Source organism: Phocoena phocoena, chromosome 6 (assembly GCF_963924675.1).
Source record: "Phocoena phocoena chromosome 6, mPhoPho1.1, whole genome shotgun sequence".
NCBI classification, from domain to species: Eukaryota; Metazoa; Chordata; class Mammalia; order Artiodactyla; family Phocoenidae; genus Phocoena; species Phocoena phocoena.
In genome coordinates this window covers 45,702,043-46,145,684 of record NC_089224.1, presented here as the reverse complement: position 1 = coordinate 46,145,684, position 443,642 = coordinate 45,702,043, and the positions used below count along the sequence as shown (strand labels likewise).

General features: G+C 38.2%; 3 protein-coding genes, 1 non-coding gene and 1 pseudogene across 6 annotated transcripts; 3 read left to right on the top strand and 2 right to left on the bottom strand.

Moving 5' to 3' along the window:
* Nucleotides 1-56,447: 56,447 nt before the first annotated feature.
* LOC136124526 (histone H4-like) lies at nucleotides 56,448-56,751 on the bottom strand (annotated as a pseudogene).
* A 33,684-nt stretch (nucleotides 56,752-90,435) lies between these two features.
* FOCAD (focadhesin) lies at nucleotides 90,436-374,722 on the top strand. 3 transcript variants are annotated; one of them, XM_065878458.1, is made up of 43 exons: nucleotides 90,436-90,492; nucleotides 93,186-93,260; nucleotides 95,973-96,127; nucleotides 121,684-121,788; nucleotides 141,312-141,413; nucleotides 147,386-147,590; nucleotides 150,807-151,013; nucleotides 158,884-158,971; nucleotides 162,319-162,521; nucleotides 171,861-172,118; nucleotides 208,801-208,905; nucleotides 209,304-209,405; nucleotides 209,931-210,061; nucleotides 211,929-212,055; nucleotides 255,416-255,550; nucleotides 259,039-259,089; nucleotides 260,335-260,418; nucleotides 268,046-268,178; nucleotides 271,388-271,573; nucleotides 277,072-277,193; nucleotides 290,351-290,443; nucleotides 296,561-296,649; nucleotides 299,831-299,875; nucleotides 304,682-304,790; nucleotides 307,692-307,808; nucleotides 310,324-310,562; nucleotides 313,821-313,910; nucleotides 320,217-320,364; nucleotides 322,144-322,263; nucleotides 323,799-323,921; nucleotides 330,135-330,212; nucleotides 330,891-330,962; nucleotides 332,261-332,363; nucleotides 334,229-334,309; nucleotides 356,448-356,576; nucleotides 358,741-358,856; nucleotides 361,410-361,670; nucleotides 362,879-362,968; nucleotides 366,270-366,447; nucleotides 368,002-368,099; nucleotides 369,589-369,840; nucleotides 371,869-371,944; nucleotides 374,332-374,722. In XM_065878458.1, the coding sequence occupies exons 1-43, from the start codon at nucleotides 90,436-90,438 to the stop codon at nucleotides 374,403-374,405; spliced, it is 5,412 nt and encodes a 1,803-aa protein (XP_065734530.1). In that variant the 3' UTR covers nucleotides 374,406-374,722. The 3 variants fall into 3 exon arrangements, with proteins under 3 accessions (XP_065734530.1, XP_065734532.1, XP_065734531.1); XM_065878460.1 differs by lacking the exon at nucleotides 121,684-121,788 and having other exon boundaries at nucleotides 374,332-374,405; XM_065878459.1 differs by lacking the exon at nucleotides 208,801-208,905 and having other exon boundaries at nucleotides 374,332-374,405.
* Nucleotides 170,188-170,316, top strand: LOC136125220 (small nucleolar RNA SNORA30/SNORA37 family). Its single transcript, XR_010655989.1, has one exon. It is a non-coding gene; the product is annotated as a small nucleolar RNA SNORA30/SNORA37 family (small nucleolar RNA).
* Nucleotides 374,723-391,706: 16,984 nt separating the features above from the next.
* On the bottom strand, nucleotides 391,707-421,282 carry HACD4 (3-hydroxyacyl-CoA dehydratase 4). The gene is made up of 7 exons (XM_065879519.1): nucleotides 421,245-421,282; nucleotides 419,749-419,852; nucleotides 417,365-417,492; nucleotides 408,203-408,315; nucleotides 396,277-396,383; nucleotides 393,400-393,525; nucleotides 391,707-392,495 (listed from the first exon to the last, which is right to left on the bottom strand). The coding sequence occupies exons 1-7, from the start codon at nucleotides 421,280-421,282 to the stop codon at nucleotides 392,413-392,415; spliced, it is 699 nt and encodes a 232-aa protein (XP_065735591.1). The 3' UTR covers nucleotides 391,707-392,412.
* Nucleotides 421,281-433,565, top strand: LOC136125042 (heterogeneous nuclear ribonucleoprotein U-like protein 2). Its single transcript, XM_065879885.1, is given in 6 exon segments — nucleotides 421,281-421,529; nucleotides 431,262-431,511; nucleotides 431,514-432,360; nucleotides 432,362-432,438; nucleotides 432,660-432,845; nucleotides 433,429-433,565. Coding segments are annotated over 6 exon segments (1,746 nt in total).
* Nucleotides 433,566-443,642: the final 10,077 nt, after the last annotated feature.

Genomic DNA, 443,642 nt, shown 5'->3' with positions numbered 1-443,642 from the left:
GCACAGGGAACTCTACTCAGTACTCTGTAATGACCTATATGGGAAAAGAATATAAAAAAGAGCAGATATATGTATATGTATAACTGATTCACTTTGCTGTACAGGAAACTAACACTAACAACTCTACTCCAATAAAAATTTAAAAAAAAAAGCCATTTCTTATAAAGTGGCAACCATTAGGCAGCGAGTCTAGCTTAGCACACAGATGAAAAAAAAACAATTATTCTTCGTTTGAGTTGACTTCAGGGTTTGGCTAACTTCTTCCAATGCCAACCGGGATGTCTTGGGATTCTCTCTATAACTCGTACTCGCGCTGAGGGACTGATGTCTCCTTTCTGAATTATGTATTTGCTGAATTCGGATTTATTATGGGAGTCACCAATAAGCCAGAGAGTCAGAGAAGGTCTTTTCCCATTATTCCTCCTTTCTCAGAGACTGCTTTAAAAACCGGAGGTGTTAATTCTTTTCTTTCTCCAGACACTGGAAATATAGATTTCGTCAGTAGATGGCGCACAGAGCCCTTCCACGGACGTCCTTACGTGACCTCTTTGCAACAAAAGGACAAGGAGGGGGAAAAAAGGAAAGATAACACAATCATGAATAATGTAGATTCAACTTTTGGGCAAAGGAATTTATGCCAGTCTTTCGATATATTATTTATAGCCTATTCTAACAAGCTATTAATTAAAAGGATTCAAAACAGAAATAACAGCAGATTAATTTTGTACCCAGCACATCTGAAGATCCTTGCACTTTAAGTGAGGTACAAATGTGAAACAACTTTTTGGGTACTTGACAATGTAATTATAGAAAGTATTTTTTTTAATTATAAAAAGGAATTTGCAAATAAATTTTGAGACAAATTTTTTCAGTTCTAAATACAAAAAAAAAATTAAATGGAAGTGATGAGGATAAAACCATTTATTTATACAAAAAGCAATTATCTTACCAAAATTCATACTGTAGTACTTAGCACAGTGTGAAGCACCATAGGGTTAATTTTGAGGAGCAGAAAAGAAAAGCAATTGACACCATCATATCAAATAAAATGCTTGATGAAGAATAAAAGAAGACGGTGTCTGGGATGGATATTAACTCCTAAGCATTGCCACCACCATTGCCACTGCCCTACACCATCATTTTGGCTCCAGTCCTTTTATTTGCAATTGGTTTGTTTAGTTAGAAGTTGAGGCCAGTTTGGATGTTTCTAGCACAATATAACTCCTTTAAAGAGTAATTAGGGTGTCAAGGAGCAGTGGTTGCTTCTCAATAGAATTTTACTTACTGGTGATAGATTACTGATGTACAAACTCAAATAATCAAATCAATTAAAATTAACCATTGCTCATTCTTTGCTGTCTGGATTTTGGGGGAAAAGGAAGAATATGCATGGATAAAAAACAGATAATGGGACAGACATAACCAAACATCTTGCAAATATTAGACTCAGAATAATTAAGGATCTTTTTCTATAATAGTGCACTTTTTCTGTGTATTTCACCCATACATTCATTCACCAAAATGATATTTCTCCTATTCCATGTGCCATGCACAGAGTTAATCTCTAAGAATATAAGAATGACAGGGTTCCTGCTGTCACAGAGTTTATGACCCAAGGGAAATGTTTTACCAAAACCATATCTTTTTAAAATTTTTATAATGCTTACATTTGGGATAGAGATGTGTGTCACACATAAGCAAGCAGCATACAAATTTGACACGAACAGCCCAAGGACAAGAAAAGGAGTGGCACAAGATTAGAAGCCCAGGGGCATTGCCCTCAATTCTACCTTTTAATACTTAAAATAAGGTGGGAGGGGAGTAATATCTTTTTTGCAACAGCAGCCAAGGTCTAATTTCTTTTTCCTTGATCTGAAGTGTTTTCCATGTTCACTTTATTGCAGCTCTTTTAAGAAAAAAAAAAATCTCACAATGAAAGAAAGCTTACTAAGCCTTTTCAAGATCATGAGCATATTTTCTCATTTGAGATAGAATCTCTGTTTCTTATGGAAATTTTTGGTTAAAAATGTTATTTTTTAACATTATATTTAATTCACAGTTCTAGGATAGTGTATTGGGCACCACTGAATAGTACAAATCATTACCACTTTGAAAAAACAATTGCTTTGATACCCAATTAAGCACCTAGTCCAAGACTATTTCCAGAGATAAGAAATACAAAGCTTTTTTAACCACCAGAGCCTCTTCATGTGTAAATTATTCCCTGAGAGTAATTTAAGCAGTGCACTTATACATTCAGAAGACAAGAATGCCTCCACAATAATAATTTATTAATTTAGTGGGTTGCATCCCTAATTTAATAAATAGCACCTCAAGGCCTGAAAATTAATCAGGGATATTATATAAGACCAACAATATGAAACAAGATAAATATTGGAGGTCAGTTGAAATAGTATGATTGAAAATGTCTTCCTAATATATACGAGAATCCCAATGAAATATTTATAGGTAAAATACATGGTAAATTGAAACTGCTTGCTATAAAACAATCTATCTAAAAAGTAGACCATTTTGCTCTATCTTATGTATCTCTGGCATCTCTTCAAAGGCTACTGTACAATTTCCTATCTCTCTTTAGATAATGATTGGACCTCCTTGATTTTCAGTGTAAATTCTGTTTTTATATATGATTTCACCTCTCTCATTCACATATTAAGAATGGAGAGTTAAAATAATCACTTTATCCTAAAATCATAAATTATATTTTGCCTTATTTGGTAAAAATGAAAAAATAACATATTAGGCCTATGAACTAAGGTTGATAGGTCAAACTTCAATTAAAACTGCCAGAGAAATTTAGGAAGAAGAAATTACTCCCTTCCATGTATTAAATGGTTTGAGAGTGGTTTGAAAATAATACTAAGCCTCTAAGAAGTGAGTGATTTAGTATTTTCTGGTAGGATCAGGTATCCTGGTTGAGTTAAACTATTTACAGTCAGCTCTGAATGATCCATGAGCATATTATCCACTTTGTAGATAATCTACAATGACACAATTTATGTGTGGGGTTTTTTTAATGTAAATTTATGTTAGAGTTAGGTTTTTTTTTTAACTATACAAAATGTGCATGACTGCATCTAATTTGTCAATTTCCATTCATAGCTTTTCTCACAGAAAAGCTTGTGTATTAGTCCACATGCCTCTTTTGGACCCCACTTTCTAATTTTTATAAGCCATTTGTTATCCCAGAGATGGAGTGATCTGGCAAAAAACTATTGATCTAGGAAGCAACACAAATTGATAAGAAAGAAGGAATATTCATTTACCAGTGTGCTGAATTAAAAGAACTCCTAGAGGCTATTACTAATTACATAGTTTTATTATGTATTCTTCACAAAATCAAATAAGGGAAAGTTAGGGAAGGATGGTTTTTTTAATTAAAGTTATTTAATTTACAATATTATATTGGTTTCAGGTGTACAACATAGTGATTCAATGTTTTCATAGGTTATACTACAATTAAAGTTATTATAAAATAGTGGCTATATTTCCTGTACTATGCGATATATTCTTGTTTTTATATAGTAGTCTGTACTTTTTAATCCCCTACCCCTATCTTGGCCCTCTCCATTCCTTCCCTTACTGGTAACCTCTAGTTTGTTTTCTGTATGTGAGTCTGTTTCTGTTTTGTTATATTCATTCATTTGTTCTATTCTTTAGATTCCACATGTAAGTGATAACATACAGTATTTGTCTTTCTCTGGGAAGGACTATCTTCTGAACTGTACTGGTAGCAATTTGGGGGAAATTTCAAGTTTTAACAAGGAGTTAAAAGTCACTTATGAATAGAAAAGGAGTTTACTTATTTCTATACAATTAGACCCTTAATATATATTATTTCAATCTTTTGGCTTCTGCTTCATGACTTTGACATTTTGGTTTTATTATTAATTCAGTGCATTCAATTAACTTTTATTGGCTGTCCATTGAAGGTCAGCCATTGTTCTTGGTCCTTTGAAAACTCAGGATACAAGCATAGGATGCCTTTAACACCATTATTTATTTCAAGTCATTTCATAATTATTGCCTTAGAGCTGACAGGTTGTTACAAAAAATAAAAGATGTTATTAAGCACTTAACAATAAACCCTTGTTATTCACTTACATCTCTATTTAAGAAAGAAAAAAGATTTAGCCATGACATTGGCAGTAATCCTTAAGAAAGAAAGAAAGGAAGGAAAGAAAGAAAAAAAGAAAGAAAGAAAGGGAGGTTGGAATTATTTACTAAGGTCGCAAACAAGTACTGAGAGCACTTCCAAATCAAAATTTCATTTCTAAAGGCTCCGATTAGTCAATTTGGGACAATTTGAGTCTCAAAAAGAATCTATGCGTCTATAATGGTACTTTAAAAAAATTAACGAGCAGGTAAAAAGAAGTGTCTCCTTATAGAAAAATACTAGCTAATTAATATACGTAAAAGGAATGATAGAGTTTGAAAAATCATTATTTTGCAGCAACCAACGCAGTAATAGATTTAGTCAAGGCTCACCAATATGTATTGAACGTATAGAATGAAAGATTTTTGGAGACAATATTATTCACAATGATACAATGGCTCACTGCATCTTTCACATATTACGTATTAATTACAAAGGGAGAAAAGAGTCTTTACAATGGAGAAATCGGCCGGACATCACTTAACCAAGTGATCAGACTTAACATCACCAATAATGAGATGAGCTGACATCATATGCCTCTTGATATGACGCAATGAAAAGCATGTATCATCACCCGTGTCGTATTCCTGCCAAAAGTGTTTGCATCTAACTGTGAGGAAGAAATCAGACAAATCCAGGTCATGTGAGACACTTTACAAGGTAACTAGCCTGGATTCTTCAAAAATCAGTATCATAACTGACTTCTTGCCTTAAAAAAAAAAAGTGAGGAAATATTCCAGACTAAAGGCAACTAAAGAAACGTGACAACTAAATACAATACTTAATAGTTAACTAGATTCTAGATCCCAAAACTAACACAAACAATAAAACAGACAGGATTCCTGGAACAATTGGGGAAATTTGAATATGTGCTATATATATGGTATCAAGGTTAAATTAAGTGGATGTGCTAATGGCTTTGTGGTTATATACAAGACTCTCCTAGTTCTTAGGAAATACATGCTGAAGTGTTTAGGAAAGTGTGTGATGTCTGTAACTTATAACTTACTCTCAAGTAGATCGATCAAAATAATAAGTCCATAAAGTTATACATAGTTATAAATTGAGAGCAAGAGAGAATGCAAATGAATTGAGGTGATCATTGTACTACCTTTCCTGTAGATTTTTTTTTCAAAATATAAGTTTTAGGGGGAAAATGATCCTCAAGATTCAAAACTAATTTCTGAATTCACAGTTCAGTATATGGTTTTTCAATAGCATGTCTTTTTGTTTCCTAAAAAAAAAAAAAAAAAAAGCTTAACAAGAACAAAAGTAGGGAAAATGAGGAGAGAAAATATTATAATCTAAAGGATTTTGTTTGAAAGAAAAGATAGAAGGTCAGAATTTTTTTTTGGCCCTTTGAGGCTTTATAATCTCCCCTTTCTGCTCATCACCAAATTTGTTTTTGAATTATAAAAGTGTGATGGCTTTTGGTTGACTGATATGTTTGAGGTCAGCATCTTTAGTGGTCTCAGCTTTTCTGGCATTGAAGGGCTCCAAAAGGGAGCAAGACACAGGACATGGGTCTGGCATGCCCTGCTGAATTAGTGACAATATTTTCATGTGAATGTTCTTTCAAAAGTAGATGCTGTATGTGAAAGGTTTCTCTCATGAGATTACAGCAATTTAAAGGTCATTCAATTCTACAGACCGCTTAATTGTGCTCCATTAAGCATTTCTCAAAAAGAAGTGTGTGTGTGTGCGTTTAATAGCATTCAAGGACTGCCAATATCAGCATTGCCTAACTTAGAAAGATTTTTTTTTCATGGCTTTTATCACTGACCCGGTGTTTAATGCACTGACTTTCCTTTTTTATTGCTCAAGGGCAGCTGGATGAGTAGCCTTGGCTCATTTAGAAACCATCTAATGCTTTTGTTCCCAGTTAATATTTTCTTTAAAGGTCACCTACCTCTGACACCTGTCAGGTTAGCACTTCTCAGAATCAGGAATAGGACCTTTTCTTGATCCAGAATAGGCAATGCAATGTCTAAAGATTGGCCAGCAGTTCTGAACGAATAACAGATTAAAAATTACTCTTCAGGCTCTCATTTTTAGGGCCAGGATCCTTATGGGGATTTTTTTTTGCCAACCATGTACCAGAGAGAGGAATGGGGTAAGAGTAGATAAAATAGGAACAAGGTGGAGAGCTGTGTGTTTCCGTTCGAAACTTGCGAGAGAGTGCACAAAGTCACCACTCATTCCCTAAAATGTCAGTCAGGGGCAGAGAAGGTCACTGAGAGAAATAAGTGGAGAAAAAAAAAAAAACCCTCCAAAATAAAGAACACATAAACAAGATAAATCCAAATCACTTTAAGAAAAAAATAATCCAAACTAGACCACAAAACAAAATGTATGGGAATTATAAATATAATAACCTTATTATAGAAAAATTCTTTTTACTCTAAGGGTAAAAATTTTAAAGACAGATTTTGATTTTTATTCAGTAACCCCAACGTGGTAGATATAACTGCATATAACACAGTCCATATAGTTTCTCAGTTAATTAGTTGTTATACTGTGGTTCTTACCCAAACTGTTTACTCTGTAAACAAAAGGTACCAGGGTGTCCTTCAGAGATGTCATACCTCTTAACTTTTCCTTCAGTTAAGACTTTTAATTCTCTTATACAAATCCATACTTAAAACTGTGTACTGATCCTGCCATACCCCTGATATTTGGATTAGAGAGCTAACACACTGATCTACAAGCCAAAACTTCAGTTGAGCATGAAGGCAGAGGTCATTTGCACTTGGCAGGTAAATGATGTAAAGAGAGTTTCCAGGCCACAACACAAAATATCTCAAATCACTTTGTTTTCCTTGACTCACCAACTTGGTACAAATGTTTTCACTGTCAGACACTCAAGGCTTTGATTTTTGTTGTTTTATTTTGGGAAGAATGGAAAGAAATTATGATCCCTCTAATCCTTATTAAAAGTAAAACTGGGGCTTCCCTGTTGGCGCAGTGGTTGAGAGTCCGCCTGCCAATGCAGGGGACATGGGTTCGTGCCACGGTCCGGGAAGATTCCACATGCCGCGGAGCGGCTGGGCCCGTGAGCCATGGCCGCTGAGCCTGCGCGTCCGGAGCCTGTGCTCCGCAATGGGAGAGGCCACAACAGTGAGAGGCCCGCGTACCAAAAAAAAAAAAAAAAAGTAAAACTGGTTACTTTTTACAGTTACCATATAAGTGGATGACACTGCTTCTACTCCTAGATCCACCAATCTGTAAAACTGTTGATGGAATATATTAGAAAAGTGTGGCACAGAAAAGAATAACCAGTTTCCCTAACAGCTTTATTTTTTAACAGATATGTATTGTACACCTATTATATGTAAAGCACACATGGAATTAAACTTTGCAGTTTTATATAGAATTCAATTGGGAAGGCAATTTGGGTGGAGTAATGAAGGCAATTTGGGTGGAGTAATGTTGGGAAGGCAATTTGAGTGGAGTAATGTTGGTTAAAGGAGAGAGAGAAAGAGAGAAGAAAAAAGAGAAGGCACAGGAAAGAAACACTTGGAACTATGTAGAGAAATAAGAAAATCTGCTAAAAGGCAATGCTGAAAAATGTATAAGTATTTAGTTTTTGAGTTCCTCAAGATGATATATTTCCTGGACTAAATCTACTTGTTAAAAAACAAGAAACAGTATGAATAAGATATCATGGGCACAGTTGGAATTTAAAACAACTTGGGAATGGAGAAGCAAGCCATTTATCCCTACACAGGATTCTGTCTTTATGAACAAATGCCATCAAGGTTGAGGTGCACCCAACTTCATTTTTCCAGTTGGGATAAATTAAAACAACCTTGGTCTGGTTTTATTATAGCAGCAGTTTTTAACTTCACTCTCCCCACTCCACCCACAAATTTAATAAAATTGGTCATTTTCAAAACCTACTTTGTGTTTCATTGGTAGAAACCTTGAAAAATTAGGTCTGAAGGTAATTGCAGAGGCTTCATTATTTAATTTTACATGTCTGGAGTCAAGAGTTCACTGAACTCATATGAATATGCATGAAAAATGCTACAAAACAGAATTAAACCAATCTTAGCAGATTTTTTTCCTTTTAAAAGTTTTAACCTAAATATAAGTTGGCTAAACTACTCCTTAATATCAAAGATAAAATGATTTTTTTGGGCTTCCCTGAGGGCGCAGTGGTTGAGAATCCACCTGCCAATGCAGGGGACACAGGTTCGAGCCCTGGGCCAGGAAGATCCCACATGCTATGGAGCAACTAAGCCCCTGCACCACATCTACTGAGCCTGCGCTCTACAGCCTGTGAGCCACAACTACTGAAGCCCGCGTGCCTAGAGCCCATGTTCTGCAACAAGAGAAGCCACTGCAGTGAGAAGCCTGTGCACCGCAATGAAGAGTGGCCCCTCGCTGCAACCAGAGAAAGCCCGTGCGCAGCAACGAAGACCCAACACAGCCAAAAATAAAAAAGTTTATTTAAAAAAAAAAGATAAAATGATTTAACTCTTGGGTATAAGCATGCCCAGTAGGCAAAACTGGGGAGCATAAGTAATTCTAAGCCAAGCACATTTCTCAAAAAGGAAGTTCTCTGACATCAAGAAGTTGTCTCCAAGTGGCAGACTTTCCCCAAATAACAAATTTGGGACATCTTATTCTACTGTGGGAATAGAAAAAAATTTTTTTCAGAATAACTTTTCATTAAGCTAACAGTATAAAATTTATTTAAACTAGAAATAAAGATGGCCCCCAAATAACTGTTAAACCAAAGGTGAAAGCAGTATTTTTTTTTTTAATTTTATTTATTTATTTTTGGCTGCGTTGGGTCTTCGTTTCTGTCCGAGGGCTTTTTCTAGTTGTGGCGAGCTGGGGCCACTCTTCATCGGGGTGCGCGGGCCTCTCACTATCGCAGCCTCTCTTGTTGCAGAGCACAGGCTCCAGACGCGCAGGCTCAGTAGTTGTGGCTCACGGGCCCAGTTGCTCCGTGGCATGTGGGATCTTCCCAGACCAGGGCTCGAACCCGTGTCCCCTGCATTGGCAGGCAGGTTCTCAACCACTGCGCCACCAGGGAAGCCCGAAAGCAGTATTTTTTAAGTCCCCAACTCAGTTTTCATGTTGGGATTTTTTTTTCCTTCAGTCAACACACACAGTTTTCTAAGTACTCATTCTCTGTGAAACAGTCACGGTAAAACTAAAATTAAAATTGGGCCTTGTTTGAGCCATGTCACTTCTCATCTACTAGTCATTTAAAATCCACTTTTCAGGAAAGAATATGTTTTCACAAACAATAAAACCGTGATGGGGGAATTATATACGAAGTTGGGGGGAGGCTTCCGGGAAGATGGCGGAAGAGTAAGACGCGGAGATCACCTTCCTCCCCACAGATACACCAGAAGTACATCTACACGTGGAACAACTCCTACAGAACACCTACTGAACGCTGGCAGAAGACCTCAGAACTCCCAAAAGGCAAGAAACCCCCCCACGTACCTGAGTAGGGCAAAAGAAAAAACAGAGACAAAAGAATAGGGACGGTACCTGCACCGGTGGGAGGGAGCTGCGAAGGAGGACAGGTTTCCATACACTAGGAAGCCCCTTCACGGGCGGAGACGGTGGGTGGCGGTGGGGGCAAGCTTCGGAGCCATGGAGGAGAGCGTAGCCACAGGGGTGCGGAGGGCAAACCGGTAGATTCCCGCACAGAGGATCAGGGCCGACCGGCACTCACCAGCCCGAGAGGCTTGTCTGCTCACCCGCCGGGGCGGGCGGGGCTGGGAGTTGAGGCTTGGGCTTCGGTCGGAGCACCGGGAGAGGACTGGGGTTGGCTGTGTGAACACAGCCTGCAGGGGGTTAGTGCGCCACAGCTAGCCGGGAGGGAGTCTGGGGAAAAGTCTGGACCTGCCGAAGAGGCAAGAGACTTTTTCTTCCCTCTTTATTTCCTGATGCTCGAGCAGAGGGGATTAAGAGCGCTGCTTAAAGGAGCTCCAGAGACGGGCGCAAGCCGCGGCTAAAAGCGCGGACCCCAGAGACGGGCATGAGACGCTAAGGCTGCTGCTGCCGCCACCAAGAAGCCTGTGTGCGAGCACAGGTCACTCTCCACACCTCCCGTCTGGGAAGCCTGTGCAGCCCGCCACTGCCAGGGTCCCGGGATCCAGGGACAACTTCCCCGGGAGAACGCACTACGCGCCTCAAGCTGGCGCAACGTCATGCCGGCCTCTGCCGCCGCAGGCCCGCCCCACATTCCGTGCCCCTCCCTCCCCTCCGGCCTGAGTGAGCCAGACTCACCGAAGCAGCGGCTCCTTTAACCCCGTCCTGTCTGAGCCAAGTACAGACGCGCTCTGGCGAACTACACGCAGAGGCGGGGCCAAATCCAAAGCTGAGCCCCTGGGAGCTTTGAGAACAAAGAGAAAGGGAAATCTCTCCCAGCAGACTCAGAAGCAGAGGACTAAAGCTCAACAATCAACTTGATGTAAGCTGCATCTGTGGAATACATGAATAGACAACGAATCATCCCAAATTGAGGAGCCGTGTGGACGAAAGGCTCTTGGTGCTGCAGCCAGGAGTCAGTGCTGTGCCTCTGAGGTGGGAGAGCCAACTTAAGGACACTGGTCCACAAGACACCTCCCAGCTCCACATAATATCAAACGGCGAAAATCTCCCAGAGACCTCCATCTCAACACCAGCACCCAGCTTCACTCAACCACCAGCAAGCTACAGTGCTGGACATCCTATGCCAAACAACTAGCAAGACAGGAACACAACCCCACCCATTAGCAGAGAGGCTGCCTAAAATCATAATAAGTCCACAGACACCCCAAAACACACAACCAGATGTGGACCTGCCCACCAGAGAGACAAGATCCAGCCTCATCCACCAGAACACAGGCAATAGTCCCCTCCACCAGGAAGCCTACACAACCCACTGAACCAATCTTAGCCACTGGGGACAGACCCCAAAAACAATGGGAACTACGAACCTGCAGCCTGCAAAAAGGAGACCCCAAACACAGTAAGATAAGCAAAATGAGAAGACAGAAAAACACACAGCAGATGAAGGAGCAAGATAAAAACCCACCAGACATAACAAATAAAGAGGAAATAGGCAGTCTACCTAAAAAAGAATTCAGAATAATGATAGTAAAGATGATCCAAAATCTTGGAAATAGAATAGACAAAATGCAAGAAACATTTAACAAGGACCTAGAAGAACCAAAGATGAAACAAACAACGATGAACAACACAATAAATGAAATTAAAAATACTCTAGATGGGGTCAATAGCAGAATAACTGAGGCAGAATAATGGATAAGTGACCTGGAAGATAAAATAGTGGAAATAACTACTGCAGAGCAGAATAAAGAAAAAAGAATGAAAAGAACTGAGGACAGTCTCAGAGACCTCTGGGACATTAAACGCACCAACAATCGAATGATAGGGGTTCCAGAAGAAGAAGAGAAAAAGAAAGGGACTGAGAAAATATTTGAAGAGCTTATAGTTGAAAACTTCCCTAATATGGGAAAGGAAATAGTTAATCAAGTCCAGGAAGCACAGAGAGTACCATACAGGATAAATCCAAGGAGAAATATGCCGAGACACATATTAATCAAACTGTCAAAAATTAAATACAAAGAAAACATATTAAAAGCAGCAAGGGAAAAACAACAAATAACACACAAGGGAATCCCCATAAGGTTAACAGCTGATCTTTCAGCAGAAACTCTGCAAGCCAGAAGGGAGTGGCAGGACATATTTAAAGTGATGATGGAGAAAAACCTGCTACCAAGATTACTCTACCCAGCAAGGATCTCATTCAGATTTGTTGGAGAAATTAAAACCTCTACAGACAAGCAAAAGCTAAGAGAGTTCAGCACCACCAAACCAGCTTTACAACAACTGCTAAAGTAACTTCTCTAGGCAAGAAACACAAGAGAAGGAAAAGACCTACAATAACGAACCCAAAACAATTAAGAAAGTGGGAATAGGAACATACATATCTATAATTACCTTAAATGTAAATGGACTAAATGCTCCCACCAAAAGACACAGATTGGCTGAATGGATACGAAAACAAGAACCATATATTTGCTGTCTACAAGAGACCCACTTCAAACCTAGAGACACATACAGACTGAAAGTTAGGGGATGGAAAAAGATATTTCATGCAAATGGAAACCAAAAGAAAGCTGGAGTAGCAATTCTCATATCAGACAAAATAGACTTTAAAATAAAGAATATTAGAAGAGACAAAGAAGGACACTACATAATGATCAAGGGATTGATCCAAGAAGATATAACAATTGTAAATATTTATGCACCCAACATAGGAGCACCTCAATACATAAGGCAAATACTAACAGCCATAAAAGGGGAAATCGACAGTAACACATTCATAGTAGGGGACTTTAACACCCCACTTTCACCAATGGACAGATCATCCAAAATGAAAATAAATAAGGAAACACAAGCTTTAAATGATACATTAAACAAGATGGACTTCATGGATATTTATAGGACATTCCATCCAAAAACAACAGAATACACGTTTTTCTCAAGTGCTCATGGAACATTCTCCAGGATAGATCATATCGTGGGTCACAAATCAAGCCTTGGTAAATTTAAGAAAATTGAAATTGTATCAACTATCTTTTCTGACCACAACGCTATGAGACTAGATATCAATTACAGGAAAAGATCTGTAAAAAATACAAACACATAGAGGCTAAACAATACACTACTTAATAACGAAGTGATCACCTAAGAAATCAAAGAGGAAATCAAAAAATACCTAGAAACAAATGACAATGGAGACACAACGACCCAAAATCTATGGGATGCAGCAAAAGCAGTTCTAAGAGGGAAGTTTATAGCAATACAATCCTACCTTAAGAAACAGGGAACATCTCAAATAAACAACCTAACCTTGCACCTAAAGCAATTAGAGAAAGAAGAACAAAAAAACCCCAAAGTTAGCAGAAGGAGAGAAATCATAAAAATCAGATCAGGAATAAATGAAAAAGAAATGAAGGAAACGATAGCAAAGATCAATAAAACTAAAAGCTGGTTCTTTGAAAAGATAAACAAAACTGATAAACCATTAGTCAGACTCATCAAGAAAAAAAGGGAGAAGACTCAAATCAATAGAATTAGAAATAAAAAAGGAGAAGTAACAACTGACACTGCAGAAATACAAAAGATCATGAGAGATTACTACAAGCAACTCTATGACAATAAAATGGACAACCTGAAAGAAATGGACAAATTCTTAGAAATGCACAACCTGCCAAGACTGAATCAGGAAGAAATAGAAAATATGAATAGACCAATCACAAGCACTGAAATTGAAACTGTGATTAAAAATCTTCCAACAAACAAAAGCCCAGGACCAGATGGCTTCACAGGCAAATTCTATCAAACATTTAGAGAAGAGCTAACACCTATCCTTCTCAAACTCTTCCAAAATATAGCAGAGGGAGGAACACTCCCTAACTCCCTAACTGATACCAAAACCAGACAAGGATGTCACAAAGAAAGAAAACTACAGGCCAATATCTCTGATGAACATAGATGCAAAAATCCTCAACAAAATACTAGCAAACAGAATCCAACAGCACATTAAAAGGATCATACACCATGATCAAGTGGGGTTTATTCCAGGAATGCAAGGATTCTTCAATATATGCAAATCAATCAACCTGATATACCATATCAACAAACTGAAGGAGAAAAACCATATGATCATCTCAATAGATGCAGAGAAAGCTTTTGACAAAATTCAACACCCATTTATGATAACAACCCTGCAAAAAGTAGGCATAGAGGGAACTTTCCTCAACATAATAAAGGCCATATATGACAAACCCACAGCCAACATTGTCCTCAATGGTGAAAAACTGAAAGCATTTCCACTAAGGTCAGGAACAAGACAAGGTTGCCCACTCTCACCACTCTTATTCCACATAGTTTTGGAAGTTTTAGCCACAGCAATCGAGAAGAAAAGGAAATAAAAGGAATCCAAATCGGAAAAGAAGAAGTAAAGCTGTCACTGTTTGCAGATGACATGATACGATACATAGAGAATCCTAAAGATGCTACCAGAGAACTACTAGAGCTAATCAATGAATTTGGTAAAGTAGCAGGATACAAAATTAATGCACAGAAATCTCTGGCATTCCTATACACTAATGATGAAAAATCTGAAAGTGAAATCAAGAAAACACTCCCATTTACCATTGCAACAAAAAGAATAAAATATCTAGGAATGAACCTACCTAAGAAGACAAATGACCTATATGCAGAAAATTATAAGAGACTGATGAAAGAAATTAAAGATGATACAAGTAGATGGAGAGATATACCATGTTCTTGGATTGGAAGAATCAACATTGTGTAAATGACTCTACTACCCAAAGCAATCTACAGATTCAATGCAATCCCTATCAAACTACCACTGGCATTTTTCACAGAACTAGAACAAAAAATTTCACAATTTGTATGGAAACACAAAAGACTCCGAATAGCCAAAGCAATCTTGAGAACGAAAAATGGAGCTGGAGGAATCAGGCTCCCTGACTTCAGACTATACTACAATTCTACAGTAATCAAGACGGTATGGTATTGGCACAAAAACAGAAAGATAGATCAATGGAACAGGATAGAAAGCCCAGAGTTAAACCCATGCACATATGGTCACCTTCTCTTTGATAAAGGAGTCAGGGATGTACAGTGGAGAAAGGACAGCCTCTTTAATAAGTGGTGCTGGGAAAACTGGACAGCTACATGTAAAAGTATGAGATTAGATCACTCCCTAACACCATACACAAAAATAGGCTCAAAATGGATTAAAGACCTAAATGTAAGGCCAGAAACTATCAAACTTTTAGAGGAAAACATAGGCAGAACACTCTATGACATAAATCACAGCAAGATCCTTTTTGACCCACCTCCTAGAGAAATGGAAATAAAAACAAAAATAAACAAATGGGACCTAATGAAACTTCAAAGCTTTTGCACAGCAAAGGAAACCATAAACAAAACCAAAAGACAACCCTCAGAATGGGAGAAAATATTTGCAAATGAAGCAACTGACAAAGGATTAATCTCCAAAATTTATAAGCAGCTCATGCAGCTCAATAACCAAAAAACAAACAACCCAATCCAAAAATGGGCAGAAGACCTAAATAGGCATTTCTCCAAAGAAGATATACAGACTGCCAAGAAACACATGCAAGAATGCTCAACATCATTGATCATTAGAGAAATGCAAATCAAAACTACAATGAGATATCATTTCACACCAGTCAGAATGGCCATCATCAAAAAATCTACAAACAATAAATGCTGGAGAGGGTGTGGAGAAAAGGGAACCCTCTTGCACTGTTGGTGGGAATGTAAATTGATACAACCACTGTGGAGAACAGTATGGAGGTTCCTTAAAAAACTACAAATAGAACTACCATATGACCCAGCAATCCCACTACTGGGCATATACCCTGAGAAAACCATAATTCAAAGAGAGTCATGTACCAAAATGTTCATTGCAGCTCTATTTACAATAGCCCGGAGGTGGAAACAACCTAAGTGTCCATCATCGGATGAATGGATAAAGAAGATGTGGCACACATATACAATGGAATATTACTCAGCCATAAAAGGAAACGAAATTGAGCTATTTTTAATGAGGTGGATAGACCTAGAGTCTGTCATACAGAGTGAAGTAAGTCAGAAAGAGAAAGACAAATACCGTATGTTAACACATATATATGGAATTTAAGAAAAAAAATAATGTCATGAAGAACCTAGGAGTAAGACAGGAATAAAGACACAGACCTACTGGAGAACGGACTTGAGGATATGGGGAGGGGGAAGGGTAAGCTGTGACAAAGCGAGAGAGAGGCATGGACATGTATACACTACCAAATATAAGGTAGGTAGCTAGTGGGAAGTAGCCGCATAGCACAGGGAGATCAGCTTGGTGCTTTGTGACTGCCTGGAGGGATGGGATAGGGAGGGTGGGAGGGAGGGAGACGCAAGAGGGAAGAGATATGGGAACATATGTAAATGTATAACTGATTTACTTTATTATAAAGTAGAAACTAACACACCATTGTAAAGCAACTATACTCCAATATGTAAAAAAAAAAAAAGAAAGAAAAAGAAGTGGGGGGGGGAAAACTAGTAATTGGAAAATTTTCCATAAAATCTGATTCGCCTGTTTCTCCTGGGAAAAAAAAATCAGAAGATCTGGCCACCCAAGGCTCACATATCTGACCGTCAACTCAGTTGACACTGAGTCCAGGCTGCCCCATTAGACTAGGTTATCCTCCTCTGGTTACCTAGAGTTCTGCCGTCTGAATTTCACCCATTTTTTCAACCAGCCTAGTCCTTGAGGCCTTTTCTGGGGTAGCGAAGATAATCTTATCCCTAGGATCACATTGTTGACATAGAACAGATGTAGTTAATCTATGGTGGGCAAGCTATGGCCAACAGGAGACCAATCAGGTTTCAAACCTTCTGAGCTTAAAAAGAAAAAAGCTTTTATATTGTTAAATAAATAAAAATGTTAAAGAATGTTTCATGACACGTGAAAATTGTTTGAAATTCAAATTTCAATGTCTATAAATAAAGTTTTATTGAAACACAGTGGAGCTCTTTAGTTTATGTATTATCTATGGCTGCTTTTATGCTACAAGGGCAGAATGGAGTAGTTGTGACAGAGACCATATGGCCCACAAAGCCTTAAATATTTTCCACCAAGCCCTTTACAGAAAGTTTGCTGACCCCTGATCTGAAACTATACTGTCCAATAGAAATGTAATGTGAGCCACATATGTAATTTTTAATTTTTTAGTGGATACATTTTCAAAAGGAAAAAGAAACATGAAATTAATTTTAATAATGTATTTTATTTAACCCAAAATATTCAAAATATTATCACTTTAATATGCAGTCAATAGAAAAATTAATGAGATATTTTACATCCTTTTTTCATACTATGTCTTTGAAGTTCGGTGTATATATACTTGCAATATATTTCGAATCGGATTAGCCACGTCTCAAGTGCTCAGAAACCACAATGGTGGTAGCAAATTGGAAGGACAGAACGGATATAGAACATAAGAATATTTTTAGGAGGTGGCAACACTTTAGCCAAGCAACTAAGTCGGTTTGTATAATAAGGAAAAGTGGAGTAGGAACAAATGCCCCTAGATCTGTGAGTGAAAGTAGTGGAATGAAGAACTGGGTACAGGGTTTAGGGAGATCAGGGCTGGGCTGCCTCGCTGAGTAGAACAGTCAGAGAAGAAAGGATTTTAAGAAGTACTGGGTATCTATGAATCCTTTTCAAGGGGTTCAAGTAAAACCTAAAGATCTTGTTATTTTATTTAAAAAAATTTTTTTAATATGAAAACTCTTATTTATTTTTTATAAATTTATTTATTTATTTATGTCTGTGTCAGGTCTTTGTTGCTGCGTGCGGGCTTTCTCTAGTTGCGGTGAGCAGGGACTACTGTTTGTGGTGCGTGGGCTTCTCATTGCGGTGGCTTCTCTTGTTGCGGAGCACAGGCTGCAACACACGGGCTTAGTAGCTGTGGCACGCGGGCTCAGTAGTTGTGGCTCCTGGGCTCTAGAGCGCAGGCTCGGTAGTTGTGGCACACGGGCTTAGTTGCTCCGCAGCATGTGGGATTTTCTTGGACCAGGACTCGAACCCGTGTCTCCTGCACTGGCAGGCAGATTTTTAACCACTGCGCCACCAGGGAAGTCCATTAACAAATATTTTAAAGGCGGGGTTTCTTAGTCAAAAGGCTGTGAGCAGCGAGAAAAAATACCTAATCCATCCATCTTTTTCATTTTGGTGGACTCTGGGAGTGAACACTTCCTATTGCCTTCTCTAGAATCTAGAGTAGATTAGCCACTCCCCTCCATTGGAGGAGGTGTGGCTATACTGACGGGTGAGGGTCTGCTGATCACTGGGTCTCTCACTTCCGGTGTTAACAGCCCCCTGACCACGCTGTCTTTTCCTTCCCTTCTGTCAGCTGCAGTGCAGGCACTCCCTTTGTGCTCACGCTACCCCTTGCACATCCTCTCTCCTGTGGTAATAGACATACAATTCTAATACAATACAGTAATTACTATAATGGGGCTTTGTTCAAAATAGCAAGAGAGTAGAAGGGAAAGAGGGTCAGGGGTTTGGAGGACATTCTTCACAATCAGTGGTCCTTCTTTATTATTCACATCACTTTACATAATACCATTTGTCATTCAACATTACTATGAAAATGTTGTTTTTGAGTATGTATTGCTACATGTGAAAATCTGACAGTAAAAAATTGATTAGTCAGAATGTTTCTACGTGTATATGCAAATGCATAGAGAAATGAGAAACTCACTGTTGTGAGTCCCTAAAATAATGGCAGAAAATACAAGCAATACATGGACACTGAGATTTTGCCCAGGGGAAAATTATGTCTTTCTTAATTTTTTAATTTAACGAACACTTATGTATGCCAGAAACTGTTATAAGCACTTTACAAATATTAACTTTTTAACCCAAATAATACTTCCATGATGTTAGGATATTATTATTACCTCCATTCTAGGCCTGAGCAATCTGAGGCCCTGAGAGGTTAAATACTTTGTGGAAGTTAGTTCACACAGCTAGTAAATAGCAAAGGCCTAGGGTGACCCACTGTCTGGTTTGCCCAGAAGTGTCCACTGACAAGTCCTGCATCTCCATGGAACTCTTCAGTCCTAGGAAAACCAGGATGAATGGTCACCCTAAAATTCAAGCCCTGGCGATCTGACCTCCAGACTCCTTGGTACTAACATGCTATGTCCCTCACAATAATGCAGGGATAACCCTAATAAGTCTGGAAACACCATGCATAGAAATGGACTGAACAAAAGCAAACCTGAAATCTGGGCTGTTATAAGATTGTCTGCTGGGAAAATCAGCTCACTTGGTCTCCCAATAAACACTCCAGAATGTGCTGAGGTTAATTTGCATCAATTGCTTGCAGCTGGAGAGCAGACATGACAATTACCGTCTCCAGAAAATCAGGCAGAGGGAAGATTGGAAATTCCCTGTGAGAATGGAAGAGATGTCTCACTCTTCACAATGGGCACAGTAGGGAACCTGAAAAGTCTGTAAATCCAACTATAAGAGCCCTATGTTGTTTCCTGCTTTGTCTGACTGTTTCTGTAAGTTTCTGTATCCGTGGATGTTAAACAAACCTTCTGTTGTCTGTCTGTTGGCCTTTTCCCTTCAATCATCATAACAGCTTTGTTGTGGCAGCACCACACTAAAAAGGAACCCCTATCAAGGCAGGGTTCCCAGAGGACAGAGAAGATGGGTGGGTTGTCCCCTGGGCAGGTGGGGAAGGATACCCTAAAAGCTGGTGAAGGAGGCAGATAGAAGATGGGAAGCCAGAAAGAAGATAGGAAGTGTATCAGCAGGGCCTGCGTCCAAGCTTCTTCTATTACCTCCCAAATCACACCTGCACCCAGCTGGGTGGATAAATCTTTCAGAAGCCACTCCAAGAGGAGTGATCTCTTCCACTTTGGCTTTCCACGAGGAGCATCCCCATTCTGCACCTGTCTGCTCCTTCTTTGGCCAATACTAAGTACAAAAGGAGCCGACAAAGGAGGAGGATGCCTTTCTCCCCCTGGTACCTCCCTACTCCTACAAAAAAGATATGGGAAGAGGAAAGAATAATAAATGCCATTGAAAGAAACTATGGTGCTTGGTTTATTCCACTGAGATTATGTGTAAAACTGCTTGCTATGAAGAAAAGATTTTTAATTTTTTTTTGTTTTCAGTTTAATTCAGATTATATATGGAGACCAAGACAAAGAAAATGCACCCAATCTGTGAGGGAACGGGGTCCACAAGGAGTTAATGCTTCAGATGAGACTGAAAGGTAAGAGTTTTTCCCCGTGGACAAGGGGCAGGGAAACTGGAGGAAACACTGAACAGATATTCTTCCCTCAGCCTGGAAAGACACTAGACGGGGAGGCGGTGGGGAGGCACAGACAGGAGGGGGCACGGTGTGGCCAGCAGTCTGAGGGGAGCACAGGCGTGGGAGATGAGGAGTCAGCTCCTGAAGGGCCTTGTATGTCATGCTAAGAAGTATAAATTTTTCTGTGCTGATGGGAAGCCACTGAAATAATCCAAGCAGAGGACTAACATGATTAGATTTGCATGTTAAAAAAGATTGCAGCGGGCTTCCCTGGTGGCGCAGTGGTTGAGAGTCCACCTGCTGATGCAGGGGACACGGGTTCGTGCCCAGGTCCGGGAAGATCCCACATGCTGCGGAGCGGCTGGGCCCGTGAGCCATGGCCGCTGAGCCTGGGCGTCCGGAGCCTGTGCTCTGCAATGGGAGAGGCCACAACAGTGAGAGGCCCGCGTACCACAAAAAAAAAAAAAAAAAAAAAAAAGATCGCAGCAGGAGAATGTTTGTCACACAGAGTCCTAAGGAATGTACCACGCAAGATCATGGTTAATGGTAAACTAGTTTTTAAATGGACTAGCAAAATAAAAAAAGAACTTTGAAGATCTCCTGGAAAGGGATTATAAAACTATAAAAACAATAAAAAGATTTAAACATATCAAAGAAAATAAGTCAGAAAAAATTTTAAGCCACTTGAACCAACAATGTATTTAAGGATGAAGAAGAGAAAGGTTACCCAACGAGCAAGTTCTTGACCTCAGTACCGATCCAGGAAGGGTTAGGGAGGTTGCAGTCTCCAAGCTGTCCCCAGCGGTAGCAAATCATGGCCAGCGGTTGGGTATTCTAAATCAATTTGAAAAAATATAAACAAAAATCACGCGGACTGGCTAGAAGTCCTTGATCATCTCCCCAAAGCATGCTTTATCCTTTTTTAAGAGATACTTCTTTCCACATAGTAATCAGACAGCCATTTATTCATGCACAGATTTCTAATTGAGAAGGCAATATTTTGTTTTGTGATCTATTTTAAAAGGTGGAATGAGAAAATTTATTTTAATCCTTAGCATATATGTTTATTAGACTTTTTGTAGGTTATTGACTTTTAAGATGTCCATCTGTTCATTCTTTCCCAATGCTTGCATCACAGTTTATTTTCTAAAACAGATAATCTCTCCATATTTTTATTTAATAATCATTCATAGAAAAATATTTCCCAAATACCTCTTTTTTCCTTTAGGCCACAAGGAATCAATAATTGGCAAGACAGACAAACCTGGCTGCTCCCTCATGAAGATTATAGTCTAGTGGCAAAGCAAACAATTATAATGTGATATATGTAAAGAACATGACAGAAACTCACTTTGCTTACCCAATATCTATTTACCACATCTTTTCTGTTAAGAGAACCCCACTTTGGATGGGGGAAAGTAACATGCCCAGCTGTAACAGATATTTCCCCCAAATGGCCACACCAATATTTTGATCCTACATTCTCTTCCAGAACCTGCCACCCTTACATTACGATGTAGACTCTATTTCCCCTCCCCTTTAGCCTGAGCAGTCTTTTGTGTTTGCCACAATGAATAGAGAACAGCACAAGTGATGCTGTGTGACTTCCAGGCCTAAGTCATAAAAGGCAATATGGTTTCCACCTAAGTCTCTCTTGGGACCCTCACACTTGGGGCTCAGCCATTATGGTGTGGGAAGCCAAGGAGCCACATGAAAAGGTCATGTGTAGGTATTCTAACCACAGTTCCAACTGTGTGAGTCTTCTTGGCCAAAAGCCAGCAACAACTGCTGTTGTATGGATGTCAGGGAGAGTAGAAACAGGCCATTTCTGCTGAGCTTTGCCCAATTGTCATATTTGTGAGAAAAACACGTTTTTGTTTTAAGCCACTAAGTTTTGAGTTGGTTTGTTGCACAGCAGTAGATACCCAGATCACTCACTTTTAAAAGGGAAGGCTTTCCCAGCCTTCCTTGCAGATTGGAGTGACCATGTGACATAATTCTGACCAATGAGATGTAAGCAGAAGCCAGTAAACAGGGCTTCTGGGAAAGACTCAACAGAGGCATGACTTCAGGACCTGGATCCTTTGTTCTTTCTTCAGCCTACAATTCAGAGTGACAGTTAGAGCCCCTGCAGCCATTTTGTAAGAATGAGAATGAAGACCACACCCTAAGGACTCCAGAATAGAAACCTAGAAAAGGTGCTCAACATCCTTAGTCTTCAGGACGACACAGATTAAAACTACAATGAGATACCATTTCATACTTCCAAAATGGCAAACATTAAAAGGACCGACAACATCAGATTTTGGTGTGGATGTGGAGTAACTAGAACTTGCATACATTTCTAGTTAGAGTGTAAAATCTTACCAACACTTCGGAAAACTGTTTAGCAGTTTCCAACAGAGACAAAAATACACCTATTCTATGATCCAGCTATTCAACTTCTAGGTTTTTAATTAAATTTGAAACATGGAAACATATGTTTACAAAAAGAAATCTCAGGGAATGTTTATAATGGCCATAAACAGGAAATCTATAAATCTACCAACATAAGAGTTGATAAAATGGATAAACAAGTTGTATATATGCTACACTGGAAAACTGGTAAGAAAAAAGGATGAACTACTCACATATACAACAACATGGATGAATCTTAAAAAAAGAAGTCAAACATATAAGAGTGTGCTATATGATTCTACTTCCTTGACATTCAAGAACATGTAAGACTAATGGATTGTGATAGAAATCAGAACAGCAGCTGCCTCATGGAGGGATTAACTAAAAAGGCACAAAGGAACTATCTGGGGTAATGGAAAAATTCTATATCCCAATTGGGGTGTCAGTTTCCCAGGTATATACAATTGTCAAACTCATAAACTGTACACTACACTAAGATGTGTGTACTTTACTGCATGTAATTTATTTAAAAATTAGTTAACTAAAAATAAATATGAGCTTATTTATATTTAATCCTGAGAACCACTTAGAGGAGCTAGAGCTTAAATATTACTGATTTGCTGTTATAGCTAACTTAACGGTAACAATATTTAATGTTAGGAATGAAAACAGTTTGTGACCAGGTCTTCCTGACCAGTAAAATATTATCTCTAATTCACTTACCCAAAACAGTATATTCCAAATCAAAACATGTTCAACATGGATTTTCTTTCTCTAAAATAACCATAACAAAATTTTTTAGCCAAAGCCCCATACCAGCAACTATCAGGGCTTCTTGATTAAAAAGTGATGTCTAAACAGAGATCTGAATCGCAGCAGGATTAGGCAAAAAGCAGGCAAAAGGGAGGGGGGGGAAATATATATATATATATATATATATATATATATATATAGAGAGAGAGAGAGAGAGAGAGAGAGAGAGAGAGAGAGAGAGAGAGAGAGAGAGAGAGAGAGAGAGAGAGAGAGAGAGAGAGAGAGAACCGAAAAACGATCAGTGAGTTTACTGCAATACACTCGATCAGGACACAGGCTAGTCCTGATAAACCAGGAGTGTTATAGGAACCTTAAGGACTAGAACCAGGGGCTTAATGCCACCCACACCTTCCTCCCTCCCCTTTCCCTCTGGCTGTCAGCTTTATGTTTTCACACATATTTATGCTTTTGACGGCAGGAGCTATGATTTGTGCTTTTAATAATTATAGTAGGTTAGGTTCCTAGAAGGAGAATTTGGGAAAAGGACTATGGACCTTTTATAAAATTCTTGATATATGTTGCCAATTATTCCCACCCCCCCAAAAAAAAACAAACCCCAAACCAATTTCAACTCTCAATAGGAGGGTATGACTGTGCTTATTTTGAAACAACCTCATCAGCCTTAAATTTAATATATTTTAGAGTCTTTGTTTTTTTGGTAGAATAAAGTGATATGTCATTGAGTTTTATTTTGTAACTACTAACAGTGAATCATTTCACATATATATCAATCATTTATACTTCTGCATCTGAGATTTGTCTATACATTGTTGTTGCACCTTTTTCCATTGAAGTTTCAGTGTTTTCCTGATTTAAACTGCTAATCACTGTTTGTCAGATATTTTTTACTTTGTTATCTACTTCTCAGTTTTTGATGGTTTCTTTTAACTTTTTCATATAGTCAAATCTTTGATTTTGATTCCTTTGTGATTTAGCCCATTGATTTTATACTTAGACAATTCTTTGTTCAGCTCAAGAACAAGTAAATAGTTTAAATAGTTCCCTAAATATTCTTTTAGCTTTTAAATCAGACTTTGGCAAATATTGATTATGTTTCAGGTACGTGTTTTAATATTTCTCTGTTTACCTTACATTGAACACTTTTCACATTTAACACCAGGAATTTATTTTAACATATGTTGTAAATAAATTGACGTATTTAACTTACCACAGCTTGTCAATTTATTGAATAATTTTTCTTTTGCACATTACAGTGTGATAACAACTTTGTTATTCACATCATTTTTATAAGTAATGGTATCTATTTACGGCTATTTATTCTGTTCAAAAGGTATGCTATGCACATTTATGCTAGTAGTACCCTGTTTTATGTACTGTTTTAATATACTTTAATACACTGTGGGGAAAATCCATATAATACTTTTTTTTAGCTACAACTAACAAAAATTTATTAAAGTTGCTTTAAGCAAAAGAGAGAATATCCACGGACCAAACAACTGTGCCCAGAGGCAAAGATCACTTTGAACAGGAGAGACAATTACAGAGGCATCCCTATTGAATTCTTTAAGTCAGGGAGGGCACCCAGTAGGTGTTCACTGTTCCCTTCATCAATTGTCTTTTTTCAAAATTTCTTGGCTCTTCTCTATTTTTTCTAGCTAATCAACTTTAAAATCACCATTTCAAGCTCCAAAAGATATCCTATTTGGATTTTGATTGGAGTTGCATTAAACCTATAAATTAATTTGAGAAGAACTGACATCTTTATAATAGTCATTGTTATCCAGGAATGTGGTAGGACTTCCCATTTATTCAAGTCTTCTTTTATGTTCTTCAGTAAAATTTTGCAGTTTTATTTATATCGTTCCTGTCCATTTCTTATTATGGTTATTCTGAGGTATTTTATATCTTTCATTTTTAAACCAATTACAATCTGACTTCTACCTATTAATCTTAATTCTTTTGTTACTAAAAAATAAAAGAGGGAAGCAGTGGAAATTATTGGAAGGACATTGAGGAAGCTCATAGAATTAAGACAAGAGAATTAAGTTTCAGGAGAAGGAGACAGGGCTGACATCAGGGATGACTGGATCCATTGTATGAAACACAGATGAGTCTTTCACAGAGTCACGTTGCTCATCTCTCGGCTCTACATATCTCTGTATTTTGACTTCATTCTAATATTTTTATTATCCAAAAGAAAAAAGGGTGTTTTCCTCACTAGTTCCAGATAGTAAGATCCCAGGCAAAGGTTCAGATTGGCCCAGTAGGTCAGATGCTTACTATTGAACCTATGCCTACCTCTTACAGCCAGGGAGGGGAGATGCTGTGATCGGCACAGTCCAGGTCATGTGCCTGTCCCTGGGGATAGGCAAGCAGATCTATTGCCAGATGAGGGCAGAAAAGGCTTGCTGGGCACACAACAGACACTACATCCAGTGACATCGGTCCTGCCAAATTCACCTGTGATGGTCTTGTTGCTAATTCCAATGGATACTTTCCAATCTTTATAATTACTTTTCTCTCTGAAGACTTTGATGCTGACAGCCTCTTGAGGGTTCTCAACTCCCTGCGTTTCAAGAACACATTTTTCTTATGGTTTTCCTTTTCACTCTTGCTCTTCCTTTTCATTCTCTTTAGACTTTTCTTCTTCCAACTACCCTTCTAATTGCTTTCACCCAGGCTTTCATCCTTGGTTTATTTCTATTCTCTTTCTAGAGCACGTTTTTTCTGGATTATCTCATCTAATCCTACGTTTTTTATTATCACCTGTTGATTTCCAAATCCGTTCCTCCAGGCCAGAACTCACTTTACATCTCCAGACTCAGCTCTAGAGATAAGAAACTCAATGCGGTAATTATAAGGAAGAATGGTAGGTTAAACTGTTGGCTACATGAGACAGTGAACATAAAGTGTGAATACTCTAGAAAATATCAACTGTGTTCCTTAAGAGAATTTAATTTTTAATCTCTTTCATCCTTGACCTCTTTATTGTGTTTCCAAAGTAAAACATTTTCCTGCTCTTTATACTTCATTTATAAGAATAAAATAGAGGACAGAACCTGGCATAATAATTAGAAAAAGTGCTGGAATGGATGTCTGTAGACTTGTGTTCTAAATCTTGCTTTGCAACTGAGTCTCTATGTTCCTAAGAATCGTAATTCAGGATTATGGCGGGGAACTGGTGAGATAAATAATGCATATGAAAACATTTTATAATCCACAAACAACTATATACCTGAAACGTGTTATTACTGTCTTGCCTTGCCCTAGCTATGTCATAGCCTTAATATGAAAATGAATTTTGTTCATTATCAATTTGGACAAAACAGGGTATCATCTCTCTCTAAGAGGTCCTTAATGATGTCATTAAGGGAAGTGCAACACACTCTTTAAAATTTAGTGGTTTAGGGCTTCCCTGGTGGCGCAGTGGTTAAGAATGCCTGACAATGCAGGGGACACGGGTTCAAGTCCTGGTCTGGGAAGATCCCACATGCCGCAGAGCAACTAAGCCTGTGTGCCACAACTACTGAGCCTATGTGCCACAACTACGGAAGCCCGCACGCCTAGAACCCATGCTCCACAGAGAAGCCACCGCAGTGAGAAACCCACACACCACAACAAAGAGTAGCCCCCACTTGCTGCAACTAGAGAAAGCCCGTGCGCAGCAATGAAGACCCAATGCAGCCAAAAATAAATTAATTAAATAAATAATTTTTAAAAAATTTAGTGGTTTAAAATAATGACTGTGGGTTTGCTAGAGGATTTTTGTTTTCTGGTCACGACTGGGCTCATTCATGCAGCAGCATTCAGAGAGTCAGCTGGGATAATTGGACCTCTCTTTCCACGAGGTCTTTGCTCCTCAAGGAGACTCAACCATGCTTCCTCACCTGCTAGAGGCAGTGTTCCAGGCGAGCCCCAATGTGACGTGTCTGACAAACCTCTGTTTGCGTCACATTTGCTGGTGTCCTGTCCCATTCACCAGATCAGCTAGCTAACCAAGCCCAGGCAGTATGGGAAGGAGTAAACAGGGCATGGATGCCATGAGGCAGATTAGTTGGGGCCATTAGTGTAACAATCTACCACAGTAAGGAAATATATTTAATAATCTGAATGAAATGAATAACTTCATAGGAAACTATAATTTACAAATCTAAGCCCAGAAAAGATTCAAAAAATCCATACAGACAAATTACCATGAAAAAAATTTTGAGAAAATTATCAGTTATTCGAGCCCCTTGCAAATCACAAGGCTGAGATGGTTTTACAAGGGAAATCTACCAAATTCTTGAGGAAAAGACATCTCTATTGTTATACAAAATGTTGCAGAACATAGAAAAACAAAATTTTTATGAAGAGAGGATTATATCAATACCACAGTATAACAAAGGTAGAAAAAAATTACATACCGACCATATTTAATCTCTCCCTCTCTCTCTTTAAATATATATATATACATATTTATGTATATATGTATAAATATATATATTCCAGCAGCTCATTAGAAGAATACTACATCATTATGAAGAGGAGTTAATTCCAGGAATGCAAGAATGCAATTAACAATTGGAAAATTGTTACTATACTGATTATATTAATAGATCAAAACATAAAAATCATAGCATCTCTATCTCTATACAGAGGTATTTATAAAATGTAACATAAATTCTTTCTTTAAAAAAACTCCCATTTAGATGGTAATAGATGGACAATCCCTTAACTTGATGAAATTTACCTATTTCAGCCCAAAAGCTGGAATCATTAATGGGAAGCATCTGAAGATGTCCCATTAAAATCGGGAGCTAGATGAAAATATCTACTGTCACTGATATTCAGCATTTCTGGAGATGGTAGCCATCACAGCTAGAAAGGAGATAGAATTGAGAAGTATAAAAAATGGAAAGGGAGGGGCTTCCCTGGTGGCGCAGTGGTTGAGAGTCCGCCTGCCGATGCAGGGGACACAGGTTCGTGCCCCGATCCGGGAAGATCCCACGTGCCGTGGAGCGGCTGGGCCCGTGAGCCATGGCCGCTGAGCCTGCGCGTCCGGAGCCTGTGCTCCCCAACGGGAGAGGCCACAGCAGTGAGAGGCCCGCGTACCGCAAAAAAAAAAAAAAAAAAAATGGAAAGGGAGGAGGCAAAATGATAATTACTCATCAGTGTTGCTGTTGCATTCCTGAAATACTTGAGGCAATTGAAAAACTACTCTAGATGATAAGGCAATTCACTAAGTTGGCTGAGCATGAAATTAACATGCAGAAATGAACAGCAAGTTTATTAACATATCAGCTAGCTATTTAAAAGATATAATGGACAAAAAGACTATTTACAAAAACCACAAAAAATATAAAAAATCTTAGAAAAAACTTAACAAGAAATGTGCAAAATCTATTTGAAAAAAAACTTTAAACTGCAACTGAAGCCCCCCTAAAACCTTGTACATATGCAAAGACTTACCATGTTCTTTAATAGGAAGACTCTCTGTCAGGCAGAGGTCAATTCAATAAAAAGACAAAGAGGATTTTATGTTAGCCAATCTGATTCAAAAGTTTATTTTTAAAAGAAACAAGCAACAATATCTAAGAAAATGTAGGAGAAGTATAGAATGTGGGATAACCTCACTCTTTTATATATTTAAAAGAAATAATGGATCAAATGAGAAATAGAATTTAGTAAATTATAAAAGCAGCATTTCCAATCAATGGGAAAGATGATTTATGTAATAAACGGTGTGCAGTCTACTAATAGACATCTAGAAAAAAATAAAGAAAAATAAATTTGGATCTGTACCTCATAACTTACATTAAAACAAATCCCAGTTGGATCAAATATTTACATGTAAAAAATGAAACTGTAAGGGAACTAGAAGAAATCATTGAAGACTTATTTTTTTAAAAAATTTGGGGGGTGGGAAAGCTATTTCTATATACATCACAAAACTCAGAAGCCATAAAAGAGAAGATTAATAAACAACTACATAAAAATGAAGTTCTGCAAGACAATAAACAAAAAAATTAAAAGACAAATGACAAACTGGGAAAAGTATTTGCTACTCATACCACAGGTAGGTGTTAATTTTTCTAATATAGAGAGAGCTTTTATGAATCAATAAAAAGACCAATAGACTGTTCTTATAAAAGAAAATACAAGTGACCCATTAACATATAAAAAGATGCTTAATCTTATTTACAGAAACAGAAATACAAATTAAAACAAACTGGAATATCACTTCTAAATTATCATATTAGCAAAGATCTAATGGTTAGATTGGATTTTTTTGTGTGTGGCACGCGGGCCTCTCACTGTTGTGGCCTCTCTCGTTGCGGAGCACAGGCTCCGGACGCGCAGGCTCAACGGCCATGGCTTATGGGCCCAACTGCTCCATGGCATGTGGGATCTTCCCGGACCGGGGCACGAACCCGTGTCCCCTGCATCGGCAGGTGGGCTCTCAACCACTGTGCCACCAGGGAAGCCCTAGATTGGAATTTTTGCTCTCATACGTTGCTGGTTGAATATAAATTGGCAATTTAGCGCTATCTCACAGAATTAACAATGCAATGCAACAGGTCTTCTTCTGGAATTTATCCCAGACTTTATTCTCTCATGTATGAAGTGATATATGAAGTAGATTACTCATTACAGCATTATTTGTAATACCAAAAGATTTCATCAGGAGAGGGTTACATGATGATACATCCCTATATTGGAATATAGCAGCTGTGAAGATGCTCTTTACGTGATATGAATGAGCTCCACAATCTAATATTGTTCAAAAAAAGCAAGTTATAGAGTATATAGTATGCTCTCTTATATGTAAAAATGGGAGAAAAAATAAATGTAAATTAGCTTTACATGTATGAATTATCTCCAGAAAGATACACAAAAGCTCTTTGTATTACATGCCTCTACAAAAGGAAACAGCATAGCTGGAGTACAGAGGTAGAGAAGCATGGGGTGCCTGTATGCATGTGGGAATCGAGTTACTGAGGGGCTGCTCCATGAAGGTCTCCTACTGGGTCTGCAGTCCCTGGCACACATCCCTGGAGCAAGCACCACCTGACCGCCTTCTCCTGGAGGGAGGGACCGGGACTTTGGACAGCATCACATGGCAGAGGAGGAAGTCATTGCTCAGTGACACTAGCCTGAGAGATGAGGGAAGGGAGGTGCCTCCAAAGATGACTGTGATCATCTCTGATTTATGTCAATTTAGAAAAATAAAGAAATTCTCCTGTACCTGAGAAATGTCTTCTATTGAATGGACAAGGCAAGACCCAGTTTCTCCCAGGAGGCAAGGTGTGCTAAGACCAGGCCTACTTACTCCTTCACCTTCACCCTGCCTGGAGTGCTGAAAAGTGAAGTCCTTCACTCTTCCTGTGCTGAATGTCTTCTTCTCTTTTCCCAGGTCCTGGGCAAGAGTTTATGTTTTGTGACCACTTCCTTTGTCTATAGGCCCACTAATATGGAGCAAAAAGGATATGCTCCTAGTTCTATCTTTACACTAAAAATGTAATGAAATTCCATCAGACCAACACAATAACATAATAAATCACTTGCTAATATATGGATTTGGAAATTTCAGAAAATTCTCAGCATAAGGTTTGAAGGATAAACAGAAGTTTACCAGTGACAAAGATGGGAGTAGGATGACGGTCTAGTCAAAAGGAATAAGTGACACAGAGGCAGCAAACAGATTGGATGCTTGGGGAACTATGCACAATTTGGCATTCCTGGACTATAAAGTGACAGAGAAATAGCAAGGGATGAAATTGGAGAGCTGAAAGGGCCAGATTATAAGTGCATTAGCATGTTATAACGACTAAATGCACTGTTAATTGTATTTGATTGATGTAGGGGCTACACGGTGTCCCTCAAAATTAATATATTGAAGGCCTTACCCCCAGTACCTCAGAATGTGACTGTATTTGAAGTTAGGGCCTTTAAAGAGGTGATTAAGTTATAGGGAGAGGAACTTCAGACACACAAAAAGATAGCAGGGATGTGCGTGCATAGGGGAAAGACCATGTTAGGACACAGGGAGAAGGCAGCTGTCTTCAAATCAAGAGAGGCCTCAGAAGAAACCAGACCTGCCAGCACCTGGATCCTAGACTTCTAGCCTCGAGAACCATGAGAAAATAAATTTGTGTTGTTTAAGACACCCAATCTACAGTATTTTGTTACAGCAGCCTTAGCAAACTAATACAGTGATGAAGAGCCATTGAAGGATTTTATGCAAGGAAGCAGTCATTTTGATGGCAGTGTGGAAAAAGAATTGGAAAGCAGTGAGATGGAGTTGGGGAGGTCACTTAGGCTACTGCATCTGTCTAGGCAAGGGTTGGTAAGGATTTGACCAAGGAAGTGACAATGGGAATGGTGAAATAAGATTTGAGAGCTATTTCAGAGGTAAAAATAAATGGAGATGGAACTAAGATGTTGACAAGTCTTTTGTTTGAATGGTGTGTTGAATAATATGCCATCAAATAAAGTTAAGGAATATAGGAAGAAAATGAGGGGTTTTTTTGTTTTGTTATTTTACTTTTTTAACATTTTTATTGGAGTATAATTGCTTTACAATGGTGTGTTAGTTTCTACTGTATAACAAAGTGAATTAGCTATACGTATACATATATCCCCATATCTCCTCCCTCTTGCATCTCCCTCCCTCCCACCCTCTCTATCCCACCCCTCTAGGTGGTCACAAAGCACTGAGCTGATCTCCCTGTGCTATGCGGCTGCTTCCCACTAGCTATCTATTTTGGTAGTATATATAACTCCATGCCACTCTCTCACTTCGTCCCAGCTTACCCTTCCCCCTCCCCATATCCTCAAGTCCATTCTCTAGTAGGTCTGTGTCTTTATTCCTGTCTTGCCCCTAGGTTCTTCATGACCTTATGTCTCTTTTTGAATTATGGTTTTCTCAGGGTATATGCCCAATAGTGGGATTACTGGGACATGTGGCAGTTCTATTTTTAGTTTTTTAAGGAACCTCCATATTGCTCTCCATAGGGGCTGTATCAATTTACATTCCCACCAACAGTGCAGGAGGGTTCCCTTTTTAACCACACCCTTTCCAGCATTTATTGTTTGTAGATTTTTTGATGATGGCCGTTCTGACTGGTGTGGGGTGTTACCTCATTGTAGTTTTTTGTTTTGTTTTGTTTTTTTTCACCGTTGTGGCCTCTCCCATTGCGGAGCACAGGCTCTGGACGCACAGGCTCAGCAGCCATGGCTCACGGGCCTAGCCGCTCTGCGGCACGTGGGATCCTCCCGGACCTGGGCACGAACCCGTGTCCCCTGCATCAGCAGGCGGACTCTCAACCACTGCGCCACCAGGGAAGCCCCTCATTGTAGTTTTGATTTGCATTTCTCTAATGATTAGTGATGTTGAGCATCCTTTCATGTGTTTCTTGGCAATCCGTATATCTCCTTTGGAGAAATGTCTATTTCAGTCTTCTGCTCATTTTTCAATTGGGTTGTTTGTTTTTCTGATATTGAGCTCCGTGAGCTGCTTGTATATTTTGGAGATTAATCCTTTGTTAGTTGCTTCATTTGCAAGTATTTTCTCCCATTCTGAGGGTTGTCTTTAAATATTGTTTATGGTTTCCTTTGCTGTGCAAAAGCTTTTAAGTTTCATTAGGTCCCATTTATTTATTTTTCTTTTTATTTCCATTTCTCTAGGAGGTGGGTCAAAAAGGATCTTGCTGCGATTTATGTCATAGAGTGTTCTGCCTATGTTTTTCTCTAAGAGTTTTATAGTGTCTGGCTTTACCTTTAGGTCTTTAATCCATTTTGAGTTTATTTTTGTATATGGTGTTAGGGAGTGTTCTAACTTCATTCTTTTACATTCAGCTGTCCATTTTTTCCAGCACCACTTATTGAAGAGGCTGTCTTTTCTCCGTTGTATATTTTTTCTTCCTTTATCAAAGATAAGTTGACCATATGTGTGTTGGTTTATCTCTGGGGTTTCTATCCTGTTCCATTGTTTTGTATTTCTGCTTTTGTGCCAGTACCATACTGCCTTGATTACTGTAGCTTTGGAGTATAGTCTGAAATCAGGGAGTCTGATTTCTCAAGCTCTGTTATTCTTTCTCAAGATTGCTTTGACTATTCAGGGTCTTTTGTATTTACATACAAATTGTGAATTTTTTTGTTCTAGTTCTGTGAAAAATGCCATTGGTGGTTTGATAGGGATTGCATGGAATCTGTAGATTGCTTGGGTAGTATAGTCATTTTCATAATGTTGATTCTTCCAATCCAAGAATATGGTCTATCTCTCCATCTGTTTGTATCATCTTTAATTTCTTTCATCAGTTTCTAATATTTTTCTGCCTATGGGTCTTTTGTCTCCTTAGGTAGGTTTATTCCTAGGTATTTTGTTCTTTTTGTTGCAATGGTTAATGAGAGTGTTTCCTTAATTTCTCTTTCAGATTTTTCATCATTAGTGTATAGGAATGCAAGAGATTTCTGTGCATTAATTTTGTATCCTGCAACTTTACCAAATTCCTTGATTAGCTCTAGTAGTTTTCTGGTAGCATCTTTAGGATTCTCTATGTATAGTATCATGTCATCTGCAAACAATGACAGTTTTACTTCTTCTTTTCCTATTTGGATTCCTTTTATTTCTTTCTCTTCTCTGATTGCTGTGGCTAAAACTTCCAAAACTATGTTGAATAATAGTGGCAAGAGTGGACAACGTTGTCTTGTTTCTGATCTTAGAGGAAATGATTTCAGTTTTTCACCATTGAGAACGATGTTGGCTATGGGTTTATCATATATGGCCTTTATTATGTTGAGGAAGGTTCCCTCTATGCCTACTCTCTGGAGAGCTTTTATCATAAATGGGTGTTGAATTTTGTCAAAAGGTTCTTCTACGTCTGTTGAGATTATTATATGGTTTTTACCCTTCAATTTCTTAATAGGGTGTATCACATTGATTGGTTTGCATATATTGAAGAATCCTTGCATTCCTGGGATAAACCCCACTTGATCATGGTGTATGATCCTTTTAATGTGCTGTTGGATTCTGTTTGCTAGTATTTGGTTGAGGATTTTTGCATCTATGTTCATCAGTGATATTGGCCTATAGTTTTCTTTTTTTGTGACATCTTTGTCTGGTTTTGGTATCAGGGTGATGGTGACCTCGTGGAATGAGTTTGGGAGTGTTGGCATGTCTTAGACAAGTGGTAATAAGAGTGCAACTGGGGAGCCAGATGATGGCAACTGGAAGTTGACAGAGTTAGGCTTGATGTTCTTGGTCTTCTCTGAGAAGTAGGGAAGCAAAGCTATCCAATAACTGTAATGCAGAGGAGAAGGGGGTGAGAGGCAACCAAAGCCCTATAAAGAACACTCTGAAGGGTAGTTTTAGCTCCTGAGCTCCTGGCCAGGTGGACTGGGGGCTTTGTCAGGCCAGCATTAGTGTTCAACTTTTCCTTCTGCTCAATTTGGCTTCCTCCCCGGACCTTTGACAGATGTTTATCCCTTATAAATATCTTGCCACCTGAACTTCTCAGAGTCAGCTCCTGGAGATCTTTTTTATAAATTTATTTATTTATTTATTTATGGCTGCCTTGGGTCTTCATTGCTGCGGGCTTTCTCTAGTTGCGGCGAGTGGGGGCTACTCGTCTCATCGGGTGGCTTCTCTTGTTGCAGAGCACAGGCTCTAGGCACGCAGGTCAGTAGTTGTGGCTTGCGGGCTCTAGAGCACAGGCTCGGTTTTTGTGGCTCATAGGCTCAGCTGCTCCACGGCATGTGGGATCTGCCCGGACCAGGGCTCGAACCCATCCGTGTCCCCTGCATTGGCAGACGGATTCTTAACCACTGAGCCACCAGGGAAGTCCCCTGGAGATCTTAATGACAGAAGCACATGTACTTGGAAACACTCTAAAGATTTGATTTTCAATGGACATTATACTTGATAGCATTTTTTTTTCTAGTTTTACTTTACAGTTGACCCTTGAACAACACAGGTTTGGACTGCATGGATCTACTTATATGAGGATTTTTTCCAACAAATTTGTACTAGAGTACTACACAGTCCATGGTTGGTTGAATTGAAGGATGTGAAACTGTGGATACAGAGGGTTGACTGTAAAGTTATACACGGATTTTTCAACTGAGCAGAGGGTTGGTGCTCCTAACCTCTGCATTGTTCAGGAGTCAACTGTACGTTAGTTTTGGATAGTATAAGGATCACCACAGTAAGCCAGTTAACCTATGTCTTCATACAGTTACAATTTTTTTTCTTGTAATGAGGACTTTTAAGGTCTACTTTCTTAACAACTTTCAAATATGCAATACAGTATTAGTACCTCTAGTCACCATGCTGTCAACATAAATGTTTTTTTTAACGTAGAAAACTAAAGGATAAACCTTTATTTAAATCAATTCAGTGACTTCAAAGAAAATAAGTTTTCCCTATGAAACTATGTGAATAGCATCAGATAACTAGTATCTTGGTTGTTAGTCTGCTCAGGCTGCTACAACACAAAAATGCGGACTAGGTGGCTTAAACAACACACATTGACCTCTCACAGTTCTGGAGGCTAGAAGTCCAAAACCAGGGCACCAGCACAGCTGGGTTCCACCGAGAATCCTCTGCCTGGTTTACAGATGGCCATGTTTTTGCTGTGTCCTCACAGGTCAGAAGATACAGAGGAAGAAAGCTTTCTAGTGTCTCTTCTTGTAAGGACACTAATCCCGCTGATGAGGGCTCCATCCCCATGACCTAATCACCCCCAAAGGCCACACGTCCTAATACCGTCATACTGAAGGCCAGGACCTCAACACATGGACCTTGGAGGGACACAAACAGTCAGTCTATAATAGCCACCCATTGTAAGTAGATTGTAAGTAGATAGAACAACCCTATATATTTTTGTATTACCCGCTTTTCTTGTCTCTTTATTTTTTTGTCAGTCATTTTTTTTAACATCTTTATTGGAATATAATTGCTTTACAGTGTTGTGTTAGTTTCTGCTGTATAACAAAGTGAATTGGCTGTATGTTTACATATATCCTCATATCCCCTCCCTCTTATGTCTCCCAATAACCTTTTAAAAGTAACAATGCTAATAGCAGCACTTATCATGTATCTGTTCTTAGCAAACAGAATAACTATGTAACAGAAATGGAGTGTTTCTTGTTTGGTTTTTTATGTGCTTTTTCTTTTTAAATTCTGACAAAATCAAGGAAGGAACAATGGCAGATTACACATGAAAGTAAATTAAAAGGAATTCTTTTACTTAATGAAATATTCTACCAACAGTCTACCTTACCTATCACATGCACATGTGGGCATGTGCACATACACATACAGAGACACACAGACACACCACACACACACTAAGTTGACCTCTAGGTTTGAAATATCTCATCCATCATCTGCCCTTAATCATTTAATAAACATTTATTAAATGCCATGTATCAGAAACTATTCTAAGAAAGTTTCTGTTTCCGAAGGACTCACAATTTAGTTGGTGCTTGAATAATGTTATCAGAACGCTTTTAAAATTTTGGTTTGAGAAGACCAATATGTAATCTCAAACTTGAGGCTGCTTTAGGTATCAGCATTTTCTGAAAAACTTTCCCTTTCAATTTTCTGTATTTTCCATTTTCCTAAAACACATTTTAAGCTAAAAATTATCTCAAATATCCTTGCAAAATATACTTTGTATGGAATTTTCCCCTAACTTTCATACTAGAAAATAAACATATAGGGATTATATATCTTTCTAATTTTCATTAATGTCATAAAGTAAACCAGTAATGGATGATGTTTTTTTAAAAAAATTTTTCTAGTCTGGGGACTTCCCTGGTGGTCCACTGGTTAAGAGTCTGCCTTCCAATGCAGGGGATGCAGGTTCAATCCCTGATTGAGGAAATAAGATCCCACATGCCGAGGGGCCACTAAACCCATGCACCACAACTATAGAGCCCATGTGCTCTGGAGCCCACGTGCCACAACTAGAGAGTCCACGCACAGCAACTACTGAGCCCGTGCGTTCTGGAGCCCGTGTGCTCCACAACTAGAGAGAAGCCTGTGCACTGGAATGAAAGATCCCGCATGCTGCAACTAAGACCCGATACAGCCAAAACTAATAAATGAATAAATACTTAATAAATAAATAATAAACAAAATTAAAAATTTCCTAGTTACCTAATTTGTGTTGTTATTTTGTCTTAATGAGATCAGATGAGACAGTAAATTTCAAAGTACTTTTGAAACAGTGAAGTAAAAATATTATTATTGCTGTTTCTATTATTATTAATTAATAATGAAATAAGATATTAAACCTTGTTTTTCCCTTCAAGATTCTGCAGAAATTGTAATTTAAATACTGCATAAGTATATTTTTTTGTAAAAGTTTTTTAGGCTTTAAATAAAAAGAATTTATAATATTAAATTCATATCTATTTGTTGTATGATATTGACAGAGTGATTTGACATCTAGTATGACCATAGAGATATATCATTTATTAAAGGAGGTTAAGGGTAATATATTTCAATTAGAACTAATTCTCTTTCAAGATACAGAAGATCAGGCCTCAATTAATAAAAACAGCTATTCTTTTTGAGTGCATGTTATGTATTAAACATTTGAGTGTTCCAAAGACAGGTAAGACTTCCTCTGTCTTTCTGAAGAGTTTATAATATATTCAAGAATAATAAGAGCAATAAGCAAGCAGTAAGAGACAAATCCCATAAATAAGAGATTGTCTTGTACAAAACTTCAAATGCCAGGGTGACACCTTAATTCTGGTGATGGATTCAAGAGTATATACATACGCCATAGCTTATTAAATTGTATATTTTAAATATACACAGTTTGTTGTATGTCAAGTCTACCTCAATAAAGCTTTTTTTTTTTTTTTAATTTATTTTTGGCTGTGTTGGGTCTTCGTTGCTGTGCATGGGCTTTCTCTAGTTGTGAAGAGCCGGGCTACTCTTTGTTGCAGTGCACGGGCTTCTCATTGCAGTGGCTTCTCTTGTTGTAGAGCACAGGCTCTAGGTACGCCGGCTTCAGTGGTTGCAGCATGCGGGCTCAGTAGCTGCGGCTCACAGGCTCTAGAGCGCAGGCTCAGTAGTTGTGGCGCACAGGCTTACTTGCTCCGCAGCATGTGGGATCTTCCCGGACCAGGGATCGAACCCATGTCCCCTGCATTGGCAGGTGGATTCTTAACCACTGCACCACCAGGGAAGTCCCCAATAAAGCTATTTTTTAAAATACCAAGGTAAGAAGATTTTAAATATTATGCATAATAAAAACTAGTTTTTAAAGCAGAGAAATGATAAAATTGGCATTCTGCTTTATGAAGAATAAACTGATGACAGTTAGTTGACCGAATTAAAAAGAAAAGTGATAAAAACCTAAACGTACCTTGGTATAAGTATTCTGCTAGATTAGGTAAGTATTTTGATTGTGAAATGTTTAATAGACCTAAAGTTACTGGCTTAAAGTACTGTTAAAGAAAAACTTTGCTTGAAGTTTTATTAAGACTAAGAATGATTCCCAAGAGGTCCAAGGGCCTGGGATAATTGCATAGTTTACCTCCCAGTCTTATAGAAGACTATGATAATGATGATAGAGTATGATAGTGAAAACTATAAGCACCTCCTAACTTCCACATTTTTATCTGTGAGGTTATGATTAATATTGGATTGACTTACATTGGCTCAAGTCAGTAAAGCCCAATTCTGTATCTTTTTCTATACAGAATCAAGTCTAAGTCATCTCTTTATCTAATTAGAGAATTAAGGGTGGTTGTACAGTCCAGTCACTTCCTCGTAATTGTGGTCTGTGTTATGTCAGGAGAAGATTAAGCATGTATGTGTTTATGCTACGTATATACAATTAATTTATTCTATAAATATGCAAGTGAAAGGAAGAAAATGAGTAAGTATGTTGGCAAAAATTGTGAAAACAGAAGCCTAACCAGGAGAAAGGAATACAAAGTTGTTCTTGAAGGAAAGAAATCTCTCTGTATGTTTGCTTTTCCCAGGTTTTAATCTCTCATTATCTAGAATATAATTGAAAAATAATATTTAAAAATAGAATATATTTCCCAATAAGATGAAATACTTTCACCCAAATTCTCACTTGGTTATAAAGAATTTCCCTATATTTAAATTTTTATAAAGGTTCTCATATTACATACATAATTTCTCAATCATGTTATTTGAATTACAAAGTTATGTTCTTTGAAGAACCATTGGCTTGAAGTGACCTCAAAAAATGTCAGTTTTGGTTGCCTAAATAAGTCAAGTAATGGAATAAGCTTAAAAAAGAAAGAAAGAAAGAAAGAAAGCAGACCAAAAACATAACCAGATTTACCATAGTCATTTTTCCTGGTTTGGGAGAGAATGACTTCAACCTGAAAGCATTTTTTGTCATTTAAAACAGACTTTTTGGTGAGATCCCCTTAAAAAGAAATACAGGTTTCCAATTAAATTTGCTGGAACAAAGACATGAATTCCTCTCTGCTGCTTCCAGAAAACATTAATGAAAATGGCAGTCAGTGGTTAAATGGTATGAGACCACACAAGGACAAAGACAGGAGAGGCGATGACAACAGATTGTAAATATCGATAACATTTTGAAAACTGGAAAATTGGTGAATAGTATTTGACTTAACAGAACTGAGAAAGCTGACACTTAAGTGGGAAAGCCAAAAAGAAATAAGGAAGTAAACCATTCCAAAGATAGAAAACTCCAACATTATTTAGGAGGCAGTGGTACATTGGAAGAAACAAATAAAAACAAACAAAAATAACTCTGAGAAAGCAGAGACAATTCAGGGAGAATGATAAAACAAAAACAATTATGGAAAAAGAAACCTTTCAGAGAGATAAAGTATTGCATTCATAAAGCACTAACAGGGTATTATAAAAATATTTAGAGAATAAATAGACTCTTAAAAAGTGAAAATACAAAAGCAGAAATTTCAATGTCTGTATGTTGCCAGGAAGGCTGAACAAATAAAGAGGTTGAACAAAGGGATGGAAAATAGGAGAGAAAAAAATATTTAATTAAAGGGAAATTCACATAACATACACTTACAATTTTCAAGTGTACGATTCAGTGGTTTTAGTGAACTCATGATGTTGTACAGTCCTTTCCCTCTAGTTTCCAAAATTGTTCATCACCCCAGAAGAACACACTGTAAAATAAGTTTTAAATGAACGAAACTAGCTAGAAGGTCCGACATCTGACTAACAGAAAAAGAAAACAGAGAAAATGGTGGGAAAGAATTATCAAAGAAATAATTCAAGACAAATTTCCAGAGCTGATGGATTTGCATTTCCTGATTGAAAGGACACACTGTGCCTTTTTCATGCTATGCCCAATGAAGTGTGAGAAAAGACTAACACTAAGATACATCCAAATAAAATATTAGAATATCAGGGATAAAGTGAAAAATCCTAAAACTTTCAAAGACAAAACACAAGTTACATGAAAATAACTGGGTATCACAATAACTTCAGATTTTGCAATAGCACCCTGGAAGATAATGGAGCAATGCATTTAAAACTGTAGGTAAAATTATTTCCACCTAGAATTCTATACCTAGCTAAATTATCAATCAACATCAGGGAAAATGTGATATTTCAAAATGCAAGATTTCAAAACCTTTATCTCCTTTCCTTTCTTAGAAAGCTAGTGAGAATGTACACTGAGAAAGAAGATGTGGGGGGCAGGAGAAAAGGAGATCTACCAGAGGAAAGAAGTGAGGAGTGTTTTGATGATGGTGAGGATGATGATGATGATGATGATGATGACAGGAGGTCCCAAGATGACACAAAAAGACAAAGAGATTCAGGAGGGATTTTTCCCCATAGGAAATGAAACATATATTGCAACAGATTAACTAAAGTGTTTAGACATATTGAACAAAGATTTACAGTTTTCCTTGAAAGTTTGAGGGTGAATTAGTAACAGGTACATAGAAGACAAAGCAAATGAAAACAAATGAGGCAATGATTAATGCCAGGAAAGAAAAACAAAAATACCGTACAACAATGAAAATGTTATTATAGCAAACAAGGTGGCTCATTTGTTAATCGTAATATAAGCATAATAAAGTAAACACTGAATATTGATTTAACTCCAAATTGTGATACTACATTATAAAGATGGAGAAAGAGAGGGACAGAGAGAGAGAGAAGCTGGCAGAGGGAGACCTATATAAGAGAGATTAAACCCTCATCTTTCAAAGTAGGAAGTCAGTAGATATTATCTAAAACTGTTTTGGAAAAATCAAGAAATTCTAGAATAACCCACTTAGAAATATTAAGGTAAATACTAAGAGAAAAAAGAAAAACAAAAAAAAAACCCCTAACAGACTTGAAAGCAGTGGCCACTAGAAATTTGGAATCAGGGATGAAGAGTATAGATCAGAAAACTGCTGGGTTTTGTTCTTGTTGTTAAAAATCCTATAATACTCTCTGATTGTTTAAATTAGTTACCCGTTCTATTAAGTAGTTATTTGGTGAATATCATGAATATTACATATGGTATGAATAAAAGTAACTGCCTTAACCTTCCTTACATAGATATTTATGACTTAGAATAAAATGTCCAATTATAGCTCACATACAGATTCAATACTTAGTCTTAAGCAACTTAGATGGAAGTGAAAATGGTGTGCTAGAAAATTATGATGATTTTAAATGTGGCTCTCTTGGTGACAAAAATACTGATGATGGAGATGCCTGTGAAGAATTTGAATCAAATTGTTTAATGAATATATATGAGTAGGAAAACATCCTAAAATAATATTAGATAACATGTTATTATAAATATGTATACATGTATGTGTAAATAAATTATTAAATGATTTTTACTATGTTTTCAAAGTTTCTAAAATATTATATATTCTGGTAGGGCAAAAAAAACTAACACCTCACTATTTTTGTATCTTCTCATTAGGAAAATAAGGGATTGATTTAATTTCGAGGTCCCTTTATATTTAGGAAAATTTGGTATTTGCTTCCTGCATTGTTCTCTGAGGCTACTAGTAATTACATGTGAATCAACTTAAGAATCTACCACTGGGCTTCCCTGGTGGCGCAGTGGTTGAGAGTCTGCCTGCCGATGCAGGGACGCAGGTTCGTGCCCCGGTCCGGGAAGATCCCACATGCCGCGGAGCGGCTGGGCCCGTGAGCCATGGCCGCTGAGCCTGCGCGTCCGGAGCCTGTGCTCCGCAACGGGAGAGGCCACAACAGTGAGAGGCCCGCGTACCGAAAAAAAAAAAAAAAAAAAAAATCTACCACTAACTAGTTTTTCTTTCTTTGTCCATCCTATATAGTCACTGAAAACATGATTGTGTGAAATATGTGTGTTGTGTTATGTCTCATACTGTCATCTTAATTAATTAAAAATTAAATCTTCCATACCACTCAAAATATTCTGGTAAGTAATCTTAGTCTATACACTTTAGGAAAAGCTAAAAATCATTCACTCATTCAAGATTGAAATTATCTGGTATAATTTTCATTGACAGGCTCTTAAAGTTAAAGGAAAGTCTACAGATTTATTAACCCAGGAGGAATGGACGAAATGTATGCTATATAATTTTATAATTGAGAATTTAAACTGTAAAAGAAAAACTATCCAATAAATGTCTCATCTCTTGTGTTTTAACCCTATCCAAAATTAATCCCACGCTTTTGGCCACATCTCTGACAATGGAGTCTTTCATTCTAATTCTGTGATGTTAGCTTGGGGTCTAGGAACATCCCTGAGAAGACAAAAAGGAGGAATCACCAAGGAAACCACTATAGAAATTCCAATTATCTTTTAGGTGCTTTACAACTGATAGCTGAATACCTTTTGCACATGGTCACTCTTGTGATAGGGATGCTTCAGGGTTCATCTGTGGCAAGATTGTGTGTGGAAAACCTTGGACTTCTAAAGAATAAAGAAATCAAAAACCCCTCCAAAACAAAAACAAAACATCAAACCAAAATAAAAACCAGACTATGCATCTTCCTAATAGAGAAGGGATACTTCCTTCACTGTATTTATCAAAGAGATCATTCTGATGTAGCTAACAGCAGTGGAGCCAAATTGTTCATTTTTTTTCAGTTGTTTATAGATGCCACTAGAAAAGGTTTCAGTGCGTTTAGACAGGGAAGAGGGCGTGCACCTTTTTCACCTGTTACTCTTCCTGGGAGAGCCAAGTCTCTCTAATAATTTCTAAGGGAAATATTTAATTGCATAGCTTCCTGTAAATAAATGCATTTTCTTATTTAATATGGTAGTGAAGAAATCCATTTCTTAAAAATAAATTTATTTATGGCTGTGTTGGGTCTTTGTTGCTGTGTGTGGGCTTTCTCTAGTTGTGGTGAGTGGGGGCAACTCTTCATTGCGGTGTGTGGGCTTCTCACTGTGGTGGCTTCTCTTGTTGCGGAGCACGGGCTCTAGGCACGTGGGCTTCAGTTGTTGTGGCACGCAGGCTCAGTAGTTTGGCTCACGGGCTCTAGAGCACAGGCTCAATAGTTGTGGCGCACGGGCTTAGTTGCTCAGCAGCATGTGGGATCTTCCTGGCCCAGGGCTTGAACCCGTGTCCCCTGCGTTGGCAGGCAGATTCTTAACCACTGCGCCACCAGGGAAGTCCCAAGAAATCCATTTTTATCTTCATCTCTTTTTAGTATTTTTTAGAATGAGGTATTAAATGGTAATAACAAAGTTCTCTTTGTTTTCCTTTCTTTGAGAGTTTGTTACTGAATACTTACAACATTTCATCATAAAGGGGAAAATAACCCAAGAATTATCTGATCTTTAATGACTTCATTTTAACAAATGATACAAAAAGAGAAGCAAGATGAAGGACATTCTCTTAACCTATTCAGATGGAAATGTCAATCAAGAGGAAACATTCTATAGATGTGTATTGATATAAGCAAAGTTGCATTATCGGCCAGCATTGTTATGCTGTGCAAGAAAATACGTCCAGTGCTAAGAAGCAATGGCTAACTATTGTTTTCATATTTCTATTTTTTATGTTTTGATATAAAGCAACATCTATATTAAAAAAATGGATAGGGGGAGGAAAAGGAGGGAAATTAGGGTAGGCTATAAAGGTTGTAAAACTCCTAACTGGTGTGGTTACAGGGCATGATGGCCACTGAATAGATCCATTAGTCATAATTGTTGTTGTCAGGAGCCAGTTAAATGGCTGTCTCTGAGGAGGTCACCTTCCACATATGAGCTGCCCTACACTGAGTATTAGACTTGTCAGGAGGCTGAATCCTGACTCATCTGGACAAACCTTAAAAACCTTTTTTTTTTTTTTTTTTTTTACTTAATAGAAATGAAATAGCAAAGCTTAAAAGCAATTTAGTGTTTCTAAACTGAACTAAAACACATAGCATACATAGTGGTGATAACACTAGAAAAGCTTTATTGTCTGCTGTCCTGTTCCCAACCTGTGCTGGGTAGTCTCCGTTTGCCTCTTTAGAGCCACTCAGCTTCTCCACCAGGCTCTGGGCTGACCTCTATGGTCAGGACCTCTGACTTCCATCTGGACTCAGCCCATAGGAAGTCCTAGTGGGGACTGAAGGATGGAGGAGAGGGAATTTTTAGTTCCCTGCTCTCGGATATTTAATTCCTTGGTGTCTTCTTTCTTGGGCCTTGTGCTCCACCAAGGACCACAGCAGGGCCAGGTGAGGGTGAGGCAAGTGAGGTCTTGGGTGCAAAATTTAAGGGGACACTCACTCTCAGGGCTGTGCAAGGGCAGGGTCAGCTCCTGAGAGTAAGGGCCTCCTTAAATCTGACGACGAATTCCTTACATTTATTCTTCCTTTAATCAAGAGGATTCTGTTCCTTATAATCAAAGCAGTGCAGACCAAAATAGTAAGGCAACAGAAGTCTGAGAAGTAGCTGGAGAATACCTGGTTGTTCTAAATGAATTCTGGATTATAGGACCTAGAAACATTACATCCCAGGCAGGACAGGCTCTATAACTTGTAAGATCTAGTGAAAAAAAAAAAGTGAAGAAAACGGAAATGTAGGGCCCTTGTTGAAAAACTCTTGAGAACTTCCAGAAAGCAATAGTAGAGCACTAAACCAAACATGGGGACTTTCTGAGTGTGAGCCCCTGTGTGACTACACGGGTCACACAGCCAGGAAGCCAGCTCTTCTGGGATATTTGCAAGTGAAATTGCTGATCTTTGACGAATTGTGGAGAATTGGAGAAGCATGAGAAAATTAAGTTAAAAGTCATTTTAAAATCTTGAAATCCCTGTGACAGCAGCATGGGTTTCTTATGCATCGTTTTGGCCCAGGGTGTTTATTAAACCCATGGTGAGAACTTAGCAGCAACAATAATAACTAATATTCACTGAGCTCTTATTATGGGCCCATAGCCTGCTACATGGTAAGTACTCCTCTTTGTTGAAGGAATGGATGGATAGGGGAAATTCAGAAACTGGCTAAGGGTTTTATATGAATGATCTCATTTAATCCTTAAGCAACCTCATGAAGTAAATATTATTATTATCCCCACTTTATAGATAAGGAAAATGACACTTGGGGAGTTAAGGCAATTTGCCCAAGGTCATATGGTTAATTAACCTCTGGGATTGGCACCTGTACTCCTCTGATTTCAAAGTCTAAACCCTTAACCACTCTGCCCATGGTAGGCACTTAGGAATAATTGATTGGTTTTTGGATTATCTTTTGCTATTAACTGGGTCATATGTCTAACAACTTTACTAACCTGACACCAGCAAATAATAATTATTATTCAAAATCTTAGAAATTCCAACTAGTAAATACTAACTGTACAAGACACTCTGATCATATACAGGACATTCTCTCCTTAGGCAGATATATTCTCAGACATTTTTTTTTTCAAAGCAGTTCCCTTTGTTTTATTTTTAAAAATTAGTTATCTATTTTCTACATATTAGTGTATATATGTCAATCTCAATTTGACATTATTTATTTATTTAAATTTATTTATTTATTTATTTATGGCTGCATTGGGTCTTTGTTGCTGCATGCAGGCTTTTCTCTAGTTGTGGAAAGCAGGGGCTACTCTTCCTTGCAGTGCACGTGCTTCTCATTGTGGTGGCTTCTCTTGCTGCGGAGCATGGGTTCTAGGTGTGTGGGCTTCAGTAGTTGTGGTGCATGGGCTTACTTGCTCCGCGGCATGTGGGATCTTCCTGGACCAGGGCTCGAACCCGTGTCCCCTGCATTGGCAGGTGGATTCTTAACCACTGCGCCACCAGGGAAGTCCCTCAGACATTTTAAAATTACCTTTCTCCTCTTCTGTCATAGGGCAAGGGGAAATTATTATATCCTGGATATAATATATGATATATTGTGTCACGGATACCTACAATCTTACAAATGTGTTAGTGACAAATTTCAAGAAGTAGAAGTCTTAAAGAAGAAAAATCCCTTAAGAATGGAATGTATACGTTAATACTGGTGAAAGCAGATCTACACTTCTCCAATCATTTTATGCAAGGTCCTGTATCCAGTACCAGTCTTGTGAAATCCCCAGGCTGTAGGAGTGTCTCCAAATCTGGGAGCAGCCCAGGACATGCTTTCTCTCAGTGTGCACAGCAGGAGAGCAAACCTCTGAACCTGAGTGTATGGTGACTACTCGGTTCACCACCTATTGGCCATTCTTGCAAAGGAGGCACCTTTCTCTCACAAAAGTAGATTAGTGTAGCAACATGTAATAAAAATAAAAAGTAGGAGAGATTAAAAGAAAGAAAGCAGAGAGGAGAGAGAAAATATAGTATCAGACAGATGCTGGAGAGAACAGCTGTGTTCCCTACAAGGGTAAAAGGGGGCAAGAACTGCCTGCCCTGCTCCCCAGTACAGTAACTCTTCAAGGTGTGATGTGCCTCAATTGTCCTCCCTTCCCCTCAAAACTCACCTCACATACACAGACATCCGCACCATAGTTGTCACTACGAGCGCTGCACCCAGCTTCTACTGGCTCCTGTGCACTAGTAGTGCACATTTCTTCCTAACTCCATGTTCACTGACATCACTTTCGTCGTTTGAAATCAGCCACAGAGTATTTACACCGAAGAAATCAACAAGCACTACAATTTTTTCCTTAGTGTTTTAGTCTGTTTGGGCTGCTATAATAAAATATCATAGACTAGGTGGCTTTTAAACAACAGAATTTTAATTTTTCTCAGTTCTGGAAGCTGAAAGTCAGAGATCAGCATCATCGGGTTAGGGTAAGGGCCATCTCCAGGTTGCAGACTTATCGTCCTATCCTCAGATGGCAGAAGGGGGCTAGGGAGCTCTCTGGAGTTAAGTAAGTGCCTAAGCGAGGGGTTATGTCTAAATCTGGGGTGAGGTGGGATGGGGACAGGACCATAGCTAAGGAAGCAGCAACAGAACCAATTGCTACTTTTTTTATACAGCAGGTTTTTATTAGTTATCCATTTTATACATATTAGTGTATATATGTCAATCCCAATCTCCCAACCAATTGCTACTTTTGCATACATTCTCCACAAATACAAAAGCCAGGAGCAAGGGCAAATGACTTCTTCCTTGTAATGCCCTCTTTTTCTGGTTAAAGAAAATTCTTTAGAAATCTTATAGTTCTGTAAGTCTCATAGGACAGAACCGAATCACATGGCCACACCTTGCTATAATGGAGTCTGGGAAAGTATCTGGCAAAGGGGAACAAAATAGCCATAATGGGCTTGGGTTAGGGTAAGTAAAATACAGTGTGTGGGTCAAGTCTAGACCTTCACCTGTTTTTGTAGAGCCTGCAAGCTGAGAATAATTTTTACATTAAAAAAAATATCAGTACAGGGACTTCCCTCGTGGTGCAGTGGTTAAGAATCTACCTGCCAATGCAGAGGACATGGGTTCGAGCCCTGGTCCGGGAAGATCCCACATGCTGAGGAGCGAGTAAATCTGTGCGCCACAACTGCTGAGCCCACGTTCCACAACTACTGAAGCCTGTGCACCTAGAGCCTGTGCTCCACAACAAGAGAAGCCACCGCAATGAGAATCACGTGCACCACAACGAAGAGTAGACCCTGCTCGTCGCAACTAGAGAAAGCCTGCGCACAGCAACGAAGACCCAACACAGCCCAAAATAAATAAATAAAATAAAATAAAAAGAAACTACTACTCTACAATGTGTTAAAAAAAAAACAGTACAGGGCTTCCCTGGTGGCGCAGTGGTTGAGAGTCCGCCTGCCGATGCGGGGGACACTGGTTCGTGCCCCGGTCCGGGAGGATTCCACATGCCGCGGAGTGGCTGGGTCCGTGAGCCATGGCTGCTGAGCCTGCGCGTCCGGAGCCTGTGCCCCGCAACGGGAGAGGCCACAACAGTGAGAGGCCCGCCCGCGTACAGCAAAAAAAAAAAAAAAAACAGTACAGATCCATCATGTCAAAATAAGAAAAGTAAGCTTTATATGTCATGCTTTTTTCCCTAGCTTTACTGAGATATATTGACACAAATACATTGACACATAATACATATACAAATATATCTCAAATATATTGAGATATAATTGTGTAAGTTTAAGGTTTGCAATACATTTATTTGATACATTTATATATTGCAAAATGATTACACCACAGACAGCTAATACCTCTATCACATTAAATAATTACTATTTCTTTTTTGTGGTGAGACTATTTAAGATCTACTGTCTTAGCAACTTCCAATTATATAATATGATTAACTATAATTACCATGCTGTACTTTAGATCCCTAGAACTAATTCATCTTATAACTGGAAATCTGTACCCTGTGACCAATATCTCCCATTTCCCCCACACCCACAATCCCTGGTAACCACCATTTTACTCTCTGTTTCTATGAGTTTGGCTCTTTTAGATTCCACATATAAGTAAGATCATACAGTATTTGTCTTTCTCTGCCTGATTTCTTTCACTTAGCATAATTCCCTCAAGATTCATCCATGTTCTCAGAATTTCCTTCTTTCTCATGGCTAAATAATATTCCATTGTGTTTACATATACCACAACTTCTTTATCCATTCATCCTTTGACAGAAACTTACATTGTTTCCATATCTTGGCTATGGTAAATAATGATTCAATGAACTTGGGAATGCAGATAACTCTTCAATATCCTGTTTTCATTTTCTGTGTATATGTACCCAGAAGTGGGATTGCGGGATCATGTGGTAGTTCTATTTTTAATTTTTTGAGCAACATCCATACTATTTTCCATAGTGGCTGTACTAATTTGCATTCCCACCGACAGTGCACAAATGTTCTCCTTTTTTCCACACCCTCACCAACACTTGTTATCTCTTGTCTTTTTGATAATAGCCATTTGTTTTGCTATTAAGTTATATGAGCTCTTTACATAGTTTGAATATTAACCCCTTATCAGATACGTGATTTGCAAATACATTCACCCATTGCATAGGTTGCCTTTTCATTTTGTTGAGTGTTTCTTTTGCTCTGCAGAAGCTTTTCAGTTTGATATAATCCCACTTGTTAATTTTTGCTTTTGTTGCTGTGTTTCTGGTGTCATATCCAAAAAATCATTGCCAAGACCACTGTTGAAGAGATTTTCCCATTTTCTTCTTGGAGTTTTACAGTTTCTGTTCTTATGTTTAAGTCTTTAATCCATTTTGAGTTATTCTTTTAAGTGGTATAAGATAGGGGTCCAATTTTATTCTTATGCATGTAGTTACCCAGGTTCCCCAGCTTCATTTATTAAAGAGAATATGTTTACCCATTAAGTTTTCTTGGTTCCCTTGTCAAATATCAGTTGACCATATATTCAAGGGTTTATTTCTAGGCACTTGATTTTGTTGCATTGGTTTATGTGTCCTTTTTTTTCTGCCAGTACCATACTCTTTTGATTACTATAGCTTTGCCATGTAGTTTGAAATCAGAAACTGATGCCTCTAGCTTTGTTCTTCTTTCTCAGGATTGCTTTGGCTATTTGGGATCTTTTGTGGTTTCATACAAATATTAGGATTTTTTTTATTTCTGTGAAAAAAGCAGTTGAAATTTTGATAGGGATTTCATTGAATAAAGATGACTTTGGCCAGTATGGACATTTTAACAATATTAATTCTTCCAATCCACGAGCATGGCATAATTTTCCATTTGTTTGTGTCTTTTTCATATTCTTTCATCACAGTTTTGTAGTTTTCAGTACAGATCTTTCACCTTTTTGGTTAAATTTATTCCTAAATACTTTATTGTTTTTGATATTATTGTGAATGGGATTATTTTATTTCTTTTTTGGCTGTTTTGTTGTTAGTGTATAGATGCCCAACTGATTCTGTATGTTGATTTTGTATTGTGCAACTTTACTGAATTCATTGATTAGTTCTAACAATTTTTTTGGTGGTGTCATTAGGATTTTCTACATATCAGATCATATAATCTGCAGAAAAAGATAATTTTGCTGCTTCTTTTTTGAGTTGAATGCCTTTTATTTCTTTTTCTTGCCTGATTGCTCTGGCTAGGACTGCCAGTACTATGTTGAATAAGAGTGAGAGTGAGAATCCCTGGCTTGTTCCTGATTATAGAGGAAAAGCTTTTAATTTTTTGCCATTGAATATAATGTTAGTTGTGGGTTTGCCATACATTGCCTTTATTATGTTGAGGTATGTTTCTTGTATACTCGATTTGTTGAGCATTTTTTTTTTTTTTTTTTTGCGGTATGCGGGCCCCTCACTGTTGTGGCCTCTCCCGTTGCAGAGCACAGGCTCCCAACGCACAGGCTCAGCGGCCATGGCTCACGGACCCAGCCACTCCGTGGCATGTGGGATCTTCCCAGACCGGGTCACGAACCTGCATCCCCTGCGTCGGCAGGTGGACTCTCAACCACTGCGCCACCAGGGAAGCCCCTGTTGAGCATTTTTTATCATGAAATGTTGTTGTATTTTGTCACTTTTTTCTGCATCTATTGAGATGATCATATGATTTTTATCTTTCATTCTATTAATGTGGTGTATCACATTTATTGATTTATATATGTTGAACTATCCTTGCATCTCAAGGATAAATCCTGATTGATCGTGGTATAAAATCTTTTTATGTGCTGTTGAATTTGTTGCTAACATTTTGTTGAGAATTTTTGTATCTATATTCATTATGGATATTGGTCTGTAGTTTTCTTGTAGTGTCCTTACTTATCTGGTTTTGGTATCAGGGTAATGTTGGCCTCATAAAATGTGTTTATTAGTGTTCCCTCCTTTTATTTTATTTTTTTAGTGTTCCCTCTTTTTAAATATTTTGGAAAAGTTTGAGAAAAATTGTCATTAATTTTTCTTTAAATGTTTGCGAGAATTTACTAGTAAAACCACGTGGTCCTGGGCTTTTTTGTTTCTTGCGAGTTTTTTGATTACTGATTCAATCTCCTTACTCTTTGGTCTATTCAGACTTTCTATTTCTTCATGATTCAGTCTTGGTAGGTAGTGGGTTTCTAGGAATTTTTCCAGTTTGTTGGTGTATAATTGTTCATAGCAGTCTCTTATGATCTTTTGTATTTCTGTGGTATCAGTTGCAATATATCCTCTTTCATTTCTGATTTTATTTATTTAACTCTTTTCTTAATTTTTCTTTGTCTAGCTAAAGGTTTTTCAATTTTGTTTATCTTTAAAAAAACAGTTCTTCATTTTATTAAATTTTTCTATTATTTTTCTGGTCTCTCATTTATTTCCTTCTGCTAACATTGGGTTTAGTTTGTTCTTCTTTTTCTAGTTCCTTAAAAGTGTAAAGTTAGGTTCTTTGATATCTTTCTTTTTTCTTAACGTAGACATTTATTGCTATAAACAGCCCCTTAGAAATGCTTTTGTAACATCCCATTAGTTTTAGTATGTTTATTTCTAGGGATCAGGGCAGGCAGTGGTGGTGACCAGAGTCAGTGCTGATTACAGAGGGCCAGCTGCAGGTATCTATGTAGTGGTGAGGACCAGTTGCAGATACATATGTAGTGATGGGGGCCAGGGCAGGCAGCAAGGGCTGGGGCCAACTATGGACTCACTGACAGCTGTGGGATGCCAGCTGTTGTTGTGTACTACCATGGCTGCTGGGTCTTGCCATAGGTGCATGGCAGTGAAGGCCAGTGATGGGGGCTGGGCCAGGGGCATGCAGATGCCTAGCTGGAGGGGCTTAGCTGCAGGTGAGAGCAGTGGTACAGGCCAGTGACAGAAGACAGGGTCTAATCTGGTCCCACAAGCACCTGCATGGGCTCTGGTCATTGATGTGCTCTTCTGTGGCTGCACAGTCTCCTCCTGGGTATATGTATTGCAGTGGAGCCCAGTGACAGGCATCAGGCCAGTGGCATGCAAGTGCACAGCTGGAAGGGCTAACCCTGAATGTACGTACAGTGGTGGGGTTCAACTCAGAGGTCTAGACTGCATTCACATAGCTGCAGAGGCCTGGGCTGAGTTAGTGCAATCCCCCGGCTCTGGTAGGGTGAGAGGTGGGGAAGGGAGCAGGGAGGGACTCAGGCGGCTGTTGTCAGTGAAGATGAGTATCTGTGGGGTGAAAGCTGATGACATCTTCAGGGCTCCTCAGGGGCTGTTTGGGCCATTGGTTTCTTCTGTGGCCAAATCTGTCAGGTTTATCTGCAAAGCTGGTCACTTTGAACTGTAATTGCTCTAGCTGTATGGCTGCTACTGGTAGCCCTTGCTTTTCTTCCTTGTTTCTAGCCATCTCTATATGTCTCATCTTTTCAGGTCTGGGTTGGGTGAATCTAAAGTGGGATGTTTGTGCAGTGTCCCAAAAGGCTGGGGAAGCTAGTTACTCACCTTACTCTTCCTTTCCTGCTGAAGGAAACTCTTTCTAGTTGGGAAGTTTCCCCTTGGCATTGAGCCATGCTGGCTTGGGGGATGGGGTGAAGCAGGCAGAGTTAAGCTGTCTTCTCTCTTTTCTTGCAGTTGTTTTCAGGTTTTTGTTCCACTGTGTTGCTGAAGTTGTTTTTTGTTTTTTGTTTTTTCTTTTTTGGTCATGCTGTGCAGCTTGTGGGATCTTAGTTCCCCCACGAGGGATTGAACCCAGGCCCTCGGCAATGAAAGCACAGAGTCCTAACCACTGGACTGCCAGGGAGTTCCCTGTTGCTGAAGTTTCTTAGGTGGACCCCAGAGCTCTCCCAGAACTGTTTTTGTTTGTGGATAACTGTCTAACTGTTGATCTTTGTGGGAGAAGGGACGCTGAGGTCTCCTATCGCACCATTTTTTTGACATCACTCACCTTTTATGTCATGCTTTTAAAGGCACAATGGATATGGATTATTTTGCTTTCAAAATAGTTGACAAAGTATGTGTTTATTGTACAGTCACTATACCTGTGTGAAAAGATTACATTATATATTGACATTCCCAGATTCATCACAATGTTCCCAACTCACAGGAAATCAATGATCAGAAAAATATGCATATTTAAAATGCAACATATCACAGCAGAATTTCTCCACAAAAATAAAAATGAAAAAATTGCAACCATAGTAAATTTCTGAGTGAATCATGTTAGTCGAGCAAGGAAAGCCGTTTACTTATGGTGAGTTAATTAAGTCATGTTTGATTGCAGCAGCTAAAGACATATTTCTGGAGAAAATAAACTTGTTTAAGACCAGTAGCCTTTCACTGAGAACAGTTCCTTGAAGAGTTGGGGACACTGGGAGCAACATCAACAGTTAATTAAAAAACAAAGTATTAAACGATTTCCACAGGTTTTCCTTGTCTCTTGATGAGTTGACAGATGTTACTAATACCGTTCAGTACATTGTTTATTCAAGGAGTCAATGCTGAGTTTGACTGAAGAATTAGCCTCTATCAATTGTCAGCATGGAACAACTATAGATGAGAATATTTTCAAAGAAGTTGAGAAAGCTTTAATTCAGTACAATCTGAAGTGGAATCTGCTAAGATGAGTTCCAACTGATGGTGATAAAAATATGTGTGGAGCAGAGAAGGCTTACCTGAACAAATTTATAAGGCTTGTGAAATGATAGGTATTTAAAGCCTCTGGTTAATCTTTTTATTCATCAGTGGGTCATTTGCAGAAAGTTTTTCAATTTCTTGTGCTTTTGAACCAGTAGCCTCCATGTTAAACTTCATTTACTCTGGTGGACTTAACAATCATCAGTTCTGTGAACTTTTGTCAAAAATAGAAGCTGAATATTTTGCCTTGCCCTGCTATACAGCAGTTTGATGGCTTAGCAGTGGTAGTTTTAACGCAATTTTTGAACTCAGGCCTGAGACTGAATTTTTTTGAAATGAGAACTTCCCTCGATCACTTTTATTGAACACTGACTGGTTTTGAAAATTCGCTTTTGCTGCAGACTTGGTCAATTTCTCAATATAAAATTACAAGGCAGACAGTGCCCATATGCAAATGTAATGCTGTGGGAAAGTCATTTTAAGAACAACTGATGCTGCTTGAATCACAAGTAATGTCAAGCTGTTTAATATACTTCCTGTGCTGTCAAAGTTTTAAAAAGAAGCAAGATCTTCATTCCCACAAAAATTTGCAGGAGATATATTCTCTATGCTCAAACTACAGTTCCAAAAGCATTTTTGGATCTTAATGCATGTGGAAAGGAAATTTCCATATTTCAAAATCCATGTAACTTTGCAGCTGAGTATCTTCTACCTAACCTTCAATTGGAAGTGATTAATCTGCAATATAATGACATGGTAATTGGCAAATATCAAGAGAAGAACCTAATAGAATTCTGTAAATTACTTCCAAGTGATAAATATGCTCAATTAAAATCATACTCTCGGGGCTTCCCTGGTGGCGCAGTGGTTAAGAATCCGCCTGCCAATGCAGGGGACACGGGTTTGAGCCCTAGTCCGGGAAGATCCCACATGCCGCGGAGCAACTAAGCCCGTGTGCCACAACTACTGAGGCTGCGCTCTAGAGCCCGTGAGCCACAATTACTGAGCCCACGCGCCTAGACCCCGCGCTCCACAACAAGAGAAGCCACCACAGTGAGAAGCCCGCACACTGCAACGAAGAGTAGCCCCCGCTCACCACAACTAGAGAAAGCCTGCGAGCAGCAACAAAGACCCAACGCAGCCAAAAATAAATAAATAAATAAATTTATAAAAAAAAAAAAAAAAATCATACTCTCATAGATTGATATCAGTATTTGGCCATATCTATCTGTGTAAAAGGTGTTTTCAAAGATGAAATGCATAAAATCACATTACAGATCAGCATTAACAGATGAATAGGTGGAACTGATTTTGATGACAGGGAATTCAAACTTTGAATCCCAATTAAATGAACTATTATCTTCCAACAAAGAATTCCATTCTTCTCATTAGTAGACCTGAATTACAAATGATTGTGCTCAATTATCATTACACTTTGGATTTCATCAATAAAAGTTTTGTGGAAATTTGTTTTCTCTCTTTTTATTTAAGTTTCTATATAATATCCTCAATTTTGCCTCTTGGTTCACAAACCTAAAATATTTACTTTCTGGCTCATTACAGAAAAAATTTGCTGACCTCTGGTTTTGATCAATCCTGTTCTATCCCCTGGGGCTGGAAACACTGCTGGGTCAAATAAAAATCGGTATTGTTTTAACATGGAAATTCCATCAAAATAATGTATCTTGATATTAGCAAGGATCTGATGGTGTCATATGAGTAAGAAAAGTGATTGGTTACAGTTAATATGGATACATGGCTACATCATCCCTATTGCTCCAGCTGACACTGAGCAAGCCACCAGATATGAGGTGGCTGAGGCTATTTTAGAACAGCCAAGCTGCCAGCTGACTGCAGACACATAAGTAGACTCAGGAGGAACCAGCAAAAGCCAGCCTATATCAGAAGAATTGCCTAAGCAACCCATAGGATCCTGAAAATGAATAAATGTTTCTTTTTTTGTTTGTGTGTTTTTGTTTTTTTAGGTAGCCAGTCTTTTTATCAGCACCATTTGCTTGTGCTCATCTATTGTACCCCTTTTTAGAAGACCTATTTCTTTTGCTTTGTTAAAAAAAACAAACCCCAATTTCTCAACACCTTAGTGTGACAAAATGTTCCAGGATTAAGTTATGTAATTGCATTGCAAAATAATAATGCATCTACCTTTCAGCAGCCTTATGCAAACCGCTATTTAATTTTACCTACTCAGATTTAACAATTCTGCAATGCACAACAACCCTTCATGTGACTTCACGGGATGCCCTGAAAAGGGCTCTTTTTTTCAATGTTGAGGTATGGCAGATCCTGTACTCTCAGCCACCAAAGCCCTAGAGTACATCCCTGGGGTTTGAGCTTGTAGACTACCATGGCTGTGACTGCTTTGGGCTTGGTGTACTCTGTGCAGGTGACTGTATCCTGGATCATGTTCATCAGAAAGACTTGGAGCACCCTGCCGGTCTCCCCTTGGAAGAGGCTAGAGATGGGCCTAATGCCTCCATGCTGGGCCAGACACTGGATGGCAGGCTTCCTGATCCCCAGGTTTTTGCACAGCATTTTTCCATGGTGCTTGGCCCCTCCCTTCCCTGGGCCTTTTCCACCCTTACCATGACTAGACATGGTTGCTTTTGTAATATAAACATTTGTGATTTTAAGCCTCTAAGTTTGTTACACAGCAAAAGCTAACTGTTGTAGGTAATCAAGGTAAGATTGATTGAGAGATATCTTCTTTTTGCTCCTTCACTGTATCCCAGGAGATGGACTTATATGAACAGCATCATTGGGTTCCCTTGTGTCAGAAGATCAGAAAGAGAGAGAAGAATGAGGGAGGTCAAAGTATTAACTCCTGGGCTCTCCTCTCCCTGTTGGGTCACTGTGGACTGGCTGTGTTCCTTGACCAAAGCTCCCAATTCCTGTCAGGTAGCCCCTACGTACACAGCCTTCTCCATGTTTGGTAACTACTCCTTATTCTTGCCCCTTTAGGCTCAGAGGTGATTTTGGGGGCCTCAATGTTCCTGAGTTTCCCTTGTGATCTCTTTATTCCATGCCCACACCTTTGTTTATAGTCCCTTATTAAATGCTTCTCCATTTTCCTAATTTGATTGTGCCATCTGTTTCCTGCTGGGACCCTGACTGAGAGAGTAGGCCTTATCCAGGAGGTAATATCTCAGCAAAGCCTCGAATGATTCGATGGAATGAGTCATGAGAATATGTGGGGGGAAGCGCCAAGATCCTGCAGCAGAGAGTAGGCAGGGTTATTGGAGTGGAGTTGGCTGGGGTGAGTGTAGAAGGCAAGGTCAAAGATTAACAGGCAGTGTGTGTGTGTTGGGGATGGAGGTGCATGGTACAGGGAGACAGATCATGTATAGTTTGTTGACCTTTGTAAGGGCTTTGGCTTCTCCTCTAAAAGAAATGGGGAGCCATTGGAGCCATCTACTCACATCTAATTAAGTCTAATAAGACTACTTTCTGTTATGTGTCGACAGTGGAGCCCTGTGACTCAGGTCTGAATTTCTCCTCCCAGTTTCGTTCCTGCTGATGAATGTGTGGGCGTGTTGAGCTAGCCCAGCATGCTTGGGCCTGAGTTCAAGGCTTTGTGCCTCTCCTGATGCTGTGGGGGACATGACCTTCTCTTACAGTACAGGATTCACACTACAGTGTCTTTTTTTGTTAGCATATTCTTTTCAGTTCAGTTAATGATTTGGGAGTGGACACATTTTTCTTACTCTCTTTCTTTTTTTGTTGTTGTTAAAGTCAATAGGCCCTTCTCTACTGACTTCAAAAAGTGTACTTATCTAAAGGGTCTGGTACAATAGAGAACTAACTGCTTAACAACTTCAGGGGTAATAATACAAGGAGTTTAACAGAGAAATGCTGTCTGCTTGCTTATCTCTGCAAGACGGTGGTTTGTCCTGAATATTTAAAAGGCAAAGAGTTCATTTGCATGTATTGCATGTAGGATCTAAGCCTATCCAGAAAATAATATACAGATTTGAAGTCTGTTTTGATCCTTCAATTGAAATTTCCATCTGAGCTGGGGCTTCTGGTATTAGGTCTAGACCACCCTCTGCAGGTTACATGAATGAAGTTGATTCTTCTCTCATGGCCCCCATCCGGGTCCAGTCTCTCCCTGCTGTTTCTCAAAAATTCTCCCCAGGCTGACTCTCAGGGAATATAGACTCCACATATCTATATCAGATATGGGTGTGCCTTACTCAGTCCGGCTGATTTTTCCTAGTCTTACCTCAATCAAAATGACACTCCAGGGCTTCCCTGGTGGCGCAGTGGTTGAGAGTCTGCCTGCCGATGCAGGGGACACGGGTTCGTGCCCCGGTCCAGGAGAATCCCACATGCCGCGGAGTGGCTGGGCCCGTGAGCCATGGCCACTGAGCCTGCGCGTCCGGAGCCTGTGCTCCGCAACGGGAGACGCCACAACAGTGAAAGGCCCGCGTACCACCACCACCACCACCAACAACAAAAAAATGTCAGTCCAAACAGTAGCTGTACTCCCTCAGGCCCCATTCTTTGCTTTCAGCTCAGAAGGAAACCAAGCTACTTAGCTAATCTGATTAATTAAGCAGGCAGGAGACTTCTCTTCCTGGCTAACAACACAGCTGGCCTATCAGAACCAGTTCTAATCTTTGTTGTCTAACCTTGACCCTGATTTCTTTTTAAATTTGTTATTATTATTTTCAAACATTTCTAGCCCTGCTCATGAAATGGGCTGTTCCAATGGGTATGCAGTAGAAAGAGAACTGGACTTTGTCCCTCTGCAATCTTAATTTCCCTCGCCAGCAATGGACAGTTAAACTAAATCAGAAAAACATCAAAAAATTTTGAGAATCAACACAGGACTTTAAGGTCGTTAAAGTAAACAAAACTCCCAACAACTTAACCTACTAATTATTAGGAGAGAACATTTTTTTTTTACATTAAAAATTTTTTTAAGCATTTAGCTCTCTTTTTATTTACTTTTTTTAAAAATTAATTTTTATTGGAGTATGATTGCTTTACAATGTTGTGTTAGCCTCCAATGCACAACAAAATGAATCAATCAGCCATACACATACAGATATCCCCTCCCTTTTGGACTTCCCTTCCATTTAGGTCACCACAGTGCATTAGGTAGAGTTCCCTGTGCTATACAGTCTATTCCCAAAGAGAGAACATTTTTAACAGAAAAAATCAAAGCATAACCTCACAAAGAACAGTCCTTTATACTGAATAAATTTATTTTTATGAAAACTTAATACATTGTCTTTATTTTTCATTTCAGCACTTAGTTAAAACTTTGTCATAGACTGGCAGCTTCTGACATCCTTTCTGGTTCTAAAAGTCTATACCTCTAGTCTTGTACAAATAAATTTCCAGGATGAGCTGGCTCCTTGAGGCCCTGGATTGTGTATTTCATCTTGATATCTCTCATATCTAGCACAGTGCCAGGTATAGCAATAGATTAAATAAATTAAAAGGTAGAAAAATCCTTGCTGAACTACAGTCATGTATGGAAGGAGTATATCCCAGAAGTAGGGTGAGTATATCCCAGAAGAGAGTGAGCCCTTGTGCTTCCAGCCTAGCCCAAGATCTGCAGCAAGTTGTTGTCAGTTTTAGGTTGTTGGTTTAACAGCCTAAATCCCTCAATCCTGCCCAAAATCAGAATCTAGGGGAAGTGTCAAAAGTGAAAAATCACAGACTCACCATCTTTCTTTAAATGGGCGTTTCCCCAAACACTCCTAAAACCAGACTTTCTATAACAAATGCAGTACATTTATTTATTGAGAGCCAGAGTGCCTCTTGATCAAGATGCTTTACTCCTTGTGCCTAATTTTCATTATTTATAAAATGTGTGTAATAACTGTGCCTGCTTCATAAAGTTGGATTAAATGAGTTGACATACATTGAAAGGTGCTGTTCACACAGTTAAATGTTCATTTGTAACTTTGACTAATGTATCTCAAAAAATAAGGAAATAGAAAAAGAATTTTTAGGGGCTTCCCTGGTGGCGCAGTGGTTGAGAATCTGCCTGCTAATTCAGGGGACACGGGTTCGAGCCCTGGTCTGGGAGGATCCCACATGCCACGGAGCAACTGGGCCCGTGAGCCACAACTACTGAGCCTGCACGTCTGGAGCCTGTGCTCCGCAACAAGAGAGGCCACGATAGTGAGAGGCCAGCGCACCGCGATGAAGAGTGGTCCCCGCTTGCCACAACTAGAGAAAGCCCTCGCACAGAAACGAAGACCCAACACAGCAAAAATAAATAAAATAAATTAATAAACTCCTACCCCCAACATCTTCTTAAAAGAAAAAGAATTTTTAAAAAGAATTAAAATAGTCCTAAAAGAAGTGCTGTTGTATTTGGAATTATTAGGGCTGAACAGGGGGGACTTCTCTGATGGTGAAGTGGTTAAGAATCTGCCTGCCAATGCAGGGGACACGGTTTCTATCCCTGGTCTGGGAAGATCCGACATGCCGCAGAGCAACTAAGCCCGTGCGCCACAACTACGGAGCCTGCGCTCTAGAGCCCACGAGCCACAACTACTAAAGTCCGCGCTCTAGGGGCTGCGTGTCACAACTACTGAGCCCACGTGCTGCAAGTACTGACACCCACACGCCTAGAGCCCGTGCTCTGCAACAAGAGAAGCCACTGCAATGAAAAGCCCACGCACCGCAATGAAGAGTAGCCCCCGCTCGCTGCAACTAGAGAAAGTCCACGTGCAGCCAAGACCTGACGCAGCCAAAAAAAAAAAAGACTGAAGGGGAGGGCTTCCCTGGTGGCACAGTGGTTGAGAATCCACCTGCCAATGCAGGGGACATGGGTTCGAGCCCTGTTCTGGGAAGATCCCACATGCCACGGAGCAACTAAGCCTGTGCTCCACAACTGAGCCTGCACTCTAGAGCCTTCAAGCCGCAACTGCTGAGCCCGTGCACCACAACTACTGAAGTTCACGTGCCTGGAGCCCATGCTCCGCAACAAGAGAAGCCACCACAATTAGAAGGCCCTGCTCACCGCAACTAGAGAAAGCCCATGCACAGCAATGAAGACCCAGTGCAGCCAAAAATGAAATTAAAGAATAATAATAAAATAAATAAAATATTAAAAAAAAAAAAAAAGACTGAAGGGGAGTATCATCAAAGTCCATAAAATCAAGAAGGCAATTATAAACCTTATAACACTCCTCTCTCTCAAAGGGTAACAGATTGAATATATAAGTAGGTTCAAAATTAATTTAGATAAATTCTTACATAATAAATGCATAATAGATTATTGAGAGAACTGAAGATGGTCTGTGGTATATTATTACCTTTCTGAAGTGGAGTATAGGAAACCAAATCTTTCTTACAAATGAGAAGTAGGACTTGTCAGCACATTAAAAACACTTTGGAAACTTAGAAAAAGACCAATGCCAAGGCCCCACAGCAAAGCTATTAAAACAGAATCTCTAGAAATGGGGCTCAGCTACTGGTATTTAAAAAAAAACCTCCTCAAATGCTTGTAAAGGTGCACTAGGGTTTAGAAACTGCTGGGTAAGTCAGGTTCTCTAGAGCAACTTGTCTTAACTATTTCATCTTGTACATAATTTTCACTTTTGCCATCCACAATCAGAATTCCATTTTGTCATAACCTCATCTTTTTTTCCTGCTGCCTCTTTTAGCTTCTGTTCCATGGTGCCAGGTGTCTTAGAGTCTTCTTATGAAAATGCGTGTTCATGCATGGGTGGACACTCAATAAGTATTAGACAAAAATAATAACAACAATAAAAGTAACAATTATAGGCGCCAGTTCTCCCCAGATTAAATCAACAGAAATGCCTGGGCCAGGACGACCTGCAGGACTACCCAACAGGTGGATAATGTCACTGTAGCATCAAGAACTGCAATGTTCTGTGCTGGCCAACTGAAGTAAAGACACCAAGCAGCAGCTACGAGGAGAAGAACGAAACCGCAAGTCTGCCGTCTGTATTAAAATTTCTGAATCCTAATGTTATCGGTATTACTTTTTTTCCGGGAAACAAAATCTCCAAATACCAAGAAGCTGCTTTGCACCGCCAAAAGCTGCATAGGGGCAGGCTGCCAACAGGACCATCCGGACACGCTGCAGTGGCATCTCCAGGCGGGTTCCTTTAAACTGCCTTCCCTTGGGCCAACTCCCCACTGCGGCGCAGCCCCACAGCCAGCACTTGCACGCGCCGCCCTACCTGCCCCCAGGCGGCTGCGGAGCTGCGCTTCTCCGCCCACGCTGCCTTCCAGCCGCAGTGCGCGGCCTTGGCCTTCAACGCGCGTGCGCGCGAGCGAGGGTGGGCGGGCCGAAGTTGGAGGAGGGAGGGGCAGGCCCTTGCCGTCTGCAGTCCATTGGCTGTCTCCCCGTAGTCCCCGCCCCCAGGCGTTCGAGACGGCGGGGCGGGCCACGTCAGGCAGCCGGCGTGGGGTTGAGCTTGTGGCAGAAAGAAGGTAAGCTCTGCGGGTGGCAGGCGGCCGGCTGCGGGCAGCTGCCTCCAGCACAGAGGCCGCCGGGTCGCACCCGCCGGTGGCCTGACTCAGCTTGCTGGGAGGGAGGCTGAGGCCCTGTGGGCCTGGAGCTCTGATGGGAGATGGGGCAGTGGGGCATGTGGTGGCAGGGCCGCGTCGCGGTGTGGGCGGCCAGGAAGGGGACAGGTCTTGCCGTTTGCCCTCGTCCTGTCCTGTCTGGGTTCTGAACTCCTGAAGAACTAGGCCTTCTACGTTAGAGAGCTCTCGGATGCCTGGGTGGAGCCGGCTCTGGTGCCTACGGTGGGGCTCAGCGGGATCCCGACTCGGAAACAGGTCGGCGCGATCTTTGCGTACCTTCCTGCAGCAGGTTGTAGTCGTCCCACTCTCCCCCGACCGATTCCCTACTCGAAGGCAGCACAGGGGATTCCAGCCCTGTCCTGCTCGTCCTGGGGTGACTGTCTCCTCCTCATTTCCAGTGACTCACTTAGATCCTGTCCACTTTAATGCAAAGGCTTATGGGTGAGCAGGGCCTGTTTTCAGACCTCCTGGTTCTCTGGCTCTGTACTCATTTGCAGGAATTCCCTGAAGAAACAGTATATATCTGTATCCCTCTCTATATATCACATACGTGTATGAATGTATGTTTTAAAATGTCTGCAACAGCTATACAAAGATTTGCAGAGATTTGCCGCTGTGTTGCCCCTACTCTCCATGAATTTTAATTTCAGCCATGGCATCCTGATCCCTCAGTTTAGTTTCTGAATTTGGAGCTTCTAAAATCAATGAAATCATGCTATCAAGTATCATGCAATCAATCATTCATCTGTTCAACACTTTTTTGATGTGTTCCTTCATGGTCAAGGTCTTATGCCATAAACTAAAATGGGCATTCCCTTTTTTCTTTTTCTTTTTCTTCCAGTTTATCTGCCAGTTTTATTGTCTAGATTTGATGATTCAATTTCAGGTTCTAGATTTAGACACAGAAGCTTATGATCCTGTATCATAAGCTACATACAGCTCTTCTGGGACCTCATTCAGTTTTCCTTACTTTCACCTCTGCTAAGCCTCAGACCATGATGGCCTTGAGGCATAAACCTGCTAAGTATCGCTAAAGACCCTAGGTCTCAGGCACCTATCCATAAAGTGAGGTGATGGAGTTAGAAATATTTAGTAATATTGAGATATTCAAGGACAGGATGGGCAGATTGCATGTTTACTGAACTGTGTTAACAGTTGAGAAGTGACCATTTAAAAAACCCTGGATATATTTTAAGATTATATGTTTTACTCTTCCTGAATCTGTCCATATTGACGTTTTGACTAGCAAGCAAGTGCATGTTTACAATTTTGATTCACATCCAATTCCTGCACTCAAAGCACTATGACTCATCTAAATTTTGAAATGTAATAATCAGGAGCTTTTTAATGTTACATTTAAAGATATGATATAAAAACATTGGATAAGAATGCAATTTTTGAAGCATTTTTACTTGCTTTAGTAGATTAGTGGTAACTAAAACCTCTGCCTTGGTTAGTTGCTTACTTGGTTAATATTAGGTAGTTGTCATCACCTGGCTAATGTCTTTCAGTATCATGTCTTTGTTAACATTTATTTTATCAACCTAAAATTTACTGGATTTTAATTGATTGCTGTCTCCAGTTGAGAATTGATAACCAAAAGGTAAATAAATCATTAGTTTGAGAATAAAAATGCCCATAGAGATGTAACAATAGTTTTTCACTTGTTGATTGATTGATGGTACTTACTAAGCAATTCGTTTAGCCTTCCTGCAGGTGTTAAATTTCTAGAATAGTTTTTCTGAGACATAATATTCATAGCCTTGTGATACTTTTTGACTATTGTTCACAAACCATTAGGTGAATTAAATTAAACCCCTTTATCACTATTAGGGGTTTGGAAAATTTAAGAAAGTTGAACTTTAAAAAATTTTGCTTTTGCTAGATCTTTCTTGTTCTAGAAATGGAGCAGATTAAGATGGGAAGATGAGGAGAAATGCTAGAGCTGAGGGCAAAAATCTAAGTGGAGTCTTCTGGTTTAAAATTTGGGGAGACTCATAGGATTCAGGTGTATATGAAAATATCTGTGTGAAGGAAAAAAATTAAAATTTCGGGAGAAAAGCACAATGAAAAGTGAAATTATAACTATATTTGGAAGAAATGTAAGGAAATAGTTTCAGGGTTATTTAATGGGTCTATAGCAAAACCTGATCTTAATATTTCTTGATTGATGACAATGAGCTCAGTTTATCTTAAAAAAGAAACCTGGGTGATAATTTAAACTTTGATCAGGTGGGCAATAGATGTTTCTTTAGGAGATGTGAAATCTATAAGTATTATATTCTTTTAAAAGTACTACAGATCTAGAGATGAGCAATATAATACAATATGATATAGTTATATAAGTATAATATAAATCTTTGATTCACAATTAGTGATAAATTGTTTGGAGGTTGTGTGTACTATTTCCACACGATAGGAAACAAATTTGCTAAGCTAATAGGACAAGGGATGTTTGTCATTTTTCTCCCATTTCAATTATTTGAAACAGATTTTTCAAGCAATGTGGAAGATCCCATCTCTTTTCAAACAATAGATTGAACATTGTTGTTTTTATAAATTGGGTCCACCAAGTACTTCTGGCCTCATAATTTTTTAACCTGTTCCAAGCCACATTGGAAGTAATATAATTGCATTTATGATTTAAAAATTTTGTTAATTTATATTGGCTTTCATTCAGTTAGCCTGAGTTACTTTAGTTTTATGTATTTTGAAGACATTTCAAAAGCTATGACATTAAATACTGTAAAATTTTCCATTGTTCATTTCTTTGGGCCCAAGGAAGTTGAGAATTCGAACTGCATAGATAAGTTTGTTATTATTTATTTAAAGATTCATGATTTCACTTGGGACCAATGACACATTCCATTCAAGCTTTTAACCTGAAGATTTCAGTTCTTTCTGTTGTTTTAGAATATATCCTCTAATCTCTTTTTGGTCAGATACAGTGACTGCTCATTTGGCTGATCAGCATGTTGAACAAATGTTATAATTGTGAATGTTGAACTGTAGTTTTGTTATGAGGTTTTCTGGCTGCCAGGGTGTATCTTTCCCTCCTCTTTTGACAACCTTTTTCTTTGGCCTTGCTGCTCTCAGAATTTACTTTGAGTTTTACTCTGTTTAACAGTCATTGAACTGGTTGATTTATGCAATCAGACCTTCAGGTTTTAGCATATGCTGTTAGGACAAAACATGGAGGGAGTGGAGGAAACTTTTTATTAAAGTTGTTTTGAATTGCTGAAACATGTAAATAAATGGAATTTTTACAGATTCATACGTGTTAAAGATATTGTATTCATTATTTATTTTTTCACTCAGTAAAGACAGAGCATCTGCTCTGGTCCCAAGTGCCTAACTTTTCTTCAGGAGTTTATAGTATTGCTTGGAAGCCACAGACAAGGCCAAAATACAATGAGATAAATATTATAATTAGATGTATGCATCGAGTATAGTGGGGAATAGAGGAAAACTGTGTGAGTGTGAGATTTTAAGACATTCAGAAGAGGCTTTCTGGAGGCATTTTCATCTGAACTGAATTTTGAGAGCAAGTAGCGATTGTTTGGTGAGGATGGTGGATAAGGCATTGTAGGCACAAGAAAGAACTAAGGCCAAATGAACAAGTTACAGACAAAACACAGACTTTAATGTGTTAAGGAGAGAATAGAGAGATGAGGTTTAATAAGTAAACAAACACCAAATAATAAAAGGCCCTGTTCCCCACCATGTTAAAGGTTTTGAACATTATCCTTCAGGCTGTGGTGGTCCATGGGGAAGAGATTTTAAGTGAAGGAAAGTTAAGATCAGTTTTATGTGGCAATGTGCAGAATGAATTGTAGTGGAGCAAGGCCCAATTGTGAAGGCAAGATATGATAGAACTCCAAATTATGCAGTGGGGCTCGAGGATAGGATGGATGCAAGGTATATTAAGATGGTGAAGTTGGTGCCCACTTGGATATGTGGGATGAGGAGAAGGTAGAGTCAAGGATGCCTACTAGGTTTATGACTTTCTAAGATAGGAATCACATGAGGATTATCACATGTATGGGAGAATAAGATCGGTCTTGAACATGCCTTTAGGTCACACAATTGGTGCTATTCAGTGGGCAGTTGGCCACGTTCGTCTGGGGATGAGGAAAGGGATTGTAGGTAATGTAGAGATTAAAATGTTATTGACATATAAGTGGTAGTGAAAACAGTGTTGAGAGTGGATGTGATACCTAAGATGGAGTTTGTGGAATAAGAAAGAATAAAACAGAAGAGGAACTCTGGGAAGCACCACCATATAAGGAAGATGATCCAATGAAAAAGACTGAGAAAGACAGTGGAGCTCTAGAAGACAAGGAGGGAGAGAATTTGAGAAGGCGAGAATGGTCAGCTGTCAAATACCATCAGGAATGGGAGAAAGAGCTGACTAGAGATTTTGGGAAAGTTTACCAGTTAGGCAAGGAGCATTCATTTGTAGTGACACTAGTTCATATAATTGTGTGACTTTCTATAGCAAAATTCAGTAGAACTAGAGATTATGAATAGTTGGAATGATCCAGTATTTGGATTTTATAATGTACCTATGGTAGGAATGCAAGGGAATTCAAGGTCTTGACAAGATGGTGGTTGAAGTGATGGAATGTGAGGTTTAGACTGGATAGAGGTGATGACCAGGCCAGGAGCAGGCTGAAAGATTGAGAGAAAATAATTGGTTCAAGGGATTAGAAGTCAGAATGAAGTAAATATACATGTGTAGGTAGGTATAAGGGAGATAGCTGTTAGGATAGAAGTACTCTGTAGTCTGAGTAGAATATTGGAGTTTTAGATTTTTAGAGTGCTGATGGAGTGTAGGGTTTGGCCATGGATGTAGATGGATGAAATGGAGGTTACGTGAAGGTGTTCAAGAACAATGAGACTGGTGTGTTGGATGAATCACTCACCTAGACGTTGACCCCAGATGATCGTGTACCCAGGGTGGAGAGAGATACTATGAGATAGACCATGGTTTCTTAGGTTTTAGACTGCCAGTGGTAGTGATCAGTATACATGAGAGATGAAGATACCTGGATATGCACCCTCAGAGGTGTGGGGTAGATGGTATGGAAATATTCTTCTGAGCCTTGGAGCTTGGAAGGATGATTAGCCTTCACTGAAGTGGCCAGCAAAGAAGAAAAGTCTAGTTTTTGTAGGCCTAAGAGGTAGGGGAAGCATCTAATGAAGAGGCTGAGCATCTCATAACAAAACTCATTGACCATGGTATCCGAGTCCAAAAGGTTGGGACTGTTTAGTGTTTAGTGAGAAGGAAGGCAGGTTAGAAAAAAGATTTGGGTGTGAGGGTGACAGTTTTTCTGAAGCGCATGGCTGGCTTTGAAGTTAAAAATAGTAGTTTGGATTTCAAGTTTTGGTGAAGCCTCCTGTTATCAACTTTATCCATCAAATAATTACAGTTTCAGTAGTAGGATAGCAGGTATAGGACTAGTTCCAAATTTAAAAATAACATATATCTCCAATGAATATTTATGTTACGAGAAAGGAGAGGGTTTTTGCTTTTTGCACCTCTTTTTGACCTTTGGACTTCCAAAATATTTTGGCAAATACAGTTGACCCTTGAACAACATGGGTTTGAACTGAGAGGATCCACTTATACTTGGATTTTTTTCAATAAATATGTGCTACAGTACTACACGATCCATGGTTGGTTGGATCCATGCATGTGGAACCGTGGGTAGGGAGGGCTGACCGTAAAGCCATATGTGAGTTTTCCACTCCAGGGAGGGTCAGCGCCCCTCAGCGCCACATTGTTCAAGAATCAGCTGTACTTCTCATCACATGTGACAACTCCCGTCTATTAGGATGCCTGGAAGGTTATGTTGAGCATTTTTAGGTTGGTTCTGGTCTCGGAGGTGTGAAAAATGCTTTGATAACTGATGACAGTTGCCATGGATGTGGGAGGTGGGTGTACCTGATTTCCGTCTGATTTCTCTCCATTATTTTAGGACTGAGATTCTTGTGGAGTAGTCTCTGTGTTTCTAAGTCTCTCTTCCTCGCTCATGCACGAAGATTCCTTTCACCTACTCCAGGATTTGGCTCCAGTGTCTCTCCTGCAAGATCACATTTTCCCTCATTACTGGATTATTCCCTTCAGTATCTAAACATGCTGTTATTTCTCCTACCTTAAAATAATTACTCTTCCTTGACTCCATTTCCTCCTTATGCCACCACACAACTTCCCTTTATGGCAAAACTTATGTGTCCAATTACTTCCTCCCATTTGTTATTAAACTCACTTTCATCAGACTTTCTCCCTTCCTACTCTAAAAAAAAAATTGCTTTCCTCAAAGTCACTAATGACTTTCATTTTGCTAAGTCCAAAGATCTGTTTTTAATCCTCATCTTTTACTTGACAGATCATTTTCCCAACTTTATTGACACATAACTTTGTGTAAGTTTAAGGTACAGCATGTTGATTTGATACATTTAGAAGTTGCAAAATGATTTCCACCTTAGTATGAGCCACCACCTGTATCCTGTCACATAGTTACCATTTCCTATCAGCAGTTTTTCCTCCTACCCCTCTGCTCCTTTTCAATTCCTTTACTGGTTCTTATCTCTCTGATCTCTCAACATTGAAGAGCTCCTGGGCTCAGTCCTCATGGTCCTAAATACTAGCTTTAAATACTAATAATACCCTATTAGCCCCCAAATATATATATATTTTTTTTTTAAAAAAAATATATATTTATATATATACATTTGCCTGGACCTCTTCCTTTGAACTCTAGACTCTGTGTATCCAGATGCCTACTCAGCATTTCTTTTTGGATGACTAATAGAAATCTCAAATTCAGCTCCTGATTTTCTTCCTATACCTGCTTCATCTGTGGTCTTTCCCATCTCAATTCATGGAAACTTGACCTTTTCCCTGACTTGGGTGAAAATCTTGGGTGTCATCCCTGACTCATCTCTCACAAGCCACCTGTAAACTATTAGGAAAGCCTATTGGCTGTCCCTTGAAAATATGTCTAGAATCTGAGTACTTCTTACTACCCACTGCTCTCACTCTAGTCTAAGCCTCCATTGTCTATGTCCTTGATGTTGTGACAGCCTCTGTATCAGTTATCTATTACCACTCACCGTTGGAATTCAGTGGCTTAAAGCAACAATCATTTATTAGTTTATGGTTCTGGGGCTGGCAATTTGGATTAGGCTTGGGGAGGTCGGGGTGGGGGGAGTTCTTTTGCTGGTGGGCTCACTCATGTAGCAAATGGGGACTGGTGGGTTTGGAGGCTTCAGCTGGGATGCTTATCTCTTCTGCACCAGGACCAGTAAGCTGTCCCATGCTTCTTAACACGGTGCTCTAATAGAGCCAAGAGAGCGAGAGGGAGCTGTATGGCCTTTTGAGATGTAGACTAAGAATTCCCACAACTTCACTTCTCCCACTGTTGTTCATAGTTACAAAGACAGCCCAAATCCAAGGGGATGTTGAAATAGACTACTTATGAGAGGAGCAGCAGAGGTACTTTGTAAGGAAATGTGCATACAGGAACAGGGAAGAATTTGGGGCCATTTTTTTGCAATCTGCCATAGTCTCCTAACTGATCTATTCTCTCTTTGTCTCCTACCATATTGTCAGCAGAGTAGCCAAAGTGATTATTTTTAAAACATAAGATTTCTTCTCTCTTCCAAAACCCTCTGATGGCTTCCCATTGCCACCCAAAGTAAAAAGCAAAGTCTTTACTGTGGCCTGTGAGGCTTGCCACCATCTGACCCCTTTGTTGCTTCTCTAGGTTCATTTCCAACTACTCTCCACTCACTCACTAACTCTGCTCAGTTAGCCTCTTTGCTCTTCCTCAAACATCTGATGCATGCTCTCACCATGGCTTTTTTAAAAAATAGATCTTTATTAGAGTATAATTGCTTCACAATAGTGTGTTAGTTTCTGTTGCACAACAAAGTGAATCAGCTATACATATACATATATCCCCATATCTCCTCCCTCTTGCATCTCCCTCCCACCCTCCCTATCCCACCCCCTAGGTCGTCACAAAGCATTGAGTTGATCTCCCTGTGCTATGCAGCAGCTTCCCACTAGCTAGCTATTTTACATTTGGTAGTGTATATATGTCCATGCCACTCTCTCACTTCACCCCAGCTTCCCCCTCCCCCCCCCCCCACGTTCCTCAGGTCCATTCTCTACATTTGCATCTTTATTCCTGTCCTGCCACTAGGTTCATCAGTACCATTTTTTTTTTTTTAAGATTTCATATGTATGTGTTAGCATACGGTATTTGTTTTTCTCTTTCTGACTTAGTTCACTCTGTATGACAGACTCTAGGTCCATCCACCCCACTACAAAAAACTCAATTTCGTTTCATTTTATGGCTGAGTAATATTCCATTGTATATATATGCCACATCTTCTTCATCCATTCATCTGTTGATGGACACTTAGGTTGCTTCCATGTCCTGGCTATTGTATTTTTTTTGTTTTGTTTGTTTTTTTTTTGCGATACGTGGGCCTCTCACTGTTGTGGCCTCTCCCGTTACGGAGCACAGGCTCCGGACGCGCAGGCTCAGCGGCCATGGCTCATGGGCCCAGCCGCTCCGCGGCATGTGGGATCTTCCCAGACCCCGGGGCACGAACCTGTGTCCCCTGCATCGGCAGGCGGACTCTCAACCACTGCGCCACCAGGGAAGCCCCTGGCTATTGTAAATAGTGCTGCAGTGACCATTGTGGTACATGACTCTTTTTGAATTATGGTTTTCTCAGGATATATGCCCAGTAGTGGGATTGCTGGGTCGTATGGTACTTCTGTTTTTAGTTTTTTAAGGAACCTCCATACTGTTCTCCATAGTGGCTGTATCAATTTACATTCCCACCAACAGTGCAGGAGGGTTCTCTTTTCACCACACCCTTTCCAGCATTTATTGTTTGTAGATGTTTTGAGGATGGCCATTCTGACCGGTGTGAGGTGATACCTCATTGTAGTTTTGATTTGCATTTCTCTAATAATTAGTGATGTTGAACATCTTTTCATGTGCCTCTTGGCCATCTGTATGTCTTCTTTGGTGAAATGTCTATTTAGGTCTTCTGCCAATTTTTTAATTGGGTTGTTTCTTTTTTTGATATTGAGCTCCATGAGCTGTGTGTATATTTTGGAGATTAATCGTTTGTCCGTTGTTTCATTTGCAAATATTTTTTTCCCATTCTGAGGGTTGTCTTTTCGTCTTGTTTATGGTTTCCTTTGATGTACAAAAGCTTTAATTTTAATTAGGTCCCATTTGTTTATTTTTGATTTTATTTTTATTACTCTAGGAGGTGGATCAAAAAAGATCTTGCAGTGGTTTATGTCAAAGAGTGTTTTTCCTATGTTTTCCTCTAAGAGTTTTATAGTGTCTGGTCTTACATTTATATCTTTAATCCATTTGGAGTTTATTTTTGTGTATGGTGTTAGGTAGTGTTCTAATTTCATCCTTTTACATGTAGCTGTCCAGTTTTCCGGCACCACTTATTGAAGAGGCTGTCTTTTCTCCACTGTATGTTCTTGCCTCCTTTGTCATAAATTAGGTGACCATATGTGTGTGGGTTTATCGCTGGGCTTTCTATCCTGTACCATTGATCTATATTTCTGTTTTTGTGCCAGTACCGTACTGTGTTGATTACTGTAGCTTTGTTGTATAGTTTGAAGTCAGGGAGCCTGATTCCTCCAGCTCCGTTCTTCTTTCTCAAGATTGCTTTGGCTATTCAGGGTCTTTTAAAAAAATTATTTATTTATTTATTTATTTATTTTGGCTGCACTGGGTCTTAATTGTAGCACATGGGCTCTTCATTGCAGCACATGAGATCTTTAGCTGTGGTATGGAGGCTCTTAGTTGCAGATGTGGACTCTTAGTTGCAGCATGCATGTGAGATCTAGTTCCCCAATGAGGGATCACACCTGTGCCCCCTGCAGTGGAAGCACAGTCTTAACCACTGGACGGCTAGGGAAGTCCCCAGTTTGAATTTTTTTAGGCAAGAATATTCTTGGAGGGTTCTGTGTATGTCTTCTTATTCCTTCACATCATAAGGACACAGTGTCTGGTTTCTCACTTTTAATGATGCTAAGATGAATCAATGGGTTCAGGTGGTATCATTCAGAGCCCTCTAATATAAAGTTCCCATCATCCTTTAACTTAATTGTTTTAGCAACAATTGAGTCACTCACAAATCAATTAGATATTAACAAAGTGACCTCATATTTTTAAAGGTTTTTTTTTTAAGAAATGAATACATTTTCATTTTCTTCACATTTCTCTTTACAGTATCAATTCACAACCAATTTTTCCCATCCCCCCTCCCTGAATCCTAAATTTGCTCACAGTCACAGTGCCTTCAGAATGTATTGAACATATAACATAAAGCTTGGAAGGAGTTATGAAATGGAATGGACAATGAAGGCTGAGTGAATAGGGAAGTAAGGATTATCTACCCACCTACATACTGATTTGCCTGTCTCCCCTCCCTCCTTTATATCTCCCTCTTTTTACTTCGTGAGATTTTCCGCTCCGTAGGTTAGGGTTTAGCAGGCCACCGAGGCCTTATGGGGATTAGGAAGTGGGGCATGTGCTGACAGCAGCGTTGGTATTGGGTATGAATTGAATGCAAATCCAGGCTAGAGCTAAGCATACAAAATTTAACATTTGTTTTGTTATAGTGAAGATTAGCTTCAAATAAAATTGAGAAGAAGATGAAGCTTGTACTCTCTGCACTTAGCACCCTTTTGTCATGTAGCCTTTCCTTCCTGACATAGACAAAAGTAAATTGCACCTCATGGATTTAGGAGACTTGCACATTGCTGCACTGTTTCAAAAACAAGACTCCTTTAGTCTTCTGCATGTCGGTATGTGACTGCATCTTTCTTCCACTTGTCTGAACTGAAAACCTTGGGGTCATCCTTCACTCTTCTTACGTTCCACATCCAGTCCATTAGCAAATTCTGTCAAAATATGTGTAAACTCTGACCTCTTCCCATCTCTACTGCTGTTCTCTTTGTCCAAGGCAATATGGTTTCTTTCCTGGATTATTGCCATAATCCCCTAACTGGTCTCCTTCTTCCCATCCTTGCCCACTTATGGCCTGTTCTCCAGAGAAGCTAGAATGAACTTTTTAAAATGACTGTCAAGTATGCCATGCCCTTGTCCCAAAGCATCTAGGACTACCTGTGCCACTCAGGAACATCCAGAGCCCACAGCGTCTACAGGGGCTTCTGTCATCTGGGCCCCTGCTTCACTCTGTCACCTCTTACTGCCCAGCTTGCGCACTGGCACCAACCATACTGGTGTCCTTGGTCTTCCCTGAGTTTGCCACATGTGCTTTTACTTCAGGGTTGTTGCCCTTAGTGTTCCTTCTGTCTGGAATGCTCAGTATTTCCTCCCAGTCTGTGTCCAAATGTCACTATATCAGAAAGACTTTTCTTTATTCTTTGACAGATGCTGAAACATGTAAAGACTGCCGAAAATTTATCTATTGATGACAACAGTTTTGTTGTGTATGCATTTTTGGAATGCGTATATGTTTATGTTGCATATATGCATATATGTTGTATATGCATTTTTGGAAAGTTAAAGGATAAATTAAACTCTTTGTATTGTAATTTAAGCAATTAAAAATAACTATCCTTTATAAAGTCCAGTCATGCTAGATGAATAAGTTTTACAGATCTGCTCTACAACGTAGTGCCAATTGTTAACAGTACGGTATGTGCACGCCAAAAAACGAAAACAAAAGGACGCAAGGGAACTTTGGAAGGTGTTGCATATGTCTGTTATGTTGATTGTGGTGATGGTATCACGGGTGTTTGCACATGTCTAAACTCATCAGATTGCACACATTGAATAAGTGCATTTCTTTGTACATCAATTATACTTCAATAAATCTGTTAAAAAATACCTCTGTCGACTGAGGCCAACATCCTTGATTAAAATGAGATTGGAGGAAGTTGAACACATTGGAGGAACACTTAATTTTTTTCAGGGACAGATGGACTAATCTTCTGGCAAACAATTTAGAATCAAAGGTAATTCTGTTAGCTTAGTTGTTTGGAACTCTGCAGGACCATTATAGCATCTAATAACTCAAAGGTGTGACTTTCTCATTAAATAGCTCTTAATAAGCAGTGTAATTGGATCAAGTGAGGCTTTTTATCTTGGTGTGTGCTGTGGTGAAACTGCCTCTTTAGACAGTGATAAAAGACCGTGGTTTCAAGTGAATAAATAAGATCACAATTTTTTTTTATTGAGACTAAAAAATTGAACTTACATTTTTATTTGAAGAGAATTAATAATTTCTATTTAATGTAAAAAAGTAATGTATGCCCATTGTAGGGGGGCAAATTAAATGTAGCAAATATAAGGAGGAGAGGAATAGTATGTAATCAGTCATCAACTTATTAACCAGAAATGAACTTAACATTTTTACATATTCACTTTTTTCCTTAATCTTGTGTCTTTATATCTATATTTTAAACTTGGTTGTGTTCACCATTGTGTATAAAAATTTCTTACAATCTTTTTACTCTGTCATGAGCATTTCTTTATATTATTAAAACTCTTTGTAAATGTTTTTCACATTACTAAGCAAAATTTTACCTGCATATTACTTAGCTTACCTTTTAGATCAGTCAGTGTATAACTTTGCACAAAAGAAGCTTGCTTTTAAGCCTTTTGTATTCTTACACTTTTGAAATGGGAGGTGAATAGAACTTGAAGCATGTATGCCACACTTTGGAATATAGCCAAGAAGTGCCAAACACTAAGGTCAAATGATCAGTAAGTAACCTGACTGCCCACTCCCACAGAGTGGGTTAGTTTTGGACCTACCCCAGACTTTCAGCTTTATTGTGCTAAGTTCTCTGTGGAATTGAGTATGGTGGGTTGGGGCTTGGGAAGATGCTTGTGGTCCTGGGAACCATGCTGATTCTGCCTTACATCTGAGGCTTTGCTCCAGAGCTGATCTGGCCTTTGAGGACCTTTGTATCAGTTTGGAGGTAAGACAGAATGGGAGCAATTTCATAAAGAGAGTTTGAATTTGGACTGAGAGGCAGAATTAGTTTTTGAGACTGAAATGAAGCTCTGAGCACTGGCTTCATTGTGAGTTGCTGGCTCACTGCTGTTCATCTAGTCAGTCATTTACTTCCAGCATAGTGTTGAAAAGTTCCATTGAACCCTGTACATGTGAAAATTGTATGTACTGGTTTTAAAATTTGTGCAATTAAAAATAATTGTCACGAACAGCTAGGTGTTCCTCCTCCTCCCCTTCCCATTCTTCCTCTTCTTCTTCTGCCAACTGGATATTAGCATTTCATTGCAGGATCCTTTTCTTGAACATACAGCTTGGTGTCTCTGTACTAATGTGAAAGGATTTACTAATGATCGTCTGCCCAGTATAGTTGTGAAGGTTAACTAATATCTGATTATTAAGAACCCTACAAGTAAAAACAGGTGTGAATACTGCTAGTTGTGTAACGGAAAATTAGTAAATATTACTTCATTGGGTAATTATGTGTTTAAAATGCCTTTATCCTAGTGGGAAATACACAGAGGTAATACTGTGGGCTTTTAAAGGGTTGTAATACATAGCAGATTAAGAGTATAGCTATGATAAATAATAGCTGTCAACTGAAGCATTCATGTAAAACTTATGATGTATTCAAGTAACAAAGACCCATTTTCCATCTCTATTAGATTCAGCTGCAAACAGTGATGAACCAGTCTTGTGTTTACATGGGTTCTTTGACCTTTTATTTTATTTTTGTAAGAAAATGTACCAAAATGAGTAACAGTGTGATAAAATCTCACCAATTTGGATTCTGCTGATTTGGGATTTGGGCTTGGCTGAAGTTCATCTTTATGCTACCTATACAGAAGTTATTTGCTTAGTTTTAAAAAAGCTGGGAAAAAGGAGTCGGTCTAAAAAGAGCTAATTATTTTCAAACCCTAAATGTGTTGATAACTGAATCTGGTTACTGTTTTTTTTTGTTTTTTTTTTTTTTTTTTTGCGGTACGTGGGCCTCTCACTGTTGTGGACTCTCCCGTAGCAGAGCACAGGCTCCGGACGCACAGGCCCAGCGGCCATGGCTCACGGGCCCAGCCGCTCCGCGGCATATGGGATCCTCCCGGACCGGGGCACGAACCCGTGTCCCCTGCATCGGCAGGCGGACTCTCAACCACTGCGCCACGAGGGAAGCCCCTGGTTACTGTTTTAATTTGAAAATAGAGTCATTTACAAATTTATTTAATTTTGACGTCTGGTTCTTATTAATTTATTTTGGTCTGTTTCACAAATCTTAATTAGTGAGAGAGATTTGGATATAGATTCTTCTGTATTTCTCACTTTCTGTTTTGGAAAGTTGATCTGAAAACAAAATAAACAGTAGAATTATGATTCTAACATTTTTTTTTGAGTCTATTGTGTATGAGGTACTGTGCTAAACACAGTGACTCAAAAAACATTAATTAACTGCTTATTACATGCCAGGCCCGGCAGGAGGTGAACAAGGCTCAGCTGTTTCCCCTAAGAAACTCGAACGTGCAGGAGAATAATGCAGCAGGCTTGGTCAGTGAGGAATCCTTCTTGCTTGAGATACTCCTTCAGTAGTGTGCTGTTGCTACACAGATAGAGCTAGCCCCTTCAGAATGAGACGAGACGATCTACATCTTGAGGATTGGTGACAGTCCTCTCAGAGCTGGAAGGGGCATTAGAAATTGAGCCTAACTCTGCAGTATGGCCCCTGTACACCATATCCTCATATTCTCCTTGCATGGAGTGTGATACCAAGTCGTAGTTCAAGCTCTGTATTCTGAGGCAGCTGCAGGAACTGAGAACGTTCAGTGGCTTCCTCTTGATCTTCCTGGTTCTGAACATTTCTTCCCGAACATTCCATTGTTATTTCAAACACCTGCATGTTTTTAGAAGTAAAAGCATCCCCTGTCTTATTGAGATGTGTGTTGAGCTGTCACATGGTTGGGGCTACACGCCAGCCAAGCGTTCATTTGGCAGCCGTGTAGCCATCTGTGTCTGTGCGGTAGTGTTTGAGCAGTTATTTGGGCAATGATTGCTTTCATCTATTTCAATGAATATTTACTGATTTAAAAAAAATGGAAAATTAAATACGAAAGCCTTGATATCAATGGCAAGAAGCATGGACTTACTACAGATTGATACCAGTCGCCATGATGAAAGTGGCCAATCTTTATCCTTTGTTAGGTACCCATTGGACTTAAAGTGAATGATCAACAACGAAATACAAGTATAAAATCTCAAAACATATATAGGGGAGGGGGAGGGGTGAGATGTGACGGGGTGAGAGAGTGGCATGGACATGTATACACTACCAAACGTAAAATAGATAGCTAGTGGGAAGCAGCCGCATAGCACAAGGAGATCAGCTCGGTGCTTTGTGACCACCTAGAGAGGTGTGATAGGGAGGGTGGGAGGGAGATGCAAGAGGGAGGAGATATGGGGATATATGTCTATGTATAGCTGATTCACTTTGTTATAAAGCAGAAACTAACACACCATTGTAAATCAATTATACTTCAATAAAGATGTAAAAAAAAATAAAAAAACCACAAACATATACAGATGTGGGAGAAGTGTTGCTGGTTGATGGTGCCACAGGATGAGGGTTAAGTTTGGATTGATAATTTTTGTGTTTTGTGCTCGGCATGGAGCAGCCCTTTAATATGTAACTTTCATGCATCAGACTTGGTTACATGTTTTTAGGATTGCAATATATGCAAAGGTGCAGAGCTGTTTGCGGATGCTGATGAGCTGCTTTGGGAACTTGATCTAACACTGTATATCCAAACCTAGGTTTTTGTTTTGGTTTTTAAAGATTTGCTTGATTCCCTGGGATGCAGAAAGATATAATAGATAAAAACAATGTGTTGGATTTAGACCAGGAATCATAATACCTAACATCTAAAAAGTGTTTTGTTATGTGCCTGGTTCTGAGTGAATTGCTTTAATGGATTATTTTAATTTTTCAGGAACTCTGTGTCAACTATACTTTATAGAGGAGTGGTTAAGCATGTGAACTTTTTTTTTTTTTTTTTTTCTGCGGTACGCGGGCCTCTCACTGTTGTGGCCTCTCCCGTTGAGGAGCACAGGCTCCGGACGCGCAGGCTCAGCGGCCATGGCTCACGGGCCTAGCTGCTCCGCGGCATGTGGGATCTTCCCGGACCGGGGCACGAACCCATGTCCCCTGCATCGGCAGGCAGACTCTTAACCACGGAGCCACCAGGGAAGCCCAAGCATGTGAACTTTGACTCACATTCATAGGCTGCACCGTTCAAATCCATGCTCTGCTTCTTACATAATTAGGCAGTTAATTTTGACCTCTCTTTGCCTCACATGGTTTTTCATATGAAAATGAGGATAATAATAATTCTCACGTCATGGGGTTTTGAATATTGGGTAAGAGAACACATGTAAAGAGCTTCAACTATGCCTGCCTGGCACATGGTAAAATTCTCAATAAATCCTGGCTGTTAATACCACTGTATAACCTCAGGCAAGTTACTTCCTCTCTGAGCTCTTATTTTCTCATACTGGAAATGGCGTTAATAATACCTACCTCAGAGTTATTGTGAAGATCCAATGGGATTCGTTACTTATAGTGTTTCGTGGATGTGTGGCACAGAGGAGCTGTTTCATCCAACATGGTGTTCTGAATCTCATGTTGTGCTTTGTGTTCATTCAGTGAATCTTTATTGAGCAGGTACTTGTTATATGCTGGGGTATAGTGGTCAGAAAGAGAGTCCAGGCCCTTGCCCTCAGGAGTTTGCATTTCACCGGGAGGTGGAGAGAGAGGCAGCAGAAATACTATATGATGATCGTTTGAGATTGCGACCAAAGCTATGAGAAGGATACAATAGTGGGTCACTGTGGGTAGGGAGTGGGGAAGCACTTGGGGCTGGGGGGGTAGGGGAGGCTCAAGGGAAGATGTGAACAGTGAGAGGAGTCAGCTGTTTAAACAGCAAGGGCACAAACACTTGAGGCTGAGGGGCCTAAGATTTCCAGACCCGCACATCGAAAGAACTTGGGAGGCTCACGGAGCAAACTGGAGGTCATTGTGGCTAAAGTTCCTTGACTGAGGGACAGGTGTGAGACCAAATCATGTAGGACCTTTTGGCCTTGGTTTGGAGTTTGAATTTTATTACAAAGTGCAGTGGGATGCTGTTGAAAGGTTTTCAGCAGGTGAGTTAGAAGTCAACTATATATTTTGAATGGGAATTTCATGCATTTCCTAACCGTGGGCGCTGGTGTCTTACTTCTCTAGCTGGTGACTTACATACAGGATCCCATCGTAGTCTTTGATTAGAGATGCTCTACTTATTCCTAAAACTTAAATTCTTTTCCATCATTCGCTTCCCTTGACTGTCCTACATGGTATCAAGGGAGGGAGGAAACACACATTTTTAGTGTATATACCTACTGTGTCAAGATCCTCTTGGCTTTCAGGCTTACTTCATATTGTTATTTACGCCACCTTGTGAGGCAAGTGGCCCCAGATTTAACCAGTGAGGAAACAGGCTCCAGATAGTAAGTGATTAACCTAAATTTTAATGCCTAGTGGTGGAGTCAGGTTTTGCAGCCAGTCTGTTTTGCCTACTCCCTGACCCTCCAGCCCCATGCATTTTTCTCCGTGTCAGGTTGCTCTGTCATCATGGTGATAGGGGTATGTAAGACTAAGCATAATCAAATTAAAGACGTTTTCTCATCTTCACTATGGATAGTTGTAGGGTTTGCAAAAGAATATATGACGTTGCTTCACAGTGCCCTTTTCATCTTATTCATTTGATCGTTTTTAGAGTGGTTCTTCTAACCGTGTGGTGATGATGTTATTTTTGTGATTGTGCCCATTCAGGCCTGGAATATAGAGATATTTTCCACCTTGGGTCACACTGAGTTAGTTAACAGCAGGGAAATTTACTATCTTCCTATAAAATTCCTTGGCGCATCTGATCTTCAGCTTTCATTAGTACTAAGAGTGTAAGTTAAAATAATTCTATTCCATTCGATATGATTTTAATAATTTAGTTTTCATTGAAAAATAAGAAATGAGTTTGGCCAGTTTGCAGCAATCAAAAAAAATGTTGCCATTTAACTTGTCATCAGTCTACATAATTCTTTTTGAGAGTGAGAGTTTTTATTTTGGTATAAAATTTCCCAGGAGTCTAAAGTAGGAAAATAATAATGGTTATATTTCTCCTTGAAAATGAAGGAAGATTTTTAAATGGTCTAAAGTTAATTGAATCTATCTAGTTAAATTACATTGACCCCTTTTCAATATTACTCTTTCCATAAAGCATTGGTAAAATGGCTAACAAAGTAGTCTTAACATTTCTAAAATTTTTCTAGTTTGTTGCTCACTTAATGACATCTGTTAATGATGGATTTCTATGCTTATAGTGATTTGGGTTTTAGAAAGTCATATCCTCTATTTCTAAAGAATGTGTATTTGAATAAAGATTTTCATAATTTTGGTAACTTTATTCAAATTACAAAAACACATATTCTTGTGAAAAAATTATAAACTAGGAACAAGCAAAATTAAAATTCACCCATAATTTATGTTTTCCAGGCTTTTCTATGTACATATGTACCCAGACTACCTGGATTTGAATTTCAGTTTATTGTATGACCTTGGGAAAGTTATCTGTCTTTTCTGTGCCTCAGTTTCTTCTTCTGTAAAATGAGTGCCTATTTCGTAGGGTGTTGTGAGGATTAAATGTTAATAAATGTGAAGTGCTGAGACTATCGCCTGGCCCCTAGGTGAGAATCACACGTGGGTTTTTTTTTTAACTTTATAATGGAAAATTTCAAACATATATAAACATAGAATAGTATTATGAACTCCAATGTACCCATCTATTATGAACATTTAGATGTTCTTATTTTACTTATCATTTCCTCTTTTTTTTTTTTTTTCTCCTGGAGGGACACTGGTATACTTCAGTTTGTGCCATATTAATATTTGCTAAGAAGTAAATTATTTTAGAGAACGAGTGCACAAAATTTGAGTCATTTTTTAGGGGAAGAAATACAAATCAAATACCTATAAAACACATTGTGTGGTGTTTTACTAAATTTTAGTTAACTGAATGGCATTACAAGTAATGTGAATATGGAGATTTTAGCTATTCAGATTAGACATTTATTGCTCAGTAAGGTCTTCAAAATGATTGGGCATCAGTTTTATTATAAATATACAGTAAAGATTATTTTGTATCAACATAAAATACTTATTTAAAAATGTACTGAGCAATTTGAGAAATTATTCTTTTGGTGGAGCAAAAATATTTAAAAATTATAACATTAGAAAAAATCTCATAAAGGAGCTAATTAGAGGACTTCTTTGAAGACTTAGATTGGATACTGTAAAAATTCTAGAGATAAATCAGTCTTTAGATTTTAAAAATCACTATTTTTCATCTGCATTCCCTTGTATATTTAACATATAAATACATACACATAAAAGACACTTTAGAAAAGATAATCCAAGAATAATTGAAGAAAATATTGTAACAAATCAGACATTATTGAAGTTGGTGGTTTTGTTTCTTACTTTCATGCTTGGTTCTCCTGGACAGTAATAAGCTCGAACTTGGTATTTCCTGCCTTTGATCTTATTTTAGACTCCCATTTCAAAATCTATGAGTAAGTAACATGTGATGTAACTGAGAAGAAACTAAATTGTAAAGGCAAGAATATGATAGCAATTTGATGTATTTTAGTAAATTGCAACCAGTGAGATAATCAGAACTTACAGTCACCTAAATTTGCTCAGCACTTGAATTACAGATCTTAAAATTCCTGGGACATGATGCAGGAATGTGGAGTGTGCTGGTCATGCCTCATGTTACCGATAGTCCAGGGAAACACTGGATTGGGAGTCAAGAAACCTCCCTTGTCATGTGAATTGCTAGGGTGAGTACCTTTTTGTTGAGTTGCTTAACCCCTCTGACATTGTTTCTCCAGTGACAAAAGTACAGAAGGGAGATGCTCTCAGGTCCAATATATTATTAAGGAAGTACTAGCTGCTGCAACCAACAGACCTCAAAATGCAGTGGTTCAAACAAAGTAGAAGGTTTTTTTTTTTGGAGTTTCAGGTTTGCAGTTCTGCTCTAAGCTATCATTTAGGGCTCCTTCCATCTTGTTTCTCCAGCCGTGTCCTAGAGAGGCATTGTCTTCATGCACATGGTTGAATCTGAGTTGTTGCCAAGACCTGGTTTCTGTTGGGAATAGAGTGGAGGAAGCAGGTTGTAGCCTGGAATTGGCACATCATGTCTGCTCAGATTCCACTGGGGAGAACTTGATCACATACACAGTCTCTGTGGCCATACTTGAGGCTACTAAATGTAATACAGCTGGTCAGGCTACAGTTTTATTAATATAGAAGAAAAGCACAGATAGTGAAGGATAGTTAGCGGTCTCTGCCACGTCTATGCCGTTCCTGCTTTCTCTGATTGACCAAGTGGTTCTGTCATACCAGTAGGTTGACCTCTACCTCATCTTGATTTTGAAATTAGTGGCGAAAATACAAGTATTTCCTACTCTCAGCTTAATTTAATGATGACTTAGTGAATATAATGATTAAAAATCTATTTTCTTACACTCACTCTTTAGTATTAAAAACTTTCCATTGCAATTTTCCCATGACATTTCCATTTTTATGAATCATGTCGTAAGGAGGACTCCAATTGTCCTGTTAATTTGAGAGTGCAGGAGCCAGTTGGATTTTGAAGCTTTTGAAGCAAGAGCGGAGGTTAAGCTTGAGTTTCTAGCAGGTTTCGGGATATAATGAAGGGTGATGAAACAGATTCCAGCTGCCAGATACTAGAGAGGCTGTGGGACTCTTAGGAACTGAGAAGAGGTAGGTGAGAAGCTAAGTAGGTAGGAGAACAAGGAAGATATAAATATTGGGTGATTGAAAAGTCTTTTTCTTTTTTTCTTTGAGGGGCAGAGTGAAGCAACTAGAAGAGTCTGGAATATACCCCTGAGCCACAGTCTTGATAAACTTATAAGATCAGGTCAAATTTATTGATGGTGCACATCAGCTTTTCTATAAGCCATCAAAAAAAGTAATAAATTGTCAAAATATGTGTTAAAAATCCTCAGTCTGATGGTTCCATAGCTTAACTTGTGGGTGGAAGAAGCTAAGTAAATGCATAACTGATAATTGGAAGAGTTGATAAAGTGTTAGAAAGAAAAAAAGTCCTAGTTGTGTCTCTGAAACAGAGTCCTTTTAATGTGAAGGAAGTTTACTTTTTATCAGTCTGATGATGACTTTGCTTTTGTAGACTAGCTTCCAGAATGTACTCTATGTAGCCCTGACTCCCACCTACATTGCTGCCCTGAGTCCTTCCTATATAGAAATTTGGTAGTCATGAGTGTTCAAAGTCAAGTCTTTCTCTGTGACCATTGGACAGCGGCCCCCGCAAACTACCCTGCATAATCCCTCTGCTAGATTCCCATAGCACTTGTGAATATAATTACAGTTGACCTTAGAACAACATAGGCTTGAACTGCACGGGTCCACTTATACATGGATTTTTTTCAATAAATACTTTATTACAATACTACATGATCAGTGGTAGGTTGAATCAGTGGATGAGAAACCATGGCGGTGGAAGGCTGATCATAAGGTTGTGTGCAGATTTTCTATTGTGCGGGGGTCGGCATTAGATAGATTTTTTTTTTTTTAAAATTATTTATTTATTTATTTTTGGCTGCGTTGTGTCTTCGTTGCTGTGCGAGGGCTTTCCCTAGTTGCGGCGAGCGGGGGCCACTCTTCATCGCGGTGCACGGGCCTCTCGCTGTCATGGCCTCTCTTGCTGCAGAGCACAAGCTCCAGATGCGCAGGCTCAGTAGTTGTGGCCCACGGGCCCAGTCGCTCCGCGGCATGCGGGATCCTCCCAGACCAGGGCTCGAACCCGTGTCCCCTGCATTAGCAGGCAGACTCTCAGCCACTGCGCCATCAGGGAAGCCCTAGATAGATTTTTAACCCCTGTGTTGTTTGAGGGTCTACTATAGAGAGATTCTTCTCTTGTTTTTCAGATTGTATCCTTCATTTGACGTTTGACACTAAATACTTTTGTGTGATCTATGGCTGTATATTTTTGTATCCTAGGGAAACTATTGAGAAAATTGAAAACCTAAGGTGCTTTATCTGCTGCTCCTTTATTGCTTCTAGAGTGCAATTGATTTATTTTTGGGGAAGTGTTCTTGTGCGGCTGAAACACCTTGGCAGATAAGATGATAATTGCTTAAGTTAAACGAATATTTTGATTCACTTGGAACTTAAAGACCTCATTGAAAATTCTCTTTCTGATTTAGATTCAGACAGACAAAAAAGGCACTATGACAGGTTGGAGATAAATCGTTTAAAATCAAATACTCCTTTTTTGTAACGTGGTTTATGGAGCATATTGTGACTAAGAATGTCAGGGTAAGAAGTAATATATAAATTGTTTTCTTAAATGTATAAAATGCCCAAGGGACGTTGAGATTAAAAATAGAGTAGGACACATGCTACACTGCCAATGCTAAAGCAAAATATGTACTCTTTTTGAAATTCCCTAAGAGAATATGATGTTTTGATACCTTGAAAGGCGAAGTGGTTGTGATTAACCTTGAAATATGTCTCCAGCAGGTGAAAGACACCTGCAGTTGGTAGCGCAAGGATAGCAAATCAAGGATGATATCAAATCATATTGCAGCTGTGGTAGTGGTTTTGCGAATGCCTAAGGAAAGATAGTTACTATAGATTTTAAAACTTACTTATTCTCTAAAGTGTTGTACCAAAATTAGGACTGTCTTTTGTAAGCTGAGGTATTTGTCATCTATACTTAGACAATTTTGGTAAAAACAGTGCTCTTTTACTCCATTGGCCCGCCTCCTGGAGACAAAGTCCTCTTTCCGGATGGCTCAGCTTCTTCACTGCCATAATAAGCTATTAGCCTAACCAGCTGTTTGTCTGGTCCCCAGAGCATTTTGGAATGCCATCGTTCAGGCCTGAATCAGAGTATAACCCCACATTTCTTCTATTTAACTCTCCCACTCTTGACATTTGCGTAAGTATATTCTGTGGTAAGTTGATAACCCTCTGCTTCTCTGGATACTCTAAAGTTGACTTTCTATTGAGTTAGGTTAGATCATCAGAAAACTCTGTACTTGGACCCCATTAGCTGAGAGTTTTTTTTCCCTGAATTACATGCTATGTTATAACCATGGCTTTCTCCAGGGTTTCTTTAAAAAAGAAGTAACATAAAATTCCGTTTTGCTTATGTTATTGAGATTATTGTTTATTATATCACTCTGTATCCCATATAGAAAGCCTAATGTGAGAAATTTCCTTCAGAGTTTAGGGGCATGAAAAAGTTTGTTTTCTATGATAAAGAGAACTTTTTCATCTTTTAGATAATAAGACATGTATAATTTATCTTATTTATGTATTTACCTGTGCTTGGATGCACAGGGGCAGATTTGAATATCAACTGTAGCAATTTTTGTCAACAAATTTTAGAAATTAATTAAATAGTCATTATGTAAACCAGGAGTCAGTAAACTACAGCCCACCTGCCTCCTGTTTTTGTAAATAGTGTTTTATTGGAGCACAACCCTGGTCATTTGTTTATGTATTGTCTGTGGCCGCTTTCCTGCTACAGTGGCAAATCTGAGTAGTTGCTATCTGACCCTTTACAGAAAAATATGAACAATCCTAATGTAAATAGTCACATAGTAGTATGGGTCAGACCAAATGCAATAGCACTGAAGAAATATAAAGCAAGGCGATTGCTCTAAGATGTGGCTGCTTGGGAAAGGCTTAACAGAGAAGATACGCTATGAAGTGAATTTCATCTTTAAATAGTAGGAACAGACAGAGGACATTTTATATAGGAGACAACAGCATAAATAAAATCCCTTAGGAATGAGCAGATTTTTGAGCACATGGGACTATTCTGAAAATGGTTTTAACCAGATTGGAATTAGACAACAGTGAAAATGAAGTCGAATGTGTGAGACTGCTGTTGGAGACTTAAAACCTGGGAATCAGAATTTGCATTTAATCTGACAGGCTATTGAAAACCCACTATGAATTCTTTACAGGGAAATGATATGATGGAAATAGCATTTTTGGACAGTTACTCTGACAGCAGCGTATGGGATGAACTCAAGCATGGAGAACCCCAAGATTCAGCAGTTACTGAAGGAAGCCTAGCATGAGGAACGAAGATGATGAGTGGAGAAATGGAGAGGAAAGGTAGACTCTGAGATGCTGGAAAGAACAAAGCTGACTTTGTGACTGACTGGATTTAGAGAATGTTGGTGAAGAAAATTGTGAGAGGAGAATTGAGAGAAGATGCGCTGAAATGGAAACAGTTTTTGTGAGAGAAAATATGTGTTTTGTTTTTAACCTCTCCAATTTCTGGTGTTTTAGAGCCTCATGAGAGAGAGTAGGGAAGCGTTTGGAGATAGGGATGAGATGAAGGCTCCAGGAGAGTTTTCATGAAAGAAGCACAAGGCAAAAGGCTCGGGAGCACCTTCAGGAAGATGGTGCTTGAGAAGCAGAGTGGACAGAGGAATTGGAGGAGCCAGTAGAGCAGTGTTTGCCAAGGTGTATCCCAGGGAAGGCTGGTTATGTACACTGTTAACAGGTATTTTTAGAAAAAGGTGGGCCATGACCAGATAAATTCGGGAAACTCTGGGTTAAGCAAAGTTAATCAAACTTCTTGCTTTAGAACCTCTCAGATTCTTTAATAATACACGCCATTATTTGTATCACCAACTAAGATCTGTCTCTCAATTATAAATTCATTTATCCAACTTTCTCCCTGACATTGCCACTTGGATATTCATTAAGCATCTAAAACTTACCTATCCAGTGGAATTCCTGGTCTTCCCTCACAAAACTTATTTCCCTGTCTCAGTTGATGGCAACTCCATCTTTTCCTTTTAGTAAAAAAATGCCATGGTAAGTAATATATACATGGTTTTGTTTAATGTGTAAAATGCCCAAAGGAATTAAAATTAAGAATAAAGTTGCTCAGATCAAAAACCTTGACGTCATCGTTGACCCTTTCTTTCTCCTATACTCTCATCTAATCCATTAGCAACCACATTGGCTCTGCCTTTGAAGATATCCAGAATCTGACCTCTCCTCACCTCAGTGATTCTATTAAAATCTTACCACTTTTTTTTTTTTTTTTCCTGTAGTAGTTAACAGTTTCACTCAGGATAAATACATCTGTCCGTCCAGTGGCCTATAAGGCCCTCTGTGGTCTGGCTTCTCACTGACTCTGATTTACCATTCTCTTCCTCCTTCACTCTGTCCCGGACTCATCTTTTTCCTCTTTCTGGGATGGGTCTTAAGCAGGTTATTAGCTTAGGGCTTTTGCACTCACTGTTTCCTGTGCCTGTGACACTCTTTTCCCAGATTTGTGTGGCTAACTTCCAAATGTCACCCTCTAAGGTGACCACCATATTTAAATAGGAAGTGTGTCCATCCCTCACTTCTCATCCCCCCTCCTTTACTCTGTTGGCTTTACTTTTTAAAAACATTTTTTTCTTCCAGTTTTATTGAGGTACAGTTGACATTTAGCACTGTATAAGTTTAAGGCATAGTGATTCGACTTATATACATAATCAAATGATGACCACAGTAAGTTTAGTGAACACCCATTGTTTCATATGGATACAAAATTAAAGAAGTGGAAGAGAAATATGTTTTCCTTGTGATGAGAAGTCTTAGAATTTACTCCCTTAACATTCATATATAACATCCAGCAGTGATCATTACCTTTATCATGTTGTACACTATGACCCCGGTACTTACTTATCTTATAACTGGAAGTTTGTACGTTTTGACTGCCTTCATCCAGTCGCGTCCCCCCGCCTCTGGTTCCAGTTGCAAAATAAATGAGTCACAGGTATGAAATGTATAGTGTGGGGAATATGTCAATAATTATGTAATACATTTGTATGGTGATGGTAACTAGACTTATCGTGATGATCATTTTGAAATGTTTAGAAATATCAAATCATTATGTTGTATAACAGGAACTAACGTAGCTTGTAGGTCAATTGTACTTCAAAAACAAACTCATAGAGCTTCCCTGGTGGTACAGTGGTTGAGAGTCTGCCTGCCGATGCAGGGGACACGGGTTCGTGCCCCGGTCCGGGAGGATCCCACATGCCGCGGAGCGACTGGGCGCATGAGCCATGGCCGCTGAGCCTGCGCGTCCGGAGCCTGTGCTCCGCAACGGGAGAGGCCACATCAATGAGAGGTCCCGCGTACCGCAAAAAACCCCAAAAACCAACTCATAGAAAAAGAGATCAGATTTATTTTTTTCCATTGTATCACCTTCTAACATATTTCATGTATTATTTGGTTTTTTGTTTACTCTTTGAATCTTCAAGATGGCAATATATGTCCCTACAAAATTCTTTTTTCCTCTCGAGGAGATCTCTATCTTGGGTTTCCCAGGCACACACTTTGGGAAATCCTGTTGTGATGTCTTATGGAACAAAAGAGAAGAACATTTCAAGAAAGGTGAGATTAATACAACGGGGAAGTTGAAGAAATTTTGACCTGCTTAAAAGCTAAGGAGTAAATTAGACAGGGGACGTGGATGGCAGTCTTCGAACATGTTGTTTCAGTGCTGTGAAATGTCCAATTCAAGGGACTTTACCGTAGCAAAGTTTAGATGTTGAGGAAGAAAGGTAGTATAAATTATTTATTCAGGGAGTTGGGCTTTGGAAGAAAGGGAGGAGAATAGTGAGAAAGAGCTGCAGGTTCAACACAAGAAGCTTCCATTTTTGAGATCAGGAAAGCTTGGTTTTGTTGCCTGTTATTTTTATAAGGTGACTTAGAGAACAGTACTGACAAGCTTTTTTTTTAAGTTATACTGTAATAAATAGGTGGCCTAAAGCATCCTATTTTTTGGAGTGGTGTAATTTGCTGGGTTCAGTGCTGCATGGGAATTGGATAAATTGGGATCCTTGGGAAATCTTATTAGTTTTGTGTCTCCACTTTGCCACCTGCCCTTCTCCATGATTTTGTTGTTGTTGTTGTATTTGAGAGCCCAGTAGGAGTCAGAGAGGTGTGATGTAAATATTAAAAGTTGGTGCTAATTGCTTGCTTGTTCCTCTTTTAGAAGACACAGGATCTGTTTTGATGTGTGAGTTTCTAGGTCATTTCTATACTTCCTGAAAAAGCTCACCAATGCTTCACACTTGTCACTAACAGTTGGATTCATGATTAAACGGAAGCTTGTGCCAGAGTGAGGCATAATTTAAACAATTTTGTGAAAGTTTGATTCTTTCTCCCTCAGAAGTTTTGATCCACAGAAGAATTAATTTCTATTTCAAACGTGTGGTTGAACTTTTAAAATCCTGTTATTTAGGCTTGAACTTTTGGATTTTTTTGTTTGTTTCTGTGGAGTGAATTCATCTGTTTCAGGATTTGCTCTAATGGGAAAAACTAAGAGCTGTTGGGCATTTTTAGTTTATTTATCAGTCATGGCATTTGAGGGCTGAAGTGGTTAACAGGGAGGGGTATGCCAAGGGATTGCTCTGCAGAGCCCTGTGCTTTATGCCCATTGTTGTCTTTGGAATGAATTACTTTCGTGTTATTTGACAAATAGTTGGTTTGAACTCCGTTTCCGGACTAACAAATATTCTTTTGTTTTGGTTACAGAATCTGCTTACGTACATGTGAGAGAAGTAAAAATGTCAGATGATATCAGGAAAAGGTTTGAATTTCCAAATTCTCTTATCCAGTCACAGGTAATTTTATTTGTTTGTTTATGCTTCATGGTAACAAACAAACATTTTTGGTGGATTGTTAATTGAATTTTATATTTTTAACATTAAATATTTTTATTCTTCTATGTACTGAAATATATATTAATAAACAACTTTTATATCAGTTAATTTGAAAATTTGTGTATGACATAGGAAAGTAAATATTGAAATTGACCAATCTCTGCTTTCATTTATGTCATACTTTTCTTCTTAGAGATAAAAACATTGATTAACCCTTGAATATATATTTTTTGGTCTGTAATTAATTATTGGGAACAGAATTAAATGGTTATACGTCTACAGAGTATGAGAGATTAATATTGAAAAAGGTATAGTCTACCGCAGTACAACATTAAGAATAAAGATATTTATAATGACATTCAATAGGTAAAATACCCTGGATTAAAAAATTGGATCTACATGCTAACTCAGGTAGAAGATTGTGTTAATTTATTTTAGAAGAGCTTTTCAGTTATTAGGGTTAAAACAACTGATTTTCTGGTTAGCCTTCAGCTAACTAGAAGCATCCCTGTTAATCAAGGTACCATAATAGCTACCATTTTTTCTTGTGAGAGTAAAGCTAAGGGGCCAGCAGAAGCCTGCCTGAAGACTTACCAACGTACAGCGTCTTGGATACTTTCAACAGTTACCTTCGGAGATGCCTGCTGTGGGAATTGACTTAGCTGGGTAGTGGGGAACCCTTCCATGAGGAGTAGAACACTCCTTATGCAAGATTCCCTTCTACCTGACTGGGTTGGAGTCATATCCTGTGCAGCACAGGTGCTTACCATGAAGAAGAAGATGAATGCTTGGAGGATGCTGTCCACAGTTTTTATTTTTCTGTACCTGGAGTCCCTTTAATAGCATAGATAAATCAAGAAATGCCTATTTGTGTTGCTGTTACAATTAAGTGAAAAGTGTATTGTCTAGTGTACGATATCTAAACTATTCTGTTACGGAAAACTTAAGTAGCAGTATAGGCTGATTTATACTTGGATTTTGTATTTTAAAATCAATTTAGGCTATATTCTCTGATTTGTTAGAGAGATAAATTGGAAGGTAAATTAGAGAAATTGAATTTGGTGGGCAATGGGGGGATGTTTTATCATTAAGCTTTTTTCTTTTAGTCCTTTTTCTAAATATGAACAGTAGCTTGTTTTTGTCCTTGTTGTGTTTCATATTGGTTTCATTAGGTTCTTGCAACTGTGCCCTGTCCTCTGAATACTTCTTATTGTTCTTTTGTAACCACTGCTCAGTGTTAGCACCATATTTCATTGATTCATGCACATTTTTTCACATTTTAACATCTGTGAAATTGGGTTGTACCTAGTAATTGATGGCAGCGGTCATTATACAGTTGGTATTGCCTGCACATTTATGAAGTTGGCCATGATTTTCTAAAAGAGTCTGAACGAGCTCTTTCATTAATATAAAATAAGAAATTTAAATTATAAGAAGCATTGTATAACACAGATTAGTTGGCAGACTTTTTTTCTTTCTTGATGGTACATAAAATAATGGTGCATCTTGCAGTTGATGGCCAGTTACATTCAATGAAATATGGTATATTTTGTAAACAGGAACTGAAACTATTCACTGGTCCTCAATTCTTTGTTACTATCCCTTTAACAAAGAGGTAAGAGACAGTTCATTGATCTAAACTTAAAATTCATGTGAATGTGTGACTTGTATTGTAAAACTTAGACTGTCAAGCATTGAGGTCTGAATTCAATTCCAATGTGTGAAATACAAAAAGAAACGAAGGAGTAGGTGCTTTGTTTTTATTTGAGCTTTTCGGGAGACTTTGCAACACTGACAGGTATTCATAGTCTTTTCAGAAATTGGTCTCAAGGGCAGGCTGAACAGTTGTTGCCGAAGCAAAGTTTCTCCCAACCCATACATAGCATGGCTGTCATTGTTGCTAGCCTGTGGCTCTAAGACAGCAGTGCTGTGTGGTGCTGAAAAACTAGGAGAGTGGAGTTGAAGTGATGGGAAATAATGACATTTACGTATTTATGGAATCAGCTCTCCTATAAGAATCTTAGTTTTAATTACTGGCTTTTTGACCAAAGAAGGTATGGAAAAATTTTAGAGATTTATGAGGCTGAAAGCTTATTAAGGGGCTGAAACCTATGAGAAACCAACAAAAAAATTAAATCATAGAGCATAGAGGAAGGAGAATGGTCATGGTGAGGGGAGGACCTGTTGGTTCAAATCTGTGTGGGCCATAATCATGAAGATGGGGATGACGATCTTCATTAAGGGCGTGATGAAAAATGATGTGTTTCATTTACCTGCAAAGATGATTTTAAGAATTGTGGAGTTTCTCACTTTTCTCATGGTTTAATGGATTAAGCAATCTCAAATTATCTTCTAATACTAAGTGACAGCAATTTAAACTGAAATTCCAGCAATTTTCTCAACATCTATGAACAATAGTTTGCTTATTGGGATAAAATGTAGGATAAAATGCTTACCTTGAGGGTTGTTAATGAAGATAAGAGATTATGTATGTGGAGTGCCAATACAACAGTGCCTTCTACAAAGCACACACTCTGTGAATGGGAGTGATTGGCATACCATATCAACTAGTACTGCTATTAGTTACCTTCAAATTCACTATTGAGCGAGAACTTCCAAGGGAATGTATTCATTAATTTTGTTTGTTTTTTTAGGCTGCAGGTCATCTTATTGCTGCAGTTCTAAAGGAAAATGTTTTTTCAGAAAAGATCCACCAGTCCACAAACCAGGTCTGTCTTTAACTTTGTGCTTTAGTTCTATTCAGATATTGCTGCTAGCTGGACTGCATAAGCACTTCTTTTGTTTTCCTCACAGTTCAGGTCACTATAGAAATGATTTTGCCATTTTTTGTTTGTTTGCCATGATTTTCTTTTTTTTAAAAAATTAATCAGTTTATTTATAGCTGTGTTGGGTCTTCGTTTCTGTGCGAGGGCTTTCTCTAGTTGTGGCAAGCGGGGGCCACTCTTCATCGCGGTGCGCGGGCCTCTCACTATCGCGGCCTCTCGTTGCGGAGCACAGGCTCCAGACACGCAGGCTCAGTAATTGTGACTCACTGGCCCAGTTGCTCCGTGGCATGTGGGATCCTCCCAGACCAGGGCTCGAACCCATGTCCCCTGCACTGGCAGGCAGATTCTCAACCACTGCGCCACCAGGGGAGCCCGCCATGATTTTCTTTTAAACTTTAAAATTTGTAACAACACTCCAGGAATGAGATATGGAAGGGGTGAAGGGGATTATTCTTATGACTATTAATGAAAAATAACATGGGTGGAAGGAGGGTAGGCCTGCTTTAGAGAAGGCTGATAGAGTTACTGCTGAGGGAATCTTTTTGTTTAATGGAGAAAGTGAACATAGTGGCTCTGTTTGGGTGTAGGAGATTTCTCATGCTTTAGGTATAGCCCCAAATATGCGTTCTAAGTCGGAAAGGTCATCCCCTGACAGGAAGAGCTGGAGGAAAAATTCTGTGCCATTCATAGAGCAGTTGAATGCTATTAGTTGAAGCAATGCCAGCTTACTGACATATTTACCACTTGGGTTTTGGTTGACCAGTGTTGTGTATTTTGACATGCTGATTGGAAGCTCTGCTTAAGTAGGTCCTCTAAGGTCACTCTGTGGAGAATATAGGTGATGGAAATAAGATTTTTTTTTTTCATAACAGAAATAAATTGATTTCCTTTCTCTCACATTCCTTTTTATTAGCTGCTCCAAGTTACATCTCTTCACAGCTTCTGCTGACATGTTGGAGTCAATGTAGGGGCATACTTCACTAATTGGCATTTATCTGGTGTTTGTATGTAGTCATATAAATTAGGTTTTCTGAGAATTCTGATCTTAATCCTGCCGATAATCTTATCTACTCTGAGAAGATCTAGTGTTTTTACTTAAACTGTCAGGATTTACTGAATGTCAAATCCCTGTAACTAAATCTTTCCTCTTCTAATAAATGAATGCTTACTTCCATGAGGGCACAGTATTACCTGAGGCAACAGTTTTTTAATTCATTTATTTTATTATTCTGGCTTAGTAGTGGAGTGATGACATTTAGAATGCTTTGGTATTGTCCATACAGGTGAATAAAATTTCCTTCTGAATAAAAGAAATGGAGTATAAATATTTCTTCCCTTCAGTGACTGTTAATTGTATTGTTATGTTAGTGGGATTCTAAGACTGAAGAGGCTCTCAGAGCCAGCTACTGTGGGAAAGTTAGCACAATTTAATGTTGATTTTCATTCTTTTAGTTTATTCTATGGGAGCTAGGGAATCTTAATTTTTTTTTCTCCAGATTGTATGTTTCCCTAATAAATTATGTCAGGAGGAAGGAAAAATAGCTTCATTGTGTGTTCTTTAAAAAAAAAAAAAAAAAAATCCCCAAAACAACATGTAAAATCTAAATGGACTTAACCCACAATACATTCAAATAGAGGTTTATCATTAGTAGTGAACCTTTATTTTTGAGGGGAGGCTCATGAGTTCCTGAGAAAGTTATGAAAGCTAGAACTTCTGTTTTTATAGGATTTTTCAAAATAAAGAACTTATATTTATCTGTGTGTCCTTCCGGTGCTTTCCTGTCAAAAGTGACAGGTTCACAGTGTGAGGGGGAGAAGTCACAGTCTTCCTTGGACAAAACACTTTTTCTAGGCTTTTGTTTGTAGTCATGGAACCAGCAGCTTGCTCGTAGCCTGTCCTACTTCTGTCTCCTTCCTCTGGGTCCACATTCAGCTTCAATCACTTGGGGCAGGGACATTGTGGGGGACAGTGGGGTGGCATGTGGGTGATAGAGGTTGGTGGGAGGAGAGCAGGAACATTTTCTGAAAATGTTACTGCCATTTAGGACTTGAAGCATAGGTATGATTTGGAGTCCAACTTAGACTAACTGATATGCTGGTATTGTTCATGTCTGGTTAAATGGCTTAGTTAGAGCACAGTGCTGGAGCCAAGTCATAGTTTCGATCTCCTAGTAGTTGTGTTGCTTGGACTCAGGTCATACTTCTGCAGCCAGCCTCATTTTGCAGCAAAGGCACCAGATGAGAGAGAGTTGCTATATCAGAGCATAGCCATTACCTCTCTTGGAAAACCGACTTTAGTGTATTCTACAAATGGTGTGACATGGTTTTTGTAGAGGAAAGTTAGCCCACTGTGAACGAATTACACTTTTTTTTTTTTTGTGGTACGCGGGCCTCTCACTGCTGTGGCCTCTCCCGTTGCGGAGCACAGGTTCCAGACGCGCAGGCTCAGTGGCCATGGTTCATGGGCCCAGCCGCTCCGTGGCATGTGGGATCTTCCCGGACCGGGGCATGAACCTGTGTCCCCTGCATCGACAGGCGGACTCTCAACCACTGCACCACCAGGGAAGACCCGAATTACACTTTAATGAATGGCTGGGGGTGTATATGCATTTGCTGCTCATCAGATGTGTGTTTTAATCACTTGTTTGATTTCAGACTCCTGCTTTGAACTTGCTGTGGGAGAAGTGTTGCAGTGATAATGTCGTGGTTCGAACAGCCTGCTGTGAGGGTCTGGTAGCCCTTGTCGCTCAGGATCTTGCGGAGTTCAGCTATGTTCTCAATGGGATTCTCAACCTGATTCCATCGACCAGGTGCTCTTTCCTTCATGTTTGATCAGTTAATGATTTAAAGTTTTAGAAAAAAATTCATTCATTTGCCATTAAGGGTCACCATTCATCCTACTTGCCAGTTGTTTTTATTTCCCTAAAAATGTCATGCAGTTGAAATTTCATATGTGGTGAGAACATGCTAATTTAAGCTCTAAAAGTTTGGGGATTTGTGGTCATTTGCTGTACTTAAGTTTTGGGGTTCTGCTTATTTTGTCATTGCTCTTTTTAAGGAATAGCTAAGTAGTTTATAACTCACAGTTTGCAGTACAAATTCCTGACTTATTTTAAGAAAGAAGGTTGCCCATAAGCATCATTCCACAGTGGTAAAGTTTATACACTATTGGCAATACTTAGTCAGCCTTTAGCATCAGTGCATGCGTTAGAAAATAACAGCACTAATTTCTTTAAAAGCATTTTGTGGTTTAGACATGTCTTCCCCTGATTATTCCAAGTAAATAATGTTCTTTGAATTTGTTTGGAATGACCATATTTATTCCATTCACAGACTGAGGTTAATGGAATCCCAGGGGATAAAATGGGCGTTCTGAGGTAGTCAAACAAGACTGTATTTGAACCATCCCATGGAAGTGAGCATCTCTTGTAAAATACTTCCTGAAAAGGAGGTACCACTCTTTGCTTCAAGAAATGGTCTTGATCTATATGCCCTCAGTTTTGCCTGCTTTAAATCATTTAAGCTTCTGTCCTCTTCTCCCAACTCTTACCCAGGCCCCCGCCTCCTTTTCAGTGGGGTTACTTGTTCTCCTGATGTTTCTTACCTTTACTGTAGTATCATCAGAGCTGAATATTTAATCTTTTTTTCTGCCTTCTGTGGAGACAGAGTACAGCTGTAACCATCAATGTATGGACAGTGCCTTCCTAGGCTTGAGGTCTATTAGGTTAAGTAACCTCTGGCCTTTTAATCTTTCTTCACAAATCTTATTTTGTTCCCTTACATCAACTCTTTGAATCTTTTTGGAGCCTTGATTTTTTTCTTTATACTCTGCTATCTACATTTACAAGTCCAAGCCCTTTAGCGTGGTATACGTGCCCTTCCCAAACTAGTTCCCACCTTCTGTTCAACCTGCGTTTTCTGCCATGAACCCTCCTCTAAGCCGTACATACCTGTTCCCTGTTCCCGAGCCTGTGCATGCTGTACCTCTGCATGGAATGTTCCTTCCCCTTCTCTTTCTGATATCATCTTCTTCATCCTTCAAGGCTCAGCTCAGATGTCACCTCTCCTGCCTAGACACTTCCCTCTTCTCAGCTGGGCTACTTGCTCTTTCACAATATATTTCTATTTTTAACCTGTATTTTTGTCTCTAGCACACTCTTCAGCAGTTAGTAGATGACCAAATCTTTCTGAAAAAGTAAGGTTCAAAACTTAACATTTTCTGTCTTTTTCTTTGTGTGCATGCCCACGTGCACATGCACGCACGCGCACATACTCAAACAAATGTTTTTAGAAAGATTAGTTTTAAAAGATTAGTTTTGAGGTGGCTTTTAAAAGGTTAAGTTTTTGTTTGTTTTTTTTTTTTTTTTTTTTGCGGTACGCGGGGCTCTCACTGCTGTGGTCCCTCCCGCTGTGGAGCACAGGCTCCGGACGCCAGCGGCCATGGCTCACGGGCCCAGCCGCTCCTGCGGCATGTGGGATCTTCCCGCACCGGGGCACGAACCCGGGTCCCCTGCATCAGCAGGCGGACTCTCAACCACTGCGCCACCAGGGAAGCCCAGTTTTTGTTTTTTTAAAAATGTTTTTATTTATTTATTTTTTGGCCGCGTTGGGTCTTCGTTGCACTGCGCGGGCTTCTCATTGCACTGTGTGGGCTTCTTATTGCGGTGGCTTCTCCTGTTGCAGAGCACGGGCTGTAGGCGTGTGGGCTTCAGTAGTTGTGGCATGTGGGCTCAATAGCTGTGGCTCGCAGGCTCTAGAGCACGGTCTCAGTAGTTGTGGCGCACGGGCTTACTTGCTCCATGGCATGTGGGATCTTCCCAGACCAGGGCTCAAACCCGTGTCCCCTGCATTGACAGGTGGATTCTTAACCATTGTACCACCAGGGAAGTCCTAAAAGGTTAAGTTTTAATGTGTCTCTCTTTTTGTAACTTATTGGTTGCCCTTAAGCAAGCCACCTAGATTTTGCCTCACCCTTTTTTTTAAATGCAGGTGTAGTATTAGTTCCTCCCTAAATATTTTCAAATGCCTTAAAATTCACAAACATAGAACCTCCTTGCATTGTCTAGTTGTACTGTTTATATCCAAAAGTAAGAGTACCAGCAGCTAAAGGGGCCAGGGGCCAGCTAATGTCTCTGACTAAGGGATAATTAGAGCAAGTTAGGTTATACCTTTTTTTTTTTTTTTTTAAATTTATTTATTCATTTATTTATTTTTGGCTGTGTTGGGTCTTCGTTTCTGTGCGAGGGCTTTCTCCAGTGGCGGCAAGCGGGGGCCACTCTTAATCGCGGTGCGCGGGCCTCTCACTGTCGCGGCCTCTCTTGCTGCGGAGCACAGGCTCCAGACGCGCAGAGCTCAGTATCTGTAGCTCACGGGCCCAGCTGCTCCGTGGCACGTGGGATCTTCCCAGACCAGGGCTCGAACCCGTGTCCCCTGCATTGGCAGGCAGACTCTCAACCACTGCGCCACCAGGGAAGCCCTAGGTTATACCTTTAATTCCAGAATGTCCTATTAGAAAATTATGCTGGTGTGGGATATCCTTCACACATCAGTATAAGTCCATCATCACTATTGTAAACCAAAAAGCATAAGCTTTGCTGAGAGTGGCAAAGCATGTCATCTGTATATGTGAAAATTTGTCAGTAATATTAGATTTTTTAAAATTAAAAAATACATTTTTTGAATTAGCAACATGTTCACGTGGTAAAAAATTCAAAAGGGCGTAGGAGGCAAATCCTCTGTCTTTCCTCTGTATCTCAGTTTTTCTCCTCAGATAAAACTCTTAACAGGTCTTGTTATCCTTCTAAAGATGCTGTATGTACATGTAACTGAAAATTTATATGTACATGTTTTTTCTTAAAAAAAATTAGTAGCCTACTATACATAGTATTCCTTATTTTGCATTTTTCAATGAAACAAATATATCTTGGACATCATTCCTTACCATACATAAAGTGCTTTCTGTTTTTTTCTGACTGTATAATATTCCATTGTATGAATATGCCGTAATTTACCAATTCCCTATTGTTTTCAATTATTTGCAATTATAGGCAGTGCTTCAATGAGTAACCTTACACATATAGGTTACCATTAGTTTTCAAGGGTCTTTGGAAATATGGCCAAGATATAGAAGAAAGCCTTGAATTTTATGGTAAGCAAATATAGGAATTTTAACAATTGAAGGATCCTGAAAAAACTTTTTTTAAAGTTTCTTAGAGTATTCCTGTTGTCTAAATTGTTAGCCACAGGAGATGTAGACAGAGTAGGTTCTGAAGCTAACCAATTTAACTTTTGCGTCAGTTTGATTGTGAAATGTGTTATATAAGTGCTAGGTTTTCTTTATTGTTGTCAGTAAAGGTAAGGATAATTTCTGAAGAATTCCCTTTGTTTTATTTCAAGTAGTAGAGCTTTGTGGTTTGTAGTGATTACAAAGACTATACTTTGCATTGTTTATGCCTTAACAAAAGCAAAATGAGAATCAAATTTAAGAAATTAAATTTAATTTAATTAAAAACAGGGATGCAAACAGGCTCCTCCTCCAAATGCTCCTGAGGGAATCTTCTGAGACAGAAAACCATCTTTTATCTTTGGGATCTAAAAACAAAAATGAGTTTGTCATTTCCCTGTGGTTCTTGGCTGAGACATTTTGGATCTTCAGTTTCCAGTGTTTAAATTTCTTCTTGTCTGTGGCTTTCTCTTCTTAAAATAGAGATTTATGGCAGTCTAGAGGCACCTTGGGAACAGAGCCACACAACGATTGCTCAGCTTTGATGCAGAAGAATGAGCCTAAAACTGTATTTTTTCATTTTGCCTACCTAGTATCCTAACATTCTTCAGAGGGAGAGAGAAAGAGGGAGAGGGAGAGGAAGGGAGGGAGAGAGGGAGATGGAGAGAGAGGGAGGGAGAGAGGAAGAGAGAAAGAGGGAAAGAGGAGAGAGAAATGGCATCCTTCTGTGGAATAGATACTTAGAAGATGTAGCTTCCAGAGCTTTCTCAGCATTGCAGTAAATGTTGAAAGCTGCAAGGGAAGATGGAGGAAAAGTCAGTGAGGTTCTCTCTCCTAGCCTTATAACCTGCTCCTTGGATCTTTGCAGGTCTAGTATGTAAATTCCCTTGGAACATGTATGAAAAGCTGCCTCCTCTTAACCACCCCCCACCCCCAAATCCAACCCACAATTTGAGAAACATTGGTCTAGAGCCTGCTACATTGTATAGTCTAACTTTGAATAAGACTTGATGTTGGTAAAGCTTTGGTTGTCTAAACTTCAGGGAGTGGCTGGGAAAGTATCTGGCTCTGTTTGAGAGACTGTTCCCTTCAAAGGAATAGTTGGATGTCCAGAGTGTTCTCGGTTCAAAGCTGAGGCAACATGAAACAATTGTAAACTAGTTTTTATAGCTTCTGTAAACAAAGAAGTGGATTTAAGAGGTTGAAAATGTTCTTTTAATCAGTAAGGAAATTTGAAAAAAAAATTATTCCCTAGGGAGGGTGAAGGAAAGAAGGAGGCTACAGAGAAAACACCGTTAGGAAATTATTATCACCAGTTAAATGTAAATTTTGAAATTAAATAAAATTAGGGTGAATGATATACATAGTAGCATGTCCTTTTCTTATCCTTTAAGGAACTGCTTGTTTTCAGTTTAGATTGTTTTTGTTTTTACATTGAGTTTATCCTATAATAAAGATTCCCAAAGCAAGGAATTTCCTCATTTTTCTTTCCTTAGATCCCCGCCCCCTCCCTTAACTGCACTAGCTTCTAGAAAGCTCGTGCAGCCATTGTTACAGTTGCTTAGTAACGGGATTGTGAATAAAAACAGTACTCTCCTGTGGAACCAGGTATTTAGTTTTCGATACTGAGATGTCATGACAGCCTGTAATTTCAGTTCAGCTGCTTCCCCGACCCGCCACCCCTTCTTTCAAAAAATGTGTTTGGTAGGACGGTTATGCTCTAGATAAACTAGCGCTTCATTTGTGTTCCTTTTGTGCTTTCAAACAGGGAATGGACCTGCAATTTATGTATTTGGGGGGAAAAAAATGTATTAGGGTGTGAGAGATTAAAGTCTATTTTCTGAGATTCCTAAAGGCTACTTTTTAATAAATCTCAAATAGGATATTAATAAATGCCCATAATGGGTCCCGGCTAAAGCTGCTGGATCCAGTGAGTCTTTGATCATGGATTGATGAGGGTCCAGTTAGATTTAAAATGACTTTGAGAACTATTTGCAGTTAAGATTTAGGGTAATTTCATGAGAAAATTCTTCTCTCTCAGGGTCTTTTCTTTTGTCGATGACCCTGTTCTTTGGAACACTTAATTGCTTTGTTATCATGTAGGAAACGGTTAGCAACAAGGAGACGCTGTATTCATACCTTGTATTATTGAGGCTTTTTTGTACTATTTAGCTTCTTTCTCTTTATTTCATTTGGCAGGAGAAGAAGAACCAAAGAAGGATGCCTTTATGAGGTTTCTCCAAGATTTGAGGAAGACAGTCTTAGCTAGCATGCTTTCATTTGCAGCCAAGGAGTCAGAGAATTTTTCATGAATTTGAGATGGTTTCAGGGTTTATATCTACATTGGTATCATTGCTCATTTAATTTTAACTCTTATCTGACAATGACAGAATTCTTGGACCATGTCTGTCTCCTCATCTTGTCTTTTAAGTATTCCGTAAGCCTTTTAGCTTGTTTTCAGATGTTCTCTTTTCCTTTTTCCGAATTCTTTTTCTTTCTCTAAAATTACAGAATCTCTCTCAACTTGTAGCTCATAACCAGAAAAGTAATTCTAGCCACTTTTCTCATCTAGGACATTCTGCCCTATTTCTTTTTAAGTTAACTGATCTGGTTGAAGGCTTTGTTTGTCACAAAATATTCCATTGTAAGAGTCGTGTATTTATGCTAAGGTGTTTTTAGGTGATTTAAGAAAAGTGACTACTGAAATGCATGTTACTTTTATAATGGAAAAGTGCTTCAGAAGAAATCAGGCTGTTTTCTGGTACTTAGAACTTTCCCAAGCAAAAACTCAATAGCATTATATCTTTTAGATTTTTTTGAAAGAAACATTATTTTTTGTCATTTATGGGTTAACCATGGGTTCCACAGAACTGTTTTTTTATTTCCTCCCTTTCTTCCTGGCTCCGTCTCTCTTTTCTCATATAATTTTATTATAAATTTAGGAAATGACTTGATCATTAATCTAGTGTTTAACATTCTCTTATTTGCTGGTGACTTACTGTACTTAAAACTGACCACTTACCCTTTCTAGTTAAAAAGAGACTTGGCTACATTTGTACCATTTGCTCCCATGATACCCAGGATGCCCTCTTTTGGGATGTTTGTATAATTCTCTTCAATGCAAACTTTTGTTATTCTCATCCCTGGTCAAAAAATTAGTATGGGGGGCTTCCCTGGTGGCTCAGTGGTTGAGAGTCCGCCTGCCGATGCAGGGGACACGGGTTCGTGCCCCGGCCCGGGAAGATCCCACATGCCGCGGAGCGGCTGGGCCCGTGAGCCATGGCCACTGAGCCTGCGCGTCCGGAGCCTGTGCTCCGCAACTGGAGAGGCCACAACAGTGAGAGGCCCGCGTACTGCAAAAAAAAAAAAGAAAAATTAGTATGGGTACTTCCTTGCATCTCATATTTAGAATATTTCGAAACTAAAGAACCAAGCATTAATTGTAGTCTTTTCAAAAGGAGACCGAGCATACGTGAGCAGTATTTAATGCTGTAATCAAAAAAAACCCCAGGGGGCTTCCCTGGTGGCGCAGTGGTTGAGAGTCCGCCTGCCGATGCAGGGGACACGGGTTCGTGCCCCGGTCTGGGAAGATCCCACATGCCGCGGAGCGGCTGGGCCCGTGAGCCATGGCCGCTGAGCCTGCGCGTCCGGAGCCTGTCCTCCGCAACGGGAGAGGCCACAACAGTGAGAGGCCCGCGTAACGCATAAAAAAAAAAAAAAAAAAAAAAAAAAAAACCCCAAAGGAAACCTGAGATATGGTATTCATATGCACAGTAGTAATTGTGCTGTATTTACCTAATGAAGAGCAATTTTTCTGGGTGGTTTTAATTAGTATAGTTTGTACAGCTTGACCAAAAAGTTTTTTCTTTTCTTTTTCTCTGGAGTGTTCAGCATCATTATTGACCCACACTCGTTATGATGAGATCTGGGTTTGGCTCTTATGCCAGTGAAAATTGAGCTTCCATTTTTAAAAATTAATTAGTTTATTTTTTTGTGGTACGCGGGCCTCTCACTGTTGTGGCCTCCCCGTTGTGGAGCACAGGCTCCAGACGCGCAGGCTCAGCGGCCATGGCTCACGGGCCTAGCCGCTCCGCGGCATGTGGGATCTTCCCGGACCAGAGAACGAACCCGTGTCCCCTGCATCGGCAGGCGGACTCTCAACCACTGCGCCACCAGGGAAGCCCTTTTTAAAAAATTTTTATTGAAATACAGTTGATTTACAATGTTGTGTTAGTTTCAGGTGTACAGCAAAGTGATTCAGTTTATATATATATACACATATATATATATTCTTTTTTAATATTCTCTTCCATTATAGGTTATTACAAGATATTGAGTATAGTTCCCTGTGTTATACAGTAGGCCCTTATGGGTTAGCTGTTTTATATATAGTAGTGTGTATATGTTAATCCCAAGCTCCTCATTTATCCCTCCCCCCTCCTTTGGTAACCATAAGTTTGTTTTCTATGTCTGTGAGTCAATTTCTGTTTTGTAAATAAGTTCATTTGTATCTTTTCTTTAGATTCCACATATAAGCAATATCATATGATATTTGTCTTTCTCTGTCTGGATTACTTCACTTAGTATGATAATCTCCAGGTCGATCCATGTTGCTGCAAGTGGCATTATTTCATTCTTTTTTAATGGCTGAGTAATATTCCATTGTATATATGTACGACATCTTCTTTATCCATTCATCTGTCGATAGACACTTACGTTGCTTCCATGTCTTGGCTATTGTAAATAGTGCTGATATGAACGTTGGTGTGCATGTGTCTTTTCGAATTAAGTTTTTCTCCAGATAAATGCCCAGGAGCGGGATTTCAGGATCATATGGTAGCTCTATTTTTAGTTTTTTAAGGAACCTCCATACTGTTCTCCATAGTGGCTGTATCAATTTACATTCCCACCTTTTCTTTTTGCATTGTTTCTTGTCACTGCGCTTGTAGCTCAGGCCTGAAGTTTCCTTTGCTCCCTCTTAGAGGGTTCTTGAGTCAGTTCAGTTTGTTTTGGCAGCTACCCAAGAAAGGACTTGTTCCAGCAGGTCTTTACTAAAGGACTTTGGGCAGAAGGTTCTTGAGTGTGACAGGACTCTGTGGGCTACGAGTTACAGAAACCCACTTGAACTCGTTTGAGTATAAAAGGGTGATTTTAACTTTTTTGCTAAATGGGTGTCCCACAGGACTTAAGAACAGGGATGTACCTGGGCCTCAGAAACAAACTGGATACAGGCTGTGTGTCTCTTCTCTCTTGCAGCAAACTGACTTCTCTGCTTCCTAGTCTACAGGGCACACCACCTGCTCCTGGGTTAACATCTCTTATCTGTAAGAGATAGCCAGACTGAGGTTTGAATTTCTTGGCCACAATTACAGATTTCGAAGGACCAGCACGTGTGAGATGTTCACTCTTGGACCAGTCAGTTCTGCTAGGGGCTGTGTATTAGTTTTCTAGGGCTGCTGTAACAAATGACTACAAACTTAAAGCAACAGAAGTTTATTATTCCACAATTCTGAAGGCCAGAAGCCCAAAACCACGGTGTCAGCAGGATTGGTTCCTTCTGGAGGCTGGGAGAGTCAGTTCCATGCCTCTTTCCTAGCTTCTGGTGGCTGCTGGCAACCCTTGATGTTCTTTGGCTTGTGTCTGCGTAATTGAAATCTCCGCCTCTGTCTTTTCATGACCTTCTTCTCTGTGTTTCAAATCTCTTCTGTCCTTTGTCTGATAAGGATACCAGTCATTGGATTTAAGACCCACCCAGGATGATCTCATCTTAAGATCCTTAGTTATATCTTTAAAGACCTTATTTCCAACTAAAGTCACATGCACAGGAACCAGGGATTAGGACTTAGATGTACTTATTTTTTGCAGGGTGGGTGGTGGTGGTGGTGGTGGGTGGTGGGGGGAATGACAATTTAACCCTCTACAGGCTGGGTCTTCATTGTGTGAATATTCGTATGCTGGGATCCTTTCTATAGTAACCATATGAATGGACAAGGAGTGGTAATTCTCAAAACAGAGAGGAGACTGGGACATTATTACTGAAGATTGAACTTGGGGTAAAGCCATGACTCTAGAAATAGGTATCTCTCAGCCTCTCAGCTCAGCTCTAGCTTTGAAACATAATTGTACTTAAGTACAGGTGATGATATTCTATCTGTGTTACTCTGACTGGGATCGAGGGAGGAGTGGGCACTTCCCTAGAGGTCCAGTGGTTAAGATCTGCGCTTCTACTGCAGGGGGCACAGATTTGATCCCTGGTAGGGGAACTAAGATCCCGAATGTCATGCCGCACAGCCAAAAAAAAAAAGAAAGATTAAAATGGGATAGAGGGAGGAGAGATTGAGTGGATGGAGAGTCATTGTCAAAGATAACATGATTGTTTTATTGTGACGGCAAGATGCCACCATGTTTTCCATCATCATCATCATCATCATCATCACCATCCTCTGGAATATTTTTTTGAAAGCATATATTATCCCTCCAAACAGCAATAATGGTAGCAGCAACCACTGCCTCGGTTGCCAAGGGAAGGGAGGTAAAGGAAGGAAACTAGCTTGGAGTGTGATACAAAAAAATAGCCAAGAAAATTTTGGAAAAAAATAGGTGTTACAAAGAGGAACTCTTTGATTTTTAAAAATTTAAAAGAAAATTTCAGAAGTAAGTAGAATGGTGTTATGAACCCTCATGTTCCTATCACTCAGCCTAACAACCTTTAGCTCATGGCCAGTCCTGTTCATCCATAATCTCATCCACTTCCATTCTACCATATTCTTTTGGAGCAAATCCCGGACATTGTATAATTTCTTCTGTAGCTATTAAGTATATATCTCTTTTTAAAAAACATAACAGTAATGTGATTATTACACCTGGATATATGTGTGTGCGTTTTGTGTGTGTGTGTAGTTTTTAAATGTCCAGTCAGTATTTAGATTTCTAATAATTTTTTTTTTTTTTTTTTCTGTGGTACGCGGGCCTCTCACTGTTGTGGCCTCTCCCCCTGCGGAGCACAGGCTCCGGATATGCAGGCTCAGCGGCCATGACTCATGGGCCCAGCCGCTCCGCGGCATGTGGGATCTTCCCAGACCGGGGCACGAACCCGTGTCCCCTGCATCGGCAGGCGGACTCTCAGCCACTGCGCCACCAGGGAAGCCCGCTAATAATATTCTTTAAACAATTTGTTTGAATAACCATCCAAATAAGAATTAGTTGTTAATTCTTTAATATCTCTTTTAACCTATAGGATCTCCCCTTCACATATATCCATATTTCTCTGTCTCCCTCTCTCTTTCTTACAATTTATTGAAGAAACTTGGTTGTTTGCAGTGATTCCCACAGTGTGGATTTTGCTGGCTGCTTCTCCATGGTGTGCTTTAACTTATTTCTCTGCATTTCCTGTAAATTTTGCTCTAGAAATTTGATGAGATTTAAGTTCAGTTTTTGTCGTTGTTGCAGGGGAGTGTCGGGGGGGAAGACTTCTTCATAGGGGGCAATGTGTTCTTCCATGGGGAGGGACATAATGATGTTAGCAGTTGATGCTTAATGGCTAGATCCATTAATTCATTAGGAGATTCAAAATAGTGACATTTTAATTCTACAATTTTTTTCTTCACTTATTACTTGAAATATTGCTATAAAGAGAACCATCCCTATATCTACTGTTTGGTTACCCAGTAGTACAGTTTGTATAAGAAGGGCAGGATATATACTTGATTTTTTTCTTTATTTTCTAAACTTCAAAACAATCAGTTTTTTTGTTTTTTACACCTTCTTCAGTATTGAACAATTAGATTTTATTTTATAAAGAATTATAATGAGCTCATGGATTTAAACATAATTGATATATTTCTATCTTCTTCCTTCTTTTTAAAAAATCATATTTTGAGACTTTATTATCTTTTCACTATTTTGAGTTTATTTTAGACCCACTCTTTTAGAAGCAGCTTGAGAGAGAGAGAGAGAGAGAGAAGGAGCGGGGGGGGGAAGAAATTTTAGTAGCTTCAAAAGTCGTATTGCTATTTAATGATGTTCATATATAACAAATGAATTAAGAGGGAAGGGAGTGAAAAACAATAGCATCTTCCAAAGGGGTCTTCTTGCAGCTGCTCTGATCTTAAATCACAGGAACCATCTAATATTCATAAGATTCTCTTAGGTGTTAATTGGTAGTGTGGTGAACTTAGCTGCATGGTGGGCAATATTCAACATAGTAGTTAAATCTCTTTTTACCATACTGAATATTTCTTTTATTTTACTTATTCTGTAAGGAGTCTTAAGTTGGTTTTAATGTTGTTTCTCCGTGGCTTAAGATGTATTAAAAAGAAAAAACAACACCCGACAGAAAACACTTGCCTCCCTTCCCCCAACAGGATTATTTCATTGCTTGATAATGTAAAGGGTATTTTGTTAACTTTATCTTCCCAGTCTTTACAATTCCCTCATTTGCTAAATGTACAATCTCAGAGAGGACTATAAGCACAACTAGTAATATCATTCATATTAGCTTATTTAGTAATAAACTAAATAACAAACTTTGTAATAATAAATATATGATACTGTAATTTCAGTGTGCATATGTAAAATCACATAATTATAGAACTAGAAATTACCTTCAAAGGTCACCTCTGTATCTAAGCAAGACAGTACCTTAGCTGTCTTCCATCCATCCATCTATCCATCTACTAATTAAATACTTATTGAATATCTCCTGTATACCTCTACTAGGTGCTGTGAGATCACGGTGAGGAAAGCAGACATAGTCATTGCACTCATGATGCTTTTCATTTAAAGAGAGAGATTGCCATAATCACATAGTCACACAATTATATATTAAACTACATTCAAACAAGAACACTGTGCTGAGAGTGCCTTTAATGTGGGAGTTGGACCTTGTCATGGAGGACAGGGAAGGCTTCGCTGATGAAGTGACACTTGACATGAGACTGAGGAATGAATAAAACTTTTCTAGGCAAATAGGAGAGGGTAGAATTTTCCAGTTACAGGAAGTAGCATGTGCCAGGTCCCTGTGGTGGGAGGGAAGATGATTAGTTAGGAAGGCCTGAAAAATTTCAAGAGCAAGAGGAGAGTGGTTTGAGATGAAGCTGGGAAGAGAAGTAGGGGTCAGACAATTCAGCCATCAGACATTCATGATGGCTGATCTACAGGATTTGGGTCTTTATCCGGAGTGCAGAGGAAATCTACTGAAGTGTTTTTATATGGTGATTATCAGTGGTTTCAAAAAGACCACTCTGGCTTCAGTGTGCACATAACATTAAAAGTGCTGGGTTTTGGATAGACAAATAGAGTGGTACAGGGAGATGATTTTAGGTGGCTGTTACTGTAGTTCAGGTGAGGGATGATAGTTGCTTCCTAGAGATGAAGGGAAATAGATGGATTTGTGAGATATTTAGGGAGTGAAGCATTTGAGGTGGATTGAATATGAGGATCACTGAAAGGGATATATCAAAGGTGACTCCTTGATTTCTGGCTTCTCTACCAGGTAGATAGGAAACATTAGAAGACCAGGTATGTGGGAAGAACATGAGTTTGGTTTTGGACATGTTGAATTTGAGGCACAATTGAGATACTGAAAAGGGACTATCCAGTAGACAGTTGGATATGCCTTTTTTTGGTAATGACATCTCTCGAACATATTACACTATGAACAAGTTAGTCATAATATCTAATCAGATCTCCTCCGCCTTGATTAAAAGTTTTCACTTTGATTTGTTAAATAACTTTCTGGGTACCTGTGTACCTCAAACACAGCCAGCCTGCTTGTCTAAGGGCTAATTCCAGATCCTGAAAATGTTCTCAGAAGTCTACTTCCTCGAGTTAACATGTTTTTGTGTCTGTGCTAAACTGTGACTGAAGGCAGGTTCTAAATAAAAGACACGGTGGTTGTTTCATTATTTACTTAAATTTCTGCTCATACTGTATATCTAGGAGATCAGGTTTAATCTTCTTTTTGTGTTCAGTGGTCCTTCCTCACCTTGAGATTATAAATCTTTTTTCCTCCTTTTTTTCACTAATAAAAAAATAAAAGTAGTGCATACATTTTTGAAAACTCGAACAATGGCACTTGCAGGTAGTGAAAGTAGTAAGTGGTAAAATTTCTCCTTTTTACCATTTTCTCTTTCTTTTCTTCTTTTTAAAAAATTCACTTTCCTGTTGGGCCCTGGTGGAAACTAGGAAGTGACAGTCTGGAAAGGCTCAGGGAGAGTAGAGTGGCTCAGAGATTTCTCCAAATATTGGCCTTGGTTTCCTCTGGAGTATAGGCAAAGCTAGGGTGATCTGAAATCAGATCCAGGCACGTGGAATCAGGGACCAGCTAATTCCAGTGAAATTGGAGCCCCATATCTAGATGTATAAAAAAGTATTTATAAGCCTATACATTCCATGTGTTTTAAAATTGGATATCTTATTCATATGTATATTGTTCTAAAACATGCTTTTTTTCCACTTAATATGTGTTGGACATCTTTTCATAGATCTGTTTGCATCTTTATTAATAGCTGCAGACTATTCTATAATATGATTGTGTCATATTTTAAATATTTATTGGCAAACGTAGTTTTCTTCTTCCATTTCTTTACGATAACAAATGCCTTGTAAGATCTTCTTTTGGGCATATGTAAGGGTATTTCTATATGATACGTTCTTACAAATGCAATTTATGGGAAAAAGACTGTTCATTTAAAATTTTTATGGACACTGCTAAATTGCCCTCCATAAAGTCTGAATGAATGTATGCTCAACCTGAAAATGCTTATTCCCCATTCACTCATTAACACTGGATATTATGAATCATCCTCTTCTGTGATCTGCATATCTATATTCTCTGCTCATTTTTCTATCATATGATCTGCCTTATTTTGTTGCTGTTTTTTATTTTATATATATTAACCCTTTGTCATATGTGTTATAAATATTTCATCTCAGGTTATCTCTTATCTTAATTTTATGTTTTCTTTCCCCTGAAAACCCTCCCCACTAAATTTGCTAAAGTGATCTGGAATTTTTATGACAGATTGTCTTTTTTTTTCTCTCTTTTTTGTACTTTTCCCCTCCAAAACCTCTCTTAACAATTGCTTTAAACTTTACAGTGACATTTGAAAAATGTTAAAGACTTGATTGTAAATTCTTCTGATATTCATTCTGAACAAGTTCTTTGTAGGCTATACCTTTCTACCACTTCATTTCTTTCTTATGCTTTATCTTAAAAAAATAATAACTTTATTGAGATATAATTCACATATTTAAACTATTCTTTTAAAGTGTGCAATTCAGTGGTTGTTGGTATATTTACAAAGTTGTGCAATCATCCCGCATTATCTTTTAACTGGAGAATCCTCTTGAAGAAAATTTTTCAGAATACTATGTCTGAAAAATATTTCTTTTGTCTTCTTACATTATTCTTAGTCTTTTTGGGGAGGGGGGTTAGATTTATTAAGTTATATAAACCTTTCTCTCATAATTCCATATACATTGCTTCATTTAGTGTTGCAGATGAGAATTCTGATGCCAAATTAGAAATGATGTCAGTCTAATATTCTTTATTTTATAGATTTTATTTTATAACTTAAAGTTCATAGGATTTTCTCTTTACCTATGGATTTGGGAAATGTCAGAAATTTTTTCAGTCATCTTGCCTAGCACTTGGTAGCCCTTTCAGTTTGAAGACTTAGGTCTAGTGAATTTTTCTTCTATCCTTTCTTTGGTTTTTGCTTCTCTAAAGGTTATGTTTTCTTCTATTTTATAATTTTGATTTTTTAGCACTATTCAAACTCTTGTAACCTCTTTCTGCAATTATACAGATTTCATATAAAAATTTTTAATTTTGTAAGAGCAGATCTCGGATTCAGAGTAACAATGGCTTGAAAACAATAAATAGAGGGTTTTGTGAAGAAAGATGGAAAATACTAGGATTTAGGCATTTAGGACTTAACTGTAGTTAGTTTTAGGAACATTCTAGGTTTTAGCATTCATGAACTCTGAAACTTCTGTCTGCATAACCTTACAAAGGGAAAAGCATCGTAATCTTTATCGTACAGTTACCATATTAGATTATCACAATATATTGAAAAAATAACCAGGTACTTTACTGACATAGTATTATTTATTCTTTAAAACAACACAGAGGTGGGCTTATTATTATGATTCTCTTGTACAGGTGAGGATGTTGAGGCTTCTGGACATTAAGTGGCTTGCCCAACATTCCCTAGCTAATTAGAATTAAAGCAGGGATTTAAATACAAATCTGAAACCATCCCTCTCAGCCCACTTGAAATATTTAAATAATTTAAGAAATTATTCTAAAATAATTGAATTTAGGCAATGTGTTACTATTTGAATGGATCTACACATGATTTGATTAACACCATCATCTTTCAAAAATTATAATCTATTCATGTTACACTCTTGCTTAAAATATAGTATGGACCCAATTATCCACACAGTAAAGTCTGGATCCACCAATAAAACAAGATGTAACTTAAAGGTTAAAAAACTGGAGTTAGTTTACCAGCCTCAGTGGTTCTGGGAACTCCCTGGAATTAAATGCACATAGGATGTATGTGCTTTTCTCTGGGATTCTAGTGCTTTCATAAAGGGGTAGGTGACCCAAATTGGTTAAAAATCATAAGTCTGTTATCTGTCTTCTGTAAAACTCTAGTCATATGACAAATCAATCATTAGATAAGGAAAACCAATATAGTTTTACATGCAAAAAGGGATTTTAATGAAACCATATTTATTGGAAGAAATTCAGTCAGAAATTCCGTCAAAATTGATCATCTAAAATGAGTACTCTTTAAACTAATCATTAGGTCCAGAGAGTGGCCTTATGAGGTTACTAGGTGATCAACCTAGTAAGTGGTTGACCAACCTCATAAGTGGCCTTATGAGGTTACTAGGTGAGGCTTTTTCCATTTCAACCATACATAAATGGAGTCATTTTAGCTTAAATCAGACTTTAAAGCTGATTACCAGTTGTGTAAACATTGCAAACAAGAAGACAAGGAGACTTCTGAACACGTAGTGACCCTCTCACCAAGGTAAACCAGGGCAGACTCCTCTGATAGGTCTCAGTCGGATACTGGAATATGGAACTGCTCACTGATTCAGTGATGATTAGAATTTATCTACTAAATATAGCTACAGACCTCAGATTTCATGGTCTTGTATAAAAATCTAGGCACAGACCTGGGTCAGAGCCATAGGGTTTTGTGTCATCCTGAAGACTAACTTTCAAAAAGCAAGACAGCAGCACTGAGGCCTGTGACTGAGGTCAGACATTCACACCCAGGAATAGGTTCTTGATAAATTGGTGATAGAGCAGTTACAGTTTCCATGCTGAAGGCTCTCCAGATCTCTGTAAAGGAAAGTGTACAGGGTTGTGAAGAGCTGGGGCATATACTGGAAGGTAGCATTCCTTAAAGTCTGGGATCCTTAGCTACAGAATGGTTCTCATTCTGTAAAAGTGAATGGTGTGAAGAATTGCAATGAAGGAATTTATTCTAAAAGATTGGCTGCTGAGGTATCTTCTTCCTAAGCTTTAGAGGAGGAGGATTCTAGAAGCTCAGGGTGTCAACAGAGAAGGTTCTCAGAAGAATCTGAGCAGTCTCGAAGGAAGAAAATAAGACAGTACCTTGGTTCCGAAGGAGATATCATGCCATCAGACATTCCTAAGACAACAGCACGTCACTCCAATTTTTTAAAAAATTTACTTTTTAATTTCTATTGAGTCACAGTGGAATTAACTAGCCATATATATATATATATATATATATATATATTTTTTTTTTTTTTTTTTTTTTTTTTTTTTGCGGTACGCGGGCCTCTCACTGTTGTGGCCTCTCCTGTTGCGGAGCACAGGCTCTGGACGCGCAGGGTCAGCGGCCATGGCTCACGGGCCTAGCTGCTCCGTGGCATGTGGGATCTTCCTGGACCGGGGCACGAACCCGTGTCCCCTGCATCGGCAGGCGGACTCTCAACCACTGCGCCACCAGGGAAGCCCAACTAGCCATATTTTTGATGAAGGCAAAGTAGAATTGACACAATACCAATGTAGAGTATGTGAGAAAAGCTGAACCTCAGTTTGATGTCCAGCAGAGAACACACACAGGAAAGAGAATCTTAGGGAACAGGCTTCATGCAGTGTTGAGGCCTCTGTCTTCACCAGAGGATCCATAGAGGAGAGAAGCCATACACATGTGATATCTGTCACAAAACACTCATTCATTAATCTGCACTTCATGGTCATAAGAGGATCCATGTGAGAAAGAAAACATACTGTTGTATAGATTGTGGGAGATGCTTCAACTGCAAGAGAAACCTCACTGCTCACCAAAGAATCCACTTAGGAAAAAAACCATGAGTGTCTCCAGTAGTGCTGTGAAATAGAAATATATTGTACTATGAGCCACAACTGTGAGCCACATTTATAATTCAAAATTTTCTAGTAGCTGTATTAAAAAGTAAAAAGAAATGGTCGATATTAACTTTAATAATACATTTTATGTAACCCCACATTTCAAATATATTATTTCAATATATAATCAGTATAAAAAATTACACGATATTTTAGTCTTTTTTGTACTTCTAAGTCTTTTAAATTCAGCATGTATTTTACACAACAGCACATCCCAATGTGGATTAGCCACGTTACAAGTGCTCAGTAGCCACATGTGGCCATTGGCTACTGTATGGGACAGTGCGACCAAACCTTTCATAAGTTGTAAAATTTTAAATGCCGTAAAAGAGTACACTAAATAACATCTTACGTAATTGCCCCAAAAGATATCAATTAATTAAGTCCAAGTCTTGTCTTGGCTGGAGATAAAGTTAAAAGTGATTTCTTTTTTGATTTTTTTGAATTTTATTTTATTCATTTTTTTAAACAGCAGGTTCTTATTAGTTATCCATTTTATGCATATCAGTGTATACATGTCAGTCCCAATCTCCCAATTCATCACCACCACCACCACCACCACCCCCCCGCCACTTTACCCCCTTGGTGTCCATACGTTTGTTCTCTGCATCTGTGTCTCAATTTCTGCCCTACAAACCAGTTCACCTGTACCATTTTTCTAGGTTCCACATATATGTGTTAATATACGATATTCGTTTTTCTCTTTCTGACTTACTTCACTCCGTATGACAGTCTCTAGATCCATCCACGTCTCTACAAATGACTCAATTTCATTCCTTTTTATGGCTGAGTAATATTCCATTGTATATATATGTACCACATCTTCTTTATCCATTCGTCTGTCGATGGGCATTTAGGTTGCTTCCATGAGCTGGCTATTGTAAATAGAGCTGCAATGAACATGGTGGTACATGACTCTTTTTGAATTATGGTTTTCTCAGGGTATATGCCCAGTAGTGGAATTGCTGGGTCATATGGTAATTCTGTTTTTAGTTTTTTAAGGAACCTCCATATTGTTCTCCATAGTGGCTGTATCAATTTACATTCCCACCAACAGTGCAAGAGGGTTCCCTTTTCTCCACACCCTCTCCAGCATTTGTTGTATGTAGATTTTCCGATGATGCCCATTCTAACTGGTGTTAGGTGATACCTCATTGTAGTTTTGATTTGCATTTCTCTGATAATTAGTGGTGTTGAACAGCTTTTCATGTGCTTCTTGGCCATCTGTATGTCTTCTTTGGAGAAATGTCTATTTAGGTCTTCTGCCCATTTTTGGATTGGGTTGTTTATTTTTTTAATAGTGAGCTGTATGAGCTGTTTATATATTTTGGAGATGAATCTTTTGTCTGTTGATTCGTTTGCAAATATTTTCTTCCATTTTGAGCGTTGTCGTTTCGTTTTGATTGTAGTTTCCTTTGCTTTGCAAAAGCTTTTAAATTTCATTAGGTTCCATTTGTTTATTTTTGTTTTTATTTCCATTGTTCTAGGAGGTGGATAAAAAAAGATCTTGCTGTGATTTATGTCAAGGAGTTTTCTTCCTATGTTTTCCTCTAAGAGGTTTATAGTGTCCGGTCTTACATTTAGGTCTCTAATCCATTTTGAGTTTATTTTTGTGTATGGTGTTAGGGAGTGTTCTAATTTCATTCTTTTACATGTAGCTGTCCAGTTTTCCCAGCACCACTTATTGAAGAGACTGTCTTTTCTCCATTGTATATCCTTGCCTCCTTTGTCATAGATTAGCTGATCATAGGTGTGTGGGTTTACCTCTGGGCTTTCTATCCTGTTCCATTGATCTATATTTCTGTTTTTGCGCCAGTACCACATTGTCTTGATGACTGTAGCTTTGTAGGATAGTCTGAAGTCAGGGAGTCTGATTCCTCCAGCTCCATTTTTTTCCCTCAAGACTGCTTTGGCTATTCGGGGTCTTTTGTGTCTCCATAAAAATTTTAAGATTTTTTTGTTCTAGTTCCGTAAAATATGCCATTGGTAATTTGATAGGGATTGCATTGAATCTGTAGATTGCTTTGGGTAGTATAGTCATTTTCACAATATTAATTCTTCCAATCCAAGAACGTGGTATATCTCTCCGTCTGTTTGTATCATATTTAATTTCTTTCGGCCGTGTCTTACAGTTTTCTGCACACAGGTCTTTTGTCTCCCTAGGTAGGTTTATTCCTAGGTATTTTTTTTTTTTTTTTTTTTGCGCTACGCAGGCCTCTCACTGCTGCTGCGGCCTCTCCCGTTGCGGAGCACAGGCTCCGGACGCGCAGGCCCAGCGGCCATGGCTCACGGGCCCAGCCGCTCCGCGGCATGTGGGATCCTCCCGGACCGGGGCACGAACCCATGTCCCCTGCAACGGCAGGCGGACGCTCAACCACTGCGCCACCAGGGAAGCTCCAATTCCTAGGTATTTTATTCTTTGTGTTGCAAGGGTAAATGGGAGTGTTTCCTTAATTTCTCTTTCATATTTTTCATCATCAGTGATAGGAATGCCAGAGATTTCTGTGCATTAATTTTGTATCCTGCAACTGTACCAAATTCATTGATTAGCTCTAGTAGTTTTCTGTTGGCATCTTTAGGATTCTCTATGTATAGTATCATGTCATCTGCAAACAGTTACAGTTTTACTTCTTCTTTTCCAATTTGTATTCCTTTAATTTCTTTTTCTTTTCTAATTGCTGTGGCTAAGGCTTCCAAAACTATGTTGAATAATAGTGGAGAGAGTGGACATCCTTGTCTCGTTCCTGATCTTAGAGGAAATGTTTTCAGTTTTTCACCATTGAGAATGATGTTTGTTGTGGGTTTGTCATATATGGCCTTTATTATGTTGAGGTAGGTACCCTCTATGCCCACTTTCTGGAGGGTTTTTATCATAAATGGGTGTTGAATTTTGTCAAAAGCTTTTTCTGCATCTATTGAGATGATCATATGGTTTTTATTCTTCAGTGTGTTAATATGGTGAATCACATTGATTGATTTGCATATATTGAAGAATCCTTGCATCCCTGGGATAAATCCCACTTGATCATTGTGTATGATCCTTTTAATGTGTTGTTAGATTCTGTTTGCTAATCTTTTGTTGAGGATTTTTGCATCTATGTTCATCAGTGATATTGGTCTGTAATTTTCTTTTTTTGTAGCATCTTTGTCTGGTTTTGATATCAGGGTGATGGTGGCCTCATAGAATGAGTTTGGGAGTGTTCCTTCCTCTGCAATTTTTTGGAAGAGTTTGAGAAGGATGAGTGTTAGCTCTTCTCTAAATGTTTGATAGAACTCACCTGTGAAGCCATCTGGTCCTGGACTTTTGTTTGTTGGAAGAGTTTTAATAGTAGTTTCAATTTCATTCCTTGTGAGTGGTCTGTTCATATTTTCTATTTCTTCCTGGTTCAGTTTTGGAAGGTTATACCTTTCTAAGAGTTTGTCCATTTCTTCAGATTATCCATTTTATTGGCATAGAGTTGCTTGTAGTAGTCTCTTAGCATGCTTTGTATTTCTGCGGTGTCTGTTGTAACTTCTCCTTTTTCATTTGTAATTTTATTGATTTGAGTCCTCTCCCTCTTTTTCTTGATGAGTCTGGCTAATGGTTTATCAATTTTGTTTATCTTCTCAAAGAACCAGCTTTTAGTTTTAGTGATTTTTGCTATTGTCTTCTTTGTTTCTACTTCATTTATTTCCGTTCAGTTCTTTATGATTTCTTTCCTTCTACTAACTTTGGGTTTTGTTTGTTCTTCTTTCTCTAGTTCCTTTAGGTGTAAGGTAGGTTGTTTATTTGAGATGTTTTTTGTTTCTTGAGGTAGGATTGTATTGCTATAAACTTCCGTTTTAGAACTGCTTTTGCTGCATCCCATAGGTTTTGGATTGTCGTGTTTTCATTGTCATCTGTCTCTAGGTATTTTTTGATTTCCTCTTTGATTTCTTCAGTGATCCCTTGGTTGTTTAGTAATGTATTGTTTGGCCTCCATGTGTTTGTGTTTTTTTACGTTTTTTCCCCTGTAATTGATTTCTAATCTCATAGCGTTGAGGTCAGAAAAGATGCTTGATATGATTTCAATTTTTTAAAATTTACTGAGGCTTGATTTGTGACCCAAGATGTGATCTATCTTGGAGAATATTCCGTGTGCACTTGAGAAGAAAGTGTAATCTGCTGTTTTGGATGGAATGTCCTATAAATATCAGTTAAATCCATCTGGTCTTTTGTGTCATTTAAAGCTTGTGTTTCCTTATTAATTTTCTGTGTGGATGATCTGTCCATTGGTGTAAGTGAGGTATTAAAATCCCCCACTATTATTGTGTTACTGTTGATTTCCTCTTTTATAGCTGTTAGTAGTTGCCTTATGTATTGAGGTGCTCCTATGTTGGGTGCATATATATTTATAATTGTTACATCTTCTTCTTGGATTGATCCCTGATCATTATGTAGTGTCCTTCCTTGTCTCTTGTAACATTCTTTATTTTAAAGTCTATTTTATCTGATATGAGTATTGCTACTCCAGCTTTCATTTGATTTCCATTTACATGGAATATCTTTTTCCATCCCCTCACTTTCAGTCTGCATGTGTCCCTAGGTCTGAAGTGGGTCTGTTGTAGACAGCATATATATGGGTCCTGTTTTTTGTATGTGTTCAACGAGCCTGTGTCTTTTGGTTGGAGCATTTAATCCATTCACGTTTAAGGTAATTATCGATATGTATGTTCCTATTACCATTTTCTTAATTGTTTTGGGTTTGTTTTTGTAGGTCCTTTTCTTATCTTGTGTTTCCCACTTAGAGAAGTTCCTTTAGCATTTGTTGTAGATCTGGTTTGGTAGTGCTGAGTTCTCTTAGCTTTTGCTTGTCTGTAAAGCTTTTGATTTCTCAGTAGAAACTGAATGAGATCCTTGCCGGGTAGAGTAATCTTGGTTGTAGGTTCTTCACTTTCATCACTTTAAATATGTCATGCCACTCCCTTCTGGCCTGTAGAGTTTCTGCTGAGAAATCAGCTGTTAACCTTATGGGAGTTCCCTTGTATGTTATTTGTCGTTTTTCCCTTTCTGCTTTCAATAATTTTTTTTTGTCTTTAATTTTTGCCAATTTGATTACTGTGTGTCTCTTCATGTTTCTCCTTGGGTTTATCCTGTATGGAACTCTCTGCGCTTCCAGCACTTGGGTGGCTATTTCCTTTCCCATGTTAGGGAAGTTTTCGACTATAATCTCTTCACATATTTTCTCGGGTCCTTTCTCTCTCTCTTCTCCTTCTGGGACCCCTATAATGCAAATGTTGTTGCATTTAATGTTGTCCCAGAGGTCTCTTAGGCTGTCTTCATTTCTTTTCATTCTTTTTTCTTTATTCTGTTCCACAGCAGTGAATTCCACCATTCTGTCTTCCAGGTCACTTATCTGTTCTTCTGCCTCAGTTATTCTGCTCTTGATTCCTTCTAGTATATTTTTCATTTCAGTTATTGTACTGTTCATCTCTGTTTGTTTGTTGTTTAATTCTTCTAGGTCTTCGTTAAACATTTCTTGCATCTTCTCGACCTTTGCCTCCATTCTTTTTCTGAGGTCCAGGATCATCTTCACTATCATTATTCTGAATTCTTCTTCTGGAAGATTGCCTATATCCAGTTCATTTAGTTGTTTTTCTGGGGTTTTATCTTGTTCCTTCATCTGGTACATAGCCCTCTGCCTTTTCATCTTGTCTGTCTTTCTGTGAATGTGGTTTTTGTTCCACAGGCTGCAGGGTTGTAATTCTTCTTGCTTTTGCTGTCTGCCCTCTGGTGGATGAGGCTATGTAAGAGGCTTGTGCAAGTTTCCTAGTTGGAGGGTCTGGTAGTGGGTAGAGCTGGCTGTTGCTCTGGTGGGCAGAGCTCAGTAAAACTTTAATCTCCTTGTCTGCTGATGGGTGGGGCTGGGTTCCCTCCCTGTTGATTGTTTGGCCTGAGGCGACCCAACACTGGAGCCTACCTGGGCTCTTTGGTGGGGCTAATGGCCGACTCTGGGAGGGCTTAAGCCAAGGAGTACTTCCCAGAACTTCTGCTGCCTGTGTCCTTGTCCTCATGGTGACACACAGCCAACCCCTGCCTCTGCAGAAGACCCTCCAACACTAGCAGGTAGGTCTGGTTCAGTCTCCCCTGGGGTCACTGCTCCTTCCCCTGGGTCCCGATGCACACACTAATTTGTGTGTGCCCTCCAAGAGTGTAGTCTCTGTTTCCCCCAGTCCTGTTGAAGTCCTGCAATCAAATCCCACTAGGCTTCAAAGTCTGATTCTCTAGAAATTCCTTCTCCCGTTTCCAGACCCTCAGGTTGGGAAGCCTGACGTGGGACTCAGAACGTTCACTCCAGTGGGTGGACTTCTGTGGTATTAGTGTTGTCAGGTTTGTGAGTCACCCACTCAGCAGTTACGGGATTCGATTTTATTGTGATTGCACCCCTCCTACCGTCTCATTTTGTCTTGTCCTTTGTCTTTGGATGTGGGGTATCTTTTATGGTGAGTTCCAGTGTCTTCCTGTCGATGATTGTTTAAAGTGATTTCTAGATAGCAATGACACAATACACGTTAAGCTCTTAGGAGAGTACTTAGCTTACAATAGATGATCTGTAAATATGAACACCCATGATTTTAAAAATATTACTTTTAAAAAATTTAACAGGTAATCTTTATTTCTAAGATTTCTTTTTTGTTCCCGAGGAGCATCTTATTTAAAAAGGGCAGGGTAATTTGTGACAACATGGATGAACCTGAAGGGTATCGTGCTAAGTGAAATAACCCAGGCAGAGAAAGATAAATACTGGATGGTACCACTTATATGTGGAATCTAAAAAAAGAAGTTGAACAGATATTGTTGCCGGGGGCTGGGTGGGAGAAATGGGGAGAGGTTGGTCAAAAGATACAAACTTCCAGTTATAAGATGAATAAGTTCTGAGGATCTAATGTACCACATTGTAACTGTAGTCAACAATACTGTATTGTGTACTTGAAATTTGCTAAGAGTATTTATTGTTTTTACCAAAAAAAAGAAAAAGTAACTATGTGAAGTGATGTGTTAATTAACTTGATTATGTCAGCCATTTTACAATGTACATGTAAATCATGTTGTACACATTATATTACAATTGTATTTGTCAGTTTTACCTCAGTAATGCTGGAGTAAAATCCTGTTTCACAATTTAAAATAATTAATAACAGGCAAAAAAATAAAAAAGGGCAGGCCTTCTTTTTGATTTATTATCCTGCTGCCTCTTACAGAGGATGAGAAAACTTAAATTTCTGTTCCCCACTTCCATTAACTTTGTTTTAATGGGGGTTATTTTCTCTGATTGGTCCCCTGGCCCACTTTTTTGAGTGGCTGTTCCATTTCATATGTCTGGTTATTATTCATGGTCTGCTAATATTTATAAATGAAGGACTTGATTATTCAGTGCGGGTAACTGATGTGGTCACTGCCTGCAGTTATGTGGGTTAGTGTTTCCTTTTTCCTGATTGATTTTCCCCCAAGTGCATGTATGGAGGTGATTGATGGGTTAGTGGTTTGATTCTTTGGCTCCACTGCTCCTCCTTTCAATGTGTTGAATGGGAGCTTGTAGGCCTATCCTTGGCTGTGCTATGCAGTAAGCTGGGTGTGTGTGGCTGGCTCCTGTTCAGTGTGGGTGGCAAGTGTTCAACTATTTAAAAGTGGTAGGATTACGTACCTGATTGGAATATTCACTTTATGACATTTGACATGTTGTTGTATTTCTTTACAGGGATACACATGGCTTGATAAAAGCCATTATGAAATTATTACAAATGCAAGCTCTTAAGGAAGGACATGGTGGAGAGAAGAATATTCAGGATATATATAATATTAGGTATGCCTTTTCTCCTTTCTTTTGAAACATTTTTTGGTGAATTGTTAAATAAGTTATGAATTGAGACATGCTAATCCATTAAGAATTAGTATATTTAACTCAGCAAGGACTGTGAGTCTTGCTCTCTCGGAAGTTAGTATTTCAAAGAGACAGGATTGAGATAGAGTTGACTACTATATGCTGAGTATCACCAACGTGGCTTTCAGGGTTGTTTCCTTGAAATTGGAATCTTTTATCCAAAATTCAGGTTGTTTGTTTTGCTCTGGGATATAGAACCATCTTCCCAATACTATGAAAAGTGAAGAGTTCATTGGACAGATGTACTAAGAGCAGGAGGGGCTTAGTTTAGGCAGGAGGGTAAACTTCCTCACTATAAAAAGTAATAGGAGGACTATTCAAGGGTTATTACCCAGGGCAAGATCAGTACTTAGGAGCATTGATTTGCCTTTTTTTTTTTGTCATCTTCAGAATGTAACATGGTAGAATTATTTTAAAAGAAAATATACACGGCAACAGTTATGTTGAAATATATTGGATTTTATGGGAGAGTTTGGATAAGGGAAAGCGTCATGCTTACTTTTGAAGGTGACCTTAACCATTGCCTTGAAGGTCCTAGAAAGTCATTTTTTAAGAGAGGAGCTCCTTAGTGAGCAGGGGATCCCAGAAGATGCCATGTAACCAGTGTATATTGTCCTGAAAACTCTGTTCAGTGATGCATCTAGAATATGCGTTTCAAAAGAATGAGACCATGAGACCATAAACAAGGGTGCTGGTTCTGGGGGAAAATGACTTACATAGGCTATGGCAATCCAACAGGGAAAGTAAATCATATCTGTGAACTGTCATTGGCTTGAGCATACAAGACCTGCAGTTTTGAGCATTTGACACCACAGCTATCAGAAGCTGTGCGTGCCTCTCCAAAGTATAATAATACGTGGTACCTATTACTTACATATATTTATAGTACTTTCCTTTTGATAATAAGTAAACAGTGTCTCATATATTACAGTGATCTTTCCTGATTTTTTTAATGTCTTTATTGGAGTATAATTTTCCTGATATTTTAGTGCTATTTATCATCTTTATTTTTATGAGCACATTATCGAGAGTTTCTTAAGTCACTTTTTAAAAACAAGGTCAGATTTGCATTTTATATATTTTTTCTTAATTAAAAAGTTTTTATTTATTTATTTGGCTGTGCCGGGTCTTAGTTGTGGCACACGGGATCTAGTTCCCTGACCAGGATCGAACCCGGGCCCCCTGCATTGGGAGCATGGAGTCTTAACCACTGGACCACCAGGGAAGTCCCTGTTAACATGTTTTTTGAATGTTTTCAAAAACACAGAAAAGATGGAAGAATGTAGGACAATGGATTAGTTAATTCATTGTTAACTTATTCGTTAACTTGGTTTATTTTAAATTGGGGAAGCAAAAGGAAAATTATTTATTTGAAAATACTATGGAAACTTTGGGTGTGCAGGAGAAAGTTTTCAAAATTGATAAATTTGCTTTTCATTTTAAAATATGCATTACCTTAACCAGAAATGAACCTGAGGAGTAGATGAGCAGAACTTAATGTTTCTAGATGAGTCGTATAAGCATGTGTGTTCTCTCTCTTTTTTTTTTTTTTTTGGCAGTACGCGGGCCTCTCACTGTTGTGGCCTCTCCCGTCGCGGAGCACAGGCTCCTGACGCGCAGGCTCAGCAGCCATGGCTCATGGACCCGGCCGCTCCGCGGCATGTGGGATCTTCCCGGACCAGGGCACGAACCCGTGTCCCCTGCATCGGCAGGCGGACTCTCAACCACTGCGCCACCTGGGAAGCCCTGTTCTCTTTTTTTGAAAGAAGTTCAACCTCTTGGGCCAGAGTTCCAGAATGGGAAATAATTCCACTTCATTGTTGTTCAGTTGGAGTTATTTACCTATTTTTAAAATAGGAAAGCTATTGAAGTTTTACATTTTTATATAACAGTTTTATTGAGAATAATTCATATACCATACAGTTGACTCATCTAAGGTATAATTCAGTGGTTTTTAGTATATTCACAGTCATGTAACCATTGCAATAACCAATTTTAGGATATTTTCATCATTCCCTCAAATTCCTCAGTGATTAGCAGTAGCTCTATTTTTTCCTCCACCCAGTTGGGTATTTTTAATTCAATGGTTTTCAACACTGGCTGCTCAGAACCACCTGGGTATGCCTAAAAACAAACAAAAATAGGAACAATGAAATACCCTAGACCAACTGAATCAGATTCTCTGCCATGAGGCCTAAGCTTTTGTCATTCCAAAAAGGTCCCAGGCAATTCTGATTGACAGTGAGTATAAGATGGTGTGTTAGCGGCTGTCTACTATGCATTCTGATCACCTGAGACCTTGTTGAATGGCAGATTCTCTTTCCTTAGGTCTAAGGTGGACTCAGGATTCTTGTCTAACAAGCTCCCAGGTGATGCTGATGCTGACACTGACGGTGATGCTGCTGTTTCCCCACCTGCTGTAAGTAGCAGAGCTATGAGCAGCATTAGCAGTTCCTGGGAGCTTGTTAGGAATGCAGAATCTTGGACTCCATCTCAGATTATCTGAATTAGAGCCCACATTTTAGTAAGATTTTCCAGGTAGTTCACAGGCACCTTTAAGTTTAAGAAGCACTAGTTTTGATGATGGTAGAAGGAAATTTTCCATCACACAGAAGAATCAGAGTTAGTGTCATTTTCATACTGATTGTCCTCACATTTAGCAAGCACATTTAGCAAGTGCTAAACTTTCAGTTACCTATAATGTTTCACCTGTTTTCCTATTTATAATTAGTTTTCTCCAGTAGTTGGTTCTTTTAACTGCAGTCTTGTTTTCAGAAGACAATAGATGCAAGGTGTGGATAGGGAGCCTAGTTTGAGGAGCTGAAATCATACTGGATATATAAGGTTTGTCTGTAGAGTGGTGGCACATTAAGAGGACCAGAATCAATCACCTGAGTTGGCATAATCCAGTAATGTTTATGGAGGGCCCTTATGTGAATGGCTGTTTGGCACTATAAATCAGTAGAGTGTAATCGAGTGTATAAGAGTCTTAAGTTCCTCCAGGGGGGATTGTGGGCAGAAGCACAGGAGAGGTGAGCCTGGAGAGCAGATTTCCCTCAAGAGAGCTATGATTGCCTGAGTCAAGCATAAAATTGTCATGCTGTTTTAGAATCTTCTTTGCCACATGTTGGTTAGCAATATCATCCAGCCTTGGAGAGGAAGGCTGATGAGCTCTGTATGAAAGCATAAAAAGGATATGAGAAGCTTAGAACTCCACTGAAAGGTGTTCCCTGGTTATGCCGTAGGATTGATTTAAAATGGAAGTAGGATGACAAATAATTATAAGCTTTCTGGGCATGAAACTCATCTGTGTTTTTATGGTATTAAGGACTCTGCTACCATACAGTTGGATTTTAAGTGTTTCTCACTTCTTTTTGTCCTGATAGCTGACTAATTTGAATTATAGTAAAACAGAATATGTGGTCATCTTATTTTTTATTAAAATTTTTTAAAAAATTGAGGTAACAGCAGTTTATATTCCTATTTCATGTGTACATTATATTTTGACCTATATACACTACAGCATGTTCACCACGAAAAGTTTAGTTTCCATCTGTCACCGTATAGTTGATCCCATTTATCTGTTTCTCCCTCCCCCTACTTCCTTTCCCCTCTGGTAATCACTAATCTGTTCTCGGTATCTGTTTGTTTGCTTTTGTGTGGTTTATTTTGTTTGTTTATTTATTTTTAATATTCCACATGTGAGTGAAATCATATGGTATTTGTCTTTCTCCGTTGGACTCATTTCACTTAGCATACTACCCTCAATGTCCATCCAGGGGTTGCAAATGGCAAGATTTCATCTTTTTTTATGGCTAAGTAGTATTTAATTGCACATATGTACCACATCTTCTTTATCCATACATCCATCAATGGGTAACTTAGGTTGCTTCCATATCTTGGCTGTTGTAAATAATGCTGTGATGAACATTGTGGTGCATATATCTTTTTGAATTAGTGTTTTCATATTCTTCTGATAAATACCCAGAAGAAGACATTTGCAAATCATATATCCAATAAGGGGTTAATATCTAAAATATGTAAAGAACTTGTACAACTCAACAGCAAAAAACAAAATAACCTGATTAAAAAATGGGCAGAGGATCTGGGTAGACATTTTTCCAAAGGAGACCTACAGATGGCCAACAGGCACAGGAAATGATGTTCAACATCACTGTATTTATTAGGGAAATGCAAATCAAAACCACAGTGAGATATCACATCATGCCCGTTTGAATGGCTATTATTAAAAAGGCAAGAAATAAGTGTTGGAGAGGATATGGAGAAAAGGGAACCTTTATATATTGTTGGTGGGAAGGTAAATTGGTGCAGCCACTATGGAAAACAGTTTGGAGATTCCTCAAAAAATTAAGAATAGAACTGCCACATGATCCAGCTGTTTCTTTTCTGGGTATTTATGTTGTCATTTTAAATGGGTCTGCCCTGAATTGCTTAAGTCGTTCCAGTTAGGGAGTGAAGAGAGAGGGAGCTGTGAGGACCCAGAATGTTAGCCAGTGGCTTCCCTTGGTTCCTGTGACTTTCCTGAAGGAGCTTTAGAGTGGGTCTTCTCTTTGTTGAACCCAGAGCTCAGTGGCTCTCAAACTTCCTGTGCCTAAGAACTGCCTGGGGAGCTTGTTATGAGTACAGCTTCTCAAGCCCACTTGCCAGAGATTCTCATTCATTCAGTAGGTTTTGCAATGAGACTCAGGAATACAGCGGCTGGGTGATGGATATAGGTCATTTGTGGATCATGCTTGAGCAATATTGCTTGAGCCTCTGGGAACTTAGTGGTACCATATATGAACTTAGTAGTACTTAGCTGCAGGGAGCCCCTTGGGGTAGACTGGGAGGGGTCTTGAGTGGTTAATTGTGTCTCCTGGCCTCTGTTCCTATTAGGAAGGCAAAAGGTTTGTTTGCTCCTAACTTAGGCACTGAGGCACCAAGTTCATCTTATTGCGTCTACCATGGACATTAGAGAGTCCAAGAGCAGAACCAAACAGCAATTCTAATGGAAAAGCAATCCAGTGAGAGCAAGCCAAGTGTGGATGCAAGTGAGATTTAAACCTCACTGCTCTCTGTTCAATGAGTAATTCCATGACCCCAACAAGTTAGTGTTCTGCATGGTCAGACAGTAGACGCTGGTAGGAACAGGAGGGGAAGAGAGCCCTCAGCACCTTTCTACAAACCAAGGATGGTATTTAGTGTTTACAGTGCATAAGGAGCTCTTGCTCAGAGTTTTTCATATATGTGTCTGGAACATGCACTTTAACAAGAGATTTGGATACAGAAGTGATCTACCCACCATGCTTTGAGATACATCAGATTAGAGTGTGTGTAGCCAATAAAGTTCATTTTGTGTCACTGGACCCTTCTGTAGTTCAGTGGCTTAAACAAGATTAAATGGGGATATTTAAATGGAGTTTCAATTCCCAGTGCCTTTTAGGATGGGGATAAACTGGAAGAACAGTGAAGCACATTTGACCGCTGTGATTAAACGAAGAGCATATGTCAAGTGTAAAACTCTAGGCCCAGGAGTCTCAATTCTGGTTGCACCGTTAGAGCCCACTGAGGAACTTTTAAATGTATTAGTTCCCTGGGCTCTCCCTAGAATGAGTAGGGGTCAGCCTCAAGCATTGGTAATTTTTCAAAGCTTCCTAGATGGTTTCCAGTGTGCTGGTTCAACTGAGAACTACTGGCCAATTGTTGCAGTGAGGCAGTGGGGCTTCATTGTTGCCAGACCTTCAGATCTTTCAATATTAATAACATTTTATATGAAATATCCTCACTAATAAATGTTGGAAAGCAATTCCAAGTTTTGAAAATACGGGTTAGGCAGACCGAACACGTTTGCTCACAGGATGCAATCCAAGGGCAACAGTTTGTGACCTCTGGTTTAGGCATTTAACTGTTTTCAAAAACTTTAAAAGCCCCTTTTTACCTGTGAACAATTTTTTTAAACATTTTTATTGGAGTATAATTGCTTTACAATGGTGTGTTAGTTTCTGCTTTATAACAAACTGAATCAGCTATACATATACGTATATCCCCATATCTCCTCCCTCTTGCATCTCCCTCCCACCCTCTCTATCCCACCCCTCTAGGTGGTCACAACGCACCGAGCTGATCTCCCTGTGCTATGAGGCTGCTTCCCACTAGCTAGCTATTTTACATTTGGTAGTGTATATAAGTCCACGCCACTCTCTCACTTCGTCCCAGCTTACCGTTTCCCCTCCCCATGTCCTCAAGTCCGTTCTCTATGTCTGCGTCTTTATTCCTGTCCTGCCCCTAGGTTCTTCAGAACCTTTTTTTTTAGATTCCATATATATGTGTTAGCACACAGTATTTGTTTTTCTCTTTCTGACTTACTTCACTCTGTATGACAGACTCTAGGTCCATTCACCTCACTACAAATAACTCAATTTTGTTTCTTTTTATGGCTGAGTAATATTCCATTGTATATACGTGCCACATCTTTATCCATTCATCTGTCAGTGGACACTTAGGTTGCTTCCATGTCCTGGCTATTGTAGATAGAGCTGCAATGAACACTGTGGTATATGACTCTTTGAATTATGGTTTTCTCAGGGTATATGTCCAGTAGTGGGATTGCTGGGTCGTATGGTAGTTCTATTTTTCATTTTTTAAGGAACCTCCATACTGCTCCATAGTGGCTGTATCAATTTACATTCCCACCCTGTGAACAATTTTTATACTAATCAGTTAAAAAAAAAAAAGCGACTAGTAAGATATCCTTTACTTCAGGCTTATTTTTCCCCTGCCCTTTTTGTTTGGTCTGAATTTTCTTTTGGTTAGTTTGAAGGGGAGCTGCTTGTTCATGAACCTCTTTTTTTTTTTTTTTTTTTTTTTTGTGGTATGCGGGCTTCTCACTGTTGTGGCCTCTCCAGTTGCGGAGCGCAGGCTCTGGACGCACAGGCTCCGGACGCACAGGCTCAGCGGCCCTGGCTCACGGGCCCAGCCGCTCTGCGGTATGTGGGATCCTCCCAGACCGGGACACGAACCCGTGTCCCCTGTATCAGCAGGCGGACTGTCAAGCACTGCGCCACCAGGGAAGCCCCTGAACTCCACTTTTTAATAACACACTATGTTTAAGTTATTTCAAGCTTCTCTAACATTGACCATATGGGAAGTACAGCAGAGAACCAACATTTGCCTGGTATTTTGGTTGCAAACAAGAATGACGAAACTAAATTTTTATGATTCATAAATTATTAGAGGTTCATTTTCTCTGTAATATGCCATTTTTTCCCTTAAAATTTTATCATGTACTTTTGCTTTTAAGTTTTCCTCTGCGTATTCATATTATGGCAATCTTTTTAAGATCTCTCTTGCCTCAGCTGAAGTGAGGAAATAGCTGTGAATTCATGAGCAGTAACTGCTTGTTCCAGAATTTGTGCATCATTCTGATGTGCCAGACAGTGGCTGACATGTACAAATATCAAATGTTGAGAATCTTATTTGTGGAAAGGGTTGGTCTGATCAACATCAAGCTGTACTTTCTGAAATAAGGGAATATTAAATGTTTTTGGCAGATGGTGTGCTCTGAAATGGGTGATAAGGCCAATAGTGATGGACGGTGATACCCTAAGTAGATGAAAATTATGTACTCTATGTGTATTTGTGCATCTCTTTGTGCAGTGTTATGAGTTTATTTAGATGGAGAGTTAGTTTTAAGAACTTAAAGATGTGTGTCCAAAAGACTGAGGTACTTTGTGATTCATACCGTTTTTTTCTCACTTATCTCTTAAGGCAAATACATTCATTCCTTAGGGTCATCAAACAGAAACAAGAGAAAGTCCCAAGATAAATACTGACACAAAGTGCACTAAGACCAGTTTATAGTTGTGGATGTCAAAATGTAGCTCCAGTTTTAATTTTGATAACTAGCTTCTTCTCAGCATTAAGCCCTTTTTGCATTTTCTCTTATACCCATTTTGGTGTGTGAGATGGAGTCACCCATGCGAAGAGTGCAGGAAGAGCATTTCTAGATCTAGGGAAAAGCATGTGCCTAGCTGCTGCTGTGTGAGAGAGCCTGGTGCTCCAGGAGATCTAACAGGAGGCTGGGTGCCTGGAGCTTAGTGTTCAAGGGAGGGAGAGGCCAAGACAGAGGCCCAGGGGCGGTGGGCATGGCTTAGAAGATGCAAGACCATGGCAAAGGCTTTGGGCTTTCTTTAAAGAGTAGTGGGGGGACTTCCCTGGTGGCGCAGTGGTTGAGAACCTGCCTGCCAATGCAGGGGACACAGGTTCGATCCCTGGTCTGGGAAGATTCCACATGCCTTGGAGCCCCTAAGCCTGTGCGCCACAGCTACTGAGCCTGTGCGCCACAACTACTGAAGCCCGCGTGCCTATAGCCCATGCTCTGCAACAAGAGAAGCCACTGCAGTGAGAAGCCTGTGCACCGCAATGAAGAGTAGTCCCTGCTCGACGCAGCTAGGGAAAACCTGCGCGCAGCAACGAAGACCCCACGCAGCCAAAAATAAATAAATAAATTTATTTAAAAAAAAGAGTAGTGGGAAGTCATTGAAGGTTTTATTTTTAAACTTATTCTGAAAGAATTTTAAAGTTCCAGAAAAGGTGCAAAAATAGTACAAAAAGTTTCCATATGCCATTTACCCAGATTCATCAATTTTTTTACCCTTTGCCACATTTGCGTTATCCTATCCGTCTCTCTATATAATTAAAAAAATATTTGAGAGTAGATTACCTATATTCAGTAGGGTATGCTTTCTAAGAGCAAGGATATTCTCATATATAACCGGAGTACAGTTATCAAATCAAGAAAATTTAACATTGATATAATACTTTTATCTATGGTCCATATTCCAGTTTTGCCATTTGTTTGAATAATGTCCTTTCATACCGTTATCCTTTTTATTTTTAGTGTATGGACTCTAGTTTAGGATCATATATTACATTTAATTGTCATATCTGTTTAGTCTTTTAAAATTTGGAACTATTTGGAAGATTTCTCATCCTTTATCTTTTATAACATTGACATTTTTGAGTACTATAAAAGTGATGCTATATCTTTCTCAGGATATCATATCTGGAGACACTGATGTCCATCTTGCCACTCACTGGTGATTTTAATTTTGATTACTCCATCAAGGTGATGTCTGGTTTCTCTACTGTATAGTTATCATCTTCTTGTAACTAATAAGCAGTCTATGGGGAAGATGCTACGAGACCATGAAAATATCCTGTTCCTTGTTAAACTCACAGCTGCCCCACCCCCATTAATTTTCACTGTGATAATTTCAAAATGGTGATTTCCCAACTCTTCCACTCCCTTCAGATTTACTAGTGGCAGTCGAGATATAGATATGCTTTAGATGTGGACATAGTAGGAATCCCTGGGAATTCACTTAATCTATAGATTCTGAAGCCCCACCTCTATAGATTCTGATTTAGAAAGCTTGGGTGGGAGCCAGTGTGGGTACGTAGAATCCATGTATTTTTAAAAAGTCTCAAGAGATTCTGATGTGGAAATAGGTTTGGAAATCACTGGACAAATGGTTAAAACACTCAACAATGTTATATTATTTCATAGTGACATTAGACAAAGACATTTAACTTTCTTTCCTCCTACATCTGCATCTTTAAAATGGGCACAATTAAGATATCAACTGTGGATATTGAGGTAATAAATGAGATTCTGATTTGGACTTATTTTCTTTGTAAGGGAAATCCAAGTTATTATGATTATTTATATTGGCAGTATGCTTCACATGATACATATGAATTTTTATAAAATCGAAAGAGGTTAATTAACTTTAAAATAGTATATGACTGAGTTAAGTTTGGAATATTTTTTAATGCCTTTTTGATTGAGATATAATTTGTATACCATAAAATTCACCCTTTTAAAATGTACAAGTCAGTGGTTTTTATTATACTCACAAAGTTGTTCAACTATACCACTATCTAATTCCAGAACATTTTTATCACCCCCAAAAGAAGCCCCATACCTATTAGCAGTCTTTCTCTAATACCTCCTACTATAGATATAAAACACTGCTTACTTTTCTATCTCTGGATTTGCCTCTTCTAGACATTTCATATAAATAAAATCATACAATATGTGGCCTTTTATGTCTGGCTTCTTCCACATAGCATAATGTTTTTAAGGTTCATCTACACTGTAGCATGATTTAGTACTTCATTCCTTTTATGGCTGAATAATATTTCACTGCATGGATATATCACATTTTATTATTCTGTAATATTTTTGTATACTTACCAAGTCCAATGAATTTTCAGTGTTATTCCCTTTTACATTTATTTCTGGAGGTAAGCTACTTTTCCTAAGTTCCTGAAAATAAACCTCCTATTCTATAATTAAGAGTAGTTGTTATTGTTTCTCATTTCTATGCAAATTTCCTTATCGCATTTATTGTTTCTTAACGAGGTTGCTTAGAATCCCGTAACACTTGAAAAAAAAATCAAGTGTCTTTTTGATTTTTTTGACCATCAGCTATTGTCGTATGTTTCTGTTGTCAAAATAAGCATTTTGCTTTTTGGGGAGCTGATTATTTCAACAGTTGAATATATGATCTAAAGGGATCTCCTGAGATGTAGATGTTTGGTTTTATTTAGCATAAAGGAAGCATGACACCATTATTAAATTTTCTGTACTTTACAGTCAAGCTGCCATAGGGCTTGGAACCATTAGAATGCATTCATAATGTTTTATTTTGCTGAAGTTACAAAAACTTCAGTAGTTGGGGAGCCACCATTTCTAGGCACATAATATGTCACTTTTTTGGGGAAACAGAAGCGTACTTTATAGTTTTTTTTGGAAGCAGGAGTTTAACAAGGCTGAATTGCAATAATTACCTTAGGTATACTTAGCTTTAATTTACTAGCACTTACCCTTTTTTGGAGGGGAGGTCAGGACCTTCTTTGAGAATCTCATAAAAGTTTTGTACCTTCCCCTAGAAAATGTACACATGTACATGTACTCAAAATTTTGCATATAATTTCAGAGGGCTTGTGAATTCTTGCATTAATGGATAAATGAAATTTTTTACAGAAATTAGGAAAAAGAAGGTGGGAAAGAAAGGGGTATCAGTGTCAGATCTGTCCCTGAGAAAGCTCAGTAGAGTTGAGGATAAGAAAGAAGCTAGGGCAGTAATCGGGAAAGTATAGCCAATAATACGTTCCAAGGGCCATCTGTCTTTTTTATTTTTCGGCATGTGGGACCTTAGTTCCCCAACCAGGGATTGAACCCTAGCCCCCAGAAGTAGAAGTGCAGAGTCTTAACCACTGGACTGCCAGGGAAGTCCCCCATCTATGTTTTTGCAGTTTGATTCTTTCTGTGGCACTGCATGTTTTGCTTGTTTTCATTTCCTCTTTTCTCTCCTCTTTCCCACCCAGGGAAGTCTTTGTTCACAGTTTATGGTTCCAATCACCTGGAGTTTACACTTGGGATTTAAAATCAGACCTAAATAATAATCTATACATATTATACAATCTTCCAGTTAGCAATTGCCACTAGAAAATATTTTATAAGTTCTTCTAAGTGTGCATGCTTAATTTGAAAATTGATATGGTAATTTGCTGATAAATGTCTTGAAGAGCATAAAATGTTGTAATTTTTGCCTTAGCCTATTTATCTTATCTCTAGTTTCCCGCCGCCCCCGCCCCCCCAATCAAGGATGTAACTTAGTAATAGACGTTTTGGACCCCTCCATATCTGTGTGTTTCCCCCCAGCCATCACCTTGTACCTAAAATAGTTCCAGACTTCTGACATTGGCAGACACCTTTGCATTAAAACCCTGCCTCTCAAAATAGGGATCCTGGGAAAGGTTCATTGTGAGGGCAGAACCATTGTGATATGAAGTCTCTTTTCAAAGACATCTTATCTTTTCCCTATCTGCGTTATAGACCTAAAGAAAAAAGAAAATTAGTCAAAAAATGTCAAAATTGAAATAATTTTTGCTCCAAGTCATCTTTTTCTGGAAAGGATGAAATGCATTGTCTTAAGACTCTATAGGATAGGTAATGATTCACAATTATTGTTTAATTTTTCTTTTTTATAGTAATATTCATTGTGGAATCTTAACAATTTTTATTATGCTTTTTTTTTTTTTTTTTTTTTTTTTTTGGCTGAGTTCGGTCTTCGTTGCTGCGCACAGGCTTTCTCCAATTGTGGTGAGCGAGGGCCACTCCTCGCTGCAGTGAGCGGGCCTCTCACTGCGGTGGCCTCTCCTGTTGTGGAGCACAGGCTCTAGGGGCGCAGGCTTCAGCAGCTGCAGTGCACAAGCCCAGTAGTTGTGGCTCATGGGCTCTAGAGTGCAGGCTCAGTAGTTGTGGCGCATGGGCTTAGTTGCTCCGAGGCATGTGGGATTTTCCCGGACCAGGGATGGAACCCTTGTCCCCTGCATTGGCAGGTGGATTCTTAACCACTGAGCCACCAGGGGAGTCCCTATTATGCATTTTTAATCTTAAAGTCTGCAGAGCTTTTTTTTTTTTTTAATCCCACTTTGGCTTCTAACCAACTCTTTCAAATCAAAATTCAGAGCAGGTAGAGAAATGCTTTTAAAATGCATATTTGATGTAGTAAGTGCTATGCTATGCTTCTGAAAGCGCCAGGGTCACAGCTGCATACATGAAAATGCATGGTGACTGTAGGCATTGTTTCCTCACACAGAAAAGGCAATCTGTGTCTATTGCTGAATTTAAGATGTAAATCAAATCATAGCTTTCCTACATTCAGAGATGTAGCAGAAAGGTTGAGGTGACCCAAAGGTTACAAGTAACTTTTGCTTTTTGCCTACTACAAGACTAATTTTTTTTTTTGCTCCCTCTTTTCTATTAAGATTGATGTATTTATACTTGGAAAGGTGAATCTAGTTACATACCTTATTTTATTGTTGTCTCTGGGCTAGTCTAGTGGAACCACAAATTTATCATTTACTCCCTCCCCCACTCCATTCTGCTAAGATGCATTTACTGCTCTGTGTTGTTGACAATGTTATTAAAGGGCAGGGAGCCCTGAAGTATTAGGTACCAACTCTGCATGCTTCCTCTGTGCTTTTTTCCTCCGAACAATGTGGACTTTGAAACAATGTACTTAGAGGGGTTGGGATGTTGGTTTTTCATGATCCATTCAAAGAGTTTAAAAAGGTGCTTTGGGGAAAGTGTGTGTTTGTTACATTTATTTTAGATGTGCATTTGGCACTGAAAGGGAAACATAAGAGTAAGAAGATAGACACCCAGCTTTCAAGCTGCTTATGCTCTAGTTTAAGATAAAAATTTACCTGCATGATAATCATAATAGTACCCCATTTATGGAATAGTCTGTGTGCTAGTTACTGTATTAAATGCTTTACTTAAAATGGCAGTTAAAACATTTACAAATCATGAAATGGGAAAGTGCCAAAGAACACACAACAAATTGGCTCATCTATGGCAGAAAAATAACAAAAACAACAGCAACAATAATAATAACCACACAGTGAAGGAGAAATTACAGGCACTAGAGGCCAATGAAGGGTGACCTGATTGTCTGGTTTGTGTTGATTTCAATTTTAGAAACAATGTTATTCTCTTTTAAGAAGAAAACAATCTACTGGATGTCTCAAGAGTTAGGAAATCTTGATTTAAAATTTTCTGTGGGCTTATTCTGGATGTAGCACTGCATTTCTCTCTGAAGTAAAAAATATAAGATGCTTTATTTCTTTGAGATAAAAATAGGAGACCTCTGTTTTGAGGCCCTAGATTTTATTAGACGTTGGCCTTAAAGCCGTTTAAGCTTGGCATAGAATTATTAATAGTTGAGAGCCATCTTTATTGGTTTCTGCCTTTACAGGATTTGGTTCCACCTCTGGTCCCGAGCAGGACCAAGATTAGGGCTTTAATGGGTGACCTGGGTTCTATAACTTTAGCACTGGAAGGTACTTAGTCTGATTTCCTCATTTTAGAGATGAAGAAACTTTGCCCAAGAGAGGTTATTCTCTTGCTTGAGATTACACAGTTTGTTGCAGAGACAGAATGTGAATTTGGAACTCTTGACTCTTTTAGTTCAGTGTTTTTCCTCCACTATTTCACGTCACCTCTCCACTTCTAGTCTTTCTTCTGAGACATGGTTGTGGCAGCATAACAGTAAATGCTTTGGATGATGCTATGTAGGCCCTGCTTATATAAATAATAATAATGATTTCAGTGTCCCACATTTGTGTTTGTTTTTCATAATTGTAGAGCTTATTGCCTGTCACTGTTTGCTTTACAAGTGATCAGGTTGATTGTATGTTCAACCCATCTATCACTTTGAATAAAGTGTTTTAGGCAACTCACTCTTTATGCCTTGAATACCAGGTTTGGATATAATTGACATTTTAAGGCATAACCCAGGTTTTGTGTTGGTGTTCTTTTGTACCACGTTATTTCTTTTTTTGATCAACAGTCCTTCTAATGAAGAGCAAAATTTACTTTAAATTGTGGACTCTTCCATTTACCTTGACCTTTCTCAGTTGGAGGTACTTGAAAGAAGTGAGGTACTTGAAAGAAGTGGCTAACAAGCATTGAGTGAGAAGAAAGAAAAGAAAAATCTTGAATAATCCATTAATTTAAGAATCAATCCTTGAATAGTTCAGGAGTGAACTATACTTAGCCTTATGACTTTTTTTTTAACATCTTTATTGGAGTATAATTGCTTTCCTTATGACATTTTAAATGCTCTAGTTATAATATTTTAAATGGAAAATAACTCTATTTTCTATCATACCAAATTAGCATGCATAATATTTAATGCCGTTTGTTTATTTTGGAACATGCTTCTATGTTTTGCAAAGGAATAATTTTACATTTGTTTTCCATTTTAAGTCTTCTAGTTTCTACTCTACCGTTACTCTTGTGCATCTAATGTTAATATTTGATGATTATATTTCCATAAGAATCTTCAAATTTTGAGCATGATCGATTGATTGCTTTTGATTCAGTATAAAGAAGGATGAAGGTGGGATAATAGTCTTTTTGAATAACTCAGGGCTAGTACCGTGTTTTTGTGAGTTTTGTGCCTCATAGTGCTTGCCGTTTTACCTAGTGCAGTGGTTCTTAACCAGGGACAACTGTGGCCCCAGGGGACACTTGGTAATGTCTGGAGACATTTTCGATTGTCGTGTGCCTAGGTTGAATGCTATTAGCGTCTAGTGGGTAGAGGTCAGGAATGCTCTTAAACATCCTATAGTGCATTGAACAATGCCAACAACAAAGAATTATCTGATTCCAAATGTCGATAGTGCCGAGATTGAGAACCCCTCATGTATGGCAGTTGCACGATAAAGTATATTGAATTAAAAACTGTGTCCATTCTATAAAGCATAAGGCTTTACATATTATTTTATATGTGCATTCACATACCAGTTTGATGATTCACAAGGGAGAATTTAGCTCTTTGCTTCAAATTCATTCTTTGCTCAAAGTATTAAAACAAAATTTTGGCAATTATAATTGATTTTAAGTTAGTTGTACTCAGTTGAAATAGTATAATATTGGTAATCAATGTTAATCAGTAGTAATATTCAACGTTTTTAATTTGGACTTCCTTTCTCCCTCGAGGTTTTTAACTTCTTGGAATCAATATTGTATATTATTCCTACAGTATTTCCACTTGGATCTGACATAATCAATTCTCTGGAAAAGTTAATTATCCAGATGTCTAAGTCAGTAATTAATCTGGATAAATTCTTATTTTATATTCTTCTTAATCTCATCTTTAGAGTTTTAAGTCTGAGATACTAAAAAGAATTTGCTGAACCCCAGTGCTAGCAAAGCAGGCCTTCAACTTCATGCAACAAAGCAGAGTGGGTCCCACAATTCCAGTGAGGTAGAAGCTAAATTATAACAGAGTTGTTTGCCATATATGCATCATTCCCAATCCTACTTTAAAATTACTATCTCTTACCTCTGTTGATGTGATTTAATCTGGACAAGACTGTTTTTGAAAGGAGATAGATTCTTAACAGTTTTTAAACAGGAGATAGATTCTTGACAGTTTTTGGGGGTGGGAATTGAGGGGTGGGAGGAGTTAGGGGGTGACTTATAAGGGAAGAGTATTGCAAAGCACTAAAGTGCTTTATGAACACACAAAAACTATGTGGCAACTTGTTGGATTTTCCTCTTAAATAGTCATGAATGCCACCATTAGCTGGAGGATTAATAGATGGTCATATCTGATGCTCCTCATTTCAATATGGTGCTTGTCAGAAGGAAAACCCATAGCTAAAATAATTGCAGTTGCTATTCTTTCCTTTTTATTCATGTTTACTTGAACATGACCTACTGAATTCATAATCTAAGAAGTTTGGCTGATGTGACATACCTGAGAGGCTTTAAGGATTTGTAACATTTGTGTCTTCATATCTGTAGCAACTAGAGCAGAAGCAAATTCTAGATAGGTTTAACTGCCAAAGAGTTTGGAATTTGGAAATGTGATTTTGATAGGATCTTTGAATTTTGGCATAAAAAGTTGCTTGGAGCGATCCCTTAGCAGTGGCAGTAATCTGATCAGTCAGAAATAGCCTGTGCTTTAACAAACAGGAGGCTGCCAGCATGTGAAGTTAGTGTCTAATAGATTAGGTGAGGTTGAGGAGAAAGTAGAGAGATGGTGTTATAATAACCAGAAACTTTGTAGTAGTGTCAGAGAGGTGTTTAACATGAGGGTTTCAGTGTGATGGATATGCCATACTTTTCTGTTTAAGAGAGAGATAAATCAGAAAACTTCCCAACTCCTAACCTCCCTCTTCTGTGGTTTTTCACTTGTACCGATTAGGTGAGGTTGAGGAGAAAGTAGAGAGATGGTGTTATAATAACCAGAAACTTTGTAGTAGTGTCAGAGAGGTGTTTAACATGAGGGTTTCAGTGTGATGGATATGCCATACTTTTCTGTTTAAGAGAGAGATAAATCAGAAAACTTCCCAACTCCTAACCTCCCTCTTCTGTGGTTTTTCACTTGTACCGGTATGAACCTGGCAACACATTGGAATTGCTGGAAGAGTTTTTAAAAATTACTAATGCATGGGCTCCACTCCTAGCAACCCCAGTATAATTGAAGCCTGGGCATTGGTATTTTAAAAAGAGCTCCACAGCTAAATCAAACATGCAGCCAGGGTTGAGCACCACTGCTTTATAGCAGTGCATCAGAATTGTCTGGAGAGCTATTTGTTAGGTCTGGCTGAGGCCTGAGAATTTATTTTCATTTCTAACAAGTTCCCAGGTGATGCTGATATTGCTGGTAAGGCGATCCCATTTTGAGAACCACCAAGAAGGCTGTTGTAAAAAATCATTTGGGTGTAACTGATCTTTTTCTTTTTTTAAACATTGCTAGTGCTATATTATTGGGTTAAAAATTGAGATTAAAGAGGGCTTCCCTGGTGGTGCAGTGGTTGAGCGTCCGCCTGCTGATGCAGGGGACACGGGTTCGTGCCCCGGTCCGGGAAGATCCCACATGCTGCAGAGCGGCTGGGTCTGTGAGCCATGGCCGCTGAGCCTGCGCGTCCGGACCCTGTGCTCTGCAACGGGAGAGGCCACAACAGTGAGAGGCCTGCGTACCGCAAAAAAAAAAAAAAAAAAAAAAAAATTAAGATTAAAGAAAAGTATTATGCATATGATTCTTTTTATGTAAAAAAGATAGATGCATCTATATGCTTTGAATTTTTTTCAAATAACATGTTTAATTTTTAAAAAAGTTTGAAAAATAATAGATACACGTATATGTATAACTGAATCACTTTGCTGTACACCTGAATTAATACAACATTGATAATCGACTACAAAATAAAATTAAAAGTTAAAAAAAATAAAAGAAGAATGAAATAATACCATTTGCAGCAACATGGATGGACCTAGAGATGATCATGTAAGTGAAGTAAGTCAGACAGAGAAAGACAAATACTCTATGACATCACTTATATGTGGAATCTAAAAAAACAGTACAGGGACTTCCCATCGGTCCAGTGGTTAAGACTTCGCCTTCCAAAGGAAGAGGTGTGGGTTTGATCCCTGGTTGGGGAGCTAGGATCCCACATGCCTCACAGCCAAAAATCCAAATCATAAAGCAGAAGCAAAACTGTAAAAAATTCAATAAAGACTTTAAAAATAGTCCACATCAAAAAACATCTTAGGGCTTCCCTGGTGGTGCAGTGGTTGAGAGTCCCCCTGCTGATGCAGGGGACACGGGTTCGTGCCCCAGTCCGGGAAGATCCCACATGCCGCGGAGCGGCTGGGCCCGTGAGCTATGGGCGCTGAGCCTGCGCGTCTGGAGCCTGTGCTCCGCAACGGGAGAGGCCACAACAGTGAGAGGCTCGCGTACCGCAAAAAAAAAAAAAAAAAAAAAAAATCTTAAAAAAAGTAGTACAAATGAACTTATTTACAAAACAGAAACAGACTCACAGACATAGAAAACAAACTTACGGTTATCAAAGGGGGAGGGAGAGGGGAGAGATAAATTGGGAGTATGGGATTAATAGATGCACACTACTATATATAAAATAGGTAAACAACAAGGATTTACTGTATAGCACAGGAAACTATATTCAATTTCTTGTAATAACCTAAAATGGAAAAAAATCGAAAAAAGAATATAGATATATACGTATGTATATATGTATAACCGAATCAGTTTGCTGTACACCTGAAACTAGCAATAAAAAAAGCCACATCAAAACTTTGTTTAGTACTTCATAGTTTAAAAAGCTAATGAATTTACAATTTCTAGTAGACTTTTTGAACTATTTAAAATAATTTGTGCTTTTTTCCTTTTTTTTTAAACCCCATTATATGAGGATCCTCCACATTTCAGATCTTTTATTTTATATAGTCTTTTAGGTACCTTAATCGATGTAGCCCAGATAAAAGATGTGTCCTTGTTCAACAGAAATTTCAAGAATTTATAATTTGCAGAGTTTATTTGATATGGAAGAAATATTTTCTTTTTTCTCACCTTAAGTATACTGGGGAAACACAGAACCATATACTGAGAAAAATGAGGGTAAGTGGGAACAGAGACGGAGAGATAGCGCTTATAGGTTGGGGCAGTGTTAGAGGAAATGGAACCTTCCAGGTTTGGAAAGAGATCAGCAAGAGGAGGAGGTGGCCAGTGATTTCCAAGAATGCAGGAATCAAGGGGATGGATATGAAAGAGCTACTGGATTGAGAAGCTTGGTCAAAGTCATAGAGCTATTAAATGGCAGAGTCTGCTGTCAAATTTGGGTCTCTAAGACCCGGGTTTATTCTCTTTTCTGGAAAAGAATTAGATATAGGAAAAACATAGTTCTAATGAGCCAACTCTGCAACAAATGCAGCAAATGATATTTTTGTGACAATTTTGAATCTAGATGGTAGTGGCTTTTTTGTAGCTATATTTGGATATTAAGAAGGTGTAGTCCTGAAATGACAGCTTCCAATGTGACTTTCTGTTTTTCAGAAACCATCCTCAGCCTTTGATCACTGTGCTTGAACACAGACCTGATTGCTGGCCAGTACTTTTGCAACAGCTGACAACTTTTTTCCAGCAATGCCCTGAAAGGTAATGTAAAATAAAATAAATGAGGGAGATGTATAGTATATGCTAATTTTAGAGTTTTTCTTTTAAGCTGCTTTGATTGTAATGTTTTCTCCTGAAGTAAGGAAATGTCTTAGAGCAGGATATAGTTTTCTATTTTCTTTTTAAGAGTAAGAGAAAAAAATCCTACCAGATTTACTGATTGTTGAAATATTGACTCTGAGAAAAGCTATTATTAAATAAACTAAGCATTGGTTAGTTGGGAAAGTTGATTGGAAATATTTGGTAAACTACTACATGGTACATATGGAAGACAGGTTCTTCCCTCTGGAAATTGATTAGTGAGTTAATCTCTCTATTAGAAACCAGTGCCAGTTGGGATTAAGCAGTCCTGCCAAATGGGACCAGATAGCTGCCATATGTGCAGTTAGTTTAGCTTCACCAAGGCCTTCTGCCTTCTGATGCTCCTCAAAGCTTTCTCACGTCCTTGTTACTATGGCACTGGCTCAGGCGGTCATCTCTTACTGTGGCTATTGCCACCTATTCCTAACTGGCATCTCTGCCTCCGATCTCGTCCTGTTCAAGGCCATTCTCTAAGCATCCATCAGGGTGACGCATCAAGAGAGCAGATCTTATTGCATCACTCCCTTTCTTAAGTCACTGCAGCTGTGATTTTCAAACTGCACTTGCAATGTATAGGCTAAGCATGGAAACACCCTCACACCCCTTCAGCTCTTTTTCTTATAGACTGTTTTTTTACGTGTTGATATCTTATGGAAGCTTTCTATTGGAAAACAATAGTTTGGTCTCTGAAATAGTTGGAAAATCCCTGGGCTACAGGACGAAATCTATTATGTCATGCTAGGCTCTGTGTATGATCTGTTTCACCAATTTTATTTTCTCCTATCTTTATCTCATAATTTATGAATTATGTATTTCAGCAATACACCGACTTGCTTTGGTTCCACACAGGAAACAGTGCTGTTTTCTCGCCTCTGTGCTTTTTCTGACTAATACCCTAGCCCTTTCTTGATTAATTTCTGTATTTTAAATCTCTGTTTAGGGACTTGCCTGGTGGTCCAGAGGTTAAGACTCCACGCTTCCACTGCAAGGGGCACGGGTTTGATTCCTGGTCGGGGAATTAAGATCCCACATGCTGTGTGGTGTGGCCAAAAAACTAAAAAAAAAAAATCAAAAAAATCTCTGTTTAGGTATTGTCTCTCCTAGGAAGTGTGTACTTACCACAGGCTGAATTAGGTGTCTCTTTTACATGCTCCCTTAGTAACTTCAGTTGTGATTTCTAACATCATTATACTTACTGTATGGTCTTATAATTATTCTCCTCCATTAACTGTGAAACTTTCTTACTTTCTTGAGGGCAGGGACTGTGTCTCAATATTCTTCATATTAATAATGCCTGGCACATTTTTGGTTGCTTTATAAATGTTGAATTTATATATGTATACACATGAGGCCCACAGATTGGTGGGGCCTAGGCAGTGGGTTGTAGAGTGCCTCCTAAAATATTATATCACTGCATACTTAGTATGTCACACAAGGTCATGATGGGATGGTACCATTGTCCCATGTAATCCAGTGCCTGAGTTTACCACACTAGCCACGTTCATGTGTTCTTGCTCTTGAAGGTCTTAGAGTGTCCTATACATACAATGTATTAGAACATTATTTCTGAGTCTATAACTTCAGTTTTAGATGGAACTTCCAGGCAGGATATACTGCTACAGGAAGCTTTAAAGAGATATAGGGAAACTTGTAATCATTTGCCAGTGATAAAAGTCCATGTAACAATTGAATGAATACCTTAAAATAAACATTATTATCATCCTCTCTTCCCTCACCTAGGACTGCATTTTCGAAGGTAAGATATTAATATTTACTAAAAAAGTCTTTGTTCATCCATGTCAGAAAGCAAAAATAACAAATTTATAAACATTTGTTTAATGAAGTTTCTCTTGTTAAATAGATTGGGATACTTTATAAAAGATGTTGCTGGGCTTCCCTGGTGGCACAGTGGTTGGGAGTCCGCCTGCCGATGCAGGGGACACGGGTTCGTGCCCCGGTCTGGGAGGATCCCACGTGCTGCAGAGCGGCTGGGCCCGTGCGCCATGGCCGCTGAGCCTGCGCATCCGGAGCCTGTGCTCCGCAGCAAAAAAAACATGTTGCTGCTGATGTGCCATATTTGTTGTTAGCTTGTTTTTAGGGTAATCCTTACAAATATCTCTCTTTTCCAATGGTTTAGTTAGTCAGCAAATAATTAACTTACTTTTTGGTTGTTTCATTTCAAAGGATTATTATATTGGAATTTGAAAGTAGTTCTTCTAATGATATATGTCCAGATAGTCATAAGGAGAAGAGATTATTAATTGAGTTTGGTTTACTTATGGATAAGCTTTCATTGACTTATTCCTTTCATTTGAATTCTGGAGTGTTAGAGTATACTATCTAGAGCTTTATAGAAGTTTCAAATTATTTTATATTTATTTGCAAAGAATAATTACAGTTGTCTCATTTCTACTTTTGCACTATGAGACTGTTCTTTGCAGGATGAAATTGATCACTGTGCTTGCATTTTCAGCAGATTGTTAGTTTCTTGAGATTTAATTTTAGAGTAAGTTAACTTAGTAGTTTTTACATTGTCATTTAGAAGGTAATGAAGGAAGTTTGGTAATTTAATAAGAATATAAATAGTGATTCACAACTATAGGAAGGAGGCAAAATGTGACAATAGCTTGTATTCTAGCTCCTTCTGTGTTAGGAATTGTTGATTAGAGTAGCTGGGTTCACTTTTTTTTTTTTTTTGAAAAGTCTACATGCTGTATAATTTCATTTATATAACATTCTGGAAAATGTAAAACTGTAGAGTGACAAACAGATTAGTGCTTTCCAGGGGTTTGTTGGGGGGAGGGAGGTAGGGTTAAAAAGGTGAAGTATAGAGGATTTTTAAGGCAGTAAAAGTATTTCATATGACATTGTAATGGTGGATACATGACACTACGCATTTATCAATACCCATAGAATTTTACAGCACAAAAAGTGAACTTTAATGTATGCAAATATATGTGTGTGTGTGTGTGTGTGTGTGTATGTGTATGTATGTATATATATATATCCCAGAAATGGAATGAAAGATCCCAGGAATGAAAAAAGGAATGAGCTATCAAGTCACACAAAGAATATAGCTGTATTACAAACTGTATTACAAATGTGGGAAGAAACCTCGCTGGAGGTGGTAGAGTAGAAGGGTGCTAGCCTAAATATATGGGTTCACTTTTAATAGAATGTATCAACAGATGTCTTGAAATAGCAGTGTATCTTCGTGCTACATTTTTGGGGGCATGATTCTCCAGTTAAATTCTGCACTGATTTGTAGAAGGCCTGTGGTGTTAAGACTTCACCATTATAGAACCGAGAATTGGGTAAATTGACAATGATGTCAAGGTCTTTAGGACTGGATACTTCAAGATTATCTAGTCTAACACATAGTTTTTCAGATGAGGGAACTAAGGAGAGCAACATTAAATGACTTGTTCAAGGTCACATGGCTAGTGGCAGAGTTGGTCCCAAAGGCTCAGTGTTTTGATTTTCATTACAAGTCTTTTCCCACTGCTTCTCCATCCTTGGTGAACATATATGAAAGCCTTGTGTGTAGATACATGCACAATTGGTTGCATTTTTAAACATTCTTAATCACTTTGGGATTTCAGGTTATCTGTTTTATTATTTCCCTTTTCTCCTTAAGCCCTGTTAATTGCATACCCCACTGCAGTGATAGTAGATCATCAGATACCACATAGGAAATGCAAAATCTAAAATCAGGACAGATTAAGCCACAGAGATTTTTAAAAAGTATATTGTTCTAGGAAAGCTCAACATTATGCTCCTGATGTCAAATATTAACAGCAACTTGGAAATATATTTCTTTGTATGAACCTTGCATTTCACCTTCAGCATTTCAAAGTAGGAGAAAACTGATAAGCTATTCATGGATGTTTTTGACACCTGGCTGGTATTTATTCTTTGGGGAGTACATTATTAGCGAGAGATGGAGGAACAATGTTTCTTAAATCTCTTTTCGGCTCCATATTCTAACCCATACATACATTGTCTACTTGCTTAATCTATGAAACTTTTTTTAGTTTCCTAAAGCGGGTAGTGTGATGAAGCCATATGTTTCATAATTATGAACTCACAAGTCTTTTTGTTTTTTATGGATTGTGTGTTTGTGCTCATGAAAAAAAAAAATCCCTCCAGATTGTGAGCATGGATTTCATCAGAGCATGGATTTCATCTGTTTTTGTTTCTTGCTTGGTTTCTAGCACATAGAAGAGTGAATGGTATACTGTAGGAACTCAGAAATTTTGTCAAGCAAATAAATGAATAGATTAAATCTTATCAATTTGGTAACTTTTTAATTTTTATTAATGTTAATGGTGTTTTGAAATCACATTGCTATGGGATGTATAGTATTATAAAATTATGTTGTCAGGCATAACCCAAATGCCATTTCCTCCAATAAGTATTGCACTTTATACCTTTCTTTTAACAGTTTTCACTTTATATTCTCTAGTCCAGAAACAGAGCTGATTGTCCCTGTTAGACTCTATGCTTCTTAAGGATAGATAATGCCTGGTTCATCTTTATATCTTATCTAGTAATAACTTGTGTATAATCAATATGAAAAATATTAAAATTGTGATACTTAATCGATGCATGCTAATTGTAAATCCACTCTATAACTTAGTGTAAATGAATCGATTCATTTAATGATTGAGCATCTCTTTGAGGACCTAGTGTGTACAGTTATTTGGGATACAGCATTAAACAGAAATCCATGGTTCATGCCCTCATTGGCTTATAGTCTGTCAGGGGATGGAGATATTAAATAAATAATGACAATAAAGTCATTATCCTGTGCAGGCACATAATGGGGATCTGACCAAGGCTAGGTATCAGGGAAGGCCCTCAGGAAGTCATTTTAAAGGGAGAACTGAAAGATGAGAGAAATTAGGGAGAAAGGGGAGAGTATTATAGGTAGATGGAACAGCAGGTGAGAAGAAAGCCCAGATGGCTTGATTAGAGATCTGAAAGAAGTTTAGTGTAGTTCAGTGGAGAGTGGAGAAAAGCAAGAAATGAGACTGGAAAGAGGCCAAATTATGAAGGGTTTGTGAATTGGGCTAAGTCCTTTATCTTAAGCATAAGTTTTTCAAGCTGATTAATGATATGATCAAATTTTTATATCTGAAAGGTCATTCTGGCATGTTAGTGTCTTTGGACTTGGAGTTATTGGGATGTATTGTAATCTAAATAGATCCGAAACATATGTAAAGTCTTCCTCCTCTGAGTGGGAAGAACTTAAGAGGAGGGACTTGACAAATTACCCCTCTCTGCCTCAGTTTCTGTATCTGCATAATGGGATAATAATATTTTTATTTCATAGGGTTGTGGTGAGGATTGACTGAGTTTAAAGGCATAAAGTGCAGTAACTTGCACACTCTGAGTGCTAACAAGTTGACAAGTAAATGTTAACTGTTATCATCATCTTCTTGGGATGTCTGTATGTCTTTGTTTTACATAGGACCTTACCTGTCGAGTTTTTCCAAAAATGCATGCATACTCCTGGAAAAATGGATCCTAATCTACAATTCTAGAAAGGTTCTCAGATGATTCTGATGTTCACCAAAGACTGGTCCTGGAGATGTAGATGCTATTCTAGTGTGCAAGTAGAGGCCGTCTTAGTCCTGGGCATCAGGCTTGTGGGCTCCAGGTGTTGAGTCATTCTCCCCAGTGTACAAAGAACTGTTTGGCATGGGTTTAGGTGGGTCATGGTGGAATAGAAGAGTCATGAAAAAAAGATACACTCAATGGTATCATAGTTTATGATATGTCATGAGCTCTAAGTTGATGTTTGACACTTACTTGCTTGGTACTCTGTTTAACTCAGTTACTGGCTTATGCATTCCATGGCTTACTTGCAGGTCAGAAGTTTCATGTATCCAAATAATGGCACCGTTTCTATGGTATCTGTATTGTGAACCATCCCAGTTACAAGAATATGCTAAACTCCGACTAGCTCTGCTCAAAGTCTTACTTCACCCTCGGGTTCTTTATGACAAAGAACAACCATCAATATTGGAACAACAGATGCTACAACTGTGTTGCGACATGGTTCCATGTTTGCAGGTAAGGCCTTTCCTCCTCCTTCACTAATATAGCACCAGCATTAGTAAGTGGTGATTGTTATTTTTGTACCTAAAATAGAGCCCATGTGATCTGGCAAACAGCTCTAGAAATGCTTGCAGGGTTTTGGAGATGATAACAAATCTAGATTTCACTTTAATATATACAATGTTAACTAAATTCACAGAAATATAAATCAACATAGTCCATTTTAGGAATAGTAGGAATGAAATCTATAAGAAAGACTTCTCAGGGAAAATAATTTTGCATTAAGTTTTTCCTTGTGCTGGAGACTGAGAGGGTTATAAGGAAAAAAAATGTCCTTTTTGTGTAAGTTTGGAAAAAAGGCATCTCTCTGGGCAGATGCAGCCCTAGGGACGCAGGGCTTGACCAGCTGAGTGCTGGCTAGATTCCAGTTTTCACAAGTCCCCTTACAGTATATGTGGTGACCCTGATGGATCCTGCTCTTGGGAAGACCACAGTCTAGTAAGAGAGCTAAAACAAGTATATATATTTGTATAATTCAGAGTAGATGGATGAAGTATTTTATCCATACAGAGGTATGGATAAAATGCTTAGGGAATTCAGGGGAGAGGTAGATTTGAGCTAATGTCTCTATAACTACAGATTTAAAAAAAATTCCAGTTGCCAGCTTGTTGTGATTTGGGTGTAGTGATTCATTTATCCCATCCCACCATCTAGATTTGTTGTTTGCCTAGAATCTGAACACCATGCTGCTTAGCTGATGGAGGGAATCTGTGATTATTTTTCAAGGTGATCACTTGAGGTCACAGATGACCTGTTTTAAGTTTGTGTTAGCAAGGAGTCACTAGAGTGACTCTTTTATGGCTCATAAATAGGCTTTCCTATAATCAAGGCAGAGAAAAGTTAATTCAAGTGAATTCTCCTGTGGCTTTTCCAAAGCTTTTGTTTTGTGTGGGCAACAAAGCAATGTATAGGCGGATGTTTTGAACTAGTGTACAGTTTTTCCATACGATGCTTGCATTACCCTGTTCTGTGCTCTTTGGTAGGTGTTTGCCTTCATCGTCATCAACCTATATTGACAAGCCTAAATACTTCTATAAGTGTGTTCTGTGCAATATTTCTGGAAATCTGTGGCTTGTTAATATAGTCAAGATAGGTGAGGAAAAAAGAGATCCGTCATTTGGAACTAATGGAACTAGTGACATAAATACATTTAATAACTTAACAAATCAGCTTTATTGGAATGAAGAATTTGAGAGTTGGGAGGGGTCTTAGTGGCAATGTCATCCATTTTCCCACGGGTTATAGGCACTTCTTTTCCTCTCCGAGAGACAACCATCCCACGACTAATTAAATATTTTAGTGATAGGAAGCATGCTATTTTGCAAGGCAACCATTTATTATTTTTTTTTTTAGCAAGTACTTCTAAATTGACCTGCATTTTCCTAAGATTACCCATCAGTCCCCCTTCTTCTCGAAACAAAGCAAAATAAGCTTTTTAAAAAGCCCATCTGCATCCTATCTTGTGTTGTTTCTCTCTTCCTTCATTTTCTTCCCTTTCATCCTTTACTCCCTCCCCTCCCTCCTTTCTTTTCTTCATCAGTTTCTTTACTTCTCCACATGAAATGGTTCTGACTTTTCACTGTTATTTGCAAGGAATTCTCTAGTTTATTGGTGTTGAGGATGTGTCACTATGAAATGTTCTTCTTAGAGCTGAATACAGTAGTATAGATGTGGTCTGATCCATACTGAGCATTTCAATACCATCATGTTAATTAAAAATTTTTTTCCTGAGAAGTAGCTGTCAACCCTATTGACCCATAGGTCAATGAGATGATGGTCTGTGAAACTCCTGTTTCTTTTTCTTCTCACTCCAATTGTTCTTCCATTTTGTATTTATGGAATTGTCTTTTTTTGGATTTAACCTGCTTTGAACTTCACTGTTGACTTTGGTTCCAGTAGTTCTTTTTAATTGTGACTTTTGTCATCTCACATATTATTCATTGCACATGTTCTATTTCTACATAAAGAGAAACCATTACTTACAAAGTATTCTTGTTAAGAATTTTGGTAATGTTAAAGATTAGAGAGCCTTTAATGCTAAGTTGCTGAGGTTGTCTTTCAAAAAATTTTTTTATTACGGAAAATTTCAAGTATGTACAAAAAAATGCACTCAAGGAAATATATTGTCAAATAAACATGGGGCTTTACTTTGTTGTAAATTCCTTTCTTGAAAAAAAAAATTCCTTTCTTGGTGGCCTTTTGCCTTTGCCATTGTATATTTGCAAAAGAATGAAATAATTTAGCTACTGAACTGTTCACATTTATTTTTTTATAACTTAAGTATTCTCTGCTGTCTCCTCCCCTTGATCTTTTAATAGTTCTTTTTTTTCTTGTTTGTTCGGAATTAACTTCTCTCTCTGTGTATAACTTATAGTCATTTTGGGTTATTATGGTGGTAACGACTGGTGAAAGGTACAGCTGGTTAACTGTAGGCTTTCCTCTTGATGAATTTAACAGACACAAGGCTCCTGATTGAAGCAGATGGTTCATTGTTTGTAATCTCTGGGAAATGCCAGTGTGTCTGTGAGCAGGACCATATCCTTAATACTAACTCCAGAATTTTGATCAGAACAGCTGGGTTTGAATTGAATTGGGATTTTCAAGAGCACCCAAGTCCTTCCTATCTAATACATTAGCCAGCTGAGAAGACACTACCATTTGAATGTCGTCTTTCACTGCATCTGCCAAGTGTGGAAATGATGCTCTCAGTTAAGGTTGTCTGAGCAAATTTCGTTCAGATGAAGGGCTTAGCAGTGCATTAGAATAACATGCCAACCCTTTCCTTCCAGGTAGCTATGTTGAAATTATAGAAAGGAGAGTCCATTTGGAGAACTCAGAACCAACTTTAATTAATTTCCTTCAACATGTTGGTATTGTCATGTAATTTGTCTTTAAAAGTCTGCACTCAGAGTAGTTAGAAAAATAAATGAAAAGGATTTGTGCCAGCCAGCAGTAACAAAAACAGTAGCAAATTGTGTTTTGGTTAGTGACAAAAGGAGAAAGCAGAGTTGTATGGTTTAACTCTCTCTGAGTTACATAAATTTCTTTATCCCTTTTAAGTCTTTATAGGTTTAGAGGAAAAAAATTTTATTGGTAAAGCTTCTTATATAAGCTAAAATTATCCTTTGGTTTGTGTATTATTTTAATATCACAAGATTGTTTCTCAAACAGATGAGAGATTTGATACAGACAACAGAAGTGATGCTGTTTATCGAAGAAGTATATTTAAGCCTTTTGCGTCATCCTGTTTTCTGGAAAATTCAGCTTATCCAGATGACCCTTCAGCTGCTGTGTGTCTGTGAAGTCAGCTTAAACATAACTGGGGAATGCTCATCTTTAATTCACCTTTTAGAGCACAGTGTTGAACTTCTGAAGGAGGTAAGGATAGTAAGAAGTTTTAATGTCAGTTATCACTTAAGTAAGTCTTTTAGTAGCAGGGTGGGTGTGCTCTCTTTCTTGCATATTAAAGGTGTTTTGATCTAATACTATTAGATCTTACTAGTAATGCATCAATAGTACTACTATCATTCATTATAAAAATGAGTCATTAAATACTCTTTGGAGCATCAGTTAAGGGTCTACCACTGTGGTATTTTTTTCATTTATTCATGTAGAAGACAAGTATTGAACACTTATATGCCACACCCTATAGAAGAATTCAGTTGACCCTTGAACAACTTAGGAATTAGGGGTGCCAATCCTCCACTCAGCGGAAAATACACATATAACTTTACAGTTGGCTCTCCCTATCTGGAGTTCTGCATCTGTTGATTCAACCAACCGCTGATTGTGTAGTACTGTAGTACATATCTGTCGACAAAAATCCATGTACAAGTGGACCTGTGCAGTTCAAACCCATGTGTTATTCAAGGGCCACTTGTACTTAGATGAAAAGGCCATTCTGTGACCTCAAGGAGCTTACAAACATGCAAATAAATAATAGTAGTACAATAAGGTAAATTGCTTGTATGGGGGTATATTTAAAGTACAATGGGAGCACAATTTAAGGGAGGTAGGGCATGAGTTCAGATTTGAGGAAGTCTGAGTAGGAGTTTGCTTGGTACAAACCAGAGGCTGGGAAGGCATTCCAGCTGCTGGAGCAGCATGTGCCCCGGCACAGAAACATGAGCGAGTAGGCAGGCATGGCTTGTTCAGAAAAAAAGTGTTGAGTGTTGCCAAAGGATTAAGGTGTAAGAGATAAGGCTGGGCCTATCATGAAGGGTCTTCCATACCACACAAATGAGCTTACATCTTATCTTCTAGGCAGTGGCATGCTATGGAAGACCTTTCAGCAAAGAGGTGCCCTCATATTTTTGTGTGTGGAAGATCATTCTGGCGGGAGAGTGGAGGAGGGTTTAGAGCAGAGCGACACTAATAGGGCAGGAAGTGAGGAGGGATGTCTTAGATTGCTAGGGCTGCCTTAACAAAATATCAGAGACTGAGTGGCTTAAACAACAGAAATTTATTTCTCACAATTCTGAAGACTAGGAAGTCCAAGATGAGGGTGCTGGCCAATTTGATTCCTAGTAAGGGCTCTTGCTCTTCCTGGCTTGAAAAAGGCTGCTCTCTCACTGTGTCATCACAAAGCAGAGAGAGAGCAAGGATGAGGTCTCTATTGTTTCTTCTTATAAGAACACTAATCCTTTTGTTTTAAGGCCGCACCCTTATGATCTCATTTAACTAATTACTTCCTTACCCCAAGTACAGTCAGTTGGCACTAAGGGCTTCAACGTATATATTTTGGTAGGGAGGGATCTCAGTCCATGGCAGGGGCTAATTAGGGAAATTAGAGCAGGAAAAGAGAAATATAGGACATTAAATCATTAGGGCTTTGTGCTTGATTACATGGTCAAGGAGAAGGTCCTTGGTAGAGTCTCAGCTTTCTATTTTGGGCAACTGGATGGTGCCGTTCACTTGAGAAATGGTAGCCGATGCTGAAGAGAAGATGGTAAATTTAGTTTTAGATATGCTTGGTTTGAGGTATGCATGGGTCATAGATGGATATATGGTTTTAGAATTCAGGATAGAAGCCTAGGCTAAAGGTATAGACTTGTAAATAGATTTCTACTTTGGGGTGGAAGTTTTAACCGTGGACTTCATGACAGGGCTTGGGATACGATTCCAGGGGCTGTAAATATTTGGAGTGTACTGATAAAGAGAAGTCTGAGAAAGTACAGCTAGAAGGATTGTATAACAAGCAGAAGAGACAGATGACCATTCCCCCTTTTGAGATACTCTGTCCCATGTCATCTGTCTCAGACATGAAAATCAAGGGAAGGAATATCTCAAAAAGGGGAATGGTCAACAGTGTCCTGGGGAGAGGATTTAAGTATGGGATAGAAAGTCCCCTTAGGATCCAGCAAGTAGAAATTTATTGTTCATGTTAAAGGAAGCAGGTTCAGCAGAGTGTTGGTGATAGGAACCAGATTGGAATAAGGGAGTGAATGGTAACTGAGGAAACAGAGAAAGTGAGTGTAGATTTTGGTAAGAGGTGGGAGCCGAGGAAGGCTCAAGTAATCTTTTGTCAGTTTTGTGACTAGCATGGTTTCATGGATGCTGGGACTTTATATATAATATTATATAATGATATATTTGTGTTATATTAATATTGTATATATTATCTAGTATAATAGTAATATATATAGTAATATTAAAAATATAATATACATATTATCTATTAGATATAATAGTAATATATAGTAACATGTAATATATGGTAATATATGTTATAAATTATATAATTAATATAATAAAATAATAATGTCATTCCTATTCAGATGTTTATTTATATCAATTATATATAGTTATACCTATTAGATATAGCTCTAATAGATAATATATTGATATATATTATTATACTAATAATACAAAAATATATAGAAAATATGGATATATAATATTTATAGATAAATAATATATAGAAAATATTAGTTAAATTACTTGGAATTGCCTGTCTTAACCATAAATGTAATGTACTTAACAGGTAAGTCCCATAACGTTCCTTTGTGTTTGTGTAGATTTATGTGAGTAGTAGACAGTTTTTTACGGCAAACACTTTGCTATAGCAGTTAGGTGAAACAGACGAGATCTGTGACGTTTATATTCCAGTCAAATTGTTCAGACTAGAGTGCATAAAAATCACTAGGCAGATTTAATTAAAAATGCAGGACTTCCCTGGTGGCGCAGTGGTTTAGAATCCTCCTGCCAGTGCAGGGAACACTGGTTTGAGTCCTGGTCCGGGAAGATCCCATATGCCGCGGAGTAATTAAGCCCGTGCACCATAACTACTGAGGCCCGCGTGGCTAGAGCCCGTGCTCTGCAACAAGAGAAACCACTGCAATGAGAAGTCTGCTCACTGCAATGAAGAGTAGGCCCTGCTTGCTGCAACTAGAAAGTCCGTGCGCAGCAATGAAGACCCAACAAAACCTAAATAGATAAATAAAATTGATTCTAAAAAAAAAAAGCAAATGCCTAGGGCCTACCCCTAGAAGTATTGAATTAGCAGGGCTGTGTGGGGCCCAAGCATCTGCATTTTAAACTAGTACCCTCAAATAATTTTCATAATTTTTATTTATTTATTTTTTTGCATGGACGGCAAACATCCTTGTAAGCATCAAACAGAGCAAGAAACAGAACTTTTCTGGCCACCCCAGAAATTTTCCAGGAGCCCGGTCCTAATCACAACCTCCTTTCTGCCCGGACTATCCTGACTTCTATAGTAGTGGCTTCTTTACGTTTCTCTATAGTTTTACTGCCTATGTGTGTATCTGTTCATATCATAATACAGTTTTGGTGTGCGCATGTGTGATCTATCTTTTAGGTATCTTTTACACTAAAGATGGTCTCCTTCCATTCCTTTCCCTACCTCTTTTCTTACTGGCAGTTTGTTTACATATGGAAAAACCTGGCTTATGTGAGCTATGGAGTTTTGTACATCTTGAAATCTGCTGATTGAACCTTGTGGCTCACTTGGACATATTTCCCAGTTAATAGGTAGTTGGCTATAGAGGCTTGATCAGGTTCAGGTTTTGGTTCTGTTTTGTTTTTCATTTCTAAGACTAGAGGGAATGGTGTGTTCTTTCATCAAGAAGCACATAATATATGTTGCTCTTCTTTTTATGATGTTGGTTGCTGTTATGCTCAGTGCGTAGCTCCATTAATTCATTAGGCGTTAAAGAAATGATGTTCTAATTCTATCTATTCTTCTTCATTTATTAGCTGGAATACTTCTATTAAAAAAGTATTTGGTTCTATCTTCTATTTCGTTATCCAGTGGTAGAGTTTATATAGAAAAGTTAGGATAAATGCTTGACTCTTTCCCTTTACTTACTAATTTCTAAAAGTATTGTGAACTTATAGATTTAAACATATTTGATGCAATTCAATTTCTTACAGATAATATCCGCATTAAAATTCAAATTGTCCTGTTTTTGGCCAGTAGGAATCTTTTTAAATTGGCTCTTGAGTCCAACTTTAAAAATATTATTTATTTTTATTTTTGGCTGTGTTGGGTCTTTGTCGCTGTGTGAAGGCTTTCTCTAGTTGTGGTGAGCGGGGGCTGCTCTTCGTTGCGGTGTGAGGCCTTCTCATTGCGGTGGCTTCTCTTGCTGGGGAGCACGGGCTCTAGGCACGTAGACTTCAATAGTTGCGGTGCGCCGGCTCTAGAGCTCAGGCTCAGTAGTTGTGGCGCATGAGCTTAGTTCCTCTGCAGCATGTGAGATCTTCCTGGACCAGGGATTGAACCCATGCCCCCTGCATTGGCAGGCGGATTCTTAACCACTGCACCACCAGGGAAGTCCCAAAAATATTATTGATTTTAATGTAGAATTACAGAATACTTTTATTTTGAGCAATGAAATGGTATCTGTGGGAGAAGTTCATATTTATATTGTGTCTTCCTTCTGCCCAATATTTTAACAATTTTAGAAGTAAAAAATATGTAGAACAGTTAAAATACTTGTGTTATGAAATTTCCTGTCCCCCAACTCTGTCCCAGAGTTTCTGAGTTGTAATAAAAAAGCCTAGGAAAATTAATTTGCAAACATATATCCTTTAGGTCTATATACCCTTTAATTTGAAACAAAATGAAGTAGAATAAATCAATCTTATTTAGAGGCTATACCTGTATTCCTGTATCACTGAGTTTATCAGCTAGATATTCAATTCAAATATTACATTAACTTTTCTTTTCCCCTTTGTTCTTTTTCTACTTTTATATTGGATTTATTTCATTGTACGCTGAAAATGGATGTATTTCTTAGGCTACTTTAGTGTCAGTGTATTTGGTCTTAGTTGAACTATTTTTAGCCTTATTTAAAGGATAACTTAAGGTGCTTTCCATTTCAAGCAAAATATATGTACTATTTTTTCTGTAAATTTATTTATTTATTTACTTTTTATTTTTTGGCTACATTAGGTCTTTGTTGCTGCATGTGGGCTTTCTCTAGTTGCAGTGAGCGGGGGCTACACTTCGTTGCAGTGCACTGGCTTCTCATCGCAGTGGCTTCTCTTGTTGCAGAGCATGGGCTCTAGGCGTGTGGGCTTCAGTAGTCGTGGCATGTGGGCTCAATAGTTGTGGCGCACAGGTTTAGTTGCTCCACAGCATGTAGGATCGTTCCGGATCAGGGATGGAACCCGTGTCCCTTGCACTGGCAGGTGGATTCTTAACCACTGTGCCACCAGGGAAGTCCCGAAAAATATGTACTCTTAACAGAAAATGATACTGATTGTAAGGAGACTAGGTAGCTCTCAAAGTGAAGAGCGCTATACACCCCAGCTTTAGTAAGGCTGGGGACCCCTGTTCCCTAACACATTGCTATCAGATGATTCAATCACACCCACCTTCCTTCACTGTGTATCTCAGTTTACGTTGTCGGATTCCTAGGAAAAATGATCTGATTGGCCCAGCTTGGATCAGTCAACTCTGAGCAGAGGACAGTGTAGGTAGAAAAACCATGACATGCAATTGTGTGAGCTGGGCTGCCATCTTTGTTGTGTCTGCTTCACATACCTCTGATGTACCTCTGATGTAGTGTGGACTCCAAGGGCTTGCTGTCATTAAGACTCCTGTGACATCTGTGGTCCAGTATAAAGGCATTTCTTTACTTCTTCAGATAGGCTCTAAGTTAGCCTTGGTTCCCCCAGAAATAGACCTTAAGTTTCCCTAAAGGCAAAAGCAGAGCCTGGGTTTCCACAAATGCAAAGGCTTATGCAATAGGAGTTCATTTGCAGGTGTGATCTCAGGAAGCAGGTGGGAGAGAGACACAAAGAGTGAAATATGAGAGAGACAATGCATGTATTATCAAGTTGGCCACTGCTATAAGCAATCAGTTGCTCGATATCACAGAATATGCTGAGAAGTATTATGGAATATGTCTCAGAACCTGCCAGAAGGATCCAGAATAAAGGGGGAAGCATTTGTCCCTGGGCTTCTATTGCCAATTTGTCAAGCCTATGGGGCTTTAACTTCCCTGTACTTCTGGATCTCTCAGTGGCCTGGGACAGGAAGCAAGAGTCACTACAGCAATAGCTGTAGTATTTGAAGTAGCACACGAGATGTCCAACACAGGCTTTTATTAAAAGAGCTCATTAAATGATACCATTCTCAGGTGTTCATTAAAAATCAGTCAATCACACAAAAAACTTGTAACCTCTCAGAATTGTAAGCAATTTAAGATCATCTAGTTTAATCATTTACCATTACTTTTCCTTATTTTTGGTGTCTTGATCCTTAGTTCTTTTCCTTTCACCCTCTGTTCTGGACAGGCCAGTCTCACTCTTCCTGGAGGATGTCATTTTCATTTATGCCTTCATACCTTTAAGTTGCATTCCTTTAAAATGCTTCTAGTGCATTTCAGAACCCTGAGAAGCTACTTTGTGGCCCTTCCAGTGATAGCCTGTGTGAAAAAGGCTTTCCAGTGATAGCATTAGTACAAGTAATACTTTGATTTGTCTCTGATCCTCTTGGTAGCTAGTAAATTTGAAATGTAAATGACCTTGCTCAGTTTTGCTTATTTGGTTGTTTTTTTTTTTTTTAAAATGAGCGTGCAGAGTTTAAATGCAATTGAGCAAAATGGGAAAGAATGGTGTGATGGTGTATACTGGAAATATATTGGTTTCAAAATGCATTTGTTGTCCTCAAATAGATAACTGTTGCTTCATTATTCTCAACTATATTTCAAAACAGTGAACACATAAAGGCCCCAAGACACAAATTGGAATATATTCCATTAAAAAAATCCATACATTTTCTTCTTTTGCTAGTTGTTAAAAGTCCATAAACGAGCACATTAGAAGATTTTGCAGTTTAATTTCACTTTCAGATGGTATAACTAAGATGTAGATATGCATTTATTAATTTGTCCCAGAGTTGATAGCATTTCCAAAATTGTAACTTCTGTGTGTCAGACTAAGTTATTTTCTCTCTAGTGTTTAACACGAGTCTACCTCACATTTTCTTTTTTTAATTTTTGGTTTTTTAAAAAATTTTTATTTTTTGCCGGTCCTCATGATTCATAGGTATTTCTGCTCTGCAGACACTTCTGTAAATTTCAGAATGAAATAATTTTAGCAAAGTGTGCTGGGCTTTTCTTCTTTAGTTCCGTAATATGTTATAATTTTCTTTATTTAGAAACTTCAAGTACTATCTTATGTCACTTGCATTTTATTTATAAGAACTTAATGTACATATCCTTTTTTTCTTTTTCATTTCATTTTACTTGGTAAAATTAATGACTTTAAGTTTCTATCGTTATTACTTTGCTATATTTAAATATACTTAATAAATTACTGTAATTTAAAAATAATCTCTGCTTCTCTGGTACTGTTTCTTTTATTATAATAACAAGATTTATTAAAATTTGTTAAGTATAATTTATTATGTAAGTTGTACAGATGAATCATGTCTGTATTAGGTAAGCAGACAATTGAGCTACTTTCCAGAAATGAAATATTCTTAAGTATTTCAGGTAGTGTTCAGTGGTTTGCAAAGATTGACTGTTTTGAAGACTACAGGTTTTTCCTCTGAATTAATTTGGTTTATAGTTTATTGCTTTTTGGCCAGATATAACATTTTGAATTTATATGTGACTGCTGTGGCCTTCAACAGTTCTTCCTTTAATACAGCAGGCTTACTGTAAATAATTTTGTATGATAGGTTTATAATATTTCATGTTAAATTTACTCTTCCTGAATACATGTTATAAAGCCTTGGCTCTGGAAACTTCTTCAACTCTTTACTTTTTTTTAGGATTTTCCTGTTGAACCAGTCATAATTGGAATAGCTTTACTACTACTACAGACTCCGGCAAGTCAGCAGAAGCCAATCTTAAGTCTAGGTAAATAAAAATACACTCACAAGAGTAAAATGTAAGTAAAACACAAGTATTGGCAGGAGTCACTTGAACTACATTTCTTGCTGTGCTGTAGAAAAAAAGTCCTGTATACTTTGAGTGTCCATTCTGGAATTTTTCTGTTTAGTCATTATCAACTAGAACTTGCTTTTTCTTATCCAAAAGGGTGTTTTGTGCAAGGTTCCATATACCATAATTTACCGAGTATCTCAGCTGTTCGTTAGGAGATTATGATCTAAATCATATAGCAGTGACATTGGTAAATATTTTGAAGGGCATGCCAGCTTATTCACACTTGTATAGCAAACAGAATCAATAGCATAAAACCCTTGAAGGAAAATAAGTGTTTAGCATTTGCATTTGTTTTGAAAACTCTATATACATGTACTATTCAAAACTGGTGCCACATTGAACGAGACTTAATGTATGATTATTCTATTAACCTGCATAGAACAAATGAAAGATAACATTCTTCTGACTATCCAGTACTGACTTAAAGAAAAGTGAGGAATGGGGCTAAAGGGAGGCAAAAGAAGTTCTGTTTACGAATAATGTGGTAAAGAATCAAGGTGCCAGGTCTGGCAGATTGGCAAACAAGCCACATTTTTCAAATGCGGCTTTTACATTAATGTTGCCTTTGCCTTGCTTTAGTTGGGCCACCATAATCCATGTAGTAATGTAGGATCTTGTCTAAATTATGATGTATATGTTATGATGCCATGATATATTGATACACTGCCACTTTCATTTTTAAAAGGTGCTTGAGGTAGATAACGATTGTGTAGCTCATTCTTCTGGGCATTTTAATTCATCATGATTTTGAGGGTGAATTGCTCTTCCATTTACAGTCTGTCTTGGAAATGGCTTTAGCACATGGAGGGGACCCTTGGCTGTTTTAAGGCTTTGATTCCTACCCTGCTTTTGCTTATTGGCCCTATGCTCTTTGTACCCTCCTCCCTAGGCCCTTTCTGAACTGCTTTTGCCTTTTTTTCCCTTACAGCAGTACGCTTGACATCCTCCTATAGGTATAATTTTCCAGTCCAGTTACTTCTGACAGCCATAGTTTTGTTATTATTATTATTTTTTTTTGCGGTACGTGGGCCTCACTGTGGTGGCTTCTCCCGTTGTGGAGCACAGGCTCCGGACGCTCAGGCTCAGCGACCATGGCTCACGGACCCAGCCGCTCCGTGGCATGTGGGATCCTCCCGGACCGGGGCACGAACCCGTGTCCCCTGCATTGGCAGGCGGACTCGCAACCACTGCGCCACCAGGGAAGCCCATAGTTCACCATTTTTAAGTGTACAATAACGTGCTTTTTAAAGTAAATTTAGAGTTGTGCAATCAGCACCACAGTCTAGTTTTAGAACATTTGCATCAACCCCCCTCCTCCAAATTTCTTGTGCCCATTTACAGTTAATCCTCATTCCCACCCTCAGCCCCCCAAAACACTAATGTGCTTTCTGTCTCTAAATATGTCTCTTCTGGATATTTCATTTAAATGGATTTTGTTTTTTGACCAAAAAAAAAAAAAAAATCAAAGCCACAGAGAAACCACATTCCTAATTCTGAAGCTATAGTCCTTTATTGTGGCTCATGTATGATAGGCTGATACAGGATCAAACACTCCAATACTTTTATTATTTGTTGGGTAGAAGACTTTTTCTTTTGTGAACCAGTGTCTCTGATTTGAAGTTACTTTAGATAGATTGAATAAACCATATTGAAAACTATTGAGCCAGTATGTCATGTTGAAAAGTAATGAAAAACTATTGTTTAGTAGATTGGGAAAGAGTGTTCAAAGAAATACAATAACCAAGAGAATATTTGTTATTTCAAATTTAAAAAATGCACAGCACTGATACAATGTTATGCTTCTTAATTATTAACACTGGCCTTGATTGTAAATAGCAATTTATAAAAATGCCTGGAAGATCCATAGTAAAGAATATAGAAATGTTTGTATTATATGAATTTCATGTTTTGTTAAAGATAATGGATTTTCATAATAACTGACAATTATGGATTAAGACTAACATTTAGGCAAAAAATGTAAATGAGTTGTGTCAGAGCAGCAGGGGTTTGTATTTCATGCCATGTTCAGGTTTGACTTCCAAGAGATTTAAAATATAATATTGGACTTCCCTGGTGGTCCAGTGGTTAAGACTTCATGCTTCTACTGCAGGGAGTGCAGTTTCCACCCCTGGTCAGGGAACTAAGATCCCGTATGCTGCATGGCACTGGCAAAAAATAAAAATCAAAATTTTTTAAATTTTTAAAAATTTTTAAAATTTTTAAAAAGTTTTTGAATTTAATTTTTTTTTGAATTTGAATTTTTTTAGTGTAGTGGGGAAGTTAGTTGATTAATAATCTCGCTCTGCAGCCTACAAATAACATCTTTCAGTAAATCAGCGTTCATTCAATAACTGAAAAGAAAGTATATTTATTCTTTAATTCATTCTGTTTGTAGTCTAGGGGAGACTATACATGTAAGTAAGTGATTGTACATGTGTGTATGTTTCTGATGTGTAAGTTGAGTTTCCATGTTAAAAACAATACTATAATAATGCGCTGGATTGTTATGCTGGTTATGGACTTTGAGACTTTGCTGATTTGCTTCTTAGCAGTTACAGCTGAAGGACAGCCCTGCTTCACCTTGTTTACTTCTGCATCTCTTGATACAATTCTCAGCTGGGTTTGTAAGAGGAGCACACATGTTGATCTTGTTATCCATAGATCAGGAACTCTGCGGTCTCTTGGTTCTGTGGAGGGCAGAGGATCTGACAGGACATAAAGGCAAAAGTTGAATTTTAAAGGAATTCACATTGACCTAAAAAAGAGTTGATTTTACTTTTTGACATATGATATGCATTATCTCTAAAAGTATCATCAAGTTTTCAGTTATATACATTAACAGCTTATTTTAGCTAAGAGTTAATTGTTTCATTCTTTTTATTTCTAAAAGGATAAGGTTTATCATCTTAGTTATGTGTCTGACCCAGTTGTAAAGGGGCAAGAAAACTTTTTGCATATTACTCTTAAACAAAATAGCATTTTATTTGACTGTAGTATTAATTTTTTTTTTTTTTTTTTGCGGTATGCGGGCCTCTCACTGTTGTGGCCTCTCCCGTTGTGGAGCACAGGCTCCAGACGCGCAGGCTCAGCCGCCATGGCTCACGGGCCCAAACGCTCCGTGTCCTGTGGGATCCTCCCGGACCGGAGCACGAACCGGTGTCCCCTGCATTGGCAGGCGGACTCTCAACCACTGCGCCACCAGGGAAGCCCTGACTGTAGTGTTAATGTTAAAAACTGTAAATTGTTGTTTTGATAACTAGCTCTGAAGCTTCTCTCTTCTGCTGAGGGTCAGAAAATCCCAAAGTCCTCCTTGCTGCTAGTGATGCCAGTTCTGCAGATATTATCTTCTACTGCCTTGAAAGACTGTATATCCCCAGACGAAGAAGGACCATCGAGGCAGCAGTTGGCTCTAAACCTTTTAGAAATGGTACAGCAGGAGCGCTACAGAGACGACCACCAAAAGGTAATGAGTTCGTCCTTGTTTCTCTTACATAAAGGTTAATTGGTAATGTGGGGTTTAAGTCACTGCCGATAATCTCACCTCCTAATGATGTATCTGTCTGGGTTTAAATTCTGTCATTGAACTTTACCGTTCTGTCAGGCACTGGTGTAGATGTTAGTATATTCTTCTGGACTGTGAGGGGGCGGTAGTCGGCTGTGAAATAAGTTTTGGAAATGCTGTGTAATCTTTGTTGCTTGTTGAGTTGCCAGTGTACATTAGTAGTTAAAGGTCCTGAGGAGTCCTGCAGAAAAGGAGCTAGTTCTATTTAACCTAGTGCTTCTCCAACATTTCTGAGCATGGAGCCCTTTTTTGTCATCACTGTCAGTGCGGCGTATTGCTAGACCTGCCACAATCCATGGTGGAGAATCTCAATTGCCTGGAAGTTCTGGGATCTGTAAGAACTAAGAGGCTTTTGATGCCTCCTGTATGTGGCCCTACTCTGCTGTCACACTCCATTCCTATCCCTGCCTGAGGGCTTCTTACCCCACTCTGCTTTGTCAGTCTCACTGCTCCTGTTAGAATAATGTAGAAGTATTGTCAGTGTCTGGTTAGTGGCTGGGTTCTAGGCCTATATTCCTCAGACTTTTTCTTTTTTTGGTACTTGAGTTTTGCCTTCGGTAAAATGTAGTATTATTCCCAGCTATGACTTTTATGGGGATTGAATGAGGATTAAAGAAGGTAAAACTGGTGAAGCATCTTAAGTCGCCAGAGAGAGAGGCATTACATAAATGCAAGCTAGTGCCTCAGTTGTTCTGTCTGCAAAAGCAGAGATTCCTCTAATAATGTATGATTAAATGTTCTGGCAGCAAAAATCCTGCCATTGTTAGGGATTGCTGGTCCTGTTCCTTGTTTGATCATACAGCAGAAAGTAGCCTACAGGCAAATTGAATGTATGCTACAGTTTCCTCAATCCTAATTGTTTGACTAAAACTTTAAAACTTGAAATAGGTAATTGATTTGCATTAAGAGAAGGAAGTTCTTGCATCTGCTCTGACAGGACTACGCACTGTGGCCAAAAGTTTCTAATAGCCTTTTACCTTCCCTCTTGGTTTGCCCGTAGAGAACAATACTTGGATTCTGAATGGGGGTAGGGACAGGGCACTATGTCTGAGAGTTCTGTTCCTTTAAATCATGAGTGATACGTACTGAGGATCACCCTAAATCGAATGTGTAAGTACTCAGCTTACTATTTGTTCAGGTGTGAGTGAATCTTATTCATCAGCACTAATAGCTGGATTTTTCTCTTTAGCAGCTGGTGAAGAGGGAGGAGGAAGGAATGCTATTAGGGTATAAATGCCTCCTGATGCTAGTATGCTGCTTTCTTGAGCCTTTGAGTGGATGTATGATCACCCTTTAAAATAATTTAAGCCACAGTTTACTGTTGGCTTTTCTTCTGCAACCGTCCAGACTCTAGATTCCAAACATACCTGTAAATTTAACTTGCCCCCAACCCTCCGAGTCTCTTCCTGAATCTTTGCTTTTGCACAGGATGATCTTTAATCTCCTTTGCCTGATCTACTCATTCTTCAAGACCCAGCCAAGTGTTCTCAGCCTCCCTGAGTCAGAATTCATTACTGTCTTTCCTTTGCATCCAAGTACTTTTAGCATTACTCAGTTGTGTTGTGTCTTAATTTAGGGGGTACGTATTTGTACATTCGACTATGCTGTGAGCTCACTGAGGGAAGGAATCTTGGCCCTTTTCACACTTTGTCTTTATTTTCTAAGCATGTTAATATTTAAATTGCAACAATTGTTGAACTTTTGGTATTTCTTCCACCCTAGGTGTTTCTGCATTATCTTTTTCAGCTGATTATAGATGGGAAAATTAAAAATACGTTACCAGTTGTTAAACTGAGTACTCTATCTTCCACATAGTTAAAGAAATAGCTAACACCCTAGCTTATTTGTCTTTGCATCCTCCACACTTGACCTGTTGTTGGCCGCATAGTAGATGTTCAAGAAATTTCTGTTCAGTGAGGAATGTGTGCTTCTGATACGAATACAAAAGATCATTTTACTGTCTTGATTTATTACAGAAAGACTTTGTTTTAAAATCACAGATTTTTGTTGTTTATATTTTTATTATTTATTTTTAAATTGGTGACTCCGACTTAAGAGTGTTTGGTTTAGAAATAAAGCGTTTCTTCAGAAGTACAGTTTTTCTGATAAATGAAACCAAGGGTAAATATACTGTACCATGTAGTTCTCTATTACCTATCCATTTCTGAAATGTTGATAACCATGAAATAAAACATATTTTAACTTGTCCCAATTTCTAAGAATTAAAAAAGATATCAAACCAGCCATTCATCTCTTTAAAATAAAAGATTAACATAATCTAATAAGCTTTTATTTATGGTGTATGAAAAACAGGATCCCTTTGTAGCTTAAATGTGATATTTAAAACCACCTATTTGTGTTCTCCTAGGTGAAAAAATCAAACACTGGTTGTAAACTCTAAAGTCCTTAAAATCTTGCTGCCCCCTACCCCAAAGAATGTTGCGGGGAGGTTGGAGAAAGCACCAGTGTATGAGTCAGGGTCTAGTTAGGAGAGAGAAACCACACTGATAATTTGAACAAAGAAAAACTTAATACGAAAAATCGTTAACTAGTAAAAGGTGTTTAATTATTGAAAGCTGTAAATGAGGCTCTAAGGAATATCTCAATAACCAATGTAGGGAGCAGTTACTACTTCTAGGGCTGAGGGACAGTACGCAAGTATGGAACTAAATGGATCTCCCCGCTCAAGGCTGATATCACAGCTTGTTGGAAAGATTGTAGTTATGGCCTGCTAGCTGGTGAAGTGTGCTGGGAGTGCCACAGGCCAGAGCTGGGACACAGGAAGCCAACTGCTGTGGTCTCTTGCGTGCTCCTGGGAGCCATGGTTGGGTGAAATAAAGTGGGAAAGAGACTTAAAAGCTAAATTCCTGCAATTATATAGTAGGGCAAGGTTCAGCTCTGGAGAAATGTTTTAGTCAACAGAAAGATTTAGAGACAGTGTGACTGAGCTAGGATTTGTCATACATTTATTCATTGGTACTTTTTGATAATGTACTTTATTCAAACTTAAATAAAGTACTGTGAACTTTATTACCTTGGAATAAAGCAGTGCCTAGTAGGTTTCATTCACAGTTGCTTTGAAGTAGTATATAGTAAGCAGAAAGCATTTTGAATATTTGTCTCTTTAAAAAAATCAAAATTTGTAATAGATTGTTGTCCTATTTATAGCTAAAGTTAACATTTATTGAGCACATGCTCTGTGTAAGAAGTTATATGGGTCAACTCATTTCTCACAGTAACTTTGAAATAGTTTTGTTTTGCCATTTCCAGCTGTGTGGCCTTGGACTAATGGTTGAAGCTCTCCGGCCCTTGGCCAGATGGGCAACAAAGCCCCTGCTTCATGGTGCTGTTTATTAAGCATGTCTTACGTTCAGGCTCCATTTTAAGTGCTTTGCCATATATTAAGTCATTTGATTTTATCTCAAACTCTTTGAGGTAGCTAATATTATTGGTCTAATTTTATCCAAGAATTAACTGAGGCGTAGAGAAGATAGGTAACTTGCCAAGGGTAATGCAGTGGGAGGCTGGTTATTTAAAAAATTTTTTTTCTGTACGCGGGCCTCTCACTGCTGTGGCCTCTCCCGTTGTGGAGCACAGGCTCCGGACGCGCAGGCCCAGTGGCCATAGCTCACGGGCCCAGCTGCTCCGCGGCACTTGGGATCTTCCCAGACCGGGGCACGAACCCGCGTCCCCCGCATCGGCAGGCAGACTCTCAACCACTGCGCCACCAGGGAAGCCCTGGTTATTTTTAAAAATAGATTTATTGAGATAAAATTCTCGTACATACACTTTACTCATTTAAAGTACACAACTCAATGGCTTTTAGTATATTTGCAGAGTTGTGTACACAACAACACAATCAATTTTAGAACCCTTGTATTACTCCAAAAAGAAACTACTCCCAAATAATATTCCATTGTATGGAGATACCACGTTTTAGTTTTTCATTCATCTGTTGAACATTTGGGTTATTTTAATTTTTTGGCTATTGTGAATAATGCTGTTATGAACACTCCTATACAAGTTTTTGTGTGGACGTAGGTTTTCATTTTTCTTGGGTAGATACCTAGGAGTGGAATTGCTAGGCCATATGGTAACTCCATGTTTGATCATTTGAGGAGCTGCCAGACTTTTCCAAAGCAACTGCACCGTTTTACATTACCACTAGCAGTGTATGAAGGTGCCAGTTTCTCTACATCCTTGCCAACACTTGTTATTGCCTGTCTTTTTTATTATAACCATGCTAGTGGGTGTGAAGTGCTATTTTGTTGTGGTTTTGATTTGCATTTCCTTGATGATAATCTTATAATACTCATTTTACAAGTGAAGAAATTGAAATTAGGGAGGTTAATTAACTTCCCCTCATTAAACAGGTAGTGGATGGTAGGATTGAGATTCAGATTTTGTCTGTTCGACAAATAGAGTTTAGATTTGCCTATACTCTATTGCCTCCACTTTGTTTTTTTGAGTTTTTTTTTAGCTGAACAGTGATTTATCATCTTTGTGCTGAACTTGGGAGTTAATAACAGCATTTCGGATTTACAGGGAAACAGTAAATCAATAGTAAGTTGAAGTAAACTGGTTTCGTAAAAGCTTTTGGTTGGAAGTTAAAAGGAATTAGATCTTGTGCTTCTATCATTGTCTTTTTTTAACTTTTTATTTTATATTGGAGTATAGTCGATTAACAATGTTGTGATAGTTTCAGGTGTACAGCAAAGTGATTCAGTTATACATAAACATATATCTATTATTTTTTCAAATTCTTTTCCCATTTAGGTTATTACATAATATTGAGCAGAGTTTCTTGTGCTATACAAGTAGGTCCTTGTTGGTTATCCATTTTAAATATAGCAGGTGTACATGTCAATCCCAAACTCCCTAACTATCCCTTCCCTTCACCTTTCCCTGCTAGTAACCATAAATTCGTTCTCTAAGTCTGTGAGTCTGTTTCTGTTTTGTATAAGTTCATTTGTATCATTTCTTTTTAGATTCCACACGTAAGCAATATCATACGATATTTCTCTTTCTCTGCCTGAATTACTTCACTCAGTTTGACAATCTCTAGGTCTGTCCATGTTACTGCAAATGGCATTATTTCATTCTTTATAATGGCTGAGTAATATTCCACTGTATATATGTGTCACATCTTAATCCATTTCTCTGTTGATGGACATTTAGGTTGCATCCATGTCTTGGCTACTGTAAGCAGTGGTGCAATGAACATTGGGTTGCATGGATCCCTTCGGACCATGTTTTTCTCTGGATATGTGCCCAGGAGTGGGATTGAAGTGTCATATGGTAGCGCTATTTTTAGTTTTTTTTTGTTTTGTTTCGGTTTTTTTTTTTTGTGGTACGCGGGCCTCTCACTGTTGTGGCCTCTCCCTTTGCGGAGCACAGACTCCGGACGCACAGGCTCAGTGGCCATGGCTTACGGGCCCAGCCGCTCCGCAACACGTGGGATCTTCCCGGACCGGGGCATGAACCCGTGTCCCCTGCATCGGCAGGTGGACTCTCAACCACTGTGCCACCAGGGAAGCCCTATTTTTAGTTTTTTAAGGAAGCTCCATACTGCTCTCCATAGTGGCTGCACCAATTTACCTTCCCACCAACAGTGTAGGGGAGGGTCCCCTTCTCTCCACAACCTCTCCAATGAAATACCACCTCACGCCAGTCAAAATGGTTATCATTGTCTTCTTAATAACATGGATACCGGGGATGGTGTTCATTGTCTTCTGGTGATAATTAACCACTACCAAGCCTCTCAACTCTTGACTAGATTCTTCATAGAGGTGTAGAGTTGAAGGACTCTCTTTAAGGCTTTATCTTTTCTAGTCTTCTGCTTCTGGTCTGGTGAGTGATAAATTCCTTCTAGCAAAAACTGGTCCTACTTTTAAGTGTCTCTGGGTTTGTTTCCACACTCCCTCTCCACATCAAATCCTGGCCCCATTTTTGTTAAGCCTGTTTTAGTCAACATTATAGATAACTGTTGTTCTTTTAAGTTAATGAAAATCTATATTGTTCACCTGCATTCACGATTTCTTTGTCAGTCCTCTTTAGACAAAGAAGTACTAGCAGATGTCTTATTGTTAATATTTAGTGTACCTGAAAATTTTTATTAGTTTTTAAAAACATATTTATTGGAGTATAATTGCTTTACAATGATGTGTTAGTTTCTGCTTTATAATAAAGTGAATCAGTTATACATATGTCCCCATATCTCTTCCCTCTTGCATCTCCCTCCCTCCCTATCCCACCCCTCTAGGTGGTCACAAAGCACCGAGCTGATCTCCCTGTGCTATGCGGCTGCTTCCCACTAGCTATTTTAAGTTTAGTAGTGTATATATGTCCATGCCACTCTCTCACTTTGTCACAGCTTATCCTTCCCCACCCCGTATCCTCAAGTCCATTCTCTAGTAGGTCTGCATCTGTATTCCCATCTTGCCCCTAGGTTCTTCATGACCTTTTTTTGTAGATTCCATATATATGTGTTAGCATATTGGTATTTGTTTTTCTCTTTCTGACTTACTTCACTCTGTATGAATGACTCTAGGTCCATCCACCTCACTACAAATACCTCAGTTTCGTTCCTTTTTATGGCTGAGTAATATTCCATTGTATATATGTGTCACATCTTCTTTATCCATTCATCTGTTGATGGACACTTAGCTTGCTTCCATATCCTGGCTATTGTAAATAGAGCTGCAATGAACATTTTGGTACATGACTCTTTTTGAATTTTGGTTTTCTCAGGGTATATGCCCAGTAGTGGGATTGCTGGGTCGTATGGTAGTTCTATTTCTAGTTTTTTAAGGAATGTCCATACTGTTCCATAGTGGCTGTATCAATTTACATTCCCACCAACAGTGCAAGAGGGTTCCCTTTTCTCCACATCCGCTCCAGCATTTATTGTTTGTAGATTTTTTGATGATGGCCATTCTGACTGGTGTGAGATGGTATCTCATTGTAGTTTTGATTTGCATTTCTCTAATGATTAATGATATTGAGCATTCTTTCATGTGTCTGTTGGCAGTCTGTATATCTTCTTTGGAGAAATGTCTATTTAGGTCTTCTGCCCAATTTTGGATTGGGTTGTTTGTTTTTTGATATTGAGCTGCATGAGCTGCTTGTAAATTTTGGAGATTAATCCTTTGTCAGTTGCTTCATTTGCAAATATTTTCTCCCTGTTGTGGCCTCTCCTGTTGTGGAGCACAGGCTCCAGACGCGCAGGCTCATCTGCCATGGCTCACGGGACTAGCCGCTCCGCGGCATGTGGGATCTTCCCAGACCAGGGCACGAACCCGCATCCCCTGCATCGGCAGGCTGACTCTCAACCACTGCACCACCAGGGAAGCCCCCTGAGGGTGGTCTTTTCATATTAGTTTTTTAAAAAGTAAAGGTTCGCAACTATTTCACGTCTGAAGATGATTTGCAACCATTTAATATTCAGTTAAATGTTATTTTTCTGTGTTTTCTTCTCTCTTATTTTTTTATTGAGATATAATTCACCTGACATGAGCCTCTCTTTTATTTTTAAACACCTACTTTCTCCTCTAAAACACAGGGCCTATCAGCACTTTCACAGGTCCTCCCCCAGGCGGTGGGGCTAGGATTTGGTAGCTGGTGCTGAGAGAAAACCCTTGGTGGCACCTTTGCCCTGGGACTGTGCCAGTGGCAGCTGTCACTCAATGGGACAGAGAGGCCGTTCTGTGGTCTCTTATTTAACATTGTGCCTTTCTCCTCTCCTCATTGTTCTACCTTAGGAAAACAAGCAAACAAAAAACAGAGCCTAAACCTGGACTAATACTTTAAGCAAAGTAGGATTACTTTTCTGTTTCACTGTGTTTACTCTGTAATGTTGCTGCTTTTGACTCGAGTTATGGTTCATGGTGATTTCCAATTATTTTCTCTTATACTCATATCCAGCAATTTTATTTTTCTCTCCTAAAGATGACAAGGATAATATTTTTCTTTCCTCTGCAACTTTAGGCACTGTGCTAGTGCTTTGTGGATGCTATCTCATTATCAACTTCAATAATTTTGGCAGGAAGGCAGGCATTAGTTCCTTAGTAAAAGAAGCCAGCCACAAAAACCACATATTGTGTGGCTCCTACTATCTGAAATGGTCAGAATAGAAACAGAAAGTAGATTAATGGTTGCCCGGGCCTGGGGGCCAGAAGGAATAAAGAGGGACTGTTAATGGGCACGGGGTTTCCTTTTGAGGTAGCGAAAAATGTTCTAAAGTTAGCTGGTGATGATGGTTACACAATTCTATGAATTACTAAAATTCACTGAGTTATAAACTTTAAAAGGCTGGATTTTATGATGTGAATTATATCTCAATAAAGTTGTTATTAAAAAGTTTTATAAGGCTTAACTTCTCATCCTTTCAACTGTTATTCTTATCCATGTAAGTCAGTCTCCAATAACAGGATAGTTATAATCTAGAAATTTCTAATTTGTCTCATTGTACTCTAAATGAATTGAATTATTTTTTGAGCAGGCAATATCTAATTCCTCATTAATGTCTGTGGCTTCTCCCGGGCCATTCGGACACACAGCTCACATTGGCAGAGTTCTATCCAGTCTCTGACCCTGACTGCACCACTTGACTTCCATGAGGAGTCATTCCTCAGATTGACTTAAGTGTAACATCTTCTTCGGGTATCATTTCAATTTAGAGCTGTCAGGCTATTTCTTCTTGCAGGAGTTATTCACAGTTATTAATGAATTTCCAGGCTCCAGCTGAACCAACTCTGTTCCTGTCAACAGACTGACTGTTACAAAAATGAATTGTCCTTAGTCCAAGTCTGCCATCTGCCCCGAGTTGCCTCTTACTGGGCCCTGGAGCTGGGCAAATACAGTGTTTTTTTCTATCTTCCCTCTCACTGGTGAATACTTTGTAAGTGGTAATGGCTTTTCCCAAACTCTGTTGCTTCTGGGTTTTGTATATTGACTCTTTTTTTTTTTCTGCCTTAAATTGGAGCGAATGGTAAACATGAGGAAAATTGGTAATAAATTATTCTAGAGTTCCACCTGACAGCTATTTTCTTTTTGTGTAATCCCATTAGCTTAAATACGTGCAGAGAGGTTTTGGGCAGGAATGGAAAATTTTGTATTCATTTTGTTGGAAGGATTGATTTCTTACAATGAAATATAAAAAATAAATGAATGTCAGAAATGTATTCCTGACGGATAGATTTATCTCATTTATTCATGCCTTTTTTTGTGTTTACTTTTCAGCTCTCCTACAAGCTTGTGTTCCCTATAACCAGCATGTATGGTTCAATATTTACAGCCTGGAGGATCCTTGAAGTAATGAGAGAAGAGTCTGCGATAAGTGACTGGTTAGCTTCCGTAGAGTCATTGCTCCCTATTACCACAGCGATCCCTGCGCATGTTTTTCTTCTGCTGGCTTACCTCCTTGTTGAAGATAAAGGACGACATCTTCGTCAGATACTGAAGGTCACTACAGAATTTGCCCAAGCTGATTCCTCTCAGGTAATGGAGCAGTAATGGGGGTAAAGCTTAATATTGGAATTGTAGATTATTCTTTCATTGTGGATAATTTTTATCAGAGTTTTAGAGTACAGGTTGCTTTTTTTTTTGCTATCTTTATTTTCCAATTTTTTTCTTTTTTCTCCTTACTCTGAGTTGATGTCTACTTCATGATGCACATGCTTCTTTAATGAAAGACACTTCGAAAGAGAATCTACACATGTTGCTAATCTGTTATTTTTGTTATTGATGGATTTGCTAATTTGTAATGCTTTCATTAACTCTTGCACCCTATTCCAAGATGCATATCCCTTAGTTCTCATATCAATCTTTTAAGGTGGAAAAATTAGTTAATTCAGAATAAATGGGCCTGTATAATAGGAATTAATCTCTTTTTAACTTCTTGCAATTTGATCGTATTTTTATTCAGTCATTTAATAAACAAAAAAAAAGTGGGTCATTGTTTTATATGGTACTGATTAACATGCTGATCAGTACCGTATAAAACAACATGTTAAAGATATGTTGTTTAATAAACATATTAAACTTACTAAAGATAAATAATCATTTTTCCTATCTGCACAGTTCTTGGAGTATAATAATAAGATAACCATCAGACATTATTAATAAAACTCCCCCCGCCCCGCCTTTTAAACTAACCATATATTTAGCATAGATATCTGTAATTCTTTTTCTATTGGATAGAATCTCTAGAATGCATTTCCTGTTAAGGGAAGGATTTCCTAACCAAGTAGGTATGGCATTTTTATTATCTTCTCTATCTTAGTGTCTGTGCTTGTGTTCTTTATGAAGCATGGTGAAGAAAAAGTCCATCTCTTTATGGAGTGTTCCTATAGGAGAAAAATTTGGTGAAGGTGGGATAAATATGTTTTTCCTAGATAATGAAGTTAATGTATTTGCAATTCCTTTTTGTCCCCAACTTGTCACGCTCATTCCGTTTTGTCAGGTAAACAACTGCTATCTCACAAAAGTTTTCCCTCTGACTAGATTTCTCTGTCTGATTCTGCAAGTGGATCCGTAATGTATTCAGAGTACCTTTGTCTCACATAACGTGAAGCACTTCAGCTTGCTTCCTACTTTATTTCTTCCTTCAGCTTCTGTAACAATCCTAATTCTACCAAATGCTTTTTATCACTGTTGACACCTTGTAGGATTATCTCTTTAGAATAGTTAATGCACAGGTAATGCCTGGAGATTATCTGAGGAAGTCATACTGTAGGTTACCTGACCTATGTTTGCCACTGGTGTAGAACATGTGTTATATCAATGTATGTATTGATACTTAGGAAATGCATTTAGTCTTTGAAATTCTAGGGTGATCCAGGATCCTTGTAAACACTTTTCATGTGTGCCATGAAATGGAAAAAGTTGGGAAGCACTGGGGTGACCATCCCGGTTCATTTATTTATTCAATAAATGTTTATTAAGAAGCAGTGCTATAAATTAAAGTCAATATGTTACACTTCTGTTGATAATTTCTAGGAAGTTTTTAAAGAAGTGAGTAAAAACACCCCATGTAATTTTGCTTGTTAAGGTGAATGGTAGGGTAAAATGTTGAAATGTAGTTACCCAAACTCATGCAGAAGCAAAGGCAATATAATTAATAAGAACTTACAAGTGGAGTTATTTAAGTCTTTTGAAAAGGATAAAAGAAGACTAGAAGTAGGAGGTAGTGTTCTTCACTTTTCCTTATGAAGTGACCATATCATATCATTTCTCTGGCTTTTAGCTACAAGGTAAAGCAGCCTGAAGAAGAGGAATGAATATTGTGAAAAAGCAATTCTCTAATTGTAACTGCTTGGTGTAGATTCAATTAGATGAGTTAGGGTTGAGATCTATTATTGGAGGAGTGTTTTCTGTTTCTTTCATTGAGTTGACATGACTGCATGAAATGTATTGTTTCATGTGTGTTTGTCCTTTCTTACCTTATAAAAAGGTATATTATGTTTAAGCAATCATTGGCTCAAATTCATGGGGGAGTCAATACTAAAGAAAAGTCTTAGACTACTAATAAGCAGATACTAAGTAAATTGGTATGTAAGAATAGGAATTTAGAAGCTGTCTTCTAACTCTGTTTTGGTGGTCACTTAACCTCTTATATAGAGTTCACTGGCCTGCAGTATTGTGTTTGTGTGACACCATAATTTATTGTAAGAATTCTACTCTAAGACCTTGTGAGAGAAAATATTTGAAAAGTTTGAAAGAGATGTGCCATATATGAATTGTGTTTAGTGTGATTATGATTATTCATTCTAAGGTATTAATAGAAATTATTTTTGATAGTACTTATTCATAGTAATGCAAGTTATCAATATCAACTAACACTTTTAGTGTTAATAATGATAAGAAAATATACTTCTTTAAAAATGTAATTATTCTTCTTACTTATCAGGTACTTTGATGGATCCCCTTCCCCAGTGAGTTTTCATCCTTAGTCCCTCACCGTGTTCCCCTGTGGCATGCGTTTTGTGTTGGGTTTAATACATGGGCCATGGAAGTCTAATGGAGCTAGATAGTCTGAAGGGAACTTGGCCTTGTGAGTACCATTTTAGAGTTAACTGGATAGATGATGGTGTTAAAATAACTAGATAGTTACTCAAGGCCACAGCAATAAATTGACACTTGAAAAAAATAGTAAGGAAATTTTTTTTTCCATATCTAGAAATGCTGTCAGCAGTTACTGATAATCCATATAGTCTTCTTATCCAGACATCATGAGACTTAATTTGCAGAAGATACAAGCTCAGGTCAGGCAGCTCTCAGTAAAAATTAAGTGCCTTTTCTTTCTTGGAAGGAATGTCTTAGAGTGTTCTGGGGAGAGATCCAAGAATGAGCATCCTGTGTGAATTCCCATGGAAGTCGTGAAAGTTTTTAAACACATTGATTTAGTTTAGAGAGAGATTTTCGTATCATAGTCTGTGCTTATAATATATGGGAACGCCATCTAATTCCTAAATTAGTGTTTTTTTCTGGAAATTGCAGATGATGGATTCATGTGCTTTTTGGTTATGTTTATATAACAGTTCCTGCCTTTCTGATACTGTGAGTAATGTTTTTTTCCCCACAGTTTGATGTAAATCATTCATGCTGCCTTCAGAGATGCCTGAATGATGGTTGAAGCACATGGCTTCATGGCTCATAAACAGTAATGTCCTGTTGGGCTTATTGTTTCTTCTTCAGAGAGCTATTTCCTAACTGTGATTTGTCCAGATCTGGTCACATCTAGTTTGAAATCAGTGGTAGTGAATATAAACATAGGCTCTAATCAAGGGATATTGTGAACCCCAGGCTTAAATAAGGACATTTTCTAAATTTTAATTGAATGGTTTTTTAAAGGGCAATATCAAATCATATTTTGAACCCTTATTAAATGATTGACTAATCTATGAAACATGATTGTGGACAGTTTGGAAATGTCTGAGACTGATACAACCTCCTTAAGAAGAGGTTAATAACCCTTAATCAACACATGTTGATTGACTTCCTATCTCCCCTTTCAGGTGAGCCCAGCACAGCGACAGCTCACTAATTAAGAACCATGTCTGGCTCTGTGACCTGCACTGTGTGCCTCTATAGAAACTTAACTGGTGATAGCACCAGTTCTGTACCACTTTCCTCAACCCATTCCATATACCTGATTGTATCTTGCTTCTAAGACTCTCAGCCAGAAACCTTACTTTTTCTTCCTCTCTTCCTAACTCTCATTTCCCTTTTGGAGTTTATGTTTAGTTCTTTGCCAACTCTGACCTTGGTTTCCAGTAATATCCCACCCATGTTCCTTCTGGCAGCCTCAGGTAAACTTTTCTCTGTGTCTACGTGGGACTCCCCTGCCTTCCCCCCAGTTCCCGACATTATTACTCTGGCCCCTGGCCCCTTGAGAAGAAAGGGATACTATTCACCTCTTAAAACCTTCTCTAATATCTATTGGCTTAGCTATATTATATTAGCTATATCATTGGCTAATTATTACATAATATTTAATATATTAAATATATAATTGTTATAATAACCACTTATTATATTAGTTATATTATTAACTATAGCTTCCCTCTAGCTATCGGAATTGACATTTCTCCATCTGAAGTATTATATCCTAGAGAATAATAGAGGTGTTGGAGGAGGAGGCTACTTTTCACATAGATAGTGATTCTGCAGAAGACTATAGGTTATTAAATGCTTAATAGTATGTCATATAAATAGATGTAGAGAGAACACCTGACAACAGATTATATTCTCTTTTGGAAATCCAGGCTGCTTGTTAGTGGTTTTAAAACCTAAGAAAATATGTTTTCTTTCTGTTTCTACCTATATTGTTAAGAGTTTACGGCAAGATTAAATACTTAGGCATCTGAATTGAACATTAACCACGAAGATGAGTAATTTTTAGATAGGCTGAGATGGTTTAAAGTAAAATCTTACAATAGCTTAGTATTTCACCTTCAGTGGAAGAACTCTAACTGCTACATGTAAGGCATAACAGTTCCTTTTTGACTAGTTTATAAAATGGAATATGCCAAAGAGGAAAAGTTTATAAACTTTGACTTTAGAGAACCACAAGTTCCTTCCTTAAAATCTACTCTCACCGAGGAGCTTATCAAATTAAGTTTTGTGAAACCCAATGCCTCTTTCAAATCCTTGGTACTTGCTTGCTTTTCTCTTGTTTGGAATAGAGCTGTGTTTTTTTGTTTGTCTTATTTTGTTTTTGCTTGCATTTACAACTCTGAGGACTTTTACTTCCCTTTTACCTTTTGGTTGTTAAGTCTCACTAAAGGTCTTACTTAATGGGAACAATTGCAGTCTTTGATAATTTTATCTTATCCTTTGTAATGTTTTCAGGGCTTTTTTTTTTTTTTTCCCCATTTGTGAAGGTGTACACATGTTTGAGCCATTTAAATCACTTATGGAGATAGGTTCATGGCCCATGACTTGCTGGTCTTTTAAAAAGTCATATATTATCAAATAGTAAAAAGTTGACTTTCAGGGCAGAATCCTGTGATAGTTCTACTCTAGGTCATAAGCCATATTTTAACATGGAAAATGAATAGGAAATGTGTGAAATTTAATGGTCTGTAAGTTACTGCTGTGAGAAAAGGAGAAAATATATTCTATAAAGGAACTTGCACAAAGAGTCCTTGGACACTTTGCACTCTGTTCTATTGTCACCGAGTTCTATGAATTGCTACCCCCTGAAGTCAGTCGGCTTCCTGTGTTCTTCGTACCGGCAAAAAGAAGCCAGAATGTACAGTACTTTTAATAAAGAGCTTTACAGATAAGAAATGCTGTACTACTATTCCCTTGCAGCCATAGCATTGATTATGCCTGGAGCAAAATTGGGACGAGCCTGTCAGCATGAAACAATTAGACAAAGAGGAACACGGACAAAAATACAGGGTCAAGTATCTATTCCATCCTGTGGCAATATGTTTATTTCTTCTTTATAAACCCAACATAGATATCTATAGAATAAAATGGTTTTAACTTGCATTTGAACCTTTTTATATTTTTTTCAGTTTTTTGCATGAAGCCTTGAGTTTATACTCAGGGAAGCAGTCCTGTGTCAATTTTTTACCTTTCTTGAGTTCCTGAGGGCTAATATTGGGCTGAGTTTCTTCTGAGAAGTCAACAGAGTATAAATTGCTTAAAAAGTTCAACCCTAGATCACTGTGATACTCACTAGCTTACTCATATAATGAAACAGAAGCCATTTGTCTTGTTGTGTCACTGAACACTGAGTAACAGAAAGGATGGGGGTGGGTTTGGTGAGGATGGGGCCTAGAAGTGCATTTAGAACAGCGGAGTCTGTTTGCTCCCAGTTGAATATCAGTTAGCAGTAGCTTTGTCTTCAGATTAAAACCTGCTTGAAATGGGCTTCTGGTGTTGCTGAAGGACTCAGAGGGGAACAAATTTTGTGGTAACTTTGAATTTTGTAAAAGGCATGAGGAATTCTTCTCAAGGGGAAAAACACAAAGTCCACCATTGCCAGAATAAAATTTTTCTTATTTGGTCAGAGGACAGGGAAGGAAAAAGGGGTGTTCGTCCCCTGCCTACTTGTATCGTGGCCAGACACCCCAAAGTGGAGCTGTCAGTGGACATCCCTTACCATTTATTCTTCAGCCCTTCCATAGTCAATCCTTCAATTCAGAGGGGAGTCTTAATTAAGGAAACATTTCTTTACATCTACAGAAGCAACCCATGTCAGCTCTCTCCAATGAGTTTTGCCTTAATTCATCAAGAAAATGGATACTCAAGGCTCATCAGACTTTTAAGAAAATTTAACAGCATGACTAACCAGAGCATCTCTTTTCAGAAGAAGAACTTGGGGCGCAGAGGATAATATAAAAACAATCCAGTACCTATGAGATGTTGGCAAGATATTGTATGTTTTTGTATTGTATATAAGATACTGCTGTGATGAAGAAGAAATTCAAGAGCAAGAGATTTTAGAAATTAAAAACTTGGTTGTCACAGTACGTAAATAGAGGCTGGATTAGTGATTTATAGACTAGCCAACTAAATATTTCAGAATATAGAAAAAATATGAAAACTGAACAAGTTACGACATTGAAGGTCAATCTTGGAGTTCTAACATCTTTCTGTAGGAATTTCAATTGGAGAAAACTGAAGAGAAAAGGAGAAAAACTTAAAATATGATAGAAAATTATTTCCTAAGCTCAAAAAAGACACAAAGATATAGATTGTTAGGACCCCCTGAAAGCCACGTAGCACAAGTGAGAATAGGTCAATACCTATATCCATGCCCAGAACGTCAAGAATAAAGAGAACATCAAAAGAGATTTTAGAGAAGAGTTGGAAAAGATGAAGTCATTTAAAATTGGATTGACCTTAGATTTTTTATAGCAGCCCACTGGGTACTGGAATACATTGGTATATTGTCTTCCAATTTCTTGAGGAAAGTCACTTTGAACCTGGAATATTCCTTTCCATCATTCTACATTTTACAAGTGATGGTAATAAAGGCTTTTTCTGATGGACAATAATTCAAGAACATTTCTTGGTTACTGATTTTATGGGGGGAAAAGCCCCTCAAGAATGTGTTCTAGCAAAACTGAAAATGAATCCAAGAAAGTACAGAGAAGAGATGTTAAAAGGTGATCAAAATATCCAGTAAATATTACTTTAAATTAACCATAATTGTTTGTGTAAACTATGAAAAATAACTACCTGGAACAAAGTCCAAGCTTTAAAACATGGGAAGTGGTCGGAGTAGGTAGTGGGAATGTGGTGGTGCGAAGAGTGAGAACATGCTAAGTAAGGGTGGAATTTTGTTTTTAAACTGAGTATTTTTTGATGTTAGTAGAAAAATAAGTTTAAATATGTATTTAAACCTTTATTAGTAACTAAAGGTGATTTATAACTTCCAAATAATATAACAAAAGGAAAACAATTTTTTAAAAAACCTAAAAATGATGGCAAATATTAACATAAAATAAGATGGTAGGAATAATTCCAAATATTCCAGTTACCATAATTACTGTGAATGAATTAAATTCCCTTATCAAAAAAAAAGGCTCATAATACTATCCAAAGCGATCTACAGATGTAATGCAATTTCTATCAAAATACCCATGACAGGGCTTCCCTGGTGGCACAGTGGTTGAGAGTCCGCCTGCCGATGCAGGGGACATGGGTTCGTGCTCTGGTCCAGGAAGATCCCACGTGCTGTGGAGCGGCTGGGCCCGTGAGTCATGGCCGCTGAGCCTGCACGTCCGGAGCCTGTGCTCCGCAACGGGAGAGGCCACAACAGTGAGAGGCCTGCGTATCGCAAAAAAAAACCCCAAAAAACAAAAAAAAACAAAAACAAAATATCCATGACATTTTTTACAGAACTAGACCAAATTACCCTAAAATTTATATGGAACCACAAAAGACCCAGAATTGCCAAAGCAATCCTGAAGAAAAAGAACAAAGCTGGAGGCATAACCCTTCCAGATTTCAGACTATACTATAAAGCTACAGTAATCAAAACAACATGATACTGGCACAGAAACATCCATAGAAAACAAACAAAGCAGAAATATAGATCAATGGAACAGAATAGAAAGCCCAGAAGTAGACCCACACACCTATGGTCAATTAATCAACAACAAAGAAGGCAGGAATATACAATGGAGAAAAGACAGTCTCTTCAAAAAGTGGTGTTGGGAAAGCTGGACAGCTACTTGTAATTCCATGAAATTAGAACACTCCCTCACACGAGATACAAAAATACATTCAAAATAGTTTATAAAGACCTAAATATAAGACGCGACACCATAAAACTCCTAGGAGAAAACATAGGCAAAACATCTTCTGACATAAATCATAGCAATATTTTCTTAGATCAGTCTCCTAAGGCAAAAGAAATAAAAGCAAAAATAAATGAGTGGGACCTAATCAAATTTAAAAGCTTTTGAACAGCAAATGAAACCATCAACAAAATGAAAAAGCCTACAGAATGGGAGAAAAAAATTGCAAATGATGTGACCAATAAGGAGTTAATATCCAAAATATATAAGCAGCACAGACAACTCAATATTGAAAAAAACCAAACAACCCAGTCAGGAAATGGGCAGAAGACCTAAATAGACATTTCTCCAAAGGAGACATACAGATGGCCAACAGGCACATGAAAAGATGCTCAGCATCACGTAATTATTAGAAATGAAAATCAAAACCTCAAGGAGGTATCACCTCACACCTGTCAGAATGGTTATTATTAAAAAGTCTACAAATAACAAATGATGGAGAGGGTGTGGAGAAAAGGGAACCCTCTTGCACAGTTGGTGGAAATGTAAATTGATGAAGCCACTATGGAAAACAGTATGGAGGTTCCTTAAGAAAATAAAAATAGAGCTACCATATGATCCAGCAATCCCACTCCTGGTTATATATTTGTAAAAGATGAAAACTAATTTGAAAATATACGTGCACCCCAGTGTTCATAGCAGCACTATTTATGATGGCCAAGACATGGAAGCAACCCATGTGCTTATCAACAGACGGTTTGCTTAAGAAGATGAGGTATATATACAGAATGGACTATTACTAAGCCATAATAAAGAATGAAATATTGCCATTCACAGCAACACGGATGGACCTAGAGAATATTATATTTAGTGAAGTAAGTCAGAGGAAAACAAATACTATATGATATCACTTATATTTGGAATCTAAAGAAAAAAAACAAATGGAATCTATATACAAAACAGAAACAGATTCACAGCTATAGAAAATAAACTTATGGTTACCAAATGGGAGAGCAGGGGGAGGGATAAATTAGGAGTATGGGATTAACAAACTACTATACATAAAATAGATAAGTAACAAGGATTTACTGTATAGCACAGGGAACTGTATATCTTGTAATAACCTATACTGGAAAATAATCTGAAAAATACATATGTATAACTGAGTTACTCTGCTCTACACCTGAAACTAACACAATATTGTAAATCAACTATACTTCAGTTAAAAAAATAAAGGCTCATATTATTAAAAAAACACAATTCTATACTTTTTCTAAGAGACAAACCTTGAAACAAGTGACAGTTGAAAATGAAAGAGTGAAAATGAAAAGCTAGGTAGATCATTAAGAAAGCATAAGATGTGGTAATATTATCATCCAAGATAGATGATATAGAATCCAAGGTAAAAAGCCTTACACAAGATGAAGAGGAGTATTTTATACTGACAAATGGTAGAATCTCAAGTCCAATTTTATTTAGAAGCAGTTCCATTGAAATTAGGAAAAGTATGTTTGATGTCAATTTTACTATTTTTCTGGAGGTTCTGGCCATTGTTAATTCATGAAAAAGAAATAAAAGTTATATACGTGTAATAAAATAAAAACCCAGAGCTCCTAATACTTACAGACAATTAGAAAATACTAGAGAATTTACTGAAAACTTTTGCTTTTAGATTAGATAAGAGAGTTCAATATGGTGGCCAGATATCAGATCAGTGTACAAAACCGATTGATTTTCTTTACAAAAACAATAAATTAGAACATATTGGCAGTATATGGGAGAGAGATAATTTGTAAATAGCATAAGAGCTGTACCTTGAAATACTAGAAATGTTATAAAAACTGTTTGATGTAATTTATAAAATGTTACTAAAACATATAATGACTTCTAGTACAATACTTTAAATGTAGAATTCATGTTATAAATATTTACTATTGATTGATTTGAGGTTCAATGATCTTATGATTATAAGACATTTAGTTTTGGTTTTTTGCATTAATCACCTTTGTTACACGGATTCTGATTCATTACCTTAACTTCACTGCAGAAAGATATTCACTTAACCAGTTGCACGTATAGTGCCGCCAAGTCCAAAAGTGGAGTGTTTATCATGTTTGCCAGCTTGATCACATTCTGAGCTCTGTTGAGTAAGTCAGTTACAGGCCTTTTGATAACCTGATGCTTTGGAATGAATTGTTTCTTATTATCCTTAATTTCTAGGGCTAAATAGGTGTAAATATAGTCTACTCATTTAGAAGCTGAACCATCTTCTTGAACAAAGTAACAGTTAATAAAAATAGCCAACATTTACATATGCTTATTATATACCAGTCACTATTCTAATCACTTGATTTGCATATATGAGCTAACTCATTGAATACTCACAGCTCTTTGAGGTTGGGTACCATTATTATTTAGGAACAGAGGCACAGATGTTGATTAACTTCTCCAGATTCACACAGCCATTCAGTAATTGGCGAAGTCAGAATTTGAACTCAGCACATATCCAGACTCTGTGCTCTTACCAACATGCTATACTACCTCTCTACAACTTTTAGTTAAACCATTTCTTAAAAATTTTTTGAAAGAGTAAACAAGGTTCACTAGCTTTACGTTTGTTAGATTAGCCTAGTCAGTTGTAGAGATAATTAGATGTTAAGAAAGAAACCTCAACATGTGTTTGAAATCTGGCCAGATCTTCAATCTTGTGTGATTATTTTTTCCTCTTCTATGCTAGCTTCCATTGGCTCTTCTATACATAGGCAAATCACATTTAGCCAGATATTTCTACCTAAATAGAACACGTACAGAGTCATGACTCATGTAAGCACGTGTCAAAAAGAGATTGAGATGTTCTAAGTGAATCAACATCAACAAGAATGCTTGCAGTTGGGATTATTGCTTAATGGTCAAAAATTATTCTTTTATACTTTTTTGTTTGTAGTGATCATAACTGAGAAATTCTGAAACCTAATTAAAGACAAGAATTTTTTTTAGTGAACAAAAAAGTAGGTTGTTGTATTCCCTTTATTTTGAAAAAGAACATTTACAAAATGTTGAGAAAATCACACGTTGGTTGTTAGGTTTGAAATATTTAAAAGGTTTGACAAGATGTACTGTTCATTTAAGAGCTTGAAAGGGCATTGAAGAATCAGTTATTTAGTAAACAGTCAGGGAGAACATCTTTGGGGCACACATTTTAATTAGAACTTGGGATTCAAAGATAGTTATTGGCAAATTCACAGTGCATAGGGAAGATGGGCAATATACAATTAGAATGCCCTGTGATAAGTGGTATGATGCAGGGAAGCATACGGTTTGGTATGAGCCCAGAAAACGGTGGCTAAGTCATAATAGGAGGTCTGCCTGGAGTAGGTGATTCATCAGCTATTGCTGGACAAATACAAGTTAAACAAACATCTTTGAAATTAACTGGAAGAGTCTTATTGCCTGTTTCTATTACATATGAAGCACTACTTTTTATATATGACATTTATATGATCCTTTTTGAGTGCCACTGTTGGGCAAACAGTGGAGTACATACATTTTTGGAGGTACTAGAGTAGTTTTTTACTTTGTGTACCATAGGCTCATTAGCAGTACTTTTATATTTCATTTTCTTGTTGGGAAGTAAAAGAAAGCCACTGACATTTTGTCACAATTATAGCTACTCTCTGATGGCTGTAATCGAGATGACAGGCCATGATTTGGTGGATTTAGTGGGAAAGGTTTACTCCAGAATTCTTAAAGTTGGACAACTATGTGAGCTCCCTCACCAGAAGTCTTGAGACTTATGCTCTTCCTTTGTCTTTTCAGCCCATTGGAGTTCTACCCTACCAGTGACAGTTTTGAGCTTTTCATGATAGATAATACAATGGACACTTTGACAAGTTTTTAGAATAGTTGATATAATGAAATATGGCATTCTGAAGTCAGTTTACTTCAAATGGGTTAGACATGGTTACAAATTCAGTGGAGCCAGACAAGTAGTTAAGAAGTGGGATGATTTCTATATGTAGGTTTCTGGTGAATTGATTGGACTTTTGGAGACCTTGTGTCTTGTCATGCTTGCTTGTTAACATTTTTGTGGTAGCGGATCGCATCTGTATTTAAGACAATTTGTATATTTCTTTTCTATAAAGAAAACAAGCATATAAATACATGTAACCTGAATTTATCATATCACAAATAGCATTAAAGACAAATAAGGACAAATTAGCATTCTGAAATGTCCTATAGTTATCTTCAAAGAAAATTTTCGTTGGGTTACAATTAGATTTGGAATTTATAAAAGGAATTCCTCAAGGTAAACTGTGTCTCACTTGTTTTTGCCTCCTAGTAACCTTGCCCACTTGCTGGGCTTTGATACTTGTTTTGCTGCCTGATTGAATTACTACATAAATATATTAGATGTATGTGCCCACCATCCTAGAACCAATAAACTATTTTCCAATGTTGTCATGTGTTATCTAAACTAATTGATGGAACAGTGTGGATTCCAGGGACAGGGTTAAGGTTGGGTTAGATTATATTAAAATCTTATTAAATGAAATCCTATTAATTTAGGATTCAGAGTGATTTTATATAAGCTGAGTTCAAACGTAAGCTGATGTTGATGCTGTTGTTTTTAGGCAGTTTGAGTTTGTTCATTTGCATTAGTACAATGAATGTGCCAATTTAAAAATGATCAAATTATCTATTCATTAAGACATATCAGCAGGGACTGGTACTTGGCAACACTTGGCTAATTAGTTTGTTACAGTATATATGTGACAGTAATCGAATTTTATTTCTTTAACATTTTTCTCTAATCCAGTCTTGTCTACCTTCATTGTTTCTAGTAGTCTGAGTTATTAGTGATAATTATACTGGTGGCATTTTACGGTACTTACGTGTATTTAGTTGTCAAATTGTATTCAAGTTTTAATGATGCAATTTGATCTGCATTAAGTGGATTTATCATGGAATTAGCATTTAGCTTGAAATATTGTAGATACCTTGTTTTTATTAGGTCCCATTTTATTAAGCATTTTCAAGCCATTGATTTAGTCATTCAACATATATATATATTATATACCTTCTATATGGCAAGTTCTGGTACACTAAGGTGAAAGGACATGGTCTTTGTTTCCAGGAATCATAGATCCTAGTCTTTTTCCAGAGGCATTAAAAATTACTTTTCAGTACAAGGTGGTAATTGCCATTGTGGAGATATATAAGTGTCTCTGGAACATACAGGAAGAGGCCCACAAGTTTCCCTGATGCAGGGTAAAGGAAAGGCGTTCTAGCAGGATAGGGAGCATATGCAAAGACACAAATCTGTGGCAGGTCACAGTGGGGTAACGAGACAGCAAGTAGTACCTGTATTAAACCGGAATATGTAGGGTGAGGGGAATTGATCCTGGAGTGGATACTGAGCAATTATTTGGAAGGAAGATCCTAAAGAGTCTTGGAGATAGGAATTTATCTAAAGTATTGGGGTAATGAGACATAGAGGAGATAAAGTTATATAACAGGATGTCAGAAGTTTTGGTGGGGACCTTAAGATACCAAAATGAGTTTTGAGACAGAACACCCAATAAAACCTGTAGAGTAGTAGGATTAAACCTCGATGTCTGAGTACTATTGCAGTTTTTAACCCGTTACTCACATCCAAAGGTCTAGAAGTTAGGAAATGAAAAGTTAGGTGAAGCAAAGAGGGAGGATTCTTGGAGAAAGTTGCTGGAGTGCTGAGTCCTACAAGCGCCAGCCCCTTATCTCAAGCCTAGTGACAGAGATCACAACAGAACCCCACATACCCTCATCCAGCTTGATGTGAATCCCTTGCAGTTGGGGTGGGCAGGCATGTGCCATGGGTTGATGACTTCCCCAAAAATCTAACAGAGAGTGATGCACTGGCTAGCTATTGTGATAGTGGAAACAAAGAGAGAGCCACGTAGGGATTGACTTGTGTGTCTAGAATTTGTCAAAGCAAAAGATATATTAGTGTTTCCTCTGGTTAATATGTGGGCAGCAGGAGCAAGAGAACTAGAGTGGAATTGTCTCAGCTCATTTTAGAGGTTTGCTTAAGGAGTATACAGGCCTCTGCTGAAAGAAGCAGGATTCCTAGAGGGTGTTGACCAATCAAACCAGAAGAGAGCATCTCGCCTGCATCAAAAGTCTAAACAGAACTTAATCTGACAGGTTTGGGCTGCTTGCAATGGAGCAGTAGGAGAATCCCTTCGGGGCAGGAGAGCTGTAAAGACACTCCTAGCCCTGTAGCAAAGGAGTGCCGATACTCTTCCTCAGAGGGGCCTGCCCAGATTCAGAGATGGAAGGGGGAAGCGAAGCCTATGGTAGTAAGGTGAAGGGAACCCCTGAGAATTCCTGCAGCTGTCACTACAGCCCTTTGCTGCAGAGATTCTGGGCTTAACTTTCCTAATCTCATCAGCAAGGCAGTAAGAAATGTGTAGACATTCTTAGGTTTAGGCTTCTGTGGGCATTGAACGATGCTGAACCACTCATGATAGCAGAGATTGCCAGATGGTTGGTTTTCATTTAACACCTTTTCCTTTGGTTTCTGTTTTTAAATCTTTCATGCTTTGCTGAGGTTTACAGTGGAAGTCTCAAAATTCACTTTGTCTAAAGATTTTCTCGGTAATATCATATTGTCTTTATAATTAATGGTGCGTTGTTGAAATGTTGCAAAGCATAAAAGTAATTGCAATAACCGGTTATGCCCGTTCTGTCCCTTTTTATGTTTTTTGTCCTTTGAGACATTAGTGGAATTTCATTTAACCCACATAGAAACTAGAAGCGAGGAGCATTATACACATTTCTGTTGCCTGGTGAATTCTTGGTACCTGACTTAAAGTGCTCAGGGAGCATTTGATGAGTTCTTAGTTATTTTTTGAAACCAGGGTGGGTTCAGGCAATGGTCTGCAAAATTGCTGAAGGAAGTCAGGAATCTTTTTTAAAAAACAACAGAAAAATGAAGAATCACGCATGCATATATTAGGTCATCTTGAATCAAATCCTAGCTGAAGCTGTAATGATACATGCTGTTCATGAAAGACTTAATACAGTCTTTCTCATTGGATGAATTGTCTTGTTGTGCAAAAACTGTTATTACACTGTGTGTGAAACCAACCATGCTGCAGGGGAAAAAATTAAATCGCCTGACTCAGAGGTCACTTGTGAATAGTAACACAAGATCTATTACCGTTATTAGAGACTCTGGAGGACATTCACCCTTTTATGGTCTTTCAACTGCTGGAATGAAATATTTTAGTGGTAAACGACACCCTTCTGGGAAATCCTCCTAAAGATTCTTTTTTTTTTTTTTTTTTTTTTGCTTTTTGTATGTTTTAAAAAAAGGGGGAGAGGTCTCAGGGAAAAAAATCACATTGTTCCTTTCAGATCACTTTCAAAATTTACTTATTTTGATTTGGTGTGATGACAGTTGCTTTTAAATGTTCCTCATTACACCGTTCTTAATCTAAGTCTATTAGTCCTATACTTTATCTTTCGTAACATGTCATGCACATTCTGTAATCTTTTCCATAGGGAAATTCATGACAGCATGCAAGCTCAGAGACCAGGATGTATGTGGTTCATGTCAAAATCTGGATTAAGCACTTTAAAGTACATGAAATGAAAAGTCTATCTGCTTATTATGTTTATCTTCTTTTAAGGGTCTTTGAATGTATATAAGACAGATTATGTGAGTATATATTGTAGCTCTGCATGGCAACCATGCTGAGCGGTAATTTTAGGAAACACTTTAAGAAGTGAATGAATAGCTATTGATCTGAGGTGAAGCTTTATAACATAGTTATTAATTTGGGAACCAGAGTACCTTTCCAATAGATTACATTCATTATAAACTGTCCATCCATTTGTTATTATTTATTACCACTCTGGAGCCTTCTGCTTTTTTGCTATATGGTTGAGATTAGTTTTTGTGGGGATTAGAAAGAAATAAGACTAGCTATCAATAGCTTTGAAAATAATTTGCATAGATTTTTTGTTAATTTTGAAGTCAAATAACTGACTTTTTCTCTTCCCGTTATCGGATTCCAGCATCTGTTTTTCTTCTTCTGAAGCTTCCTTACTTTATTGCCCCAAAGATATGGAACTGTTAGAGTGATGTGAATAGGCATATAAATTCTGTTGGATTTCTCAGTGCCTGCTTTTGTTACAGGTATTTTGATGGGTTCATTAAAACATATCTGTTGAAATGGGGGTTGGTAAGAAGGAATAGAAGGAAGAGACTACATTGTCAGTAAGAATAATACATAGATATATGAGCTTCACTTGAAAATAAAAATAATTTTGTAAAATTGTAGATAGAAACGCTTTGTCAGGTTGCTAATGAGAGGCTTGACCTAGCTGCTGCTGCTGCAGCATCTTTGGGGATGATGAGAGATGCAAAATGCACTGTTGCTAGGCAACTCTCTTGGCTGCCTTTGGAGCAGGTTCATATGTGCTAAGAGCTAATGAATCCTCATGTCTGCTCTTTGAAACTGTTCAAAAGCCCGTGAAGACATACCCAGACATTTAGCATTTACAAGTACCTGAACCATTCTTGCCATGCCATTTAACCATTAAAAACTAACTTGACGATTTAGTGTGTATTGAATATTGCTTATTTTTTCAAGGTAGATCAAGATTTAAGCCCTAATAAATATGTTTTCAAAAAGGAGCTCAGTAAGGATGAATTAATTTTGATTGATGTTAATTAAATTATTCTATATGAAGGCTTATTTTAAATATGAATGATTTTTTCCCCCCAAAAGTGATAAGTTGTTGGACTTGGCCTTTTGTAAGCCTCAGAGAAAGTTTTTAATTACACTGTCTTCATGCCTTGCTCAGCCCAAGGCCATTATTTCTGAAGATGATAAGAATCTGGAATTTTTATCAATATTTGTAAGATCCCATCCAATCTCTAATAATACCTACCTCTCAGAGGTGTTGTAAGAATTACAAGGTCCTGTGCATGAAAAAACTTTGTAAAGTGCCATATAAATGCTGTTTTTTTTTTTTACAGTGAATTTCAAGGAATTGTCTGAATTCACAAGAATTTTATGTTACTAGATAATTAACTATTATTCAGGCTTATTAATATTTTGGTGTAGGATATGGGATAATTGTGAGATTTCTAGCCTATAACTTTATATTTTGATTACATTAACCTGTGATTTCTCTTAATGTCATAGCACCTAGTATAATACCATGTGATAGAAGGCACTCAATAAATATTTATTACTTAAAGTTTTATGAACCTCCTATATAGAATATCTAAATTGAATTGTTTTTTGTAATATTGCAAAATATACTGGAGATTTGTTATAATTCTGCCTATACCTGTGTTCTCTCAGCTTTAAAATGAGAATAATAGAAGAATCCACCTCATTAAATTCCTCAGGTGGATTAAATGAGATAATCCGAAGTATAATACCTGGTTTATAATCAGTGCTCAATAAAAGTTATATATTACTAAAATTGTAGTTTATTTTTATAGCTTCTTTTATTTATTTCACAATTATTTATCTGCTACCTCATGTTCTAGGAGCAGTGCTATGCTATTTTGCAAGATAGACATGCTCCTTGCCCATCTGAGGCTTATTGTCATCCTTTATCCCCAGTACCTGAAAAGAGAGACATAAACTGTTTTCAGTGTGCCTGTGTGCGCACGTGTGTATGTGTTTTGTGTTTTTTTTTGCGGTACGCGGGCCTCTCCCTGTTGTGGCCTGTCCCGTTGCGGAGCACAGGCTCCGGATGCGAACGCTCAGCAGCCATGGCTCACGGGCCCAGCTGCTGTGTGGCATGTGGGATCTTCCCGGACCAGGGCGTGAACCCTTGTCCCCTGCATTGGCAGGCAGACTCTCAACCACTGCACCACCAGGGAAGCCCACGTGTGTATGTGTTTTAAACTACATTTAGATGCATAAAGGGGATAGAGACTAGTGCTGTTCAATAGGAATATAATATGAGCCACATATATAGGTTAAAATTTTCTTGTAGCCGTATTTTTTAAACAGTGAAAATAAATAGGTAAAATTAATTAAAAAATATGTTTGTTTACCTCAATATATCCAAAACTACATTATTTCAATATGTAATTGACATAAAATTATTAATGAAATATTTTATACATATATATTTTTGGGACAAAACTTTCCATATCTGGTGTGTATTTTACCCTACAGCACATCTCAGTTCAGACTCACCACCTTTAAGGGCTGATTAGCCACATGTGGTTAGTGGCTACTGTGTTGAATAGTACACAGGTAGGTACAGTTTAAAAAAAAAAAAAAATCCCAATTCTCATTTATTTGATATACATGTACCAAGTATTTAGAAATACTCTTCTCATTGGCTTTACTTGGCTAAAATAGCCTCACAGTCTCTGCAGTGAAATAGAAACCTAAAATGGTTAAGAACAATATTTCTTTTTTTTTAAATTGATCATAAAAAGTCTTTATTTACTAGGTTTACAAAGATCATAATTAGATGGTGCATTGATAAAAGGAAAGAACAGGTGGAGAGTATTAAAGAAAGCAGTTGAAAGGATATTTCATTGTATTCATTATAAAGTTATGGTATAATTAGAACAAATTCTTAAAATGGGGTTTTCAGGGTGGTACTAAGAGGGCGATGGACTGTCAGGCAGATGTTTTTTGAGTGGAAGTAGTCAGTCTCAATACTTTACAGTTTGTTAACTTTTTCTTCCTCCTTTAGTCAATCTCGAGTTGAATTCAGCTCATGTTCATGAGTATTTGCTGTACGTGTGGTCTTGGGCAAATTCAAAGAAGAATAGGAGCAGGGTTGCTACCTGTGAGGTGTTCACAGACTAGTGTGGGCAGCACTCTTGAGAATGAATAACTGTTACCCAAAGTATACTGAAATAAAGGTGTTTACAAAGCTAGAGCGACAAACAATACTTAGGGTATTCTTTGCCCAGAAAGTGGCAAACAATTACTCTTTTATCCTTAAACATTTTTCATGGTTGTAAAACATTATTTTTTGTGGTTAGTGCATGAATAGTTGAACCATCAGTTTAAAAAAGGAGAGACACACACAAGGTTCAGCAGGCAAGAAGGGCTAGATTTGCCTTGAAAACTAAGCTGAGCAAGAAGGCAGGGGAGAAGCATGATCAGACTTTGTTCCCTGACATGAACCATCTTCTTTGGGCAGGATACCTGCAGTCTGTCTCATTCCTTCAGTGAGGCTTTGCTGAGTCCTAATGCTGCCTTGTTTACTTCCTACTCTCCTGCCTACTAGTCCTATAGCTTCTCGTCATTTAATAGCCAGTTCAGTCCCATCACATGCTGAAATACTGCTGAAAATAACTTCAGTAAAACAACATTACTATATTGATTACATTTATTAATATAAATAAATAAAATAATATTTTACTAAAGTAATATTCTTGTAATATGTGATTGTAGTATGTATCCAAACAATATAGTAGTATGTACAAGTACTCGTAGACAAATATATTTGTCTTAATGCACCTTCTCCCCTCTGAACCCCAAATATATATACACACATATGTACACAAAGCCATTATGTTATACTAAATATATGCTCCTTTGCAGTTTGTGTTTTTCTCTCATTAATACGTTATAGCCATCTTTCCATGTTACAGGTGTAATTTATGGTTTTTTTTTTTTTTTTTTTTGCGGTATGTGGGCCTCTCACTGTTGTGGCCTCTCCTGTTGCGAAGCACAGGCTCCAGACGCACAGGCTCAGCGGCCATGGCTCACGGGCCCAGCCGCTCCGCGGCATGTAGGATCTTCCCGGACCGGGGCACGAACCCGTGTCCCCTGCATCAGCAGGTGGACTCTCAACCACTGCGCCACCAGGGAAGCCCTAATTTATGGTTTTTGAAGGATGCTGGTGTACTATGGTGTATCAACAGTTTAATGTACGTAACTGTTTCCATATTGATAGATATTTAAGGTGTCTGTGTTTCTTTTTGTTACTGTTGTTGCCATTACAGATAATGTGGTAGCAGACAACTGAGGAATTCTTGGGCACGTCAACCTTTTATGATAGCATTGTTCAATAGAACTTTCTGCAATGGTGGAAATGTTCTGTAATCTGTTTTCCAAAATGGTAGCTGCTAACCACGTGTGACTTTTGAGCCCTTGAAATTTGGCTAATGTGACTGAAGAACTGGAGTTTTAATTTTATTTAATTTTCATTAATTTAATTTCAAATGTAAATAGCCGTATGAGGGTGGTGGCTACTGTGTTGGGCAGCCCAGTCCTAGAATCACTCCCTTCCTCTGAAAAATGAAAAGCAGTCATTATTATACTATTTAGTATTTGCAGTTATCAAAGGTTGAATTGTTTTCTTGTTCTTATATCTTAATTTCTATCTATAGAAATTATTTTCTATGCTTTTAACCTTCAAAGTTGAGTTTGGGGGGCTTCCCTGGTGGCGCAGTGGTTGGGGGTCCGCCTGCCGATGCAGGGGGCGCGGGTTCGTGCCCCGGTCCGGGAGGATCCCACGTGCCGTGGGGCGGCGGGGCCAGTGGGCCCTGGCTGCTGGGCCTGCGCATCCGGAGCCTGTGCTCCACAGTGGGAGGGGCCGCGGCGGTGAGGGGACCGCGTACCACAGAGAAAAAAAAAAAAAAAAAAAGTTGAGTTTGGCTTTTTCAGTCAATAATGGTGGAGATTTTAATTATGAGTTCCTTGACTAGACTGTAAACTACTTGAGAACAGGGACTGTCTTCTCAGTTGTGTCGTAAAGCCTAACACAGAACCCAGTGTGCAATTGTTCCTCAAATATTTTTGATTGTTAGGTGTATAACTCATAGGAGAGTTTACTGTTACTATTGATTGAGAAATATTCTAGAAGCTGTTCTTTTAAAAAATCCTGCATAACATTTTGCTTTCTTACTTGCTAGTTACTTTTAAAGCAGAGTATGAGATACTGGGTCAGGGGTCTCCAAGACTATGCCCAGGTTTGTTGATTTGCTTTAAGGACTCACAGGACCCAGTATTTAGTTGCAACCACAACTATGATTTATTACAGCTAAAGAGTAAAAGCAAAATCAGCAAGGGCAAAGGTTCATTGGGTGAAGTCCAGAAGAAACTGGGCACAAGTTTCCAAAAGTCCTCTCCCAGTGGAGTCACACAAAATGCACTTAATTCCGCCAGCATGGAATCGTGACAGCACATGTGGAGTGTTGTCTAGTATGGAAGCACATTAGAGATCTGTGCCCAAGGGTTTTATTGGGGGCTGGTCAGTTTAGGCACAGTGTTGTATACTGTGTTTGTACAGAGAGTTTAGGCATATTTCTATCAGTAAAGAATGGTAGGAACCCTCCCAAAATCCATTTTCTGAGACTCTACCCAAAGGCTAACTTTGCAAGCAGGCTTTTAAAGGATGCCATTCTCAAGCCTGCTATGTTAACTCGTTTCTGCACAAATATTTACTTAAATCTTGATTAATTTGGGCTGTGTTTTATATTTTTAAGTAGTAGGTCCTGACACTTTCTTCTCATATTCTCCTTTTTGATATTTGAGTATATCAAATATATATATACCTGAGTAGATGGGTCCTGAGATACTGGGTCAGGGGTCTACTCAGTAGGTGGTTATCATTCTCTTATTGAGCACCTCTGGTTACAGAAAACTTAGTGCCCCCTGAGGCATCCCATTCAATTCTCTAAAAATTTCTCTTAAAACTTCTTTTCCATATTAAACCCAAATATGCCCTTCAGTTTGGGCCTTGGGATTACGTGAAACAAACCTAGTTTGTCCTTTATATGTTACCCTTTAAATATTCACAGGTAACTTGTCTGTCTTCAATTCTTCTGTAGTACAGGAACACAGAGTTTTCTGTTTCTCTTTGCCCTTTTTTCTTTGTGGTTATAACAACAAATTCTATTTACAGTATGTTTTTTTTCCTGGCATATGTTTTGCACATTGTATTGGTGTTTTATAATATGGAGGTTTTTTATTGTGTTTTGCTTTTTTTTAGCTGATTTACTCTGACATGATATTGTATGTATATTGGGGGGAATCTTGTCTCCTAAATTTTATTGAATTTCTGATTTTTAAAAAAAATACATTTATGTAATGAGACTCCTAGATTAGAAGATTTTTAATGTTTTATTATGAAAAATTTCAAACATATTCAAAAGTGGATAGATAGTATAATAAACCTGATGAATCCATCCCTTAGCCTCAACGGTTATCATTCCATAGCTGGCCTGTATCTCTTGTACTCTCCACTCTCCAGTCCCCAACTCAGAACTGTTATTTTGAAGCAAATCCCAGATTAGAGCTAAACTTCTTAAATGAAGTTTGAAATTTTTCTGTTTAGAAACATTGTATCACCTTTTACTCCCGCATAATTGTGTGAGAATATCTGTTTCACTGTATGTTTACATTGTTTTAGAACTTTAAACTTTAGTATGTGAGAAAATTATCTTGTTATAATTTTCAGTTTTAAAAATTAGTAGTGAGATTTAAAGTTTTTATTCGCTCCTTTTCTTTTTCTCTTTGAGTTTTAGATATATATGCTGTGTCCGTTTTGGAGGGGGAAATCTTTATGTATCTTAAGAATTTTTGCATTCTTTATTTCAAGTATCAAATCACTGGTTGAAAATCTTGTGTGTGTGTGTGTGTGTGTGTGTGTGTGTGTGTGTGTTTTCTTTTTCATAGCTGACTGTTAGTGAGTGGTTTACTGTGTGGCAGAGATTGGGTTAGTTTGGGTGTAGAATTCTGCATTGGGACCCATTTTTATTCAAAATCTATTTTGTTTCCTTCCACTGCTTCTATAGGTTGCAGTGTTGCTGTGGAGAAATCCAAAGTTATTCTGATTCCTGAAATCCTGAGTATATGTTTATGTGAACCTAATTTTTGTTTTTATTTTTCCTCTCTGGAAGCTTTCAGAATCTTCTCTTTGCCCCATACTCTGTAATTTCAATGCTGATGTGTATTAGTGTGAATCTTTTTTCCTCTGTTGTACTGGATAACTGGTGGCTCTTTTAATCTGGAAATCCAGGTCCTTGAATTCTGGGGAATTTTCTTTGTTATTTTGTCATTAATTTCTTTCCCTCTACTGACCTTGATCTTTCTTTCTATAACTTCTCTTGCTTGGACCTTGAATTCTGTACTGGTCTTATATTTTTCTTGTCTTTTGTTCCCCTATTTTCTTCTCTCTACATTTTTACTCCACTTTTGAGGAGAATTTCCTTAACTTTATCTTTCAACTGTTGTTGAATTTTTTTGTTGTGCTAATATGTGTTTGAATTCAGTAGCTCTTTTTGTTTTCTAAATGTTCTTGAATTGTAGCCATCTTTACTTTCATTGTTTTAATGCATAGTGAGCTATTTTCTTTCTAGAGGGCATGTAAATATTCACTGAACATTTCTTCTAGATTCTTTAATCTATTTCTCTTTGATATTTAATTCCTGAATCCATTTGGAATTTTTTTCTTACGTGGTAACGTGTTAGGATTTCTCCTCCCCATTAATAATCAGTTTTTCTAAAAACCATTCATGGATTAATCATCATCGTCTTTTTTTTTTCTTTCAGTTTGTACTGTCTGCTTCTATCATGGGTGTCACTGTCGGTGTTTTCTTACTAACATTCATCTCTCTAGTCTAATATTATTCCTTGATGCAGAAGATTATGCAGGATAGGAGTTTACTAAATCTGTTTTTTGTCATTCCTTAACAATACACTGTCTACTCCAAGCAATTGAATGTCTTCTTATTCATTGTTGCAAGACATTTATATCAATCCTTTTTTATGTTTCTGGCTTTTTTCATTAATGTTACTTCATTCTGGGTGTGAATCTTTTTGTTTAATGTAGCTTTCTAGTCAGGTCATTTGTTTACCATTATTCATGTAAACCCTATTTAATGTTAAGGCTTTCATTTGAGACTGAATTGGGACCTTATAAATACAATTCATGGTATAAAATATCTACCACTTATTTATACCTCAAAGGTTTTTTGTCACTGAAGAAGGAAAGTGAGGATTTGGAGTCATACTTTATGTTCAGCCAATTTGTATTGACCATTAAATCTTTTTTTCCCTCAAATGTAGTATGAATTGGCTCATGTTTACCATTGTCAGTCTTGCATAGTTTTTCATATTCCAGTAAATTGATCTGACTGTCATAGCTTTGGGATCCTTGAGCAATGTACTATTTTAATACATTCAAAGCATTGACTCTAGTTTTATTACATAGTTGCTTATCTCACTGAGCTGTATTTAATTATATCTCACTGTTGGAGGGCATTCAGACTCCTCCTTTCAACTCTCCGACTTAAGACTTATTGTCAGTGACATATGCAGTAGTAGAAATCGACTGTACCGAATTGAAAGGAAAAATACACACATTATACTTCACTTAACAGGATATTGGCTTTTCACTTTTGTTCTACCAGTCAGACTACCAAAGATTTAGATCTTACCATGATAGAAATGTAAAACCGACTTTTTTTAGGAAGGAAATTTTATACTTTCAGGAATTCAGTCATTATAGTTATCATTTATAGCAAGTTGTTAAAATGTTAGCAATTGAAAGAAGTTGTGGTTATACTCCTTTTTCCCACTGGTGATTACATACTAATAGTGTGACTATTACTTTATAATTTAAGTTTTCTTATACCATGTTCTAAATATATAAATTGCCAGACTCTGAGAGATAATTAAATTCAGAAGACTAAGGAGGCTAACCTAGAAGTTAAGTTTAGGTTGAGAAAGGTCATGATTATTTTCTTCCAGGTATTTCAGACTCCTCAAGTGATATGATACTTGACTTTATCCATTCTAGTTTGTCGTAGATCCTCTTTTTTTCCATACTTTGAGCTCCTGTGTTGCTGAACTTATTTTTCTACGTACTGGGAAATTCTTACCTCAGATTCTGAAGATGTCCTGGTAACATTTTGATATCCTGGTAACACTTACCTAACAGGTAAATTTTTCTGATTCAAAGTTAATTTGGTCAGAGTACTATCTTTAAGTACTTTTCTTTGCAAGTGGTAGGCTTTTAATAATTGGGTACCGAATGAAATAGCTGCAACACTATTATAAGATCCATCTTGCAAATAGAATTTGAGCAGATAAAGGAATTAGGAGTGGTTTATGCATTCTAAAAGCACTTACGGTATGCTGGAACCTGAGATTCAAAGGTGAGGAAGATGCCATCCCTACTTTTGGTAAGGCAAAGTGGCAAGTACCTGGGCTCTTCAGAGTTAAATTGCTTTGCTCTAGTGCTGCCTCCAGTACATACTAGCTCTGTTACCTTGAGCACATTATTTGGCCTTTACAAGCTTCAGTTGTGTCATTTCAAACATGATAATCATGATTTCTATAAAGTGCTAAGGAGAGCATTTACAGTCGCTGTTCAATAGATGTTAGCTGTTACTGTTGGAGGAGTCATTATGGATCAGATGCTCAGGCTGAACTGGAATAAGGCTAGAGTGAATATCAGAAAGAAGATTGCCCAGTGGGAGCAATCTTCTAGATACCTATCTTCCCTTGACCTTATCTGACTCTCAGAGGTTAAACTTCAAGACCCTAGACCACTTATTTAATTATAATGCTGTGATATAAATATAATATGAACCACAGAAGGAAAAAATTATACTGTGTTTATATTACTGTAATGTTGCTGTGTTTCTGCAGATTCCTTACAAGTAAAGGAAGCAATTAGTTTTTCAGCACATCCCTCAATGGACTGCTTTTCACTGTATTACTTAAATAATAAGTAGATACCAAAGTAGACATGTCAAATAATTGAAGAAGGTCGAATTAACTAATGTTAAAAAAATCATAGTACATTATGCCCCTTTTTTGTAGAATAAATAATTTTTAAAAATTTCTGTCAATGTTAAAATTATTAAAGAATGTATTTATGCTTTTTTTATATGTACCATCCTAGCATATTCACTCTTTGTTTTATAAAATTTCATGTTTTTCTGAATCATGGTGTAGTACACCTGAAACTAACACAGTATTATAAATCAAATATACTTCAATAAAAAATTTTTTTTAGATTCATGTTTTATCTTTTCATTTCTAACTTAACACATACTGTTATCTTACCACTGTTTTATAAATGGCAAATACACTTGTGTACATAGATTACTTCCATTTTTTCACAGGAGAGAGTCTTGTGCAAAGATGGTTCAGCACTTATCCAAGGATATGTATAAAATATGATCTAAGAATGTGCTTTTGTAGTTCAGGTCTAGTTTTGTAAAACATAAGTCTAAAAAGTTAAAACCAGATATTGCTTTGGATTTTTGCCTCTTACTTCCATAAGATGATCATGCCTTGAATTATTTTCTTCAACTGGTATCTTAATTTTTAATACTAATTTATAGCTATATCTCTTATATAGTATTAAAGTATGAGTCTCTCATGCTTTTAAAAAAGAGGGTAGTTATAAACATTTATTATATCTCTCATCTGAAAACTAAAATGAATAATAACAAATAATTATTTGTATTTCTCAATTTATAAGTGGATAGCCTACTCATGATTTTCATTATAGAACTCTCTGAAAGATTATGCTACTTTCTGTGTAGCCTCATACAGTGTTGCCAACATGGATATTTTTCGTGGAACCCAGAGTTAAATTTTTCTACTCTGTTCTTTATATGATTGACTCCAGGTAGGTACTGGTTTTTGTCTCTCCTGCTTACTTTTTCTGTATGTTTTGTCTGATTATAGGGAGAAGACTTACATAATAGCTCTTTATCCTATTATGTACAGCCTGAAATCTTCTATCATTTTCATTTCCGCCAGGATAGAATAGAGGGATGAACTGAGACGTTGACTTCCATCCTCATTCTGCCACCAACTAACTGTGTGATTCCTCTGTGCCTCACTTCCATCATCTGTAATATAAAGTCATTTACCTAAATGAACTCGACAAGACTCTTCTGACTCTTAAAAAACAATCTCATGGTTCTTTTTAAAATTGTGGTGTAAAACACGTAACATGAAATATACCTTCTTATCAAAATGTTAGGTATACTGTATACAATTTTTCATCTTGCAAGACTGAATATCTGTACCTGTTGAACAGCAAGTCCCCATTTCCCCCTTCCCCCAGCCCCTGACAACCACCATTCTACTTTCTTTTTTTTAAGACTGACTACTTTAGATAGTTATACAAGTAGAACCATGTGATATTTGTCCTTCTGTGACTGGCTTGTTTCACATAGCATAATGTCCTCAAGATTTATCCATACTGTAGTATATGACAGGATTTCTTTTTTTAAGGCTGAGTAATATTCCATTGTGTGTGTATACCACATTTTATTTATCCATCCATCCACTGATGGATATTTAGGTTATTTCCATCTCTTAGCTATTGTGAATAATGCTGCAGTGAACATGGGGGTGCTAATATCTCTTTGAGATCCTGATTTCAATTCCTTTGAAATATTTCAGTTATTTGAAACATTTTAAAATACTCATGTGTATTTTATTATAAAAACTAACAGTGCCAAGTTAAACAAGTCAAACAATTCAAGTTCGTTTATATTCCATAAAATATTATAGAAAATTGTGTTTCAATAAAAAGACTCTTGTTTCAGAACAGGCAGCTAATAGCAACTGAGCAGTTAATGTTTTTTTGTGAATAAATTTTAAAAGAGACTACTGCCTGTCCTGAATTTCCAGAAGTGGGATTGCTGGATCATATGTTAGTTTTATTTTTAATTTTTTGAGGAACCTCCGTACGGTTTTTCATAGTGACTGCACCATTTTACATTCTGCCAACAGTGTACAAGGATTCCAGTCTTTCTCCATCCTTGCCAACACCTGTTATTTTCTAGTTTACTGGTAATGGCCATTCTAACAGGTATGAGGTGATATCTCACTGTGGTTTTGATTTGCATTTCCCTGATGATTAGTGATATTAAGCATCTTTTCATATACCTGTGGCCATTTGTATTTCTTCTTTGGAAAATGTCTATTCAAGTCCTTTGCTCATTTTTTAAAATCAGGTTATTTGTTTGTTTATATTTTTGTTGTTGAATTGTAGGGTTTCCTGATATGTCTTGGGTATTAACCCCTTATCAGATATATGGTTTGCAAATTTTTTTATTATTCCATATGTTGCCTTTTTTTACTATGTTTTCTTGGCTGTACAGAAGCTTTTCAGTTTGAAGTAGGCCCACTTGTCTGTTTTTGCTTTTGTTGCTTGTGCATTTGGTGTCATATACAAGAAATCAACGCCAGGAGCAAAGTTAGGAAGTTTTTACCCTATGTTTTCTTCTAGGAGTTTTATAGTTTCAGGTCTTATGTTTAAGTCTTTAATTCATTTTGAGTTGATTATTGTGTATGGTGTAAGATAAGGGTCCAATATCCTTCTTTTGCATGGAGATATCCAGTTTTCCCTGGATTTTTTGCAGAGACTATCCTCTCCCCATTGTATATCCTTGGCTCCTTGTCATAAATTAATTGATCGTATATACATAGGTTTATTTCTGGGCCCTCTGTTCTATTCCATTGGTTTATATGTTTGTCCTTGTGCCAGTGTCATACTGTTTTGATTACTGTAACTTTGTAATATGTTTTGAGGTTATTCAGGGTCCTTTGTGGTTCCATATGAATTTTATGATTGTTTTTCTATTGTGCAAAAATAAAATTCCATTGGGATTTTGACAGGGATTACATTGAATTTGTAGACTTTTATGGGTAGTATGGACATTTTAACAATATTAGGTTTTCAGATCTATGAACGCAAGATGTCTTTCCATTTATTTGTGTTGTCTTTAATTTCTTTAAGCAATGTTTTGTAGTTTTCAATATTCAAGTCTTTAACCTTGTAGTTAAGTTTATTCCTAAGTATTTTATTCTTTTTGAGCTATTGTAAATGCGATTGTTTCCTTAATTTTCTTTTTGGATTGTTCATTGTTAGTGTATAGAAACACAACTGATTTTTTTTTTTTTTTGCGGTACGTGGGCCTCTCACTGTTGTGGCCTCTCCCGTTGCGGAGCACAGGCTCCGGACATGCAGGCCCAGCGGCCATGGCTCACGGGCCCAGCTGCTCCGCGGCATGTGAGATCCTCCTGGACTGGGGCATGAACCTGCGTCCCCTGCATTGGCAGGTGGACTCCCAACCACTGCGCCACCAGGAAGCCCCACAACTGATTTTTAATGTTTGTTTTGTATCCTGCAACTCTCCTGAATTCATTTATTAGTTTTAATTAACTTTTTGGTGTGTGGAATCACTAGAGTTTTCTACATACAAGATCATGTTATCACAGAGATAATTTTACTTCCTCCTTTCTTTTTTTTTCCTTTTTGGCTGCGTTGGGTCTCAGTTGCAGCACACAGGATCTTTGTTGCAGCATGCAGTATCCTCCACTGTGGTGTGCAAGCTCTTTATTGTGGCACACAGGCTTCTCTCTAGTTGCGGTGTGCAGGTTTTCTCTCTCCAGTTGTGGTGTGTGGGCTCCAGAGCACATGGGCTCTGTAGTTGCAGCATGTGGGCTCTCTAGTTGAAGCATGTGGGCTCAGTAGTTGTGGCACATGGGCTTAGTTGCCCTGTGACATGTGGGATCTTAGTTCCGCAACCAGGGATCGAACCCGTGTCCCCGGCATTGGAAGGCGTATTCTTTACCACTGGACCACCAGGGAAGTCCCTACTTTTTCCTTTCTGATTTGGATGACTTTCATTTTTTTTTCTCACCTAGTTGTTCTGCCTAGAACTTCTGGTACTATGTTGAATAGAAATGGCAAGAGTGGGCACCCTTGCCTTGTTCCTGATCTTAGAGGAAAAGTTTTTCGTTTTTATTTTTCAGTATGATATTAGCTGTGGGCTTTTCATAGTCATAGAGCCTTTATTATTTTGAGGTAATTTTCTTCCGTTCCTAGTTTAGTAAATGTTCTTGTCATGAAAGTGTGCTGAGTTTTGTCAAACACTTTTTCTGTGACTATTGAGATGATCATGTGATTTTATCTTTCATTCTATTAATGTAGTTTATAACATTGATTGATTTTCATGTTGAACCATCCTTGCACTCCAGGGATAAATCCCACTTAGTCATGATTTATGATCCTTTCAATGTGTTGTTGAATTCTGTTTGCTAGTATTTTGTTGAGTCTTTTTGCATCTGTTCATTAGGGATGTTTGCCTGTAGTTTTCTTTTCTTGTAATGTCTTTGTCTGGTTTTAGTATGAGAATAATGCTGCTCTCATATAATGAGTCCAGAAGTGTTCCCACCTCTTCGATTTTTAGGGACGAGTTTAAGAAGGATTGGTGTTAATTCTCCTTTAAATGTTTGGTAGAATTCACATGTGAAGTTATCTGGTCCTGGGCTTTTCTATGTTGGGAGGTTTTTGATTGCTGACTCAATCTCCTTCTTTATAATTGGTCTGTTCAGATTTTCTATTTCTTCATGACTCAGTCTTCGTGAGAAGTATATTTCTAGGAATTTAGCCTTTTCTTCTAGGTTATCCCATTTATTGTGGTATAATTGTACATGGTTGTCTCAAAATCCATTGTATTTTTTTGGTATCAGTTATGTCTCTTCTTTCATTTCTGATTTTGAGTCTTCTCTCTTTTTTTCTTAGTCTAGCTAAAGGGTTGTCAATTTTGTTGATGTTCTAAAATACTAACTTTTAATTTTGTTGATTTTTTTCTGTTATTTACTTCATTTATTTCTACTTTAATTTCCATTATTTCCTTCCCTCTGCTAACTTTGAACTTAGTTTATTCTTCTTTTTCTAGTCCCTTGAGGTATAAGATTAGAGTATTTATTTGAGATACTTTTTCTTTCTTTTTTAAAATTGAAATATAGTTGATTTACACTATTACACTAATCTCAGGTGTGTAACATAATGATTCAAAATTTTTATAGATTATACTCCATTTATAGTAATTATAAAATATTGGCTAGATTCCCTGTGCTGTACAACATATCCTTGTAGTTTATTTATTTATTTATTTATTATTTTTTTTTGCGGTATGCGGGCCTCTCACTGTTGTGGCCTCTCCTGTTGCAGAGCACAGGCTCCGGACGCACAGGCTCAGCGGCCATGGCTCATGGGCCCAGACGCTCCGTGGCATGTGGGATCTTCCCGGACTGGGGCACGAACCCATGTCCCCTGCATCTGCAGGTGGACTCTCAACCATTGTGCCACAAGGGAAGCCCTAGTTTATTTATTTTATACATAGTAGTTTGTATAAACTTAATCCCCTATCCTTATATTGCCCCTCCCCTCTTCCCTCTTCCCACCAGTAATGACTAGTTTGTTCTCTATATCTGTTAATCTGTTTCCTTTTTGTTATATTTACTAGTTTGTTTTATTTTTTAGATTTTTACATGTAAGTGATAGCATACAGTATTTGTCTTTCTCTGTCTGACTTATTTCATTAAGCATAGACCATCCAGGTCCATCCATTTTGTTGCAAATGGAAAAATTTTATTCTTTATTTATGGCTGAGTAGTATTCCATTGTGTGTATGTATATATGTGTGTGTGTCTATGTCACATGTTTTTTATCCATTCATCTGTTGATGAACAGTGTGTTATTTAGTTTCGATGTATTTGTGAATTTTCCTGTGTTCTTACTAATATTTATTTCTAGATTCACTCCACTGTGGTAAGAAAAGATAGTATGATTTCAGTCTTCTTAAATTTGTTATTTTGTGACCTAACATGTGGATCTTTCCTGGAGAATGTTGTGTATGCACTTGAGAAGAATTTGTATTTTCTTGCTGTTGGATGGAATGTTCTGTATATGTCTGTTAGTTTCATTCAGTCCATAGTGTTGTTCATGTCCTCTGTTTTATTATTGATCTTCTGTCTGGATGTTCTATTTATTACTGAAAGTGGAGTAATGAAATCTACTATTATATGTGTTGGTATCTATTTCTCCGTTCAGTTCTGTCAATATTTGCTTTGTATATTTGAGCATACTTATATTGCTCTGATGTTGGGTGCATATATATTTATAATTGTTTAACTTCCTGGTGAATTGACTCTTTTATCATTATATAATGTTCGTCTTTGTTTCTTGTGACAGTTTTTGACTTAGTCTATTTTGCATGGTATAAGTTATGCTATCCTTGCTTTCTTTTAGAGGTTACTATTTGCATAGAGTATCTTTTTTTGTCATTTTATTTTTAGCCTACGTGTGTCCTGAAATATAAAGTAAATCTCTTGTAGACAGCATTTAGTTGTATCTTGTCTTTTAACTTTTAGCCACTCTGTCTTTTGATTGGGGAGTTTAATCCATTTACATTTAAAGTAATTATAAATCAGGAAGGACGTAATATTGCCATTTTGTTAACTGGTTTTTGCCTGAATTATAGCTGTTGTGTCCCTCTTTTCCTCTCTTTCCGTCTTTGTGTTTTGTTGATTTTTTTGTAGTGAAATACTTTGATTCCTTACTCATTATCTTTTATGTATCTTCTATAGGTATTTTCTTTGTGGTTACCATGGCACTTAACTGAAACCACCTTACATTTATAATAGCCTATTTTAAGCTCGTAATAACTTAACTTTAATTGCATGTAAAAGTTCTACTTTTTCAACCCCCCCACACACTTTATGGTATTGATGTCACAACTTACATCTTTTTATGTTGTGTATCTATTAACATATCTTTATAGTTAGCTATTTATATTTATGTCTTTATCTCCTATTCTAGTATTAAAAGTGACATATTACAGTATTCTATATTTTTCTATACATTTACCTTTATCACTGAGCTTTATACTTTTATATATTTTTATGTTGCAGTCTAATGTTCTTTCCTTTCAACTTGAAGGACTTCCTTTAGCATTTCTTGTAAGGGAGGCCTAGTGAATGAACTCCCTCAGCTTTTGTTTATCTAGAAAAGTATTTCTCCTACATTTTTGAAAGAAAGTTTTGCTAGATATAGTATTCTTAGTTGGCTGGGTTTTTTTGTTTGATTGTTTGCACTTTGAATATATCATTCTGCATGCCCATCTGGCCTACAAGATATCTGCTGAGAAACCTGCTGATAGTCTTATGGGAGGGGTTTCCTTAATGATTCCATCATTTGAAATCAAATTTTTAAAATCAAGGACTTGAATTCTGAAGGAGGGAGAGAAAACATTGAGTTTTATGAAACTAGGAGGTCTTGAGACAGTGAATTATAGGGCACTTGCCGGCTTATTTTAAATTTAAGGTAAAGGCAGAGTATTCATTCTCTGCTTTTTTTTGCTTCCAGAGAATAGAAGACTCAAGAACAGAGGAATCAAGAGCCCATAATGACATCTCAAGTAAATCAATAAATACACATATGTCTTTTCATTTGGAAAACAACAGCTCAGACTTTATGCAAAAAATGTTTTCCACACATATATATCTATATCTATGTTTTCCTAATGAAATAACACCTATTTTCTTTTTCCATTGATTTGAGAATTTAATATGAACTAGAATAGCCTCAAGATCTAAGATTATTTCCTGTAAAAATTTCCCACTTTGTTTTTTAATTTCTGAACTTACCAGAGAAAACTAAACACCCTTACATACTTCTTTAGGTCTGAGGATCATGAAGGAGGTGTACTCTTTAGCATAAGTAGAATACTTTATTTCTTTCCTGACAATATAATTTAAACATTTGTTAAAAGCCATATAATTAAATTCACTATTTTGTAAAATGCCACTATATGTACTGACTGCCCTTCTCAGAACTAAGAATCTGTCAAACTGTCTTGGTAGAGATCTTCCCAGAAGGAGTAATTCATTGAGGCCTGTGCAGTGCAATCTAAGATAACCTTTTTTAATTAAAATGGGGAATTAAAAAGCCAATTCAAAAATTTGTTTCCTTTTGTTTGCTCAAGGTGAGGGTGCTGGAACTTCTGTTCCAATAGAGCCCCAGCAGTTGTTAAAAACATCATAAATTCTGCCTGTGTGTTGTGTGTCTGTGGCCATTCCATGTGTAGCTCCAAATGCTGCTGTGGTATGTGATGGTCAGGCCCATTAATGAGTCATTGTTTAACTGTCACTTTTTTGTTGGCAGGGTTAAGAGGATTTTTTTTTTCCTTCTTGAGATTGAATTAAAATAGATGGCTTCTAAGCTTAGAAGGAACAAGTTTTCTAAGACTACAGCAGATAGAGGAAATTTATCAATTTCTGGGTAACAAACTTGTCAAATGCACTATAAGGAAAATAAATTTTTTTTGGCATTACATTTTGTGCCATCAAGTAGAGATCCTTGCTCATAATAGATGTTCACTTAATGATTTTAAAATGTAGTTTTATATATTTATTAAAAATATAAAAATAAAATATACATATAAATATATTTTATATATATTTATAATATATAATTCACATGCTATTTAATTAATTCATTCAAAGTGTACAAAGTGACTTTTAGTATATTCACAGAATTGTGCAACCATAATGACAGATAATTTAAGAACATTTTCATCACCACCAAAAGAAACATTGTACCCATTAGCAATCACTCCCCATTTTCTCCTATACCTCCCTGATCCTAAGCAATTGCTTTCTGTCTCTGTAGATTTGCCTATTCTGGACATTTCATATAAATGGATCATATAATATGTGGTCTTTTGTGACTGGCTTCTTTTACTTCACTCGATGTTTTCATGGTTCATCCATGTTGATTACTTTTTCATGGCAGAATAATATTCTATCATATGGACATGCTGTATTTTATTTATCCCTTCATCAGTTGATGGATATTTGGGTTGTTTCCACTATTTGGCTATTATTAATTATACCTCTGTGAACATTCACATGTAAGTTTTCATGTGGATATATGTTTTAATTTCTCTTGGGTATGTACTTAGGAGTACAGTTACTAGATCATATGGTAATTCTGTTTAACCAGTTGAGAAACTGTCAGACTGTTTTCCAAAGGGGCTGCACCATTTCACTTTCCCACTGGCAGTGTATGAAGGTCCCAATTTCTCCACATCCTTGCTAACACTTAATGTGGTTTCAAGCCATCCTATTGGGTATGAAGTCATGCATCATTTGATTTTGATTTGCATTTATGTCATGGCTAATGCTGATTGAGTATCTTTTCATTTTTTTTTGGCCATTTGTTTATCTTCTTTGGAGAAGTATCTCTTTAGATCCTTTGCTCTTTTAAAATTGAGTCATTTGTCCTTTATTATGGAGTTGTACGAATTCTTCATATATTCTGGATGTAAGTTCCTCATTAGATATATGATTTGCAAATATTTTATTCCATTCTGTGGGTTGTTCTTTTCATTTTCTTTATAGCGTCTTTTGAAGGACAAATATTTTTAATTTGATGAAATGTTTTGTTTTCTTTTGTTGCTCATACTTTTGGTGTCATATCTAAGAAGGCTTTGCCTAACTCAAGGTCACAAAGATTTACTCCTATATTTTCTTTAAGAGCTTTACAGTTTTTGCTCCTACATTCAGGTCTGAAATCTATTTTGAGTTAATTTTTACATGTGTTGTGAGGAAGGGGTCCAAATTAATTATTTTGCATATGGAAATACAGTTGTCAAAAATCAAACACCATTTTTCAAAGAGACTCTTCTTTCTGCATTATATTTTCTTGGCCTTTCTGTCTAAAATCAATTGACTTAAATGTAACGATTTATTTCTAGACTCTGAGTTCTATTTCATTGATCTATATTTATATCCTCACATTAGTACCACACTATTTTGACTGCTGTAACTTTGTAATAAATTTTGAATTTGGGAAGGTTGAATCTTCAAATTTTGCTCCTTTTGAAGATTGTTTTGGCTCTTCAGGATCACTTGTTTTCAAATGAATTTTAGAATCAATTTCTGAATTTTGGCAAAGAGGCTACCTGGGATTTTGATACGGATTGCATTGAATATGTAGATGTATTTGGGAAATAGTACCATTTTAACAATATTAAGTCTTTTGATCCACAAATGATTTTGCTCTTCTTATTTTATTGTGTCATGCATAGGGATTGAAGTATGAACGTGGAGGGAAATTTTTGTCCATTAACCCCCCTATATTACAATTGGTTTTAATTATTTTACATTGGAATAACCATTGAATATTTCACTCTGCTACTCATTAGAACTGTAAGCTTCTTTAGCGCAGGATATATATTAATTATTTTTGTATTGCTGAGAGTTTATGTCATAGTTGTTTAAGAAAAGCATTTTTTTAACACCAAAAAACCCCTGTAATATGTATATGTGTATAAAGGGATAGAACAAGGGCTCACAATGTATATGTGTATATGTGTATAAAGGGATAGAACAAGGGCTCACAGGAACAAGGGCTCTAAAAGAGATAGAATATTAGCAGTACTATGAAATTACCATTAATAACAAATGGCTAACTGACATTTTTTTAGGCTTTTAATTCATATATATTCATAGCATTCATTTGGAGAAAAATGAAATATTATTGCTTTATCGATTGATTTCTTTTAAAAGGCATAATTTATGCGTTCCTTAAATTCATTTTAGGTACCAAATCTGATTCCAGTTTTGATGTTCAAATTAGGAAGACCACTGGAACCTGTGTTATACAATGATATCTTGTATACTTTGCCTACACTTGGTGTTCACAAGGTTTGTATATTAAGCGACTTACTTTGGGGCAAAAAGAAAGTGAGACATGAATTTTGTTTGTTGTCATGTGAAATTTTGACCCTTTAATTTTGCCTTGATCACTGCTTCCCTTGTTGGGCCAAACATTTTTGTTACAATATTTAAGAATTAATTTTTAAAAATCATTTTTTCATCAAGTTTTCCCATTGGTTGTTGTCTGAGATTGGGTCTTTATGCCCCCAGAATTGCTAACTAGCTCCTCCCAAAGCTATCTCCAACCTCTGAGGAGATGGGTAATACTGTAGTAAGCTTCCGTTTCAGTCTTTATTTTATAATAAGAGGTTTTTAAGTTCCTTTGGTAACCTTGGGGTTATCCACATTTGCATTTATGAAACCAAAGTTTCTTCAATGTTTGCTAGGTGTGCATAGGACAAATTCTACGAGTAATTCAACTTCTTGGAACCACTCCGCAACTAAAAGCTGTCACTTTGCGCTTGTTGACTTCTTTATGGGAAAAACAGGTAAGCTCAGATATACACTTGTATGAATAGTAAGCATGTCCCTTTCACTGAAGAAAGGTAATTTTGTCATTATGCATGACACTTCTTTGATATAGTAATATTAGTGAGTGACATCAATGATTGCATTGAGAAATTTTGATTTAGTGTACTTTTGATCTATAATGTGGTCAGTTGTGATTGACTCTCAGAGAGAAATTGAGAATAGAAAATAATCTTATTTCCTTAATTCTGAAATTTATTTTTCCATTTGTGTGGAAAAAGTGATAGAAATATAAGTGATTAGAGCCTTTGTAATTAGAGTGAGATTTTGCCACTTTTTTCTTGTTTTATGAAATGAACAGTACATGGATCTGTAAGAAAATCCCCAGCAATCATAACAGCATTCTTTTTTTTCTGATTAGATGAAACACATTATAATTTGCAATGCAGATGTAAGATTTAGAGGTGAAAATGCTGCATAAACGGAGACAATTATTATTCAACTGAAGTTGTGAAATTACCTTTTTTGTGAAATTGCCTTTTTAGGATCGTGTCTATCCTGAACTGCAGCGTTTCATGGCCATGTCCGATGTGCCCTCTCTGTCTGTGGGCAAGGAGGTCCAATGGGAGAAACTGATAGCTAAAGCAGCATCAATCAGAGATATATGTAAGCAAAGGTAAGACATGCTTGACCTTTGGGAATGTATATCATGATATATTATTTTGCATTTAATTTTTTTATTGCAAGCAAGAAGCGAGGAAAGATAGGCAGAGGATGTTTGAGTAAGAATAAATGAATATTAAAGTCAAAATGTCTGAATGTAAAATTTAGTAACATCAGACAATAGCTTTGAGTAGCAGGCATGTCTTTTCAGGTCTAGACTTATATCTAGGTTTAGAGGCTATTTATATATCCTTTTCTGTGTAATAATTTAATGTTGTAATAGAACATATGATGTTACATTTTCTATTTTTCTATATATAAATTCTTGAAACCTAAGCAGTGGATTATCAGTCAAACTGTTCTTTCTTATATTCTCCCTATGTTATGCTGATTTTTATAAGATGTTTTAATAGAGAAGGCCTTATTTGTAACTCATTGAATGGAATTAATTATTAGGAATTATTACAAGGAGGGAAATGACCTTGAATTCCTGTGTATGCTTTAGGGTTTAGGAAGACATGAAGATGTTAGGGAGATGACTCTGCTATTCTAGGTTATGGGTTAATAACTAGGCAGGAGGTGACAAGACTGAAATAACACTAAGCAAAGCTCCACCTTGCCAGATTTCTATTTTCTTGAATTAGGGTAAGGCCAAAATCTTAGAGAGGAAATAGATTTGATACATTTGAAATGAGTTATAATCCTGCAGTTTCATATATTGATTGAGCCACTGCACTGTAGAATCCTTGGAGCATCATTCTACTTTTGTCAATGATGACACTGTGAATGGTACTTCCTGAAGCTGTGCAATGAATGGGTTGGCCCAGATGCTGATAATGTGGATGATTTCCGTTTCAAGTAAAATCTTGGATCAGACTGTATTTAAGCCTCAGCAGTTCTGCCTCTTTTCTAAGCTTCAGCCTTTTGGCAACACAAAAAACATCTTAGTCTAAAAGTTACACACGTGTTAACCCAAGACTTAAGAGTTTAGACTCTCTTGAGGTATTGGCATGGAAAAAATTTAGAGATGATAGCCGACATTTTAATTTTACATACTTAAAGATGAGGCTCAGGAGACGTTAAACATCAGATGATCAGATCAGAGTCTGTTGAAAACTTATTCAGTGAACCTTTCAGTTACCATCTCGAGATCCATCAAATTTTTCCAGTTTTGTTAAATGATTTCCATTTGGCAGACAGTGAAGCAATAGAATTCAGTCAGGCAATTTTTTTCAATTGATATTTTGTTAAATAGAGAGAAGTATTATATCGCTGAGGGGTTACAACGAATGCAGACCTGAGCATTTCTTTATGAAGTTAAAAGCATTCTGGGGGTAGCACAATATATGTGGGATAGAGGAAGGAGAGGAGGATGACTGAGTGAATCCAGCACAGTACCTGGCATGAAGTAAGTGCTCAGTCAGTTATAATTCATATTATTATGATTTTATCATCATTATCGTCGTTATTGTGATAGGCATACCCGCCTTAGTTTGTAATACTGCTATGACCAATCATCTTCTGATCTCAAATCCCTGGGTTTACTGATGATCTCAATAAGGTAAGTCAGTTCTTTTCAGTATTATAGACGAGTTTTTGTCGATTCAGGCAATAGGTTTTGTGATTCAGGGAGAATAAAATTTGTTAAGGAGTGTCTTCTTTTTTGGGTAATAATACCAAAAATGAGCCTGAAGTTACAGCAGAAATGATGAAGATGCAAATCTTTGAATAAAAGCATATGGTATTATCAGTTGAGGGTCAACGTTTGATAGGCACAAGAGTAAAGAAAAGCATTAATGTTTTTGTTCAGGCAAAAGACCTTGGAGTAGTAATATAGTTCTTTGGCTTTAATCTTGTGTCTAAACTGTCATTTTTTGTAGGCCATATCAGCATGGTGCAGATATGTTGGCAGCTATTTCCCAGATGTTGAATGAATGCACCAAGCCTGACCAGGCTACTCCAGCAGCCTTGGTGTTACAAGGTCTTCATGCACTCTGCCAGGCTGAGGTGGGCTTTTTTGAGTTGTTTTGTATAATATGGAAGAAAATAATTTACAAGGCATTGTAGTTACAAGGATGTAGGAGATTTTTGTTCAGAAGAGTGAAATAAGACAGTCTACTTTACAAATTCTTTGTAGAGGGAAGTCTTGAAACATGTAGACATTTTCTAGAGGCTAAAGAAAACCAGACTTTAGATTCTTCCTCGTTGTTATTTATTTTTGTTAATATAGAAGGAGAAGTATGCTTATAGGAGAACTCTTGAGTATATTTGCTTCTCGGTTTCGTGATTTGAGAGCCTTAGAAGCAGAAGAGGTAAGGAAATCGGCATGGGCCAGTGGCAGTTTTATAGCCAGCAAAAACTTTTGTTGGCTTGAAGATTGGCAAAGGGTCTTTTCTTTCCTAATGATCAGAGTGGGTAGGATGGACTGATATTAGAACTGAGTCTCTAAATCATCTTCTGAACTTCAGACTGCTCCCCAAACTGTAGCACAGCAGAAGAAATCTTTAATCTTTTGGAGAAATGTGGTAATTACATCAAAGATCATTCATCGACCTAACAAAAGTTTTTTATGTAAAAAAAATGTATTATGCAGCCTTGTAAGCTGCTTTATTATTGTTTTTTAATGGAAATATATTTGATTTATAATATCATATGAGTTTCAGGTGTACAACATATTAATTCAATACTTTTATAGATTATACTCCCTTTAAGTTATTAAAAAATAATGGCTATATTTCCCTATGCTGTATAATATATCCTTGTTGCTTATTTATTTTATGCATAGTATTTTGTGTCTCTTAATACCATAGCCCTACCTCCCCCCTCCTCCTTTCCTTCTCCCCACTGGTAACCACTACTTTGTTCTCTGTATCTGTGAGTCTGTTTCTGTTTCGTTATATACAGTCATTTGTTTTATCTTCTAGATTCCACATATAAGTGATAACAGAGTATTTATCTTTCTGTGTCTGACTTATTTTACTAGGCATAATATTCTCTAGGTTCATACACATTGTTGCAAATTGCAGAATTTCATTCCTTTTTATGGCTGAGTAATATTCCATTATGTATATTTGGAATACACACACACACACACACACACACACACACACACACACATCTTCTTTATCTATTCATCTGTTAATTTAGAGGAAATTATTTCAGCTTTTCATCTTTTCACCATTGAGTGTGATGTTAGCTGTGGGTTTATAATAACTGGTCTTTATTATGAGCAGATATGTTCCTTTTACACAAACTTTGATGGAATTTTCTATGATGAATGGATATTGAATTTTGTCACATGCTTTTTCTGTGTCTATAGAGATGATCATGTGATTTTTTAAAAAAAATTGGGGTATAGTCGCTTTAAAATGTTGTGTTAGTTTCTGCTGTACAATAAAGTGAATCAACTATATGTATACATATATTCTCTCCCTCTTGGGCCTCCCCCAACCCCATCCCACCCATCTAGGTCACCACGGAGAACCGAGCTGAGCTCCCAGTGCTATACAGCAGGTTCCCACTAGCTGTCTATTTTACATATGGTAGTGTATATATGTCAATCCCAATCTCCCAATTCATCCCACCATCCATTCCTGTGTCCACATGTCTGATCTCTACCGCTGCATCTCTATTCCTGCCCTACAAAATGGTTCATCTGTATCATTTTTCTAGGTTCCACGTATATGCATTAATATACGATATTTGTTTTTCTCTTTCTGATTTACATCACTCTGTATGACAGACTCTAGGTCCATCCACATCTCTACAAATGACCCATTTTCATTCCTTTTTATATCTGAGTAATATTCCATTGTATATATGTACCACATCTTCTTTGTCCATTCATCTGTTGATGGACATTTATGTTGCTTCCATGTCCTGGCTATTGTAAATAGTGCTGCGATGAACATTGGGGTACATGTTTCTTTTTGAATTATGGTTTTCTCAGGGTATATGCCCAGTAGTGGGATTGCTGGGTCATATGGTAGTTCTATTTTTTGTTTTTTAAGGAACCTCCATACTGTTCTACATAGTGGCTGTATCAATTTACATTCCCACCAACAGTGCAAGAGGGGTTGCCTTTTGTCCACACCCTCATTGTTTGTAGATTTTTGATGATGGCCATTCTGAACAGTGTGAGGTGATACCTCATTGTAGTTTCAGTTTCCATTTCTCTAATAATTAGTGATATTGAGCATCTTTTCATGTGCCTCTTGGCCATCTGTATGTCTTCTTTGGAGAAATGTCTATTTAGGTCTTTCACCCATTTTTCGATTGGGTTGTTTGTTTTTCTGATGTTGAGCTGCATGAGCTGTTTGTGTATTTTGGAGATTAATCCCTCGTCAGTTGCTTTGTTTGCAAATATTTTCTGCCATTCTGAGGGTTGTCTTTTCATCTCATTTATGGTTTTCTTTGCTGTGCAAAAGCTTTTAAGTTCCATTAGGTCCCGTTTGTTTATTTTTGTTTTTCTTTTCATTACTCTAGGAGGTGGGTCAAAAAAGATCTTGTTGCGATTTATGTCAAAGAGTGTTTTTCCTATGTTTTCCTCAAAGAGTTTTATAGTGTCTGCTCTTACATGTAGGTCTTTAATCCATTTGATTTTATTTTTGTGTATGGTGTTAGGGAGTGTTCTAATTTTATTCTTTTACATGTAGCTGTCCAGTTTTTCCAGCACCACTTATTGAAAATACTGTCTTTTCTTCATTGTATATTCTTGCCTCCTTTGTCACAGATTAGGTGACCATAGGTGCGTGGGTTTATATCTAGGCTTTCTATCCTGCACCATTGATCTATGCTTCTGTTTTTGTGCCAGTACCATACTATTTTGATTACTGTAGCTTTGTAGTGTAGTCTGAAGTCAGGGAGCTTGCTTCCTCCAGCTCCGTTTTTGTTTCTCAAGATTGCTTTGGCTATTCGGGGTCTTTTGTGTTTCCATACAAATTGTAAAATTTTTTGTTCTAATTCTATGAAAAATGCCATTAATAATTTGATAGGGATTGCATTGAATCTGCAGATTACTTTTGATAGTACAGTCATTTTCACAATATTGATTCTTCTAATCCAAAAACATGGTATATCTCTCCATCTGTTTGTGTCATCTTTGATTTCTTTAATCAGTGTTTTATATATAAATTTGGATTTTTGTTTTATTTGGTTTTTGTTTTTTTTTTTTGCCGTACGCGGGCCTCTCACTTTTGTGGCCTCTCCCGTTGCGGAGCACAGGCTCCGGATGCGCAGGCTCAGTGGCCATGGCTCACGGGCTCAGCCGCTCTGCGGCATGTGGGATCTTCCCGGACTGGAGCATTAACCTGTGTCCCCTGCATCAGCAGGCGGACTCCCAACCACTGCGCCACCAGGGATGCCCTATAAATTTGGATTTTTAAAATTTCTTTTTCTTCTCTGATTGCCGTGGCCAGGACTGCCAAAACTATGTTGAATAATAGTGGCGAGAGTAGACATCCTTGTCTTGTTCCTGATCTTAGAGGAAATTCTTTCATTTTTTCACCATTCACAATGATGTTTGCTGTGGTTTTGTTGTGTATGGCCTTTATTATGTTCAGGTAGTTTCCCTCTATGCCCGCTATCTGGAGAGTGTATATCATAAATGGGTGCTGAATTTTGTCGAAAGCTTTTTCTGAATCTACTGAGATGATCATATGGTTTTTATTCTTTAATTTGTTAATATGGTGTATCACATTGATTGATTTGCATATATTGAAGAATCCTTGCATCTCTGGGATAAATCCCACTCGATCATGGTGTATGATCCTTTAAATGTATTGTTGGATTCTGTTTGCTGGTATTTTGTTGAGGATTTTTGTGTCTATGTTCATCAGTGATATTGTTCTGTAATTTTCTATTTTTGTGATGTCTTTGTCTGGTTTTGGTATCAGAGTGATAGTTGCCTCGTAGAATGAGTTTGGGAGTGTTCTTTCTTCTGCAATTTTTTGGAAGAGTTTGAGAAGAATAGGTGTTAGCTCTTCTCTAAATGTTTGATAGAATTCGCCTGTGAAGCCATCTGGTCCTGGACTTTTGTTTGTTGGAAGATTTTTAATCACAATTTCAATTTTATTACTTGTGACTGGTCTGTTTATGGTTTCTGTTTCTTCCTGGTTCAGTCTTGGAAGATTGTACCTTTCCAGGAATTTGCCTATTTCTTCCAAGTTGTTCATTTTATTGGCATATAGTTGCTAGTAGTCGTCTGTTATGATCCTTTGTATTTCCGCGGTGTCAGTTGTAATTTCTCCTTTTTCATGTCTAATTTTATTGATTTGTGTCCTCTCCCTTTTTTTTTCTTGATTGGTCTGGTTAAAGGTTTATCAATTTTGTTTATCTTCTCAAAGAACCAGCTTTTAGTTTCATTGATTTTTGCTATTGTTTTCTTTGTTTCTATTTCATTTATTTCTGCTTTGATTTTTATGTTTTCTTTCCTCCTACCAATTTTGGGTTTTGTTTGTTCTTCTTTGTCTTCTTGATTTAGGTGTAAGGTTAGATTGTTTATTTTAGAATTTTCTTGTTTCTTGAGGTAGGATTGTATTGCTATAAACTTCTCTCTTAGTACTGCTTTTGTTGCATCTCATAGGTTTTGGGTCATCATGTTTTCATTGTCCTTTGTTTCTATGGATTATTTTATTTCCTCTTTGATTTCTTCAGTGATCTCTTAGTTATTTAGTAGTGTATTGTTTAGCCTCAGTGTGTCTGTATTTTTTTACAGTTTTTTTCCTGGAATTGATTTTTAATCTCATAGTGTTGGTCGGAAAAGATACTTGAAACGATTTCAATTTTCTTAAATTTACTGAGGCTTGATTTGTGACCCAGGATGTGATCTGTTCTGGAGAATGTTCCGTGTGCACTTAAGTAGGAAGTGTATTCCGCCACTTTCCGGTGGAATGTCCTGTAAGTATCAGTTAAGTCTATTTGGTCTGTTGTGTCATTTATAGCTTGTGTTTCCTTATTAATTTTCTGTCTGGATGATCTGTCCATTGGTGGTAGTGGGGTGTTAAAGTCCTCCACTATTACTGTGTTCATGTCAATTTCTCCTTTTATGGCTGTTAGCATTTGCCTTATCTATTGAGGCGGTCCTATGTTGGGTGCATAAATATTTATAATTGTTATATCTTTTTCTTGGATTGATCCCTTGATCATTATGTAGTGTCCTTGCTTGTCTCTTGTAACATTCTTTATTTTAAAGTCTATTTTATCTGATACGAGTATTGCTATTCCAGCTTTCTTTTGATTTCCGTTTGCATGGAATATCTTTTTCCATTCCCTCACTTTCAGTCTGTATGTGTCCCTGGTTCTGAAGTTGGTCTCTTGTAGGCAACATATGTACGGGTCTTGTTTTTGTATCCATTCAGCCAGTCTGTGTCTTTTGGTTGGAGCATTTCAGCCATTTACATTTAAGGTTATTATCAATATGTATGTTCCTATTACCATTTTCTTAATTGATTTAGGTTTGTTTTTGTGGGTCTTTTTCTTGTGTTTCCTATATAGAGAAGTTCCTTTAGCAATTGTTGTAAAGCTGGTTTGGTGGTGCTGAATTTTCTTAGCTTTTGCTTGTCTGTAAAGCTTTTGGTTTCTCTGTCGAATCTGAATGAGATCCTTGCTGGGTAGAGTAATCTTGGTTGTAGTTTTTTCCCTTTCATCACTTTGAATATATCTTGCCACTCCCTTTTGGCCTGCAGAGTTTCTGCTGAAAAACCTGCTGATGACCTTATGGGGATTCCTTTGTATGTTATTTGTTGCTTTTCCCATGCTGCTTTTAATATTTTTTCTTTCAATTAAATTTTGGTAGTTTGATTATTATGTGTCCTGGTGTGTTTCTTCTTGGGTTTATCTTGTATGAGATTCTCTGTGCTTCCTGGACTTGTGTGGCTTTTTCCTTTCCCATGTTAGGGAAGTTTTTGAATGTAATATCTTCAAATGTTTTCTCAGACTCTTTCTCTTTCTCTTCTTGTTCTGGGACCCCTATAATTCGAATGTTGGTGCATTCAGTGTTGTCCCAGAGGTCTCTGAGGCTGTCCTCATTTCTTTTCATTCTTTTTTCTTTATTCTTCTCTTTGGCAGTTATTTGCACCATATCTTCCAGCTCACTTATTCGTTCTTCTGCCTCAGTTTTTCTGTTATTGATTCCTTCTAGTGTATTTTTCATTTCAGTTATTGTGTTGTTCATCACAGTTTGCTTGTTCTTTAGTTCTTCTAGGTCCTTGTTAAACATTTTTTGTATTTTCTCAATCCGTGCCTCCATTCTATTTCCAAGATTCTGTATCATCATCTACTATGGTTACTCTGAATTCTTTTTCAGGTAGGTTCCCTATTTCCTCTTCATTTATTTGGTCTTGTGGGATTTATCTTACTCCTTTGTCTGTACTATATTTTTTTGTCATCCCATTTTTTTTGATGGGTGCGGCTGTGTTCCTGTCTGGCTGGTTGTTTGCTGTTAGGCTTCCAGCACTGGAGTTTGCAGGCAGTTGGGTGGAGCCAGGTCTTTGTGTCAAGATGAGGACCTCTGAGAAAGCTCACACCGATTAATATTCCCTTGGGCCTGTAGTTCTCCATCATTCCAGTGGCTCAGACTCGGTGCTCCCACCACTGGAGCTCCGGCCCGATGTCTGACCTGAGAACCAAGACCCTGCAAGCCGTGTGGTGCAGCAAAAAAAGAAATGTAACAAACCAAAAGGAGCAGAACAATAAGAAAGAATAAAAAATAAAAGTTAGAAAAATAAAAATATATTAGAAAAATAAAAATGAAACAACAATGCAAAACAGAACCTCAGCAGCAAAAAAAAAGGCTGGTAGAAGCCTTGGGCGGTTGGGGCTTAATGTCAGGACCTGCCTGGCTGGAAGACGCCTTTGGGAGGTGGGGCTTAGGCTCAGGACTCATGCAGCCAGAGGAAGCCCCAGAGGGTGGAGGTTCAGGTCCAGGATTCCAGCATTCTTGCTGGGGCCCAAGCGGGCAGGGGACATGCTGGCTGTGTTCTCCTCCTATCCCCCGAAGGTCTCTCCTGATCCCCACTGATCCCCTCACTGGGAGTGGGCCCCTCAAGCATGGGAATCCCTCCTATCCCACAGCTGCCCCTCAGGGGCTGGTCCCATCCCACCTCCACTTTTCCTCCCCACTTTCCCTCCCATGTCCTCAGGACCCGCCCAGCTGGAGGGGCCCTGGAGGGCAGAGGTTCAAGCCTGGGACCCCAGCAGGCTTGCTGGGGCCTGAGCAAGTTGGGGAGATGCTGGCTGCATTCCCCTCTGATCCCCCAATTCCCCAAAGGTCTCTCTCCATCCCTGCTGATCCCATCACGCTGAGTGGGCCCCTCTGACTGTAGGAACCCCTCTCCTCCCCGAGCCACCCCTCAGGCATGCTGGTCCCATCCCACCTCCACTTTTCCTCCCCCGCCTTCTTCCCTCCCACATGCTACCTGGTTGCACAGGCATTCCTCCCATCCCCTTAGGTGTCTGAGGTCCACCACCAGCACCTGGTAGATGCCCTAGTTTTGAGGATACGCAAACTCCGCATCCTCCTACCCCATCATTTTGACTCTGCCCCCGGTCACATGATTTTTATCCTTCTCTTTGTTAATGTTGTGTTCCACATTGAATTATTCTTGCATCCCTGAAATAAATCCCACTTGATCATGGTGTATGATCCTTTTTATGTATCAGTGGATTCAGTTTGCTAATATTTTTTTGAGGATTTTTGTATCTATATTCATCAAACATATTGGCCTGAAATATTTTTGTTGGGGATGTCTTTTTCTGGTTTTGGTATTAGTGTAATGGTGGCCTCATAGAATGAATTTGTGAGTGTTCCATCCTCTTCAGTTTTTTGGAATAGTTTGAGAAGGATAGGTATTAACTCTTCTTTATATGTTTGGTAGAATTCCCTTGTGAAGCTGTCTGATGCTGGACTTCGCTGGGAATTTTTTTTTTTTAATTATAAATTCAATTTCATTACTAGTGATCAGTCTGTTCAGATTGTTTCTTTCTGATTCAGCCTTAGCAGCTTGCATGTTTCTAGAAATTTGTTCATTTCTTCTAGGTTGTTCAATTTGTTGACATATAACTATTTGTAGTATTCTCTTATGATTTTTTGTATCTCTGTGGTATCGGTTGTTATTTCTCCTCTTCAATTCTTATTTTGTTTATTTTTTTTCCTCTCTCGTTTCTTCTTGATGTGCCTGGCTAAAGTTTATCAGTTTTGCTCATCTTTTCAAAAAACCAGCCCTTGGTTTTATTGATCTTTTTTTTGTTTTTAGGTCTCTATTTTATTTATTTCCTCTTTGATCTTTATTATTTCCTTCCTTCTGGTGACTTTGGGCTTTGTTTGTTCTTCTTTTTCTAATTCCTTTAGGTGGTATGTTAAGTTGTTTATTTGAGATTTTTCTTGGTTTTTTGAGGAGGGCCTGTGTCACTATAAACTTCCCTCTTAGAAGTGCTTTTGCTGCATCCCATAGATTTTGGAAAATTGTGTTTCCATATTCAGTTGTCTCAAGGTATTTTCTGATTTCCTCTTTGATTTCTTCATTGACCGTTGGCTTTTTAGTAGCCTGTTGTTTAGTCTCCAGTTGTTTGTTATTTTCCCAGTTTTCTTTCTGTAATTTCTAGTTTCATACCACTGCGATTGGAAAAAATGCTTGATATAATTTATATCCTCTTGAATTGGTTATGACTTGTTTTGTGCCCAGCATTTGATCTCTTCTGGAAAATGTTCCATGTGCGCTTGAAAAGAATGCATATTCTGCTGCTTTGGGATGGAATGTCCTGTAGATATCTATTAAACCATCTGATTTATTGTGTCATTTAAGACTATGGTTGCCTTATTGATTTTCTGTCTAGGTGATGTGTCCATTGATGTAAGTGGAATGTGAAAGTTCCCTAGTATTATTGTTTTTTGTCAGTTTCTCCCTTTATGTCTGTTAATATTTGCTTTGTATATTTAGGTCCTACTGTATGAGTGCATATATGTTAACGAGTATAATATCCTCTTCTTGTGTTGATCCCTTTATCATTATATAATGCTCTTCTTTGTCTTTTGTTATAGACTTTGTTTTAAAAGTCTATCTTGTCTGAAATGAGTATTGCTACCCCCACTTTCTTGTCATTTCTGATTACATGAAATATCTTTTTCTATCCCCTTACTTTCACTCTGTGTGTGTCGCTCTGAAGTGAGTCTGTTGTAAGCCGTGTATAGACAGGTTTTGATTTTTTATTCAAACAGCCACTATGTCTTTTGATTGGAGCATTTAGTCCACTGACATTTAAAGTAATTACTGACAGGTATATACTTATTGCCATTTTACTACTTGTTTTCCAGTTGTTTTTGTAGTTCTTCTCTGTTCGTTTCTTCTTCTGTTTGTTTCTTCCCTTATGGTTTGATGATTTTCCTTAGTAGTATGCTTGTGTTTCTTTCTAGGTTTTTGGTATCTATTGTAGGTTTTTGATTTGTGGTTCATGTTGACCTATAACCATATCTACTTATTTTTAACTGGTAGTCATTTAATTTTAAACATATTCTAAAAGATACACCTGTTTTTACTCCCCTCCCCTACATTTTGTGTTTTTGATGTCCTATTTTACATCTTCATTTTTTAAATTGTAGTTATAATTGCTTTTACAGTTTTTTGTCTTTTAATCTTCATGCTAGTTTATTTAAGTGGTTGATCCTCAGTCTTTACTATATATTTGCCTTTCATAGTGGGATTTTTCCTTTCTTATAAATTTTTACTTCTTATTATAGCTTTTTCTTTAACACTTAGAAAAGACCTTTTAACATTTCTTTAGGGTAGCTTTAGTATTGATGAATTTTTTTAGTTTTTGCTTGTCTGAGAAGTTTGTTTTTATTTCAGCTTTAATTCTGAATGATAATCTTGCTGGGTAGAGTATCCTAGGTTGCAGGTTTTTCCCTTTAAGCACTTTGAATATATCATGCTGCTCCCTCTGGCCTGCAAAGTTTCTGCAAAGTTTCTGCAGAGTAATCATCTGATAGCCTTATGGGGGTTCCCTTGTATATGACTCTTTGTTTTTCTCTTGCTGCCTTTAAAATTCTCTTTTTGCAGACTTCCCTAGCAGTCCAGTGGTTAAGACTCTGAGCTTCCACTGCGGGGACATGGGTTTGATTCCTGGTCTGGGAACTAAGATCCCGCTTAACACTTGGCATGGCCAAAAAAAAAATTCTCTTTATTTTCTACTTTTGCCATTTTAGTTATGATATATCTTGGTGTGTGTGTCTCTTTGGGTTCATGTTGTTTGGATTCCCTCTGTGCTTCCTGTATCTGGATATCTGTTTCCTTGTTCAGGTTTGGGACTTTTCCAGCCATAATTGCATCAAAAACATTTTCAACCCCCTTTCTCTCCCCTCTCCTTCTGAAACCACTATAATGCCAATGTTGGTATGCTTCATGTTTTTCCAGAAATCTCTTAAACTGTTCTCATTTTTTAACGTTTATTTTTCTTTTTGCTGTTCTGATTGGGTAATATCCATTATTCTATCTTCCACATCATTTATGTTCTTCTGTATCACGTAGTCTGCTATTCATTGAGTTCTTCATTTCAGTTACTGTATTCTTCAGTTCTGATTGGTTCTTTTTGTATATTTTCTAGTTCCTTGTTAAAATTCTCACTGTGTTCATCTATTCTTTTCCCTAATTTAGTTAGCATTCTTATTACTAATACTTTGAATTCTTTATCTTGTAAAGTGTTTATTTCTATTTCATTATTTATTTCCCCAGGGCTTTTGTCTTGCTCTTTCAATCAAGACTAGTTCCTCTGTCTTCTTACTTTGCTTAACTTTCCCTGTCTCTGTGAAACTAGATGAAACAGTTACCTATTGCAGTCTTGAAGAGGTGTCCTTATGTGGGAGTGTCTCTCTACAGCCTGTGTGTGCCCAGTGCCTTTGGTGGGAGAGCTGGATTTGATGTGAACAAAAGCCATGCGTTTCCTCAGGGTATGCTGACAGTTATCATCTTGCAGGAAGTAGCGTTGGAGATGGAGGAGCCAGGGCCAGAACCAAGTGTGAGGTGTGGCTTCCCCTCTGCTCATTGGCCATTAGCACCCTATCGGGAGCAGGGTCAGGTCCAAAGTTGATGGAGTGGAAGCCCTGAGGTTTGGGTCCAAGCTGTCTCTGTTCCCTTAAATGTGTTTGTCTCCCACTCCCAACACTGTACCCTTGCCCCAGAGAGGAGGAGTGCTGGAGGAAGAGGGGCCCATGCCAGCATGTGATGGGCTGGCCACAGAGGTCCAGGCTGCCTCTAATGTGCCCCCTGTGCAGGCACCAATAATGACAGCCCCAGCTGTGTCTGAGTCTCTGCTGTCCCTCACAGCCAGTTACTACCCCCAGCCTCTGCCACCCCAGCCCTGTTGAGAAGCTGTGCTGCAGGGTAAGTAGGGCTCCCTTTAGCACTGGGCATGTGTCAGGATGTGGGTGCAGCAGTCTGGCTTCCATCAGAGATCAAGACTACCCCTGATACAGTGCCTGTGTAAATGCCAGCAATGGCTGCCCACACTGTGCTCAGATGTTGCCCTAGTTCCAAGTTTCCTCTGCATCTCAGTACTAAGATATGAGCTCTCTCCCTGGTGATGGCAGCCCTTTCTCTAGTGTGGTAGAGTAAGCGGGACTGGAGCATTTGCTTGGCTCAGGCTGAGGCGTATGCTAGGCTAATTGCAGAAAACTGGGCAGCCACTGGAACCATCCTCAATCTGTCCTCGCCACCCTCCCTCAGGAGCAAGCCAGTCCTTGCATGTTCTTCACAGCCCTCCTGTTAGTTCCAACAGCTCTACAACCAGCCAAGGGGGCTTGTCTTCCCTGTGTCCAACACCAGGACTGGGGCACCCAATCTATGGCTTGCACTGCCTGCTCCCCAGCAGGGGTCTCCTCCTATGTAATCTCCCTTTTCCTCTGAGTCTCGTCCCAGGGGGCACAGGTCCCTTCTCTTCCCTTCCAGATTCTGTGTGGATCTTTCTTATATCCTTGGTTGTATAGGAATCTTTCTGCTAGTTTCCAGTTAGTTTTCAGTGAGAATTATTTCACGTGTTGATGTATTTTTTGTGTGTTCACGGGGACAGGTGAGTTCCATGTCCTTCTACTCTGCCATCTTGATTGATTCTTTCTAACCAATTTTTTTTGACGCAGTAAACATACCTATACAATTGTTCTTTAGTGAATGAAATTAAGTAGAATTCTCTTAGCTTTTGGTAATTATGGTTGATATGATAATGAATATATATAATCGTACAAGCAATGACTCTATTTAGTGTATATATGATCATGTCCTTGTGCTAAGTAAGCACTTTTCATTTCTGTTCCTCAACAACTCTTCAATATAGGGATTATAACATTTATAGATAAGGAAAATAGACCTCAGAAGGAGGTTAGATAACTGCTCAGTGTCTTGGTTTGAGAATAATGTTCTTTTGGCTAAACATTTATTTAGCAGACAGTAAACATCATTACTGTTTAGGAAGTGATGTGTACTAAGGATAGTCTTTCAGACTGTGTACCCTGTAGTTGGCAAAGCTATTAGGGTTTCATGGTAGGGTCCTATTACAGCAGGGAAATAGTTCACATAATCAAGGACTTTTGTTTTTTACTGCTACAGTCAGTCATCTGGAAATGGAAAGTATCACTTTAATAATTATATTACTTTCATAATAAATAATTCTACCATTTGGGAGTATTTCCTTTTTATTATATTTTTCAAACAGAAATCTACTTGTTTCTGAAATTAAGTTTTTCTTCCTAAGAAATTAAGTTTTTCTTTCTAATTACCACTAAGAAGTGGTCGTTTTGTCTGTGATTCCATTATGTTCTCCACCCGTCCTTTGCTATTCTAAGGCTCTGCTATCTATAGATGCTTATTAACTCATAAGAAGTGATTTTTCTCATTTCACTTCTGTAAGATATCATCATTAACTGTAGTTAGTACTGGAGATATAAAAAATTGTTGCCTGATGTGGTAGAAAGCATCTTTGTTTTTAGGCAGACATACCATGTACCTCCTATATACCAGTTATTAGCTGTGTGTCCTCTGACTAATTTACTTAACCTGTTTGAGCCTTATTTCCTCAAATGAGGATAAAATGGGATTACAAACAAAAGAGACCTAGCCTAATGTCTACCCACGTAGGGTTCTTTAAATATCAGACTTGTTCCTGAAAAATTGGTTATAGTCAATGCCCTCAAGGAGGGTCTAAGTAGTGTTTTTAATCTCTCCTCTAAAACTCACATAATATATGATAGTGACTTAGTTACTTAGTTTCTTTTTCCAGATGGTATCCTAACCCTTCACTGCTAAAGCTTTGGTACTTTTTTCTATATTTAAAGGAGACCACTTGGGATTGTTGCATATGTAGCCCCAAATCCATTCCCTCGATCCAAACCACTACTCAGAAAGATAATTCTGAACCCACTATCAGACTATCTTATAGTCTGAATCCATTCAGGAGGCTATAACAATAACATAATCTGAGTGTCTTATTAACATCAATTATTTATTTCTCACAGTTCTGGAGGCTGGGAAGTCCATGATCAAGACGCTGGCCCTTTCACTGTCTGGTGAGGGCCTACTTGCTGGTTCATAGCCAGCTGTCTTCCTTATAGACAACTGTCTTCTCACTGTAATTTCACATAGCCAGAGGGCCAAGGTAGCTCTCTGTAGTCTGCTTATAATCCCTGGCATGAAGGCTCTACCCTCATGACCTAATCTCCTTCCAAAGACCCTATCTCCTAATACCACCACCTTGGGGATTAGGATTTCAGCATATGAGTTTAGGGGGGTGGGTACAAACATTGATTCTATAGCAACTACCTTCTTATGTTCCATTGTCCTCTAGAGGAATTGGGGCATCATGTCTAAGTATTTTATTTAATAAAGGCTGTGTCTTAATTGGTACCCCAATACTCCTTTCCTTTGCTTGGTTAAAGGCATTTCTCTTTCTTATTGTGTTTCTCTCTTCCCACCCCCTCTCTCTTTTAATGTTATAAAATCCAAATCCCTTATAATATTTTTATCAAAATTCACTTTTAAGAAACTTAACTGAAACATTGCAAATGAGATAAGAATTTAATACATTGTCCTTCTAACAAATAGATACTAGCCTCTTTAAATCCTTTTTGTAATAAGATGGGCATTCATAAGTCAAAAACCAATACCAGTAATCAGTTAACTTCCTTTTATTACAAAGAATACTTATTCCTTTATCCCTTCTTTTTCATCTCTGTTTCTTGTCTAGGGGATGAACCCACTATTTTATTGTTGCTTACTAGTTGTGAGTGTTATTTACCATGTTTTCATTATAGATATTACAAATGTCTGGAGTTGTGGAATTTGTTGAAACTGCATCACGGTTAATTTTGGTTATAAAAATATTCCTTTTTTATGTTTGGTAATGAATAACTTTATGTTCATCTAAATAAGTAGAAATAATCTAGTCCCCCTTGATGGACCTTGCTTAAGCCTTTCCAAGCTTTTTGTGTGTGTATTCATTATTTGTGGAGCTGCTGCTCTTGTGTCCTGTGATGTGTGTTTAAGTTGTAAAATATACTCAATTTGGTGGCCCTTGCCAGTCCACATTTAGTAATTTTGGTTTAATCTTTTGGTGTTTTGCCAGCATGCTATCTACGGAAGCCAGCCTGCCTTCTATGAAGCTATTTATTCTGTCTTCTAATTGGTATCATGTGTGAAGCACTGATGGCTGCCAAGAGTTTCAAGAATGAAAATATTCAGCATAGTTATAAGTCTTCTTCCCAGAAACATTTGGAAGAGATTTCTCTATTTCTCTGTAGATCCTTGACTATCAAATATAATTAAGAATATAGAAAGACAGCCTAAAACAGTGAAATTTTAAAAATGAAAAAGAATAAGAGTAAATTGAATAACCCTATGTTTAAGAAAATATTTACCTCAGTTGGAAAACCATCCAAAATTAGCTTTTACTGGGCTTTCCCATCCTTGCCTTTGTATAAGGAGTTGAGCTCTTTTTCCTAAGGTTGACAATGGACTCTTCAGTTTTGAAAGTCATCATCATGAAATTCATTGTCCTTGGTAGGGTCAGATTAAACCTACAATTACTACTGCTTAATCGTTAATCATGGTCTCCAGTGAGAGATTGAAAGGATGGATTCCATCTGAATGAAGACAATATATTGTCTTTTGTATCTGGCTTCTTTCACTTAACATATTTATAAGGTTTATTGGTGTTATAGCATGTATCAATACTTCATTTCTTTTTATGGTCAAATAATATTTAATATGACTATCTTAATTTTATTTATCCATTCATCAGTTGATGGACATTTGGATTTTTGCTGCTTTCTGGTTATTATGAATAATCCTGCTATGAATATTTGTATACAGGCTATTGCACGGACATATGTTTTCATTTTTGAGGGATATACACCAGGAATAAAATTGCTGGATTATATGGTTAGTCTGTGTTTAACTGTTTAAGGAACTTTCAGAACTGTTTTCCAAAGTGGCTGTGCCATTTTAGATTCACACCAGCAGTGAGTGAAGGTTCTAATTTCTCCCCATCCTCAGCAACACTTATCTGCTTTTTTTCTAACTGTAGCCTTCCTAGTGAGTATGAAGTGGTATTTCATGTGGTTTTGATTTGCATTTCCCTGATGACTAGGGATATTGAGCATCTTTTCCTGTGTTTATTGGCCACTTGTGTATCTTTTTGGAGCAATTTCTATTCAGATCCTTTGCATATTCTCTTCTCCATTGCTTTTAACTTCTCTGGTCAGCCAAGTTACATTTCATTCCTATAGGAATGATTAGTAAAACAATTTTGTCTTCTTGCTTCTCAGTAAAGGATACTTGGGAAATCGTGAACTCTTTTATGGGCCTTTTACTACAAAGAGAGCTTATCAAGCCATATGAAATATCAGAGAAAGACACGTTTTACTTAGCTATTTTGTCCACATATGACATTTTCTTTGTTTTTATGTGAAATTAGCAGAGTGCTTTCAGCTGGAAAACTATTAGCGATATTTTAAAAATAGTAGTAGTAAGCATCTATTGATTCATTGAGTGCTTTCTATATAGTAAGCACTATATACTACAATTGTTATATTTATTATATGATTTAATCTTACTGAAAAAAAGCTCATATGTGATAAGGTATTGTTTTCTTCTGGGAGGCTGACAGAGGTTAAATAATTGCCCAAAGTCATCCAGCTAAAATGTGGTAGGGCCAGGATTCAAACACAGGTGTGCCTGAATTCAAAGACTATGTGTTAATTACTATTTTTTTAAACACAGCTTTATTGAGATATAATTCATATACTATCACTCTGTGTTTTTGGTAGTCATGTTTGTGTTCAGTTGACCTTGTCATGCTGTGATATTAAATGGATAAATCTTTTTGTGAGCATTAAATTTATGCTCTTTCCCTCGTACTTGTCTGTTTCCTTTGCAATATGTTAATGCATAAGATTTTAAATTATTTAGGCTTTGCATAGAGATCCTAATGAAAAAGATATTTGAGCCAAAATAGATTAATTTTTAGTGTTTTATGGGTTATTGTTATATTTTATAGCTGTATTGAAATGCTTCTGTCCTACTTTTAAAGACATTAGGTTTTTATAGCATCACATTTACTTCAGATAATGAAAAAAAAGTATCCCATATCAACGTCTCACAAAACCATTTTGATTTTTCCATTTTCCTTCCCATTGTATTTTCTTTACACATATATATTTTACACTTTCCATCTTCTCAATTTACTTTACATTTTACTAGAAAGATTTTTGGTGTGGCTACAGGTTTTAATGGCTTAATTATTTTCCATTGAGTGAAAGTATCATATGTAATCAAATAATTCATTTTAGATTGGATTTTAAACTTGCTTCCCATTTTTCTCTCTTTATAATTAGTCTAAGAACTAATTACATATGTAAAGTTTTTCCTTTCTTTTGGATTATTTTCTTGCCCTAAATATTTTAGAGTTTTATGGATTTTTTATGATCTTATTAAATAGTTAGCCTACTTTTTAAGTAACTTTCCATGTTTACTCGAGCATGCAAGAGAAAGGTGTAATGTAGCAATTTGTACCCAAGTTTCTGGCAGTATTATTTGTTACTAGAGAGAACGATTCAGTTATATCATCACTTCATTGAGTCTAGGGCAGCCTTTATTCTTGTTATGATCATTCTGCTTGTTACCAGGAGCCCTGGGTCCCTTTTACCCAAAGATTACAAGGAAAGAAAAGGTCTAAAATGAATATTCTTTCCTCACAGTGAATTTGTCCCATGTAGGCTTCACTTTGGGGCTTTGGAGAACTATTAATTAAAGAGGGGTGGAAGTGGTTTAATCCATTATAGACTTTCAGGTATAAGTTGTAAAAAGTTAAATATATATTTTTACTAATTTTATTCTTAAATCATTGATGTATTGTTATTACAAGTGCTTTTAAAAGACATTTTTGAAATTCATCTTGTTGACTAGAGATCATATTTAAATCCATACTTTTTATTTTACACTTCTAAGAAAATGTTGTCATTGTTTTGCTTTGTGGGTTTATGGGTTATAAGTGTAAAAGGGATCTTGTTTATCTCATAATTTCATAAAGTTTGTTGCCTGTTCCAGAAGATGTTCAAATAGAAGGGTTGGCAGCCTTTCAGCAGTGTTCTGCCAAGTTGTCGTTTATTCATTCTCTGATGAGTAGACGTGGCGAGGAGAGAAAGGGAAAAGGAGATGGCGCAGCTTCCCCGCAAGCCTGTGTCCACTGCAGCGCACATGTTGGGCAAGAATTCCCTAGGCAGGACACCAAAAGCATCACCTTTAAAATAAAAATACTGAAAACTGAAGCCAGGTTGTGCAAGGCTCTCTGGATATAAAGATTTATGAGACATTTCCAGCCTTCTAGGAGCTCACAGCCTAAGTAGGGGAGAGCATTGTGTTAAATACACTAAATGTATTGATATTTGAAATTCAGAAATAGTGCAGAGGAGAGATACAACATCAAAGGAATACTTCTCTAAATTTTAAGCAGCAACATCAGGTGGCAGAGGGAAAGAATGTTTAGGACTAGAAGAAAGAGGCTCTACAGATCACTAGTATCTTTGGTTTTTCTTTCTTTTTATGAAAACAGTTGTATTGAGATACAATACACATGCTATCCAACTCACCCATTTATAGCATAAAATTCAGTCAGTTTTTGAATATTCTGAGTTGTGCATCCATCATCACAATCACTTTTAGAACATTTTTATTACCCCAAAAAGAAACTTCACACTTTCCATACCCCATGTCCCCCCCACCTCCAGCCATAGGGAGCCACTAATCTATTTTCTGTCCGTATAGATTTGTCTATTCTGGACATTTCATGTAAACGAAGTCATGCAATATGTGGCCTTTTGTGACTGGCTTTTTAAAAAATATTTAATTAATTTTTTTGGCTGTGTCGGGTCTTAGTTGCGGCACGCAGGATCTTTTGTTGTGGCGCGCGGTCTCTTCATTGCAGCGGGCGGGCTTCCCTCTAGTTGTGGTTGTGGGTTTTCTCTCTTTAGTTGTGGCGCGGGCTCCAGGGCACACAGGCTCTGTAGTTTGTGGCATGCGGGCTCTCTAGTTTAGGTGTGCGAGTTTCTTAGTTGTGGTGCTCTGGCTTAGCTGCCCCGTGGCATGTGGGATCTTAGTTCCCTGACCAGGGGTTGAAACCATGTCCCCTGCATTGGAAAGTGGATTCTTTACCACTGGACCATGAGGGAAGTCTCTGTGACTGGCTTTCTACTTAGCATAATGTTTTCAAGATTCATCCATGTTGTAGCATGTATCAATATTTCATTCCTTTTTATAGGTAAGTAATATTGCACTGTATGGCTATACCACATTTTATTTATCCATTCATCAGTTGATGGACATTTGGGTTGTTTCCACTTTTTGGCTATTATGAATAATGCTGCTATGAACATTCATGTTCAAGTTCTTATGTGAACATATATTTCATTTTTCTTGGGTATATATCTAAGAGTGAAATTGCTGGATCATATCACTCTATGTTTAAACATTTTAGTAGCTGCCAACCTATTTTCCAAAGCAGCTGTACTGTTTTATGTCCCATCAGCATCTTTTCTTCTGCTCTCCCCAAATAATGCATATACTCCTAGGTAGGCACTGCCACTGAAGTATGATTAGCTGTTACCTTCATTCTTACTAGAATTACATAATGTGGATAGTCACTGAAGAATAAGAATACCATAGAATGTGTTCTGTCATTTAGGAAGCTAGCTGGGAAAGAGGAAACAGGAGCTGCCTTAACCAACTTTTTCTTTCTGTCTCTGGGGCATTGTTGCCTTGCCACTTGAAATGATTTTGTCATCTGTCATTGGTAGATTGCCTGTCCTTGTCTTAATAGTTATCATCTTTGACCAGTAATCAGTAACAATTCTGAATGGTTTAATGTTTACCATAGTAGGGATGTTTGTCTTTATAAAAACCACTAACATTTATATAAATCAAAGTTTGAAAACTTATGGCCTATATTCTTTGATTATCATAGGATTAATACTTTATATTAATTCTAATATTAATTAAAAATAAAAATACAGGTATCTACCCTCTCTTGATAAGAGAGGAAGATCTTACAGAACCTGGGCTGCTTTTCCACGTGGGATGGAGGCCTTGGTACTAAGTAACATTTAACAGCCTCCTTCAGAGGAGTGTGTGCTCTAATTTGTAGCACTTTCCTTGGCTTTTAGATTTACGTTATCTGCCTGGCCCAGGTAGTCCTTGCAAGTGCATCCCTTATTTTAATGTTACAAATAACTTTTTTTTTTTTTTTGCGGTACGCGGGCCTCTCACTGTTGTGGCCTCTCCCGTTGCGGAGCACAGGCTCTGGACGCACAGGCTCAGCGGCCATGGCTCATGGGCCCAGCCGCTCCGCGGCATGTGGGATCTTCCCGGACCGGGGCACGAACCCGTGTCCCCTGCATCGGCAGGCAGACTCTCAACCACTGCGCCACCAGGGAAACCCACAAATAACTTTATATAAGTAATCTCAGTTTGTCTGTGCAGCAACTCTCCCTTCTTCTTTCCAAAGCACTCTTCCAAAAGGACGTCATATGATTGGCTAGTAAACATGGAAAAATGTCAACATTGTTGGTCATTGGGAAACATATATACCAATGAAATCACTAATCTTAAAAAGAGTGACAATACCAACCACTGCAGAAAGTAGGAGGTAATTTGATATCTCATACATTACTGTCAGGGATATAAAACGATACAACCACTATGGGAGGGTATTTGGCAGTTTCTTAAAAAGATGAACATAAACCTACCTTATGATCCAACATTTCCACTTCTAGATACTTACCTGAGTTAAATGAAAACATGTCCACAAAAGGACTTGTACAAGAGTGTTCATTTCAGCTTTATTGATTATAGCATATTTGGAAACAACCCAAATGGGTATTGTATTTGTACAGCGGAATGCTATTCAGCGTTAAAAAGGAACAGACCACTGCCACTTGCAGCAAGATGGCTGATCCCAAAAGCATTCTTGGTGAAAGAAGCCAGTCACAAGAAGTCTATACATCTAATTTTTATGAAATTCAAGATTAGGGAGAATTTATCTGTGAGGGTAGAAATCAGCATAGCAGTTGACTTGGGGTGGGGAGAAGGGTAGACTAGAAAGGGACATGAGGAAATTTTCTGGATTGTGGTCTGTATCTGCACTGTCTAATACAAGAGCTGTTAGCCACAGAGACTAGTAAGCACTTGAACTGTGGCCAATTCAAATTATGATGTGCTGCCAGTGTAAAATATACAACAGATCGAAGCCTTAGTATGAAATAATATATAAAATATCTCATTGATAATAGTTTTGAATCAGTTACATAAAATGATAATATTTTGGATAGATTGGGTTAAATAAAATATATTCAAATTAATTTCGTCTGTTTCCCTTTACTTTTCTTAGTGTGGTTACTAGAAAAATTTCAGTTGTATATGTGGCTCACATTATATTTTTCTTTTTTAAAAAATTTATTTATTTTATTTTTGGCTGTGTTGGGTTTTTGTTGCTGTGTGTGGGCTTTCTCTAGTTGCGGTGAGAGGGGTCTACTCTTCGTTGCAGTGTGCGGGCTTCTCATTGCGGCGGCTTCTCTTGTTGCAGAGCATGGGCTCTAGGTGCTCGGGCTTCAGTAATTGTGGCACGTGGGCTCAGTAGTTGTGGCTCATGGGCTTAGTTGCTCCGCGGCATGTGGGATCTTCCTGGACCAGGGATCGAACCTGTGTCCCCTGCACTGGCAAGTGGATTCTTAACCACTGCACCACCAGGGAAGTCCCTGTGGCTCACATTATATTTCCATGGTCTGCATCTTGATGGGCATGGTGGTTACAATAGTGTATACATTATCAGGATTCATTGAACTGTTATATTTTAATAAAACAAAACTATAAAAGCTGCATTTTTCATGCTAGTGAATATGTTTGGCATTTGGTATCCATTATATTCTATATTGTACTTCATAATAATCTTGTAATATAGGTGCTATTGCTCATGAGTCTGGGAGGTCAAAGTAACATCCAAATTAACATAAATATGTGATAACATGGAGATTCGAATACTCTTTGGTTTAACTATACTTCTTGTGCTTTTCCACTCTATCATGTTGCTTTTCCACTTGTGATAAAAGTGTGAGTGTACTTTGGGGACAGTTTAAATTTTGCTCCTTCAGCCATTGATTTCTAAACCTGTGCTCTGGGTGGTGGTGAATGAGTCATAATATTTCGGAAAGATAATTCTTTAACTGCATAGGAATCTAATAACATTGCTTCTGATGTTTCAAGGAGGAAAGTGACCTCCAGGCTAAACAAATTGCCCACAGTTGGAAGAGAAACAGCTTTTGGTGTGTGCAGAAATGAAAATCAATACATTGTACTGAAAAAGAGGGCTCATTCACTTTTAAGATTTTTCTCTCTTAAATCCTGAGATGGGAATGTGAGGCAGTGCTAGCCCTCTGTTTTCTTAATCAGCTGTGAGTCTGTTGTAGCAAAAATTAATAGGCGTTGCGGGATCATGAAGAAAAGCTCTTTCATCTTGCCCAGCTCCAAGAGGGTGTTATATTTTCAAAGCGGAGTATTGTACAATTGAGCAATAGATAAGGAGGGGAGGGGCCTTTCCTGGGGATTCTTGACCGCTGGAAGAGTTCACTTCAGGCCATTTGTCACAGCAGTTATTTTTCCGGAAATACCTTGTGCCAAGGTTATGTTTTGGCTATTCTATCATCTTTTATTGATTTATTTTCTGAAATCATGGGGGAAGGTAGTTCTCCCTGCCCTCTCCCATCATCCCAACTCTTTGTCTAGCTGCTCCTTCAGTGCGTCATGGGGTGGGAATGATTTTCAGTGGGACTCATGTTTTCAGTGGGATTGTGTTTGGAAGGTTTAGGGAGTTAGTGTCATATAAAAATGGCCAGTATAAATCCTGTATTTTGTTTAAGGATTTTTCAGTGTGATAAATATAATTTAATATGGAAATGTGATCCATTGTTCCTCAGTAGGTTTTCTCAGCTACGTACAGTAAGGGTTCTGTAGCCTACTGTGGATTCAGTATTTATTACTTTCTGGAACCTCTTTTGTTGTTTTTATGTTTCGTTTGTGGGGACATTTGAAGGTGGATTGCCTGTTCGACCTTGCAGAGGAGTTGATTAAGTTTCGTTTGCTATGCATTAGAGAAGGAATTTGCTGGTCTTTTTGAACTGAGCTCTACATTATTTGTAGTTGGGGCATGTTTTTTGATGCCTTCAGTTCTTCCTGGGCATGAAAACGCTTTTTGTACATTTGTTGAATCTATTTCCATGCTGAGCTTTTTATGTACTACACAATGACTCTTTGCAGTTGAAAGTTGTAGTTTGGCTTTATTTTTAACTTTAAAAGGACAGCAGGAACTTGCCTTTTATTAAACATTTGTGGACATTATAACATTTACTTTGTCATGCTGTGAGTAGATTTTTAAATATGGTTTTTCATTTTCAAAATAAAATTTTAACTGACTGTGGTAAGGTTTGTATAATGGAATGCTATTCAGCACACGTGTGAAATGTGTGGGAAAATAAAAATATTGGCTTTTTCTCTTTAATTAGAAAAGATTTAAGTCAAGTATTATTTAATTGGTTGTTTTAATTTCTTTTTACAGACAGTATTTGTAGAGTATGACAAGTTGAGCACTAATCAAAAGAGAAAATTTTAAATTTGAGGTCTCGAAATTTTACAATTTTCTGTTTTTGCTTTTATGATTCAGTCCTCTCTCCTCGGCTGTCTGCCCTTTGCCATACCCAGATTTGCTATGATCTTTTAGATACTTCACTCTGAACATTTTACATTCTCAACTTTTGAAGTTATGACATTTAAGAGCTCCTTCTCCCCGCCTGTTCATTATTTTAATCCCATTTCCTGTTTATTTTGTGTTTAAAGAATTTTTGTATGAAAAGTTTTCCCTCTTGAATTGGAATCCTGGTCTCTGAGGATTATTAACTGATGTGAGTAGTCTGTGACCAAACAGGAACGCTGTTCAGGGTATCCAGCCGTGAGTTTCCGGCTCTCAGTCACAAACGCAGGGCATTCTTTAAAAGATCAAACAAGTTGGACACTAGGAGAGTTTTAATGATGCCAGTTAACATCAGAAGAGCTGGGCTCAGTGGTTGCAGATTGTGCTCATCTGAATAAATGCCACTGAGCTAGAAATAATGACGTGACTAAAATCATGCTAATTGTGTGCCATTCTGCCATTCCAGTGAATCAAATATTGGTTTAAGCTTATACAAGGGGTGGGTTTTTCTTTGGGGGGGTAAATGGGGACATGGGGTGTAGAGAGGGAATCGTTGAAGGAGGGTTGTAGATTAAATGACATTACATGTTTGAAAGGCTCTATGGATTTTGAGAAGTGATTGAAAGCATTATTTTGGTACCTTCCAAGAAATTTGCATATACCCTTAAGTGACCTAGAATTTTTGAAAAACTTATTCATCATATACCCATAAATGAACCTAGAATTAAACTTTTATTAAAAATGGCATTGTTATCTGTGGAGCTTAAACTCATCTCCATGCTATATAAATGTGTTGATCTTACCCTCTCATTGCCCAAGATAAAATATCGCTAAGAGACTCATTTCCAGAAATACTAATGTTGCCAGATTAGTCTTCACTTTGATTAGATGACTAAAATCATGTGTTAGTGAAAGGTGTAGGAAGTATTGGGAATTAAGACAGTAAGCTTTTGGTAAATCTTTGCATAGGTACAGAATTACTCGGAATGCCTCTTTAACATGCATAAAAATCTAGAAGTAGTATTTAAAGGAGATAAGGTATACATTTTGTTTTAAGGTTCTTTAGTTTTAAGTTGGAGAGACTTTTCGGAGTTGACAGAAGAGGATTTGTTCAAGTCTGTGGACTGTACTATTAATTGGCTGTCTTTCTAATGGCTTCTTTTATGTTTTCAGTATATATCACTTATCTTTTGTGATTTAGATGACTTCATACCATATAGGACCTGTTGTCTGGTTTTTGAGCTTTATTAAAAGCTGGGCTTAGATCTTCTCATAGTAGTATGATGGAACCTGTTGCTCTAAGTTCTAATTCAACAGTAATGAGTAAGATGTTCTCAGAGGTACCATTCTTTTGGCTTCAGAGCCATGGCACACTGCCTCTACTTATGTAAGTGGTCATTTGAACAATTAACTTGCTTAAACAATTGACAGGGTCATATGACTTTGATCTGAAATTTTCGAAAACAGGTCAAACAAAAGAAAGTCATTGACTTTGTTTCATCATGTTACACTTACAGCTTCAGTTAGAGTGTATTTCCTTCTCTTTCACTTGTTTGCCTCAGCTACTCTGTCTAAGTTATGGACTTCATAGAAAAATGAATGGCAGTGATTTCTAGTGTATAGAGTAAGGTCTTCAAAAGTTTGTGGATAACTTGAGCTATGAAATCAGAATCTCTAGAGATGAAGCCTAGGCTCTCTAGTTTTTAATGAGTTCCCCAGTGACTTTGATATCCAGTGAAGTTTGGGAGCATTGTCAAGAGCAAGCAGTCTCTAAGGTGTTTTGTGTATAAGCCCAGCCATGAGGTATGGGAAGAAGATATTAGAATATTTCTTATTTATCTTTTATCTCAAAAAAGAGTAAAATTAGACTCAAATAATATTTAATATATGGATTGATGGTTTCTTTACTTGCACTTCCATCAGATGGTCATGTATCACCTAGAGTAGCCAGGTATCCTAAAGGAAGAGTGGGAGTTCCACAGTGAAGACTGGCTGTACCATCATCTCTCCTTTGTTAGAATATGGCAATCCATTACAGTTTATGCATATGAGTTAAATGAATTTATAGGATATATACATACATACACACATATATATATATAGTTGTGTCATTTTATAGATATTTACATACATATGTGTATGTATATGTATGTGTGTATATATATATATATATATACATATATATATGTATATGGGGTTGTATCATTTTATTAGACACGCTGATTCCAGATACGGATTGTTGAGAAGTTTATCGGAAGCACTGTTAACCTTGACTTTATGGAATTTCTTCATTCCTTTACGTATGCCTGAGGACAGCTATACACAAATTATTTGCCTTTTATTTTTTGAGCCATGTAATAGCTATATTTTTCTGACAACAGTGTCTTTTTAAGAAAGTTACAGCATTATTGAGATATAATTCACATAACATAAAGTTCACTCTTTTAAAGTGTACAGTTCAATGATTTTTAGTATATTCATAAAGCTGTTCATCAACCACCACTATCAAAGCATTTAAATTAATTAATTAATTTTATTTTTGGCTGCGTTGGGTCTTTGTTGCTGTGCACGGGCTTTCTCTAGTTGCGATGAGCGGGGGCCACTCTTCATTGCGGTGCATGGACTTCTCACTGAAGTGGCTTCTCTTGTTGCAAAGCACGGGCTCTAGGTGTGCAGGCTCAGTAGTTGTGGCTCACAGGCTCTAGCACAGGCTCAGTAGTTGTGGCACACGGGCTTAGTTGCTCTGCAGCATGTGGGATCTTCCCAGGGCTTGAACCCGTGTCCCCTGCATTGGCAGGCGGATTGTCAACCACTGCGCCACCAGGGAAGCCCCTGTCAAAGCATTTTAAAATCATTCCTGTGGTAAGCTGAATAATGCCCCCCAAAGATATCCAGGTCCTAATCTCTGGGACCTATGAATGTCATCCTATATCATAAAGGGGACTTTGCATGTGTGATTAAGTTAAGGACCTTGAGATGGGTAGATTATCCTGGATTATCTGAGTGGTATCCCAAATGTAATCACAAGTGTCCCTGTAAGAAGAAGACAGAGAGATTTGACTACAGAGAAGAGAAGGTGTGATGTGACAACTGAAACAGAAGAAAAGGTGATATGATGATGTGAGGGAGGAATCATGAACCAAGGAATGCAGGCAGCTTCTAGAAACTAGAAAAGGCGAGGGAACAGATTCTTCTCCAGAGCCTCTAGAGGTAACCTTGAATTTTACCCTCATAAGACTCACCTGGACTCTGGCCTCCAGAACTGTAAGAGAATGAGTTTTTGTTGTGATAAGCCACTAACTTTGTGGTAATTTGTTACAGCAGCCATAGGAAACGAATACAACCCTCAAAGAAACCCCAAGCCCATTAGTAGTCACTTTCAATTCCCATCTTCCTACAGTCCTCGGCAACTATTTTCTGTCTCTATGGATTTGCCTATTCTGGACAATTCGTGTCAGTGGAATCATATAGTATATGCCGTTTTGTGTCTGGCTTCTTTTACCTAGCATATTTTCGAGTTTCATTAGAACTTCATTCCTTTTTATGGCTCTATAATACTACATTGAATGGCTGTAGCAAATTTTGTTAATCCATTCGTCAGTTGATGGACATTTGGGTTGTTTCTACTTTTTAGTTATTATGAATAATGCTGCCATGAACATTTGTGTACAAGTTTTTACGTGGACTTATGCTTTCAGTTCTCTTGATATGTATCTAGGAATAGAATTTCTGGGTTTTATGATAACTATTTTTAACTTTTCAAGGAGCTGCCGAACTGTTTTTCCAAGTGGTTGCACCATTTTACATTCTTGCCAGCAATATGCTAGCATTCACATTTGCCACATCATTATCAACATTTGTTATTGTCTGTCTTATTATAGCCATCCTATTGGGTATGAGGTGGTATCTCATTGTGGTTTTGATTTGCAGTTTCCTAATGACTTATAGTGTTGAGCATCTTTTCACGTGGTTATTGGCAGATTATATCATTTACAATATCTTATACTGAGGTTGAGTGTGTCCCTAAAAGACATTGGTATTACGTAGAGGTTTCAACGGTTTTGAACTTAAACATGCTTTATTTTTTTTAGTAAGAACAGTTGTTTTAGATTTTCCTACTTTGCATAATATTTTCATTCCTGTAGTTCATGTGTATAAAATAAATATATATATATGCTGGTGTGCTGAATTTTTTTTTTTTTACCAGTAGAGATGTACAAATGATCATGCTTATAGGTCACTGGTCTAGAGGATGCTCCAGTGGAACTTATGTTAAGATGTCTTACAAAGGTGCTGCAACAAGCCATCATTATGAAGAGATCTACTAAAGACAACTCTTTTTCTCAGATTTTGTTTTGTTATATGATATGAAAATGCTTTGAAGGAGTAGGGACCTGACTCTAAAAGAAACTAGGATATATCATTCACTGAGGGGAATTGCCTTTAATGAGTAGTTTAGGAACAAATATCATTATGTAACAACCACAAAAACAGGGAGAACAGCTATTCCATTTATTGAGTACCTCTTGCTGTCAAGGCACCTACACTAAGTGTATGACATACATTATTTAATTATTACAACATCTCTATGAGTTTGGTGGTCTTGTCCTTATTTTATACGTGAATAAGCTAAGACCCACAAAGTACAAGTAATTTTCCCAAGGGCATGGAGCTAAGAAGAGGCAGAGCTGGGATTTAAAAACAAGGCTAATCCCTTGCCTTTTATTCTGTATCATATGATGTAATTAATTTGTCACTGCTTTTCCCATCCCCCACTTCCTTGCCCATTTCTACCCCGAAAGGGAGGGAAAAGCGGTAGCCTAATGCCACTTGATAAATAAAAGGAGCTGAAGAAGAACAGCTTAGAGATATAGAGAGCAAGAGAGTTTGCATTTAACCACAGAAAACTAAAGAGCTGCTTAGGATTGGCTAGGGTTTAGAGTCAGCAGTTGCAGAACAGTATTAAAGAGGGGCCTGATTCTAAGTTACAAGTGGAAGATGTCCTTGCGCCAGGCAACACAACCTGCTTTCTGAGCCAAACCTATGGAGGAAAGGATAAACTGACAGTTTTTATTTATATTTATTTATTCAACTAAAGTTGTGTGTCTGCTGTGCACAAGGCACCATTAGATGCTAGAGATACAATGATGTAAAGGAGAGACATAGTTCTTACCCCCAGGAAACTTTCATTCTAAGTTGGGGGCCCAGAGCAGATGATACTTTACCATTTGTGGTACAGCTACTTATTTGCAGTTGTGATAAATCCTACAAAGCAGGAGTATAAGTTCTGTTAGAAAAGTTAGTGAATTTAAGGTAATCTAAGAATGCTAGTAAAATTATTATTATTAGGGGGACATTTCCTAGTTAAGTTAATAATGAAGTTTATTGAGTGATTTGTTTCTCTTTTGTGAAATTTTCTCACCCATTAGGTTTGTGTCCTTCCCTCTTTGCCCCACGGCATCCCTCTGTATTTAAGCATAACTTACTATAAATGTTTGTTTCCTTGTTTATGTTTCTGTGAGCTACTTCGGGGTGTAATAAGCTCTTTTTATTCATCTCTAGTCCTAGTTCTTTTTTTTTTTTTTTTTTTTTTTTGCGGTACGCGGGCCTCTCACTGTTGTGGCCTCTCCCATTGCGGAGCACAGGCTCCGGACGCGCAGGCTCAATGGCCATGGCTCACGGGCCCAGCCCGCTCTGCGGCATGTGGGATCTTCCCGGACCGGGACACGAACCCGTGTCCCCTGCATCGGCAGGCAGACTCTCAACCACTGCGCCACCAGGGAAGCCCATCTAGTCCTAGTTCTTAACAGCTTGTTTATGAGACCTCTTGCATTGCCCAGGAAAGTTATAATTTCATATTTTCTATCCCAGTGTCTCAATGAATTTTTACTTTTAGAATATGCATATTGAGTTTTTACAGTATTTTTTCTTGCACAGCTCGTTTGTTGTTCAAAATTAGAAGAGAAGGATAAGCAAAATTTGAAACAAAAAAATTGCACATAATGTCACTATCCAGACATGACTCTAAACAATTTGCTATATATAATTTCATACCTTTTTCTATATGTACATGTATATCTATGGATTTTTTAAAAATGAGATTGTATTGAGCATACTGTTTAGTATAACCTGATTTTTTTCATCTTAATATATTGTGTACATCTTTTCCTGGCATATGTACACACGTATTTTTTATGCCTACATAGTATTTCATTGTACATTGCATTCTTCATACTTTTACCAATCTTCTATTGATGGATATTTTGTTTTCAATTTTTTTTATCCTGAGAGCGGTCCTTAGCACTCACCTCTAGTTATTTCTTAGAATAAATTTTTAGAAATGAAATTGCTAGCCCAAGGGTATATAATTACCATCTGTAAAGATTTCTTCCTGTTGGACTTCTCCCTGCATTATATGGTAGTGCTGCTTTACCTATACTTTTTTCTACATAGGATATGAATTATTCATATGTCTTGATATTTGTTTTAAAAAACATGGTTAATTGTTATAACTTAATTTTTCATTCTTTCACTTACGTACTAAATGTGAGCCCTGGCTGTGGGTTTGTCATGTATAGCCTTTATTATGTTGAGGTAGGTTCCCTCTATGCCCACTTTCTGGAGAGTTTTTATTATAAATAAGTGTTGAATTTTGTCAAAAGCTTTTTCTGCATCTGTTGAGATGATCATATGGTTTTTCTCCTTCAATTTGTTAATATGGTTTATCACATTGATTGATTTGCGTATACTGAAGAATCCTTGCATCCCTGGGATAAATCCCACTTGCTCATTGTGTATGTTCCTTTTAACGTGCTGTTGGATTCTGTTTGCTAGTATTTTGTTGAGGATTTTTGCCTCTATATTCATCAGTGATATTGGTCTGTAATTCTCTTTTTTTGTAGTATCTTTGTCTGGTTTTGGTAACAGGGTGATGGTGGCCTCGTAGAATGCGTTTGGCAGTGTTCCTTCCTCTGCAATTTTTTGGAAGAGTTTGAGAAGGATAGGTGTTAGCTCTTTTCTAAATGTTTGATAGAATTCACCTGTGAAGCCATCTGGTGCTGGACTTCTGTTTGTTGGAAGATTTTTTTTTTAATAATTCTTTTTTAAAACATCTTTATTAGAGTATAATTGCTTTACAATGGTGTGTATAGTTTCTGCTTTATAACAAAGTGAATATACATATGTCCCCATATCTCTTCCCTCTTGCATCTACATCCCTCCCACCCTCCCTATCCCTCCCCTACAGGTGGTCACAAAGCACCGAGCTGATCTCCCTGTGCTATGCGGTTGCTTCCCACTAGCTATCTATTTTACGTTTAGTAGTGTATATACGTCCATGCCACTCTCTCACTTTGTCACAGCTTACCCTTCCCCCTCCCCGTATCCTCACGTCTGTCCTCTAGTAGGTCTGCATCTTTATTCCTGTCTTGTCCCTAGGTTCTTCTGACCATTTTTTCTTCTTTTTTTAGATTCCATATATATGTGTTAGCCTATGGTATTTGTTTTTCTCTTTCTGATTTACTTCACTCTGTATGACAGTCTCTAGGTCCATCCACCTCACTACAAATAACTCAGTTTCGTTCCTTTTTATGGCTGAGTAATATTCCATTGTATATATGTGCCACATCTTCTTTATCCATTCATCTGTTGAGGGACACTTAGGTTGCTTCCATGTCCTGGCTATTGTAAATAGAGCTGCAATGAACATTTTGGTACATGACTCTTTGAATTACGGTTTTCTCAGGGTATATGCCCAGTAGTGGGATTGCTGGGTCGTATGGTACTTCTGTTTTTAGTTTTTTAAGGAACCTCCATACTGTTCTCCATAGTGGCTGTACCAATTCACATTCCCACCAACAGTGCAAGAGGATTCCCTTTTCTCCACACCCTCTCTGGCATTTATTGTTTGTAGATTTTTTGATGATGGCCATTCTGACCGGCGTGAGATGATATCTCATTGTAGTTTTGATTTGCATTTCTCTAATGATTAGTGAGGTTGAGCATTCTTTCATGTGTTGGTTGGCAATCTGTATATCTTCTTTGGAGAAATGTCTATTTAGGTCTTCTGTGCGTTTTTGGATTGGGTTGTTTGTGTTTTTGATATTGAGCTGCATGAATTGCTTGTAATTTTGGAGATTAATTCTTTGTCAGTTCCTTCATTTGCAAAAATTTTCTCCCATTCTGAGAGTTGTCTTTTGGTTTTGTTTATGGTTTCCTTTGCTGTGCAAAAGCTTTGAAGTTTCATTAGGTCCCATTTGTTTATTTTTATTTCCATTTCTCTAGGAGGTGGGTCAAAAGGATCTTGCTGTGACTTATGTCATAGAGTGTTCTGCCAATGTTTTCCTCTAAGAGTCTGATGGTGTCTGGCCTTATATTTAGGTCTTTAATCCATTTTGAGTTTATTTTTGTGTATGATGTTAGGGAGTGTTCTAATTTCATTCTTTTACATGTAGCTGTCCAGTTTTCCCAGCACCACTTATTGAAGAGGCTGTCTTTTCTCCGCTGTATATTCTTGCCTCCTTTATCAAAGATAAGGTGACCATATGTGCGTGGGTTTATCTCTGAGCTTTCTATCCTGTTCCATTGATCTATATTTCTGTTTTTGTGCCAGTACCATACTGTCTTCATTATTGTAGCTTTGTAGTAATAGTCTGAAGTCAGGGATTTTGATTCCTCCAGCTCCGTTTTTCATTCTCAAGATTGCTTTGGCTATTTGGGGTCTTTTGTGTTTCCACACAAATTGTGAAATATTTTGTTCTAGTTCTGTGAAAAATGCCATTGGTAGTTTGATAGGGATTGCATTGAATCTGTACATTGCTTTGGGAAGTATAATCATTTTCACAATGTTGATTCTTCCAATCCAAGAGCATGGTATATCTCTCCATCTATTTGTATCATCTTTAATTTCTTTCATCCGTGTCTTATAATTTTCTGCATACAGGTCTTTTGTCTCCTTAGGTAGGTTTATTCCTAGATATTTTATTCTTTTTGTTGCAGTAGTAACTGAGAGTGTTTTCTTGATTTCACTTTCAGATTTTTCATCATTAATGTGTAGAAATGCAAGAGATTTCTGTGCATTAATTTTGTATCCTGCTACTTTACCAAATTCATTGATTAGCTCTAGTAGTATTCTGGTAGCATTTTTAGGATTCTCTGTGTATAGTATCATGTCATCTGCAAACAGTGACAGCTTTACTTCTTCTTTTCCAATTTGGATGTCTTTTATTACTTATTCTTCTCTGATTGCTGTGGCTAAAACTTCTAAAACTATGTTGAATAATAGTGGTGAGAGTGGGCAACCTTGTCTTGTTCCTGATCTTAGTGGAAATGATTTCAGTTTTTCACCGTTGAGGACAATGTTGGCTGTGGGTTTCTCATATATGGCCTTTTTTATGTTGAGAAAAGTTCCCTCTATGCCTACTTTCTGGATGGTTTTTATCATAAATGGGTGTTGAATTTTGTTGAAAGCTTTCTCTGCATCTATTGAGATGATCATATGGTTTTTCTCCTTCAATTCGTTATTATGGTGTATCACGTTGATTGATTTGCATATATTGAAGAATCCTTCCGTCCCTGGGATAAATCCCACTTGATCATTGTGTATGATCCTTTTAGTGTGTTGTTGGATTCTGTTTGCTAGTATTTTGTTGAGGATCTTTGCATTTAAGTTCATCAGTGATATTGGCCTGTAGTTTTCTTTCTTTGTGACATCTTTGTCTGGTTTTGGTATCAGAGTGATAGTGGCCTTGTAGAATGAGTTGGGGAGTGTTCCTCCCTCTGCTATATTTTGGAAGAGTTTGAGAAGGATAGGTGTTAGCTCTTCTCTAAATGTTTGATAGAATTCGCCTGTGAAGGCATCTGGTCCTGGGCTTTTGTTTGTTGGAAGATTTTTAATCACAGTTTCAATTTCATTCCTTGTGATTGGTCTGTTCATATTTTCTATTTCTTCCTGGTTCAGTTTTGGAAGGTTATACCTTTCTTAGAATTTGTCCATTTCCTCCATATTGTCCATTTTATTGGCATAGAGTTGCTTATAGTAGTCTCTTATGATGCTTGGTATTTCTGAAGATTCCGTTGTAACTTCTCCTTTTTCATTTCTAATTTTATTGATTTCAGTCCTCTCCCTCTTTTTCTTGATGAGTCTGGCTAATGGTTTATCCATTTTGTTTTTCTTCTCAAGGAACCACTTTTAGTTTTATTGATCTGTGCTATTGTTTTCTTTGTTTCTAGTTCATTTATTTCTGCTCTGATCTTTATGATTTCTTTCCTTCTACTAAATTTGGGTTTTGTTTGTTCTTCTTTCTCTAGTTCCTTTAGGTGTAAGGTTAGATTGTTTGAGATTTTTCCTGTTTCTTGACGTAGGCTTGTAGTGCTATAAACGTCCCTCTTAGAACTGCTTTTGCTGCATCATATAGGTTTTGGATTTTCGTTGTCAAAATGAAACACGTCGTGTTTTGGTTGTCATTTGTCTCTAGGTGTTTTTTGATTTCCTCTTTGATTTGTTCAGTGATCTCTTGATTACTAAGTAACGTATTGTTTAGCCTCTATGTGTTTGTGTTTTTTACATTTTTTTCCCTGTAATTGATTTCTAATCTCATAGTGTGTGGTCAGGAAAGATGCTTGTTATGATTTTAATTTTCTTAAATTTACTGAGGCTTGATTTGTGACCTAAGATGTGATCTATCCTGGAGAATGTTCCATGTGCACTTGAGAAGAAAGTGTAATCTGCTGTTTTGGATGGAATGTCCTATAAATATCAGTTAAATCCATCTGGTCTTTTGTGTCATTTAAAGCTTGTGTTTCCTTATTAATTTTCTGTTTGGATGATCTGTCCATTGGTGTAAGTGAGGTGTTAAAGTACACCACTATTATTGTGTTACTGCTGATTTCCTCTTTATAGCTGTTAGCAGTTGCCTTATGTATTGAGGTGCTCCTATGTTGGGTGCATATGTGTATTTATAATTGTTATATCTTCTTCTTGGGCTGATCCCTTGATCATTATGTAGTGTCCTCCTTGTCTCTTGTAACATTCTTTATTTTAAAGTCTATTTTATCTGATATGAGTATTGCTACTCCAGCTTTCTTTTGATTTCCATTTGCATGGAATATCTTTTTCCATCCCCTCACCTTCAGTCTGTATGTGTCCCTAGGTCTGAAGTGGGTCTCCAGTAGATAGCATATATATGGGTCTTGTTTTTGTATCCATTCAGGGAGTCGTTGTCTTTTGGTTGTAGCATTTAATCCATTCACATTTAAGATAATTATTGATATGTATGTTCCTGTGACCATTTTCTTAACTGCTATGTGTTTGTTTTTGTAGGTCCTTTTCTTGTCTTGTGTTTCCCACTTAGAGAAGTTTCTTTAGTATTTTTTGTAGAGCTGGTTTGGTGGTGCTGCCTTCTCTTAGCTTTTGCTTGTCTGTAAAACTTTTGATTTCTCCGTCATATCTGAATGATATCCTTGCCAGGTAGAGTAATCTTAGTTGTAGGTTCTTCCTTTTCATCGCTTTAAATATATCATGCCACTCCCTTCTGGCTTGTAGAGTTTCTGCTGAGAAATCAGCTGTTAAGCTTATGGGAGTTCCCTTGTATGTTATTTGTCATTTTTCCCTTGTTGCTTTCAATAATGTTTCTTTGTCTTTAATTTTTGCCAGTTTGATTACTGTGTGTCTTGGCATGTTTCTCCTTGGGTTATCCTGTATGGGACTCTCTTGGCTTCCTGGACTTGGGTTGGTATTTCCTTTCCCATGTTAGGGAAGTTTTCAACTCTAATCTCTTCAAATATTTTCTCGGGTCCTTTCTCTCTCTCTTCTCCTACTGGGACCCCTGCAATGTGAATTGTTGGTGCATTTAATGTTTTCTCAGAGGTTTCCTAGGCTGTCTTCATTTCTTTCATTCTGTTTTCTATATTCTGTTCCGTGGCAGTGCATTCCACCATTCTGTCTCCCGGGTCACTTATCCATTCTTCTGCCTCAGTTATTCTGCTATTGATTCCTTCTAGTGTATTTTTCATTTCAGTTATTGTATTCATCTCTGTTTGTTTGTTCTTTAGTTCTTCTAGGTGTTTGTTCTTTAATTCTTCTAGGTCTTTGTTAAACATTTCTTGCATCTTCTCAATCTTTGCCTCCATTCCTCCTGGCATGTGTTTATGGATCGTGTAGTCATCACCAGCCGTATATTTAGTTGATTTGGCAGGAGTAGTTGTTAATTCCTGGCTTATGCTCTGTTCGAGGAGAAGCAATAGTCATTTTGAGCAATACGGTTGTGTAAGAAATTCTGTGGAATTATATTAGGTTTGCCATGTATGGTTGAAGATTTTGGGCTCCATTTTGTAAAATAGGAACAGCTATGGTAAACTTCCAAGTTTTCATATAAAACAATATTAATTTAGGTGGGTGGGCAGAAGAAACATTAATGCCAATTTTTACCAAAGTATGAGCACCTTGCCTAATGTCATTTTAAAAATACAGTAATTTTAGTTGCCATATGAAAGTAAATCTTTATGTAATCTATAGGGCAGTGGAAGAATCAATTAAAATTAATTTTAATTATAGAAAAATGATTAAGGCTTAAATTCATAAAATGCATATATATTTTCCTTAACATATGACTCAAATATTGTATGTACATAGTAGAAAAGTCAGAAGTTTTGACTGAGGAAAAAAAGATTAAGAATCATCTCTAAACCAGAGTATATGTATAACAAAGAAAGAGATCATACTATAGATATTGTTTTGTAACATGTTTTTATTCAGCTAGCAGTTTATCATGGACACCAAGTCATGTGATAATCTACTTCTGACAGCTCATTGAATGAGCATGTGGCTGTCCTGTATTTAATGAATTTCCTATTGTGGGATACTTAAATTGTTTTCTGTTTTGATTTTCACTTTTCATCTGATGCACCATACTGTGATAAATATTTTTTTTATTGAAATATAGTTGACATACAAAATTATGTTTGTTTCAGGTGTACAACATAGTGATTCAGCATTTAACTACATCATGAAATGATCAAGACCATAAGTCTAGTAACCGTCTGTCCCTATGCAGAGTTGTTACAATATTGACGATATTTCTTGGTGTGTAATACGTCCCTGTGACTTATTTATTTTCTCACTGAAAATTTGTATCTCTTAATTACCTTCACCTGTTTCGCCCCCCCAAACCACCCATTTGTTCTATCTATGAGTCTGTTTTCATCTTGTTTTGTTTGTTTTTTGGTTGTTAGATGCCAAATGTAAGTGAAATCATATAGTATTTGTCTTTCTCTGCTTGACTTACTTCACTTAGCATAATATTCTCTAGGTTCATCCACATTGCTGCAAATGGCAGTATTTCATTCTTTTTTATGGCTGAGTAGTATTCCATTGTATAAATATACCACATCTTCTTAATCCAGTCATCTTTTGATGGGCACTTGGGTTGCTTCCATGTGTTGGCTATTGTAAATAGTGCTGCTATCAACATTGTGGTGCATGCATCTTTTTGAAATAGTGTTTTAATTTTTTTTGGCTATATACCTAGGAGTAGAATTCCTAGGTCATATTGTAGTTCTATTTTTAGTTTTTTAAGGAACCTCCATACAGTTTTCCGTAGTGGCTGCACCAATTTGCATTCCCACCAGCACCGTACCAGGGCTCCCTTTTCCCCACATCCTCTCCAACATTTGTTATTTGTAGACTTTTTGATGATGGCCATTCTGACAGGTGTGAGATGATACCTCATTGTGGTTTTGATTTGCATTTCTCTAATAATTACTGATGTTGAGCACATTTTCATGTGCCTATTAGCCATCTATCTGTATGTCTTCTTTGGATAAAAGTCTATTTAAGTCTTCTGCCCATTTTTTTTTTTTTTTTTGCGGTACGCGGGCCTCTCACTCCCGTGGCCTCTCCCGTTGCGGAGCACAGGCTACGGACGCGCAGGCCCAGCGGCCATGGCTCACGAGCCCAGCCGCTCCACGGCACGTGGGATCCTCCCGGACCGTGGCACGAACCCATGTCCTCTGCATCGGCAGGCGGACTCTCAACCACTGCACCACCAGGGAAGCCCTTCTGCCCATTTTTTATGTTGTTTGTTTTTTAGTTGTATGAGCTGTTTGTATATTTTGGAAATTAAGACCTTGTTGGTTGCATCATTAGCAAGTATTTTCTCCCAGTCCATAGGTTGTCTTTTTGTTATAGCGATGGTTTCCTTGGCTGTGCAGAAGCTTTGCGTTTAATTTTGTATCTGCTGAACAACTTTTCAGCAGTTTTTTTTGGTGGGTGGGTGGGTTTAAGCTATTTTGATTGAATTTCTGTTATTTTTCTTTTTTTACCTTGGAGTCTAAATTCCATTTATCTGAACAGGGGAAGGAACTGGCCTTTTAAAAAAAAAAATCCGTCTGGTTATTTGGGGGAATAAAGCACTAATTTTCTTGTCAAAGGATATTTCTGACACATTCTTACTGTGAGTTTGCTAGTTCATGCCAGGAGAGTGTCCAACATGAAATAGATAATTAATTCAGACAGAATCTAGCAAAAATGAAAACTGAACGTCCCTGCAGGGAGCTCTTTTGTCATTCTTTCTGTTCCTGCAGAGAAATCAATGGAGTTTACATTGGAAGATATTGTTCCCTTTAGGGGGAGGTGTCTCAGGGAAGCTGCAACTTCTGACATGGCGGAATAAAAGAGAAACCTAAAATCCCAGGCCGCTGAGTAGTGATTCCCTTGGGTGGCTTGATAATCTAGATCTGTCTGTTTAGTCAATGCCTTTCTGTTTTTACTTGTAGCACTTATACAGTTCCAAGCCTCTTCTATTCAGATGTTAGAATTATAAGTCTGTACTACAAACTACCAGTTTTTCTGTCATGCCTCCTTTAGAAATGGCAAGTATGAGAGTAGCTTTACCACATCAAGTACACATATTTTTGATTCATTAAGCCACAATTTGGGATTTAGATATGTGCCTTTACATTATTTGCCATCAACAGTACAGAAGTTGAGCAACTCTGATCATCAGAATTACTGTCCTTTAGATTATAAGGGACTTGAAAAAAGGCAACTCAATATTTATTCTTTTTTTTTTTACAACACTGCTTTGATAATACACTAGTCTCAGACATTAAAAGACTGAAATTGCTTAAATAAACCTGTGCTAGTATTTTTTTTATACCTATAACCTTTAACCCCATATTATTAGGATAAGAAAGAATGTTATTTTTCCCATTGTTTCTGCTCCATTGATTATAGCTCCTTAAACTCCCTCTTATCCCATGTTATTGTATTTTGGTAACAGAAGCATCCTGTTTTATGAATTGTGTGTGCTGAATTAGCTTAAGAGGGCTTCACTGCATGGTGATGACTTGAGTCCTCTAATTGTGAAGGCAGTTTCTTTTACCTTCATTATGAAAAGGGCAAATAAAGCGGTTTTCATAGCCTAAATGTTTTTAAAAAGCTTTCCCTCTGTTGGAGTAAAGCATCAGGACAAAAGGAGTAGGCTCTTCTTGGGAATTTCTAGAAATACCTTTTGGAGGTAAAATTAGAAGATAGCTATCTGTTCCTCTGCGAAGAAACAAATTCATTCTTACAGCTCAAGAACTGAAGCAAAGACTCTGATTCTTTTGCGATTCATTATCCTTTCCATTGGCAAGCTTCTCTTACACTGTATAAAGCACATTTGCATACAATTGCCTCAGTATTGCCTTTACTGTTAACCTTGTGCTATACATAGAGCAGGTGTTTGTAATATTATTTCCGTTTTGCAGCTGCGGGCACAAATTGAAGGAGATTAATGACTTTGCCATAGTCCCACAGCTACCACATGGGAGAACCTGGGGTTTCAGACTCTAGTCGTGTGCTCTTTACAGTATATCACGTTACATCGGATCTTCGTAATCTGTGCTGTTTAGTGTCGCTAGGGTTCTTGTGGAAGAATAACATGGAAAAAGTATCATTCTCCCCAAGAAACAAAAATGGCAACAAAATATACATAACGTAAGCATTCAGAATGGAATGAATTCTCCAAAATCTCATAGACAAACTAAGCACGATGTTCTGAGTCATTAGTCGGTGAATATTCATATGCTATATATGCATAATACCTAGGTATTGTTCCTTCTATTTTGTTTGTTTTTGCTTGATTTGCCCTTACTGTTGAATTGTGGGCTTAGTATTGTAGGCTGATAGTTTTCCTTGTATTTTGTTTGTTTTTGCTTGTTTTGCCCCTACTGTTGAATTGTGGATTTAGTATTGTAGGCTGATAGTGTTGTAGGCTGATAGTTGCTGTGGATTTAGTATCATAGGATTTAGTATTGGAGGCTGATACTGTTGAATTGTGGATTTAGTATTGTAGGCTGATAGTTTCCTGTGGATTTAGTATTGTAGGCTGTTAGCACTTTTAAGATCTTATTGCACTGTCTTTTGGTCTTGTTAATTTTGAAAAGTTTGTTGTTACTCTAAATTGCTCCTTTGTAGATAGCCTGTATTTTCTCCCGTTTATCTCTGAAGATTGTCTCTTTGCCTTTGGTTTTAAACAGTCATATTATAATGTATAGACATATAAACTTATTTTTAGTGTGGCTTATTTGATTTTAGTTTTCTGTGCAAATCATTTGGGTTATGTGTTATGGGAGTGCTTTTTGAGAGTGGTCCAGGTGCCCCCAGCTCACTGCCATTTTTTGTTAATTTCTCAGCTCATTGGTTTCTAGTCCAACCATTACACTAGGGTGCAGCCCTTCAAGGGTGCTGGTTTTATGTGGGGGTCTCAGTTCTGACTCCCTTCCATCTATACAATAAAGGCAGTATCTCCTCTTACCATGTGGACATTTAAACTCAAGCTATTAGGTTATGGAAACTGACAGCTTCCTTTCAATACCACAATGCAGGTATTTCCCTCTTTGTTTCCGGCACTGGATAATTAACCCCACCCCCATTTTTCCTTTTCGGCTCAGCTATATATAAAAGAATTTTCTTCTTTATCAGTCATTTCAAGTATGGCCCATCATGTTGTTGGAGCCAGAAGTCTGTCTATTTTTTGAAAACAGACAAGTCATTGGGTAATAAACAGTAGAGCCGAAACAAGCCAGTAAAGACCAGGAACATGAGCTTGACTAATCTGATATAATATGACAGATTGCACAGGTCAACAGGCTGGTGGATCAGATCCACAGGGTTCTAGGAGATGGACATAGCAAGATAGTAATCGGTTGAATCCAAAGTCCTCAGGCATGGAAGATCTCTAAGATCTAGTCAAGAATAGCCAGGGTTGGGAAGGTCAAAGGAAGCAGGCTTCTTTATTAGAGGCTTCCCTGCTCCCAATTATGTATAGGCAAGCCTGGATTTACGTATATTCCCTGCAGGTATACCTTGCTTACATTTAAGGCACAATTCATGGCTGGGATTCTGGAATATCTTCTCATATTCCACATGTAGAGTACCATTTCAGGCACTAGTTTTCAAACGTTCTAGGAGGGAGACTTTTAAATCCATGGACAGGGCAAGCCCTTTTTGTACTCCCATAATTGGTGGCCAGAGATCTTTTTTGTTGACGTGCAAAGTGCATCAGAACATGTATGAGACCATACTTCCTCCTGGTATTTTGATTTACGGAAATGTTTGAATGACAAAGCTGTTGTTAGCAGACCTTTCATCTGAGTTACAGTCCTTTTTCCGTCGTGCCTGCAGGATATTTCTTTCTAGATGTCTTTCCATCCGCTCCAGTTAAACATGTCCATCCCCCATCTCCTGCAAAGGTGCTCCTTCTTCAGGTTTCCCCTCCATTTAATTGTGTTGCTTTGTATTCACCCAGGTCTCTAGGCCCAAATCATCTCACTTCATTCTCCAAGTCCTTTTAATTCTTTTATTCTCTATCTCAGATTTACCATTCCTCAGGCTCCAGTACCATCAGTAGTTGATAACTACTGATAATCTGATATAGTTATTACTGTGCTAGGTGAGCAGGGTGGGGGGGGGTGAGAACTGTAAGATGTGGTCATTGTCTTTGCAGAACTTAATATCTAGTTGAGAAGACAATTTATATTTACAAAAATAGTGAACAGTACCAGGCAGTATGGAATTAAATGTTAAGTTGGGTAGTACAGAGTTTTAGGTGCTAGAAGTTAGAGGAAAGGAAGGGATAAAATGAAGGCCTGAATTGTAAGAGAAAAGTTAATTTTAGAATTGAGATTTGAACTGTCTTGAAACAACGTAGGTTGGAATTAGATAGGAATTTAAAGTGAGGAGAAAGCGTGGATAACTAGAGAGTATATTGAGCATACAAATTTTGGGAAACTTTTGAGGTTCTTTATGTTAGGGACTACTGACAAATAGGAATTAGAGAGGTTCACGACTGCTTTGAGTTTGGCTATAAGACTACCAGAAGAATCTTTCAAAAATAGTATTTGAATTTTGTTTATTCCCCAACTCAGAAATCTCTGGAGGCTTCCTTTTCCTTTTGATTCTGATCCAGACTGCTTTGGTATTCTAGGTACTCTTTGATCCATCAGTCTTGCTTCACCAGGACTCGTGCTTTTTATGTCTACAGCTTGCTTTATTTGTGTTTGACTTATGCTTTCCATTTCCTTGTGGGATGTCTGCTTGATTTCTTTCCATTCCTTCTCCAAGTCCCATCTCTAGACTTTTTGCCTCCTGATACTGTAATGACTCCCACCCACTGAAATAGCTTTCCTCCCTGGGTTCCTCCTGAAACTGTTTTCTGTTGAAAATAGTTCAAAATCTAATCATGCACCTTTTGTTTCCCAATGATTTAGAATTACAGACATTTCTCTTCCTTTTTGATACGGTGGTAAATTCTTTGAAGGGTTAGATTATGTTTTGTATTTTATTGTTCCTCTTAGTGCTGTATACTACTCTGGGTATATACTCGATGTTGAATTGATAGCTTTTAAAGAATTGGTTTCTTTTTTATTTCAAATACTGATGATTTGTAATATTAGAGCTACTTTGTATAAATGTACCTACTGTCATGCCTGACAGTACTGCCCTTAGTGAATGCTAGTGGAATCCAAATTTGTAGTGGATCTCAAGTCAAAGAACATTTTTCTGCTGTTTCATGGAAGGTGGAAAATAAGAGCAAAAGCACTGAATCCAAGTTTTCTGAGATACTCTTCCTGCTGTCTTCTTTGAGTCTCTCCTTAATCTGTGTCTTTAAGTATATATTATTCATTTATCTTTGACATCTTTTCACTTGTCAACTCATGTAGTGTTTCCTAAATAATTTATGTTTGTAGATGAAGATAAATTGTGTGTGTTAATTGAAGCTTAAGGGAAAGATTGTAGTGGTTTAGAAAGATTAATCCTTGTTAAACTCTATCTGATTGATCTGTGTTGCCACTCTTCCTGCCTGAGTTTTAAAATTTTAATCAAATATCTGTAAGTGAAGAAATCATCCATTGTAGCTGGAATTGAACTTAAGAAGATATTTGAATATCCTTAAAAACAGATCTTGAAATGGCTTAAGAATACTTGGTTTAAGGGAATTGGGTCAAGCTAACAATAACATTTTTGTTAGTTTTATTTTAGCATTTAACAGCCTCTTAAAAATCTGAAATGACTTTTTAAACAAAGTTTTAAGTTATTATTTTAAATAATAAAATTATTCACCTACCTCATTTAGAAGTTTGTAAGATGATTTGAGAGTGTTTGATTTATGTATGCTAACATCCCAATTTTCTGAGTGGTGATACAGTTTTCAGCAAGACTAGAAAACTATGAGAACTGTGAATACCTGGATTTAGAAATGTTCTAGCATTATCTCACCCTTCTTGGTTTCAGAGAATGGCTATTCAACAATGTTTGTAGCTAACCTGGAGTGAATTTTGTGTGTATTTGTGCGTGAGGGAGAGCGACAAAGCTTTGCTTCTTTGGTTAACCAAAATAAAGTAAAAAAGCAGTAGTGTGAGGCAGGCTGGATCTTCTTCAACAGCAGTTTATATTAGTTTAAATAATTTCTTTTGAGGGGTGATGATTTATCAGATCTTAACTGCTAGGAGTGTTCTTGTTCTTAAGTTTCCTTATAATGAAAGACAGTACTCTTTACTAACGGCGTCATATGAGCTGGGATTTTGTTAGGCATTGACTTTTGTATTTGCTTCACAGGTGGTTTGTATTCGCTCCACTTGGAATGCTCTCTCCCCAAAGCTGAGTTGTGACATGAGACCTCTCATTTTGAAGACCCTCAGTGAACTGTTTTCTCTGGTTCCTTCCTTAACAGTCAATACAACTGAATATGAGGTATGCATTCAGAGCTCAATAAATTGTCTGTTTCTACATTGGGAAGACATGTGCTTTATCATAACTTTTGGGAAAAAATATTCGTATCTTTTGTTTGCCAAAAATCATTTAGCACTTTTTGTTCTGTGAACATGTTAATATCTTTATGGACTCCTAGGAGTAGGAGGATATCCACCCTTATCAGTCCTCTGTCTTTGAGATTTATTTACATGAAGGATGCTAAGTTTTTATTATGAAAGTATAGTCAAGATTTTTTAAAGCCCATATGTTAAAATAGTGTTTCTTAAAATAATAGAATTCACGAGGCCAACAGTTTAAATGCATTTTGTTGGTGTTTTAAATTCTAAAAAGTGTTACAAAGGCTTTAGTAAGGCAGGGCAGACTTCTGAGTAGTATAGACATAGTGTCATTTGTGGGTTTTTTCTAGCTTAGGCGTAGAGATTTGATTTTTTACGTGTTAGTTTATTAGTTTACATTTTCTATATATAGCTTTGCTTTTCATGTATACTCTTCAATGAAGACGATTGTAAAATCAACCTGTCCTAGGAGAGGAAAATAATTTTATGAACTAGGCAATGTTTGTCATTGTAATGAATTGAAACACTTGGTGGAAGATGTTTTGCTGTAAGATTCACGTACTTCTGTTTAACATTTTCTCTGTTATCTCTTCTTTGAATGAAATGAGAGGGTGGCAGATTCATTTATATCTCCACTTTTGTAGCCATATCCCCTTTCAAGCTCACCTTTTTATCGACTTTCCCTTCAAAGAGCCTCAATTGATTTCCACTTGAAGTCTTGGTGAACCTTTAGTTTGATTTAGTGCTTCACAGACTTTGATAAACTGGCCCTCTGTAAGATTCCAAGAATAGTCCCTTACTTGTTTTAGATCACATGAGAAGACAGAATTGTAGGATAATACTTCTAATCATTCTAAACGCTACACAGTGAAAAGAATCAAATTTGTCCTTACCAAGGACACAATACCTAGCATGGTACATAATGTATATTCAGAACCTAGTTGTTGAATGCATGAATGAACCAATACAGGATATTGTGAGTTTATTCTCACATTTGGGCTTTTCTTTTGGGGTATTAAAAAAAGAATCAGTTCGAGACTCCTAGAGTATATAGTTCACCAACAGTCTTTTTTATGGCCACTGTTCATGGGTACATACCCTAAGTTGTCAGAAAATCTGCCAGGCTACTGATAAGGAGCCCATACTAAAACACAAAATAAGGGCTTTGTATGCAGTGATACGTATATTTATTTTCTGTCTTCAAGGGCTGAACTCATATACCTTTGTATTGCTTGTACTTTCAGTTTTTCTTACATTGAATTTATGAAGTGGCTTGTGTGTTTTTTTATGTTTGCTTACATTGGGTAAGCTGTCTTTTGGATGATTTTTTTTTTCCTTCAAATTTTACATTCCTTTTCAGTGACATTTTATTTTGGTTTATCTTCATGCTTTTAATAACATTAGGATTCCTCTTATTCAGATAGATGGCTTGGGGACCATTTCATCCATCAGTTTCCTCCTAGTAGGGAGATTTCTTCAGTGATCAGAGCCCACCTGGCAGCAGAAGTAAAGAAACGTAGGGAAGACCCCTCTCCCGTCTGTCGCTCTGTCTCTCCCTTCCTCCCCGCCTCCCCCACTTTCTCCCTCCCTCCCTTCCTTTCTCCCTCCCTCTGCCTGTCTCTTCCTGTGTGTGTTTAAATAATTTTCTATTAAGTGCTTACAGTTTGTTTGTATGTAAGACCGAGTTGAATATAGTTTTCCCAAAACATTTCTTAGGTCATTGCTATCCCTAGTCACCTCAAATGCCTTGTGTTTACCAAAAGTGAAGTCCAGTTTCTTTATATGGAGCCAATAAGGTCTCTTAGAATTGGCCTCATTCTGCTTTTCCACCTCCTGCACTCCAGGAAAACCAAACCATTGTAGATTCCTTCTCCGCTTCCAAATTTTTCCATTGCTTTTCCTTTGTTCATGTTGTTCTCTCTGTCTAGTATTACTTTCTTTTTCACCTCTAATTTTAAAGTCTATTTTAGGAAATAAAGAATTGGTTTAAGTTATCTCATCCTTTGAGAATTTTTCTTCAACAGGAGTCTATTGCTCCCAAAGTTCTTTATCTATACTGTCTTAAGAACATTTATTTCTATTTTATACTACAGGTATATGTATACATATATTTTCTCCATTAACATATAAGCTTGTTGAAAATAGAGTCCATGTTTCAATTTGTATATTTTCTGAATTGCTTTGCAAGTGCTTGATCATTCATTCATTGACTCAGAATATATTTGTTAGAAATGTGCTAGGCCTTAGAGATACTAATAAACAATAATAGATACTATTTTAAGTAGTTATTATATTCCCCAGTGCTCTTCCAGTTACTTTATATCAATTAGTTCTAATATCTGATAGGAAGTTATTATTTTTCATTTTATAACAAAAGAATCTGAGGTTTTAAGAGGTCTATCAATTCATTAAACAAATATTTATTGAGTATCTGCTACATGCAAGACAAGTAACCGAACCAACACTGTAGTTTCTAAGTGAAAGCTGTTTTCTAAACCCAGGACTTTCTAGTTCCAAGGCTATATTTTTCCATTATACCATGTTGTCAGTCCCTGCCTTCTGAAAGCTCAAAAGTTGGTAAAGGATATAGACATAAGCAATAATAATTATAATAACATTTGATGAGCACAGTTACTCAAAGGGCTACGAGAGTGTGGTGGTGGAAGTGACAAGCATTCTTAGGAGAACTCTAAGGAAACCTTATTTAGTCGGTGCTATTAGACTAGAATCATGAAGAATTAATAAAATGTTGCTTTTCATTGACGTTTTTAAGAGAATATGCAAACACAAGGAGGTATAGAAGAACCTCATACGATTTAGCAGGGCAAGAAGTTAGATGTGGCTGAAATTAAGAAGACATTGAGTGTTGGAAGATAAATGGCTTTTTATGCTCAATTATTTATTAAGTATTTGTCATTTGAGGAACTGGGCTTTATATTCTTTATGTACTGGCCTTTGAAATGAGAAAGACAGCCACCGCTTTAAGGAGTGTACAAGCTAGTAGTGAGTTGACCACATATACAGATAATCACATTAGATGCTAAATTGTGCCATGTGCCATATGGCCGCCTAGAGAAGGGAGAGCTCTCTTCTGGGTAGGGGGTTAGGAATAGAGGCATGAAAAAGGAGAGTGACATTTGTACTAAGACTTGAGAGATCAGTAAGAAATGGTTAGGTTTCTAAATTCAATAATCTTAAAATCTCACCTTGTTTAACATATCCATATGTTTAGATGATGAGTCTGTTTCTGAGTATTTTCATTTTATGAATGATGGATAAGTACAGATTAAGTCAGTTACTAGTGGTATAATTTTTAAAGTGATTTAATTTCCACATTTGCTACTTTAGATTGTTTGCTCTCAATTTTATCTTTGTCTTAAAATTTTATTCTGTTGTTTGTTGATTTTTCAGAATTTTAAAGTTCAAGTCCTCAGCTTCCTCTGGAACCACACTCAAAACAAGGTACTGTCACAAGGGCGTCAGTGAAACAGAACCAAACTGGGGAAAGAACTGTGAAATAAGACTCTTAGGATAAAAATATAACTCCCTTGAAATGATGCCTTCTTGCTTTTAAAAGAATTGTGACTATTAATAAATTTAGGTTTTAAAAGTTATTCTTAATTTATGCCAGTTAATACATTTTCACCATAAAATGCACTTGTTACTTTGTGACACTGACAGATATGAAGAAGGACTGTTGCCATTGCCTCTCCTTTTAAAGGTCCTTCCTCTTTCCTGCTTTGCCCCTCCCCCACCGATAAGCACATCAAACAAAAAGTCCACTCCATTTTTTGTTTGTTTTTGGTTTTTAAAAAATTTTTATTGGAGTATAGCTGATTTACAATGTTGTGTTAGTTTCAGGTGTACAGCAAAGTGAATCAGTTATACATATACATATATCCACTCTTTTTTAGATTCTTTTCCCATATAGGCCCTTACGGAGTACTGAGTAGAGTTCCCTGTGCTGTACAGTAGGTCCTTATTAGTTATCTATTTTATATACAGTAGCATGTATACTCTCCATTTTTCAAATGTCATTTCCAATCAAGGAGTATAGAGGAGAGGGTGTTGGTGATGTTCCACCTGGTTCATGAGCGAAAAAGCTTAGATTCCAGAAGACCAGCTCTCCCAGGGAGTAGCCGGAGACTCAGAGTCCACTTCCAGGCCTATCAAACTCTATACCGTCGTACTCCTTCCGCTAAACCATACCACCTCATGGGGACTTGAGCAATTAGGAGTTATTTTATGTTTAATGTCCCAGCTAGGATAGAAATGTGGTTTTTCTGATGCCTCTGTCCAGTGCTGTTTTCTCTCTATTTTTATTTTATTTTATTTTATTTTTTTTCTTTGCCGGTACGCGGGCCTCTCACTGTTGTGGCCTCTCCCGTTGTGGAGCACAGGCTCCGGACGCGCAGGCTCAGTGGCCATGGCTCACGGGCCCAGCCGCTCCACAGCATGTGGGATCTTCCTGGACCGGGGCGTGAACCCGTGTCCCCTGCATCGGCAGGCGGACTCTCAACCACTGCGCCACCAGGGAAGCCCTCTCTCTATTTTTAATTGGGACGTACTAAGCAAGGCTTGAATACCATTTCCAAAGCACTGACTATAGAACTTTGAGGTTGGTCAGGGAAGATTTTCTTTCTGCCTCCAGAGTTGATGTTTAATATATGTTGTTTCTTTTGTTTATCTTACTTTTACTCTATCTAGGACCCAGTTGTAGCAAATGCTGCATATAAATCTCTGTCACACTTCAGTGCCAGAGAGCACACCATTCTTCATCTGCCTGAAAAGGTAGGTTTATCTGCTTTCTTACCGGTACCTCTTTACTGCTACGTTTTATAACTTTACTTATATCCCCTGCTTAGGGAATTCTTACCTGTAACTCTAGATGTGTTGTCCATAAAAGATAAGAATTTATATTTATAATTTGTTTAATCTGTAGTAGACTATAGAGGTCTTAGACTTCACAGATAATGAACTGAAGCAGATGGAAGGTGAAAATGAAATCTCTATAAGGTGACTTGGTGTATGACTGCATTGCCCTGTGCCCAGGGCAAGGTCTATGTCACTATAGGAACCACCTTACCCAGTTAGTGCGCCGTCTTGAACTTCACATCCAAGCACGGCCTGCTCAGAGTAAGGTTTTCTACCACCTGAGCAGCCAGAGATCTTTATTTGTGATACAGAATTGAAGTGCCGTCGTAAAAAAATCTGCTATTTATTTGTTTACTTTGAAATGATATATAGGTTAGTCCCAGAGAACTGGATGAAGAAAGTATCACTCTCTTTTAAGGGTTAACACACTGTGAGATATTATCTTAGTTTTTAGACTAGACTAAAAACATACAACCTTTTCTACTACCTACCTAGTATAACCAGCTTTAAATTATCAGGTTATATTAAGGAATTAAGTGTAGGATTTCTTTCTTTTTAAAAAATATTTACTTATTTATTTATTTATTTAATGGCTGCATTGAGTCTTTATTGCTGTGCACAGGCTTTCTCTAGTTGTGGCGAGCGCGGGCTACTCTTCGTTACAGTGCACGGGGCTTCTCATCGTGGCGGTTTCTCTTGTGGCGGAGCACAGGCTCTAGGCACGAGGGCTCAGTAGTTGTGGCTCGCGGGCTATAGAGTGCAGGCTCAGTAGTTGTGGCGCATGGCCTTAGTTGCTCCACAGCACGTGGGATCTTCCTGCACCAGGGCTCGAACCCGTGTCCTCTGCATTGGCAGGCAGATACTTAACCATTGCACCACCAGGGAAGTCCCTAAGTGTATGATTTCACATTTAGTGTTACTGCTAATTCAAAGGCATACAAATGGTTATTTAATGCCTTTAGAGTGTAAGGAAGACATTGTTTTAGAAGAAGTTATGCGTAACATTACCCAGAATCTGTCCTTGAGGTGAAGTGGCAAGTTTTATTGTGAATTTCTTGGGATCCTCAGGCATTAAAATGAGTTGACTTTTTCTTCTGGGTTGAGCTTATGCAGAGACTAGATGCCAGTAGTAACCAGGCAAACTTCTGTTCATTGAATTGAATTGGAGGGACTGAAGATAGGCTCTTGTAAAACCAAATCCTAAGTGAGGCAGGATTTCCTGTGTCACTGAGAACTCGAAGACAGATCGGCCAGCTTGTTGTGCAGTTATCACAAACAGGAAGCCTTAACAAAAGATGTCCTATGACTCGTAAAATTTAAAAAGATGGGATTTCAGACTACACCATGGTGACTAGCAATACCCATAGCTTTTGAAAAAAAGAGAGAGAAAGGTAAAGAAAAAGGAAAAAATTACATGTAAATTTGGTATGTAAACTCCTACCAATAGATTACCTACACTATCTGGAAAGATATACTTTTTCTTATTTTATATATATACATACATATATATTTTTTGGCTGCACTGGGTCTTAGTTGAGGCACGTGGGATCTTCATTGCCACGTGCGGGATCTTTGTAGCAGCACATGGGTTCTTAGTTGTGACATGCATGCAGGATCTAGTTCCCTGACCAGGGATCGAACCCTGACCCCCTGCACTGGGAGTGCAGAGTCTTAACCACTGGACCACCAGGGAAGTCCCTATATTATTTTAAATAAGCAATTGGTAATTTAGATCACAACATAATGATTACCTTTATTTTTAGCTATTATTACTGAAACATTCCAGCTGGAATGATAGCTTTTATTAAATAACTCCCATATACTCTTGACTGTTTAGTCTCTACCTCTTTAAATAATGTTATGTTTCTATTTTATCCTCCTTGAGGGTTATGTTTAGTTTCTGGTTGTGTTTGTTAGAGTTATTACTCAGCTAAGTGCTGTACGCAGTCAAATATTAGATACTTTCTTAATCTAACTCTTCTATATCCTCTGATCCCTAAACAACCATAAATAGCTCTTTATACCTTCCAACATAAAGGGTAGTGATGTACTATATATGCTTGGGTTTTCACCAGCAGAGCGTGAAGAGCTGTAAAAGAAATCTCTAAGACTGATCTTAGCCATGCTTTTCAACCTTTTTTCTGCCCTAACCCCCTTCTAGGATGTGATTCCCTCTCATATGTAACAGAGGTTCACTACCGTGGATATTCTTAACTGAGATTAAGATGAGAGGACATATGGTTTAAAAGAGTCCACCCCACTTCAACCCCCAGTTTCTGATATAGAGGACCTTCCTCCGCATGGAGAATCATTACTTCCAAGACCACACCATGCATTGTTCTTCTTCTTTTTATTAATTACTGATTTTCAGTTTGGCTGTTTGAATATCTAAGAACTAAAAGTCCAGAAAATGGTCAGTATGTTCATATTCCAAACAAGTCCCTGAAGCCTAAGGGTGCAACCCCAGATCCCACCTCTGTTTTGTAGATAGTGGCAGTGATGTGAAACTGTGGCTCACTTTCTACAAAAGCATACTTTCAACTGTTTCAAAAGTCTCTGCCAGGTAAGGACTTCTCTAGTGTAAAATCTAAGATTCCTCCTTGTTGTCAGAGTTTACTCACTCTGCACCAAGGGCAGTTTGGTTTACTCACAAAACTGAAGGCTACTTGTATACCTTTCCAGTGAAAGGTGTATAGGTTCTCTTTTTCTACTTGTGGAAACTTGTGAAATAATCTTTTAACAGAACATACAGTGAATTTCAAGTAGAAATTTTTTTTGAAAAAGAGAATTTTTTTAAAAGATACTATCCACATGGTTACTTTTGTGGATTATAATTCAACTACTTTTGTAAGTACACCTTTAAATTTATCAAAGAAAGATTTCTTGTTCATTGCTGCATCAACTTAAACTGTGAAACTTGTTGAAAGAAAGCTAACAGGCTGGTAAAACAGAAGGCATTAAAGGAGTGACAGACATCAGAAGGAATATTTAGGGTTAAACGAAACAGTACCACCTAAGGTAAGATGGAAAATATCAATGGAGAGTAGAGCTGAATGAGATATCATGTGAGCCAGGGATTTGAATAGCAGATTCATTAACTCATCTTTCTTGTCACTGGTTTGTTATTAGGAAGTTTTGTGGGATCGTTGATGATAGACACTTAACACTTGCATTGGTTTAGTGATTATTTATTGGACGTATACTATGTGCTAGGCTGTCTTATGAGCTGGGAATGTTGAATGAAACCATGTGTGAGGTGAACGTGATAACCACTACACTACGGAAATAAGGCCGGTGAATGAATCCATGTGTTTGTTGGTTTGTAAAAATATTATTGTTAATCACTTGAAACATGCAAGTCTAAAGTTGGTCAAAAAATTTCGGGGGGGGCTTCTTTGAGGACCTGTTGATTTCAGTGTTAAAAAATAGACATGAATGATTTTTCCCTTTTAGTTTGTATTTCTTTGTCTTTTTAGCTATTTATCCTTCTCCTTTGCCTTCCTTAGTGCCCCCTGACACCCCCAAAATGAAACAAAACAGAAAAACAAACCAAAAAAAACTATAAAGAATGGTTTTTCTGGTAAAACAGTCAGTAATTGATAAACATTTAGGTTGACTCTTCTCTCTGACTTGGGTTCTTTAAAAAATGCTTGGCTGCTTAAAAATTAAACTTTTTATTATAGAGCTCTTAAGATAGTGTTGTTGATTTCTGGAGTTAATTTGAGAAGGGAGTAATATAAAAGAACTTATTATGCACCCTAGGTTGGTATTAATGTGGTGTAACCTGTTCCGCTTTGATTTAAGTGAATGTTATTGATTTCATCAGAAGCTGTTTCTCTTCTTAAATGAATTTATGCAGATACTTAACGAGTTCCAAATAAATCCTCTGTTTATGCACAAACTCCTGGATTTTCTTAGGTTGCACACACAGAAACGTGGTTGAAAGGTTATCTGGCTCAGAAAATGTAGTAAGTAAGGCATTTTGTAGGATAAGCTTTCCAATATTCAACTTAAAGCAGATTTTAAAAGTAATTTATCATTTTATATTTGGCTCTCCCTTTAAGTTTCTTCAACAAAGCTTAGCTATAATTGGAAGCGTGTAGTTGGTGTGCGTATGTGCATGTGTGTGTATTCTAAATAGACAGTTTTTTCCTGGATGTTTGAGTAGCTAATGTAATATAGTTAGCAACATTTTATAATTTTTACAAGTATTTTTTCATATGACTTCCCTTGATTTTCCTTAGTTGTACTCATGTTGATCTTATTCACTTGTTGCATACAAACAAAGGGAAAAGACTGGGACTAGCATAGGGAAGCTGGAACAAATACTTCTTTAAGAGATGAACAGAGGAGTAGGGAAATGCCATGAAACCAAAGTCTAACAATAAGTGCTACTTAGTTCAGGAGAATCAGCTCACCTTTGAAGAAACAAAATTGAAGGTGTAATCATACCATTATAAGTAGGCAGAGTATATCATCTATACTTAAATTACAGTACATTGGGGCTTCCCTGGCAGCGCAGTGGTTAAAAATCTGCCTGCCCACGCAGGGACATGGGTTCTAGCCCTGGTCCTGGAAGATCCCATATGCCGTGGAGCAACTTAAGCCCCTGCGCCACAACTACTGAGCCTGCGCTCTAGAGCCCGTGAGCCACAACTACTGAAGCCCACGTGCCTAGAGCCCGTGCTCTGCAGCAAGAGAAACCATGGCAATTAGAAGTCCACGCACTACAACGAAGAGTAGCCCCCGCTCACTGCAACTAGAGAAAGCCCATGAGCAGCAACGAAGACCCAACGCAGCCAAAAATAAATAAATAAAATAAAATAAAGTAAATTACAGTACATCTCTAATGTCTTTGTTAACATATATGTGTATGTAAGATGCAGGCATATGTTGTTTATCGCACAGCAGATAAATTAATATAGGGGTGCAGTTATGTGAATGCAAAATTAGACAACTTAAGATGGATGAACGGATCTTTCTTTTTAAAATCCCCAACCTAGTAGGTCTTCTTTAGTGGCTGTCGGAAATATTGATGGCCTGCATGCTGTGACTCATTGAGCAGTTAAACTGGATAGGCTAAAATGTGTGCAAAAAAGATCAGATTCCTTTTATACTACATAATTCTGGAATTGGGAGCATTGGTCACTTGGCCTAGTTCATCCACCAGCTGAGGTCCCTCTGAAGGTGGTGGCAGCTTCTGCCTCTATTTCCTATGCTTCCGCTTGTGCTGCTGCCTCTTCTGCTGCCCCTCCTCCAACCCACACTCTCCCTTCCCCTTTCCTCTCTTTCCTATCGCCTCCCTTCCTCCTTCCTTTCTTTTAAAATAACTTTACTGAGATATAATCCGCATTCCATACAATTCACCCATTTAGAGCATGCAGTTCAAGTGGTTTTAGTGTATTCAGAGAACTGTGCAACTAATCACAGAGCTGCCACAATCTAATTTTAGATCATCTTATTAGCAATCAATCCCCATTACCCCTTTCTTTCCCCCCAGCACTAAGCAACCTTTAATCTACTTTCTGTCTCTGTAAATTTACCTGTCCTGAACCTTTCCTATAATGAAATCATATAGCATGTGTTCTTTTGTGACTGGCTTCCTTCACTTAGCATAATGTTTCCAAAGTTCATTCACGTGGAACACATATCTGCACTTCATACCTTTTTATGATTGAATAATAGTCCATCGTGTAGGTGTGCCGTATTTTGTTTATATGCTCATGGACATTTGAGTCGCTTCCATTTTTGCTGTTACAGCTAATGTATTCACATTCGTCTGCAAGTTTTGTGTGATCATTTGTTTTCACTTCTCTTGGTCATATACCTGGGAGTGGAATTGCTGGGCCATACAGTAACTCTGCATTTCGCTTTTTGAGAAACTGCCAAACCGTTTTCCAAAGGGGCTGCACCGTTTTACCTTCCCACGAACAGTGTGTGAGTGTTCTGATTTCTCCACATCCTCACCATCCCTGCGAGTTTTCATATTAGCTTAAGTGTTTACCGCTGGCTTCCACCTCCCCGAGTCTCCTATCACTTGTGAATGTGACATGTAGCAGAGCTTATTCATGTAGCCTCCAGCTGTAAGCATTGTTGTCTGTTTCCCCCCATATGCTGTTCAAATATTATTTTCAATTTGTACTATGATGTGTAAAAAGTCAGGAAGCAAGGTAAACAGACCCAGAACCAACTCCTTTTTTTGAAACTTTTTAGGCAACTAGGACTAGTTAAAATCTCTAAGATACCTCTTGATGATACCAAATGTGGCAAATTCCAAGTATATACACAGACCAGAGACACTCCGAAAGCCCTGCTTGTCAGAACCAAAAGGTTTGTAAAGGTGCCAGGGTTCCCCTGGTGTGCGCTGATATCAACAAATGCAGGCATGCCCTCTGCGGAGCATGCATCATTGTTATCTCTGTAATTATGGCTGGCTCTGCCCTCTGAGAATTAGATCCTCAAGACTGAATCAGAATTAAATCTTGTCTTGGAAAGTGCTTGGTGGTCAGGTTGCTTTCACTCCTTCACTACTGAAAAGAACGCTAGTTATGATTGAAAGGCTTCATCGGAGTTGAGGTTATTATACGTGAGAAGCATTTTATCTCTGTTTGCTTTTATCCCCCTGCAAGAATCCTAACTCAGTGCAGTTCCTAAACGGAGCAGTGCTTTGGGGACCTATGAAAAAGGCAGTCTGCAGGAATTGTTAATTATTTCTAAAAATAACTCCGGGAGACAGGCTAATGGTAATGACTGGGTTCTGGCACTTTACGGTTATAGCAACCACATTTATATATTTTGATTTCCTCCCCTAATGCTTAATTATCTCCATGTGGGCATTATCATGGTGTGTCATTGAAAGTATTAAAAATTTAATTAATTGCTTGACAGTTATAGCTTGTGGAAACTACAATAGTGGTAATCTTTTTACATTTTTAATTTTTGGTTCAAATAAACCTAACTAATCACAGAGTAACCACAAAATCTTCAAATGGCAAACTAGACACTATAAAGTATAGCTACCAACTGCAGATTTTAGTGTTTTTATATTCCATAGCAACAAACTGCTAAGTCTAAAAAAAAAAAGTCAGCTACAGCATTCTGTGTCTTCCTGATCTCTACTATGTATATTCTACTAGAAGATTTTAAGCTTTGTCATAGAAATATGGCTGAAATCACAAATTTTTAAAACATGTATTCAGACAAGGCAAATATTTAATTATAAACCACAGAAGTTCAATATATTGAATGTGTGTTTGCATTTTATTGTCAGATGGTATAAAATTTTATTAGTTTTCTATAGTAATCATTGCTTAGGCTGGTTTATGGTGATTTTCTTACTATATTACCATTAGTTCTTTACATGGATCTGGGAGTGTTTCTAATAAGATGATTAGAGTTTACCATTTAGTTAATCTGAAAATGAATAGAATTTAAAAATTAATTTTCATGGTCTTTTGGCATTGTAGAGCAATGAGTCTAACTTAATTTTTTAAAGGAAAAGATTTTACATAATATTTTAGTATCGCCTTCTCTATCATTTCAGGTAAGACCAGAAATCCAAATTCCTGATGACCTCGATGAAGATGAGGAGGGTGACGAAAAGGACGTGGATCTTTCCATTCCTGGTTCTTGCTATCTCAAACTGTTGTCACTCACTGCTCCTTCCGTTTTACCAGGTGACTCCTATTTTGTGTCAGGGAAGCTAGCATTTTTTTAGTGATTTTAACTGTCTGATTAATTGTGCTCTTTTGTGATGAACACATATTATAGCTTACTTTAATCTTAAATACTTATTTTCTATGTGTCTTATAGGGACTGCTTGAGGTAGTATGGTGTTCAAAAACACACTGAAAAATGTTAGACTCAAGTAAAAATAAACTGGAGAACTAGTTTAAACAACCATTTTCACTGAAAAATTTAAATTCATCTCAAAAGTTAAATTTATTCTACAAATTTTCAGTGAGACTTTAAGTCACTGATTCAAATGGTTCTTTAGCTTATTTATATAAGATAACTGAAAAGATCATTAGAATCTTCAGAAATTTCCTGGGTAGTTTCATCATTAGAAATATATTCTTACTAAAGAAAGGGTGGTACCAGTATTTGAGAGCTATACATTAATGCTTTTAAAAAATAGATTAACTTGTATGGTCGTTCAGCAATTTTTTTTTTCCAGCTTTGATATAAAGCGTACAGGACCTTGACATTTTAAAAAATTATTCTAATTATACCTAGTTGTTCTAATTCAATAGTAGCCAACATTTTCCCAAGCATGCATCTATTACCTTATTCTGTCCCAAATCTACCCTGAATGTTCATGGATGTAAAAATTTAATTTCTCAAAATTAAGTTCAATAAACACAAGAAATGTCATCTTTATCTTCTCAGTCATAATCTCAGTAGCCTGTAATGTTAGAAGTTTTTATCCTTGGTTTCATCCCACATGGAGATTCCTGAGGAATTCAGCCAAGTATATAGTAGTATTTCTTGCTAGACAAAGCTCCTGTCCCAAATTCCTGCCTCCTTTCATTAGAGAAAACTGAACGGTACAACTTAGACAGAGTCCACCTTTTCTTTTCTCCTGATGTCCAGAACAAGCCTTAAGGACTTCTTCCCTTTTTCTTTCTCCTGATCGTCCCCACTTCCTACCTGAAGGCTCTTCAGAGTCTAGGACCTCCCCTGTGGTTAATAGTAAGCCCAAGGAAGAAAAAAGCCATCAGTTATCCAAAGTTCCTTCTGTATCCCAGAATAACCTTAGAGTTCAAAGTCCTCTTGGGTTTTTGCATTCATGGTATTTTACTTTCATTTAAACTACTCTCAGGGCTGGAATTATTTGATAATCCTTAATTCTCTGAAGAGCTTGACAAGTAGACAAATTTTCATTCCTGGGTTAGTCTTCGTGTAGATGTGTACTTATCTCTTGACATGTATCAGCTTTTACCAGAATAGGGTGTCTTCTGAGAAAGCATGAAATTCTTTCCTCACAAATGCATGATTCTTAGGTCCATTCTGAAAAGTCTGTACTCCTCCCAAGCTTGAAGCAGTCGTACATGTGCATGTACATACAGGAATTGAAATGTATGACCTGAAGTTGGATATTACTCACACTTTTCATTTAGATGATGCGTTGATCAGGGTCTTCGCAGGAAATTCAGAGAGAGTAATTGAGAGTTTAATAAAGGGACTGCTTAAAGGTGTGTTGTCAAGGTTAAAGGAAATTCACTAGCAATGGTGAATCATCTAAGAATGGTTAATGTCCCTCAGCCTGAAGAGGTAAGGGAAGGGAGCAGTTAGGAGAAGAAGAGAGAGCTTCTGGGTCATAAGAAGCTCCTAAGGGGAGCAAGGCCCTTCAAAAGAGGGATGCAGACCACCTGGGGCAGTCCTGCAGGAGGGTGTCTGGGGATTACATGCTCTCACCTCTGTTTGCACCCTGTGATCGCCTGCCAGTGTCTCCCATTGGATGAAGCCAACTAAAAGCCAGAGGACAAGGGAGTCTGATTGATGCAGTTGTGAAAGGTTATTCTTCCGGGGCACAGAGTAGGGTTGAGAGTGTGGATCTGGAGGGGTGAATAGAAAACATACTACACAGGTGTTCTCTGGGCTTTGAATGGAGAAGCTTTGTTGCACCTAGGAAAGTTCTGTATAGGAATGACAGAACTGGGTACATAATACATGTTCCAGTGAGTACTTCTGCCTTTAATTTAATCGTGGTCATTTAAAGGAGACTTTTAGACCTATTCAGAATGAAATTCTAGTTTAGGTAGACAGACTCTTGCTTTTTGTTCCTATAATAAGAGGCACCTGTGGTAGTTTCCTTTTTTGTTTTCCATATGATTTGTTTAGCTTTAATTTTTGTTGTTTTTATTTCTGCATTGGGCAACCTCTAGTGGTCCTTAGGAAAATAACACTTGAATATAAACCTATAGTGCTAATCAGGTATTTTGTTTGGATACCCTATTGTCTTCTGATCCCACATTACTGCATTACCTTATAATAAGTGAAGATGTCAAGCAATAAAGAGCTTGGGCTTAATTAGAAGGAACACAAACAAAGAAATAATGAATTAATTTTTTAAAATAAGTGTACTGATATTACTGCCGAATGGTGGATAGTCATAAAGGGCCTCTCTGAAAATATCTAAATGACAGGAAGGTGCCAGTCACGTGGACATTGGGGATTAGTGTGTTCCAGGTGGAAGAAATGGCAAGTGCAGTGGCCTTGACTTAGATATGAACTTTGTGTTATTGAGGAATGGACAAAAGGGCTTGTGGAAGTGTGTCTTTAACACAACTAGGAAGGAAGGTGGGTGGTAGAGATGAGGTCACAGGGAGAGTCAGGGGCTAGGTCATAGAAGGCCTTGATCATTGTCAGACGTCTTGACGTTATTCTATGTACAGTGAAGAAGCGTTGAAAGATGTTAGGGAAGGAAATGACATAAAACTCTAGCTTCTTTCTGGGTAGAGGATGGTTTAGAGGAGTGGTCATGAGGAGAAGAAACCAAGAACTAGTTTTTAAATTTATCCAGATGAGGAAGAGAGAAGATAATGACTGCGCAAGTAGCAGTGAAAATGGAGAGAAACTGATGGATTTGAGATATATTTTTAAAGGTAGATCTAAAACTACTTGCTACATATAAGGAGTGTGAGAAAGAGAGGAATTAAGAATGACTAAGTTTTTAAGCTTGAGTTACTGGGTGCCATATTCTGGTTTGGGGAAGACTACAAAAGGGCTGGGAATCAAGAATTGTTTTTTTACTTTGTGAAATTTGACATGAAATATAGCTAAGTTGTTGTTGTTGGTGTGCGTGTGTATGAGTGAAGAATGAATGTTTCTCTTCTAGCATACTATATTCACTCTACTTTTGGTCTCCTTTTATTTCTTTCAGCTTTGGAGGAATTTTTTACATCACTTGTGAAGCAAGAAATGGTGAATATGCCCCGTGGGGTGTATCACTCTGCATTAAAAGGAGGTGCCCGCTTAGATCAAGGAAAGACTGTAGCAGGAATCCCCAATTTTATGTTGAAAATGTATGAAACAAACAAGCAACCGGGTTTGAAACCTGGCCTTGCGGGTAAGCACAATACATAGTATCACGGTACAGGATTTTAATGTGATGATTTAAGTTTCTCTTCCAAGTGGGGTGTAATAGGGCATGGAAAGGCATTGCTGCTACCGCTAAGGTCTAGACACAGCTGGATAAATTACAAAAATGAATCACATTTTAAAGCCATCAGAGAACTGTAGAAACAAAGACATAGATAAAACAAAGAATAGACTGAAGTTATGGAATGGAGAGAACATTTTAGATCGTTCCCTATGGACCTGTCCCACGCCCCAGCCCCTACCCCACGGGAGATATTCACTGATTCTGGTTGTGGGCTGGGATTGGGTATTGGCCCAGGAAGAGGCCTGTTGGAGGATAGAGAAACCAGTAAAGCTTTTAGTGGTTTCATGGGACTAGGCTGACGTGATGATTAATTTTATGTGTCATCTTCCTTGGTCTAAGTGATGCTCAGATAACTGGTAAGTATTATTTCTGAGTGTGTTTCCAGAAGAGGTTAGCGTTTGGATCAGTAGACTGAGTAAAGAAGATCACCCTGAGCAGTGTGGGTGGGCAACATCCAATCCATTGAAGACCTGAATAGAACAAAAAGGTAGAGGAAGGGTGAATTTGCTCTCTTTGCTTGAGCGGGGAGATCCATCTTCTCCTGCCTTTGGACATTGGTGCTCCTGGTTCTTGGGCTTTCTGACTCAGACTGAATTGCACCACAGGCTTTCCTGGTTCTCCAGTTTGCAGACAGCAGATCATGGGACTTCTCAGCCTCAAAAATCTTGGGAGTCAATTCCCATAATAAATCTCCTCTTGCTTATTTACATATCTGTACCTATATATATCCTGTTGGTTTTGTTTCTCTCAAGATTCTAATACAGGTGACAAACTGGAGATTTTCCTCATAAGCAATTTAGTGACTTTTGAGTTTGCGCTGAAAGTTAAAGAACTAGGCTGATGCTTCTGAGAGGCAGTGAAATCTCCAGTCTTGTGTTGCTTAGGAAACAAAGACTGGCTAGGAGAATGGGCCTGAAAACAAAGCACGCAAGTAGTGAATTGATACTGAGATCTACAGCTCTTTTCACCTGGATGCACTTACTAATGTTGGCCTCAGATAGAGGCTGAAATTCAGGCTTGACCTTAACAAGAGGCTGGTGCAGGAGGCAGAGAAGCCAACAGAGATCATGACATTTATGTGGTAACCTGAGTGACAAGACTGGGGACTTGAGACCCTTCAAACACACAACCTGTTTCTCCCTTAGGATATTTGTCAAATTTTGCAGCTTTGTGGGAAGTTAAAAGCTAAGCTGAAAACTTCTGAGGACAGATACAAATCTCTGAATCTCCCATAATCTTTCTGTATTGAAGAGTCAAAGACCGATTAGACTGTCAGTTGAAAATCTTGAGGAGGCATGCCTTAGGAACAGGGTTGAAACAGAGGTAGACTGAGATTTACCAAAGCTATAGTCAAGCCTAACTCAGTTAAATCCCTCATTCACCTGAGATGATCTGTTCTTCACTCTGTCTGCCTAACAGAGGAGAAAATCCTCTGATTAAAAAAATGATAATATCATTTAGACTTTCTGTGATTCTTTCATATACTGTCCAGTGAAAAAGTGCTAGACATATGAAAAAGGAAGAAGCTAGAAATGAAGGGAATATTTCATGGAGATAAAGAAGTCAGTCCATTAGAAAAGTATCACAATTCTAATCAATGTGCCAAAATAACAGAGTTTCAAACTATATGACAAAAATGAGCAGAACTGGGCTTCCCTGGTGGCGCAGTGGTTGAGAGTCCGCCTGCTGATGCAGGGGACACGGGTTCGTGCCCCGGTCCGGGAAGATCCCACTGAGCCTGCGCGTCCAGATGTGCTCCACAATGGGAGAGGCCACAACAGTGAGAGGCCCGCGAACTGCCCCCCCCCAAAATTAGCAGAACTAACTAAATAGCCAAATCCACAATAATAGCGGAAAACTCTTAAACAGCTTTTTCAATGGTATGATGAACAAGCAGACAAAAAAATCAGGTTCACAAAATATATGAATAATACTATGAACAAACTTTACTTAAGTGACATATGGAACATTGTATCTTATAGTGATAGAATTTGTATGCTCTTTAACTGTACATTGGAAACTTATCAAAATGGTCATATAGCAGACCATACGTTTCAACAAATTTCAAAATATTGAAGTCATTGAGTCTGTCCTCTGATAACAATGTGATTAAGCTAAACTAAATAACAAAAATATAACTAGAATTTATCCACTCGCCTGGAAATTGAACAGTACACTTATAAATCTTCCATGGATCAAAGAAAAAAATCAAAATGGAAATCAGAAAATATTTTGAACTGAATGATAATGAAAATATGCCAAATTACAACTTGTGGGATGCAGCTAAAATAGTGTTAATAGGTGATAAAAACTCTTCAGAAAGTGGGCATAGAGGGAACCTACCTGAACATAATAAAGGACATATACAGCAAACCCACAGCAAACATCATTCTCAATGGTGAAAAACTGAAAACATTTCCTCTAAGATTAGGAACACAACAAGGATGTCCACTCTTGTCACTATTGTTCAACATAGTTTTGGAAGTCTTAGCCATGGCAATCAGAGAAGAAAAAGAAATAACAGGAATACAAATTGGAAAAGAAGTAGTAAAACTGTTACTGTTTGCAGATGACATGTACTGTACACAGATAATCCTAAGGATGCCACCAGAAAACTACTAGAACTAATCAATGAATTCAGTAAAGTTGCAGGATACAAAATTAATGAACAGAAATCTCTAGCATTCCTACACACTAACAACGAAAGATTAGAAAGAGAAATTAAGGAAACAATCCCATTCACCATTACAACAAAAAGAATAAAATATGTAGGAATAAACCTACTGAAGGAGGTAAAAAACCTGTACTCAGAAAACTATAAGACACTGATGAAAGAAATCAAAGATGACACAAACAAATGGAGAAATATACCATGTTCTTGGATTGGAAGAATCAATATTGTGAAAATGACTATACTACCGAAAGCAATCTACAGATTCAACGCAATCCCTATCAAATTACTAATGGCATTTTTTACAGAACTAGAACAAAAAATCTTAAAATTTGTATGGAGACACAAAAGACCCCGAAAAGCCAAAGCAATCTTGAGGGAAAAAAATGGAACTGGAGGGGGCTTCCCTGGTGGTGCAGTGGTTGAGAGTCTGCCTGCTGATGCAGGGGACGCAGGTTCGTGCCCTGGTCCGGGAAGATCCCACATGCTGCGGAGCAGCTAGGCCCGTGAGCCATGGCCGCTGAGCCTGCGCGTCCAGAGCCTGTGCTCCGCAACGGGAGAGGCCACAACAGTGAGAGGCCCACGTACCGCAAAAATAAATAAATAAAAAAACCTTAAAAATAGAATTACCGTATGACCCAGCAATCCCACTACTGGGCATACACCCAGAGAAAACCATAATTCAAAAAGATACATACACCCCAATGTTCATTGCAGCACTGTTTACAATAGCCAGGTCATGGAAGCAACCTAAATGTCCATCGACAGATGAATGGATAAAGAAGATGTGGTACGTATATACAACGAAATATTACTCAGCCATAAAAAGGAACGAAATTGGGTCATTTGTATAGACATGGATGGACCTAGAGACTGTCATACAGAGTGAAGTAAGAAAGAGAAAAACAAATATCATATATTAACGCATATATGTGGAATCTAGAAAAATGGCACAGATGAACCAGTTTGCAAGGCAGAAATAGAGACAGAAGTAGAGAACAAACATATGGACACCAAGGAGAGAAAGCGAGGGTTGGGGGTGGTGGTGGTGGGAAAAAAAAATATTTTGAAGTCTTATAATTTCCATTTCATTAAAAATTATCTGCTTTACCTGTAAGAAACAACAATAACAACAGTGTTAGTAGGAAATTTGTACCCTGAATGCATATACTGAAAAAAGAAGAAAGGAAAACAATTATAGTTTAAGCTTCTATTTCAAGAAACTTGGAGAAGAACAGCAAATTAAACTTAAAGAAATGATAAAGGAAGGAATAATAAAGATAGGATTAAAAATCAGTGCAATAGGAAACACAGGAAATAAAGAAAATAAGCAAAGCCAAAGGTTATTCTTTGAAAAGTTTAATGAGGACTTCCCTGGTGGTGAAGTGGTTAAGAATCTGCCTGTCAGTGCAGGGGACACAGGTTCCATCCCTGGTCTGGGAAGACCCCACACGCCACGGAGCAACTAAGCCCGTGCACCACAACTACTGAGCCTGCGCTCTAGAGCCTGCGAGCCATGACTACTGAGCCTGTGCGCCACAAGTACTGAAGCCCACGGGCTCTAGAGCCCACGTGCCACAACTACTGAGCCCACGTGCTGCAGGTACTGAAGCCTCTGCTCCTAGAGTCCTTACTCCACAATAAGAGAAGCCACTGAAATGAGAAGCCTGTGCACCACGACGAAGAGTAGCCCCTGCTCACCACAACTAGAGAAAGCCCACGCACAGCAACAGAGACCCAACACAGCCAAAAATAAATAAAAATTAAAAATAAATAAAAAATGCTGCTAGTTAAAAAAAAAAGTTTAAGAAAATTGATAAAGCTGTTGTAAGGCTGGACAAAAAAATAGAGAAATATAGATCACCTGTATCAGGAACAACAAAGGAGACATCACTTCAGGCCCTACAGCATTCAAAACATTAAAGAATATTTTGAAGAACTTTTAGCCAATGAATTTCACAGTTTAGATGAGATGTAGAAATTCGTCAAAATATAAAACTTTGCAAAACTGACAGAAGGAGAAATTGACTATATGAATAGTTTGATATGTATTAAAGAAATTGAATCTGTAGCAACCTTCCCACAAAGAAAACCTAGGTGCAGATGGCTTCCTTGGTGAAGTCCTCAAAAAACTTAAGGGAGAAATAACAGTGGTCTTTATAAACTTCAACCGAGAAAAAAAAAAAAAGAAGAGAACACTCTTGATTGAGATCAGCATAATCTTGACACCAAGTAGAAGAAGAGAATAGTAAAGGCCAGTCTCTTCCACGAACATAGTTGCAAAAATTCCCCCAAAGTATGTTAGAAAAGGGAGGAAAAAAGGGAGACTGAATGTATGTGAGTGCGGGTATGAAGGAAAACTAGTCCACTTATGGGTAGAAACTAAAGGAACCCATATTATTCAGGAGTTCACAAAGACTGACATGCACAAGCATTTCTCTTTCATTGAAATTTGTTTTTAAAGAAAAGCTTAATAGAATTTCTAGAAGTAACAGTTCACAAAATTTAAAATAAGACATGATTTGAAATTTTCTCTTTTATTTACAAATGAATAAGGCTTGTCAGTAAGTGATCATTTCAATAGCTCTTTTTTTATTCACAGTTAAAAATCATAATTAGTTTAGCATATTCTTTTAATTTCTAAATCTCTCTATACAGATTGATTGAATATGGATTACTGAGACCCTAATTAATGAGTTTTTCCATAAGCAATGTTTTTATTTTTTTTAAGGTGGTATGCTATTTTGTTATGATATTTCAATGTATCAGAGTAAAGATGGCAAACCATTGAATAGACTGATGGCCAATAGAGGGCGAAGTTTCAAGCAGACTTCACTTGCTCTAGTGCATGAGGTAGGTGCCTTCCCATGCTCTGTAACACGTTCTTCTTGCTTATATATGTTTTGGGGTTTCCCTCCTTCACTTTATGCCCATGAGATTTAGTGTGTGTTTGGGAATTATTTTTCTCTTTATCATAATTAATTTAAGTGGCTTTTAAAGACAACCAGAATAGTTGAGCCAACTGAATACTAAAATATTTTGAGGTATTTCTCAAAGAAACTGGCATGCTTCCCCACTGTTCAGCCTATTAAGGAGTAGTATCTTGGAATTTGGTTTATTTCATCAGTATTTAACTTCCATATTTCAGAATAAATACCAATTTATTATTTAAAGAAATAATTTTGCCTGTTTCTTAATTGTGATCCTTTGAAAGTATGTAGAGCACCAGTGTTTATATTTTGTGAATATTGGGAATTAACAGTAAATAATAGAGTTTAGGGGAAAAAAAAGCCTATAGTTTTAGTGTTTATTTAATTTTTCTTTTAGACCACCCTTTTAAAATAAAGTTACGTTATTTTCTGCTAGAAATCTGATCGTTGCAGATGGTAGCAATACGAGAGGGAAGAGGGAAGTTGTAAAGCACTTGGGAAATTTGTTTTTTTGTTGTTTTTTAAAATTTTATGACAGTTACTCATTCAGTGATATATAAATTAAAATGTATGAATGAATAACAAAACAAAATATCATGGCAAAGAGGTTTATTTTACATAATTTAAACATAAGTTATATACAAATTATACATGAAAATATATAAATTGTAAAAAATTTTAAAGGATATGAGGTAAAAATAGTGCTTCTACAGTATGTTTGTATTAAATGTTATTTTGAGACATAATTTATAAATCTTGGAATCACTGATTTGATTTGATCATATTCTGTGTCATACCAATTGCCACCAATTAGCATAGCCAGGTTTTTTGTTTATTTGTTTTTTGGCCTTGCACGTGCATGGCATGAGGGATCTTCGTTCCCTGACCAGGGATTGAACCTGTGCCTGCTACAGTGGAAGTGCAGAGTCTTAACCACTGGACTGCCGGGGAAGTCCCAGCATAGCCAGATTTTATAGACCCACCTCTATCCTAGCCACCCATATTAGTTTTATATATTTAGTTAGAATTGAAATTATGTAAATATTTGGTTCAGAACCTTTTTTGTCTAATACAGTGTCTTTATTTAACTAAGGAGGGAAGAAAGATCTGGGGAGAGCACTGTTTCTCTGGGAAGAAGAGAGGTTTAATTTCATAAAAGAGGAAAAAGCATAGGTAATTTCTAGATTTGTTCTCCCTAGCATATTATTTGTTGGTATGGAGAAGAGAGAGATTTGGTACCTTTTTGGGTTTTAAAGCTGTGGACTTAACATGGGTAACCAAATTGTTAAGTATTAATGGAAGCCTAATTTTAAAAGTACCATCAGAAAAGAAACAAAAAAAGTGTTAATGTGGAGGTAGCAGAAGACACCTAATAAGTTCAGAAAATGGAATCAGAACTTATGAGGTGTACCTTAGATGTGAACAGAGAAAATATTTGGGTTATGATACTTGTTGCTTGTATTTTAGAATGCTTAGAAAATTTCAAGAGATGAGAAAAGATCATAATTTTAGGAGTCAATTGGAAGACACATTAGACAGAATTCAGCCAAATCTATGGTAGGATTTTGTTTGGATTCATTTTCTGCTCACTATAATCCATTTTTTAAAAAAAGAGATAGAAAATGAGCCATGCAGTTTCTCAGACTGTCTGACAACAAATAATAAGAATTTTAAGAGCTAGTTAATAAGTATAACAATTGCAATAATAATAGCTAATAACCAGCTCAGATGCTTCAGAATTTGCCATGCATATATTAATTCATTTAATCTCTATATTCACACTATGAGGTTGGTACTGTTAATGTGCATGACACAGGTAAGTAGAGGAGCCTGGAAATTGAACCCAGGAAGTATGATTACCCAGTTCTTGAACTACCTTGTACCATCCCAGGGCAATCAGAGAACAATTTTAAAATACCTTTGGTTTTTTCCAGGATGACTCTAGTATTTCCTAACTCTCCTCCTTTCTTCTAGTGTTTCTTTTGTTGCAGTCCCTTTGGTATTTTTCCAGCTGAAGTTTCTTCAGACTTTGCTTTGGTTCCCATCACTGCTCTGTTCTGAGTCTTTTTGTTTTTAAAAAGGCTGTCGTCATTATTTCAATCTGTGTATTAATTTACCCATTGATGGACCTTTGGGTTGTTTCTACTTTTCCCAGATTACGACTAAAGCGGCTATAAACATTATCATACAGGTGTATGTGTGGACATCTGTTTTCATTTCTTTTGAGTAAATAACTACCTAAGAATGGGATTGCTAGGTCTTTTGGTGAGTGAATATAAGAAACTACCCGACTGTTTTTCTAGTGACTGTCCCATTCTGAGTGCCCACCGGCAATGTAAGGGAGTTCTGGTTGCTCTGCCTTCCTTGCCAGTGCTCAATATGGTCAGCTTTTTAAATTTAGCAGTTCTCATAGTGGTTAGTGGTTTCCCTTTTGTGGTTTTTAATTCGTGTTTTTTTTTAATGACTGCTGATGTTGAACATCTTTTCATATATTTATTCACCATTCATAGTTTTTCTTCCATAGAGTGTTCAGTTCTTTTGCCCATTTTTAATCCAGGTTTTTTGTTTTCAAATGAGAGTTCTTTATATATTCTGGATATAAGTTTTTTTAATTAGGAATGTGTTTTGCACATGTGTTTACCTACTCTGTAACTTGTCTTTTCATTTGTCTTTTGAAGAGAAGATCTTTAGTTTTGAAGAATTTCTCAAGTTTTTTTATGGTTCTTGCTTTTTGTCCTACCCCAAGTCTCAAAGTTTTTCTGCTTTTTTTTCCCCCGTGTTCTCTTTTTTTTTAATTAAAAAAAAATGAGGTATAATTTATGTACCATAAAATTCACTCATTTAATGTGTGCAAGTCAGTGGTTTTAGTATATGTACAGAGCTGCATAGCCATCACCACAATCAATTTTAGAATATTTTCATCATAATGTAAAGAAACTCTGTACCCATTAGCAGTCACTCTCCATTTTCCTCACATCCCAGCCTTCAGCAACCATGAATCCACTTTCTTTCTGTGTAGTTTTGCCAGTTTTAGACATATAAATGGGATCATGCAATATGTGGGTTTTTTGGTATGGGTTTTTTTACTTAGTATAATGTTTTCAAGATTTATATGTACTATAGTATGTATCAGTAGTTCATTCCTTTTTACAACTGAATAATATTCCATTGTATGAATATATCATATATAGTTTATCCATTAATCACTTGATGGATTGCCTGAGTTTTCTTGTAGAAGAAGCTTTATGGTTTAAGATTTACATTTTAGCCTATGATTATTTGAGTTAATTTTTCATAAGGTATGAGTTATACTTGTTGAGTATACCATCCTTTCTTCATCTAGGCACCTTTGTCAAAAAATCATTTGTCGGGCTTCCCTGGTGGCGCAGTGGTTGAGAGCCCACCTGCCGATGCAGGGGACACGGGTTCGTGCCCGGGTCCAGGAAGATCCTACATGCCGCGGAGCAGCTAGGCCCGTGAGCCATGGCCGCTGAGCCTGCGCGTCCGGAGCCTGTGCTCCGCAATGGGAGAAGCCACCACAGTGAGAGGCCCGCGTACCACAAAAAAAAAAAAAAAAAAAAAAATCATTTGTCCATATGTGTATGGGTCTATTTCTGTACTTAATTTTGTTTCATTGTTCTAAGTGTGTAGACTTTCATCAAAACCACACAGTTTCACTACTGTTGCTTTATAATAAGTCTTGAAATCAAGTAATATGAATCTTCCAACTTTGGTTTAAATTCGGCTGTCTTAAGCCCTTTGCTTTTCCACATAAATTTTATTTATTTATTTATGGCTGTGTTGGGTCTTCATTGCTGCGCATGGGCTTTCCTTAGTTGCGGCAATCGGGGGCTACTCTTCGTTGCGGTGTGTGGGCTTCTCATTGCAGTGGCTTCTCTTGTTGCAGAGCATGGGCTCTAGGCACATGGGCTTCAGTGGTTGTGGCACACAGGCTCAGTAGTTGTGGCACACGGGCTTCAGTAGTTGTGGTGTGCGCGCTTTAGAGCTCAGGCTCAGTAGTTGTGGTGCATGGGCTTAGTTGTTCCACGGCATGTGGGATCTTCCTGGACCAGGGCTCGAACACGTGTCCCCTGCATTGGCAGGCGGATTCTTAACCACTGTGCCACCAGGGAAGCCCTCCACATAAATTTCAAATCAGCTTTGAGAAGCTACCAAAAAACCCTGCTGTAATTTTGGTAGAAATGCAAATTGAATTTGTAGATCAATTTGGGAGAGAATTGACATCTTAATAATATTAAGTTTTCAACCCATGCACAAGGTATATTTCTCTATTATCTTAGATCATGTTTTATTGTTTTCTTACTACAAATCTTGCACATATTTTGTTAAATTTTATAAGTATTGCATATCCCTAAGTATTTTTGTGCTAGTGCGATTAGACTGTTTTTTGGTTTGTCTTAATTTCCAACTGCTTATTGCTAGAATATAAACATGTTATTGATACTTTTTTATGGCCTTACTAAACCCACTTATATTTTCTTGTAGCTTTTTTGTAGATTCTTTTTGTTTTTCATTGTAATGTTGCCTATGAATATAGATTGTCATACTGTTTTTCTCTTGGATCTGTCTGCCTTTGATTTCTTTTTCTTGCCTGATTGCACTGTGTAGGACCCTTTGGTGTGGTTGAATAGCAGTGGTGAGAGAAGAAATTTTTATCTTGTTAACAGTCTTGGGGGAAAGCATTCAGTGTCTTAATATTAAATATGATGTTATATTTAGTTTATTTTAGTGTAGAGATTTTGTAGATATCCTGTATTAGGTTGATGAAGTTTCCTTTTATTCCTAAATTGCTAAGGGTGTTTATTACAAATAGATGTTTAATTTTTTCAAATATTTTTTCCCTACATTTATTGAAATGATTGTATACTTTTTTGGCTTGTTGATATGAATTATTTTATTATTATTATTATTTTTTTTTTTGCGGTATGCGGGCCTCTCACTGTTGTGGCCCCTCCCGTTGCGGAGCACAGGCTCCAGACGCGCAGGTTCAGTGGCCATGGCTCACGGGCCCAGCCGCTCCACGGCATGTGGGATCTTCCCGGACCAGGGCACGAACCCGTGTCCCCTGCATCGGCAGGCGGACTCTCAACCACTGCACCACCAGGGAAGCCTCATATGATGAATTATTTTGATTGATTTTCTAATGTGAACCAAATCTGCATTCCTAGGATAAACTCCACTTGATTATAATGAAGTATCCTATTTATTTATTGCTGAATTTGATTTGCTAATAATATTTTGTTAAGGATTTTTGCATCTTTGCACCTATGAAGGTTATGGTTCTGTAGTTTCCTTGTAATACCTTTGCCTGATGTGTTATCAGGATAATGCTATCCTAATAAATAATTTTTCCTAAAATGAACAGTAGAATTTTCTAGTGAAAATTCTGGGCTTGGAGTTTTCTTTAGGAATGTTTATAACTATGAATTCAATTTATTTAATACATGAAGCTATTTATCTATCCATCTATCCCTACTAATCCTGAAGTGGGGATTTGGGTGGCACAGCATACGTGACAATTAACGTGTCTCTCTCCTTTTTTAAAGTGTAAATTTTATAAAATCAGGGAGTTTGTTTTGGTCATGTGTTGTGCCAGTGCTTAGTATTCCTGGCTCTGCGGCATGTGGGATCTTCCCGGACCGGGGCATGAACCCCTGTCCCCTGCATCGGCAGGCGGACTCTCAACCACTGCGCCACCAGGGAAGCCGTTCTGCCCTGATTTATAACTATTTCTCATCCTGAGACTAACTTGGCTCCTGTTGATGAGGAAGCTGAAGGTGAATGACAGTTTCTTTCCCTGAAAGTTGCTGACTGTCTTGTCATCCTTTGGCATTTCTAACTCTGACATGATACTCTCACCTAAATTGGATGATACTGATTTGTCCCTGGATGAGAATGGCAGCCTTGCTTCATTATTTCCTCCATCTTTGGACACATGCAAATTTTCCTGATCCTGCTGCTACCCAACCATATTTATGCCTCAACATTAGGTAATGAGCTCTTTTTCATTTTTGTGTCAGAGAAGCCTTTATAAAGCTTATTGGCAGCACTACTCTGAATGAAATCTTTTTTCTTCTTTCTTGCTTTTGAAATTGATCACCATTTGATTTGTTTTGCCTTATAAATTAATTTATTTCTTCTGCCTTCTTTACATTTTTTCCCTAGATGCCCAAAAGTACATGTGATATAACCCATCATTTGCCCTTTTCTTTCAGTTCCTTCTTTATTTAAAAACATATTTCTTATGAAAAACATGGAGTATGTTAACATTCATGCAATATGAAACAATTAGATGAAAATTTTGAATAATAATTGTGAGAAGTGGTATCTGTGCTTATTACACATTCCCCTTAGAAAACACTGTGAAAAGTATTGTTTGCTGTATTTTAGAAACTCCATAATTACCATGTGATGTGAGTTGTTATGGTAACAGGGTTTTCCCCCTTCCTATTAAATAACAGAGTAAATGGTTGCTTGAGATGTGACTGAATTGTCAGCTTTCAAGCTAATGTTATCCTCATGGGAAGGGGGAGTGGGGGGAGAGGGGAAGAGAGAGATAGACTAAGCTGGAGAGAGAATGAGGGGGGGACGGAAGGAGGGTGGAAGGAGAAAGAGAGTTTTAAATGTCCAGAAAGCATCTACAAAGTGATGAGTGTCATTTTACTTTAAAAATGTGTCCTCTATAAGCCCTCCCTTCTTGTCTTCCAGTCACTATTTGTCAGGGGACAGGAATAGTAGAAAATTTATACTGTGCAAACAAGATTACTATTGACAGACAACTGAAGCCTATGATTTCTTATTTATAAACAGTGGGACATTGAGTGGCTTTGGGGGTCTCTAACACTAAGTACAAATGGTTTTTCTTCTGGGAATGTGGGAGGAGTCTGTGTATGTCACAGACCAAATGTAGTGGTGTGTCTGGGTAGCAACTGAAGTTAAATACTTTTATTCTTTTGATAATAATATATACATCTGGTTAACATGAATATGCCTTACTTTGTGAGATTGAGGTTTTAAAATCAATAACAAACACTTTACCTGTTGATTTTTATGTGCTGCTCTACCTTATCCCATTCTAGTTTTACAGTCAAACAGCCTCACCAAAGCTTGTCTTACTTGATTTAAATTATCTATTGAAGTGCTGTTAAAATGGGTATTTTCTTATAAAGGAATAATTGTATTTGTTAAGATCACTCAAGAGGTAGAAAACATTACCAAATTTCTGGGGAATATATTCTGAACAGTAAATTATCTAATTAGGTAGCCATGTAGTTCCTTCAAGAAAAACATGCATCAATGAGGAAACAACATCTCCTTTTTCATTCTGTCTTTTGACATTCCTGCTACATTTATGAATTGTGTTTCTAAGCAGGATATTTCTGTTGAACGAGTATTTCACATATATGTCATTAGAACTTGTATGATACAAATTAAAAAGTTTTGTTAGGAAATTTCAAAATACAAAGTTTATAATACCCGCTTTAAAATATCGCCTTGTCAGTCACTGTGTTTTTAATCTGGAATGAAACATTTCCCAGCCAGAACATTTTGGATATGTTCTGTAAAATTTCAAATAACTGTATTCTCAACAACTTGTGTTTGTGTTTAGCCGTGCCTACTAAAAATGTTTTCTAACATTGTGTTTTTACACATCATAACTTTCTGTGATTTCTTGATTACTTGTTTATGACAGTGTGGTTTTCACATGACAAGATTTTGCCTTAAAGCAAACACTGTACGTTTAATTGGTTAAACTCAGCAGGTATTTAAGTGAACACTTAAGTGCGAGATACTGTTGTGGTTTTCATGGGAGGGATTCCGGGATGAATAGGATATGATTTCTGCCCTTGGGATTGTATGAGATTAAGGTCCATGAACAAATAGTCTAAGATGGAATCTGTTGAGTATAATGGGAGAGGCATATAGTGTATTTCCAAGCATAGGGATGGGAGAAATTATTTCAGAAAGTAGAGGTGAGAGGAAGACTGGGCATTAAAAGCAACAGAAGCAGTCAGTGAATGCAAAGGTCTTGTAGAATATAGGACAGGCTTGGGAATTGGTTTATAACCCAAATCAACCAGAATACAGGTTAAATGAAAAAGAGGAGCAGAAAATCAAGTGGGGAAATTGGATGAGGATCTTAACCAGCAGGGCAGCAGAGTTCTCACATAACAACAAATTCTTTCTTTTTTTTTTTCTTTTTTTTGCCGCTATGAGTGGCATGTGGGATCTTAGTTCTCTGACCAGGGATCGAACCTGCCAGGGAGGTCCCTACAATAAATTATTTCTTAATTTGATTCTAAGATACTTTGGACACAGCACAGAAGAATTTGGACTTTATTCTTTAATGAACCATCAAAGGTTTTTGAAAAGAAGTTCTGAGTTAATGTAATAGTAGCAACACCATTCAGGATGTATTAGAAGGAGGAAAGATTTTAGGCTGTTAAGAGATCAGTTAGGTGGCCTCAGTAATCAAGGCAGGAATTAGGACTCCCCCAGTGAGGAAGTAGGGACAAACATAGTAAACATTTTAGAGGTAGAGATGACAGTTGAGTTGGGGGCAAGGGAGAAGTCCAGGATAAATCAGAAATTTCAAACCTGGTGATTGTAATATTGATGGGGTAATATTGATAGGAAAAGGAAAAATAAGAGAAAGAGTGGATTTTGAATGATGATGACAAAGAAGGATACAGAGGGTATTAGATGGTGGGAGGTGAATGTTTGAGAAGTGTATGTTCTAAAAGTAGCCATTTTCAAACTATGTATTTTAAATTTTATTTTACTGAGTTATATGCGTACAGTAGGTTTCTCCCCTTTTAGTGTATAGTTCTATGAATTTTGAGACATGAACACATTTGTCTAATCAGTACCACAGTTGCGATGAGAATAGTTCTATCACCCGAAAATCCCCCCATGCTCCTTTGTAGTCAGCTCCTCCCCTGCTCCCCCATCTCCTGACAACCACTGATCTCTTTTATGTCCCTCTAGTTAAAACTGTGTTTTAAAAAGTACTAGGGACCACCACAAAGTAGACTCAGATGATCAAGAGGGCTGAACGCCAAGCCCTCAGCCTTCACCCTTACTTCATTTACACAAATTTTGCTTCTCTGTTTTATATATTGGCATTTTACTTAATATTTGGGGTGGGCTGGAAAAATTACACAGCTAAATACTCGAAAACTTTTATTCTACAGTGTTACTGCTACCACTCGAGCCACCATTGTCTCTTACCTGGATTTTTGCTGGAGCCTCTGAGTAGATTTCTCTGCTTTGACCTTTGCCCGCTACAGTCTGTTCTCAACAGAGCAGTCAGCATGATCCTTTTACGATGTAGATTAGATTGTGTCATTTTTCTCAAAACCTTATAATGGCTCCCCCTTTAGTAAGAGTAAAGGCAAGTCCTGAGAAGTGACCTAGGAGGCCCTGCTTTCTCCTGTTAATTCTCCAGCCTTCTCTTTTTACACTCTCCTCTTTGCTTACTCTATCTGTGCTAGTTACCCTGGCCTCCCTTCTGTTCCTAAAACAGGTCAGCCATGTGCTCACTTTAGGGATCTTTGCCTTACCTTGTGGGTTTTTTTTTAATTGAGGTAAAATTCACATAACATCAAACTAACCATTTTAAAGCTTAAAGTGTACAATCTACAATCCAGTGCTATTTAGTACATTCCCAGTGTGCAACCTTCACCTCTGTCTAGTTCTGAAACATTTTCATCACCCTTAGATGAGACCGTGTATGCATTAAACATTCCCTCCCACTTCTTCCTCTCCCTACCTCCTCCCCACCCCTGGAAACCACTAATTTGCTTTCTCTCTCTATGGATTTACCTATTCTGGACATTTAATATAAATGGAATCATATAACCTGTGACCTTTCGTGTCTGGCTTCTTTGACTTTCACGTAGTGTTTTCAAGGTGCATCCACATTGTAGCATGCATTAGTACTTCATTCCTTTTTATGGGCAAATAATATTCCATTGTGGATTTATCATATTTTGTTTTTCCATTTATTCATTCATGAACATTTGGGTTATTTCTGCCTGGCGACTACTGTGAAAGTGCTGCTTGAGCATTCATGTACAGTATTTGTTTAAATATGTCATTTCACTTCTGTTTGGTATATACCTAGGAGTGGAATTGCTAGGTCATTTGGTAATTCTATGTTTAACTTTTTGAGGAACAACCAAACTGTTTTCCACAGCAGCTGAACCATTTTACGTTCCCACCAGTTCTTCATCTTCAAGTTTTCACTCAGGCTTCATCTTCTCAACGAGATACCCTGACCACCCTATTTAGTCCTGTGACCTGCTCCTGTCCCCACTCTTGCCTTATTATCCTTCTTTTCCCCCTTTACCCTACTTGCGTATTTCCCTAATGTAGTCTCTCTTTTAGGCATGTGCAGTAATGTTTCGTTATACTTAGTACTACCTCTTAGACATAGAAACTCTTACTCTTTCCTAAGTCATAGAAGCTGCTCACCTTAGCAGTCCATTAGACACCTGTTATTCACTGCAAGGGTATACATAGTTAGCCTTAGAAAAACTGTATTTCATGTGTTAATTAAAACTCGGTGCACAGTGGTTGAGAACCCTGCTTTATCATCTGTTGAATAACAGGGTTGGAACTTCATGATTGGAATTAGTTTGTTGCTTGGGCTTCCTTCAAAGCCATCTCGCCAGTATAGCAAATTATACATGATTTTCATACTTCAGTAATGCAAATTATATTTTTCAGCCTAGCAACATTAACCTCTATGGGGTGACTGAACACATCCTAAAATGTGTTTTTGTTAAACATGGTCAAGGAAGTCTTTTCTGCCTGTAACACAACTGGAGAGTAAGGACGTGACTATGTTTAAGCTGTTTCTCTAAGTCTCTCTTCTGTAAGGGAAAGAGCGAGAAAGTGCATTTTTAAAGAGATTTAGTCACAGCTAACTCCACAGAACACTAAGACTAGGTGTAATCTCATAAAACCTGGGGAGTTCGGGCAGGTGTCTAGGCTCAAGCATGACTGCTTCCCTGCACCCACCTTCAGATGTGGTCTGAACAGCAGCAAGAGGGTTAGATTTAACCTTCGGTTTATAGCCTCCTTGTAAGTAGGTTTCCTGGCATGACAGTCTTTGTTCTTAGAAGCTCAGCATTTGATTTGCTCATGTTCCTTTACATTTTTTCATATTACTTTCTTTTTTTAACTCAAGTTTAAGAAGCCAATTGAGATCACTGTCTTTCCAAGAACATCTTATTGCCAATTTGCTGAGACTGTGGATATTCTCAGTTGTGCAATGATGTCCATGGATTATGTAGCAGCAAAATTTTAAAATATTTTGAGGTTCTGAAGTAAGAGATAAAAGTTTTGGTTGTGGTGTTTGTATCCTTTCTGTGAAATCCAGGTCTCAAAATGGAACTTAAAGATAATTAATGTATTTTTTGAAAAGGGTAGGAAAAAGCTAAAGGGAAGTCCCCACATTTTGGAAACAGAGCAAGGTCAAGGACTAATTAATGCCGCCACAGCTTCCTGGATAACAAGAGAAGAAGCAGGAATTGGTAGGCCCCTTCCTTCAAGGAGTTTTGTTAACATGTTGACAAGGCTTCCCCTACCCTACTCAATAGAGTGAGTACTTGATCAGAAAAGCAAGAAATCTGACTTTATAATTTTTTTTTAGGTTCATTTCGTGATCTGCCGTTCCCTCTCTGCCTGTTCAAGGCTGGTTTTGCAGCTTTTCCCTTTTTCTCAATTCCAGGAATAAGTTTCACTTTGTATTTATAGTTGTCATAGTTGTGAAAGGGGCACATGTTGGAATGGCAAAAGATCTTATCTTTTTCGTACAGTTTGAGTATCTAATTTTTAAAAAAGAAGCAGTGGGATGAGGAGTGCTAGATTGCAGACAGACTGATCTCTTTGTTCCCATAGGTGCTTCATAATTTTGCCTTATAATCTATTTGTGTACATTTCTGACTCTCCCTGCACATTTCTGAACTCTGTGCAGTTACTGATCGATTTATAATCCTCACATCCTTCCAGAGTCCCTTGCGTATAGTAGGCCCACACTAAGATTGGGATTAAAGAAAATACCAGAAGCCATGGGAACCAACTGTGTTCAGAGAGGCTGTTCTCTTCCCCATCACAAAGCACTTGAGAAAATTAATTCCTATAATACAGTAAAATCTCTTTAAACACTGTAGTTATCATGATTCTGGGGTAATTATGTAGAAATTTGTCCTTTTTGTGTTGTTGTTTTTTGTCTGTAAGACACAGACTAAAGTTTCTGTTGTTTGAGTTTAGATGAGATGAGTTACAGGAAACATGAAATGTGATGCACTGTGACTATTTTTTCTTGAGTGATCTTTCTTTAACAGAAGCAGACCTGGGAAGATTTGTCGCAAGATAGCAGTATAGTAATAGGTAGAAACAGAAATGACTATGAAAACCAGATGTTTTGTCTGGGCCTGTCTTCAGAAACACGATTTCAGTGTTGGCATATATCATTTTTCTCTTGTTTACCCACACTGATTAAAGGGCATTTATCTAGTGGTGTGCTCAATTGCTGTGTGCGGGACTCATTTGCATGCTCTTAACATCCTGGTTTCTACACAACATGATATTTCTGATGGCAATTTAAGTTTATTACTTCAGAAATTGTCATATTGGAAGTCCAAGATGTGAGCGATATTTATTTTTATTTAAAATTACTAGGGGGATTTTGTTAGACAATACCTAGTTTCCTGACATTGGCAAGAGGCTTTACAGAGTTTCCCCCTGATTTTCGAGGACATATTTGTATTACACATACATCTTAACTTGTTATTATTGTAGGATTTTATTTGCTTTAATTTAGAAAATTCCAGGCTTACTGTATTTTGTCTTTACAGGACTCTAAGCTCCTCTCCTCTGAAAATATCCGAAAGATCTTATTTGTGGTTCTGATCCTAGACTGATTTGGTTTGTTTTAGAATCCAGACCATAGAAAATGAAGGGAAAGAGAGAATTGATGATACAGTTTTCATTTTATTCTGTTTTAATACTGTGCAGCCTAACTTATGTCCTGGTACATTTTTCCCACAGGTTCACATCCAGCTTTCCGAGTGGCACCGTGCAATTTTTCTCCCACAGGCCTGGCTCGCATATATGACTCGTGCTTATCATGCCATTTTACAGGTAATGAAACCACCGGGTGACTTGCTCTAGGGCGTGTCTCTTAAGGTTTACTACAAATACGTATTTAGTGTAAGAGCACTTAGAAAAATAGCACTATCAAAAAGGCAACGGTTATTTTTGCTCATAAAAGAATGTGAGGCATGCATATATAACTGCACTTAAATTTTAAGTGTGATGCCCGCCCCCCGCCAGATGTGTGTTCCATCCAGAGCTGCCTCTTGAGAGCTCCTCTCCGATGTCCCGCTGCTCTGTGAACGCCTCTCATTGTCCCAGATATCCGTGGTGGCTGTCCCACAGCACCTCAATTTGAGTGTGTCCCAAACTGAGCTCATCGTTTCATCCTGTACCTGCGCCCTCTCGAGCTGGACTTGCTTTTACATCTCCAGCTTCGTGTCTTAACTCTTCCCCTGAATTTTCGGCCTTGCTCAATTTCTTTGTTTTCCCAAACTCAGCATGTCTTCCCTACCTCTTGGCTTTTACCTACACTGTTCCTTCTGTTGCAGGCACTGCCGTTCCCTCTCTGCCTATTCAAGGCTGGTTTTGCAGCTTTTCCCTTTTTCTCAATTCCAGGAATAAGTTTCACTTTGTATTTATAGTTGTCATAGTCGTGAAAGGGGCACATGTTGGAATGGCAAATTTCTACTTGTTTTTTTTACATGGTTTTATCTGTGTGCCTTCCCTCTCTGTGTGCCTCCTTAGAACCCATGCTTCCCTTTTCAAAGCCCTTATCACCCTAGTTATATGTCTGGGGCCTCCCTCCAGTTGGCTCTGTTCCTTAAAGCCAGAAGCTGTGTTTTCCTCTCTGTTGCGTGTCTAGAACCTGACATGTGTCTAAAACATAGTTAGTGCTCACTAAATAAATGAATTACGCTCAATTTGACTTCTTTTATTCCAGTAATATTATAAGTTATAGCTTGTGAGTTTTTAAAATTCGAAATAATTTTTAATCAGTTTGGGAATATATGAACATTTAATTGCATAAGGAAAAAACTACTAACTCAATCCTTTTTCCTAGCTTAAAATTCTCTGTTAAGGATGATAGAAAAAATCTAAATTACTTAAGTAATTTATGGCCCCAAATAAGATTTTCATGAAGGCTTAGGAAATGAGGTGTTATGGTTAAAGGTAACAGCTGTCCTAAAGGATAGAGGTGGGGCTGGAGGAATGACTAAGCATCTCAGCATTGATGTTCTCAAATTAAAACCTTGCTACAACATATTCGTTCTAGAATTTATCTTCAGAGATTCTGGTTCACTGGAACTGAATAGGAGATCCGGAATCTCCATGTTTACCAAGCTGCCAGGTGCTTTTAATTCAGTCTATCAACCCTTCTCTGAACAACAGTGTTTTAGATGGTTCCCCAAACTAAACTGGAATCTGCATTTTAAAGACATTCCCTTGGAACCATTGTACCCTTTTGCTTGGCCTACACACTTTTTTATCCTCAGCAGCATCTGGCCACTTTGTTTTGAGTAGATGCATAAGTGAATGAATGAATTACCCCTACACACCCTTAACCAATTATAGTTTTTATTCAAGAAGAGTGAGATTGCTTATCAGAGTATGCACTTTTTCGCACACTCATTTTTCCCTTTGTAAGTTTGCAGTGTTTTCCTTCACCAGACATTTATGGAACTTACTTTACTGGCCAGGTCCTGTGCCGGGTGTGTGGGATAGAAAGAGGAATAAAGCACTCCTTCCTCTCAGTGAGCTCCCAGTCCAGTGCAGGAGACTAACGTGTCCACTAGCAATGCCAGTACAAATCTTTGATGCTTTAATAGAGGATGTACTCCAGTATAGGCACCTGGAGCTGGCAAGAACAACTCCTCCTGCAGCATGTACTGAGAATTTTATTTAGCTCTTAGCATAAAGAAGGCGAAATTGAGTAGGATTATGGTATAACATGCAGATGACAAGCAACTTATTAAAAAAAAAAGCCCTCGGTGGTTTCTTTTTTATAACAAGAGCTACCATTTATTAAATAACTAGTGTCTGTCCAACGTTTCATGTATAGTATTTCAGTTCATCTTTACAGGAGCTCTTTGAAGTGGATGTTGGTAGCCTCATGTAGAATGGGATTATAGATGGGGAAGCAGGGTTAGCTAGGGAAGCAAAGCAAACTGCACAAAATCTAACAGTCAGTAAATGAGAGAACTGGAACTTAACCTGGATTTGTCTGATTCCAGAGCCTCAGCCTTGGCCACTGCATCATGCATTTTCCCTAACACCGTCATTAGTTGTTATAAATAATGCAAATTGGTTTAATATTTTAGAGGACAGATCAATTTATGAAAAGCCAGCTGAGTATTTTTAGTAACACAGGTCAATTATTCTGCTTTTCTACTGTTGTAGGTGATAGTGTGTATCTTTATTTATTTATCACTTAAAATCTCTTTCCTTTGGGTTTCTAATAAGCCTAGTTCCATTGAGAATTGGGGATTAAGAGGTGAAACTCAAAGTAGGGACTATAATAAAATTTTCAGTATTATTTGAAAAGTACAGCAGTGCTTTCTAGGCTATCACTATTATTTGAAAGTATGCTGATGCATTTTAACTGTTCAACAAGTCTTTTAAAATGAGCCCACACACTTAAACAGAATTTGTGGGATCTTAGAAGAATTAGAGGAACTGCCAAACTCCTCATCTATATCAAGAATTTCCATCCTGGAGGATAACTCTTTGTTCAGTACAGGAGGTATAGTTACTTCCATCTGGTGTTAGACATATTTCGTAGCATTAGACTAGAGAATCATTTAGAGGAGCCATGTTTTATTCAATAAGCCTGGGAGATACGCTAAAAGGTGCATTCTACATTATTTCCCAGAGGTTGACTATAATGTGAATGTTTGCAATTTGAACGCTTCTAGTGGTTTTTGCTTAGGCGTCAGCTTCCAGCCTTATCTAATTTTTCCACAAGAACGTCGGATTTTGAATTGTAAGCATATCAAAGTGGTTGACATGGGGAGGTAATTGGATTTCTTCCCATGAAGTTGAAAAATGCAGATACGAGTTGATAGACAGTTCCAAGTCCATTTTGGTAAAGTGCCCTGTACAGGTCGGCTTTACCTTGCTGCCCTTGTGGGATGCTGAGGAGGTTAAGGTCTCCAGCCTTTGGTTAAAGGGCCCTTAGGGACTCTGAATATGACCTCCGACAGGACAGAGGAGTTAAAACAGGTAGACTGCAGATACTTGTTTCCTGAGTTGGTCAGCTGGCTGCACGATAATCTGAAATCAAAACTGGTCAGGAATTGTGATCCCTAGCAGATTACTCTTTGACCATTTGTAAAGGTTGTTTGTTTGTTTGTCTTTAATGTGCAGGTTTAGAGTTAGGTAAAATTTGCTCACTGTAACCAGCAAGCTTGTGGTTACCTAGGCTGAAGATTTTTTTTTACAAAGGAAGAAGAATAGATAAATTAATAATTGGTATCTACAGGCAATCCAAAAAACTCAGTTCAGGACTTCCCTGGTGGCACAGTGGTTAGGAATCCGCCCGCCAATGCAGGGGACACGGTTTGAGCCCTGGCCCGGGAAGATCCCGTATGCCGCGGGGCAACTAAGCCCGTGTGCCACAACTACTCAGCCTGCTCTCTAGAGCCTGTGAGCACAATTACTGAAGCCTGCATGCCTAGAGCCCTTGCTCTGCAGCAAGAGAAGCCACTGCAATGAGAAGCCCACTCACTGCAACAAAGAGTAGCCCCTGCTCGCCACAACTAGAGAAAGCCTGTGCGCAGCAACGAAGACCCAACACAGCCAAAGATAAATAAATAAATAACTATTTAAAAAAAAAATCTCATTCCAACCTTTTCACTCCCAGTGAGTGTCCCCACCCTACCCCCTTTCTTAACCACAGCTGTTAACCAGAAGCAGAGGTAACTGAGTTAAATGCCATTGGATCTCTGTTATCAGTAGGTGAAGAATTGGATGCAAAGTAGATCTGAATAAATAGCCTAACAGGGACTGGGTAGAAGGAATTAGAGACCTTTCAGAAGAGGAGATTGAGAAGAACCGGGACTCTGAGAAAGAAAAAATGAGAAATTTACTTAGTCACTATAGAATAGTTGTACTGGTTTATGGCTACAGGAGAGATCAGAAAAGTAGGCCTTCTGAAGAGGCTGCACATATACTGGCCTTTTTGTGTTTTGCTTATTTCTGAACAGATTTTTAACCTTTTAATTTCTTATTTGTCTTTTTTTTGGAAAGCATTATGGAAAGTAAATGTTTTAGGAGGAAAGAGGTATGATTTAAGAAGCATAACAAACAGAGAAGGCAATAAACATGATTTTCTATTTTGCCTACCCTCTTGGGAGGCTGCTATCAATATTAAATATTAATATCAGTATCTTGCCAGTTTGATCACCTCTGATACCTTGCTCCAAGAGACAGAGGGAGAATGAAAGGGTCAGGATTCTATCATTGGAAACACGGAGATGGGGATGAACATGATTGAAGTAAATAGAAACTATGAAGGATGTGAACAGAATGCCCATCAGATCTCAGAGTGCCTGAACTGGTGAGCCCCAGGGCACTGTGTGCTGGAGGTTGTGCAAAATACAGGGACTCCTTAGATGGATAAAACCATCCTTATACTCTTCAGTGAGCTTACAGGCTAGCAACTGAGAGTATATGAGAGAAATACAAGGGCATGCAACTTTATAGTCTGGATATTACATTTTGGGGAACCTTTTACTCTTTGAGAGTGTACAGATTAAAAATATGAATTATTTCAAGAAGGATTTAGATATATTCGTGAGAGAATAGATTATAAGAAGATAATAAGGAGAGTTTGTTTTTGACAGCAAACCTGGTAATGGTAGCAGTTATTTGGTACCAGTCACTGCACTAAATAGACACTTTTCCACATTATTTTATGTGATGCTCTAATACCATGAGTTAGGTGTTTGCTATAGTTTACAAATGGAAATTGAAGCTTAGAGAGGTGAAGTAACTTGCCCAAACTTACACAGCAAGTAAGTGGAAATGACATTAGGTCAGGACATCCTGATTCCAGAGCCCACATCCTTAACCTAAAGCTATATTGCTTCCCTCTCTAGAATATATAGAGAGTTTAATTTTTCTTCTGTAGAGCACACCTTAGATCTCTAAAATCAATTAGAAAAAGGCAACCAATAGAAAAATGGACAGAATAGGAAACCCAAATAGTCATTAAACATCTGGAAAGATGCTCAATCTCAGTAAACAGTAAAATGAAAATTAAAACCATAATGGGCCCCATTTTACACCTCCCCAAATGGTAAAAATTTAAAAGCCTGGTAATTTCAAATGCTGGTGAGGATGTGAAGCAGCCATAACTCTTATTTACCGCTAGTGAGAATGTGAGCCGCACGACCACTTCTGAAAATGGTTTGGTATTACTCAGTAATGCAATATGCAATCTGAGTTCTTGTTCAGTTCAGGGTATATCAATAAACCAGAATTTCAATTACATTTAAATAATGTAATTGGTGATGGAGTAGAGGGGAAAGCATCTGGTCAAAATAATCCTGAGTATAAAAAAATAGAACAGATAATAAATATTTGAAGGCATTGCCCTTAAAGGGATGATGATATTAGCTATATTTTTATTGCATGGTACAGGTTGAGAATTATATCTATAAGTTTAGTCAAGAAATAGAAATGTAATGTGCATCTGTTTGAGAATAACTTTTGTTATACATTACCTAAATCTTAAGTGTTATATACTTCCTACTCATTTCTACCATTCTGTTAGAATACTGGTACCCAGACCCCAATCTTGGTATCATGTCAGTTGATATTGTCAGCTGCCGACACAGGCAGATTTTTACAATATAGGGGATTTGTTGATTGGGACCTATGGACTTCAAATCTGCTTTTAATAGATATCCCCAAATGAAGTGCTCTGCGCTAAATTTGCCAAACATACAACTTCTCCGGGATATACTTATTTGGTGAATGTGGAAATCCCTGAACAGTGATATGATTCTCTCTCCTCACACATCCTCTGTCAAAATCTGATATCTTATCAGGAACACCTAAGGCCAATTGGGAAAGGATTGTTACCTAAGTGTTTTCCAAAGAAATTTTAAGATAATTTTGGCCATAGAGTTTGCATGCTGATTGATGCTGTGCTTTTTGCAGGGGAGGATAGGAGAGCTGGAGTTGCAGTTAAAACATGGAAAAGAAGGACCGGAGGAGGTGCAATACAAAAAAAGCACAGCCTGGCTCTGGTAAGGGGATGGCTTTCTGTGCTCATTATTTGTTATGGGAAATGAACTGTGAGGGAGAAGGTGACCACTTTAAAGGCTTTAATGTTGGAATTTTAACCTCTGTATGAGCCTGAAGGGCAAAGGGCTGAAGATGTGATAGGTGTATTTTCTATTTCCTCCCCAGATCAAAGGAGGAGCACTTTATTCATGGTTTTTAAATATTTTTATTGTTTTCTAAAGCAGTGTGGAAATGGTTTGTTTTTCCCTTTTTCCCTATAATTGATTGTTTTATATGCTTTTGAATGAAAATTGCGTTTTTCCCACTCATTTAGTCAAGGAATACCCTTCCACTCCCCTGCTCCTCCCTCTCCAAGACATCTTCATTATTAGGAGCAATTTTACCATGTCAAGGCTTTAATTTCTTTGGCAGATGTCCCCCAGTGAATTCCCACTATATTATCTAGAAATGTGTAAGTGCTGGCACATTAAAAGCAATTTAAATTGTTACATGGGTTGTGATGAATACCTTGTCAGATTAATGTTGCGGCAGCCTAAATCTAAGTAAAGTGCCCAGAATCTAAATAGCTTTTCCTGTAGCCACAGGTTTCTTTAATATAAAAATCTGTTCAAAGGTTACTTGGTTTTAGTTTTTTATTTACTAACAATTGGCATATGTAGAAAAGCAGAAGCTGTGTGTGTGTGCCCGTGCGCACACGTACACATGTACGGTTAACTAATTAGATTCTAAGTTACATTTCCTAGATTCATTTAAAAAATAGCAATGCAGTTTAAAACGTTATGACATTGGATTTAAGATTAGAGATTAAGAATTTGGATTTCGCTTCCTATTTTCCTTTACACATAGTTTTAATTTCATCTTCTGAAAATGATAATTTGGGGAGTGGTCTGTTAGCAATACTCTTCCAAATATACATGGTGACATATGGAATGGAGGATGTGAGAGAGAGATAGAAGTCAAGGATAACTCCAAGATTTTGACTGTGAATAACTAAAAGTATGGAGTTCCCATTTACTAAGATGGGGAAAACTATAGAAAAGCAGGTCTGTCTAGGGTAGAAATCAGGTTTGAGACTTGCTAAGCCTGAGATACCTAATTAGATCTGTACTTTGGAGATATCAAGTAGGTTGTTGACTATGAGTCTAGAGGTCAGGGGTAAGGTCAGGGCTGGTTATATAAATTTGGGAATCATCATCATATTGACTGCATTTAAAATCACAATGCTGGATGAGATCATCTGGGGAATGAGTAAAGATAGAGAAAAGGTCAGAGGAGTGAGCCCTGGAGCACTTCAACATTTAGAAATGGGGGACATGATGAGGGAGCCAGTAAAGCAGATGGAAGATTAGTGTTGTAGGAAGAAAACCAAGAGAGAATGGAATCGTAAAAGCCACCTTAAAAGCTGAAGGAAGAAAGTGTTTCAAGAAAGGAGCAACCGATTGTGTCAGATGCTGCTCTGAGACTACAAAAGATGGAGACTGAGAGCTGAGCATTAGATTGGGCCTCTTGAAAGTCACTGGTGACCATGAAGGAGCTGTTTTGTAGGAACAAAAGCCAAATTATAGAAGGGTCTAGAGAGTGGAAAGAGATAAACTGGAGTCATAAGTATAGGCTACTCTTCTAAATGAGTTCTGATGTGTGAGAAGCAGTGGAATGGGGCAGTAGCTGGAGGGCTTCTTTTTTTAAGATGGTAGATATTATAGTGTGTTCACAAGCTAAGGGGAGTAATACAAGTGGAGAAGGAAAAATTGGTGATGCAGCAGAGAGAAGGGAGAGTAGGTAAGAGGAGGGAACTAATGGAGGGTGTGGCTCTACCTAGAAGTACAGGCAAGTCATCATCTGTCAATATTTCACGTTGACCAGTAAAAGAATACACTGAATGCACTATACTCCATTTAGGAAGACCAAGATTGGACAATACGTTTTAGAGAAATTTACTGTCAAATGGTTTTATAAAGTACAAGTTTAAGGAGCAGTTTGCAACTATCTGAAAAACTTGGTTCTTAAGAATGACTCATTCTCAAAGAGTGCTGAATAGCTAAGAATTTATTATATTTCAAATGCAAATACAGTTATATTTGCAAAACTTTTATGATAGTTATAAAAACTTTGAATTTATGAAACTCAAAATGTACAGTGAACATGTTATGATATCATCTTTGGAATATAAATTTGGCAGTCAATGATTGTTTTTCACTTTATCTCAAGACTCTTATATGAAAAAAACTGTGAATATTTTAATTGAACATACCTTCCTTTAAATCCACAAATGTAAGTATTTTCTTTTAGTTCAATTTTATAACCAACATTTTTTTTTATTGAGGTATGATTGATGTATAACATTATATCAGTTTCACGTATACCATAGCAAACATTTTAAATTTTATTTTCCATACATACATAGTGAAAATTCTATTATCTACAATTTGAAAGCCGTAAATTGCTGTTTTGGTGAGCTCTTGTGCAGAAAAGAGAGAATGTTTTAGTCAGTTCAGGTTGCTATAACAAAAATACCATAGACCAGATGGCTTAAACAACAGAATTTATTTCCTACAGTTATGGAGGCTGGGAAACCCTTGATCAAGGTGACAGCAGACCTGGTTCTGGTGTGGGCCTGCTTCCTAAGTTTGCAGATGGCTGCCTTCTCCTTGTAGCTTCACATGGCAGAGAGCAGAGAGAAAGCAAGCTCTCTGGTCTCTCTTCTCTCTTCTTTTAAGGACACTAATCACATTCATGAGGGCCCCACCCTCATGACCTCCCAAAGGCCCCACCCACCTCCAAATACCATACATTGAGAGTTAAGATTTCAACGTGTGAATTTGGGGCAGCAGGACACAAACATTCAGTCCATCACAGAGAATAATATAAAGGACACTTGTATACCCAGCGCTCAGTTTAAGAGATGACACCATGAAAACACTGTCCATACATTAGTTGCATTCACCTCCTTCCCTGCCTCTACTAAGTAACCTAAGGACTAGGAAGATGAAACTGTCTTGGAAATGAAGCCCTTATTACAGTTCTTTCACCTTACACTAAAATTCACCTTACACTAAAATTCTACATGGAAGTTTTAAGATCTGGAGTCATTGCCAGAGGTTCTTATTAATTGATGAATAAGCAAAAAGATTGGTTTCTTGCTCTACTATAAACTCTCATACCTATTTTCCGTCTGTATCACAGGGTTCGAGACATGTTGACTGATGAGGTCACCAAAGCAGCTGCAAAGTAAGATCCATTTATTCTCTTACCAGGAATTTTCTATAAATAGTTTTCTTCCTCACAGGTACGAACAGTTTCTCCTTTTCTGGCATTTCATTACTTTAAGGATTTAAAGGACTTTTCAGTTATTTTTTAAAAAGTCAGTTGTTATCCTTTCTCATATTCAGTTAATTCTTACTACATGTCTTTCTGTGAAAATACGGAGGAACCAGTGCAGGCACATAACTTTACATCAGAGTAGTGCCCATGCTGTACACCTAACAAAATGCCCTGTGCTTTGGCTTAGATTTAAAGGATTGTGATTTAGTACAGGGGAGAAAAAATCTTTGCTAATGTGAATTATGTCTATTTTACAAACAGATGATTAAATCTCAACTGTGAACCGGTAAATAATTTAAGGTAGTACCTCCTTTTTTTCTCCTGGTGTTATTGGGCCCAGGTTAGCTAAAAATTGAATTTTTTAATACTAAAAACTAATGTGAAAACCCAGTAAAAAAGCAATTTCCATCATATCCTTATGGTTGTTTTAACAAAAATAACTTGAGTGTTGCTACCTTGAGGCTTTTTATTTATCTTAAGCCAACTCTTACTAAGAAAATTATACCATAGTGAACTTGCTTGAACAGTCTCTTCAGGTCCCTTGGTTAGCAAGCTGCCTAATTGTTCCTGGTAGTAAGTTACATGTCAGTTACATACACTTCTCCTTTTCACTATTAGCCTTAGCTTGCTGCTGTTTGACTTCCTTTCTTCTTATTCACCAAATAATATAGATATCTTTGACCCAGAGAATTTCATACGTATTGAAAGTCTATATTATCTAGAAATATTTAACTACAGTTTATTTTTCTCATGTCCTAGAACCTTCTGTAGCTACATAGATTTTGCCTAAAAAACAAAACCCAAAAAACACCATCTACCTTAGAATTCGCTTTCCACCAGCAATTTCTTAAGCAGGTACTTTGCTCTAAAACCTGATCTCAATACCTGATCACTACTCAGCCTCATGTCTTCTGAATATAGTGGTAATCCTCCCCTACACTCAATTCCGTGGGAGGCAATGGGAAATATCTGTTGACAAAATGAAAACTAAAGTACAGAGAGGCATTGATAGGGACTCCTTTGTGTCTGTTTACCTAGTTTGGTGAACTGCAGACACAGTGGGAGAGCACTCAGCTGCTTATTGGAGGGGAGGAGGTGCTGGGATGGGGGGCTGCCTTTGGCCTTTACCTTTCATAGTTTGTTCTATTATGTAGTCTACTCAGTTCCTGTTAAAAACAGTGCTCTGACACTTGCAACAAAAGCTCAAATGCTGAAGAAACTAGCAGCTTTCTATTAAAACAAACTGTAATTTTGCCTCTCCAGTAGTTTTGGCAGATTCCATTCTAAAATTTTAGTTCACCAAGACTTTAATCTTAGATTTGCAAAGCATCATTTCATGACTAATACCCAAAAAGAGTGTGTTCACATTCTCAGTGGTATGGAGTAAAAATAATTTATGTTCTCATGGTGTTACCTTTTCATCAAAAATTTCCCAGTATTTTATAGACCTTATCTTATTAAAGCAATCCTGACAATACTAGGCATGACAGCAAGTGAGCAGGAGATAGTTAAGGTCCAGAGGCTGAGAGATTAATGATAGAGTGGAAGAAAAAAATCAGTCTGCTGCCTTCTCTTTACTTTTTCCCACTGACTTGCTCCAATCATGTGAGGACCGCATCACCATCTCCTGCCAGCTTAGCCTTCTATTCCTTGGACCATGGCTGCCACAGGCTACTTTGGGCCAATGTAGGGCTTATTTTGTTCTGAGGCATAAATTAAATGTAGGAAGTAAAACACTAGTCACAACATTAGACTGATTTGCTCATTTGAGAGCATTTTTAAAAGCATCAGGGATAGGACTAAGGGAGAATCAGAACACAGATAAAACCTGATGATTGATGTAAATTTATTTTCATTGTTAATAATTAAATAGATTTGAACCTGAAGATAAAAATCCCCAAAGGCTTGGGTCACTTTACTAATATGTAATGTAATACTTTGTCCCTAAGAAAGCATCATGGTAGCTCATCCTTCCTTGAGCTTTTTAATTAGGTTAATGGCATCTGTTTGTTTCAAAGGACAATTTAATTAAAATGTCAGTGGTGTTGCCTAGATAAATACTGCACTGATGCTGACATGTTATTATGCAAATTAATCACTGCTGCTTGACTGGTAGGGGATAGTTATGTAATCAACAAGGTGAAGAGTTTTTGCTGAACCTATTCTAGAGTTTCACCTGGCCAGTTCCTCCTTGAATTTGTCTCACTGTGTATGTATGGAGTGTCTTCTCTCCATAACTTACTGCAAGGCAAGTGGGGAATGAAGAGATGTTCAAGAGCTAGTCACCGGTGGGAGGGAGACGCAAGAAGGAGGAGCTATGGGGATACATGTATATGTATAGCTGATTCACTTTGTTATAAAGCAGAAACTAGCACACCATTGTAAAGCAATTATACTCCAATAAAGATGTTAAAAAAAAAAGAGAGAGAGCTAGTCACCACCGTACCTTTATGAAATGTGTAACTTGGCCTAAGCATGCATTGTGACTGTGAGCTAGTTTTTCCTATTCAAAGATTAATGTCCAAATATGCATTTAGTCTGCATCCAAAGGTCTAATTACCAGTGACTTTAAATACATTTTACCCCATTTTACAAGAACAATACATGCTCAGGAATGTCAAGACCAGAGAAACTTTTGAAATACAGTGATTTGGGGTACTGTTTTAAAACTGAGGCTAAATTTTCTTTCAGAATTTCAGGGTTAAAAAGACACTTTTTATGTCATCTTGACTAATATTCTTGTTTTAAAAGATGTTGATACCCAATTTCTGGTGACCATCTAAGAATTTCTCCAGGGTGATAAATTCACTGAGAATTTAAAACTTTTTAAAATCTTACTTCAGGGATTCGTGACCATTTTGTAGCAGAACAGGCTTCAAGGTATTCTCAGTTAAAGGAAAGGGAGAATATTAAAATAAAGGATTTTTTTTTTTTTTTTTGCGGTACGCAGGCCTCTCTCTGTTGTGGCCTCTCCCGTTGCGGAGCACAGGCTCCGGACGCGCAGGCTCAGCGGCCATGGCTCATGGGCCCAGCCGCTCTGCAGCATGTGGGATCCTCCCGGACTGGGGCATGAACCCGTGTCCCCTGCATCAGCAGGCGGACCCTCAACCACTGCGCCACCAAAAAAACGATAAATAAATAAAGGGTTTAATTTTGATTTTGTTAAATGATTTTCTGGCTAGGGCACCCGGGCATGCCCACATCTTGCCTTGCTTCCTGGGATTTTAATGTTAGCTATAGGAGTTCCCAGTAATCCTCACTGCAAAACTGCTTCAACCTCAAGGCTTCCTTTCTGTTTTCTCCCCCTGCCCCATCCCTCAGTGTAAATGTTGTTGTCTTATCAAAGTATGATAGGCCTCGTGGAGGAATGATCTAAGAAGAGATGAACAAAATGATCAAGAGTGCAGAGCAAGGCTTCACTGAGCTTCATCACCCGAGAGTAGGAGGGAGAAGGAAGGAAGGAATGGATGGATTGATAGAACTTGATAATGGCAAGTCCTCAGTTCCATTCTTACCAAATGGAAACAAAAATGCAAGAACACAGGTGTATACTAACCTTTTGATACTCACTAACTCACATGTTCAGTCATGACTGTGGCCTAGGGCTGGAGACACTAGGCTTGCATGGGGAGCAGGGCTGGAAATCTTCCTCATCCCGCCCATCTGCTCTATTCCTGCACCAGGGTAAGCAAGGGAGTAGTTCTTGGATGTACACACTGATTAAAGTTCAGGTCTCAAGTCCAGGTCTGGGGAAGGATTCTCTGCATTTCTGGGAACCCACAATCGTAGAACTCCCTGAGAACTGAACTATCCGATGGTAAGGGTGCTGTGTTGTCTGAGTTCTGTTATGATGAAGTCCGCAAGCCAAGAGCATCTCATCAGTGTCCCACTGGGGATTTTATTCTATAGGCTTACTTTGGAATTATGGAATAATACTAAATGTACATTTTCCAGTGGTAAGTGTATTTAAAAGATTGTTTTCTTGATACCAAATTCATAAGTCAAACTTAAGATTTTATTGCCAATATTAGAAAACTACCATTTGAGTGATATAAAAAGACAACTCTCTATGCAAATAGCCTAAAAGCAAGCTTTTTTGGCATTATCTAGGGTTTCTGAATTATGTTACAGACTGACTTTAAGGTTGCTGGCTTTGACATATTAAGAGAAAGAAGGGAAAAATGATAATGACGGAGGAAAGCCGCCAGCGTGTCGAGTTGCTGTTAAAGTATGCCATCTGAAGTGGTTCACTAGAAGCTGATTCCACACACCAGTGCTTTAGAAAAGCCAGGGGCCAGTTGCATTCTGCTGGGCTTATTCACACAACTGTCCTTCGCCGTGTTTCCAAAACAAATCAGTACATTTTTATATTGGCCAAAGATGACACCGAAGAAGATGGCTTGGGAAATGTAAGGTCTAAAGATGAAATAAAAATTTTAGGAAGAAGAAGCTTAGATGTATGAGCTTATTAGATTTTTTAGGTTACCCAAAGCATAATGACCATACATTTATAAGAAGAATTAAAAATCAGCACTAGTGTCAGAAGGAGGAAAGAAGCTGCTGGCATCAGGGAACCAACAGACCTGTGTTTACAAGGCTCTGTGAAGGGATGGAAGTGCTTTTGACCTCATCTGCCCTCCCTATAGTAGCACCTTCTCTTCTCCCGGTTAATGCCCCCAAATCCTCTCTTGGAATTTTTTTCTTTTTAAACAGAGACAGCCCAGTGGTCAAAGGCAACGCGCTGTTAGCCTTAAGCAGCCTTGCTGTCGTCGTTTCCAAACATGAAGCCAGCCTCTCCTCAGACTCTGAGGGTGTCCTGGAGGTGAGTTAAGGGTGATTAGAACCAGTTGACCTTTGGTCGTGTAACATGTGAAAAGTGAGACTTCTCCTAAAGCCTGGCCCTGAATTTAGGAGGTTACAGTCATTGGCTGTGCTACCCTATGCATCTTTATACCGTAAGCTTAAGTGTCCTCTAAAACACTTTTCTTTGCTGCTTTTCTGTTTTGCTTTCTCCATCACAGTTAAGTGGTCATTTCCATTTGAAGGTACCAATTTTATGCAACAGGGCTTGTCTTTTTGTGATTACATCATGGTAACCAATCTTAGGAGGTTAACTAGGCTTACTGAAAGTGAACAATGATGTCAAAAAAATGATAAATAAGCAGTGTTTACTGACTGAAAAAAATTGCACTTTGCATTTTAATTGTAGATGTCAGTGACAAAGTGCCTATTCATTTTTTGCAAGGCATTTATTTCTTAATTAAACATGTGGCAAGCTGGCCAATGTTCGTTTCCAATGTACTTTTTCAGATAATTCATATCTGTCAAAATAAAAAGGCATGGATTTATTCTTCTTTTAAGCCCCATTTTCTGGTAGCTATCATTATCTGGAGACAGTATAGTCAAGTGGTTAAAAAACACAGGCTTTGGAGTAGGAGAGTCCTAGATTTAAATCCTAATACTTGCATTTACTAGCTCTCTGGCTTACTGTTGGTAACCTCACCTTTCAGAGCCTATTTCCCCATCTGTAAAATGGGGATAACAATACTTACCAGATAGGGTTATTGTTAGGATTAAATGAAGTAATATATGAAAGGCACAGTGGCTGGTAAATAGTAATAGTAACTATTATCATCAGCATCATCACTTCTTGCTGCAAAAAATTGGGCTTTATTCAATGCTATTCAGCCTATCTCTGTCCCCACAGAGTGCCCGATGGACCATTTGTATTCTTTTTTCATGGGAGGGCTTTTTGGTGGGTTCTTTTTGGGCAAGAAGCCAACTCTAATTTAAATTAAAAAGGAACTAGAAGAATAAGGAATCTGGAATCCCATGGAATTGAAGGCAAAGCTTAAAAACTGAGTTGGGAGAAGAACAGGAGGCAAGTTGGGGAGTCCACACACAGGTACTGATGAACCATTTCAGCAGACCACCACTACTGGGATGGATCGGCTATAGTCATTTACTGTCTTTGCGTCACTCACTTAAGATTCGGAATCCCGTGGGTCCCATGCCTACACCTTCAGCAGGGTAGGATGAGTAGCTTGATTGAGCATTTAACCAAGCTTTAAATCATGGAGGAGGGAATTCCCCAAAGGGTGCTCTTACCCTTACCCTAATGCTGTGTGGCAAAAGCTACAAATGTGTATTACATGTGGGGAAGGGAAGGAGGCCAAGGAGTTATTGCATGAAGGATAAAAATGTAGTTAGTTACCATATGAAAATTTACCTTTAAGCCCAGAATCTTATTTTAATAATGAGAAAGATGAAAATTTTTTAGAGTGGAAATGTTTCATGTCTTTGAAAGAGCCGTGGAATACTTTAGCAGAGGCAACATGCTAGGTAGACCTACACTCTAAAAAGTAAACATGCTTTCCTAGGATCCCTTCGTTTTGGTGTTATGTCAGACTACCAGTTGTAAAGGTCATTTGCCCCAGTAACAACTGGAGGTCTAGCTCAGAGTTTGAGCTCCAGGGCCTTCTATTCTTTATTCCCACAACCTTTGTCCTGTGTTGTGGCACATAGTACACAAAACATTGAGAAGCCTCACAAGCCAAAGATGGGGCTTTGCTTTTATTCTTGATAACCTTGCCGTTGGCTGTTACTCAATATAAACTCAAGATGTCATTATTTGATTAAAGTTGAAGTTTTCAAACTTCATTCAAATCTGCATTTGACCAACAACTAAAGATCTTAAGAAGAAGGTCTTTTCTGATTCAAGGAATTAATTCCAAGGTTTCTTAACACCGCATCGACCTTTATAGTTTGCACAGTGTGAGTTAATGAATGTTTTTTGACATCCATGATCATGAATGATTTTTTTTTTCTTTATTTTTTTTGGCTATGTCAGGTCTTAGTTGTGGGGCATGAGCTCTTCGTTGTGGCGTGTGGGTTTTTTCTCTCTCTAGTTGTGTCGCGTGGGCTCCAGAGCATGTAGGCTCTGTAGTTTGCGGCACGTGGGCCCTCTCGTTGAGGCGTGCGAGCTCAGTAGTTGTCACGCACGCAGACTTAGTTGCCCCGCTGCATGTGGGATCTTAGTTCCCCGACCAGGGATCGAACCCGTGTCCCCTGCATTGGAAGGTGGATTCTTTACCGTTGGACCACCGGGGAAGTCCCTCATGAATGATTTTTTTTTGTTTTAAAACCAAGTTCTCTTTTTACTGAGCTGGGTTTTGTTGTTGTCATTGTTTTGTTTTTTGCATTCTCTTTCCTCTTCTTTTCCAAACGGAAGATCATTTATGTTTTCTTACTTACTTGGCTAGGCAAATGTGATGATTCTTCAGTGATAAGTATAGTGATAGTAAGCAGAAATGCTAGAGATGGTAAAAACGTTTTGTCAGCTGCTTTATTGAAATGACAAGTCAGAAATGAGAAAGTTTGAGTTGGTTTCTCTGCATGTCTCTCCCTTTAACCACCATGTTACCCTCACTGAACACGGGAGAGCTCTAAGGAGCTCCCAGATCTGTTCTGTTTTGCAGCCCTCATCCTCTCACATCTGCTAAGTCTTGTATGAAAGGTAAGTCTTATTCACATTGGGGCACAGGTGAGGATGTGTATTTGTCAAATACCTATCTACTTCATGCAGTCCTGGCAGGTGAAGTTTAGTTTTTAATAACAGCACTTCATTCTTTCATACAGAAGGAGGTTGTACCCTGGTTCTAGAAATAAAGTTTAGGTTTTTTCTTTTTTCCCATTATCATTTCATGTTTCCCTTCATCTGCAGGTTCAACCTAATTTCCTTTCAATGGAAGTGTGGGTTTCCATGGTGTTTGATACTCTTCTGGTCATTGTCGATAGCCATTACCAGCCCAGAGGACAACTTTTCTCCTGGTTTTATTATGTAAGTTCGAGAAATAAAAAATGGTTAGAAAACTCAAGCGTTGATTCTTATATCAATTGTTCATGTGAAATCCATAATATAGTGTAAGTCTTAGCCTTAGCTATACATTAGATATAAGTCTCCACCTTGGCTGTACATTAGAGTCACCTGGGGAACTTTAAATATATATACACATATTGAAAAAAGAAATACTGATGTATAGGCCTCACCTCTGATGTAATTGCTTGGGAATGGGTCCTGGGTATCAGCATTTTGGAAGCTTTCTAAGTTATTCTGATGTGTAATCAGAGTCAAGCGCTACAGTTGTAGTAAAATAAACATTGGCTGAAGACGGAGGACCGTGAGTTTCTGGTCTTAGTGCTTTTCATTGCAGAGTATGTGACCAGGGGAAGTTCAGTTAATCTGTCTGGACCACTGTATCCTTGTTTATAAAATGAGGTGATTGAGCAATATTAACTACAGTGATTGTAGCCCCAGCTTCACCTCTTATTAGTTTTGTGACTGTTGACCTGACACTTAACCTATCATCTTATTTTCCCTTCCTGTAAAATGAAGGTAAAAATGAATGCTTTGCCAACTTCGTAGAAGATTGTGAGGATCAAATTATATAATCTACAGAAAAATGTTTTGAAAATGTGAAATGCTCTATACATACAAAGTAATATTGTTGATCATAAAAAAGCACCTGTTACTTAGTCATTCTCTTTCTTCATGCTTATATGCTAAGATCTGAAGCAAATTGAAAACACACTTTGTTGGTTTAGGTTTCATTTTCCCTTTATTGGCTGTAGTGCATGCTTTATTTCTGTATCTGCATGGAATTATTTTGGTTCTGCCTTATCACTATCCATTGCTTAGGGAATTATAGGGATCATGGGACAATCAGCTGAGTGGCAGAGGATTACAGTTGATTTGAATTAAAATATAGCACAAGTCCTGAACTGTTGCTAAGATCATGATTTTAGCCTGAAACTTCATTGCCTTAGGTCTTCCTTGTACAACATTTTGTGTGCCTCTGTCCTCCTGCCCTTAGGAGGACCTGGTATGTATCCATCTGGGGCTTAGGGTCTGGAACTAGGTTTTTTTTTTTTACTACACTTGAGGACAAAAAATGACTTACTAGATAACCTAGAATTAAATTGGAAGGTAGATTTTGCTCAAAGAAGTACCTTGTTTACGATGATTTGTTTTCTGTCAGAAGTTTTCTTATTTCTTTAATGATGGATGAAAACCTTGTTAACTTATATGGAGGTCTTTGCAGTAGCTGTCTGGTTCAGATATTCAGCAGGACGGGATATTGTATTAGACTTCTAATAGCGCTGCTTAGTTCTTGCAATCCAATAAGAATAATGTCTTTACTAGCCAGCTTGGGGTCGCCTCTTACCTTTGTGATTCTTACATTATTATACTTTTTCAAAGCCCTGTTTCAAAAGCTACTTTCTTTATTTCCCTTGTCTTAGCAGCTGGGTCATTTTGAGTAGTATCGTCATTGTAATAGTGCTATATTAACTTAAAGAATCCCTTAGTTCATGTTGCTTTTTATCCTTAAAGTACTAAAGCTTAGAGAGCAAACGAGTATAGAATTAAAAACACTTTTTAATGTGTTTTGACTGCAAGGGACAACACGGCCTTTATGGTGTGTCTGAAAATTTGAAGTGGGTGATACTGAGGAATGATAAACGGTCTTTCTTCCCCCACTTGAGAAGTTTATATAAATTATATAATGTCTGGTGGAGCTCTCTAACACAGGACTCTCTTGGAAACTGTTCACATTCAGCTGCCCTGTCATTTTATTAGGGTTGTTATTCATTTCTTTTCCCATAATTACATATAGGAAAGGAGCATATAGAGCTCTCCGTTTCATTTTGAATAGCTGGTTATTGCTTTGTAACCAGAGGCTTTTAGGATTTCAACTTCCTTTTTAATTAAAAGGAATTAACCCCCTGTAGGAAATAATCCATCTACTGGGAAGCGTTCCCACCAAAAATTTTGGGAGATCTGCCAATAGATCCCTGTGCCAAACTTACACTTATCCCTCTGTAACTAAACTTGAACTGCCCTCACCCTAACCCCTTTTCTTTTCTCTCCCAGAAAACTCCTGGCTTTCTGGACATTTATGATGTGGCTTGGTGGTTTCTGCAAGCTTGGATAGCTTCACTTGGGGTTTCTCATTATATACACATGTAGGCTTTGCAAACACTGATATTGTTTCAGGCTTTATAGTGAGGGAATTCACACCCTTTAAAAGGAGACACTTATAACTTGGTTTTTCAAATTTAAAAGGGTATTATTAGTCAACCGATTGCTTAGTAGCAAATTGTTTTACTAAGAGTAAGAAGGTAACCCGTAGGTAAACACAGAAATAGATTTATTTAAAAAAAATTTATTTTTTGGGTGGCAAGGGTGGATTTAGGAGAAGCTTGTACTGTTGTATAGCGCTTTTGTGATAGGTGTGCGTCCTTCATGTTTTAAACAAAAGGCCAACCCCCTGTTTTCTTTCTTTGGCATGTCCTAGAAATCCTATTCTGGTGAAAACACAGCTAGTGCCATTGCACGTTCTGCGGCCGCCACGGCTTTGTCTCTCCTTGTGCCAGTTTTCATTATCTCTTGCAAAGAGAAGGTTGAGGAAATCCTGAACATGCTGACTGCCAGGTTACCTGGGAAACCAAGTGCTGATGAGTCTCAAGCCGTGCAAATCCACATGGGCCTCGCTTTGGGGATGTTTCTCTCTCGCTTGTGTGAGGAGAAACTCAGGTACAGTTTATTAAAATATTCCTGTTTTTCCTCTTTGTGACTTACGTGGAGGATTTGTCCCTCTCTCTCCCCCCATCCCCGACTCTCTCTCTCTCTCTCTCTCTCTCTCTCTCTCACACACACACACACACACACACACACACACACACACACAGACACACATTATATCTGAGCAATTTGTGGTGCTCAACTTTTTGAGATGTGCACCTTGATCCTTTATTCTCCTTTAGGAATGAATTTGTCTCTCTAAAATACCATCACATAGACATTAATGCATTTTAAGGGTTCCTCTTTTTAAAGTGATTGATTACTTGAAAATCATTTCATGCTTAGATGAAAGCCATGTGTAGTAGACATGAGGAAAGTAATCATATGGTGCTATAAATTTTAAAAAGCTTCTTTTTTTCCCTCAGGTTTATAAGGGTGAAAGTAATTACTTATTCTTTGTTGATATCACTATAAAATGGGAGGAAAAGATCGGGGTACCCCTGTGCCTGAGGGTGCGGGAATCACTGAATCACCTGAGAACTGCATGTACCCAGTGTTAAATATTGCTTTTATCCTGCGCCCTGGCTACATTTTCGTAATCCTTAAAGAGTCTTAATCTCTGCATATTATACTGTGTGCTTTATTCAGTTTGATTGCTCATTTTTAGACTGCTAGCTTTACTCTTGAATGGAGCTAATAGAATATCAAAGACCCAGGTGGAAAATTCCACTAAGTTTTCTGGTGCACGAATCTACTTTAGTTTTGTTGCTCATTATATTTATTCTTTATTTTATTACCGATCTTAGAATTTTATATATCCAGATTGATAGTACTGTGGTACAACATGAGTATTTGGGGATCATGAATATTTAGATGTCACTGGTTTGGAATTTCAGCCCCATTTTCCTGCACTGGAAATAGTAGGGATTGTGGGGAGAGGCATTCTGTTCTGATGTTAGCTGTCCTTAAGCTTCCCTAGTTGGCAGAAATTGTCTGTCCAAAAGCAAGAAATGGTGTTGATGTGGGTAAATTGTGTGATATTATGCTATATTTAGATCTCTGTTTGAAACCAGTGGTTAAGTTTACATTTGTAATTTACATAGTTTTGTGCAAACATCCATATGTGAAACCTTTATGAGAACTGCTATTGATCTAGGGAAATACTGTATTTCAGATGATCATTTTCAGCCCTTGGAAACATCTGTTGGATGATTTGGGAAGATTGGCTTAGTCTTTGTGATCATAAATGAAACAGTTCCAGAATATTCATTTTGTTCTATTCACCAGTATTAGTATACACAGGCCTGGTTCTGGACATGAACAAAAGGCTGCCCTTCGCATGTGAATTGACTGTTACATGTCTTGTGTGTGGGACAGAACACAAAGTATTTTTATAGACTTAAAACGTGAAAGTGATTTTTTTCCCCCTTTGCTTCTATGCTACAAATGGCGGTCTCTTCACCATCTGTGTTCATGTTCTTTCTTCAGTATCTTTTCAAGCTACTTGTTTTACAACTAAAAATGAGCCATGGCAGTTTAATTCCAGGCAACTCATTTCATTCTATCCTGGCTCTGGCTCCCTTCTTCCTTAGTTTAGGAGGAGATGCTGCTGGTTTTAGGGCTTGACAAGCTTACATTTGGGGTTAATTTAATTATGCTACCTGGAGAAACCTATGGTGATTCCCCTAAAGCATCCTTTCTGGTTCCTAGATTGCCTTCCACCCCTATCTACCCTACTTGACTTTGCACCTGCAGGAAACCCTGGGGAAGGATACCAGGAAGCTCTTCCTGAGGCGGACTGCCCACAGAATAACTGCAGATTTTAACTTTGCCATAATGATCCTGTATTTGATAGCATTCTCCTTCTGCCTGGTGTGTTAGTACTGCAGCCATTAATATAATTATTCATGGTTCCCACCTTCCTAATTTCATAGAGCAGAGGAATCTGAAATATTTGCCTTTTAGTACTAATAAATATTTTACTAGATAATGACAGTCTCACCAGATAATGACATTTTTGGAGAAAATTTCTATTTTTCTAAGATTAAAGTAAGTGTTTTGAGGGCTACTAACTCAGAATAATCAATGACATCAAATAAGTAGCCCAAAGTGGCCCCTTAGGAGAATAGGATCAGGACAATATCTTGGTATCAAGAATGAAAAATCACTTTGTAGAAAATAATTTTGACGTTCAATCCATCTTTCTTTTTATTTTATTTTTTTTGCTGAGGCTTATGAAAAATCTCCTGAATTTAAATTCCAGTCTAGAATTTATTCAGAAAAGTATATTATTCCAAAGCTTGCTTCTGTCATAACTCCCAGAGGATACTAGTAGGATCTCTTTAGCATTTGTTTAGGATATTTAAGTACATTTTACTCCAGAGAACAACTATAATAGGACTTATTTAGTTAAAGCTATTAAAATTGTGTGTACCTGTGTGCATGTTTTCTCATTGCAAAATGTACTCCTTCACCTCAGGCAAAACCACTATAGTCTTGGTTGGAGAAGATATTATTTAAAGTGCGCTCTGGCTGGCTGGCATTCCTGGGGCTGCATTCCACTCAGCATGGTCTGAGGCAGCAGCAGGAGAGCTGACATGTAGGGACCCCTTGATAATAAAGTGTCAGTGATGAAGCCCACAACTCTGCCTGAAAAGACAGACGTAGACCTACCTTTTAAGTTTTATTTTACTCTAAAAGTCATAGTTCTCACCAAGACAATTACAAAAACCACATCAGTTACTGTATAAAGGCAGAAAAATATAGGGCTGGGTTTTACCCCCGTTTAAAAAAAAAAAAAATAGAACTGAAAACTTCCATATTTGAGACATGAAATCAGAAGTTATAGTCTTTGCAAGAAAGATTTGGAATGATTATTGATAATATCAGCTTAATGGATTAGTAAATATTCTGAAGAAAATCACCTTAGCATTCCTAGAAATAATTTTTTGGAATTCTGAGCTTTGTTCTTATTTTTCAGTGATTTTAAAATTTGAATGAGCTGAGAAAATGCAAAAGTAGCAGTTTTAGGGTTTATTGGTTTGCAAGTGATTATAATGTACAGAAACCCAATTATTGAATAAATTCTGACTCAGTTTCTCTGTCTACAAAATATATGTGAATCATCAATATTGTTATTTGCCACTTTTATATATTTTTTAAAGAAATGCATTTTCAATAAAATATTGAGAGCAAAATATTACATAGTAAATATTTTGGACAGTTGAATGATTTTAAATAATTCATTTTTCCCTCTTGGTCTTTACCCAGTGATATATCTGGCCAACAGATGAACCTTCTTCTGATGAAGTCTTTGGATGCCCTGGAAAATTGCTGCTTTGACACTAGTCTTGAATACAAGTATGTTGATTCCATTCCCTCTCTGATACTCAGAGATTGGTTCTTCCTTTGCCATAAATTTTACATTCTATGGTGAAATATTTGTAGGACCCGGTCTTGAATTCCTTTGTGTAGAGATTTCAGTAATAATAAAAAAATCTGTAATTAAAGCTCACTTGTTCTGAAGCCCATGTTTCAGAAATAGGCAGTTTGTTTCCATACAAAGCAACAAATGTCATTTTGTGGCTGTCATTAAGTTACCCATACCTTAGATTCTGTCTTGTACTTTACCATATGAGGCATCTATCTGGGGACTTGTATGTATGACAACCTTTTTAAAATCTGTTGAAAATATTCTTTCAATTTGATTTGACTAAGAGAGTCTTTGACTCATGATTTGGATTTCCCTATGAAATCTAATGTCAGAGGAATCAAAATAGAAACAAGCAGAGGATACACCAGAGGTTCCCCACCTCCTCAATATTAGTAGATCCCTTCTCCCCGCAAACTTCATGCTTTTAAGATATTTTGTCTGTTAAATTAAATATCTTAAGAGTTAATTTATTTTCTCATTCCAGTCATGAAAAACAACAAAAACAAAAAGGAATAATCAGAAAATACAAAACAAAATGGTGTTACACATATTCATTTAGTGAGACATTGAATGTTTTAACTCATGCATGTGGCTTGTGTGGGAAAACATGTTGTTTTATTAGGCCTTCTGAAATATTGACACCATTGAGAACCTGGATTGTACCTTTTTGGACTTCCCTATGTTTTGGAACTTGAGGTTTGGATCTTCTGGGGTTGAAGTTACTAGGAAACTCAACAGAGTATAAGCACTAACCTCCAATTTATTAACTCATTTACTTCATGCTCTAATGGGCACTGTTCAAATATGAGTTAAATCAGTGTTTGCCAAAAAACTCAGTGTTTAAATTTCTGGTCTTTAGGAACTTATGATCTAAAGTTACATTCATGGATGTAGCCTGTTAAGTTCAGACTAACAAAAGCATAAATGGTAGAAGTACTGCAAGTATCATGTATTTCATCATGTGTAAATAAAGTCAGATCTTCACTTAGTAGGTGGTAGTTATGAGATCTTTCACATGCAGTCTAAGGTTGGATAAGAATGCTTGAAACGCACTCACTTTATCACACTTTAAAGTTGAACACGTCAGAGATGAAATGACGTGTTAAGAGTGTGGTTTTGAGTATGGGCAAAGAGAGTTCGGTGGCATGATTCAAGTCTTTTAAATTTAGAAAATGATTAATGGAAGGGATAGGGTCATTTAACTGTTCAGGGGGCCGGTGAAGAGTTGAGTTTTTTGAGCCTAATTCATGTGTTGGTGGTGCTGCCTTTTACAGCCAAGGAGTAAGGTAAGTTTCTGTCCTTTCCTCTCCCCTCTCCCCCTCTTCCTTTCTCCTGCCTTCCCACCAAGGTGTCCAACATATCTGTAGCTCAGGGTATTACAAAGCTGGGGAGAAAATGGTGTTTAACATGCTGCACACTTTCAGCCAGCTAGAACAATCAGGAGTGACTCTCACGTATCAGCTCCATGAGTTTGCAGGAAGGTTGTTTGAGTGAAGGGAGGGCCACGCAGTTAACTGAATTATCCAAAGTATGGGCATTTATGCATTTACGACCTTCATATGTCTAAGCATATGTAACTTTAAAATTAACTTTTTATATTAACAAGGTTCTTGTTTCTTCATTCTTACCTTCTTTCTTGATTCTTACCTTCTTAATAAACATGTGTCTGGGAGAAGGAAAGGTGGGCCTCCATAGGGGATTGAGCCTGCAGATTCAAGTAGAATAGCATCATCAGAAATTTCCTGTCCATTTAGTAAATCTTGCTTGCCTTTCAGTGCCAATTAAAAGCCCAGGTCCTTCAAGAAACCCTCCCTCTATTCTCTCCAAATTGTGTTTTTCCTAGTTAATGAAGTTTAGTATTTTGTCATTTCTAATGCTTTGTGGGTGTCCACGCTTAGGTAGGTCTCTCGTTGGTTTTGGGTTCCACTAATACTTACTGAGCAGCGCCGTATTTTGCTAGGCCTTTTCACATCCGCTTCTCATGTAATTAAGCCCTGATTACAACCCAAATATTGATACTAAAGCAGGAGTCACCATCACTTCAGTTTACAGATGAAGAACGTGAGTCTAAAATAGGAGACTGGTTCAAGGTCACGCACTACGTGGCAGAGCCAGGAGAGAAACCTAGGTAGTCTGACTTCAAAACCAGCTTGCTTTCTCTTGCTTAGCACAGCATGGAGAACACATTTCAGTAGAAAGAAAGCAGTTTGACACTTGACAGTGTGGTGTTGATTATTTTTTCTGACATGTGGATGTTGTCTATCATTGAAAGCAGAAGAGAGATTCTAACTAGGCCCAGACCTGGTTCATAGCATAAAGTATTCGCCCATCCAGTGAGCTTGCAGGAGTCCGGGGCAGTCCTCTCTCACCTGAAATATCGGAGGCGTTACCCAAAGGTAGTTAATAGATCTGAGAGCCTGCTACCTCGAGTGATAGAATTCACCCAGAGCAAATTTACCACGCTTCCTTGGTTTAATGGATGTGTCCCTGCTGAGAGAACCGAGCACCTGGTGTGGTGTTTGGGGTCCTATCACTTACATTTTGCTGCCATCTAGTGGTATGTATTACACCATTTCAGTCTTCACAGCCATAACTAGTCATGTTATCCATCAATGACCTGAGCATTGGTTAATTACTGTTGAGCTTTTACAAATATGATAACATTTGTATAGCACTTTGTAAAGGGCAAAGCACTATACAAATGTTAACTGTTATTAGAACTAATTATTAGATGGCCTAGTACTTAATCTGCAGAATAGCCTACAATAAACTAGGGAATTGAAGATTCATCTCTGGTTAATTTTAGAAAAATATATCATGTCCCAGTTGATATAGCAACACACATATCGGAATTATGAGCATAGCTTTTAAGACTCAGAATTTCCTTTGCCAGTGATATTTTAATACACTTGGATAAGAGTTTCAAATAAGTAATGACATAATGGGGCATATCATCCTCTTTATCGTTTGTTAGTATTCTTTTTTTTTAATTTTATTTATTTATTTATTTATTTTTGGCTGTGTTGGGTCTTCGTTTCTGTGCGAGGGCTTTCTCTAGTTGTGGCAAGCGGGGGCCACTCTTCATCGCGGTGCGCGGGCCTCTCACTATCGCGGCCTCTCTTGTTGCGGGGCACAGGCTCCAGACGCACAGGCTCAGTAGCTGTGGCTCACGGGCCTAGTTGCTCCACGGCATGTGGGATCTTCCCAGACCAGGGCTTGAACCGTGTGTCCCCTGCATTGGCAGGCAGATTTTTAACCACTGCGCCACCAGGGAAGCCCTGTTAGCATTCTTATAGGAGATTTATGTTAGCAATTCCCAAACCTCAATTTTATATCTAACACAATTTATTTCATCTGTTCAGGACACCAACACTTAAGTCCTTTTTGTTTTCAGTGGACAGAAAGATGTGAAAGCTATCTCTGCCCAAGTTATTCTTGGTTTAGAGCTGGTAGAACAGTGAAGCTAGAATGAGGGAAATGTGTAGAAATGCTGAACTAAGCACCTAGAAGAATCTTTAAGACTTAGGACAAAAGATACACACATTAAAATGTAGAAGATTTGGAAGTCAGCAGGGAACATCAGGAATGAAGCTTTAGGACTACCTTCTTGGTACATGCTGGAACAAATTAGACAAAGTAGAAGGAAACAGTTCAGATGGTCAATAGATGCATACAATCTAACGTATTTTTGTTGGCACCCATACGTACTTAGTTAGACTGTATATTCGTATATCATAACAGTCAGCTAATAACCAAATGAATAGAATCGTTAGTGACTGTAAACCTTGCCCAAGAATAATTCTGCTGTGATATTTTTTAGGTAAATGTAAACTAGAAACTGGGATGTCTTTTTCTAGACCTTTGTGCCCGTGTGCCTTGAGATGGTGAAAGAGGAGCTTCAGTCCAGGGGATAGAGATTTTTGTGTGCCCAGATAGCCAGAAAAGCAAGACCTGTCTATTATTTGAAGAAGATGAACCCCAGTAGTTAAGTGAGCTTTGAGAAGAATCTTTTTGCCTTATAAACCTGACACCTCTTTCTTAAATTAGTCAGGCAAAAAATAGAAATCGAGTTTTCTTGATTGAATCTTGGATGATATATTCAGTGAATTTTACCACTCATAAATTTTGCCTCCAACTGAACATGAAAATCAAGCCTTGGCTTTTTTTGGGGAGGGGGTTCCCCCCTATAGATTTTTCTCTCCACTTTAGATTCTCTTGAAACTAAAGAGAATTTGGTCAGGTCTTCAGCATTCAGTAAATGTTGGTTGAATGCCTCTCCCTGTCAAGCAGTGTTACTAGGTGCCACAAATACTGTAGTGAGGAAAAAACAGAAAAGGTACCTACCCTCATGGAGCTTGCAAGCTAGTGAAGGATGTGGTCAGTAATCAAATCAGCTCCCAGATAATCTTCATTGGAGTATATCATTAAAATTGTCTGAAGTAAATTAGTACAAGGTACTATGGGAAAATATTAAGGAGGTTCCCTGCTGGACCAGGGCATGTATCCCTGAGGAAGTAACATTTGAAATCCTAAGCATAAATAGCAGTTACATAATTAAAGAGGGAGCAAAAGTTAAATTTTAAAGTATTAAATGATATTTGTCTAACTATATCTTTGGTCTGATTTCAGGTTTTCATATGCATCAGTATAGAAAGATGGCCAAAAAAACCCTTTCCTGTAGAGTCTAAATGAAAACAAAGACTTTAAATCCATTCTAATCAGCAGCAGCCTTTCCTCTTTCAGAAATGTGATTTGTCTCAAAAGCACACAGTGTTCAGATGTTAGACGCTGATTTAACTCATTGAAATATGCATTATGCTAGTTGAGCTGGTTGTTAAGTTCATGTAAGCAGGAACAGCAGTTCTGCCTGACTTGGATTATTGCTGCAGTAGCTTCCTGACAAAGGATTTTCTAATGCCAGATTGTTGTGCAATAGAACCTAGGAAAACACATCTGAGACATGTTGCCTTCTCATAATCATTCCATCATGGCATCACACAGGGTGCCGGGAGGGGCCTGGGTTTGGCAGTTGGAACAGAAGGTTGGAAATCAAAAAACCCTGTCTTCTGTCCATGCTCTGCTGGAAACTCTCTGCATGACCTTGAGCAAATCCTGTAGCCTCTCCATCCTCTTGGGTATCTCTTATCGGATGTGGAGGCTCCGTTGGCACAGAGGTGTCAGGGGAAGTAACTAACATGTTCAAGAAACTATGTGAAGGTCTTGACGCCAGCCAAAGCGATAGATGCTATATAAGAGCAAAATGACATAACATACGGGCATTGAAATATGTTATTGGAGAAATGCCCTGGAATGTCTTCTTAAGCAGTAGATATCAGGAAGAGAGGCAAGCCAAACCAGAGTGAGGATGATTTCTGAAAAAGTCAGCATTTCCTCAACTTGAAAAACAACAATGATGATAAAACTTTTTCAAAAGAGTAAAAAATTACCCCCAAGCCACATTTATCTTATCACACTAACCAGAAGTTTACTGGGAGAACAGTTCTTTTCTTTAAATGGATATGTATTCTTTCAGGAGAACTGGGGCACAAAGCCCAAGATTCCAATTGAATTGTCACATGGGGTAACTTTTGACAAGCCTGTCATTTGTCCATTTTCTCTTCTGACCCAGTGGTACTCGGAGGGATCAGAGGGGAGAAGAGGATTAATGTCATTGTGCACAGACAAATACACAGTTTCTTTGAGACAAATTCCACTTGTTGAAGTTGACTAGGAAACATGAAGCACTTAGCAGTACCTTGTAATTATGCCTTGCATTTATGTGCCCCTCTCCCCCCGTTATTAGTCAGATGGCCTCAGCTCATATCCTGAAATTTAGGCTTTTTTCTCCTTATGCAGTTAATCATAGTGCACTCAGCATGATTTGGTGGGGGGCAGTCAGTGGAGAGAGGACCACGGCATTTCTCTAAGTGCAGAGATAGAACTGGTTTGACTAATTTTTATGCCTCCTTCTCTTACAGAGTTTGTCAAACTATTTCATGTATTTATTTGTTTTTTCCATTGGGTACATAGCACTGGCATGGGCCACGGACACATTTTGATTGGCGGGGGTTCGGGGGCATTGGTCATGGAATACACCTGTACACCAGGCAGCAGAATTAGAATCCAGCCATCTTACCTCGGGTTGTAGAGCACTGGTAACTCCCATGATAAGTGAAGAGCAATGGCGTGGATTTCTTACGATTTTCACTCCTCATCTTTTTTTGGCATCCAAGCACGGGCTGTGTACTGGGAGTTGGACTTGTCCTGTCCCTCATGAGCCACAGCAGCCGAACAGAGTCGCGAGTTCACGTGGCAGCCTCGCTTCGGAAGCTCTCCGTGTACCTGGATGACAGCGGGGGCCAGAGCAGAACCTTTCAGGAGGTAGGAGACCAACGTTCCGGTTTCCTTCCCTCTGCTGGCTTTTGTTTTCCTCTTGCTGCTTATTTTCTACTTCTCCTGTTTTGGTAACTCTGAAATTAAATCCTCCCTCAATTTCAGCTGGGCTAAGGAGAAAATCTGAGTGGCAAACAACCTACATTAGATCATAAGGTTTTCAAATAGTGCAGCTATTTAAATCAAGTTAGACTTACATGTGGCATATAAGAGCCTTTAGTGAATACAAAAACCTAACTCAGTAGCACTAGAAGGCAGTTTCTAAGAAGAGCTGCAATTTCTGGAGGAAGGTTAAATGGAGATTTTTTAGAATTAGCCTCCATCCAAGTATAACTTTAAGAAATGGCCAGGAGTAAGCTTAAGAAACTGTGGATCGAAAAAGGCATTTGATTTTTTTTAATGTCAGTAAGCATGAAAAATTATTGAGGAAATTCCCTTCACCACACTTAATGAAAAGATTTTTCTGTGATGGTGTAAAAATATGCAGAATTGGGATCCTGGGCTCTGGTCTGTGTGTTGACTGGGTCGAGCAGGACATCTAAGGCCTGTGTGTCTGTGAGCCCAGGTGAAGCCACGCCGCTGCAGGGCTCTTCTCTCTGGGAGGAGCCTGGGCCGACCTCTTGGCCTCACTAGATTCTCCGTCTCATTAGAGCAGATCCTATTTTCCCCCGGCCTGCCCACGAGCTATTGATGAGCACATAATGGCTGCTGTGTTTCCCTGCTCAGCTCCTCTGCTTTCAGCAATAGGACTTGTTGAATCAGTGAATTTCTTTGGGGCACAGAGGGTTGCAGTTTTGTTCTAAGACATGCACCACATTTCCATTTTTAAAGCAGTGCAGAGCACAGTTGGAAAGTACATTTTTTTTCTAAGCCGAAGGAGAAAATGTTACAACCACGGAGCAATTTGATTAATAAATGAAAGCAGGGTTTTTATAATTGATGCATCTGTCTGCCTTGATGGTTTGATTTAGAAGGCCGCGAGCAAGCAATTTCGGTTGTTCCTCCCCTCTGATTTTTATTATCCAATTTCTACCTTAGAAACTGCCTCTTTTTTTCATGCTGTTATCAATCAGTGTGAGGAGTTGAACATTTCTACTTTGTCTTAACAGCATCTTTGTGAGGAAGGGATTCATCATGAAAATGCAAGGTAGCAGGGAGGGATGAATAACCTTGATTTGGACAAATGGAAGCTCAGATAGTTGGAGTGACTTGCTTGAAGTTACTTAGCCAGTCAGTGGTCAATTTGGGATATACACTCAAGTATTGTTTCTACTCCCAACATTTAAAAAAAATTTATAATTTGTTCATTTATTCATCTATTTATTTATTCATTTGCTTATTAAAATCACACAAGTGCTCTGAAGTGAGTAGAAACAAGTGAGTGCTTTGAATTTCCTCTCCAGTTTGGCCTTGGATCAGAGCACATGGCCATTAGTAGTATCCACTGGTGATGAAAATCTACTTCTGCTGTTGAGGGAACGTTTTGATTTAGCGTCTAAAGACCCAGGTGTGAATCTCGCCTCTGTCACTTGCTAGCTATGTGTAATTGAGCCTCGAAGATTTTATCCAGAAAGTAGCCCTAATGACCCCCATCTCATAATATTGTTATGAAATATAAGCTAGGCAGCAGAACAGTGCCACGTCTATAGTGGGTATACTCGAATCTAATCCTTATGCCAGGGATAAGTTTGACAAAATATTCGTTTCAACTAAACCATGTTCTTTTATTTCCCCTCATGAAAACACGTGTTTCTCTTGTTTTTTCAGGTCCTTGCCTATACCCTCAGCTGTGTATGTACATCCGCATTCAGTACCGGAATTATTGAGGCTGTGGAGGCTGAAGATATTATGAATAAGCTTCGACTGTTAGTGGAGAACAACCAGCAGGTTGGAATTTCTGGTTATTTCTCAGTGGGTCTCAGGCTGCTGCTAAGTCTTAATTCTAATTTACTCTGAATTAGACTATAATGTGGTATGTTTTGTGCCTGGAACTGAGGAACTTCTAACTCTTGTCTTGTCCACAGCTATAGCCAGTATCCACAGACATCTTTTTCTCTCTTTATCCCCTATAGACATTTTTTCTTTTTTGGTCTGAGTACGGAAGTCTTTACTGTCTCTCCAGCTATTGCTCTGTATTTATAAAATCTTAAAACACGTGGCTAGGGAATATAAGAGTTATGTAAGGCTAGAAACAAAAATTCGTAACGATAGGAATACATAGAGTAATCTGATAAAGTAAAGCCTCAGCAAGTTCAAGGCAGAGAAACTCTGCTCGTGACTAAATATATAAGAAAATTTAGATTCCTGCAATTTAAATGAAATACCCTTAAAATATTCCCTCTGAAATATTAGTCAGCCTTCAAAAGGAAGAAAATTCTGACATACACTATGACGTGGATAACCTCAAGGGCATTATGTTAAGTGAAATAGGCCCGTCACAAAAAGACAAACACTGTATGATTCTGTTTATATGAGGTATTTAGAGCAGTCAAAAGCATAGAGACAGAAAGTGGAATGGTGGTTGCCAGGGGCTGAGGGAGGGGGAATGGGGAATTATTGTTTAATGGGTACAGAATTTCAGTTTTGCAAGATGAAAAGAGTTCTAAAGATGGATGGGAGTGATGGTTGCACAGCATTATGAATGTACTTCATACCACTGAACTGTACACTTAAAAATGGTTAAGATGGTAAATTTTATGTTATGTGTATTTTACCATAATTAAAAAAAATTGAAACAAAAATGTTCCCTCTGATCACACAGGCTCTAGAATTTCCCTGTTTGTATTTTGTTTGCTCAGTTCTTTGTTTTTTAGATTTCTCCAAAGCCTTAATATTGGCCATAGTGGGTTACTGCAGGATTCGGTCCAGGTTTTAAGCCTGTGCTGTTTTGTATTATTATTATTTTATGGTTGTATGCCTGCTCACTTACAGTCAGAATAGATTTTGCATTGTGAATCAACTATACTTCAATAAAAAATAAAATTAAATTAATGTAAAATTAGAAAAAAAAGAATAGATTTTGCAAACACCAAAATATAGAAGTTTGCATATGCTGTGCTCATTATAGAATATTTTCTCCTCTTGTTTGGGGGTTGACTGGGCTTGGGTGATTTACCTTGGTGTTTTCACCCTAACCTCCTCTTAGAATTTGGATTGTTTGACCCAAGTCAATCAGTAGTGCAGTATTCTTTTCCTAAAATAAACCACTTACTGAAGCCAAATTCCATACAATTAGACTGCAGTTTCTGTTGCAGACTGGTGTAGATTTTAAAAATCTGCAAATCTCTGATTTTCAGATGGAAACAGAATGTGTCTATAGGAAACGGAGCCCTTAAATGTGCTTGTTTTGCTGTATATGAACGTTCCTGGTCTGTGCCATTCTTCTTTTTTTCTTACCTCTTCTTTTAATTTATTTTTAACAGACTTCAGGTTTTGCCCTGGCATTAGGAAACATAGTTCATGGTTTGTCTGTGTGTGGACATGGAAAAGCTGAAGACTTGGGCAACAAACTGCTCCCTGCCTGGATCAGAATTGTTCTAACAGAGGTAGAAGGACCTCCTGCATGTTATTTTATAGTTTTATAAAGGAAAAAGAGCTACTTTATTGGACCATTTATAGGTGCTGCCAAGATATATAGCTTAACCATAAAAAAATAGGCAATTTCAAATGGAAGAGACACATGTACTTTTTTTTTCTTTTTTAATTGAATTTTATTATTATTTTTTTATACAGCAGGTTCTTATTAGTTATCTATTTTATACATATTAGTGTATACATGTCCATCACAATCTCCCAATTCATCCCACCTCCACCACTACCACCTGCTTCCCCCCTTGGTGTCCATACATTTGTCCTCTACATGTGTGTCTCTATTTCTGTCCTGCAAACTAGTTCATCTGTACCATTTTTCTATATTCTGCATATATGCATTAATATACAATATTTGTTTTTCTCTTTCTGACTTATTTCACTCTGTTTGACAGTCTCTAGGTCCATCCACATCACTACAAATAACACAATTTTGTTCCATTTCATGGTTCAGTAATATTCCATTGTATATCTGTACCACATCTTCTTTATCTGTTCGTCTGTCGATGGGCATTTAGGTTGCTTCCATGACCTGGCTATTGTAAATAGTGCTGCAGTGAACATTGGGGTGCATGTGTCTTTTTGAATTATGGTTTTCCCTAGGTATATGCCCAGTAGTGGAATTGCTGAGTCATATGGTAATTCTGTTTTTAGTTTTTTAAGGAACCTCCATATTGTTCTCCATAGTGGCTGTATCAATTTACATTCCCACCAACAGTGCAAGAGGGTTCCCTTTTCTCCACACCCTCCCCAGCATTTGTTGTTTATAGATTTTCTGATGATTCCCATTCTAACTGGTGTGAGGTGATACCTCATTGTAGTTTTGATTTACATTTCTCTAATAATTAGAGATGTTGAGCAGCTTTTCATGTGCTTCTTGGCAATCTGTATATCTTCTTCAGAGAAATGTCCATTTAGATCTTCTGCGCATTTTTTGATTGGGTTGTTTGTTTTTTTAATATTGAGCTGCATGAGCTGTTTATATATTTAGGAGATTAATACTTTGTATGTTGATTCGTTTGCAAATATTTTCTCCCATTCTGAGGGTTGTCTTTTCGTCTTATTTATAGATTCCTTTGCTGGACAAAAGCTTTTAAGTTTCGTTAGATCCCATTTGCTTATTTTTGTTTTTATTTCCATTACTCTAGGAGGTGGGTCAAAAAAGATCTTGCTGTGATTTATGTCAAAGAGTGTTCTTCCTATGTTTTCCTCTGAGAGGTTTATAGTGTTCAGTCTTACATTTAGGTCCTTAATCCATTTTGAGTTTATTTCTATATATGGTGTTAGGGAATGTTCTAATTTCATTCTTTTACATGTACCTGTCCAGTTTTGCCAGCATCACTTACTGAAGAGACTGTCTTTTCTCCATTGTATATCCTGGCCTCCTTTGTCATAGATTAGTTGACCATAGGTGTGTGAGTTTATATCTGGTCTTTCTATCCTGTTCCATTGATCTGTATTTCTGTTTTTGTGCCTGTGGCATATTGTCTTGATTACTGTAGCTTTGTAGTATAGTCTGAGGACACAGAGTCTGATTCCTCCAGCTCCGTTTTTTCCCCTCAAGATTGCTTTGGCTATTCGGGGTCTTTTGTGCCTCCATACAGATTTTAAGATTTTTTGTTCTAGTTCTGTAAAAATTGCCGTTGGTAATTTGATAGGAATTGCACTGAATCTGTAGATTGCTGTGGGTAATATAGTCATTTTTGCAATATTGATTCTTACAATCCAAGAACATGGTATAGCTCTCCATCTGTTTGTGTCATCTTTGATTTCTTTCATCAGTGTCTTATAGTTTTCTGAGTACAGGTCTTTTACCTCCTTAGGTCAGTTTATTCCTAGGTATTTTATTCTTTTTGTTGCAATGGTGAATGGGATTGTTTCCTTAATTTCTCTTTCTGATCTTTCATTGTTAGTGTATAGGAATGCAAGAAATTTCTGAGCATTAATTTTGTATCCTGCAACTTTACCAAATTCATTGATTAGCTCTAGTTTTTTGATGGCATCTTTAGGATTATCTGTGTATAGTATTGTGACATCTGAAAAGAGTGACAGTTTTACTTCTTTTCCAATTTGTATTCCTTTTATTTCTTTTTCTTCTCTGATTGCCGTGGCTAGGACTTGCAAAACATAAAAATATATGGTTTTTATTCTTCCATTTGTTAATATGGTGTATCACATTGATTGATTTGCGTATATTGAAGAATCCTTTCATCCTTGGGATAAATCCCACTTGATCATGATGTATGATCCTTTTAATGTGCTGCTGGATTCTGTTTAATGTGCTGCTGGATTCTGTTTGCTAGTACTTTGTTGAGGATTTTTGCATCTATATTCATCAGTGATATTGGTCTGTAATTTTCTTTTTTTGTAGTATCTTTGCCTGGTTTTGGTAACAGGGTGATGGTGGCCTCGTAGAATGAGTTTAGTAGTGTTCCTTCCTCTGCAATTTTTTGTAAGCGTTTGAGAAGGATGGGTGTTAGCTCTTCTCTAAATGTTTGATAGAATTCACCTGTGAAGTCATCTGGTCCTGCACTTCTGTTTGTTGGAAGATTTTTAATCACAGTTTCAATTTCATTCCTTGTGATTGGTCTGTTCATATTTTCTATTTCTTCCTGGTTCAGTCTTGGCAGGTTATACCTTTCTTAGAATTTGTCCATTTCTTCCAGGTTGTCCATTTTATTGGCATAGTGTTGCTTGTAGTAGTCTCTTATGGTGCTTGGTATTTCCGCAGTGTCCATTGTAACTTCTCCTTTTTCATTTCTGATTTTATTGATTTGAGTCCTCTCCCTCTTTTTCTTGATGGGTCTGGCTAAAGGTTTATCAATTTTGTTTATCTTCTCAAATAACCAGCTTTTAGTTTTATTGATCTTTGCTATTGTTTCCTTCATTTGTTTTTCAGTTATTTCTGATCTAATCTTCGTGATTTCTTTCCTCTACTAACTTTGGGTTTTGATTGTTCCTCTTTCTCTAGTTCCCTTAAGTGTAAGTTTAGACTGTTTGTTTGAGATGTTTCTTGTCTCTTGAGGTAGAATTGTATAGCTATAAATGTCCCTCTTAGAACTGCTTTTGCTGCATCCCATAGGTTTTGGATTGTCGTGTTTTTGTTGTTATTTGTCTCTAGGTATTTTTGATTTCCTCTTTGATTTCTTCAATGATCTCTTGGTTATTTTGTAACGTATTGTTTAGCCTCCATGTGTTTGTGTGTTTTATGTTTTTTTCCCTGTAATTTGTTTCTAATCTCAGCGTTTTGGTTGGAAAAGATGCTTGATATGATTTCAATTTTCTTAAATTTACTGAGGCTTGATTTGTGACCCAAGATGTGATCTCTCCTGGGGAGTGTTCTGTGTGCACTTGAGAAGAAAGTGTAATCTGCTGTTTTCAGATGGAATGTCCTATAAATATCGATTAAATCTATCTGGTCTATTGTGACATTTAAAGCTTGTGTTTCCTTATTAATTTTCTGTCTGCGTGATCTGTCCATTGGTGTAAGTGAGGTGTTAAAGTCCCCCTCTATTATTCTGTTACTGTCAATTTCTCCTTTTATGGCTGTTAGCATTTGCCTTATCTTTTGAGGTGGTCCTATGTTGGGTGCATATATATTTATAATTGTTATATCTTTTTCTTGGATCGATCCCTTGATCAGTATGTAGTGTCCTTCCTTGTCTCTTGTAACAGTCTTTATTTTAAAGTCATGTTATCTGATATAAGTATTGCCACTCCAGCTCTCTTTTGATTTCCATTTGCATGGAATATCTTTTTCCATCCCCTCACTTTCAGTCTGTATGTGTCCCTAGGTCTGAAGTGGGTCGCTTGTAGACAGTATATATACGGGTTGTGCTTTTGTGTCCATTCAGCAAGGCTGTGTCTTTTGGTTGGAGCATTTAATCCATTCACATTTAAGGTAATTTTCGATATGTATGCTCCTATTACCATTTTCTTAATTGTTTAGGGTCTGTCTTTGTAGGTCCTTTTTTCTCTTGTGTTTCCCAAGAAACACTGCTTAGAGAAGTTAGAGAAGTTCCTTTAGCATTTGTTGTAGAGCTGGTTTGGTGGTGCTGAATTCTCTTAGCTTTTGTTTGTCTGTAAAGCTTTTGATTTCTCTGTCGAATCTGAATGAGATCCTTGCTGGGTATAGTAATCTTGGTTGTAGTTTCTTCCCTTTCATCACTTTAAATATATCATGCCACTCCCTTCTGGCTTGTAGAGTTTCTGCTGAGAAATCAGCTGTTTACCTCATGGGGGTTCCCTTGTACGTTATTTGTCGTTTTTCCCTTGTCACTTTTAATAATTTTTCTTTTTCTTTAATTTTTGTCCATTTGATTACTATGTGTCTCGGCATGTTTCTCCTTGGGTTTATCCTGCCTGGGATTCTCTGTGCTTTCTGGACTTGGGTGTCTATTTCCTTTCCCATGTTAGGGAAGTTTTTGACTATAATCTCTTCAGATATTTTCTCGAGTTCTTTCTCTCTCTCTTCTCCTTCTGGGACCCCTGTAATGCAAATGTTGGTGCATTTAATGTTGGCCCAGACGTCTCTTAGGCTTTCTTCATTTTTTCATTCTTTCTTCTTTATTCTGTTCTGCAGCAGTGAATTCCAGCAATCTGTCTTCCAGGTCACTTATCCGTTCTTCTTATTCTGCTATTGATTTATAGTTATTCTGCTCTTGATTCCTTCTAGTGTATTTTTCATTTCAGTTATTGTACTGTTCATCTCTGTTTGCTTGTTCTTTAATTCTTCTAGGTGTTTGTTCTTTAATTCTCCTAGGTCTTTGTTAAACATTTCTTGCATGTTCTCGATTTTTGCCTCCATTCTTTTTCCGAGGTCCTGGATCATCTTCACTATCATTATTCTGAACTCTTTTTCTGGAAGGTTACCATTCTCCCCTTCATTTAGTTACTTTTCTGGGGTTTTATCTTGTTCCTTCATCTGGTACATAGTCCTCTGCCTTTTTATTTTGTCTATCATTCTGTGAATGTGGTTTTCATTCCACAGGCTGCAGGATTGTAGTTCTTCTTGCTTCTGCTGTCTGCCCTCTCTCTGGTGGATGAGGCTTTCTAAGAGGCTTGTGCAAGCTTCCTGATGGGAGGGACTGGTGGTGGGTAGAGCTGGGTGTTACTCTGGTGGCAGAGCTGAGTAAAACTTTAATCTGCTTGTCTGCTGTTGGGTTGGGCTGAGTTCCCTCCCTGTTGGTTGTTTGGCCTGAGGTTACCCAGCGCTGGAGGCTACAGGCTCTTTGGTGGGGCTAATGGTGGACTCTGAAAGGGCTCACGCCAAGGAGTACTTCCCAGAACTTCTGCTGCCAGTGTCCTTGTCCCCATGGTGAGCCACAGCCACCCCCCGCCTCTGCAGGAGACTCTCCAACACTAGCTGTTAGGTTTGGTTCAGTCTCCTATGGGGTCACTGCTCCTTCCCCTGGGTCCTGATGTGCACACTACTTTGTGTGTGCCCTCCAAGAGTGGAGTCTCTGTTTCCCCCAGTCCTGTCGAAGTCCTGCAATGAAATCCCACTAGCCTTCCTCCTCCCGTTGCCAGACCAGGTTGGGAAGCCTAATGTGGGGCTCAGAAACTTCACTCCAGTGGGTGGACTGCTGTGTTATAATTGTTCTCCAGTTTGTGAGTCATCCACCCAGCAGTCACAGGATCTGATTTTATTGTGATTGCACCCCTCCTACCATCTCATTGCAGCTTCTCCTTTGTCTTTGGATGTGGGGTATCTCTTTTTGGTGAGTTCCAATATCTTCCTGTCAATGATTGTTCAGCAGTTAGTTATTATTTTGGTGTTCTCACAAGAGGGAGTGAGCGCACTTCCTTCTACTCCGCCATCTTGAACCAGTCTCCCCCAAGACACATGTATTTTTAATGCCTTATAAATGATACATCCTGTTAACCATTATAGTTTTGTTTTTTAACTGGCTATTTTGTCTGTGTGTTAATTTTAAAACAACACTGTGGTTTTGAAAAATAAAAAACGACAAGAAACCACCTAGAATCTAACAACTTTAACCTGTTACTTTATTCAAGTCTGCTGCCGTTCTCAGTTCAGTGACACAGGTTGTGTTGACCCTACAAATTTAGTAACATTTTGGCCAGTTGTTTTTCTTTGATATAATTTTTATCCACTTCAAACGCAAGGACTGTTTCCCTCTTGACATATTCTGATGCTTTGTTTTCAGGGCACCTCCACAATGCTGTGTTTGGCAGCTCTTCATGGCATGGTGGCCTTGGTAGGCTCTGAAGGGGATGTAATGCAGGTAAAAAAAAAGGGGGGGGGAAGGTGGGGGAAGAAACCTAAATGTGTACATAGTCACAGCAAGAAAAGAATACCCAATATCTCAGTATGCTAAGGAAAGAACAATATATGATCACGGTATTGTTTACACTGGGCTTTCTAATGCCTTTATATATGGAAAAATTGCTCTTGGTCAGGAATTCTTTCTATAGAGGTATGTTCCTTATTTTATTTGGTTTGTAGGAATTAAACCTAGTCAACTTATATACTTTCTGCAAAATTCTCTGAATGAGAAAAGTGATTGGATCCTAAGAAATTTAAAAAGCCATTCATAAGAAACTCTGTTTTGCATCTGTGATGTTTAAGTTTATATCTATGTAATTATGCTTTCACTTTAAAATGTTTTGTGTAGTGGACATATGTATATGTAAATTTACAAGTAATTCTAAGGTGTTCCTTTGTTCATACAGTAACGGTTTATTACGTGACTGCTACATGCCACACTGAACTGGTGCTAGGAAATCAGTGATTTCATAAAGCATGGGCACTGCCTTCAAGGAGCTCACAGCTTTTGTTTTTGAAATATAAGGATATAATGATAAATTATTTCACAGCTTAGATGATGATAACTCATACACTGGGAATATCATTATTTACTTCTGGGGGGATGCGGGATGGGTATTTCTCCTTTTTCTTTCAGCTGAAGTCAGAAGCCATCCAGTCCTCTCATTTTCAAGGCAGACTTAATGAAGTCATTAGAACTTTAACTCAGGTGAGAAGGGGAATTTCAGACCCTTGAGTGGGAAAACAGATATTCCCCTTTGTGGCCTTTTTTCTTTTTCATGATATAAACTGTTTTACTTAGACAATGGGAAAATCTCTGGTTATTCATGGTGAGTTCAAGGGTCATTGGAGAATGGTTTACGGCCCTGCATAATTTGCTGATCAATACACACCACCTCTGGAAAAAAAGAAAGCTGGCATTTTTGAGTTAAGTTGGCACTGGTTTCTCTTAAAAATTAAAACCTGACCTTGCAAAGAATGTCAGGCCCTCCAGACAAGGAAAAGTGGAAGACAGTCAAAGGGTAGGGCATATATCTAAGCAGAATGGTCAAGAGGCACTAGTTCAGATGTCACTGGTAAAAGTATTTGGGTAAATTATGGTCAGCATTCTCCTTGTCTAAAGAATAAACATGTCCATCTGCTGAGAAATGATTTTATATTTTCAGATTTTTATTTTTAAAAAATCATGATGTTCTTTGAATAAACTTAAAAGTACAGGATGAAAGAAGCTGAAAAAATATCAATGATGTTCCTCCCAACCTGAAGCAGCTGCTACTAATATTTGGTCATATTTCTTTTTAAGCATTCTTATTTTCTCTGCATAGTTGTATTCTTACCATATGTAGAACTTTGTATCCTAGGCTTTTCACTTAGCGTACTTGTTTTCATTCTTGCCAAATATAGCTGGTTATAATACTCACCACATAAAGAAGTTTTAGGAATTCATGGTTTTAAAAGCAAACAAATTTCTGAACAGAAGAAACTCTCTTTTGCATGTATGAATATGAATATTCTCCAAAAAAAATCTACTGAAACATAAGTTGCTGTAACTTGGGGAAAAATCTATAAATGAAAACTATTATTTTAAAAATCTTATTATGAATGATAAAACAGTAATAGAGCATTATGCAAAGAAGAGAACAAAATAATATCTCCTTCTACTTTTAAAGGTACTTTAGTTTTAAGCAACTATCGCCTCTTTTTACTTTTTGGATTTTCTTTTCTCATTTTTTGAAAATTCCTTTAGACCAGTCTGAGTCAGTGAAAACTGAGACAACCACTGGTACGTTCCATCATGACTGATAGATTCATTCATTCATTCAGCAACACTTGTTGATCACCTCTATGTCCCACGTTTAGTATACTAGACAGTTGATAGTACATCTTGTATCTCATTACCAGCCAAGCCACCACCTCATAAAAGATTAGTGACCTCCTGTGAGTGGCCTTGTATCGAATAGAATTTGGATCTTGCCCCATCATTGAACTGTTACATTTCATTTATAGGTCATCAGTGTGTCTGGGGTGATTGGTCTTCAGTCAAATGCAATCTGGCTTCTAGGACATCTTCATCTGTCTACTCTGTCCTCAAATCAAAGTAGAACCTCGGGTAAGACTGGAGTCATAGAACACTGGAGCTGGAAGGAGGGATTGCTGACGTGGGGCAATGTGCTTTGTTAAGAGAGTTAATTTTCACAGCTACCCTAGCACAGTAAAATCAGTGGTGGATATTACTGTCCCTCTTTTACATCAGAGGAAAATGGACTGTGGAGAGGTCTCCTGACTTGCCCAGGGTCACATAGCAGTAAATGGTAAACATGCGGTTTGAACTAAGATCTGTCAGCCGCCAAAGCCCATGCTCTTTTCACTCTTTCTCTCTGCCTTCCTTGGAGATCGGTTTAGACATTGAGTCTAACTCCATATTTTACAAATGGAGAACCCGAGGCTCAGAAAGATTACATGACTTAGGTATAAGCTTAATGAGAAATTCAGAAACTAGGAATCAGACCCTTGAAGCTTGGAACAGAGTTCTTTTTATTTTACTAGATGTAATCATAGTTTGTATAATATTCATATTTCATTAAAAAACTCTTCATATATGACTGGAATTCTTCTGGCCCCTGGTTTTGAGAAAATAATTGGGTAAGTACTTTTAAAGATGTATATCTCCTTGGCCTTGTAAAATCCTAGGTCTTAATGTAACAAGGCTTTTTCTATTTCCAGCTTTTTAATAAAAGCAATAAAAATATTTGCAGTTCCCACATGCTTAACTTATGTGTGTACTTGGAGATCTTCCGGGGAAGGCATCACTGTTATGCACTGGGACCTATAGCTACCTTGCTCTTTATAGAATTATGACCACTGGCTCTCTTGGACTCATGCCAGGGAGGTTTAGATACCAAAGATTCCTCATTAAAACCTAGTTTCACATATCCCCTGACAGGTAGTCTACAGACAGCATTACCATGGGCTACTATAATTACTGTCTCCCTCATTTTCAGTCACTCCTCAGCTATAGAAATAGGACATGGTTTCACAGCCTTCCCAATATAATGAACTTTAGACAAGTAGAAGCTGTCATATTAAAACTGGAAAAGGAAAAAAAAAGTAGTCATATTAGAAACCCTTGGTATTGCTAGTTTTGAAGGGCAGTGCTCTCACAAGGTCCTGGTAAAATAGCATGTGTATGTCAGGCTTTTGCTTTTTCACATAGGCTTTTAATTGTTATACTGTGGAGTACACGGTCTGGCCCACATATACTGAAGGCAGGTCGTAGTGAATCATCTTACACCCAGGTTCTTTGGAGCAACATGATTGTGTGTCTGGAAAAGTTGAGCCATCTATCCCAGTAAAAAACATTTCATGAAACAATTATGTGGAACTGGGAGGAAAAGAATCTGGGAAATTCCCGGGACTCAACAAGCATAAATGTCACTCCTTCATTGTTCCAGGTCAGCAGGCACATCTGGTTATTTGCACGTGTTGATCACATAGAGGTCCCTGCCTTATGAAGTAAGAGACTAGCTGCTATCAGTGCTGATTGATGTATTTCCATAGTTCATATATCTGACTCAGGGTTCCCTGAAATAGCCCAGAGAATGGTGGTCTCATCCTAGAAGCCCAGTAGACTCCTTGCTGACACAGAGGAAGTCACTGGATTGCAGCTCATTGATGTGCCAAAGTGGAAAAGGGTTTTTTTAAACCACTTCAGTACAATTTTTGTCCTCTGTGGTTTTTCAGCCTCCTCTAGATTTACCACCGTTTTAGATTTGCTTGCATAGCCTAAGTGATGACTTCAAGGCCAGTCACTTAACCTAATAGAATTAGTTGCAACCACAGAGTATTGTTCTGAGATTAATGGCATAAACACTTCTGCTTTGTCTCTAGGTTGATATGGCAGCATGACATCATTATCCTTCCTTCATTAGTCCCACCAGGTTCATTGGTTAATTTGATCATTTTCTGTCTCCACAGTTCCTACGGACTATAGCTATTTGCCTGAAAGCAGTTTTATTAGAGCATCCATTGGCTTCTTCATTACAGGAGGAAAAAAAGGCAAGTGAGCATATTTCTTGAACTCTATCATACTGTCTACATGTCAAGTTTGTGCGCCCTCAGCTTGCTTCTGTAGAATTAAACAATACAAATCTGAAGGGGTGAATAATTTCTCCTGCCAGATCATCTTTGCAGTAGAGATGACTAGGAGACCAACTACACTAAGTGGTACATAAACATACACACTGTGTGTACTGTTGGAACTACCATATGTGATCTTGGGGGACATGTGAATATCTTAATCTTCCTTTTGGCCATTTCAAAAGTATAAGCGCACATTACTTTTCTTGTCAATTTCAAGTGAGTGTGACCTAAAAAGAGAAAACACACATGGGTGCTGTTTGTATTCCAGGACCAGACTTGGAGGTAAGTCTTCTCCCTGAACCTTGTGTGATCACTTTGTGTTGTTGGAATCACTGGCTCTAGTTCTTAATTTTAGTTTCTGTTCTTTTTCTCTGCACCAGTTGTCCCTTTGTGATTCTTTTTTGCTGCCACACACAACCTAAAGACAGAGATTGAGTGCCTTTTGTTTATAACTGGAGTCAAAATAATGCCACATAAATTATTAAATAAATGCTCTTTAATGATACACACCTACCATTTCGTGCTATGAGGAAAAAATGGATCCGAAATGAGCATGTCATGGCTCAGGAACCAGTTTTATGTAATATTCTTTCACTGATGTGTGCTAGTTTCATTCTTCGTTGGGTTGGCTGTGTCAGTCTGGGCAAAATCAGTGCCTGTATTACAACAAGACCATCCCAGTTTTAGGGGAAAAAAAGTTTTTAAACCAATTAAAATGAAGACATCTGGAGACATCTGAAGTCATTGATTAATGAAGGTCATGGAAGGATAAAATCTCACCATTGGAAGGGACATTAAAAGTCATGTCCGTTGTCTAAGTTTCCACTGGGTACAGAAATCCCTGGAGCTTCCAGATTGTAAACTACTTTCATGGGTTGGACATTGAATTCCCTTAGTTTCTGCAGTTCTAGAAATTGTGCATAATATTATCCTCAGGTCGCGACTTAGCATAATTTGCTTTTACATATCCTCAGTAAAAATTGGTATAAGGTTATGTCATGGTTGTACAAGATATGTTTATATATGAACATGTCATATATGTAATGTGGAGTTAATTGTTTATATTGCCATAAATTAAGTGTTTTTAAAGTACAGAGATGTCTCCATTAGGAGGAAATTGAATTCTTACTAAAGGAACATCTAAAATTTCCATGCCTAGAATAATTCTAGGAACATATATTTTTGCTGTATTTTTTGTTAGTTTGCTCACTGATATCTTATAAAATTTTTAAATGATGATAGCGTGAGATATTTCCATGAAATATAAAACTCTTAAGACCAAATGAAAGACATACTCTTTTTCTTTTCTAGTGACTAAAATGTCATTTGGCTCCCTAGATTCATATTTCTTAACAGAAATGAATTTTCCCTGAATCTTGTGGAAAATTTTGTTAAATGTAATATTTTTATGATTATGCAGTCATGGTACAACAGGAAGTATTCTGTTCTAAAACTGAAAAATCAGGTGAAATTGACATCAGAAACATTATGTAAAATCTTACTATTAAAGCTATTTTAAGACAAATAAATGAAATATTTAAAAAATGCCATATTACCAGTCACATTTTTGGCATTCTCAGGTTGTGGGAGAGGGCTGCCTTCTTGTCAGGTTTACTGACTAGATTCAGAGGAAAATCCATTCAGCCTTACCCATTACTAATGATGACCCCAGAGGAGTGGAGGCCGTGGGAGGCTGACCTCCGCCTCGGAAGCCCATTTACAAAAACAAAACCAGACCCTGCTCTATGGGTCTAAATGGGATGGCCAAATACGGAGGTGTGCATGCAAACAAGTGTTTTCTTCTTCAGTATGCCCAGCTCATTTGAATTTTAATAACTCCCTTCTGAAGCAGCTTTTGAGTTTAAATGTCTGGGTGTCACTCATCAGAGCCCAGTGGCGCTGCTGATAGGAAGGATGACAACTTTGGTGAGCTCTTTAGAGGAAGAAATGGCTTGAGAGGATAAAAATCATGCTTGGCATAGGCAGAAGAGAGAAAACTTTAGGGATAGCATGGCTTCGTTGCCTCTGTATGCCATTTAGTAACTCACAAGAGGAAGAAAAATGTGATGTTATCCCTGATTCACACATATGCCAGGTTGAGATTGGATGTCATGATCTCAGTTTTAGCCAATCAGATTTGAGATAGTGAATATATTAATCTGCTTCAAATATTTAGGGCTTTTCTCATTCTAGATACTCACTTTAGTACTCATACAACAGAACATACCATATGTTCATAGCATCTATTCCTTCATACAGGCCTACATTTTAAAACCATGCCAAACAGATAAAATTCCTTCCAATTTTAAGACTGCAGTTAATAGTTTTGAATATAACTGTTTTTTTGCTATACCCTATAACATTTTCTCTTCTTCCCTAATAGCCCCACCTTCTAGCAGATATAATATTCCTTAACCCTTGTCATCATCATAATCTATTCTATGGACATTTCTTGGCTGTGCTATGCTTAAAGTTTGCTTATAATCTAATTCCGCCTATCATGGAATTATTTTTTATCTTAAGGGCCTCTAAATTTTGACTCTGATTTTTGCTTCTTTTCTGTACATTTATTCTTTTTCCTGATTTCTGATCTTTGTTTTTTCTCAACCTCATGGCATATTCAGATTTCATCAAGATTGTACCTACTTTTTAAACAAAACACTTAAAATGTATTAAAAGTACTTAATAAAAATAATCATTTATTTTTGGTGATAACATTTAGGTATTTCTACCTAATCATTTAGGATTATTTTTCTTATCATTCTCTTGCAGGGGAATGTGACTTTCTAAGCTTTAATTTTTCTATTAGGCTTTAAAGTTTACAATAAGAAGTATTAATTCACAGAAAGTATATTTAAATCCTTGTAAGAAAGTCAGTATGAATGGCATTTCCTTCTCGATATGGATTCATTGGTCAGCGATTTGAGTGTATAACTGTTGGGCTTGCACATATACTATCGATAGGTAGATTCTCAGTTGGTCATTTTTGGATTACTAGCATGAGATATAATTGTTGATGAGTCTAGCCAAGAGAGCAGAATATAGAATAAATGATATGAGAAAGCTGTCCTATTTTTCTTATGAAATTATGGAGTTGGTTACCAAAAGTATGTTATTTTAAAGTATTTTAGTTTGGTAATAGTTTACCTATACAATTCTTTTTAAAAAGTTATTAGAAATGAATACATGTGTATAACACTAAGTTCAAAAATGGTATGAAGAAAAAGAAAGAATCCTCTTAATCTCACCACCTAGAGATAGCCTCAGTAGATATTCCAGTGTATGTCCTCTAGATGTGTGTGTGTTATATTATATTGAATCATAAAATGTATATTACTGTCTTTTTAAAAAATTTAACAAGTTTCCATGTAAATGGACATAATCACCCCTCATCCCCTGAAAAGAAGGATTGAGGAAGCATGAAAAGAATCCTTGCATCACTTTCTAGACAGGTTTTAATATGATATGTTTGGGGAGTATTTAATTTCTATTTTTTGTTGTAAACATCATAAAAATATTTGAAAGGAAAAAAGTCACCAATTATCCCATGACTTTCTAACAGCTATTATCATTTAAAAATTTTACTTTTTAATTTGTTCCTGTATGCACACACAATGTTTACATATTTACCAGTATACATAAACTTTGTATTTTTTAACTTAATATTATATTGTAAACATTTCCGTTTTCCATATATCTCCATAATTATCATTAAAAATGATTATCATTAATAATGATAATGACTGACTGTAGAATGTTCTGTTAAGTCGATGAATCATAACTAACCCATTTCCCTATAGATCATTTAAAATGTTTCCATTATAGAGAACATCCTTGTGCATATAGCTTTCCTTAGGATAAACTGTCAGCAATTTATTAGTGGCCAAGAGTCTGAGGATTTGATGACTACAGAGATGGCATGGCCTCACTGCTCTTCAAAAGGACTGTAGCAGATTTCAGTACCTTGGCCCTGTCTGAGTATCATAGTACAGCAGCATATCATAGAGGTTAAAAGCATGGGAGGCAGACTGCCTGGGTTCATACCCCACTTATACTGCCTGCTGGCTATGTCACTTCAGGCAAGCTACTTAAGTCTGTAATCCTCAATTGCTTCTGTAAAGTGGAGAAAATAATTGAATCTTCTTTCTAGAGTTTTTTGTAAGGATTATGAGTTTATGAGCCATCCTCAGGCTGACGAGCTCGTTGTGAAGACAGAATATAAAACATGGACCTTCAATCACAGTGAATGCAGCTCTGGGTGCCGGGATAGTCAAAGGTGTTGGCAAGGAGAGGAAAGGAAGGCACACTGGCACAACTTCCAATCAGGCAAGAACAGCAATGGAAGTGAAGGCACTTGAGGAAGCTCAGGTTGGGAATTCTCTGTGTCTTTCTGCCTGTGTCCTTTTTTGCATCCCTGCATCCCGGGTGGTGACACTCTGGTGTCTGCCACAGGCAGGGGAAACCTTCAGTTCAGGAGGCAAGAAGTCAGAAGTCGAGGCGTTGGTAGGGTGGGTTCTTTCTGGGGGCTCTGAACGAGAATCTGTTCCACACTTTTCTCACAGCTTCACTTTATGTAACAGTGCTTAGGAAACAAATAAAGAATAAACCCTTTCTAGTTATCATTATTACAAAGCAAACCATCAGATAGATAAAACAAATGACTACAATAAAAGCCAAGCAGGTATAAAATGATACTTTAAGACTACTTGAATTTGCATTCATTGTCAGAAGGAATGAACATTTTTGTATGTATTTACTATTTGAGATGTTGTTTCTTTTTTTTTTATTAAATGTTAGATGTGCTTTAAATTTTATTTTACTTTTTATTTTAAAATAATTTAAAACTTACCAAAAAGTGAAAACAGCCAGATCATTTCTATATTCCTTTCACCCAGAGACCCTCTTCAAGTTTCCATGACAGCCCAAAAGCCAACAAGAATTTAATCCAGAATGTCACACTTGTCATCTCTTTGGTCCCCTTCAGTCTGGAACATTGCCTCGGTTGTTCTGTCTTTCATGACTTTAACATGTTTTAGGATTAGAAGCCAGTTGTTTTACAGAGCACTTTTCTGTTTGGGTTTGCCTGGTGTTCCTCACATGAGAGGTCAGTCACCTTTGGCAAGAATGTTACAGCCATGGAGGCCTGCTCTGCTCACTGCATCCCTTCGGGTGGTACACGATGTCTGTCTTCCTCCACCAAAGTGATGCTAACTTTGATCACTTGGATAAGGTGATCTCTTCCAGGTGTCTCCTCATTAAAGTTCCTCCTTTCCTTTTATCGTCAAGAAATAGTTTATGTGGAGATATTTTGAGACTTTATGAATATCCCGTTTTCATCCTACTTTCACCCATTAGTTTGGGTACCCATTAATGTTTTCTTGACTGAGTTATTACTCTGATGATTGCCAATAGGTGATTCTTAAAATTCCATTATCCCATTTACACTTTTTGGTAGGCTTTCTTCTGAAAGGAAAAGCTGCCTCCTTCCCTCCCTCCCTCTTCCATCCTTCCTTCTTTCCTTGCTTCCTTTCTTTTTCTTTCTTCCTTTCTTTCTTTCTTTCAATATGGACTGCTGAACTCCTATTATTCAATTATTTATTATTCAGCTATTCATTATTTTGATCCTCAAATTGTTCCAGACTAGATCAGTAAGAGCCTCTTTAAGTTGACTCTTGTGTCCTTTTGAGATAACCTGATCATTCTTTGAGTACCTCCTTTTCTTTGTGGCACACAAAGATGTTCTAGGTTCATCTTGTGTTATCCTCAGCCTTGTAATAGCCAGGTAACTCAAGTTTCTTCTCGTGGAGAAAGATATTTAGAAGCCAAGATCTTGGGTTCAAATTACTGCGTTGCTACTTGTGCTAATCACTGCTCCTAGGCCCTTTCAGTGGACAGTTAGGAAATTCTCTCTTTCTCTCCTTTCCCTCTCTCCCTCCCTCCCTCCCTCTCCTCTTTCTCTCTCACATATTGTCTATATTTATTCTTATATCTAGCTATATATATTGAAAAACTTGAGTTCACATCAATATCTCCAATTCAACATCACAGGCTTCCTTCTGCATTTCCTCCTTCTCATTTGTAACTTTCTTCTCTGACTTTAAGAAACCTGACTCCCGTTATTCTCAAAGTATTTGCCACAGTCCTGCTAAAGCTGCCTTCCTCTCTCCCAGGTCCTGATTTCCACTGAGCAGCCACCCTGCTTGGCAGCCTTCCTGGTGCTAAGGGGCTCAGGGATGTTTTTGTTTCTGATAACACTGGATGATATTGAAGTACTTGGTCCTAAGAAAGAACATCCTACCAACTTAGTATCTGACTGACATATTGGAATCATCAACTGTTTTCAACAGCTGTCTTGATTATAGAGTGGTTTCTGGCAAGGGGCTAAGCATCTGTTAATCTCTCAAAATATGTCATGCTGTCATTATGTCTACCTGTGTTTTCTAAGGACTTTGTCTAGAAAAATTCGACTCATCCTTTCCATCTTGTTTTAAACATCCTTTCGTCAGTGGAGGATAAGACAGGATTCCCTGATGTTCCCAGATTAGTGTAGATTTCTTATGTGATACTTTATGTTTTTCATAGTACTTTACATATGTGAAATTATTTGCTTAATTATTTGTGATTCTTTGTTTAAAGTCTGTCTTTCCCATTAGACTGTAATTTCCTCAAGGGCAGGAAGAACATGTGGGTTTTATCCTAAATGCTTAGTACAGAGTACTTGGCATGTATTAGTTTTCAAGTATTTGTTGATCTACCACTTTAAACATATATATATATATATATATATATATATATATATATATATATATATGTGTGTGTGTGTGTGTAATCATATAATATATATATTATATATGTGTATATACATATATTGCTTCTAAACAACGCTAATGATGGAGAAGGTAAAGACATATCCACACCATACAAGCGACATGCTGGTGATGGGGAACAGACACACCAGTGGCTGTTAGCCTACTTGTTACAAGACTTTTCCTATAGGAGTTACACATGTGCATTGTGGCATTGAGATCTGATCCTTTTTGTAGCCAGAGTATGTGTGATAATGGGTCCTGTTGTAATGCATTATGTTCGGATATGCCATTTATATCAGGGTTCTTTGAGGCTGTCAACTGGATGAGGGATTTAAAGCAACTTTGTACCGGATTTTAAGACATCTGGATCCTTTTAACAAGTACTGTTAGGTCTTCTCAGTTCCAAATCCATTGTCTATAAAGCATTCCAGTATTTCTTTTTGTCTAAGGCACTTGGGTGAAAGATAGAGCACTGTAATAAGGGAACTGATCATTCCCATAGCCTAGATTTGGATTCTTGTGTCCAATGCTTAAAGATCTCTGAGGAGGGAACCATGTGACTCTGTTCTCCCATTTTGGGACTCCCTCTCTCTCCATACCTCCCTGCAAATGCTTAGAACTACCAGGTATTTTCTCCATTCCTAACAGCTGCTATAATTTCTTTCATTCCAGTTAGTTTCAGAATTAGTTCCCTGCAAATATAGTGGAAAATTTTGTGCGATTCTAGCTATGCTAGTCCATACTGATTCTCTGCTTTTTTAAAAAGTGGGAAATGTATTGCATTATAGCACTTACTTGATTTTCGCCCCTGTGCTCCATTTTACAAGTTCTCCTTGTTTCTGACACTTGCTTGTATATTAATTAGGTCAGTTCTAAAGAGTATGGAAGCAACATGTAAAGTGTTTAGATAGTAAAGTGCAGTTACTGGTGAAAGTTCTGTTGTCCTGTCAAGAGAGAGCTTGTTGTCTAAGCAATAAAAGATCTAGAAAATGGCCATATTTTACGTTGGGTCCTGGTATTAGAGGACAGGTTGAATGTCTTTCCTGATTCTCTAGATCCTCTGGAAACTGCAAGTTTTCTGTAGTGAATTCTATAGAAGGACCTGGAATATAATTTTATATAGTTTTAAAAACACTTGATCTGAGAAAAAAATTTAACAGAAATCTGCTTATGAATTAAAGATTTACAATATAGAATTGGATTTATGTCTTTAATAGGAGTGAAGAGTAATTCTTTTTTTTTTTTTTTTTTTTTTTTTAGAATAATAAGCTTTTCCTACCTGGTAATGGCATTTCTAGAATATAGAACATTCTTTTTATAAATTTATTTATTTATTTATTTTTGGCTGTGTTGGGTCTTCATTGCAGTGTGAGGGCTTCTCATTGCAGTGGCTTCTCTTGTTGTGGAGCCAGAGCTCTAGGCACACAGGCTTCAGTAGTTGTGGCTCGTGGGCTCTAGAGCGCAGGCTCAGTAGTTGTGGTGCACAGGCTTAGTTGCTCCGTTGCATGTGGGATCGTCCCGGACCAGGGTTCGAACCCGTGTCCCCTGCATTGGCAGGCGGATTCTTAACCACTGCACCACCAGGGAAGCCCAGTGAAGAGTAATTCTATGTCCAGATATTTACTATACTATCTGCCAGTTCATTAGGCTATTTCTATGAATCGTGAGCCAAAAGGCCCCCCAAGAGCAGCTTAAATTTTGTTGTCGTTGTTTTGTGAAATCAAAGACTCCAATTTGCAGCCAACTTTGTGTGTGGACAGCTGCCACATGTGGATAATCAGTATAGAGTTATGTGAATACCCAACCAGTTAATTCCTATCATAGCATTTTTATTTTTATCACACCTGATTTTTCCTTGTCTGTTTGTCCTGTCACTAGAGTACAAGCTCCTTGAGCATGGTGACCTCTTCTGCCTGTTCAACACTGTCTCCACTGTCTGGTAGCTAATAGATACTCAGTTGAATAAATGAATGTGTTTAAGAATATATTTACTTTTTTGGTCAGAGATTCTTCTACTTGTAATAGCAATGGTTAACTCCCTGATAATATTTCCTATAATCCTAGTACTACATCACAAGGTGGAATAGAAATAAAGCTTCAGTTACTGGTAACACAGCATAGAAGAGTGGCAGGTGTGTTGAGCTTTTAACATTTTCAAAAAGCAAAAAAGTGTTGGTTGGAGGGTAGAGAAACAGCACTGGAAGGCACACAACTAGTTTTATTATACTTTCCCAAGTTGGCAGAGGCAAAGGTACAGAGGTAGGTTTGTTGGTGGCTACCTAAGAAAATATGCTGATTCTTGAGATAGCTGTAGAAACACCAGAGAAAGGCCTGCATTAGAAGTATGGGTTTACTAGTCATCAACGCATAAGTAGTCTGTGAAATTATGAGTAAATGAGTTTAGGCAGTGATAGCAATTATGTTAGGGTGCTTTTTATTACAGAAAACAATGACTCGCTTCAAGTGACTCAGTATTTACTGCAAGGATTCACAGGTTTCCCAGAAATCTAAGGACAGAAACTATTCTCAACCCTCAGAGTATCAGGAGCAGAAAGATACCAGGCATCAAGACTTTATCTTGCTTTCTGTCTACCTGCCCAGGGCTGCACTGTATCGATCTCTTCCATGGATTCTGCTTTTCTCATCAAAGACTGCTTCATCCCTTTCTCTTCTTCTCGTGCTTGTGTGTGTGAGTGTGTGTGTGTGTCTGTGTGTGTGTGGTAAAATACACATAACATAAAATTTATCATTTTAACCATTTTAAAGTGTACAATTCAGTGGCGTTTAGTACATTCACAATATTAGGCCACTGTCTAGTTCCAGAACATTTTCATCACCCCAAAAGGAAACCTTGTACTCCCTGAGCAGTTGCTTCCATTCCCCCATTTCCCCCAGCCCCTAACAGCCAAAATCTGCTTTCTGTCTCTGTGGATTTGCCTATTCTGCATATTTCATTTAAATGGCATCATATGCCATATGGCCTTTTGTGATGGGCTTCTTTCGCTTAGCATAATGTTGTCAGCGTTCATCCATGTTGTGGCAAGTATCAATATTTAGTTCCTTTTTTATGACTGAATAAGATTCCAGTGCACGGATATGCATTTATTTATCCATTCGTCAGTTCATGGGCATTTGGGTTGTTTCTACCTTTTGGCCATTATGAGTGGTGCTGCTATGGAGATTTGTGTACAAGTTTTTGTTTGAATACCAGTTTTCAATTCTTTTGGGTATGTATCTAGGGGTGGAATTGCTCGGTCATATAGTAATTCCATATAATTTTTTGAGGAAGTGCCAAACGGTTTTTCCACAGTGGCTGCACCATTTTATATTCCCACTAGCAATGTATGAGGGTTCCAATTCCTCCACATCCTTGCCAACATTTGTTCTTTCTCCATTATTATTATTATCATTATTATTATCATCCTATTGAATGTGAAGTGATCACTTGGTTTTGATTTGTGTTTCCCTAATGACTAATGAGGTTAAGCATCTTCAACTACTTGTTGGTATATCTTCTTCGGAGAATTATCTGTTCAAGTCCTTTGATCATTTTAAAAATTAGATTGTCTTTTTGTTGTCGAACTGTAAGAATTATTTGTGTATTATAGATACTGGACCCTTATCATATATACAATTTGCAAATGTTTTATTGCATTCTCTAGGTTGTCTTATCAATTTGTTGATAATATCCTTGGACAGACAAGTTTTTAACACTGACAAAGTCCAATTCATCTTTTTTCCTTTTGTTGCTCATATTTTTGGTCATACCTAAGAATACATTGCCAAATCAAAGGTCATGAAGACTTACCTCTATGTTTTCTTCTAAGAGTTTTACAGTTTAATTCTTATATTGTCATTGACCCATTTTAAGTTAAGTTTTGTATGTGGTGTTAGGTAGGGATCCAGCTTCATTATTTACACCTGGATACCTAGTTGTCCCAGCACCATTTGTTGAAGAGACCCTTCTTTCTCCTATTGAGTGGTCTTAGGACCCTTGTCAAAAATCAATTGGCCATAAATGTTTGGGTTTATTTCTGGCCTCCCAATCCTATTCCATTTGTTATATGTCTATCCTTATATTTGCCAGTACCACACTGTTTTGATTATTGTAGCTCTGTAGTAAGTTTTGAAATTGGTATGTGTGAGTCCTTTAAATTTTCCTTTTTCAAGATTGTTTTGACTATTTGGGCCCCCTTGCAATTTCATATAAATTTGAGATTCAACTTTTCCATTTCTGCAAAAATGTTTGTTGAAATTTTGATAGATATTGTGTTGAATCTGTAGATAGCTTTGAGTAGTATCATCTTAACAATATTAAATATTCCAATCCATGAACTCAAGATGTCTTTCCATTTATTTAGATTTTCTTTTACTTCCTTCAACAATGTTTTGTACTTTCAGTGTGTGTGTCTTTTACCTTGGTTAAATTTATTTCCCGATATTTTATTCTTTTGGGTACTATTGCATGTGGAATTGTTTCTTAATTTCCTTTTCAGATTATTCATTGCTGGGATATAGAAACACAACTAATTTTTGCTTGTTGATCTTATACCCTGTAACTTTACTAACTTCTCTTTTTCTGTGTATAGGATCATGTCATCTGCAAACAGAGATAGCTTTACTTTTTCCTTTCCAATCTGGATGCCTTTTATTTCTTTTTCTTGCCTAATGGCTCTGGCTAGAACATCCAATACAAAGTGGTGACAGTGAGCATCCTTGTCTTGTTCCTGATTGTAGAGGAAAAGATTACAGTCTTGCACCATTGAATATGATTTTCACTGTGGGTTTTTTCACAAATGCGCTTTATCATATTAAGATAATTCCATTCTATTCCTAATTTTCTGAGTATTTTTTTGTCATGAAAGAATGTTGGATTTTATCAAAAGCTCTCTGTGTCAGTTGAGATGATCATATGTTTTTCCTCCCTTCATTATGTTAATGTGGTATATATTGCATTGATTGATTTTCTTATGTTGTATAAAACTTTTATTCCTGGGATAAGTCCTGCATGGTCATCATGTATAGTCCTTTTAATATGCCCTTGGATTCAGTTTACTAGTGTTTTGTTGAGAATTTACACATCTATATACGAAACAAGGAGTGGTTTGTAGTTTTCTTTTATTGTATTGTCTTCATCTAGCTTTGGTATCAGGCTAATGCTGGTCCCATAGAATGAGCTAAGAAGTATTCCCTCCTCTTCTGTTTTTTGGAAGAAACTGAGAAGGATTGGTGTTAGTTCTTCTTTAAGTGTTTGGTAGAATTCACCAGGAAAACCGTCTGGTTCTGAACTTTTCTTTGTTGGGAGGTCTTTGATTACTGATTCAGTCTCTTTACTTGTTATAGATCTGTTCATATTTTCTATTTGTTCCTGAGTCGGTTTTGGTAATTTGTGTGTTTTTAGGAATTTGTCCATTTCATCTAGATTATCCAATTTGTTACATACAAATTTTTCATAGTTTTCTCTTATAATTCTTTTTATTTCTGTAAGGTTGATAGAAATGTCATCACTTTCATTTCTAATCTTAGTTACTTGCATCTTCCTTCCCAATCAGTATATCTGTTATTTAATTTTCTTGTCTTATTGTGTAAGCCAGGTCTTCCAATATAATACTGAAATGCTATGGTGAGAAGAAACATCCTTGCCTTGTTCCTAATCCTAGTTTTTCATCAATAAGTATGATGTCAGCTGTTTTTTAAAACAGATATGCTTTATCTAGTTGATGAAGTTTATTTTTTTATAGATATGCTTTATCCAGTTGATGAAGTTCCCCTCTATTTCTAGTTTACTGAGAGTTTTTATCATGAATGGGTGCTGGATTTTGTTAAATGCTTTTTCTGCATTTATTGATATATATTCATATGATTTTTCTTCTTTAGTCTACTGATGTGATAGATTATATTAATTGATTTTCAAATGTTGAACCAGCCTTGCATACCTGGGATAAGTTCTACTTGGTTGTGGTGTATAAATTCTTTTTATACATTGTTGGATTTAATTTGCTAATATTTTGTTAAAGATTTTTGCATCTATGTTCATAAGAAATATCTGTAGTTTTCTTATGTCTTAGTCTGGTTTTGCTATTAGGGTAATGCCATCCTCATGGAATGAGTTAGGTAGTATTCCCTCTGCTTTTATCTTCTGAAAGAGATTAAAGAGAATTGGTATAATTTCTTCTTTAAATGTTTGGTAGAGTTCACCAGTGAACCCATCTGGGCCTGTTGCTTTCTCTTTTGGAAGGTTATTAATTATTGATTCAGTTTTAAAATAGATGTAGTTCTGTTCAGATTGTCTGTATCTTCTTGTATGAATTTTGGCAGATTGTGTCTTTCAAAGAATTGGTTCATTTCATCTAGGTTATCAAATTTGTGGGCATAGATCTGTCCACACAGAGCCTCCAGCATTGCATCAATTGTAGTTCAGATTTTCTTACCCTAGCACTGTTCCTGCAGCATCCACTCATGAGTCTCTGCTCTGATAAGCCATGACTCCCTGTATTCATCTGTCTGTCTCTCTAGTCTTGGAGGCAGCAGTTTGCCCTGTGTTCTTCCCTTTCTTAAGGATCCAAGAAGAGTTGTTGATTCTTCAGTCTGTTCAGCTTTTTACTTTTATACCAGAGTGGTAACTTCCAAGCTCCTTACATGCAGAACTGGAAACCAGAAGTCTCTCCTTTTTTTAAAACTGTTTTTAAATTATAAAAAACATATAACATAAAATTTACCATCATAACCATTTTTAAGTATACATTTATATAGTGTTAAGTATATTCACATCATTGTTAAACTAATCTCCAGAACTTTTTCATCTTGCAAAACTGAAACTTTGTACCCACTAAGCAATAATACCTACCCTTTTCCCCTTCCCTGACCCATGGTAACCACGATTCTACTTTCTATATCTATTAATTTGACTATTTTAGATGCCAGGTATAAGTGGAATCATATAGTATTTGTCTTTTTGTGACTGATTTATCTCACTTAGCATAGTGTCCTCAAGGTTGAGGACATGTAGCATATAACAGGATTTCTTTTCTTTTTAAAGTTGAATACTGTTCCATTCTGTGTATATATCACATTTTGTTTATCCATTTTTCCATCAATGGACATTTGGGTTGCTCTTGACTATTGTGAATAGTACTGCTACAGAGGAGCTGAACCAAGATGGCAGAGTAGAAGGACGTGCTGTCACTCCCTCTTGTGAGAACACCAGAATCACAACTAGCTGCTGGACAGTCATTGACAGGAAGACACTGGAACTCACCAGAAAAGATACCCCACATCCAAAGACAAAGGAGAAGCCACAATGAGACAGTAGGAGGGGCGCAATCACAGCAAAATCAAATCCCATAACTAATGGGTGGGTGACTTACAGACTGGCGAACACTTATACCACAGAAATCCACCCACTGGAGTGAAGGTTACGAGCCCCACGTCAGGCTTCCCAACATGGGTGTCCGGCAATGGGAGGAGGAATTCCTAGAGAATCAGGCTTTGAAGTCTAGTGGGATTTGTTTGCAGGACTTCAACAGGACTGGGGGAAACAGAGACTCCACTCTTGGAGGGCACACACAAACTAGTGTGCGCATCGGGAACCAGGCGAAGGAGCAGTGAACCCAGAGGAGACTGAACCAGACCTCCCTGCTAGTGTTGGAGGGTCTCCTGCAGAGGCGGGGTGGAGGTGGGGGCTGTGGCTCACTGCAGGGACAAGAACAGTGGCCGCAGAAGTTCTGGGAAGTCCATGTCATCTAGATTATCCAGTTTGTCACTCCTTGGTGTGAACCCTCCCAGAGTCTGCCATTAGTTCCACCAAAGAGCCCAGGTAGGCCCCAGTGTTGGGTTGCCTCAGGCCAAACAACCAACAGGGAGGGAACCCAGCCCCACCCATCAGCAGTCAAGCGGATTAAAGTTTTACCGAGCTGTGCCCACCAGAGCAACACCCACCTCAACCCACCACCAGTCTCTCCCATCAGGAAACCTACACAAGCCTCTTAGATAGCCTCATCCACCAGAGGGCAGACAGCAGAAGCAAGAAGAACTACAGTCCTGCAGCCTGTGGAACAAAAAACACATTCACAGAAAGACAGACAAGATGAAAAGGCAGAGGGCTATGTACCAGATGAAGGAACAAGATAAAACTCCAGAAAAACAACTAAATGAAGTGGAGATAGGCAACCTTCCAGAAAAAGAATTCAGAATAATGATAGTGAAGATGATCCAGGACCCCGGAAAAACAATGGAGGCAAAGATCAAGAAGATGCAAGAAATGTTTAACAAAGACCTAGAAAAATTAAAGAACAAGCAAACAGAGATAAACAATACAATAACGGAAATGAAAACTACACTAGAAGGAATCAATAGAGTAACTGAGGCAGAAGAATGGATGAGTGACCTGGAAGGCAGAATGGTAGAATTCACTGCTGCAGAACAGAATAAAGAAAAAAGAATGAAAAGAAACGAAGACAGCCTAAGAGACCTCAGGGACAACATTAAATGCAACAACATTCACATTATAGGGGTCCCAGAAGGAGAAGAGAGAGAGAAAGGACCCGAGAAAATATTTGAAGAAATTATAGTCGAAAACTTCCCTAACATGGGAAAGGAAATAGCCACCGAAGTCCAGGAAGCCCAGAGAGTCCCATACAGGATAAACCCAAGGAGAAACATGCCGAGATACATAGTAATCAAATTGGCAAAAGTTAAAGACAAAGAAAAATTATTGAAAGCAGCAAGGGAAAAACAACAAATAACATACAAGGGAACTCCCGTAAGATCAACAGCTGATTTCTCAGCAGAAACTCTACAAGCCAGAAGGGAGTGGCATGATATACTTAAAGTGATGAAAGGGAAGAACCTACAACCAAGATTACTCTACCCTGCAAAGATCTCATTCAGATTCGATGGAGAAATCAAAAGTTTTACAGACAAGCAAAAGCTAAGAGAATTCAGCACCACCAAACCAGCTCTACAACAAATGCTAAAGGAACTTCTCTAAGTGGAAAACAGAAGAGAAAAAAAGGGCCTACAAAAACAAACCCAAAACAATTAAGAAAATGGTCATAGGATCATGCATATCGATAATTACCTTAAACGTGAATGGAGTAAATGCTCCAACCAAAAGACACAGGCTTGCTGAATGGATACAAAAACAAGACCCATATATATGCTGTCTACAAGAGACCCACTTCAGACCTAGGGACACATACAGACTGAAAGTGAGGGGATGGAAAAAGATATTCCATGCAAATGGAAATCAAAAGAAAGCTGGAGTAGCAATACTCATTTCAGATAAAATAGACTTTAAAGTAAAGAATGTTACAGGAGGCAAGGAAAGACACTACATAATGATTAAGGGATCAATCCAAGAAGAAGATATAACAATTATAAATATATATGCACCCAACATAGGACCACCTCAATACCTAATGCAACTGCTAACAACTGTAAAAGAGGAAATCGACAGTAACACAATACTAGTGGGGTACTTTAACACCTCACTTACACCAGTGGACACATAATCCAAAATGAAAATAAATAAGGAAACAGAAGCTTTAAATGACACAATAGATGATGGATTTAATTGATATTTATAGGCCATTCCATCCAAAACAGCAGATTACAGTTCCTTCTCAAGTTTGCATGGAACATTCTCCAGGATAGATCACATCTTGAGTCACAAATCAAGCCTCAGTAAATTTAAGAAAATAGAAATCATATCAAACATCTTTTCTGACCACAGTGCTATGAGATTAGAAATGAATTACAGGGGAAAAGTAAAAAACACAAACACATGGACGCTAAACACTTTGTTACTAAATAACCAAGAGATCACTGAAGAAATCAAGAGGAAATTAAAAAATACCGAGAGACAAATGACAGTGAACACATGACAATCCAAAACCTGTGGGATGCAGCAAAAGCAGTTCTAAGAGGAAAGTTTATAGCTATAGAAGCCTACCTCAAGAAACAAGAAAATTCTCAAATAAATAATCTAACCTTACACCTAAAGGAACTAGAGAAAGAAGAACAAACAAAACCCGAAGTTAGCAGAAGGAAAGAAATCATAAAAATCAGATCAGAAATAAATAGAAATAAAGAAAACAATAGCAAAGAACAATAAAACTAAAAGCTGGTTCTTTGAGAAGATAAACAAAATTGATAAACCATTAGCCAGACTCACCAAGAAAAAGAGGGAGAGGACTCAAATCAATAAAATTACAAATGAAAAAGGAGAAGTTACAACAGACGCTGCAGAAATACAAAGCATCCTAAGAGACTACTACAAGCAACTCTATGCCAATAAAATGGACAACCTGGAAGAAATGGACAAATTCTAAGAAAGGTATAACCTGCCAAGACTGAAGCAGGAAGAAATAGAAAATATGAACAGACCAATTACAGGTAATGAAATTGAAACTGTGATTAAAAATCTTCCAACAAACAAAAGTCCAGGACCCAATGGCTTCACAGGTGAATTCTATCAAACATTTAGAGAAGAGCTAACACCCTTCCTTCTCAAACTCTTCCCAAAAATTGCAGAGGAAGGAACACTCCCAAACTTATTCTGTGAGGCCACCATCACCCTGATACCAAAACCAGACAAAGATACTACAAAAAAAGAAAATTACAGACCAATATCACTGATGAATATAGATGCAAAAATACTCAACAAAATACTAGGAAACACAATGCAGCAGCACATTAAAAGGATCATACACCATGATCAAGTGGGATTTATCCCAGGGATGCAAGGATTCTTCAATATACGCAAATCAATCAATGTGATACACCATATTAACAAATGGAAGAATAAAAACCATAAGATCATCTCAATAGATGCAGAAAAAGCTTTTGACAAAATTCAAAACCCATTTATGATAAAAACTCTCCAGAAAGTGGGCATAGAGGGAACCTACCTCAACATAATAAGGGCCATATATGACAAACACACAGCAAACATCATTCTTAATGGTGAAAAACTGAAAGCATTTCCTCTAAGATCAGGAACAAGACAAGGATGTCCACTCTCACTGCTATAATTCAACATAGTTTTGGAAGTCCTAGCCTTGGCAATCAGAGAAGAAAAAGAAATAAAAGGAACACAGATTGGAAAAGAAGAAGTAAAACTGTCACTGTTTGCAGATGACATGATACTATACATAGAGAATCCTAAAGATGCCACCAGAAAACTACTAGAGCTAATCAGTGATTTGGTAAAGTTGCAGGATACAAAATTAATGCACAGAAATCTCTGGCATTCCTATACACTAATGATGAAAAATCTGAAAGAGAAATTAAGGAAACACTCCCATTTACCACTGCAACAAAAAGAATAAAATACCTAGGAATAAGCCTACCTAGGGAGACAAAAGACCCGTATGCAGAAAACTATGACACTGATGAAAGAAATTAAAGATGGTACAAACAGATGGAGAGATATACCATGTTCTTGGACGGGAAGAGTCAATATTGTGAAAACAACTATACTACCCAAAGCAATCTACAGATTCAATGCAATCCCTATCAAATTACCAATGGCATTTTTTACAAAACTATAACAAAAAATCTTAAAATTTTTATGGAGACACAAAAGACCCCGAATAGTCAAAGCAGTCTTGAGGGAAAAAAACGGAGCTGGAGGAATCAGACTCCCTGACTTCAGACTATACTACAAAGCTACAGTAATCAAGACAATATGGTACTGGCACAGAAACAGAAACATAGATTAATGGAACAGGATAGAAAGCCCAGAGGTAAACCCACGTACCTATGGTCAACTAATCTATGATAAAGGAGGCCAGGATATACAATGGAGAAAAGACAGTCTCTTCAATAAGTGGTGCTGGGAAAACTGGACAGCTACATGTAAAAGAATGAAATTAGAACACTCCCTAACACCATACACAAAATAAACTCAAAATAGATTCGAGACCTAAATGTAAGACCGGACACTATAAAACTCTTAGAGGAAAACATAGGAAGAACACTCTTTGACATAAATCACAGCAAGATCTTTTTTGTTTCACCTCCTAGAGTAATGGAAATAAAAACAAAAATAAACAAATGGGACCTAATGGAACTTAAAAGCTTTTGTACAGCAAAGGAAACCGTAAACAAGACCAAAAGACAACCCTCAGAATGGGAGAAAATATTTGCAAACAAATCAACGGACAAAGGATTAATCTCCAAAATATATAAACAGCTCATGCTGCTCAATATTAAAAGAACAAACAACCCAGTCCAAAAAAGGGCAGAAGACCTAAATAGCCATTTCTCCAAAGAAGACATACAGATGGCCAAGAAGCACATGAAAAGCTGCTCAACATCTCTCATTATTAGAGAAATGCAAATCAAAACTACAATGAGGTATCACCTCACACCAGTTAGAATGGGCTTCATCAGAAAATCTACAAACAACAAATGCTGGAGAGGGTGTGGAGAAAAGGGAACCCTCTTACACCGTTGGTGAGAATGGAATCTGATAACAGCCACTATGGAGAACAGTATGGAGGTTCCTTAAAAAACTAAAAATAGAATTACCATATGGCCCAGGAATCCCACTACTGGGCATATACCCAGAGAAAACCACAATTCAAAAAGACACATGCACCCCAATGTTCACTGCAGCACTGTTTACAATAGCCAGGTCATGGAAGCAACCTAAATGCCGATCTACAGATGAATGGATAAAGAAGTTGTGGTACATATATACAATGGAATATTACTCAGCCATAAAAAGGAACAAAATTGGGTCATTTGTTGAGACATGGATGGATCTAGAGACTGTCATACGGAGTAAAGTAAGTCAGAAAGAGAAAAACAAATATCATATATTAACGCATATATGTGGAACTTAGAAAAATGGTACAGATGAACCAGTTTGCAGGGCAGAAATTGAAACACAGATGTAGAGAACAAATGTATGGACACCAAGGGGGGAAAGTGGTTGGGGGGTGGGGGGATGAATTAGGCGATTGGGATTGACATGTATACACTGATGTGTATTAAACTGATGACTAATAATAACCTGCTGTATAAAAAAAAAAAAGGTACTAATAGGGAAGGACTCTAAGACACATCAATAAGTGAGAAAAATAAGGTGTAGTAGAATGGAGAGTTATAATATGCTTTATTTGCCTAAAAAATAAGAATGATTTTTCTGCTTTTTGAACTATGTGAATAAATTATTATATAATTTTGAAAACGAAACAAAAAAAATAAAGTAACTGTTTTACTGTCAAAAAATAAAATAGTACTGCTACAAACTTGGGCATGCAAATATCTCATCGAAACTCTACTTTCAGTTCTTTTGGAAGTGGGATTGCTAGGTCATAAGGTAGGTCTATTTTTAATTTTTTTGAGGAGCCATCATACTGTTTTCCATAACAGTTCTATTTTATGATCCCACCAGAAGTTCACAAGGGTTCCAATTTCTCTACATCCTCACCAACACATTTTTTTTAAAAAATAGTAGCCATCCTAATGGCCATGAGGTGATATCTTATTGTGGTTTTGATTTGCATTTCTCTGATGATTAGTAATGTTGAACATCTTTTCATATCTTTGTTGCCATTTGTGTACCATCTTTGGGAAGATGTCTTCAAACTCTTTGCCCATTTTTATATGTTTCTCCTTTTCCCTTTCCCTATGCTTCTCCTTTCTTGACTGTTTGACCTTTTATTGACTCTGCTTCTGGTTCTGCTTCTCCCTGTTTTTCAACTTCTACTAATTGTTCTACTTTTCTTGCTGACTCTGCATGTGCTTCTCCTTTTTCCTGTGCTCCTCCTTTTTGTAGCTGTTTTTCCTTTTGCTGACTCTTACCTCCCTCTGCTTCTCCCTTTTCCAGAGTCTGCTGATTCTGTTACTTTTTCTGCCTCTGCTTCTCCTTTCTGTGGCTGTTTTTCCTTTTGCAGACCCTGCCCCCGCTCCTGCTTCCCCACTTTTCAGGGTCTGCAGATTCTGCTGCTTTTTCTGCCTCTGCTTCTCCCCTTCCTGTGCTTCTCCTTTCTACAGCTGTTTTTCCTTTTGCTGACTCTCCACTTACTTCTCCTTCCCTGTTTTCAGCATCTGCTGATACTTCTACTTTTCTACTGCTTTTTCTGACTCTGCTTCTCCTTTCTCCTGTGCTTCTCCTTTTTCCATGCTTCTTATTTCTGCAGCTCTTTTTTCTTTTGCTGACTCTGCCCCTACTTCTGCTTCTGCACTTTTCAGGGTCTCCAGGTCAGCTGCTTTTTCTGCTTCTGCTTCTCCTTTTTTCCTGTGCTTCTCCTTTTTCCTGTGCTTCTCCTTCTCCCGTGCTTTTCCTTTCTGCAGCTGTTTTTCCTTTTGCTGACTCTGCCCCCATCTCTGCTTTCCCCTGTTTCAGTGTCTGCTGCTGCTGCTTTATCTGCTGATTCCACCCCTGCTTTTCCTTTTCCTGCTGATGCTTTTCCTTTTGCTGATTCTGCTTCTCTTTCTGCTAATGCTGATTTCCCTTCTGCTGCTTATGTTGATCCTGCTGCTGCAGTTACTTCTCCTTCTTGGTCTGCTACTTTTTCATACATCATTTCTGACCTCCTTGTAACTTCACTTCTATATGGCCCTCAATGGCTACTCCAACCCTGGCTTCACCTTATGGCTGCACTTAGAACTGCTAGAGTGTCTCATTTTTTTCAATTTCAAATTACCTCCCACCTGAAAAATAAAAAATAAAAAGAAAAGAACATGGTGCTATGTCACAGATAACTGGTTAACCTATGGATTAGCTGTTATATCCGGTGCTCACCTGTGGAGCAGTCAGCCATGGCACAGGCTGAGGAGAAGAAGAAGCAGGGATCACATGGGACAGAATGTACCATTTAGAGCCACAGGGACTGAAGGTAAACAATTCTCCTGAGAAGGACATGGACCTGAGTGGTAGTGATTGTCTCCTTTTCTAGAAGTGGATTAAGGAGTGAGTGAGCAATAAGGCAATAATGTAGAGTAAGTTACTCTTTGTAGGAAGCTCGATGAAAAGACATGAGAGAACATGGAAGAGAGTTAAGTAGCAATGTGGAATACTCCTATCCAGGCAAGAGGGAAAGACTGGAGACAAATAAGAGAGAGAAGAACAGAGGGAGCAAAGTTTCTAGCAAGTGAGAATTGAAAGGTTGAACACAATTGAAGCTGTGATACCAAATCCTTTGAAACTAGTAGAAAGGAGGGAAAGTTGGCATGTTCCAGTTTCATGATGCTGTTGAAGTATTTTATTATTTTTTTCCTTTCTGTTGCAGGTCCTGAATCTGTGCCTCCTTCCCTTCTCAAAGTTGTGATGAAACCCATAGCAACTGTTGGAGAAAGCTACCAGTATCCTCCTGTGAACTGGGCTGCACTCCTCTCTCCACTTATGAGGCTAAACTTTGGTAAATATCATGTTTTTAGGTCTTCAGACTCTGCTTTTAGGATGTGACCTGAATAGAAAATTGTGTGTCACAATTGGTAGTGACTGGATGGATGTCTGGGTACTTGAGGTTTGTCTTCTTGGATGGGACAGCTGGGTTACTTTCATTGAGTCACTTTCTAAATAGCTGAGGGGGAGGGGAAGGAGGTTTGAAGACACAGACCAGATGCACTCATCAAAACAATACTCGACTGAGATGGTGCATGTCGCTGGGCGTGTGGTGCAGGTCCCAGAAAGCCTGGTTTGATGGTTATCAGGCTGCATTTTCAGAACTCCAGGTTTCAAGGAAATGCCCTATGGGATGCTGTATTAGTTTGCTATTACTGCTGTAACAAATTACCACAGACTTAGTGGCTTGAAACAACACAAATTTATTATCTTATAGTTCTGTAGGTCAGAAGTCCAACATGGTTCTCACTGGGCTAAGATCAAGATATCAGCAGAACAGTATTCCTTCCTAGTTGCCCAGGGGAGTGATGTGGCCTGAATGTTTGTGTTCCCTGAAAATTCATATGTTGAGAACCTAAACCTCAATGTGATGGTATTAGAGGGTGGGGCCTTTGAGGGTGATTAGGTAATGAGGGTGGAGCCCTCATGAATGGGATTAGTGCCCTTATAAAAGAGGCCCCACAGAGCTCCCCAGTCCCTTCCACAATGTGAGGACACAGCAAGAAATCAGCAGTCTGCAACCTAGAAAAGGGCTTTCACCGGAACCCAACCATGTTGGCACCCTGGTCTTGGACTTCCAGCCATTGGAACTGTGAGAAATAAATTCCTGTTGTTTATAAACTACCCAGTCTGTAGTGTTTTGTTATAACAGTCCAAACAGACTAAGACAGGGAGAATCCATTCCCCTTCCTTTTCCAGCTTCTAGAGGATGCCCATACTCCTTGGCTTGTGGCCCCCTTTCTCCATCTTCAAAGCAAACAACAGAGGGCTGAAGACCTCTCATGCTGTCATCTTTCTGGTTCTCTGAAGACAGGAAAGGTTTTCCATATTTAAGGATTCATGTGATTAATGGGTCTATTTCAGTAATCGAGGATAATCTCCTTATCTCAAGGTCTTTAACCTTAATCACATCTGCAAAGTTCCTCTGCCATACAAGAGAACATATTCACAAGTTCCGGGGATTAGATATAGGCATCTTTGGGGGCCATTATTCTGTTTACCACAGGTACTTTGTGGTGAGAGGCAAAGGGAATGCACATCTCAGTTTGTCCACAGCAACCTCTAGTATGGAGTTAGAGTATTAGCATAGGCAAATTTAGATGCATGTATTTGCCCCCCCACCTCCAAAAAAAAAAAAGGGGGGGAGAACAACTTTAACAGTGCTATAAATTGTATATGTGTGTGTATTTGCCATGAGTGCTCTTTTACAGTAGGTGCTTACTTACATATGATATACAAAAAGATTTGTATACTATACTTTATGTACAGTTTAAGGGATAATCAAAGATTATTTTGACTGAACACAATTTTCATTTGAATGCTTTCATTTGAACCTAATCCTATATAAGATATGATCTCACCATACTATGCTTCCAGATCTCACCATACTATGTTCCCAGAAAAATATGTTCCCCTGCCCCTCCCCTGCTTTTGTGTGCTATATTGAAGATGTTGGTGTTTTAGTAAAAATCCTTAGTAAAAAGAAGAAAAGGTCTGGTTGGGAAGATGCATCTGCCGACTGGGATCAGGCTTAAAAAGACTGGGTCACTAGAGAATGTGATTACATCTCTAAGTCCTTCCAGATTTGTCTATGTGCTAAATGTAAGATGGAGAGGAGAGAAAAACAGAAACGAGATTTTTAGCTAGAATTTTCTCAAATTTTTAATAGTATTTGAGTGTTTAGGTTTGTCTAGACATCACAAGAGAACTCTCCTGAGCTATTTCAAGATCCTTGCCAGTTCCAAAACTCAGGCCTCTGATACAGTGGGTACATTCTTTTGCTTCGTAACTAAAAACGTCTCTTGAAATACCTTATGGTTTGCTGAAGTTCCATTACCTTTAGACATCACACACAAGTTCTTTTACATTTAGATGTCTGATTTGAGACATTGAAGACTGAATATGAGTTAAGAGAAGCAGCTACATTAGAGATATTTTTTTCCTTTCTTCTCTTTCAGGTGAAGAGATTCAGCAACTGTGTCTTGAAATTATGGTGACCCAGGCTCAGTCATCCCAGAATGTTGCTGCACTGTTGGGAATATGGGTGATGCCACCACTGATCCATGGTCTGAGTGTATGTAGTAATTAAGGATGTTGAGCAACAGGAGGATATGGTTCTTTTGGGGGAGATCAACATTCATTTGTGTTGAGCTCTCAAAGTCAAGAGTGGACAAATGGGATTTCACAGTGAGGACTTGACAATAGCTGGACAGCAAATTGGAAAATTGTGGGACACAGAACTCTGCCATAGCCATCACCATTCATGCTTTCAGCTACCATTTACAAGAAAAAGGGACAGTGATGATCAGAGATATTAAAATTCCTTTCTCAAGACCATACAGGTAGAAAGTTGTACAGTTATTGGAACCTGAGTTTGTTTATATGATATACAGTCGTTTCAGCAGGTATTAAAAGAAAGGCAAATCCACACACACTGGATAAATGATCCCTCCCTTTCACAGAAAGGCAGCAATTAAGGCAAGCCTTGAAGGCTTGGTAGGATTTCATTAGGCATCAAGTTAGAGACACAAGGGAATGTAAGTGGGAAGGTGTATGTGGAGAGAGTAGAACGTCTCTGCCAATGGTGTTCAGCTTGAGTAAAGTGCTGAGGGAGAAGTGATCTAGCCTGGTATTTATGATAGAGGGGGCCAGCACCTTCCAGGGCACCTTCCTACTTTCTAAGGGTAGGTAGGAAGAATAAGGTGAGATTATTTAAAGATGTGAGATTATTTAAAGATGTATAATTTTGGGTACATTTCAAGGTAGGACCCCCCAAAAAAACCACATTCCATGATTCCTTAGAGGTTTACCAATTAATTATAAGCTAAATGATCTCCTCTTCGTTATTCTTCTATTCTAGGAAGCTTTAATTCTTTGAGGATAGTGCAAAACCCTCTTATTATTTCCTCAGTCTTTTGGCTTTAGTCTCTACTCTGTACATCTTTTTTTTTTTAAGCTTTCCTACATCTCCTGATTCTTTTTAATTGAAGGTCAGTGTTACTGAGGTCTGCGTCCTTTCCATCAGCTGTTATTACCTGTCTGCTCCAAACAGCTCCCATTTAGCTACCACTTAATGAGCACTGGTTATGTACCTGCTACTGGTAAGCACTCAATGAGTACTTTCAGAAATCAGATTTGATCTCTCTTCAACCCTGACAGGCCAATTTTTTTTTTTTTACAGCTCTCTTGAGTTATAATTTATATTCCATAAAATATGGCTATTTTAAGTGTATCATTTGATGAGTCTTAGTACATTTATATATTTTCATCCATCACCAATAATATTTCCATCACTCCAAAAAGTTCCATCGTGCCTACTTACAGTTAATCCCCACTCCCAATCTCAGACTCAGGCTGCTACTGTTCTTTTTGTCTCTATAATTTTGCCTTCTTTAAAGAACTTTCATATAAATTTAAATTTCATATAAACTTTAGAAATTCTTTAGAATGGAATTGTACAGTATTATATCTCTTGTGTCTGGTTTATTTCACTTTTGAGAAGTAGATTTTATTCCCATTTTATAGGTTGATGAACTGAAGCAAATAGAGGTTAAGCAAAGTTTACATAGCAAATAAATGGAAGAGTCTGGCTGACTCAAAAGCCTGTGTCTTGAACACTGTTCTGTTAATGCTTCCTTCCTTTTGAATCATCTATAATTCTAACAGCCTGTTTTTTTGATCTCAGACATTTTTCTAGGTTTTAGTTATCCTTCCATTTCTCTTTTAGATCTGTCCTATTTCTTTTTTTTTGCATTTGTCCTTGATTGGGAACCTTATTATCTTTGTTAATTAACAAATTAAGTTTGTAAATTCATTTTTTAAATTATGTACCTGCTCATTTAAAAAATGATCTGAAATGGCATGTTTTTTAACATGAAATCTTCTGTAACTCATGAAGCTACATTGATCTTTTTTTGAAATATACTGGTTTTTGTCAGATTTTATTTTTTAAAGCACTTCTTTTAGACTTGCTGCTCCTTTAGTATCATACTTAATGTTTCTAAGAATTTTTGAAGCCTGCTTTCTCAAAGTCTGTGGCTCACAGCTATCATTAACTATGCCCCTTCTTAGCACTCCTGAACTCTTAAGATGCTATGGTCAGTTCCACACGCTTGGCTGGTTCTTCTTTGCTCAGAGATGGCCCCAGAATGCCAGTTCCCCTCATTATTTCTTTATTCTTCCTCAGAAGAAGAAATGAATAATAATAGATATTCTGTTTAGTTGATTTCCAGCAGTTGAGCCTTCATCTTCAGGAGCTTTTCTTGCCAGAGAATGTGACCTTTTAAGACTGAATAGCAACTGTCATGTTCTTTTAGAAGTAGCATTTTATTCCCCTTGCTGAAGAGATCCAAGGTTTAAGCTGAGTAGTTCACAGATGGATTGGCAGATACCGTATATCCACACGAGTCACCCTGGATCAGAAGTCACCGCAGCCGCTAAAATTACATGCATCGGTGGTCCATTAGACCATGAAGCTGTGGGGAAATGAGGGTCTAGGAAACAACCTGAACTTTTTATGTTTCACCTGAACCTTTTATCTTTCAAACACAGTGATGACCTAGAGGTTTTGAGCATTACAAACCCAGACTTGCCTGTTTACATCTGACCTCTTCTGTTTTGCTTTTAGCTGAATATCAAGAAATACCTCCTGCTATCTGTGCCTTCGTGGATAAAACACGTCTCTGATGAACAGATCGTGGGTTTTGTTGAAAGCTTGATGGTGACAGTTTTTAAAGCAGCTTCCCCACTCTCCAAACCTGAGTTATGCCCGAGTGCCTTACAGGGTCTGAGCCAGGCCATGAAACAGCCCAGCCCTGCCTACCACCTCTGGAGCCTGCTCAGCAAAGCTACTGGGAAAATTTTTGACCTTCTGCCAAATAAGATTCGGGTGAGGAACAAAAATATTTACATTCCTGACAATTTATGTTTGGGATTTTTTAAAGCCTTTTGGCAAAGCAGGGAGGTATATGTTTTAAGAATGTGGTGGGAAGGCTAGCAAGAAATAACCACATTCTTCACTAAGAATGTTTGCTTCCAAGATCTAAATTGAGGTTGAAAATTTAGAACCAAAGTTTTGAGCACGCTCAGAAGCAGGTTAACCAGTGCGGCACCAGGAAGTTTGCTCTTAGGCCTTTTAGCAAATGCCCGTAGAAGATGAGCACGTTCAGAAATCCTTACACTTGGACTTCCCTGGTGGCACAGTGGTTAAGAATCCGCCTGCCAATGTAGGGAACATGGGTTCGAACCCTGGTCCAGGAAGCTCCCACATGCCATGGAGCAACTAAGCCCTTATGCCACAACCACTGAGCCTGCACTCTGGAGCCCATGAGCCACAACTACTGAAGCCCACACGCCTAGAGCCCGTGCTCCGCAGCAAGAGAAGCCACTGCAACGAAGAGTAGCCCCTGCTCGCTGCAACTAGAGAAAGCCCTGGCACAGCAAGAAAGACCCAACGGAGGCATAAATAAATAAATTTTAAAAATAAAAAAAAAGAAACCCTTATACTTTACACCTGGGGAGTCCTTGGGCGTATTGTCTGACCCACTATTTACATCAAGTGACTTAATACTAGCCTTGCCTCTCCCCCAACAGACTTCTGAAATGTAGTTGTACAAAGAAGTTAAAAATCCATTCGGAATGATGAGTTCTGATAAGAAGAAAATAGTACAGTCAAACAAAATACACGCAATAACAAGAAAGATGTTTTTTATTTATTTATTTATTTTATTTTATTTTTGTGGTACGTGAGCCTCTCACTGTTGTGGCCTCTCCCGTTGCGGAGCACAGGCTCTGGACGCGCAGGCTCAGCGGCCATGGCTCACAGGCCCAGCCGCTCCGCGGCATGTGGGATCTTCCCGGACCGGGGCACGAACCCGTGTCCCCTGCATCGGCAGGCAGACTCTCAACCACTGCATCACGAGGGAAGCCCGAAAGGTGTTTTTTAAATGATAAAAATTGGTCACAAGTTTTGGCTTGGTTAAAATTAAAATCTCATCAGCTGCTGTTCGTGGAGATAAGCAAATCTAATGATTTTGTCAGAACATTGAGAATATACGTATACTGTATTTTGACATGCTTTGGATTTTTCTTTACCAGAGAAATGATCTAGAGCTGTATATCAGTGTAGCAAAATGCCTCTCGGAAATGACAGACGATGAAGCCAATCGGGTTGCCCAGATTACTGAGGTAATAACATATCTATGTGTTTTTTTATTATTGAGGTGGAAATTACAATTGAGATGATTATAGTATCCTTTTGGCTGAAGCTAGCTTTGCTTCATATTTGTTTGTTACTGGCTAATTTCAGGAAACCATCTTTTTCACTGTGGGGTCTCATGTCCAGCCTAGTATGATTGGATATGTAGTAGTATATAAATGGATAGATGAATGAATAACTTTTTAACCTAATTAATCCCACTTTGTCAAGAACATTTTAGTGTTACTGATGAGCAAAAATAAGTACAGGACATCTTCAATACAAAATCCACAAGAACGGAAATATTCTGACCAAAGACCTTTCTGGGGCATGGTAGGCACATTTATTTTTCTTCACCTGATACTTATCCTTTTGAAATCAAGAAAGGTGGCTGATTGAAAAACAAACACTATTATCACTGACAAGTACCTCTCAGACCCATACCGAATCAAAGGATGAATAAGCGAAAAGCAGCATAAGAGTAAAGTTGCCAGATTTAGAATATAATACAAGATACCTTGTTAAATTTGAATTGCAGATAAAAAAATGAATAATTTTTTAAAGTACATCCCAATGGGACCTACTTATTCAAATGGCATCCCTGCATACCAGGTAATACCAAAGGTCTAGAGGACTGGGAGCCCTCACATCATGGGTGGTCATCTTATCATTTATTTCACTATATGGCAGATTGGCCTGTTAAGTTGAATCCTTGAATCCTCTGCATTGTATAGCTGTGATGCTCAAACTGTGGCCGACGGACCCACAACATCAGCCTGGCAAGTGATGAGAAATGAAAATTCTGGAGTCTCACTCCAGACCTACTCGATCAGAAACCCTGGAGGGAGGCCTAGTGGTGTGTGTTTTAACAGTCCCTCCCGGTGATTGTGGTTCATCCTAAGGTTTGAGAAGCACTGTTAGAATATTTGGAATATCGGCCTTTTGGAGATGTTTGTTTTAGGCAAGGATAAGCGGTATAAGGAAATGCTTGAGAGAGTGGACTCTGGAGCCTCACTGCCCTGGTATGAAAGCCAGTCTCTCATTTACTAGCAACGTGACATTGGTGAAGTGTCATAACCTCTCTCTGCCTTGGTTTCCTGATCTATAAAAAGGAGATAATAGCGCCTACCTATTAGGGTTGTTTTGAGAGTTAAATGGCTTAATCCATGTTAAGTTGTTGGGCAAGTGCCTGACCCAAGGCAAGTACTCAGTAATAACTTATTATCATAATTATTACGTTCATGTAATTTATTACAACTTGTTATATTCATGTTACATTGTTCGAAGTAATTAATATAATGTACTTTGGGGTACCTAGAGCTAAAAGTTGCTGTTATTCACTTGGGTTTCTAAAGTGCCATTCAGAAGATTGTCACCAGAACATTCTAAATCCTGTTCTGGTGTCCCCAAAAGAGTTAATGTGTTCCGCTGAGCCCTTGTTTTCTATTCATTTCTAGAAAGAACACAGGTAAGAAGAAGGTACAGGTGAAGAGCTCAGACTCCGTGGGTTTCAGCTCTTACTCTCTGTGGCAGTAAGCAAGTTGCCTAACTTCTGTGCTTCAGTCTCCTCATCTGTAAAGGAGGGATGATAATAGTAATCTATTGCTCAGTGTTAGAATTAAATGCGTAATTCAGTGGTCCTCAAACTTTTTGGTCTCGTGACTACGTTAGTGTCTTAAAAACTATTGAGGACTCCAAAGAGCTTTTATTTATGTGGATTATATCTGTCAATATTTACCATGTTAGAAATTAAAACTAGAAAAATTTTTAAATATTTACTTAAAAGTAATAATAAACCCATTGCATCTTAACATATGTAAGAAAAAACTATTTTCCAAAAAACAAATTAGTGAGAAAGTGGCACTCCTTTACATTTTTGTAAGTCTCTTTATTGTCTGGCTTAATAGAAGACAGCTGGATTCTCACAGCTGCTGCTTCATTCAGTCTTGTGATGTTGTTTGGGTGAAGTATGTGAAGAAAATCCAGCCTCACACAGATACGCAGGTGGAATGGGGAAGAGTGTGTTAACAGTCTTTTCTGATCGTTGGGGATGTCTTTCTTTGATACTGTACCAAAGCTCAGCAAGTGTTGGTTTCTTATAGGTTAGTTGAAATGTGGAATCTGAAACCGTATCAGTGAACTTCACATACTCTGTTACATTAAAATCCATTGGTCCATTGCACTCTGGGTCTTTTACCAATGCATGATTTTGTAAGATATTATTGCAAGATCTGTAAGATATATTGGTCATTTGGAAAATACTGAGTCACTAAATTTTGAAAATCTTCCAAATGTTGGTACATTTCATTATAAAATATCAAAACATCACATTTGTCAGTATCACCAGCAACTTCATCAGAAAAGTCTTTTACGTATCTGCTACTAAAGTCATAGTTGCAGATACAGATTTTCCAAAAATCGAATTTTCACTTAAAAGCTCACATTTTATCATTGGCAATAAATACTGTCAAGTATTTTCCTTGAAGTGACAGTCTTGCTTCCTTCACTTTTAAAAAATAATCAAGTACTCAGTTTTCATAACCGTAGTTTGTCCATCAGTTATTCTTTTCAACTAAATGGCGTTCCATGGGTAGAGTGGCTATTTCAGCTCACAACTCACTCTCACAACTTTCTCCTTGAGATGACCATCACACTTGGGGATGCAGCACAAGTCTTTTATGCATACTTCCCATTTGGTCATACAGAATATTACAAAGATGTACTCAAGGGCAGAGGTTTAACAAAACTAGTAATTTTTATTGTTTAAAGGATATTTTAAATGAAACTAGCTTTTTAAAAAATTGCAAGTGTCAGTGAAAAATACAATGAACATTACTACAGTTTGTGGTCTTATTATGAATATAGTTTGACCTCACAGACCCTCTAAAAGGGTCTTGGGGTGCCCCATAGGTCTGTGTACCACCCTTTGTGAAGTGCCAAATTAACACAGGTTAAGTGCTTAGAACGGTGCCTGGCACATAATAAGTACTGTATTTGTTAGTTATCATTATTATTATTTGTGTATCTTTACTAAATATCCTCACCAATTAACCCCTGAAATCATTTATGGTTTTTATGAGAAAACAGGAGGTGACATTACAACCATCTGTCTGTAGGTACATTTTAATATAGCACGCAGGCAGGTAGGTCACACAGTGCAGGAAACGAACAGTTTTAGCATTTGGAATGGTAATCAACTTCAAACTCACCCTTTCTCTTTTGCCCTTGCCCCGAGGTCCTATAACAATTTCAGTTAATTTAATAGTAGCTGAACAATTTGCTTTTTTGCAGAACAGCCTAGAAAAGGCTGCCTTTGTCAGACTATACTTGGTCTCTCAAGGACGATTCCCCTTGATGGGCTTGACTGATGTGCTCAGTGTTGCTATTCGGCACCATGAAAAAGACACACTGGCCTGGATGATACTGCACAGCTTATACCAGGCACGGATTGTGAGCCACGCCAACACCGGTAAGGCCAGCTGGAGGCGAACATCAGGAACAGAAAGATGTACCTACCATCTTTTAGGTTGTAACTGTTTCCTCAGCTTAACTAGTTTAGTGCTTCTTGACACAGGCGAGGCCTTGTTACCCCAAATGAGTAGCACCTTGGATAGAAACCAGCAATTACAGCTCACAGCACCAACTCTTTGGAGGTGGGAATGAATTCTACTGGTGACTTTTATCTTGTCTTTGGCCCTCCAGGCCCTCAGAGACATAAGTTTATCAGGTTGATTCTGCCTGCTTCCTTTCTCAAGCAGATGGATGCTGATTGATTCTCCCTGATGTTTTCATGAAAACGGCTTTTGGGTGGTCATTTTACAAAGAGAAAAAGAAAGCAGCAACAACAAATTAGTTATTCTATAGAAGAACTTCTCAGGAGTGAGAAGAATAAAATCTGGACACCCTTACTACATCCTCAAGCCAGAAGCTGCAGGCATGAAGCTCTGCTAATGAATGGTGCAACTTTTAGACCATTTTAGACTTTGTACTTTAATAATCATCTAAAGAGGGAGCTCCCTCATTTCTCCTCCATGCCTTTGGTCATATGCTTGTAATTTCTCAAGTCTACATTGAGGCCCTGAAGGCATCTGGCTTCAGCAGATCAAACGTGGCTGGGAAGCCCTTGTGACCCATCATCCCCATCTGTTGTATCTTGAAGGCTTTGAGAGAAAACTGACAAATACGATTGTAATACTCTTTACAAGACTATGTAGGAAATTTTGATTCATCCTCCTCTTTGGCAACTGAGAGAGTTGTCTCATGTCCACAGTAGCGCCAGCCCAGTGAAAAGTGAACCTGTGATGAGAAATGAGATTTTTTACTCTAACTCGAAAGTGTATTTATCAGGCAGAAAACTAGCAGGTACTCCCTATTAAACATGAAGATACATGAAGGAAACAAATGTGATATTTGCCTTTGGTCCTAACTAGCTGGCGTTCAAATTTAGTTACCATTTTCCTCTCATGCACTAAATTTTAAGATGTTTCCAAGTAGTCTCTGCTGTGCTGAAAATCCTCATTTTTTTAAAGGAAAAATTAATATTTATGTTGATGTTTGTTCTCCAGTTAGCCTGTAGTAGCTGGGTTTTTGGTTTTTGTTTGTTTTTAATGTCTTTAGGATAGGTATTCTCTATGATTTCTGCATAAATTGGGAATATTTAAGCAAGGGAGGACTATAAAAACAACTAGTTATCAAGGATTTAACACTACTAACTAGTTGGCATGCCCAGTTTCTCCTAGTGTGTTTCATGTTGAGCAACTCCAACAAATGCATTTTACCATTTTATCAGATTTGAAGAATAAATTAGCTTTTAAAAATAAAGACCAAAATATGGTCATCTGATGTGAATAGTATCAAAAACTCTCTCATGGGTGAGCACAAGTCTCAGGTACCATAAAAGGACTTGAAACTGTCACACAGAGTCCTCGGCGGGCGTTCTGCTTTAGTTATGACGGTAATCGCTGATCAGTTGTACATTGCAAAGGAAAACTGTGGTCTGGTAAGAAATATCCTTTTGTTCCAGGCGTGTTGAAGAGAATGGAGTGGCTCTTGGAACTGATGGGTTATATCAGAAATGTTGCTTACCAGTCAGCATCTGTTCAGAACGTGGCTCTTAATGAGGTAAAATGTAGAGGAGTCATTTGTGGCTTCCTTAAAATATAGAGGATATTTACTCTCCCAAAAGAGGAACATGTTGCTGCTTGAAACTTTCTTTCCTTCCTTCCTTTTATTTTTGGGAAACAAGGATGACAATTATCTGACGTCACAAGGAAACAGATGTTCTTACCAGGCTTTAGGAGATGCCCATGGCTGCCCTTTGAAAAATATTTTCAACAGAACACGTTCCTTGACAGGCAGTACACAAAAGATTCTAGCTGGAGGGGGAAACTGGGATCCTGTGTACTTGGGCTGGACCCCACAAAGAATGGGGTACAGGGCTCTGGCCTCCGCACTGGCCCAGAGCACGGCTTCAAACATCTGGTTTGGAGGGGTTCCTGAAGTGTATGCAAGTAATCTGTGTTTGTGCCAATACTTAACATGCATATATTGCAGGGAAATTTTCACCCCACCTGCAAAATGACCTATGACCCAAAAAAGGTTAACCACCACTAGTACTGGGTGAGTAAAACAAAAAAAGATTAAAAAATGAAGGACAGTACTTTCCTACTCTCCTCATTTTCTTGACTCAGCTGCCCAATGTGCATTTTTTTTTAGTATTTTTTCCATAGCCATGTTTCGTGGGTCTCCTGTTTGCTGTGTGAGCAAAATATGCATAACCTGGGATGTTGTTTGATATTCTGCCCAGCTCTTCTGCAGAGTTGTGTGTCTTTTTGAAATTTTCATTAGTGAGATTAGGCATTTTAAGAGATTGAGGGGTACTTAAAAAATTTTTTTTGAGTTAGCATAATCTTTCCTCTTTTATTCTGATTTCCAGTTTGTGTTAACCTTCTCTGCTTTCTTACAAAATCTTTTGAAACTTAGAAAATACAGATAAACAGAAAGAATAATAATTTAAATCACAGTAGTACAGTAACTCAGAGGTAGCCCTTGTTACCACCATTTCTACAAGTGTCTAGATTAGACTATAAAATCTAAATGCATGGATTCTAAACAGATTTTTTTTAATGCATGTGGAGAGTCATTTGTTGTTTCTGTTTAAATACAGAATACACTATACATATTTTTGAAAATCAGTTTTGGCCACATAATAATAAACCTAAATATCCCTGTCTGTATCTCTCTTAATTAATTTTTAAATCTCTTTGATAATACCAAAACAGAGGAATGTTTGGATCTCAGTATGATTAGGTGTTAAATAAATTATGTTTCTCTTGAAATGTTAGAACGCTAATAATGAAACTATTGGGCCTTCTGTCCTCACAAAGGAGGATCCTTCAAACTTTCTGAAACCCCAAAATGTCTCTTCATTAAGCATGGAAATAGTTTGCTATTCGGTCCAGTCTCTCTTCTGGGGTAGGGGTGGGGCAGGCAGAAGGTTTGAGTGAAGGGGAAGATAACATCGCCTCATGATGGGGGCTGTGTATGTGAACATGTGTTACTTTGCATTGTTAAAGCATGTGACCTGACCTTGTTCCTATTTCTACTGTAGGCTTTGGATTTCTTGTTGCTGATATTTGCAGCAGCAGTGGTTGCATGGGCAGACCACGCTGCCCCTCTGCTCCTTGGCCTCAGTGCCAGTTGGTTGCCATGGCATCAAGAAAATGGTCCAGCTGGGCCAGCATCAAGGTTCCTTGGCAGGAGTCCCTTGCACAGAGTCACTGTGCAGGAGGCTGTCACTCTCCTTCCCAGTAGCATGCCTCTTTTGCTGCAGAAAGAGCCATGGAAGGAACAGACCCAGAAGGTGAGGTTGGCAGCTACCTGCTTGTCAGGGCAGGCGGCCATTTTCTCTTCAGCAGTTTCTGCTGTAGAATTGAGGTGGGAGCTAAGTGAAACCTGAGTCACACTACAGGCTTTCCTAGTCAGCCTCGAATCTCAGCCAGATGCAAAGCCTCAGCGATTGAGGCTAGCCCAGGCTCAGGGTAACTGCTGACTAAAAACAACAGTGATAACAGCAACAACTTGCTTACAGTTAGGGATGAAGTGGAAAGAAAAGCTTATACTTGCCTTCATTTATTGAAGACACATGTGTTCTTGATCCTGGGGATAAAAGGATGAATAAGTCTCTGAGAGCTCAGAATTTCAAAGTGAGGACAGACAGGAAAGCAAGTTCAAGGTTGCAGTATGGTATGATAAGGATACAGTGGTGATGAGCAAGGGAGGGGGGTGATCAACAATGTCTGGGGAGGGGTCCAGGAAATCCTCCAGGGAGATGCGAATCTGGAGTATCCATCTTTTACCATATTTAAGGTTCCCCACAGCTCATTCCATGCAGTAGGTGTGTTCCAGGTGCTTCTGGCCTGTGCGATACCGTGGGGAGATTTGTAAAGGCCTAATGTCATCACCTTTGCCCTCAGGAAAACCCAAAATATAGGAAGTACCTTTTGGTTTTTAATACTGAGTTTCCCCAGGCTACTAGCTGTCGTGAAGAGCATATGAAAATACGGTACATCCTTTCTCATTATGTGGCTCTGACCTGTCTTGAATTGTTGACTGAAAGATATTTTTGAATCCCATTTAATCAAAACTGGATTTTTACAAGGTTGAAAGCTTAAAGCCAACTTTGTGTGGCTTAATCTTAAAATCTGAACATTAATCTTTAAAAATATTTCTGAGCTGTGGACCCACAGTTTAGCCATGAACTTCACTGAGCATCTCAATTAAAATGCCTTTGTTTTCTTAAACCTGATAAGCATTAGTATTATTATCCCAAATTTTGTGTTTTCTTTTTCATTTTAAATGAAAATAAATTTAAATGTGGTATCCTATCCCCTTATTTCTGGCCTGGGATACCCTGTTCATTTTGGACTACAGTATAGACATCCTGCATCTATTATGTATTTGTAGTACCTGATTTATTTACTTACCAGTAGGATATGATAAAACAAAATTGAGGAAAAGAAAATAAAGAAAAAAGTTTTAATTAAAGTAGGGAATTAGGAATATTTTCTTTTTTTAGTCCAAAGTTAAAAATCCTAGTACCTACAACTAGTGTATGTGTTTTTCAGTGAGTCGAGATTGGCAACATTCAGTCAATGAAATTATCCGCTATCTAATTCAAAAACAATTTTGGCTGCACCTGGGAGATCAGTCAAACTCATGAGTACTATGAGTTTCTACCTCATCTGCAGGATTTATTTGCAGCTAATATGCTTGGGTCTACCTAGTAAATTGTTTTATGCCTTTTCTCTTGCATTTCAACTTTGCTTCATATCCATTTGGGCACAAATTGTTCTTAGCCACAGAAACATATTTTACATCTGATGTGTTTCCCCATTTACCACCCCACCTAGGAGCCTAGGCCTGATACACACGGAACCAGGTGGCAGGCAGCATGATGTGAAGGAGGAGTGTGAGGCTTTGAAGCCAGGTGCACATGGGTTCAGATCTTGACTGTGCCATTCATTGGGAGTGGACTTGGGCAAGGTTCTTAGCCTCTCTGGGGCCTCTCAGAGTGATGAGATGGAATGTTCATGGCACACAGGAGGCCCTCTGGGCCCATGCCTAACCCACTCTTAAAAGCTACAGCAAGTCCCAGGGTAATCAGCAAAGGAAGGAGGTTTGACTTTGCTGGGTCATTTAACTAGATGAGAGCCATTTCCAACTTTCCCATCTCTTATGCCTGGTCCTGTCTCCGCTCCACTCTCCCAGCCAAGGCAGGTATTGTCCAGGGACTACTGCCCAGATACTCATATGTGCAGGCCCAAGGGTTTGAATGATGTCTTACTGATAGATTGTTTTCACTGATAACCATTCTTCATTTTCACTCTAGTTCATCGACTGGCTATTCAGCATCATGGAAAGCCCTAAAGAAGGCCTCTCAGCAAAGTCCAGGGATCTTTTAAAAGGTATCACTTCCGTGCTTTATGCCCATCCAGTGTTGTCTGTGCTGCAGAACAGCATCCTAGCGTATGTCGGCTCCTGAAAGGGCATGTCTTGGTTCAGTTTAGAGAAGTAATATGAAGCTGTCACCAGTGTGGCATTCTTGAATTAGAAAGTGGTTAAAAAAGTTGCATTGCCTTTAGATTTGTTATTTAAATGGTTTTTAAATGTTTTATTATAAAATATGACTTAAAATTTAGAAAATTCAGAAAAGTAAAAATAAGCAAAGAAGAATCCAGAATCCCACTGCCCAATGACAATTTTGATTGTTTTTCCTAAGTTTTTGCTCCCTCTGTGTATGAGTATTAACGTTTTTATAATCATAGCCAATTGAAAAATGTATATACACACTTTGAATACTGCCTTTTGTACTTTAAAATTATTTTAAAAGCATTTTTTTTTGCGATACGCGGGCCTCTCACTGTTGTGGCCTCTCCCGTTGCGGAGCACAGGCTCTGGACACGCAGGCTCGGCAGCCATGGCTCACGGGCCCAGCCGCTCCGCGGCATGTGGGATCTTCCCGGACCAGGGCACGAACCCGTCCCTGCATCGGTAGGCGGACTCTCAACCACTGTGCCACCAGAGAAGCCCTTAAAAGCATTTTAACCCATTCTTACACTGGCTTCATAAGTATTTTTAATGGCTGCATAGTATTTTGCCAAGGGAATTGGACATTTCCTATGCTTCCAGGCATTTAGATGATTTTCATGTTTTTATACATCTCTATTGACTGTTAAACTATGACTATGGGATCCACAAATATAGATGATCTTTCTGTGAAAATTATGTAGATGTTTTTACTCAAATCTGAAAAGTCTTCTGGGCATTGGCTCTGTGGTCCAAGACAGCTTGTACTGTCATCCACATCTTGAGACTTGGGGGTCTGGATCCTACCAGTGGCTGCTGTTGATGCCCCTGACATGCTGTAAGCTACTGCACTGAAAAGTCTCACCTTGGGAAAGTTGCCTGCTGGCCTACTCTTGTGATAATTGACCATATTTTGCTTTAAGTATGGTATAATCTATTGATTGCCTAACAAGCGAGAATTATCTAATGTGTTGGTTCTTGTCCTTCTCCCTACCTCCAAAGTAGGTGGGAGGGCCTGTGTAGGATGGTGATTCTGATCAACCACAGAACTTCAACTGAGGATCAGGGCAGTGGTCTGACATATTTTCACTTGACCATTCCCTAGAGACTTGCTGCTAGGATTTCCTCCATTTATTTTCCTTGAGGAGTTTGGACTAATTTTTAATGGCCATGGGTCTATAATTCCATTGGTTGTTCCCAACATATACTGTCTTAGGTCATGAAGATACTAATTGATACCGATGAGGAAAATAGTTATTTGGGTCAAAGAAGTACATGTTCACTTGATCGTGTATTCAAGGACTTACTAGAGTCACACACAATTATGATGTAGCTCTGGCTTACCCTCATTCCCTCACACTATTATATATTTTTAAAATCTCAATATATTTACATTAGTATTCTAAAATAAGATATGTAATAATTTACTTAGAGGGGTTACATGTAACTTCCCTACTTTAAATCGATCTCTGAGGGACCCATGACAGCTAAGGTGTGTGTTCAAATACAGTTTAGTACAGTCATACTTGCTCCATTGAGCCCATGAACCTAACTTCATTACAGAATCAGGTTTTTTGTCTTTGTTTACCTTTTTTTTAAAAAAATAATTTATTTTTGGCTGCATTGGGTCTTCGTTGCTGTGCGCGGGTTTTCTCTACTTGCGGCGAGCGGGGGCTACTCTTCGTTGAGCTGTGCGGGCTTCTCACTGCGGTGGCTTTTCTTGTTGCGGAAGCACGGGAGCTCTAGGTGCGTGGGCTCAGGAGTTGTGGCGCAAGGGCTTAGTTGCTCCGCGGCATGTGGAATCTTCCCGGACCAGGGCTTGAAGCCGTGTCCCCTGCGTTGGCAGGGGGATTCTTAACCACTTCGCCACCAGGGAAGCCCTGTTTACCTTTCAATTAAACTTTTTTAGTGGAAAAGTGATATTCGTGTAGAAAAGTGCACAAGTAGATTTTTACAAAGGGAACATACCTATGTAATCAGCACCCAGATGAAGAAAAAGAGCATTCTCAGCATCCCAGAAGTCAGTTTTTGTCTTAATTATGCAGAATTTCCCACTAACTGGTTTCAAAGTAACTTAAAAAAAAAAAAAAACCTTTCCTCAACCTTTATTAATCATTTTCTTCCATTACAATTCTAAGGCTTAATAGGAATTCTTAAAGATTAGGTAAGTGAGAACAAGCCAAGTTGACACCTTTTTGATCTAAATGACTTTTTCAAATGCAACTCCACCAAATGCAACAGTGCACTTTATTTTTTGTCCCCTTAGCCACCCTGCTGTCCTTGAGAGTTCTCCCAGAGTTTACGAAGAAAGCTGTATGGACCAGAGCGTATGGTTGGTAAACCGTTTTGCAGTAGCCAGCAGCATTCTCAGCTGGATGAGGAAAACCATACAGACAGAAGGAATTTTTCAGAACTCGTGTCTGGGCTTACTGAGACGATGCAGAGAGCTGAAGGTCATGAAAGGGTGGCCACACAACCGACAGCTTGAACCGTGCAAGCAAGGACAGGGGCCACTGCTTCAGTACCCAGGCCATTTGAGACTGAAACAAGAACTTGGATTTTCTTTTATTTGGCTAGAGTTCAATGTAAAGATTTTTTGTGAAAATCTAATTATATCATCTCCTCCCCACTAAATTCTAGTAAAATAATCCTGTGAATTTTGTGCATGTGACTTTTAAGGCATGGGGAAGGTTTTGCTAGCAAAACCAAACTGTAGCGGTGACAGTGGAATCTGATCTGTTTCCCAGGAAGTCTCCAGAGGATATTCATTGACTCAGTAAGTTAGACATGTTTTCTTATTCTTATTGCTAAAACACTCTCTTGGAACTGCTACACGCATTTAAATAATAAGCATAGTGTTAAACATTGCTAAATCAGACTTGTAAGTGGTGGCTATAATTTTTTTATGCTTGAGTCTCTTGAATGCAAGTGAAAGTTACCCAATTCAAAATAAGGAGGGGAAGGTGTCTTTGCTCATAGGTATGGTGGAAGCAACATGGGGTGGACTCTGATTCAGCTTGAGTCATGTTGAGTCCTTGGGTGGGGTGGGGAGGGTTCTACGTGACCAGGCCGGGGTCATATGTCTGTCCACCTGAACTGGGTTCCCCCAGAAGAAAGGTGATAGGATGCTAGGCAAGCAAAAAATGGCAAATATCTCCTCCAAACATCGATCTTTTTTTTATAAGTACAAACCTCTGTCTTAATCAGGGTGACTGGTGGCCTAATGCCAAGTAAATGAAGGAATGTGACAGCATCCTCAAGGGTTGCATTTTACTCAGGGGCTTAGAATCAGCCAGGAATTTAATTTGCTCTGATTGCTAATTATTGTTCCTTCATGCAGCCATTAATCAGGGCTGTCCTTAGCCAATCATACAAACATACTGATGTATACGTATATGGGATTACTGGGGAGAAAATGTGTGCCACTGGAATAATATACCTTCGTGCTTACCATGCCACAGCAGTGTCATGGAGCTTTTAGTATTCCTGTGTGGCATGTACAATACCTTCTTGTTGTCACCAAGCATACCTACCACTTAAGTTAAAAACAGCTCTACTAATTTTATTTTCCAAATATGTGGATTTATGATTCCAGGTTCCAAATATTTGTGGTTCACTGTGTAATTCACACTGTTTCCAGGTCACAGCTCTTTTGCTGAACTCCGTAGGGTGTTGAGATGCTTACAGAAAAGGAGGAAAGGAAGGCGAGCTCTCAGGTAGTACTTAACTACATCACCAAGTATTTCATCTCTATTACTTCTTTAGAGGCTGAGCTGGAGGGAAATGAGTTTGGAGGAAGCAGAAGTGTAGAAAATTTACGTGAGAAGCCAGCTTCTGTCTCCTTCCCACCCACCGTGGCTTTCTCATACTACCTGCCAATGAGATGTTGACATTCTTCTAACACTTATTACACTAGTTGTCAGACTATATAAGTGACTAGAGTTTCACTTGTATTATCTTATTTAACCCTTGCAACAATACTGTGAAGAGGCATTATTTTCTATTTTTAAATGAAGAAAACACATCTAATAAGTGGCAGAGCTACTACACCTGGAACCAAGGTCCTAGAACCCCAGGTCCAATGCTCTTCCTACTGCATCAGGCTCATCAGCACCCACTTTCAGATGAAAACTCCTACCAAGTATTAAGCCTCATTCATGCTTAATATAGATTGCTGGAATCAGATAAAAGAAACACCCCTGCCTCATATTAATAAGCCTCTGGAATCGGGAAGTTGGGAGTTACAATGTAAAGGAGCAGGTCTTCACGGGTTGAAGGACATTACATTCCCAGGCCAACTAGCAGATGTGAATGGCAGTAAAGAATAGGGAAGAGGAAATGGGCACTGAAGAACTACTCTCACATTTCCCCCCAAATCAGTGGGCAGACTTGCTGACGCTCAAGGAGAGGGATAAAGAATCAGCCCAGCCTTCCAGACCCAGACTGCCTTTTTCAGTTTGGCCCAGTTTCTTCTCAGTCAGACTTTGTCATTGCTCCTGCCTTGACAAGAAAACAGAATAGTACAAAAGGGAGGAAATAAGATCTACCTGTATCCTCTCTTCCCTAGCTCCCTCTTTTTGTTTTCAGCAGTCTTGTGTTTAAGCGTCATAGGATTTTCCTATTCATAGGATTTTCCTATTCATTCCTATTCATTTGGACTCCATAAAGAGTCCAAAACATCAAAATCTAAATTTGAAGCTGTAAAGGTTCTAAACTCTAATTATTCTAAGATGCAGGTCACTGGCATAATAAGACCCTTTCTCCTGGTTACCTGAGCTCCAGTAAGAATTAAGATATTCCCTTGGGATATTTCAGTTTGTTCTCCAAAAACCAGAAGTCTATGCTTTTTTGAGACCAGACGTTCCAAACTATATACAAAAGGAAAAGTTTCCTTATAAGTCATCTTCTGTTAGTTTTTGAAATCACAAGTTGCCAAGACAAATAGCATGCTAGGGTATACTAACAAATCAATGTGTGGGATTAAGGCTATGTTGTGTGTCTCAGATGTGTCCAAACACTGTGACTCTTCACTTGAAGAGTGTACATTTGGAACAGATGTTGAGATCCATGCAAGTGCCTAAAATCTTTGTGCTTTATTTGTAATGTAATGGCTCCATGGTAACCAAGAGGTGGTTAATCACCCTTTTTTTTTGAAGTTAATTGGCACAAGTTAACTTCTCCAAAATGATTTTAACCAAAGATGATATTATAATAATATAAGGAGTAAAACTTTAAGGACGTTAAAACATCTTAGTCACTTTGAAAGTAAGCAGTAGTTTTAGATTTTTGGTAAACATTTTAGCAAATTGCTGTTTTAGAAGAGAAAGCTGACCATGTGGTTAAGAGGATGGGGCCTTCATTAAGGCCAGAGTTGTAAGCTGGGTCTTTAGGTCTCTGACCTCAACCAGCCTATTCAGAGCTGCAGGCATTTCAAATGGAACCAGAGGACAGAATGTGGCTGGGACAGTTCACATCCTTCACCACTCTTATGGAAAGATACCTCACAGCATCATCGTCATGTATAAATGTATATCATCACTGCTCTGGTGCTGGATATATGCTTTTATATTTTCTGGAAGGAAACACTTTATTCTAATCCTAGTAACTTTAAAGTCTCATCTATTTAATGTATGACACATAAAATATTTATGAAGTTGTGAAATAATGTCCAGCCAAACTATTAGAAATAGAACTGAATAAAAATGACATTGATGACTCCCTGACTTTGGTTTTATTTTTTGTATGAAAGAAATAACCTACCTAACAAAGTAGTTGTGAGAGTTTAAAGAATAAAGAAATATGCTGTATAAATTCTAAAATGTAAAAGAAATGCTTTCACTTTTGTATGTTTCACTAACAATAAATAGTAGCTATAATGCTTGAAACAGGCCTGACAACATGTATGTCAGGACTTGGGAAGATAATGGAAATTTCTTAAGTAAAAAATTATTATCTACATTCTAGAAGCAAGTAGCACATTAAGGAAAGATATTTATGTAAGTTTTTAAAAAATAACTTATATATGTGTCTTCTGAACATGAAGCACCCTTTGAGATAAATCCAAAATAACTGAAACATCACCTAGTTAATCTGATATATTTCTTAAAGTATAGTTTTTTTTTCTGGATGTAGTAGTAGTAATCCATAAAGTCAGAGTTGCACAACAACTCAGTGTCTACTATGTACCACCATACAAGGTTCTGGGGTACAAAGTAAACAAGACATGACATTCTTGCCCTTGTGGAGCTTACATTCAGAAAATATAAATCAGTAAACCATCATGTAATAAAGAAAAGCATTCCTACTTCTGTATGGCCCTTTATAATTTACAGAGGTTTACTTTACCATATTTCATTTGCTCTTCACAACAGCCTTGGGCATTTAAGTAAACTGGGACTCAGAGAGTCATTCAGTTAGGAAATACTGGGGCTGGAGTTGAAATCAAAGCCAGCATTCTTGAGAGGACTGCACAGGATGGGGGAGTAGAAAGGCCCTGAGCTCTCCTCCTCTCACAGGCACACCAAAATTACAACTATGTGCAGAACACCCATTGATGAAAAAGACCAGAACCTACCAAAAAAGATCTTTTACAACTAAATATATCAAGAAGGAACCATAATGAGATGAGTAGGGGTAGCAGAATTGTGATATAGCCAAATCTCATAACCCCAAGTGGATGATCCACAAACAGGAGAATAATAACAATTGCAGAGTTTCTCCCAAAGGAGTGAGCTCCCTAGCCCAGGAGTCCTGCACCGGGAAGACAAGCCCCCAGAGCATTTGGCTTCGAAGGTCAGCAGGGCTTACTTTCAGGAGTCCCAGAGGGCTGAGGGAAATAAAGACTTCACCCTTTAGGGGCTCACACAAAATCTGACACCCTCCTCGACCCACGGCAGAGGCAGTAATTTGAGAGCAGCCTGGGTCAGACCTACCTACTGATCTTGGAGAGCCTTGCAGAAAGGGAGTAGGCAACTGCAGCTCACCCTGGGGACATAGACACTGTAGGAAGCCATTTGTGGGAACTCCTTCTACCATGGTGACACTGGTGCTGGCAGGCACCACTGTGGAATCCTCCCTCCAGCTTATTAGCCCCAGGACCCACCCCACCCTTGCCCAATAGTCTGTACACACCAGTGCTGAGACACCTCAGGCCAAGTAACTAACGAAAACATGATGGTCCAAAACCTGTTGGATGCATCAAAAGTAGTTCTAACAAGGAAGTCTATAAAAATACAATCTTACCTCAGGAAACAAGAAAAATCTCAAACAATCTTACCTTACACCTAAAGTAACTAAAGAAAGGACAAACAAAACCCAAACTTAGTAGAAGGAAAGAAATCACAGAGATCAGAGAGAAATAAATGAATGAGAGATGAAGAAAACAATGGAAAAGATCAATGAAAATAAAAGCTGGTTCTTTGAGATGATAAACAAAATTGAAAAACCTTTAGCCAGACTCATCAAGAAAAAAAGGGAGAGGACACAAATCAATAAAATTAGAAATGAAAAAGAAGTAAAAACTGACACCACAGAAATACAAAGGATCATAAGATACTACTACAAACAACTATATGCCAATAAAATGGACAACCTTGGGCTTCCCAGGTGGCGCAATGGTTGAGAGTCTGCCTGCCGATGCAGGGTACACAGGTTCGTGCCCTGGTCTGGGAAGATGGCACATGCCACGGAGCAGCTAGGCCCGTGAGCCATGGCCGCTGAGCCTGCGCATCCGGAGCCTGTGCTCCATAACGGGAGAGGCCACAACAGTGAGAGGCCAGCATATCGCAAAAAAAAAAAAAAGAACAACCTAGAAGAAATGGACAAATTCTTAGAAAGATACAACATTCCAAGACTGAACCAGAAAGAAGTAGAAAATATGAACAGACCAATCACAAGCACTGAAATTGAATCTGTGATTGAAAATCTTCCAAAAAAACAAAAGCCCAGGACCAGGTGGCTTCACAGGCGAATTCTATCAAACATTTAGAGAAGAGCTAACACCTATCCTTCTCAAACTCTTCCAAAATATAGCAGACGGAGGAACACTCCCAAACTCATTCTACGAGGCCACCATCACCCTGATATCAGAACCAGACAAGGATGTCACAAAGAAAGAAAACTACAGGCCAATATCACTGATGAACATAGATGCAAAAATCCTCAACAAAATACTAGCAAACAGGATCTACCAGCACATTAAAAGGATCATACACCATGATCAAGTGGGGTTTATTCCAGGAATGCAAGGATTCTTCAATATATACAAATCAATCAATGTGATACACCACATTAACAAACTGAAGAATAAACAACATATGATCATCTCAACAGATGCAGAAAAACTTCTGACAAAATTCAACATCCATTTATGATAAAAACTCTCCAGAAACTGGGGATAGAGGGAACCTACCTCAACATAATAAAGGCCATATAAGACAAACCCACAGCAAACATCATTCTCAATGGTGAAAAACAAAAAGCATTTCCTCTAAGATCAGGAACAAGACAAGGGTGTCCACTCTTGCCACTATTATTCAACATAGTATTAGACATCCTAGCCATGGTACTCAGAGGAGAAAAAGAAATAAAAGGAATACAAATTGGAAAAGAAGAAGTAAATCTGTCACTGTTTGCAGATGATATAATACTAAACACAGAAAATCCTACAGACGCCAGCAGAAAACTACTACAGCTAATCAGTGAATTTGGTAAAGTTGCTGGATACAAAATTAATGTACAGAAATCTCTTGCATTCCTATACACTAACAATGAAGGATCAGAAAGAGAAATTAAGGAAACAATCCTATTTCCCATTGCAACAAACACAATAAAATACCTAGCAATAAACCTACCTAAGGAGGCAAAAGACCTGTATGCAGAAAACTTTAAGATACTGATGAAAGAAATCAAAGACGACACAGACAGATGGAGAGATATACCATGTTCTTGGATTGGAAGAATCAACATTGTGAAAATGACTATACTACCAAAGCAATCTACAGACTCAATGCAATCCCTATCAAATTACCAATGGCATATTTCACAGAACTGGAACAAAAAATTTTTTAATTTGTATGGAAACACAAAAGACCCCGAATAGCCAAACAATCTTTTTTTTTTTTTTGCAGTACACAGGCCTCTCACTGTTGTGGCCTCTCACGTTGCAGACCACAGGCTCCGGACGCGCAGACTCAGCGGCCATGGCTCACGGGCCCAGGTGCTCAGCGGCACATCGGACCTTCCCAGACTGGGGCACAAACCCGTGTCCCCTGCATCGGCAAGTGGACTCAACCACTGCGCCAGCAGGTAAGCCCCCAAACAATCTTGAGAATGAAAAACAGAGCTGGAGGAATCGGGCTCCCTGACTTCAGACTATACTACAAATCTACAGTAATCAAGAGAGTATGGTACTGGCACAAAAATAGAAATATAGATCAATGGAACAAGACAGAAAGCCCAGGAAGATGGTGGAAGAGTAACACGCGGAGATCACCTTCCTCCCCACAGATACATCAGAAATACATCTACACGTGGAACAACTCCTACGAAACACCTACTGAACGCTGGCAGAAGACCTCAGACCTCCCAAAAGTCAAAGAACTCCCCACATACCTGGATGGGGAAAAAAAAAAAAAGAATAAACAGACAAAAGGGATGGGACCTGCACCAGTGGGAGGGAGCTGTGAAGGAGAAAAGTTTTCCACACACTAGGAGCCCCGTTGCAGGCGGAGACTGCGGGTGGTGGAGGGGGGAAGCTTTGGAGCCGCAGAGGAGAGCACAGCAACAGGGGTGCGGAGGGCAAAGCGGAGAAATTCCCGTACAGAGGAACGGAGCTGACCGGCACACACTAGCCCAAGAGGCTTGTCCGCTCACCCGCTAGGGTGGGCGGGGCTGGGAGCTGAGGCTCGGGCTTTGGTAGGAGCGCAGGGAGAGGACTGGTGGCATGAACACAGCTGGAGTGCAGGGAGAGGACTGGCGGCATGAACACAGCCTGAAGGGGTTAGTGCACCACGCCTAGCCGGGAGGGAGGGAGTCCGGGGAAAAGTCTGGACCTGCTGAAGAGGCAAGAGACTTTTTCTTCCCTCTTTCATTGCCTGGTGTGTGAGGAGAGGGGATTAAGAGCGCTGCTTAAAGGAGCTCCAGAGATGGGCACGAGCTGCAGCTAACGGCGCGGAGCCACTTCAGACCTAGAGACACATACAGACTGAAAGTGAGGGGATGGAAAAAGACATTCCATGCAAATGGAAACCAAAAGAAAGCTGGAGTAGCAATTCTCATATCAGACAAAATAGACCTCAAAATAAAGATTATTACAAGACACAAAGAAGGACACTACATAATGATCAAGGGATTGATCAAAGAAGAAGATATAACAATGGTAAATATTTATGCACCCAATATAGGAGCACCTCAATACATAAGGCAAATACTAACAGCCATAAAAGGGGAAATCGACAGTAACACATTCATAGTAGTGGACTTTAACACCCCACTTTCACCAATGGACAGATCATCCAAAATGAAAATAAATAAGGAAATACAAGCTTTAAATGATACATTAAACAAAATGGACTTAATTGATATATAATTATAGGACATTCCATCCAAAAACAACAGAATACACATTTTTCTCAAGTGCTCATGGAACATTCTCCAGGATAGATCATATCTTGGGTCACAAATCAAGCCTTGGTAAATTTAAGAAAATTGAAATTGTATCAAGTATCTTTTCTGACCACAACACCAGGAGACTAGATATCAAGTATAGGAAAAGATCTGTAAAAAACACAAACACATGGAGGCTAAACAATACACTACTTAATAACGAAGTGATCACTGAAGAAATCAAAGAGGAAATTAAAAAATACCTAGAAACAAATGACAATGGAGACACGACGACCCAAAACCTATGGGATGCCGCAAAAGCAGTTCTAAGAGGGAAGTTTATAGCAATACAATCCTACCTTAAGAAACAGGAAACATTTCGAATAAACAACCTAACCTTGCACCTAAAGCAATCAGAGAAAGAAGAACAAAAAAACCCCAAAGTTAGCAGAAGGAAAGAAATCATAAAGATCAGATCAGAAATAAATGAAAAAGAAATGAAGGAAACGATAGCAAAGATCAATAAGACTAAAAGCTGGTTCTTTTGAGAAGATAAACAAAATTGATAAACCATTATCCAGACTCATCAAGAAAAAAAGGGAAAAGACTCAAATCAATAGAATTAGAAATGCAAAAGGAGAAGTAACAACTGACACTGCAGAAATACAAAAGATCATGAGAGATTACTACAAGTAACTCTATGACAATAAAATGGGCAACCTGGAAGAAATGGACAAATTCTTAGAAATGCACAACCTGCCAAGACTGAATCAGGAAGAAATAGAAAATATGAACAGACCAATCACAAGCACTGAAATTGAAACTGTGATTAAAAATCGTCCAACAAACAAAAGCCCAGGACCAGGTGGCTTCACAGGCCAATTCTATCAAACATTTAGAGAAGAGCTAACACCTACCTTTCTCTAACTCTTCCAAAATATAGCAGAGGGAGGAACACTCCCAAACTCATTCTATGAGGCCACCATCACGCTGATACCAAAACCAGACAAGGATGTCACAAACAAAGAAAACTACAGGCTAATATCACTGATGAACATAGATGAAAATCCTCAACAAAATACTAGCAAACAGAATCCAACAGCACATTAGAAGGATCATACACCATGATCCAGTGGGGTTTATTCCAGGATTCTTCAATATATGCAAATCAATGTGATAAACCATATTAACAAATTGAAGGAGAAAAACCACATGATCATCTCAATAGATGCAGAGAAAGCTTTCGACAAAATTCAACACCCATTTATGATAAAAACCCTCCAGAAAGTAGGCATAGAGGGAACTTTCCTCAACATAATAAAGGCCATATATGACAAGCCCACAGCAAACATCATCCTCAATGGTGAAAAACTGAAAGCATTTCCACTAAGATCAGGAACAAGACAAGGTTGTCCACTCTCACCACTTTTATTCAACATAGTTTTGGAAGTTTTAGCCACAGCAATCAGAGAAGAAAAGGAAATAAAAGGAATCCAAATCGGAAAAGAAGATGTAAAGCTGTCACTGTTTGCAGATGACATGATACTATACATAGAGAATCCTAAAGATGCTACCAGAGAACTACTAGAGCTAATCAATGAATTTGGTAAAGTTACATGATACAAAATTAATGCACAGAAATATCTTGCATTCCTATACACTAATGATGAAAACTCTGAAAGTGAAATCAAGAAAACACTCCCATTTACCATTGCAACAAAAAGAATAAAATATCTAGTAATAAACCTACCTAAGGATACGAAAGACCTGTATGCAGAAAATTATAAGACACTGATGAAAGAAATTAAATATGATACAAATAGATGGGGAGATATACCATGTTCTTGGATTGGAAGAATCAACACTGTGAAAATGACTCTACTCCCCAAAGCAATCTTACAGATTCAATGCAATCCCTATCAAACTACCACTGACATTTTTCACAGAACTAGAACAAAAAATTTCACAATTTGTATGGAAACACAAAAGACCCCGAATAGCCAAAGCTATCTTGAGAAACAAAAACGGAGCTGGAGGAATCAGGCTCCCTGACTTCAGACTATACTACAAAGCTACAGTAGTCAAGACAGTATGGTGCTGGCACAAAAACAGAAAGATAGATCCATGGAACAAGATAGAAAGCCCACATGTAAACCCACGCACATATGGTCACCTTATCTTTGATAAATGAGGCAGGAATGTACAGTGGAGAAAGGACAGCCTCTTCAATAAGTGGAGCTGGGAAAACTGGACAGGTACATATAAAACTATGAGATTAGATCACTCCCTAACACCATACACAAAAATAAGCTCAAAATGGATTAAAGACCTAAATGTAAGGCCAGAAACTATCAAACTCTTAGAGGAAAACATAGGCAGAACACTCTGTGACATACATCACAGCAAGATCCTTTTTGACCCACCTCCTAGAGAAATGGAAATAAAAACAAAAATAAACAAATGGGACCTAATGAAACTTCAAAGCTTTTGCACAGCAAAGGAAACCATAAACAGGACCAAAAGGCAACCCTCAGAATGGGAGAAAATATTTATAAATGAAGCAACTCACAAAGGATTAATTTCCAAAATTTATAAGCAGCTCATGCAGCTCAATAACAAAAAAAGAAACAACCCAATCCAAACATGGGCAGAAGACCTAAATAGACATTTCTCCAAAGAAGATATATAGACTGCCAAGAAACACATGAAAGAATGCTCAACATCATTAATCATTAGAGAAATGCAAATCAAAACTACAATGAGGTATCATCTCACACCAGTCAGAATGGCCATCATCAAAAAATCTACAAACAATAAATGCTGGAGAGAGTGTGGAGAAAAGGGAACACTCCTGCACTGCTGGCGGGAATGTGAATTGGTACAGGCACTATGGAGAACAGTATGGAGGTTCCTTAAAAAACTACAAATAGAACTACCATATGACTCAGCAATCCCACTACTGGGCATATACCCTGATAAAACCATAATTCAAAAAGAGTCATGTACCAAAATGTTCATTGCAGCTCTATTTACAATAGCCCGGAGATGGAAACAACCTAAGTGTCCATCATCGGATGAATGGATAAAGAAGATGTGGCACACATATACAATGGAATATTACTCAGCCATAAAAAGAAATGAAATTGAGCTATTTGTAATGAGATGGATAGACCTAGAGTCTGTCATACAGAGTGAAGTCAGTCAGAAAGAGAAAGACAAGTACCGTATGCTAACACATATATATGGAATTTAAGAAAAAAAAAATGTCATGAAGAACCTAGTGGTAAGACAGGAATAAAGACACAGACCTACTGGAGCACAGACTTGAGGACATGGGGAGGAGGAAGGGTGAGCTGTGACAAAGCGAGAGAGAGGCATGGACATATATAAACTACCAAACATAAGGTAGATAGCTAGTAGGAAGCAGCCGCATAGCACAGATATATCAGCTCCGTGCTTTGTGACCGCCTGGAGGGGTGGGATAGGGAGGGTGGCAAGGAGGGAGACACAAGAGGGAAGAGATATGGGAACATATGTATATGTATAACTGATTCACTTTGTTATAAAGCAGAAACTAACTCACCATTGTAAAGCAATTATACCCCAATAAAGATGTTAAAAAAAAAACAAACAACTAGCAAACAGAATCCAACAGCACATTAAAAGGATCATACACCATGATCCAGTGGGGTTTATTCCAGGAATGCAAGGATTCTTCAATATATGCAAATCAATTGACCTGATACACCATATTAACAAACTGAAGGAGAAAAACCATATGATCATCTCAATAGATGCAGAGAAAGCTTTCGACAGAATTCAACACCCATTTATGATAAAAACCCTGCAGAAAGTAGGCGTAGAGGGAACTTTCCTCAACATAATAAAGGCCATATATTACAAACCCACAGCCAACATCATCCTCAATGGTGAAAAACTGAAAACATTTCCACTAAGGTCAGGAACAAGACAAGGTTGCCCACTCACACCACTCTTATTCAACATAGTTTTGGAAGTTTTAGCCACAGCAATCAGAGAAGAAAAGGAAATAAAAGGAATCCAAATTGGAAGAGAAGAAGTAAAGCTGCAACTGTTTGCAGATGACATGATACTATACATAGAGAATCCAAAAGATGCTACCAGAAAACTACTAGAGCTAATCAATGAATTTGGTAAAGTAGCAGGATACAGAATTAATGCACAGAAATATCTTGCATTCCTATACACTAATGATGAAAACTCTGAAAGTGAAATCAAGAAAACACTCCCATTTAACTGCTGCAACAAAAAGAATAAAATACCTAGCAATAAACCTACCTAAGGAAGCAAAAGACCTGTATGCAGAAAACTTTAAGATACTGATGAAAGAAATGAAAGACGACACAAACAGATGGACAAGATATACCATGTTCTTGGATTGGAAGAATCAACATCGTGAAAATGACTATACTACCAAAGCAATCTACAGATTCAATGCAATCCTTATCAAATTACCAATGGCATATTTCACAGAACTGGAACAAAAAATTTTTTAATTTGTATGGAAACACAAAAGACCCCGAATAGCCAAATAATCTTTTTTTTTTCCTTCAGTACGCGGGCTTCTCACCATTGTGGCCTCTCCTGTTGTGGAGCACAGGCTCCGGCCCTGCAGGCTCAGCGGCCATGGCTCATGGGCCCAGCTGCTCAGCGGCACGTGGGACCTTCCCGGACTGGGGCACCATCCCGCGTCCCCTGCATCGGCAGGTGGACTCTCAACCACTGCGCCACCAGGGAAGCCCCCAAACAATCTTGAGAATAAAAAACAGAGCTGGAGGAATCAGGCTCCCTGACTTCAGACTATACTACAAATCTACGGTACTCAAGAGTATGGTACTGGCACAAAAATAGAAATATAGATCAATGGAACAAGATAGAAAGCCCAGGAAGATGGAGGAAGAGTAACACGCAGAGATCACCTCCCTCCCCACAGATACATCAGAAATACATCTACACATGGAACAACTCCTACGGAACAGCTACTGAATGCTGGCAGAAGACCTCAGACCTCCCAAAAGGCAAGAATCTCCCCACGTACCTGGGTAGGGCCAAAAAAAAAAAGAATAAACAGAGAAAATAATAGGGACAGGACCTGCACCAGTGGGAGGGAGCTGTGAAGGAGGAATTCCACACTCTAGGAGCCCCTTCACGGGCAGAGACTGCGGGTGGTGGAGGAGGGAAGCTTTGGAGCCGCAGAGGAGAGCACAGCAACAGGGGTGCGGAGGGCAAAGTGTAGAGATTCCCACACAGAGGATCGGAGCCGACCAGCACTCACTAGCCCGAGAGGCTTGTCTGATCACCTTCTGGGGCGAGCAGGGCTGGGAGCTGAGGCTCGGGCTTTGGCCGCAGTGCAGGGAGAGGACTGGCGGCATGAACACAGCCTGAAGGGGTTAGTGCGCCACGCATATCCGGGAGGGAGTCCAGGGAAAAGTCTGGACCTGCCGGAGAGGCAAGAGACGTTTTCTTCCCTCTTCTGGGAAGAAACTACCACTGGCATTTTTCACAGAAATAGAACAAAAAATTTCACAATTTGTATAGAAACACAAAAGACCCAGAATAGCCAAAGCAATCTTTAGAATGAAAAACAGAGCTGGTAGAATCGGGTTCCCTGACTTCAGACTATACTACAAAGCTACAGTAATCAAGATAGTATGGTACTGGCGCAAAAACAGAAAGATAGATCAATGGAACAGGAATAGAAAGCCCAGAGATAAACCCACGCACATATGGTCACCTTATCTTTGATAAAGGAGGCAGGAATGTACAGTGGAAAAAGGACAGCCTCTTCAATAAGTGGTGCTGGGAAAACTGGACAGGTAGGTGTAAAAGTATGAGATTAGATCACTCCCTAACACCATACACAAAAATAAGCTCAAAATGGATTAAAGACCTAAATGTAAGGCCAGAAACTATCAAACTCTTAGAGGAAAACACAGGCAGAACACTCTATGACATACATCACAGCAAGATTCTTTTTGACCCACCTCCTAGAGAAATGGAAATAAAAACAAAAATAAACAAATGGGACCTAATGAAACTTCAAAGCTTTTGCACAGCAAAGGAAACCATAAACAAGACCAAAGGACAACCCTCAGAATGGGAGAAAACATTTGCAAATGAAGCAACTGACAAAGGATTAATTTCCAAAATGTATAAGTATGCTCAACATCATTAATCATTAATGCTCAACATCATTAATCATTAGAGAAATGCAAATCAAAACTACAATGAGATATCATCTTACACCAGTCAGAATGGCCATCATCAAAAACTCTAGAAACAATAAATGCTGGAGAGGGTGTGAAGAAAAGGGAACACTCTTGCACTGCTGGTGGGAATGTGAATTGGTACAGCCACTATGGAGAACAGTATGGAGGTTCCTTAAAAAACTACAAATAGAACTACCATATGACCCAGCAATCCCACTACTGGACATATACCCTGAGAAAACCATAATTCAAAAAGAGTCATGTACCAAAATGTTCATTGCAGCTCTATTTACAATAGCCCGGAGATGGAAACAACCTAAGTGTCCATCATGGGATGAATGGATGAAGAAGATGTGGCACATATATACAATGGAATATTACTCAGCCATAAAAGGAAACGAAATTGAGCTATTTGTAATGAGGTGGTTGGACCTAGAGTCTGTCATACAGAGTGAATTAAGTCAGAAAGACAAATATCATATGCTAACACATATATATGGAATTTAAGAAGAAAAAAATAATGTCATGAAGAACACAGGGGTAAGACAGGAATAAAGACAGAGACCTACTAGAGAATGAACTTAAGGATATGGGGAGGGGGAAGGGTAACCTGTGACAAAGCAGGAGAGAGGCATGGACATACATACACTACCAAACGTAAATAGATAGCTAGTGGAAAGCAGCCGCATAGCACAGGGAGATCAGCTCGGTGCTTTGTGACCACCTAGAGGGGTGGGATACAGAGGGTGGGAGGGAGGGAGACGCAAGAGGGCAGAGATATGGGAACATATGTATATGTATAACTGATTCACTTTGTTATAAAGCAGAAACTAACACACCATTGTAAAGCAACTATACTCCAATAAAGATGTAAAAAAAAAAATTCATGGTACTGGCACAAAAAAGACACATAGATCAATGGACAGAACAGAGAGCCCAGATATAAACCCATGCAGTTATGGTCAATTACTCTATTACAAAGGAGGCAAGAATATACAGTGGAGAAAAGACACTCTTTAATAAGTGGTGCTGGAGAAAATGGACAGCTACATGTAAAACAATGAGATTAGAACATTTCCTCACACCATTACAAAAATAAGCTCAAAATGGATTAAAGACCTAAACGTAAGACTGGAAACCATAAAACTCCTAGAAGAAAACATAGGTGGAACACTCTTTGACATAAATCATAGCAATATTTTTTGCTTTCTCCTAAAGCAAAGAAAACAAAAGCAAAAATAAACAAATGGGACCTAATTAAACTTAAAGGCTTTTGCACAGGAAAGGAAACCATCAACAAAATGAAAAGACAACCTACTCAATGGGAGGAAATATTTGCAAATGATGTGACTGACAAGGGGTCAATATCCAAAATATATAAACAGCTCATACAACTCAACATCCCAAAAAACAATCCAATCAAAAAATTGGCAGGACTTGAATAGAGGTTTTTCTAAGAAGACATACAGATGACTAACAGGCACACGAAAAGATGCTCAACATCACTACTTATTAGAGAAATGCAAATCAAAACCACAATGAAACATCACCTCACACCAGTCAGAATGGTCATCATCAAAAAGTCTACAAATAACAAATGTTGGCGAGGATGTGGAGAAAAGGGAACCCCTCGAACACTATTGGTAGGAATGCAAATTGGTGCAGCCACTATAGAAAAGAGTATGGAGGTTCCTTAGAAAAATTAAAAATAGAACTACCACATGACCCAGCAATTCCACTCTTGTGTATACATCCAGAAAAAACGAAAACACTAAATCGAAAAAATACATGCACCCCAATGTTCATAGCAGGCAGCACTATTTACAATAGCCAAGACATGGAAGCAACCCAAATGCCCACCAACAGATGATTAAGAAGATGCACTATACATATAAAATGGACTATTACTTAACCATAAAAGAATGAAATTCTACCACTTACAGCAACGTGTATGGACCTGGAGAATATTATACTTACTGAAGTAAGTCAGACAGAGAAAGACAAACACTATGATATCACTTATAGGTGGAATCTAACAAATAATACAAATGAATGTATATGCAAAACAGAAATAGACTCACAGGCATAGGAAACAAACTTGTGGTTACCAAAGAGGAGAGGCATGGAAGAAGGGACAAATTAAGGGTATGGGGTTAACAGATACAAACTACTATATATAAAATAGTTAAGCAACAAGGATATACTCTATAGCACAGGGAATTATACCCATTATCTTATAACAACCTATAATGGCGTATAATCTTCAAAAATACTGAATCACTATGCTGTACACTTGAACTAACATAATATTGTAAGTCAACTATACTTCAATAAAAACAAAAGCAAAATAAAATGTACAGCTTCTTAAAAGGATTTTAATACTTATTTTAAAGTTCCAAATATATTAACTTTATAAAGATATCAACTATCTTTATTAATACTCAATTGTTTCTTTTCATATGTTTTATTTAGTGGAAATAAGATTACCCATCTTTTACAATTACATTTCCATTACCTGGTTCTTATTGTCACAAAATATTTAGTACCCTTTTTATATACTTACTGGATAATGAGATTCTATAATTCTCTCAAGAAAAGTGAATGATATACTGAAGGTACAGAAATTATTCTATTAGTCAATTATTCACATATATTTTAGAACTCCAAAGGAAGGAGCATTTTTCAAAAGTAGAAGTGATGACTTATATATGATTTATAGCAATTAGCAATAATAATTCAGTAATAATCTGAAGCATCACTGGTTCTCAATTTTCTTGCCTTATTTGAATTATTTACTATATTTTTGTACCTTTTATCTCCTTTAAGGTATGTATATGGCTTGATTAGATTTTTTTAAAAAGGAATATGGGGCATTATTTGTGAAAACGAAGGTCTATTCTGTTTTCCTCAGGGCTCTCTTTTAAACCATCAAAGTCCAAATAACTTGTGTAGTATTAACAAATACTCTTTCAGGGTTTGGAAAAATGTTTAAATTTCTAAGTGTGTCTAATATTTAAGGTGGGTCTGGGGAGAGGGACATCTGTCTATAAAATAGGTTATTCTAGAAAAATACAGAACATATTACACATCACTCCCCTCCCACAGATCAGCTGCTACTTGGGAACTCAGAAGTGAAAAGAAATATATGTAAATACATGTAATTTAGGTTAACAACTTTGGTTTCTTAGCTTAACAGAATCTACTCCAGTTAGAATCCTATTTCTCATTAACCTTACAGGAAAATAATCAGGCTTCACGCAATATAAACTTAACTTGTGTAAAATTCACAGCTTTGGTGAAACAGGTCATGAAGAGTATTCATACTAAGAACAACATGTGAGAAACAGACTGCTGTATATGTCAAGAGTTTTGGGGAGGAGAGCAATTATTGCATGTCATGGATTTTTATGAAATACTAGGTATTTTTCCACCTGTGTTTACTGCAGCTGAATCCACAGCCTCTCCTTTCTTATGTCACATCAGAGTGCCATGCTTCACATTTTCTTCTTTTTAATGGGAAAGACTCTGAGGATGTCTCTTCTTTCTGAGTAAAGATGACTATAGGTAAAATACATACCTGATGTGGAGAAAGAAATGGCAAAAATTAAGACTGATTAACCATCTCTGTGGAAAGAACCATGGTATTGAAATACAGAGTGCTGCCTGGAGTCCAGGGAGAAGGCACTTGCAAAGGAAACTCAAAGAAGGAATACTTAAAAGAGTGTCCAGATTTTCTGCAGAAGGAGAAGTAAAGCAAACTCCTCCACCTTACTGTTCTGTTTATTGCAAGGAAGGAACTTTTCTTTAGCTCTCTCCATTTCCCCTAAAATTTTACATTTGTCTTCTCTTTTATGTGTTGTTCTTACATACCTGATAGTTGTTATCTTCTAGAGGTAATAATTACCTTAAGGACTTGTGAAGGACTTGTGAAGGTTAGAGCTGGAGAAACTAAAATTTAACAACAGAAGTCTGTTTCCCAATTTTCTGGACAAATTAATTAATTGATTAGATTTTCTCAACTGTAAGTTTTTGTCCTATATATTTTTCTTGAGCCTTTAGCACCTACTCCCACTTGCCTGCTAGGAAATGCTAGCACATAAGGGCAAACAAACAGGAAACAAAACAGATATAAATGGGAAATCCAGAAATAGCCAAGTTCACTTAGTTTGACATCTAGATTTTCTTTGTAGATGCTTGTGTTTGTGAAAACTTTTATATTTCATACACAAAGCAGTTACATTTTCTGCTAGTAAAACTGTTTTTGTTCATACACTGCAAACAGTGATATATTTGATCTCATGATGACCTGCAAAAAGCATTATAACTTCTAAATATTTTACTAACAAGGTCTAATTCGTCATGTCAGCCTTCTTTTTCCATCTCTCCCATGTTTACAGACCTTTCTACTAAGGTAGATGGCAGCACAAACCAAAAAGCACAGAAAGAATGCAAAAACAAAACAAAACAGAAAAGCCACTTACCTATAAAGAGCATCATGAGATACATTTTCAGCACATATGGGAAATAGATGGATAAGTCAAAGGGCAGCTTTGTGGAGTAAGTGCCAAATGATTCAAAATAAGGCAGTGACTGATAGATGGCAAATGCTGTTTAAAGAAAAAAAGAATCATGAAGGTTTCCCTCCTTAACTTGCTACAGAGATGTGTATATATGTATGCATAGTTGAAGGATATTCTGAATTTGATAATGACCATTTTGTGATAATTGTTGAATCCTTCTGCCAAAGCTATAGTTTGATATAGAAATCCACTGATCAGATTGGCAAGGCCATTATAGCAATGTGATTTGTTGAATTTTGTCCATTTTTTACTTTATTATGCCTACACAAAAATAGTTTACAGTGTTTCTTTTTTTACTGAGGTATAGTTGATGTACAATATAAGCTTCCAGTGTACAACAGAGTGATTCACAATTTTTAAAGGCTATACTCCATTTATAGTTAATATAAAATATCGGCTATATTCCCTGTGCTGTATAATATATCCTTGCAGCTTATTTATTTTATACACAGTAGTTCGTACCAAAAATTTTATCTCAAAATACCTGTCCTCTTAGCCACAAGTAGGGGTTACAGACGAATGAACATGGAAAATGCTTCATATATTCTCCTCTTGGAGTTTCATAACACGCATTGGTATAGCAGAGATTCTATCAAGTTCTGCAATAAAGAAACTGGTTTCACCCATTTCCTCAGCTTAACTGGTCTTGGAATAGCTCTTTCTTCCTCCCCATCCCAGCAGTACTTAATAAAAATTCTGAGGAATCATGTGAGAAATGCTGGCCTAAATTATTTTGAGGGAGGAGGCTCATGTCAAATAAAAAGAGATGGACATTCTATGAAATTGTGTCCCATGTATAGACTTTGTATAACATTTCATGGAATAAAATGATAATGTACTACGGTTATATAAGATGTTCTCATCAGGGTAAGCTGAGCGAAGGTACATGGAAACAATGCACTGTTTTTGCAACTTATTGTGAGTCTAAAATTATTATTTTTTAATTTCTTTTTTTTAAAAAGACAGAGGAAAACTCAGGCACCCACAGCTGTTAGAACCAGACAGTGGATTCAGCACAGAGTCTGCAACTGACACTAAAGCATGCCATCTAAGATTTCCATGGGCAGCACCTAAGTCTCTGGCATTTTATTAGTATAGTTGATTTGATTATGAATATGAACTTGGTTTTTGTCTTATATTATCAGATGGGAAACTATAGTTATTAAAAGATATTAGAATTATCAAAAGTCAAGCAGGTTTTCTTAACTACATGTTTTTATACTTTGGGACATTTGAAATATATAGAAATATATAAAGATAAAATTACTACGCTCTACCACCCAGAATTAATCATTATTGATATTTTGTTATATGTGCTTTCAAAATTTTTCTGGATAGACTTTGTTTTTTAATTGCAAGAATAAGTTTATGAAACTAATTTTAATAAAAGAATATGCATTTTATGGCAACTATATATAAACATGGCTTTCCTAAGAAAGGAGAATGCTTACAATTATGGAATAAAAAGAAAAGTTTCCTATATATTTATTCATCCCTATTTTTAGGAAAATATTAGTCATATTTGTACTTTATTCCTTTATATATTCTTTATAGTATTTTTCATATTATCTAACAAATGAATGTACTTAATAAATAAATGTTTCAATGAGTGATGGATTTTGTTCTCAAATAAATGGCCAATCCATTTTTTATGGTTTTCAAGAAGATTATTCCCTAGATTCTTTTGGCATAGTCTATTTGGAAACAAAACAGATTTTTAAATTATGTCTAACGTGATTTACTATAATATAAGCTCCTTTTCTCTGCTCACTGGTAGATAGACAACGTGTGGTTATATCATATATACTTTATAATTATTGCCAACATCACCATCATTTTATGTTAAATATTTCTGTATGTTTTCCCTTAGTTACTTAACATGTGCTCTCTTAATTTCTTTATGCCTTCGGTTTTCAAAAACTTTTATCATGTCTGTTTCAGAGTTCCCTACCAGTCTGCTAAATCCATTACAGAGGGAAGCATATATTCCCCAAATATCCTCAAGCTCTTTGCAAATTGATGCTTTTAATTATTTGATTTTAAGCTTTAGGTTTACATTTAGGCTAAGTAATTAGCCTACTTCACATTGTATTTAATAATTCATTGTTTATTGAGCATGTATATTGGGTGCATAAGACAAAGGAAGAAAGAAACAAAGACAACCCCAGATCCCCATGGAGCTTAGAGGCTAGACAAGGAAATAGACATTAATCGAAGAATCACACAAATGTCTAATTACAACTAAGATAGGTCTTACAAAAGAGATTCATTGGGGGAATTAATGTTGATGAGGAAATTGAGAAACGCTTCCCTGAGAAACCAATGACTCGTCTAAAGGTAGAGTTAACTGTCACTGGCAGAGAGTAGGCAGCATGGTAGATGGTAAGTGGGAAGGCTAGTCCAGCCAAGGGGGAACTGAATTTCTATGCATTACAAATAATCACTGAGTCACTAAATGTTAAATCCCCTTTGGATGAGTAAACAGACTTAGAGAGGTTAAATGATTTACCCAAACTCAGCAAGTTAATGAAGTTAAAGGCCCTCAGATGTCCTCATTCCTCATCCAATATTTTGTCTATTGTGCAGAGCTGCTTCCCCCTTAACTTGACATTTTAATGTTTTGCTTCTTTGCATCAAGGGAAGTATGCCAGGAAAGATAACACCTAGTCAGCTGAACAGTAGCAAAAATAGTAACTTAATCATCAAAAAGTTTTGTGAATCATCATAATAGGATTGCTTTTGCCAGTAAGCAATACAGAAAAGTCACTCTTTTCTTACCTTCAGCGAGAACACACAAAGGATAAATTGGCATCCATAGTGTTTGACTGAGCCATGTCAAGACAGCATAGGATATTCCAATGACTGATAACATGCTGTAAGTGTACCTGAAAGGAGACAAGTTTGCTCATAAACATCATTTGCTGCTGATGTCTGGGAAATAGGAGAATACCTTACTGTGTAATTGAATACACAGATAAAACTGGAGAGTATGCAAATTTCTTACTTTATTTCCTGTAATGTAAGCAGAAGAGGTAAATAATGGAGAGAGAGGAACCGTGTCAGTCTGGCTTGTCTTATGGGGTGGATCACGGATAATTATAGAGGGAAGAGAGAAAAATGTAAATCTTATCCCCCAGCAAATTACAGTTACAAGTTTCCTCAAATAGTGACTTCAATTTCACTCAGAAGCCAAGCCCATTTTATGCACAGGCTAAGTTTTTAAGACAGACAGACTTGTAAATATCTAGGTAATGAATTTTAAAAATAAAAAAAATATGTGCCATCTTGTGTGAATAATTAAAGAACTGGCCTTAGGAGCTTGTTTTGGGTATAGGAGTTGGTTTTAAACCTGCCTTTATGATGTAATAGATGAAGTAGTCAAAATCTTTTCATTTCTCAAGCTTAAGCATACATCAGCATCACTCAGAGGGCTTGCTAAAGCACAAATTGTTAGGCCCTATCTCCAGAGTGTCTGATTCAGTGGACCTGAGAATCTGTATTACAAACAAGTTCCAGGTGACGCTGATGCCACTGGTCCAGGGACCATACTTAGAACTACTGGAATAGGCAATGCATACATATGGCAAAACAAAATTCAAAACCTTGAAAACATGAATGCAGAAAAGTAAATCTTTCTCTCATTCCAGGACCCTAATTCCACTCCTCAGAGGCAATGACCAATGCCAATTTCTCATATATTCTTTCCAAAATATTTTTGCATATACTTACCTATGTGTATATATACTATATATAATATACATCAGCAGTGCAAGCACTCACAAACATAGCATGTTATCAAACTTTTTGTTCTTTACCAATATAAGGGAAAAATGGTATCTCACTGCTTTGATTTTTTTCTATTACAAGAGTAGGTAAGAATCTTTTCATATGTTTAAAAATCACTTATGATGAAGTCCAATGTATCTCTTTTTGTTGTTGCTTGTGTTTTTGGTATTAAATCTAAAAATCCATTGTCAAACCCAAGATCAAAAACATTTACCCCTATGTTTTCTTCTAAGAGTTTTATAGTTCTATCTTTTCCATTTAGATTTTCGAACCATTGAGTTAATTTTTGTATGGTGCAAAGTAAAGGACCAAATTCATTCCTTTGCATGTGGATATCCAGCTGTCCCAGCACCGTTTGACCAAAAGACTATTTTTCCCCATTGAACGACCTTGGCATCCTGTCGAAAATCAATTGACCATAAATCTGAGAGTTCATCTCTGGACTGTCAATTCTATTCCACAATATATCCTTATGTCCGTTATCACACTCTTGATGTGTGCAACTTTGGTTGCTTTGTAGTAAGTTCTGAAATTGGGAAGTGTGAATCTTCCAACTATGTTCTTTTTTGAGATTGTTTTGGCTACTCTGGGTTCCTTGGGTTTCCATATGAGTTTTAGGATCGGCTTCTCAACTCCTGCAAAGAAGCCAGCTGGGATTCTGATAGGGATTGCACTGAATCTGTAGATCAACTTGAGGAGTGTTCCATCTTAAAAACATTGTCTTCAACCCATAAACACAGAATATCTTTCCACTTATTTAGATTTTCTTTAATTTCTCTGCACAGTATTTTGTAGTTTTTAGTGTACAAGTTCTGCCCATCTTTTGTTAAATTTATGTCTAAGTACTTTATTTTTTGATGTTTTGTTTTCTTAATTTTATTTTAGGATAGGCCATTGCAAATGTGTAGAATACAATTAATTTTTGTACAGCTGACCCTTGAACAACATAGGTTTGAACTAAGTGGGTCCACTTACATGCAGATTTTTTTCAACAGTAAATACTACAGTACTACACTATCTGGGGTTGGCTGAATCCAGATGCAGAACCTAAGATACAGAGGAACCCTGTATACAAGAGGCCAACTATAAGTTATATGTGGATTTTCAACTCTGCAGAGGGTCAGCACTCCAACCCTTATGTTGTTCAAGGGTCAACTGTATATTAATTTTGTATTCTACAACTTTGCCGAACTAGCTTATTCTAATACTTTTTAGTGAATTCCTTATGATTTTTTATATACAAGATGTCACCTGCCAGTAGAGATAATTTTACTCCTTCCTTTCCAATGTGGATGCTTTTACATCATTTTCTTGCCTAACTGCCGTGCCTAGAACTTCCAGTACAATGTTGAATAGAAGAGGCAAGAGTAGACATTGTTGTCTTATTCCTATCTTTGGAAGAAAGATCAGTCTTTCATCATTAACCATTATGTTACTGTAGAGTTTTCACAGATGCTTTTATCAGGTTGAGGAAGTTGCTTTTCAAAAAGTCATTCTATGGTAAATTGGGAAGATAATTCTGCCCCCATTTTACAGAGAAAAAAAATGAGCTTTAAAAAGGTTCAGTACTTAGGAATTTCACTCCTAAGTTAAGAGAAATGAAAACATATGTGCACACAAAAGCTTGTACATGGATGTTCACAGCAGCATTCCTGACCAAAAAGTAGAAACAACCCAAATGTCGATCAACTGATAAATGAATAAATAAAAATTGGTATATCAATATAATGGAATATTATTCAGCCATAAAAAGAAATAAAATACTGATACCTGTTAAAACATGGACGAACCTTGAAAACGTTATGCTAAGTGAAAGAACCCGGGGGACCTTGAAGATGGCGGAAGAGTAAGACGCGGAGATCGCCTTCCTCCCCACGGATACACCAGAAATACATCCACACGTGGAACAACTCCTACAGAACTCCTACTGAAGGCTGGCAGAAGACCTCAGACCTCCCAAAAGGCAAGAAACTCCCCACGTAACTGGGTAGGGCAAAAGAAAAAACAGAGACAAAAGAATAAGGACGGCACCTGCACCAGTGGGAGGGAGCTGTGAAGGAGGAAAAGTTTCCACACACTAGGAAGCCCCTCCGCGGGCGGAGACTGCGGGAGGCAGAGGGGGGAGTTTCGGGACCGCGGAGTAGTGCACAGCGACGGGTGCGGAGGGCAAAGCGGGGAGATTCCTGCACAGACGATCGGTGCTGACCGGCACTCACCAGCCCGAGTGGCTTGTCTGCTCACCCGCCGGGGCGGGCGGGGCTGCGAGCTGAGGCTCGGGTTTCGGTTTTGGACGGAGCTCAGGGAGAGGACTGGGGTTGGCGGCTTGAACATAGGCTGAAGGGGTTAGTGCACCACGACTAGCCGGGAGGGAGTTCGGGGAAAAGCCTGCACCGGCCGAAGAGGCAAGAGACTTTTTCTTCCCTCTTTGTTTCCCGGTGCGCGAGGAGAGGGGTTTAAGAGCGCTGCTTAAAGGAACTCCAGAGACGGGCGTGAGCCGCGGCTGAGGGCGCGAGCCCCCGAGACGGGCGCGAGCCGCGGCTGAAAGCACAAACCCCAGAGACGGGCGCGAGCCGCGGCTAAAACCGCGGACCCCAGAGACGGGCGGGAGACGCTAAGGCTGCTGCTGCCGCCACCAAGGGGCCTGTGTGCGAGCACAGGTCACTCTCTACGCCCCTCTTCCGCGGAGCCTGTGCAGCCCGCCACTGCCAGGTTCCCGGGATCCAGGGACAACTTCCCCGGGACAACGCACGGCGGGCCTCAGGCTGGTGCAACGTCACGCCGGCCTCTGCCGCAATGTCACGCTGCCTCTGCTGCCGCAGGCCGGCCCCGCACGCAGTGCCCCTCCTTCCCCCATCCCCCAACCCCCGGCCTGAGTGAGCCGGAGGCCCCGAATCAGCGGCTCCTTTAACCCCGTCCTGTCTGAGCGAAAAAACAGACGCCCTCCAGCGACCTACACGCAGAGGCAGGGCCAAATCCAAAGCTGAGCTCCTGTGAGCTGTGAGAACAAAGAAGAGAAAGGGAAATCTCTCCCAGCAGCCTCAGAAGCAGCAGATTAAAGCTCCACAATCAACTTGATATACCCTGCATCTGTGGAATACCTGAATAGACAAGGAATGATCCCAAATTGAAGAGGTGGAATTTAGGAGCAAGATCTATGATTTTTTTCCCTTTTCCTCTTTTTGTGAATGTGTACGTGTATGCTTCTGTGTGAGATCTTGTCTGTATACTCTTGCTTCCACCATTTGTCCTAGGGCTCTATCCGTCCATGACTTTTTTTTAAAAATTCTTTTTCTTAATAAGTTTAATTGTAATAACTTTATTATACTTTACCTTCGTTCTTTCTTTCTTTCCTTCCTTCCTTCCCTCCTTTAGACAACGAATCACCCCAAATTGAGGAGGTGGTCTCAGGGAGCAGGATTTATGATTTTTCCCCCTTTACCTCTTTTTGTGAAGGTGTATGTGTATGCTTCTGTGTAAGATTTTCTCTGTATAGCTTTGCTTCCAACATTTGTCCTAAGGTTCTATCCGTCCCTTTTTTTTTTTCTAAATATTTTTTAATTCAATAACTATATTATACTTTATTTTATTTTTACTGTATCATCTTTCTTTCTGTCTTTTTTTCCTTCTTTCTCTCCTTCCTTCCTTCCTCCCTCCCTCCCTCCCTCCTTTCTTTCCTTCTTTGCTTCTTTCTTCCTTCCTTCCTTTCCTCCTTTCCTTCTTTCTTTACTCATACTTCTACTAATTCTCCCTACTTTTTCTCCCTTTTATTCTGAGCTGTGTGGATGAAAGGCTCTTGGTGCTCCAGCCAGGAGTCAGGGCTCTGCCTCTGAGGTAGGAGAGCCAACTTCAGGACACTGGTCAACAAGAGACCTCCCAGCTCCACATAATATTAAACGGTGGAAATATCCCAGAGACCTCCATCTTAACACCAGCACCCAGCTTCACTCAACAACCAGCAAGCCACAGTGCTGGACAACCTATGCCAAACAACTAGCAAAACAGGAACACAACCCCACCCATTAGCAGAGAGGCTGCCTAAAATCATAATAAGGCCACAGACACCCCAAAACACACCACCAGACGTGAACCTGCCCACTAGAGAGACAAGATCCAGCCTCATCCAGCACAACACAGGCACTAGTCCCCTCCACCAGGAAGCCTACACAACCCACTGAAACAACCTTAGCCACTGGAGACAGACACCAAAAACAACGGGAACTACGAAAGTGCAGCCTGCAAAAAGGAGACCCCAAACACAGTAAGATAAGCAAAATGAGAAGACAGAAAAACACACAGCAGATGAAGGAGCAAGATAAAAACCCACCAGACCTAACAAATGAAGAGGAAATAGGCAATCTACCTGAAAAAGAATTCAGAATAATGATAGTAAGGATGATCCGAAATCTTGGAAGTAGAATGGACAAAATGCAAGAAACAGTTAACAAGGACCTACAAGAACTAAAGATGAAACAAGCAACGATGAACAATGCAATAAATGAAATTAAAATCACTCTAGATAGGATCAATAGCAGAATAACTGAGGCAGAAGAACGGATAAGTGACCTGGAAGATAAAGTAGTGGAAATAACTACTGCAGAGCAGAATAAAGAAAAAAGAATGAAAAGAACTGAGGACAGTCTCAGAGCCCTCTGGGACAACATGAAACGCACCAACATTCGAATTATAGGGGTTCCAGAAGAAGAAGAAAGAAAGAAAGGGACTGAGAAAATATTTGAAGAGATTATAGTTGAAAACTTCCCTAATATGGGAAAGGAAATAGTTAATCAAGTCCAGGAAGCACAGAGGGTCCCATACAGGATAAATACAAGGAGAAACACCCCAAGACACATATTAATCAAACTGTCAAAAATTAAATACAAAGAAAGCATACTAAAAGCAGCAAGGGAAAAACAACAAATAACACACAAGGGAATCCCCATAAGGTTAACAGCTGATCTCTCAGCAGAAACCCTACAAGCCAGAAGGGAGTGGCAGGACATACTGAAAGTGATGAAGGAGAATAGCCTGCAACCAAGACTACTCTACCCAGCAAGGATCTCATTCACATTTGATGGAGAAATTAAAACCTTTACAGACAAGCAAAAGCTGAGAGAGTTCAGCACCACCAAACCAGCTTTACAACAAATGCTAAAGGAACTTCTCTAGACACAAAACACAAGAGAAGGAAATGACCTATAGTAGCGAACCCAAAACAATATATAAAATGGAAATAGGAACATATATATCGATAATTACCTTAAATGTAAATGGACTAAATGCTCCCACCAAAAGACACAGATTGGCTGAATGGATACAAAAACAAGACCCTTATATATGCTGTCTACAAGAGACCCACTTCAGAACTAGAGACACATACAGACTGAAAGTAAGGGGATGGAAAAAGATATTCCATGCAAATGGAAACCAAAAGAAAGCTGGAGTAGCAATTCTCATATCAGACAAAATAGACTTTAAAATAAGGACTATTAAAAGGGACAAAGAAGGACACTACATAATGATCAAGGGATCGATCCAAGAAGAAGATATAACAATTGTAAATATTTATGCACCCAACATAGGAGCACCTCAATACATAAGGCAAATACTAACAACCATAAAAGGGGAGATCAACAGTAACACATTCATAGTAGGGGACTTTAACACCCCACTTTCACCCATGGACAGATCATCCAAAATGAAAATAAATAAGGAAACACAAGCTTTAAATGATACATTAAACAAGATGGACTTAATTGATATTTATAGGACACTCCATCCAAAAACAACAGGATACACATTTTTCTCAAGTGCTCATGGAACATTCTCCAGGATAGATCATATCTTGGGTCACAAATCAAGCCTTGGTAAATTTAAGAAAACTGAAATTGTTTCAAGTATCTTTTCCGACCACAACGCCATGAGACTAGATATCAGTTACAGGAAAAGATCTGTAAAAAATACAAACACATGGAGGCTAAACAATACACTACTTAATAATGAAGTGATCACTGAAGAAATCAAAGAGGAAATAAAAAAATACCTAGAAACAAATGACAATGGAGACACAACGACCCAAAACCTATGGGATGCAGCAAAAGCAGTTCTAAGGGGGAAGTTTATAGCAATACAAGCCCACCTTAAGAAGCAGGAAACATCTCGAATAAACAACCTAACCTTGCACCTCAAGCAATTAGAGAAAGAAGAACAAAAAAACCCCAAAGCTAGCAGAAGGAAAGAAATCATAAAAATCAGATCAGAAATAAATGAAAAAGAAATGAAGGAAACAATAGCAAAGATCAATAAAACTAAAAGCTGGTTCTTTGAGAAGATAAACAAAATAGATAAACCACTAGCCAGACTCATCAAGAAAAAAAGGGAGAAGACTCAAATCAATAGAATTAGAAATGAAAAAGGAGAAGTAACAACTGACACTGCAGAAATAAAAAAAATCATGAGAGATTACTACAAGCAACTCTATGCCAATAAAATGGACAATCTGGAAGAAATGGACAAATTCTTAGAAATGCACAACCTGCCAAGACTGAATCAGGAAGAAATAGAAAATATGAACAGACCAATCACAAGCACTGAAATTGAAACTGTGATTAAAAACCTTCCAACAAACAAAAGCCCAGGACCAGGTGGCTTCACAGGTGAATTCTATCAAACGTTTAGAGAAGAGCTAACACCTATCCTTCTCAAACTCTTCCAAAATATAGCAGAGGGAGGAACACTCCCAAATTCCTTCTACGAAGCCACCATCACCTTGATACCAAAACCAGACAAGGATGTCACAAAGAAAGAAAACTACAGGCCAATATCACTGATGAACATAGATGCAAAAATCCTCAACAAAATACTAGCAAACAGAATCCAACAGCACATTAAAAGGATCATACACCATGATCAAGTGGGGTTTATTCCAGGAATGCAAGGATTCTTCAATATACGCAAATCTATCAATGTGATAAACCATATTAACAAATTGAAGGAGAAAAACCATATGATCATCTCAATAGATGCAGAGAAAGCTTTCGACAAAATTCAACACCCATTTATGATCAAAACCCTCCAGAAAGTAGGCATAGAGGGAACTTTCCTCAACATAATAAAAGTCATATATGACAAGCCCACAGCAAACATCATCCTCAATGGTGAAAAACTGAAAGCATTTCCACTAAGATCAGGAACAAGACAAGGTTGCCCACTCTCACCACTCTTATTCAACATAGTTTTGGAAGTTTTAGCCACAGTAATCAGAGAAGAAAAGGAAATAAAAGGAATCCAAATTGGAAGAGAAGAAGTAAAGCTGCAACTGTTTGCAGATGACATGATACTATACATAGAGAATCCTAAAGATGCTACCAGAAAACTACTAGAGCTAATCAATGAATTTGGTAAAGTAGCAGGATACAAAATTAATGCACAGAAATCTCTGGCATTCCTATATACTAATGATGAAAAATCTGAAAGTGAAATCAAGAAAACACTCCCATTTACCATTGCAACAAAAAGAATAAAATATCTAGGAATAAACCTACCTAAGGATACGAAAGACCTGTATGCAGAAAATTATAAGACACTGATGAAAGAAATTAAAGATGATACAAATAGATGGAGAGATATACCATGTTCTTGGATGGGAAGAATCAACATTGTGAAAATGACTCTACTACCCAAAGCAATCTACAGATTCAATGCAATCCCTATCAAACTACCACTGGCATTTTTCACAGAACTAGAACAAAAAATTTCGCAATTTGTATGGAAACACAAAAGACCCCGAATAGCCAAAGCAATCTTGAGAACGAAAAAAGGAGCTGGAGGAATAAGGCTCCCTGACTTCAGACTATATTACAAAGCAACAGTAATCAAGACAGTATGGTACTGGCACAAAAACAGAAAGATAGCTCAGTGGAACAGGATAGAAAGCCCAGAGATAAACCCACGCACATATGGACACCTTATCTTTGATAAAGGAGGCAGGAATGTACAGTGGAGAAAGGACAGCCTCTTCAATAAATGGTGCTGGGAAAACTGGACAGGTACATGTAAAAGTATGAGATTAGATCACTCCCTAACACCATACACAAAAATAAGCTCAAAATGGATTAAAGACCTAAATGTAAGGCCAGAAACTATCAAACTCTTAGAAGAAAACATAGGAAGAACACTCTATGACATAAATCACAGCAAGATCCTTTCTGACCCACCTCCTAGAGTAATGGAAATAAAAACAAAAATAAACAAATGGGACCTAATGAAACTTCAAAGCTTTTGCACAGCAAAGGAAACCATAACCAAGACCAAAAGACAACCCTCAGAATGGGAGAAAACATTTGCCAATGAAGCAACTGACAAAGGATTAATCTCCAAAATTTACAAGCAGCTCATGCAGCTCAATAAGAAAAAAACAAACAACCCAATCCCAAAACGGGCAGAAGACCTAAATAGACATTTCTCCAAAGAAGGTATACAGACTGCGGACAAACACATGAAAGAATGCTCAACATCATTAATCATTAGAGAAATGCAAATCAAAACTACAATGAGATATCATCTCACACCAGTCAGAATGGCCATCATCAAAAAATCTAGAAACAATAAATGCTGGAGAGGGTGTGGAGAAAAGGGGACACTCTTGCACTGCTGGTGGGAATGTGAATTGGTTCAGCCACTGTGGAGAACAGTATGGAGGTTCCTTAAAAAACTACAAATAGAATTACCATATGACCCAGCAATCCCACTACTTGGCATATACCCTGAGAAAACCAAAATTCAAAAAGAGTCATGTACCAAAATGTTCATTGCAGCTCTATTTACAATAGCCAGGACATGGAAACAACCTAAGCGCCCATCATCGGATGAATGGATAAAGAAGATGTGGCACATATACACAATGGAATATTACTCAGCCTTAAAAAGAAATGAAATTGAGCTATTTGTAATGAGATGGATAGACCTAGAGTCTGTCATACAGAGTGAAGTAAGTCAGAAAGAAAAAGACAAATACCGTATGCTAACACATATATATGGAATTTAAGGGAAAAAAATGTCATGAAGAACCTAGGGGTAAGATAGGAATAAAGACGCAGACCTACTGGAGAACGGACTTAAGGATATGGGGAGGGGGAAGGGTGAGTTTTGACAGGGCGAGAGAGAGTCATGGACATATACACACTAACAAACGTAGTAAGGTAGATAGCTGGGGGGAAGCAGCCGCAAGGCACAGGGATATTAGCTCGGTGCTTTGTGACAGCCTGGAAGGGTGGGATAGGGAGAGGGGGAGGGAGGGAGATGCAAGAGGGAAGACATATGGGAACATATGTATATGTATAGCTGATTCACTTTGTTATAAAGCAGAAACTAACACACCATTGTAAAGCAATTATACCCCAATAAAGATGTTTAAAAAAAAAAAAAAAAAAAAAAAAGAAGAAAGAACCCAGTCATAAAAGGCGCATATTATATGATTCCATTTATATGAAATGTCCAGAATAGGTAAATCCATACAGACAGTATGGTAGTGGTTGCCAGGGCTGGAAGGAAAAGGGAATTGGGTGCGACTGCTAATGGATTTGGGGCTTCTTTTGGGGGTGATGAAAATGTTCTCAAATTAGATAGTGGTGATGTCTTTACACATGTCTTTGAATACACTAAAATCGACAAATTTTATAGTTTAAAAGGGTAAATATTAAGGTCCATGAATTATCACATTGCTGTTATTTTTAAGGTTGTGTGATTTGCCCAAGATCACATAGCAGTGGAGGTGAGGTTCATACTGAGATCTTCCACTTCTATGTCCAAAATTCTTTCCATCACATCACGATACCACTCTCAATGCCAAAACCACTTTGTTCTCTAATGGGTCTACTGAGCTTATCTGAGACTGAATCGACACTGAAAGAGTTGGGCATACCAGAGAATGAAACATCAGAAGGCCACAGTCCCAAATGAGGCTCCATGTCTCATAAACAAAAAGTCATGGGCTACAAAACTCCCTGAAGTTTGCCCCAAGTCCACAAATCTTTCAGTTAAAAGTAAGAAATAACTAAGTTATATATAACAAAGAATTACAGTCACTTTAATTCAACAAAATATTTCATTACATTCATTCTACTTAGAATATCTTAACTCAGCCAAGTTATTGACAATATAATAAAGAATTTATATAACCTCAGCTAAAATGCTAGGTTCTTTTGTTACCCATCCACATCCAGATCTTTCAAGCAGGAGGGATAGTTCTCATTTGTGAGAGCTTGAAGTAGCAGTTAGAAGCCTCTCCAAAGTGAGCCACTGAGTAAAGGGTTGAGCAATTTTACACCATTGCTGGTAGAGATAACACACAAAGTTTTAGAATTAGAAGGAAACATAACACCATCTGGAGCAAGGGTTCTTAACCTGAGGTCCAAGGATTCCCAGTGAGTCCATGAAAGAACTTCAGTTATTTGAACCTGCTGGAATTGTATACAAATATGTTTGTGAAGGTGTGTTTTTTCCCCAGAGAGATAAGGCCCTGTATTTATAATATTCTTGAATTCCAAGAAACCAACTTTTTAAATTGTGACTATGATAGAATAAAAGTCTTGCTTTGCTTATTAAAGTAACACATACCAGAGCAATTGCAAAGAATGCCTTTCATTAGCAACAGCTGCGAGGTTTATTCCAAATTGGTGTATGCCAAGTCTTCTGCTGGGAACCTGATGCAATGATTTGCTCTTGATACCATGGTAGGTTTCCATTATCTTTGATATGCCCATTATGGAAAGAACTAAAAATACATTTCCATATCAAGATAAAATAATATGAAAAGGGGTTATGTATTTCTCTCTCATTCAGAGTAACCAAATGTAAGCAGCTATTACTGGCTTCACTGTAGAAAGCAATTTGGCTTTAAGAGATTATTTTGCCTCCTTACCTAACCATATCCAATACATTCCAAAAGATGAATAAAACACACACCACATATTTCTCTTGGACTTCCTCTTGACTGGTGATCACCACAAAGAGGATGATTATTCTCTCAGTGAGCTAACAAAGAAAGAGAAAAGTCAAGAATTAGGATCATCTGTTAAGCGGGTAGGTAATTTTCTAATTTTAAAAACCAGAGTTCCTCTTAAAAGTATGCTTTAAGGGCTTCCCTGGTGGCGCAGTGGTTGAGCGTCCGCCTGCTGATGCAAGGGACACAGGTTCGTGCCCCGGTCCAGGAAGATCCCACATGCCGCGGAGCGGCTAGGCCCGTGAACCATGGCCGCTGAGCCTGCGCGTCCAGAGCCTGTGCTCCGCAACGGGAGAGGCCACAACAGTGAGAGGCCCGCGTACCAAAAAAAAAAAAAAAAAAAAAGTATGCTTTAACTATAAATATATATACTACACAGTTAACATGATCTCTGAGGGAGCAGGGTTACAGATGAATTTCATTTCCTCCTTTTTGTTTTTCTGCATTCTCCAAATTATATGTAATGAATAAAAAGGTAACATATTTCATCGGAATCAGGGCATGTCCCTTCTTGTGATACATGCACACATGGTTTTTACTCACTTTGACAAGCTTTTATTGAGTGTCCACTATGTATCAGATGCTAAGACTACATATATAATGAAAGCATGGTCCTTGCTACACAGGGTAGCAATGGTAGGAGAATGTGGGGCAGTAACTGTAACACAGTGTGAATAATGCTGTCATTTAAAGGGCTATATATGGGAGCACAGGGGAGGGAGATACCTGTCTGAGAAAAAGATGCAGAAAAGATTTATGGAGGCAGGCAACATTTCAGTTGGATCTTGAGGAATGGACAGGGGTTTGTCAGGTAGACTGGATAGGAGAATGGGCATCCTAGGCCAAGGGAGCAGCCTGAGCAAAGAGGCATAGGTGTGAAAACACACGGTGTGCTGGGGAGTAAGGAGAACCCCTGGGGGCTAGAGAGGAGGTGCACAGAAGGGAATCCTAGGAGATAAAATTGAAAATGTGTTGGGGGCTGGGATGTGAAGAGTTTTGAATGACAGGCTGAGAAATTTCCATTTCATCCAACAGGGAAGCCCCTGTAGTTTTGGGGGTTTGGGGGAGTTTGCTTTGTTTTTAGTTTTTTTTGGTGGGGGTGGGTGGGAGGTGGGAGAAAGGGAGAAAGGGGATGCGAAATAATATAGTCCTAACCCACATAAGCTAGTGGAAAATGAAAAGAATTCAACAAATTCATATTTTTCCAAGTCAGTAAGCATCTATAAATCATTAAGAATGCACACATTTATGGCTCAGCTCGTTACTGACCTCAAAATATACATTCCTCTTTCCAATCTAAATATAATGTGCCTTCTTATGCCATATTAATATACTTTGTACACTGTGTTTTTTGTTTGTTTTTAATAGAACATTTTACTTTCCTCACAATGGTCGAAGGAAAATATCCATGAGATTGAGGGAACATATTAGTGATAAAGGAAAGATGAGGGCTGCTTTGTATTTTTCAATAGCTGTCTATATTTAAAGCGGATCAAGGACTAAAGACTGGGATAATCTATGACTTAGAATCATAGGTTGTTAGTCCTGGAAAATCACCTAGTGCAGAGAAATCCAGGATTTGCCAACGTTGGGCCACATGATCAGAAATCCACATGTAGAAGCTGTATCAGCGTGTTTATAACCACATTGGTGAGTCAAGAGGGCCCTTGCTTGGCTAAGGAAATTAGATATGATTCAAACCTTAGTCAATCAATGGAAGCTACCTACATGGCTGTTTTTCTTTTGTCAGTCTTTCTTTACAATGCCCTAGTTTCTTGATTTAACCATATTTATATAACGAATTAGATTTAACTGCAATGATAATTACCGAATGATCCAAGCTTGCTGCTATGACACCCGGCAGCCTTCAGATACAAGATCTTAGCAACAAACAAGTATTTAGGCACTGCCTAATCCTACATTTGATCAGTGCCTGCTAATTAGGAAAATTATCTAATTTTTGACAAAAATCTCAGGAGATACACACATGAATGCATATACACATATTTCTAATTACATGGCTGACTACTGAAAGAGAGAACATAAGCTACCTTTTGATAAGATGGCTCTCTAAGGGCCCTGCTAGATACTTGCCCAACCCCACCTTTTTACAAATAAGGAAACTGGGAACCAGAGAAATTAAGTGACTTGCCCATACTAGTGGCAGACCTGGAAACATATATATCCCAAGTCTCCTGGTTTCCAGAGTTGCAGGCATTCCCTGATTTCAGGCTGCCCCTCAACTAATGAGTAGGGAGGGAAAACTCTCCTAAAAGAGAGAGACTGGAGCTGCACAAAGGAACTCACTCTGTTTAAAATCATCACGTGAGGGACTGTGGCATGTTAGTGATGGTAACCTGACTGCAGAGAAATGAGCAATCAGCATGCCCCCCAAAACACAACCACATACATACAGGAAGGTATGTGAAGGTCCTCCTCCCATACGATGTCAGTCTAATTAATAAATTATCTGATGGTTATTTAAATCTAACTTGACCATTCAATGGTAATACAATGGGAGAATTTAGGGGGCAATATCCTTAAATTGGTAAAAAGCCAATATTTATTAGTTACTTTGGGCCACGTTCCAAACACACGCCATCTCATTTAATCTCCATAACGACCCTAAGAAGTGCTATTGTTATTATCTGCCTTTTACAAAGGACACTGCATTTTACAAAGTGAAAGTGACTTGCCTATAGATACGGAATCAAAGTCTAGACAATGTCATTCTAAATTCCTTGTTCTGAAACACTAAGACATTTTCGCCTTTGTTATTTTATAGGCTACACTCTCACATAATGTCTATGTTATAGTCTATTCTAAAAAAAAAAAAAAAAAGCCTCTCCTGAAAAGTTAAACCTTAAAACAAGAACTTACTTGATTTTCTAAATCAACACCAAAATAATTTTGAACAATAGACTTTTAAAATTTATTACTTTTCTTTACATATAATAGTTTGACCAGTTATTTAGAGCTTTACACTTGGGAAAACTTAACACTTTGTCATTTTAAACAAATCCTATGAGAACATGACAATTACTAATGAATGGTCTTGTAATGTTTAGTGCAACTCAAACAGGCAGAATAAAAGCACAGTAAAAACACTGTAACTTAGGCCAAATTAAACATAGTGTTAATGTGGTTAACTCAAAAATTTGCTAACTACAAAATAAAAATATTTTTCATTTTTATGTTCTATTTGGGAATCCTGAACTCCAGATTAAGCAATGACTAAAACTGTTACTTTATAAATGGCATCTAGCAAATTAGTTATAAACTATTGAAGGAGTAAAAAATCATACTTCAACTATAGAGAGAATTTCTACAATCTTAAAAATAAATTAGTTTTAGCCTCAAAGACTATTATATTACTAAAAGGATATCCCGAACTATTTTAAGTCCTGTAAACTTTTGTTGAGAAGTTCAGAAACATACCCTTAAATGTTCAAATCACCAAATTCTTCTGTAAGACAAAAGCATCTAAATACTATTTATATATTTTTACTTATTCATCAATCAATAGATATTTATTGAGTGCACTATTCTGAATCCCGAGGGGTATAACACCATGAACAAGACCAAGTCCCAACCCTCATGGTATTTATGTCCTAGTTTGTGAGATAGACACTGTAAACAAATGTAGCATAATAGTTGAGCATTCAGGAAAACTAGCCCAAATCCATATTTTTGCTCCACCATTTACAATTTATGTGAACGTGGATAAGTTATTTAACTTTTGTGTTAAGTAATTATACTGGAGATAAAAATAAGCATAATTTAATGTAGTGATTAGTATATTTACAGGAAAATACATTTTTCTATATAATCAAGACTATCAGTGAATAAAAAAGTTAATCTCAGCATCTTTAAAATTATACTGTGAATGTAGATTTATAACTATCACACTAAAGAACTCCACTGATCAAATGCGAAAAATACCAGAAAAATCGAAAATCTTACGTACAGGGTGAATTGTACGTAATAATTCATTATGTACAGAGTGAATAATTCATTCTCAGGAAGCATCAAAGTTTTGGGAATCTCATAGCACAACACTATCCGCAGTACAGTTTTATCTCTAACAACTCAAAACTGGAGAGAAAATCTATATGACTTTATGGAAAAAAAAATTAAATCTAGCAATGCAAAGAAACACCTGTGTCACGGATTAAAAGAAATTAGGGTGAAACTTTGCTGTTTTCCTAAAAGGGTTTATTTTAAGACACTCTCCTTGAGTATATCCTTCATAATTGTTCTTATGAATCTGGAACTGTGAAATCTTTGGAATGATTTTTGACAAGCAGTCCCCTGCTTGTCCTTATCAGAAATAGGACGTGATATCAGTAAAAATAAAAATTGTTCTGGCAATTTGGGCTCACAATTGGAAGTCTGTAGGCACGATAATTTGGGGGTAATAACTCCCAGTGTTTTGATTTATAGATTTAAAAAACTGTGTAAAATGAAGACATGTGCAGCGATGTTTATTGGGATGCAAAGGTAAGGAGGCAGAATTTAGCCGTTATAATTCAGTTATGTATGAAGTCTTTGCATTTCTCAAAAGGTAAAGGAGTAAAGTGGATAACTCTGAGGGTTTCCTAAAGGCACATCAGCCTAATGTCATAATACAAAGGTTAGTTTTGTGGATATTTTCCCCTCTCCCTGAGTTGAAACATCCTAAAGCTATATCAATAAAAACCTCTTTCTCCGGCTTCTGCACAAGTGAAGTCAGAAGAAAGCCCTTCAAAATCAATATTTCAGGGTTGGTGGTACTTCTGCTCCATAAAAGCAAGTTGTTTTGATTAAATATACTAAAATAGTTTCCCAATTCAACTTTTTTTTAAAAATCAAGCTAATAAAATACGCAAGCTCATTTGGGAGCAAGGCGTTAGAGAGGAGAGATGCCGAGTTTTCACTTATCACTTTTAATTATAGTTATATTCTACTTTTGGACCTTTTTTACTTTCCCATTTTATAAAATTAAAAATACCAAAAGTTTACTTTATTTCCTGATATAATTTTAACTGGCATGTAATTGTTTCCAAAAATGGATGTATATAAACAACTATTTGTTATTGTTTTGCCCTTTTCCTCTAAATTGTACCTTTAAAAAATACATAAACTATACATCTCTGTGTTAACTTATTATAGTCTTATTGTCAATGGGTTCCCCCCACTTTCTTTTACCAATTATAATATTAGAAAATCAAGTGGCTCTTCCCTGTCAAAATAAAGATGTGTATAAAACATTTACAAATGTACAGAAGAAAACACAGCAAACAAACATACCCTCCTAAACACACACCACCGTCATTTGATACATGTGATTCTAATTGCTCAACTAGCTAAGAGTTCCTACCGCTTTTGGGAATTACTTATCTTGATATTTTGGAAGACCAGTTCCCAAAAAGAGAATTCCGTTGTGACTTAGCAATCTCACAAAGCTAATGTCAAAATAACACCACAAATGAGTGGACATGTTTTTCAACCTACTTGAAAGCAGCTAGACACCATGCATTTTTCCAGATACTATATGCAATCAGCTATGATTACTGTATGAGTAGCTTAGCCACATTCTTAACTAGTTTCTTCACTTAAAAGTGGGGAAACAGGAAAACCAAGAATAATTACACAACTTTAGACTTTTGTTTGGTTATTTTAAAGTTAGGGGCCTCAGAGTCATCTCATAATGAGGGAATTCTTCTAATTATCTGCAGAACTCTAATAAAAGAAGGGGGCAGAAAATGAAACTTTGGACCCGATGCTGTGTTCTTGAAGCTTTTTACAATACTATGTCCATTCTGAAAACCATAGAAAAGATAGTAAATGAATAAAAGAAACAGAAGACAGGTAAAATCTCAAAGAGATAAAAACAGGAAGCCAAACATCACAACAAAAATTAACAATAATCAGCCCAGAATGAGAATGGTAACTGTCTTCGCTACTATGATGACCCCTGATTGCTCCTGACAACAGAAACTTAAAAATCATTTGAGCCCTATCAACAGTAGACTTTGCCACCTCACCTTTAAATAAAAAGTGTCAGTATATACTTGCCATTATTTTTTAATTACCAAACCAGGATATATTCTGATTACAGTGATCATACTTCCATAAGCCACTACAGTTTCAATTAATAGTGATTAAAATCACACTTAAATATTCTGGAATTTCTAGGACTGCAAGAAATCAGATTTCTAAGTTGTATAATACTTTCTATTTTTGGATAAGTCTACATACTTTTGGAAAGCATAAAATATATGCATATTTTCTAGACATATTCAAGATGCTCTTCTTTCTTACAAATTTAAATGTCCTGTTTCTCACTTGCATTTCCTTCTTTGGAAATAACTAAAATAACACTGCTCTTAACTTTGAAACTGCTGTTTTACCATAAAATTAATATTATCCAATTTAGCCTAATAAAGTACAAAATCCAAAAAAGTATGCCAAAAGAAAACATGACTTAGATTCAGATAAATTTGATCATACTCCAAGCAAAATAATTCCATATGACAGAATACAACTTTCATTTAACCTGGGTTGTTACTTCTGTTCTCTAAAATTAGCATTAGACGATGCTATATGCATCTTAGTTGTTAACAAATAATAAATACCAATAAATCTTTTCCTAAATAATATGCTTCTTCTGGGACATATGTGTACCCCTTTTTATTTTGTAAGGAAATACAGTTAAGGCATTTCCATCTAGGTTTTGGCTAGCTGACTACTCTGTTACTAGTTTGTACTCTAAATATTGCCCCAATTTTTATTTTACATTTGATATGTCAACACTGAAAATGTCTTCATCCTAATGAATACTATTTCTCTACTTTTACTGAATAAACAAAAATCTCCCATGAACTTGCAATGCTGAGTTCTTGATAGGCTCCTCAAGTTTATACTCCGATTTCCATCTTTTCAACTTTTATGGTATTTTAAGCAAATTTTAATACAAGGATCTATGCCACTCCTTCAATCAACAAAATTTAAGGTGTATGTTTCTGTTATAAGCACTTTGCTAGGTGCTGGCAATACAATCAGATTCTGATATTTCAAATATTTTTACAATGCAAATTGGTCACATTTTGTTATCCATCTTTCCAATTTATTTTGCAAACAGTTAATATTATACTCATGTAAATACCTTTTCTGTAAATTTTAAACATATGCTCATATAGTCACTTAACCTTTATCTCTCCTTACGGAAAATACCACTTTTTGTTTTTCTTGCCTTAATTCAGCAATGATTTAGTATACTAAATATCTACCAGTGACTTTCCCACCTTCCTTCAACCTGCCTTTAAAAGGAACAATGGTCTTCTAGGGCTAGATACAAATGATACCTAAAATAACAGCAATAGCAACCAGGTATTGTATTCTTTTTTTTTCTTTTTTAACATCTTTATTGGAGTATAATTGCTTTACAATGGTGCGTTAGTTTCTGCTTTATAACAAATAAATCAGTTATACATATACTTATGTCCCCATATCTCTTCCCTCTTGTGTCTCCCTCTCCCCTACCCTCCCTATCTCACCCCTCTAGGTGGTCACAAAGCACCAGCTGATCTCCCTGTGCTATGCGGCTGCTTCCCACTAGCTATCGATTTTACGTTTGGTAGTGCATATATGTCCGTGCCACTCTTTCACTTTGTCCCAGCTTACCCTTCCCCCTCCCCATAACCTCAAGTCCATAAAGTCTACGTCTTTATTCCCATCTTGCCCCTAGGTTCTTCATTACCTTTTTTTTTTTTTTTAGATTCCATATATATGTGTTAGCATACAGTATTTGTTTTTCTCTCTCTGACTTACTTCACACTGTACGACAGACTCTAGGTCTATCCACCTCACTACAAACAACTCAATTTCGTTTCTTTTTGTGGCTGAGTAATATTCCATTGTATATATGTGCCACATCTTCTTTATCCATTCATCTGTTGATGGACACTTAGGTTGCTTCCATGTCCTGGCTATTGTAAATAGAGCTGCGATGAACATTTTGGTACATGACTCTTTTTGAATTATGGTATTCTCAGCGTATATGCCCAGTAGGGGGATTGCTGGGTCATACGGTAGCTCTATTTTTAGTTTTTTAAGGAACCTCTATACTGTTCTCCATGGTGGCTGTACCAATTTACATTCCCACCAACAGTGCAAGAGGGTTCCCTTTTCTCCACACCCTTTCCAGCATCTATTGTTTGTAGATTTTTTTTATTTATTTGTTTGTAGATTTTTTGATGATGGCCATTCTGACTGGTGTGAGGTGATACCTCATTGTAGTTTTGATTTGCATTTCTCTAATGATTAATGATGTTGAGCATTCTTTCATGTGTTTGTTGGCAATCTGTATATCTCCTTTGGAGAAATGTCTATTTAGGTCTTCTACCCATTTTTGGATTGGCTTGTTATTTTAATATTGAACTGCATGAGCTGCTTGTAAATTTTGGAGATTAATCCTTTGTCAGTTGCTTCTTTTGCAACTATTTTCTCCCATTCTAAGGGTTGTCTTTTCATCTTGTTTATGGTTTCCTTTGCTGTGCAAAAGCTTTTAAGTTTCATTAGGTTCCATGTGTTTATTTTTATTTCCATTTCTGTAAGAGGTGGGTCAAAAAGGATCTTGCTGTGATCTACGTCACAGAGTGTTCTGCCTATGTTTTCCTCTAAGAGTTTGATAGTTTCTGGCCTTACATTTATGTCTTTAATCCATTTTGAGTTTATCTTTGTGTATGGTGTTAGGGAGTGTTCTAATTTCATTCTTTTACATGTAGCTGTCCAGTTTTCCCAGGACCACTTATTGAAGAGACTGTCTTTTCTCCACTGTATATTCTTGCCTCCTTTATCAAAGATAAGGTGACCATATGTGCATGTGTTTATCTCTGGGCTTTCTATCCTGTTCCATTGATCTATATTTCTGTTTTTTAAGTGTGCAGTGTTTTAGGATGAGGTAATTCTCCTTGTTAGTGATGTGGGTTGCAAATTAGCAAAGGTTGGCTTTTTCACTGCCATAAAGTCAACAGAGGCTATAAATAGAACAAAGTATGCGACAAATTCTATAATACAAATAATGCGATTAAAACCTACCTGCAGAAACTTAGGCAGAAGATGGTCTGATTCAAGGCCAACATATATGTGCAGCAACTCCAAGAGGGAAATAGATTGGCAAAGTCGCATGACAAGTCCAATTGCATAAAAAGTGTCAACCATTGAATCTGTGTCCAGTGAATTAAAAAGACAGACATGGTAAGTAAAACATAGATCACAACCCAAATCTATAAAGCACTTTGAAATACAGTAGAGACTCCTTACTTCCTTTTTCTTACTACATGTGAGAAATTTCCTAAATAGATTACTAAATTACAAAGACTATGTAACCAAAGAAAGCACTTTATATCATTGTACATTTTAATTGCTCCTCTTCCAGAAAGGATTTAAAACTTGAAAAAGAAGGCTCCATGGCCAAAGCTAAAGCATTTATTCCCCATTTATGAGATTCTAAAGCAATCCCAGCATAAAAGTAAACAGATAGACTCTAGACTACACCAGTGAAAACAGGCTGGAAGTGAGTTTATTAAAGAAGCTGTGGTGCCCACACACAGAGATGAGAAAATACTATTTCAGAGAAGCTTTATGGAAATGAGATTAATGATGCCATGATATCAAATAACATCTTATGTGTACCTAGCATTTATGGCTCATACATATGTAGTTAGTGCTTTCTGAATTTCTGTGAGTTTTAAACACTGGAACTTGGGCCCACTGCAGAGGGCCCAAAACAAATACTGCATTTGGAGAGAGCTGAAATGGGAGGCAAACAAATGTTCGTCTAAATAGGATAAATGTGTTGGTTTAAATTTTAAATTGAAATTCTGCCATGTTAAGAATCTTCTAGGGAAGTCTTTGTTGTTTTCACTCCCTAGTGATCATTCACATGATAATAATTTATCAACCACAAAGGGTGTCTCTTCTCAGCAGCTCTATGAGATAGACATTATTATCATCCCCATTTCACAGATGATTCCTGAGGCATAGACAGTCCATGCTCTTATCCATGGCCCTGCACTTGCTGTAAGAGAATTATCAGTCACGCGGCTCCTTGAAGGAAGAAAGTAGCAGACGTTACTAGTCCAGGTGCTCGAGTGCTGTTGAGCTACTTAATTTATACATTGATTCAGGAACTGTACTGAACCCCACATAGTTCTTTTCAGCCTGCCTTCCATATGAATGGGTTGTGTTTCTTTAATAATATGTAGCTTTTATAATTATAATGGCAGGATAACAATTAAGAAATAAGTACACTGCTGACTAAGGCACTTTTCCTACTGGAAAGGCCAGGCAGCATAAGAAAGAGTTCATGCCTTGTTACTCATGTTGTGAATGACCTATAATATGCCCTCAAAGCCACAGCTAACTTCCAAGGTCTAGAAGTTATGTTTTTTCCTAAAAATATAAGGGAAGTTTTCCTAAACCCTGTGTTTTCCTCTGCTTGAGGACTCCCAACACTCATAGTTGAAATTCAAGCCTCAGGCTGTATCTTTGGAGGTTCTTAACAAAGTCAAGAATTTATCTGTAGATTTGTAGTAATGAAAAAGCAACATTTATGGTGCCACAGAAGTAGATTAATTTTCTGAGGATACATAAGTCTGAATTAATGAGCACAGCATGACTTTTCCCAGATATATCCTAGATGTTTGTTTTTAGCTGAAACCAGCAGTTGCTCAAATTGTCAAGTCATGCAACAGTTGTAAACTGTGATGACACTTACCCGTGTGGGGATGGAACGTGAAAAGAATGTTATTTTGACAGTCAGAATGTTAAATGACAGTGATTCATTTCTTGGAAAACTGAAATGCATTTAAAATCTTTACTTTTTAGGAAAGTGGAGGAAACTTATGACTTAAACCATTAATGCTAACTCCCATATAGGTGATGAGTCATCTACAAAGTGTGTCATTTTATTATGGACACACTGCCCTTTAAAGGGATCAACTAGAAGCCTGGGGAATATAAAGTTTGTCTTTCATTTGTTAGTAGTTTCCAGTTATCTGAAACCTGGGGAATAAAAAACAGGAGAAGAATTGGTTAATTCCTGATTTCTCTGCAAAAAATGTTTTACTGGAATTTACGGATTTCCACAACACACACCAAATCTGCTAAGGTTTGGTGCAGAACCAAAAAGGAAGAGTGAAATGGCACCACCCCAATGCCATGTCTATGTTTTCAGGGCAAATGCCTACTCAGGGGGAAGCCACATACCTTTCCCTCATCTTACCTCCCCGCCTCCTCCAAAAAGGTTTTGGTTTTTGCAGTAAGAACAAAGTATGCTTACTGAAAAATATGGTCACTACACTTTAGAGAAGTGAAGGCTATTAGGTGCAGTTCATAGAAGTTAAAAAAATTATTATAACCAGGACTAGGTGAAAACGAGGATTGAAAGCTAAAAATCCAAAACTGTTTTGGGCTTTTACCTTTTCCAAATGAAAAGAATCTGACTGTCATATTTGTGAATATCCATGAGTGGCCACAGAACTGGATTAAGTAGTAGATGAAAAGATAGGCATTCTTCCTATACCTACAATAAATACAGGAAAATACTTCATTTAAACATATTAAACACTTCCTTTATAATCACCCTTTCAGCATTATACTCATCTTTTCACTAACTTACTGGCCAATCTGAGCAAGCAAGAGACAACTATTCCATATCAGAGTCTTTTACTTGGTTACCCCTCTAAACCCCATCAGATTTTGAAAGCACACACTATCTGTTAAAGTAACCATCCTGAGTTTGTTTAAAGACAAATATGGTTCTATTTCAAAATCCACTTTCATCTTTGATAAACCTCTAACCTTGCTGCTCCCCAAGGAATAAAAGTAAGCATTGCAAAGTAGGCTTTGAATATTTTTGAAAAGAAAATATGGATGGAGAGGGGCTGATGTGGTCGATATGTGTCCCTGCTAAGTGCAGAACTTGAACTTGATAACTAGTTTATAGTTAACAAGAGGGGAGTAGCAATGGTGGCATTCCCAGGTGGTGGATAATTCAATCATGGGACACACCTGACTTCTGAATGCTTTATGTGATTGGGGACAGTGTCTCACCACTGCCTATTATATTTTGCAAGAGCAGATAGCTTCCTTCACCAGACACACAGAGAAAGCAGTTTAGTCACTTGGGCCAGATATGGGAAGTCAAGTTGGCTTTTAAAATGGGTTGCTGGGGAGATGACTAAGAGAAGACTGACAGATAAACGTTTGAGGGAGTTAGAGAAAGCACCGTTTGAAGCGTTGCCTCTGGTTTCGGAAAAGCGGTGGGAGTGGCCCTGCCCAGGGTAGACAAGATTTTTCTCCTAGTTGGAGATGTGAAACCTCTGGGAAATAAGGCAAATACGTTGGGAAGCAGATACAGTGTAGCTTGATGATTTTACTTGGGCACCCCTACAGATGACTCAAGTACTACTAAATGAGTGGGGAAGAGGAATTCCTCCCTCAAACCTACAGCAGAATCACATGGTGTGTGGGTTAAACTTACACATCCCAGGCTCTACCCTCGTACCACTGGATCAGTTTTTCTGGAACTGGGCCCTGAAATCTACACGTGTGATTGGTGTTTCTGCAGCAAGTAGAGAAAGTCAAGGGAAGGGCTCCAGGTCGGCGGAGGGGGAAGAAAGAAAAAGACGGCAAGAGAGAGCACAAAAGGAAGGGTGGACACGCAGCCTGTCCTTCCATTTCCTCAGCTATAAAATGGGGGAAATAAGTTACTCTTAGGGTTGTCGAGACAACTGAATTAGCTAATACCTGTCCAGAGCCTCACGGAGTGTGGGGCCTAAGTTTGCTCGGGCGCTGGCCGGTGCTCCCCCAGCTCATCAGTATCGGCACCACCCACCGCCCCGTTCCCCACCCTCACCCCCGGCGGCCCCTCCTCCCGTACCCCCTCCTCTCCCTGCTCTGCCGAGCGTCCTACCTGGGCTGCAGCCAGGCGGGCAGCTCCACGGGTCCCATGGGCCGCCGTCTCCAGGCCCTCCACGCCGACCGTGAAGGAACACCCGCCAGGAGCGCTGGAGGGGAGGCCGGACGGCCGGGCGCGGAAGGGCGGGGCCTCTCCTCACGCAGCAATTTACCAAAAAAAAAAGTTCCTGAAGTTCCTGCGGCGGCGGGAGCCAGCTGCACCACCACTGGCACGCCGAGGCGCGGCAGGTGCCCGAGGCTGGGCCGGCCTGGCGGGGGCCCTAACACACCCCAGTCCCAAGTAAGGTGCACCAGGCTCCTTACCCGGCTTCCTAATCTTTGTGTTGAGACTCCGTTGCCGCCTCGTAGAAATTAACGGACCCTAACCCCTGACCCCGGAAGCGCGCAGTCAAGCCATCCCAAAGCCTGCTGGGATGCGTGAGCCCAGGTGCCGCCTCTCATTACTCTCACCTGTGAGAGCGGTTAGGCTAGGACGATTGTGAGCAGGCCTTCCCTGACACTTTTTCAGCCAAGAGGCCTGATTCCTCAGTATCAGACATCCTTGCCCTCTCATTTCTCCTGGGTCCTCACTGATGCTTGCAAATCCTTTTATTCACGTTGTGTTCATCTCCCTATCCTTTGCCCAGCCCTCAGAAACCTCCTGATCACTCAGGCCTATGGCATCACTCTCTCCTTCATGCTCTGGTGACCCACTTGCTACTTTGCTGATAAGATCCAGACCATCTTCCAGCTTCTCTGCCTTCTAAGGGAAATATCCCCAAATAAATTTAAAACAAAACAAACAAAAAGCCAAGAAAGCACTTGCAAGTAAGCAAGACCATATACCCGATTTGGGGAGTTGGAAGGTAGTATCCCCATTCTAGCTAAAGGGAGCTGAACCTTTAAAAAATATGTTAAGGCGCTTGCCGCAGGTCACATGACTGATAAATGGCAGTATTAGAACCTCAAGGTTTTTTGTTTTTGTTTTTCCATTAGGCTAGCTATAGTTTCCTTCCTCCTAGTCCATTCTGACCTGGTACCTCATCTCTCCATTTCTCTGCACCTTCCCTCACCCCCTGCCCTGGGTCAGAAGTTCATCCCTCTCCTGCATTCACCAGTCCCTTCTCAAAGTCATTCCATCAGTTATTACCCACACCTTCTTGCATCTCCATCCTGTCCTTTCCACTGGCTTTCACCACAGTTTAGGAACATCTTCAAATCTCTCCCACCCTAGAATTACACATTTTATTCTTTCTGCTTCTCTCTGGACGTAGTTTTCTCTCTCCTTTTTCTCATAACTCCCTGCCCACTCTCATAATCAGACGCTTCCTTATTTCTTACCATCTTCCTGGTCCATAACACCTTACTATTTAACTTTCCTTCCCAACGCTCTCCAGAAACTGTTCCCTCGGGGAGACTGCCTTGATTTCTTCCCTGAGTCCCCATTCTGCACCCACTGTGTAGATGACCCCACACAGTTCTTGCTCTTGGGGAGAATTTGATGTAAAGAGGAAACTGATTTACAAGCAAACACTGGTGGCTAAGCAGTCATCAATGTCATCAGTGCCCAGGCCAAGCAGCGAGAGAGGAATAAGGTCCTGGATGGACTGGAGTGGGGCGAGAGGAGAAGGCAGAAAGCGACCCTTTATCATAAAACACAGACCCTGCATCTACATCCTCCCTCCTCCTCCCCTTCCACAAGTCTACTGCATTTACCACCTTCACCTCTCTTCCCTGTGCCTCTGCAACTCTGAATGTTAGACTTTTCTCGCCTTCTGTCCTTTCTCTCTCTCTAGACGCCTCCTTTTCTCCAGCTCTATTTCCTCTCAGGTCTGCCCTGGGCCATCTTTTCCCTTTGCCTCCATGTTATTCATCAGCACAGACATCTCCCCACATGGCTTTATCTCCACGCAGATAATGGCTAACTCTATTATCTTCAGCCTCTCTTGTTTTTTTTTAATGAACACTAGTTCTGGCCTTTCAGCAGCTTCTGGATATTTCTGCATGAAAATCCCATTGTAACTTCCAATTGAATCTATTTAAAATAAGCATACTGTCTTTCCTCCCATATCATTATCTAATTTCCTACAGGGAGACCACGGTTTTCCTAGTCATTCGGGTTTAAAATTTAGGAGTCATCATTAAGTCTCCCCATCCAATCTAATTCTATTGATAGAATTATTCTGTTGAGATCACTAGCATTCTACTTCTGTTCCTTATACCCAGAACCCGGGTAAAGGAGACCCAAAAAGAGCTCCTTTTTACTTGCCAAAGAACAAACTACAAACAAACAAAAAACCTTTCAAATTAAGAAGTTAGGGAATTCTACCTTGTTTTCCAAGGAATCAGTGCAGAGGGAGCTTATGAGAGAACATTTTGAGTAGGAAGTGCATTTCTCCCTTTTCGTTGGCAGGGCCTTAGGGCAGGTCCTCTTCAGGTCCTGCCAGCATTACCAAGGCAGACTTCACCAGCCTCCCTGCCTCCTGTCTCTCCTCCTTCTACCCAGACTACCATACATTAGTTGAAGCCTGCTGGAAGTATTTCTTAAAACACAGTCCTGATCCAGCCATTTTTTTCTGGTTGAAATTCTTTGTGGTTCTCTGCTGCCTGTTACAGTCATATCTCATCTTGCCTCTAAGCCGGTCATACACTGACATCTCATACCACCCTATCCCCCACCAATTACAGCAACTCACCATTTCATGAGCACACCAGGCATTTTTTGATCATCATGTGTACCTATGTGAAACTTTTCTCCTCCTTTGAATTTCTCTTCTACTTCTTCCCCTTCATCCCAATATTTACCTGTCAAAGTTCTACTCATTCTTTAAAGCCCTTCCCAGAGCTTCTTCTGGGAGCTGCACTGGTCTAATGGATGTCTATGATGGCATTTACCTTAAGATATTTTTACTGGGGTTCCTGCCTACTCAACTAAATTGTGAATTCCCAGAGGGCTCTACCTCTTACTTACAGTAAGAATTTGACATACTTTAACTTCTATGAACAAAGTCTCTTTTGCCAAAACTACATGATTCTTGGGAGGATTGAATAGGAAAATGTATAGATGAAAATGTGTAAAAGTACCTAGTATGTTGCTTGGCATGATAGGTATCCAAAAATGTCAATTGTCTACTTGTACAGGAGAAGTCAGAGGTCGGGATAGTTCAAGTAACTCAAAGTTAACATGTTCTTGCCTTTAGAAGGAACTTTAACACTATTTGAATATGTCAGTGTTGTTTTCCTTGGGAAAATGTTTAAATTTGTTTTCATCCCTATGAGCACCATTTGGGAAACTAAAGCCTTGAAATACATTTCATGGCAGTAGCAGATTAGCTCAAGAATTTTTTAAACCATACATAAAATGTAATAAGCTACACTATTTCACAATGATCTTCAGAGAAATTAAATCCAGTGGTTGAATATCCTGAGTTTGGACATTTAACCATCCATCTATCCATCACCCTGTTCCTGCATTTTTTTTTTTTTTTTTTTTTTTTTTTTTTTTTTTTTTTTTATGCGTTACGCGGGCCTCTCACTGCTGCGGCCTCTCCCGTTGCGGAGGACAGGCTCCGGACGCGCAGGCTCAGCGGCCATGGCTCACGGGCCCAGCCGCTCCGCGGCATGTGGGATCCTCCCAGACCGGGGCACGAACCCGTGTCCCCTGCATCGGCAGGCGGACTCTCAACCACTGCGCCACCAGGGAAGCCCTGTTCCTGCATTTTTTTTTTTCCCTCCCATTCCTTGGCAATCCCATTTTTGAATGTCAATACTTCATGTGATATTCACTGAGAGCAGAGATGCTGGAAAAGTGCCCCATTGCCCCCTTCTTCTTCCATTACCTACAAAGGGCACTATAAGTATACAGTTATACTCTGATAACTTTCAATTCTAGATTTCCTTTTTATTTCAACCACCTGGAATTTTCAGGGATCACACTCCCAATCCCAATCCCATAACACAATTTGGAAATTTCACAAGCTGCTAGATCCATACATAACCCTAGAGATTATGTTGTCCAATCTTCTTGTTTCAAAGGCACCAAAACTCTAGTTAAAGCTAGGCTGAGATCTCTTTCCACAGCATTGTGCAAAATTTCAGCTGTATTTGCCCAGTTATCTTATCTCACTTGGGCATTAATCATAAATAGTCATCTATTGTAATCTTTGCCTGGACACGCTCTCAGCCTCTATTACCACTCTTTTTCAGCTGATCCAAAGCATTGTTTTTACTTCTCTGCTAGAACTTTAACTATTCATCCTTTAAATGTCTTCCGCCTTTGTGACTCCATTTAAATGGCCATCCTTAGAGTTTGTAATGATTTCTTATCTGCTATTAGAAATAATCTTTACCGCATAGATAACTTTTAAGACCATTGTAGAGATGGTTAATTGTTTTATATTGCTGGTATAAAAGTCTTATTCCATATGGCTGGAGATCGCATGAGTGATATCTATCAGATTACCTGTGAGATAGGGTGAATCTGGTCTTGTGCTGGATCCCAGCCCCCAAGAAGGAGCATCCTCTCAGACTAGTCTGAGGGGCAAGAGTGGCACTGAATAGACGACAAGTAGAATTCAGTCAAGCAAGAACAGAAAAAACTGCTTTACTGGTGCCCAAATCAGAGAATAGCCGGGTAAGGGAGCCACCAGGAGACAGAAATTTAGAACAAAATTTGGACTGATCTTGATTAATCCTAACTGATGATTTTGTTAGCTCCGGCTTGCCTTTACAGGGCTGGGTGATCTCCTCCCACATTTCGAAAAGTCCAGATATGAGCCTTAATTTTTTAAAAATTATAAATCCTTTCTCTATAAAAGCAATAATCAGTTTAAAAAAATAGAATTATAATTTCATTCACAATAGTAACAAAACTAAAGATACCTAGAAATAAAGAAGAAACATACAGATTCTTTAAGAAGGAAGTTATAAAATCTTATTGTCGAATATTAAAAAATGAAACAAATGGAAACATGCTCTTGAATGGAGTCCTTAATGTCCTCCAAATTTAAATTTTCTCCAATTAATCTATGAATGGAAGGAAATTGCAATTAGAATCATAAAAAAAATTTTTTACTGAATAAAGTAATCTTAAAGTCCATACAGAGAAAGAAATTTCTAAGACTAGCCAAAAAATTAATTAAAAGAGGAATAGTGAGGAGGATATACATTACTAGGCAATAAAGTACAAGACATTGTATTGATATAGGAACAAACAAACTGAACAATAGAAGACAATCAAGATCCCAGGAATGGATTTCAACATATATAGGAATTTAATGTTTGACAAACTGAAATTTCAATTCCGTGAGAAAAGGCTCACTTAGTTAATAAATGGCTGGTACACCTGTTTAATCCATCTGGAGGAAAATGTTGGAATGCTATCACACACCACATACAAAAGTAAATTCCCAGTGGATTAAAGAATTAAGTGTATAGAAAAAGTCAGTAAAAACAACTTATAAAATTTAGATGATTATTTGGACACCCTGGGTGTTAGGAAGAGCTGTTCACCAAAACAGGATTATAGAAAAATGTTTTTGTATGGCAAAAGATATCAAAACAGTGCCAAAAGATTAAAATTATATTTGTATTACTGGGATGAACCTAACACTTAGTCATGATATATCATCCTTTTTATATGCTAGTGGATTTGTCTGCTAATATTTTGTTAAGCTTGAAGTCTGCTTTGGTATTAATATAGTTACTCCAGATTTCTTATGATATGTGTCCGCATGGTGCATCTTTTTCCATCCTTTTACTTTTAGCCTATCTTTTTCTTTATATATGAAGTGTAAAAAATAAAAAATTAAAAAATTAAAAAAAATAAAGTATATCTTTTGTAGACAGTATATCATTGGGTCTTACTTTTATATCCAGTCTATAATCTCTGCCTTTTAATGAAAGTATTTAGTTTACACTTAATGCAGTTATTGCTGTGGTTGGGTTAATATCTCCCATCTTGCTATTTGTTTTCTAATTGCTTTTTCAATCTTTTTTCCTCCTTGCCTGGCATTTTTGGAATTATCAAGTACTTTGGGGAATTTCATTTCATGTCCTATATTGGCTTTTCAGCTATAGTTTTGTTTTATATTTTAGTGGTTGCTCTAGGAATTATCATATACATCCTTAACTTATTATAATCTACATTGAGTTAATATTATACCACATCACATATATTATAAAAAAATTAAAGCAGAATTCTTCCATTTTTCCTTTCCATTAGTTCTGCTATTTCTGTATTCTGCCATATATTTTACTACTACATATACTATAAATCCCACAATAAATTTTCATTTTTTAGAAAGTTAATTGTCTTTTAAATAAATTTTAAATAAGGAGGAAAGACCTTTACCTTTACTACATATTTACCATTTTTTGCAATTCTTCATTCCCTCACATAGATTCCTATTTTCTATCTATCATTTCTCTTTATGCTTAAGAACTTCTTTTAGTATTTCTTCTAATACAGGGCTTACAGCAATGAATTATCTGTTTCTGTCTCTATTTCACCTTATTTTGAATGATATTTTTACTCTCTATAAAATTCTATGTTTCCACATTTCCTCCTTTTAATTTCTTTTACTGTTAGTATTTTTTGCTCTAATACAATTAAATTGCATCTAATTTTTGTGGACCTTGTGACCCAGGGCAGGTGTGATATAAGAAGAACTTGAGCCTAAACATGTATATATATTTTTATTACTTCATTTCTTAGGTATAAAATAATTTCAGACTGTCTTGCCATTGTGGTGCCCTTGGTGTAAAGATCTGTTCATATTTAACAGACACTAAGGTGTGTATGAAGAAAGGTTTGGGAGTTTTATTCTAATTCTGATGAGGTGTAGAGCTCAAAGCAAATTATTTACTCACGTGAAGCCATTTTGCTTCATTTGTAAAATGAAGTAAATAAACTGACTTATGTTTATAAGAACTGTGACCAAAATAAGACCAGATAATGATATTCATAATTATAATAATTACAATGATAGCTAAATACATCGAGAGCTGACTATTGCTAGTCTCTATTCTAAACACCTTATGTGATTTAACTGATTTGCTCCTCCAGCAAAGCTACGATGATGTAATATTAATTATTTCCATTTTACAGATGAGAAAACTAGAATACAGATAATTTTAGTAAATTATCCAGGATTTTAACACTGCCAGTAAGCAGTGAAGCTAAGATTTGAACTCAGGTGATTGAAAACTGCCTTTACACACATAACTGGTTTTCAAATGCTGAATTTAAAATTTTGCTTCAAAATCTTGGGAGGCAGAATTTACTAAACAAACAGTACATTGGCTGGTCTTTACACGAATCTAAAATCTGTCCTGGGTTCCAGAGGAGATGTTTTCCCCTTCAACTTAATTTAATTACATCTGAAGCTATTTTGACATCCATCCATCACCATCGTATTTATCCAGACAGCTGTCACATTAAAGCAGTTGAATCTATCACCCTCAACTCATGGCAACTAATAGACCCTCCCTCTCCCTTGACTGTGCCTTTTGCTCCGGCTGTTGCCTTATCTGCCTCCTTCTATTTGCAGCCAAGCTGGCATGCTTTTCAGACCCTTTCTGCCTGGGTTTTCTCCTTCACTTGACATTGTTAACCACTTCCTGTGGCCACTGCTGTCCTCTACTTCTGCCCTCTTTCTCCCTCTTTGGATCTTCGTTTCACGCTTTACATCTATGATAACCTATATAGTGATTGTTTGTATGTCTGCCTCCCCATCACACTTTGAGCTTTCTGAACATGGGAATCCATGCCTTCGCTGCCCACCACCCCCACCCCACCATCTCAACCTGGCAGGACACCAAGTGAGGAGTAGCTACTCAGGAAATGGTGTTTAATGTTATTTGAAACAGCTACCATTGAGAATGTTGGCAGGTAATCCCATAACGACTCCTTGGGGATGGTAAAGAATCCTATTCCAGGAAAATCAAGGGAAGTTTTTCTCCACGTCCGGGAGATTGTGCATGTTTAAAGACCCAGGGGAAGAATGCTATGGAGCACAAGTGTTTAAACTTATTTAAGAAATGGAGACGGGAAACTCCCTGGAGCAGCATTGTAGGAAGGACTCCAGGGAATGCACAGGAGAGGGAAGCAACCTCACATTGTCAGCTCTACTCTTCCTGAACTAAAGTTCCCTCTATCTCAGAGAACAAATGTGATAAAAAATTTCCTTGAACGTCAGAAACATTTTAATAGGAACATTATTAGCTCTTTAAAAAACATACTGTGTTGAAGATCTTTGGTGATTAGGCTTTAACATTTTTGGCTTTGGAGATTTGAGAGCTACATCAAAATGGGATTATTTCACCTTCAAGATGTGTGTGACCTCAGTAAGGTGCAAACCTGAATTGGACCCACCTGCTGGGAGGCTAGAGTGCAGATAGAGCTGTGTGAGTTTAGCTCCCAAGGTGCATCAGCCTCAAAGGGGGCTTACCGTATTGTATGGCCCTGCCATTTGTGTGTAGCTGGGAACAGATATACGATACTGGTGTTTGAGTTTTGCTGAAGGTCTTAAGGACACAGTCCTCACAAATGTCACAGTATATTTTATTTTATTTTTTATTTTTTTTAAATTTATTTATTTTATTTATTTATTTTTGGCTGTGTTGGGTCTTCATTGCTGCGTGTGGGCTTTCTCTAGTTGCAGTGAGCAGGGGCTACTCTTTGTTGAGGTGTGTGGGCTTCTCATTGTGGTGGCTTCTCTTGTTGTACAGCATGGCCTCTAGGTGCACGGGCTTCAGTAGTTGCAGCACACAGGCTCAGTAGTTGTGGCTCACGGGCTCTAGAGCACAGGCTCAGTAGTTGTGGTGCACGGACTTAGTTGCTCCACAGCATGTGGGATCTTCCCAGACCAGGGAGAGCATATTTTAAAAGAAGATAATGTTGATGGGTAATGAACTGAACAGAAAAATCTTTAAAATGATAACTAAACTATAATGATGTATTGTCAAAATTTGTTAAATATCTTTTTTAAAATCATAGTAATATAAAATGGATAACCAACAAGGACCTCCTATATAGCACAGGGAACTAGATATTGATAAGATTACTCAATTTCTTACAGTAATATGTAAGGGAAAAGAATCTGAAAAGAATAGATATATACATGTGTAACTGAATCACTTTGCTGTACACCTGAAATTAACACAACATTGTAAATCAACTATACTTCAACGAACACAAAACAAAACAAAAAAACAAACAAAAACTCATAGAAATACAAAGATCAAGTTGCATTAGTACTCAAGAGAACTTTTTGGTAAGGAACTCATCCCTTGAAGCTCTAGTTTCCTCATCTGTAAAGTTCTAACTTCACAGCACTGAGGTGGGAATAAATTAGATTTTGTTTGGTGTGTATTTGTGCATATAAACATAAACACTTAGCCCAGTGCCTGGCCCAATATTATAGATGAAATTCAACAAATTATTTATTAAAATATATACTTTACAAGTATGATACACCCACTTTGGTGACAAAATATTTCTGCGGCTAATCAATAGGAATTGACATGTTAACTCTTTCCTCATCTAACAGGTATTATCTTATCCTGACAGAAGTTATGGTGAGATAAACATCATCCTTCTTAAAATAAACTGGTCACTTGTTTTGTAAATGTTTTAGTTGATTAGGTTTTGTTATGCTTTTAAAAATCTAAGTGGCAAATAATGCAAAAATAGTTTCTTAAATTGGCTTGAAATGTAATTTTTAATAGGATATTTCAGGTTCACATTGTATTTAATTTTTCACCAAGCATTTTTATATACTGTATATAAATCCATATGTGGAATATATTCTCTACTAAATTCACTGGCAAATAAACAAAAGCTTTCTGAGCCTTTAAAAAGTGCCAAGAGAGGGCTTCCCTGGTGGCGCAGTGGTTGAGAGTCCGCCTGCCGATGCAGGGGACACAGGTTCGTGCCCCTGTCCGGGAAGATCTCACATGCCGCTAAGCGGCTGGGCCCGTGAGCCATGGCCGCTGAGCTTGCTCGTTTGGAGCCTGTGCTCCGCAACGGGAGAGGGGAAAAAAAAAAGTGCCGAGAGAGGCCACACAGCCGCCGCTGGAGCCCCCGGAGGCGGCAGCCGTGGAGGCCGCGGCTGAGCCCTATGCTTCCGAGAAACTGGCGGGGGAGGCCACAGCCGAGTCAGGTCGGGTGACCGGTGGCAAAGAGCAGGGCACCGGCAAAGGGGAGGAAGATGAGCCAGAGGATCAGAGTGGAGACGAGACGCCGGGATCCAAGGCGCCGGGTGACAAGGCCGCAGAGGAACAGGTTCAAAGTCTCCACCACCCCCGGAAGAAGAGGCAAAAGGTGAGGAAGAGGATCAGATTCTTGTGAACCTGGACACGTATACCTCGGATCTCCATTTTCAGGTGAGCAAAGACCGCTATGGAGGGCAGCCACTTTTCTCAGAGAAGTTCCACACCCTTTGGTCTGGGGCAAGAAGTACTTATGGAGTGACAAAGGGGAAAGTCTGCTTTGAGGCCAAGATAACCCAGAATCTCCCAATGAAAGAAGGCTGCACAGAGGTTTCTCTCCTTCGAGTTGGATGGTCTGTTGATTTTTCCCATCCAGAGCTTGGTGAGGATGGATTCTCTTATGGTTTCAGTGGACGAGGACTCGAGGCAGAGAATGGGCAGTTTGAGGAATTTGGCCAGACTTTTGGGGAGAATGATGTCATTGGCTGCTTTGCCAATTTTGAGGTTGAAGAAGTAGAACTTTCCTTTTCCAAGAATGGAGAAGACCTTGGTGTGGCATTCTGTATCAACAAGGAATCCGTGGCTGACCGGGCCCTTCTACCCCATGTCCTCTGCAAAAATTGTGTTGTAGAATTATATTTTGTTCAGAAGGAGGAACCTTTCTTCCCACCGCCAGAAGAGTTTGTGTTCATCCATGCCGTGCCTGTGGAGGAGCACGTGCTCACTGCAGTCCCTCCCAAGACCATAGAGGAGTGTGAGGTGATTCTGATGGTGGGACTGCCTGGATCTGGAAAGACCCAGTGGGCACTGAAATATGCAAAAGAAAACCCTGGGAAAAGATACAATGTCCTGGGAGCTGAGACTGTGCTCAATCAAATAAGGACGAAGGGGCTTGAGGAGCCACAGATGGACCCCAAGCTGAGACCTTTTAGTTCAGCAAGCTTCCCAGTGCCCTAGTAAGCTGGTCCAGATTGCTTCCCGGATAAAGAGGAACTTCATTCTTTTTTTTTTTTTTTTCCCGGTACACGGGCCTCTCACTGTTGTGGCCTCTCCCGTTGTGGAGCACAGGCTCCAGATGCGCAGGCTCAGCGGCCATGGCTCATGGGCCCAGCCGCTCCGCGGCATGTGGGATCTTCCCGGACTGGAGCACGAACCCGCGTCCCCTGCAACGGCAGGCGGACTCTCAACCACTGCGCCACCAGGGAAGCCCAGAACTTCCTTCTTGATCAGTGTAACGTGTACAACTCTGGCCAATGGCGAATGGCGGAAGCTATTGCTGTTCAAGACTTTCTCTCAGAAAGTGTGGTGGTCGTCCCTAATGAGGAGGACTGGAAGAAGAGGCTGGAGCTGAGGAAGGAAGTGGAGGGAGATGATGTGCCTGAGTCTATAATGCTGGAGATGAAAGGTGGGCTAAACTCTACAAGTTAGGGATCCTGTCCTTGGTCCATGCACGCCTCACTAGAGCCTCTTAGCACCTGGAGGATTTTCCACATGTAAAGTGTAAATCTGTGGAATAAATTAATGGGTGTGATCACTTGAAGATTAATGAATGAGCAGAGTGAATGGTTAAAAAAGTGCCAAGAGATGTTTCTGAGGACACATACAGCTTTTTTTTTTTTTCTTTGTGGTACGCGGGCCTCTCACCCTTGTGGCCTCTCCTGTTGCGGAGCACAGGCTCCAGACGCGCAGGCTCAGCGCCCACGGCTCATGGGCCCAGCCACTCCGCGGCATGTGGGATCTTCCCGGACCGGGGCACGAACCCGTGTCCCCTGCATCGGCAGGTGGACTCTCAACCACTGTGCCACCAGGGAAGCCCACACATACAGCTTTTGATGTATACACAGGAGAGATGTGAACTCTTAATTTAGCAACAGAACTTTTGAAAGGTGGAAGCACTAAGAGATCACAAAACCAAATGGCTACTCCCAGAGGTACCATTTCTGAGGAGTGAACTTTTCTGAGACGCTCTTTTTCTCTTCACTCAACAGGGTCAGTAAGATGCATCGGCTCTCTTAGCGTAGTGAGAGAGATGAACAAAGAGATATCTGATTGTGGGAATAGGGGAGACCACAGACTGTGGGAGAAGTTCACAATTGAAGGGAGGCCACCACTGGCCATGAGATGATCTGAGTCAGTGTGTGGTCACTGAGGCGTGAGAACCAAGGTGACTGTATTCCTTTCCAAGGGCCGTAACAAAGTACCACAGACTAGGTGACTTAAAACAACAGAAATGTTTTATCTCACAGTTCTGGGGGCTAGAAATCCAGAATCGAAGTGTTGGCAGGACCATGTTCTATCTGAAGACTGTAGAGAAGTCTCCTTCCTTGCCCCTTTCTAACTTCTGGTGGCTGCTGGCAATCCTTGCCTTGTAGGTACATCGCTCCACTCTCTGCATCCACCTTCACATGGCCTGCTTCTCTGTGTGTCTGTGTCCAAATCCCTGAATAAACTGTGATATTGATAATGTGGCCCCAAGCCTCACATAAACTTGAAGACAACACTGAATGAATACACATCAGTGATGCATTATTTATCATTGCTGGGCTTAGGTGGAGAGCAGGAAGTCTAAGAAGGGGGAGAACTTTCTGTACCTGTCAGTGTGTCAGGTCTGGTAGGAGTGCATCTCAGGAATTCCTGCCCCACCTTTCTCCCTTTCCCTCACTTCTCCTTATCTGCCATCATCTTTATCCAAATGCTTTCCTTGGTTCTCCTTCTCCTGTGAAATCACGTGTAATGTCCAGAATAGATGGAAGGCATGCTCAGGATTGGGATGATGGCTAGGGTGAAAGATGTGTTCCTGTCCCAGCTTAAGTTTAGGACTTATTGAGAACAGAAATTGCCAATTTTGTCATCATGGTCACAATCTTCTTTTATCAGCTGATAGCCCTACTATCAGCTTCCTTCTGCATTGTGAGGTTATCGTAAAGATTATTTAAGATAACTATTTTCTCTGTCAAATGAAGCAGTTGGAAGATTACCCTTTGAAGAAAGTTATAAAAATTCTAAATTTGGGGAAACCTTCAAGATGGTGGAGGAGTAAGACGTGGAGATCACCTTCCTCCCCACAAATACATCAGAAATACATCTACATGTGGAACAACTTCTACAGAACACCTATTCCTAAAGAACTCTGGCAGAAGACCTCAGACTTCCCAAAAGGCAAGAAACTCCCCACGTACCTGGGTAGGGCAAAAGAAAAAGCAGAGGCAAAACAATAGGGACAGGACCTGCACCTCTGGGAGGGAGCTGTGAAGGAGGAAAGGTTTCCACAAACTAGGAAGCCCCTTCACTGGCGGACACAGGGGGTGGCGGAGGGGGGAAGCTTCGGAGCCACAGAGGAGAGCACAGCAACAGGGGTGCAGAGGGCAAAGTGGAGAGATTCCCGCACAGAGGAGCCATGCCGACCAGCACTGACCAGCCTGAGAGACTTGTCGGCTCACCCGCCGGGTCGGGCGGGGGCTGGGAGTTGAGGCTCGGGCTTCGGTCGGATCCCAGGGAGAGGACTGGGGTTGGCTGCGTCAACACAGGCTGAAGGGGCTAGTGCGCCACAGCTAGCCGGGACGGAGTCCGGGAAAAAGTATGGACCTGCCGAAGAGGCAAGAGACCATTGTTTTGGGGTGCCCGAGGAGAGGGGATTCAGAGCACCGCCTAAATGAGCTCCAGAGACGGGCGCGAGCCATGGCTATCAGCACAGACCCCAGAGACGGGCATGAGACGCTGAGGCTGCTGCTGCAGCCACCAAGAAGCCTGTGTGCAAGCACAGGTCACTATCCACACCTCCCCTCCCGGGAGCCTGTGCAGCCCGCCACTGCCAGGGTCCCGTGATCCAGGGACAACTTCCCTGGGCGGAACGCATGGCGTGCCTCAGGCTGGCGCAACGTCATGCCGGCCTCTGCCGCTGCAGGCTCACCCTGCATTCCGTACCCCTCCCTCCCCCTGGCCTGAGTGAGCCAGAACCCCCGAATCAGCTGCTCCTTTAAACCCGTCCTGTCTGGGTAAAGAACAGACTCCCTCAGGTGACCTACACTCAGAGGCGGGGCCAAATCCAAAGCTGAACCGCGGGAGCTGTGCGAACAAAGAAGAGAAAGGGAAATTTCTCCCAGCAGCCTCAGGAGCAGTGGATTAAGTCCCCACAATCAACTTGATGTACCCTGAATCTGTGGAATACCTGAATAGACAACAAATCATTCCAAAATCGAGGCAGTGGGCTTTGTGTGATTTTGTCTATATAGCTTTTCTTTTACCATTTGTCTTAGGGTTCTGTCTGTCCTTTTTTTTTTTTTTTCTTAGTATAGTTTTTAGCACTTCTTATCATTGGTAGATTTGTCTTTTGCTTTGGCTGCTCTCTCTTTCTTTCTTTTCTTTTCTTTTTATTTTTAATACTTTAAAAAAATTTTTAATAACTTTCTTTCTTTCTTTCTTCTTTTCTCTCTTTTCTTTTGAGCCATGTAGCTGACAGGGTCTTGGTGCTCTGGCCGGGTGTCAGGCCTGTGCCTCTGAGGTGGGAGAGCCGAGTTCAGGACATTGGTCCACCAGAGACCTCCCAGCTCCACATAATATCAAACAGCGAAAGCTCTCCCAGAGATCTCAGTCTCAATGCTAAGACCCAGCTCCTCTCAACGACCAGCAAGCCACAGTGCTGTACACCCTATGCCAAACAACTAACAAGACAGGAACACAGCCCACCAATCAGCAGAGAGGCTGCCTAAAATCATAATAAGGCCACAGACACCAAAAACACACTGCCAGGACTGGTCCTGCCCACCAGAAAGACAAGATCAGTCTCATCCACCATAAAACGAGCACCAGTCCCCTCCACCAGGAAGCCTACACAACCCACTGAACCAACCTTAGCCACTGGGGGCAGTCACCAAAAACAATGGGAACTATGAACATGCAGGCTGTGAAAAGGAGACCCCAAACACAGTAAGATAAGCAAAATGAGAAGACAGAGAAACACACAGCAGATGAAGGAGCAAGGTAAAAACCCACCAGACTAAACAAATGAAGAGGAAATAGGTAGTCTACCTGAAAAAGAATTCAGAGTAATGATAGTAAAGATGATACAAAATCTTGGAAATAGAATGGAGAAAATGCAAGAAACGTTTAACAAGGACCTAGAAGAACAAAAGAGCAAACAAACAATGATGAACAACACAATAAATGAAATTTAAAAGTTTCTAGAAAGAATAAGTAGCAGAATAACTGAGGCAGAAGAACAGATAAGTGACCTGGAAGATAAAATAATGGAAATAACTAACATAGAGCCGAATAAAGAAAAAAGAATGAAAAGAATTGAGGACAGTCTCAGAGACCTCTGGGACAACATTAAACACACCAACATTCGAATTACACGGGTCCCAGAAGAAGAAGAGAAACAGAAAGGGATGAGAAAATATTTGAAGAGATTATAGTTGAAAACTTCCCTGATATGGGAAAGAAAACACTCAGGCAAGTCCAGGAACCACAGAGAGTCCCATACAGGATAAATCCAAGGAGAAACACACCAAGACACATATTAATCAAACCATCAAAAATTAAAAACAAAGAAAATATATTAAAAGCAGCAAGGGAAAAACAACAAATAACATACAAGGGAATCCCCATAAGGTTAACAGCCTATCTTTCAGCAGAAAATTGGCAAGCCAGAAGGGAGTGGCAGGACATATTTAAAGTGGTGAAAGGGAAAAACCTACAACAAAGATTACTCTATCCAGCAGGGATCTCATTCAGATTTGATGGAGAAATTAAAACCTTTACAGACAAGCAAAAGCTAAGAGAATTTAGCACCACCAAACCAGCTTTACAACAAATGCTAAAGGAACTTCTCTAGGCAGGAAACACAAGAGAAGGAAAAGACCTACAATAACAAACCAAAAATGATTAAGAAAATGGTAATAGTAACACACATATCAATAACTACCTTAAATGTAAATGGATTAAATGCTCCAACCAAAATATATAGAGTGGCTGAATGGATACAAAAACAAGACCCATATATATGCTGTCTACAAGAGACCCACTTCAGACCTAAGGACACATACAGGCTGAAAGTGAGGGGATGGAAAAAGATATACCATGCAAATGGAAATCAAAAGAAAGCTGGAGTAGCAATTCTCATATCAGACAAAATAGACTTTAAAATAAGGACTATTACAAGAGACAAAGAAGAACACTACATAATGATCAAGGGATCAATCCAAGAAGAAGATATAACAACTGGAAATATTTATGCACCCAACATAGGAGCACCTCAATACATAAGGCAAATACTAACAGCCAGAAAAGGGGAAATCGACAGTAACACAATCATAGTAGGGGAGTTTTACACCTCACTTTCACCAACGGACAGATCATCCAAAATGAAAATAAATAGGGAAACACAAGCTTTAAATGATACATTAAACAAGATGGAATTAATTGATATTTATAGGACATTCCATCCAAAAACAACAGAATACACATTTTTCTCAAGTGCTCATGGAACATTCTCCAGGACAGATCATATCTTGGGTCACAAATCAAGCCTTGGTAAATTTAAGAAAATTAAAATTGTATTAAGTATCATTTCCGACCACAACACTATGAGACTAGATATCAATTACAGGAAAAAAATCTGGAAAAACTACAAACACATGGAGGCTAAACAATACACTACTAAACAACCAAGAGATCACTGAAGAAATCAAAGGGGAAATCAAAAAATACATACAAACAGTTGACAATGAAAACACAATGACCCAAAACATATGGGATGCAGCAAAAGCAGTTCTAAAGGGAAGTTTATAGCAATACAATCCTACCTCAGGAAACAAGAAACAGCTCAAATAAACAACCTAACCTTACACCTAAAACAATTAGAGAAAGAAGAACAAACAAAACCCAAAGTTAGTAGAAAGAAAGAAATCATAAAGATCAGATCAGAAATAAATGAAAAAGAAATGAAGGAAACAATAGCAAAGATCAATAAAACTAAAAGCTGGTTCTTTGAGAAGATAAACAAAATTGATAAACCATTAGCCAGAGTCACCAAGAAAAAAAGGGAGAAGATTCAAATCAATAGAATTAGAAATGAAAAAGGAGAAGTAACAACTGACACTGCAGAAATAGAAAGGATCATGAGAGATTACTACAAGCAACTCTATGTCAATAAAATGGACAACCAGGAAGAAATGGGCAAATTCTTAGAAAAGCACAAACTTCCGAGACTGAACCAGGAAGAACTAGAAAATATAAACAGACCAATCACAAGCACTGAAATTGAAAATGTGATTAAAAATCTTCCTACAAGAAAAAGCTCAAGACCAGATAGCTTCACAGGCGAATTCTATCAAACATTTAGAGAAGAGTTAACACCTATCCTTCTCAAAGTCTTCCAAAATATAGCAGAGGGAGGAACACTCCCAAACTCATTCTATGAGGTCACCTTCACACTGATACCAAACAAAGATGTCACAAAGAAAGAAAACTACAGGCCAATATCACTGAGCAACATAGATGCAAAAATCCTCAACAAAATACTAGCAAACAGAATCCAGCAGCAAATTAAAAGGATCATACACCATGATCAAGTGGGGCTTATCCCAGAAATGCAAGGATTCTTCAATATATGCAAATCAATCAATGTGATACACCATATTAACAAATTGAAGAATAAAAAGCATATGATCATCTCAGTAAGGGCAGAAAAAGCTTTCAACAAAATTCAACACCCATTTATGATAAAAACCCTCCAGAAAGTAGGCATAGAGGGAACTTACCTCAACATAATAAAGGCCATAGATGACAAACCCACAGCCAACGTCATCCTCAATGGTGAAAACCCGAAACCATTTCCTCTAAGATCAGGAACAAGACAAGAATGTCCGCTCTCACCACTATTATTCAGCATAGTCTTGGAAGTCCTAACCATGGGAAACAGAGAAGAAAAAGAAATAAAAGGAATCCAAATCAGAAAAGAAGAGGTAAAACAGTTACTGTTTGCAGATGACATGATACTATACATAGAGAATCCTAAAGATGCCACCAGAAAACTACTAGAGCTAATCAATGAATTTGGTAAAGTAGCAGGATACAAAATTAATGCACAGAATTCTCTTGCTTTCCTATACACTAATGATGAAAAATCTGAAAGAGAAATTAAGGAAACACTCCCATTTACCACTGCAATAAAAAGAATAAAATACCTAGGAATAAGCCTACCTAAGGCAACAAAAGACCTGTATGCAGAAAACTATAAGAAACTGATGAAAGAAATTAAGGATGATACAAACAGTTGGAGAGATATACCATATTCTTGGATTGGAAGAATCAACATTGTGAAAATGACTATACTACCCAAAGCAGTCTACAGATTCAGTGCAATCCCTATCAAACTACCAATGGCATTTTTCACAGAACTAGAACAAAAAATTTCACAATATATATGGATACACAAAAGACCCTGAATAGCCAAAGCACTCGTGAGAAAAAAAAACGGAGCTGGAGGAATCAGGCCCCTTGACTTCAGACTATACTACAAAGCTACAGTAATCAAGGCAGTATGGTACTGGCACAAAAACAGAAATATAGATCAATGGAACAGGATAGAAAGTCCAGATATAAACCCATGCACATATGGTCACCTTATTTTTGATAAAGGAGGCAAGAATATACAATGGAGAAAAGACAGCCTCTTCAGTAAGTGCTGCTGGGAAAACTGGACAGCTACATGTAAAAGAATGAAATTAGAACGCTCCATAACACCGTACACAAAGATAAACTCAAAATGGATTAAAAACCTAAATTTAAGGCTAGACACTATAAAACTCTTAGAGGAAAACACAGGCAGAACACTCTATGACATAAATCACAGCAAGATCCTTTTTGACCCACCTCCTAGAGAAATGGAAATAAAAACAGAAATAAACAAATGGGACCTAATGAAACTTAAATGCTTTTGCACAGCAACGGAAACCGTAAACAAGACGAAAAGACAACCCTTAGAATGAGAGAAAATATTTGCAAATGAAGCAACTGACAAAGGATTAATCTCCAAAATTTACAAGCAGATCATGCAGCTCAATATCAAAAAACAAACAACCCAATCAAAAAAATGGGCAGAAGACCTAAATAGACATTTCTCCAAAGGAGATATACAGATTGCCAACAAACACATGAAAGCATGTTCAGCATCACTAATCATTAGAGAAATGCAAATCAAAACCACAATGAGGTATCACCTCTCACCAGTCAGAATAGCCATCATCAAAAAATCTAGAAACAATAAATGCTGGAGAGGGTGTGGAGAAAAGGGAACCCTCTTGCACTGTTGGTGGGAATGTAAATTGATACAGCCACTATGGAGAACAGTATGGAGGTTACTTTAAAAAGCTGAAAATAGAACTACCATACATCCCAGCAATCCCTCTACTGGGCATATACCCTGAGAAAACCACAATTCAAAAAGAGTCATGTACCACAAAGTTCATTGCAGCTCTATTTCCAATAGCCAGGAAATGGAAGCAACCTAGGTGTCCATCAACAGATGAACGGATTAAGAAAATGTGACACATATATACAATGGAATATTATTCAGCCATAAAAAGAAACGAAATTGAGTTATTTGTAGTGAGGTGAATGGACCTAGAGTCTGTCATACAGAGTGATGTCAGAAAGAGAAAAACAGATACCGTGTACTAACACATATATATAGAATCTAAAAAAAAAAAATGGTTCTGAAGAATCTATGGGTAGGACAGGAATAAAGACGCAGACGTAGAGAATGCACTTGAGGACATGGGGAGGGGGAAGGGTAAGCTGGGACAAAGTGAGAGAGTGGCATTGTCATATATACACTACCAAACGTAAAATAGATAGCTAGTGGGAAGCAGCCGCATAGCGCAGAGAGATCAGCTCGGTGCTTTGTGACCACCTAGAGGGGTGGGATAGGGAAGGTGGGAGGGAGATGTAAGAGGGAGGAGCTATGGGGATATATGTATATGTATAGCTGATTCACTTTGTTATAAAGCAGAAATTAACACACCATTGTAAAGCAATTATACTCCAATAAAGATGTTAAAAAAAAAAGAATACTAAATTTGGGAGACATTGATTATAAAAGTGAACTAAAAGATAGTAGGCATTTAATTTTTAAGTAAAATTTTATACATAAATCAAGTATAATATTTATATTTCAAGGATAAGTAAATAATTTATTTTAGTAAAAATTCATTAATAAACTAATATTTACAAATGATCAAAATAATCTTAATCCAGAAAACTGACTGAAAATATTACCCTAATTCATAAAAAAAAAAAATTGCTCAGAAATATTACACTGATTTGAGGAGACATCTAAAATGATACTGGTAATCAACTCCAAATTAGTTATGTAAGTGACGTATTTCTTGATCCTGAAATCTTCTTGTAAGCTGCTCAATGAACAGAGAATGCCTTTGGATTTCTACATGAATAACTTGCCAGGCACAGTTGTTATACTTTTGGGCTTGCAAGTAGTTGTGGATTCATCAGAAGTAATTCTTTATTCCAAGTCTGATATCCTCCCCTTTGTGAGAATCATTGGCCCTCCTGCCTGGTTTTCTGCTCCAGACACACTCCTGCCTTCTCCATTTGCTGATAAAGTCCACTTCGGAGTCTCTCTAAACTGCTTTCATTTCAAGATTGGAAGACATTCAGGTTGAAAGTGTTGAAGATCTGCTACAGCATTTCTTTGATGGTAGTGAAAGCACTTTCCTTTGGAAACTGGTCAATTTTTGAAACCTGGAAGAATCCAAAGTTGCTCCTGTCCTTTAGACATCTCAGCGGAAATTTTCCTCCTAGGTTTTCTAAATGTTGTAAAATCTTCCAGTTGCTCCTCCTTCAAAAGTGACAGTCCAGAGAGCAGTCAGTAGGGGATAGAAGTAGCACCAAGGACAAATATGGCAAGCTCCACCTGGTCATCGTGGGCCCCTTTACTATGTACTCCTCCCTCGGAGAGAGCTAGGCTGTGGATCACTTTTGATTGCATAGATTCAACATCTCTGAATTTGTATATCTGTGGGAACTTTTGTTTTACATGACATTTCAGGGTCCCCGTACTTTCCGATTTTTGTTTACTATTTTTCAATAATATACAAAACTCTGTAGCATCATTGGACAGTGATACACATGCTCTATTTTAGAATCATGATAAATATAAACTATCTGCTATGAAACACCAACAATCAGTTAAGTGAAAACAAAACAATGTCTTTGCCTTAGTTTAATTATTCTGTGCATAGCCTATTGTGGCTTTCCTTCCTCGAGTTAACGTTGCTTGTGCTCGTTCCAATCAAGATGACTGTCTCTGGGTGAAATGCTTGTTTAGATACAGTATTTGGTATGGTTTTCAAGACTTCGTTTTAGCTAACTGTGCTTTATCACAAACTTGCACTTCGAAGATCTTCTAAGATGATTATGTACATTGAGATTTTGTTTAGTTTTTTCCTAGCAAAATCAGAATTGTGGAATGTGTGAAATTTGTCTTTGTTCTCCTATCTCCCCGTTTAGCTGTGCTCACGTCATTTCTACTCACAGTATTCCTCTTTTCCTCCCTCAGCAGTAAAGCAGAATGATGGAGAGTGCCAGTGCTGAAGCCAGGCTACCTTGGTTTGGATCAGATGTGCCCCCTACAAACTTAAGCAGCTAATGAACTGCCTGGGCCTCAGGTCTTTGCTTACTCACAGGGCTTAGGAGAGTGGCCAGCAACTGTCGGTATTCAGTAAAACTTAGCTGCTTGTGATTATTAAACTCTATGATACCGGCCTGCTCTCCACTGGTTGCCATGATTCCTTCCGTGCTGTGAACTAATGAAGACTCAGGATGCTAACAGTCCCCACTCTTCCTTCTAATTTTATTGAAGATTAACCGTGTGTAGGGCTCTGTTTTAAATACTAGGGATACAGACACAACAAAGAAAAGGAGCTAGGACCCCTGCCTTCAAGATGCTCACATCTTGACCAAGAAGTGGGCAAGGACCTCTAGTAACGTGATAAGAGCCATTAAATATAATATAGTGTGAAGAGTTATCTAGAAGGACTGAGTCATCCCTCTGGGAATGGGGAAGGTAGTGAAGAGCCAGGGACATCCTCAGAGAGTAGTTGGTCTTGCAGGAGGAGAGTTGGAGAACGCTGTCCAGGTGGAGAGAACATTCTTGTCAAAGGCATGGAATGGTCCACATTGG

Excerpts from the sequence above, each read along its gene's own strand:
- FOCAD (XM_065878458.1), top strand. The coding sequence starts at position 90,436 with ATGTCAGATGATATCAGGAAAAGGTTTGAATTTCCAAATTCTCTTATC. Across the intron at positions 310,563-313,820 it reads TTGTGTGAGGAGAAACTCAG|TGATATATCTGGCCAACAGA; the intron begins GTACAGTTTATT and ends GTCTTTACCCAG. Across the intron at positions 323,922-330,134 it reads TCAGAATTGTTCTAACAGAG|GGCACCTCCACAATGCTGTG; the intron begins GTAGAAGGACCT and ends CTTTGTTTTCAG.
- HACD4 (XM_065879519.1), bottom strand. The coding sequence starts at position 421,282 with ATGGGACCCGTGGAGCTGCCCGCCTGGCTGCAGCCCAG. Across the intron at positions 396,384-408,202 it reads AATGTATTGGATATGGTTAG|GTACACTTACAGCATGTTAT; the intron begins GTAAGGAGGCAA and ends GTCTCCTTTCAG. Across the intron at positions 392,496-393,399 it reads TCTCATGATGCTCTTTATAG|GTATGTATTTTACCTATAGT; the intron begins GTAAGTGGCTTT and ends TCTCCACATCAG.